This window comes from Sorex fumeus, unplaced genomic scaffold (assembly GCF_029834395.1).
Source record: "Sorex fumeus unplaced genomic scaffold, SorFum_2.1 ptg000038l, whole genome shotgun sequence".
Classification (NCBI taxonomy): domain Eukaryota; kingdom Metazoa; phylum Chordata; class Mammalia; order Eulipotyphla; family Soricidae; genus Sorex; species Sorex fumeus.
In genome coordinates this window covers 7797813-8374528 of record NW_026606095.1, presented here as the reverse complement: position 1 = coordinate 8374528, position 576716 = coordinate 7797813, and the positions used below count along the sequence as shown (strand labels likewise).

The window sequence follows — 576716 nt, the reverse complement described above, 5'->3', positions numbered from 1 at the left end:
CCCTCTCGGAGAGCCCGGCAAGCTACCCAGAGTATTCAATATGCCAAACACAGTAACAACAAAGTCTCCAATGGAGACGTTACTGGGCCCGCTCGAGCAAATCGACGATCAACGGGAGGGCCTTTACCTTACCTTTACTATTATTGACATATTCTGTGGAGAATAGTCCCAATTGTGGTCTTTTTAGTTTTCCTCATTTTTTTAGTTTTTAGTACCATACAGGACTGGAGTGATAGGACAGCGGGTAGGCCTTTTGCCTTGCACTCAGCAGACCCGGGTTCAATTCCTCCGTCCCTCTCAGAGAGCCCAGCAAGCTACTAAGCGTATCCTGCCTGCATAGCAGAGCCTGGCAAGCTCCCTGTGGCATATTCAAAATGCCAAAAATAGTAACAACAAGTCTCATAATGGAGACGTTACTGGTGTCCGCTCAAGCAAATCAATGGACAAAGGGAGGACAGTGCGACTGTGCAGTGCTACAGAGGTTTACGTTTGCATTCATTAAAAAAAATTTAACTTTTTCACTAGGAAAAAAATTCCAAACATTCTCAAGTTGCTGAAAACAGAAACTGAAAACAAAGACAGTATCAAACATACCTGAAACCTTATTGGTAAGGCATTCTTGTTGAAATATGCTGAATTTCACCCCAAACTCAATCATTTCCTCTTGGTATGTGTTTAACTCGAGCGGGCCCAGTAACGTCTCCATTGGAGACTTTGTTGTTACTGTGTCTGGCATATCGAATACTCTCGGTAGCTTGCCGGGCTCTCCGAGAGGGGCGGAGGAATCGAACTTGGGTCGGCCATGTTGGCTGCGTGCAAGGCAGACGCCCTACCCGCTGTGCTATCGCTCCAGCATTCCTGCTTTTCTACTAGTTCTGCTGAAATTGCTACAGTAATAAGGCGTTATAGAATAATGATCGACTATACACACTATGCCTGTTATTCTTTTATATGAGCACTGGAGGAAGAATCTAATCTCCCTTTAGCAAAGAAACTTGATGCTCACAGAATTTTGGTCTGCCCCAGGCCACACAAGGCATTAACAGTATGACAGTGAAATTACAAAGGAGAAGCAAGTATTCCTTCTGTGGGTTGACACTTACATAACTCCAGTCCTAAAATTATATATATATATATATATATATATTTGTTTCTTTGTTTGTTTTGGGGTAACACCCAGTTCTCAGGGTTTACTCCTTGCTGTGAACTCAGGAATCACTCCTGACTGGCTCAGAGAGCATATGGGATCCTGGGGATGGAAACTGAGTAGACCATAAGAAAGCAAAAAGTCTTACCCATTGTACTCCAGCCTCTAAAACATATTCCATAACTCCAGCCTGTAAAACATATTTTAAAAAGATTTTCTCTTAGAGTAAAATTCTTCATAAATCCATCCTTTTGATTGCAAACCTGAAGGAAGGAGAAGCTCTGTTGATTCAAAGGACCTAGTAAAGTATACTAGAAGATATTTATTATAGTTGTGTATTTACTTATTGGAAGGCATAGCATGATCAAAACCATCTTAGGCTACTTCCCTGAACACCACAGTGTTCCCAGAGAACCGAGAACCCACGGAAGCATGACTCTCATTGTCCAGATGGTCTGCAATGTCACCCACAGCCCATAATCTCTGAGTCACCTTCAAAATTTGACACTAATATTGGTTTACATGGAAAACTTAGGGACTGTTTTCAGTTACACTGTTTTTCTGTTCCCCCACATAACCCCTTACCCTGGGCACAAACCACCTTTGCCCTTGTTCAGTAAATGTTCTTCCCGCCAACAAGCAGTGGCTCAGTCCTGAAAGAGGACTGTTTCCCAGGCGCCTGATTTGCTGAAATTAATGTGTGCTTTGTCTGATGATCTGTGACAAGTACTCATATGCCTCGTCCTCCTTATTTAAGAAAATATTTAGGAATCTTCTAAAAAAATATGAACTTTGACAATGTACCACAAACTTAACATGAAAGTGAAAAATCTAGCTATGGGTGAAGCTTTTAAGACCAAGTGAGGGACATGACTAAAATATGTTTACCAGGGCTAGAGTGATAGTACAGCATTTGCCTTGCACACGACCAACCCAGGTTTGACTCCCAGCATCCCATATGTTTCCCCAAGCACCACCAGGAGTAATTCCTAAGTGCAAAGCCTAGAGTAACCCCTGTGCATTGTCAGGTGTGGCCCCAAAATCATAAGTTAATTAAGTTAAATACGTTTACCATCCTGCAAAATAGTACCTTGACTACAGCTGGATCCTATTTGCTATCTAAACTTAATGACAGCCAATGAAAGAAAGAGAAATGTGATCATTTATACCTCATAATTATGAAGAAACCAATCTTTGCAGAGGAGAAGGAATCATGTTGATACTACAAGCAGACAAACGTATATTACTTCAGATGTGTTGCTAGATATGTACTACGTAATTATAGTGATTGCTTTTATTTTGTGTGATTTGGTTGTTTGTATATATATTTCTATGACCTTTGGAGTTTGACGAATAAGCTTGCTAATTGACTTTAAATCAAATAATGCCCTAAATGAAATAACCCAATCTATTCCAAAATTTGAGGTGAACAACTCCAAATCATGTCCTTTCATGCCTTGTGAAATAATAAGAATTAGCAAAATTCTATGTTTAGAGTCATTCCTAGGAAGTCATAAGTAAGGAACTTTCTTAGAACTGTATTATCGGCTCATTTCTCTCCCAACCTACAACCAGAAGGTTTTTGTAGGACTTTCCTACAAAATTTGCTTCTGGAACTTTCCCTGAGAAAAATAGGAAGTAGCCAGAGAAAGCAGTAGTGCCACCTGGTGCTCAAAGAGATCAGAGACCAAGCATTGTTCCCCACCCCCACCCAGTATTCCTAAAATGGCTGCCTAAAAAAGAAATAGTACAATACTAGCTTTCAACACTTAATCTTCAATATACATTTTTCAGTGCGTTCTCCCATTTATTCTACCTCCCACGCTGCCTTTGATATTTCTTTGATTAGTTTTCACTGATAACTGCCGAAAATGGCATTTAATGATGTATAACCCTGCAATTCTGGCTAGTAACAAATCTGACGTAAAAATAAGGATGTACCAAAGTATAAATATTTATTGCATATTGGGGCATTGAACATTGAAAAGATTCCAAATATCGGGGACCAAGGAGGAAATAAGCACAGATGCCGCCATTTGGTTGGTTGTTGTTGTTGTATGTCTTAGTAACAAAATACAGGAACTGTTTTGCAGGTATAGTTGCATTGCCATGCATCCCTTGACATATTGTGTTTGTCAGTTTATTATTTATCATTTATGCAGTATTTTAGCTGCCATGTAATAGTTTTCACAAGCTTATCAAGTAGACTAGTATTAGCCCTGTATGGAACCAAATCACAAATGGGCAGAAAAATTAAATTTCCATCTCAGCACACAATAATTGTTGTTATTATTAGCTCATAATTGATAGAGATAATTTCATTGCCTCATTTTTGATCTTCATATATCCATTAGCATAACAGCCACCAAAATCCTCACTTGCAGATGAAAGGAAACTCACAGGAATGAAATTTATCTGCCTTCATGGAGTTCTCCACTTTGGTATGAATTTGGTATTAAAAGAAAAGGGAGCTCAGATAGAGAAGGGAACACCAAATAAAGGTGTTGGGAGGATCCTCCCAGGATGGGAGAAGTATGCGGAAAAGTAGACTATAGACTAAACATGATTGTCACCCATTGCCTCTTTTGCAAACCACAGCACCCAATAAGAGAGAGAGAGAGAGAACAAAAGGGAATGCCCTGCCACAGAGGCAGGGTCGGATGGGGGGGGATGGGGGGTGGGAGGGATACTGGAATCTGTGGTGGTGGGAAATGGGCACTCGTGGAGGGATGGGTATTTGATCATTGTATAATAGAAACCCAAGCACAAAAATGTGTAAGTCTGCAACTGTACTTCATGATGTCTCACTATTAAAATTTTTAATAATAATAAAAGGTAAAGGCCCTCCCGTTGATCGTCGATTTGCTCGAGCGGGCCCAGTAACGTCTCCATTGGAGACTTTGTTGTTACTGTGTCTGGCATATCGAATACTCTCGGTAGCTTGCCGGGCTCTCCAAGAGGGGCGGAGGAATCGAACTCGGGTTGGCCATGTTGGCCGCGTGTAAGGCGAACGCCCTACCCGCTGTGCTATCGCTCCAGCCTAATAATAATAATTTACTAATAAAAAAAGAAACCAAAGCAAAGACTTACATATGTAACTACAATGTAATTGAGTAGATTAATAGCATACAATTGAGTCAAAATAACAGAGTATAAGTCGACCTTCTGTATAAACTATGACAAGTGTAACATAAGGGCAGAAGAGGGCAGGAAATGAAAGAGAACGTCTCAATTCAAGCTTTGCCGATAACTTTCCCTCATGGCTCCTTATAATAAATACATTCCCAGGACACAAAATGTGATGGAAATTACTGATTATCTTAGCCTGAGCTTGGTGTGTTTGTCTCACTGAATGTGGAGGTTGAGCTTGTATCTAATTTAATATTGCATACCTAGAGAGCTAGCCAAGTTCGACCGTCTTCTCAGCGACGTTACTGGGGCCTGCTCGAGGCAATTGACAAATAACAGGATGATTTGTGATTTGTGTGAGAGCTAGCAAGCACATGAAACATAAACGGTATACAAGATAACTTTTTAATGAAATTTGTAAAAGTACAAACTACTCCAATATCTGTGGAAAAAAGATGTTTATGATTCATCGAGCATTAAGTACTGTAGCACTGTCTTCCCATTGTTCATCGATTAGCTCAAGCAGGCACCAGTAACATCTTCATTGTGGGACTTATTGTTACTGTTTTTGGCCTATAGAATATGCCACACGGAGCTTGCCAGGCTCTGCCATGCGGGTGGGATATTCTCGGTAGCTTGCTGGGCTCTCCAAGATGGACGGAGGAATCCAAACTGGTTCAGCTGCATGCAAGGCAAAAGCCCTATGTGCTGTGCTATCGCTCCAGCCCAGCAAAGTTTAGGTAAGTACAAATGATATTCTAAAATGTATATATAAAGTGAACTAGAAGGTCCAAAAACAATTCTGGAAAATAAGGTAGTGAGAGGATTCACTCTGATTCCAATATACAGTCACAGTAATAAAGACTATGATCGTATGGTTAGTGAGGTACTAAGCCACAAAGAGAAAAATATTAGATGTTTTCATTAATATGTGGTAAAAAGAATAGTATGTCCAGGGTATTATTGAGAAGTAAATAGTATGTAAACCTCTTATTACACATGTATGAAACTGCATCTCTACTTTATGAGCAATTTAAATTATTTTCAAGGGTAACTACAAGTCATATTTTTAATTTTTTTATAGAATCACAGTGAGATACACAGTTACAAAGTTGTTCATGATTGGGTTTCAGTCATATAATGTTCCAACACCCATTCCTTGTTTCAGTCATATAATGTTCCAACATCCATTCCTCCAACACCAGTGTACATTTCCCAGTTTCTAATGTCCCCAGTTTCCCTTGCACCCCTGCCCCAGCTTGTCTCAATGGTAGACACTTTTTTTCTCTCTCTCTCCCTCTGTCTCTCTCTCTGTCTCTCTCTGTCTCTCTCTCTGCCTCTCTCTGTCTCTGTCTGTCTCTCTGCCTCTGTCTCCCTCTATGACAACTATCATTGTCATAATGGCTCCTTCTCTATCCCAACTCTCTCCCCTAACCCTTCAGGAAAATTCCAACCACGAACCATTCATCCTGGCACTTGTTTCTATTGTCCGTGGGTGTTCATCTCAAACTCTATCTTTTCTTTTATATCCACAAATGAGCATAGTCATTCTATGTCTGTCCTCCCTCTGATTTATTTCAGTCGGCATGATATTCTCCATCTGCATTCATTTAGAAGTGAATTTCATAACTTCAGTTTTTCTAACAGCTATATAGTATTCCATTGTGTAGATGTACCCTAGTTTCTTAACCTGTTCTCAGGTAATCATGTTGTTTTTAGATTCTGATTATTATGAACAGTGCTGCAATGAACATACAAATGCAGATGTCATGTCTACTGTGTGTTTTTAGAACCTGGGGTATATTTCCAGATGTGGTTTTACTGGATCATATGGAAGCTCAATTCCTAGTGTTTTGATAATACCCACATTGTTTTCCAGAAAGGTTAGATCAGTTGAAATTCCCAGAAACAATGAAAAAGAGTCTCTTTCTCCCCAAATTTGCGCCAGCACTTGTTCTTATTCTTTTGGATGTATGCCAGTCTCTGTGGTGTAAGGTGATATCTAATTATTGTTTTGATTCGCATCTTCCTGCTGATTAGTGACATAGAGCATTTATCATGTGCCTTTTGCCCATTTGTATTTCTTCTTTAAGGAAGTTTCTGTTCATTTCTTCTCCCCATTTTTTAATGGAATTTGAGATGTTTTTCTTATAAAGTTCTATCAGTGCTTACATATCTTGGTCATAAACTTTTCATCTGATGTTTATTGGGTAAATATTTTTTGCCATTCCATGGGCTGTCTGTGTATTTTGATCTTGATCATCATTTCTTTTGAGGTATAGAAGATTCTTAGATTAATGTAGTCCCATTTGTTTATTTTTGCTTTCACTGGCTTTCTCAGTTGTAAAATGCCTTTAGCTGCAATGTCATGGAGGGTTCTGCCTAAGTTTTCCTTCATGTACCTTATGAAATCAGGACTGATCTTTGAGCTGACTTTTGTGCCTGGAACTAGATCATGGTCCAAGTTCATTTTTCTGCATGTAGCTGTCCAGTTTTCCCAGCTTCACTTGCTGAAGAGGCTTTCCTTGCTCCACTTCACAGTTCTTGTTCCTTTGTCAAATATTAAGTGATCAAAACAGTCACTCAAGGGCTAGAGTGATAGCACAGCGGTAGGGCATTTGCATTGTACACCAGCCCGGCCTAGCCAGGTTCGATTCTTCCGCCCCTCTCAGAGAGTCCAGCAAGCTACCAAGAGTATCTTGCCCGCAGGGCAAAGCCTGGCAAGCTACCCGTGCTGTGCCATATTCAATATGCCAAACACAGTAACAACAAGTCTCTCAATGAAGACGTTACTGGTCCCGCTCAAGAAGATTGATGAACAACGGGAGGACAGTGCATATACTTGAAGGTCTGTCAGTATATTCAACTCTATTCCATTTACCCCTTTCTTTAAAACTAGGAAGTTAATAAGCAGGGAGATGGTACAGAAGGTAAAGCACTTGCCTTGCATGCAGCTGCTTTGGCCATGACCCTGGTATAATCGCCAGCACCAAATATGGACCCTAAGCATTGTGATGAGTAACCCCTGAAACAGAGACAGTACTGCAGATGTGGCCCAAACACATATATACATGTCAATGAATAAATAAGTAGGCAATCAAAATATGGGAGAATAGAAACTTTCTCAAAGATAACATACAGACAATCAATATGCATGTGAAAAAGTGTTCTCTATCACTTACCATTGAGGAGATACAAATCAAAATAATTAGATAGGCGCCTGAGCAAAAAGAACAAAAACAATCAATGTTGGTGTTTTGTCTGTGAGAGAAAAGGAATGTCACTTGGTTCAACATCTTTGGAAATCAAGATGGACACTTCAAAAAACTAAGACTCGATAGCACAGCAGTAGGGCATTTGCCTTGCGCACAGCCAGCCCAGCCCAGCCGGGTTCGATTCCTCTGCCCCTCTCGGAGAGCCCAGCAATCTACCGAGAGTATCTTGCCTACACGGCATAGCCTGGCAAGCTGCCCGTGACGTATTTGATATGCCAAACACAATAACAATTGCTACAATGGAGATGTTACTGGGCCCGCTCAAGTAAATCAATGAACAACGGGAGGACAGTGAGCTTCCATGCTGCCCAGTAATTCCAATTGTCAGAATTTATCCATAGAGCCTAAAACTCTAGTCAGAAAAGACATTTTTTTGCATTGGTATTCACTGCAGTAATATTTACAACAGTCAAAATCTAGAGACATACTAAGTTTTCCACTACACTATGGATCTGAAGAGCACCTTTAGATTAGTCAGAAGCAAATGGACAGGCACAAATGAGTTCTTTCATATGTGAGAAACTTAAACAAATATTACTACATCAAATTAAAAGTTTCTATATGACAAAAGAAACACGGGATAAAATCAAAAGACATCCTACTGAAGAGTAAAAAAGATTTCCACACAATACATCAGATAAAGAGTTAATAACCAAGCTATCTAAAGCACTCACAAAGATCAACATCACTAAATTTAATAATTTCACACAAATTGAGGAAAGTAAATGAACAGAGACCTTTAGAAGACTGGAGGATGGTCAATAGGCATATGATAAAGTGTTCATCATCATTAATTATCAGAGAACTCCAAATTAGGACCACAATGAGGTATCATCTCACATCAGAGAGAACTTCATATAAAAGAAGAAAGTGAGAATTTCATATCAAAAAATGTAAGAGCAACCTGTGCTCACAGAGATGTGGTGAAAGAGAATTCTCACTTCTGGTGGAAATGTCTGGTTCAGCTCCTCTGGAAAATAATATACATGATTTAATTATTCCTTGAGACTACATAGTATTCCACTGAGTGTCAATACCATTGACTCGTTATCCACTCTTCTGTCACTTGATGCCTAGGTTCTTTCCATATCCTGGCTATTGTACTATATGCTACAATGAACATAGGTATGCAAATATATTTTCAAATGAAAGTTTTTAAATCTTGAGAGAAGACACCAAACAGTGTGGTCACTGATCATCAGTGAGTCATTCTATTTTTAGCATTTTGGGGGGAAATCTCTTTGAAAGCATTTGATTGACCCTAGGATGAACCTTAGTTCCTTGACCCTAGGATGAACCTTAGTTCCTTTTTTGAAAAACCATTCTATTGTACAAAATCCCTGTTTGCTTCAAAGAATTTATGAAATGAATCATTTTACACTATTTTCATGTGATTGAAAAAAAAAAGGAAAAAAAAAGCATACCTTAGAGCAAGGTATCGGGCTGGACCGATAGCACAGCGGTAGGGCGTTTGCCTTACACGCAGCCAACATGGCCAACCCGAGTTCGATTCCTCCGCCCCTCTCCGAGAGCCCGGCAAGCTACGGAGAGTATTCGATATGCCAGACACAGTAACAACAAAGTCTCCAATGGAGACGTTACTGGGCCCGCTCGAGCAAATCGATGATCAACGGGAGGGCCTTTACCTTTACCTTTACCTTTACCTTTACCTTTACCTTTACCTTTACCTTTGTGTAAACACACAAAAAAATAAAAAGCCAGCGGTCTGGCCGCTTCCCCACTCCAGGGAGGTCGATGGCGATGGTCAGGTGAAGGAAGGAAACGAGACCAAGCTGGTTGGTCTTAGTAGCCGTTTATTACATGGAAGAGATATATGTCATGGAGGCCTCAGGAATCCTCGAGCACGTGCTCCTTTGTTCTCTCAGCTTCTGTGCTCAGCCCCATCTTCCCAGGTTCTCTGATGCACGTGTCCCCCAGAGAGCCCTGAAATCTCCCTTATATAGATCATAGTACCTCTAAAGGGCGCAATATAATGATGTCATCAAAAGGAGTTACAGAAAGAACATTGAGGCGGCAAACATACATTGTTTCCTTACATCCGCAGGCCAGTAATCCTGGCCTCACCTTTTCACAAGCTACAAGCACTTAGATTAGCACAACAAAGACCAGTCTGCTAGAGCTTGGAATCTACATCTCCAAAAAAGCAGTCTCATCCAAGCTAGTCAGGACACACAGGAAACTGCTTCTAGGACGTGTTTCTCCTCTCCTTGTCCAACCAACATATAAGCATACATAATATTAATCATTTCGTATGGACACAGTAAGAAATACTTTGAGCTTATAGAATTGCTCTCCTAGGGCCATCTCGATCTCAGACTGCAGTGCTCAGGCCAGATATCTTTCCTATTCCTAGCAGCAGGGCCCTAGTCTCGTCGTTACTATTGGATCATGACATCATTTGCCTATGATCAAACTCTTAACTTATAGTTAAGAATCGTGGCACCTTGGCCTGGCCCATCGCGATGCCAGGGTAGCACATAACTTACCGGCTTGCCCTGGTTCCATCCAGTCCCACGTCGGGACCCTGCCCTTGGGATGCTAGGAAGTGAGGGCAACTGAGGCTTAAGTTGAGAAGGCAGATGCCCAGGAGTGAATAATATTCAAAGCCAATCAATTCCTAAGTTACGGAGCATATTAATTAATTGCCTTCCTGTATCTATACAAAAGGACATTGCATTAAAGTAAACTGCTCAAAAGACATAAGGAGAGGAGAAAGACAAATATTAACTTACAGTACAGCTTCAGTGTCTAAGAAGGATGAGACCTTACAAATTGGTTGGGGAAGAGAGCATAGAAGAGGTTACAGAGAGACAAAGTAATGGGAGTGACTCAGGAGCACTGTGATGGGTACAATCTGATAAACCTAAGCTCCAACAACCTTTACCTTTACCTTAGAGCAAAACCAGTTTTCTACTACCACTGGAAGAATTAAGAAAGAACATGAGCATTGGGGTATATGAGAAAGCATTAAAGCATGAAGGTAAAAGAGGAGAGGAGGTAAGGAGGAAGAGGAGAGAAGGAACCAGCAAGATTTAGATATCTGGGACATCCAGCGGCAAGAAAACTGCCCATACCAATATCTTCTTGGCAATGTGAAACTTTTAAGCAGTAAGAGATCTAGTATTTAGTACTAAGCTATATACTTTTCTGGGACGTATACTTTCTTTCAAGTGTCCACAAAAATTTTGATGCATTGTCTTTTCTATAATTCAGCAAATAAAGGAAAGGTCTGCATCATCCAAAACTGACAGGAACTAAGAAGCAACTATACCTTCTTTCCCAAACTTTATATGCACCTGACCTAATACATCTCCATTGCTTAATGTTTAGATTTAGGCAGAACTGAAAGAAGTAGCACCCAGAGGATGTTAGACCAAATGCAAAGAAAATCACAATCACAAATCATCCTGTTAATCGTTGATTGCCTCGAGCAGGCCCCAGTAACGTCTCCTTCATCCTAACCCTGAGATTATATTCAAGGCTCTTTAGGAGAATGAGACCCATCATTGTTACTGGTATTTGGCATATTGGGTATGCCACGGGGAGTTTGCCAGACTCTGCTGTGTGGGCAGGTTACATTCGGTAGCCTGCCAGTTTGTCCAAAGTAGGAATGAGATAATAAGATGTCACAATAAGATGTCGCGTGGCTGCGAATGTGGCCGCACGCGTCCGGGAGCTGGGTTTTATAGTCTCTGAGCCTTGGCCGTTGATGGGATTACACGGCGCCAGGGGGCCAGTTGGTGGGTGTGACCCCTGCCTACTGGAATTTGGAGGATCTGGGTGGAGGATGCTCGGCCCAAATCCGAGTAGGCTTGGAGATCTTGGCCCCGGAACCCGCGTGACTTTGTCCCTCTGCCATTACCTTTATGTGTGCGGAGAGTGGTCTCAGCATGGTGGTGGCTGGTCCTGGAGGTCTTCCGCTGCCGGAGCCCTGGTCGGGGCGTGGAGGAAAGAAAGAGTTCATAAAGCAAATAGAGGTACTAAGGAAATAAGCCCCAAAATCTGCACTCCTCACAGAGTAAAATAGTACCATTTAAATAATTTAAATAATTGAAAAATTAATTTTTATTATGAAACATTTAAGGGATTATTGATAGCACAGAATTTCAAAAGTATGTAAAAACCAGGAAGATAGTGATGACTAATTTTTTCTTTAAACTCATTGTTATTGGTCACTCTTAAATTTTCAGGTATTTCCTGAGGAGTTCTACAAAATCTACTTTAAGTATCCTCTTTTCCATCTTTTTTTTACATTGAGAATTAAGTGGGGAAGTGTTGGAATATGTGATTTTTAACAGATAACAGATTTTGTTGGGAGAAATGATTCTTAGTAGTCCTTTATGGCCATGCATGATTGTGCACAACAGATGACTAATAAATCAATTGCAAATACTAATTTCTGAAGCATGTTGATATGATACCCCAACTTTTTAGTGTTTCCATACTCCAAACACCCACTTCAATGATTGATCATCAGATAATATTATTAGACATCAAAAATAGAATTGATGAGACAAGCTAGATAAATCAGACTGCTCAAACCAGATGGATTAGTAGAGTGTCTAAAAAAAATTGAAATAAAGAAAAAAAAACAATTAAGCCAATTGGGGCCAGAGAGTTAGTCCAGCAGATAAGGCACTTGCCTTGCACATGGCTGACATAGGTTCAATCCCTAGCACCCATTTGGTTTCCTCAGCACTTCCAGGAGTAATCTCTGAGAGCAGAGTAAGGAGTAAGCCCTGAGCACCACTGAGGGTAGTCCCAAAACAAACAAACAAAAAAAAAATTAAGCCAATATATTAAGAAAAAAACATTAAAAATGTGATTATCAATTGATTCTTTAGGAAAATTATGAATTCTGATAATTTGAGATTGTCTATGCAGTGCTTATTTAAACAAGCTGACCTACTTTGTTTATTTTTGTTTTCTGCCTGGAAAACCTTGTGAGCTCTGCCTTTGAATTGATCTCTTCTAGAATAATTCCTCATATGAGAAATGGTTTCTCTAACAAGGTAACCTAATTTATTATTGGATTCTTCAAATAGAAAGTGTTTCCTCATACTTAATTTCTCTGCTTTTAAAGGGAAAAATGAATTTATCAAATGCCCACCTTATGATCTTAATTTTACCTGCCAAATCTAAAAGGCATCAGTCTGATTTTTAAACAGACGGTCCTCACAAACTTCTCCTAATTTCCCAAACTTCTAAGTCTTATTAATACTAATTATTTTAACCTTTCTACCTGTCAGTGATTCTCAACATTTTTCCCTTTCTGATCAATTTCTCCTGGATATTATCTAGATAGTAATGACAAATAGAGAATTGTCACATTGTTCTTCAACACGATAAAATTAATATTTATATCAATTCACAACTTTATCCTGTTTCATATTACTTTTTTTCCTTGTTTTTATTATTTTATCCAGATGCATTCCATAGTACTCAGGGCCTATTATTGACTCTCTGCTGAGGAGTAAACTGAGTACCAGGGATTTGAAGCTAAGTCTCGCTGTAACAGTCACATGCAAAGCAGATAACTTGCCTCTTGTAATATCTTTCTGACTACTTTTTCTTACTTTGATACATCCCACTGTTTCTTAATGATGCCTGTGTTATTACTTATCAGATACACATCATAATTGAAACCTTTCAGGAATACTATTCCAAAAAAATGTTTATTCAGTCAGTTCTGCACACACAATGGGCTGTCACCACAGCTCTCTAAGTGTGACCTATAAATAATTTAGCAAGTATGGTTGTTTATACTTTTAAGATGAGGCAAGTTGACAAGCTAATAATTAACATGATATTATCTATGATAATACAAGGAAGTGTGCATGTCTGTGTGTGAGTGTGTGTGTAAAAGTACTTTCACTACTTTTGATATGATTTATATGTATAGAAAATTAAATAATAGAAACTTATATGTGTTTTAATTAATTAGAACAATGAAACATACAACTTAACATACAACTAACTATATCATGGTCCCATAGATAATTCCTTCCAGAGGAGACCTAGATACATGGTTTGTGGGTTAGTTAGTTTATTTTTGGTATTGAGGTAGTGGGGGTTAAAAGTCCCTGTCTGTTCAATGACTTCTAATATCTATCTAATAGTTTTATGAAATACAATTTATAATTAACACATTTTAAGTATATTATAAGTTCAGAGGAAGGAAATAATATGAACCTATTAAGAACTTTTTTAATCATATAAGAATTTTAATTGAAATCTTCCAGATCTTCCTCAATTACCCTGTGTTAAAAGGTTTAGAAAGGCAGGTACTGCATTGTTCTTAGAAGATGGAGATATGGATAACATCATCTATTTCTGGTAACAACTTTGTTGTCTAAACCAATAAAAAAAAGTATGCTAAACTTTTTTTACTATATCTCTCATATAGATGGCTGAAACTTCGCCCAAAAGTTAGTGAGTTTGAAACATTTATAGGAGTTTACTGTTATTTCTCTAAAATCCTGTATAGAATTCTCATACTGATTCCCACCTTGTGAAAAAAATCATTTTCTAACCAGGAGTCTAAATTAAGCATAAATCTTAATTTAAAATATCTGTGCTGTATGTATGATGTATAATAAAGAGTTTTAGGTATCTGGAGAAAGAGGACTTCAATTAATCAGTTAAGCGTACTTTGTATGGGATTACAAGGCAACACCAAAGAAAAGTACCTGATCTTTTTGAAAGAAAAGAAAAACTGATTTTTCTGGTATATATCAGTACCTGCAGCCAAAATAAGATCAATAACTACTACAGTAACTTACTGCACATAGCTCTAGGGCTATAACAGTCACTACAGAAGTTTTCCTTCAATGAGTTGCAAGGCATGATGGGTAGAAGTCAGTGCAAGGGCCTTTGTGAGTTACAGTGAAGGTACCAATAAAGCTTTTTCTTAAAGATGTACATTTTACTGGGTGTTGATACCCACAAAATCCTGAAAACCAAAGAATACCCCTTTGCCTCTAATAATATGGTGTATTTATAAGAATTAGTATTTTGATTATATAATTGCTTTGATAAAATTATCTAAGCTGTGAACCTCAAAATGAAGCTTGATTTAAAATAAAAATTATCATTAATACAAGGTAAATTCTTGCCATCATATTTACACTTGTGCTGAATCATTTTAAAACATGATTCCTATTGCATTGCAATAGAGCATTATATCTTATAAAAAACAAACTTCTGGAGTGTGTGTGCATTCACTCACACACACACACACACACACACAGAGTTAATGAAGACAAGCCACAGACTAGACACACACAAATATAGAAATAATGAAAAGACAAGACACAGGCTAGGAGAAAGTATTTTCAAAAGACATATCCAGTGAAGAACTATAACACAAAATAAATGCAAAAATCTTAAAAATTTCCAATAAGAAAACACATAATGCAATTTAAAGTGTGTCTAAGGCCTTAACATATACCTCATCAAGATTTGCAGATAGAAAACAATGATAAAAAATATATTGCATGATATAGGAGCAAGCAGATTAAATTAGCAATGAGATACCACTATTTACCTATTAAACTGACCCAATGAAATACAATGGCAGACATTTGCAAGGACATGGAGTAATGGGAACTCCCATATTTGGGTGGTAGCAATGCAAAATAGTACAACTACTTTGGAAAATAATTTAACATATTCTTATAAAACAAAGCATATTTTTAACCTCATGTCCTAGCAGTTGTACTCCTTGGTATTTGTCCAAATCTGAAAACCTGTGCACAGATATTTATAGCATCATTAAAGTTGTCAAAACTTGGAAACAATCAAAATGACCTTTAGTTGGTGAGTGGATAAATATTCACTCGTCTAGAAGTGGCACTTTTAGATGATGGACTAGTACTCCTTGCTAAAAAGAAATGTTATGAATCCATGAAATATGTGGAAAAATTTTTACTTTGTAATGCTAAGTGAAAGAAGATGACGTGAAAAGGCCCCATACTATTATTTTTTTAAACAGCAAAAGATGACATTTACGAAAAATATCAATTTGCTGGAAAAAAAAATAGGCAAGACTTAAAGTTCTAAAAGAAGAATTTAGTGACAGTACATATGCTCTGAATAATAAAATGATTATGAATATCATTCTGATCATTCTGTAGTGATCAAATAATCACAATTTCACCCACATAATAGAGGAGAGAATGTAGACCTCCATTTCTTTTAAAGAAGAAATGTCAAGGCATTCATGGTCATGTCTAAAGATATTTTAGAATCAAATAATAAACTCTAAAGATATTATAGACTCAAAGGAGTACATATTTAGCTTTGGGAATTATAAATGACTGTTACCAAAGAAAGTAGGACACAATGAGAAATTGATCTAGACTTTTACTCTAAATATGTAGTCTAAAAACAAAAGTCAAAGCATATATAACTGAAAGGCATTTTCATTTGAAATACCATACCAAACTAAGAATATTTTCAAAATAGTCATTTCATATTAAGATACCAAATATCTACATATATTTGTTCTCTGGAAGAAATGCACCTACAAGAGAGGAAAAGTCACAGCAGAGACCAGTGCTGAGATTGTTGGCATCTGAGCAACAAAAGGACAAAGAAATGATGGATGACAGTATGTATATTAGCAAGAACCAAGCACCGCTAATAGCCTCTTGCCTGCTTGAAGGACAACACTGGGTTTATATGAAAGTCTTTACAAGGAGGAGAGCAAGAGTCGATGAGCATGCAGACACCCTCAGGAGTTTGGACCAGGCATGGGAGGTTATAAATAGAGATGCCCTAAACCCCTCAACAAACAAAAGTGAACTCATCAATAAAACTAGGAGGACAAGAAACATCCTGAAAATCCCAGGGAGAAAAAATAAGCTTTGAATAAATGAAGAAAACTCTAGGTTATTCTTTCATGTGAGGACTATTTTATCGGCCATGAAGAAGAGAAATTCACAGACTATAGTTTTCATAACCCTCTGATATTTTCTTTATAATATTTAAAAATGACCATGAAGCCCTATAATGAAACAATGGAGGGTGGTGGTTGTTATTATTTCTAAATACAGAAGAAACAATATGGAAAAGTTGGTATTTGTAATGAACCTCTTGGGAGAAAAATTAGTTTATAAAGCATGCCTAGATTTTCTCAGTGAGAATAAGTAGATAAACAATGATGGTTTACTAAACTGTCAGTGTTCTCATTGCTTTTATGGTTATTTTCCTATTGTTTGTGTGCCACAAAGGTTCACAACTGAACTTGTAAACAAACTATTTTGCTTTAAAGATACTCTACATTTCATCTAAGCATTTAGGAAGGAGAGAATGTGAACAGAAATACAGAAACAGATTTTTGCTACAGATTTTATCAGCTAGAAATCTATACTGAGTCACTTAAATACTAGAATAAAAATATAGTACAGTTGTTTGTACTAACGACTGTAAAACTCTAAAAAACGCTAAAGTGACTCATGAGTCATAATTAAAAAGAGAGAAAAATAATGTCTCCTCAGTGAAAGATTATGGAGAACAACAAATGTCACCCTAAGGGATTTAAACTTCATTTGATGAGCAAAAGAGACACTGGAAGTATTTGAAAAAGTCAATGTCATTACCAAAACATCCCTATAATAGAACTAATAAGCTGCTATACAAAGACAGTTTAGATTTTAATAAGGAGTGACTGGAAAGCGGTTGGGATAGTATTTAAATGATCCAAAGTGAAGAAAGAAGTAAGTACCTTAAATAGATCTTACAGTCATGTCAGTGAGGTATGAGGAACCTTAAAGTCTGTAGAGACAGTACCACCCACCCTCCAATTTGCTTCGGACCAAGGAGTTTCCAAGGATTTTGAGGTTAAGTGCTTAAACCAGAATGGTTCCTCGCAAACCAGGAAAGGCAGACAACTAGATCAAGATCCAAATCAACTCTCTCTGGACTTCCCAAATTTTGTATTTATTTATTTTTATTTTTTTTATTAGTGAAACACCATGAGGTTTGGAATGAGAATTTGTGAGAAAGAAAACTACCAGGAAAGAGATTAAGTCAATGAAGGTTTAGGTTCAGACCTGGGAGAGCTGACTGGAACAAAAAGAAGAAAGAGGAGGAGGAGGAGGAGGAGGAGGAGGAGGAGGAGGAGGAGGAGGAGGAGAAGGAGGAGGAGGGAGGGGAGGAGGAGATGAAAGAAGAAGAAAGGAAGGAAGAAGAAAGAAGAGGAAAGAAGAGGAAAGAAGAAGAAAAAGAAGAGGAAAGAAGAAGAAGAAGAAGAAGAAGAAGAAGAAGAAGAAGAAGAACAGAAGAAGAACAAGAACAAGAACAAGAAGAAGAAGAAGAAGAAGAAGAAGAAGAAGAAGAAGAAGAAGAAGAAGAAGAAGAAGAAGAAGAAGAAGAAGAAGAAGAAGAAGAAGAAGAAGAAGCATTTTATTTTAACACTGTCCAACCCTGTGTTCTATCCAGGGAGCAGTCAAGTAAGGAAGAGGAGATGAGGGGAAGGGGTGGGAGGGGATCAGAGGGGAAGGTCCATAGGAAAGCGGCTAGGGAATTTTCCTTGCATGCAGCCAACTAAGGTTTGATCTCCAAATTTGGCCCTTCCCCCAGACCTGAACACCACTGGTTTTGGCCCAAAAACCAGAAGGAAAAGCAAAACAAAAAAAGGAAAAAATAGGAACTCAACAAAACTAAAGTGTGTGGGAATGGGGAAGTAATGCATGAAGAAAAGTACTATTTCAGAAACTTCCCTGGAAAACTATGATTACTTACCATCTCCCCTTGTCTGAGTCCTGTCAATTCTCTGTCCTGTGTAGCACGTAAATCATTATCTTCCCACCATTCCATTACCATTGCCATTGCCGTAGTGCACTCAAGAGAACTCATCCAGGTCATCGAGCCATGATTACCTATATTACAACAGAGCCTAACTGGCTTATCTCAATCTCACCAGTCTCTAACCAATACATCAATCTTTGTAAGACTTGTTTTGGACTGGAAAATTGATTTTGGCAAGCTTCATATTTGTTTACTCATCCAGATTTAATAATAATTTCTGATTTATCAGATTATTTGTGGGATTCAGTCAGTATCTTTAACACGATACCTTATTACTTAGCTCACAATTGGTGAGAGTCATCATCACTTTTGTTATTAAGATATTACTATAATTCTAACATTTTAAAAGTTTCCCATCACCCAGTTTTCTTTATTTGTTTTTATAAAGGGGGATTGCTGCTATTTGTCCCGCCATTTATTAACCTAATTGAATTGGGCATCAACTCCACATTACTTTGTATTTCTTTTTTTAATTGTATTACTGTGAAATAGAGTTACAAAGCTTTCATGTTTGAGATTCAGCCATACAATGATGAAACACCCATCCCCCCACCAGTGCACATTTTCCACCACCAACGTCCCCAGTATCAACCCTGCTGCCCTTCTACATCCCAGTCTTCACCCTGCCTCTATGGCAGACAATTTCCCCAATATCTCTAATTTCTCTAATTTGGGGAATTATGTTTTGCCTCAATTTTCCCACCACCATTCAAGCCTACCTGCTAGGGGCAGGTGCTAGATAATTTGTTTTCCATTGCTTATTTTGAATATCATGAGAGCTTGCATAGCCATGATTATAAATGTAAATTTCTAGATTGTAAATTGTTGGGTTCCAGAGACATCTCTGTATGGCACGAATCCATTTTGGGATTCAATTGGAGTCTGTAGGCCAGTGCTGTTGGTGTGCTAAGATAGTGCCCAGAGGCGAAGTATGGGCATGACAGTCAGTCTGTTGGGCGGGGACCAAGAGAGGGACAGCCTGGGTCCTCTACCGCCATGAGACCTGGAGATTTAGTCCTGGAACCCGCATACCTGGACCTTGCTTGTGGAAGCTCTTGGTCACCGGGATTCCATCTGGAATAGGAGTCCATCGCTCAGTTTTCAAAGACCAAAGCTTCAAATTGACATAAGACAGTGTGAGTATATTGAAATAATTCACTTAAATCAAGAAGGAAACTGAACAGGAATATAAGACAAAAAATGAACACTGGCCTAATTATGATGTCTATCCTATTATATAAGATTATGAATGTTTTCAATGATCTTCAGAAAGAAATCTTATTTTAATTCATCCTTCTAGCAACAGTTTCTTGACAATTTAATGATTGGACAAAAATCGGTTTTAATTTTTATTGTAAAATTTTATTCATTCGATCTATTGAGGAAAATCAATCTAAGTTTATAAAAAGTATAAACTAATAATTAATTGAAAGTAATGTTTCTAAAAGTCACTTTTCAGAATACACATTAATTAAACTAAGACTTATAAAAATTTTAGATGGCGATTTTGATAGATTTGTCTTAATATAGTCATTAGGTATACACATATTTATTACATAAACAGATATGCCAAAATAGTTTTAACATCATCTGAAAACAGTTTATTTCATAGAAGCTCATTTTTCTAGTTTTCAAGGCACTAAATACTTTATTCATGCAATAAAATTTTCATGCAAAAAATTTTCAGAAATGTTTCAAGAATAATTGAGACCGAATGACTCTAAATATTAAACATTTTTTTCTTTTTTCTTTTTGCTTTTGGACCACATATGACAGTGCTCAGGGCTTATACTTGACTCTGTGCTCAGGGATTACTCCTGGCAGAGTTTCAAAGACCAGAGGAGATGCGAAAGATCAAACTCAGGTGTGTAACACCCAGGCAAGCCCCTTTCCCACTGTACTATATCTCTGGTCCAGTCTTGATTCTCTCAAATATCAAACACTTGGAAGTTAGAAGTCCATTTTAATCACAGTATTCTGCCTATCTATTTGTGATGAAAAACACATGCTGTTTTGCAAGACTGATTTCTGTTGCAAATTAGTGTTATTTCACTGAGCCCTTCTTTTCTTCATCTTTGCCCTACTTCTTCAAATTATTATGTCTTCTGAAGTATGACTTAAGTTTTGCAATAGCCTGTGCAATTATTTTTATGACCTACAGTTGTTTAATTCTTTCCTCTATGTCCTATCATCTGACATGTGGTGATACTTTGAGCATTTCACTAGTATTCTGTGAGTAGATCATCTTGCAAGTCTACTTTTACATTGTCTTCATTGAAATGCAACCTTATTGCTTTTTTTACAGTGAAATATTAAATTAATGCATGTGAATGGCCTATCTACTTCTTGGACCTTGTGATCCACCAAAGAAGAATTCATCTTAGGCCTAATTGCTGCTGCTTCCATTTTGGCCTAAGATTGAAGACACATCAATCTTAAGTGAATTTACTGCAAAACCTGGAGTTGAGCTCAACTAGTCTTGCCAACCGAAACAGAAATGGACCGATTCACTTATTCTGAAGCTTATCTACCTATCTACGGACATCAGAACATGACAATATCAATTGTAGGCTATTGCATTCGGATGTTTTGTTACCTAGCATTATAATCACAAACACTGACTGACACAAAATTCTTTGTAACTCCACTTCTCTTTTTGACTTTAAAACATAATTTAAGAAATCATGTTTATCAATCTTAAATATCTCTCACCTGGCAAAAAATACATACATAAATGAGAGCTCAAAATATTGTGATGTGGTGATGATTGAGCACCAAGATATGCCAGACTCTGACTATATACACTTGGAGTGATAGTTCAATGAATAAGGTGTTTGTCTTGCATGTGGCCCACCTGTGTTCAATCTCCAGAACTTCGTATGGTCCTCTGAGAATCACCAGGAGAGATTCCTGAGTGCAGAGCAGGAGTAACCCCTGAGCCTCAGTGGGTGTGGCCCCCAAAACAACAACAACTAACTGTTAAATTTCAAATAAAAGAGTTTCAGAGGTATATGCTTCTCAAAGTTATGATGCTATTTTGTGACCTAAATGATTCAGACTTATTCCTTCACTTACACTGCACATTAAATATGATGTCAATAAATAGTAATCACAATCGATGCAATGTGTGGCATTTATGTTGCATTCAGTTATGGTTTATGTTTATGACTTATATTTATGAGTATCATATGATTTTGCGCCTTGCATATAAAATACTCTAATTAAAATGCTTTCATTGTGTTCATAGCATAATTGGACATTTTAAATTTAGAATTGCAAGTCATTTTAGAAACTGTTCAAGTGTATTTAAAAGACAGTGTTATCTGTAGTATCACTAAGGTACAGAGTTTTAAAATAAAGCAAACTTATCATTCTGTGTCTCTCATAATATACCCAGTGATGGACAATTGTGTTGGTGAACAAAACAACTCAGATTTGAAAGACTAAATAACTGTTATTTTACCATTATAAAGAAAAAATATGTTTGAAAATATGTCATAAAAATGATCCAAAACAACTTAGCAAAATTGTAGTTGAAAGATACCAATTTGAAGTAATTTACTCTTTGCTTTTTAGTCCTTTTCAGCATCCAACAGAATTTTCTTTTTTCAATGTTTTGTTTTTATTTGTTTTGCTTTCGTTCAGACATGTTTCATAAATATCATGGCCTTTCAAATCTAAAAAGTACTTGGAGACACTAAATTGAGTTTTAACTTTTAAAACTCAAACAGTATATTGTTGAGTATCTGATAGAATCCAGAGTACTTATGTGCCAAAATAGCAAATATATAAACACTCCAATAAAGAATCTAGAGAAAGATTTTAAAAGAACAATGAAACAATATTGCAATGGCATTGTTTCATCCTGTGTGGATATATCCAAAGGGAGACACTTTAAAATGTCAATATATTTATAGTCTATTATATTTGTTATGCGGTCAACCTGACCGACCCAGGTTCGATTCTTCCGCCCCTCTTGGAGAGCCTGGCAAGTTATGAAGAGTATCTCACCCGCACGGCAAAGCCTGGCAAGCTCCTCGTGATGTATTCGATATACCAAACACAGTACTAAGTGTCACAATGGAGACGTTACTGGGCCCGCTGGAGCAAATCGATGAACAATGGGAGGACAGTGACAGTGACAGTGACAGATTTGTTACATGTGATATGACAAACTTTAGACACTAAAGGTTATGTCTATATACACGGTCATGGTCATGGTCCTCCCATTGTTTATCGATTTGCTGGAGTGGGCCCAGTAACATCTCCATCGTGAGACTTGTTGTTACTGGTTTGGTATCTTGAATATGTCACTGGCAAGATACTCTCAGTAGATACTCTTGGTAGCTTGCCGGGCTCTCAGGGAGGGGCAGAGGAATCGAACCCAGCTCGTCCGGGCCAGCTGCATAGAAGGCAAACACCCTACCGCTGTGCTATCCCTCCAGCCCTCTGTCTACATACATTCTGTCTACATACAGAATTTACATGTTTAAAAAAATTACATTTTGAACACTTCAGAAGTCAAAATTCTGAAATAAGAAGAAAACTCAAGTTTTCTGTGGGATTAAGAATTAATCTTGAAGTTAAAAGAAACTCAGAATTGTCAAGGCAGGGGGTTTTTAGTCATAGGAATTAAAAATGAATGACAAAAATATGCTCGATATTCATAAATGGTAGTGACCGTAACAAATTAACACCGATTTTTGAATGTTTTCACACAAAAGAATTTATTCCTCTGTGAAGTCCACACTAGTATTTTTGTTGGTGTTTTGGGTTTTATTTAGCGGTGGTTGACTACCCAAGTGGTGCTCTGGGTACACTTCAGTGATTCTTGGATAACCAGGCCAATGACTTGATAGTAGGGCTCAAGGATGCAGTACTCTTCTGGCCATGGAGTGCTAGTGACCATCATGGCCAGCCTGATGGTGCTGGGGGCTTACTGGATACACATCCAATGGTACTTGTGGTCTTTCAGGGTTAGTGATGCTCAGGTTGTTTTGTGGTGCTAGCAAACAAACAGAGTCTAGAGCATGCAATACATGGACCCTAAACCCTACACTTTCTCTCTGGCCTTATTTTAACAATCGTTTTCATTTATGGTTTATTATGGAAAATGACATTAGAATTTTGGTGGTGGACATGGTAAGTGCATTTTTCAGTAGGTTAGAAGGTGTAATAATGAAATTTATAGCACTGTAGCACTGTCCTCCCATTGTTCATTGATTTGCTCGAGCGGGCCCAGTAACATCTCCATTGTGAGACTTGTTACTGTTTTTAGAATATTGAATACATCATGGGTAGCTAGCCAAGCTTTGCCGAGTGGGCAGGATACTCTCAGCAGCTTGCCGGGCTCTCTGAAAGGGACAGAGGAATTGAACCTGGGTCAGCCACATGCAATTGAACGCCCTACTCGCTGTGCTATCGTTCCAGCCCCTGAAATGTATATAGTCTAGAAAACCAATGAGGACTGGAGACATAGTACAGCAAGTAAGGTTTTTACTTTGCATACAGTCAGTGTGAGTTCCATGACATTTTATATGGTTTTCTGAGAATGTCCCAGAATGACTTTTGAGTTCAGAGCCAGGAGTAGGCCCTGAGCATCACCAGGTGTATAGTAGAAAGAAGAGAAGAGAAGAGAAGAGAAGAGAAGAGAAGAGAAGAGAAGAGAAGAGAAGAGAAGAGAAGAGAAGAGAAGGAAAAAATAAAACCAATGATGTGTCAATAAAATTGACTTTAAAATATAAATCCTGAGTACAGCAAACTTTCTCTCCAATGTCAACATCTGATCCATGCTACCATTATCTATAACTGGAAGCTGTCATACAATCTCCTTTGCAATCTAATTATCCAATAATATACCTTCCATATTGCAGTCAGCAATTCTATGAAATAAAGATTTGATCTTGTCATCTCTCAGCTAAACTATCCCAATAACAGAACAAAATTCTAACCATTTTACCTATAACCTGAAAAACTTTACATCAGATATTCTCTACCGGGTTTTATATTGGAAACACCTCTGCAATTCTTTTCTTTAAATATTGAGATTTTTTTTCTTCAATAAGTCTAACTCCAGGCACAAAAGTAGATTAAAGGCTCAATATCAGACCTGAATCCATAAGGTACTTGGAGGAAAATTTAGGCAGAACCCTCCATAACATTAAAGCTAAAGTTATTTTTAAGGATGAAACACCACTGCCCAAACAAGTGGAAACAAACATAAACAAATGGGAATACATTAAACTAAGAAGCTCCTGTACCTCAAAAGAAACAGTGATCAAAATACAGAGAGAGCCTACTGAATAGGAAAAATTATTTACCCGATATCTATCATGTAAGGGGTTAATAATATACGAGGAATTAGTAGAACTGTATAAGAAAAAACCTCCAAACCCATCCAAAATATGAGGAGAGGAAATGAACAGAAATTTCCTCAAAAAAGAAATACAAATGGCCAAAATTCACATGAAAAAATGCTCTACATCACTAATCATCAGGGAGATGCAAATCAAAACCACAATGAAATATCATCTTACACCACAGAGACTGGCACACATCAAAAAAAAATTGCTTGCTCAGTTGTGGGGAGAAAAGGATTCATTGTTGGTGGGAATGCCAACTGGTCCAGCCTTTCTGGAAAACAATAGGGGCATTCCTCAAAAAAACAGAAGTCAAGCTTCCATATGACCCAGCAGTACTACTTCTAGGAATATACCCAGGGGTACATAAAAGCACAGTAGAAATGACTTCTGCACCTTTAAGTTCACTGCAGCACTGTTCACAATAGCTGTCACTGTCACTGTTCTGTTGTTCATCGATTTGCTTGAGCGGGCCCAGTAACGTCTCCATTGTGAAACTTGTCACCGTGTTTGGCATATCGAATTGCCAAGTGGGCGAGATAATCTCAGTAGCTTGCTGGGCTCTCCGAGAGGGGCAAAGGAATCAAACTCGGTTTGGCCGTGTCGGCCACATGCAAGGCAAATAATACCCTACCCGCTGTGCTATCGCTCCAGCCCACACTATAGAATCTAGAAACAACCCAAGTACCCAAGAACAGATGACTGGTTAATGGAACTTTGATACATCTACACAGTGGAATACTATGCAGCTATTATGAAAGATGAAGTCATGAAATTTGCTTATAAGTGGATAGACATGGAGATTATCATGCTAAGTGAAATGAGTCGAAAAGAGAGGGACATAGAATGACTGCACTTATTTGTGGAATATAAAATAACATAATACGAGATTAACACCCGAGGGCAGTAGAGACAGGGGCCAGGAAGACTGCTCCATGGTTGGAAGCCTGCCTCATGAGCTGGGGGAGAAGGCAGCTGGGATAAAGAAGGGATCAATAAGTGAATGATGGTTGGAGGGATTTCTCAGGATGGGAGATGTGTGCTGGAAATAGATAAAGGACCAAACATGATGGTCTCTCAGTATCTGTATTGCAAACCATAATACCCCAAAGTAGAGAAAGTATAGGTAAAATTGTCTGGCATAGAGGCAGCGAGTGGGGGTGGGTGATATTGGGAAAGATACTGGGGACATTGGTGTTGGAAAATGTACACTGGTGGAGAGATGGGTATTCAATCATTTTATGACTGAAACTCAATCATGAAAGCTTTGTAACTATATCTCTCAGTGACTTGATATAAAAGGAGGCAATAAATAAATATCTAGGCTTTATCCTTCTCACTTATCTTTGGGGTAGAGTCTATCATTGATAATTTATTGAAATATTTCAAGTGAACAGGATGTATTGGGAAACATTGCTTATCTCTGTCTCCAACCTACTTAACACAGTTTACACGCAAACGTTGAGTTCTAGTTTTAGTCAATCACTATTTTCTATTCAAACATTCTACATCTGTCTCACTTTAGGGTCTTTGTACAAGTTGTACTGGATTTGATGTGCCTTTTTAAAAATATCTCCAGGTGGTAGAGCCTGGAGAGATAACAGGGACTAAGACACCTGCCTTGTGTACAGTCAACCCTACTTTGATCCACAGCATATATATATATATATATATATATATATATATATATATATATACGGTCCCCAGAGACCCAGAAGAATGATCCATGAGCATAATGGAAGGACTAAGTAATAAGTTCTACCAGGCCTGGCCCACTCCCATATATATAAGAAACTCGTGTGTGTGTGTGTGTGTGTGTGTGTGTGTGTGTGTGTGTGTGTGTGTGCATGGCTAATTTCTTGAGATCAGTTTGTCTCAGATCAATATATACTGTGAGTCTTCAATAACCACACATTCTAAACCATTATTTTCCCTCACCATTAGTTTTTCTCAGTCTTGTATTACTGTATGAGTTTAGTCATCTATTATGTCCCACTTGACTATAAGCAAGCACCATGAGAATAATTTTCTTGTCTAAGTTGTTCCCAAATTCTATTTTATTTAATAATTAATTTGGGACTCTCCAGATGTGTTTAGGGGCTCAGGAGACACTTCTGGCAATACCTGACCAGCAGAATGGCCTATGAATTCTATACTCGGGCCTAGCTATGCACTGGTGCTGTCAGTCACCACGGCCAGAGACCAGAGGTGCTGTGAGTTACAAGGGCCACTTTGGAGGTACTTTGGGACCACAAGACCTATACTCTGTGGTATAGTGGCACCAGGGATACACGTAGGGATGATTACAGGGAAAGGAGTGGTAATGCAGTGCCAGGAATCAAACTCAGGGATTCGTGCCTTCTCAACATTCACTCCCACCTGTAGGACTGACACCGTGACTCTTGTTCCAGTGCAGTCAATCATGATAGACAATATTTCACTTCAGAGATCCATAAGCCTAAAAGCTTCCTAGCCTAAAACAGCTAAAGTTTACTTTTTGCTTCTTTTATATAAGTATAGCATCCCATAAGAAGGTCATTCTATGTCTCAAGATGGTGAACTACTACTATTTATAACACTGAGTATCTTTAATAGAAGGTCTTTAACAAAAAATGGCACTTGAAGATCTCAAACTTATGTTAAATTTCCCCAAAATAATGCAGATAAGTTCAATTGACAATTTTCTAGCCATAAGTAGTCACATGGACTTATTACAAAGCAACCATGAAATACAATCCTTCTAAGAACTCATGAGGTGTCATAAAGCAAAAAGACTTTATTCATAGTACAATGGCCATGGTCATCATAGTTCAAATACCTCCAAGAGTATTTCAACTTTGTAGGTGTTTCACAAATATCAAATTAATTGATTGATTAATACATTCTGATAGCACAGCGGGTAGGATGTTTGCCTTGCATGCGACCGACCCGGGTTTGAGTCCTCAGTCCCTCTCAGAGAGCCCAGCAAGCTACCAAGAGTATTTCGCCTGCACGGCAGAGCCTGGCAAGCTCCCCATGATGTAATCTATATGCCAAAAACAGTAACAACAAGTCTCACAATTTGTTGTGAGGTGTTACTGATGCCAGCTCAAGCAAATCAATGAACAACGGGAGGACAGTGCTACAGTGCTACAGTTACTAAACAACCATGTTAATAACTGACCTACTACCCATTTCTGTCTTACCACAAATGAGATTATTTTAATTTGTACAATCTTACAATAATAAAAAATAAATAATCTTACAACAAAGAGACTAAAAGAATAATTTAACCACCTCTTAGTTTTATAGAAAGATCCAGAAAAACTAATTTATGTTCCCTTCAAGCTATGTTCTTAATCTAGCCATAAATCTGACCTATCTGCATCCCACTGATAACCCTCTATCCTGTGCTATTTTCTCTTACCTTAAAATATTTTTCTCAGTCTTGACAACCCTGTAGAAGTTTTAATTGTCATTTAATCACAACCCTAGAAGCCATCTTTGAATCATTGTCCAACTGTATATATATATATATATATATATATATATATATATATCTCTCATATATATATATATGAATCTCTTTCTGATCAATTTATTTCAAAATCATCTGGGAAAACTCTGACACTACTAATGTGCCACAACTTGTTATAGGAGACGAGACTATGGGGTGTGAGCTTTCAGACTCTAGTCAAAACTTTCTTTATGTCACAGTGTGTCATAAATGTACTTGAACACCAATGTATTACTAATCATGAATTTCTTCACATTCTTTTCATAGTCCATTGAAAAGATATCAGATTTCCTTTTCCAGGTTATTACAGTAGTAAAAATTTCAAATTTTTTATCAATGGGCTAGTAAGCAGTAAAGCATCAGTAAAACAGACATTACAATGTGCTAATAGTTCTTGGTTTCCTGAAATCCTGAAACAGGCTGGAGCATTTTTGATGATTAAACCTTTGCCTCTCTCCTAGACCATCTTTCACCTACACCCTCCCCATGGTTAAACTGTACTTCAGTATTTGTTCAACACTGAGAGTTTTTCTTGACATCACATGTGCCAACATTTTTTTCCAGTAGTTCAATGGTGAATATTTTCTTCAAATCTTGGTTCTCGTGCCACTTCTCAATAATCTTGCGCTTATCTCCTTTGTCTATAAAAATTAGTCCAGAAACATGTTTTTTTATCTGTTTGCATGCCATTGTTTTTTGTTCTGACAGATAAGTGATATAGTATATATAGAAAAATAAGTCCAAAAATATCTGTAAATAAAAATCCATTGATTAACATATTAAATAATTGATTGAGCTTCACTTGTATACATTATATTAGGTTTGTTCCCTGTCTTTTTTCCCTGTCACTCAATAATATGTTTCTTTAAATACTGGCACTGTAGAATATTTATCATCAAATGAGACTCTGTCATGGCAGTCAAGAAAGACACTCTAAATATTTGCCAAACTGAATCTAAATTAAACAGAGAGTCTATGAAATAGTCTTAATTTATGAAATCCTTAGTAGCATTTAAGAAAAAATAGAGTTAAACCAAATCAAATCTTTAAAAAAAATTGTAAAGCAAAACATTTGCTTCACTACGGGAATTTAGCAGTTCAAATGTGGTTTTGCTTGAAATATTTACTCAGACATTTCTAAATGTGTTTTTGTTGTTGAGACTGAAAAAAAAATTGTTCTAAAGGCATTAGGACATTGAGTGCTAAAAACATATATAGCCCTTACAGAAACTAGAGGAGTGATTGTCAGTAGAAATGTTTACAGGCACAGTTTCAGCTTCATGTGGTCTTAAAGTGTCTCCCTTGTATTTAGTTTAAATTGAAGGAATTTTGCAAGCCAGCTTAGTAACTAACATGAATGGTAGTGCCTGATTGGAAAGTAAAAATAAGACTAATTACACATGAAAACAGAACAAAAAAGGTAAAAATTAACTCAAGGATAAAAATAACCAAAATTGAAATGCATTCTCCAAACTTTAAATTTAATCATGAATTATTAAACACTATAAAGGTCAATGTTAAAATGATATTTACAGGGTCCAGAAAAATAGTACAGGGTAAGACTCTTGCATTGCCTGCAGCCAACCTGGTTCAATACTTGGAAGTGGATAAGACCCTCCAGGCATTATTACTGAGCACAGAGACAGGAGTATGCCTTTACAACAGCTTTATGTTGACAAAAAAATGAATAATGATAATATTAAAATTATATTTTCAAATATTATTTGATAAGGCATCTTTTAAAATTACATTTATACAAATAATTTTTCATTTTTACTGATAAAAATATGTACATGTCTGTGAGTTAAAATCCTTCAAAGGTACACCAGACTCAATGCCACATTTAGAATATAATAATTAATAACCTAAATTTCCTTAGACAATTAAGAAAAGATAAGAACTTGGTTTTACCTTTAATACTTTTGGTTCCTTGTTAAGTGAAATGACTCAGAAAGAAAGGGATAGACATAGAAAGATTGCATTCATCTGGGGAACGTAAAGGAACAAAATCGGAGACTAACACCCAAGAATTGCCAAGATTAGTACCAGGAATTTTACTCCATGGCTTGGAGGCCAGCCATACATCCTAGGGGAAAAGGGAGCTCAGATAGAGAACGGAGCACCAAATAAATGGTGTTGGGAAGATCCTCCCAGGATGGGAGAAGCATGCTGAAAGTAGACTATAGACCAAACATGATTGCCACCCATTGCCTCTTTTGCAAACCACAACACCCAATAGGAAAGAGAGAACAAAAGGGAATGCCCTGCCACAGAGGCAGGGTCGGATGGGGGGTATGGGGGGTGGGAGGGATACTGGAATCTGTGGTGATAGGAAATGGGCACTGGTGGAGGGATGGGTATTTGCTCATTGTATAATTGAAACCCAAGTACAAAAATTTGTAAGTCTATAACTGTACCTCATGGTGTCTCACTAATAAAAATTTTTTAAAAATACTTTTGGTTCTTTTGGTTTTGGGGTCATACCCTGAAGTACTCAGGGCTTTCTCCTGGCTCTGCACTCAGAGATCCCCCTTGATCCCCTGGCTCAAGGGGCAGGGGGTGTGAGGGTTCGACCATACAGGATGCTAAGGATTCAACCCAGGTCAGAAGCATGCAAGGCAAGCACCCCATCTGCTATACTATCTCTCCATCTCAATAATTACATTTTTGCACACAAAATATGCATTTGTATTTTTTAAATGATAAATTACCATTTAACCATATTTTCATGAAAAAGTTTTCATGAAAGTTAAAATGTCAAATGAACAATTATGCTTGGTAATTTTTAACATTCCTATATCCTAGAATAAATAATTTCATCAATTTTTTTTAATTTTGAAGATCATTTAAAGTGAATTCATATAGTTCATTGAGTTAATAAAATGTTATTTTTATCTTTGAAATGTATAAATGTCAAAACAAAAGGCAATTGTGACTTCAATAGTCTTTTGTTCGAAAATGATTTTCATTATAATTTGATTCCTATTTTCCTGTGGAATATAAAAGCAATGCCAGAGAACTAGTGCAGAGTCAAGGTGCATGTTTTGCATGCAGCTGACTTCATTTTAGTCCCTAACACCACATAATGGCCAGGAATAACCAGCAGGAATAACCCTGGAACTGCCAAGCACCATGGATTGTAGATCTGGAGGCCCCCAGTCACTGCAGAAGTAGATATTGGATCATTCCCAACATCACCGAGCCCAAGTCACACTGAGTTCTGAAGTCTGCATTGAACCTTCATGAGCTGAGTTGACCAAGAATTGCCAGAAGTCCAAAGATCTTTGGAGCATGGGACCCCATACACACTAAAAAAGACTAAGAAAGCAATATCTTCATAGCTATTTTGTGTGCTTAACAATTTCTAAATTAATAGCCAAAGCATAAAAAGCAAGGTACTAGACTACTAGTCATATTTTCAGAACATTAATAGTTTTTATAGTAAAACAATTTTTTTTAGGACATATGAAGATGTAGAGAGAAAGTAATGTGTACACGTGAAAATGTAAGCTTTTTTTGGAGAGAAAGGAGCAGAGGGTACACAGTAAAATAAAGGAAAGGAATTACAGATGTCAAGTAAAGGTGGATTAGGCCCTGGAATGAGTCTGCACCCTGCTTGTCTTTGCAAGTGGGTTCCAAAGGAGTTGACCCAAGGTACTTCCTCTTAGGACTTTCTCTGTATTTAAGTTAGTTGCTAAAGTGTTGTCAAGAGGAAAGCTTTAAATTTCTCATGTTCTTATCACAGCCTCTTTTTCTCTTTCAACTTCTCCTTTCCTGAGGGGTTCACCCTCCTCTGGGTGGTATCTTGGCCTATTACTGTCTTATCACACCAGTTTGGTCATCTCCAAAAGAGGTCCAACCTTCATGCCTTTGGATTAATACTTTGCATCTGGCTGATGACAGGAAAACTTCTCTATGCTTTCCAAGAAACTCATTGCCAATAATCTCCTATCTACCAGACTGTTCTATATTCCCTTCTAGATATTTCATTCCCCTTAAGTCTACCAAAGGAATGTGAATAAAGGTCTGTCATCTGGAGCTACTCCTTTCTGGCAAAGTGACTGTAGGCCTACCAAAAAGGGAAATGAAATCTCATGCCACTTTAGTTTAAATAAGGCCCCTGCGGGGGCTGGCCACCAAGGATCAGGCAACGGTTTGGGTGGATTGCAAAATTGGAAAGTCTGAATAAAAGAAAGAATAGTTGGAAGAAAAGAAGATTCTCTCTCTCTCTCTCTCTCTCTCTCTCTCTCTCTCTCTCTCTCTATCTCTCTCTGGGGCTAGGGAGATGGCACAGCGGGAGGGTGTTTGCCTTGCATGTGGCCGACCCGGGTTCGATTCCCAGCATCCCATATGGTTCCCTGAGCACTGCCAGGAGTGACTCATGGGTGAAGAGCCAGGAGTGACCCCTGTGCATCGCTGGGTGTGACCCAAAGAGGAAAAAGAAAAAAGACCTTAAGAAGATTCTCTCTCTCTCTTTCTGTCTGTCTCTCTGTCTCTCTCTTTCTATCTCTCTTTTGGCAGCGTCCTTAAGAAAACAGTAGTCAAGCAGAGGGGTCCCTGCTTTTGCCTAGACTGTGGCCAAAGATATGTTAGTTCTATTTCTGTTAGCCATCTGTCAATTATCATTTTTAGGAGGTAAAAAGACATGTTCAGGGAAAGGCAGGTAATAGCTTTTGGAAGAGAAGTATCTGTTTATTAATAAGTTTTTTGTTACCAGTGAATGTACGGGTTGACTTGTTTTCACATAGGGTATAGTTACTGCTACATAGCACTTTAGCACTGTCCTAGCAATGTTCATCGGTTTGCTCGAGCCTGCACCAGTAATGTCTCCATTATGAGACTTGTTGTTACTGTTATTGGCATATAAAATATGCCATGGGGAGCTTGCCAAGCTCTGCTGTGTAAGATAGACTTACCTGGTTTTATCCCACAAGATGAAACCAACTAGAAATCCCAATAAATTTTACAGCAGTGGGAGGGCTCAGGATAATTTGGTTAGGTCCCTTCCCTTAGGGAGTTGTTGACCTAGAGAAGATACAACTTTTTAGGGTTTTAATTAAGGGTTAGGATAAGTATTGTTTGGGGGAACCACAGATGAATGAATGCTTCAAAAAGCTGTGGTCATTATACACAGTGGAATACTATATAGTTCTAAGAAAAAGACAATATCATTGAATTTGAAGGAACATGAATGGAATTAGAGGACATCATGCCGAGTGAAGTCAGTCAGGAGGAAAGGAATAGATGCTGAATGATCTCTCTCACATGTAGGATTTAAAGACACACAGCAAGGTAGCAGCAAAGTTCCAAAGGCAACTTAATGGGAGATCTGATCCACACAATTGGGGGTCAGGGAGGGATCTGAGGTTCTTGGGAGAGGGATGTAGGTACACTAGTGATGGATACGGTGTTGTTGTAATTATGTGCATAAAAAAAACATTATTTATAGCATTTTAAACCTCATTAACTCAATTTAAAAATTAAAAATAGTGGCTGAATAGTATTCCATTGTGTAGATGTGCCATAGTTTCTTTAGCCATTCATCTGTTCTCGGGCACTCGGGTTGTTTCCGGATTCTGGCTATGGTGAATAGTGCTGCAATGAACATAGGAGTGTAGATGGTGTTTCTGTTGTGTGTTTATGGGCCCCCAGGATATATTCCCAGAAATGATATTGCTGAGTCAAATGGGAGCTCCATGTCTAGTTTTTTGACAAGCATCCATATTGTTTTCGAAAAAGGCTGGACCAGTTACCGTTCCCACCAATGATGAAGGAGAGTTCCTTTCTCCCTGCATCCATGCCAACACTGGTTGCTTTTATTCTTTTGGATGTAAGCCAATCTCTGTGGTGTGACATGATATATCATTGTTTTGATTTGCATCTCCATGATGATTAGTGATGAAGAGCATTTTTATGTGCCTATTGGCCATTCTAATTTTTTCTTTGATAAAGTTTTTGTTCATTTCATCACCCCATTTTCTCATGGGATTGGGTGTTTTTTTTTGTAGAGTTCCACCAGTCCTTGCATATCTTTGATATTAACAACAAATTTTATGACGTCATAAAATTTGCCTATAAATGGATGGACATGGAGAGTATCATGTTGAATGAAATGAGTCAGGAGAGACAGATATAGAATGACTGCATTCATCTGTGAAGTACAGATATATAGAGATAGATATAGATATAAATATAGACATGCATATATATGTATGCATATATATACATGGCCAGGGAACACAGGGGTTAGGAAAACTAGTCAATGGTTGGAACTATAACCACAAGTGTGTGGGGGGTTGAGAGAAAATAAGATAGAGAAGAGATAAGTATGATAATAATAGCTTGGAATGGTCATGCTGGACAAAATCAGAGGGTTGAAAGTAGGTAAAGGGATTTTCTTGATAACCTTTCATTATCAATATTGCAAATCACAATGCCAAAAGGCAGAGGAAAAAGAAAGACAGAGAGTGAGTGAGGGAGAGAGAGAGATATAGAGAGAGACAGAGAGAGAGAGAGAGAATAAAAGCACCTGCCATAGAGGCAGGAAGGGGGTAGGGGGTAGGGGACTGACAGGACGAAACCTTGTGCTGGGAAATGTAAACTAGTGGAGGGATGGGTTTGGGAATACTATATGATTGAAATTCAATCATTAACAGCTTTGTGAGCGTCTATCTAAAAGTGATTCAGTAAAAAAGTTAAAAATAAATACATAAATCAATAAAAATTTAAAAATAAAAGCTTGATAGATAGTACAGTGGGTATGGTGTTTGCCTTGTACACAGATGACCCTAGTTTGATCCCCAACATCCCATAAAGTCCCTGTAGCAACCACCAGAAATAATTCTTGAGTGCTCAGCCAGGAGTTATTGCTGATGATTTTTGGGTGTGGCCTAAAACTCAATCAACTAAACAACAAAAATAACAATTACAAATGAAATAAACATAAATAAATAAATAAATTTTTGTTGGTGATTATTCCCCATTTTGGTAAGACAGAACTGTATTTCCACATGTTCAATTGCACACTAAACCTGCCCTAGATTAATAACAGAGAAACTCGATTCTAAATTAATAAACTTAAATGCTAAACTTTTAGAATCCAGTAAAAAATATGGGATTTAGAAGGGCCTACCATACTTATTCCCAGTATGACACAGTGGACAATTATTAAATAATTACATGAGACTTCTCTTTAGGAAAGGATGTCTTAGCAACATTAAAAAACGAGCTATCTTCCCTGAAAAGGGATTGAATAAACCATGAGAGAAGTCACTCAGAGCTGTGCTTTGTGCGCTATTGATGATTCTATTGGAAACACTCACCTCCTCTACTGGTCCAAACTATTCTAGCCCAGAAGAGATCAGGCAGCTTGAATTCATACAAACACCAAAATTTTGGTGCTGGAGCAATAGTACAGCAGGTAAGGCATTTGCCTTGCATGCGACCAACACGGGTTAGATTCCCAAGATCCCATATGGTCCCCTGAGCACCGCCAGGAGTAATTCCTGTGCAAAGCCAGGAGTAACCCCTGTGCATTGCCAGTTGTGACCCAAAAAGCAAAAGACAAAAATCAACAACAACAAAAACACCAAAATGTCAAGAATTCAAGAATTTACTGTTTTTCAATTCACACATTAATTGGATTGGTAGAGGCCTTCTCAACTTTCACTAAGAAAGCCAATGAAGTCTCTAAAATGTTACTTAAACATCATTATTTTTGGCTTACAAGATCACTACAGATTGACAATGGAATACCTTTCACTTCTAAACTCACCAGGATTTAATCTCTATTTTATTTATTTATTTATTTATTTATTTTTGCTTTTTGGGTCACACCCGGCGATGCACAGGGGTTACTCCTGGTTCTGTACTCAGGAATTACCCCTGGCAGTGCTTAGGGGACCATATGGGATGCTGGGAATCGAACCTGGGTCGGCCGCATGCAAGGCAAACGCCCTACCCGCTGTGCTATTGCTCCAGCCCTTAGCCTCTATTTTAAACATAAATTAGCAACTGGACACAACCTAAGTCCCTCAATTGTCAGAAAAGGTTGAGTAACTTAATCATACCCTAAAAAGAATACTAGGAGTATTATGTCAAAACAACTCTGAATCGTGACTCTCACCCCTAACTACAGTCTTCTCAGGTATAGAGTAGCTTTTAGTACTTGTTTTAATAAAATTATCAGATTAATGCCCAGTCCATCATAAAGAATATTCATATTTGAATACATGAGACAAATCTATGAGAAAATATTATGCGGTCACTACAAAGAGTGAACTAAATACACCAATTAATTTAAATAGTTTCTCGTAGTATATTATTAAATGGGCTGGAGTGATATCACAGCGGGGAGGGCATTTGTCCTGCACACGGACGACCCAGGTTCAATTTGTCCGTCCCTCTCGGAGGGCCCAGCAAGCTACTGAGAGTATCCTCCTGCATAGCAGAGCCTGGCAAGCTCCCCATGGTGTATTTGATATGCCAAAAACAGTAACAAGTCTCACAGTGGAAATGTTACTGGTGCCCTCTCGAGCAAATCGATGAACAACAGGAGGACAGTGCTACAGTAATATTTTTTATTACTGCGTAAAAATTTACTACCAAAATGTAATGTCTTAAAGAAACATTAGTGACTGCCTCAAGAGTTTCTCTGGATCCAGAAAGTCAGGCATCTCAACAGGCAGGTCCTCTGTCCACTACTCTCATTCACAGCAAAAGTTAAGATTTCAATTTAAGAAAGTTCAACTAAATTAAGATTTGCTTCCAGGATCCTCAATAGTTCTGGGTAAGATTTAGCTCACTTCAGACTGCTCGACGGAGAATCTCAGTTTCTCACCAAGCATTAAGTTTCTTGCCGTGAAGGTTGATGTGTGACATGTTAAAACAACCAATCAAGAGAGAGTGTTTTTGAGAAAGAAATCAGTCTTTTGTGGACTCGTTTTAAAATGGATATGCCATTATGTGTGTCCTGTTTATTAGACAAAAAAAAAAAAAGGTTCCAGTTCCAGTCTCCCTTCAAGGAAAAGAGATTCAGCACCTGGTTGAATACTGAAAGGTAAAGTATTGGCAAACTTTTTTTGCTTAACTTTGCGGTCCAGGAAACACTCCCAGTGGTGCTAGGGACCATGCAGCCTAAGTGGAGGGGTGTTTGGGGATGCCATGCGGTACCCGGCAGCAAATCCAGGAGCTCATCTGTGCAAGGAGTGTGCTTTTCCTCTTGAGACACGTCTTAGCCCATCAGAGATTTCTTCCTGTTGATTGAAAATACCAGAGCTACAGAGAAGAGGAGCGAAGAGACTCTTCCTAGCATCCATATTAAAAATTGTCAACAGTTCCTTTACCTTCATTTTTTTAATTGAATCACTGTAAGATAAACAGGATATAAGATGTAAAATTATTTCACCATCTCAGAACAGCATTTGTATTTTAAGCATTTCCTTATACATATAAAATCATGATATTTTAATGAAATTTCTGAGTCATGAAATTATAATTTTGGTTAAGTCTTTCATGTTTCCTAGGCTCTTAAAATATTAAAATTCATAATGTTTTTTTAAACTATCAACAATTATGAGGATTGGTATGGAAACAAAATTCCCTGGCTTGAAGCTGTTAAAAAATCTACAGTTCAAATTATGAATAACAGAAAAGATGATGCAAAAGGATTAATGATTTTGGGTTCAAAGAAGATGCCAGTTATAAAGGAAAGTTTCAAACCACAAGAAAAGCAAAACAAATTTAAATAAATAAAAAGTATTTTTAACATCTATATTGTCGCTTTTTTTCCTTTTTTTCATTTTAGATTTATTTACTTTTACAAACTTTTCATGATTTGGTTTCAGTTATACAACGTTCTGACATCTATCTCTCCACCAGTGTAATTTCCCAGCACCTGTGTCCCCAGTTTTCCTCTCACCCTTCTAAGCCCCACCCCCCATCCCTGCCTGTCTCCATGGTAGGCACCTCTCTTTTCTCTCATGTGAGGCATTATGGTTTGCAATACAGATGCTGAAAAGTTATCGTGAATATCCCTTTACTTACTTTCAACACTCAGTTCCTGTCCAGAGTGTTCATTTCCAACTAATGTTGTCATAATGAACCCTCCTCTATCTTAACTACTCCCAACCCGCATAAAAAAGTATTTTAATAGAAATAAATAAAAAGTATTTTAGAAGACATTTCTATCCTGTATTTAAATCATTGTCAAAAATATCAATAAATATGTGTCTAAGAGTTGTAAGAAAACAGTCTATAGATGTTAGTAGGTAAAATGTTAGATCATGGCACAATATCATTTGTATAGTCATATCAATAACTCTTTTGTCTTTAGTTGTTGACCTTTTTATTCTTTTTTAAAAAAAAATTATTGAATCACTGTGACATGGACCCTTACAAAGCTGTTCATGATTAGATTTCAGTCACACAATATTCTAACATCCATTCCTCTACCAGTGTACATTTCCCAGCATCAGTGTCCCCAGATTCCTTTCCATCACCCCCCACCCCCCTCCCGCCTGTCTATCTCTCTTTTTTAGGCATTGTGGTTTGCAATATTGACACTCAAATGTTATCAAGAATATCCCTTTACACTCAGATATTGCCCTGTGTGATCATTCCCAGCTATTGTTATCATACTGATCTCTTCTCTATCTTACCTACCCTCCATCAAAATACATGATCTATTGGCTGCTTAATAATAAATATGTCAGGAATTGAACAAATGTTGATAATTGCTGATCTGTCATCAAGTATAGTGTTGTAGAGTAAACACATATGAGTCTTTCTTTCTGAAGGAATAATTTTTCTCTCCTAGGTCAAATGAAAACTTTTTCAGTAACTCTAAAGTTTGGGAATCTCCCCAACTGATATTACCTATGTAAAACTATTGTAAAATAATTGGGTTAGAGATTTGACTCAGTGATAAGAGTTTATGCCTTGGCTGTGTGAGGTCCTGGTTTCAATCTGTGGCACTGTTAAAGAAAATTTAGGGTTCAGGAGGCAAGATGGTAGACATATGGTGAACCCACAAAATTAAGAAGGAATGAAAATAGTTTCTGAATTAACCGTGGGACTAGAAGCAGTAAAATGGGAAAATATTGGCAAAATTATCATGAAACATATATTCCAGTAAAAGATGGAACTCTGTATTGTCATTATAGATCTATGTTTTCTTCTTATCTAGATGACTAGAATTGCAACGTTGAGCTCACTTTGATATCTGATGACAGTAATATGTTAACTACCACCTTCTGTGGACATATATACATACAAAATCTATCTTTAGGCTAGATCATATGCAGAGTAAGGAAGAAACACACTAACAGAGCGCTAAAAACCTAGATTAAAAGGGGGAAAAGTGAATACTTTGAGCATAATAGAAAAACCCATAATAGAACAATTTAGCAAAATGTTCCTTGCTTTCCAACCACTGATATCCTCAAAAGCATATCAGATGCCTCGCAAAAGTGGAACCCCCAAAAGACAGCTGAGATGAAGGTTCTCAGAAATCACAGAGCAATGTTATTCTCTATGTCATTTTACATTTGAGAGAAAATGCAACTTGGTTTATTCACTAATATGTCATATGGTAAAAATACAATAAAGTGTCTTTATACTTTAAAAAATTAGAATCTGAGAAATAGTACAGAAGTTAAGTCACTTGCCTTACACAGAAACCATGTATGAGCCCCTGAGAACAGGCCAAAAGTAGACCCCAACAGTCACTGGGTGCTGTCACAAACCCCTTAAACATAAAAAGATATTTTAAAAATTAAATTAATAAAGCTACTTTAAGCAGGCTCATTTACACACTCTTGTGTGTTTGTGTGTGTGTGTGATGTAAGCGCAACAAACCACTAACAAAATTTAGTTTTGTTTGTTTGTTTGGGTGGAGCCACACACTGTGATGCCCAGGGGATATTGCTGGCTCTGTGCTCAGGAACTATTCCGGACAGTGCTCGGGGACCATATGGAATGCCTAAGATCAAATCCATTTGGCGACATGCAAGGTGAATGCACTAACTGCCGTACTATCGCTCTGGCCCCGACCAAATTTATTAAACTACTTCAAAAGTTATGAAAAGTTATGATGTCTTGAAATAAAAGAGTTGGTTAGCCTTTTCCAGATAACTCCGGGTTTTAGTCATTCTGATAACTTATACAAACAATAACAAAATAGCTCCTTCCCCTGTCAACTCACCAGCACTAATTTGAGAGACCCAGATTTCCTACAGTAAACATTTAAAGACCCCGAACATTTGGAGACCTTCTGTAACATCTTATTTTTTATGAAAGAAAAGGTTCAAAGAAGAAAGACACATTAACCAAAATAATAATACCAATAATGTGCTCTAAAGAATACAAATTGTCCTTTAGCCAGGGGGTGGAAATCTCCAAGGGAGCTCCTTAAAGAAAATTTTTACGTTCATTTTTCTATATAAAAGGATTCATCTAACAATGTATTACAAACAAAACCCAGAAAACTGTGGATGATCTCAGCTGGAGTGGAAGGATAGAATGCAGACCAATTTATTGCCAACTGGTTTAAAGAAGTTTTAGGCCCAGATTCAGGAAGAGAGGAGATTTAGGGTGTTGAAAGCAGAAAACTCATTTTCTGTTCATCAAATATGAAGCCTTTTTACTTGGCAACTTACAGAATATTTTTCCCATCTAATCCTCAAACTAACTTTACCGTAATAAGCATGAAGCGTTATTAAGGATGTTTAAACATGATGCATTGTTAAGTTGCTTTGACTCTCATTGAACTGGACAGGCTATTCAAGGTAACAGAAGTCCTAAAAGGTAAGTCTTTGTTTTACTGGCTTCAAAGCCAGTGAAAACACACTAGAACTTTCCAAGGCATTTTTACATCGTTATTTTCAAACTCCAGAATTATAAATGGAAGTAATTTTTCAACTTTATCCCCTGCCCCTTCGTATTTATTTAAATAAAAATTCACAAAGTATACTATACCAGCCATGCGATGAAACTTAAAGGCAATTTAGGTTGTTAAGAGAAGACAGCTTTTCTTTCATGGTTCTTTTTTGACTCTGAACTATATGATAGCATTTCCAGTCCCTGAAAAAATAGGAAGTGCAGGATTACATGCAATTACATGGTGCTAATAACGAAAATTAAAGGATTAACTTCAGAGTTTATAAATAGGAAGCTAGGGAACCAAATATAGCACTCAGATCTGTTTTCTATGATCAGAATTGGGTTTGAATTGGACAAGTCTCTGGTTTGCTACAGGCTTTCCTTCACTCCTCCCTGTGATCTTAAGCCCAGTCAGATTCACTTATTTATGTTACCTGCCTGACCTTGAGAGGAATGGGAGTGTGTAATCTCCTGACACAATGCTCCTGAAAGTTTCTTCCAGCTCTCATACTCTGATTATTTGATTTAGAATGACTGAAATATGTACCCAGAGCTATCAAAATATTAAAGAAAAAAATAACTCTAACTCACAATTCGGTATGAAGAAAGGGAATATTTTTAAAGGCAAAAACCTTCTGATCTTCAGAAGGCATCAATATTTGTGGGAAAGAAAAACAGGACCATGACATCCCCTTCGTGTTTAACTGGAGTGAAATCTTTATATTTTGATCACATATCAAGCAATCAAGGCATGTCTGCTAAACATCAATGATGTCCACAGCACCAAGCTAACACTGAAAAATATATGATGAGGCATAGCACAGACCTGTTAATATCCAACAAGAACTTTCTCATTTAGCTGTATGAATTCACAATACATCAATCTTTAAATTTATTGTGCGATTTTGATCTCTGAAAAGAAATAGATATTTTTAAACTGCTATATCTAAATTATTTTCCCAAGAAACTAATAAAACCTAAGATATATACTGTGGGAAGTTAAAAAAAAAACTGCCAGTTCTGTTTTTTGCTGTACTGAATTACGTATATAGCAAAATAACTAACTTGTCAGTAAACGGGTTGTTTTTACATTTGTTTATGAAATTAAAAGTCACTTATCTTACACAAAAAGATTCAATAAGGTGATAATGGATTCACTGGGTAGCTTTCTCCATCTTCCATGTATTATAAGAATTCATGAACCAGAGGTATAATACAGAGGCTAAGGTGTTTGCCTTACATAAGGCTGTCTCGTGTTCAATACCCAGCACCCCATATGGTCCTCTGAACATCACCAGAAGTAATTTCAGAGCACCACCAAGTTTGGGAAAAAAGCAAACAAAACAGATTATTCCTTAGGTTCCAGAGTACTCTTATAAATTTGGTATTATCAGGCAAAAGATGGCCATGTTGTCACCAAGATAAGGTTCTTTTGTTCTATTAATATACATACCAATTGAGACATGGTATTGAATGAATTATATAAACTTCTACAACAATTATAAGTACAAAACAAGTAAGTGTTCAATGACTAGTAAAACTTTTTATAATTACCAAAATCCTCATTATCTTACCTAGAATTTTAAGGAAATTCTTTATTAGAGAATTCCTAGTACAGCACTGCTAATTGAATTGTCTTTTTTGTTTCTTTTTTTTTTCTTTTTGGGTCACACCTGGCAATGCATAGGGGTTATTCCTGGCTCTGCACTCAGGACTCACTCCTGGCAGTGCTCAGGGGACCATATGGATGCTAGAATCAAACCAGAGTCGACTTCGTGCAAGGCAAATGTCCTACCAGCTGAACATTTTACAATGTGATTTAACTTCCCGATTAGAGTGAACACTTGAGAAATCTCCAAGTTTATGGGGGGGGAAAACAAGTCTTCTAAATATTGAAAATGTACGTGTTAAAGAAATGTATATATATGGGGTCAGAGTTAGTACACCAGGTAAGACCTTGAATACAACTGACCTGGATTCCATCACTAGCATCCCACATAGTCTCCTGATCCCAATGAAGAGTGATTCCTGAGTGCAGAACCAGGAGTGACTCCTGAACCCGCTGGATGTGAGTAGAAAATTACTCACCCCACCTCCCCCGCAAAAAAGTGGATATCGCCTAAGATCATGTGTATTACTTATTACATAGTACTGAACTGATTTCACTTGCTACCGGATTCATCTAAAGTTAAATGGCAAACACTAACTGCCATCTAACTTTCATACTATCATACTATAAGGATCTGTTTAAACTTTATCGTTCTAGGTCAGAGGATATGAATTACTGGTTTCGATACCGAGCTCTGCGAGATTTTTAAAAAATCAAATGACAGCACTAAATTCTATCGTGGTAAAATCAAAAATATGTACATTTTCTAATTAAAAAAAGATAGAATATTTTAGAAAATATTTAGAATATTTTAGAAAATATTTAGAATATTTTAGAAAAAAACTTCAGAAAATGGTGACTTCCTCATAGATTATTAAAAGGGCAACATTTGAATTGTAAACACACTGGCATGTATAAAAGATAGAACATGATCAAGTTAGAAGAAAGTAGGCATAAGATTTTTTTTAATTTAATTATTTTTTTATTAGTGAAACACCATGAGGTACCAATGTAGACTTACAAACATTTGTGCTTGGGTTTCAGTTATACAATGATCAAGTACCCATCCTTCCACCAGTGCACATTCTCCACCATCAATGCACCCAGTAGCCCTCCCATCCCCCACCCCCTGTCCACCCCCCTCCCGCCCCACCTTGCCCTACCTCTGTGGCAGGGCATTCCCTTTTGCTCTCTCTTTTCTTTAGGGTATTGTGGTTTGCAATAGAGGTATTGAGTGGTGATCGTGTTCGGTCTATAGTCTACTTTCAGCATGCATCTCACAACAAGTGTATCCTCCAAACACCCTTTACTTGGTGTCCCCTTCTCTATCTGAGCTGCTTTTTCTCCCAGCATGTGTTGCCGGCTTCCAAGCCGTGGAGCAAACCTCCTGGTACTTACCTCAACTATTCTTGGGTGTTCGTCTTCCATTCTGTTATTTTATATTCCACAGATGAGTGCAATCTCTCTATGTCTGTCCCTCTCTTTCTGACCATTTCACTTAGCATGATACTTTCCATGTAGTGCCACTTGTATGCAAATTTCATGAGTTCATCTTTTCTAACAGCTGCATAGTGTTCCATTGTGTAGATGTACCAAAGTTATTTAATCACTCATCTGTTCTTGGGCACTCAGGTTTTTTCCATATTTTGGCTACTGTAAACAGTACAGCAATGAATATGCAAGTGGGAATGTCATTTTGACTGTATTTATTTGCCTCTCTAAAATATATTCCCAGGAGTGGTATTGCTGGGTCAAATAGGAGACCAATTTTGAATTTTTTATGAATCGTCTATACTGTTTTCCAAAAGGGATAAACCAGTCAGCATTCCCACCAGCAGTGAAGGAGAGTCCCTTTCTCGCCACATCCGTGCCAGCACTGGTTGCTTTTGTTCTTTTGGATGTGGGCCCGTCTCTGTGGTGTGAGATGGTATCTCATTGCTGTTTTGATCTGCATGTCCCTGATGGTTAATGATGTAGAGCATTTTCTCATGTGCCTTTTAGCCATTCGGATTTCTTCTTTGATGAAGTTTCTGTTCATTTCACCACCCCATTTTTTTTTCTTTTTTTATTAGTGAAAAACCATGAGTTACAGTTATAGGCTTACAAATTTTGTGCTTGGGTTTCAGTTATACAATGATCAAGTGCCCATCCCTCCACCCCATTTTTTGATGGGGTTGGATGTTTTCTTCTTGTGGAGTTCAAACAGTGAGTAGGCATAAGATTTTAAAGATGAAAATTCCCTGTGGAGCCCAGTTGATGTGTGGTGATTGTACACTGGAATGTATAAAAGATAGGAGGTAATAAAGTATTAACTACCAGCCTAGAATAGGATAGGAATAAGATTTTAAAGATGAAAATTTCCCGTGGAGCATAGTTTGATGTGTGTTGATTGTTCCCATTGTTCTGTGTTTCCTTCTGCTATCACCACTATTGTTTATCAACATCCACTATGGGTTTTGCCCACAGCACACGGAGCAATGTGACTATAATTTTGCTCAGGGACTATTCCATAGGCCTTGCGGAGATCCTGGCACCTAAGAGATAATTTGTACATCATTGTTTAGTAAATAAGTGAATACAATTGCAAGTTGGACTCCTGGATATTTTTTTAAGATCTCTTTTACTGAAATTATTATTGATAGCTCCTGACTCTCAAAGCACTCCTACATTCAAATTGTTGGGAGAGAGTTGCTATGAGAATTCCAGATAAACATATTCACTTGGATTATTATGAGCAACAAAGGCTATTCAGAATAAGAAAGGCATATGTGATACACGTAAAGCACCGAGCTGGCTGTTTCAGATGTTACTCTTTTAAATCTTACAGCACTATAGCACTGTAGCACTCACCCTCCATGTTCAACAATTTGCTCAAGTGGGCCCAGTAATGTCTCCATTATGAGATTTGTTGTTACTGTTTTTGGAATATTAAATATGTCACAGATAGTTTGCCAGGCCTTGTCAAGCAGGCAAGATACTCTCTGTAGCTTACCAGGCTCTCTGAGAGGGGCAGAGGAATCAAACCCGTGTCAGCCAGGTCGGCTGCATGCAAGGCAAACATCCTACCTGCTGTACTATCGCTCCAGCCAAAATCTTATGCCAATCTAATTAAAAAAAGGACAGTGATCCCACTGTACATATGAGTAAACTGAGGTTCGTAGTGGGAAAGTTAGCCTGAGATGAACAGCTTTATGAGGAATAACAGGACTTTATATGATATCACTTTGGTGCCATTTTTTTAAATTAATTGCTTAGAGAATATATCTCCAGCAGTGCTATGTAAAACTAGGGTCACTCCCAATGATTTCTAGACTAGTGGTCCGCGTCTGGTGGTTTGGTTGTGGTAACCAGGGCCATCCTGGGATCAGGGGACTGTGAGATTTTAGGGATCAAAATCAGAGCCTCACATACACTGGCAATATTGTTTTATCACTTGAAACTATCTCCATGACACCAAACATCTTTTATAAAATGACAATGTGCTGAATAAGCAAATACATTACAAATTAAATACACACATATAACATATATACATATATGCATATACACATATATATTAGCATGTGGGTTTACAAAATCAAAGGAAAGAAATAACAAGCATGCAATCTAATGATCTAAAATTCCTTTGGCTTTAATTCAGACTATTACTTCTAAATGACCTCCCTAAAGTTGTAAAAAGCATTTTCCCACAATCTGATTCTATAATTAAGGTTTGATTCTATAATTAAAATCAGAAATGGTATATCAGACTTTTTTCTCTAAGAATCTTAACATTATTTCCCTCACCTTTGTATAATGAAAAGTATTTTCTTCATAAGGTTAGGCAAGAATATCACCTCATACTATATTTTAGATATGAAAAATAAAATATAATTTTGATTGCCTATGTATACTTCAAAATAAGGGGAAAATAATTTCCTAAGACATTCTAGGGAATTAGGTTCTGAGAATCATTTTGAGGTCCAAAACAAGAAACAAAAATAATTTTTAAAAGGATAGGAGAAAGAAACTGAGGAATTGCTAGGCATAAGTGTTCATGTTTGAGTGGATAAAGATACCTCTACCCATGGAAATATGAGAGTTCCACACTATAAAAATTATAGGAGGACATCTATCATCTTTTACACCCACATTGTCTATTGAAATCCTGTTCAGAGAATTGTCTTGTGTTCAATGCCCCACCCCCGGGAATTCCTACTGCTATATCTCTACAAAAGGCAATATTGTGCTTACCCAAGGAGAGGAGAAAGTTAGTCTGCTAAGCTGTTGTCCTGTTCTTTAAAATACAAAATCACAGACAGTATTGATTCTTGGCTCTTTATAAAACCTTAGGTCTTCAGAATTTAATATGGAGAAGCATGTTTGAAAAGGGAAAAAAAAATCTTTCTATTTTGGACAACCTCAGTGCTTTAAGGGTAAACAAGTACTTTGTAAATTGGTCCCCTTGAATGGCAAGCCCGCAGATTTGAAGCCAGCTGTCACCTTTTATTAGTCACACCCATAAATCCGGCATAGTACAAGGATTGTTGCCAGTACCCATGCATCAGAGACAGAGGAGTGAAGCGATTCTCCTGGAGAAGAGCTTAGGGAATATCATCTATTCCTTTTTAAAATATCTAATTTGAAGCCAGAGAAGCTCTATGGAGTGACCTTCTTGCAAATTTTCATAAGGACAACTGATGATATACTATTTTTCTTTTCCTCTCTCAATTATCTGCCTTTCAATCACATATTCAGACACTAGTCCTTTTCATCTAAAATCTTAACTCTTTAAATCTAATATGGATCAGGTCTTATCGGTCCAATATTTCTAATTTGTCCCTCCTTCTAAAAAAGAACCATTTTACTGTTATTCAAGACTCCACAGGCTTATACTCCTAAATAAAGTAAGAGTATATGCTGAGCCTTTGTCTTTTACCATCAAGATTAATTTTAAGAGTGTCATCAAGAAAACCATCTTCAAAGATGATTTTTCTTGCATGCTTAACTATTGCTGCTGAGATGAAACTGGAAAGGCTGCTGCATTTCTGCTATCCTGGGCTTTTTGGTGTTCTGATTCTTTCCTTGCTAGCACAGGCAGTAAATTTAACACTCAGATTTGCTCTGACAGGCTGACAACTGATATCACAAGACCACAGCTAAGAGTGGTTTATTACTTTTAGTAGGATTTATTTAATTCAGTCTCACAGCCTGAGGGTGGGGTAAAGATTTAACTTGAAATTAAATTCCAGCAGGAGACCTTTTAATATAAGAAAAATGGGCAGAAGGATAAATGACATGCTCAATTGCAATGATTTTTTTTAAGGATCCTATATGTAACAGGGAGAAAAAAATATTCCACAAGATCACTTTAGTTATCTGACAGATATGGAGAGAGGGACTAAAGTATAGATGAACCAATAATGATGACAATATAACTTAAAAGAGAATAATATAAAGGAAAGTTTTTGACATACTAGAATTTCTTCAATTCATTCAGAATAAAAATATTCCCAGTTTATGAATGCTTTCTGTCAATGTCTGAATAAGTTGATAAGAAATCTCAAGTGTTCTATTGCTTAATGTTAAACTACACAATAATTTTTGATGAAAATAGTAGGGCTTAAGCAAAGTCATGGGTAGCAAATGCTGGTTTTCAAGCTGAACAGGAGAATGCTTGTATTCTTGTATATGAAAGCAGTGTGTGATATTCATCTATATGGGGATAAGAAAGATGAGGCTGAGTGGATATACATATACAGTGGGTATACTTGCTTTGCATACAACCAGTCCAGGTTTGATTTCCAATACCCCTGAGCCTTGCCAGCAGTGATCCCTGACCACGGAATCAGGAATAATCCCCGAGCATCGCCAGTTACATTCCCCAAACTAAAATTTAAGATTAAAGGTAGTGTGGAACTAGAGCGATAGCACAGCGGGTAGGGCGTTTGCCTTGTACGCAGCCGACTCGGGTTCAATTCCCAGCATCCCATATGGTCGCCTGAGCACCACCAGGGGTAATTCCTGAGTGCAGAATCAGGAGTAACCCCTGTGCATCAGTGGGTGTGACCCCAAAAGAAAAAAAATATAAAGGTAGTGTAATAACTTTGGGGAGGATTGTTTTCCTGGCAGGCAGCACTTTAGAGCCCTGGGCCACTCTCAGTAAGACTCAGTTTTACAGTGATCAGTTAAGTGCTCAGGCAGTCAATGCAGAGTGGTTCTAAGAACAACTAAGGTCAACCTACTCAGGGTCACATCAGTGCTGGGTTGTGGAACCATGACATGTTGGAATTAACGCCAAGGACTTGCAACTTTGTTCCTCCCCTTTGAGCTAACTCCATTGTCCTAAATGTTCTAATGAGGAGCTCACACATCTTGCGAGTTGGTGCAGGTAAAACACATTGGTAATTTTTAATCGTGATCCTCTGATATCACATATAAAGCAGGAAAACTTCATCAACACTATACTGGATATCAATGAGGTATTACCTTCTGTGGCAATATTTTGGCAAATTGTACTTACTCTTGTGAAGGAAAACAATTAATATAATAAAAGCTTTCTATAAACATGTATCCTATTTTTTTAAAGTTTGGGGAAATCAGTAACAATGACAGAGAAGTATTTAAGAAGAATGACCATTAAACTTGCCCAAAGTCAAAATCCAATCCAGTTCAGGACAACTTCAGGAGTGTGACACCTTATATCAGATCATAATTCTACCAGTGTAGTAGCAAGCATGGCCCTACACAAAATCACAAAATCTGTGATATTTTTGTTCACTCACCATATACTATTTTTTGACTTTTTTTCTTCTGGAATCCAAAGTTTTAATGACATTAGGAAGCTAAGGAAGCCTTCTTTGAAACCTCACATTTGCTTCCTAAGAAAGTGATCTATGTTCCTCTTTCTCATAAAATATGTGCTATTATTAACCGGATCTGATGGTTAAAATTCATCTACATGAATTCATCAAGCAGTTAAGTATTGATAGCTAAACACAGGGCATCCTCCATCATTCATGACAAAATGGTTCATGACAAAAACACTATCTCAGTAAATGTTTTACGGTATCTCTAGGTCAAAACAAATACCTTACAGATCAATTTATTGACTACTTAGGCCCAAAAATCCTCATAAGCACTTTTATCTTAAAAAAACTTAGTACCTTTCAGCCACCTACACAAATTCCTAAATTATGGGATCAGTTTGGACTATACTGAAAGTATCATTGAAAGGCATGCAGTAACCAATGCTTGAAATGCTGCCTTGGGCTACTAGATGGGCAACCAGGACATCATGTGATATCCAACAAATGTTACTGTGTTTTTCTCAATTAAAAACAAATCCCAGAGTGTTTCTGAATTTTTAATAGAGCACAACACTATCTCAGTGCTTAATTTTAAAACCATGGGATAATTGTGCAACATCAATTAACAACTTGGATCTTCAACAGATAGTTTTTTTAAAAAACCCAAAGAATTCACTATTGATGCCAATTTCACACAATAGAATAGACTGGGAGAAATATTTTAAGACAAAAAATAATTTTTAGTCTCTAGTCTGAGTTTGCTCACAAGCTTTCTAATGCAAGAAGTGATAAAAAAGCCCAGAATCTATCACATTCTGACTAGTTGATCCAAAGTCCAAATACTCTATGAAAAATTCCCAAATGGCTGAAAATTTGACACTTTTCTAAAGATTCTATGGTAATTTATCAGTGATCCTCTTCTTTATAAGTTATTTGCAAAGTCATAACCAAGCTCAATTTATGGAACGGTTATTGACAGGCATCAAAATATTTGGATATCAAATATGTGTGTTTCTCTGGATGCTAGCATTTCTCCTTTGCCTGCCCATCTACTCTGGACACACAGGATACTAATGAGTGAGAATCATAATTTACTAGGGTATATTGGTTTGAGACTGCTTTTCCAGAAAATGTTTATTTTTCCTCAATGAACACTATGAAAGAGTATCTAAATTCCATATTGAGTATCTAAATTCCTCAAAGGACAAAAGTACACAGCTATTCATAAAAATCTCTTATGACATTTTTTGTATTTCTGAGGTGTCTGTTGCAAATTCTTAGCTGTCATCTCTCATCTCTTTTCCTTGGATTTTTTTTATTTCTAAGTGAGTCTAGCTAAGGGTTTGTCAATCTTGCTTGCTCATTCAAAGAACCAACTCAGGGTTTTCCTGACACTTTATAATGTTTTCTTTATCATTGATTTCTACACTAATTTTTTATCTCTGAATTATATTTGTGTATGAAAAACTTTATGCCACCAAGCTTTGAGACTAAAAGAAATGAATGAATTCTTGGAATCATATGAATTCCCATGACTAAACCAAGAGAAAACAGAAAGACTGAATAGACCAACCATGAATAAGGAAATAAAACAGTAATAAGAACTCTCCCCACATGGAGGAAAAATCATGTCCAAAAAGATTCACTAGTGAGCTGTATCAAAACTTCAAGGGATGCTTAGTGTCTACACTCCTCAAGTGCTTTGAAAATCTTGAGGAAGAAGATATCCTACCTAAAATCTTCTATTAAGCAAATATTATACCAATACTTAGAACAGAGGTACTACTAAAAAGAAAGGTATAGAGCCATGTGCCTGATGAATATCTATGAAAAGATCCTCAACAAAAATCTAAGCAAAACAAACTTAGAAATGCATCAAATACAACATGATCAAAGATTCATAAAAACATGGTTCCATATATGCAAATCAAGTAATATAATGCATTATGTCTATAAAATGAAAGACAAAGATAATATGGTTATATCTAGGATGGGACTGTATTTAGACCCTTCCTTTAACTATAATGCAAAGCTATAATAGTCAAAACCACGTGGTATTGTATTAACTACAGACCAGCAGACTAATAAAATCGATTAAAAAGTACTGAGTTGAACCTTCAGGTTTATGAGCAGTTTATCTATGACAAAAGAATTAAGTGTATATGAAGTAAAGCAAAGAAATTGTTTTCTGCAAACAGTGTTGGGAAAACCGGTGAGTCACATGTAAGAAAATGAAACTAGAATCATACTTCACCTTATTCACAAAAGTAAGCCCAAAGTGAATTAAAGAACCCTATATTAAATCACAATTCACAAAATACATTGAAAAAAGCATCAGCAGAACTCTCTAGGAAATTGATTGCATCAAATCAAAACACTCCTGTACCTAAACTCAAGGTGCACTGTCAAACACTGTCCTCCCGTTGTTCATTGATTTGCTCGAGCAGGCCCAGTAACTTCTCCATTTCTTTGAGACTTCTTGTTACTTTTTTTGGCATATTGAATACGTCACAGTTAGCTTGCCAGACTTTGCTATGCAGGCGAGATACTCTTGGTAGCTTACTGGGCTCTCCAAGAGGAGAGGAGGAATCAAACCCGGCTCAGCTGGACTGGCAGCGCACAAGGCAAACGCCCTACCACTGTGCTATCGGGAACCATGCAGTGGAAACTCAAGGTAAAATAAAAAAAAAAAAACCACCTACCAAATGGCAGAAAATACTTGCACAGAACACATCATACAAAATGTTAATATCCAAAATCTCTAAAACACTAAAACACTCATAAAACTCAACAGCAAAATGTACAATATCCCCATCCAAAAATTATGAAAGGAGGGAATCAGAGCTATAGTGTAGCAGGTTGGGCATTTGCCTTGCACACAGCTAAACCAGGTTCAATCCCCAGCACCTCATATGGCCCTCTGAGGGAACAATTCCTGAATCTAGAGCTAGGAGTAAGCCCGAAGTATCTTTGGGCGTGTCAGCCCCTATCCAGTGCCCAAAAATGGGAGAGGAGATGAACAGATACTTCCTCAAAGAGGAAAAATGGATTATCAATAAGAGTATAAAAAGAAGTTGATTTTCAATCGCGATTAGGAGATTGAGAATCAAAACAACAATGAAATATCCTATGCCAGCGAGAATGGCTTCTACCAAAATGTCTGAAAATATCCAGTGTTGGCAGGGTTGTGCTGACAAAGAAACCTCATCCATTCTTGATAGGAGAGTTATCTGGTTCAGCCTTTATGGAAAGCCATATGGAGATATCTCAAAATAATAGGAATGAAGCCTCATATGATCCAGTGATAATACTATCTCTTGGCAACTACAAACACAAAGCACAAAAACATTTTTTCAAAAGATATATCTAAAACTATGTTCACTGCACAGAACATATACAATACAATATATTACAATACAATGCAATGCAATGCAATACATAGATATGATATAATACAATAACAAGATATGAAACTGCATATTGTTACAACAGCCAGGATATGAAAACAATCCAAATTCCCAACTATGACTGAATCATTCAAGAATTTGTGATATATATACATAATAGAATACTGTGCAGCTCTTAAAAGGACAAAATCTTGCAATTGGCTGCAATGAAACTAGAAGATTACTATGTCAGCTAATCAGTCAGAAGTTAACAGGATAAACACAGAACAACCACACAGCGGTAGGGTGTTTGCCTTGCACACAGCCGGCCTGGCTGAGCCAGGTTCAATTCCTTCACCCCTCTTGGAGAGCCCAGCAAGCTACTGAGAGTATCTCACCCGCATGGCAAAGCCTGGCAAGCTACCCGTGAAGTATTCAATATTCCAAACCCAGTAACAAGAAGTCTCACGATGGAGGCGTTACTGGGCCCGCTCGAGCAAATGGATGAACAACGGGAGGACAGTACTACAGTGGTACAGAGGAAATAACTCCTGAGTGTAGAGCCAGAAGTAAGCCAGAAGCATTGCTGGCTTTGACCCACCAGCCCCCACAAAAAATAATGCTGAGAGGAGATGAACAGACAATTCCTCAAAGAAGCTGAAGTATACAGAGTGTAGGATGTTTACTTTGCACATGGCCAGCCCAGGTTCAATTCCTGGCATCTCATGTGTTCCCCCGAACCTTGCCAGAAGCGATTCCTGAAAAAAGAGCTAGGAGTTACCACTGAGCATTTCCAAGTGTGGTCCCAAACAAACAAAATACATAAAAATAGCAATAGAGGGTCAGAAGCAACATAAAGGAGTTGGGGACAGAGAGAGTGCAGTGAGTAAAATACTTATCTTGAACCCTATACCGTCACCTGAACCCCACCAGGATTGATCCTTGAGTGCAGAGCCAGGAGTAAATCCTGAGCACCATTGGATGTGCCCCAAAAGCAAAAACATCAAAGCAACATAATGGGTGGGAGCACTGAAAGAGAGGTGCACCAAGGACCTGTGAGAGGGAGGCAGATACTTGGATGATGGGTGTGGATTTGGAATCATATACATGGAAAACCATCAACAATATTGTGAATCACAGTCCCTCAGTTAAAAAAGAAAAGTTTTTTTTTAAAAAACCACACATTTTATTTCCCAAGCTCAAGAATTCTACAAAAGAATGTGAAAGAAAGAAAGAAAGAAAGAAAGAAAGAAAGAAAGAAAGAAAGAAAGGAAGGAAGGAAGGAAGGAAGGAAGGAAGGAAGGAAGGAAGGAAGAAAGGAAGGAAGGAAGGAAGGAAGGAAGGGGGGAGGGAGGAAGGAAGGAAGGAAGGAAGGAAGGAAGGAAGGAAGGAAGGAAGGAAGGAAGGAAGGAAGGAAGAAAGAAAGGAAGGAAGGAAGGAAGGAAGGGGGGAGGGAGGAAGGAAGGAAGGAAGGAAGGAAGGAAGGAAGGAAGGAAGGAAGGAAGGAAGGAAGGGAGGGGGGGAAGAAAGAAAGAAAAAATATGTCATTAACCCACACATGGTCCTCCGGCAGAAATGCCAACAAGTGCATACAAGGAAAAGTTCCCACCCACACCATGACAAATTATATTCTTGGTCTCACGGAGGAAGAATTCTAAGCATTTTTTAGGGACACTCTGATCTCTTCCCCCACTTCACTAGCTCTGCAGAACCCCCAGGATTCAGAGTCTAAGCATTCTTAATTTTTTTGGGCGGAAGGAGCAGGGCAAGATGGATGGGGGGGGGGGGGGGAACTGTGATGGGGGGGGCTGTCCACACCCAGCAATGCTCAAGGGTTATTCCTAGCTCTGTGCTAAGGAATTACAATTGGCAGTGCTAAAGGGACCATATGGGATGGTGGGGGCTAAATCCAGGTTGACTGTGTGCAAGGCAAGTGCCCTACCCACTGTACTATCGCTCTGAGCCCCCAGAGTACAAACTCTTGGGGGTGGAATCTTTGAGGATGCAGACAGATGTGATTCAAGGAGTAAGGGGAATAAGAGGGCATAGGAAAAAGATAATAAATTTACAAAAACACCTGGGCCTCGTAAACATTAGCACTTTAGTATAATAAAAATAACCTGGTTCTTAATACCTGGTTGAGTGTTTCAGTGTGTCAGCTATACCACACACTAGTTATGTGTGTTGCTTCACCAGGGTCCTTGTCTTATACATTGCACCATAAATTTGAATGTCTGCAAGTCCAAATAATTTCATGCAAAATTGCTTTAATGTAATAGTTCTTCCTCATTTGAATTTTTGTCTTCCTAAGTGAGCTTAATGCAATGAAGTCTTATCTCTACAGTGCATGTTTTGGCACTATGTATCATGACTGTGATCAAACATTAGCATCAGAGGGCGAGGGATTTTTCTGAAACTCTTCTAAAAGGAGATCCTGGCAAGCTACCGAGAGTATCTCGCCCGCACGGCAGAGCCTGGCAAGCTCCCTGTGACGTATTCGATATGCCAAACACAGTAACAACAAAGTCTCCAATGGAGACGTTACTGGGCCCGCTGGAGCAAATCAACGAACAACGGGAGGGCCTTTACCTTACCTTACCTAAAAGAAGAAGAAAAAAATGTCTAAAAGTACCCTAGAAAACATCTTGTACTCATTATCACTATACTAACTTTTCTCACCTTCAAAAGAATATATTTGAAGAAGTGATATTTTAATTAGTGGTATTTCCCTATTTACTAAGATAGAAAGTGCAATTTGTATAAAGGATAACTAACAACCAATTCCAAAACAGATTGCAAAATAATAACAAATGGTGGCAGAAATAAATTTCCTTTCAAGAATGATTCTTTCATGACTATTTGAAACTAATTTTATTGTGAATTATTACTTTGCCTTTTTCCTCCGCCCCTCTCGGAGAGCCCGGCAAGCTACCGAGAGTATTCGATATGCCAGACACAGTAACACCAAAGTCTCCAATGGAGACATTACTGGGCCCGCTCGAGCAAATCGACGATCAACGGGAGGGCCTTTACCTTTTTACTTTGCCTTTATGATATAAATTGCATTTCTTTGCTTTTTAGCTATTATTTTTTACTGATATAAAACCATTTTTGTTACTCCATGATATTTACTTCTTTGTTTCTTATTAGTTATTTGAGATGAAATTTCTCATATACTTAGCCAGGCTTTAATTAATAGAACTTATATTTCAAAGCTTTTTATTTAGTAATATTTAATGTATTTTTTAGAAAGAGAATTGAAGTCATTAAACAAGAGATAGTTATATACTCAAAACAATTTATTACTTAGGTGATTTGATAATTGAGACATCACCATTTTTTTCCACAGTGAAGTTTAACTGAGGGCGCATCTGCTGATGAATATCATAACCAGACTTTAGGTTAATTAGCTCCCAAGTGCCCTGTATAAATTCATACCATCAAAAGATCAAAAGGTACACATTTGAGTGTGTCTAAAATCAGAGTTTGTATCTACTGAAATAACGTGCTTGCCTTTTACTGAGTTACTTCTAGGTCAACTAAATTATCAAATAGTGGAGTTTTTTGATAAATATATTTCACACAATTTTTAACCTTAAAAGCCATTAGTAAATATCTTAAATAAGTTTTCTCAAGTACTCTGGTTTTTGTTTGATTTTTTTAAATTTTATGTTCACTGTCCCTGTCACTCTTGTTGTTCATCAGTTTGCTCTAGTGGGCCCAGTAACGTCTCCATTGTGACACATGTCACTGTGTTTGGCATATCGAATTACCAATTACGGGTAGCTTGCCAGGCTTTGCTGTGCGGGCGAGATACTCTCGGTAGCTTGCAGGGCTCTCTGAGAGGGGCAGAGGAATCAAACTGGGGTCTGCCAGGTTGGCCGCATGCAAAGCACATGCCCTACCCGCTGTGCTATTGCTCTAGCCCAATTTTATTTTAGAAACTTATTTATAATACTTCTTCTGGTAGAGTCTTGTGCACGATATATTTCAGCACCATACCCTCCACATTCTTCTGCCATTATCCCAGTGTTCTGCCCCTTCACCTCCCTTGTATCGTCCCTTCTCTGTCACCTGGTAAACTTCCCACTGAAGAGTTCTCAGCTTCTATTGCCTTTGGGCAGTGGTTATACCTTTGCTTTGCTTTTATATATCGTACATATGAGAGAGAGACCATTCTGTGCCTATACCTCACCTTCAGACTAATGTCTTCTTGAATGCAGACAATGTATCTTTGTTTTTCCTAGGAGCCATGCCAATGGTGCTGAAGAGGAGAGATGGTGGAAGTCAAACTTCAGAGTCTTAGGGTGTTTGCTCTGCCACTTTGAGATACATCACCAGCCCCGAGGCAGTACATCATATAGTGGGTACGTAAATCTCAATCAGAAGATTGCAAGATATAGAAAAAGAAAATACTCATTTTGACCCATATTTCAACCCAACTGTACCATGTTCTAAATATCTTCCAAAGAACTAACCAAAACAAATTTTATGTATTTATTTATTTTTAATTGAATCACCATGACATAGAGCATTACCAAGCTGTTCTTGATTGCTTTCTCAATGTTCCAACATCCACCCCTCCACCAGTGTAATTTCCCAGCACCAGTGTCCCCAGTTTCTCTACCACCCCCTCAAGCCACCCCCTCACCCCATTTTGCCTTTATGACAGGCACTTCTCTTCTCTCTCTCTCTCTCTCTCTCTCTCTCTCTCTCTCTCTCTCTTTCTCTTTCTCTCCTCATTTTAGGCATTATGGTTTGCAATACAGATACTTAACAGTTATTATATATATAAAAATATACATTATATATTTTTATATATTTTATATATTTTATATAATATATATTACATATATAATTATATATATCCCTTTACCTACATTCAACACTCAGTTATTGTCTGGAGTGTTCATTTCCAACTAGTATTGTCATAATGGACCCACCTCTATCTTAACCACCCTCTATCTCCCATACCCTTGTGGTAATTCCCAAGCATTGACCAGTCTTCCTGGCCCATTTTCCCTGGCATTGGATATTAGTTTCATACATTTTCTTATATCCCACAAATGAATACAGTCATTCTATATCTGTCCCTCAGATTCTGACTCATTTCACCCAGCATGATACTCTGCAAGTTCATTCATTTACAGTCAGATTTCATTACCTCATACTTCCTAACAGCTGTGTAGTATTCCAATGTGTAGATGTACCATAATTTCTTTATCCATACATCTGTTCTACAGCAGTTTGTTTTCAGATTCTGGTTTTTGTGAATAGTGCTACAACAAACATAGATGTGCAGATAGTGTTTCTGCTGTGTTTTTGGACCCCCAAGGTATACTCTCAGAAGTTTTATACATATATATATATACATATATACATATATATATGCATATGACATTTCTACTCTACTTTTTTGCATCTCTGAGATATAATCCCAGAAGTGGTATTGCTGGGTCAAATGGGAACTCCATTTCTAGTTTTATGAAAAACGTCCATACTGTTGTCCAAAAGGGCTGAATCACGGCATTCCCACCAGCAATAAAGGAGAGTCCCTTTCTCCCCACATCCTCGCCAATGAGTGTTGGTTTTGTTCTTTTATATGTGTGCCAGTCTCTGTGGTGTGAGATGATATCCCATAGTTGTTTTGATCTGCATCTCCCAGACAATTAGTGATGAAGAGCATTTTTCATGTGTCTTTTGGCCATTCGGATTTCTTCTTTGAGAAAGTTTCTATCCATTTCATTGCCCCATTTTCGAATGAGGGTGGATGTTTTCTTCTTGCAGAGTTCAACCAGTGCCTTGTATATCCTTGATATTAACCCCTTATCGAAGGGGTATTGGGTGAATATCCATACCCATTCTGTAGACTGTCTTTGTATTCTGGTCACAGTTTCTTTTGTGGTACAGAAACTTCTTAGTTTAAGATAAGGTAAAAGGTAAAGGCCCTCCCGTTGATCGTCGATTTGCTCGAGCGGGCCCAGTAACGTCTCCATTGGAGACTTTGTTGTTACTGTGTTTGGCATATCGAATACATCACGGGTGGCTTGCCAGGCTCTGCCATGAGGGCGAGATACTCTCGGTAGCTTGCCGGGCTCTCCGAGAGGGGCGGAGGAATCGAACTCAGGTCGGCCATGTTGGCCGCTTGTAAGGCGAACGCCCTACATCTGTGCTATCACTCTAGCCCTAGTTTAAGATAGCCCCATTTATTTATCTCTGTTTCCACTTGTTTGGTCCATGGCATTTCATCTTTGAAGTTACCTTTGCCAACCTTTTGGTAAATGTACCTGATGATTCTGGTCTCATGCTGAGGTCTTTAATCCATTTTAATCTGACTTTTGTGCATGGTGCTAGGTAGAATTCTGAGCCCAATTTTTTGCATGTAGCTGTCCAGTTTTGCCAGCACCATTTGGTAAAGAGAATTTCCTTGCTCCACTTCACATCTCTTGCTCCATTATCAAAGATTAAATGCTTATATATTTGATGGTATGTGCAAGGATGTTCAACCTTATTCCACTGGTTTGTGGGTCTGTTTTTGTTCCAATACCATGCCATTTTAACTACTACCACTTTGTACAGTTTGAAATTGGAGAAGGTGATGCCTACCATCTTTTCCCCTGAGAATTGCTTTAGCTATTCGTGTGGACTTATTGTTCCATATGAATTCCAGGAGTGTTTGATCAATTTCATTTTAGAATTTCATGCGAACTCTTATAGGTATTACATTGAATCTATCTCTCCAGCCCCTATATGGACTGGAGCGATAGCATAGCGGTAGGGCGTTTGCCTTTCACGCAGCCAACATGGCTGACCCAAGTTCGATTCCTCTGCCCGTATCGGAGAGCCCCGCAAGCTACCGAGAGTATCTCGCCTGCACGGCAGAGCCTGGCAAGCTCCCCGTGATGTATTTGATATGCCAAACACAGTAACAACAAAGTCTCCAATGGAGATGTTACTGGGCCCACTCAAGCAAATCGATGAACAATGGGAGGACAGTGACAGTGACTACGTTGAATCTATATAATTCTTTGGGGAGTATTACCATTTTGACAATCTTAATTCTCCCAATCCATGAGCAGGGGATGTGTTTCTATTTCTTCATGTCCTCTTTGATTCTTGAAGTAGCGTTTTGTAGTTTTCTTTGTGAAGGTCCTTTACCTCCTTAGTTAAGCTGATTCCGAGGGGTATTTGATTTTTTGAGGCATGATTGTGAACAGGATTCCCTTTTTCATATCACTTTCTTCTCTCTCGTTATTTGTGCATAGGAAAGCCAGGGACTTTTGGGTATTGATTTTATAGCCTGTGACTTTCCTGTACAAGGTTAATGTTTCAATGAGTTTCTTTCTAGAGGCTTTGGGGTTCTCTAAATATAGCATTATGTCATCTGCAATTAGTGAAATTTTGATTTCTTCCTTTCCTATTTGGATGCCCTTAATGTCTTTTTCTTGCCTATCTGCTATGGCAAGTACTTCAGTACTATACTAAATAGTAGTGGTGAGAGTGGGCATCCTTGTTCCTGATCTTAGAGGGAAAGCTCTTATTTTTTTTCCCCATTGAGGATGATGCTTGTCATAGGTTTGTGTAGATGGCTTTGACTATATTGAGAAAAGTTCTTTCAATTCCTATGATTGTAAGAGTTTTCATCATAAATGGGTGCTGGATCTTGTCAAATGCTTTCTCTGCATCTATTGATATGATAATTTGGTTTTATATTTTCTTTTATTGATATGATGTATTATATTGATTGGTTTGCGAATGTATCCTTGCATCCCCGAAATGAATCACACTTGATCATAGTGTATGATCTTTTTGAAGAATTGCTGGATTCTATTTGCTAATATTTTGTAATCTTCATATCTATGTTTATCAGGGTTATAGACCTGTAACTTTTTTGGGGGGTCATCTCTGTTTGCTTTTGGTATTAGGTTGATATGTGCCTCAAAGAAACTGTTTGGGAGAGTTTCTGTTTCTTTAATTTCCTGAAAAAAGCTTGAAAAGGACTGGCAGTGAGTCCTCTTTAAAATGTTTGGAAGAATTTGCTAATGAATCCATCTGGACCTGGCCTTTTGTTTTGGGGAAGAATTTTAATTACTGTTTCCATTTCCTTGATGGTGATAGGTTTATTCAGGTATTCCAGATCTTCTTGACTCAGCCTTGGGAGGTTATAGGAATCCAGGAATTTATCCATTTCTTCTAGGTTCTCTTGTTTCATGGTGTACAGGCTTTCAAAGTAATCTTTGATGATCTTTTGAATTTTTTACATTTCTGTTATGATGTCCCTCTTTCCGTTTCTGATTCAGTTTATTAGGGTTCTCTCTCTCTCTTTCTTTGTGAGAATTGCTAGTGGTTTATCAATCTTGTTTATTTTCTCGAAGAACCAGCTTTTGGTTTCATTGATCTTTTGGATAGTTTTTCGGGTTTCCATGTCATTAATTTCTGCTCTAAGTTTTATCATTTCCTTCCTCCTGCCTGGTTTGGGCTCCATTTGTTGGAGATTTTCTAAGATCTTGAGCTGTGAAGTCAGGTTATTTATGTGGGCCCTTTCTTCCTTCCTGAGAAATGCTTGCAGAGCTATAAAATTTCCCCTCAGCACTGCTTTAGTGGCATCCCACAGGTTCTGGTAGCTTGTGTCTTAGCATCTATTAGCCCTCTCTCTTTCATTTCTTCCTTCAAAGCCAGTACTGATGAGTTTTAGTCTGATTGATTTATAAGAGGTGATATGACAGTGTTGAAGTCTCCAACTACTACTGTGTTGCTACCAATATCCTTCTTTAAGTCTAGTAGCAGTTGTTTTAAGTGTTATCCTGGCCCTTCATTGGGTGCGTATATGTTTAGGAATGTGATTTCTTCCTGATATGCATATCCCTTGATTATTAAAAAATGGTGTTTGCTGTCCAATTAAACCTCTTTTTAGCCTGAAATCTAAGTTGTCAGAAAATGGTTTGGCCACCCCAGCTTTTATGAGAGTTGTTTCCTTAAAGGATTGTTTTTCATCCTTTGACTTTGTGTCTGTGTTTGCTCTGATTGTTCAGATGTGTTTCCTGTAGGCAGCAGAATGTTGGGTTACGTTCTCTAACCCATTTTGCTACTTTGTTTAGTGCATTTAGACCATTGACATTGAGAGAGATTATTGTCATGGGGTTTTGTTCCATCTTTCTATACAAGTTTGTTGTGTTTTTAGGGGTTCCTCTTGTCTTACAGTAGTCCCTTTAGTCCTTCTTTTAAGGTTGGTTTATAGTCTATGAAGTTCCTGAGCTGTTGTTTATCCATGAAATCGTGCTTCATTCCTTTGAGTTTGAGTGAGAGTTTAAAGTATTCTTGATAAACAAGATAAAGTATTCTTGTTGAGGCATTCATTTCATTGAGTTTTTTTTTCACTATATCTCTCGGAGAGCCCGGCAAGCTACCGAGAGTATTCGATATGCCAGACACAGTAACAACAAAGTCTCCAATGGAGACGTTACTGGGCCCGCTCGAGCAAACGAGCATATTTCTCCCAATGTCTTCGGGCTCAAATGGTTTCCTCTGATAAGTCTGCTGTAAATCTAAGGGGTGCTCTTTTGTATGTGAGTTCCTTCTTTGACCTTGCTGTTTGCAGTGTTGTGTCTCTATCTGTGGAATCTGTCATTCTGATTATGATATGCCTTGGAGTCTTTTTATTAGGGTATCTTTTAGCTGGTACCTTTCGGGCTCCTTTGATTTGGAAGCCTGCATTCTTCGGCTCTGGGAACTTCTCAGTGATGATATCTTTAACTGTTGCTAGTTCATTGGAGTTTCCTCCCTCTCTTTCTGGTACTCCGATGATTCTTATGTTGTTCCTCTTGACTTTATCTCCTGTGTCTCATATTAGTCCAAGTGATATTTTGAGGTCTTTTTTCATTATATCTTTGTCTCCTGTATGCTTTCTGCAGTTCATCTTCCAGTTCACCGATTCTATCTTCAGCTGTTGTCATTCTACTGTTGTGGGCGCCCAAAGAGTTTTTTATTTGTCCACTGAATCTTTTATTTGTGACACAGCTTCTTGTTGCTTTCTTATTTCTGTTCTCATTTCCTCCTGTATCTTGTTGGCCGTCTGTTCCACTGTTTTTTTTTATTTCTTCCTTTACTTTACTGGATGCCTGTCCCACCGTTTCTTTGAGCTCATTGAACATCTTCAACATTGCATCTCTGAATTCTTTGTCAGATGGATTGTATTTGTTGGAATTTCCTTATGAAGCTTCAAGGCTCTTTTCTTTGTCCTCTCCTTGGGGGTAGGGGGCGGTATCTGCATTATTTCTTCATGTTGCTGTGGTAGTATGGAGGTGGATCCCCCCAGTTCACTATCAGCTACCATCTCTCACTGCAAGGAAGGATTCTAGATGGGGTCGTTTGATGATGGTCTCTTTTTTCCCCCCTTTAAGAATACTACCTCTTCGTGTTCCTCTTTGCCTTACATCAGGCCGCTAGTGTAGCTTCAGGGGATGTGCTCTTTTTCATTTGGATTGTTCAATTCTTTGTGTTCATGGTTATTTTGGTGTTTGGGGGAGTATTTTGATTGGAATAGGTTAGTGAACTATTGGCCTAATGTGGTTGGGATAGTCAGGATGTTCTCTTCAGAATTAGGTAATGCAGGCTGAGCTGTGAGTTCAAAATACAGAAAAATGGAAAATAAACTTCAGCCATGTGAGTGGCTGTGGCCCCAGTGGTGATGCCCACCAACCGCCTCACCTGTGAAGGGGGCAGAGGGTAGTTTCAGTGCCTGCACGGGGCTTGGAGCTCACTTCTGGCACTCGTGGAGGTGCTCGGGGTTTCCCCAAGCCAGGTGCTCCACAGGGATCTTCTCTCATTTCTTCTCCCCATTTTTTGATAGATGTGTTTTGCTTGTAAAGTTCTAAAATTCCTCAGAAAGAAATCTTAACCTGTCCTATTCCTAGGATTATGTCAGGGTTCTGGTGGATTTATTCAAAATATCATAGTGGCTCTGACAGGTTGTGTCTCAAGTCACTGTTGCTTTGTGGATGTTCACCCATATGACTTAAAAGAGTGAAACCTACTATAATGAAAATATACTTAATAGAAGAAAAGCTGTTATTGTCGTTTTAAGCAATTTTTGGAGCCAGAGAGAATGCACAACAAATAGGCTACTTGTCATGAGTGAAGCTGACCCAGATTTGATCTGCAGTCCCCCTTATGGACCCCTGAGCCCTACCAGGAGTGATCCCTGAACACCCATAGTCAGGAATAAGTCCTGAGCACATGCAGGTGTGACCCACAAACAAACAAAAAAAACAATGAAAAAGAACATGTAGGGAAAATAATACAATGTTGGGGTCAAACTTAACATATAAGTTTTGAAATTTAATTTCCACAAATAAACATAACAAATCATTGAGATAATTCAGCAATATATTGTTAGAAGGATGGAACTGGAGGATATCATGCTAAGTGAAACATTGTAAGGGATTAAAAATGGCCAAAGGCAACAAAAATGTGAAAGCTGTTTATCAGAACTGAGTTTACATGTAAAAGAGGGGTCCTTAGGACATCAGTGTGGGAGGGGGCACTGGTGGTAGGTGTGGTGTTAAAATGGTTTATGCATAACTCTCATTAATCACAATGCCTCAATAAAAAAGGTGGGTAAAAGAAACTCCAGTTATTAAAATAACGAATAATGAAGGATAGCGGTTAAGGCATGTGTTTTACATCCAGCAGAGTCCATTTGATCCCCAGCATCACATGATTCCCCAACCATCACTGTGTGCATCCCTGAAGGGCCCTGAGAACCATTGGGTGGCCCAAGTATCCCAGTCTCTGTAGGGCCTGAGCAGCACCACATCCATAGGACGTTGCGTCAAACTACCAACCTAATTGGTTAAGCATGGTAAGAATGACCAACATGTCCTGGACACTACTTGGAAGCATCCCCCCAGAGTAATAACAATCAACTTCTTTTTTTAAATTTTTATTAATGAAACACCATGAGGTACAGTTGTAGACTTACAAATTTTTGTGCTTGGGTTTCAGTTATACAATGATCCAGTACCCATCCCTCCACCAGTGCCCATTCTCCACCACCAGTGATCCCAGGATCCCTCCCACACCCATTCCCCCTCCCCCCATCTCTGTGGCAGGGCATTCCCTTTTGTTCTCTCTCTCCTTTGGGGTGCTGTCGTTTGCAAAAGAGGCATTGAGTGGCAATCATGTTTGTTCTATAGTTTACTTTCAGCATGCTTCTCCCATGCTGAGAGGATCCTCTCAACACCCTTTATTTGGTGCTCCCTTCTCTATCTGAGCTTCCTTTTCCTCTAGCATGTGTGGCAGGCCTCCAAGCCATGGAGTAAAACTCCTGGTACTTATCTCGGTTATCCTTGGGTGTTAGTCTCCCATTTTAACAATCAACTTCTTTATTTTTACAAATTTCAGTAGTACTTTTTTTCTAGAATTTTCTAAAGTTTAGATTTCTTTTCCCTATGGAAGAGTATCATTCTAATCTCTCTCCCTTTCTCTCTCTCTTTCTCTCTCTCTTTCTCTCTCTCTCTCTCTCTCACACACACACACACACACACACATGCACACCACACACACACAATTTCTTCCTTTCTCTGTTTCCCTCTGTTCTTTATCCACGAACTAAGAAATTAATATAATATAATCAGGTATACATAAATATGAAAATACTATTACTGAAGTAAAGAGGATATATAAAGTTGTGGATTTCTCTTTGCTTTTACAAATGAGACATTTTTGTCTTCCAGAATAGAGGACATTGTCTAGGATATTCATTAAACTGATAAAAGGCCCTCCCGTTGATCGTCGATTTGCTCGAGCGGGCCCAGTAACGTCTCCACTGGAGACTTTGTTGTTACTGTGTCTGGCATATCGAATACGTCACGGGGAGCTTGCCAGGCTCTGCCGTGCGGGCGAGATACTCTCGGTAGCTTGCCGGGCTCTCCGAGAGGCGCGGAGGAATCGAACTCGGGTCGGCCATGTTGGCCGCGTGTAAGGCGAACGCCCTACCTACTGTGCAGTGGAAATCTGTTTCGGATAAATTGTGAAAAAAAATCTTGAATTCTGTTTTAAATACATATCCATTTTATGTGTTTGCAATTGATAAGTATATGCATTCATCTATTTTTTTTTTTATCTCTTTCAAGTTCCACACATTTTTAACATTTCCTGAATACACTAACCAGGTTTCCACTGCCATAAGTTATCCAGCTCTAAGAGCTGTATTTGACAGGACCACATCAGCCAAGATGGTAGAACACCTAGAGGAACAGTCAATGAAGTTTGTTTCATTGCAAAGCATTCTGTACTGCAATTGATTTCAGCTTTTTTCTCTTATCTTTTCACCTTATGATTTCAGCCCAAAGATTTGTTATATCTTTTTATTTATTGCCCTTGGCAATAAAATCATTAGTTTTGTCTCAAGTTTCTATTTTCCCCAGAACTGGATAAGATGAAGACTGGAGCTAGACTAGAATGTAACCTTAGAAGGAGTTGCTCTCTGATTTGGGCTCCATTGCTGTTCTGGATGAATCATCCCTTGTCCGAATGCTCAATTCCCCAGTGAGGAAATGAAGGCTTAGAAGTTTCAGGATCCTGGAAGGGGAGGGGAAGGAATGGGGTGGAGTTCCATCATGCATCATAACATGCCCGTTACATGAGCATGTTCTTACTTCACTAAGCTAAGGCTAGAGCTTGGTCTGATCATAAAGTCCAATGTCAAATAAATTTAAATATTTCAGAAACATAAAGGTAAAAAAATAAGTTAGCAAAATTTATTTTTCACATGGTATTTAAGTCAATATAGGGTCCTTTAGATAAGTATTGGTAAAAGAAGGGAATTCAGGAGCCAGAGAGATTGTACAGCAGGTAGTACACTTGTCTTGCATCTGACCTGCCTGGGTTTCACACCTAGCAATACATGTGGTCCCTCAATACTGCCATGAGTGGTCCCTGAGCATAGAGTTGGGATTAAACCTCTAGAACTGAAGGATGAAAATGAATCAAAATGAAACTACAAAAGGGGAGGCATTAACTTGAGGATTCATTGAGGAAGTCTAGTTCAGATGAGCTATTGGAGTGTGTACATACTAATTTGTAGGGCACCAAAAACAGGTGTAAAGAAGCAAAAGAGAAAGAAATGAATAAATAAAAGACAAAATTCCACATACCCCTCCAATTTCTTAGTGGAATATCTTACTCCTTTTTTGTTTTTGCATTTTGGGTCACACCCGCTGATGCACAGGGGTTACTCCTGGCTCTGCACTCAGGAATTACCCCTGGTGGTGCTCAGGGGACCATATGGGATGCTGGGAATCGTACCCGGGTCGCCCGCGTGCAAGGCAAACTCCCTACCCTCTGTGCTATTGCTCCAGCCCTAGATCTTATTCCTTTTGATCATATCTTGATCCGTTGATGATCTTTATTAGAACTTACCCATTCGCTAGATATCTGATGCAGTCTCAATCTACCTAAGGCATCAAAATGTATTTGCCAGACCAGACACAGTGAATTAATTTGTCTCTCAGTTTTCCTCCCGGGGTAAAACAGTAAAAATTGGCAACTTCAAACTAAGCATATCACTCTAGTAAAATGAGACAGTGAAAATCTGTACTCCTGCTAAGAAAGGCAGAATTTGAAAGTCAAAAGCGAGTTTAAGAATATTATTTTCCCTCAATCTAACTTCCAGCCAAACCTATTCTAGTCACTAAGAAAAGGAACTTTGTAGATTTTTGGTCATTAAGAAAAGGAACTTTGTGTATTTCACTATTTTGTTATCTGCATTAGCTGAAAGTCATTGGATCTGACTTTCCAATATGTTATCCACTTACCATTGCTTTTCCATTTTCACTTTAGTTTGAGGGACTAACTTCTAAATAAATGAGCATCTTCATCAAAGAACACTTTGAAATTAGTGTCAGACCCACCTCTTCCACTTGCTTAAATTTGATATTAGAAAAGTTTTTCAATCTCAAGTTAAATGCCCTCACTTATAAAACGAAAGCTTATTTATCTGAAGTTAAAAGTGCTCATCTAAAAATTAATATATTCTTACAATGCCAGTAAACATCATACTAAATATAAGAAATAAAAACAGAATATTTTTAAGATATCTTTAAAATATTGCATTTGTTTTATGATTTCTACGCTCAAATACATGTCATTATTCCTTCATACCTCAAAAATATTATTCTATTTTCTAAAAAAACTTTTCCTTGAACTACACAAAGGGAAATTCCCACAAAATCTGTAAAAAATGTGTCACAGATCTTTGATTTATAAAACATAAAAACAAGATTTTTCCAAATCATTCATATTTGTAGTAAATGAAACTGAATATACGTTCATTTTGATGCAACTACTTCTCACTTGTTTTCATAATCTTTATGAAAATATTTTACAGAATTTTTGCAAAGAACCTCAAAGAAACAAAGATAATTTACAGGAAGTAAGAAGAGGAAGAAATAAATGAAATAAAACTATAGTTTTAACATAATGTTATCATGTAACCATTTAGTGTTCTTATTTCACAAGTTCTGAAAAAATAAAAGTGACATAAAGTTCTGTCTGTTCACTTTATTTCAGCATTGTCCTTATAATTATTCTATGTTCTAGAAATATCATATAAATATAGTAAAAGTTTAATGAGGTTAATTAAACCTCTTATATTTATATTATATTATAATATAATATATAATATTATATTAATATACAGTATTGTCACTGTCCTCTCGTTGTTCATCGATTTGCTAGAGTGGGCACAAGTAACATCTCACAACAAATTATGAGACTTGTTGTTACTGTTTTTGGCATATCAAATATGTCACTGTTAGCTTGCTGGGCCTTCCAAGAGGGCCAGAGGAATCAAACCCGGGTTGACAGCTTGCAAGGCAAATGCCCTACCCCTACCTGCTGTGCTATCACTCCAGCCCAATTATTTTATATTAATCAATTATCATTGATTATAGTAGACAAGCACTGCACTCTCCTCCCACTGTTCATTGATTTGTTCAAGCAGACACCAGTAACATCTCCATTGTGAAACTTGTTGTTATTGTTTTTAGCATATCGAATACACCACGGGGAGCTTGCCAGGCTCTGCTGTGTGGATGGGATACTCTCGGTAGCTTGCCAGGCTCTCCGAGAGGGGCAGAGGAATCAAACCCAGGTCGGCCACGTGCAAGGTAAATGCCCTACCCACTGTGCAAACGCCTAAAATGAAAACTAATTTATATTTTTAAATAGAAATAAAAGTGTTAGAGAGATGAGATAGTGGGTAGGGTGCACTGTGATCAACCTACAAGTGATAACGGTGGGTGTTATCACTATATATGTTTATATATATATATGTTATCACATATATTATCAATGACATGTTGATATATATCATCAAAGGCCAATCTGGGTTGAGTCCCCGACTTCTCATATGATCCCCTGAACACCATCCTGAGTGATCCTCAGGCACAGAGCCAGGAGAAAGCATTGCCAAGTATGGCTCAAAAAATAAAAAGAAGTAAAAGCAGAACTGAAATATATGCTTATATTAAAAATAAATCAAAAAATCATTCAAATATTAAGATTTTTTAACAACAGCAGTTTCTAAAAGGATCTAAAAGGATGTCCATCTGAAGAATGAAAAATAAACACTAAGGAGTCAAAAGAGCAGAGGATAATAAAATAATTAATTTAAACTGTGCTAATTAATAAATTAGATCAAATATTTGCTCTAAAGAACATACATGACTATAGTCCTAAATACATGTTCTTATAAATGATTGGAAAGAAGTCTAAAAAACAGGAAACATATTATTCAGTGTATAGCTAAAATATCATATATTCTTAGATTGTCAGAAGGTTGTCTCCATTGGATAAATTTGGGGCATGTTTTGGAAAAATTTACTAGGTACCTGTGTATATTAAAGAAAACTTGAGTAAACATTAAGAAAAATACATAAAATATTTTCTTTTCAAAGTAAAAAGAAAAGAGAATCAAATCAGTTATACTAAACTAGAAAGAAAAAATAAATTATAAAAATAATTTCTTTTAAGCAATAAAAATAATATAACATTATTGTAATAAATGGATCTCATTCCCCTGACCCTGAATACGGCAGAGTCGAGAAGGATGTGGAAGGAGAGACTGATAAAATCCCAAGGCAGAAATAGGCTGCCAAAACAAAGAAAGACAAAAATGATTGTCTGTACTTTTAACGCTCATACGCTGGCATCTGCTGCATCCATTGAAGACCTGATGGTACAAGCACGAAAGATCAAGTACGACATTATTGGTCTGACCGAAACGAGAAGACATCAATCACATCATGCCATTTTCGACACTGGAGAAGAACTGTTCCTTGGAACATGTGATAAAAGAGGCGTCAGTGGTGTCGATATCCTTGTCAACACAAACTTAACCACGAGCATTGATTCATTCGAATGCCTAACAACCCGAATCGGACGATTACACTTGAATAAATGTGGCTCACTACCGGCAGTTTCTATCTTTGTTGTCTATGCACCAACATCCAGCTATGGTGAAAGAGAAACTGAGAAGTTCTACATGGAGCTGGAAAAGTTCTATAAAGAAGATCACACCTTCTACAAGATCATTGTCGGTGATTTTAATGCCAAGATAGGACCAAAAAGATCAGCCGATGAACTCCACATCGGGACCCATGGCCTAGAATGGAACGAACAGGGTGACAGACTGTCTGAGTTCATCATGTCAACCAAGACCTTCCATGGTAACTCACAGTTCCAAAAGGCTGAATCTAAACGTTGGACATGGGAGTCTCCCGATGGACGATTCCACAATGAAATAGACCACATCATATTCAATCAGCGGTTTTGCCTAACCAATGTTGCTGTTGTCCCAAAATTCCAAACAGGATCAGACCACCATCTCCTTCCTGCAAAATTCTACCTCACGAAACAAGGAGAAAAGAATGCAATGTTTAAGAAGAGGACTCCCAGAACGACCACCAACTGGGAGCTCGTTGGCTCTGTTGTGGCAACATGGGAAGATGCCGTCATTGACAACATTGATGAGGAATACGATCGAATGATTCAGCACCTCCATGATTGTGCGAGGAATGCCAAGAGAGAGATAACCACAAAAAAAACGCCTTTCTTCGAACACTCTTGAACTTATTCGTCAACGTGGCTTGGCACATGCCTCAGGCAACCACAAGCAAACATCCGAACTGGCAAAACAGTGAAGAGAAGCCATCAAAGATGACCTCAAAAACAGGAGAGCAGCAGTACTGGTAGATGCGGCAGAAGCTGGGAAAAGCATTTGTAATGCCCTCCTCAAGATGACTGCCCTCCAACATCATGATGGATCTATCACATCTTCCAGAAGGGCAATGGAGAAGATTATTCATGGCTTCTACTCAGATCTCTTTAATAGCCACATCCACTTGCCCACATACCACATACCACATGATGGATATGTCGTTCCCAATGTTCTCCCTTCCGAAATCCAACATGCCATCTCGTCGGTAAAGAAACAAAGAGCACCTGGCCCAGACAAGATCAGACCAGAACACCTGAAGAACTTACCATCAGTACTCATCAATACATTGGCTTGGCTCTTCACACGCTACCTGTCTGAATTCAAGGTTCCATCCCAATGGAAAACCAGCAGGACTGTACTACTATACAAGAAGGGAGACATCCACGACATTGGCAACTATCGCTCAATCTGCCTATTGTCTGTCATCTACAAACTGTTCACTCGAGTCATCCTGAATAGGATTAGCAGAACACTAGATGAAGGACAACCATGTGAACAAGCCGGATTCCGAAAAGGATTCAGTACCATCGACCATATCCACACAATTACTAAGGTCATTGAGGTTTCTCGGGAGTTCAAGATGCTGCTCTGTCTAACGTTCATTGACTTAAAGAAGGCCTTTGATTCTGTTGAGATGGAAGCGGTCATGGAAGCCCTAGCCAATCAGGGTGTACAAACTCAATACATCAGGATCCTTTGTGAGCTCTATTGTGGATTCACTACCAAGATCTCACCATTCTACAAAGAAGTAATCATCCATATCAAGAGAGGGATTCGGCAGGGTGATACCATTTCACCAAAACTCTTCAGTGCCACCCTCGAGAACATCATGCGACGACTGGAATGGGAAAGCATGGGAGTGAAGATAGATGGTCGGCAACTACACCACCTCCGCTTTGCTGATGACATTGTTTTAATAGCACCAAACATCAGCCAAGCGGCACAAATGCTGAACGACTTTGACCATGAATGTGGAAAGGTCGGACTACAGCTGAATCTTACGAAGACAATGTTTATGAGAAACAGCCTTGTTCCTAACGCTCCATTCGCTCTCAAAGGAACCACTATCTCCAAATGCAACAGTTATATATACCTTTTCATTCATTTCATTTCATTTCATCATCCTGTTATTCGTCGATTGCCTCGAGCAGGCCCCAGTAACGTCTCTTTCATCCTAACCCTGAGATTATATTCAAGGCTCTTTAGGAGAATGAGACCCATCATTGTTACTGGTATTTGGCATATTTGGTACTCCACGGGGAGTTTGCCAGACTCTGCCCTGTGGGCAGGCTACATTCGATAGCCTGCAAGTTTGTCCAAAGTAGGAATGAGATAATAAGATGTCATAAAAGATGTCCTGATAAGATGTCACGCGGCCGCAAATGCGGCCGCACGGTTCCAGGAGCTGGATTTTATAGTCTCTGAGTCTTGGCCGTTGATGGGATTACCTGGCGCCAGGGGGCCAGGTGGTGGGTGTGACCCCCGCCTACTGGAATTTGGAGGATCTGGGTGGAGGATGCTCGACTCCAATCTGAGTAGGCTGGGAGATCTCGGCCCCGGAACCCGCGTGCATTTGTCCCTCTGCCAGTACCTTCAGGTGTGCGGAGAGTGGTCTCAGCATGGTGGTGGCTGGCCCTGGAGGTCTTCGGCTGCCGGAGCCCTGGTCGGGGCGGGGAGGAAAGCTCAACCCGCTCCCCTCCAACGGGCCCCAGCGAGGAACAGCCAGGCGCGGGGGCAGACTGCACTGTTCTCGTCCGGGAGCTGGATTTTATAGTCTCTTAGTCTTGGCCGTTGATGGGATTACACAGCGCCAGGGGGCCAGGTGGTGGGTGTGATCCCCGCCTACTGGAATTTGGAGGATCTGGGTGGAGGATGCTCGACTCCAATCTGAGTAGGCTGGGAGATCTCGGCCCCAGAACCCGCGTGCATTTGTCCCTCTGCCAGTACCTTCAGGTGTGCGGAGAGTGGTCTCAGCATGGTGGTGGCTGGTCCTGGAGGTCTTCGGCTGCCGGAGCCCTAGGTCGAGAAATCAACATGATGAATGACCTGGCACCTGAGTTGCGCAGGAGGAAGAGAACGGCTTGGAATGCCTTCAAGAGCGATGAAGAAATAAATAAAAGGACAATGAACCTCCAGCTACAAGCACATCTCTTTGATTCCACTGTTCTTCCTGCATTAACATATGCCTCAGAGACCTGGACCCTACAAAAACAGGATGAGAACACTATTCGGGTCTCTCAAAGAGGAATCGAAGGAGCTAAGCTTGGAGTATCACAGTTCACTCAAATGAGAGATAGAATCCGGAGTTCTGATCTTCGTCAACGATCTAGAATCAGGGACGCTGTCTCATTTGCCAAGCCATCAAAAATCAGATGGACTGGACACCTAATGAGGTTTACAGACAACCGCTGGACTAGAGCCATTACTGATTGGATTCCACGGGACATCAAATGATCACGTGGATGCCCACCTACAAGATGGTCAGATTTCTTCGTCAAGACCCTGAATGATCGGTTTGAGGCTCTGCATGTTCCTAGAACAAATAGATACCATTGGGCTACGCTAGCACACATCCGGGATGAGTGGAGATGTTACTGGCACCCGCTCGAGTAAATCGATGAATAACGGGGATTAAGTGATTAAGTGATTTAGTGATTAACGTTATTACAAAAAGTAAATAAATGATAAAAATAAATCCAAATATGCATCAATAAACGAACATACATAAATAAAATAAACTAATTAACTGAACATTAACTCACATCTATTTTTTAATTCAGCTAAGCAATTTTACCAAAATCATACCAAAATGGGAGCAATCTTTAGAACTAATGGAGGGAGAATATATAGTTGCAATGACAGAATTGAGACAACGTGTAGCAGAACCACCTGTAATTATAGCAAAGCTACTTCAAAAACTTGGATTAACCTATATAGAAATAGCCTGAAATCTCGATGAACACAGACTGCACAGAAATGAATAAAAAAGATAGCACATGCAGATTGATATCAGAGATAAATTCTAGCTAAGAAAGAGATTTTGTTGTGGTGTGTAGGATAACATTGGTTTGTCCTTTCCGCACTGCTGTAGGGAGCTTAGGCTTATTGAGTTACTCCCATCACAGTGCTCCCATTCCTCTGTGTTTATTTGTACCCCTTTCTTTGTGCTCTGTTCACTTGTAAATATTGTTTTTCTATTCTTATTAAGTCCTTTGCATAGTTAATTTAGAGCAAGGTCCTTTTTGTATGAACATAAGAAGACAGTAACGCTGTGCTTTTGTAACTTGGGAGTTAATTGACTCTGATATTTATCTCCTGGACATCTGTTCTCTCAACTTAAGCCTCAGTTGCCCTTACTTCCTAGCACCCCAAAAGCAGGGTACTGAAAAGGGACTGGATGGACCCAAGGCAAGCTTTAAGCTATGTGCTACCCTGGCATCGAAATGGGCCTGGCCAAAGCGCCATAATACTTAACAATAAGTTAAGAGCATGGTTACGGACAAATTCTGTCATGATCCAAAAAGTAATAACCAGATTCAGACCCTGCTAGGGTTTGGAAAGATTAATCTAGCCTGAGCACTGTAATCTGAATCTATGGTGAGATGTTCCCAGGAGAACCACCCTACAGGCTCAATCTATCTCTCTTACTGTGTCCATATTGTTAGCACTGTCCTCCCGTTGTTCATCGATTTGCTCGAGCAGGCCCAGTAACATTGTGAGACTTGTTACTGTGTTTGGCAAATCGAATACATCTCAGGTAGCTTGCCAGGCTTTTCCATGCAGGTGAGATACTCCCGGTAGCTTGCTGGGCTTTCGGAAAGGGGCAAAGGAATGAAACCTGGGCCTATCGGGTTGGCAGTGTGCAAGGCAAGCGTCCTACCTGCTGTGCTATCCCTACTGTGTCCATACAAAATAACTAATATTAAGAAGCAGAATTAAGATGTCAAAACGGGAGACTAACACTCAGGAATGGCCAAGATTAGTACCAGGAATTTTGCTCCATGACTTGAAGGCCAGCCACACTTGCTAGGTGAAAAGGAAGTTCAAATAGAGAAGAGAGCACCAAATAAAGGGTGTTTTGAAGATCCTCCCAGGGTGGGAGAAGCATGCTAAAAGTAGTCTATAGACCAAACATGATTGCCACTCAATGCCTCTCTTGCAAAACACAGTACCCAAAAGAAGAGAGAGAGAACAAGGGGGAATGCCCTGCCACAGAGGCAGGGTGGGACGGGGGGGATGGGGGGTGGGAGGGATGCTGGGACCGTGGTGGTGGAGGATGGGCACTGGTGGAGGGATGGGTGCTTGATCATTGTATAACTGATACCCAAGCACAAAAATCTATAAGTCTATAACTGTACCTCATGGTGTTTCACTAATAAAAAATTTAATAAAAAATAATAAATAAATAAAAAATAAAAAATAAAATAAAAGATGTTAATTAAGATGTTACTTAAGTTATTGGACCAAGAAGAAGAGAAGCACCCCTAGGTAGTGTTTCCACCCTTGAGCCTGATGGGCGGTAAGGAAAGGCTTTCTTGTGTTGATCTTGCTACAGACTGGGTGTAGCATCTACCCCCAATTCTGAGCAGTTGGGGAAAAAAGAGGGTTGGAGAGAGATGAGAGAGTGAGCAGGGCTGCAAAATGCAATGTGGAGAGATTAGAAAGGGGGACAGAAGGAGAAGAATGTAGAAGAAGAATACAGGAGCAGGAACGTGGAGTGAGAGAGCCCAGGCTGCGAGATGGAGCACGGAGAGATGAATGGGAGAGACAGGAAGAGATGGGAGTGAGGGGCAGTGTGAGACTAGAATGGGGGGGCTCAGAGAGACTGGGACAGGTGCATGGCGAGAATGGAATAAACAGCAGTTGATCAATCAACCAGCTTGATCATTTCCTCCATCTGCCCTCATGGTCTGGGCCACCCCAAGTGGAGGAGTGGCCTGAGGGCAACCAACCCCGGGTGGTGAGAGGGAGAACCAGCAGGGCCTTCCCTAACTGTCCAGAGATTATACAGTGGTGCAGCATCTCTCAGAAATTTCTAAGGTTTGAAACTTTATACTTAGGCATAGTGACAATTCGCTTCTAACATCCAGCACCCCATTCCTAGGATTCTATTCTTGCCAAACTGAAATGGGACGCCAGAAAGTCAGGTATAAACAAGATAGGAGGCGCTGGCAAGAAAACTCTCAATACCTTGCATTGGTGGACGCACTCTTGGATCCCATGCTCCACACCAACAGATTCTGAAGGAAAGATTTAAGAGATTGCCACCCATCCCCAGTGAAATGGGACTCCAGCTGGCCTGGAGTCTGAAGACAGTTTAAAAGTGCTTACTACTGGCAAATTCCTTGCACACTTGCCAAAATACTACCTCATACTTGGGAGAAGGAGCTCTACTATAAAGATAAATGCACTTTAGTGATGAGTGTGGTATTGTGCACCCAAACCATATGAACATTTACACTCTTCTAAACCAGTATTACCTCCAATGAATAAATAGAATAAGCTATAACAAACAAATGCAAACGTAAAGAAGATTGAAGTAACATTCTACTGATTGCAATTTAAAAAACAACTGAAATAGTGTTGTGAGATAAAATAAGTGATAGAGTGGCATCTAAAATTTAGATATATTTTCATATAAGCACAATCCATGTGTTGTTTAATATGTGCCTATAACTGAAAACGATTTTTATTGTAATTCAGATTTCACTTTGCATCTTGTATTTCTATAATCTAAATATGGCAGTCCACGGGTATCCTAGAGGAAAGGGCTATTCAGATAGAGAAGGGAGCACCAAATAAAGGATGTTTGGAGGATCCTCCCAGGAGGGGAGATGCATGTCGAAAGTAGACTATGGACTGAACATGTTTGCCACTCAATGCCTCTTTTGCAGACCACAACACCCAAACGGAGAGAGAGAACACAGGGGATTGCCCTGCCACAGAGACAGGGGGGATGGGGGGATGGGGGTGGGAGGGATATTATCCATGGTGGTGGGAAATGGGCACTGGTGGAGGGATGGGTATCTGATCATTGTATAATTGAAACCCAAGCACAAAAAATTGTAAATCTACAACTTTAAAAAAAAATAAAATAAAATAAAGGTGAAAAAAATAATAATAAATAAATAAATATGGCAGTCCTAAGAATATTAATCATGTTTAACCGTACGACCCATCACTTATTATTTATAATTAGTCAAATATTAATCATGAAAATATTTAACAAAGTAAAAACTAAACTGTTAAACTAAAAAGAATTATTCCATGGGTTGAAGAGATAGTACAATGGGTAGAGAACTTGTTCCTCATGTGTCTGATTCGAGCTCAATCCCTGACACACCATATCGTACCCAACACTACCAGGAGTCATTCTTGAGTGCAGTCAGGATAAAGCCCTGAGCACACCGGGTTTGACCCCACCAAAACAAAATAAATTATTTCAATTTATGGAAAGATTCAAAACCAGGGATCCAATCCATTCTAAGATAATTATTTTAAAGCATTTTGGCCTAGTGGCTATACAAGGAATTGGAGCAAACTTGACGAGGTGAACACATATATGGAATATTTAGCATTTGACAAAGCTTGTATTGCAAATATTACCAAACAACTTAAAGGTATTGCAAGTTAGAAGTAAAACAGTTGAGTTATTCACAAAATTTTCTTGAAACAGTTTAATGTACAAAGACAATAAAGTGAGATTATTTCCCAGTATACTAATCAAACTTCTCTTAAGAATACTAAAAAAGTTAAGAAGAATAAAGACAATATCTCTTTGAATCAGTTTTGGAAAGAACTGTCTTATACAAACCATAGAAAAGCATTAACAATGTAATAAATTTGGAAACATTATGTACATATGCATAGAAAATAATATGCCAGAAGAAAAAATTAAAAGGACTACAGACTGAGAAAAGATAAATTCTCTTTTCTTAAATATGAACAATAGATAATTAATATCTAGGTTTTATAAATATAATCAACTAAGAAAAAACAAATATAAGTAGATAAAAGCATATTTCAAATAATCTGTATGAAAAGAAGCTGAATTATCAGTAATTATGAAAAGCCGTACAATCTTACTAATAATAAAACACAAGATAACATTTACTAAGAAAAAATTAACATAAGTAGGAAATTGTATTATCTGATATCAAATCCTTCATTAATTCTATCACTAATAGAAAGTCATTTAACCTCTCCATAGAGTCTTCTCATCACTAAAATATCACCTGTCAGAAAATTGTTATTAAAGTGAAATGAGGGGCTGGAGCAATAGCACAGCAGGTAGGGTGTTTGCCTTGCACACAGCTGACCCGGATTCGAGTCCCAGCATCCCATATGGTCCCCTGAGCACCACCAGGGGTAATTCCTGAGTAAAGAGCCAGGAGTAACCCCTGTGTATCACCGAGTGTAACCCAAAAAGCAAAAAATAAATAAATAAATAAATAAATAAATAAATAAATAAAGTGAAATGAGCTGGGGCAATAGCACACCAGGTAGGGCATTTGCCTTGCACACAGCTTCGATTCCTCTGGCCCTCTTGGAGAGGCCAGCAAGCTATTGAGAGTATCCCACTTGCATGGCAGAGCCTAGCAAGCTCCCTGGGGCATATTCAATATGCCAAAAACAGTAACAAGAAGTCACACAATGGATATGTTACTGGTGCCCACTCGAGCAAATCAGTGAACAATGGGAGGACAGTGTTACAATGCTATATTCTTTATTTTTAATTTTTATCTTACAATTTTTTGAGCTTGGGTTTCAATTATGCAATGATCAAATACCCATACCTCCAGCAGTGCCCATTTCCCACCACCACGGATCCCAGTATCCCTCCCACCCACCCTCATCACCGCCATCCCACCCTGCCTCTGTGGCAGGGCATTCCCTTTTGTTCTCTTTCTCCTTTTGGGTGTTGTGGTTTGCAAATGAGGCATTGACTGGCAATCATGTTTGGTCTATAGTCTACTTTCAGCATGCTTCTCCCATCCTGGGAGAATACTCCCAACACCCTTTATTTGGTGTTCACTTCGCTATCTGAGCTCCCTTTTTCCCTAGCATGTGTGGTTGGAGCATGTGTGGTTGGCCTCCAAGCCATGGAGTAAAATTCTTGGTACTAATCTCCGCCATTCTTGGATATTAGTCTCCTATTTTGTTACTTTATGTTCCCCAGATGAATGCAATCTTTCTATGTCTATCCCTTTCTTTCTGAGTCATTTTGCTTAACATGATACTTTCCATGTAGTACCACTTGTATGTAAATTTCATGACTTTGTCTTTTCTAACAACAATGCTATATTCTTAAAATATTTTCTACCCATCTACAATTAGAATTATATTATAACTTTATTAAATAAAAGAAATATCAACAAGGATCTAAGAAAAGAAAAAATTCATTTTTGTAAATGAATATGTATACTGGACCCTCCACATTGGAATTCAACTTCATAATATCTTATGAATATTTAAATTCTCATAATTCAAACATTTAATAGGTTTAATAGAAATAGTAAAATAACTATGGTTTTTTACTTCGGTGACACTTTTCATAGCTCAACTATACATTCCTGGTACCACCTAGTTACTTTAAGACACAGTGATATTTCCATTTCAGCATTTAATACTTAAACACTTCACATTTTACACCAAGTTAGAAGTCTTTTTCTGTCCACCACCTCCCATTATTGTCGTGATGAAAGTCACCATGGCAAAAGAAGAAAATGGCTGCTGAATTCTTTTTCTTTCTATTCTTCTGCCTCTTTCCCGGAAAGCAAGAAATATGGCTATTTTTCGGAACTACATTTTTGTGAATTTGGAGGTGAGGAAAATGGAGTGTCAATTTCTATTTTACAGTAAGTAAACCCCAAGATAGAACTAGAAGGGCAGATTTACTGTTACATATACATAAGTAACAGTATAGAAAAAGGAGAAATAGAGAAAAATCAACTTTTCGTGCAGAACTATAAAAGAAGATGGGAGTGGAGCCTGGGAAAAATTGTTTACTAGGAAGACACTTAGACAGTATAGACAGAAAACAACTGGACAAGCCCAGTAATGTTCTCTAACAACAACAACAACAAAAAAGTGCTGGTCATTGAAGATCTGTCACTGAGCAGATAACATCAAGCCAAAGGGTTTGGTTCACATGCTGCAGTTTTCAAGATGGCACAACTCCAGGTTGTCATCTGACTGTGCTTGTCACAGACAGTTCCTTTGAAAAGAAATTTGAGCAGAGCTTGGCAGTAGTTCTATGACGAAGCCAATGAAGGGGCAGGTTTGGATCTACTCAAATGTATTTAGCTGCTTTAAATGCTTTCTAGTCTATCGGACAATTAAAGCTAATTCTTCCACGAATACCTTTGCATGTTCTTCTGACAGCCTCATGATGGGACTGACCACTAGCAGTTCCATTGTCTTGGGACTTCAGCACATTCTGAAATGACCAACATCCCATTGAAACAGCAATATTGTTTGCCATTTATGATCTCATTTATGATATGCCCCAAATTGTTCACTAAACCATTGCTTGTAATATGTTTTAAATAAAAGAATCTAAATCCACAATATCTGTGAATGAGTAAATTTATATGATTATAGTATGTAGTAGTAGATTTCAAACTTTAATGTCAGAATTATCCAGAGGAATCATCAAATTATAATTGGCTGCCACTCCACCCCACCTCACCATTATAGAATTTCTGAAGATAAATATTAATAAAATAGCTCTCACTTATAGTTTTTGTCTTATTGAAAGGGCTGGAGCAATAGCACAGCTGGTAGGGCGTTTGCCTTGCATGTGGTCAACTGGGCCAACCGGAGTTTGATTCCTCTGCCTTAGATTCCTCTGCCCCTCTCGAAGAGCCCGGCAAGCTACTGAGAGTATCTCACCTGCACGGAAAAGCCGGGCAAGCTACCCGTGATGTATTCGATATGCCAAAACACAGTAACAGCAAGTCTCACAATGTTACTGGGCCCGCTCGAGCAAATCGATGAACAACAGGAGGACAGTGACAGTGACAATATTATTGAAATATTTATAAGTATAAGTAATATCACCTTGTTATTAGTATTAATTATATTGTTAACCATATAGATGACATTAATTATTATAAAATTTTAATTAATTTCATATCAATACTTGTGATTTCTATAGTTCTACTAATGTCTTGTATATCCTGAGTATTAACCCCTTATCTGATTGGTATTGGGTAAATAACTTTAACCATTCAGTGGGCTCTCTGTATTTTGGTCACTGTTTCCTTTGATGTGCACAAGCTTCTTGTTTAATTTAGTCCCATTTCTTTATGTTTGTTTCCACTTGGTTGGTCAGTGGTTTTTCATCCTTAAAGATGCCTTTAGTTTCAATGTCATGGAAGGTTCTGTCTACATTTTCTTCCATGTACCTTATGGATTCCGGTATAGTATTAAGGTCTTTAATCCACATTGATCTGACTTTTGTGCCTGGCATTAGACAGAGGTCTGAGTTCATTCTTTGCAAGTAACTGTCCAGTTTTCCCAGCACCATTTGTTGAAGAGGATTTCCTTGCTCCATTTCACATTTCTTGCCCCATTATCAAAAAATTAAGTGATCATATATTTGAGATCGTCTCCATTTTCTAACCATTGAGCTTCATGCTTGGAAGTTTGTTCTCTGACTCTCCCTATAATTCGCCTACCTGACCGCAGTAATACTTACATGGTGGCTTTCCAATGAGTGGCACTGTAGAATGTTAAGTTATAAGATTGAAATGATCACATAGTGGTAAATTCTAAATTTCCACCCCAACATTCTTGCTCCCTTATTTCATAGGACTTTTGTTAGTAGTAATTTTAAACCTACCCCACCCCAATTTATTTTTTTATTTATGTTTTAGTTTTGTAGCTTTTTTATTTCTGCTCTCATTTCTTCCTGTATTTTCTCAACTATTTGTTCTTTTGTTTCTTTCATTTCTTCCTTTAGTTTTCTGGATATCTCCTCCATTGATTCTTTGAGTAGCTCCTTGACTATCCTCTGAATTTCATCTCGGAATTCTTTATCAAAAAGTGCGTATTTGTGGATAATTCCGGTTGAGCATTTGGAACTCTTTTTTTCGTCCCCTCCTTGTAGTGGAGATTTGTGCCATTTCTTCATGTTGTTTTGGTTTTCTAGTGGTGAAACCCTGGAATTCACTATCACTGTTGCCCCTTATCGTGAGAAATGATTCTGGATAGGGTCGGTCAATGGTGGTCTCACTTCTCCCTTTCTAGAGTCTGACCTTTCTCTTAGACATTATTCTTTGGCTTATGATGGGCATCTAGTGAAGCATTGTTGGAGGTACTCTTTTAATAATTGGGGAGGTACTCTTTTAATATTGGGCTTAGCTTCTTGTGTACTGGTCTTTTGCTGTTGGTGAGGGGCGGCAACTTGTTGGGTTGGGGCTCCCTGTGGGAGTGGAGACAAGTGCTATCTATTAGAGTACATCTCATTGTTGAGGCGGTAAATGGCGAGGATAATTATGCTGCAGCTTCACCTAATTGAAGAGCGGACTGAAGAAATCCTCTCAAGAATTTCAGTTAAAACCAGAAGCCTTAACCGCCAACGGGGACCCCGGCCAGGGGCACTTGTCTCCATTTCCACAGTGAGCGCCAGCCCAAATAGTTGCAGCTCCTCACCAACAGGTCTGTTCCCACATGGTGCCCTCCCCCCACCCAAATGTGTGACCTCGAAGCCACCGCAGGAACCCCAGCCAGGGGCACTTGTCCCCACCCCAATTTAAATACTTCCATTATGTCTTAAATCCCGTCTCCTATTGATTTTGCATTTTTACGGTAAAGAAGGGATGGAGTGATAACACAGCTGGTAGGGCATTTGCCCTGCATTCAGCCAACCCGGGTTCGATTCCTCTGTCCCTCTTGGAGAGCCTGGCAAGCTACAGACAGTATTCTGCCCTCACAGCAGAGCCTGGCAAGCTCCCCGTGGCATATTAGATATGACAAAAAACAGTAACAACAAGTCTCACTGCGTGTTCCTGGAGTGAGCAGATGCCATTGGGATATACTAGCATGTCACAGGGACGAATGGGGATGTTACTGGTGCCTGCTCGAGCAAATCGATGAACAATGGGATGACAGTGCTACAGTGCTACTTGTGATTTATACAGTCATTCATAGCTCAGTTTCAGGCACACCATGTTCCAATACCAATCCCACCACCACCAGTGTCAACTTCCCAAGTTCTCCCTCACATTGTCAGGCCCACTTTTCAGTCTGGTTGTTGTAGTTTGGATCGCATGCTTTCAATGTTGTTGATTCTGTGGTTTAGATATATACCACACTTCTATACTGCCATTAAGTGATTACCAATTTTAAAAAGCAACTTCACGGAGACAAAGAGGAAAGCAGAGAGAAACAGCCCCGCACCACATCTCCAAAAGAACATGTTTTTGTACCACATCTTTATCCACTATCTCTACTGCCACCCAAGTTGTTTCCAGATCTTGGCTATTGTAAATGATGTTACAATGAAAATAGGTGGGCACATATCTTCAATTTACCGGTTTTTATTCTTCAGACAGTTGCCTAAGGATGGATTTTCTGAATGACATGAGAGTTATGTTTCATTATTAATAAATATCCATTTTGTTTCTTATAAGTCGTGGACCAATGTATACTTCCACCAATAATGAATGATAATCCCCCTTTCTCCGCATCCCACCCACTCTTGTTTCTGATCTTTTTGGTTTAAGCCATTCTCACAGGTGTTTTGCAGAATTTTGAGTATAAAGAGTTTTTTTTTTCATTGTTTTAAGATGTGTTATATTATTATCTAAATGCTGTAAATGGTCAGAGGGAAGAGAACCAAATCTCTTAAGATAATGTGGATAGATTTTCCAATCTTACTGATACTGAAATTTAACTTTCTTTTAGAATGGGTGAGTTGTGCAAATTCTTTCTATGTATTTTTGTCTGTATCTTAGGAAACTGATTTAGATCAATCAAATAACAGCTGTGAGTCATAGCTATGACACTAAAAATGCATGTTCTGTTATTCATATTTTGCTAAAATATGAATAAGAACTTAATTTTCTCAGTTATAGCTATAACTTTTATGCTGTGCCAATAAAGTTTGAGAAGATGATTTAGTCTACTTTTCTAGACTGGCATATTCAGGGTTGCACTACAATATGCTTAGTCATTTCTATTAAACAATTTGTTTACTGGCATCCTGGAGACCCGGTCAATTAGAGAATTTTCTATGTTGGGGATCTACTTTTCCCACGGAAAAAAATATCTCATTAGACATGGCATTTTAATTCAAAGCTATTAAGCAGCAATTCCTTCTAGCTGAACATAATTTTCAAGAAAAAAAATCTTTATTAAGGGATGAGTTCTTACATTGAAATAGAGCCAAGTACAGCTACTAATAATAAAAATCACTGTTAACTTCATTAAAGACCATTTACCTCTGTATTATGTTCTAAATCAATGTTACTAGTTTTTTTTCCACTGAAAACATTCATCAACTTCATTTTTTCACTATTAATCACTGCCCCCCTTTTTCCTTTCCATTCAGAGACTAATGGGATGTTTCCATTGCTTCTGCGTTTCAGTTCAACATTCTAACTCAGCAGAAAGCAAGGCAGATCCACAAAGAAGTATTTAATTCAAACTTAGGATAGAAATGCAGGAGGGAAGTTTGGCTGGAAAGTAAAAAATGTTAAGCTGCTTAAAATGCTTATATGTTTAGCATCTCCATTAATTAAAATCAGCCTCTTTCTATGAATCACTTCCTCACTGCAAGTAGCAGAGATATTACCAGACAGGATCTGGTGCAAATCCCATGCAAATGATCTTTATTGAATATGTACTGTACACATTTTAGGGACTGCATCCTACCTAAATAATGCATGCAATGCCTGCCAAATCCCACACAATGTTGAAACCCTAGTTAGTGTTTTATCTTTAAAAGAGAGAGCTCTGCATCCTTTTGGCAGCTGATGAGTTCAGATAGAAAACATGCCAGCAGTGTGGACCAATGAATTATCACACACACCCCTGCCTCATCATATGCCATAACATTGGCAAGCAGACCTCAGATCTCTTTAAGGACAAGAAGCAGCTCATAAATAATGGTTGAATCATACAAGGTATAATTAAATGAGACAATTGAATGCCACTGGTATCCCCCATGGTAAATATTCCTCAGTGAAGATCATTCCTGCCTTTCCTCTCTTTTCTACTTTTATTCTTTCTCAGTTTTAGTTGCGACTCACAGGTCATTACTGGAGAGACTTTTAAATGGGAGTGTTAGACATTTTGTCAAACTCTGCAAAACATTTGAGACATTATCATACTTAGGAACACTTAAAGTATAAACATGCAGATATATTCTTCTTTGTGAATTCTTTGCTTTAATCTCACCATTCTAATGGCATATACCTGTTTGATGAATCAAACACAGATGACACCTCAAAAAAAGAAGAGAAAATACCAGTATGTGTAAAATCTTACTAGGTTGTGCATCTTAAAATATGAGTAGAATCCATTCATTCTTTTCATTTTGTTAAATACACATCAATGTTATAACTGCCTCCTCATTCTAAAAAATGAGATTCACGATGAATTTCAATGTTTCTCCACCAACCTCCGTTGAATACTTTTTCAGAAATGCTTAATGTTTCTAGCCTGACAGCTTTGTGTTCAAGGTTGATGGGATATTTTTAGTTTCCCAAGTATTTTAAAGGCTCAAAAAAAATAACTCTAGTTTGCTTGTTTATGAAAAACATTTAGCAGACAATTACAGTTGGCTTAATATGCATTCTTTGCTGTCTGAGAGAAAAATGCTTTCAGCTTTTTTGGCAACATGAAGAGAAATATGCATTCTCCACTCTGAATTGGGCTTGCATTGATGATCACTGAAGATTGTGGATCTTCAAACAGTGAAAAGATAGAGCTACAGAAGCTGATAGACATACCTTCTCTCATCGACTTGATCAGTCTGAGGAGCCTGGTGTCCAGTCCTAACCCACTTAAATTTAGTAGCAACACAGTAATCCTGCAGGGCTCCGAAAACTTACATAGCTGAGGCTGGAGTAGTACAGAGCACAGCTGGTAGGGCACTTACCTTGCCTGCAGACAACCCAGTTCAGTCCCTAGGCGTCCCATATGGTCCCCTGAACACCACCAGGAGTAATTCCTGAGTGCAGAGCCACAATTAACCACCTAAGCATCACCAGGTGTATTCCCATACAAAAAAAAATCTACATCATCAGTTAGTCCTCACCAACTATTAGCATCTTCATGTGATGGAGCTCATAGACAGTTCTTGAGCTAAGTGAGCTAAATAAAGCTTATGAACATTGCTCTCCTGATAATTAATGACCAGTAATAAAAAGACATAAAGAAGTTAAAAATTAATGATATCCCTAATATAACATTACTATGTATGTTTCCATACAAGAATATATATGTATGTTTATATATATATGTATGTATATTTCCATACAAGAATATATATGTATGTTTCCATACAAGAATATATAACTGTGATATATATATATAAAGGTAAGGTAAAGGTAAAGGCCCTCCTGTTGATCGTCGATTTGCTCAAACGGACCCAGTAACGTCTCCATTGGAGACTTTGTTGTTACTGTGTTTGGCATATCAAATACTCTCGGTAGCTTGCCGGGCTCTCTGAGAGGGGCGGAGGAATCGAACTCGGGTCGGCCATGTTGGCCGCTTGTAAGGCGAACGCCCTACCCGCTGTGCTATCTCTCCAGCCCATATATGTGATGAAATATGAGACAAAAACCAACAGTTCTATTTGGTTTTAAATGATCTTAGTTCATGATAGATCATCATTATTTCTAGATAAATAACATAAATTCCAAATAATAAAATTATTAGAAAATGTCCATCAAGATTAATAAACTTTTAATAAATGTTACTAAACTTTTCATCGGGGAATTAGGAAAAAAAAGTGGTATATAGCTAAAAATAATTTATCTGTTTTCTGAAGCCTATCCTCTACTCAGGTTATAAAAGAGGATATATTTAATTTTAGGAGATATATTGTAATGTGCTTAAGAATGAAGAATTGTGTGCACAAACTCACTCAAATTATTCAGAAAATAATAGATGTGCATGGTGTGTTGTGAGAGTAAGAAGAGAATAGATGCAAAGTTAATGGAACAAAATACTGGCAATGCATAAATCTGAGTAATGTAATTGGCACAGCACTGTTCTCAGTAACTGTGGAATTACCAACATCATTGAAATGTCTATTTAAATGTTTGCTACAGGGGCTGGAGCTATAGTACAGTAGGTAGGGCGTTTTCCTTGCACGTAGCCGACCCGGGTTTGATTCCCAGCATCCCATATGGTCTCCAGAGTACCGCCAGGAGTAATTCCTTAGTGCATGAGCCAGGAGTAGCCCCTGTGCATTGCTGGGTTTGACTTAATAAAAAAAAAAAGTAAATGTTTGCTACAAAAGAGTGTTAGAAGATAAGCACTGATAAATTGCCTAATCTCTCGCAAGGAGTCCCATAGAAAGTAATATTTAAAGCATCCCAATACTTTTCCAGTGCTGCCCCCCCCAAAAAAAGTATAATTGAAATTATTGCAGAAGATAAAAGAGTTCTGAGAGAAATGAGAATGTGTATTATTTTCAATCATTCTGGGTACAAATATGTACAAGGACCATGGAGTAGTTAAACCTTCCAGACCCATGAAGGGCATTAGAAAACTGAAGTAGCAAGGCAAGAAGGCTGAGATGAAAATGAAAGGAACGATAGTAGGGAGTTTGGTAGAGAGTTTGCCTTGCACGAGGCCGACCGGGTTCGATTCCCAGCATCTCATTTGGTCCCTTGAGCACCACCAGGAGGAATTCCTGAGTGCAAAGCCAGGAGTAACCCCTGTGCATCGCTGGGTATGACCCAAAAAGAAAAAAAAAGGAAGGTAGAGGCCTGATAATATAGGATCTCATTCATAAAGGTAAAAAGGTAAAGGCCCTCCCGTTGATCGTCGATTTGCTCGAGCGGGCCCAGTAACGTCTCCATTGGAGACTTTGTTGTTACTGTGTCTGGCATATCGAATACTCTCGGTAGCTTGCCAGGCTCTCCAAGAGGGGCGGAGGAATCGAACTCGGGTCGGCCATGTTGGCCGCTTGTAAGGCGAACGCCCTACCCGCTGTGCTATCGCTCCATTTAAAAGAAGTGCTTAAGTCAGGGTGGTTAAGACGTAGTAAATGGTGTGACATGATTTAAGACTAAGTAAGGTAAAAGTCAATTTTTTACTATAAAGAATTACTTCAAATTATTTTATTTTATTTATTTTTTTTTTTGGCTTTTTGAGTCACACCTGGCGATGCACAGGGGTTACTCCTGGCTCTGCACTCAGGAATTACCCCTGGTGGTGCTCAAGGGACCATATGGGATGCTGGGAATCAAACCCAGGTCGGCCGCGTGCAAGGCAAACGCCCTACCTGCTGTGCTATCGCTCCAGCCCCAAGAATTACTTCATAGTAAAAGCAATTTTACCATAAAGAATTAAAAATTTACAGACATTCAGAGTCTAAAGGTTTGTTTTTGTGAATAAAATCTGATATCCCTAATGATGAAGGCCAAGACACAACACACTCTCTTCCTTCCTCAGGATCTAGAGGAATTAAATCTATTCCTACTCCATCTATCAGTGAAACCTCAAGTAAGAGGAATCCCCGAGCCAGAGCTGATAGTAAGACTAACGGAGAGCGGTGATGCTAGTGAGTAGTCGCTGGACCTATGGTTTAGGATTGCAAATATTTTACAAAAATATCTTGATCATGTTATAGTAGGGGATAGGTGATGAAAGATAAAGAACAATTTTCAGAGAACAAGCTAGAGATTTGCAAAATTTCGCAGATTGGAGGTGGTGACATTTTATCATGATTTTGTCATCCTCATTCATTTCAATATTTTTGGAGATAAATCTCTGTCTACATTTTGAAAATGCTGAAAAAAAGATACATCTGTTAATCAACAGCAATTACCTCTTGGATTTTCAGAATTTAACAACTTCAAACATTTTTATCTAGGTCTAAGTATTTGTATCATCAAATATTCTAAACTGAATGTGCTAGTTAGGATATTGCTTCCCTTAATAGTCCTTTAGAAGTCTGGATTTGCCTTAGAATTCTACACTAAGGATTCTACACTAAGGAGGATGCCGAGCATCCTCCACCCAGATCCTCCAAATTCCAGTAGGCGGAGGTCACACCCACCAACTGGCCCCCTGGTGCCGTGTAATCCCATCAGTGGCCAAGACTCAGAGACTATAAAAACCAGATCCCGGAAGAGAAGAGTGCAGTCTTCTGCCCCAGCGCCTGACTGTCCTTGCTCGCCGGGACCCCTTGGAGGGGAGCGGGTTGAGCTTTCCTCCCCGCCCCGACCAGGGCTCCAGCAGCCAAAGACCTCCAGCACCAGCCACCACCATGCCGAGACCACTCTCCGCACACATGAAGGTACTGGCAGAGGGACAAAGTCACGCGGGTTCCGGGGCCGAGATCTCCAAGCCTACTCGGATTTGGGCCGAGCATCCTCCACCCAGATCCTCCAAATTCCAGTAGGCGGAGGTCACACCCACCAACTGGCCCCTTGGTGCCGTGTAATCACATCAGTGGCCAAGACTCAGAGACTATAAAAACCAGATCCCAGAACTGCGCGGCTGCATTTGTGGCCACGCGACATCTTATTATGACATCTTATTATCTCATTCTTACTTTGGACAAACTGGCAGGTTACCGAATGTAGCCTGCCCACAGGGCAGAGTCTGGCAAACTCCCCTTGGCATACCCAATATGCCAAATACCAGTAACAATGATGGGTCTCATTCTCCTAAGGAGCCTTGAATATAATCTCAGGGCTAGGATTAAGGAGACGTTACTGGGGCCTGCTTGAGGCAATCGACGAATAACAGGATGATTTGTGATTTGTGATCGTGATCAACCGCAGAGGCTTCTAGACTCTGTGTAGTATATGCATCTTCTTTAGTATACAGCGCGTGGGGTGGTGGGGGGGGAGGGAACAAACAGAGATAGTACAATTGGTATGGTGCTTACATTACATACAGACCACCCAAGTTTGATCCCCAGCATCCCATATGGTCCCCCTGGTACCATCAGGAGTGATTCCGGAGTGCAGAACCAGGAACAACCCTGAGCATCTCCAGGTGCAACCCTAACCACCTCCTCCCCACCTCCCAAAAAAGAAAGAGTACAATAGGGCCTCAAGATTAAACAAACAAAAAAAAAAGCTTGGAATGAAATTTCTGGCTATTAGAATGATGACATCTTTTAAATTCAATATGTATGCCATGAGGTTACTGTCTAATTGAACCTCATTAAACTCAGAATATATATTAGATCGATTGTCCCGTCTCTTGATTCTTGCAAACTAAATAAAGTGGGTTTTGAAAATTTATTTAAAATTTATTTAAAATCACGCCCATAAGTCACCTCCTACCCACGCCAGATAATCTCCTCATCAGCCATCCTCCAGAACTCATTACTGGTTCTCGCAAAAGGAAGCATAAAATGAAGCCTCCATAACCATGCCACCGAACTCCATGCCAGGCTGTTTTCACTTGGGGTGCCCCAGAGGGGGGCGGGTGAGAGCCCTTTCCTCCCTAAGGGACCCAGCCCCGGCAGCTGACCTCCACTAACCAACTACCACCAAACTCCAGGCCACTTGCCACACACTCGGGCCGAGCCTCACATATATGTGAACATATTCCTGGACCATCATAAGACACTCCCTACCCATTTTTCATAATTACCACACCATATTTGATAAGGTTCAGACAGTAGGCAACAAATCATAAAGGAAAATATAGATATGACTCTTGGAGATCCTGGCAAGCTACCAAGAGTATCTCACCTGCACGGCACAGCCTGGCAAGCTATCTGTGACGTATTCGATATTCCAAAAACATTAACAATTGTGGGTCTCATTCCCCTGACCCTGAAAGAGCCTCCAATATGGCAGCCCTGGGAAAAACGAGTAAGGCTGCTAAAATCTCAGGGCTGGGATGAACAGAGCTGTTACTAGTGCCTGCCTGAGTAAATTAATGAACAACAGGATGACAGTGGTACAGTGATTTAAAATTGTAAGTTTTTTTTTTAATTTTTATTAGTGAAACACCATGAGGTACAGTTGTCACTGTATCACTGTCCTCCCATTGTTCATCGATTTGCTCGAGCGGGCCCAGTAACGTCTCCATTGGAGACTTTGTTGTTACTGTGTTTGGCATATCGAATACGTCACGGGGAGCTTGCCAGGCTCTGCCGTGAGGGCGAGATACTCTTGGTAGCTTGCCGGGCTCTCCGAGAGGGGCGGAGAAATCGAACTCGGGTCGGCCATGTTGGCTGCGTATGAATTGATAAAAATTGGGGGAAACCTCTTCAGAGTGTTCAGAAAATCTAGGGGCCACTCCCGTTTACAGTCAGCCAACTGACATGGTAGTTCAATGCTCTGGCCTGAGGATACATGATAGAGACCACCAGGGACCCAGCAATGCTTCAGAGGCCATGTGGTGCCAAGGATCAAGTTCAAATTCAGGGCCTCACACACACTAGGTGTGTGTCCACTCATTTGAGTAAGACCCCCTAGTCTCAAAACATACTTAAAAAAAAAAGATTGTGGGCCTCAGGTAGGAGTGATAGTACAGAGGATTGCCTTAGCCCGGGTTCCATCCCCAGCATCCTATATGGTCCTCTGAACACTGTCAGAAATAATTCCTAAGAGCAGAGCCAGGAGTGACCCCTGAACACTGGTGAGTATGGCCCAAAAATCAAACAAACAAACAAAACCCCCCAGGATTTGGGCCATACCTGGTAGTGCTCAGAGACTACTCCTGGTTTGGTACTTGGAGAACAAAGCCATTCTAGCGACAGTAGTAGATTTACAAATTTTTGTGCTTGGGTTTCAATTGTACAATGATCAAACACCCATCCCTCCACTGGTGCCCATTTTCCACCACCATGGGTCCCTGTATCCCTCCCACCCCCCATTCCACCCTGCCTCTGTTGGTTTTGAAGGACAGAAACCAAAATAATTATTACATCTCTTTTTTAAGCCACAGTGAGTGCCTAAATGATAAATAAATGAAGTTCCCTCTAGTAAGCACTTATGTTAGGTGAAACAGGTAAGTGTGTGTATGTGTGTGTGTGTGTGTATGTGTGTATGTGTATGTGTGTGTGCACCTGTTTTCTTTACATAGCTTTGTGGCTTCATTTATTTTGTAATTATTTTGTTAATTTTAAATGTAATATAAATGCATTTATAGTTTTAATGATAGGATTTAATTCATATATTATTCCAACCCCACATGATCCACAGGGAGGCCCCTCCACCCTCCTGCTCCTTCTTACTCATAATCTCAGTGCTGCAAACAAGTTATTAGGTTTAAGGAATGTATTATAACCAATGATTATTTTAGTTTTGAAGATATACAAATATGTTATTATTGATAATCATTAAGCTAAATATTTCTTGAAAATATAAAGTTTTTGTCTTTGAGATAAGTAGTGAGCTAAGGGTTGAATCTATAGTTAAACCCCATAACTAGTGTTTATATACACTCTCTTCTGATTTTATAATGTGTCTCATATACTGTCACAGTCATGGTCACAGTCCTCTCGTTATTCATCAATTTTGCTCGAGCGGGCCCAGTAATGGCTCCATCATGAGACTTCTTGTTACTTTGTTTGGCATATCGAATATGTCACAAGTAGCTTGTCAGGCTTTGCCCTGCGGGCGAGATACTCTCAGTAGCGTGCCAGGCTCTCTGAGAGGGGCAGAGTAATCGAACCCAGCTCGGCTGGGCTGGCTGCGTGCAAGGCAAATGCCCTGCCACTGTTCTATCGCTCCAGACCATATACAGCCTGATTAAATAATAATACTTAGATAAAATGACAAAGATGAGTATTATGAGTCCATAAAGCATGATCAAAAAGTTTTTAATAGAGTAAGAGAAGTAAAAATGAATGAAAACTAGAGTGTTTACATTTAATATGTCACTGTATCACTGTATCATTGTTATTTGATTTGCTTGAGTGAGCACCACCAACAACTCCATTCCTCCTAACCCTGAGATTTTAGCAGCTTCCTTTTACTCGCCCTTCCCAATAGTGCAGAATTGGAGAAGTTTTAAGGGTCAGGAAATGAGACCCATTATTGTTACTGTTTTTGGGCATATCGAATACACCACGGGGAGTTTGCCAGGCTCTGCCGTGCGGGCAGGATACTCTCGGTAGCTTGCCGGGTTCTCCAAGAGGGAGAACTAGATTATAAGAGGTTGTGCAGCCACAAATGTGGCTGTGAGCTTCTGAGAGCTTTGCTTTATAATCTCTGGATTTTAGCCATTGATGGGATTATACAGTGCCAGGGGTAGTCTGTGGGTGTGACTGCCCAGCCACTGGAAAATGGGGGATCTTGGTGAGGAGGCCCAGTCCCGATCTGAACACACACACAAACACACACACACACACATAACACACACACCTTGCCAACCCGTGAAATATTCCCTCAGTGGAATATTATATAGCAAAGTAAAAGGACAAGTTAGAATGCTACCATATGACAAGTATCAGAGTAAACAGTAAAAGAGCACTGCTGTGAAAAATAAATAAAATTATTCCTTTGAATTCCCTGCTACTTTTAGACTCTTAAGTGTCTCAGATTGCCAACTGGACATCACTGTAAAAATACATCTGGTTGCCTATTTTCACTTAGATAGTGAAACAGCCCTCTCTTATGTTCTGTCGTATATCTTTCCTTATAGCTACAGATTCCTTCATATTCCAATGACTGTAAAATAAGATGGCTTCAGACAGGGTCAAAGGACCCTGTAAGCACTGAATACAGGGTAGTTCTGATATGCAATATGTGGTTTGTGACTAATGAAAGGACAGAGGAAGTTTCTTGAGAACAACAAACTTAGCTAGTGAAGGAGCCGACACACTAAGTCATCGAGGGGCCTCGGGTGTAGAGTCTGTGGGGTCTGAGAAGAGAGACCTGAGTGCAGAATGCTCTAGACACACACAACATGCTTTTATATCCGTCTTGGAAAGGGAGAAACAGGCATGCTCTTGAAAAATGTCCCTGTGCCAGAGAGATGGTAATGGGCTAAAAATTGGCATACAGCCTACCAGGTTTTGATCTGCAGCACAGAATGGTCCCCAGATCATTTCGGGCTATGGCCTCTAACCAACTCAGGTGGCCCCGATGATCCCTGGCCCAGGAGGGCCAGAGCAACTTCACCGTATTCTCAGACCCTTGCGTCCACTCTCCCGCTGATTTAGCAAGGGTCACCAAGGAGGGTCCCCAGGCCTTCTGAGAACCACCTGGGAGTCCCCGCAAAAGTGCAAACAGCTGCAAAAAGAAAGACCTTCCACAAACAGAAGGTTTCCATGGGGTGTCAGCATCTTTTTTAAATGTCACTTAGTCTGTGAGTGAAAAATATAAATGCTCTTTAAGTCACATCTGGAGAAGTAAGATCTTTGCACAAGTAACTCAAATGCTAGTCAGCCAGTAAAAAAAGAAATTGAAAGTTTCAATAGTTAAGGCTATATGTCTCAGTCAGATTTATACATTATGTGTCCTAATCTCTGTATTTTGCCAACTGCGCATTTTGCTGGCTGTGATGTGACTAGAGTGACTTTTCTTTTTTAAGTCAATGTTATCATCCTCTAAAATTAGTATAGCAATAGCTACAAAGGAAATTGTTATGAAAATTAAGAGATACATGTTTTAAAGGTTTTTTTGAACAACGCAGGAAATAATTTATATGCTGTTATCAAAATGACATACATATTACCACAGACATGTTCACATACATATATACAGACACTCAGGTTGGTTAAAATATTCAGACATAATATGGAGTTTCATCATGTAGGAAATAAAAATTAGTGAAGATATGAATTATAAGGAAGTAATTAGATTTATTAGCTAACCAGAACACTAAAGACTTGTCATCAAGAAATCGTTATATTAAAGAGAATAGGTATCATTGCAACTTAGGTGTGATATATATATATATATATAAAGTTTTTCAATTAAAACAATAATTGATCTATAATCTATTTTCAGCATGCTTCTCCCATCCTGGGAGGATCCTCCCAAAACCTTTATTTGGTGTTCCCCTCTTTATCTGAGCTCCCTTTTCCCCTAGTATGTATGGTTGGCCTCCTAGTCATGGAGTAAAATTCCTGGTACTAATCTCGGCCATTCTTGGGTGTTAGTTTCCTATTTTGTTACTTTATGTTCCCCAGATGAATGCAATCTTTCTATGTCTATCCCTTTCTTTCTGAGTCATTTCGCTTAACATAATACTTTCCATGTAGTACCACTTGTATGAAATTTCGTGACTTCATCTTTTCTAACAGCTACATAGTACTCCATTGTGTAAATGTACCAAAGTTTCTTTAATCAGTCATCTGTTCTCGGGCACTCAGGTTTTTTCCAGATTCTGGCTATTGTAAAGAGTGCTGCAATGAACAGACAATTGCAGATGTCACTTCGACTATACTTTTTTGCCTCTATGGGATATATTCTGAGGAGTGGTATTGCTGGATCAAATGGGAGCTCAATTTCTAATTTTTTGAGAATCATCCATATTATTTTCCAAAAGGGCTGAACCAGTCGGCTTTCCCACCAACAGTGAAGGACAAATTGCCACTCAATGTTTATTTTGCAAACCACAACACCCAAAAGGAGAGAGAGAACAGAGGGGAATGCCCTGCCACAGAGACAGGGTGGGACGGGGGAGATGGCGGGTGGGAGGGATACTGGGATCCGTGGTGGTGGGAAATGGGCACTGGTGGAGTGATGTGTGTTTGATCATTGTGTAATTGAAACCCAAGCACAAAAATGTGTAAGTCTGCAACTGTACCTCATGATGTCTCACATTAAAAAATTTTATAATAAAAAAAACACGAAAAATAAAAACAAGAATTCAGGGGCTGAAGTGATAGTACAGTGGCTAGGTCGTTTGACTTACATGCAGCCAACCCAGGTTCGATTGCCATCACCCCATATGGTCATCACCCCATATGGTCCCCTGAGCACTGCCAGGAGTGATTCTTAAGTGCAGAGCCAGGAATAATCCCTGAGCACTGCCAGGTGTGACACAAAAAGCATAAGTAAAAGAACTGAGTGCTGAAAGTGAGTAAAGGGACAAACTTGATAATCTTTCAGTACTTGTATCACAAACCAAAAGGAGAGAAAGAGAGAGCGAGAGCGAGAGAGAGAGAGAGAGAAAGAGAAAGAAGAAAAGTGTGTGCAGTCGAGGCAGGCTGGAGGGAGGGAGGCAAAAGGGAAACTGAGGTCATCAGTGGTGGGAAAGGCACACTAGTAAGGGGCAAGTTATGGAACATTATATGTCTGGCACCCAATCAAGAACAACTTTGTAACTGTGTATCTCACAGTGATTCAGTAATAAAATAAATAAATTCTAAAGATAATAGACTAGATTCCATTCAAGAGCAGCATTCCATCTAGGGCTTAGGGACTCTAGGTTTCTTCTAGGAGATACATCCAGAGGCAGAATTTCATCTAAGGGAATATGGCTTTCTCCTTTCCTTTACTAGTGATCTATTTAAAAGTCATATTAAATTTATTTTAATAATATTTATAGATGAACAACGGGAGGATAGTGACAGTGGCATAAAATATTTATAGTCATTTTCTATAAACACAGTAAGATATATAAATTTTTACCTATACCCTAAATTAGCTTTAAATGGTCTCTCTGGACTCATGGGAAAGGGTAGCTTTTACTAGGGACGTCTCATTGAATTTCCCACGCTATGGTTCTCAGGCCAGGTTGCTTTTCCTAACAATAGGGTTCTTATTTAGTTTTTGGGGGGTCATAACAGAGTTTTTTCCAAGATGTGCTCTTAACTTACTCTACTTCTTATGGCCCTTAGGCGTCCCATGTCAATGCCAGGGTAGCTTATGTCACCCAGGTTCATCCAAGTGCTTCAGCAGGACCCACCATTTGAGATATAAGGAACTATGCTCAACCAAAGGGCAACTGACGCTTAAGTCAAATAAATATGATGGATGCCCAGGAGTATTATTCGGAGTAAATTATCTCTCATTTTTTAAAACATAACATTAACTGTCTTCCTGTATCTATACAAAAAAAGGACATTGTTCTAAAATAAAAATATGCAAAAGGCATAAAGGAAAGAAAAAAAGTGACATTTCACTTACAAAATATGCAAAATCCAGATCCAGCACATTTGACTTTACAAAGTGCCATGTCTGATTTCGAGATATTTGTGACTACCAGGTAGGGGGAGGAAGACACAAAGGAGAGGTTAAAGGTAAACACAGAGAACTGGGAGTGCCCCTGTTGGGATCGGGTGTGCCCCCAGCACCATTTTAGTGGGTAAATTCAATTAACCAAAGCTCCCTGTGAGAGGAGAAAGGACAACCCAATGTTAAGCCTAAAATGCTTGTAACTATGGTCCAACACTAAGGTAAAGGTAAAGGTAAAGGCCCTCCCGTTGTTCGTCGATTTGCTCAAGCGAGCCCAGTAACGTCTCCATTGGAGACTTTGTTGTTACTGTGTCTGGCATATGGAATATGTCACGGGGAGCTTGCCAGGCTCTGCCGTGCGGGCGAGATACTCTTGGTAGCTTGCCAGGCTCTCCAAGAGGGGCGGAGGAATCGAACGCGGGTCGGCCATGTTGGCTGCGTGCAAGGCAAACGCCCTACCATTGTGCTATCGCTCCAGCCCAGTCCAACACTAAAGGAAAGAAAATTGAAGTAACTTATTATGCAAGACCAGTTCAGCTAGAGTGTCACCTACTGTACAGAACAGTGTTGTCTACTGCAGTTTGTCAAAAAGGAGTCACACATCTGAGGATGAACCAAGGAAATAAGGAGATACAAATACTTAAGGAGTTATAAGCAACGTTCATATATATATATATTAGTGAACATTAATGGAAATTATTTACCGTGAAAAGTTCAGCTATTATTGGTATAAGTCTTGAAAAATATTTTCTAATATATCTTCATGAAGAGGATTCTGGTTTTTATAACAGATGGACTCTTCAATGGCATCTTTTTTAAGTGCAAGAGATAAGAGTTACCTTAAACCCAAAGGCCATCCTTGGTGCTGCTCTCATAAATGTTAGTTGGCTTAGCACAGATCTAAAATAACTATGTAAGAAATGGACTTATTTCAATAGTGGTAGCAAGATTCATACATTATTCAGGTGACAACTGTATTGAGCTGTTTCGTGTAAATTGTAGAGGACATGATGATATATTTCATGTAGTTTTTCTTTTTTTTTCTTTATTTTTAAGCAGAAAATGAAAGAGCAATTCAGTGTTGTGATAGATTTCTTAAGATACTTGGAAGTTATTAGTTATATAGGGGGTTCTTGTTACAGCCCTTTCACACAAAGAAAGAATAACAAATAGTATCAAAGTCTGTGATTATACGTGTCTCAGATATCAACACCGTAATCATAGACATTATGGCCAGCAATGATGGCAGACATCAGCAATAATGCCCATGTAAGTGTTTGTGCAAATATATGCACGTGTATACATACAGAGGTCTATTTTAATATATAATCTTTGTTACTTCCATTTTGTATTCTGAGATTTTTAAGCAGCTTCTTTTCTCTTTTAAGGCCAGATTTCTTTCTCAGATAATCATTACTTGTAATCAGTATTCTGGGCTTGAGATGATTAGATATATTTTATTGCTACAAAAAAAAAGAAACTTAACAAATCACCCTAAAAGTAAATATGAAATTGTATTGCTGAAGTTAAAAAAAGAAGAGCACAAACACTTGAATTTCCTACCTGGTGTTTACTGTCAAAAAGCACAATAGGCTTTCAAGCAGGTTCTTTTAGGGAAAAATTCTGTTTGTTTTGTCACACTTTTTTCATTAATTTAAAACTCAGTGAAAGCCTGAAAACACTGGGAAGTGTGAAAATAACCCCCAATTTTGAGTTTTCAAAATGCTTTAGGGACACACATTTTGTGGATAATTGCAAATGGTTTGTGGAAGAGCTGCAAAACCACATGAGTTTCTGGATTAAGTATATGCCATTTTAGAGAACAAAAATTTCTTCTTATGTTGTCACACACTTTTTATTTAATGGGCCTCATCAATTTATGCTGGTGATGAAAACTAATTGGTTCAGATAAACACCTCTATAATGCATACTAGTTAAATACCAATAAACTCACAAAAATGAACCAACACTCTCTTAAAGTCCAGAAATAAGCTAATCATTTTTTTTAAAGATAGGAAATTAACCAGTAAAATGATAACATATTATGTCAGGGTGTACTTTACAAACCATGCTTTCTTGTAATATGTGGTTATCATTGTATAATGGTGCAATCTGGATATAATTATGGTGTCTTACCCCATGTATTATTATATGGTACATATATAGATAGATATTAAATATGAGATAATCCAGCATAGAATCTAACATGGATGCTTAATTTATTTTAGCTAAACTTAATATGTATATTAATAAGAATATTATGAATTTCATGACATTTATGTCAAAACAAAATAATAAAATAATAGAAATTCTAAGTAATTATAAATGAGCGATGAAGGAAATGAGAAAGGTTTGACTAGATCTTCTGTAACTATTTTCACTGGAAAATAGTTTTGGAATATTAAGTCTTAATGAAGACTTAATAGATGAAAGAAAATGTATTGGGGCCCTATTCAAGGACAATGAGGAATATTTTGAGACTTCAACTAAGGAAGTATATAATCAAATAATTTGGAAGGTAAAGAACCATAAGATAGGATAATGATTACAGTGGCCCATGTAACGAGTAACGATATCTAAACCAAACAGAAAGATGAGACCGAAGACAACAGCTGCAGCTAGCTATGTATTGTAGATGCTTCCAAATTAGGCAGCATTTTGGTTTTGGTGTACAACAAAAAGAGAGAAGTCAAAATCTGTGTCTTAGATGGCAGTTGATTTCAGGGTCATCTGGAGTTAGTTTATTTTCTAAGGAAAGTAAGAGATGGAGACAAATTGATGAATTCAGATTCTATATATGATGTTAAAGATGTTGATACGATGTAAAAGTTGCGGTGCCTATGACGTTGGAAATGAAAGCACTTGGAGGAGTGTCAAATTAGAGGCGAAGAATTGCTATGCGTTACCAATGTTGAGTCATTACATTAGATGAGCTTTGTTGTCGATGAAATAGTAAAAACAGAAAAAAAAATTAAAGGAAGGTTAAAGATAGACCTTTGAGGGTACAGAGCAATAGTACAGTGGGTAGGGTGTTTACGTTCATGAGAATTATCCAGTGTTGATTCCCAGAACCACATATGGTCCCCCCAGCCCAAACATGGAGCCAGGAGTAAGTCCTGAGCAACATTTTTTGGGTGTGAACCCCCCAAAAATACAAAACAAACAACAAAATTTGTACACAGATTTTTTAAAAATATTTATATTTATGGCTAAGAAAAGTGCTCAAGAATGGTCCATCACTGTCCTCCCGTTGTTCATCGATTTGCTCGAGTGGGCCCAGTGATGTCTCCATTGGAGACTTTGTTGTTACTGTGTTTGGCATATCGAATACGTCACGGGGAGCTTGCCAGGCTCTGCAGTGAGGGAGACATACTCTCGGTAGCTTGCCGGGCTCTCCGAGAGGGGCAGAGGAATCGAACTCGGGTCGGTCATGTTGGCTGCATGCAAGGCAAACACCCTGCCGCTGTGCTATCGCTCCAACCCCAAGAATGGTATTAGCTAATAAAATAGAGTGAACAAAAAATAAATTTTATTCTTTTTGATGCAGTCAAAACATGAAAAAGCTCCATTCAAATGAGAGCCATTTTCCTTCATGTTGTTAGTTTTAATGAATTAGAACTTGGTGTAATTTGGGGTAAGAAAATTGGAAATTAAACTTCTCTCCCAGAAATAATGCTGTTGAATTTTTTATGAATATAATGGACACATCATAAGACACTTTCTACCTATTTTCCATAATTACCACACCATATCTGATGGGGTTCAGACAGTAGGCAAGAAAACATAGAGGGAAATATATATGTACACCTCTGGGAGAGCCCAGCAAGCTACTGAGAGTATCCCACCCACACAGGCAGAGCCTAGCAAGCTACCCATGATGTATTCAATATGCCAGAAAAAGTAATAATAAAGGTCTTATGCCCCTGACCCTGAAAGAGCCTCCAATACAGCAGCATTGGGAAAGACGAATAAGGAGATGCTGCTAAAATTTCTGGGACGAATGGAGACATTACCAGCCCCTGCTCAAGTAAATTGATAAATAAAGGGATGACAGTGATATAATGATAATTATCCTAAACTAAAATAGATTCATTTCTTCATGAAAGTTCAACAGAAAGTATCTCACCCCATCATAAATAGTTTCCATATAGTCATGCATATTGTCACAAGGATTAATTTAAATATTTCAAGAAAGACTCAATCATGGCACATGCATCATACTTATAAAACGGTACAAAATCTTCTGACTATATGACATTATTCTTGATCTATTAATTTATTCTGTATATCTTTCATGACACATAAGTACACTTTATATGTTACTTTTCCCTCTGCTTCTACATTTTGGGTTCAGATTTTCTTCATTTCTAATATTCACTGCTGTAATTTGATATTATGTGAATAATTTTGGCTTTCTTCTAACAAGCTATTTTCTTTTAATATTTACCTTAGAGCACAAAAATTTAGAAGAAAATCAGAATACTCATTAGTAATAATGGATTAACTATCACAGTATCCTAGGAAATTAGAGAACACAAGTCAGTGGGAACCAGTATATATTGTCTTTCCAGGATAGATGAGTCTTAAAAATCTTACCCTATTAAGACTCATGTCACTGTTTTTCTTACAACAAGTGTACGTGCCTCACACATTATTTATGTCACTCTTTGTGATACCTATGGCCTCAAAAATCTCTCTCCCAAGTTACTTTCCTTATATTTCCCATGTTTCATAACTCTATTTTGTGATGACATCTTTCTGTTGCATTGAAATGATACTCCCCATTAAATTAGTTTTCTGATACATGGACCTCAAGTTGTCAAAAATAAGGTCTATTCCTTTTATTATTCATGCACCAAATCGTAATATTTTCATGAAAATGAGCAGAATTCTCATACATATAGGACATACATATCAGTCATGATAAGAGACTTGTGAAAAGACAATGTATTTTCTCATATCTCTATTGAAATGTTTGTTCCAAAGTGTATTTATTATTTCCTCTCTTCCTTTTTTTTTGTTTTTGCTTTTTGGGTCACACCTGCTTTATGGATCACATCTGGCACAGAGGTTCCTCCTGGCTCTGCACTCAGGAATTACCCCTGGTGTTGCTCAGAGGAACATATGGGATGCTGGGAATCGAACCTGGGTTGGCCACATGCAAGGCAAATGCCCTACCCACTGTGCTATAACTCCAGCCCCATTCCTTTTAATGGAAATTAAATCATCCAAATATACACTCATCATAACACTTAGTTCAGTTGTTGAGTATCCTCATTAAACGAATGCTGACTTGACTGAATTGCCCCTCTTAGATAAACAAATATATTTACGTATATATTACATAAATAAGAACATGGATTATATGTATAAATTATAAAGATAAAAGTACAGAGTAAGTTAAAATATAAATGAGTTAAATAATATGTCTATGGTTATTTTGAGATCAAATTGTCTATACGCTAGTACTGGTCTGTCTGGAGAAAATGCAGAACAATTATCAATTTTTTTCAATACTGTTTTATTAGGGTATTCTTGAACTTAAAAAAAAAAAAGCAACAACCCAGAACTTTGCAATTTGTAGTTGGATATTTGAGGTTGAACTTAGCTAGGATAATTATGGTTTTAGTTAAAATGTTTGATCACTATGTCGAGAGTCAACTACAGTTTTTCTCATAGTCATACACAAATAGAAGAAAGTATAAAACATTCATATGTCCTATGAGCTAAGATCAAAATTGCTACCTTTTCTTTGTCTCCCATGTTTTGTGAAAATACTGCAAGATCAATTAGAGAATTAACAATTGAAGAAATGGAATAATAGACAACAGTTCTTGATGGAGAATCAGTAAAGGGTTTAGGTCTGGAACTTGTTAAGATTATGTGCATGTTTTCAATCTATCACAAAGACCATATGTATGCTCCATAATGAGAGGTGAGAATCCTGGATGACATTTTAGGCAAAAAGGAAGATAGCAGAAGGTGCTTATTTAATGACTAGATTCTTTCAGAAAATGAACTTTCATGGCAGCCAAGCAATGATTAAAAACTAGTATATCCTAAAAACTAATTTATCACCCAGAAGCCCTGTGTTAATGAGAAAAAAGAGAAAGAAATTAATACAGGATATAAAGCTTTAGATTTATTTTAAAAATTGTCTAACAATTAAATGATATCCTGAAAATGGGTGATAAATCTCGAATTTGTTAGCGCATAATGAACTAAAAGCAGTCGCAGTTTCTGGCATATGCCCACTATGGGTATGTCGAGAATAATTCTCAGAAAATTGTGTCTTGAAAGCAATCACTTTGCTTCCATTCTCAGCCAACCAAGGTCTAAGGTGATTCAAAGAGTAATCATTGTGCAGAGATATTGTGTGATCTATTTCTAAGACCTGAAGGAGAACCTACAAACATCTGAACACCTAGTTTTCATAGCACCCAAATAAGACATGGGAGTCTCCTGGGTGTCTGTTCTACAACAAAATTGACCACATCATATTCAATTGACAGTTTTGCCTGACCTATGTGCTGTTGTCCCAAAACTCAAATGAGATCGGACCACCAACTCCTTCTTACAAAATTGTACTTCACGGAACAGGGAGAAAGGGCTTCAAAGTTTAAGAAAAGAACTAACAGAACGACCACCAACTGGGAGCTCTTTAACACTATTGCGGCAACACAGGAAGTTGCGTCATTGAAAACATTGACAAGGAATAGGATCGACTGGTTCAGCACCTCCATGATTGTTCGAGGAAATCCGAGAGGGAGAAAGCCACAAAAAGACGCCTGTCTTAGGAAACTCTCGAGCTCATTTGCCAACGTGGCTGGGTGCATGCCTCAGGCAACTGCAAGCGAACGTCCAAGCTCACAAAGCAGTGCAGAGAAGCGATAAAGGAAGACCTTAAAGAGAGAAGAGTAGCAGTGCTGGCCAATGCGGCAGAAACCAGGAAAAGCATTTGCAACACCCACCTGTCCTTCGCCAACTACAAGACCAAGATAACTGCACTCCGATGTCCTGATAAACGTCACATCTTCTAGAAGGGCAACAGAGATTATCCATGACTTCTACTCAGATCTCTTTGATAGCCACGTCCACCTGCCCACATACCAAATTCTGCAAGATGGTTATGTCGTTCCCAACGTTCTCCCTTCTGAAATCCAACACGCCTTTTCATCAAAAAAGAGGCAAATAGCACTCAGCCCAGACAAGGTCAGACCCGAACACCTGAAGAATCTGCCATCAGTACTCCTTAATACACTGGCTCAGCTCTTCACATGCTACCTATCTGAATGCAAGGTTCCATCATAATGGAATACAAGAAGGAGACAGCAATGACGTTGGCAACTATCGCCCAATCTGGCTGTTGTCCATCATCTACAAGCTGTTCACTCCAGTCATCCTCAATAGGATTGGCAGAACACTAGATGAAGGACAACCATGGGAGCAAGCTGTGTTCCGAAAAGGAACCAGTGCCACCCTCGAGAATGTCATGCGATGATTGGAATGGGAAGGAATGGGAGTGAAGATAGATGGTTGGCAACTACACCACCTCCGTTTTGCTGATGACATCATTCTAATAACACCAAACATTAGCCAAATGCCACAAATGCTGGCCAACTTTGACCATGAGTGTGGAAAAGTAGGACTGCATCTGAATCTTACAAAGAGAGCGGTATGGAATGTCTTAAAGAGCGTCAAAGAAATAGCTAAAAGGATGAAGAACCTCCGGTTCCGGGCACATCTCTTTGACACCACCATTCTTCCTGCATTAACATATGCCTCAGAGACCTGGGCCCTATGAAAACAGGATGAGAATGCTATTTGGGTCTCCCAAAGAGGAATCGAAAGAGCTATGCTTGGAGTAACCCGCTTCACTCAAATGAGAGAAGGAATCCGGAGTTCTGACTTCCATCAACGATCAAGAGTCAGGGGCACTGTCTCATTTGACAAGGCATCGAAAATCAGATGGGCTGGACACATAATAAGATTTGGAGACGACTAGTGGACTAGCACCATTACAGACTGGATTCCATGGGATGTCAAAAAATCATGGTGCCGCCCACCCACCAGACAGTTAGACTTCTTTGTCAAGACCCTGAATGAGCAGTTTAAGGCTCTTTGTGTTCCTGAAGATAACAGATGCCATTGGGCTACACTAGCACTTGACAGGGATGAATGGAGTTATTACTGCCGCCCACTCAAGCAAATTGATGAGTAATGGGATGTCAAGTGATCAAGTGATTGGCAAAGAAAAAAAACACAAATTACTTAAGGAATCTTGTTTATTCTAAAGACAAAGTTCAGCCATATGAGCAAAAAAAAAAGTTTCTATAAAGAAGATCAAATAGAATACAAGAAGACAAATATCTTATTATTTAAAATTAAAAAAGCTATGTTAATGAAACAAAAAATTGTGAAAAGATAATGCATGACATGTTTTTAAACCAACTAGGAAAGAATTTAACTTTTTAAAAGATCGAATAAGTGACAGCAAACACCAGAAAGACTTTCTGTACGGGGCTGGAGAGATAGCACAGCAGGTAGGGCGTTTGCCTTGCACGTGGCCAACCTGGGTTCGAGTCCCAGCATCCTATATGGTCCCCTGAGCACCGCCAGGAGTAATTCCTGAGTGCAGAGCCAGGAGTAACCCCTGTGCATCGCCAAATGTGACTCAAAAAGCATAATACAGAAAGACTTTCTGTATACATACAACGTGAACAATGCAAATACTACACATTTTATTCAATATCATATTATCTATTTTCAATTATACATTAATTATGTATTTGATTACATTCACATATGCTGGGAATTATGAATGAGAATACAATGTTATATTAAAGTGACATCAATAGTAAAATGCACATCCATTGAAATTTCAGAATGAGGGACAAAAAAAAATCTAGGACTCATGCAGAAACTAGAAGAAACTTTTCTAAGTCAAGTACTAATATTCGCATAAAATTGCCTACTAGGTTCTACATATATTGCACAGCAAGAGAACCAAACCTAGTCTTCTTGTTGAAATTTTAGTTCCAAGTATAAAGGAAAATGTTATTGAGATACCCAAGATTTAAAAACAACCAAAGTGCCCACCCGAAAAAGTGGTATATGGACTACTCAGCTATAAAACATGAAACTGTACAACTTGCCCCAATGTGTGGAGCTAGTGAATATTATGTTAAGTCTGTCATAGGAGATTGACAGATACAAAATCATTTGTCTTCCTTGTGGAGTTTACAAAAACATAGTTAAAGAATCACTGTCAGTGGAAACAGAATCTGAGATTCTGTTCTGTTAGTTTACCAAGGCAGGGCATGGAGGTAGGTGTGAGGGAATCTTGAGTCACTGATGGAAGGACAACGGTGGGTGTGGTGTTGGAACATTGCATGTGTGAAAATCTGTCATTAACTATCAATCCTAGTGACTTAATAAATATTGGGTGGGGGAAAGAATAATATTAGCTAGGATGTTAAGGGGGTAAAAAGAGAAAATGAAATCTGATTGGTGTTACATAAAATTTAAAAACAGAATGACATTTTAAACATTTTGTAATTCATATGAACAAAAAATAGGAGACATTTTCAGACACACGTGAATTCAGAAGCAATATATATTACTTTAAAAATCCCTTCTGAGTAAAATAGTTTAAAAAACTAGGAGGGAAGCAATACCTACATCAGACAAAATACCAGAGTAGGAGAAAATGCATCTCCAAATGAAACAATTCATACTGCATGCATACTAGCCACTTAGGTAATTTCTCTATCACTCAAGAATTTCAGGTGGGAAACAAGAGCGAAATATAAGTCATTGAGCATAATATTCATTTTTATAGTGATTGGCTCAAAGATAGAAACTTGATTCAATCAAAATTATTAAATGATAATCTTCTACCTAGACCTGAAAGTAGCAATGGCAAGAACACTACAGTCAATTTATAATCTAAAAGGAAAGATATGAAGTAAATGATGATATTTTAGCAGGGCACTGATGACAAACATTTGGGGGCTCTGTACTATGTGTCCATCTTCACAAGAAACTTATCAATTCTCCCAAATTTATAAATCTATTGTTGATCAAATTTCTATAGACTTAGATTGCTTATTAAATAAGATGGGGGGTTTTGTTTGTTTTAGGAGGCATTGTGTGTATGTGTGTGTGTGTGTGTGTGTGTGTGTGTGTGAAACTCAACCACATAATATAGAAACCAATCTACACAAAAGCATAGATAAGAATGGAAATTTATTGATTGAGTTTTGGTTTGGGGGCCACACCTGGTGGTGTTCAGGACTTACCCCTGGGTATGTATTCCGCAGTCATTTCTGGTGATGCTTAGGGGACCACATGGGGTACTGAGGATAGAGCTCGGGTTGGCTACATGCCAAGCAAATGCTCTACCTACTGCACTATCTCTCTCTCTCTCTGGTCCACAAATGTTAATTCTGAAAAATAAATACATGAAAAAAAGAGGAGAAGCATATGCCTTTCTAGATAGCAAGTGTGACCTAATACTTCAACAATTTAAAGAGGAAATTGAAACAAATAAATCAATAAAACAGACTAGTTCCAAAAAATACCCATTTCTGCATATATAAATTACAGTAAATATGTATATCTATTTAGTGGAGAAAAGGCTTATTTTTTTCTCTCTTACTGTTCTTGTTTTGCTTGAGAGGGAGCAATGTTTGGAGATAGAGCATATTTTAAATGGATTTATGACATTCCAGGCACAATTCTAAGTATTTTTCATATAATTTGTTCCATTTGTCCAATAACACTATGAAGAAATTATATTCTGCTAATTAAAATCAGACACACAAAGTATAATAATTCAAAATCACTAGCAATTGGGAGAACTAAAAATTAATTCCCTCCCCCAAAATAAAATGGACCTGAACTTTCAGATACTATTGCTGTGTATCAGACAAATTAGTTTCTGTAAAGACAAGTTACTACCCTACCTTAACCATACAAAATAGAGTTGAAATGCTGTAAGAATCCAAAGTCAGACTAAAATGTATTTGAAAAAAAGTCGATAAAAATATGATTATTATTTTACGCATTGGAAACTTTCCTTGAAAAAAGAAAAATATAGTAATGGAAGGAAAATTCTTTTTTAAAAAATTATTTCTTAAAAATTAAGTTTCCTGACCAAAGCGATAGTACCTTGTAAGCAACTCACCTGGGTTTTTTCCCTGACACCCCAGATGGTCCCACAAGTACCACGAGGAGTAATTCCAGAGCCAGAAGTAAGCCCTGAGTATTGCAAAGTATAGCTCAAAAGAAAAAAAAAACTGTGACTAATCTGTAAAATATATTTTATATGTACATGTATTACAGGAAAATATACACATGGAGACATTTTTATACACATAATTTTTATGTAATAAAAATGCATATATACAAAAGAAAAAAGTAACTACGTGTATGACTAAAGGGAAATGCTTTACATAATAAATTCACTAGAATTTTAGCAGTGTTTCTTGCTTGTGAAAGAATATTGTGGAGAAAGGCAAAAAGGGTTGTAATTTTGAACACTATTCACTTCATTTTTTGAATGTCTTATAAAAATGCATTTGTTTTTATGTATAACTTGTGTCATTTAATTTTTTAAAGAAGACATCATACTTATTTAAGAAAATGTCAAAACTAGGCTCTCTTTGTAAAATATGTTTCACAATTTTGTCATGTTTCCTTTTAGTTTGTTTTCTGGGTAACTATTTACATAATCAGTTTATCTTTTTAGTCATTCCTATAGCGGTCTACCTGAAGATCAAGTCTAGTCCAATTTATGAATAGTAAAAAATAAAATTATACTACTTTTCTCAGTAACCCTCTTTATAACTCTAGTATCTCTAGGGCTGGCCTTTCCGTTGCCAGGGTTTGCTGTGAGTGCCAGCCCAGCTCCTAGCAACATCAAGGCCCATTGAGATGGTCAGTTCCTCACTGCCAAAGGCCCTTTTTCTTTCTCAGGAAGGACAGTTAGCTGGCATGCACCTTCTGCCCTCTGCCTGCTACTTCGCCTTGTTGTAATGCAGGAGACGAAGAAAATATTATAGTATCTCCAAGGGGAAAGCATGCAGCACGACCATATCCCATAAGTGTCTAGGGAACGAAGAAAACTTTATTTCTATTGGTATTGTGAAGATATTATAGCAATATTAACACTGGCATTCTTCTAAAGTTTAAACAAATCTTATTGAGTCATAAACTTCTTGTGATTTGCAAATGCCATTGTTATTTACATATAGCTCCAGGGGAAATTAAGGGAAATGGGGTAGAATTACACCAGGTGGTGTTTGGGATTCTCCTGGCGTTCTACAGTGTGATCTTATAACAACTCATAAAAGCCATAGATTCCAAAGTCCTTACTCTTCTTAGGGCAGAAAATCAGCGAAAACAGAAGTGGTTCTTTTACTCTCCTTTCCGGCAAAGCTCCTGTGAAAAGACTACAAAAGCGTTTCCATCAATACAGCAATGTGACATAGGAAATACACATTTGCTACTATGGTAAACGTGTTGTTCTTTCTGCCAAACTCAATTATGTTGGGGGAAATTTTTTTCTCTCACATAATACTAATAGAACTGATTACCTCCACATTCTCTAAGAACACACACACAGAAACACACACACACACACACACACACACATACACACTTATCATTGATTTAAGAACGGGAACATTATCCAAGTTAAGCCTACAGATAATCAGATATGGAGCTATAGAACATTTACTGAAACTACTAGAAGAGATATTCATTTTGATTGAGTTCAGTCAAGGGGTGGAATGCAAAATAAAATGGTCTCTCTTAATCTAAGAGCAATTAAAAACAATAATCTTTATCACTTCATGGATGCCCAACAAAGAAATAAAGACAGAATTCAGTAGATGTGAAAGGTGAAGAATCACAAGCCTAATACTATTACATGAGGCCCTAGACCCAGCTACCCACATATGGACTCAAGCTCACAAATGCCTTGGTTTTCTTTAACTAATGCTATTTAATAAGCACTGAGTACAGTTTCGATCACTTATAGACCATACGATTTTGATCACACAGATATGCTATAAAATGTGTCCTCTTGCAAACTAGAACTTCAGTAGACCATGAACATGGAGGAATGATTGAAAGATGTTTTGTCAAGAAACATATTAGACGCAGAGAATAATCATGAAATCCTGCACAGTCACACCTGTGCCTTCATATCATAATCAAAAATGTTTTTTTGTGAAAAATAAGAAAATAAATTAATAATTTGCCCCGGATTAAATTATTGCTATTTGTTTGGGATAACCCTTTAACTGGGCTGAAGCGATAGCATAGCGGGTAAGGTGTTTGCCTTGCATGCAGCCAACGTGGCCGACCTGAGTTCGATTCCTCCGCCCCTCTCGGAGAGCCCGGCAAGCTACCAAGAGTATCTTGCCCACACGCCAAAGCCTGGCAAGCTACCCATGACGAATTCTATATGCCAAACACAGTAACAACAAAGTCTCATGATGAAGACGTTACTGGGCCTGCTCGAGCAAATCTATAAACAATGGGAGGACAGTGATTACAGTGACAGTGAACCCTTTGATTGGATATATCCTAATCTGATTCAGTAGAGTAAACAGGTTATACAAACTATTCAACACACTCATACCAGCACCAGCGTGATATTTTCAGTGACATAAAACCCAAGAAAAGTATACAAAGGGTTATATGCAACCCAGACCTTTTTGTGAATGAAGAGTTTGACGAATGCTTAGCTAAACTCACAAGGAGAAAGAAAAGGTTCAAAGAAATTGGATCAGTGGTGAAAGAGGAAGAAATCACAATAGAAACCTCAGAAACACAAAAAGATCATAACAGGTTACCATGAACAACTCTGACACTAAGCTGAAGAACCTAGAAGAAAGAGTTGAATTCTTAAAACCATACAACCTCTCAAGATTGAACCAAGGAGAAGTAGAACAGATCACATGAGCAGACCAGTAACGAGTAAGGAAATTGAAACAGAAATCCAAAATTTGCCCAAGAACAAAAGCCCAGCTTTAGATGAGACTAACAAACTTTAGTGAGTTCTAACAAACCTTTAAACAAAACTTACTTACAAGCTCTTCCAAAATAACAAAGAAACAGGATTTTTTCCTCAAGCTTCTCTGAGATGAATATTATTTTCATATGAAAAACAGAATAAGAAATCATTTAAAAAGAAAATTTCAGTTTTATATTCCTGCATCAATGCAAAGATTATCAACAAAATTTTAGTGAACCAAAACCAACATCATTTCAAAAGATTTATATACTATGATCTAGTGAAATTCATTTCAGGGATTTAAGAGTAGTTCAAGATATGCAAAATAATTTAATGTCAAAAAATATAATTTTGTAGTTATATCAATTGTTGCAGAGAGAGTTTCTGACAACTTTAACATCCATTCATGATTAAACAATATTCCTCAATAAAACAGGGATAGAAGGAAGAGACCTCAAAATAGCAATAGCCATATACAACATTACAACAAATCTATAGCCAACATCATAGGCAAAAATGAAAAAATTGAAAGCCTTCCCTCTGAAGCAGGGAAGGAGGAAAAAAAATGTCCACTTTCTTTACTATTATTCAATATAGTTCTGTAAATTCTTGCCACAGCAATCAGGGAAGAAAGAAAAATAAATGGCCCTTGTGCCATCATTTTTAAACTAGCTCCATACAACACTCTGTTACTATAGCTGGTGCCACTGCAACTTAAGCTACATGCCAGCACCAACCTGCTGACAATTTTACCAACATGGAGGACATGAATGAGTAAAGCAACACAGAAGAATTCAGAGTGATCCAAGATCACCGTGAGCAAAAATCAGTGTGATGACAGGAAAATGTTTACTTGTGGCTTGAGCTGGGATACAAGCAAGAAAGATTTGACTAAATATTTATCGTCATTTGGGGGAAGTTGTAGACTGTATAATTAAGACAGATCAAGTCACTGGAGGAGCACAAGGATTTAGATTGTTGCTTTTCAAAGATCTTAGTAGGATTTATAAAGTTTGGGAGCTCAAAAGACACAAAATGGAGGGCAAGTAGATAAATCCCCAAAGGACCGAACATTTTTTTTGTTGTTGATCTGCGTTGTTTCTTTTTTTAAGCTTTTTGGGTCATACCCAGTGATGCACTGGAGTTACTCCTGGCTCTGCACTCAGAAATTACTCCTGGTGTTGCTCAAGGGACTATCCGGTATTCTGGGCATCAAACCCGGGTAGGCCACGTGCAAGGCAAATGCCCTACCTGCTGTGCTATCACTCCAGCCCCAGACCAAAAGTTTGAAAGGGACAGGTTTTGATTTTTGTTTTTGTTTTTGTTGTGTGTGTGTGTGAGTGGATTAAGCCCAGATACTTCTGAAGAACAAATTTAAAATATTTTGAAATTAAAGTTGCACAACCCTTCAAAAGATATAGGTAGCAACACTAGTAACAAAAAGGAGGAAGGTTTGCTGGATTTGATTGATGAGGTAGCACTAGAGGTTTGACTTGCAACAAGACATATTGAGGATGTGGAAATCACCAAAACATTACAAGCAGGAACTGGAGAGATAGAGTAGCAGAAAGCGAATTGGTCCTGCATGCAGTCAACCCGGGTTCAATCCCAAACATCCCATATGGTCCTCAAATCATTGCCAAGAACCCCCTGAACTCAGTCAGGAATAATCCCTGAGCATCACTTGAGTGTGGCCCAAAAAAACAAACAAACATAAAACAATTACCAGAAATACTGGGAAAAGCGTAGAAAAAAAAAAAAACAGAAGATCTTAGTCACTCATCTTGCAAGACATCAAAGATGATTCATATGTTGATCTAAGATTTTTTTTAGTAAAAAGACACAGCTGTCTCCATGTTGTATATTGCTTCAATTTATTTTCTTTGTTTTAACTTTTATCTTTCGCTGTTTGTTTTGATTCTATGTGGATTTGCATTTTTACAAAATGTATTCATATATTTTATGTTAAACTATCAATAAATACTCAAATAATGTGTTTCAAATAAATAAGTGTTCAAATAAATGTTTCCCTATCGAAAAGATAAAAACCAAAAGAAACCAAGGAGATTCAAATTGAAATAGAATTAAACTATTATTACTTGCAGATATGATTTTACAAATAGAAGACCCCCTACAAGATCCACTAAAAAGACTATCATACAGAAAAGTATCAGTCTACAAAGTCCAATGTACACACCCACACACACACAAACACACACACACACACACCCATACCTACCCCCTTCGCCCCCCCCCCACACACACACACATACAAAGCTGTATAGGTAAATAACAAGTTAGTAAGTAAGAAATAAAAAAGTCAAAAATACTTTCCATGGAGTTTCAGACAGGGGTTCAGTCAGTTTCCTTGCATGTGCTCAACCCAATTTGATCCCCAGTACCACATTTGGTCCCCCAAGTACTTCCAGGATTAATCCCTGAGCACCACCAAGTATAACCCAAACTCCTCCCTCCAATAAAAATAAAAAAGAGTCAAGAAACAGTAAGCAGATAAGAGGCCTGCCTTAAAATGCATAGTCGAAGTGACATCTGCACTTGTTTGTTCATTGCAGCACTCTTTACAATAGCCAGAAACTGGAAGAAACCTGAATGCCCAAGAACAGATGACTGGTTAAAGAAACTTTGGTACATCTACACAATGGAGTACTATGTAGCTGTTAGAAAAGATGAAGTCATGAAATTTACATACAAGTGGTACAATATGGAAAGTATCATGCTAAGCGAAATGAGTCAGAAAGAGAGGGATAGACATAGAAAGATTGCATTCATCTGGGGGATATAAAGTAACAAAGTATGAGATTAATACCCAAGAATAGCTGAGATCAGCACCAGGAGGATTACTCCATAACTTAGAGGCCAGCTGGGTATCCTAGAGGAAAGGGCAGTTCAGATAGAGAAGGGAGCACCAAATAAAGGATGTTTGGAGGATCCTCCCAGGAGGGGAGATGCATGTCGAAAGTAGACTATGGACTGAACATGTTTGCCACTCAATGCCTCTTTTGCAGACCACAACACCCAAAAGGAGAGAGAGAACACAGGGGATTGCCCTGCCACAGAGACAGGGGGGATGGGGGGATGGGGGTGGGAGGGATATTATCCATGGTGGTGGAAAATGGGCACTGGTGGAGGGATGGGTATCTGATCATTGTATAATCGAAACCAAAGCACAAAAAATTGTAAATCTACAACTGTAAAAAAAAATAAAATAAAATAAAGGGAAAAAAAAAAGAGGCTTGCCTTCTATGCATCCTACCCGGGCTCTATCCTCAACCCCATATGGTCCCACAAGCCCAGCCACAAGTGATCCCTGAGCACAGAAGTAATCCCTGAATACCCCAGGTTGTGATCCCCAAAAGAAAATAAATAATAAGTAAAAATGAAATCACACTCCAAAATATCAAATACTCACAAATCAACTCAACAAAGTATATAAAAGACTTATACATAGAAAACTATAAGTTGCTTATTGCATACCCTCTCCAGTTTCATCTAAACTGCAGCAAGACTTCATCTTTTCTAATGATTACATAATATTCTCTGGTGTGTATATATACTGCATGCATTTTTAAAAAAAATTAATTCAGGGCTGGAGCTATAGCACAGCAGGTAGGGCGTTTGCCTTGCATGTGGCCGACCGGGGTTCGATTCCCAGCATCTCATATGGTCCCCTGAGCACTGCCAGTAGTAATTCCTGAGTGCATGAACCAGGAGTAACTCCTGTGCATCGCCAGGTGTGACCCAAAAAGCGATCACTTAATCACTTGACATCCCGCTAATCATCTATTAGCTTGAGCGGGTGCCAGTAAAGTCTCCATTTGTCCCTGCTGTGTGCTAATGTAGCCCAATGGTGTCTGCTCATTCTAGGAACACAAACAGCCTCAAACCGATCATTTATGGTCTTGACAAAGAAGTCTGACCATCTCATATGTGGGCGGCCACACAATCTTTTGACTCCCCTGGAATCCAGTCAGTAATGGTGCTAGTCCAGCGGTCGTCTCCAAATCTCATTATGTGTCCAACCCATTTGATTTTTGACGCCTTGGCAAATGAGACAGCGTCCCTGATTCTTGACTGCCAATGGAGGTCGAAACTCTGGATTCTTTTTCTCATTTGAGTGAAGCAGGATACTACAAGCATAGCTCTTTTCATTCCTCTTTGAGAGACTGAATAGTGTTCTCATCCTATTTTCGTAGGGCCCAGGTCTCTGAGGAGTAAGATAATGCAGGAAGAACAGTGGAATTGAAGAGATATGCCCAGAGCCAGAGGTTCTTCATCCTATTAGCTATTTCTTCAACGTTCTTGAAGGCATTCCAAGACGCTCTCTTTCTCCTGCACAACTCAGGTACCAGGTCATTCGTCCTGTTGACTTCTCGACCTCGGTACACATAACTGTTGCATTCAGATATGTTTGTTCTGTTGAGAGTGAATGGAACGTCAGGAACGAGACCGTTTCTCATGAACATTGTCTTTGTGAGATTCAGCTATAGTTTGACATTTCCACACTCATGGTCAAGGTCGGCCAGCATTTGTGTCGCTTGACTGATATTTGGTGTTATAAGAACTATATCATCAGCGAAGCGGAGGTGGTGTCATTGCCAACCATCTATCTTCACTCCCATTCTTTCCCATTCCAGTATCATGTGACGTTCTAGAGGGTGGCACTGAATAGTTTTGGTGAAATAGTATCACCCTGCCAAACCCTTCTCTTGACATCAATGATCACCTCCAAGTAGAATGGTGAGATCCTGGTAGTGAATCTGCAATACAGCTCTTGGAAGATCCTGAAGAATTGATTTTGAATGCCCTGTTTGGCTAGGACCTCAATGACCGCTTCTGTCTCAGCAGAATCAAAGGCCTTCTTTAAATCAATGAATGTTAGACAGAGTGGCATCTTGAACTCCCGAGATACCTCAATGAGCTTGGTTATCATGTGGATATAGTCAATTGGGTCAATTGTGCTAAATCCTTTTCAGAAACCAGCTTGCTCGCATGGCTGTCCTTCATCTAGTGTTCTGCCAATCCTATTCAGGATGACTTGAGTGAACAGCTTATAGACAACAGACAACAGGCAGATCGAGTGATAGTTGCCAATGTCGTGGATATCTCCCTTCTTGTACGCAGTACAGTCCTGCTGGTTTTCTATTGGGACGAAACCTTGCATTCAGACAGATAGTGTGTGAAGAGCCAAGCCAGTGTGTTGATGAGTATTGAGGGCAGGTTCTTCAAGTGTTTGGGTCTAACCTTGTGTGAGCCAGTGCTGTTCACATCTGTACTGACAAAATGGCGTGTTGGATATTGGAAGGGAGAATGTTGGGAATGACATATCTATCCTGCGGAATTTAGTATGTGGGCAGGTGGAATGTGGCTATTGAATAATCTTCTCCATTTCCATTGTGGAAGATGTGATAAATTCATCAGGACATCGAAGGGCAATCATTTTGGTCTTGTAGTTGGTGAAGGACAGGCAGGCATTGAGAATGATTTTCCCAGCTTCTGCCACATCTGGCAGCACTGCTGCTCTTCTCTCTTTGAGGTCTTCCTTTATCATTTCTCTGCACTGCTTTGCGAGCTCAGAGGTATGCAGTTGCCTGAGGCATGCGCCATGTCACTTTGGCAAATGAGGTCGAGAGTTTTCGAGAACAGATGTCTTTTTGTGGCTATCTCTCTCTCGGCGTTCTTCACACAATCATGGAAGTGGTGAAACAGTCGATCATATTACTCATCAATGTTGTCAATGACGGCATCTTCCCATGTTGCCGCAATAGCCAAAGAGCTCCCAGGTGGTCGTTCTGGGAGTTCTCTTCTTAAACTTTTCAGCCCTTTCTCCCCACTCTATGAAGTAGCATTTTGCACGAAGGAGACAGTAGTCCAATCCCATTTGGAATTTTGGGACAACAGCGACATCGGTCAGGCAAGACCGTAGATTGAATATGATATGGTCAATTTCATTGCGGAACTGTCCACCAGGAGACTCCCATGTCCAACATTTAGATCGGGCCTTTTGGAATTGTGAGTTACCGTGGATGGTCTTGGTCGACATGATGAAATCGGACAGTCTCTCACCCTGTTTGTTCCATTCTGGGCCTTGGGTCCCGATGTGGAGTTCTTCAGCTCATCTTCTTGGTCTTATCTTGGCATTAAAATCACAGACAATGATCTTGCAGTCTCCTGCCCCCGCTATTCCTCGCCGGGGCCCCTTGGAGGGGAGCAGGTTGAGCTTTCCTACCCGCCCTGGCCAGGGCCCCGGCAGCCGAAGACCTCCAGGACCAGCCACCACCATGCTGAGACCACTCTCTGCACACCTGAAGGTACCAGCAGAGGGACAAAGCCACGTGGGTTCCGGGGCCAAGATCTCCAAGCCTACTCAGATTGGAGTCAAGCATCCTCCACCCAGATCCTCCAAATTCCAGTAGGCGGGGGTCACACCCACCAACTGGCCCCCTGGTGCCGTGTAATCCCATCAGCGGCCAAGACTCTGAGACTATAAAAACCAGCTCCCGGAACTGCGCGGCCGCGAATGCGACATCTTATTATGACATCTCATTCCTACTTTGACAAACTGGCAGGCTACTGAATGTAGCCTGCCCACACGGCAGAGTCTGGCAAACTCCCCGTGGCGTACCCAATATGCCAAATACCAGTAACAATGATGGGTCTCATTCTCCTAAAGAGCCTTGAATATAACCTCAGGGCCAGGATGAAGGAGACGTTACTGGGGCCTGCTCGAGGCAATTGATGAATAACAGGATGATCTGTGATCTGTGATCTGTGATCTTGTAGAAGGTGTGGTCTTCCTTATAGAACTTCTCCAGCTCCATGTAGAACTTCTCAATTTCTCCTTCATCATAATTGGATGTTGGTGCATAGACAACGAAGATAGAAACTGCCGGCAGTGAGTCACATCTATTCAAGTGCAATCATCTGATTCAGGTTGTTAAGCATTTGAATGAATCAATGTTTATGGTCAAGTTTGTATTGACAAGGACTTTGACACCACCAATGCCTCTTTTGTCATATGTTTCAAGGAACAGTTCTTCCCCAGTGTCAAAAATGAATGATGTGATTGATGCCTTCTCGTCTCAGTCAGACCAATGATGTCGTACTTTATCTTTCGCACTTCCACCATCAGGTCCTCAATGGATGCATCTGATGCCAGCGTACGTGTATTGAAAGTACAGACAGTCATTTCTGTCCTTTTTTGTTTGGGCAGCCTGGGTCAGGGAAATGAGACTCATTGCATTTACTGGTTTGGGCATATTGAATATATCACGAATAGCTTGCCAGGGTCTGTTGTGTGGGCGGAACATTCTCGGTAGCTTGCCAGACTCTCTGAGAGAGATAGAGGCTTTTAGGGTGGCCTTTAATCATCCTTGCAGGTGTTCCATGGTTCAAACCATATTTCAATGCAATCAAATATGGTGCAGGGTTGGAGCGATAGCACAGCTGTTGGGTGTTTGCCTTGCACGCAGCCAATATGGCCAACCCGAGTTCAATTCCTCCGCCCCTCTCGGAGACCCTGGCAAGCTACTGAGAGTATGACGCCCACACTGCAAAGTCTGGCAAGCTACCTGTTACATATTTGATATGCCAAACACAATAACAAGTGTCACAATGGAGACGTTACGGGGTCCACTCGAGCAAATCGATTAACAATGGAAGGACAGTGACAGTGACAGTTACAATCTTGTATTAAGTGTTTTATGATGTATTGTGCGCCACGTTGTGGCTGTGCAGTCTGGAAATCATCCTGGAGCATGTCTGCGGCTGGGTATTGGAGGTAGTGGAGGTAATGGAGGTTGGCTGGGCTGCTGGGAGCAGGCAGAGGATTTCTGTTCCCGGGTCTGTTGAGTCTGGAGTCCGAGGTCACAGAGTTCCGCCTACGCCCAGCCGCCCAGCAGAACTCCATTACCTCCACTATTTCCACTATCCAGCCGCCGACACACTTCAGGACGCTTTCCAGACACTCAGGCCAAGACTCACGCATGAGTGAAGCCCCAAAAAGCCAAAAAAAATCAATTCATCTGTCATTTTACATTTAAGTTGTTTCCATTTCCTGGCTATTGTACTAAGTGATGTAATGAACATAGGTGTGCATATATCTTTTCAAAGTAATGTTTTTGTGGTCTAGGGATGATTGCACTCATATGTACCATATAGAGAAACAAGACAAGGGAATGCAAGGTACCAGTGCTGGCAAATCCTTTTCCTTCATTGTTGAACTGAGAAGTTCAAGTAAGGGAAGAGTGGGGTTGAAGAATGAAGTAATGTACTGAAGGTGACATAAAGACATTTATCCTAGACACTCTTGTGATGGAAAGGCCGCTAGTTAGTTCAGTGCTAAAGGTGCTTGCCTTGCAAGTTGCCAACCTGGGTTCAACCCCTGGTATAACTATGGTCCCTCAAGCACTGCCAAAAATTAACCTGAGCACAGAACTCACAGCACTGATAGGTGATAATCCACCTCCACAGGTCACAATCCTCCCGTTGTTCATCGATTTGCTCGAGCGGGCCCAGTAACGTCTCCATCATGAGACTTGTTGTTACTATGTTTGGCATATCGAATACGTCACGGGTAGCTTGCCAGGCTCTGCCATGCGGGCGAGGTACTCTGGGTAGCTTGCTGGGCTCGCTGAGAGGGACGGCGGAATCGAACTCGGGTTGGTCATGTTGGCCACTTGTAAGGCAAACGCCCTACCACTGTGCTATCACTCCAGCCCACAAAAAAACATAAATGTTAACACTATTATCAACATAAAACCCAAATTGTAATAGTTAAATATTAAAATAACACCACCAACAAAGTATGACAAAGTATGTTTACAAAACTTATAAAATAAGTTTACCAAAATAAGTTTCAAAAAAAGTTTACTAAAAAAAGTTTACTAAAATAAGTTTACTGAGTGAAGGAGGCATTGGGGGGAAATGCTGACACTTAAAGTGGTATGTGCGGTTGAAACACTACATGCCTAAAATTCAATTATTATGACTATTATAAATCACAGTATCTGAATAAAGACAAATGGATTTAATAATAATAATAATTATCTACAAATAATAAAAAATAGCACTGTAGCATTAGTACTGTCCTCCCGTTGTTCATCCATTTGCTCAGGCAGCACCAGTAACACCTCCATTGTTGTACTTGTTGTTACTGTGTTTGGTATGTCGAATATGTCATGGGGAGCTTGCCAGGCTCTGCCGTGTGGGCAGGATACTCTCAGTGGCTTGCCAGAGTTCGAGAGAGACAGAGGAATAGAACCCAGGTTAGCCGCGTGCATGGCAAACACCCTACCCGCTGTGCTGTCACTCCAGCCAAGCTACAAGCCCTTATTGGAGGAAATTGGAGAATAGGAAATGTAACAATATCCATGTCATAGAGTATTGTCATGACTATCCTACCAAAAACATTATACTGATTCAGTGCAGTTCCCATGAAAATTCAAAATCCAATGAAATTCTTGAAGAGCTTAAACTACTAAAAAAGTATGGAATTATTAAACTTTACATATAACAAAAGATATTGTGAGAAAAAGAAAATGAGGGCTTTTAAATTATTTTAAATTGTACTGTAAGAGTTTACTATTCTGTCACAGACCCCCAAATATATGACCACTTAATCTTTGACGGAGGAGTAAAAATGTGAAGTGGAGAAATGTTGACACTTAATTATTTTTATTAAATCCATTTGTCTTTATTCAGATACTGTGATTTATAATAGTCATAATAATTGAATTTTAGGCATGTGGTGTTTCAGCCGCACATACCACTTTAAGTGTCAACATTTCTCCACCAATGCCTCCTTCACTCAGTAACAAGGAACAAGGAAAGCCACTTCAACAAGTGGTGCTGGGAAAACTGGATAGCTACCTGCAAAAAAATTAACTCTGACCTCTGTTTAATGCCAGATCAAAGTGGATTAAAGACCTCAATATCGGACATGAATTCATAAGGTACACAGAAGAAAATGTAGGCAGAACTCTCCACTACATTGAAGCTGAAAGCATCTTATGAAACAGCACTGACGATGCAGGTGGAAGCAAACATAAGCAAATGGGACTGCATCAAACTAAGAAGCTTCTGTACTTCAAAAGAACAGTGACCAAAAACAGAAAGAGCCCACAGAATGGGAAATAATATTTACCCGAAACCCATCTGATAAGGGATTAATATTCAGGATATACAAGACACTAGTAGAATTGTACAAGAAAAAAGCCTCCAACCCCATCAAAAATGGGGAGAAGAAATGAAAATTCATCAAAAATAAAGTTTCCTCAAAAAAGAAACAGAAATAGTCAAAAGGCACATGAAAAAATGCTCCACATCACTAGCCGTCAGGGAGATGTATTTCAAAACAACAATGAGATATCATCTCACACCACAGAGACTAGCACACATGCAAAAGAACAAAAGCAACCAGTGCTGGTGTGGATGTGGGTAAAAAGGGACACACTTTCACTGTTGGTCAAAATGCCCACTAGTCCAGCCTTTCCGGAAAACAATATGGATAGTCCTTCATTGTCACTGTCACTGTCCTCCCGTTGTTCGTTGATTTGCTCGATCGGCCCAGTAACATCTCCATCGTGAGACTTGTTACTGTGTTTGGCATATTGAATACATCACAGGTAACTTGCCAGGCTTTACCGTACAGGCAAGATACTCTCGGTAGCTTGCCGGCCTCTCCAAGAAGAGCCAGGGAATTAAACCCGACTCGGCCAGGCCAGCTGTGTGCAAGGCAAATGCCCTACCACTGTGCTATCGCTCCCAAAACCTAGAAATTGAGCTTCCATATGACCTCGAAGTGGTATTCCAATACCACTTCTGGGAATATATGCCAAGGATGCAAAAAAGCACAGTACAAAGGACATCTGTACCTATATGTTCATTACAGCACTGTTCACAATAGCCAAAATCTGGAAACAACCCAAGTGCCTTATAAGAGATGCAAAGTTTAAATGTTAAATGTTAAAGAAACCTTGGTACATCTATACACAATGGAGTACTATGCAGCTGTTGAGAGAGATGAAGTCATGAAATTTGCTTATAAATGGATAGACATGGAGAGTATCATGCTAAGTGAAATAAGTCAGAAAGAGAGGGGCAGACATAGAAGCACTGCACTCATTTGTGGAGTATGACAACATAACATGAGACTGACACCTAAGGATAGTAGATACACGGGACAGGAAGTTTGAACCATAACTGGAAGCCTGCCTCATGAGCGGAGGGGAGAAGGCACATGGAATAGAGAAGGAATTGTTAAGAAAATGATGGCTTGAGGAACTGGTCAGGATGGGAGATGTGTGCTGAAAGTAGGTAATGGACCAAACATGATAACGTCTCAGGGTCTGTATTGCAAACCGTAATGCCCAAAATTGGAGAGAGAGTATGGGGAATATTATCTGCCAAGGAGGCAGGGGGAGGGTGGCACAGCGGGTTACACAGGGGATATTGGTGGTGTGGAATGTACACTGGTGGAGGGAAGGGTGTTTGATCATTGTGTGATTGTAACCCAAACATAAAAGCTTGTAACTATCTCACAGTGACTCAATAAAATTAAATATATATATGTATATATATATATATATATATATATATATATACTGTAATTTATAGACCCAGAGACTATAAAACCCAGCTCCCGGAAGAGAACAGAGCAGAGTCTCCTGCCTCCAAGCCTGGCTATTCTCATCAGGCCCTTTGGAGGAGAGCGGGTTGAGTTTCCCTCCCTGACCCAAGCAGAGCCCTGGCAGCTGAAGAGCTCCGGTTCCAGCCACAACCATGCTTAAGACCACTCTCCACACATTCGAATGAGCCTCATGCGTGAAGGAACCTGCAGAGGAACCCAGATGTGAGGGACCCGGGGCTTAGATCTCCAAGCCTGCTCAGATCGAGACTGGGCCTCCTCCAACCAGATCCTCCATCTTCTAATATGTAGGTGTTGAAACCACCAACTGCCCCTGGCGTCATGTAGTCCCATCAACGACCAAGACCCAGAGACTATAAAACCCAGCTCCTGGAAGTAAATGCGGCCGCACAACAGCTTATTATCTAATTCCTACTCTGGAAAACCTGGAAGGCTGTAAAATCTTAACTCGCGTAAGGTTGTGTGTTCACAGGCTCTCTGGATGTCTCTGTCTCACCACCCGCGTTTGGTGGTTCAGTGCTCTTGAGCCGCTGTGTGTGGCCTGGATCAGGATGGCTGTTCTCTCTCTCAAGCTTGAGCCCCTCTTGCTCTGACTCTGGATCTCTCGCCCAAGTCTACAGTCTTAGTTTTGATAGCAATCACGTAAGGCAGTGACCCAAAGGTGGGTTGAACATTAACAAATCAACAAAGAAAGCTGAATAGTTTAGTCTCTATGGAAAACACTTTGGATGCTTTTTAAGAAAGGAAAAAGGAAGGAAGGAAGGAAGGAAGGAAGGAAGGAAGGAAGGAAGGAAGGAAGGAAGGGAGGGGAAAGGAAAGAAGGAAGGAAGGAAGGAAGGAAGGAAGGAAGGAAGGAAGGAAGGAAGGAAGGAAGGAGAAAGGAAGGAAGGAAGGAAGGAAGGAAGGAAGGAAGGAAGGAAGGAAGGGAGAAAGAAAGGAAGAAAGAAAGAAAGAAAGAAAGAAAGAAAGAAAGAAAGAAAGAAAGAAAGAAAGAAAGAAAATCTCCTAGGGCAAAAGAGATAGTACAGCAGGTAAGAGGTAAGGCATTTGCCTTGCACTAGACCAGCCAGGGTTCAATCACCAGCATCGAATTTGGTCCCGAGATTATAACAAGGAGTGATTTCTGAGCACAGAACCAGAGTGACCACAGAGTGACCAAAACAACAAAACTCCAAGAACAGAACTTCCAGATGACCCAGTTTTTCCACCTCTTAGGATCTATCACAGAATATAGCACTGTAGCATTGTCCTCCCGTTTGTCATCGATTTGCTCAAGCTGGCCCAGTAACGTCTCCATCTTGAGACTTGTTGTTACTGTGTTTGGCATATAAAATATGTCACTGGTAGCTTGCCAGGCTTTGCTGTGCGGGCGAGATGCTTTCAATAGCTTGCCAAGCTATCAGAGGGTGGGTGGAGGAATCGAACCTGGATCAGCCGGGCTGGCTGCACACAAGGCAAATGCCCTACCACTGTGCTATCACTCGAGCCCATCCCAGAACACAGAACTATTAATTTAAAAAGATGATGCAACTGTCTTCACAGCAGTACTCAGTACAATAATCATGATATTAAAAAGAATCTAAATGTCCAACAACAAGTGAATGAATCACGGCAATTTTCTTGATCAAGCAAAATAAGTCAAAGGAAGAAGGAAAAATACTGGATGAATCTTATTCATCTGTGGCATGCAGAGAAACACAGAGAATAGAAAGCATTTAATGAGGACACACACGTAGCCTTTGATTACACAACTCAGACAACCGAGCAGTGGGGTTGTGGTGGGGAAAGTGAAGAGATGGCCTAAAGGTGACAAAGGAACAGTGGTCGGCAGTATTGGTGACAAGCAACGCTATTCGCAGATGACATCATACCATACTTGAAAACCCTTAAAGATGCTAAAACATCAAAACACATGAAACAATAAACTTATATGCTGCAAAAGCAATATACAGAAGTCCAGAGTATTTCTGTAGGCAAACAATGAAGGAAAATAGTCAAAATTTGAAAACAAACAAAGTGTCCAAGAACTAAGGATTGGATAAAGAAACAAGAGAATGTTAGAACTATTTAAAAATAGTTGGGAGGGGCTGGAGCAATAGCACAGCGGGTAGTGTGTTTGCCTTGCACATGGCAGACCAGGGTTCAATTCCCGGCATCCCATATGGTCCCTCAAGTAACACCAGGAATAATTTCTGAGTGCAGAATAATTCCAGAGTAACCCCTGAGTATCACCTGGTGTGACCCAAAAAAAGCAAAAAAAAAAAGTAGTTGGGAAAATGGAACAATGGTGGAGGGAAGATGACAGTGGTGGTGGGATTGGTGTTGAAATATTGACTGCCTGTAACAAATCGCAAACAACTCTGTAAACAACAGTGTTTAAATAAAGTGTGGAATTTTTTTAAAAGTGATTATTACTTTAAAAATAAGAAAAGATGATATACATGATCTTTCAACCATTGACGGCCTTTTATTTCTAGCACGCTCTGAACTCAATGAGCAGTCTGGACTTCCAGTGGCTTGTTCTAGAGTAAATTCTGTGACAAAGTACCTACTATTAGACTTTTGAAGATTAACTCTTAGGACCTGTCTGACAATCCAGCAACCCAATTTTTTCCTCCCTGAGGAAACCTGTGAATATATTGACCACATGATCATGTGGTAACTGAACGAGTTCATTTTCTTTTTTTTTTAATCTTATTACTAATTTATTGTTTTGGGAAGGCACGCAGGGATGCTCAGGGCCGACTCCTAACTGTGCTCACAGGAATAGATAGGATGCCGAAAATCAAACCCAGGTGGGCCACAACAAAGGCTAGTGCCCTAACCTCTGTTATCACACCAGCTCCTGAACAAGTTTATTTTACTAGGTCTGATTTAGAAGAAACACCTTAGATAGTGGTATACTGATAGAGTAGGCCAGTTCATGGAGGAGCTTAAAAGGCTACATATATGATATTAAAAGGATAGTAGAAACAACATTATTTTCCTTGGAAACTTCAGGACAGAAAGCAGAATCATTGTTCTCACATGAGTCTGCTTGGCCAGAGGAATTAGACTAAACATCTAAACTTGGTGCTAAATGTGCTTACTTAGTATTATAAGCTTATGCCACCATATGGACCCCCAGCATCGCATATGGTCCCCTGAGTACCACCAGAAGTAATTTCTGAGTGCAGAGCTAGGAGTATCCCCTGTGCATCACTGGGTGTGACCCAGAAAGCTAAAAAAGAAAAAAAAAGTAGATACTGAGATAATTAAGGGAAATACTCAAGTGGATGCCAAAGCATGGAAGACTGTCATTAATAAATGTTCCAGTATGTGATTTGATGTGGTGTTGCCTTTGGGCATCTCCAAGTCTAGGCAATTTAAATTTTACTATTTTCCAAAACTACAAGGGGTGGGGGCTACCTATCTGGCTGCAATTGACCCAATACTAAAAAAAAATGCTTTGGCTGGGTTGGAGCAATAGCACAGCAGTAGGGTGTTTGCCTTGCGCACAGCCAGCCCAGCCCAGCTGGGTTTGATTCCTTCACCCCTCAGAGAGCCTGGCAAGCAACTGAGAGTATCTCGCCTGCACAGCATAGCCTGGCAAGCTGCCCATGATGTATTCGATATGCCAAACACGGTAACAATTGTCACAACTGGAGACGTTACTGGGCCCGCTCGAGCAAATCAATGAACCATGGGAGGACAGTGACAGTGACAGTGATGCTATGGCTATTATTTTTCTTGTTTCCTTAAACACGCTGCTCTTCTTGGGCCAGGGAAAGTGTTATTTCCTCCAGGCCATAATATCTATCTATCTATCTATCTACTTATCAATCTGTCTATCTCTCTATTTATCTATCTACAGGCATACATAACAATACATTTAAATTATATATTTAAATTATTATCTATCTGATTTGTCTTTCAGACTGGCAACTCTGAAACTTAAAAAACCTTTGTGCAGGCATCATTAATAACAAGTATGAGATGTCATACTAACATAGGCAAGTATATGGGGAGGAACGATCTTTTGGAAAATAAATAGATTTAAGAAACTGTTCCGAAGTATCCCATAGATATAAATCCACATCCCTTTGCAATGCAAATCCTGAGAGAAGGATTGGAACTGTTAGAAAAGGAGAAGCTGTATGAGAATCTAAAAGTCTGGATTCTTATATTATTAAATGGACCTCAGTCAGAATACAGCAGGTAAGGCTCTTGTCTTGAAGACAGTCAACCCAGGTTTGGTCTCCAGCATCCTAGAGTGATTCCTGAGGGTGGAACCCTGGATAACCCCTGAGTAACCCTGGTGTGGCATGAAAACCAAAAAGAAAAAAGAAAAAAAATAGAAAAAGAAAGATCTTGTTAAGAATATGAAAGAAAGGACCTTCTGCAGGGCAAGGTCTCCCTCCTTGCATATATGTAAAGAAATCCAGACTCCCAAAAGTCATTGTGGGAGTCCACAATTCTCTAGTATTTTTTTTTTAATCTGAGAGGCCCATATTCTCTCTTGAGCACCTACCTCTCTCTTCTTTCCGAGGCATCACGTCTAAGTTTCATCTGATAAAAACTGTAAAAACTGTATCACAAAGGAAGGAAGGGAGGAAGCAGGGATGGAAGGGAGGGAGGAAGATGCAATTTGCTGCTTCATGGATAGAACTAGAAGGATTTATACTAAGTTAAGTCAGTCAGTAGAGAGGCAGACACAGAGTGACCTCACTCATGTAGGGATATAAAAACATGTAGAAACATAGCAAGGAAATAACAAGTGATCAAAGTCAACAGAATCTGCAATGTATTCTATAGAACTGAGCTTTCCAAAGGGGTGAACAAGATCCTGGGACAATGGTGGATTGAAGCAGACACTGGTGGAAGGTGTGCTGTTGGAATTTTGTATACTTGAAACCCAGTCATGAAGAGTCTCATAAACCATGGTGCCTCAAGAGGAAAAAAAAAATCTTTTAAAGATCACTTTGTAGGGGCTGGAGTGATAACACAGAGGGTAGGGCGTTTGCCTTGCACACGACAGACTCGGCTTCAATTCCCAGCATCCCATATGGTCCTCTGAGCACCGCCAGGGGTAATTCCCGAGTGCAGAGCCAGAAGTAACCCCTGTGAATCACCAGATGTGACCCTAAAAGAAGAAAACAAAGATCACTTTGTAGCCAAGTTGTAAAAATACATAGCTATCTCAATACCTAAGTAAACTCAATCCCCCAAAAGTTGACTCTTTGGACAAACAATGTATGAGAAATATAATACATTTTCTAATTAAATACTCAATTGAATACAACTGTGAAAAATAATAGCTTGTATTATTTCCCTGAGGGTTTTTCTCATTCCAAAGCACAATTTTTTTTTTCTTTTTGGGTCACACTTGGCGATGCTCAGGAGTTACTCCTGGCTCTGCACTCAGGAATCACTCCTGGCAGTGCTCGGGGAACATATGGGATGCTGAGAATCGAACCTGGGTCGGCCGTGTGCAAGGCAAATGCCCTAGCCACTGTGCTATTACTCCAGCCCCCCCAAGCATAATTTTTTAAAAAAAAATTAATAGCCAAGAGAAAGTACAGTGAATAGGGTAAATGCTAAGGCATACAGTCATCCCTGGCTTGATTCCAGGAACCACATCCAGTTCCTCAATTTTGTCAAGAGCATCCCTGGAGACCCCCAAATACCTCAGTGAGTGTCCTTAGGCACCCCAGTCCATCCTCAGCATCAGTAGGTGTCCTCAGTATCCCAGCAGTCCAGGGCCTGACAGTTTCACATCCTCTACCCCTCGCATCAAGTCACGCACTTGCTTGGTTGAGAATCTCTGGTGTGGCTCAAAAAATATTCTGAGCACTGCCTGATAGCAACCCACAAAAAGTTACATAAAATCTTAAAGTGGATGAGTATGACTAATTTGTAGACTTAACTTTGAGTTCAGTGACCTTGAAGTTAAAATACTGATTTGATAGACAATTAGCTCCCTAAGTGTGGGGAAATGTGTCCCCTTTTATCACTGTCACTTTATGTGGTTAGAATCTCTCCTAGTCATTCCATTTAGATGGTGATTAAGCCATATTCTCTGCTCTTCACACCCACACTCTGCCCTCTGCTGGACACTGTTCTTTCATTTCCAAATTTACAAGGAGAGGAAATTTTTAGAGGAAAGCAACCACTGCTTGGAGTCCTGCCTAGAACAAGTATTTATTTCTTGCCCTGAATCCCTGTGTTTAGCCATTTTTTTTATTATCCACCCTGGAACCAAAGACATTGAACACCAGGGACCTAATTCAATTTCTACAAGTGTTTATCAGCTTATCCAAGAGTTCAAATGCATGAAATCATACTAGTTTTTCCAAGGAATACATGTACATATATTAAATAAAATATGACAATGCCGATTTTCTTAAAAGCAATACATCTCTGCTTTAACTTTGATTACACAGCACTTTGAGCTGCATGGCCAACAAAAACTAATTGTTGTAGGAAACACTCTTTTTTTTTTCTATTTCTGTTATACTACCAAATTTATCAAATGGAAAAAAAAAAGATTCACTTCAATGCATTGTATACTTTGTCTATGCTCTGATGGCTTTTGCTTGTTTCTTGGTAGGTTTGGGTTTTGGTTGGGGGCCACATTCTGCTATGCTCAGAGAGTATTCCTGGTTTCACAATGAGGAATTACTCCTGGTGGTGGTCAGGGAATATACAGGGTGTTGGAGTACAAGGCAAGGACCCTACCAGCTGTAGTATCTCCTTGGCCCCTACATTGATGTTTGCAAAGATTTTTTTCTCTTTAAGTTTAAGTAATTGCCAATTGTACAATATTATCTTTACAAAATTGTTTTAAAACAACATAGTTAATGACTGTTACTTTTGAGTGAAGAAAATCCCTTCTGTAGTTTTTACTTGTGAACTGAGAATACTGTTCTGTATTATTGGCTTCTTATTCATATAAGCTTAACAATAAAATATGATAGCTTTCTTATCCTATAGTAGACAACTGAGGTCAAAGAGATAGGTTGGTATCTTAATTGTTCCATTGTGAGTGAGATCACCTTTGGGACTGAGTCCTCAAAATACAAACAAACAAAAAGAAAGGTAGACAGGTAGACCAGGAACGCAAAAATCAACTCAGCACTGATTCTAGCAGATCCTCAAATATTGTTCCTTAGTCTGACATTGCTTTGTCATAATGCTTGGAAGAAAAATATAATTCTGGCTGATGGTGAATAAAATAACATTATTAAAAGGACTGATTTCATTTAAGTTACAGTTTCTAAAAAGCTATTGATCATAAAATGGGGATTAACTATAATCAACTGTTCTTTACAGAAACCAGTAAACAAAGTCAAACAAAGTACCTTCTCTGTTCTCTAATTTCTTTATTCCACTTATCTTTTTCTACTCTCTATATAATTGCCCAATCCAACTTTCCTTATTCATCATAATTTGGTTAATCTGAACAATAGTGCACTAAATATATAACTTGCTAACTGTATAATATACATCAATTATCACTTCACTATATATATATGCATGTATCATATATAATGTATATATTCTCCCTTTCTTTCAAAGTTTTTCAATCCCTAAATTCTCAGTCCCTTGTTTATACACTATTACTTTATTCCCATCTCTACATCACATTTTTCTCTTTCCTTTTTCTAAGACCTGGTAATTAATATGAACAGAATTTTTACTCAAATAAGATACAAACCATTTTCTCCATATAGTCATACCAGATAATATCATAAACCTACCAATAGGTAGTTCAGATATAGTCTGGATGGAATTTATTTATTTATTCAGATTAATTTTTTGTTTTGGTTTTTAGCCCACACCTGGCATTGCTCAGGGCTTATTCTTGGCTTTGCAGTCAGGGATCACTGCTTATGGACTCTGGGGACCACAAGAGTGAAGGAGATCAAACCCTCCTTGGCATGTGCAAAGAAAATCCCTCACCAGCTACACTATATCTTCCACCCCTGGATATTTTTTTAAAAAGCTTTCTAATTTCATCCCCGTATATAAAAGCATACACTATTAGAAAAATTTGTTTGAATTGATACTTGCCTTAACTAAGTAATTCATCTACTCCAACCTCTCGTTTCATTTATTTAACAGATTCTATAGCCATACTCGTGTGAGAAAATAAGTGTTCCCTATCTGCTTTAATCCAAAAAATCATGCCTTCATTAAGGCAAGCACCTCCTGATTTCTGTCAACATATTTTAGATTTTCAAATTACACATAAGCATCATTTATCAAAATGCCAACAGATCGCAGGTCTGCCAAGCATTCAGACTGGGCATTCCATGTCATATATTCAGATTCATTCTAGGAGGGCCATGGGTAATTGTAATCTTAGTCTCTAAAGCAGAGGCAGTGGGCTGTGTATTCTTGTTTTAAGGAAATCAATATGGAAGTAAGTAACAAGGATAAGCTCACATTAATTTCTTGCTTATCCTTTCGAGCATATGAAAAGATTCAAACAAACAAACCAAAAACTTCTGTATAGAGAAATGTTCTCATTTTTGTCAGTGGAAATATGGTGATGATTTGAGTGATATTGTAAACATGCCACGATATGCCGGTAACAATTTTAATATTTGGGAACTGAGTACACAACCAAAGTTCCTTAATCTTAATGAAAAATTCCCTGGATCAAGTTTGATCTGTATCCATGACTTTCACTGTTTCTTCCCAAACAAATCTTTGGAAACTGTCTTCTCCATTTTCACCATTTCAATCTTCTCTAAATAGGAAAAAAGTTAATATCAACATAGGTAGTATAATTTGATGATACAGAAAACTCTGTAATTACAACCTATGTTGAGAATTTTAATAGGGAGTAAAAAAACAATATTTGAAAATAACATATGCCCCATATGTTATAATTATAGTACAAGAACTTTGTGCGCATTTTATGTTGATTAAAGAACATTCAAGTAGTTTACGCTGACATTAATGTGTTAATGTAAACCAGTAGCCATTTATTCAAGAAGATACACAAAAACATGGAGAATTTTACTACATACCTGGAAGATATAAATAAATAGAATGTCTAGGAATGAAACAAAAATTAAAAATAAGACAAGAGATAATTTTAGCGAAAAAGATAGAAACTACACATAGGAGTAGAAGCAATATATGGAACATAATGAAATGAATTAGCATATAACACAATCTTTCTCTAAAGAAAACAAAGGATATTTTAGAGTAAATGTCAAGGTTTTTCCAAATGATTAAGGATATCAAACCATAGGTTCAAAATGCGTTTCAAACTCTAAGCAGTGTAATAAAGAAAAGTATGCCTACACATCTCACAGTAAAATGGCTAACATCCAAAAATCAATAGAAAATCACAAAAGGACCCCAAAAGGAGGATTCATTATTTTCAAAGGAACTGTCATAAGAATGGGAACTGAGACATAGAGTGAGGAGGAGAAGCAGACAAATAGTATAGGGGAAAGGCACTTACCTAGCATATAGCTGACCCCAGTTCAATCCCCAGCACCATATATGATTCCTTTAGTACTGTCAAGATTTATCCCTGAGAATAATGTCAGGAGTAAGCCCTGAATATAGCTGGGTGTGGCCCAAAAGCAAACAAATAAAAAAAAATTGAGAGCTGAGTCTTCAGAAGAGATGCTGAGAAGACAAAGGAAAGACTTGAATAGAGTGTGAAGAAAAATCTGACCACAGGGCTGGAGTGATTGCACAGTGGGTAGGGGGCGTTTGCCTTGCATGTGACCAACTGAATTCCATCCCCAGCATCCCATATGGTAACCTGAGAACCACCAGGAGTAATTCCTGAGTGCAGAGCCAGGAGTAACCCCTGTGCATCTCAGGGTGCGACCCAAAAAGAAAAAAAAATCTGACCACCAGGGAAAATATTTTTCAAATTAAATCACATAGACATAGGACTAAGTTCAAGCATTAACAAACATTCACAAGCACTAACCTACATGAAACAACATGCTAAAAGTGTTCTTCTGGCAGAAAGAAAATGTCCCCAATGGGAAACACAAAAATGCAGAAAAAGGCAACATCAGCTAAATTTAGGACAAGCTTGGAGTTCTGTTAACTATACAAAATAATATACGTAGAACTAAATTGCATGACAGTATTGATATTAAAGGTATCTGTGTGAGTTGAGAAAGTTAATGGAGTTAAGTACTCAAGGTCTTATTACAAATGAGAATGACCATGAAATATAATCTGACACCACTGAAAATGAATATAGATTAGTCAAACAGAAATACTTGATGTAAGAGAGCACTTCTAATAATTATGCAAGGTGCCAAACAAAACAGAATATGTATTCACCCACCTAACCCAAGATAACTAGTATGAGTCATTTTCTAAACACAATAGAAGACACTAAATATTTAAATTAAAGTATTATTTTATGTTTTTTTTACATTTTTCTAAAGTCATCTATTTGTAAATTGATGGGTAAGGGTTAGAAATTGAGGTACAAAGACACAATGACAGTAAATGACAATGTGGTACAATGACCCAATGCTAAGTAAGAGATACGTTACTTGAATCAATGGGACAGGGCTAGAGAAGAGATAGCACGTCACCAGAAATTTTGCAATGTATTAGCTGTTTCATGGTGAAATTATATAAACTTTTATATTTCCAGTTTAGTTCACTTGTTGATAAATATATGAAACTTTCTAAAATGTTTGTCAGGTTTTCTGAAAAGGGGATTGATTTTATGGCAATAATAGTTATAAACATGAAGGAGAAATCACCAAAACCCATCAAAGTTAAACAAAATAGGATATACAAAGCATTTTCCTTTTATGCTCTACAAGTACACGTTTGAATTTTCTCTCCAGTTCTTGCCAATCTCTGTTCATGTTCATTTGTTTATAGAGAATATTAATCCTTCAATCTTGTCTACAGCTTATTGTGAATATTATAACTTTGTCTGAAGGCCTTTCCTATCTAAAATACTTTTTGATTTATATATGGAAAAATACATGAACTTTTTTAGAGGTTGAGTGTTATAATTTTAAAAAGTTTGCCTTATCCCAAATATTATATAAACATATACAAAGTATTATTTTCTGTATTTATGTTTTATTGAAATCTTTAATCCATCTGACATGTTCTTTTATGTGTAATCAGATTTAACTATAATATCATCCATTATAATAAAATACATTATATTTTCCAATCTGATTGAAATTCCACTTTGCTTTTATATTACAGTCTCATACTCTTAAATCAATTTCTATATGAGCTGATGTTTACCTTTTTCTGTACCAAAATATTTCATTTCTATTGGAATGATTTTAGAGTATGTTTTGGTAGGAGAAATCCCTTGCATTAATGTTCATTTCTGCACCCCCTTCTTGTCCGCTGGAAAAATATTTTCATCACACATATCCAGAGAAACACACACACACAGACACACACACACAGGAGAGAGAGAGAGAGTGTGAGAGAGAGAGCAAGAGAGAGAGAGAGAGAGAGAGACAGAGACAGAGACAGAGATGAAACAGGGGGGCAGGGAATAACACAAAATACAATATTCTCTCCCTAATTCCTCTATGTAATCATTAAAATAGTAGTACACATTTATTCAGTTTTTTGACTAAACATATTTTTGCATTGTAGTGTTTGTGAACTAATTTTGATTTTTAATAATTTCATTATTCATGTATATTTGTATAAAAACTTTAAAATATTTCATATAGTTTCATAAAAGGAAACATAACTCTGGGGGCTGGGGAGATGTATCAGGGATCCAGGCACTCAAGGACCTGAGTTTAATTTCCTGTCCCTTCTGGTCCAGCCAACCACCCATCCATCCCATTCCTATACCTGAGCATCACTGGAGTTGCCCTGGGAACTCCCATGCCACTTGTTGCCCCCCGATTTATTCAATCTAGCTCCAGGAAATGAAATCTTTTTATATGTCTTTAAGGGTCTTGATAAAAATTAGAAGGGGATCTATCAAAATATAATAGAATAAGCAGTAAATGGAGACAATGTTTCATTTATGATTTGACTTTCAAGTTAAACTAAACCATTTGACTCGTAGTTTAGAAAGGCAAAAGTACCAAAATAAAAATGACAAATTTCCTCCCCTGATATGACTACTGTCTAACTAGGGAATTGGGATGTAGAAATCATGTGGCTTGGATGGTAACTTAACTGCAAATTTGGACCTAGGCTTAGTATTTCACCTTTACATGTGCTTCAAATGTCTGTAAAGTAATTCCATCTTTATCTATTTCTGATTAGTTTCTTGAAGCTGAAAAAGTGGCCATTTTACTTTCTCTTCTATATGTTTCTATATATTTTTAAAATGACCATTATGTTCATCCCCAAGAAGATATAAAAAGAACAAATAAATGTGTGGAGGAGACATGTTGAGATATACACAAGAAAAAAAGTTCCTTAGTATGCCATTTTTGGGTGGTTTTTTCTTTAACTTTTTTTGGGGGAGACACACATTGTGGTAGTCAAGGATAACTCCTGGCTCTCCACTCAGGAATCACTTCTGGTGGAACTCTGGGGACCACATTGAATGGTGGAGGCCGAATTTGGGTCAGCCAGTGCAAAGCTAGCATCCTATCCACTGAACTATCTCTCCACCCCTCTCCCTTCACATTTTAAATTGGGAGGAGGACATTTGTAAAACATCCTTTTTCTGTGCTCAGAGATCACTCCTGGTGGTGCTCAGGTGAACATATATGGTGTCAGGGATCAAACTTGGGCTGTTCCATGCAAAGCCTATCCCTACCCCTGTACTATCTCTCCAGCCTCATTAGCCTTTTAAATAGTCAGTTCCTCTCCAACTATCCATTCCATCAATTCAAACACTTAATAGATTTACTCCTCAATCCTAAAAGTTTCCGGAGGAACATTAATAATTTTATAATCAACACAAATGCCTTTGGTTTTCCACTTTATTTGTAAATCATTTACAGTGAAATTCTCCTACATAAGTTCTGAGATATAATAGCATCATAACTCACCTTTTTCCTCTTTCATCTATCCACTGAATCACTGATGTATTTATTCTCCACCAAATCACCGATGTATTCTCCGTTTTGTAACCCACAAGAAGAGAAAGTTATTTTCCTCTTATATTATTTCTTCTCCTTGAAATTTTTGAATAGATACATAAAGCTTCACTTTCTCTTATTATCGAAAACCAAATATCCTTTTCTATATAACCTATCATCTGTTGGATGCTGTCATTGATAATGGGACAGAGAGATCATTCTGGAGTTCAATCCCCGGCTCTCCATAGGGCTCCCTAAGCACCTCCAGGAGTGATCCCTGAACACAGAGCCAAAGAAAGCCCTGACCACTGCTTGATGTGACCCCAAAACAAAAACAAACAAAAAAGCGAAAATTAGTCCCAATATTTTCCTCTATTCATCAAAAAGAAGGAGTCTATTCAACTCCTCCTTACCTCTTTGTAGTAATGGTATCAGTTTTGTCATGAAAACTTTGGTTCACCTTCTTTGATCAATATCTGCCAACCAACACCACCATTAAATCACTCATTAAACTTGCAGTTTCTGCCTACAAAATATGTTCAATAGAATCCTATCTTCTATTTTCTTTTTTACTCTTACTGATGACAATCCACATACCTATGACATAAAATGTATTCCAATCAAGTATTCCCAAGACTCCCTGATGGACCTTAGTCAGACATTAGATATTTGTTATGTACTTTGTCAATATCCTCGAACTTTAAAGTTAAAATTCATTGCTCTTCGCTTAATGATAATTAGTAAAAAACTTCTTCAGGCTGATTGTGTGGGCCTTTAAAACTATATAATAGACAAGAGTTGAATGCTCAACTACTCTGTCATAAATGTAGTACAAGAATTCTCCATTTGCGAGGCAAAAGTCTTGGTCCTGGATATTCAGCACTGAAAAGAAAAAGAAAAAAAAAGACCCTCCACCTGTGTAATTTATGTTTTTCCTGTATATGAGCCTCTATCCTGTACATAACATTTTTAGATTTGTGATCTATGCATTTATTTAAAAGGGGGAGCAGGATATAACACAAGTCCCTAAAATTTTATAAAATAAAAATTGGCTTAATAGATCTTAAATTTGTCTAGAAAATCATGTCTTTTTTTTCTGATCCATATATTTTGTCCTTTTTGTAAAGTTTATCTCACCTTTCATCTGACACTAGGGATCATTTTATACTTTGGTTCATTTCCAATTCATTTGGTTTTCTTTCCAATTTGCTCGATCATCGATTTGCTCGAGCGGGCCCAGTAACGTTTCCATTGGAGACTTTGTTGTTACTGTGTCTGGCATATCGAATACGTCATGGGCAGCTTGCCAGGCTCTCCGAGAGGGGCGGAGGAATCGAACTCAGGTCGGCCATGTTGGCTGCGTGCAAGGCAAATGCCCTACTGCTGTGCTATCGCTCTAGCCCTTTCCAATTTATTAAGCAAAATACGAATGATACCTTTTTTAGCTTATTTTCTATTTTGCATTGCGAGAACTTGTCGAATTTGCATCCACTCTTAAAAATGAAACAGAATTTAAGGTTTCTATCTGAGGACAAAATTGTGATTAGCAACAAAAACAACAAATTAACTAAATTATGTTTTCTTTTATAATTACAAGACTAAAGTCAAAGATTATTTTATTCTTCTCTAAAATATCTCTCTCCCAATTACTTTTTCCCTCTTCTTCTTTCCCCCTTTCCCTCAACAACACCCCCAACACCCCTGCCACTGGCCAAAGGATCATCTCTCCTATTCATTAAAAAAATGAAGATGACATTTTACTCAGGTCTTATTTAGGTAGTTGCTATATTTTGGTTCACACCCAGTGGACGAAAGAGTAGAAAGCATTCATCAAACTATCAATTATCAAGTACCTAAAAAGTACTAGCTTTAACAACCAGAAGGAGAGAGAGAACACAAGAGATTTCCCTGCCACAGAGGCAGGGTGGGATGGGGGGGATGGAGGTGGGAGGGATATTATCCAAGGTGGTGGAAAATGGGCACTGGTGGAGGGATGGGTATTTGATCATTGTATAATCGAAACCCAAGCACAAAAAATTGTATATCTACAACTGTACCTCATGGTGTTTCACTAATAAAAGAAAAAAGTACCAGTTTTTTTTCTCTTCCAAATGCTAGAGAAATTCTAGCTCCAGTTTTTGAGAACTTTCCATTCTCACTAGAAAACTTACTCTACTCCAGTAAATAGGTAACTGTGGCTGCCTACATGTGAATGTACTTGAAAAGGATATCAGTGATAATCTGTACAATTTCCAGCACAGTAGAGAAATCTTTATACTAGAACATCTTTATGAGTTTACCATAAAACTTTTGCTTGGATGATCAGAAATAAGGGAGATCAGTACTACGCCTTTACCATTTTGAATAGGTCCAAACATTGAAACTTAAGTTTTCTGACTTTCACAATGCTTGGGTAGACTTATATCTCCTTCTCAATTTACATAAGCATCCTGTCACCTAACTGGACTAAATACATCCACATTTAATTGTTCAAGATATAGTATGTTCTCAGTAATTTTAATGTCCCCTCAAGGGTCATACTATTGAAAATTATCTCTCTATATGGAGAGACCAAAAAAAAAACTCTCAGAATATAGGAAACCATAACTTCCCATTTCACTCAAGCATTTTAGGACTGAAATATTCTTAAATGTCATGGTCACTGTAACTGGTGGGTTACAGTGCTCTGCTTCTTTCAAGATATTTCTTGTCATTATTCATTGACCTTATAACTAAATATGAAGGGTGATGTGCTGAAATGTGTGGAAAACAGGTGATCAGGCAAGCCTAAGTGAAATTCTATCAGTTCTTGAGATTAAGTGCAATGCTACATGACTTGCTAATTTTAATTTTTATTCATCAGATTTAGGTATCAGTTTAGAGGACTGTCCAGGCCAAATGCAGAATACCAAGATTATAGGATTAAACAATGTCATTATCATTCAAATAAAATTACTGACACTATACTTTATGTGAACAAGGTCATTATAAATTATTATTTCATCCAAATATGAATAGTTGCTGACAGGATATAAAGTATTAGATTATACATAAGTATTTCATAATTTCTTAGAAAGTGCTGATTTCTTTGATTTATATCCTGAATATTTATTTTACATAGCTTCTGTTCAACTGAAGTAATTTAGAAGTTATTAGAAATGCAGTTTTTTAATTCTTATGAATATTAAAAATGTTCCAGATAACTCTATTATAACCAACGATCAGTAATTATTCTACCCTAAGAAACAAAAATAATATCTTTTCATATTATATTCATTGTATTTGTGTATGTATACACAGTTTTGGAAAATGCTACAGCTATTTATAATTAATACAATTTCTAAAAAGTGTTCAGAGGAGATTAAGGAATAGGAAGTATAACTCTAAGCAAAATTATGCATTGTTGATATCATAATGTGAAAGACATGAAAATGGGTAGGAGGGACAAGATGTACTTTTCCTGTGTTAACTTATATGTATTGACATACATATTAATTGAATTGAGAACCAAAGACTATGTAGCAGTAAAAAGAAATTTCAGAATTAAACACCTATTTAGAAATTTAACACTAAATTAAAGAATTATTTTTTATTTGGAAATTCTTTCAATAAATAGAAATCTAAAATAATGACAACAATAATAATTATGGTGTTTACAAGGCTTTGGAAATTTCAATATTCCTGAGGTTCTGCTTGAAGCATATAAAACGAAAATGATGTAGTCACAATTTGTTTCTTGACTATTTTATATTCAGTAATTTTTAATGAAGTAACTAAATTAGGCATAACTTAGTGCAGCTTTAATGTAGTTATGATGAATATATTTTACTTGATTAAAAATTATAAGACCAAGGAACCTTAAATATTATCTTAAAAGATTAACTTACTGTGTCAATTGAAAAACTGGAGTAAAGGTATTTATAAGGGAATGACTGTCCTTAGGAGTAACTTCCTTTTGTTCACTTTATTTAATTAAAGACTGAGGCTACTCACTCTTAACAAGAAATTGTTCCAGATTACACATTGGCTGACAAATGTAAGTACGTACAGTGGGGAAAGTCAGTTTAACACTAGTGAAGATTCAACAACTAATCCATTTTTAAAGTCTACTCAAAGGGGAGTAAACTGCTTGGCAGTGTACTGTGATTTAATTAACTAGTTGCTGGTTTTACATTTCTTTTGTTTGTTTCATGACATAACCTAAATAAATGACAGTAAAAGTCAAATTATTTGGGCACCTAAAATATGGGGCCTTTTCCTGCCAATGGGTAGACTAAAGAATAGGATTCTCAATATGTTAAGAATGAGTAGATGTTTCAGAATTTCACCTGTCAGTCAAGTGACTTGGAGTCTGAGAGATAGTGTAGTGGGTAGGGCACTTGGCTTACATATGGCCAACCTCAGTTTGATCCTCAGCATCCCATATGGCCACCTGAGCCCTACTAGAAGTGATCTCTGAGCACAGAACCAAGAGCAAGCCAAGATCTCACTGCCTCCTCCTTCCAAATCAAGGTGACCAATTCACCTACTATACAGAGGGAAGTAGATATGATCATCTATAGTATGTAGGTTTATTTTGTCTAGTGATAGGGTCAGAGAATATTTATTAAAACATGCATGGGATGCTGGGAATTGAACCCGGGTGGGTCACGTGCAAGGCAAACGCCCTACCCGCTGTGCTATTGCTCCAGCCCCCAAAAAACATGCATGAAATTTTAACTAAAATACAAATAAATAGTCCTGGACTACTTTAATCTAAGGAATAAAAATAATTTGGTATGTTCCTCTAAATAGGTGCACTTCTTTTCCTAGCAACTAGAATTAATGGCAGTTCCACGGCTATCTTCCCAACTAAAATCCTGCACCTTCAACAAATAAACAATACCCCATAATCATTACCAAATACTGCACAAAAAGACAAAAAAAAAAATACGTTTTCCCTTACATTCTTGTAGTGACCACAATGCCAGTTGGGGAGAATCTTCAAATACAAATAAAAATTGATTTGCTTGACAAAAGAATGCATTAACGATTATTATTATTTTTATGTTGATGACTGGGCCTGAGAGTTAGTACAGGGGTTCAGGTGCTTTCCTTGCTCGTGGACTGCTCGTGAGTTTGATTCTGACACGACCTCTCTCCTCACTGTCAGTAGTGGTTCCTGAGCACAGAGCTGGGAGTTTGCCCTGAGCAACGCCTGAGCACCACTGGATGAGGTTCTCCAAAGCAAATAAAACTAAATCTCAGTGTTTTTGCTGTTGTAGCTATGGGAACCAGAAAGCCTATGAAAGATGCTTTTTTGTTTGTTTGTTTTCTGTTTAAATGTTGGTAGTGGGGGGCGGGTTGGAGATAACCTAGGAGTGTAGTAGGCAGAGGAAGTGACCTGGAGCTGTTGGTAGCAACACTCTGGAAGTGGGTGTGGTGTATGCCTAAAACCCTAGTTTAACGTTATTGACTACCTAAGTGCATACCAAAAAAAAAAAAAAAAAAAAGGGCAGAAAAAATAAATAAATAAAAGAATGGACTACTTGCGCGGGACTGTATTTTGGTGTTGCTCAAAGTGCTGGAAGTTGATTTGCATTCTTCCACCGCTAAAACTGAGACGTGCATCCTCACGGAAACTCCAGTTTGAGTTTACCGCAAACGGATTCGGGAGAGCTCTGCTGCTCTCAATTCAAAACTACCTCGGGGGTCGCAGGCTTTGCGGGATGTATCTGACACCTGGGACTCCGGGAGTCCCGCGCCTCTCGCTCCGAAGGGTCAGCACCACCGCCCCTCCTCCTCTCGGAGTGGACTTGGCTGTCACCTGCAGATCGGCCCGGCTGTCCCTCTCCACCACTGCCCAGCTCCGACGCACTCAAAGCCCCAGTTTTCGGTCCCTTGCAAGCTTGCGGCTCCCGGGTCCCCAGCCAGCCCCGCCCCTTGGCTCCGATCCCGTCCCCTCCCCCCTCGGTCTCCGCCGCTCCGAGAGCTGCCGGGCGCTGATTGGCGGAAGCTCTGACAGGAGGCGGGGCCTGGAAGTCCCGGCCAAACCCGCCCTGGCGTATAAGCCCCTTCTCGGCTCCGGCTCTCTCCATCTCTCTCTCCTCTCTTTCTCTCTAGCTCCCTTCCTCCCTGCAACTGCACAGTGAAAATTCACATTGTGGATCCCGCTAACAGGCACAGATGTCATGTGAAAACGCACATGCTCTGCCTTCCACGCCGCCTTTCTTCTTCCTTTTCTTCCCGTTCCCTTTTTGCCTCCTTGCTCCTTCTTCTCCCTCGTCTTTGTAACTAACAAAACCACCACCAACTCCTCCTCCTCCTCCTTCTCCTCCTCCTCCTCCCGCTGCTGTGCCCTTCCTCCTTCCTCCTCCTCAGTCCAAGTGATCACAAAAGAAATCTTCTGAGCCGGAGGCGGTGGCAATTTCTTTCTTTCTTTCTTTTTTTTTTTTTTTAAAGCAAGCACATTGGAGAGAAAGGAAAAGGAAAAAAAAAAAAGCAAAACAAAATCCAGGCACCAGCCAGGCAGCACATTTTTTTTTCCCACCCTTCCTGAAAAACAAACAAACATTAAAACAGTCACTACCACCAACCATCAAAACTGTTCACATAGCGGCGGCGGCGGCGGCGGCGGCAAACGTCACCCTCCGGCCACCACGGCGTCCGCCTAAAGGGATGGTTTCCTCGGCGGAGCAGCAGTGCGCCGACCACCTTCTTCACTGGTGCTGAGCGGAATTTTGGGGGCTCTCCGGGGTTCGGGCAGGGAGCAGCTTCATGACTACGCGGAGCCCGAGAGCGGCCACACCATGCGAGGTAAGGCAGCCCTTGGGGCACCGAGGCTCCCCGGGCAGTTGGGGCGGTGGGGGACGGCAGGGGGGCGCCCCTCACCGACTGGCAGAGAGGTCGGTGCCCGAGTTCGCGGTCGAGGCTAGCCTGCAAACGTCCTCGGCGTTCGGAGAAAGTTGTGCAAGGTGTGGATGCCTCTTTGGAGTTCTCGGAGCGACGCGGGAGGGCGCATTGCAAGAGGGGAGCGACCCAAGTTGCATGCATGCTCCCAGTGCTGGAGTTGCAGGGGACCTGGTGGAAATGCAACTCAGGGGTGCGGGAGCCGACGACCCCACACGGAGGGGAACCGGGTTCAGACGCCTGGAGGGAGGCAGACGTGTGGGTGCAGCGCCCAGCGGACCGTCTGGGCGCGCAGGGCCCCGGCGGGCGAGCGCACACGCTCCCCCAGGTTCCTAGGTCGCGCGTGGCGATCCGCAGAGACGCTGCTTCCCTGCGTGGAAGTGGTAGGCAACGGGTCAACATCGTGGGGCTGGACACGTAGTCGGGGTTCACCCCAGGACCCCACAAGAGTCAGAGCAGGACGGGATCTTTCCCCAGCCCCTCTTGGACGCGCAAATCGGCGGGTGCCGGGAGGGCAGATGCCCCGCGCGCGTCTCCTGGGCTCAGTGCCCTGGCCAGGGACGAGCGCTTCTCGGGAAAAGTTTTACGGAGAAAGTTTCAGAGGAGAGAAGAGTGCGGCTGCCCGCTGCGGGGGAGGGGTCATTCGTCAAAGGGTCGCTGCAGGAGGGGTTGCAGAGTGAATAGTCCGAGCCGGACAGCTGCCCGCCGCGACGGCGCAGGCTGCAACCCTCGGGGCGGGATTAGCGGCTCCGGGCAGCGCTGGGGGTGGGGTGGGGGTGGGGGCGCCAGGGGACTGGACCCTGACTCCAGCTGCAGGGTCGCCGTCGGGCTGCCCGAAAGGCAAGTCTGGGCGGCTTTTAGGGGGTCATTTTGTATTCTTCCTCCAAGCTGCCAACATCTTCGGGTTTCTGCGCACGATGATGCCTCTTTCTTACTTGCTGCCTGCACAACTTCACTTTTTATTTGGAAGAGTTGGATGGGTGCCCAAGGGCATGGGAATATGGACAAGTTCTGGGCCCCAACCCCACTTCCCTGTTGTTTTGTTGTTGTTGTTGTTGTTGTTGTTGTTGTTGTTTTTCTTTCTAGCTGCCCCGTGGTTTGCCCGGGACGCATCAATTCTCCTTTCCTTTCCAATATCTCTCTGGGGATGCTGGCAATTGAAAGTTAGAAAGGCTGGTCTGGGACTGGCCAGTCCCGGAGCCGTGACAGGTGGACTAGGAGGGAAGAAATTGGGAGAAGTCTGTCTGCAAAGGTGCATTGCCTGCCACCTGGCTGCATGTCTTTCCTGCCAGATAGTAAGGCCCCCACCCTCTCGAGTTCTTCCTGGAGAAGGCTGAGGGCATCTTCCTCTGCATCCCTGAGCCCCAAGCCCAGATACTAGGACATCAGGCATCAGGATGTGGCAGGAGAGAGTGGAAGGAAAAGGTGAGAGCATTTCCAGGGAGGTGAGTGGAAGGGAAGTCTCTGAAATAAGGGAAAGAGACATGCTGATGGGTGGAATGGCCTTGGATACGTGCGCGCTAGAAGTGAATGAGAGGTTATGCCTCCCTCCTTTGGGGGATTGTCACTGCTCAGTGTGTCACTGCTCACAGTCTTTTAGGAAACTATACTTTTGGTCATTGGCACTTTCACTTTAGAGTTTTTGAGTGAGAGAAACTTAATCTTTGTCTCTTCCTTCCATTTCACCATCACGCCTTTCAGTTTCCCATGATCCACTCTGGAACTGCCACTTCTCCCTTTCCAACATTTCCCCTCTGGCTGTGGTTCTTGTGTTCTGAGGGTCTGAAATCACGTGTCTCCATCCCACCCCACCTGTTCACACAGCTTTAGGTCTTGCGGCGGAAGAGCTTCTCACTAGTTCTTTAGATGGTATAGAACAGAGACGCCTAGGTGGGTTGTAGCTTGATCCAGCTTCTCCTGAAGAAGCAGATTGGCAGGGAGAGATGTGTCATCCCTCTTGTTTTGATGAACCAGCAAATTGAAGAACTAAAAACCAAGGGCTTGCATTAAGTTCGGGTTGAGAACCCCGTCAAAGTGTGCCACCCCAGGCAGAGGGCACCACCTCTGTCAGTCTGCATCGGAGAACTCATAAATTCTCACTTAAGCAGACGCCTTCAGGTTGCCAGATGGGATGTGCTAGAGAAAAACTCAAGAGGACCAGGAGGGGGTGAGAGTGGGTGAAGGATCTTTCTTAGTACTCTGCTTTCTTTCTTGATTCTTTGCTTTCTCTTCTTTGAGTCCCTGTTTATTTCTTTCCAAATATACCCCCAGCTCCTCATCCCACAACCACAATGCTATCCTTTAATGATGGAATGAGAAATGATCAGACTTCTTTGACATCCTATAGGAATTAGGGGTTGAACATGAACATGAACTTGGGACATAAGAGCAGAGACGAATTTTGTCTTGTACCTGAGTTATGCAGCAGAGTCAATTTAGAGGATGGCCCCTTTTTTTTGAACTTAGCTTTACAGTATGCTACACACACACACACACACACACACACACACACGCATGCATGCACACACACGCATGCACGCACACACACGTGAATACACACAGAATGCCCCAGTGGTCACTGCAGCTCCTGACTTCCAGGCTTTGCAGTTGGCAAACATTCTGCATCAAGGCACTTGAAGAAGCATGAGCTTGGTCTAGGTCTAAGTCTGAGCCAACCTAGCAGAACGTTCCTCCCCCTCAACACACACACTCCTACCTAAATCTTGCCCCCACCCGGTATAGGGTATTGAAGAGTTTTTACTCCCTAGGAAGCTCTGGGGTGAGAAAGAGGTTAGGAGGCTCTGATCTTTGATGTCATCCTGCCCCACAGTGGAACTGAATCCTAGCAAGGTGGCAGCTTCCTGTGGGACTGATCCTGGGCAGAGGACGTTGTATTTGGTGGCACACAAAGCATGTCACCCTTTGTCTCCTACAGATTCTCCATGAGTTCTAGAGAGGCTTCTTCATACATTGCACTATTGAAAGGAATAACTCTGACAGCGAAGGAGAATACTTTTAATTGGGTCCGTACCTAGGTGAGAAACGAGTGAGCCAAGGTGTTGGTTCCCAGACTCCTTTCTCAGAGAACTGTTCACAGTTTATTACATAGGAGCACCGAAATAGTCTGATTTTTTTTCAGCCTCTGCAGAAAACCCTGCTTCCAAAAACAGGGGCACAGATGTCGCCCCAATCAATAGGTGATTGTGGCTCAGGCGGATTAGAAATCTGGTTTATGCTTGCTGTAAACAAGGACGGGGCTTGGCTCTTCTAAAGCCTGGTTTTCATATCTTATCTTCAAGTCGTTATTTATCTTTTATTACTTGCTAAATATAGGGGAGGGGGAAGGTAACTTGCTCTCAGAAGTCTAGAGTTTTGAATGTCCTTGGGCTTCAGATTTCCTAAACGGTTTCTTGATCAAATTTCCTGTACAAATTCCAAATTGTAATATTCTAACCAATTTTCTGTCTTCCATAAGTGAAAATCAAAATCGAGAAATACATGCCTGTGAATAGTGCATTAGTATCTGTTCATGAGATAATCATCAATACATTATTTTGAGAAAAAAAATAAGCATTCAGACTTTGAGAATGAGAATACATAATTAAAATGAAATATTTCCTTAGATGGTAATATGTTAGGTTTTTCTCATTTATCCTCCCACAAATACTGACTGAGTTTGCAGCAAGTATTGTGATGGAAGAATTGTAGTAAGTGACATCCTGACTTCTGGTATAGATATTAGTACAACTGAAGCGCTTTACTTTTACATATTCCTGGCTAGTCAGAAATTAAGAAAATAAGATGAAAAATATAAAAGATAAAATGGACCACAGTTCTCATAAATATGAGGATACAGATTGAAACTCCTTTCCTGGTAAACATTTAAAACTTAGAAGTACCGAATTTTCCACACATAAGAATATAGATTTTACTCCTTAAAAAACCCCTAAATGATGGCAAATTTTATAATTTTTTAGTGATTTATGTGAAACTTTAATATAAATAACATGCATGTTTTATACTCTTACTTAAATATCAGTTCTACATATACCTACTTGGCTAACAATGTGTTAAATACTAAAGCATTGATAGCCTTAAAGGCAATTATTAGGTGTATATGTCCTTGTATCTTAAATTTAAGAATTTCAGAGTCACAAAATAATTTTATACTATCCAAGATTTTACGGGACATGAACATATGAAGTTTCAGGTCTGATCTTCATGAAAGTGGAAATTTTCCATTTAAATTGTATGAGCCCACCTACTTTTCTCCTTGAAACTATGTACAAAATTATTACTAATCTTAAGGGACTCAATACTGAAATTTTTTTGCATAAAAAGACAAGCAAAACTTTTTTTTCATCTATTAACTCATATTTTATATGTATTCATTTCCACTTTCTGGGAATGTAATGTGTTCGCCATACTTTTTTGTTATAATAGTCCTACAGAATAGCACTGTGGATCACAACACATTAAATATATATATTATTTCACTGTAATGAATGTCTCTAATTTAAAGCAAATATAACATCTGATTAATAGTTAAAAATTTTCTAATAAAATATTAAGTTAAAATTTTCACTATACTGCAAGTGTTCTTGCAATATCGTGCAGATTTGTAAATAAAATGAAGTTTCAAGTAGTAAACATCACCACTAGTGAGTGTCATTGTATACTAGTGAAATATAGTATTAACAGATGAATATATGATGTAGTGGGAGAATTAATTCCAAAATTAAGATAATCAATTTTTAGCAAATTGATAGAAATCAAAGATTAATGATCACTCAATATTAATGCAAGAGTTAATCATGATTAAAATTAATTAACTTATATATTTTTGTCATTTTAATAATAGGAAGAAAATTACTTAATACTGAACAACTTCTGTTTATGCCACAAAAACAAAAATTATAGATTAGATTATATTGTCATTCCTTTAGCCTGATATTAATGTTTATTGCGATGTCAAGACAAATAGAAAAGTAAATATAGAAGTTAAATAGATATTGTGCTTAGTAGCTAGACTTTTTAAAAGCTGCTAGATATAGCTTCACTATTCCATCGTTTATATAAAGGATAAAAAAAGGATAAAAATTAAGTAAATGAATGATGTAAGTCTTTGTAATGTAATGAATGATGACCTTTGATAAAAGGAGCACTCTACAAATAAAGTATTTTTTACTGTAAGTTTGTAATCATCTTCCAATTACAGCTTCTTGCAAATATTTATCTTACTTTGAATAGAATCTCTGACTTAACAGAATCCTTAGCAGATAATAGCAGTCTTTGGAGGCGTCTGTTGATACACACTGATACACGATATGTATATGTATGTGCCTATAACCACCCACTCAGAGAAGAAGAATGAATATTTGAGTGAAAATCATTCTTTCTTGCTTTCACAATCCAGACTTCCAAATTCAAACATTTTTAGAGAATAAGAAGCAACTTCCTAGATCATTCAAAAAGAAAAAAGGAATACATGCCATACATGAATCATACAAAAAAAAATAAACTGCCAAGAGGATCTATTTATAAATAATCTACACAAAACCCCATTATACTGTCTAATGATAATTAGAGGGAAAGAGAATCAAAGAACTTAGAACTGCCAAATAAATAAAATATTCCTCTCAAATTAAGCAACAAATTCATAGATAACAAGGCTTATGCCATGAATTTGAAGGATGTTTCCTTTGTAGCACAAGACAAAGGACGCATAGAGGAATAAATATTGATTGAACTAATCATCTGATGAATAGAAATGAGATTTACCAGTGCACCAATATAATAGGCCATGTTAACTAGTTCTTTCATAGCGCATATGCTGCCCTTTCAACCCCTGACCCCATCCATTCAATTCTTAATGAGGGAAACCACAGGTGTTATAACGGCATTTATAGTGAATCAAGCTGAGTATAATAACCATGTGGTTAACTAATGGTATTGGGGGACTGGATCCTTGTGAAAGGAAATATTGTCATCACAATGTCATAAAATTATTGTGCATTGCAAATCATTTGGAATTTCAGTTTGTTCCATTCACTTTTAATAATATGTCTATGTAGCCATGAGTAGTCAAAGCCCGTCTCTAGAACAAGTGTAAATTGACTAATGCTTATCTGATGAGCTAACAGTGTTATTTATCTATACTATGTTTAATACTTCGGATAGCAAGCACTTAAAATATCTAAAAATGACACTTAGAATATGTATTTTATCTTTAATAAAGCATGTGCTTTTCTTGTGGTTTTATAAACATAGAAAATAGAATATAACATTGAAGTAATTATTATGATTATTGTTAAATTTTGTTTTAAAGTTAAAGGGGCATATTCATGACTTAAATGTGTTCTATCAAAAGGAACATGTCACCTTTGGCCAAAACATGAAGCCAAAGCTTGCTCAAAAACATGCTCTTATAAAAGAGTTTTAAAAGTAATTTGCTTTGAATGAAGCATGCTCATTTCTGCAAAGTCATGATTTTATTAATTGGGAATATTGACTTTGAAAACTACTAGGAAGCATATTGGTTGATGTCATTTTGTGTGTAACGAGTAATTATATCATGTGGTCCTGAATTGTATCTCCGTAATTCAGAGGAATCACAGATATCATCATAAGAAAAAAAAAGCAAGCATATTTTTGCCACTAAGCTACTTTTTACTATGCTGTCATGTGATCCTGATATCCTGGCACCCTGGGGCATATAAAATATTAAGGAGGCATGAAGAATACTCTTGCATAAATTTTATCTTTTAATAAAGCCTTTTTCAATGAATATTGTAATAATTTCAATTTAAATTATAGTTTTAAATTTTCATATCTCTGTCCAATAAAGCATCTTCCTTCAAAGACTGTGATATTTTCCTGAATTTCATTAAGATTATGTTAAAATTATGTGACAAAGGGAAATAGAAAATATTTCATGTTGATTTATAAATGTAAAAGTTATCCTCTAAATTTAAGTATAATATTGTTCTTTAAAAAGAAATGGCAAAAAAAGCCTTACTAATAGACCTTGGCATTAATAACCATTATTGGGCATCATATAAATAGTATGACTGACTGTAAAATAGAAACTGTGGAATATGATTTATTTTAACATTCTAACAAAATAGTTAAAACATTGTTTTAAAACAAATCTCTCTCCTTATTATTTCTCTCCTTATTATTTGAAACTAAGCTTGATTCTCCCCTATTTCTGAAAACCTTGTCAGACTTGCTGACAAAACCTCATTCCTAGGAGTTCAAATTAAAGTAGGTGAGAATGAGAATAATAAAATCAAATGCTAAAAAAAGAAAAAAGTTGAAAGAAACTAAGTTTTTGCCCTCTTTTTTAGGCACAGTGATTTATAATACTATTAATAATAAGAGTTTCAAGCATGCAATCTTTCACCTCCACACACAATCACATGTAGATAAATAGGAATATAAGTGATATAATTCTTCATCTATACATCTACTCAAATCAAGATGCAGAAGAGAATAACCATTCCTGACCTGGGAATGGTCAGGTTAAAGCAAAGATCAGTGAGGACATTCTCAGGGCATCAGAGAAACATCTCTTACAGAGGAAGTTAAATTTAAAATGGTCCTCCAAGTGTGAATAGAAGGCCATCTTTTGTTTAATTTGTTCACCCTAAGTGAGGTTGATTAAATGAATGCGTATTGTATATCCCACTTGCTTTATATAGTTGATATATGGTAGTGAGGAAAAGTGTGTCCTGATACAGTACTATTACAACAAATAGTGGTATTGTTCTCAAATTAAACCTTTACTGCCAAAATTTATGTTCAAGTTGAAACAAGGAAAGGGATTCTAAGACTACAGAAGTAAAATGGTAATGAAGTCAAAGAATGGTGTTATGGGACAGAAGTTGTGAAAAAAAATTATACTAGAAAAAAAACATGAAAAAATATTTAATAATGTATTATCTGAAGATTCAAGGTGGGTTCGCGGTATGAACTTATGGGGAGGAAAGTGATTTGGGAAAATGGTGGAGTAATCCTGGCACTCATGGTGGGCAGAGTATAGCAACACTGAAATACAAAACAATAATATTCAGTGCTGTTATAAAATCCCACAAGTTTATTGTAGATTGGTAGGAATCAAGAAAATAAAGTTTATTTAATGAGACATGTTAGCAATGTCTGAGGGCTTCCAAGAGTTGAATGTAAGACTAAATTCAAAAATTAAACTGTAAAATCAGGCCATATTAATAGTCAATAAATAATACAAATCAGGACATGTATAATCGTTTAGATGACTTTTGAGCTGGTGTATTTAAAGAAGGAAAATCCACAGACTTTTAAATAGTAATAAAAATGGGAATCAGAGAATCAACTATTGACCATGTTCATCTCAACGCTTTAAATGATTCAAATTCAGACCAAGTTAAAAATGAGGGGAAAAAAATATGCCCCCAACACACACACACACACACACACACACACACACACACACACACACACACAGAGTGCAATCCACAATTAAGTTCGTCATTTTAAAGTGAAAATTTGGCATTCTGGTCTTTTCTATTGGCTCATCTAAGTTTCATTAATTTGAATCCTGAGACTAATATCCAATCCACTCTGAAACACGAGTGAGATCAAGTTTCTCACTCTACAAAGCTGAAAACCAGGCTCTGGGCTCCAGAGAATGCACAAAAGTAAATGTCACCATTTGAGCCTTCCAAACAGTCAATTGTCACTCTTGGTCCTGTTCCTCTGTGTTAGCAGGACCTTCATTCAAATATCTACATCGTGAGCATCGTGCCACGGGATTATATATGTTTTCAGAAATCTCAAATGCTGATTTTTAATTATAATTGATATTTATTAAGAAATGTTGCTTTCTGTTGCATCACATTCTTCTTGTGTTGTTGTTTTAGTTTTTTTGAGGGGACGGGTGGTGTTTGGGTCACATTCAGTGCTGCTTGGGGGACTTTTTAAGTGGTGCGAGGGATCAAATGTGGGTCTGGTGCATGCAAGGCAAATGGTATGTATCTTTCCAGCCCCGGCAACACAGCCTGATAATATCATGACTATTGCACTTGGTTTGTTTAATTCTTGAAACTGGAAGAATTCAAAAAGCACTGAATGGTCTCATTTCTTGGAGTTTTTCTAAAATATTAAAAGTTTGCAAGTGTGAGTGCACAGAGTTCCTTTACTTTTAGAAACTTTGATTGAACAGTTACTTGGTAAGACATCTGTTTTCTGGATAATCCATTTGCCCCTTTGGTGAAAATATCTGAAAGAAATTCTGAAAAAAACTGAAATTTCTTTGGTGCTAATAGGTTATGTGACAATAAACATGCATCTACTTCACGTTATGTCTGGGCCAGTTTGCCAATCTGGGTGGCAAAGTATTCACTATTGGGACTTTGAAAGTAGTTTTACTTGAAGTGAATATGTGTTGAACCTAGTTTTTTTTTTTTACTTTATTTTTTATGGAAAAAAGTCTATTATTTAGGAAATAATTAACTACCATTTTGATCTTTCAATTAAAAACACTATCCAAAAACCATCCAATGAGAATCAGACAATGTTGTTGGTTGTAATTAAGTGAGAATATGAAAATCAGACACTAGTACTATATTTATTTGCCTAAATAGTATAAAGAAAATAATTGAAACTAGTTAATTATCAAACTACAAATAAAATGTCTTATTTTACCAATTCAAAATAAGGACCTTAGAAGTAATTTCATTTGGGTTTTGTATTACTACATTAGCATAAAAATTTATATTCAATCTCAAAATTTTAGTGCATGTCTTATTTCTTTCTTTTTTCTTTCTTTCTTTATTTCTCTTTCTTTCTTTCTCTTTTTCTTTCTCTTCCTTTTTATTTGTTTCTCTCTTTCTCTTCCCTTCCTTCCTTCCCTCCCTCCCTCCCTCCCTCCCTCCCTCCCTCCCTCCCTCCCTTCTTTCTTTCTTTCTTTCTTTCTTTCTTTCTTTCTTTCTTTCTTTCTTTCTTTCTTTCTTTCTCTGTTCCTTCCTTTTTTTCATTCTTTCTTTTTTGTTTGTTTGGGGGCCATATCCAGCTGTGCTCAGGGCTTTGAACTCCGTGGTCACTCCTGGCAGTGCCAAGGGGACCTGGTTAGTTGCTTCAAGGCAAACGCCTTACTACTATACGATCTCTCTGGCCCCAGAATTTTAGTAAATGTTTTAAAGTAGAGTGAACATCTGAGTCATATTTTACCATCCATCAGCTGCTGCCGTCTACATTCTAGAATTGAATAAATCAATTTTCAAAACATAAATGTGTTGAGCTACTAATGTAAAATCATTATCATTTCTAGGTTTAATATTAAAATTATTCCATTGAACATTTCCTATTAACTTGCACATAAGTTGAGCCTGGCACTTATCAAAGAAATTAAACACTTATTTCTTAAAAAAAGAGAAGAAACCTTGCTCCAAATTTCCACAGTTGTTTAATATGAGCAAATGCCACACAGTCTGGATGAATAGCAGAACATTTGTTTAGGAAAAACACACCGCATCATTAAGGTACTGTGTTTTTTTTTCAATCATTTTCATTTTTAAAAAAATATTTTATGTAATTCTATATGACAATGCATAGGATCCTAACCTACTGTTGATTTGCTGTAAAATTAAATTTAAGTCTAATATTCGGAGCGTATCCTTTCTTATTTTTATTTATATTGGCTTTGAGGCAACACCTTAGCTCTGATCATGGTTTTTTCCTAAATCTGGGTTTAGTAATCACCTCTGGATCACTCTGATCCCTGGAGCTTTCCAGAGATTTTTCTTTTAATGGTTTTTAAAATAAGTTTTAACTCTGAGTCTATTTATTCTTGCATATATGTTTTAGGTCCTACTATTTAAAATATTTAAATACCAAAGTAATGTGATATTAGAAGTATCTTTCCATAGGCAAATTCAGACAAATCAATAATAGTATGATAACAAGGTAGATAACAATAATATGATAATGTGCTTTCAATTGTTGTTTTGTTGTTGTGTTTACTAATGTTACTGAAGGTCAATTCTGGCTGTCAATTACATCAGAATAAATTAAAATTTATGTTTTTTGTCTTAGAAAAAATGTTAATTTGTAAAGAAATGAATTGGTTACAATTTTATACAACTAAAACCTCAATAATAACTTTTGAAAGGTTATCTAATATAAAGGTTGACATGAGTGCTGAGTTAGCCAAACACAGACTTTTCTTTGTCTTAATATAATGACTAAAACTATATACGGTAAAGTTGTGACAACTGCAACAGAAAATTGGGTTTAAATGTGGTGCAGGGACTGCATATAATTCTGTGCTTTAGTGTATCCCATGCATGCATTAGGCCCTGGTTTTTATTCCTGGTACTTACCACTAGCTGCCCAAAAAGATCTGATTCAATGCACATGGATTTGTATGTAATTAATTGGTTTAAAAAAGATTAAAGCCATAAATTTACTTCCGTCAAGGACCTCTGACTCACTGTCCAGTTTTATTTTTATTTTGCTATGGTTTACCTCTTTAGGTTCTAATGTTGTTTTTCTACCTCTATCCCTATAGCAGACATCACTAGTCAATAATGGTGGTAAAACTTACTAAGGTTAAGGAACACAACAGAATCACACATACCCAGTATTAACTCTCAAGAGAAAACCGTTTTTTTTTTCGACTTTTTGGGTCACACCCAGCGATGTTCAGGGGTTGCTCCTAGCTCTGCACTCAGGAATTACCCTGGTGGTGCTTGGGGGACCATACCGAATGCCAGGGATTGAACCCGGGTGGGCCGTGTGCAAGGCAAATGCCTTACCTGCTGTACAATCACTCGGCCCAAGAGAAAACCTTTTAACAAAACTCTCAGGAGTGCTTTGCTCTTATAAAGAGTGCATAAAAATATAGACTGTTTTGTTTCTTTCATCCAGTCTCCTCACAATCCCTTTGGACAAACCATATTACTCTACAAACCATATTACTTTAGTTTTTATGGAAAAAATGTCTATTATTTAGGAAACAATTAACTACCATTTTGATCTTTCAATTAAAAACACTATCCAAAAACCATCCAATGAGAATCAGACAATGTTGTTGGTTGTAATTAAGTGAGAATATGAAAATCAGACACTAGTACTATATTTATTTGCCTAAATAGTATAAGGAAAATAAACTTCTAAGTTTATGAAAACAACATTTACCAATCCTAAGGGAAATTTAAATAATTAATATGGAAAAAATTATGTAATGAATAGGATCAATCCACTAAGTATAATAACACATGTACATATAGTACAACTTATTATTACCATGATCTCCTCCAAAATTCTTAGATTTAATTTCATAAATTTAGTTTTTTTTCAACAGAAATTTCAAAATTTTAGTAAATTTGCCTTTATGTAGATTTTTTTTCACTAAATTCTACCTGTGTCTATTTAAATGGAGCAAACAAGTTTATAGGATGCAGTTATACAAATATGTTGTCTAAACACAAATTGTCTTCTAAGAATCAGCATGCACTAACCATTTGCCTACCCAACTGTAATTTGTTTTGCCTGACTGAGATTGATAGTCTCATCAGAATACCATTAGTATCAAAGGCTTATTATCCTCCTTTACAATTCTGTGTTCTGTACAAGCATAAAATATTATCTTAAGGAAAGTGCCTGACAACATTAAGAAAGTGCCATGTCTAATTGCACCCAGCAATATAAAGGAAAAAATTAAATTTGACATTGATTCTAAATAAATGCAGACTTCTGCTCCTCCTAAGCAATATTGCAGTTAAACGTGTTTTGCATTTTGGCTGAAACATAATATTTCTTACATCAAACTATCATTAATTGTTCTGCCTTCAAATGAACTCCATTCACATTTCTTAAGAAGCACATTTATTAGTCCAATTCTATTGATTTTTTTTTCAGGCCTCTTTAGTTTAAGCTGTGCTGTATAAACATCGTTTCAAATACCAACTCTTCCCTGTCATTTACTTTCCAGACCTCAAATTGTTTTATTATTTAATAGTCCTGACTCCTATAACTCAACTAAATTTGGCCACAGATACTACAAGATAGAAGTAGTCTGCATCAGAATTTGCATTGAGTTGTCACCTCGAACTTAGTATCTGGAGTGTTCAATATTATCATTATCACAATAGAAAAGATGCAAATACACATCAGATGATTCTGTCTTTCTTCCTTTAAAATATCTTTTCTTGGGGCTGGAGCAATAGCACAGTTGGTAGGGCGTTTGCCTTGCATGCGGCCAACCCGGGTTCGATTTCCAGCATCCCATATGGTCCCCCAAGCACCGCCAGGAGTAATTCCTGAGTGCATGAACCAGGAGTAACTCCTGTGCATCGCCAGGTGTGACCCAAAAAGAAAAAAAAATCTTTTCTGACTTGCTCTTTTTTTAAGTACATTTCTCATGCTCACAAATTCTGCAATCGTTTTTACCTCTTTTTAAGGTAAACACTGACAACTTTTTCAAAAGGAACTAAGTAGGAAAAAACGCTGAGAGATGCCGCCTTGCGTCTACCCATACATTTAATAGAGGATATGTTTTGTGGTTATATCTTATCTATGTTTAGTGCTCTAGAATTTTCCAGAAGCTTCTTAGACACCATCTGGATGATCCCAGAGCAGACTAATTAGATATGCAAGAAAGGTATGAACAGGGATGTGTCTGAGTAGCTGAGGGAAAGGGAACTTCCATATAGAAGCAGTGATTTTTTTGGTTTAAAGCAAATCTATTTTAAACCACTCATTTTAATCAAATTTGTTTTAAATAAAAGCAGTTGAAGCCACACACAATGGTTTTCATGACGTACTTGGACTCTTAACTCAGAGATCGCTCCTAGTATGCATGGGAAACAGGATGAGGTGTCAGGGATCAAACCTGGTTCTGCTGCATGCAAGGCAAATACCCTACTCACTGTCCTATATCTCCAGCCCTTTAGAATGCGGTTTAAAAACCTTTAAAAAATCCAAATAAAAAACATAAATAACTGATGTATGGAAGTAAATATTAATGACTGGTAAACATTTGACGATAAAATAGCTCAACCTCAATGACTAAAAGAGAGAAAAAAAAAGTCGGCATTTTTATCTCACTGCAATTCATTGGCAGCCACTGGACATGCTCATCATCTATAATAATGTTTATATTTATACAGTCGCTGAGGCTACACTCTTAGAATTGATTATATTTAAGCTCAGTAATTTACTACCACGTAATCTTCCCAAAGGAAACAAACTAGAATACCAAAATCGTATACCTAAAGATGCATGCAGAGTTATCGTGCCTCTCTGCCATGCTTTCAATAATATAAGAAAACTTTGCTAGAATTCTTTTATGGCCACACTTTCATTCAGAATGTCTTCAGTGTTTTACTGTGCATTCATAGTATATTTTTTAAAAATTGCTTGCTATTGATGTTTCTATGCATCCAACAAATTTAGGGACAAAGCAGTAAGCAGGGAAAGATGTCATTTCTGACTACACCAAATTTAAGACATTTACTTTTCCTTTTCTTTTATAGGGGAGGGTTTCCAAGCAGTACTCAGGGTCCAGGTGGCTACTCTCAGGGATCCTCAGCCAAACAGGCAGGCAAGAACATAGCCTGTTCTTGCTGCTCAGATTTTGTGGTGTCAGGGACTACCAGGGCCACAAAATGTGGCTTGGAGGGGTGGTGTCCCTAGGGTGTCCCCAAGGACACATCTGGTGGTGGTCTAGGGACTTCAGGAAATTGTCAGTGAACCATATGGTACCAAGAAATGAGCTGAGCCTAGAACGTTACACTGTTTTCAATACTCAATACATTTTAAAAAGTTGGAATATAAAATGATATATAGTACACAATCTAATTGCCTAAAATGAAAAGGAAGAAAACAGATTAAAACCTTAAGATATCATTTATCTGGTATCTGTTTTAAATATGGCTCACACATATTTTTAGATTAGGTTTACATGTCAGAGTGACTGTTTGATTATATAGAGTATGACTCTTCATTATGTATTTTAGGTCTTTCATTTGTCTGAGGTGAGATTGTGGTAGATGAAAATTTAACAGCTCATTGGGACTACTATTTTATTTGATATTTATGCAATTCTTCACTACTATACATTTATCAAAGATCTACCATTATTCTTAAAGACCAGTAATTATCATAAATATTGAATGCATAACTAAGAATAGAAGAAGAATAACAATAATAGCAATATTGTTCTAAATCTTTCACTTCTTGTAATGGGAAAAGAAGAGTTCACCCTTGTTAGTTTATTATTAGAATGGGCTCATATTGTCTTTTATGTTCCTAAGGTTATCTTGATTTGAGAAATGTATTATTTCATATGTTGGTAACAAGTTCAGAAAAAGCACATCTGAAAAATAATCAACTTGCTTTCATTTTAATTGTGTTCAACTGGCCACGTATTTATCTTCTCTAAAACTGTGAGGAATTGTAGTTCTCAAAGACATTAAAGAGCACCAACAGATACAGACTCAGGTCTCAAAATATAAGAAATTAGAGAATGAATAAGTTGCTATCACTAGGGTTGGGTCTGAGATAGATGAGGAATCCTAATTCACACCAAGATTGTTGCAATTAATGGCAAAAGTCAAAAATGAAGTTTGTTGCTAAGGAAATATTTATTCATATTAACAGGCTCATAATATCACAGGATGATAAATTGTGTAATTCTAGTATGAGTATCATCATTCCAAATAAGCACTTTTACCTTTTGGGAGAGATTTGTCAATATATCAGGGCACGTTTGGTTGTCACAGTTGCAAGATGCTATTGGTATCCAGTAGAGAAGCACCAGAAATAATACGACATTCTACAATGTAAGGGCCACTCCCCCCAAAAGAATTATTCTGCCAAAGTCACCTTTTTTTCTAAGACTGAGAAACACTGCCTTAGGAGTATTTAAAGATTTTCTAAATCGAATTGCGTCATAATTTCTAGTTTTCTTAAGCATTTTCTGGAAAAAAGGAAAAGAAAGCTGTTTTTTCTTTCCATCACCCTTTTCACAATAAACCAACCTCCACCCCACAAAATGATACCAAATCTTATTAGGTAAATGGTCCCTCAAGACTGAAACTTTTCCGTTGCATTAGCACCAAGGGACCATTTTAAATAGTGATTTTGGTGCTGAGAAAGTGGATGATTCACTAGGGTCAGTTTCTTTTCTTTTAATAAAATTGAAGAAACACCTAATTAGTTACAGATAATTAAAAATAGTTTTTATGCGGACCAGGGAAATAGTTTCAGTGGTAGAACACGTTTTCTAAGGGCATTTACAAGGCCCTTAGTTTGATCCCTGGCATCTCATAGCCCTCTGTCATGTCAGGACTAGGTGTAGACCTGGTTGCCCTTCAGCATCAACAGGCCCAGACTAAACCATCAGCTCTACTCCTCATAACGACACCTTTCCAGGAGTGGTTCTGAGTATCCTGAGATGCTGGAAGTGGCCCCAAATTTGTTGACGATAGAATGTTTTTTGATTGGAGCAAGATGTTAAATTGCCATGGCAAAATTTATTCCACTTTTATCTACATGTTTATATGGCTTAAGTGTTTTCCCCACCACTTAGATTTCTAAAACCAGAAATAAGAATAGAAGCGATGCAAAATCCACTATGTTCTAGTAGTAAATAATTGACAAGCTAAGTACCAGAATGAATTAGAAAGGGGTGGGGGGAATAGTCCCATCTGGCTTGTTAAGAGATGGGTTTCCTATATTTATTTTTATGTGTAGTAAATACAATATGCATAAGATATTTGTACTTTCCATCAATTTTAGTTTACTTTGTACTTATAATGATGAAAATAAGTCAATCAAGAAGAAATGTGTATAGTCAAAATATTTTTCTCCTTAGATTGTTTAATTAAATAAACATATACACTCATATTAATAACACACATTTTTTGTAAATTTAACCAGATGATAACATGTTTTCAAATGAAAAAAATTGATGTTAAATAACATTCTCAGTGGGTGTATAAGATGAAAGTATTAATTTAAGAAGAAAGGTATACATTATGTAATTTTTTAAAGAATCAATTATTCCGTTTCTTTTCAAATGCATGATGTGTATATCAAAATGTTCTGAGTCATATTTCATTAATATATTTAAACATCAATCCATCAGTTTTATTTAAAATTTTATTTAAAATTTAAAATAGAAAATTTTAATATATCACAGAAATTACATTCTTTGCAGTGATATTGTATAGAAGAGACTGTCTGTTTTTGCAGTTGTTTTCAAAGCATCGGGACCCATGATTCTCCTTACGTGGTAGTCCCCATTATCCTGCGGTCATAATTAGGAGTTGAATTAGGTTGAGTATCTAGTAACAACTGTCTCTAAACCCCAAGCAGAACCAAGAATGAAAGCTTGTTCTGTAGTAGACTTTCTTCAATGGGCTACAATCACATTGAAGAGGTTTTGAACAATGATCAATACTCATTTTACCCAGGTTTCTAAAGTGCCACTTCTCTATAAACGTTTTGGATACCACCAATCTTATAATAAGCAACCCTAAGACAAACAATATCTTCCTCAAAAAAAGGAATAATTTAGTACATTCTACTAGATCAAGGACATAGCAGAAAAATATAGGGATATTTTTCTAAATATAATAAATCGTGATAATTTTAGAGTTTATGGTTGATGTGGTCTCTCTCATGACTACTCTGCTCTGTCACTGCAGCATAAAATTATCCATAGTTGATAAGTAAATGAATGATCCAATTCAAGTTCATTCACTAAACCAGGTGGTGACAGATTTGGGAAACAGTTGTTTAATGACTCTAACATAGAATGTCAAGTTCCTGAGGACAGGACCAAAATCTTAATGGATTTAGTATGCCCATAATCTGGCACATGACTTAACATTCATAACTGAATGAAACCTGAAGAGGTAATTGTATATTTAAAATATGTTGAAATACAGTGCACTAAGGGTTGGAGCGATAGCACAGTGGGTAGGGCGCTTGCCTTGCAGGCAGCCGACCTGGGTTTGATTTCTCCGTCCCTCTCAGAAAGCCCAGCAAGCTACCGAGAATATATCCCGCAAGGCAGATCCTGGCACTATAAATGAAAATAAGAAAGGAATTGCATATCTCGCAGAGCTTAGATATTAGCCACGGAGACCTATTTTCTGGAAGTACCAAACAACTTGAACACAATTAATATAATGAGTCTTCAGAATACTGTTTATGCACATTCTCATACTGGGGTATTAATATTCAACTCTAATTTCTAAAATGTTTATTTTCTTTATATTTTGAACCCCTTGAGGTCAGAAAACTTTGAATTCCTGATTCAAAGTCTATAACCTACCCATAATTGGTAGTTGAAAATTCAAATTAATTATGAAGGAGTAAAATAACTAAAAAAGTATTAATTAACCAGTAGTAGACTAATAAACATTCAGCTCAGGAAAATTGAAAGCAAAACTTAGATAACAACACACAACTATTATTCTGGACATTTTCTTTTCTTCTTTCTTTTAGTTTTTGTGTGACACCCGTGTTACTCAGGACTTAGACCTGGCTATGAACTCAGGGTTTACTCCTAATCCTACCATATGGGTTGCCAGGGATCAAACCCAGGTTTGCCACATGTAGGACAAGTGCCTTATTCGTTGTACTATTGGTCCAGCCCCAAGTCTGGCTATTTTTATAAGAGATCAAATATAACAAGTGTTGTGGACTGAAAACAAATTTTGGTGAAAATATAAATTGGTTTATCCACTATGTAAAATAGTTAGGAAGTTGATAAAACAAAACAAAAAAATAGAACTATCATATGACCTAGCAACTTAACTTCTGAGAATTAATACAAAGTAATGAAATCACTATCTTGAAAAGAGTCATTATACCCATATTTAGAGCGATAGCACAGCAGGTAGGCCGTCTGCCTTGCACGTAGCCAACATGGCCGACCCGAGTTCAATTCCTCCGCCCCTCTCGGAGAGCCTGGCAAGCTACTGAGAGTATTCGATATGCCAGACACAGTAACAACAAAAGTCTCCAATGGAGACGTTACTGGGCCCGCTCGAGCAAAATTTATAATAACAATACAATAACAATAATAACAATAACAGGGAAATAATCTAACTCTGCATCAATAGATGAGTGAATAAAAAAGATGCATCACATTTATCATGTAATTTTTTGTTTGTTTTATTTTGGGACCACACTGTGCAATGCTCAGGGGTTACTCCTGACTCTGCAGTCAAAATTTACTCCTGGTGGTAATCAGGGAACCATGTGGGATGCTGGAGATTGAACCTGGGTCAGCAGTGTGCAAGGCAAACACATTACTGGCTGTAATATATCTCTGGTCCCCCTATCATAGAATATTTTTAAACCATTAAAAAAAAAGAAGGAAAATCTGCCAATGTAAAAACATGAATAGAACCTGAGGGCAGTACACTAAGTAAATTAAGTCATCTAGAAAAGGATAAATACTATATAATATCACTTATATTGGAATCTTAAAAGAACAAATTAAAAGAAGTTGTAAACACAAAACAAATTGGTAAATACCAGAAGCAGAGAGTGAAGGGTAAGCAAATACTACTGATGTCCACTTACAAATTATTAAGTCCTGGGAAGTAATCTACAGCATAACAGTTAGTGATACTATATTCTATATTCAAGAGTTGCTGAGAGAGTAGATCTTAAAACTTCTAATCACGGGGGGAAGGACTACAACAGCAATGTATCTGTGGTAATGGGTATCAAACGTATTGTGATAATTTTTCACAAGATTCACATGAAACAAACAGATCATTGTGTTTTACATATAAAATAAGTACACGATCATGATCATCCTGTTGTTCGTCGATTTCCTCGAGCAGGCACCAGTAACATCTCCTTCTTCCTAGCCCTGAGGTTTTAAAAGAGCCATTTCAATGCTCTTTCAGGATTAGGAGAATGAGATCCATCATTGTTATTGGTATTTGGCATATTGAATACGACACGGGAAGTTTGCCAGACTCTGCCATGCGGGTAGGAAACTTTTGGTAGCCTGCCAGTTTCTCCAAAGGAAAATAAGATAATAAGATGTCGCGTGGCTGAAAATGCGGCCGCGCACTTTCAGGAGCTGGGTTTTATAGTCTCTGCGTCTTGGCCGTTGATGGGACCAACCTAGTGCTGGCGGCAGCTGGTGGCTGTGACACCTACCTGCTGGAAGATGCGGGGGGTGGGGGGGTCTGGGTGGAGAAGGTCCAGTCCCAATTTGAGTAGGCTTGGAGACCTCAGCCCCGGGACCCGCATGCCTGGGTTCCTCTGCCAGTTCTTTCATGCATAAGTACAAGGTCTTATAAAAATTTATGTAAATTTTCAAATGATAGCACATTGAAATAAGAGAAAAAATGTTGGCCTGTCTAGTATGCCTTAATTATTATGTAGTTGCTAAAGGAGATCCAGCAAGGAAAATGTATTCATTAAAAAACTAATATATTTAGCACTTAACGCTGTCGATGTTTGGATCTAATTTGTAACAAATAACAAATTAGTTAATCCTCAGGGAAAATCTGTGACAAAATAGTTATTTAGTCCATTTGATGTGAGGAGACTGCAATCCAGAAAAGTTAAGTAACTGTATAAAGCCATTATATCTGGTAAAGGGAAAAAACTGGGTTCAGACCCAGGCAGGATACCTCCAGAATATATGTTCTTAAACTTTGCAAAATGTTGCCACTTTTCTTAAGAACTGAAATCCTAAGGTTCTTACTGGACAGTTGTATGAATAATTAACTAAAAATACAACACAGTATGCCATTGCTAAGTGGCCCTGTGAAAGCTAAAACTGAGTTAAAAGTGAGAAAATTGGTATTACAGAGAGTAGGATAAAACTTAAGGATAGTCACTTGAACTAAACCTTGCGACTGTAGAATTGTATCAGCAGGGATCACTGAGGACCAGGTCAGCTACAATATTAAGTGAATAAAAGTTTGGGAATTGAATTATAAGGCACAAATTGTATGTGACTACTATCCCAAGTAGTAAAACGTGTAGAAGAAGGAACAAGCATTTTCTTTTCTCTTACCATACATTACATACGATTATCCTGAACCTTCTACAAACCTAGAGTCCCAGGCACTAAAATGAGATATTTTGGTTTCCAGTTATGCCTTTACAATTACAGTGTGGGCTTGAGGAAGTCACTTCTTCTCTGAGACTCAGATATTTTGTAAAGTGAAGATAAATAATACTGGTGCAATGGGATCATTCTGGAATGATAGCACAGCAAGTAGGGCATTTGCCTTGCACACGACTGACCCAGTCTACTTGAGTTTTGATTCCTCCACCCCTCTCGGAGAGCCCAGCAAGCTACTGAGAGTATCTCCTGCACACAGCAAGGCCTGGCAAGATACTCGTGATGTATTTGATATGCCAAACACAGTAACAACAAGTCTCACAATGTTATTGGGACCGCTTGAGCAAATCAATGGACAACGAAGGACAGTGACAGTGACAAATGGGATCATTCTAAGGGTTAGATTATATAAAATAACAGTATGAATTGATTAGCATAGTACTTTGGTATTAACTTCTCATTGAGAGGATTCTGCTATCACAGACACACACACAAACACACATTATCTATATTACAAATCTGAAGCTCAAGGAGATGAATGCATATAGGACCATCTTCCAAATTAAGAAATAATACAATTTTTCCAAATACAGTAAGCTTCCTAGGCAGTTCTCATTGCAAAGTATCTACTTGGATTGGACAGAATTGAGAAACTGAAATGCCAACTCAAGAATTTCACTATACTAAGATGAATGTTAATATAGTAGACTATATTTTAATATACTAAGACTATGTTAGGACCCTTGTATTTGAACTTAAAAACTGTCACTGTCACTGTCCTCCCGTTGTTCATCGATTTGCTTGAGTGGGCCCAGTAACATCTCCATTATGACAATTGTTACTTTTTTTGGCATATCCAATACATCAAGGGGAGCTTGCCAGTCTTTGCCGTGCGGGCAAGATACTCTCGATAGCTTTCTGGGCTCTCCGAGAGGGGCAGAAGAATCGAACTAGGGTTGGCCACGTTGGCTGCTTGCAAGGCAAATGCCCTACCCACTGTGCTATCGCTCCAGCGCAACTTAAAAAAAAATACTTGAAATACGTGACTTCTTATATTTAAATGTTCTTGATTTTTAGATTTTTTATTGAGATTCTGTGGTTTTCCATGTTATTAGTAATGATTTCTCATGAACATAATTCTAACACCACCCTTATCACCAGTATACTGCCTCTTTGAAGTGTTCTTGATAGTTAGAGATCATTAGAAACAAAAGTGGAGATAAGAGGTGAAAGAGTCCGCGGAGATGACTCAAAGGGCTTACGCTCATGCCTTGAACTCATTCCCTGGCACCACACAGTCTACTCAGCACCTTCTGGAGTAGATCTCCCACCATGACTAGGTGAAAAGGAATGCTAAAATGCAGAAAGGAGGTATGCAGCACCAGTGTTATTGGCTTATATGACATTTCAGTCTCCCCTGTCCCCAAACCTGCCTTGTAGTAAGTGCTCTCATTTATTTTGTTTTTGTTTTTGTGTTTTGGACCACACCCAGTGATGCCCAGTGATTACTCCTGGCTCTGCACTCGAGAATCACTGCTGGTAGTACTCGGAGGACCATTTGGGACCATCCCAGAGGACGATGGGTCAAACCTGGGTCGACTGCATGCAAGGCAAAGAGCCCCACCCTCTACTATCACTCTGGCCCAGTGCTCTCATTTATTTAATGATTCCTAACATGTCCCAGAGAACTTGGTTTCAAAACAATAACTATGTTTATATTTCACTGACTTGAAATCAAGTAACTATGGGTATCTCATTGCATGTAATTAGGAGAAGAAGCTTAAGATTGTTATGATAGTTTGATGGTTTTCCTTTTATCTATTTATTTTTGTTTAAGAAGATCTCGTTGAAGGAGCTTAGAAAGAGCATTTGCCAGATATAAATAGCAATGTTTTCTGCTACACCCAATCTTTCCGAATATTACTGCATCCACGGGGGTTTTGTTTGTTTTGTTCTGTTTTTATCTATAGAAGGTAGATCTGTTTGTGTGCAGGTGTTTTATAAGGAAACTCACTTTCTTTTTAAATGAGAGCCAGCAATGTTTTATCTTCTTTTATATGTAAGCTTAAAAATTCTACCAAATATTTAAATAATTGAAGCTTTCTTCTTCCCTCTAAAACCTACTTTTCATATGAAAGCTTTAAAATTGTATCTTCATCCACTTCAAAATAGACACCTTAAAAATGATGTAGTTTAAACTCGAACTCTTATAGTGCAGTGGTATGGCGCTTGCATTGTGGGTCTGAGACCCTGGTTTTGATACTTGGGCACAGCAAAAATAAACAAATCAATCTCCATTATTCTATCATTTTATCTGAAAACAAATAGTCTTCAGTCATGTCATTTAAGGGCCCATTATCTGGGGAGTCATAATTTTAGTGTCATTTTCTGTAGTAATGACAGGTATTGACATCAGGAGATCTCAATTATGAAACTTGGGTGATGTGTACTATAGTCAGCCCAGCATCTTATGGTCTAATTAAATATAAACTGAGTCAGTTGGCAGAAATGGATGATATTGTGCTGCAGATGTTAGCACTTCATTAGCAGGCCAAAACCTGCTTTCTCAGGCAGAACCTATTTCTAAATTAAAAACTTATTTAGGTAAAAGTTGTAATGTTTGAAAGGTGCAGGAGGTGGGGTGGATGGTGGGAGGGAAACTGGGGACATTGGTGGTGGGAAATGTACACTGGTGAAGGGATGGGTGTTGGAACATTATATAACTGAAACCCAATTGTGAACAAACTTGTGATTGTGTTTCTCATTGTGATTCAATATAAAAAAAACTTACATTTGAATCCAGTAAAAAAAGCTTCCTATTTTGAATTTCAAATAATTAAAAGAGGGTCCAGAGAAAGAATACTGCAAGGCAAGCCCCCCTATCTGCTTTATTATAGCTTTGGCACTTTGAACTGTGTTTTAAACAGTTGTACTTCCCCTTCTTTCTTCACTCAGTAACAACCATAAGATGCTGAAGGCTGATTTGCTTCACTTGGCCTATTTTGTCTGTCTCCAGAATTGTGTTGTTCTGAGGTAGGATTTTAATCAATGTGTCAGTAGTTCTCTTATGATCACACAATTCTTTTTTTTTTAGAGGTTTTTTTTTTTATTTTATTAGTGAAGCACCATGAGGTACAGTTGTAGATTTACAATTTTCTGTGCTTGGGTTTCGGTCATACAATGATCAAATACCCATCCCTCCACAAGTGCCCATTTTCCACCACCATGAATAATATCCCCCCGCCCCTCGCTCCCACCCCGCCTCTGTGGCAGGCCATTCCCTTTTGTTCTCTCTCTCCTTTTGGGTGTTGTGGTCTGCAAAAAAGGCATTGAGTGGCAAACATGTTCAGTCCATAGTCTACTTTCAACATGCATTTCCCTTCCTGGGAGGATCCTCCAAACACCCTTTATTTGGTGCTCCCTTCTCTATCTGAACTGCCCTTTCTCCTAGAATACCCGGCTGGCCTCTAAGCTATGGAGTAATCCTCCTGGTGTTGATCTCTAGTAGCTATTCTTGGCTACTAATCTCATATTTTGTTGCTTTATATCCCCCAGATGAATGCAATCTTTCTATGTCTATCCCTCTCTTTCTGACTCATTTCGCTTAGCATGATACTTTCCATATTGTACCACTTGTATGTAAATTTCATGACTTCATCTTTTCTAAGAGCTACATAGTACTCCATTGATGATCACACAATTCTTAAGGCTAGGTGAGTGATATAAGGAAAATTCTGATTCAGCTTCCTCAGATATCATTTACATTATTAAAAATGTTCCCGTGGGGGCTAAAACAATAGTGTAGTGGGTAAGTAACTTGCTTTGCATGAGGCTGGTACAGGTTTGATCCCTGGCATTTCATATGGTCCCCTTAACACCACCAGGAATAATTCCTGAGTGCAGAGCCAGGAGTAACCCCTTAAGCATCACTGGGTGTGCCCTATCCTGCAAAAAAAATAAAAAGTCCCTTTTTGGCACCATTTAACATCTGGAGAGGGTGTGATTATTCAAAATATCTGAAAATCATTTATATTGTAAGTATGCATGTATTTAAAAAATATTGATGCCAAAGACCACACCATGTAGTTGGTCTTGAAGCAGCCATTTTTTTAAATTCATTTGGTCGGTTTTTGGTTTGGGGGCCACAGCCAGTGGTTCTCAGGTATTACTCCTGGCTCTGCACTCCTGGTAGGCTTAGAAAATTGTATGGGGTGCTGGGAATCAAACACTAGCCAACAGAGCACAGGGCAAATGCCCTACCTGCTGTAGTATCACTCTTGCTCAGCAACCTATCTTAATTTGAGAATGTGTGTCTCACAACTGAATGTGAGTTGCAGCCAGTGGAATGGTGAGTTGTTTCTAAAAGGTAGATGAATCCTCTGAGGATTCCATGGCAGAGTTCTCAAATTCTAAATTTCACTAAGGAGGCATTTTCCCTTCCCCTAAATGTCTATGTACACTTCTCAGATCACCTGTTTAGGCCTCATCCCTCATGTCTAAAGAAGAATGTAGGATGACATTGTTTTCCTGACTCTCTCCCACCTCTAAAGTACCTGGTTCAGTACTTTGTTATAAGGTTAGAACGCAATTGTTTTACTTGTTGAGGCAATAGACACTATTAGAGAAACTAAACACCTTATACAATCCCAAATAAAACTGGAGTAGGTACATACAACAGAACTCAAATGAAGACCATGTGGTTCTAAATTCCTGGACTGAGATGTCCTTTGTGATTTTAGAAGTAAACTGAGCTTTCTCCTGTGATATTTCTGGTCTATAACTCATTATAATTATAGTGAATTTCTACATAGTCCCATATTTTACAATACACTAGAACTATGATATTTATTAGAACCACAGTCAAGGCTACATTGTCAGAAAGAAGAGTGACTTTTCTTGAATTATTTTAATTGGTCTATCTCACTACGACATGTAACCTTAAGATCAAGGATATACTTCTTTTGTTTGTTTGGGGGCCACATCCAGCGATGCTCAGGGCTCACTCCTGGCTTTGCACTCAGAAATTACTCCTGACAGTGCTCAGGGAACATAGGGGGTGCTGAGGATGAAACCTGGGTTGGTCTCATGCAAGGCAACCTCCCTACCCTCTGTACTATTGCTCTGACCCCAAGACCAAGGATATTACTAGTAAGTGTGTTACCAGAGCCTTTCCCAAAACTTTGTTTGTGTAGGACCATAAGGAGATACCACCAAAGATTTGAAAACCTGAAAGGTATTTCCACTTTATCTAGATAGGCTTGAAATGTAGCAGTCATAGAAAGGTTGTGCTGATTTAAGAGAAATATCTTAACTAGCGCACAGCAGGAGAGCATGTGTGTGGCACAGAGCCTGTGAGCAGGGGAGGTATTTAGAAAAGTCTGGGTGGGTAGCTTATGTGGGAGATAGGGGAATTCAGTGAAAGAAGATGTTTTAGCCTTTCCTTCAAGTACATGTCCCTCCTGAGTACATTTACTTCCATCACAATGGACTAGAAGAGATCTTTTCGTAGTGGTGCCGAACCCTTGAGACCTAATTTAGCTTTTATAGGAAATTCAAAAAGAGAGAGACAGCACAAGAGCAAGAGAACAGAACAAAGATAGGAGTTTGTACAGGGAATATTGATACTTCTGGATTGCCTCTGTAACTCTTTTAAAAGAATTTTCTAAGTAAGCGCTGACTTGGATTTTTCTGTTCATGGAAAGTCTGAGCGCCTCCTGTGGAACAATGGTCAGCTCCAATCATCTTTACTGTGCCCGACAGTCTGTCGTCTAATTGCGTTTTATGCCGTGAAGGTCAGCAAACATTTTGGAGAACGACATTTACCCCTTTTAATTTCTTAAACGTGTCCTCACAAGGATGCCCAGAAATAGGAAAGTTACATAAATGCAAATGAAAAACATGCCTAACAAGCTGTGCCTGTCGGTCCCGTTGATCATTTTTATTCACATTTCACAGCAATTTCCAAGAACATCGCCGCATCCTTTGTTAACTACACATCAATTAAAATACCTCTGAGAGGCAGGTACAATAACACACTATTTATTATCCATCTTTAACAGCGGAAGCCCACTTTTTACTAACTGCTACACAATGTACAGAGAAACTTGGAGAGAAAGAGGAAAAAGGAAAAACAGAGATACCCTTAAGGATTTTACAGGAGATGAAGAAAGACATTATTTTTCCAGTGTTCAGAAAAGAAAAAAAAAGTAGCAGCTTAGCCAGGCAATCAGCTGGGACTTAAGACCTGAGTCTATATATTCTGAAACCTTCTCATCTATTGCAGTCACAGTGTCTAATAAATTGCCATTTAAGTAATTTTTTTCCACACAAATATAAATTTGTCAGTAAAGAGTCCAAAATGCTTTTGTAGCAATGTAGCAGTGGAAGTTAGGCTGATTTTTTAGAAGAAAATGAACAAAGGAAAAATATGAAAAATATTAATCCCTTAATAACAATCTTTCTGCTCAACTCACTGAATTAATTGAAATCATTTTTCTTTTACACGAAGCCTCAGTTTCCTCATCTGTGTAATGGCAGAGACCTACTTCACTGAATAGGTGGAAGAATTAAACATAGGTAATAAATGCCAAACAGAGTGTCTAATCCAGTAACAAACATTTGGTAATATCATGATTTGATAATAAGCTTTAATACAAAATGTTTGCATCTTTAAAGTTGGCATTAGTAGTTCCATTGAAATGTGTCACTCTTATATATCTAGATCTTACTTTATTTTATACATCATATGAACCTACCAGTGATAATGTTGTTGTTTCAGCTTGACTATTAAAGTGTTAATGTATAATCACTAACCTTTAAGTCTTTCACAGTCTTTAGTCTATTTACTGAATATAGAACCTCACCAGTTTAGCGGATACAAATACTAAATCAATGGTAAAATCTGGGGGGGGGGGGATTTGAGAATAAATTAAACAGTCTAAGGTATTAACTGAGTCAGGGATCTTCCCGTGACCGTATTCAGCATGCTAAGTGGCATTCCCTATAAGCTAGAAAAATACATCAGCATAACAATTTCCCAGGCTCTAAAAGTTGATTGTACCAGTGCATTAATCACTGAGCTTGAGCTGAAACTCTTGTTTTTATTCTAGGAAGATGATTTATTCAAAATAATGTTTCACTTAAGGGTCTAATCATAAGCTCAAGATGATTCAGATGGTGAAGTCCAGCTGTAACAACAACAGTATCATCCAGAAAAATAACCACATGTATATTGAAACCCTGAAAGTTTCCATAACAGATCTCAGGATGATAAATCATGCAAACTTATTCTATAATTAACTAAAGTGTTCATTTTCTTTCACTATAATCCAAAAGGATTAGCCCATGACCTTTAGCTGAGTGGATCGAGGGGTCCATAATTTATTCTGCTCCACAAAATTAAATTCAGATTTTAAAATCTGACCCCCAGAAATTTCAAACACATGCAAATGTAAGTTTTTTTTCAGAAATGTTACAAGCAACTTCAGAGTAAATAAATGTGTCAACAATAGACAGTATCTTTATTGTAATACATAGCTTTCAATATCTTTTAGGACTTTTCTATAGGGTCTCCTGAAGACTCAGGGTCTTGTCATGTTGTTATTGAGTATGTAAACCAAGAGAACCAATTTCTATAATATATTTCTAATCTCTGATCGTCACATGGTTGATAGTTCATCATCTTATCCCTGTGCCTTATAAAATATTTAACATAGGCCTATATTTGTTGAATGAATGCACACAGGAAGTAAAAACACTCCTTTTTTAGCTCTCTTAGTATGAATGTACTATTTACCTCCATTGGATAGTGTCTTATTAAGCTGTAATAATAAGTTTGGCTTGTGACAGATCATGCCTCTATTCTTGACCAACTTTTGTTTTCTGTGTTACATCAGTAATAGGTCCAATAAAAATTTATGGGGCAGTCACTGAAGACCTTTTTGTGATTAAGAAGATAGATGGATTGATGGATATGTGGTTGAATGGGTAGGTACTTTTTTTCAGAGAAATTTATATATATACACCTATAATAATTATTTACATCAGGCCATTTTAGATATAAAATAACTGATATCAAGTTTTCACAAGCATTAGAAAAGTACGAGGAAGAACTAAACTTTTCTCCAGCCAAAATTGTGCTCCTACAGTATCGTATAGCATTGTTTTTTCAGTTATCTGTGTATAGGTCAAATAAAGGCCAAGAAATAGAGTTCATATTATCAAGCAAAGCACTGATCACAAATGAAATATTGCAGTGAATGGGTGTTTACCTCAATAAGGACAAAGCCTAAGTCTTTGATTTTGCTAAAATAAATCATTTAATGCAATGCATTGTCTGTGACTTGCTTCCCTAGAGGAAAGTGTTGATATTCAGTTCTTTAAAGAGGTTACCAAAAGAGAAACAGCATAAATCAGAATCAGTGTAGGTTATTCTTCAAATGGAAAAACCTGAAAGCTAAAGTCATTGTTTAACTCACCACTGCACCTAGATAATAAACTGAAGAATGGATGAAAATGTTTTGATGAATAGGGCACCACTGAAAATCACTTTTCACCTTAACGAAGGGGTAGAGGGAGAATGTAAAAATTCTGGTAAGCACCTCAATTTTAGCCTCCAGCTCTAACTAATCTTTATTAAATTAGCACATTACATTGATTATCGAGTAGAGATGCTGACATTCGTGTCTAGATGCTTAAGAATTAGTAAGCATCTTGTAGATTGTCCCCGAGTTAAAATTAGGGTTATTTCTTATTTATTTCTTTAAATTTTCTTTTCTAAAAGAATATTTTCAATTTGCTATAGTCTTACAGTTTTTTCTTACATTTTCATCTTATCTATTTGCTCAAGCGGGCCCAGTAATGTCTCCATTGGAGACTTTGTTGTTCATCTTATATTCTTTTATCTATGTAAGTAAATATACATACTCCTAATCATTTCTCAGATTTTCTATAAACTCATAACTTTACCTTTTGGATTCATTTCTTTTCTTTACAGTCTTTTGTTACAGTCTTTTGTTACAGTCCTTTCTGTTCTTTTATTCTGTTTTCCATTCACTTTATCTCAACAGTCTTTACATTTTTCCTTATTTATTTTAAGTTCTCTTGACTCATCTTCTCATTTCCTTAACCTGCTCTTTTTCCCCCTTACCTATAAATATCTCTATTTTGGCAAAAGTTTATTGACAAAGTGCAATTGAATTAAGACACAGAAGACTTCCAGATCTCATTGACGTACTTTGGTATACTGATACCAAACATACATTTATATTTATGGCTCATGTTTCTAGTCTAAAAGTTTATTTTTTCCATGTTTGTGTTGTTTAATATTTCAGAAGATAACTCTTTTAAGAGCCTCCAAAATAAAATGTTTGTTCTTATTAAGGTAAAGGCCCTCCCGTTGATCGTCGATTTGCTCGAGCGGGCCCAGTAACGTCTCCATTGGAGACTTTGTTGTTACTGTGTCTGGCATATCGAATACTCTCGGTAGCTTGCCGGGCTCTCCGAGAGGGGCGGAGGAATCGAACTCGGGTCGGCCATGTTGGCCGCTTGTAAGGCGAACGCCCTACCCGCTGTGCTATCAATCAAAAATGAAAAGTGAGAAAATAATTTGTATTTTTCAAACTAACTTTACAACTAAACTCTAGGAAATTGTTAACCTAAATACATTATAAAAGTGAACTCTTTTTATATGAATAAGTATACTTTGATTCCTGTTGAACCTTCTTTCGATAATCAGACTTTTACATAGTCAGACAATCTTGATGAAATTGTATAGCTGAAGTAAATTGGGTTTATATGCAGTCTCTAATTCTTGAGCTATCAAAAACTCTTGGGAACAACTCTGATACTATACATGAGAGTTTTAAATTTACAGTATGAAAATTAATGCCACTTCATTGATTCATCAGGTCAACTACAAATATTTTTTACCAATATTTACAAGAAAGTAGGATTCTAAGGGGGGGAGGAAAGAAAAAATGATATATTCTCATGTATGAAAACCTAGAATTATGACTCACTAGCAATTCTACAGTGTAAGACAATATGCCAGAGTGGGAAAATGAGATTACAGAAGTGAGAACTAAATATGGTCTAGAGAGGTCTGAAAAAAAGATGGAATTTATTTGAAGGAAGAGCAGTTAAGATCAATTCAAGTGGACTGGAGCAATAACACAACAGGTAGGGCATTTGCCTTGCACGCTGCCAACCCGGGTTCGATTCCTGGCATCCCATATGGTCCTCTGAGCATCGCCAGGGGTAATTTCTTAGTGCAGAATCAGGAGTAACCCCTGTGCATCACTGGGTATGACCCCCCACCCAAAAAAAGTAAAAGATCAATTCAAGTACTTCACTTTACATGACATCTTCCAGTTCGATCCACACTGCAACAAATTACATGATTTTATCATTCTTTGCTTGTTTGGAGGTTCTAGCAGGGGAGCGCAGCTACTCGTATACCCTCGACCGAAGACCGGTCCGTCTCTATCGGGGAAGGCCGTCCTCTTCGACCGAGCGCGCAGCTTCGGGAGGGACGCACATGGAGCGGTGAGGGAGGAAGGGGACACCCGCCTAGCCAGCCAGATCAGCCGAATCAACCCTGGCGATCAATGGGGTGACAGATGTCGCAGCCAGATAGCACAGCGGGTAGGGCGTTCGCCTTACAAGCGGCCAACATGGCCGACCCGAGTTCGATTCCTCTGCCCCTCTCGGAGAGCCCGGCAAGCTACCGAGAGTATTCGATATGCCAGACACAGTAACAACAAAGTCTCCAATGGAGACGTTACTGGGCCCGCTCGAGCAAATCGATGATCAACGGGAGGGCCTTTACTTTTATCATTCTTTGCAGCTTCACTCATCTGTCATTGGATACCTGGGTTGATTCCATGTGGTAGCTATTGTGCTACATGCTGCAATCAATAATGGGGTGTATATGTCCTTTCAAACAAATGTAGGGGTAGATGCCAAGAAGTGGAATCACTGGGTCACCAGGAAGCTCTTTTCTTACATTTCTGAAAACTCCTAATATTGTTTTCCGAAGGGGTTAAATCAGACGTTTCCACTGTGGTGGATGAGATTTCCTTTTTAATCAGATCCCCACCAATTCAGATTGTTATCAGATATATATATATATATTATATATGATTATCAATGATGTGAGATGATATCTCAGTGTTATCTTGATTTGGGTTTCCCTGATAATAGGTGATTAGGAACACTTTTTTCATATGCTAATTGGCCAACAATGCTGTAAGCATGAGATTTAGAATACATTAACTAAATTTTAAAAATATGCCTGTTAAGGAGGTTGCCCTAGAGTCAGGAGGATCTGGGGAGTTTTGTGGAGAGAAGTTGACATGGAGGTTGGATTGATCTTTAAATATTGTATGCCTGAAACTCCATTTTGGACACTTTCAAAAATAATGGTTGCCTAAACAAAAATTAAATATATATAATAGTAAAAATTAAAAAGAAATATAAGTGCAAGTAAATGTCTAAAAAGGAATTCAGTTTTACTAAATATGATAATAAAATTAGAAAAAACTTACTATCCTCAGTTAATACCACATTATATCATTATATCTTAGATGCCATGTCTTAAGAAATCTTGAAGGAAATTCGAAGGTCTTACCTTATAATGAAAAGCTAATTAACTTTACTTTTTTCTGACCTTTTAATTTCCTTTACATAAGATGAGCTAGTGATTTAAATACATGCATGAAAAGGTTCAACTAATTTGTAAGAGAAGATAATGTTTAAATATTTATTCTATTGTTTGTCCAAGAGACTCCCATGGTTCCTTCTTTCTGCATAATGTACGTACTGTTTTTTAACACTATTGATTTATCCCATGTCTGATATCAAAGCTTAAATTAACCATCAAAGTTCTAATTTAACTTCTCAAGTTTGATACATAAGATATATAAAAATAATAAATCTCTGTATTTATATTCAAACACTAAAAGGATAAATAGTATAAAAGATAAACACACTGAAAATAGCATATCTGGATAAAACAATCGAGTTGCTCGAGAGGGCCCAGTAACATCTCCATTGTGATACTTGTTGTTACTGTGTTTGGCATATCGAATACGTCATGGGGAGCTTGCCAGGCTTTGCCGGGCAGGCGAGATACTCTTGGTAGCTTGCTGGGCTCTCCGAGAAGGGCTGAGGAATCGAACCCAGCTCGGCCAGGCCAGCCATGTGCAAAGCAAACGCCCTACCGCTGTGCTATCGCTCCAGCCCGGATAAATCAATAATATTTAAAATTTTTTTCAAAATATACCTTTTAGTTTTAGTATGTCAATAAGAGATACTTTTAAAAAAAGAAAAGAATTACCCTTAAGTTTGGGATTTGCAGATGCAAATAGTGAGGGTATATAGATATTCCAAAATTGCTTGTTAAATTTTAATTTACTTAAAGTTGAGTCTTATTTGTGATCTATACTCCTAGTGCAGATAAATAAACACATACAAAAACTAACTCAAACCATATCCTGTTTATATCAGAAATGATGATATTAAACTCCTGATTATCAAAAAATAATGAGCATTTTACTTCATCAACTGAATGAAGAAAGAAGAGTATTTTTACATGCTAAAGTTCCTACTGTGACCAATTAATTCTTTGATAAGTAAAATGTAAAGGTGAACCTAAGTTTGTGACTATATTGATTTTTTTATTACTAGCTACAAACTTGTCATATAAAATGCATTCTGACATCAGGTAGAAGTCATATTTATGAGATCAACTTATAGAACTATATAAGACAATGTTTATGATCTATTAAATAATTCATCAATCAGGGCACAGTATGGCCCACTATGGTCCAGAGTATACTCCAAAGGGGCTGAAGATGAAAACCACCTAAATAGGGAGATAAATGTAGGATGGGGGGGACCGGGAAGGAAATGACAGAAAAGGGCCATAGTAGGAAGAGGTTGGGAAACATTGGTCTAGTTAATCAAGTCCGGCAATAGGGTTCTGCAGCTTTAGTTTTACTCAACTTAAATAAAGCTAGAGAGTTAAACTTTATAACTTGTCAAATCATCTTCAGTTTCCAATCTTGCATTTCATGTGTACATATATGCATATATATATGTATATATATATTTGTATGGGGCTGGAGCGATAGCACAGTGGTAGGGCGTTTGCCTTACAAGGGGCCAACATGGCCGACCCGAGTTCAATTCTTCCACCCGTCTCGGAGAGCCCGGCAAGCTACCGAGAGTATCTCGCCCGCACGACAGAGCCTGGCAAGCTACCCGTGACGTACTCTATATGCCAAACACAGTAACAACAAGTCTCATGATGGAGACGTTACTGGGCCCACTCAAGCAAATTAATGAACAACGAGAGGACCGTGACCGTGATATATTTGTATATAAGTTATGTGTGTAATATATAATAATTAAACATTATATATTAAATATATAAATATAATATATCATAAAATACATACATATTTTATATATGTATAAAATAAACCTGTTGGCTCTTTCTTCTTAGAAATCCTTTTTGGTTTTTTGTCTGGGGGCCATATTCTGCAGTGCACAGGGCCTAATCTTTTTTTTTTATTAAAAAAATTTTTTTAATAGTGAGACATCATGAAGTACAGCTGCAGACTTACACATTTTTGTGCTTGGGTTTCACTTATACAATGATCAAATACCCATCCCTCCACCAGTGCCCATTTCCCACAACTACAGATCCCAGTATCCCTCCCACCTCCCATCCCCCCCACCCCACCCTGTCCCTGTGGCAGGGCATTCCCCTCTGTTCACTCTCTCCTTTTGGGTGCTGTGGTTTGCAAAAGACGCATTGAGTGGCAATCATGTTTGGTCTATAGTCTACTTTCAGCATGCTTCTCCCATCCTGGGAGGATCCTCCCAACTTGACGCTTGCACTTATGGGTCATTCCTGGCGGGCCTTGGAGAACATATGTAGCGCTGAGGATTGAGTCTAGGTTAACCATGTGCAAGGCAATGCCCTATCCACTGTACTATCGTTCTGGCCCCCCTACATATCCTAGAAATTCTACAAATGACAACAGAATGCCATACCACACATTAGAGTTTTCACTCTATCAGCACAGCTCATTCACAAGGATATGGAAATCTGACTGAAGTTTTGACGTTCCCAAGGGAAGCTGAGTAGATTCAAGAATACCAATTTTCAATTTTTATCAAAAGTTTGGAATTCTACAGTTTTGCTTCCTGCTGTATTCTAGTATTTCTGAATTGAAACCTTTATTCCCTGAAATTTGAAACTAAATGAGCCTCTCTTTAAAAGTAGCCCAACACAGAGCTTGAGTGGAGAAGCCTGACAAAGTCAGTGTAAGTATACTGTAGAGGAGTCCTGAATTATCAAAGGAAAAACATTTGCAAGGCAACTACTTAGAAAACAGAGGGCATATGTGATTTAGTAAATTCAAGAAAATATTTTTTTAATATTTAAGAAAAATAACAACTCTAGAGTTAATTGCTTCTTCACAGTCTTATTTCCACAATAGACAAGCCAAAATGAACAAATTCACTTAAATTCAAATCTCTCAAGTTATAACCAGAACATGCTTTGCATAAGAGCTACTTGGAAATTCAATAAAAATGAAGATTATAGAATAAGAATCTCTAAGTGAGAGTCTATTTTTTAAAATTTAATTAATTTTTTTTTTTTTATTGAGTCACTGTGAGATGGGCTGGAGCGGTAGCATAGAGGGTAGGGCACTTGCCTTGCACGCCGCCGACCTGGGCCTACCCAGGTTCCATTCCTTCTCTCCTCTCTGCAAGCTACCAAGAGTATCACGCCCACACAGCAAATCCTGGCAAGCTACCCGTGAGGTATTTGATATGCCAAAAACAGTAACAACAAGTTTTGTTACTGGTGCCCACTGGAGCAAATCAGCAAATCGATGAACAATTGGAGGAGAGTGCTAAAGTACTACACTGTGAGATACACAGTACAAAGTTGTTCATGATTGAATTTTAGTCATGCAATATTCCAACACTCGTCCTTTTATCAGTGTACGTTTCCCACCACTAATTTCCCCAGTTTTCCTCCTTCCACACACAACTCTGGTCTACGTCTATTAAAGACAGTTTCCTTTTCTTCTCTTCTCTCTCTCTCTCTCTCTCTCTCTCTCTCTCTCATTATGGTTTGTGATACAGGTACTGAAAGGTTATCATAGTTGGCCCTTACCTCCTTTCAGCACTCAGTTCTTATTCTGAGTCACCACTTACAACTCTCATTGTTATAGTCGCTCCTTCTCTGTAGAGGCCCAATTTATTTTATTATTTTTTTAATTTTTTTATTAGTGAATCACTGTGAGTTACAGTTACTGACTTTCAAACTTTCATGCTTACATTTCAGTCATACAATGGTCGAGTACCATCCCTCCATCAGTGCTCATTCTCCACCACCAATGATCCCAGTATCTCTCTGACCACCCCCACCACATCCCCTCCCACCCCACCCCGCCTCTGTGGCAGGACATTCCCTCTTGTTCTCTCTTTTTCCTTTTGGGTCTTATGGCTTGCTATAGAGGTATTAGCGGGCTGGAGCGATAGCACAGCAGTAGGGCATTTGCCTTGCACGCAGCCAACATGGCCGACCCGAGTTCGATTCCTCCACCCCTCTCGGAGAGCTCGGCAAGCTACCGAGAGTGTCTCGCCCGCATGGCAGAGCCTGGCAAGCTCCCCGTGACGTATTCGATATGCCAAACACAGTAACAACAAAGCCTCCAATGGAGACGTTACTGGGCCCGCTCGAGCAAATCGATGAACATCAACGGGAGGGCCTTTATTTATTTATAGAGGTATTGAGCCGCCATTGTGTTCGGTTTATAGTCTTCTTTCAGCATGCCTCTCCCATCTGAAGTGGGTCCTCCAAACACCCTTTACTTGGTGTTCCCTTCTCTATCTGAGCTGTCTTTTCCCGGAGCATGTGAGGCAGGCTTCCAAGCCATAGAGCAAACTTATCTCTGGTACTTATCTCTACCATTCTTAGGTGTTAGTCTCCCATTCTGTTACTTTATATTCCACAGGTGAGTGCAATCTTTCTTTGTCTGTCCCTCTCTTTCTGACTTGTTTCACTTAGCATGATACTTTCCGTTTTGATCCCCTTATATGGAAATTTCATGACTTCATCTTTTCTAACAGCTGCATAGTATTCCATTTTGTAGATGTACCAAAGTTTCTTTAACCAGTCATCTGTTCTTGGGCACTCAGTTTTTTTCCAGACTCAGAGTGAGAAGCATGAAGATATATGTGATGCTTTAAAATCTTCCCCCACCCAACTCAAGGCAAAAACCAATAAAAATTCCATCCTCCCAATTTTTTTAAGGAAAGGCAATAAAGAGTACATATTAGAAAGAAGTTCTTGGGGTTGGAGAGAGAGTAAGGCTTTGCCCTACATGTGAATCACCCAGGTTCAATTCCTGATATCCTTCTATCCTATATGGTCCCTTGAGCATTGTTGGGAGTGATACCTTAGTACAGAGCCAGGAATAACTCCTGAGCATTGTTGGATGTGGCACCAAAACCAGAAAAAGAAGAGAAAGAAAAAGAGAAAGAGAGAAACAGAGAAAGAAAGAGAAGATAGAAGGAAAGAAAGAAAGAAAGAAAGAAAGAAAGAAAGAAAGAAAGAAAGAAAGAAAGAAAGAAAGAAAGAAGGGCTAGAGCAATAGCACAGTGGGTAGGGTGTTGACCTTGCATGCGCCCGACCCGGGTTCAATCCTCAGCATCCCATATGGTCCCCAGAGTACCGCCAGGAGTAATTCCTGAGTGCAAGAGCAAGGAGTAACCCCAGTACATCATTGGGCGTTACCCAAAAAGCAAATAAATCATATATATATTTGAAGACCAAACTACTGGGGACATAAAATACTGGAAGGTCATGGGCACTTGGTAGTAGTGGAGTACAGTGACTTTATATACTGTTATTATAAGTTGTATTTTATTGGAGGGCAATCAAAACATTTTTTTTGATGGGGTCATTAAGGGAGGATCTAAAGCCGGCTGGCCAGGATCCCTGCAGTAGTACAGCCATAACCAATACCATAAATTTTAATGATTGTGACCACTTAAGCTATAATAAATATAAAATTTTAAAGACCTAAGTTCCAGTCTAGTGCTAATATTCTATGTTAATATGTTTATCACTCCTCACAAAAGACACCCTAATTAATTAAACCAAGCCACAAAACTTATGTGAGTGAAGACCTCAAAATTTTAGGCATGAGCTGGCCAACCATTGTCTGTTAATCACAATATAACTTTCAGCAAAAGAAAAAAAGACTCTGATTATTATTTAAATTTTAGTTTTTCAATGTTTTCTCAAACCATTTTTAGATAGGATACAAAGAGGTCAGCGATAAAAGACTTGCCCTGCATATGTCAAGTCCTGAGTTTGCTCTCCCATACTGAAGACAATGGGGGTGCCCTGGGTGTAAATGGAAGTTTAAGGAAAACAGGATGTTAAATTATTAACATTTACAAGAGACATTCAGGCTGTCAGTATTTACTGAGCACACTTTTTAAACCTCCAAGCAGCACTAAAAGAGAGGTAGAGAGAAAAGGAGAGAGAGAAGGAGAAAGAGAAAGGGCGAGGGTGGGAGGAGAGAGAGAGAGAGAGAGAGAGAGAGAGAGAGAGAGAGAGAGAGAGAGAGAGAGAGAGGAAAAATTACAGCTGTAACTAAAAGAGGTAGAGAGAGGGAAAAATAAAGAGAGAGAAGAGAGAGGAGAGAGAGAGAGAGAAAGAGAGAGAGACAGGAAAAATCACAACTGTAAAATCAAAAATCCCCAGAAGGGAGTCCAGGCAATAAAACCAAAGTAAAGTTGATAATATTTATGAAGGTAGAAATTTTTAAAAAGTAAAATAAAGCTAGGAAGTAGCGTAGAGGTTGCATAGAGTAGCATAGGAAGAAGTAGAAGTGAGTAGGAGTGAGTTATTGCTTTTCTGTTTCTGTATTCAATTCGAGAATAACGTTGTCGATTATTGCCAAGCACAACTTTTGAATTGACGGTGTTATTTAGTTCTCTGGTTTTGCAGATGAGAACCTGTCTTATTTAGATTTTACGTTCATGTTTTGTCTCAGACTTTTAAGACTTGGGTTCAAATCTGCTTATGTAACCCAGTCTTTTTTGAAATGTATCACGCACATTTCATAGTTTAGAGAATGTCTTCAAATCCGTTTTGTCACTGCAAAAGAGGCCAGACTTTGACTTAGATTTTTTCACTCTTTCCAAATATTTCTCTGTGTGTGTATCTCTCCAGCAACATGTTTATAGGGTAGTCAGTTGACTTCAGGCATTTGAAGATAGATGGCTGTTAACACCATGTTGTGTCGGATGACGTAATTTCACATGATTTCCAAATTGAGTTTTTCTGTTACTCTTGAGAGACTGAGATCTATGTAGACTATCAACAGATGACCATAAATATATTTCGCTATCATTTATTTTTAAACTGTCAGCTTTCCAAAGACACTCCAAGTCTGTAACTTTCTTTTCCCTAAACTTCAGTGACAAAAAATAAGAGATCATTTTTCTAGAGGGGCAAGGACAGAGGCCACCTTGAAGGGATCAATGCATAAGAAAGTTACCCTTCCTGAGTATAAACATTAAGGCATATATTCTAATAGTCCAAGTGCTGAAAACATCTCAAGCATACATATTACTAGAAATAACTGTGAAAATGCTATTCTCTTAGAGCAGCTGCTTCCTATTTGCTTGACGGAAAAAGAAAATTGTTGAATTTGTTTCATAATGTAAGCCTCAGGCATCGATGTCTTAAGAATCTCCTAATCTTTACTTTTACAGATACATATCTGGGGATGGCAAAAGGGGTAGTCCTAGATGTTGCAGTCTGGAATTTAGTGAGCCAGACTAATGTCTTATTACCCTTTCCACCTGTAAGTTATGAACAAGTGAGATTAAGACAAAGATTAAACATGATGGCCCTAAAATACGTGTTTGTCTTTAATTGTGGATAGGCTTGGGTTTTTACTACCACTTAAGAAAAGGCTGAAAACTATTTTTTTTAAATAACTAACTTGCTTTTTTTTTTTTTTTGCTATACTACTGAAGATTTTCTTCCCTGTCAGTATTGTTGCACTAGCACATATTAAAGAGCTGTTTAGTACTAGTTCTGAATCCTTTGTTGCAGTAATCAATAATAATTACCAGTAATGTGTAGTGCTACTTTATCCCAAGCTCTGTGCTATGAGTTTTACACTTGTTTTCAAATTTAATCCTCACAACAAACCCCTGAAGTGGATAGTGTTATTAATGGCACAGCTCAATGAGGAAATGAGGCTAAATGAGGTTAAATAACATTCCCAAGATTGCATTCTTAGTGATTGTTGGTGCTAGCATTTCAGACAAGTAGGATTCAAATTTATGAGCTACTTTTATCAAAGTGTTGACCTAATTCTCTGTATTTTACCACTTTTTAAAAGAGAGAATGTCAAGATTTCGATCAATGAAGGTGGTTGAAGAAGTGAGGTGCTTTAACAACTATTTTACAATTAAATCAAATTCCTCATTTTAGAGAATCTAGAAGCATGGGCCTTTAGACAACATTTTCTTCAAAAAAAAAAAAGGAAGAGATATTGGAACCCAAGGACTTTGTAGGTGGATGTGTTATTGAAAATTGCCAAAGACAGGAAATAAATATAGCTTGCAGTAGCAGAAACATTGAACAGAAATATAAGGAAAATGAATAAAGAACTAATAATTTGGGAAGCTATTGTAAATCTATAATAAATATCTTATTAAATAATAAAAAAAAAGATGGCCATAAGACCAATTTCAATGAGTTTGCTATGAAACATCTGCTTTTTGTTGAATTCAAAATTAAAAATATTTGAAAGTCACTGTGGTTTGGCTTTAACTTATTATCTTTAAAACTTACTAAATAGAAAGTGTAGTGATGGCACAGTGACATAAAGCACCTGCCTTGCAAGTGTGAGGTCCTGAGTTCGATCAGATGCCCTGAGATAGGTCCCTGCAGTTCTGCATTCTGGCACTCTCTGGGAAGTTCTACTAAGGTCTGTGGTTTCTGGAGAGTATATGAACATCAGAGTGATTGCAGGTAAGCACTCGTACAAAATGTGGTCATGCACCACGCAAAGACTCAGCTTATAGGAGTGTAAGCAATCTCAGAGCTTGTAGGCATGGCAATCAGTGGTGTGAAACCTCGTGAGCATCACAACCAAGTTAATGTGTGTCACCCTTCTGTCATCCCCAAAACAACAAGAGAAAATGAAGGGATGGAATAAATAAGTAAAATGTGCATAAGAATAGCACCTGACTCAGTATACCTCACTGTGACAATTAAAATAGTAAATGCATTTAGAGAGAAATTACAAAGAACTTTTAAAGTACTTGGAACAATGTCTAGCACATAGTAAGCACTCAAGAAATATTGAAGACAAAGGTTTTTTTTTTTAATTACACATGTAAAAGACCATTATCTCTGTGGAAAAGAGGCAAATATTTAAATATAAAAAATTATTAAATGGATATATTAGTTGTTTTTCCAAACACTCCAGAGTTGTATTAACTAGAAGTCTTGGTTGGTCAATATTATGTTGTGCAAACAGTCTATCTCTTACCGCAATCATATAAACACTTCATATTTCTTCTGAAATGCATCTTCCCTTTATGTCTCAGCAAACCTCTGAGAAAAATTTCCAGTCAGGGGCTGGAGAAATAGTATAGAAGGTAGAAGGTGCTTCCCTTGCACATAGGTGATCCAGATCCAATTCTTGACCTCCCATATGATCCCCTGAGAATCCACAAGAATGATTCCTAAGTGAAAAAAAAACAGAACCAAACCCTGAGCATCCTTAGGTGTGACCCCAAAACAAAACAAACAGACAAAAATTCCAGCCCAAGAATGACAAAATGTCATTCACATACTTATTGGTTTGGGAGGAGGGGTTGACAGTTCCCCGGCATTACTTCTGGCTCTGACATTAAGGATCAGTCCTGGTGTTGCTTTCTTTTTGGGATGTTCCAGATAGAACACGGATTTGTTGGTTTCTTGCATGAAAGGCAAGAGACCTGCCTGCTGTACTATCTTTCTGGCCCCACATTTTAAAATGGAGGTATAGCACTGTAGAACTGTCCTCCTGTTGTTCATCGATTTGCTTGAGCGGGCCCGTAACGTCTCCATTGTGAGACTTGTTGTTACTGTGTTTGGCATATCGAATACCCCATACACCACGTAGCTTGCCAGGCTTTGCCGTGGGTGAGATACTCTCGGTAGCTTGCCAGGCTATCCAAGAGGGGCAGAGGAATTGAACCCAGCTCGGCCAGGCTGGCTGCATGCAAGGTAAATGCCCTACCACTGATAGTTGGGGAAGAAACATGAATCTGATCACTGGTTTTGAGATTTGGGTAAATATTTCACTTTTTTTTCTGGGTTTAGTAAAATCAAAATTCTGAATTTGAAGTCCAAGAAAGTCCCAACAGTTAAAGTGAAATTAGTATCTTTAAAAATAACACCCATCAAATTGTAGAGTCTACTGCTGAATCTTCACACAGCTCTCTGTAGGTCGAATTTTCCATATAGGCACTGTATAAGGAAATGTAGTTTTTCTTGTCATGAAGATCCAGGGACATGGAATTTAGAGAGGAGAAATTGTCAAACTGTGCCATTGATTCTAATAATCAAACGGTTCTCATCTTCAAATCAAATAGAAACGTTTTAATGTTTTCTGGTCTGAATTATTTCTTCTCCTTTCTCTCATTCCTCCTGTAGGTATGATTTAAAGATATCAGCCCTTCTTTCCTGACTAGTAGGCAACTTTTTTCTAATGGTTTCCTTCCAGTGAATATTTGAGACATTTTTAAGTGGCATCTTCCTACCTATCATTCCCATTTGTTAAACGTGATGCTTAGTCACCTATTTATAATCCTTCCTTTTTGTTGTTGTTGTTGTTGCTGCTGCTATTCTTTAATAAGGTCCAAGGCTCTTTTATCATTAACCTCAACATTTCTCTGGCAACATAAGAACAATGCTTCCCTTATGACACTATTTATCTCTGAAAAGTGTGCCCATCACCTGAGAACACTTTGCTGGGGAGGCGATTTGGAATAGAGTTGTCCATCAACATGAATGAGCTCATACTTGTAAAAGATATCATAAGCTGACAACCTATATGCTAGGATTTTACTGATTGTTGGATCAATGTGACAATGACTAATCAATGTAAAAATGCTAATTTCAAATATTAAGGCTGGAGTGGTAGCACAGTGGGTAGGACATTTGCCTTGCACGTGGCCCACCTGGCCAACCCGAGTTTGATTCCTCCGCCCATCTCGGAGAGTCCAGCAAACTACCAAGAGTATCTTGCCCACATGTCAAAGCCTGGAAAGCTACCCATGACATATTCAGTATGCCAAACACAGTAACAAGTCTCAGAATGGAGCCGTTACTGGGCCGCTCAAGCAAATCGATGAACAGTGGGAGGACAGTGCTACAGGTCTTCTGTAATAGGGGCCACTCTAATGGTGATTGAGGTCTATTTCTAGGCCACACTGGGCAAGCAGGGGGTCCAGCAGTGCCCGGGATCCAACCCAGGGCCTCCCACAAGCCAAATATATGGCGCTACCCTTTTAAGCTTTCTGTTTTTTAAGATAATGCCATAGTCTCAATGTCACTCAGCTCTAATGAATCTAAGACTTTTCCTTTATACCAGGATTTTGTGGACAACCAAATCAAGGTTGATTTGGTTTCCTTCTCAGACATTGGGTTTCAGATATGTATAACAACTATGCAATTGTCTTCTTTAAATAGGATGATCAATTTTTAATATTTGATTTCATTAGAACACTAAAGGAAGGGAAAGAGTGGTATAACCATGGGTAGAGAGTTTGTCTGCACATAGTGACATGGGTTTAAAGGCCAGCATCCATATATATGGTCTCCAGAGCATGGCCAAGAGTAATTCCTGAGTGCAGAGCTAGGAGTAATCCCTGAACTTGCTGGATGTGACCCAAAAAGCCAAAACAAAACAAACAAACAAACACCAAAAAAAACACTAAAGTTCAGCCCAATCTTTTTATGAAATCTCTTTGTTTGGTTTTGGTTTTGGGGCCACACTTGGTGATACTCGGGGGTTATTTTTCATGGTGACCTGGGGACCATTTAGTATGTAAAGGATTGAACCCTAGTCCACTGCATGCAAAGTAGGGATGCTATCTGCTGGACTATCTCTCCAGCCCCTATGAAATCCTTTTATTATATATATTTTTGTCTTTTGAGGCCACACCTGGAGGTAGCCAAGGCTAACTTCTGGCTCTGTTTTAAGGAATTACTCCTGGTGATGCTCCTGGGACCATATGGGATGCTGGGTATTAAACCTGGGTTGACTGCATGCAAAGCAAATGTTCTACCTGCTGTACTATCACTCCTGCCTACTGAAATCTTCTTTAAAAGGAAAATAAACATAAGTAAACTCAGAATGGTTGGTTTTCTCTCCTTCCACCTTTCCCAAGAAAAAAATTGAGTATAAACATGTTAAACCTGCTATGAAAAAAATTCAAGATTGCTAACTCTTCCTACAGATTGGATACAGTTTACATGGAGGGAGTGATAAGTTCCAAACCTTAAAATTTACAGGGTCAAAATTGGTCATTTAAAATCTTTTCTTGAAGTTGAGAATAACACTATGATATTTGAAGTCCATAAAAAACCTTCAGTCATTTGTTTCATCTATTCTGACATATTGTCACTATGGATAAAAGAAAATAACATAATGCTGTGGAATTGTTTGCAATCAGGAAATAAAAAGTTAAACTTACCTATCCTTGAAGAACATGCATGACCTATCTCTACACTCAATATTAGAGTATAAGATCAAAATTAAAACGTTTCTAGGTCTTTCCTGTGCTCTTCTACACAAAAGGGAAATAAAACTGCATAAATGCAATCTAATGTCAAGAACAGTCTTTATACCTAGGAATTTACATCTGTAGAAAACATCCAGAACTCACATCATTGCCCAACTTAGTCACCTTTTCCCTTGTTCTTTCAATTATTAGGTAAATAGTCACCTCCATCTCCACCCTAAAAACCAATCTCACCTTAATTTTCATTTTTACCTTTGAATATTATTCATTCCTCTTCATCTTTACTATTCAAAAAGTTTAATTCACTCTACTAGTAATTACAAAATAAAGACTACAGCATAGTGCTGTACTTGAAATGTTATTTTCTTTAGTAGGTTCAGCTCTGGGGTCCACCTCATACATACTGAGATTAAAATCTTTGCCTCCAACTTGGGCAGTGCCCTTCAGAGTATCAGTGTTGCACTTTCTGTTCAGGAGACTTTCCATCAACATGGATAACATATCTAGAGTGTGTCCACACTAAACCACAAGTGACAGCTAATGTGAGTCATTCTTGTAGTAGATTTTATGGGCTCATTTTCAGTGTTATCCTCCTATTAACAAGGGACAAATGTCACCAAAAAATTGGATACTTGATTTGTCTTCTAAAAAGTCAGGAGTTGGTTCAAAAAAATGGAACAAAGATAAAGAGACAGCACATAGACTGGGAAAAATTATTCATACAAAACCCACTTGTAAAAGGGCTAATATCGAAGATAAATAAGTCACCAGTAGAATTTTACAAGAAAAAAATCCAACTCTATCAAATATAGGGAGAAAAAAATGAACAGAAATTTTCTCAAAGAAGAAATACAAATGGAAAAAAGACACACAAAAATGCTCTACATTGCCAATCATCAGGGAGATGCAAGTCAAAACAAGTAGATATTATCTCACACCACAGAGACTGGCATGCAACAAAAAGAACAAGAGCAACCAGTGCTGGCGTGGATGCAGGCAGAAAGGGACTCTTCTTTATTGTTGGTGGGAATGCTGACTGGTTCAGCCTTCTTGGAAAAGAATATGGGCATGTCTCAAAAAGCTTGAACTTCCACATGATCCAGCAATACCCCTTCTGGGAACATGCCCCGGGAGCCAAAAATACACAGCAGAAATGCTATCTGCATTTCTGTGTTCATGGTAGCACTATTTACAATAACCAGAATCTGGAAACAACTTGAGTTCCCAGGAGCAGATGACTGGTTCAAAAAACTATGGAACATCTATACGATGAAACACTATGAAGTTGTTGGGAGAAAAGTTATGAAAGTCACTTATAAAGTATAGGTGATAGAGTATCAGGCTGAGTGAAATGAGTGAGAAGGAGAGGGCTAGACATAGAATGATTGAACTCTTTTGGGATATGAAAAAAAAACATAATATGAGACTAACACCCAAGGACAGTAGAAACAAGGGCTGGGAGGATTGATACACAGTTGGAAGCCTGCCTCAAGTTCTTGGGGAGAAGGCATTTGGGATAGAAGAAGGTAGCACTGTGACAAAAATAGTTGGTAAATGATCACTCTGGATAAGAATATTGTGCAGAACATAGGTAAAGAAAAAAAACAGGATAACCTCTCAGTATCTCTATTGCAAACCATAATGCCCAAAAGGCAAGAAGGAGAGAGAGAGAGAGAGAGAGAGAGAGAGAGAGAGAGAGAGAGAGAGAGAGAGAGAGAGAGAGAGAGAAGGAAAGGTCTGCCAAGAGATAGTCTGGGAGAAAGGTGGTGGGAACTAAACTGGGTACATTGGTAGTGGGAAATGTACACTGGTGGAGGGATGAGTATTAGAACACTATATGACAGAAAGCCAACCATGATTTGTTTTGGAACTTAAAAATATTTAAAAAATTCAGGAGTTGGGAACCTCCATTCCCGTAGGGCAACAACTGAAGCAGAATGTGACTTTGCTTTTCAGGCAGGCGTGCCCTTTCTGTTGTCTCTGCCTCAGGACTTGCTTTCCTCATTGCCTAGTCACATGAGTTTTTTTTTCATTTTTTTTTCATTTTTATTAGTGAAACACCATGAGGTACAGTTGTAGAACCTTGGGACAAAAGCAGCCCTGAGCCTCTGCCTCTTCCTCTTCGCCGGTAGTCACATGAGTTTTAACCTCGATACTGCATATTGTTCAAAGACTTGCTAAATCACTTTATCTAATTTTTCTTCCAAGTGCACTCTTTCCATGAGGTGAGATGATAAATGCTTTCTTCTGATAGGATTCTGTTAGACTCAAAATGTTTTCTCTGAGGCTTTCCTCTTATTTTAGCAAACTTTTGCAGGATTTTCCCATAGTGTTCAAGAGTTCTCATTGGCTCCCTAAGCCTAGAGACTATGATGAAATCTGCATTTTTAAAATGTACTGAAAAAAATGTTCTGAAATGTCTCACCGTGGCAGTGACAGTAACAAACCTACTTGGATTAGTGCTGAAGGCAAGAATATGGAAACAGTTCATTCAGTCTCTTTGTTCTTAACAACCATGCAGTTCTCCAAGGGTTAACAAGTCCTGATGTTTATTATTATTATTTTTATCGACCCCCCTAACATTTTAAAAATTCATTTAATCTGGATAGGCCTGTCAAACTTATTTAAATTGATTGCCAGAGCTGAATGTCATTCAGGGAGATAATGGTACCCTTCTCACAATTTTGGCTTTGTTATTATATCCATGAGCTACAAGTTATGCTTCTTTAATTAGGAGAGTACCTAGAGCAAAGTTGGTTTTTTTTTATTTTTTTAAATGCATTGCTGCCAAAATTGCAGACTTACAACAATATTGACTCTCTTGTCTCCTAGAAAAATTTAGTGATATTTTTCAAGAATTCAAGTATGTTGGTAGGGGGTCTGTTAAACATGAACACATTGCCTACTTTATGTTGATTTCATCACATAGAAGGGAGAAAAGCCATCCACTGAAATAACAGATCTCACTGGAGCTCACAGATAGCTAATCTGCTGACAAACTTATTCCTTCTCCCTTGAGTTTTTGACAGCAAAGTCCAAATGACTTTTCTGATGAAGTTCTTCCTATTTCATAAGAATTGCTTTCATGCATTTCTGATTTTTTTCCTGTTGTACAAATGGACCACAAAGATTAACAGATACACAATAACCCTTTTAGCACTCCCTTAGAAAATAAAGAATATTCGGAGATGTAAATTTCTCCTCAGTATAGAGTACTAAATGGAGACTGATTGTCAAAGGGCGCCAGTTAAAAATGATTGATACTAGCTTGATAGTATTCGTTCATCTTATTTCTTTTTGATTTTTAAATCAAATGTACAGCTGAGTGAAAGAAACAAAACAGATAAGCTACTGTGTACATTTTATATCCTCCAATCTGTCTTTAGCAATATTAATGAGCTTGTAAAAATATGTAATGTTTTCATAAAACATTGTTGCTTTGCTAGGGGTCTTTGGGCCATATTATTTTACCCCTGGCTCCAGACTGATGGTTTAATTTTTAATTACAAATGTTAATTCTAATTAATAGGCCTGGGAGAAGTCAGATTGAGTTGTCTATACACCTAAACCCCCTGTTCTAACTTGGACCCCAAACCACAATATATATATATACTCTCTCAGCAACACTTGATAAAAGATGTTGAAGTAGCTCTTCTAACCTTGATGGATAGCAATTCTGAATATTTTGATGTTATGATTACAGTGTATTTTCTCTCTGTAGCTCCTGTACCCCCAAAGTGGCGATGTCAGGACATCATGTTTTCCTTTGCTTTTTTTCCTGTTTTCCTTGCCACAAAACCAGGCTCACAATTGGATTTGGCAGCTGCAGAGCTACCCTAATATAGCAGCAGACGAATCCAGGCAAAGAACAGATCTATCACTGTATCTGACTGATCTTTCTGCTTATGCACAGTGACAAATTCTCACCTCTCCATATAGATCAGCAGGCTCTGTAACCAGTCAGTCACGCATAAGTTGTGACAGCGCATCACAAGATTGGCAATTTGGAGCCCTGGAGAACAAGGTGAAACATGCCGTATTTTACATGAAAACTGCAGTCTTCCCTGAGCCACAGAAGGGTTTGTATACGTATGTGCCTGTACGTCTAACAAAAAGAGACACAGTGTTCTATTCACTTTATTAAAATACATAGGGAATGGGGGTTGGGCAAAAAACCCAAGTCTTTTTGTAAGGCTGGAGAGGCATCTATATTGTCTATTGGATAAAGACCTGGCCGTTTTCGTTTTTCTGCAGCTTCTAAGTTAGTCAGAACAGCTAAATCAAGAGACCCTGCACCTAATGAGAATAGGTATGCATATCTGTGGGATTCCAGTGCAACACTTAGTATGACAGATGAAAAATCTGGGGATAATTTCTCAATTTTTTTCTGCCTCTTTCCATGAAACACACTCCAAGAAGGCTTCTATTTATCCTCGTGAAATGAAAACCTCCCACTTTTATCTCTGAATTTAAGAACTTTGATAAATGGTTTTGATGTCTGTATATACTTTAGGGGAAAAAAAAAACCCTGCCACCTTATGGCAAAAATATTCACAAAAATAAAATGCCTGGATATATCTGAAATGTTTCGAGGTATAAGGGAAAAACCATTTCCATCAACTATCCAAATTCAGAAGGAACTAATGAAAGAAATCTATGAACAATACAGATGTTAAGATGTCTAGACAAAAATATACAAATTAAAAACCCTACCCAATATGCCAAATACCAGTAACAATGACGGGTCTCATCCTCCTAACCCTGAAAGAGCCTTGAATATGGCACTTTTAAAAAAAAATCTCAGGGTAGGACGAAGGAGACGTTACTGGGGCCTGCTCGAGGCAATCCACGAACAACAGGATGGTCGTGATCGTCGTGATCGTGATAACACTGCTTATTTATAAAATAAATAATTCTAAAGTAAGTTATTCTATAATAAAATAATTTACAATTTTAGAACCATTGCTGGTCATAAGGAAAAGGAATAAGAAAGAGCAAATTATGGTCTTAGGGCAATCTTGGGTCACTGACTCAGTAGCCAATCCTGTAATGAAAGCAACAAAGTCATATCTGAAAATTATTTCAAACTAAAGTACAGCACATTTCCAATGAAAACTATCAAGTGATTCCTTTAAACATACTTCAGGTAGAACAAGAAGTTCATTCGTTGTTGCTCTTCTGTGCTTGCTTTGAGGTCACACCCAATGGTGCTCGACTCGGGGGTGACTCCTGGTGGGAACGGGGACCATATGTAATGCCCAGGATGTAATCTGGGTTGGCAGTGTGCAAGGCAAGAATCCTACCCACTGTGCTACCTCCCTAGCCCCAAAACAAAACCTGTAGTTTCCGCAGGTAAGGCGTTTGCCTTGCACGCGGCCAACCCGAGTTCGATTCCTCCGCCCCTCTCAGAGAGCCCGGCAAGCTACCGAGACTATTCAATATGCCAGACACAGTAACAACAAAGTCTCCAGTGGAGATGTTACTGGGCCCGCTGGAGCAAATCGACAATCAACGGGAGGGCCTTTACCTTTACCTTTTACCTTTAGAGAATTAAAATAGCGTCTTGATTTTTACATTTTTAGAAGTCAGCTTCTTTTATGTTGAAAATAAAACTACTACATCAAAACTGAGTAGGAATTCAATATTTGACCATGAAAAAAAATTAAAGAGGAAAAAAGGTGAAAAGTAGGGTAGATTAGGAAGAGGAGATTCGGAAAATCGTAGCAAACTAATTCTTTGAGTTTATTTAAGTTCTTGGAAATAGAATAACTGAAATTTATGGGGACATTAAAGTGCCATTTGTTCAGATATTTGGTCAATTAAGATTATAAACAACTCTAAATTTCCTTTTCTCTCATTTTCTGTAGCAAACCCAATTGAATGCATTATTTTAAACCAATTGCTCATGCTGACTTCCTTCAATAATAAGACCAAATCAGTAACTTCAAGGTTCCAAAAACGGATGTGTAGCTGGAGTCATTTATTAAATTGTTCCCATAGCATGGAAAAGAAAAAAAAAACCCTGAAATTCTAAAGATGTTAAAACTACAAAGGGGAAACATCAGCTGACTAGCCCAAGGTCACCTGGTGAGACTGCAATAAAGACAGCTGTTTAATATGTGCCATTCTGAAAGCTTTTAACTTGCATAGAAAAGGGAAGAAATTTTTAAGCTTTCTTAAAAATGTGTGAATATCCCGTGGCCAACAGAAGGAAGATTTCTCTCCTGTTGCTATTGAACTTTTATCCTGATGCTTGCAGTTCACTTATTTGAATTTGATTCCCACAACCATTTGGAGAGTGGAGAGAGAAAGCAAGGGGGGGGAGAGAGGGAGAGAGAGAGAGAGAGAGGAGAGAGAGGTGAGAGGAGAGAGAGGGGGAGAGAGAGAGAGACAGAGAGAGAGAGAGAGAGAGAGAGAGAGGACTCATGTTGAATTTGATTCCCACAAACCATTTGGAGACAGGGAGAAGAGAGAGAGAGAGAGAGAGAGAGAGAGAGAGAGAGAGAGAGAGAGAGAGAGAGAGAGAGAGAAAGGACTCATGTTGCATATAAGAAAGTTGATCCCCAGGGCTCGAATGATAGCACATCGGGTAGGGCATTTGCCTTGCACCAGCCAACCCGGGTTTGATTCCCAGCATCCCATATGGTCCCCAGAATACTGCCAGGAGTAATTCCTGAGTGCATGAGCCAGGAGTAACCCACGTGCATTGCAGGGTGTGACCCAAAAAGAAAAAAAAACACAAAATTTGATCCCCAAGACTTTAAGTTAAAGTGATTCACTTCAAATAATAAAATTAGGTAGGAATAGAAGTGATAATAAAATGCAGAACTCTGTTCTCCTAACCTCATGTTTTCTAGACTATCACTGAGTCTCCTTCATCGTTACCTATTTCCCAAGTTTCATGGCACAGAAATCTTTTCTTGCTTGGGGTATTTGAAGAATAAAGACTATATAGTCTCTTATTTATGTAATAAACAAAGGAAATGACGCTTTTATATATTAAGCATCTGAAAGCAAAGAAATGACCATTTTCCTTTCATAACTTTCTAGTTCTTAAAGGATATATTTTTCCCTCAGATACTAACTTTCATCTACTACAAGAAAAAAAAAGGCCCTATTGCAACTTGAAAAGACTAATTTGTTTCCTCTGCATGAAACTCTCAAGTATAGTTAAATATAAGAAATCTTTAAGCAGGTGTTTGTTTCCTTAAAAACAAGAATGACATTTTAACTTCATTCTGCTTAAAAAGTATTTTATTCATTAGTTCAAAATGAAACAATTTTCAAAGAGCTTTATTGCTAACTAGTTTTATACCTTTTGAAGTTGTAAATGTCATTTGATGAGTTTGAGCAATAAAGACAAAGAAATAATAAAAGAGTTTTGTTAACTGAGAAAACAGAATATTCCTATTCTCAAGAACACTTGGATGATTTTTAAATCATGAAAAGAAATGTCATCAGATTAATTTATGTTTTTACCCACTGCTCACTCCCTCAATTAAAAGATTAGAGATGATTTTTTTTAAAAAAAAGTAGAGTTTGAAAAGTAGAAAAAGTATTATCCGAGCATAATGTATTGTGAATGTGCTTCCATTGTTAATATTTTCTTTCAGTGATTCTAAAGTATCTATATATGCATATATAGAGAGAAAGAAACTTTCATTTCTAATATTTATTAGTTATAAATTACTAAATTGGTTTGTAACTAAAATCATCAAACTTTGGAAGCATTTCTACATTTATGCAAATATGTATTATATGTAATCTATTTCACAAAATAATTTTGAGTTGCTTACAATAAAAAACACAAGTGGGAAGTTATAAATATATCAACAAACAGGGTCACATTAGAGCATGAATGTTGACAGTGATCTTTTCAAATTAATTAATTTTTTTAATTGAGTCACCATAAGATACACAGTTACAAAGCTCTTTAATATTAGGTTTCAGTCATACGATGATCCAATACCCATCCCTCCACCAGTGTCCCTTGGACACTAGTGATTTTTTAAGAGTTTCCAGGACTCAAAACCCAGCCTCACACATGCAAGGCATGCTTTTTTCCCACTGGTCTACATCCTCACTTCTAGATCATGGACTTTCTACTCAGAAAAATTGATTTAAGCTTGGCTGATGATTAGCTATGTGACCTGGAGAATTGCTTAGCCTTCTTGATGCCTACTTCCTTAATATATAAAACATAATAAAGAGCACTTCAATGACAATAATAGTAGCTATATTATTTTACTCCTAAAATGGCCTTATATACATGCCTATGTAACTGAACACAAAAACAAAACGCTAGAGTTGTAACTCTATACTCAGAAGAATGGATTCATGTTTCAAAATGCTGAGCTGAAATTCACTTTTAAGGTTTGTAGAAGGATACTTATGAAAACAGTTTGTCAATACCTTAAGAAAGTAATGGAAAAAAATAAAGATGCTAAGCAAATAGGAATAACTACATACTTTTAAAGTTAGATTTCATCTAAGTGTTCCTGATTTCTTTTTGTAATATCCATTGAAATGTAATGGCTTTAGAAAAACTACATAATACCATGAAAATAAATACATAGCAATCCAGAATTGGCTGCTGTTCGAAAAAGAAGAAGCAAAAGAAAGAAAAATTATGGGAAATACTGTTTTTTGAATGTATATTATCTGCATAGAGAGAGATATTAAACTGGGATTTTTTATTACCTTCAATATCTATGACATGTTGACTATTTTTAAGACACTATTTTTCAGTAATGGACTCAATTTTCAAGAAGGCAGACAGGTTTTTGCCTTGTAGAACATTTTATTCATTCGTTGAGAAAGGAGTGATGCCACAAATAAATATGACAACAAAATAATACAAATGGCAGCTACTGTTACATACCATGAACTGAAAGAAATTATTAGTTTATGGGAATTAAAAGACGTAAAAAGAACATGTGGCTGCCCACCTACGAGATGGTCAAACTTTTTTGTCAAAACCCTGAACAAACGGTTTGAGGCTCTTCGTGTTCCTGGGGCGAGCATATGCCATTGGGTTACACTAGCATGCAACAGGGATGAACGGAGACGTTTTGGCACCCGTTCAAGCAAATCGATGATCAACAGGATGACAAGCGACAAGTGATACAAGTGATAGGAATTAAAGGGTGAGCGAAAATAAAGGGCTGTGGGATGGCCCATATTTTACTAAGAATTGTGTGTATGGGTAAAAATAAGATTTAATAACAGAACACAAGAAAATACAGGCATAATTCCAGAAAATCTTAAATCTTGTGGTTTCATTATCAGATCCTGGGCTCAGTGGAGCAGTGCAGGAGCTTAGGGTCCCTGCCTTGCTGGCACTTAGTAGTGAGTTCATATCCCTCGTGTCCCACGTGCACAGACTGCTTCCCTGGCACCTCTGCTGTTCACCATCTCCAGTGCGACAAGCATTTTTATGGCCACACTGCAGGCAGCTGTGTCACTTCAAGGACTTGATCTCTGGTAAGCATCAAAACTAAAAAAAACACTGTGCCAGCACCACCACCAGAAAGTGAGCACCTAGAGATCCCCCGCACGCACTGCTGACCATAACTTGTGTGTCTCAATGAAGGGTGCGATCCCTGGGGAATTCGTGTGCAGAAGCATTACGAGGGGAATTTGTGCAGACCTTAGCCAGCACCTTTGTCTGAGTGTCAAAGCAACTCAATGTGGTGTGCAACCCCCTGCCAGGAAAACAGCTAAACATCAATGATACCACAGCCAGACTTATGTGTAACCTCCAGCCATTGCAACAAGGGGGAAGGGGAAGATGGAGAAGGGGATCATGGTCACAATCATCCTGTTTTTCGTCAATTGCCTCAAGCAAGCACCAGTAACGTCTCCTTCGTCCTAGCCTTGAGATTCTAAAAAGTGCCACATTCAAGGCTCTTTCAGGGTTAGGAGAATGAGACCCATCATTGTTTCTGGTATTTGGCATATCATGTACACCAGGGGGAGTTTGCCAGACTCTGCCGTGTGGGCAGGTTACATTTGGTAGTCTGCCAGGTTGTCCAAAACAAGAATGAGAAAATAAGATGCTGCACGGCCGCAAATGCGGCTGCACGCTTCTGGGAGCTGGGTTTTATTGTCTCTGGAAGAAGGGGAAAAGAATATAAAATATCACCAACTCAGCCCAACTTTTCAAAAAAATTGTTTTGCAGAGGGGCACACCTGGCAGTGCTCAGCAGTTATTTCTGGCTCTCAGGGATCACTCCTGGTGGTCTTGGACGACTGTACAGGGTTCCAGGGATCAAACGCAGATCCACCACGGACTGTACAGGGTTCCAGGGATCAAACGCAGATCCACCACGTGCAAGGCAACTGCCCATCTGCTGTTCTATCGCTCTGGCCCTTAACCTTTTTCTAAAGAAAATCAAAGCAAAGTCACTGCAAGAGAACTGGCTCAATTCGAAATGGGGTGCTCAGTGACTTAGAGCATTTGCCTGACAAGTGTGGGCCCCTGAGTTTGATATCCAGTGAGTTCAATATGTGCTCCAAGCAATGGTGCTTGGTTCCGGTGACACATCAGAGCATGTGATCTCTGGTACTTGGCAGCTAATTGTGTGAGAGAACACCCTAGTAGTTTGGTTTTCTTTTTTCTTTTTGAGTCACACCCAGCGATGTTCAGGGGTTACTCCTAGCTCTGCACTCAAGAATTACTCCTGGCGGTGCTTGGGGGACCTTTTGGGATGCCAGAGATTGAACTCGGGTCAGCTGCATGAAAGGCAAATGCCCTCCCCACTGTGCTATTGCTCCGGCCCCAAACACCTTAGTTTTAAAGGTAAAATCTCCCCCACAACTGTGCGACTAAAGATGTGGGAACACAGAACCATGATGTGCAAAGCTAGTTGAGCATATGTGCGAGCACCATTATGGAGCATTCCTAAGGGGCATTATTGTCATAGCAGCTAAAGCAGCCCGACCCCACCCCTATCCCCCAGGAAGCAAGCACTATAGCTCCAAGTTTGGCATATGAGTCAGGTGGGAGAGGGGACCCCACCCCAACAACAGCAATGAAGATGAGGATGGCAACAGCAATGGGGACAATGCTTATTAATATTAATTTCATTTTCAAAAAGCTAATGATCTGTTTTCTTGCACCGGCCCTTAAATCATTTCCAGACATGAAAGCAATCATTTTCAAATGTAAAGTGATAAAGGGCAAATACTTGATGATACCACTCATCTGTGGAGTATAAGGAAACATAGCAAGAGATTAGACAATCCCCAGTGGAAACAGACCCTTCCACCCAGTCCATAGGACAGTCATCTGGGGCGCTGGGGCCAGGAAGGAACCCTGGGGTAATGCTGAGGGAATTCTGGCAATCTGATGGTGGAACAGAGAAGGGAAAAAAAACATCAAATATCACTGACCCACCCCAACCTCTCAATACTTTTTTCTTTGTTTTATTTCTTTCTCCTTTTCTGTTTTTTTTTGTTTGTTTGTTTGTTTTTAAGCCGCATCTGGTAGTGCTCAGTGTTTATTTCTGGCTCTGCATTTAGGGATCTCTCGTGATAGTGCTCAGGAAGCCTTATGGGGATGCCAGTGGTCAAACCAGGGTTGGCTTTTTGCAAGCCAAGCAACTTAGCCACTATTCTATTTGCTCCAGCACTTCTGGAAAAAAATTTTAAAGCTGAATCTACCACTCAATCCTGCTATTTATTCTTTCAATTTTATTTTGTTTTATATATATATATATTATATATATATATATTTATTTATTGGTTTGGGGACCATGCCTAGCAGTGCTTAGGGATTACTCCTGGCTCTACACTTAGGAATTACTCCTGGCGGTGCTTGGGGACCACATGGGATGTTGGGATGAAACTCAGGTCAGCCATGTGCAAGGCAGGTGTCATATTCACTTTATTATTTCTCCAGTTCCACGATTTATTCTTTTCCTAAATCACAGTTTATCGTTTTAGTGATGATGTTCCAGGAAAAGAGAGAGAGAGAGAGGGACAGAAGGAAGGAGGGAGGGACAGGGGGAGGGAGGAAGAGGGAGGAAGGAAGGAAAGGAGGGAGGGAGGGAGGAAGGAAGGGAGGGAGGGAGGGAGACTGAGAGGGAGGGGTGAGGGAGGGAGGGAAGAAGAAAGGGAGAGAGACAAAGATAGAGACAGAGAGATAGAGAGATTTAATTTGTACTACAAATTAAACCAGCTCCCAACCCTCTATTTTCTCCATTTTGATAACCATGAGTAGTGTGAAACAGAATAGTAATCTTAAAAACTTACCAAAGTGAGAATTCTTATGAGGAAGCATACATAACCTGTGAAGTGTCAGTGATACCTCAACCTTGACATTAGAGAAAAAACAACTTTCTTGAGAAATAATACTCAAGCATAAGTAATCTTGTGAATTTACTTCTATCTTTATATTACCTATGGGAAGGGAAGTGGGTAGGAAAACTCAATCGAATTCAAAAGCACATTATAAATAATTAGTAATATCTAAAATAAGAAAATGCATTCCTCTAGAAAGATGAAATGTAAATCTACATTCATATGGCAAAATTCTGAGCAACACAGGTCAACAGTCAAAATCGACAAATGCAATAAAGGAAGTGAGAAATTGTCATAGAAACAATAAACAGCAAAATTTAATTCATAAGGACTTGAACTACTGGAATTATGAGATCCAAAGTATACAGCTGACTTGTTAACTCTGCCTTAGATTATAAAAAGTGATGCATACTATGTGAATAACATACAGAAATTAGTCAATAAAACCAAATATATTTGGAAAATGTATAAAATCTAAAACACATCGAAATTAAATTGTAATGAACATATTAAACTTCAAAGTAGACACGTTATTGTAGCTAACTCATGAAGATATTATCTACAATGCAGCACAAAATGGCAAAAAGAACATATGAAAGTGAAAGTAAGGGAAATGGAAAGTCTAACAGAATTTTGTGTGATCACAGAAAGACAATGGGGGGGGGAGTCAATATTGAAAAAGATACCATCTTAAATTTCTCACAATTGATGCAGTGAAATAGTTCTTCGCACAGCTTCTTTTCCAGTTTGGCCTCCAGAAATTTTGTGCTAACTCTGTTCAAAATGCTCATAACTTTAACAATGCCTGATCATTAGATCGTTCAAAGAGAAGATAAAACTGGTTGGAACTCATTTGACAGGTGTTCACATACCATGCTCTCACTCATGGTCTTGGTATTGATCACACCAATGTATGATCTACCAATTGTGCTAGAACAAGAATGATTCCTTCTGCTACATATTGGAAATGGGCAATTGCGGTCTAGTGACAAATGAGTATCCATGTTTTTCTAGTGGTTTTCTCATACAGGTCACTCTGAGCAATAGCCTGGTATAAAGATACGGTTAAAGCGGCGACCTTTTGTTTCATCATATCAGTCCTCCAATTTATGTCTTATGGAAAAGTAACAGATGCACTGGATATTCTAAATTAAGTAATCCATTTGTTATTTATTGTTTCATCTTAAAGATGCAGGAAGGGGCCCAGAGAGATAGCAGGTGGGGAGGATCCTTCCCTTACCCTCAGGTTGACCCTGGTCCCATCCTGTGTATCATGGGTGATTCCCTGAGCACCGCCAGAAGTGACCCTTGAACAAAGTCAGGACTTTGCGACTCAAAATATAAACAAACAAACAAACAAACAAAATATCGTTAAGCCTTATATGTGTGCCAGGCTATTCGGACCTTAAAACCAAGACCACAGTTCAAGCCCCAGACTTCATGAGTCTATGTTTAAGATACTCCAGATAATTTCAGAAGTCCTAACAATTTTGGTTTAAAAGTAAAGACCTCAAATTGATGGAGGAGAAAGCAAGGGAGTTTGAACGTTTGAAATAATGCAAATAAAATAATTCAATAATCTAGGTATTCAAATATCATAGTCGCTCATAATAAGCCAATATAATCCTCTATTATTGATTTTTTTTAGAACAAGTTTAGAGATATAGATGTTTTCCTATGTGGCAATGTAAAGGAAATTAATGTCACTTCATCAGAGCAGGAAAGGAAATTACTGAGAACCACAGCCTCAGCTAAATGCTCATAATATGAAGCCCAGTTTCATCTTGTAAGTATAAACTGGGATATGATGAGGGCCTGCAATTAAATAGAATACCTTAAAGCTGAACTCAAGCTGCTAGAGGGTTTTATTTTCAATCCCTTGACCTGGGGCTTAAATTGGATGGAATCTTTCCGGATATTGTTCCTCTGACTCTCTTTGGCAGAGAAGAGACAGTGAAATGTACTGTCAGCAGACACAATACCTTTTCACTTTCTTATTTTGTCTTCCTAACTCGGCCTCCACCCCCACCTCCTCCAAACACTCAGACTTGCCTTTTGCCTTGGTGTCTCTGTTTGCGCCATTCTCTATCATTATCCTTCTGATTTGAGGACACAGCTATTGATGTTGATTGCTCTCTGGTCACGTGACGGAGACTGAAAAGGCCCACACCAGTTCAGCAAACCCTCTGTTCTTCCCTCACACACACACACAAAGACTGTTCTTTAATTTCCAGCAACCACAGGGTATCTCTGCACAATTGAATGATTCCCGCACTATAAATTGTTCAAACCAAAGGTACGGGAGAGAGATGTGCCCCATTGATTTGCTTTATAATCTTATTTGCATACAATGGATCCAATTAAATGTCTGTAAACTAAGGTATTCAGCCCTGATTTAGAAGGCTAGTTTGGTATCTTCCCTGCAATGCTTATTTTGTTCGCCAAAACCCCTACAACGACCTGCAACAATGTGGTTGACTAAATTTTGATGCAGGGCCCCATTACAATCAACTCTTCCTGGGTTTTTTTAATGACATCCTGAGAGATAGTACAGATTCTTCTCTACCCATTATGTATTGGGATCCTGAGGTGGGAAATCTTCTCGCAGGAGTTAACTCAGCTACAGCCAGTCCTCATCATCTGGAAGAATAAGCGTAAACTTTGAAAAGAGAGCTTGAAAGTCCGGACTCAGCAAAGTCACTCATTCATTGTATGCAACTGCTTAACTTTTTAGAGGCTCATTCGACCTATCTTAAAATTGGTGTTGATAAATGAGGGGAAGTATTGAAAGTTCTTTGAAAATGGTTATATCATACACAGATGTCCATTGTTCTTCTGCTTAATCATCACGAGGGTTTCATGCAGCACATATTTTAAGAATCACTGCATTTCAGGCAAGAGCATGCAGAGTGGTGTGGTAGGTACATAGGTTTTTGCATTTCAAAGTGTTAAGTTGTACTGAACTCATGGTTTATCTAAATGTCCTCCTGCCTTTTCTATGTTATGCTACAAAAGGGAATTTGTCATCTTATTATAACACATTGATAATTCCCCACTTTGATAATGGGGTTTTTTTTGGCATGTTGGTAGTTTGACTAAGAATAATACTCTAGTGCTTTTTATTGTATCCACCAAATCTCTCCATTATTTCGCACACACACACACACACACACACACAAACACACTCACAGACACATACAGTGTCTCTTGACACTAAAGCAGTGATACTTGACTCTGAAATAACTCAAACTTGTATGTGTGTTGGGGAGGGGGTCTGTTTGTTGTTGTTTTGGCCATACAGCTTACTCCTGTGATCAGGGATTACTCTAATGGTGTTTCAGGGACCACATTTAGTGCCAGAGATTGAACCCAAGGTGACTGAATGCAAGGAAGAAGCCTGCCCACTCTTCTATCTCTCCAGCTCCTGTAACACAATCTGTGTTTATAACAAATATATCTAACAGTATCATGACGAAGACTACTTTTGTCTTTTACTAGGCTAAGAAATGCAATTCTCCAATTTAGGCGATCAAAAAAAGTTTTGTAAAATAAGCATTATCTGCCATTGAAAATCAGGGAGAAAGATAAGTATCTCAAAGAATAGTAATAAGTCAATGAAAACACTTACAAAGGCCTTTACCTTGTAGAAAAAGGTTGTAGAAAATTTAACTGGTTAAACTGATGGAGTGTTCTAATGTTTGCTTTTGCTAAAAGAAAACAGTCCCCACATCAATTGAGTTTAGACTTGACATCCTTTTTTGGAGAAGTACAATTAATATGAGTCTAATTATTTTCAGTTTATAAATAGAATTAATTCAATATTATTTTATTTGAAAACACATTTTTGGGCAATGTGCATATTATCTTTAAACATGAACCAATGACACATATCACTGGTTGAGGTTTAAATTGGGGAGATGGCAGAATCAACATGTGTGTCAAGCATATTCAACTCACAAAATGTAAATATATAAAATTTTTTAAAAGTAGCAATAAAAACAGGTTTTTTTAAATCTTAAAAAGTGGTAAAGATAATAATTTAGTTACATATTAAAATGGACAGACATCAAGATACAGCAGAAGAAAAATATGTGGAGTTGATTTCTATTTGCTCATAGATATGGTCTTAACAAAGTAGTCTAGTAATAATAGAAGATTTAATAAGAGGTTATGGAAATATTATAGAGTTAATTTTAGATTTTTTTAGCTTTGAGGTTACAGTGGTATAAATGATACAAATTTGGACGTATAATTTAAAAGGGACAAATTAATGCTGGAACCATAGTACATAGTATAGTCATTACTCATATACAGTACATAGTACAGTACACAGTCAACCATGTACTATGGTTGTACTATGTAGTAAGGCTGGCCCAGGTTGGTTTACTGGCATCCATTAGTGCCCCATGAGCCTGCAGGGAATGACCCCTGAACCCAGAACACAGTAAGCCCTGAACATCTTTTGGTGTAGCTCAAAAACAAACAAATTGAAACCAAAATAAGAGAGTGAATTGTATTCCAAAAGGTCATAGTTGAAATGACAGATGCATCATCTACTTCTGATAAAGGATATAGTAAAATAATAAATGAGGGCTGAGGGAATTCTTTGCATTGGGAAATTCACCATATTTAGAAAACAGTAAAAGGAAGATGCACTAACAAAGGATGCACTAAGAAAGAGGAAGAAAAGAAACAGGGTGGTACAATGTCAGACATGGAAATGGGAGTGATGGACGGTGTTTTAAGAGGACATGGCCAAAGACAATGTAAACTGATCAAAGATTCAGAAAGAAGAGAGCTAGAAAAAGCCACTGAGTTTGATGATTAAGAAGTCAGTCACTGGTAGATCCAGAGAGAATATTTTTTTAAGGCAAAAGACAGATTGCTAGTCACTGAGGCCATGGTTCTCAGTGGTGGTTTCCAGCTCAACTCTGTATTTGAATCTTGGGATCTGGTGATATTGGTTGTTATTCATGATGAGTGTATACAACTGGACACATATATAGAGACTTGACATATTTGGCTTTTATTAGAGCCTAAATATCTCATGATTTGGATTGAATTTGTGATAGAAATAACACAAGAAGTATGTTTAGAGGATTCTGACAATGAATGTGAAAGAAAAGACTGCCATGATGAAAATTTCTTAGATTATTTTGATAATTTATTAAAATGAGAAAGAGCAACACCTATGTATTAATAGAAAGTATGATAACTATCCAGAAAATATGTAGGAGAAATCTTTGATGAAGTATGGTCCAGACGAAAGGAAAAAAATGATGGAATATGAGCATGAGTGTAGAATATGACTTTAAAGAAGTTAACCTGGTTTTTAAAAAGTTTTGATATTGCTTGAAGAGAAGAGTAGAAAAAGGAAGGGCAGGTGAGACACATTAGTGTTAGAGGTAATAATGAGGGAAGGGGAGTAATTCTCCACCTTAATTCTGGCGAACAAGAAAGGGTTAGAACTGAGAACTAAGACTGGACACTTGTCACACTGATTTGGAAAACTCAAATAGTAAACCAAGACACTTGTGATTTGAAATAATATGTTCAGGAAAGCTTCACTGAATGGTGACATTTGGATAAAGTTCTCCTGTGAAGGAGTGACAGATTTATATGCTGTAGTATATCCCAAGCAGATGAATAGCAAATTCAAAGGTCTCAAGGCAAAGAGATTACCTGACATATTAAAAGAACAATACCTGAGTATCTAACAGTATACAGCTTAGCAGTAGAACACTTGTTTCGGATGTTTGGGGCCCTGGCTTCAATTTCTGGCACACTACACATACACAGACACACACACACAAAGACAGGCTTTTAAGATGGAAAAATAACTTAATAGACTGGAGTATGTGTTTTGCGTTGGACTAGATCCCTAGAGCCACATGGTCCCTGAGTACCACTGAAAGTGACCCCTCAGCACTAAGTCAGGAGTAGCATTTGAGCACCCCTGGTTGTGGACTCAACATTAAAAAAATATGTATTGAAAAAAATAAGAGAACAGTTAACGAGAAGGTAAGGTCAGAAATTCACAGTGGGAGGAAAGATAATGATTCCTATGTTCCCATTGGAACTTATGTAAGGAAGTTAGTTTTATCTCTATGCCAAATTCAATTCATTTAAGAGTAGAGCAAAGAGGTGATAGGATCTGACTTGTATTTGAAAAAAGATCTCTCTGGCTGCTGAGAAAAGGCTGAAAGAAAGCAGAGGGACCAGCTAGCAGGCTGTGGCAATAATCCAGACTAGAAAATATATTTGGACCAATTATAGAGCTCGGAAAATGGTTTAAGGCTTTCGCTTTTGTTAATGTTGAGTTTTTGATGTGATCTTTTAGAGAGCCAAGAGATATTACAGTGGATAGGACACATGCCTAGCAGGTGGCTGATCGGGGTTCAATTCTGTACAGTGCATGATTCCCTGAGAACTATGAGCCTGGAGGACCTTGAGCACTGCCAGGTTTGACCCTAGATGTCCCCAGCATAGCTAGAGTGCCCCAGGTATCCCCTTCACTGTGGAGCCAGAGCAGAATTGCATCCTGGGGCTCTTGCATGGAACCACTGGCCCAGTTAGCCAAGACTCAGTGGTAAGGTTTAGGTCTCCTGACCACTCCTTAAGAACTACCAACCCAAGGGGGGAAAAAAAAATAAAGAATGAAGATAATTACTGATGGATTCACTGTCACTGTCACTGTCCTCCCGTTGTTCATCGATTTTCTCGAGCGGGCCCAGTAACGTCTCCACCGTGAGGCTTTGTTGTTACTGTGTTTGGCATATTGAATACGTCATAGGTAGCTTACCAGGCTTTGCCCTGCGGGTGAGATACTCTCAGTAGCTTGCCAGGCTCTCTGAGAGGGGCAGAGGAATCGAACTCGGGTCGACGATGTTGGCCGCTTGCAAGGTAAATGCCCTACCCACTGTGTTATCGCTCCAGCCCACTGATGGATTAAACATAAAATTTGAGACAAAAGCCAAAAGCAACTCTCCTCTCTTAGCCCCAGTAGCTGGGAAAGTAGAATTACCAATAAGGGATGACTAAGGTTGAGAGGGTCGGAAGAGAGAAACAGAGGCATATCTGCTAATGTATGTGGTGTAATCATTACTGTGACATGTCTTATAATTGTTTTATGTACTCCCAGGGAGAAAATTTTGCATTAAATGGTATTTAATTGAAATAGTAAGTTAGTTGTTTTTTGCGTTGTGTATGTATATACTCCCCCCACATATACATCCCGAAATATATGCACACATAGATATGTATGTGTATATCTGTATACATATATATTTAGAAAGTATCTTTACAATTTAATGTCCTCTAAAATGGCAGTTTCTATGGACTGAAAAATGTAAAAATTATATAATTTAAAGATGTCACAGGGACAGATAAATTATGGAAAATGATCAATTTGGTTAGAGATTTTCTTTATACCATGGAATTTAGTAATTTTTTCCAGATTGATATTTTTTATTTAAAATTTTTCTATTTTTTCATAATATAGTGTATTGACAATATACTCTGAACTGCTACTTAGAAGTACACTGCATAACTCCAGGAGACACCACTGATATATACTTTTTACAGATAGAATGGTAAAAGCTACCTACCCTAAAAGCAACATAGTCTTCAGAAGTAATAGCTAGTCATTGTAGAGTAATACCTGGTTATTGAACAGAAACATATTTTTTTAATTAATGAACACTTTGTAATATATTTTTCAGTTTTCTTTTTTTCTTCTTTTTATGCAATATATGGTATTACAATTTGGGGTTATACTGTAAGTTACTCTAATATTCTACTTTTTTATTGTTTAAATATTCTGAGGATATTTTTGCTATTATTTTTATTCTTTTATTATTATTATAAGAATATATTTTTATTATTCTGAGATCATCTTTTATAGGTTTGAATCTGAATACATGGATAATGTGCACATATTTATTTAATAATTGCAGTACTATTGGATATTTGTGTTCTTTCAGTACAATATTTTATAGATAACATGAGTCCAGTTCTTGTTTACTAGTGAAGTCCTCTCTCTTTCACCACATCAAAATGGGACTGTGGTTCCAAATTTTGTCAAGTATTTTTAAATTTTTGTAAATATCCTATTAAATTGTTTTCTGTGAATCTTTTGCCTGTTCACATTCCCATTCATGTTTCTTAAGAATGCTTGCTTTATTTTTCCACATCTGCTATTTCTAATTTCCTTTTTTTGGTCATACTAGGCAGTTTCATTGATGAAAATTCTAAACACTAATTAAAAAGTATAGTTTTAGATGTTCTTGTAAGTATTTTTAAACGTTTTTATATCCTCCCACAGAAAATTCATTTATTGTTTGGAAGTGGGATTTGTTTTTAATCTTGAGACTATTTTTAATTAAAGTAGAAGTAAGCTACTCTCTGCTTTTAAAGTATAATGAAAGAAATATCACTTCCAAATACCCATCTAGAGGACAGTAAAGAACAGGAGTAATTCTTTAGAGAAATAAACCCTTTCCTTGCCTGAGCTGATTATGATAATTGGTTCCTAACATTGACTGAGATCGGGATCACGTGATCTCTATCTCCAGGAATTCTTATTTAACGGACCGAGAGTGGAATCCTGGTTACCATAAGATTGGAAAGCTCTATCAGAGGTCAATTAGTCTAGCCAGGATTAAGAGTCCATTTCTATTAGTTTCCAATGTAAAGGAAGTAGGTTTTATTTCACGTTCTCTGAAAGTTCCTTTTAATTGGACAATACTGACGCTGGTCCCTTGCACCTTTCAATTACCACTTGACAGAAGATTTGACAAAAAGAGATGTCCTTTCAAACCGTTTTCTCCTGTCTTCTTACACAGCTACTCTGGGAGAAAGCAATTTGAAGGTCAGCCTCATGTTCTGGCAATCGTAAACGGCAAATCTAACGGGCAGTAGAAAGATTGTCTGCAGGACACTATCTCTCTTATGAACATTTAGAACTACGTTGTCCAACATGATGGCCGTTAGTTGAATGTGGTTAGCCCGAGTTTATATGCTCTACAAGCATATAATATACAGTGAATCTTGAAGACTATAAAAAAATGTCAACATGTATCATTATTCGTGTATATAACTGGTCATGTTAAAAATGATAATATTCTGGGATGTACTGCATTAGCTAAAATATATCATCAAAATTTCACATTTTTACTATTTATGTTTTTTGGGGGAAAGACACATTTGGTGATGTTCATGCCTTCTTCCTGGCTCAGCATTCAGGGATCACTCCTGAAGGAACTTGAGGAACCATTTGGGGTGCTAGGATTGAACTTTAGTCTGCCAAGTGCAAGACAAGCACCTTACCAACTCTAGTATCACTCTGGCTCCTTTCTACTTTTAAAAATGTGAATACTACAAAATTTGAATACTATGCTTGCACTGTATTCTATTGAACAGAAGAAAAAGCATCTAAAGAAATCTAAAGAAAAAGCATCACTATGGCAAATTAAATTTATTTTACAGTATTAAAAATTTAATCATCTAAAATTATATAGCAAAGATGTGACCTAGTTCATAATAGATTTTTCCAAATCTCTGATATAAAAACTTCATATATAGAAAAATCTCACAGAGTAATGCTTACTTTTACTCTGTGTACCAAAATCTAATATTACATTCCAGTTTTTAAGTATCAGTTGTACTGAACAAGTCAGTGTCACTGTCCTCCGATTGTTCATCGATTTGCTCGAGCGGGCCCAGTAACATTGTGAGACTTGTTGTTATTGTGTTTGGCATATTGAATACGTCACGGGTAGCTTGCCAGGCTTTGCCATGCGGGCGAGTATTTGTGAGAAATTGGTGCTTTGATTTTTTGTTTGTTTGTTTGTTTGGGGACCACACTCACTGGTGCTCATGTTTTGCACCTGAGTCAACATTCAGGGGTCACTCCTACCAGGCTCAGGGGAGAACATACAGAGTGCTGGGGATCTGAACTGGGTCAGCTGCATGTAAGGCAAATGCCCTCTGTACTATCACTCTGACCTGTTTGTTCTGGAAATTTAAAAAGTGATAAGATTGAGATGACACTGAGAAATTTAATTTTCATGTAATCATGATTAATTTTGAAACTACATACTATTTTTAATTATATATAAATGATTATATATAATATATATAATTATATATAAATGATTATATATATATATATATATATATATATATAAATGGCCAGAGCGATAGCACAGCGGGTAGGGCGTTCGCCTTACAAGCGGCCAACATGACCGACCCGAGTTCGATTCCTCCGCCCCTCTCGGAGAGCCCGGCAAGCTACCGAGAGTATTTGATATGCCAGACACAGTAACAATAAAGTCTCCAATGGAGACGTTACTGGGCCTGCTCGAGCAAATCGACGATCAACGGGAGGGCCTTAACTTTACTTTACTTACATACTATTTTTAATTATATATAAATGATTCCTTATATTTTATAATTAAATGATATGATACCTGAACTTTATTTCACAATAAAGGGAATAGTGAGGTATGGATGAGACTTCTCATAAGAAGACAATTGCCAAACTTGAGTGATGACACACAAGCTGCTTTTATAGAGAAAATTTTGTCATAGGAACTAATTTTTCACTCATTACCTACTTGAGAAATTTACTTTATTTAAAACTGAAGCATAACCAAACACAGTTAAATAACTAAGGAAATAATAGAAAATATTATTTTGCAGCAATACAAAATAGAAATTTCAAGTACATTTTAAAATGAAATTTTATTTTGTTTTTTGGGTCACACTCTGCAGTTTTCAGGGCTTACTCCCAGCTCTGTGTCCAGGGAACATTTCTGCTGGGTCTCAGTTGATCAAACTAGTTAGCCATGTGCAAGGCATATTTCTTGTACTCATGTTTCCCTGCATTTCCTGATCCTTTAAAAAAAAGTGAATTTTTCAACTAAAATTTGTAATCAAGAGTTTGAGCTTATCAATGGGGTTTTCTTTTCTTTTATCCATTTCCAATTGTTAGTTCCATTAACCTGCATTAAAAGAATTATATTATTTATCATTGTTTTCCACTCTTTCGTGTTGATCAAACCATAGTGAAAATATTATTATTTATTCCTAAAACTAATTTTTAAGGGAATACAGATTATATTAACACTAATATGCAAGAAAAGAACAAAACACTGGGGGAGGGGGCGGACAATGGAGATACTTCAAAGGGTTAGCACACATCCTTTGCATGTAGGAGTTCTGGGTTCACTATTTGTCACCACGTAGTTCCCTGATCACCAGCTGGTGATACAACTGAGCGATGAATCAGAAGTAGCACTCAAACACCACATGGGTGTGCCCCAGAAAATAAAGTAATTACTTAATTGATTGATTAAAAATATCAAGAGCAATATCAAGATTCAGAGAAATGGAAAATTGGAGAAGAAAAGATTCATATTAAATAACTTCCAGTATTTGGTGTATGAAATGTTGAAAGATATTTCATACCATACCCAGAATTTGGAAACTATTTAGGGACATATTTAGAGCCCTACTAAATATCTTCCAGGATTTAGAGGACAGCTAACTGGAGGAGAGATGAAGGTTTGTTTTTTTTTGGTTCAAAATCATAATTTTTTTTATTATTTTTAGTGAAACACCATGAGGTACAGTTGAAGATTTACAATTTTTTGTGCTTGGGTTTTGATTATACAATGATCAAATACCCATCCCTCCACCAGTGCCCATTTTCCACCACCATGGATAATATCCCTCCCACCCCCATCCCTCCCATACCCCCTGCCTCTGTGGCAGGGCAATCCCCTGTGTTCTCTCTCTCCTTTTGGGTGTTGTGGTCTGCAAAAGAGGCTTTGAGTGGCAAACATATTCAGCCCATAGTCTACTTTCAACATGCATCTCCCCTCTTGGGAGGATCCTCCAAAAACCCTTTATTTGGTGCTCCCTTCTCTATCTGAGCTGCCCTTTCTGCTAGAATGCCCAACTGGCCTCTAAACTATGGAGTAATCCTCCTGGTGTTGATCTCAGCTATTCTTGGGTATTAATCTCATATTTTATTTCTTTATATTCCCCAGATGAATGCAATCTTTCTATGTCTATCCCTGTTTTTTTCTATAGGCTCCAGTGAATAGAGTTAGAGCCAAGGAGTGAGGGCAACAGGGAAATTTAGGGTACCAGAATAAGAGATAATTTCAGAAACACTATCAGCAAAAGAAATGATAGTAATTCTGACGTTGTTCTGGTTTCATCAGTGGAAGTGATCATGCATAACTGAGGTAGTAATTGGCATAGACTTATTTGGGGAAAAAAGAGGAAAGGGTAGGGTTTATCTTAGCTTCTTGCCTTCATAACATAACAGTTAAGTTCACAGACTTTGAAAATAAATAACCTGGATTTGAACATAACTGTAATTATTGGTTCTCTGACTTCAAGCAACTCAATCATTTCTCTATTTCAATTTCTCCAGCTGTAAAATATTTGTATGATGATTGTGGTGGAGCTTACTTTATTTTTAAATTTTTGTTTTATGTTTTGATTTTGGGGCCACACTTGGGTACTCAGTACTTACTTTCAGCTCTGATCAGGTATTACTCCTGGCAGTGCTCAGAGGTCCATAGGAGTGCCAAGGATTGAGCTTAGGTAGACTTCTTGAAAGATAAGTGCCTTATCTGCTGTATTACTTTTCTAACTCCTTACATTTATTTTGAAAAGTAAATGTTTATGTGGTAACATAAAGTATTTTCAAAATTACCTAACATATACTTTTCAAGTACTTATATTATTGAAAGTCCAAAATCATAAATGTTTATTCTAAACAATCTGTTTAGTAACTTCAATATGGACTCATATTTCTGTTAGTGCAAAATAATTCTCCCATATTATTTTATTATGTAATGCATTTATTCATGCATTCAGCAAATGAATATATTGAGTGTGTATCATGTAACCTACATTCTAAGGATAATCGTTTCCTAAAGGATTCCTGCCATAGCAGAACTTACATTTTCGAGAACAAATGGTTGCAGTTATAGATAAGGAAGACCCAATAAGTACAGACTCAGTAAGAAGGGCTATGCATAGGTTAACATAGATGGAGTGAAAAACAGAAATGAGCACTGCAGAGTTTAGGAATCCACAGGAAGGCAACTAGAGCAGAAAAGGTAAAGAAAGGTAGCATTGCAAAGGTAGCAATTCTTGATACAGAATTTAAATTTTGTTCTAAGAGCAATGAGAAAGACTTGAAGGATTTTCTAGAACAAAAGCAGGAAGACTATTTTTCGTAGACAGAGGAGATTTACTTTGTTTTTGTAGGTGTTGAGGTGGTGATTTGGGGTTTTTAGGCCACACCTGGGAATGCTTAGAGGTTATTCTTAGGAATCACTTCAAGTGGAGCTCCGAGGAACACACAAATCCCAGAATTGAACCCCAGCCTTGTCCCATATAAAGCATATAGTCAAGCTCATTCAGCCATCTCTCTAGTCAGGTTTACATTATTTTCCCCAATCTACAATTAATAAATGAGACACGTAGTTGTTGTCTTTGTTTGTTTGTTGTTTTTATCTATTATTACTCTGAGACAGGGCTACATTTCATGTACTTACACTGTTGGAGGTTCAGAATCATAAATGTTCACTCTAAGCAAGAATTTTACCTTTATAAGATAAGAATTTTGAGCCAAGAGTTGTGAAGTGACTTATCTCCAGTCACATTTTGCCTAAAACCAATGGACCTAAAACCAGCATTAATGGACCTAGTACCATAATGTATCAGTGACTAAACAGAACACTTCTTTACCAAGGACTACGTCACATTCTACTCTGAAGTGAAAGTATTTCATAAACATACTTTTATTTTATTAATTTTCAACTTCATTGAAATACAATTAGTATATAATATTGGGCTGGAGCGATAGCACAGCGGGTAGGGCGTCTGCCTTGCACGCAGCCAACATGGCCGACCCGAGTTCGATTCCTCCGCCCCACTCGGAGAGCCCGGCAAGCTACCGAGAGTATTCGATATGCCAGACACAGTAACAACAAAGTCTCCAATGGAGACGTTACTGGGCCCGCTCGAGCAAATCAACGATCAACCAGAGGGCCTTTACTTTTACTTTTACTTACAAGTTTCAGGTGTAAAGTTTGTTAATTTAATATTCATACAGATTGCAGAATGATAATCACATAACATTAGCAATTGTCTGTATCACATCACCCAATAACACTCTTTTTGTTGTTGCTTCTTTGGGGCTGTACTGGGTGGTAGTCAGGGGTTACTTTAGCTTTGCACTCAGGAATTACTACCAGCAAGGCTTGGGGGACCATATGGAATGCCAGGAATAGAACCTGGGTCAGCCATGTGCAAGGTAATTGCCCTACCTACTATATTATCACTTCAGCTACTCTTTCTTTTCATTGAAAAGAACTCTATTTAAAATTTACTATCTTGGCAACTTTCAAGTATACAGTATTATTGAAATTTATATAATACACTTGGTTTTAAGGTACAAAACAGAAACAAAGAGAGTGCAGATACTATTAGTATGAATTTCTCAACAAATGAATGTTGATTAATTTCCTACCCTGTCTTCACAGGTCAATTTTTACAATTACTGTATGAAAAGTCACCTACTTAAAAAATAAAAAACATCTTGTATGCTCAAGTTGATAGTTGTCATCTCTTTCCACTGTAATTCCCAGGTCAAAGAAAGTAGAATCTTGTGATTGTCTGTAAAACCAAAAGAGACTGAGTTCTGGTCACTTCAGAGTTTTTAATGACCTAGGCGTAAAGAATATACAACTGGCTAGAATTCACACCAAATGATAGGTAGCACTTTGAACTCTGTAGCTTCTTAGAAGTCATAGAGTTTGGTAGTTCTCAGCAGATGATTCTCCGACACACCGCATCACCTGGACAACAGTTCAAAATGCACATTCCAGGCTCTTACCCCAGACAAGCTGAACCAGGAACCTTTCAGATGAAACCTAGTCACTTGACATATAACAAAAACTCTTAGGGATTGATGACAATCTATGTCTAAGTTTGAGATTCACTGATCCAGTTCAAAATGTGCCTTGCAAGGGAGTCTCAAGGTTTGCTCAAGATGACACACCTGTTAGCTTCAAAATCAGAACTAAAACCCAGACCTCCAGATGACTGACCGGGGCTGTACATTTGCATCTTGTACTGGACTTCCTTTCACTGCATTTGTAACCTGAGAAGTCCAGGTTGGGTCCAACCACCATTGCTCTTTTGTCTGCGTGCTCCTATCCTAACATCAGGGAGAGGTATGCTTCACCCAAGCACCCAGGCTCTTTCATTTCTTTTTGGACAGTTGCAGGAGTTTGTTGTTTGGAAGCTGCATAAATAATCAGCTGGCACATCCAGTCCGTTTCACCACAGCTAAACGTTAGAAAGGAGTGGAGAGCTACCTCAAGTCCAGCCTCTTGCAGATGTAATTTGAATAAGTTAAAAAAAAAAAAAGAATAGAGCTCCACTATCTATTTTCACAAGCATTTATCTGATTATAATTTCAATACAAGCTTTCTGTTTGTTTGTTTGTTGAGGAATGCATTAATACAAAGGTCCCAGTACAAGTGGAAAGATAGTTGAAATACTAACCTGAAAATTCAGATGGCGAGTGACCATTTGGTAGCACCAGGCCATAGCCGTGTACCCCCCCGTTTTCTTTACTAGTAAGATGGTATTACAGATTCAGTCCCTTGCTAAAACGAGGTCTTGTCATCCTAGAACTCGACCTGGCATCTCCTTTCTGCAGTTGTTAATATAGCCAAATCCGATACTGTTACCCCAAAGGTTGGGTGGTATTTCTGGCAAGTGTGATTGCAAATACATCTGTGTGCAGAGAGAGAGAGACCTGGTGAAAGCAGGAAGTGGGGACTGGGAAAAGAAGCAAAATCTGCTTTGGGAATTGTCTGAGGAAATCAGTCATTAATACCAGTCTCATGCTAATTGCACGGCCTGCCCCACCCCCACCCCGCAGGCTCATTCTCCCTTGTGGTCCCTTCCCGATTCAGTTCGTTCTCCTTCGCGCTGAGACTACAGCCAGGCTGGCCTCTTATGTAAGTCTGAAATCAGATCTGGCATCCAGTTTGTTGTAGCCTGTCACAGACGCAGGGCGCTGTGTTGCCCTGACAAGGCTGTTCAGCATAGCATATGACTGCAAATCTTCTTTTTCATCCACCACAGTGGGGACCTTTGTCCTAGCAATGATTTAGCTGCTTTTATTAGCCTGAGAAGCAGTCAGTAATCAGAAAACATTTCAAGAGGGAGCTTGCTCATCGGGATGGAGAAGAATCCACGAAACCAACAGCTTGGGAAAAGTGACTTTTGATAGACGAGAAATAAAACTTTATAACCAGAAGTGTGTGGCATTTAAAAATATGACTAAATACATAATTCAGCAAAGGTTTGAACTCAATTACTGTGAAAGGAAATATCTTTAAAACCAGATTTGTAAAGGCATAAGGCACCGTTTATTTCACTGAGTTTCCTGAAGTTGCATTTTACAGGAGTACTGGTCATGTATAGTAGTTCTGTGTATATTATTCACATCCTGGAGTGTCCAGTGCTTTTAAATTCACTGTAATTCCAATTAGAGCTTAGACACAGAGCTTGGCAGCAGCTGCAAATAAGAACTAATAACGTTTCGTTCCACTACTTCTGTATTCTGCAAATGTGTTCTTGACAGGGTCGTTTGCATATGATGTCAGCGTGGGAAAATAAGGAGGTATTAGCATCTGTAAGCCTAGCAGAAATTTCTCAGAGATGTCTTCTCTCAAACTCATACAGATGACTCCACAATTTAGGTAGTGTCTGCGTTTTTCAAAATGTATTTGGTAATTTTTTTTTGACTTGAGTCACAAGGTGTCTATTACAGTTGGCATATATTTGCAGGTTTTTAATGAACTTACAGTAAGCTCAAGTTTTGCCTTACAAATTGGTGGTCCCGTATTTCCTACCACCTTACTTTTCATACGTATATAAAATAATTTTCAGAAATTAAAGCACATGTCAAGCTCGTAACTATCAATGTGAAGGCTTTTATTTGAAATTGTTTCTTTAGGGCCATGAAACTATTTGCGGGAAGACAGAGCATTATATCAATTCAATTCACTTGTATCTGACACTCATAATTGCTATATGCTATTGTAGCAACACAAGGGCCTCTGCTGTAGGTCTTAGGACCCTCCGGATTAGTGAAAGAGTCAGATGACACAAAAAGAGTAAAGTGAGCCTTTTATAAAAGAAACCTCTGCTTTTAAAATGTGGCATAAATGATCTTATCTCTACAGCAAGGAGTTTGATCCTGATTCACAAAGAGCTGGAGGTATGTAGCTAAAGAAAAGTAGAGGCATCCGTTTATCTGAGGATTTGGGGACCATCCACAGTAACCAGACAGGTCTCTCCCGAAACAAAGCCCACCATTTCCTGCATTATCTGATGGCATAAATGGTCTTATATTTCCTAGATAATTGCACCACACACTGTTTTGCTTTGCTGGGTCATTGCCATTGGCTGATGTGCTATGAGATAAATTGGGGGGAAGGGACCAACCAGGATAGTCATTCCTCTAAGGTATTTACCTATATGCTGTGGTGAGTGCTTTGTATGTCAGAGGGTAGGTGGCCAGGGTTGGGGAGGGACTGAGTCACAATCTGATCATGGGGCCGATAGAAATATTTTCGTATTAGCTTTCTGCTGATGCAATAACTGATACAGTGAAATTTTGTTACTTTCATCACAAATTATTTGTTAATGTCAAACCCAAAACAGAATCTTCCTGGTGCTTCCACTTCCCACTAGCTCTCTGCTACTGTGTACTGGATGCTGTTCCTTGCTTTACCAGACTGCAATACTCACTTTTCCCCTACATACTAGGGCGAGAGCGATAGCACAGTGGTAGGGCGGTTGCCTTGCATGCAGCCGGCCAGCCGAGCCAGGTTCGATTCCTCCGTGATTCCTCTGCCCCTCTCAGAGAGTATCTCGCCCACACGGCAAAGCCTGGCAAGCTACCCATGAAGTATTTGATATGCCAAACACAGTAACAATGAGTCTCACAACGGAGATGTTACTGGGCCCACTTAAGCAAATCGATGAACAACGGGAGGACAATGCTACTAGAATCCAACTCTACTGCTCTTCTGTCTGGTTCTGTTTAGGCTTGTCTTGGCTCTGCTGAGTTTATTTTAGTTTTGTTTTCTTTAGGAAAAGATTCTTCTCATATAGGACACAAGATAAACACATTTGATTCTCTTCCCATTCAAAAAAAAAAAAACACTGTCCTCCCGTTGTTCATCGATTTACTCGAGTGGGCCAAGTAACGTCTCCATTTTGAGACTCGTTACTGTGTTTGCCTGGGCTTTGCCTTGTGGGGGAGATACTTTCAGTAGCTTGCCAGGCTCTCCGAGAGGGGCGGAGGAATCGAACCCAGCTCGGCCGGGCTTGCTGCACGCAAGGCAAATGCCCTGCCACTGTGCTGGAGCTATAGCACAGTATCTAAAAATCTATCAAAATATCCTGTCCTTACCTGGAATTAGTTGGGAAAGCCACTTTTATACCAAACTTGGGATAAAGCCACTTTTATACAAAAAAACTTTTATACCAAACTTGGCCTATGGGTTCTCTTGCCCTCCCACAGGCATGAGAAAGGAAACTATCAGCCATCACAAGACCATGCAGATAACCAACATGAGGAACAAACCCCACACACAGAGAGGCCAGAAGCAAATACCCTAAGCCCTAATGGGGTGTGCCATGAAATTTGTATTGCCTCTGTACATTTCAAGTGAGTTTCACGTCTTCAACATTTCAGAAAAATGTTCAGATTTCTATGGCTAGCAGTTGAAAACCGCTCACCTAATTTACACACATGTGTTCAGATATATATAAACAGACCCATCCATGTGATTGGGACTAAAGAAAGAGTTAAGCTTGAAAGTATTGTCAAGAGGGTCTTCAAATTTTATCCTTAGTTATGGAAGTTATTTCTCTTAGCAAGGATAAAACACCAAGTTTGAGTTTACTTGTATTAGTAATATTTGTTGATTCATATTATCTTTTTTCCATAAACTTTATGCATTTATGAACTTAAAATGCTATAGCCAGTTCTTTTTTTTATTTTGAATTGTTGTAGGGGTTACTCTTGTGCTGCTCAGCCAGGTAGTGCTCAAAGGCCACCACAAGGGTATAATGAGGTGACAGGGTTGGAACTTGGGGCCTCACATGTGCCATGCATATGGTCTGCTAATTGAGTCACTGAGAACCCAACCCTGGAAAACCAATCAATTCTTATGTAATTGTATATATAAACATATAAGTAAATATAAAATGTTAAAGATGCCAAAACAAGAGACAACCAAAATGACATGTCATATTTGCACTCTCCAGAGTACACAGTTATTGGAAGATGGTTAGATGTATGCCTACTGTCATATCAAGGAAAGTGTGTAAATATGTGTGTGCTATGAATATTGGCATAAAAACTATTTTTAATTACTTTAGTGTTTGAAAACTATACAGATTTTATTGAAAAAGTATAAATATGTAATGATAGATACATCTTGATTAATATTATATTCCACATCCCCTAGAGTTGATTTTCTTTCTTGACTTCTCTGCTGTATCTAGTTTGTGTGCTTATGGATATAAAGGATGTATATTTGACCCTATGCAAGGAGATTGACTGTCAGAGATGAGGAATATTGTGTTATTCAACACAGAGAATCTGCTGTCTTGGATTGGCACCTTGTGGAGATATGTCTACACCTACCTCTGTCATTTTTCTCTCTTTCTCTTTTTATATCTGCTATCAGTCCCATTCTCAGACCATTTAAGTGGATGTTGACTTTAGAACTCTAAAGAACAGAAGACACACTTTTTATTCTTTTATTTTTGTTTTTGGGCCAACACCTAGCAGTTCTCAGGGCTTACTCCTGGCTCTGTGTTCAGGGATTACTCCTGGCAGGCTCAGGGGACCATGTGGGGTTCCTGGGATTGAAACTGGATTGACCATGTGCAAGGCAAGTGCCCTACCCACTGTACTATCAGTCCAGCTCTAGAAGACTCATTTTTTTAATACTAAATTTATTATCATTTATTCACTCAGTGTATTCTAGTATAAAACAAATGCATCAAATCCTGACTTGCTGGACTACCAGTCCATGAGAGAGAGAGAGAGAGAGAGAGAGAGAGAGAGAGAGAGAGAGAGAAAGAAAGAAAGAGGAAAGAGAGAGAAGACAGACAGAAACAGAGAGACAGAAAGACAGAGAGCCAGAGACACTAAGAATACCATGGCAAAACAATGTGAAAAAGGTACAAATGTATCTTCGTACAGAAGTGGAAACAACTAGAATACACAAGTCTCACTTCTCTTCAGAAGCTGTCCATGTTGTGAGGTAATGTAGTTTTATATAAGCCTTAACGTTTATTACTTACTTGCCAATTAGCTCTAGAGAGGGTCTAAACACTTGTCTACTGCACTCAAAATCTCTTTTGGAGAGGGTTCATTAAAAGTAGGCACATATTAAGTGGTTATTGTTACTTAACAGTTATGAAATGAAAATTCTATGGAGAGTGTGACTGACCCATTTTATTAAGACTTAACTATCTTGAATTAGGAGAATGGCTATCAATTTTTAAATGTCATATTTGGTTGTCATATTTTCTAAAGCATATGTATAATATTTGACAAATGTAGTGAATAAATGAACCAAAGTATATAAAATTATTTTAGGTCTCCAGTTCTCAAGACAATCTTATTGTCTTTTGGGTGTGTCATTTTATTTACCTTACACAAAAATGCCAAGCAGTGGCTCCTGAAACCCAAAAAGAGGAATAATGAGTATTCAGATATTGCTTCCCTAACGTTAAGTCAAGAATTAATGGAAGACACAGCAACTTCTGACTGAATGTGAAAATAAGGTTTCCATTATATAGAGTTATTGACTGCCAAGCCACTGGTCTATGGTTCAAAGAATCTTTTCCTAATATTCTTAGCCACTATCTTCCTTGTATATTCTCTCTAAGATTTTTTTTTCTTTTTAATATAACCACAGATTCACCTTTGACTTTGCACTTTATTGATAAGAGTAGAAAGTTGATAAAATTTAAAAACAAATCCATAACTTTAGATTGGAATTTTATACACAAAGACAAGAACTTTGGGCTTTCAAGTTCGCTTGGGATAGTGGAATAATAATAGGAATATTCTAGCTCTCAATGACATATTCCCAAGAGATGAATATACCTTGATAGAAGTATTGAAGGACTCATAGTGTTTTCATAGGTTATTTTAGAATAACAAAATACTGTTATCTCACCTTATTTATATGGATACTGAGGTCTGCTTCTTTAAAATCACAAGGTTTCTTGTTAAGGGCTGAGGCCTGAAATCTAGCATGGACTGAGCTTTCAGCCTGAGCTGTTATTCCTTCCAGCCTCTGAGTCAAATTAAAGATGATGCTTCCTCCAAGAAATGCAACTTTCCTTCTGTTCTTGTTTAAGCGAATTAGGGCTACTCTTCTGCCGACTCCTAATGGCTGGAACCAGCAAAAGAAATACTAGAAACAAAATTGCAGCTGTAGAAATCTCCAACTCTCTGGGGTGCCTTTACAGTCTTTCCCAGAGATGGGAGGAAAGAAGCATTTGTACTCACCTTGACTTGCCCCCAAGCATTGCATGCTTCTCCAGCTCTTGTGCTAAAATGACAATCTAAATTAGAATAGAAATATCAGGGAAAGCAGGGGGCAAAATACCGCGTTTTCTTGAAAGTTACTAAAGCAAACAAGTTATTTTTGCATATCTGTGAGCCTATAGACTCATGCTTTGTTTGACAATACCTGTGTCACCTAAGTGGCTAAATTTAAATTTAAAAACCTTGAAAAATGGCTAAATTTAAAACCTTTACTTTCTAGTGGAAAATAAAATTATAGGGCTTAATACCATGACTGTGCATGAGTTGGAAATATTTAAAAATGTCATTGTGATTTTTACTGGAAATAATTAAACCCTGGTAATATTATTTTTATTAGCAAATAATCGAAATTTCCATGAGGCATGCAAAATAGTACAGAGACTTCCCATAAACACTTTATTCAGCTTTGCCTAATATTATTTATTTGCATAGCCAGTTCTATGATTATAACTAGAAAATTAACTGTGATGTACTATTATTAACTAAATCACAAAATTACTCATGTTTCTTCAGTTTTCCCGATTCTCTTCTATACTATTCAAATGTTATTCACTTATAATGTTCTCGAATTGGACTCTCTCTCTCTCTCTCTGTCTCTCTCTCTCTCTCTCTCGTCATTTTGACCTTAAAACTCTTGGTGACTACTGGTCAGATATACAGGGTGTAAATCAACCCCACTTGACTCTATCTGATGTTTTCTCACAACTTGATTAAAATCCACTTATACATTTCACAAAAGTGGTGGTTGTCCTTTTCAATGCATTGTATCAGATGCTGATGTGTAATTCAATTCAATTATATTACTAATGGTGTCTTCGGAATTATTTGATTATGATGGTATCTTTCAGATTAACAGCAATGTTGACTCTATTATCCTTCATCAGCAAGCCTTCTGTAGCCAAATATGCTGCATATTCAAATCTGTATCCTGGAGTGGCCAGAAAGAAGAAAGAAATGCAGTTCCCTTGCATGTGGTTGAGCCCAGTTCCATCCCTGGCACTGCATACAGATGGTTCCACAGCATTACCAAGAGTGATCCCTGTTACAGCGCCAGGAATCATCCCTGAGAATTACTGGGTACAATCCCAACAAATACACACAGACACACACGCACGCACACACACACACAGACACACACTCACATATTATATCTTAGTTTGGACTTTATTTATAAGAATGTGCTGAAGTATTATTCTTGGTGTCTTAAAATTGGTTTCAGAGGAACAGAAATTTTTAAGTCAAAGACTAAAACGTATCATGTAATATGACCCATGTAAGATTTCTCAGCATGTATGTGAATACATTTTACATATGCAGTACCTAAGTTTATAGCAATTCATTTTATTTTAGGAATATCATAGTTTTGAATATCATAGAAATGCATAGTTTTATTTATTTTTTGTAAACTTCATTTGAGAGTTGAAATAGGGCTCCACTGCTTTGAAGACACTGCCATCACTCTGCTGTAAGGTGATCCCCTCCCTAGGAGATGCCCTAAGTGCTCATCCTTGCTTCCCCCAGTCCTTCACAAGCATGGCTTATGTGACTCTGAAGCAATGAAGGGTATGAATGAAGAATTTCCACTTTCAGTCAATAGAAATTGACATAGAAATCAGAATTCTTTCCCTCCGATTACTAGAAAGAATAAAGCAGTTCATTTAGCTAGAGCTTCTGAAAGCTCTCTATTAATATTTTATTTTAAAAGCAGTTTTAGCTTGCAGAAAAGTTGCAAGAATAGTACCAAATACCCAAATACTGCTATGTACACTTCATTCATATTTCCAAATCGCTAATACTTCATCACGATTACTTTCTCATTTTTGCCTTTTTCTCTTTAAATTCTTCTTGTCTCATATACACACACATACACACACACACACACACATATAGATTTAAGTGAGATTACCTTATTTCTTCCCTTTTCCCTCTCCATACACATCTATGTGTGCATGTATTAATATTAATATATTACTTGTTGGGGCTGGAGCAATAGTACAGCAGGTAGGGCATTTGCCTTGCACATGGCCGACCCAGGTTCAATTCCTGGTATCCCATATGGTCCCCCAAGCACCAAGCACCACCAGGAGTAATTCCTTAGTAAAAAGCCAGGAGTAACTCCTTAGCATCGTTGGTGTGACCAGAAAAAAAAAGTCAAAAAAATATGTATATATTACTTGTTAATTTTTGTATCATTCTGAAAGTCTGGTGAAGATATTGTGTTCCTTTGCATTTCAGTATTTCATTAGATGTTTCTAAACAAGGACTTACCAAGGACATTGCCTAATGCACAGATCTTATTATATGTCACCTGTTTCCAAACAACACCCTTTCTATTAAAAAAATAAAAATCCTGTCAGTTTTCGTAGCCAGGAGAAAGTCCAATCCAGGACCACAGCTTGCCGTTTAGTTTTGTCTCTTTAACCACCTTTAATCTGCACTATTTTCTCAGTCTGCTGGTTTTTTTTTTTTCAATTCCACGTCATTGACATTTTGAAGTGTAAAGGTCAGCTCTTTAGTAGAAGGTCGTCCCTAAGTTTGGTTTTGCCTGATGATGCCTTGTGATTAGGTCGAAGTTGTATTTGTACAAGATAGGGCAATGCACACAGTTAGGAAGTGGGTTAAGAAAATCAAGCCACGAGAGGCAAAACGCACTCTGAACAGAACAGAGGAAGCGGTGATGGAGCTCAAGGAACCTAATCTTAGAGCCAGAACTTCTTGACCATAGGGTGCACGTGAGGAGAATTATTGTCTTAGAAGGAAGCCCACAATGCCAAAATTGTACCAAGCACAACAATGGGGGTAGCGTGTTTGCCTCCCAGGACAGCGAGGCACCAGAAATCAAAGTCCATCAGGTGATTGGGCTCACACATGACCACTCCTTAAGATCCCCAACAGAAATCCAGAGATTGAATCTTCAAGTAGAGAGGAGGAACTATATAATTTCAGATCCTTGCTTCTAATTCCTCCTCTTCTAATCCACGCTTATCATCAAGCTCCAATCCATAGCATAATGTGCTCTATGAACAATTAGAAAAAGATATTGAACGTTCCAAAGTATAAATTAGAAAACTTGGGTTACATTTCTCGCCTCACCACCTTCTTTGTTTGTTGCTTTCGGCAGATGTTTAAGACTGGCAAGTCCCTGTGAAGGCAAGTCCTGCTATTTCTCCCTCTCTTCCGTGGTATGGTTCTAGGAGAGGATCATTATGACACTATATATGATATACGTATGGCTATAAAGTTAGCCACTGCTGGTAATTTAGAGCAAAAGCAAATGAAGCATAATTTATGCTTGTGCCTCATGTTCAAAAGTGAGAATGTCTGTGCCTCTTTATTATAATTGTTTTCCAAGAAAGCCATTTGCTTCTGTCATTTGCCTTTCTTGCATATACAACATTATCATTTCTCTGTAGCCTTGTAGAAGTCATAAGTAGATGTAACTTAAGAGTCACATTTAGGCCATTATTTTATCCCATATGGGGGAAGCTAGAAAAAAAAATCAACTTGGTTTTATTAATCTGTTGTATTTCCTGCTTCTCTTAACTTTTGTATTTCTTCGCTTGTTATTTCATATAGTTGACTTCTTTCAAAAGTCAGTGAATGTTCAGCTGAATGTTAGAGTGAACAGAAACAGGATTTTAATGTGTGCATCTTTTTTTTTTAAATATAGCATTGACCAGGATTTTTTTAAAGTACTAGAAATTAAATGATATAAATGAGATCTAGAACAAAGCACTCATATAGTTAAGATTTAAAAGATCTCATTTCATTCTGGTCCCTACTCTCTTTTTTGAGGAAGTAAAAAAAGTAAAAGGTCTGTCTAGCCTTGGTGGTAAGGAGAAAGTGAATTTTTCTCATTAACAGTAAAATTCAGACAAACTTTCTATTCACATCTCAGTGTGGATTGAGTAAACTTTAGTTCACAGGCATCTTTAAGCAGCATTGACTGTCATAAAGAACGTTTCTTTTTGTAGTGTGTACTTGTCAAATAGATGAAAAGAAAAATAAGTCATATTCATAAGAAAATAAATCACTTTTCTATTTTGCTGTAAAACCTATTTTATTCATGATTCTTATATTATTTAAACCTGATATTCGAGAACTAATGACAAATACCAGGTGTCAGGGTAATCTCAGCTGACGTATCAGTATTTTACAAACAGACCCAAGATATGCAGTCACAAAAGAGCTTAGGGTGGAAAATTCATTAGTTCACAAATTTATAGAATCAAAACTCTCTTTAAAAATTGGCAAAGAAGAGATCCGAGAAATAGGACAGCAGATAGGGTGCTTGTCTTACATGCAGCTGATCCAGGTTCCATCCATGGAAACTCATATGGTCCCCCGAGTCTTCTCAGAGTGATTGCCAAATATCAAGCTTGCAGTAAACCCTGATAACAACCAGGTATGGATCCAAAACCAAATATGATAGAGAATTGACAAATAGAACAAATAAGTTGTTCTTAATTGTTCTTTCTCTGGTTTACTATTGACTTTTGATCAATGAAAAATGAATTTTGAGGTAGATGCACTCATATTCATGAAATCAGAATGTGGATTAAAATATTACTGACTAATTTTGTCACTGTTAATTGCCAAGCTTTCACTTTAACTGATTGATGTATCAGTGTCAGATTGTGCATAAACAAACTTCATCTTAGAGATCAATGTGCTTTTATTTATTGCTTTAAAAATTCATTTTGAGGGCATTCATATTATGTCTAAGAAGTTAAGTAGAGAGTTCAAAGAAAATTTAAGATGAATATGATTTATCTTTGTTTATTCCAAGAAGAAAATGTCAAAATGTGCTTAATATCTTCAAACATGCCTTTCCTTTAAAAAGTCACTTTTTTAGATTTTTTGGTCACACCCAGCGATGCTCAGGGCTTACTCCCAAGTCTGCACTCAGGAATTACTCCTGGCAGTGCTTGGAGACCATATGGGATACCAGGGATTGAACCTGAGTGGGCCACTTGCAATGCCATTCCAGCTGTACTATCGCTCCAGCCCCTCTTCTTTTTTATACATTTGTATTTAAACATTCCATTTGTATGTTGGGAAAGTAAATATTAGGGAAGGTTATATGTGGTTAACCTATGAATATTCCGCCTAGTGAGATTTTCTTGTTTTATCACTTCGCTGAGGCATAAGTCACTGTCATTTTCATGACTCTTTTTACATGAATATCAGAATTGCCTAATTCAGATGAAACCATCCTGATTAGCTACAAGTACTCTTTGGATAAGATGTCCTGATGATTTCCAATCCTAAAAATCTCTCTTAGAAAGTTTCTCTAAAACTACATGCATTATAATCTTGTTCTCAAGCCCTGACAAAGTACTGGTGAAAAAGACCATACATAGTCAACCATATATTGATTGTCTGTTGAGAGAAGAGAACCCAGGTCCTACTCGAAGATAAATCGATCTGTTTCTTTCCTGTCCTTTTGCCAATTCCCTATCACCTAGATGATGAAAGAATCAGTGAGGAAATGTAAAATTCGAGACCAGGAAGATATATTTTCCGAAATATTCTCTTCATTTAAAAGATTTCCATTAAAAAAACTTTAAAGCTCTTCAATATTTACTATTATTTTTTAAATAAAAACTTTTTAAGTTATAATTTCAAAATATTTTTTCGAGGTTAGTCCATACTACTGCATATGCATTTCTGGTCATGTTTTAAAACAATATTATTTATGCTTTTTTCATTATAATATCAGTAATATTAGATTATCTTTCATTACTCTTGTAAACAGTTTTAATTTTTTAATAGTGGTTTCAGATTCCCACCCTCAAATTATCTCTTCATCTATCTCAAGATCATTTCCTAAATCACCCAAAAGTTTTCTGCTTAAAGCAACTTAGTCTGTGGATTATTTGTTGTTTTTTCCCAAAAGCTCTCTTGGAGTTAGAGAGATAGTGAAGAAGATAAAGTTATGCTTAACCACCAGGAGTGATCCTTGTAGACAGATCCAGGAGTAAGCACAGAGCACAGTTAGGTGTGATCCCAAAACAAAGCAAAACAAAAAAGTTAAAAAAAAAAAAGGTAAATTCTGGACCTTTCCTGCCTCATGTGAGACAGGAAATTTTCTCTATTAAAGAGGACTCTCAGTCCTGTGAAAGGGAGGTGTCTTCCAAAAGAGATGAAGTAGGAATTTATCTGAGACAAAATTGAATCGGATTCCCATGTTTCCTTTGTTGAGCTTATATAAACAAGATAGAAACATAGGAAAGAAGACATAGCTGGTGGTGGCAAGGAATGAAAAGTGGCATTCCCTAATGTCATGGCTTTAGGGAACAGAAATCTGATACATGTCAGAAGAAATAGCATTGGAACTCTCCACAGAAACCATAGGAATGTCCTGTTGCTGTGTTGGTCTGTTTGGTTTGTTAAGGGATCCTTCTCAACAATAATCAGTGATCTCAGAAACCACTCAAGCAGCATTCAGACCAGCTATGCGGACCCAACAATTCAGTATTTGGTGACACCAGATGATACCAGGACCATCCCAGTTATACTTGAGGGTACATGTGGTGCAAAGATTGTATTTGGGGCCTATACATACAATTCTAACCCTTCGAAGCATGTCTCGGACCTTCCAATACCATAGTTTTAATGGAGACTGTCTTTTTCAAACCAATAGAATATATCATATTTCACTCACCACCAACACCTCTGCTCATTTTAAAACTTCTCTATTGGCTTTAAAGAAGTTGGTAGCATGTGGCAGGAGTGACAATACTGTGGGTAGGGCATTTGCCTTGCATGAGGCCAACCCTGATTTGATCCCTGGCATCCCATATGCACAGTCAGGACTAATTCCTGAGTGCACAACAGGTGTGACCCCAAAACAAAAACAAACAAACAAAAAAGAATTTGGTAGGTCTCAAGAGATATAAAGTCCTAGCAGTTATATTTTTGAATATGCTGAAATAGTATATACCTTTCCTTAAGTGAGGGATGCTTTTATGCAAATGCATCTTAAATATCTGTGCTTCCTTTGGATAGAAGTTCCATGAAATAAAACATTTTGACCAATTAAAGAGCAAACATTAACAACTCTTAGATTACCAGTCATAGAGCTTTCAAGACTAGTGCCATTTTCTTTTTATTAGTCAGGGTTTTAAGAATGCAGAAGACATGCTCTGTGCTCATTAGTCATCAATTTGTAGTTTACAAATACAAATACTCCTCTTTATTCATCTAATAATTCATAGGCACTAAATATTTTCTATTTCTTTTTATAGTGCTCCAAATAAAAGTCAAACATTTCAAGTTCTTACTAACACCTTTCACATATTAAAACTGAGCAGATTTGCTAAACAAGCAAAATTAAATGAAGTTCAGGACTGGACAGCACTCCCTTAAGTTATTACGTTTCCAGTTTGGACTGCCACATGCATTTTTCTAATGTTTAAAAATAGAAACCTAAGAAAAAGATGGCTATTTTAAAGAATATTTATTGGGGGTCAAGAAGAGTTACCCAATAATAAGAAAAATTGATATAATAATTTATCAAAATCTGCACTGTCCTGCATTGTCCTCCCATTGTTCATCGATTTGCTCGAGCAGGCACCAGTAACGTCTCCATTGTGAGACTTGTTACTGTTTTTGGCAAATCGAATATGCCACGGGGAGCTTGTCAGTCTCTGTCAGTGCAGGCGGGATACTCTCAGTAGCTTGCCAGCATCTCTGAGAGGGACGAAGGAATTGAACCCGGGTTGACCGCATGCAAAGCAAACGTCCTACCCGCTGTGCTGAAAAGCTGAAAAAAAAAACTTTAAAAAATTATCAAAATAATAAGTCAAAATATATATGACTATGGAAATCATTTCTTTAGCCCCCAAATTACTGGAAAATTATTTTAAAGACAATGTTAAAATGTATTGTCTTTAAAATAATAGCAATATTGGAGTGAGATTTTCACCTAGAGTAAATGAGCATTTAAAATCTAAACTGATTTCTGAGTATAAATATTTTTTTCCTTTTTTGGGGGGGGAGGTGTTTCACCCAGCAATGCTCAGGGATTACTCCTGGATTTGCACTCAAGAATTACTCCTGGCATTGTTCAGGGGACCATATGGGATGCCGGGGATCGAACCCGGGTCTTCAGCCTACAAGGCAAACGCCCTACTCACTGTGCTATCGTTCCGGCCCCTGAATATTTATTTTTAAAGCTTAGTTTTCTTGGGATGTTTACTGTTCCAATTATACAAATAAAAAATTATTCAAATGTTAAAAATTATAAACCTTGAAAGTTCCCATTACATAAATATTCTTCTAAGAATACATAAATTCCAGCTAGAGACATTATATTGCATGTAGCAAGTTAAGGTCTTTGTTAGCTAAAGATGTTCCTAGAATAAATGCAAGTTATTCAGATATTATTGTATGAAGAAAGCATGTATGAATCTAATTCAATAACAGTACACAAGTGGAACAAGTTTAGTGGAACAATATAAAATAATTACTAAAATACAATTTCCCTTGGTCTTAATAATAAATACAATGGCATTTCATGTTCTTTTCTGGATTTAGCTTTTTAAATTCTTATTCCTCTTAGTTTTTATAAATATGTGAGAATCATTTTAAAATTTATTGCTGCTGCTAACAACTGTAGTCAAAGACATCAGGAGTGGTTGGCCTTGTGTATGTGTGTAAATAACATTTCTAGTATAGCCTTAGTCAAGATATATCAGAAATGTCAATGCTATTTTTTTGTTAAAGCTTATTAAGATAATAGTTTAGAAGGTGAGACCAATTAAATTATGTTTATTGTATATTTGTACTGGAGAGAAGATTATGTCATACACTTGATGCTTTGCATTAAAATTGCCTATAACTGGAACAAGGGCCAGGAGGACTGGGCCATGGTTGGAAGCTTGTCATAAGTGAGGGTATGGGAGAAAGGCCAGTTAGGACAGAGACATGACAATGTCTACTATGACAATGACAGTTGGAAATGATCACTCTGGACAAGAACTGAGTGCTGAAAGTAGGAAAAGGGATATACCTTTCAAGTATCTGTATTACAAATCATAATGTCCAAAGGATGAGGGACTGGATTGAAAGAAAGAGAGAGAGAGAGAGAGAGAGAGAGAGAAAAAGAGAGAGAGAGAGAGAGAGAAAGAGAGAGAGAGAAGAAAACTGCCTTCTATTATAGAGGAAGACTGGTGGTTTGGGGTTGGAAGGGTGGGAAACTGGGCATACTGGTGGTGGGAAAAACACACTGGTGAAGAAACCGGTTTTGGAACTTTGTATGACTGAAACCCAATCATGGACAACTTTGTAATGGTTTATCTTACTGTGATTTAATTACAAGAATAAAATAAATAAAATTGTATATAAAATATAGTCACAGATACTCACCATCAAAGAAAAATGAGAAGTGTTTTTATACCTCACTCTTTATCTTTGGAACAACATGGAAATCTCAAAAAAAATCTTTAAAAATAAAACATGTTGAAATTTTTTATTTATAAATAATTCTTAAATACCTAAGTGAAATTAGAAGCAAAAAACATTTTTCCTGGAAACTATAATGCAAATGCAAATTTCTAGCTGCATAGAAGTAAGGTGAAACAGTCAGCATATTCGAAGATTCACTTATGTATTTTCTTTGCCAAATATTTGAAAACACTTGAAAATTTTATCTAATTATTTCAATTCTAATTAGAGCATTTGATTACCATAATCTTTTTTATTCTTGCTTCTCCCACAGTGTCTGAAAAAGGAACAGCATATGCAGTCTCATAATATAAAAGTTTGTTGATTTGTTGGTTTAAGGTCAATTTTAAGGTCAAGCTTAAAATTATTTTTCCCAGAAATATTTTAGGGTGAAATGACATAGAAAATAAACCACATAAATATTAGAGATTGAAAATTGAATTATAAAGAAATGAATTTCTTCTTAAGTTTTTATATTTTTTTTGCAGAATTTTGTCTAGACCTCACTTTTAAATGTATTGCCATTATTTGTTAAATAATAAAACACTTCAAACAGACACATATGTGCATAATGTGTAAAAGAAACTTTATTTTCCATCCTTAATAAACGTATTAAAATTTACCTGATGCATCCATGCAAAAAAGCCTCCAGCATATTTGCAGAGCTAAGCATAATAAATCATTCCATGGAAAAAAATGTTCTTTTTACTATCATAACATTTAGTTTTTTAGCCTTTCAGTATTCTAATTCTATCCATTGAAAAGAACTAGAGATAGAAAAGACTGACTTTAACTTCTTGAAGAGAAGCTAAATGTTATTTTAATTAATTTTGTGCTATGTCTAAAGTAGTAATTATATGATATGTAATTATTAAAAATGAAAGGTATAATTTTAAAGGAGTCCTAAAATTTTAAGGGTGTTCGAGCCTTTCTAAAATGTATAAAACAAATAAATTTCTAGAGGAAAAAACTAATAGAATTAAAATTGTACTAGTAAAGTGTACTAGCTGTGGCTTTTTTGTGTGTGTATGTGTGTGTGTGTGTGTGTGTGTGTGTGTGTGTGTGTGTGTATTATAAATGGACCTATTTTTGCAATTTACCACGGGACCAAATAAAACAGAATTTAATACAAATTATTGTTAAATTCTTACTCTCTACAAATTACCTCACTATAAAATATTTGATGTTAATAACTTGAATTGATCTTTTGGTAGTTTAGTGGTTTTAAATTTATTGTTAATATTTTTCACAACTGAACTGAGAAAATATAATCCTGGGTATCACTGTAGTTTTACACTAGCAATATTATATGGTGATATTTATAATTTTATTAATCTTTTAGTTTGATTAATAAAAATTAAATTTAGGAACAAAATACAAAATTATTAAACCAATGGGGGGGGGAAATGTTTGAATCAAATTGCTTCCCCAGGCTCAAAGTCCGTCCTGTAGTTTTTGGTGACATCGTGTGGTTGATGTTGGTATCGACAGCAAAGTCAGAGCATTTCCTAGACCCTGTTAAAATTACCCAACAAACTTCAATTATGCAATATAGTGTCATCAACTATAGTCACCCTCTTACGTATCATCTCCTTATATTTCCTAAAAATTGTGCCCTGTTAATGAGCCCGTAGTTCCTCTTTCCTCCATTCTCTGTCAGGTACTAATCTACTGTGCTCTGTAACTTTAACTTAAATGTTTCCATTTTTTTAAAGCTAAATGTAACCACTAATGGATATTTTAATTAAATCGATAAGAATAATTCTTCCATAGTGCACAAGTATATCATATAATTGTGTTGTACACTTTGAATGCTTTATATTTTTGTCAGTTATACCTATGTAAAAAAAACTGGAAAATTTTACTAAGGGCAAAATAAAAGACCTTCAGTGTATGTCATTTAAATTAAATTTGAGACAAAGTACTCCAATTATAATTTGTTAGAGTATTTGCAACTAAATATAACTCATGACTAATAGTTATTTCCCTCAAATTACACACATATATTATAGTATTGCTAGCAGACACTTGTGAGAATTGATGTTATAGTACGATATTCCAGTCATAAAAGTGTGATTATTTTTTACTACAGTACTTTTGCCTTTCCATTAAAAAAGAAAAACGAACATTCTTAATAGTAAGTAATGTTCTTCCAAAGAGAGTAGAATTCACTGGCATTTTTATGCGAAAAGAATGTTGTTAAAAATATTTTGAAACTTTTGTTCTATTGTTTGATTGAAAGCACCTTTGATTTTCTTATTCTAATTTATTTAATTTATGGAGAGTACCTAATAACTGCCAAAGCTTGAAAATTTTCTGCCCAAATTCCCTTCCTTTCTAATTTATAACTACTGTTTTTTTAATGTTAAAAAAATTTTCTTAAATTTTTTTAACTAAAAAAAAATTTTACTCAAAATTTTTAAAAAGAGAGTGTAGGTTTCTAAAATTACTTTTACCTCTCCAGTATTTTTTGCTGGGTAAAACGAAAATAGCAGATTTAAGGATGCCCTCTGTTCTCCTGGAGGACAGAGCAGGCCAAAGCAGCATAAACCAGCTTTCTCTCCAATGGCTCTTTCAGTCACCATTTCCCAGAATCCTCATCTCTGCACCTCTCTCTCTCCTCTCTATCTTTTACCTGGTTCCTGCCTGACATACCCTGCACAATACAGCGCAATCCTTTACAGGGGCCTTTCTATCCCTATGTGGAGAACTTCTAAGTTCTCTCCTGTCTCCTCCAGAGACATTAATTTGCGATATGTGACAAGGTTTCTCAGAGGAACTCGTACTGTTCCCTGTGACCCCAGTGAAAAGTTCTCCTTTGCTTTTTCACTTTTTAAAATCCAACCTACTGAATCCAGGGAGATGAGGAAGCACAGGGAACCTTTACCTCTGCAAATGACTGTTGCTGATTTTAAGAGAGAATTGGGAGGGGTGGGACTTAACTAATAAGAAGAAAATATTTTTGGCTCGGTCTCAAAACCAAAGTCAGAGCAAATGCAATTTTTAGTTGACTAGCAAAGTGTCTTAAGAGAAAGGATGGGTAAGAAAAGTCTCTCCTGGATGACTAAGGGAATCTGGGATGTGCCTGGCACTGCAGTGCAGGCTATTTTTGGGGCGAGCCAAGACCTAGAGTTGCTTCTCATGGAGAAAGATGCTCCACAGTGATAGCTGGCTATTGAACTGGTGGTGCTGGCGGTCAGTGAAGCGATGGTATCATCCTTTTCAGTGCAGGTCACAGGAGGGAAAAAAAGGTGATTCTGGGGACAAGGAGATACAAAATCACCAGAATCAGACTGCCATGGCCCAGAGCTAAATTGCAGCTGGTAAGGAAACGCCTTGGAATCTATTTCCCTTTACACTGGGACCAGTCTTGAGACTAGCTACATCCCGAAGCAGATATTTCCCCTTCCCCCACTGGTTTCAGTTCCTTACTTTGTCTATTTTCTCATCCAGGTATGACACAAGAAAATATATTAAAACAAGTCCTAATGGCACCTCCTAGGAAGTAGATCTACTTACCTTTCCTATATGTGGACAAAAAATAGGACTCTCCAGAGTGTCAGAAAATTGCTTGTCAAATGACTAATCAGAAATTAGCAAATTGTAGTTAAACCTTAAAAGGGGATTTTCATCCTCTCTTTTGATTGTTGATCTCCAGATTTCACCTATCTGGTACTAAATTATTTCAATAAGGTTTCACTCCACATCCCACATACATGTAACGTAAGGTAAAAATCCCAAAGTTTCACATGTATTTCTACTAAGTAAAACAGTGGCAGGTTTCTAAATGTGCCTTTTCCAAATTTTGACTCTATGGGTTTAATTTTTTTTTGGAACCAAGTACGTGGTCCCATTTTTGAACATTTAATTAACTAGTCTATCTTGTAATGATTTCAAGCATGATCTGTAAGCCTTTTGAAGGGGCCTACATATCAGGCCTCAACAAGGGGCCAATCAGCCACTTGTGAGTGTCATTTGTACAAGTGGACTTTCCCATTCAATTCTGGTTCCACTCAGAGCCTGAATTAATTCTATGGGAGGCCAGGAAAGCATCATGTTCTTTGGAGCTCGATGCAACAACCTTCAGCCAAAGACCCAGCTTTTGTTGTGAGAAAAACCGGGCCTAATGCTTGCAGCAAACAGGGTTAGCATTTTATTGGTATACTCTGTGTGACTGTGACAGTGTTGACATTAAATCAAATTCAATTAGCATGGGTCTGCTAATGACTTACACTGCTTCAAAAAGTAGCAAGGACAAAGCAGTTGGGGGGGAAAAATAATCTCCCTGTTACAGTCTGATCTCCAAGTCCTTTTGGTTGCTTTTCAGCATTAAAACTGCCAGCTTGTTTTCATAGACAAATGGTAAAGAACTTCCCTATAAAGAGATTCTTGATAAATATCTGTATTTGAGGAGAGGGAAAGGTCAGAGAAGGTGGAGGTTGGGGCTGGGGGACAGTCTTCTGTCCTCAGGTGCTCTCGAAGCGATTGCAAAACCCACTGTGGTGCACATCGAAAGAAACTGCATCCCTGGAGGATAACTTCACTGAACAGAGTATCAAAGCTTCGAGGGGAAATAAGGTCTGTGGCCAGGATAGGGTTTCAGTAAAGTTAGAGGCACCCTCTCCAAATGCGTGGGAGGACAGGCCATTATCTGAGCAGCTTTTTAAAGGAACAGAGGAGCCATTATAAGGCCCCACCGCACCCCAGCACGACAAAGATGATGTCCACACTAGATAGTCCCAGCTTTGAGTGACTGCCTCCCCATTGTTTCTTTCCCTATCGACTGGCACCCTGCTGGTCATGCCCATCTCTTTCTTCCCAAAAAGTCAGGGACAGCTTTGATTCACATTATCCAACCCACCGCCACCGCCACCACACACACACACACACACACACACACACACAATCTATATACACCATCACCCCTCTCCCCCCAGACACACATATACAAATGCCCTCAGCAAATAGACCCCATGCTGGTTAATTTCAGAGATCATCCTCTAAAAATTCATTAAATAAAGTCTGTTCTTAATTCAGAGGTAAGGTTTGAAGGAAGAAAAACACAGTGTCTTGCTATGTCATTTTAATTCCTCAATATGGTTTTCTTGGATGTCTATTTTGAATTATCTTCTCCTTTTCGATCCAAAGATACCTGCCCTTGTTGTTTTTCTTCATGAATTTTAATATACTATTAGTACCAATTGCATAAAGAAGTGAAGAACTCCCCCCCCAAGAAAAAGAAATAAAGCATGGCATGAAACCAGCTTGAGTGAAAATCAACTTCTTTAGTCTTTAGATATGATCACTTTATAGTCCAATCAAATCATTGGAGAAGAAGAAAAACAAAATTGAAATTGGGCAAAAACTTTTGTTCTCTTGGATCTTCTCTGACTGATAAATTTGTATGTGAAACTCAAACTTGAAAATACCATAGAGAAGCCCCAAGCGACCTAGGCAATTGAGAATTCAAGCCTAGAGAGATGCTTTTGATATGAATGAGAACGGGAAAAAAAAGATTAACAATATTTCTACTGTATTGACTCCTGACATTCAAAACAAAGAAAAAAAACTAGCAAGTAATGCTCCAGAGAGGATCAATCGCATTTAGGTGAGGTCCTCAGCTCTGTTGTTTTAAGCCTGACTAGATCCCTTTAAAATTGGTTGATTCAGGGGTTACAGTGATAGTACAACAGGTAGGGTGCCTGCCGTCCAAGCCCACAAACAAAGGTTTGATCACTGGCATCCCATATGGTCCCTCGAGCACTACTAGGAGTAATTTTTCAATGCAGAGTTAGGAGTGACTCCTGAGTATCCAAAAACCAAAATAAATAAAGTTGGGAGATTCAGTTAGACAATGACTCTGGATAACTCAAATAAATGCACTAATGTGAGGGTGGGGGGGAGTATGCTTCTCCCTTAATAGCAATAATAACAAGTGCAAGATTGTTAAGATTGCTCTATCGCTCTCTCTCTATAAATATATATATATATATATATATATATATATATATATATCATGGTCACAGTCCTCCCATTATTCATTATTCATCGATTAGCTCGAGTGGGCCCAGTTACTGTGTTTGGCATATTGAATACATCACGGGTATCTTGCCAGGCTTTGCCGTACAGGCGAGATACTCTTGGTAGCTTGCCGGGCTCTCTGAGGGGGGCGGAGGAACCGAACCCGGTTCCACCGGGCCAGCTGCGTGCAAGGCAAATGCCCTACCGCTGTGCTATCGCATATATATAGATATAGATATAGATATATAATTCTGTGTCTCTCCATTTTTTTCCTCTGGGGGAGCGTATGAGTCAGTGCTCAAGGCTTTCTTTTGGCTTTGCACTTAGGGACCACTCTTACTGGTATTCAGGGGACTGTATGCAGTGCCAGGGATTGAACACAGGTCAGGGGCATGCAGTGAGTGTCCTACCCACAGTGCTTTCCCTTGAGCTCCTGATCATTTAATGTTAGCCTCAGTGGGTATTATTCATTTCATTTTACAAATCAGGAAACAGCCTTAGTGGCAGCTTGGAACTTTCTCAACAGAAATATCCACTTAGAAAAGACAGTCCCAAGTGAAAGGAAAAGCTACACGATCTGTCAGAGGTGCATTTGCTTAGCAAATTCCTCTCACTTAAAGTAATAGCTTCACATTTGGTTAACTCTGCTAATCTTTTAACCAGAGGAGGTGAGAAGCTTTATGAAGTCTTTGAGACAGTATCACAAATGGCAGGGCCAGGATGATTTTTAACCATCTGCGTGATATAAAAACCTGGCTCTTCGACTTTGCTTGTAAAACATTTTATCAATGGTAACTTTATTCGCTATTATAGACTTTCAAAACAGTTGTATGTGCTTGGACACTCACCCAGGAATTACTAATTACCTCTTTCAAAAAGTCAAGTTTTAAACGATCTGGCTGCTAAATTCACAAAGCAATCGACACAGATGGGGGGAAAAAATAGTCACCCTGTTTTCTATCTTCAAGTTAGGGATTTGCCTCCTGAAATTATACACATATTAAAAATCAAAATGTAGGTTGTAGGTGAAATAAAGAGAAATCTCCCTATGTAAATGCTACAGGAATACTATATTCCACAGAGAAGGGAGGAACAAAGTAAACTCAGGATTGTCTAAGGACTGAATGAAATAAGGTACCTGCAAGCACTCTGTAAATGAAAAGGCACTGTGAAATCTGAGCTTGTGTTATTAATAATAGTATCACACAAGATTCCGCGGCCTCCATTCTTAATGAAATAATGGTCTTCTTCAAGGTCCCTAGAAGTCAAAGCAAAGGAGTGTGTTTCCAGAGAAACGCAATGTAAAGGTAATTGTGGATGTTCAATAAATATTAAATAGCCTCACTATTTGTGGGAAGCCTCAAGTCCACGATTAAGTTGCAGGTGACGGTAAAGGAAACCAGCATGATCTTTAATTATAAACTACTTGTTAGGTTTGATTCCAGTAAAACGCAATTACCTTGAGACTTCTGGTTCTAACTCACAAGAGGTTATGTTCTCAAGATGAAAGCTTTTGTGGATGCATGTGAGACTCCATTGTTTGGGACCTTCTGCACTGGTTCTGGCTCCTGTCAGTCGCAGCTAATCACCATTAACTTGGCAAACCTTGCAGGAATTCCCAGTTGTATGCCAGCCATTCTGTGGCCCGCCTTGAAGTATGGAAACATCACAGAAGTAGGGATAAGGGCAACAGTGACAGACCAGAGCATTAGTTAGGCTTAGGGAGAAAGGGATTTAAAGAGAATTCAAGACTTCAGAGTGGACAAAAGAGAGCCCAGTAGGTGGGAGCAAAAGGAATTGTCCTGGTACATGTTACCATGATTATAATGCAAACATGTTTTTAAAGACCAGAAAGGACCTCTGGATTTCATTTCGGAAAACTACCCATCAGGCTATGTATGGCTTTATTTTAAATGGAATTTTAATCAGTATCTTTTTTTAAAAAAAAAAATCTGCCCATGGAAGCAATTGATGGGCTAAGAAAATGGCATTTTGAAGTCTTTTTTAGTTTCATGCTGGTAAGTTTCCAAAAAGCCTCTTCTGAGAAATAGTCTTACATAATAATAACAGCTATCATTTAAGTAGTGCTTGCTACATGTACTGGCAAGTTAACTTTGTACTTACAATGAACCTATGGGAAACTGAGGCATCCTGAAACTCATTAACTTCTTTGGCCGCACAGCCTACAGGAGGAGGAATCTGTTTTTGTGGGTGGCTGGTCTAAAATGCCGACTCCATGCCCACTATGCCCGATACCTCCCAGGCTAGTGCCATAGTGGTTCCACGTGTGTATAGGTTATGAGAGAGAATCTGTGTGTGTGTGTGTGTGTGTGCGCGCGCGCATTCATGCCTATGCACATGTGTATATAGTCTATGTATCTTATGTACTTGAGCAGTTGAGTTTCTCTTGTTCCTTAGCTTTTTTTTTTACACTTACTTCTCTAAGTCGGTTTTAGTTTCTTCACAAATGTTAACATGGTTCAATAGAACATTCCTTCCAAGAAAAGACTTGGTGTGGTGTTTTTTGCTTACAAATTATTATTGCCTTCAGTTACAATCCAGGTCTGAAATGCAGGTTCACTAGTAGTCTGCATTTGATCTACTAGTAGTCTAAATCTACTTGTTTCCTTCACTTCATCCAACACTTGCATTAGGAAACAGTAGCAGGCATCACAGGACAGAAATCTTTGCAAGTGTCCCAACCAATAGGCAAAGACGTTTCTATATTTCTATTTGAGAGAAACTGGTGGTATGCATATTCAACTGTGAGGTGAATGGTACCTCTATACTCAAAAATTAAGCTTCCTTGGAGGAGCTCTGCATGGCATTGAAATTGAGTAGACCCAAGCCAATGCTAGACTTAAGTCCCCAGTTTCATACTTTCCAGGGACTCAACCTGGCTGACCCTCAGTTTGCAATCCTGTAAAATGGAGTCAATGACACTAACAATAACTTTGCAGGAATAACTGGATAAGAACCTTACAAAGTAGCAGGTATGTCATTGCTAGTTAACTAAGTATGATGCCAGAGTAATGATTTCTCTTCAATTTTCACTCTAAACTAAAAGAATCCTGCGATCTTCTTTGATGATGATTCCAAAGCAACCCAGAGGACTAAAAGTCCCCAAATACATTGTCTGACTTATATATAAACTGAGGATTTCAGATGATAAGTGTCTTGCTTGTATGATTATACATTTTGCAAAGAATGAAGAAAACATTGAACCAAAACACTATCTCCTGAATTATTTTTCCATTATGTGTGCTTTTTGATATTTCTGAGTTTTTTAAATTTTTTTTTCGTAGACCAGAAGGGATCAGTTGAAAGGAACCATTTTTCTAAATTTTTTCTTTGTTTGTTTGGGGGTCGTACCTTGCAACATTCAAGGCTTGCAACTCACTCTGCAATCAAGAATCACCACATGGGAATGCCGACTGGTTCAGCCCTTTTAGAAAACAGTATGGAAGATTCTCAAATAATTAGAAATTGAGCTCCCATTTCCCATTTGACCCAGTAATACCACTCCTGGGAATATATCCCAGAGAGGCAAAAAAGTACAGTCGAAATGACATCTGCACTTGTATGTTCATTGCTGCACTGTTCACAATAGCCAAAATTTGGAAAAAACCCAAGTGCCCGAGAACAGATGACTTGTCAAAGAAACTTTGGTACATCTACACAATGGAATACTATGCAGCTGTTAGAAAAGATGAAGTCATGAAATTTACATACAAATAGTTATATATGGAAAGTATCATGCTAAAGTGAAATGATCCAGAAAGAGAGGGACAGACATAGAAATACTACACTCATCTGGGGAATATGAAGTAACAGAATGGGAGATGAACACCCATTGAGATAAGTACCAGGACGTATGCTCCACGTCTTGGAAACCGGCAGCACATGCTGGGGAAAAAGCAGCTCAGATAAAGAAGGAAACACCAAGTAAAGGATGTTTGGAGGATTCGCCCAGGATGGGAGATGTGTGCTGAAAGTAGACTATAGACCGAAAATGATGGCCACTCAATACCTCTATTGCAAACCACAACACCTTAAGGGAAAGAGAGAGCAAAAGGAAATGCCCTGCCACAGAGGCAGGGTGGGGTGGGGGAGGCGAGTGAAGGGGGGGAGGGTTGGAGGGCTACTAGGATCATTGGTGGTGGAGAATGGGCACTGGTGGAGGGATGGGTACTCGATCATTGTATAACTGAAACCCAAGCACGAAAGTTTGTAAATCTACAACTGTACCTCATGGTGTCTCACTAATAACATAAATAAATAAATAATTTTATTTTTTAAAAAAAAGAATCACCACATGGGATACTAGGAATTGAACCAGGGTCAGCAGCATTCAAGGCAAGTGTCCTTCCTGCTGTACTCTCTTTCCCAATCTTTCTAATTTTTTGTTTTGTTTACAATGACCACCAAGGCCATAAAATAAAAATGGGATTCTTAAAAGGATAAGAAAAGTGTTAGTTCTATTAGTCAACTGTGATAAAGAGAATAGGTTTGTAGTGGCAATAGTTAAGATAGGTTTGTAGTACAATAAAGATCCAAGTTGATCATATTCTGTGTCTATTAAAAAGTATTGTCATCGGACTGGAGTGATATGGCATTTTCCTTGCCCATGGCTGACCTGGGTTAGATCCCTGGCATCCCATTTTGTCCCCTGAGAACCAGCAGGAATAATTCCTGAATGCAGAGCCAGGGGTAACCCCTGAGCATCACCAGGTGTGACCCCTATATAAACAAACAAAACATGCTGCTTCATTTTGCAAATTATTCAATTCAGTGAGAGTGTCCAAGTCAGGACCATTAGAACTAAAGGATATCAGTCATAATAGCTATGTAATAAGATTGTCTAACAGATTCTTTAAAGAGCTTTTGTCATAAAATATAAAAAACGTAGTTTGGGCATTAAAAGTTTACTTAACTAACTAAGGAGATTCTTCGAAAGATACTTTATCAGTAGAATATGCTCTGACTCAGCTTGCCACAATTCCATAGTCTTTTCTACACTATATCCACATGAACTCTGTTATGGTTGAAGTCACTATTGGGTTCCATGATCTTTATTCTAAAAGCTACCCAACTCATTGGCACAATTTCTGATTGCCAGTCAGGTCCTCAGGCTGTTGTTTTTCAGTGTGTCCTTAACTCTGTCCTTCTCCCCTTCTGGTCCTGTGGAGCACAGCAGAAAGCATGTGTCTGCATATGAGAGTCTTTCCTGACCTTGATTTAACATCAGTGAGTACATGAATACCTTTTCCCAGGCAAGTTTTTATGCTCTGTCCATTTTGTTAATTCTAAATGTATTGTTTTTATATTACGAATAATTCAGCTGACCATTAAGTTCTCATTTTTTGCGATCCCTTAATGCTCATTTCATTTCTTATCTAGATTAATAAATAGTAATTTACATTTAATACACAATAATACAGTGTTATGAGAAATTTTCAATTTTGTTGGACTTCCTACAAGTCATGCTGAGAGATCTAGAATTTAGATAACCATATAGATGTTAAATGCAGGGCAATAGCAAAGCTACCATTTATTTTTAGAGTAATAATAATTTATTTTGAAGCTTTTTTTTGTTTGTTTTTAAGTTTGGGGAGGCATATTTTAACATTGTCAAACAGCTGAATTCCCAAAGGTTTTCCTCCATGAATCACAGCAGGGCTAATTTAACTAGTTCAGTGAGGGGTGCGCAATTTCTTTTAGTATTAAAAGCTGGAACATCACCATACACAAGAGTTGGCTTGATACAAAATACTGAAGTACCAGTGGCTGGGCCAGAGAGATAGTTACAGCAGGTAGATAGTTACAGCATAGTTACTTTTGCCTTACCTGTGACTGACCTGGACCCTGGTTCGAATCCTGTCATCCCATACAGTCCCCTGAACATGTCCAGGAGTGATTTCTGAGTTCAGAGCCAGGAGTAACCATGATCATTGCAAGGTGCATCCACCTCTGCCCCCTAAAAGAAAAGTACAAATAGCAAATGAAGGGCAGATGACATATATTTGCATAAATATGTAAATTGCAATCTTGAAACTCACTTTGTTTCCTATCATATCTTGTTCGCAGTTATCCAAGTGGCCTCTTAATACCAATTATTTGAAATTCATCAGGACTTGGGGCCTCAAAGAAGCTGCCTGTCTAAACAGTTCATAGAAAAATCTCTGAGAAAAGGCTCACACACTATGAAATACCAAAATCATTACCATGTTACCTAAAACGGTAGTAAAGGTTGAGGCATAAAAAGGGAACTTGAAGGTACATCTTTTCTTGAACAGTGAACAAATATTTTCTTTGTGTTCTTTTCCTACGTCAGCTGATTAATAAAAGAAACAAATATTACAGAGTAAAGATGGGAACAGATGATTTATTAAGGAAACCAGGTTTGTTAGTTTTTTTTTTCTCTCTTGTGCTGGGAAGTTGAAATCAAAGACAGTTACTACTAGTATATGAAGTTTGCTAAAAATGAATTATTGGTGAGATAGTGTCTCACCAAAATAACCAGAAAAATATTCATCTGCTTGAATCTATAGACCTCAAGCAGAAATGCAAGTAAACCAAGAAGCATTAACTATGCAAGTGAGCCTATATTCTCTTTTTTCAGATATTCTCCTCTCTCTACAAATGTCAAGTATCTGATCAGTCTGTTCAAAGTCCCCAGTCCTTGTAAGCCTGCAATGAAATTCTCTCTTAATGAAGGATTTTCCCATGGGAGCCAGCAACATTCGGTATTGAATTAATTCACCACAACTACTAGGTGTTAGACGAGGGGACATTGTTATGAAGTACTATTTGATTCAATATCTGATGACACCATTCCTCTAGAGCTTTTAAAATCAAAGATACATGCTATACACTTTATAAATTTGTAGATTGTTACTTTACATCTTAAAAATAGAAATCATGTTAGTTCTTGAAGTCTGTACCTACGAAGTGAAATACAGAAATTGCAGTTCCATCAAAGAAAACATGATTCCTTAGGTTTGTTGTGGCAACATGAATATCCTACTATCTATGCAGTGTCTACATCTCTTCTGGAGATTAGCATCCTGGACTAAATATTGAATTCAATCAGAAGAAAAATATCCAAAGTAGTATTATATTTTAAATGAAATGTGAAAAGGTTATAATGGTTTTACTTCATTGGTTAGACCATAGTATTAATAAGATCTAGGTGAAAAATATGAGTGTATTAGACTTGTCCCTGGCTTGACTCTAATATCAATTTCAAGATGGTGTTTGCTATGAGTCCCAAAAAAGAGCCAAGAATATAAATGGACTAGAGGTTGTTGCTACTATTCTTTTTCAAAAAATCGTTTGGGGGCAGGGAGACAGGTAGGGTACTTGCCTTGCATGTGGCTAACCCAGGTTCAATCCCTAGCATTGGTATTCTTCCTCAATCCCCAGAAGAAGTAATTCATGAGTGTAGAGCCAGAGCTTATTCCTGAGTACTGTTGGGTGTGGCCCCATAACAAACCAAGAAATTTTAAATATGTTTAATTACACACATATTTGTGTGCTGTGTTTAATTATTTATATATTATGTATACGGAGCGATAGCACAGCGGGTAGGGCGGCGTTCGCCTTACACGCGGCCAACATGGCCGACCCGAGTTCGATTCCTCCGCCCCTCTCGGAGAGCCCGGCAAGCTACCGAGAGTATTCGATATGCCAGACACAGTAACAACAAAGTCTCCAATGGAGACGTTACTGGGCCCGCTCGAGCAAATCGACGTTCAACGGGAGGGCCTTTATTATTTTTATTTATTTATGTATACAGTGTTCAATTATTTATTGAGGTAAATTGGTTTATAACATAACAGTATACAATTTTCAGGTAAACAACATTATAAAATCTCTCTATATATGTACGTATATATATAAATATATTTACATATCTATCCTACAAGTGTTTCACCACTAAAATCTAGTTTCAAACATTTGACACACAACTGATCCTTTAAGAAAAGTGCATTTACTCATCCCCTTTCTCCTTGTCCCTCATGGCAACCTTAAATTTGTTCCAAGAATCTAAGAATCATGTGTTTTTTTCCTTAATTTTTTCACCAGTTTTGGTTCTTTATCCTCCACACACAAGTGAAATCATAAGTGTGCTTTTCTCCATATGATGCACTTCTTTTTCTCATTTATTTTTATTTTGTTTGGGGGCCACTACATATTACTTCTAGTGGACTCCTTGAAGTTAAAAAAATGTCTTTTCCTTATTTAAGGTGGAGTAGCCAAAAAATAAACTCAGTAGGACGCAAATTCAAAACTTTGAATGGCATCGCTCATGAATATGAAAGTTTTTCTCTGAAACACAGGTGCAAATTTGAACTTTTTTGCCTTTTGAATGACTTAGCTTTGCTTTCTCTGCTCCCCCCCCACGCTCTTTCTTTTTTTTGAGTTTGGACTCCATCCAGTAGTGCTCAGGAACCTATTCCTGGCTGCTGGGAATCAGTCCTGGGTCTGTCGTGTGCAAGGCAAGGGTCCTTCTATAATAATAGTATTGCTCTGTCCCCTCTCTGTGTGAATCTTGTGACCATAAACATTCCTACTTTGATCCTATGAATGGTGTCTCAGAATGAAACTATAACTGAATGATCACCAGTATCATTAAATGGACTCTTGCTGCTAGACTCAGTGTAGCAACTCACACAAAGTTTTATTTTCATCCTCTGTATAGTTCTGTGCAGTCCTACCAATTATGGGTTTTTCTGTTATTTTAGTACTAGCCATATCAATTCAGCAGTACTGTAGGGAGTGATGGAGAGTTATTTGGTGTCAAATTGTCTAAGGTTCTGCTGTGTGATTTTCAGCAAACTATTTCATCTTTCTATACCATAATTTATTCATAAAAATGTGTATTATGATATTTAACCACTTATAAACTTTGGGGGGATTAAATAATAGATGAGACAAGGCTTAATACAATGGTGTGGAATAAGTGGCCATTTAAATGTTGATTTCTTGTTATTTCTCTTGGAAGTGTATTGCATTTAGCTTTGAAGAGCAGTCTGGGAATTTTACTCTAGCATTCATTGCACTAGAAAGTTATTTATTGGTTCGAGAGTCTACCATTCTTCATATCAATTCAGTATGACAGAGGACAAAAAACCATTACACTCAGCCACTCAGTAACTTACTCTACTTAAGATCATTGCTCAATGGTAATGGAGAAACATGCTCTACATGTTCTGGTTCTCTTTCTAGTGTCTCCTCTCAAAATTCCCAGGTTAATGTGGCTAAAGTAAAAGGAAGACAAAACCAGAATGAATTTGGGGCTTGCCATTAAGTTGAGATCACAGTTAAATGCCAAATAGTCTCTGGCCTTGGGACTGGTTACCTTTGGAAATAAAATTGTTGCATTGATACCAAACATGTGCATATCAAGTAATGCATGGACCAAGCTAAGAGTGATGTTATACTCTGTACTCTGTAGACTGGATCTTCAGTCTATCTTTAAATCTTAGCACGAATGCAGGGGTCGAACTAGAGACACTCAAGATGATAGCAAACTTTCCCAAACTCTATGTGCACAAATGAGACCTGAATATTGAATGTATATTGGTTGAACAGAAAATGTGGGTATTTTTCAAATTTACTCTACTAATTAGATTGATGGACTTTGATAATTTTTAATACTTGCCACAAACAATGGCAAGAATTGCCATTGTTTAAGGGGCCATAATGATAGTACAGCAGGTAGGGTACTTGCACACAGCTGTTCCTGGTTCAAACCCTGGAACCTCATGTGGTCCCTCAAATCCGTTAAGAGTAATCCTGATCACAAGGATCAAAGTGAGCCCTGAACACAGCTGAGTATTGTTCCCCCAATTCGAGTCCAAACAAAAGGTACAGCTCAGAATACGCTCCAAAGTAGCCCACCTAAGTAAGCCTTTTCATTCCAAATGTTGAAAATCACTCTATCTACTTTAATCTTAAAAAGTATCAGGACCAAAACAGTAATATGTGAAAATGCAGGGAAGATTGGTTATCTCTAAAGGTTGAATAAAATATTCTACATGGAACAATGCACTTTCATAAAGAATATAAACAAGTTTCTGCTATCAGATATTTCAGCCAGGTTATAAATTATTCAGGGTTTGTCAAACTGAAGATCTGTTGCCTTTCAGTAATCTTTGTAAATCATCGCCCTCTTTCTGAATCCTAAGTAGTAGAGGGAATGCTTGGGAATGCATTTTCTGCCCTTTGCTTCTCCTAACCATTAGATTAGAATAACTTCATTGATATTTTATTAGCAGCTAGTTTTGTCTTTCTTCCTTATGAGAAAGGAGTTACCTCTAGCTTTCAACTCTTTTAGACTTGTGAATATATTACTCAATTCTTACCCTGTGTAAATTTATGAGTATTGTTTTTCTTTTAGAACAACATTTATAAAACTCTGTTTTTCTTTTTGCACCCTTTTAGAATAGTTTTAGGGTCATAATAAAATTGAGGGGAAGATGCAGAGATATCCCAAACACCTATTAATTCCATGTAGCCTCAGCTTCACCATTACCGACATTACTTATCAGAATGGTACTTTTACTTAAACAAGAATAAAACCATGATCCAGAGTCAGCACAACAGGCAAATAGGTAAGCTGGTTTCCTTGCATGTGACAGACCCAGGTTTGATACCTTATGGTGCCCTGAACACAACCAGGAGTAATTTCTGAGTGCAGAGCCAGAAGTAACCCCAGAACATTTCCAGATGTTAACCAAGCCCCACCTCATTCCCAAATAATAAAGAATGAAACCACAGCAACAAATCATAATTGCCCAAAGTCCATAATTTACCTTAGAGCTCATTCTTGATGCTATATATTCTATGGATTTAAATAAATATAAAATAACATGGATATATCATTTTAATATGTTTGGTGCTTCCACTCCCATAGTTTTTTTTATGCCTTTTGCTCTTTCAACTAATCTCTCTCTTCTTGCCCCATACATATCACTCTTTTATGTGGAAAATGTTATCCCAAATAATGTCTGTGATTTATCAGCGTTAATTAATGACCCATAGACACAAATGACACATAAAATTCTAGACCTAACATAATTTATGTTTTATTTAAATGTACTTCAACTGCTTACAGTATTATTGACTAAAATCAGTTTTACACTTACTTCATTATTGTTTCAGGAGAAAAATAAAAGTGTCTGTGTGTGTGTTATGCTGTGCGTGTGTGTTTAGAGAATTTAATTTGGCCAATACTTTTTTTTTGTTTCAGTAATAAAACACTCCACATGGACAAAACCAGAATTCCTTTTTTTTCCAAGTCTGGAAAATGATTCTACTTGTGTTTGTCAGGTTCTTAAATTTAGAGCCAGAAAGATATTGAGAGAGAAAGTTCAGTAACATTAATAGTATTTAGAAACTTAGTAGGGTTACACAATTTTTTTACTTGGTTTAATATAAAATTAATAGCACAATCTTATACCACCTGTCTTAGGATAGATGGATTACTCACTTTCATTGTCTGATGATAACTATTAAAAATCAAATGTTATCCATAGGATTCAGACCAAAATATCTACTTCCTTAACAACAATATTAGCTGGTAATAACTTGCAGAAATTAATTAACTTTTAACTTTTTGCAGAAGTTATGTAAATTTCCTTATCAATAAAATTAATAACTTTCTATAAGTTGATAGTGGTGTAATAAATGATAGAAATACTGATATTGACTATAATTCATTAAAGAAATAATTGAAGAAGTTTAGCTTTTGTTGATCCATAGTGCATGAATGGATGGTTTCCAATTTGGGTTTGCATTGGTCAAAAGTTTCAATGCCCAGATCAGATAACAGTCTCACCTAACCACCTACCAGTAAACTAGACAGGTCAATGCTAAAAGTTATTGTTACATGAAAATTTCTTTGTATAGAAATAAGATATCTCCTGAGTCCATGGATAAACCTAGATATTGGGTGAAGTTGTGTGACCACTTGTTTTATGGTTTATTCTCAGTATTTTTCAACTACACAGTTATCTGACATACCTAGCAAAAAACTTAAAGCCTATAATCTTACAAAATAAGTTTTTATTATTAGTCATGATTCTGTATCTAATTAGATAAGTCTTCTTGTTTGAGCCAGTTTGGCTGGTCTGTTTGCTGAGGCCAGTGAAAAGCTCAACTAGAAGATATGATAGTCCTGAATATTGTAAGGTTTTTCAGGTTGGGTTGTTAACATGGCATTAGCTGTCATGACTTACCTGCTCTCCTCTCCTTCTCTCTTTTTTTATAGTCTTTATTTTTAAACAAACACCTCTCATGTCATGACAGAAAATTATCATAATTCCGCTCACTAAGTGGATCTTCTTTTTTGTTATCATTCTTATATAATTCTTTGTCATTAGCTACTGATGGTCTGGAGCGATAGCACAGTGGCAGGGCATTTGCCTTGCATGCAACCAGCCCGCCCAACCTGGGTTCGATTCCTCTGCCCCTCTCGGAGAGCCCGGCAAGCTACCGAGAGTATCTCGCCCCCACGGCAGAGCCTGACAAGCTAGCCGTAACGTATTCGATATGCCAAACACAGTAACAACAAGTCTCAAAATGGAGACGTTACTGGGCCTGCTCGAGCAAATCGATGAACATCGGGAGGACAGTATTTGTTTGTTTGTTTGTTAGCTACTGATCATTTCTTTTCTAAGGGCTCTTAATTATAAGATTTTATCTTGGCCATGTTCATTTAATTTATATTAAATTTCTCTTGTATTAGAACATAATATTTAAAATATATAATGAGGTCAAAACAAAGAGCATCAAAACTATAAGTGGCAAGAGATTAGGCCATTATCTAAGCAGGTATTCTCTCACCAGACTGTTGTAGAGTGATAAGGGTAATTGGGGAAAATTCCTTCCTTTCAGTTAGGGTCTATTTCTTCCCCCTGGAAAATGAGGGATTTGAGCTAAGACTTCTTCTGACTCTGATATTCTACATCTGTAAGATGTTCAGAATATTTATAACCACACAAAATGGATTTTGCTTTAGCAAATCTATGGATATATTTGTTCTATGGAGAAAACATTGACCTTAGCAAACTCAGGTCAATAAATTTTGATGTTTGTCTCAAAAGACATCAATGCTTACCTTCTTTTATCTACACATAAACTGATGCTTTTAAGAGCCAAGGCTTGTGATGGAAATGAGTTTACTGCTCATCTTAATAAATGCATTATATACAGTATAATATTATTATAGATCATCATTCAGTATGGCTGGGTATTTTGAACAAGAGCATTATACTCTTAATTCATTTTCTTCTAAAAGAAAGATAAAAACATTTCTTATTCTCTTCAAGCCATTAGTACATGAAATAGTATATTCATTACATAAGAAACTCTCAGCTTTTAAGCTATCAGTGGCATATTGTTTAGTCAGCAAAAGCACATGTATTGCCTTGTTGTATGGGTACAAAGTGATTCCAAGCAAGATATCTTTTAATCCTGAGAGGAAAACAGTTGTATATTTCTCTGACTTGCTCTCATTATTAAGGTTTCTTATTTCTTCTTGTTTTCCTTTGAATTTGGCTCTGGCCAAAAGATCAGTTTTACTAATGAAAGAGACAATTCTTTACTATAAAGAATTGAAACTTTATGTGTATACTGTATATGCTTAGCAAAAGAATTATTCTACTCTAATTTTTCTTTAAAATAAAACCTTGTTAATAGTCACAGAGAAGTGCAGGTTGAACTCATTGACATAATTCAGCACCTCTTTTGAAAAATCACCTATGTTTGAAATCAGAATATTCTTTGGAATGCTTAGTTCACAAGTTGATCCAATAGCAGAATTTACCAATTTTTTAAACAATAAGGATCCAGAGTGAAAAGAACTTGTAACCCTAAAGTAAATTTTACTGGGATTCTGCATCTCTTTCTCCCATTTCTGACTCACTGTGCTCCCATGAGGTAGAGTTTCATTTTCAAAACCATCAGGGCCCTGAGAGTTCATCAGTAAAGTCCGAGACCTGAACGAAATTCAGATTCTGTCAGATCCAGTCACCTATTTGCTCTGGGATGTTGTACAAATCACCAGGGAAGAGCCAATCTTCTTAGTAGAATAAAAATTTTTAAAAGAGATTTTTTTCTTAAGTAGAGTAGGATTTGGTAAAGTTATCTCTGTATCACAGAACAATGTATATCCTAGTTCATAGAACAATTGGAAAACTTGGAAATATCTATTATTATACTTTTAGCAAAACGCCTACAACTCAATAAATATGTTTCCTTTTCTTGCTTTTCTCCTCATCTCTCCCACCCATGAGATCAAATTTAAAAGGAAAAGAAAAATCAATAGAATGAGACCACTACGATTTGCTGCTGAGCCGGTTGCTCTGTCCTGCATCCCTGAATACCAGCAGCACAATCCTCCCTCAGAGGATTTTAAAACCCAGAGATTAGTTTGGTTCTCTAGTTATGTACTTGTTACTCTTCTTTGCTGCAATTCTCACACTATTAATTATTTCATTGCAACTCTGGGTTTTGTGAGACGCTGAAGAACACGGGCATTTATCTTAAATTGGCTAAATTCAAATTCTACCTTCTCTGCTTATTGTCTGTATAACATTGACCAAATGACATGATTTGCCTGTGCCTCGGTTTTCTCATGTGGAACAATGCATTAGGATACCAATATAGTTGTTTCAAAGAGATTTTTATATATACACATATATATATACATATATATATAAGTCTCTCTATATATATCAGTCATAAGATGTGGTAAGACTTAATGATCATGATGCGTGACCAAGTACATAAGTGTACATAAGTTAGTCTTTCTACCTGTGGGTAGGGCGTTTACCTTGGGTTCGATTCCCAGCATCCCATATGGTCCCCCTAGACCACAAGGAGTAATTCCTGAGTGCAGAATCAGGAGTAACTCCTGTGCATTTCAGGGTGTGACCCTTCAAAAAATAATTTAAAATGAGAATCATAAAGGGGGTGAAGTGATAGTACAGCGGGTAGGCCGTTTTCCTTGCATGCTGCTGACCGGGTTTGATTCCCAGCATCCCCTGTGCACCCCTTCCCCTCTCCCTCCGCCCCTCCACCCAGCACCACCAGGAGTAATTCCTGAGTGCAGAGTCAGGAGTAACACCTATGCATCTCCGGGTGTGACCCCAATAAAAGGCAAAAAAAATCCTGTGTGGCACATAGTAAGCTCTGATGAATACTATCAATGAAAGTAGAAGTAAAAGCAGTAGTATTAATGCTCAGAGTACTAGTAGCAGCAATAGTCCCTTCTGGACTGGAATTCCATCTTAATGTTTATCATACTAAGTCCCTGATTCTCCTTGGCGCATAGTAAGCACTCAACTATGCTTGTTTACAGACTGATATTTTTTATATATTTGAGGTTTTTTTTAGGTTTGACATAAATTATTTTATCAACAATATGTATATGTGTGTATATGTATGTATATATTACTAGTCTAATAAGATTTACAGTAATTGAGTCATAAACTCTGACCTTTGTAAGGTATTCCAATAAAGGTTCTATAATTTGCACATTGTACAGTTTTGGGAACTTTTTGTAGCCTTCATAATCTTCTATTTCCTTACCTGTAAATTGTAGCTGTAATGAGGATTAAATAAAATAACACATCTATTAGGAAAGTCACACTGACATGAACACAATGAGCTCATCTGTGATTTTTCTCTTTTGCCATTAAATTCAAGTGTCCATCCATTTCTGTGCTCTATTGCTCACCAGGCTCCAAAGGGTGTTTTGTGAGATTATACTTTTGCTCTTTAGGAGCTTATGCATATGTTCATTTTAACAATGTTCCTAATCTAAGGAATATGATTATTTTAAAGGAACTTCCAGAACCCACTGACTGGCTATGAAAAGGAGACAAAAAGAAGTCACCTTCTACCAAACCCTAAGTGCACTGAGATTTCTACCTAAATTAAATTTCTATAAAATGAACTTTAAAATAGATTAAGCTTCCAAAATTCAATTATCTTTTTATTACATATGCAGGTGAATGGATGCTTTTCCATTGTATAAGTCAATATCTGTTCAAAGGCAAAACCTCATTGTCTTCTGGTTAATTCTCTTTGAAGTACAGTCCTTGGATTTAAAAATGTTTAAATAAAATAAAAATGTTTAAGTACACAAAAGGTACACACACTCTCCAGTTTCAAAGAGATGAAAACCATGTTGATAAGAAATACTTTAGTAAAATGTAACCACAAACACTTCAGTTTAAGGTGAGTAGCTTATATTTAATGGGCATAGCTCATAAACACCTGATGACTTCTTTGATTATTTATTTGCCTTCCATAGAATGATATTGATGGAATAAAAAAAAAGGTGCTTTTGTGAAATTTTGAAATTATTCTTCACATAAAGCATGTTTTTTCTCAAGCTGGATTTACCTCAGTTCACTGACATCTGGAAACCATATGTATTCACCTTAAACTGTTTATAGCTTAGAGGTTTGAACAAATAAAATACATTTTATTTATTAATGTACAGCTAGTAGAAGAGACCCTAACTCCAATATTTAAATGATTATGTTTCTCTTTATTTACAATTCTTCAAATCCTAGGCAAAGGGTATGAATGTTTGAGAGAGAGAGAGAGAGAGAGAGAGAGAGAGAGAGAGAAAGAAAAAGATGTAAGATGATTGCAAAATAGAAAGTGAGTTACTATATACAATGGCCAGATTTTATGGTTAGAAACTGACCATAAACATCCATGTTAATTTCCCTGGAACACTCATAAGTGTCCATTGGAAAATGCACAATGAAATGGCAAGACAAGATCTACTTCTAGATCTACTTCAAGTTCTACTTCTAGAGAAAGTATTGAATGATTTAGTAGAAATGAAGGCTCATGCTTCACTCAAGACCTCATGAACCTGAATCTACGTTTCTGAAAGTACTTTAAGTATACCTCAAAGTTTACCAAGCATTTCCCCAGGAGTTTCTCATCTAGATCATCTTCAGTCCATAGGGTTTCTGGTATATCCTGGTGACTTTGCTATAAATTTTGTGTAACTGAAAAGAAAAAATAAACCAGTCAGTTAGGAATATCACAAACAAATATTCTGGGGCTGAAAAGACAGTACAGCAGCTAGGGCATTTGCCTTGCATGCAGTGGACCCTGGTTTGATCCCCTGCATCCCATATAGTATCCTCCTTCCTTCTCACTTCTCCAGAGCCCCCAGAGTGATCCTTAAATGCGGAACTATAGGTAAACCCTGAGTAATTCTGGGTGTGGCCCAAAAATAAAAACAAGAAAATATTTGTCTTATATCATTCACTTCCTGAGCTGTGGGAAATAAAGTACCTAAAAGACAAAAGTATGTATTACCTATATGTATTTTGACATGCCAGACTCAAGATAAATAGAAATGGTCCGTAGGAGGTCTCCAAACTTATAGTAGATGACAGGAGGGGCTATAAACTTATGAAGAACATTCCAAAAGCCACAGATATAAGTTAAAGAGAAGAGGGCTTTATTAGAGACTTAATCTTAGAAAAGTAATCCTGTGCCTATAGACTGTTTCTTGAACATATGAGAGTTATAACAACTTTCTGCCCACTGTGGCTTCAAGGCTTCCAACTTTCAACAACCTCCACATAAATAGCCCTCTATCTCTCCATAACTCAACCATCTGGCAATGTCTTTTCTCCAGATGCAACCAGAATTTAGTTTAGTGTAACACAACAAATATTTATTAATTGCACACATATCAGATACCATAACCATAATTCATTTTCAATATTAAAAATGAAACCCACAAATAGCCAGAAGGTGACAAATTTTGTTATTGAAACTCATCATTCTTCTGTGTCTGAAATAAATTGAGTGTTTATTTTTATGTATCTATTTTGTGCTATGTTGCACACAATTTCAGCCAGCATTGTTATCTGATTTCTAAGTTCTCAACGGTGGATTGGAGTAGATAAAAGAAAGTGACGAGACAGTAAATGCTGTTGCTACAGGAAAATGCACAGAACCACAAGGAGAATAATTGTTCCTCTTTTAATCAAAGGACAGAGACCTAAGAACAGAAGGTCTGCAACTTCAGAAAGCACAGCCATTCAGTGCCATTTTTGTACAGGTACAGGCATGTCTATAAACCCCAAAAGACACGTCTATAAACCATGAGAATAAACTTTGTCTGTCTACCAAGAGTATGCCAATGCCATTGACCCTTCGAAGGGAGGTTTACTTCACAAAAATCTATCGAACATCTATTTTCAATATTTAAAAAAAAAAAGAATTTACACTGCATACCTTCAAAATCTTCCATGCACAAGGTTTCCAGTAGAAACGGCAGCAACTAAAGAAAAGAGCAACGGGCTGGAGCCGCAGCACAGCGGAGAGGGCGTTGGCCTTGCACGCGGCTGACCCGGGTTCGATCCCCAGCATCCTCCCGTATGGTTCCCCTAGCAGAGCATCGCGGGGAGTCAATTCCGGAGTGCGTGAGCCAGGAGGGACCCCCCCTGAGCGTTGCCGGGTTATGACCCAACAAGCAAAAATTAAAAATTAAAAAATATCAAAAAAGAAAAGAGCAACATGCACATTAAGAGAAATTTGCAAGATATACAATTCTGGATATGAGTCTTTTGTATATTTTTAAAGTATAAGCTTACTTAGCATAGCATCAATAATTTGAAATAAGGAACTTGCTTTTATTTCACCTTATAGATTTTGCAAGATGGTGCTTTTGTACCAGCTCCTCACTGTACAAACATTAAATATCATTTGCTTTTGATACATCTAAAAACCTGTAACTGATGCGTACCTTCTTACAGTTCAATGTTCATTTTGAAGTTCTTAAGAGTTCTCTCAATTAAATTTTCAAGGATCTCCAAATAGAAGAACTATTACCTTTATGAATCAACAGATTATGAATATTCAAGAAGGAGAAATATCCGATACAAAGTATAACAAAAAATAGTTTTTCATTATCAGGGATATGATGTATCATGATTTGTGCATATTGATGTATTTTAATGCAAATATATGTTATCCTATACATATAACAGAAAAATAGAGACAGAATGTTGGAATATGTCAGGATAAAATTTATAAAAATAGCTGCTAAGCCTCACCATAATTAAAGAGAATTCTACTTTCTCTGGGAAGTAGATTTGCATCTTTACTTTCTTCTATGCATCTCAGCATTCTATAAATGTTTTGTGAAGGACAGCCACATTTACACACATACCTATAAAATGGACATAAGGAAAAGAAAGAGGAAGGAGAGGGAGGAAGGAAGCAGGCAAAGGAGTGAAAGAGGACTGGGAAAGGGATAAAAGTCGGTTCAATGATCTTCCAGTGCCACATAACTCATTACCTTTTCTTTATACATCTCCATACTTAGAGAAGATGTCCTTTCTCTTTTTTATGACATGGATCTTCTCTGTTATTTCACCGATTCTTCTATATACATGGTCCCTAATATGGCTCTTTCTGGAAGAAATGACAAAACATAGGCACCAACGATTAAAAACCATCCTGAAGTCACAAAGCCAGCCATGGATATAGTCAAAGATGTGGAACAAACATGAGGTTCTTGGAAGTTCTCTTCTTCTATTCTTTTCTTTTCTCAAAGGTGTAGGGGGTTAAGAAGGTACACCCAGTGTTGTTCATAGATTATGCCTCACTCTGCACTCTGGAGTAATTACTCCTGGTGGTGCTCTGGGGACCATAAGGGAAGCCAGGGATCAAACTCAGGTCTGCTGTGTGCGAGGCAAGAGCCCTTCCTGCTATACTATCTCTGGATCCTCTCTTCTGTATATAATTTGTAATATTCAAAAACACATCTCTGAACCAAGAAACAGTCTTTGACTCAACATCACTTTGTCACAGACTTGCGCATATTAGGACTAGACAGAGGAAACAGAAAACTGGGCATACACAGTCTTTCACTCCAAGTACCTTCCTTAAATCCTACCCATTGCTCACCACAGTATGGCGGACATAAGGCATCTTTAAGGCAGTTTGATTCTTTCTCTCCTGCTCATGCTCTTTCCTTGAATACTGTTTAAGACTAAACAGTATAAAACAGGATTGACATTATGTAATTACTTTGCCTTTTACACTGTGCTAACTTAATTTCCTTTTCATTCTCAGGTATTTAAGAGACCATTATTTCCCCATCAGACTTTACTGTCTGCCAATTAAAGTATTAGATGGATGAGGTAGAAAGAAACCATTGTTCAGAAAGTTTTCAGGTAGACTGAAAACAGCAGCCTTTTATCAGTTTCCTTTCCTCAAAGACAAAAATATTTTGCCAGTTACCTAGTCCATATGATAACCTCTGTGTATAACACATTGGTGTGGGTTCTACTTAAAAATAAAATGGTATAGCCATTATATAAATTCTAGTATTTACAGCTAAGTATGAATGAACTCTCCTGTCCATGGGAAAAATAGAAAATTGGAACCGGAGTTAGGAACTAGTTATCTTGAAGTTCTGCTTATGCTGTTGACTGAATCTAAATAATGCCTGTTGCACTGGTGTACACTATTGAACAGGGCTCTCCTATTTTCCCACATTCCAGCCCCAATAGTCCCCACTGCAATGGGGTGATCAAGTCTGATTCATATTCAGGGACACACGGGTTTGACTTGGTTTAATTAAGTTTTAATCACCAGAACAAAAAAAAAATGCAGGCCACTTTTCTTCTTATCCACTCATGATTTAACTAATAAGAGCCATTGCATAAGAGTTTTCACTCTATACTTTGAAACTCAGTCATTTTCTTTTTCCTTGTGGCATAGAAAATACCTGTACTTTAAAAGTGAGAGGAAATCATAGTAATTTTTTTAAGAACTGTTTGAGGAAAAGGAATCCAGGATTAAAGGGGAGAGTTGTCATTTCTAGAAAGCAGTGTTGGTTTGATGTTTATTTATTCATTGAACCACTGCGAGATACGCAGTTACAAAGTTGTTCATAATTGGGGTCCAGTCATACAATGATCCAACACCTATCCTTTCAGCAGGGTGTTTTTCCCACCACCAGTTTCCCTTCACCAACTCATTCCCAGCCTGCCTCTATGGCAGGTACTTTTCCTCAGAAAGCAGTTTAGAAGGTAAAATTAACAAATAAAAAGGTAACCATAAGCACCGCCAAGTAGCTGGTGCCATTAAAAAAATTAATGGACTGTCAGTAATGATAACTCAGAGGCCGAAGGAAGAGAACAGCTTGGGCAATCATTAATTAAAAACTATGATTACTGAGTGTTGTGTCTTCCTTGTTAGAATTCATGGTTCTACTTCTGGCCTGGAAAAGTAAGTCCCTGAGTCTTGATCAGACTGTGGGCTATGGGCTGTTTTGATCACCATAATCCCAGGCTTAGAGCTCACATGAGTTCAGTGAATCCATCTCCTCTCTGCTCTGAGAGTAGCCATGGAGAAGAAAGAACTATTACCTCTCGGATTTCACTTCGAAATTAACCCTGAATTCACTCCAGCTTTGGTTCCAGGACCCCCATCCTGATACTAAATCTCATGCATGCTTATAAGAGAGGTTCATCAGACACTCCCTAGATATGCTGCTGTCTACACTTAAATTTAAGCTGATTACAATGAAATAGAATTTGATAATTTGCTCCTAAGGTTTTTTTTTAATACTAGCCACATTTCACGTGGTCATTTATAGTGTCTACTATGTCACAACAGTGCAGATGGAGAATATTTCCATTGTCAGAGAAAGTTTTATTGGACTGCAGTGAGAAATTAATTCTGATGCTCTTTCCCAAAGGAAAGTTTTTAGGCTTATGGCAGTAGTTGTCAAATTTTCACATTAATCATTATCTTTTGGAGGGTTGGTTAAAGCATAGATTGCTAAGACTGAAACTTGAAGTCTCTTACTTAGTCTACAAGGGATCTCTCAGATTTAACAAGCCCCTGTGTGATACAAAGAGCCACCTTTAAAAAAAAAACATTTTTCTATAGGAATAGAACAATACTAGAGCAAAAGTAGAAATAATACCAAGATGGTAACTAGTACACAAAACTAGTTAACACCGATTATATTAAAATATCCAAGTTTTATTATAAATACAGCCAACGTACATTTACTGAATACTTCCTGTAAATCAATCATGGGTTTAAGTATAAACTACAAATCTTGTTGTCTTGACTTAATAACTCAGGAGTGTTTCATAGAGCCAAGCTCTTTAATAAAGCAGGAAATGTCTCATGTGGTAATGAGTTCTGGATATATACACTTAATTTTAATGAAGTTTAATTTTAAATAAAGTATCATATTTTATAATATGTTCTATTATACTTAAATAATAATCACTAAAATACTAAAGCAGTATAAAACATTTTCCATTCATCACAACTACATTGTGTTGTCAGGACTGCAATATTTCTCTTGCATCACAGAAAGTTTAACATAAATTGAGATGTAGGTTAGAGAAATAGTGCAGGGGTCAATTCCTGGCACCACATAGTTCCCTAAACATCACCGGGTACAGCTGCACAAGTTCACAGAACACCACTGGGTATGGTCCTGGTGGTCCCCAATTATCTCTGAGGTAGCCCCAACACCAAGGGCCTGAGTACCACAACCTTCTTGAACCCTAGTGTTGAATCAGTGGCCCAAGATGCTGAGAAGCTATAGGAACGGCACAGCACCCCGCTCTCTTTAGCATTCCTCGCTAGCACGCGCGCGCACACACACACACACACACACACACACACCAGAGATGTCAATATAAATATACTCTGATTTCACATGAAAACTAAAAAAGATCAAATGTCTTATGAGAATATATTGATTATATGCTGACAGGGCAATATTGAGTTTATATTAGGCTAGCTAAAACATTGACATTATCTTACTTGTTTCTTAAAACCTTTTTTATTGTGTAGCACTGAAGAACTGTCCTCCCATTGTTCATTGATTTGCTCAAGCGGGCACCAGTAACGTCTCCATTGTGAGATTTGTTATTACTGTTTTTGGCATAACGAATATGCCACAGGGAGCTTGCCAGGCTCTGCCGTGGGGGCGAGATACTCTCGGTAGCTTGCCAGGCTCTCTGAGAGGGATGAAGGAATTGAACCCAGGTCAGTTGCATGCAAGGCAAACACCCTACTCGCTGTGCTATCACTCCAGCCCATATGTAATGCTGACCTCAAAAAAGCATGTTTGTACATTTAACATTCAGAAAAGTTGGATTTTGCTGATTTATCATTTTTATATATCAAGAATATAGTTTTGGGGTTGTGGATGCCAGGTTAGTGGAGAGTATGTTCATCATATATATTAGGTTCTGGTTTGATTCCTATTGTGTATACTAGAAAAATCTGAAATTACATATGTGATTGGCACAATATTTCTATTGAGAAATGCTGATCTTGAACTTAATTTGATTCTTTTGGCCTAAACGTAACCCTCAAATCAGTTGAGATGTGGATTCTAGAGGAGACGACCAAGAGATGACAGATCTCTAATGCTCCTGAGTGAGTCAAAGTCAGTGATTCCCACAAGACAACCTATTAAAGGGTAGTCTTTTGTTCTCTGATTTTCTCTCAAACATTGGGACAAGCCTTCCAAATATTTCCATTCGAGGGACACAACAGCCCACTCTCCTTCTGTAGCTTGGAGAAGATGATGATTAAATCTTGTTACCGAAAACAGCTTTTTAAACTCACATGCTAATAATATACCCTCTTCTCAGTGGACTGGCCTTCTTAAAACATATACTGACATAAATAACTGAGAACAAATTTATTTCATTGTCTATAGCAAAACACTGGCCTCCCAACTCTAAACATCCCTTCTGTCCAAAATAAAAATACCAGGAGCTGGAGCAATATATATTGTGTAGCAGGTAGGGCACTTGCCTTACGTGTGACGTGTGTCCCAAAAAAGAAGAAAAAGGGGGAAGGGGGTAGAAGAGAGAGGGAGGGGGGAAAGAAGGAAGGAAGGAAGGAAGGAAGGAAGGAAGGAAGGAAGGAAGGAAGGAAGGAAGGAAGAAGGGAAGGGAAGGGAAGGGAAGGGAAGGGAAGGGAAGGGAAGGGAAGGGAAGGGAAGGGAAGGGAAGGAAAGGGAAGGGAGGGAGGGAGGGAGGGAAGGAGGGAGGGAAAGAGGGGAGGAGTGAGAGAGAGAGAAAGAGAGAGAGGAGAGAGAGATAGAGAGAGAGAGAAAATACTACAATTGAAGTATCAACTATTAGTCTATAATTCTCAAGGCCAAGCACAAAATTTGTAAGCCTATAACTGTACCTCATGGTGTTTCACTAATAAAAAAAGAAAAAATAAATAAATAAATAAAAATAAAGAAAGAAAGAAAGAAAAAAAAAAAGAAAGTTTACCAGCAGATAGATTGGGAATCCCTGGTAATGTGCTTTTGGGAAATAATAAAATTTAAGAAGAAAAGTCTCCGGACCTAATGTCACTGAAAGGCAAGAAGAACATGCCTTTGAGATGCAAATCATGGCTCTTTGGAGAAGGCTGGACCCCTCACAAAAGGAGAAGCTTCTGGAGAATTTAAAGGTTCTGATAAGGATATGAAAGAGCCTTCTAGAGCCAAAGACTTTTCCTGTGACAATACCCAGTTATTATGCAGGGAACTACAGACCAAGATAATTTGGAGAAATTATTTATAATCTTATTTTTTTCCATTTTGGGTCACACCTGGCAATGCACAGGGGTTACTCCTGGCTCTGCACTCAGGACGTACTCCTGGCGGTGCTCAGGGGACCCTATGGGATGCTGGGAATCGAACTCGGGTTGGCCACGTGCAAGGCAAACGCCCTACCCGCTGTGCTATCTACCGGAGCAATAGCACAGCGGTAGGGCGTTTGTCTTGCAGGCTGCCCAGTTCGATTCCTCCGCCCCTCTTAGAGAGCCCGGCAAGCTACCGAGAGTATCTTGCCCGGAAGGCAAAGCCTGGCAAGCTACCCATGACGAATTCAATATGCCAAACACAGTAACAAGTCTCAGGATGGAGACGTTACTGGGCCCGCTCGAGCAAATCGATGAACAACGGGAGGACCGTGACCGTGATTTATAATCTTCTCCCAAATATGTTCTCAGTATCTTTCACTCCGGAGAAAGCCCTGTTCTCTCTTGAATGCCTATTTCTCTTTCTCTCTCATCACATCTCTTTAAATTTGTTATAATCAAAACTGTTTTGTTTCACTTAAAAAATATTTTTTCTAAAACTTGTAACAATACACCCATGCCATTGCAACATATTAGCAACTTAAAAAAAAAAGGAAGCAATCTAAGTTTCCATTACAAATAAATAAAATGTGGCATATTAATGTAAGGTAAAGGTAAAGGCCCTCCCGTTGATCGTCGATTTGCTCGAGCGGGCCCAGTAACGTCTCCATTGGAGACTTTGTTGTTACTGTGTCTGGCATATCCAATACTCTCGGTAGCTTGCCGGGCTCTCCGAGAGGGGCGGAGGAATCGAACTCGGGTCGGCCATGTTGGCCGCTTGTAAGGCGAACGCCCTACCCGCTGTGCTATCGCTCCAGCTCCATATACATATTAATGTAATGTAATGTAATGTAATATAATGTAATGGGGGTGGGAGGGATATTATCCATGGTGGTGGAAAATGGGCACTGGTGGAGGGATGGGTATTTGATCATTGTATAATCGAAACCCAAGCACAAAAAATTGTAAATCTACAACCGTACCTCATGGTGTTTCACTAATAATAATTGAAAAAAAAGCAATCTAAGTTTCCATTTACAGATAAATAAAATGTGGCATATTAATGTAATGGAATAGTATTCAACTTTTTAAAGAATGGAAATTCTTTTTTTAAAAAAAAAATTTCACTGAATCACCATGAGATATAGTCACCAAGGTTTTTTTTTCATTGTGTAATTTTTTTTTATTAGTGAAACACCATAAGGTACAGTTATAGACGTGCAAATTTTTGTGCTTGAGTTTCAGTTATACAATGATCAAGTACCCATCCCTCCACCAGTGCCCATTTTCCACCACCACGGGTCCCAGTATCCCTCCCACCCCCCCAGCCCTCCCATCCCACCCTGCCTCTGTGGCAGGGCATTCCCTTTTGTTCTCTCTCTCTCCTTTTGGGTGTTCTAGTTACAAAGTTTTCATGATTGAGTTTCAGTCATACAATGATAGAACACCCATCCCTCTACCAGTGTACATTTTCCACTATCAATGTCCCCAGTATCCCTCCCGCCACCCCCACTCCACCCCACCCCATACCTCTATGTCAGACAGTTTCCTTCTTACTCTCTCTTTCTACTTTTGGGCATTATGGTTAACCATACAGATACCGAGAGGCCATTATGTGGATGGGAATTCTTAAATATGCCGTAACATGGATGAAATTTAAGATGTTCTAAAATGAAGAACTAGTAGATGCTAGAAGAATAATATAATTATACTAAATGTAACAGAACTAGCACTGTAGCACTGTCATCCCATTGTTCATCCATTTGCTCGAGCGGGCACGAGTAACGTCTCCATTGTGAGACTTGTTATTACTGTTTTTGGCATATCAAATACACCACGGGGAGCTTGCCAGGCTCTGCTGTGCGGGCAGGATACTCTTGGTAGCTTGCCGGGCTTTCTGAGAGGGACAGAGGAATCGAACCTGGGTTGGCCACATGCAAGGCAAACACCCTATACGCTGTGCTATCACTCCAGCCCTGTTATCTCTAGAGTTTTAAAAAATCTTTGACAGAGCTGGAAAGATAGGTCTAAGGACTGAATGCATGCTTTGCATGTGGAAGGCTCAGGTACAATTTCTGGCACCCCGTGGTTTCCTGAGCAACATGGAAAGTGCCCAGCAAATACAGAACTGGAGGTTTTCCCCTAGCACCACCAGATGTGGTAAAATACACAAAAGAATAAGTAAATAAAAAATTAATAGTGAGCATGGTATATTCAAAAATATGTTACCTAAGTTAAAATTAAACATTAAAAACAGATCACTACCATGAAGTTTGCAAAATTCTACAGAATTAATATTTTAAATTTAGCAATGAATTCATTCTTTCATTACAAAGATATTAGCATTATAACTGTTCTAAAATATATTATTTCACTTGATTCTGCAAATTGTGTTTTAACTGTAACTAGTTCTCTTGATGATTGAGGCTTAGCCCCGTGCCCAACCTGAAGCACATCCAGTTCTGTTTTCATGCTCTGGCTCCTTTACCTGCAATATTTTTATCGTCTTCATGTGAATACTAATGATTATCCCGTAATCATGATCAAGCGAAGCCACAGAGGACACTTCAAACATTTGAAAAACTCTTGCTATTTTAAAAACTAGTAGAGATGTAACAGTTCCAAACCAGAAGGGACAGGGACCAACCCTAGAAAAGTTGTGGGGTGTTGAAATTTTCTTTACCAAATTTGTAATGTCCCTTCTGCTTCTGTCACCTCCTGCTCATTGTTATGTCATGTTCGTGGGTGGTCAACATTTGGCCACTATTTTATAAAGACTGCTTTTCAGTAAAGGTTCTGGGGACTCTAGATATCTCTCTTCTCCATTAAAACAGACACATCCTTTTTCTCTACACAATCTATTCAGATTCAGACTACATGTGGCGCCCTAGATGTGATTATATTCTTAGAGAAGTCTTTCCAATATATTTAAAGATATCCTTAATTCCTTCAAAACAGTGATATATTAGCACTGTAGTATTGTTGTCCCATTGTTAATCGATTTGCTCGAGCAGGCATCAGTAACATCTCCATTTTGAGACTTGTTACTGTTTTTGGCATATCGAATATGCCACAGGGAGCTTGCCAGGCTCTGCCATGTGGGCAGGAAACTCTCAGTAGCTTGCCAGGCTCTCAGAGAGGGACAGAGGAATCGAACCCGGGTCAGTCGTGTGCAAGGCAAACGGCCTACCCACTGTGCTATCACTCCAGCCCAGTGATATATTAAAGAAAGGAATATATAATCAGTGAAGAACTTCAGACACTTGGGAGACCAAAAGTGAGATGCTTTCTTTTGTTCTTGATGAAGTTCTTTATAAAAGTGTAAAACCAACCATATTTTCTTATGTAAAATCATATTCAAGGTGAACTGTAGCCTCTCCGTCCACTCCTGAAGTGCGTTGTCAGGCTATTTTGCCGACAGTTAGACAAGACACAGAAATCAACAGAAAGTTTTTGCTGAGTGTTGTGAGTCACCCTAGATCACAGATGGGCCACACAGTCTGTCATCAACAGTCACCATCTCCCATAATCCTCAGGGACATGGATGACCCCAAATCTGTTGCATGTTCTGCTGTGAACTGACCCAAATGAAGGATTCCAGACTGAATTTAGTATAGTTTTCTTACTGAGATAGACTTAGATATCAACAGAGTAAAACATTTTAAAGATTGATTTCAGTGCTATGGAAATATTTTTTAAGTACAAATCTTTGTTTTAAATCAGGACAATATCTTCTGCATAGACCATCATTTTATTCTCTGTACAGTGAAACACTTAGTGTAGATTTTTTCAGTCTTGTTGGAAAGCTTAAGACTTTAAATAATTATACCACCTTATTTTTAGCGATTCTTTTCTCAGAATTTAAGAGGAGTAAACAGATTGTATATTTTTTGATAAAAAGCTATAAGAAAAAAATAAAATATCCTTTAAAAAAGAAATAAAGGCAGGTCACATGAAGAAATAGTATATACCCACTAAATAATGTTTTTCAATGTTTTTTATTTTAATTTCTTTTAGTTTTATTTATGTATGCATATAATATTTTACTGGTACTAAAGCTACTCAAATATACTTCTCTCACTTTGAATTATAAACAGTGACAAACAGTATTATCAGTTTCATGTTTATCATGTCAGATACATTTTATCCATATGTACATTCTAATGTAATGAATGAAATAATTAGCTTTCTTTGAAGATACTTATATGAATTAATTTTATAAATTTTAAAGAGATTGCTTCTTAACATTGGGTATCTCACTTCTTTTTATTTTTTTATTTGTTGGGTTTTGAATCACACCTGGTGATGCACAGGGGTTACTCCTGGCTTTGCACTCAGAAGTTACTCCTGGCGGTGCTCAGGGGACCATATGGGATGCTGGGAATCAAACCCGGGTTGGCCACATTCAAGGCAAACACCCTACCCGCTGTGCTATCGCTCCAGCCCTCATTTCTTTTTAGAAAACTTCCTGTAAAATTTTCAAATTTTCAGTGTAGAAAAATTTAATACCAGGTGATACTGCTAAAAGTCCTGTTTGCCCACCTGGCTATAGAGACTTTCTAATCAATAGCAAAAGAAATGAGGAGCTGTAGTTATGGAAGTACTCTTTCTTTAAATTCCTAATAGTCTATTATAATTTGGGGGGATGGATAAAAAAGAATGCAGTTTAATATTTCTAAGCCTACTTTCTAAGCCACAGAAGATATCTATTATAGATTAATATCACTATATAGCGTATACTTCTACTTTTAGTCATATCTTCTACTGGTTGAAGTCTCTAGAAAAGACAAGTAGGACAAGAAATCTAAACTTGGTGCAATCTTGACAAGAACCACTTGCTCACCTTAAAAGCAAGAATAGATGATGTTACTTAGACCAGTATTTCTCAACTGAGGTCATATGGTTCCTCATAGATCTGAAAAATATTCAGAGAGAATGACATGTAAAAACCATGTAAATTGGGGAACACAACAAGACAACCAGGAAAATCAGTAAGATGAGGGTGGTGGTTGTCAGGAAGAACAAGGTTGGAAAGGAGCACAGTCAGAAAAAGGTTGTGAAACTCTGGTTTCAACTACAACCAACAGAGCTGTATGTGGACCACTCTGGTATCCATTATTTCTAATATTCATCATGCCAAGACTGGAAAACCAGCTCATTCGTGGCACATCTAACTCCTATCCTAGGCTTCCATCAGTACCAGACCCTCAGTGTGTTTAGAGAAAACCACAAACACTGGATGAAGAGTGACCCTCAACCTATCCCCTCAGCTGAATAAAATGACTTGCAATGGTTTTGTTATTGTTGTTTGGCTTGGAGGCTATACCCAGGAATTACTCCTGGTGGGATTTGGGGGACCATATGGTATGTCCGTGATCAAACAAGGCAAGTATCCTATCTGCTATGCTATTGCTCCATCCCTGTTGTTTGTTTTTTGCTGAAACTTCTTACTTTTTCTTAGGTTAAAAGCATAAGTAAAAATGTTACATAAACTATTTATAGACATTCTGGGTATGGCAAAAAATAAGCACTCAGTTTTTGAAGGAAGTCCCTAACTGAATAAATCTAGTGTGTTTTAAAAAATATTTTTAACACTGCCTACATAATACCTTACGTCAATATGTATAATATTATGCTGTGATGTAAATAAATCAAAGGTGGAAATTCTACAACCCTAGAAATAAACTTGCATAATTATTCTTACAAAAGATTTGAAACAATGTTTGGTTTAAGACAGTGATGATGACAGAATAGACAACATGACAAGTGGTTCTGCCCTTTGTGACTGAGCTTAATAACAACTATTATGTCTCTAAGTTATTTTGTCTGAACTGAAACATGTACACAGAGGGAGGAAATTTAATTATCTTTGAATTATAAAACAAGTGCTTTTGTCCCAAGAACTCCAATGTTTAGTTGGAATTATTTTCCCTATACATGGTTCTTTAATATCTCTCCTTATGTTTTGTTAAGAAATTAATCACCATGTAAATTGGTTTCATTTATAGGTGATGAACATTTTCAAATTTAAAAGTGTATGCTGAAATGTGCTTTAAAATTTTCCATATAAATTTTTATTTATTGTAACATTATTGCTTTTATAATTAGAATAAATATAACATTCATAATGTTCTCTCAAAATAACAGGCAACTTATCAGCTGAGTAACCAGTGAGCATATATGAGTGTATAATCAAGAAGTTGGTGCATGCCAGGAATAATTCCTGTGTGCAGAATCAGGAAATCCCATTGTTTTGTTTGTTATAAATGAAATATATTTATGCTATCTTTTACATTTCAGTGGCTAGTTAAAAGAAAGAAGTTGGTGAAATTTTGATAAAAATTTATTGCTAAGTTAATTGGTAGGTATAACTGTCCATCATGGAATAATAGGAGTAAGAACTAGCTTGGGAAATGAATGCCCCTGGGGTTCAAAATACATGTTCTGTGGAGTGATTCTTCTTGAGAAATAATCTGCTAATTAATGAGTTTCAAATCATTTGTGACATAGAGATATAAAACAAAGAAGGACTGAGAAGATAGTTCAATGGGTGAGGTGCTTGCATTGCATTTGGTTAACCAAGGTTCAATCCCCAGCAACTCCTTATGGTTCCCTGAGCCTTGCCAGGAGTAATCCCTGAGCACAGCACCATGAGTAAGTCCTGAACATCGTCAGATATAGCAAGCACCAGCCCTTCCCTTCACAAAAAGGGAGAGGAATAAAAGGTATTAAATGATAATATATCTTTGACCCTGGATTTTAGAAATGAGAATATCAAGTAAGAAATGTGGGGAAGAGGAAAGATAAAATGAACCTAAACATAAGATTATTCATGGTCAAGGATTTGGGGACATTTTGGTAGTGAAGAATAAGGTGCTGTGTACATCAAACTATAAGCATCAACGCTGTTGTAAGTATGTCACTCAAAGTATAATAATTAATTTTTCAGTGAGTCTTCTAAGAGGATTGAATGCACAGCGATTTCAGAGGGGACTTAACGTCATTGGTGGAGGAATGCTAACACCAGTGATGGTGTGGAGCTGGATGTATACCTGAAACTCTACAAGTAGCAGTGTTGTATGTTGTGATGCCTAAGAACTGAAAGGGAAAAAAATGATTCAAGGCCTCAAACTGAAAATGTATGAATTCTCAGTGGTGGCTTTTTGAAAGAACTTTCAATCTTCAGAGATAAGGAAAATGCCAGTACCCAGCATGCCTGGAATTATGGTTCTTTTTTCACTTTATAGAAGCAATCTGAACTATAAGGTGCAAAGTTTTCATGCTAGTAGTGGCTACCTTATGCCAACCATTTCCTATATCTGAGTCCTGGGGCAATCATCTTCCAACAGAATTTTATTTTATTCTTTAGCAGTTTCTTGAGACAGGAATCATATACCTATTAGTTGTTTGAGAAAACAGGCACTGACATTGTTGATTTTCTTAATAACAAAGGCGTCTCTTGAGTGAACTAGGCCTATTCTTCACACCAGTGTTTCTGAAAGTGTGATTCCCAACCTATTTGGGAAGATCCAAAATTGGTCCAATCCATCCTCCATATTATAAACCCTTTTATTCAGTTCTAATCATAAGCAGATGATAACCTCATGGAGTTTTGTACATCTAAAACTAAAGACCAAACATGATTGCCACTCAATGTTTCTTTTGCAAACCACAACACCCAAAAGGAGAGAGAGAACAGAGGGGAATGCCCTGCCACAGAGACAGGGTAGGATGGGGGGGATGGGGGGTGGGAGGGATACTGGGATCCATGGTGGTGGGAAATGGGCACTGGTAGAGGGATGGGTATTTGATCATTGTATAATTGAAACCCAAGCACCAAAATGTGTAAGTCTGCAACTGTTCCTCATGATGTCTCACTATTAAAAATTTAAAAAATAGATAAATAAAACTAAAGACCAATTCACTAGTAATTTAGTGTATCATAATAAAGTTATAAAATTTCCATATTCATAAATTAAAATTAACATTTTGTCATGTGCTTTGCATATGAATCTGATTTATTCTACAAAGAATTAAAACTTAGACATCATATTAGGAAGGCTATATATATAAAGATACAGAGAATTGGAAATATTTAAGAAATTTTTATTTCTTATATGAAATGAGTGGGACAGGCACTCCGTGGGGTCTTTGCCTTGCTATGAAATACTTCAACAACGTTGAAATACCACTGTCATAATAACTATGCTATATGGAAAGAAAAACAATGCCTTTGTGTATTTGGGCTATGAAGGGTACCAAGACTGGATAGCTTATAAACAACAGAATTTTATTTTCTCAATTTTCAAGAATGAAAGAATGAGCTTATTATGCCAGCATAGCTTATTGCTGGAGTATAAAAGGACACACTTTTGGGTTTCAGACTGCCAATTTTTTGCTCTCCTCCCCAGGTATAGAGAGATCTAAAGAACTTGTTCCTACCTCCTACAACATTAATCCCATTAATAAAGGCTCCACCCTTATGACAATTATTTTCTGAAGATCCCACTTTAAATCCTATCACATTGTAGTTTGGGATTTCATCATATGAATTTTAGAAGATACAAATTTTAATCAATTGCAAGGAGTATAATCCCACATATATGAGAATTGAATGGTACAGGCTGGCATTATTTTACTGTACATGTAAGGAGAGTTGATACTCAAACACTTATTACGTGTCTTAATATCCCTATAATTATATAAGATGGAAGCACTTTTATAAAGGAAGGCCTATTTTTATGAATTCATAAACAAGAATCTCAAATTAATGCAGGATACACCCGAATCTGATGATTAGCTCCATCTTAATTCTCATATCGATTTATTTTTGAATAAGTATAATTTAAATACATTTCTGTTTTAATGCATACTAAGAATCCTGATTTTTTTATACCTAAGTCACATAAACTCCAGAAAGACCATTCAGCCTGTCTTCAGAACAACAGAATAAGCACTTTTCAGAAGCATACCTAAGGCAGCTGCTTCTCCAACACATCACCCATAAACTGCCCTTAGCAAACAAAAGATAATTTTTAGATTCCAAGCACTAACTATTCTTGGATCCATTAACTGCAAGGGCATGGGCAAATTGGGTGATTCACTCTATGAGTGTTTCTGTCACAGAGTCGAAGATACGAATTATCCTTTCTTTAGTGAAATGTTCCTGCAGCATTTATGCCTGGCTCATCTGAAAAAAATTCTTGACCCAATAGGAGACAGCTCTTAATTTTCAACCACAGGACCATAATTCAATGTTTATTCCTTCAGATAATGCAATTATTATTTGTTAGTAAGTGTGATGATGTTAAATAGCAATTATTTCTACTTGGCGATTTTATCTCAGCCCAAGGAAAAAAAAGAATCTAAATAGGCTTAGAAAGTAGTCTTTTATATGTTTGATATGATATTTATCACTGAAAATTCCCCAGGCTTTGTTGACCTCTAAAGCAGCAATATTTTGATAATGCTTCTCAAGCAGTTTGAAAATAACTTTAATTTACCACTTAATAGTGCTTAAGACAGCGACTTGAACACCTAATAAGTATTCATGATTTAAATATATATACACAAAATGAAAGAGCAAATGCTCCTACATTCAATGAATTGTACCCACATTCAGTACTTTACCCTTTGACTTGACAAAATTGAGTAAGCCTCCAAGTTTTATACAACCTCTTAATCCTAGGAAGCACAAAGGGAAAGATCATCAGGAAAATGTATATGTCTTTGTTCCTTCTTTCTTTCTTTGGGAGATCGGAGTTTCAAATTTTCTTTGCATTCGGAAGTAAAATCCAGAATTAAGTAGAGCAAGACGTAAGAAAAAAGTAGTAATGATAAAATTGGCTTCCCACATAATGTTAGAATTATAAGGTCACTGTCACTGTCACTGTCCTCCCGTTGTTCATCGATTTGCTCAAGCGGGCCCAGTAACGTGTCCATTGTGAGACTTGTTGTTACTGTCTTTGGCATATTGAATACATCATGGGTAGCTTGCCAGGAGAATAAGTAGGAGTTTTTTTTTTGTCACACATATTTATGACATATAGTCAAATTTCATGAGCGTTAGGAGGACTGACACAGACTTTAGAACCAAAATCTTATGGTATTGTTTGGAAAGAACCTCCCCTGGACCAAAGTCCCCAGTAGAAAAAATCTGTGACATTTTAACAATAATGACACATCCTATTTCCCACTGCCTGAATAGTCTTCCCACATGGCATCTAGATAACGAAACCCCTACATAGGAGATAATGCAGTTCCTCTCTATTCCTTGGAAGAAAGGAAAGGATGCTGTAGTCCACATTTTGTTTGCAGGGATCATTGAGCCCTGCTGTAAAATTGAGGGCTAGAAACACAGGCCTCGGAACTTCTTCAAATAGAAGAAAAGATGTTATACTTTACACTTACAGAAAAAATGTATGTCTTTCTTGAAGCATCCCTAAATGTCATTTATCTTTCTAACTATGTCTATTTATTTTGTATGTGATTTAGAACATGAGCTTATGTGCTGAAATAGACATGAGTTCACCTTTAATCATGCATGATCTAAACTATTATTCTCAGACTTCATAATCACTAACCTCAGCAATAATGTTTCTTGAAACACATTGTTATACTGTTCAGTCCTAGAGTTTCTGGATCACATACCTTAGATCTGAGATGGGACTAAGAGTTTTTGTTTATTTATTTTTATTCATTTATTACAAAGTTTATCATGGTGATTTGTTACAGACATTAATAGTCCAACACCAATCCCATCAGCATTGCACTTTCCCACCATCATTATTTCCGATTTTCCCAACCAACCCTTTAGCCAGCCCCCATAACAGGCCCTCAATAATTTATTTTATATTGCTTGTTATAAATAAATTGCTACAAGAATGATCAAAAATGTTTCCTTAGAAGAAAGTTAGTGAAGATTGTTGTGTCTCTCTCACCATGCAGACATAAAGCCTTTGTATAAGAGATTACTAAGATGTTACACGTGAACCCTTCTGTGTTTATATATTGTTAATTAAGATCGGTTGCTTTCTACAGAGAATTTTCATTTCTAACAAGCATAGAGTGTGGTGAGACCACTTTCAAATTTCATCCGTTAGCCTTACTGTGCCACCATGCCTTCACTGGTGAAGTTACTGGTGAATCATTGTGTTAAATAAATTAAATTGTGCAATTAAAGTTCTTACTACAGTGCCTGGTGCACACAAATTTCTCAGTCTATGTTATCTATTATTAATTTTTAATTCTTTGTTCTCTGGAGACTGCTGAAAATGAGAACAGTTGAATGACTTGCTTTGTTGCTTTGGTTTCTCTGATTTTTCTACTTAAAAAATTTACAATGCTTGTAACGGTCGGGTTTCATGCAGAAACTCAGCGTCACATCTTTCACCAGAGTACCCACTTTCCTCCACCACTGGCCCACTGCCCCTCATTCCACCCCCCCCAAGGATTTTTGGCTGTTTTTGTTTTTGTTTTTGTGCCAGACCCCACAGAACTCAGAACTTACTCATGGCTATGAGCTCAAAGATCACTCCCAGTAGGGCTGGGGAGACCATATGAAGTGCCAGAGATCAAATCTGGTTGCCGACTTAGAGGTCTCTACCCACTGAACTAGGGTTCTACTTGTAGATTTTTGGCTTTTAACTTTTTTTTTTTTTTGGCTTCAGGGCCACACCTGGTATGGTCAGGGCTTACTTATGCCTGAGGACTATATATGATGCTGGGAATTGAACCAGGGTTGGCTGCATACAAGGCAAACACTCTTCCCCACTATACTATATCGCTCGGACCCCTGGTTTTTAACTTTTTAGATCAGACTAATCTCTCACAAGTTAAAAATGAAATATTTTGTTTAGGTAGTCCCGCATTTTTTTTTATTTGTTTCTCATTCTATCCACTTGAATAGCTACAGTTTTGGTTGGCTGTAAAATACTCTAAATTGTCCCATGATAAAAAAAGATAAAAAAAAAACTGTGCTCAGTTCTATCTTGTAAAGTACTTCAGGGACAGATTTCTTTTGACTTAGACTACACTCAGAGAAAATATCATCCATTCTCAGACTTTGTGTTTTTTAATTTTTTTTTTTATTATTTAATTTTTATTAGTGAAACACCATGAGGTACAGTTGTACACTTACAAATTTTTGTGCTTGGGTTTCAGTTATACAATGATCAGTGCTCCATGTCTTGGAGGCCAGCCGCACATGCTAAAAAGGGAGCTCAGATAGAGAAGGGAGCACCAAATAAAGGGTGTTAGGAGGATCCTCCCAGGATGGGAGAAGCATGCTGAAAGTAGACTATGGACTGAACATAATTGCCACTCAGTGCCTCTTTTGCAGACCACAACACCCAAAACGAGAGAGAGAACAAAAGGGAATGTCCTGCCACGGGGGCAGGGTGGGATGGAGGGGATAGGGGGTGGGAGGGATACTGGGACCTGATCATTGTAGACTTTCTATGTTTTTAAGAAAATTTTTTTATCTTGTTTTTAAGCTGTCTCTTGATGAGTATGTTCCTTAGAAGACACAAAATGCAAAATTCTGTTCTTGATAATTTTGGAGCCACAGTGAGGTAGTCTAGCATTAATGATTCTAATTTTGACAGAATTACCTGGCTCTAATATATATTAGGATATGTTGTTGGTGTCTTTGAATAGAAAAAAAATAAAATAGAATTCAAGCAATAACCATAAATGACAAAGACAACAGATGTAGCTAAAAATCTCTGGTGTTTATAAAAGGATGAAGTTATTCTTTTTTATTTAATGACCACAATGGAACCCCAATGAAAGAATCTCAAACTCTTGGGAGATTAGAATTATTGTCTATAAAATTATTATCTAACAATGGCTAATATCCATGCAAGGGTGCAATATAGGGCCATGTATATGTGAATGTGTGTGTAATAGTTCACAGCTTATTAATAATACAGAATAGCAGATTATAGCCATATGTTCTGGGTCAAAGCAATCAAAGATCATTCTCTGATGGTATATATTGAGCAACAATCAAATTTCCTGCTCTCTCACATGGCACCACCATAGTTGGTTTCATCATATATATAGTCTCATGAAGGAACTTATCTAGAGTCAATTTCTGAGCTAAGAAGCTTTCAGAAACATTCTTAAGAGTTTTTTTTTCATATTTTTATTCTTTATTTTTCTTTTCGGGTCACACCCAGCAATCCAAAGGGGTTACTCCTGACTCTACACTCAGGAATTACCCCTGGAGGTTCTCAGGGGAGCATAGGGATGCTAGGAATCGAACCCGGGTTGGCCACGTGCAAGGCAAACGCCCTACCTGCTGTGCTATTGCTCCAGCCCCTTCTTTGCATATTTTTAAGACAGGAAAATAACTTTCAAGTTATAAGAAGTTAGAGCCACAGTCATTAAGTCAGAGTTGAAGTGAACCACCAAACTCAAGAGTACTTAAGCAAGTCTCCAGTGTTGCAGAGAGATAGTACAATAGGTATAGCACTTGTTGTCCTGCGTGCATCTCAGCATCCTATATGGTACCCCGAGCACCATCATTCCTGAGTGCAGAGTCAGGCATAACCCCTGAGCACTGCGGGTATGCCCTCCAAACAAAAAGCAAAACAAAACAAAATTAAAAAGCCAAGTCTCCAAATAAATGATTTATTGAAGATTAAAGATTGGGGAGGTGGGTATTTTTTTTAACAGGTTCCCTGTTGCAGCCTTGACCCTATGTTATATCTCTCCCAGTCTGGAGAGAACAGGTTTTGTTTTGTCTTGTCTTGTCTTATTTTGTCTTATAGGGCTCAACTCTGCCAGACACACACTCCACTCCTGAACACTATCTCCCTGGTCCCTCAGATAGTTTTCTTTTATAACTTTTATGAGCCAATTGTTAAGACTCCAGATGAACTGAAATGTTTTCAGAAATTAGAAATAAAATGTCCCGATGAAGAAAAATGAATTTTATGAGATAAGTATTTATACTATAATAACATAGGCTTACATCTAATTGCATAATCTATACATGTATACATAGATGTATGGGTAAAAATTATATGCCTTTATACTACACACTCGGCAGTAAGACCTTAGAACAAATTATAAACTACAGCTATAGGACTAGCAAGATCAAGTGTTATCATTGGCAGTCATCTTGTAAACAAAAGAAATTCAGAAATGACAACGGGTCTCTTAGCACTTTTTGATAATGTTTACTATGCTTACTAGAATGATATAATAACAAAGACACCTATTTTTATTTCAGCAAGATTTGTGGGTGTTTTACAAATATGTAGGCTGGAAGCAATCACATGGTGTGTTCAGAAGAAGAATGTAATAATGGAATTGTGCAAAATTCTGAGCCTCCCATCATTGAACTTAACCACAAAGACTCTCTTAGTGAACTAGGAAATCTTTCTGTACAGTAGTCAAACATACTGTAATTTCCATAAGGGGGAATTTTTTTAAATTCAGTAACTAGAATGTTACGTGTGCTCAATAAATATGTATATTGTGATGGAACAAGTGTCAAATTTTAAGAAATGTTTGGATTTCAGCCATTCCCTAATGATCAGACCTTAGCTCTGAAATAGCTTAGTTCTATTCTGAGTTATATAGCGTTGCTTAATATAAAAAATAACAAGACAAAACGAAGGAGATTAAAAATATAAGTGATTGACAAGAGGTGTGGGACAAGAAAGGAGATTAGAAAGCAGAGATTTTTAGTGATAATACTCTGCATTATATTATAAAAAGACAGATGCATGTCATATATTTGTTAAAACCTATAGAATGTGCAACAACAAAATTCAGCCCTATGTAAATTATAGACTTTGGGTGATTCTTCTGTGTTAGTGCAAGCTCAGAAGAAGAGAGATAACTGATAAGCATTTGAGAAGTCACTTCCCTTATTATCAGGGAGATGCGAATCACAGTGATAATCAGACATCACCTTATTTCAGTGAGAAGGGGCTATATCTAAAAAACTAGAAAGCATCATTGTTTACAGATGTTCACTTTAAAAATAAAAAGACCCTCCTTTACTGTTGATGGGAATATTGCCTAGATCGGTTTCTGGAGAAAACAGTGTGGAGACTTCTTGATCACTTGACATCCATTACTCATTGATTTGCTCCAGCGGGCACCAGTAATGTCTCCATTCATCCCTGTCACATGCCAGTGTATCCCAATGATGTCTGCTCATTCTAAGAACACAGACAACCTCAAAACAATTGTTCTGGGTCTTGACGAAGAAGTCTGACCATCTCATAGGTGGGTGGCCACACGATCTTTTGACATCCCATGGAATCCAGTTGGTAATGGCTTGGTAATGGCTCTAGTCCAGCAGTTGTCTCCAAATCTCATTACATGTCCAGCCCCTCTGATTTTAAACACCTTGGCAAACAAGACAGCTGATTTGACTGCTGGCAAATCAGTCCCTGATTCGTGATCATCGACGAAGGTCAGAACTCGGAATTCTTTCTCTATTTGAGTGTAGCAAGTTACTCCAAGCATAGCTCTTTTGATTCTCCTTTGGGAGACCCCAATAGCGTTCTCATCCTGTTTTCGTAGGGCCCAGGGATCGTAGGTGTATGTTAATGCAGGAAGAACAGTAGAATCGAAGAGATGTGCCCGGAGCCAGAGGTCCTTTGTCCTCTTAGCTATTTCTTCGATGCTCTTGAAGGCGTTCCAAGCCACTCTCTTCCTCCTATGTAACTCAGGTGCCAGGTCATTTGTCATGTTGACTTCTCGACCTAGGTACACATTAATGTTGCATTCGGAGATTTTCATCCCATTGAGAGCAAGTAAAATGTCCAGAATGAGACCATTTCTCATAAACATTGTCTTCATGAGATTCAGCTATAGTCCTACCTTTCCACACTCACAGTCAAAGTCGGCCAGCATTTGTGCCGTTTGGCAGATGTTTGGTGTTATTAGAAAGATGCCATCAGCTAAGTGGAGGTGGTGTAGTTGCTTACCATCTATCTTCACTCCCATTCCTTCCCATTCCAATCATCACATGACTTTCTCGAGGGTGGCACTGAAGAGTTTCGGTGAAATGTTATCACCCTGCCGTGCCCCTCTCTTGACGTCTCACCTCCCTGTAGAACGGTGAGATCCTGGTAGTGAATCTGCAGTACAGCTCACGGAGGATCCTGATGTATTGAGTTTGAATGCCCTGCTTGGCTAGGACTTCGATGACCGCTTCAGTCTCAACAGAATCAAAGGCCTTCTTTAAATCAATGAACGTTAGACAGAGAGGCATCTTGAACTCTCGAGAAACCTCAATGAGCTTGGTTATCGTGTGGATATGGTCGATGGTACTGAAACCTTTTCAGAAAGCGGCTTACTCACATGGTTATCCTTCATCCAGTTTTCTGCCAATCCTATTCAGGATGACTCGAGCTAACAGTTTGTAATGACAGACAATAGGCAGATAGGGTGATAGTTACCAATGTTGTGAATGTCTCCTTTCTTGTACAGTAGCACAGTCCTGCTGGTTTTCCATTGGGATGGAACCTTGCATTCAGACAGGTAGTGTGTGAAGAGCCGAGCCAGTGTACTGATGAGTACTGATGGCAGGTTCTTCAGGTGTTCAGGTCTGACCTTGTCTGGGCCAGGTGCTGTTTGTTTCTTAACTGACGAAATGGGGTGTCAGATTTCGGAAGGGAGAACATTGCTAACAACATATCCATCCTGCGGAATTTGGTATGTGGGCAGGTGGACATGGCTATTAAACAGATCTGAGTAGAAGTCATGAATAATCTTCTCCATTGCCCTTCTGGAAGATGTGATAGATCCATCAGGATGTCGGAGGGCAGTTATCTTGGTCTTATAGTTAGCGAAGGACAGGCGGGCATTGCAAATGCTTTTCCCGGCTTTGGCCACATCTGCCAGCACTGCTGCTCATCTCTCTTTGAGGTCTTCCTTTATCACTTCTCTGCACTGCTTTGCAAGCTTGGACGTTTGCTTGCGGTTGGCTGAGGCTTGTGCCAAACCATGTTGGCAAATGAGCTCAAAAGTTTTTGAAGACAGGCATCTTTTTGTGGCTATCTCTCTCTTGGCGTTCTTCGCACAATCATGGAAGTGCTGAACCAGTCGATCATATTCTTCGTCAATGTTGTCAATGAAGGCATCTTCCCATGTTGCCACAATAGTGCCAAAGAGCTCCCAGTTGGTGGTCGTTCTGGGAGTTCTCTTCTTAAACTTTGCAGCCCTCCTCCCTGCTCTGTGAAGTAGAATTTTGCACGAAGGAGATTGTGGTCTGATCTCGTTTGGAATTTTGAGACAACAACTACATGGGTCAGGCAAAACCGTCGATTGAATATGTGGTCAATGTGGATACTACAAAAAATTAAAATTGAAACTGCCTATTTGGCGGAAGAGATTTCAGTCCTTGGCATCTATCTCAAGAGCACAATAACATTAACCCCCAAAGATACAGTCACACCTATGCTTATTGAAACATTCTGTACATTAAGTTAAGATCTGGAAACAACCCAATGGTCCAACAACAGATGAGCAAAAAAAAAAAAAACAAGATGTAGTAAATAGTCCTAATGGGTTACTATTCTAAGAAGAGATGAACTTTTACAATTTGCTATAACTCAGAGCTACATATGGTTAGATGAAATAAGTCAGAGGGAGAAAGATAACAAAGCAAGGGACTGGACGTATCTAATGATAATAAATATTTGGATAGTAACTATGGAACAAAGGTTGCAAAATAGCGAGGGATGTGGATAGAGAGTTGTGTAAGGAAAAGGAGAGCCAGAAGTGACATAAAGATAATGTTGGAGGTAATTTCCCAAGCACTTTGGGGCTTGTGAAAATAAAACATTAAATAAATAAAACATTAAAATGTTTTATTTTAATAAAATAAAAATAAAATAAAATAAAACATTAAATTAAAACATTAAATAAATAAAACAAAATAAAAATAAAATAAAACATTAAAGGTAAAAGATAAGGTAAACATTAAATAAAAAACATTAAATAAAACATTAAATCTATGATAACATTGTTAAATCTTTTACAATTTCAAAAATGTAGCATTCTATCAAATGAGGCTGAAAGTGGGGAGAACATGCATATGATCAAGGGGTGTATGGAAAATTATATCTTACTCTGAATTTTTTAAGCTTGAAGTTTAAAAAACGAAACTAAAATAAAGTCTTCTAAAATTAAAAAAAGAGTTCCCCCCCCCCCAATTTTCTGGTGTATTTGTTTAATATAATATCTCAAATAAGGAAAGTATTTTTACATGGAAAGTATTTGCTATGATCTTACATGGTGTTATGTGGGATTTTCTTTCCCTTTCGTTTTGTTTTATTTCGGGGCAATGTCTGATGGTTCTCAGTGCTCATTCCTAGCCGTGTGCTCAGAGGACCATATGTGGTGCCAGGGATCAAACGTGGGTAGGCTGCATGCAAGGCAAGTGCCTTACCCACTGTACTGTTGTTCTAGCCCCAAGTAAATAGTTTTGTAATATGGGATTGAACCCAATAAAATAGTTGCAATCTCAGTTACTAGAATAGTTTAAGACAATAATGACTACTCAGACTGCATCAAAATTAAACTGCTATCTTAAATGAATGATGCAAGATAAGTGCTCAATAGCATCAGTGATGCTTTTAGAAAACATAAATCAATTAATCCATTCCTTCCAAATAAAATAAAATTTGACTACACTAAATTATATTCCATCTTACTATGTATCTTTCAGAAAACTCATTTTGACAGGACAAAATGTTATCATGACTGGAGAAATCCTTCCCACAGCTAATTTTTCAATTTAGATAAAATGATGCTATTCAAAATCAAGTCCATAAAGAGAGTAAGCCCACTTTCCTTCTACTCTGCTCCACGAAACTTTAGATCATATGTCATAGTTGACTATGATTTGGGGAGAATTAATTTTAAATTTTAAATTTAATGTAAATTAATTTTGTGGATTTTTTCCTTACACTATGGTATTAACTTACATATTTTCACAGATATTATTTAATATGATGGGGCGTGGTTATCTTGTTTTTTGGGGGGGCTATTACCAGTGATAGTCAGAGACTACTCCTGGCTCAGTGCTCAGAGACTCAGGCAGTAGTGAGGAATCAAACCTGGGCCACCCACATGCCTCCCATGTGCTCTAACAAGTTAACCTATCTCTCTAGCCCTGATATAATTTATATAGAAATACATAAGATATTGATCATTTCTCTCTACTTTTCAAGTGAAGAAAATGGTTATGAGCAATGTCACTTTCTAAACGCACATAACTAGAAAAGGGTGAGAACAGGGCCTTGTTCTGATTCTCATAGCCTTTTCCCCTTTTCTCTTTCACTTCCCATGTTTTTGACTATTGTAGACTAAAATATATATAGATATGCCATGCATGTGTGTGTGTGCATGTGTGTTTATATTAATTCACTTAGGAGAAAAGTCCAGTAGTTTGGAATAAGAATATTAATCAATATGCATAATCTATCAATATACTATGCATCTATGTGCATTCAGCTATAGATAAACTGATTATAATGAATATATTGTCTTAAATGTATTATTAAATATAGTGAGATAGACAGGATAGTTTGTAAACAACAGATATTGATTCATTACAGCTCCGGAGGGTAGAAATCTGAGACAGATGGTTGGTTCTGGTGAGAGCTCTTTCTAGATTCTGGACTGCCAATTTCACACCAAGTCCTCCTTCACAAAGCAGAAAGAGTTAGAGGGTGCATGGATGTCTTTTATGTGAGCAAATAGCATTCATGAGGGCCCCATTGTCATCCTAAACACTTTTCAAAGGCAACACACCTCTTAATCACATTGAGAGTTATGATCATAATTTACGGAGAGATATAAACATTTAGACCCACAGAGCTGGAGAGGTAGTACAGTAGGTAGGGAATTTGCTTGAACATGGTTTCAACCTTCAGCACCCCATATGGTTCCTGGGCCTCGCCTCACCAGAAATAACCCCTGAGCCTCAGCACAGTGCCAGAAGTAAGTCCTGAGCACTTCCAGGTATGGCCCCCAAGCCAAAACCAAAACCAAACTGAACAAAAACTATTAAGACCCAATATTCGCCATTTTCCATGCATATAAGTTCTTTATAAATATTCTCTTTTATTTTTTAAAATAGCATAGTAGAACTCTCTGCATGTGTACTACTAATACCTATTTTATCATAGGAATGAAAATTAAAATGAAGGGGAGGGAGTTAAATATCTTGCTGTAATTATGTAGATGTTAAGTAGTAATCTAACCTACTAAACTAAGGGCTAGAGCAATAGCACAGTGGGTAGAGCATTTGCCTTGCACGCGGCCGACCCAGGTTCAATTCCCAGCATCCCATATGGTCCCCCAAGCACCACCAGGGGTAATTCTTGAGTGCATGAGCCAGGAATAACCCCTGTGTAATGCTGGGTGTGACCCAAAAAGCAATAAATAAATAAATAAATAAATAAATAAATAAACTATTAGACTAGACTTAATCAGGTACTGAAATCTACATAAAACAGAGTTTACAAGAGACATTGTATTGGTCCGTAGGTGGTATTTGGGTATTTGGCAAATTTGAAAATCATTTTTGGTTGCTATAATAAGGATATGATTATGGCATCAAATGGTCAAGACTGTTTATAATGAACAGTTCCCCCAGAGAAAAGAATTACCCAGTCCACAATGATAATAATAGCAAGATTATGACACTCTGCCATAAAACATATTTGTTACAATTAGAGTGTCTGGCATCTGAGTTGAGTCATTTGATCCTTTTCACCTATGGTCACCCAAAAACCACTAAGAGCACCCTGGAAGTTCCCAAGTACTGTGGAGTAGATTGGGTAATGCCTGGCACTACAAGGCCCAAGTAGGAAGGACCCCAGGCTCCCTTAGCACTGCTTGGTAGCTAAATAAATAAATATATATAATGCATCATATATATTAAATATGTAAAGGTAAAGGCCCTCCCGTTGATCGTCGATTTGCTCGAGCGGGTCCAGTAACGTCTCCATTGGAGACTTTATTGTTACTGTGTCTGGCATATCGAATACATCACGGGGAGCTTGCCAGGCTCTGCCGTGATATTAAATATGATATTAAATAGGATATTAAATAGGATATTAAATAGGATATTATATTAAATAGGATATTATATTAAATATGATATTATGTGATGTGATATTAAATATGATATTACATATGATATTAAATATGTATTATCTGAATATATACATATTAAGAGTAATAGCACATGACATATTCATTATTTTTGTTTTCCTAATGTAACATAGAGATGCTGTATATACATGTATATGTTACATAACAACATGGAAATAATGAATATGTCATCGAATATTAATAATAATTAATTCTTACCAGCACTTAGTCTCAGAACTCACTTTCACATCAATATTGATCATAATACACTACTGTAGTGTATTATGTTATACATGAGATATGTTTTAGGTGTCTTTTGTCATCTCAAAATATCGAGTTTCACTTCCAAAAAGTCTTGCTGAATTGGTCTACAATCTCTTGAAAATCAGATAAAAAGCTCCTGACTAATTTTAACATGCAGCCAAGTTTTGAGAAAATTGACGATAAAAATAGCCTAGATTTAAAAATTATGAAACACTTTCTTGTTTCCATAAAAGTCATATCAAAGTAAAGACCCATGGTTGCTGGATGTTTATTTTATGCCTAGAACTGTGGTTAGATGCTTTTCAGGAATTAGCTCATTTTTAAAAAACTTATGTCCCTAATAAGTCAGTGTAATTATGGCCATTTTGTGCTGATGGGAGTCACTAAAAGGTGAAATAACTCATCCAGGCCACACCTATACAACAGAACTGTAAATTCGCTCTAGCTCCTCCTGATTGGAAAAATAATGCTCTAAACTAGGGGTTCTGAAACAGATCATGCCTCATTTATGGACCCACTCATATACCTTCAGAATTTCTGATTTCATAGATCAGGAGAGGATCTGAGAAATTTACATTTCTAACATGTTCCCAGGAGACACTGCATAAGTGGTTGGCTTGGGAAAATGGGGCTTTGAAAAACAAGAATGCTAAAGCGGGTCATTTTCCAATAAATTCTAAAAGTAGCATTTTGACTTTACTTTTGTTTAAGAAGCTGCATCGCTCATTTTATCCTCAAATTAAAAGAGCTCTGTTTCTCTCTCACTAGCTTAATGTTTTGTGATATAGGCAAGTCTAAATGCCACAAGAAGCCTCTAGTAGCCCCTGGTGGCAGTGAAGGGCTCAGAGTGAACCATCCGGAGCAGCGATCAACGCCCTCTTGTCTCTAATGATTATTGTCCTTGCCAGAGTGGAAGAAACCTAGCAGTAGGACAAAGGAAAGACTTAAACCAATGGAACTGCAGTCTAAACTAGCAATTCAATGCTAAATAAGAAGTTTTAAAAAGTAGTCTAACAAGGAAAAATAGGTCATCAAAAGAATTTTGTTCTGGGCAAAAACAAGAATCTGAGCAAGTAGGGTTCTTTCCTTGCACTCAACTTATCTAGGTTTGATCCCCAGCAATACATAGGGTCCCTCAAGCCTGCCAGGAAGGATCCCCAGAGCACAAAGCCAGGAGTAAACCCTGAGTACTATGGCATATGTGTCATGCTTTCCCCCACACACATTGGGGTGGAGGTACGGGGGAAGTTCAAACAGAATTTTTTTTCCAATAAAATTTCCTTGATCCTACACTTTAGAATCAATTATCAAGTACACAAAGAACCAAAAAAAAGGCAAAAATCTTTGTCATAAACTCTCCCATCTCTACAGTACAGCACAAACAAGCAAATGCATTGCCTTGAGGAGCTATCAGGGTGAAAAATGAATGGAAGGAAATGGTAGGAATAGGCAGGAAGACTTATCTCTGGTACTCTATATATGGACGCCACGCCTTGTATTGACTCTCTGTGCTAAACAATGGGAGAAGCATAAGAGAGGGTTTTATCCCTAAGGAGCTTACAGTCAAGGTGAAAGGAAAGCATATGAAACAGATTAATGACGAACACCAGGGCCAAATGAGTTGTGAATGGATAACTCTGGCCCTGGATCACAGAATATGTACGTGCTGATAGAGCTGACACCAGTTGTGAGGAGCCAAGCCGAGGAGATTTGGATTTTTCTTGCAGACCCTGGAGAACTGAAAAGTTTTTGATAAAGAAAATGATGTGTATGAGGACTATTTTAATATATTGTATTTGCAGTCATTGTACGTTGTATCTCTTCTAAAGCTAATTATGTACAGAATACAGTAAATGCCTCTCTCTCTCTCTATATATATATATATATATAAATATTTTAGACTAACACTGTCCTCCCGTTGTTCATCAGTCTGCTCGAACGGGCCCAGTAACGTCTCTATTTTGAGACTTCTAGTTACTGTGTTTGGCATATTCAGTACTCTCGGTAGCTTGCCAGGCTCTCCGAGAGGGGGGGAGGAATCGAACCTGGCTCAGCCGGGCTGGCTGCATGCAAGACAAACACCCTACCACTGTGCTATCACTCCAGCCCTATTTTAGACTAATATAATTTTAATTCAATTGGAAATAAGTTAACAGCAAAAATAAAATGATGTGATAGGATTGTAAGTTTAGAGAAATTTCAGATATTTTTTGAATGTCTCCCGGGAAGAGCCCCTGAGCACAGCAAGATGTGGTCCCAAGCGCACACCTCCAGCAGAATGTGCCCTACTTTATTTTACATGCAGTCTGTTTTATTTTTTTTATATATTTATTTTTATTTCTAATGGGCTGGAGCGATAGCGTTTGCCTTGCATGCAGCCAACCCAGAGTCGATTCCTCCGCCCCTCTCAGAGAGCCTGGCAAGCTACCGAGAGTATCTTGCCCCCACAGCAGAGCCTGGCAAGCTCCCCGTGGCATACTCGATATGTCAAAGACAGTAACAAGTCTCACAATTTGTTGTTAGATGTTACTGGTGCCCACTCAAGCAAATTGATGAACAACAGGAGGACAGTGCAGTGCTACAGTGCTCTTAGACGTAAATTCCTTTAATAAACTGAATCATCTCCTATTGCCTGAACTCCTATCCCAACTGGCCTTTGTTTTCAGAGCACAAGAATGCTCTTTGCATCCAGATGATGTTCTTGATTGAAATTTATCATTTCCTACTTGGCTAGAGTAAGAGTTGGAATTTTTTTCAAGTCTCAGGAGGCATGAAGAGGTCTGTGTTTCTACCCTTGAAGTTTGGCGTCCAGTCCACAATGATTTATTGTATGCATATTAGAAATTAATGATCTCTAAATAGTTCACAGGGAACAGTGGGTTCTTTGGTATCCCCCGAATCTAATAGTGCTTTCAAAAATGGACAATTCTGCCTTTTTTAATTAAAAAAAGGCCCTCCGGTTGATCATCGATTTGCTCAAGCGGGCCCAGTAACGTCTCCATTGGAGACTTTGTTGTTACTGTGTCTGGCATATCGAATACGTCACGGGGAGCTTGCCAGGCTCTGCTGTGCGCGCGAGATACTCTCGGTAGCTTGTGGGGCTCTCCAGAGGGGCGGAGGAATCGAACTCGGTCGGCCATGTTGGCTGCGTGCAAGGCAAACGCCCTACCGCTGTGCTATCGCTCCATCGCCTTTTTTAATGCTCTAGAAAATCTAGAAGGCATCATGTATCCTTGGATGCTTCTATGTGTTAGATTGAAAAAGGTATATTTCCCGGGCGCACTCTGAGCAATATTCTTTTCTGTAAAGGAGGAAATAGGGCCAGTAAGTTTGGAAATCTCTGAATCCATGCAAGAAGAATATGGAGATTAAAAAAAAAACCCTAAAAACAGAATTGTCATATGATCTAGCAATTTCATTTCAAAAACCCTTTCAAAAACCTATGCATGTTAATGTCCATTGCAGTATTATTGGAATATCCAACACATAGAAATAAGCTAGTGATAACAAGAGATGAATGTCAAAAGGAGTCAAGGTACATGTGCTCAGTGGAGCCAGTAATCAGCTATGAGAAAAGTGAAGTTTGGTCTTTTGCTACGAAGTGGGTGGAAATGGAGGGCATGATGGAATGAAAAAGAAGAAGACAAATTCCAGATGCTCTCATTCACATGTGGTAAATAAAGTAACAAAGCAAGGGAATACCAGTATCTAATAAAAAAAAAAAAAAACCTTAGACTCTTACTGTAGAATTGAGGTTACCAAAGATGGAGAATATGATGCTATAACATTATATTACTGAAACATATCAGCATTTACACTTGTTAATGAAAAATCCCAAACTGGATACTCTGGGGGAGAATTTGGTGAGAGATTTTTTTATACATGAAACCAATACTGTTGATGAGATGCATTAACAATATTATAAACCAGAGTGCCTAAAATATTTTATTTTAAATCCCAGGTTCTTTCTTTGGTTTCCGCAATAACAATAACAAAAGCATAACAAATGCTCAGGTAATAATTTCTATTGCTTCCATTTGAGATGTTTCAAAGAAATACCTGTGGTGTCTTCATTCCTGACTGCCCATTAAAATCACTTTCAAAATATTGTCAAATATGAAATAACTTAGATCCACACAAAATAAATCAATAAAAGGTAAAAAAAAAAGAAATCTCCAAGCATTAATATCTTTTAATTCTCCTGGTTGTTGCACAGGCCATGCAGAGCTGAGAACCACTGCACTCAGCTGGAGCAGACAGACACAAATATTTGATGGGTTTAATTAGGCATCTCTAATCACCTCTCCACCCTTTTCCTTTCTTCTCATCGAAGAGCAGTTCTGCTGCACTACACATCAGGCGGAAGTGGAGAATTTAGGAACACCAGGGAAAGAGATCTAGAAGCCATTTGCGACCAGTGATGAGCTCTGAGAGAAAGTGCTGACCAAGGTGGGCAGGTGCGGTGAAGGGTGGAGTTTTAAGCTTCATTTTTTGAAAGAATTTAGTCACTCTAGAGCAGATGTTTGGCAAGGCTAACACTTGAGGGTGTTTTTTTTTTTCTGTCACGCAAAAAGCATGCTCTTTTCTATAAAAGTTGTTTTTCTATTCCTTCATCCTAAAACAAGGATGAGGGATAACAAATGAATGTATAGCTTTCTTTACATTTTGGAGTACAGAGACATGCTGAGTCCTCAGAGTTGATTTCCACATACTAGAGGTGGAGTGAAGCCCTGAGTTCATGCCCAGACATTGTTTTGCTGCCGCCTTAAGCCCTGTGTGTTTTCTCTGACTATAAAATGTCCCAACCCTCTATTAATGATTCCCCATGAAATTGGCACCCAATTTAGGGAAAATAAGAACATTTTAGTATATATGTAGAATCTTTTCTTTCTGGACCTCAATAAAAGGACCTACAATAGTGAAATCAAACTCATTCTCGCAAAAAATGTATGTTGGACTTTTCTAATACTTGTTACCCAACATATGACTTCTATATCTGCTTCCAACAGGATGAAAACAAAGGAGAATTAAAGTGCAGAAATTATTTCTATCTTTACAATTCCAGGGGAACTAATGTTCTAAACTGCTGGTTGTAATTTAGCAAATGCTGCATTCTTTAGTGAATAAGAAGTAAATAAAAAAAAAAATCCCATATTCTCCCTCCCGCCTTCCTCGCCTGAGAGCCCTTCACCCTTACTTAATGAAATGAAACAGTTGATGCCTTTAACTCCTCTTTTATTTAATCTCATTAATGCAGTCTGTTGGGATTCTTGTGAGGTAACATAGGAGCAGTTGGCAGATCTCTGATGAAACGTGGGATATTTTTCAGTTAGACTTTTAATTGATACAGCAAAATGTGTGAGAACGAACTTAAAAACAAAGCTGACGCCACGGGTGAGTTACATATATTCTTTCTCTTTTGATGTTTAACTGTACAAACTATCCTCAAGGCAAGAGAATAGAAAAAATTCATAATCTCTCTCAAAAAAAATACCATAGCCATGCTGAGGTATGAGAATAATCAACTATTTTGATTTGATACTATATATCATAAATGAATCAGAATTTATTTGATACTAGAAAACATATTCATTTACATGTATTGTCATATCCTGAAGTGAATTTTCAAATTGTCAAACGCATAAGTGCTGAGCTGAATTCGTGCCCTCATCTGCAATATTACACTAGCACAGGGCTAATAATATAGAGAACTTTGTCACAATCTGACCACTTTTGGTTTAGTTATTTGCACTGTTGTTCTGTCGTCTTTTCACATTCCTTAATATTTTGAGTCAGTTTATAAATATACCAGACTGTCAAGATTGAACATGAACAATGTGATGAATTATGTTTGAGATTTTTCTCCTAATTTTTTCTAAGTTATTAACTTGTTCCCCAAACACACATTATTTCATACTTTTTTTTAAAAAATTCTTTTCAGGACAAATGAGTAATGATTTCTTACTAGTATAAGATTAAACAACAGTTGGAAATACTACAATGTATATGGGTAGAATTGTTGTTTCAAATAACACATTTTATACAAGTGTTTCAAAAAGTTAGTAACCAAACCCAGACTCTTTTAAATGCTATGTATTATAAACTAAAAATTGTGTCTTTTCATAATACTTAAAGCTTTTCTTGTATTTTTTGGAAAAGAATGGGTTATTTCCGTGTAATTCACTGATTTCAAAATGTATTTATTTAAAGGTGGTATTGGCTAAATAAGTCACAACTAGCAGATTGCAGTTCTGACATCAGTCGAGTCTTTAAAAAAGTATTTATCCTTATTACCGATGGATTTACTCAGGATATTGTTGCTATTGTTGTTTAGAAATTAATAACTCTGAACGTATTAATGTCTATGTACTTAATGCTCTTTGGATCTGAATTATAATTAGCAGAGGCTATTGAGTAAACAGAAATGTTCCTTTCTCCTCTGATTTGGTGTAGAAAACATGAATTTGCCTTCTATTATAAAATTACATAATGCACAATGATTTTAGGAGCTTATGCACATGCACACATGAAAAATCACACATTTTTAAGAAAATGCATCCAATGAACAAATGTCTGTTTATATTTTCATATTTTTCTTTTCCCTCTAAAACAATGATAGAATTCAAAGAAGTAAGGAATATCCTAAATTATAGCTGCAGCTTTTAAAATAGTTAAAAATAGTTCCTACAAGTAAAATCCTTGACCCTATCATTAGTAATTTCTGATTTTCACCAAAAAAAAATCTCTTCTGCTATAGAAGCAGTTCAGCACTCAATAAATGACATAAGAAAAAAATGCCAATTCTCTCTTCCCAACCAATTTCGTCCTACTGTTAGCATCAAAATGGTTTTAGTTAAAATGATATGTAAGAAATCCAGATAAATAGGAAACCCACAAATCTCCCCATGTAAATGTTACTATAAGCTGCCAAACTAAGGTTATGAGCGTTATGCTTGTAGCAAGAAAAAAAATCCCTGTTCAGACAGAGGACACTTGTTTAAATGACATTTGAAAGTCCTGGTATCCATTCTGACTACTTGGTCATCATTCAAACAACTCCTTCACCAGCTTACATAAACACTGAATAAAGCTGTCAGGGATTACGTGCAGCATACTGGATCAGATCGCTCAAAAATAAGATAACTTGAGTTCTATAATATTTAGGATTATACTGATAATCTCTTTGGGGAAAGTGTGCAGTATCAGCAAAACAGATACTTCAGTTTCTGAAGGTTCTGTGCACTAATAATTCTACATGTGCCTAGCCCCTTCCTACATGATCTTTGAGTCATTTGGGATGAAATTATACAACAGTCAAGTACCACCCTACATTATCATTTTACCTGTAAAAAGATGTCTAGTGCTGGATGTAGATGAGAATAATTTCTTTTAAATATCTTTCATTTAGTTTCCCTTTTAGAGAAATTCATCTTTATAAGAATAAAAAAAATCAAACCCAAACAAGCCTTTCTACAATCCCTGAACTTGATTTTATCGCTAAAGGTGAAATGGGTATTAATATTGTGGCATCAATTCTGTAATTTCTTATCTCTTGTCTCCAGAGATGAAATAAGAATTAAGATTGTGACTTCAATTCTGTCATTTTTTGTCAAGACATATACATATAGTATTTATACGTATAACATAAAGTATGTAAGAATTTAATTCCTGATGTACAAACTTGCAATATATTTTGTTACTGTCATATTATCGCATTAAAAACAAAAATCCCAATCTTGTACATAATCTGAAAACTGAATTCGTATACAAGATCACTGGTGTCAGTATGTATTCAAAGTATTTTTTCTAACTGAAAACTCCCTTAATGTTAATGTTTTCGAATATTTACTTGAATCAACTCTGATGGCAAAGAAAGTCCCTGGAAATTCTGCTCTTTCCTCTATGTCTTCAATTTGTTTTATTTTGCTTTGGGGGCCACACCCAGCACTGCTTAGGACTTATTCCTAGCTCTGTTCTGAGAAGTCACTCCTGGTGGCTCAGAGGACCACATGGGATGCTGAAAATCAAACCCTGGTCAGCTGTGCTCAAAGCAAGCACCCTACTCGCTGTACTATCACTCCAGCCCCATCTTTCATCCTATTCCCTTCACCAATTAATATTCCCTTCATACTCCACTTCCCTGTTCCTCTAACTCTATCATCCTCAAATATAAATACCTCACCTATATTAAAATGTTTTTTTAATTTTTTTGGTAATTATTTCAGTGTCTGAGGGCATATTAGAAAACAGAAGTGCTTATATATATAAAAGAGTGATAATACTACTATTGGTTTTGGTCAACCAAGGAAATTGCAGGCTATTATGAGATCATTTACCATAGTAATAATAATCACTATTATTATAAGTTATTCTCTATTCCTACATTATGTTACTACCATTCTGATCTTTCTTCAACATCAACATCTTGCAGTACAGTCATCAACCTTATTTAACAGCAGTGTGTGTGTGTGTGTGTGTGTGTGTGTGGCGGGGAGGATGATATCACTTTTTATTTTAAAGGCTGCTCTTTTCAAGAACAAGAAATTAGGTTCTGATCACTGAAATTAGGTTCTGATCACTGTATTTGAGAACAAATCCTTGTCCGTTCTCCTGTGATACCGTCTTGTGTTCTTGTGAAATATACTTCAAGAGATTTGGGCATCTTTCTGCAACCAACCAGAGGGGAAAATACGTTATTCTTATTTAGAACCCTGAATGAATTCTGAGAATAGCTTTTATCAAGGAGGAGAATGAGAAATAGCATTAGGTACTTTCCACTTCAAACCCGAGTTCTTGGTTTGGATCTTGGTGCTTTGTTTGTTGGTGTATTTTCTTATTTTTCATTTCTTTGTTTTGGTTTTGGGGCCACACCTGGCAGTGCTCAAGGGTTACTCCTGGCTCTGAACTCAGCAATCTCTCTTGGTGATACTCAGAGGACCTTACAGAATTCCAGGGACCTAACCTGGTTTGGCCTCATGAAATTCAAGCACCCTACCCACTGTACCATTACTCCATCCCATGGTCTGCTTTTTAATATTCCTTTTATAACCTTTAAATCATCTAATTTCAAATAAATGTCTTCACATTTCCAAGTGTTTCTTTTCTTTGGTCATTCAATCAGTGAACTGGACTTTTATTTAACTAGGTTATCAGTCACGGTCAATCACGGTCTTCCCGTTGTTCATCGATTTGCTTGAGCGGACCCAGTAACATCTCTATTTTGAGATTTGTTGTTACTGTGTTTGACATATTGAATATGTCATGGGTAGCTTGCCAGGCTTTGCCATGCAGGCAAGATACTCTCGGTTGCTTGCCGGGCTCTCCAAGAGGGACAGAGGAACTGAACAAAATTATTACTAGGTTAATACATGTCAAATTATTGATTTTGACATTTGCTGTCTTTGTTTTTGTTTTGCACAGAAAGGCTACAATTTCATATCGTTCCACATGATATGATGAGTGATTGCTAATAGGAGTATGGTTATTTTGTAATTCTACCAATGTTCTGCTATTAACTTTCATTTAACCTCATCAACTAGCTTCCAAAATTAAACATTTTATTATGAATATGCTGCATTATTGTGAAATACTTTACTTGATACATTACTTACTTGACATACTATAAAATAATTCTTATTTGAAATATTTGTTATTTAATTAAACAGTACTGATACATCATTACTAACTCTGGAGCTCAGTCTACATCGTTGTTTCTATTTTCTACAGTTGTTTCTATCTTGTCATAATTAGGTAAAGGTAAAGGTAAAGGCCCTCCCGTTGATCATCGATTTGCTCGAGCGGGCCCAGTAACGTCTCCATTGGAGACTTTGTTGTTACTGTGTCTGGCATATCCAATACTCTTGGTAGCTTGCCGGGCTCTCCGAGAGGGGCGGAGGAATCGAACTCGGGTCGGCCATGTTGGCTGCGTGCAAGGCAAACGCCCTACCCGCTGTGCTATCGCTCCAGCCCATAATTGTCATAATTACAACTGGAAAAATCAGTTCTATCAAGTAGAGTGTATGTTTTCTTCTTTTATCTATGAAGTTCTCTTCCCAGCAGATTTAAATTGTAGGATGTCTTGCCTTTTCTGCTTTGCAAAAATTTGTTGTTTTAGGTTTCATGATTTATAATACTGTTAATAGAAAGACATTATAAATTAAAAATTTTAGCATCACACCCTCCACCAAAGTGTCTGCTTCTCTCCACCACTGCCTCAGCGTCACTCCATCCCCCCTCCCACTTCCCCACCATTGTTATCTTCCTACTAAAGGCCAGTTCTCAGTTTCTGATGCCTTTAGGCATTTGTTATTCACCTACTGATTTTTTTTTTAGAGCCAGCTTGTGAGAAACTATTCTGTCTGTCCCTCTCTTTCAACTGACTTCACTTGTTTTGATAGTCTCTCCCTACCCATTCAGATAGTTGCATGATTTCGTCTTTTTATGTAGCTGAGTAATATTCCATTGTATATATGGACCATAGTTTCTATATCCACTCATCTGTCTTTTGGCACTTAGGGTTTTTCCAGATTTTGACTATCATGACTAATGTTGCAGTTAAATATATGGGTGCAAATGTCTTTTCTGAAAAGAGCTTTTGGATCCTTGGGGTGGATGCCAAGAAGTGGAATTGTTAGGTCATGAAGCGTCAATCCGTAGTCTTTTGAGAAGTGTCTGACAGAACTTATACTTGTCTGATTATGTGTGTGAATCATGAATACATTTTCCCAGTGGACATTCTGAATCTCTAGATCTAGCACAGGATGCTGGTGCTTGCGTCTCTATTAAGTCATTAGGTAACTCCAACAGTATCTGTCAGACCACAGTTTCGGCAGCAAATCTTAGGATAGCATTTGTTTGCTTGTTTGGGGTGTAGCCAGGAGATACCCCCTGGGAGATGCTCAGTTGTACCTTCTGGCTTGACACTCAGGAATTACTCCTGGTAACCTTAGGCACCATATGAAACGCCAGGAATCAAATCTGGGTTGGCTGCATGCAAGGCAAGTATTCTACCACTGTGCTATCTGTCCTGTCCCATCAGGATCACATTTTGATACATGAAAGAAGTGTGTAGAGTATCTAGAAGCTTGAACTCTCACTCACTGATCTTCCTCCATGAAATTGGAAAGCTTTCACAACATTTCATTTCCAGAATTACTACAAAGAGCTGAAATGAGTTTATCTTTAAAACATTGTTTGACATCTCTACCTCCACCAAAAGTGTAAACTTTGTACATTTCTTTTTTAAAATATAAAAACTCCTTTCAAACCAGGCTCTTAGATTCCAGAGTTGAAAACTTACTTATGTAAATGAGAATAGGTATTTTATTATATTGCATTAAAGGGTTTTAGTTTCCTTATTTGGATAGGTTAATATCATGTAACAATCACAAATTCGCTTTTGCTGAATTATTTTCTGATCATTCTATTTGCCATTTCTTTAAGTTCTGTTGAAATAAGCAATATAAAGTCAATTTGTGGGGCAGAAGAGATAGAACAGCTGGTAGAGCGTTTTCCTTGCACGTAGCCGACCTGGATTAGATTCCCAGCATCCTATATGGTCCTTCGAGCACTGCCAGGAGTAATTTCTGAGTGCATGAGTGCATGAGCCAAGAGTAAATCCTGTGCAATGCCAGGTGTAACCCAAAAAGCCAAAAATAAATAAAGTCAATTTTTTATTTGCCTAGGGGACAGGTTGGGGTTGGGAGGAAAACCAGGAACATTGGTGGAGGGAAGGTTACACTGTGGTATTGGAACACTAGAGGCCTGAAACAACTATGTTACAAACAACTTTGCAAATCATGTTGTTTAAATAAAAATTAATTTTAAAAAATAATACTAACAAGTGTTAAAAAAAGAAACATGCTCAAAAAAGCCATTTTTACACTAAATATCCAGAAAATCCACTAGTGACCACAACTCCAAGAGCAAAGCAGTAGATGGTGGAGAACATGCTTATCACACAGGTCAATAACCTGAAGACGACCCCAGTTCCAATGACAATCACTCTACCTGCTAAGGAAACACAGGACACTGGGCAAAGTGTTTCTAAGAATAACACAGTGGCATCTTTTCCTTTTGCCTTGTCGGTTACTTACCAGAATTGAAGAGAACTATCCCTTCAATTGTCATTTTTCTGTTTAAAAAAGAAATGAATGTTGATTGCAAAAACAACTTTTTCAGAATCCCATAAAGCTTTTCATTTCCCTTAATGCTCGGGAAATCTTTAATTCCATTACTTCTCAAAAGTAACGTCAGTGGTGATTATCTGAACTTTAGAAAACATCTCTTAAATTTGAATATAATTCTGGAGGAACTTATTGAAAATCAAATTGTAAGTTAATTTGTCCTGGGAAAGTTTTATACTGTGCATTGCAAACATACTTCCAGATGCTGCAAATGCCACTGGTCTAAGATCTCTTTCTTATTTTCCTTCTAAAATGCTAGATCCTACATATACATTGTCTTGTAATTAAATGCTGATCGGACAGGCTAGATCTAGTGAGAATTAATTCCTACATGAGTTTAAACCACTATGACTTATAAAAGTGATTTACTCTGCTTCCAAAGGGAATATTTAACTTATTATCAGTAATTGCCACTAACAATAACACTAATTGTTGTCACTGTTCTATGTTAGTCCCATTTTCTGTTGTTTCCATTCTCTAAGGAGTTAGTGTAGGAAAGAAACTCTTTGGAGGTAAACGCTTATATGTGAAAGATAAATCAACTCTTCACCCTCTGCTGCAAATTATGCCCCTGAAAAAAAGTCACTTTGCCATTACCACATAATAATAGTTTTTTTCCTTACTCTAACTTCCAATGATATATAATTTATGGAATTATAATAACAGAAGATAGATATTATCATTTGATCATGCAGAAATTGTCATGAAATGAATGCAACCAAAGGCTCACACAGATCATCACTTAGGATATCACAGAAATTTTTCAGAGAGAATAACCTACGTGTTTGCTAGCTTTGAGGGCATTCTAGTAGAAATTAGAGTGCCCTGAATTACATGCACTATGTTTGGTTTTGAAGCAGGAAACCAGAACTAAAAAGCAAATGCCCTAATGAACATAAGACTGATCCATATCAGAAATCTTTTAAAATTATCACCAAGCACAATATAAAGGCAGAAACTCAGACATTTAACTTCTTCCTGGGATTCTCTCTTTTTTAATCCCCCCCACACTTTTTCTATCCCATTTCTTTCTGATAAATCAAAAGTATGATACGTCTAGATCTCAGAATACCTACTTCGTTCTTTGGTTTTTGTGAGAACCTGACATCAGTGGATTTGTACTTGATAGAGGGAGTTAATTATCAGACTACCAGGGAGAGAAGAAAGGGTATAAACTGCAATTTGAACTTGAATTTGTCATGATAGATATGTCACCTATTTGTGACAATTTGGGTAAATGAGATACAACTTGATCTTCTGTAATCATTTGCAAAACTTTTTTATTTCTTTCTTTGTTTGTTTTTTTGTTTTTGGTTTTGTTTGTTTGGAGTTAAACTCAGCATCCTTACTTCAGAGATTACTCCTTGTTATGTTCTCATTAATCATTCCTGGTCCACATCTTCCACGGGACCAACCATATGTGGTGTCAGGGATTGAACTGGGTCACCACATAGCAAGGCAAGTGTACTCTTTTTAAAAAATAAAAATATTTATGAAGAGTCATCATCAATATTATTACAGAAAATTTTTCCTGTGAAAATGTAGGCATTCCTAAATAGAGATGGTTCATTTGAATCTCAGTGTGTCTCTTATTATATATCAGAATAACCTGACTTTTTTCCAAAATAAATTATACCCCAACCCATGATTTCTGATTCTGATGCCTAAGTTTGGTCAGGGCATCCTCGTTGTTCAGTTGTTCTAAATAGCACATATAAGTGATATCATGTTAAATAAAATAAGTCAGAAGAAGGATAAACAGAAGAATCATGATTTACAGAGTTATTAGTAGTTGACTTTTAGACACAGAATGTTCTAGCATCAATCCAACCACCAGTGTTGACTTCCTTCCATCAGTTTTTCCAAGTCCCTTCACCTCACACCCCAAGTACCCACCACACCACACACGCACACACACACACAGTGTGCCACTTTGATTGACACATTTTCAAATTTGGGATCTGATGGTTTCAGGGATCTGATGGTTTCAGGGTTGTTGACTCTGTGGTTGGTTATACACCACTTCCCACATTACTGATGTACTCAGGGTCTTACCCCTGTTCCCTCTTTACATCTTTGCCTCATCTTCTTATTTTCTCCCTTGGTTTCTTTTTCTTCTCTGTTCTTCTCCTCCCATGCTCTGGGGGTCGGCGTGGTTTACTACTTGGTTGCATAGCTTTTAATAGTGGTGTCTGCTGGGAGTCACACCAGGTTAGTTGTGATATTCAACATAGCTGACGATAGGAAATCAACTGTTGTTTTGGGGATCACAGACAGAGGAGCTGCCTGGTTCAAATTACAGAGCTGCCAGGATAAAGCACAGAATGTATGGTAACACTAGGGACCAGTGGTTTTATCCTTGCAATGAAGACATTCTATTCCTTTAAACTATGACCTGGTATCCTAAAAATTGGCTTCTGCGCAGGATAGCAAATATTCAAAAGAAGTATGTTCTAGTATTCAATTGAATTAAAATACCACAAATACATAGATGAGCTGGGTTAAGTTGTTAGTGATGAAACAGAAGAAATTGATAAACACAAGAGTTCGTACTACAAAAATGTTTCCTCCTCCAACAACAAAAAATAGAGGAAAAACCCATTAGTACTGCACTGATGAATGCCTTTCACAGTTTACATGTGTCTTAGGGCATTTGTGTGTGTTGTGGGGAAAGGACAGTAATTGTGTACATTAATATCACTCTTGTAACCATGTTCTCTAAACTAAAAAGAGTTTAGGTATTTTGGGGACACAAAAGATAGCACCAGAGTTAAGGTATTTGCCTTGCATTGCAGTTGACTTTGGTTTGATCCACTGACCTTGGTATGACCCTGAGTACCACTGACTATGGTCCACACCTCTCCCTCCCCAAAAGGAAGTTAGGTATTTTGATGAATCAAAGTAACAGGTCTTCCACATCTTCTAGTTAACACTAACTGAATCCATTTATCTAACCTCAAATCAGCTATCATGGTTCTCAAGGGAGTAGAACTAGAACAGAACTAGAGGATTGTACATAAGCAGAATTGAACACAAGGTGGTTTTGCCTGATGTGGTAAGACATAGGGAATAGTCTTCAGGAGATACTGAGGAGAAGCGAATTGTTCTCTTCAGAGAGACAAAATCTAGCTACTTAGTCATTGCTTGAATGGAACCTACTTGTCAAATTCTGGGGCATTCAATTAATTTTTCTCTATAAATTGTTCTAAAATACAGAAAAAACAAATCATCTGAAGTATTTCATGCTACTTTTACAATATTTTTGAATAAACAATAAAGCATTTATTTACTAAAACTATTTTCACGGATGAATAAATTATTGAGTCTAATCTCCACAAAGGATTACCAAAATAAAAATATAAGTGAAAGGAAGCTGAAGAATAAACATATCTCAAGACATCCCTCAGTACATTTCAGTTCCTCTGAGTTTGTCCTTCAGAGTGCTACTTTTGTCTTCCTTGGTGGATCAAGGAAAGCAAGAGAGTTGATTATACTCCTCAGTGGCTCACCTTGACACAGGAGCTGATACCCAAGCCCTGAAACTTCCCTTAGGTGTTTAGTTTAATACCTTCATAAATAGCATATCTCCAGAGCTGATTCACTGCAAGACAAGTGCACAGGAGACAGTGGCTGATGAGATGACAAGACATTAATATATGGTAGTGAGGGAGAACAGAAACTCTTTTCATCTTCCATATCTTAAATATTCTGCCTTGAACAAGTCCTTTATAAAATACATCTGATGAACTAGAAACATGTAGGTCAGAAACAACTCTTTTAAATGAGTAAAAAGGAAAAGGGCACTTCAAATTATTTTCATTTCTCTTCATAAAAAATTACCTTGCATGATCCATTCTGCCAAAACAGTAAAAAACTGATAGGTTTACAAATAGATGAGCTCTTCTCATATGTGATCTCTCTCTCTGTCTCTCTCTCTCTGTCTCTCTCTCCATTTCTCTCTGTCTCTCTGTCTCTCTGTCTCTCTCTGTCTGTCTGTCTGTCTCTCTCTCTCTCTTTCTCTCTCTCACACACACACACATACACACACACACACTTAAGGGACATCTTTGCTTGTAAAAAAAACTGCTAAAATGTTTATGCCTCTTCAGGATTACATGTTGAGCTAGGAGTATAAATATGTATAAATATGCAGATGCTTTATCAAATAATTTCTTATCACATTTGTATTTCTAAAGTTGTATAAGATAACCTTTGTGGCTCTCAAAAACATCTTCTTACATCCCAGGGGGCAAATTACCCCTATTTTCATTTCCTTTAGAGTTAGATCATTTTATAATTAAGAACTTATTGAAGCAGATTTTCCCCAAGTGTAAGTTACTCCCTGGGGAGTAATTTATGCAGAGTGCTTCTGACTTAATATCATATAAGCTAACAACTATACAAGGGGTACCAGGTATTTCAGTCAACTTTGGAGTCATTCCTCATTTGAAAAGTTGTTGAAAAAGGCAAAAACAAAACAAAAGAAATATGGTACAAATAACTTACAGTGCCATTCATTCACAAAATCTGAATAAAAAAATCAGTATTGTGATTTATCATTCTCATCTAGAAGTATCAGCAATGCCTATTAACAATGACATTTGGGGGTTGGAAACATAGTAGGAGGGGTACGGTGCTTGCCTTGCACATAGCAAACTCAGTTCTATCCCCTTGATGATGACATGACCTCCTGTTGCTCTTCACTATTTATTTTTATGGCATGTCTACATGAAATATCACATTTAATCTTCACAACTCTTTAAGTTTGTCAAATACAATTTTTAAGCCAAAAGATAAAATCAGAATTTTTTTTTATCTTGCCCATTGACCTCAATCAGATGAGAGCATATTAGGGGTATTCAGAGGTAAAGGTAAAGGTAAAGGCCCTCCCGTTGATCGTCGATTTGCTCGAGCGGGCCCAGTAACATCCCCATTGGAGACTTTGTTGTTACTGTGTCTGGCATATCGAATACTCTCGGTAGCTTGCCGGGCTCTCCGAGAGGGGCGGAGGAATCGAACCCGGGTCGGCCATGTTGGTCGCTTGTAAGGCGAACGCCCTACCCGCTGTGCTATCGCTCCAGGGTATTCAGATAAACTGAATGAAATCATAGCAAATTTCATATGTGTTCCAGATCACAAAACCTTAATAAGGTCAGAGATACAGAATAAGTGTCAAAGCACGTGCCTCATAAGTCCAATGCCTTAGGTTCCATTCCAGTACTCAAGGTCACCTGAGCAACACCAAAAGTGGCCTGTACCCCTGAGCAATACTGCGTGTTCCTCCAAAAATAATGAAATGAATAAATGACTATTAGTTCATGTCATATGAAAGTAAAATGAAGAGAAAAAATACATATGCTCAATTCAATAATTTAGTTGGTTTTTTTCTTGGCAATTTTTCTATATTTGGAAGCACTATGATTTACAATACTGCTAATGATAGGGTTTTGTGAAATGTTCCAACACCACACCTTCTACCAGTGTTCCCTTCCCTCTAACATTTCCCAGTGTCCTCTCCCTATCACTCCTTACCCTTGTTAAACTCAGTTATGTAAATCATTATGTTGTATTTGACCACTTCTCAATGTATTTTTAAAATTATTTGTCTATCTAGTGTTATTGGAACAGTATGGAACTCAAAACTGCATTTGTATTTTATCTTTGCAGAGACAGCTCAACTCAGTACAGGAAAATTGGTAATTCTGGTGGTTATCTCCCAAGTTAGTACAAGGGTATCATTAACCACCTGGATGCTCAGTTTTTTCAGATGGAAAATAGGAATATAAGATTAATTTTTTTTCTTTTAAAAAAACGAATTTGAAGTTACTTTGAAATATTTTGTTGAGAAATATTAAACACAAGAGTTTAAACCAAGTATTATCTCTTGAAAAGTGTAAGGCAAGAAGAAAATAAGGGGTATGATTTGCATCTATTTGTTTTTGTATAGCCAGGGGTAAGAAACAGAACAGCATCCAAGTGACAGATTGATGTAGAAAGCATTTTGAAGCATGTTTTGCATAATTATTTTAAATTGGGAACTAGAATAGCATGTCTTCATAGTGGGTATAATTTTAACAGCACTTAGAATACTATACAAGTATGTATAATTTAGGATTTACTACATTCTAAATAAAATTTATCACATGTGGAGGAATGGGTGTTGGAACACTGTATGACTGAAACCCAACCATAATCAACTTTGTAACTGCATCTCACGGTGATTCAATTTAAAAAACAAAAAAACTTACCACACGGATTTATTGTCTTGATGAGGATAATTATTTTTTTAATTTTTTATTGAATCACCAAGAATTATGAAGTTATTCATGATTAAGTTGTAGGCATACACTGTCCCAACATCAACCCCTTCACCAATGTCCACTTCCCTTCGCTAGTGTCCTCAGTTTCCTTCTCACTTCCCACCCAGCCTCTATGGCAAGCACCTTTTATTTTTTAAGCACTGTTATTTACAATACAAGGTAGTAATAGGGCTTCACACATAACACCTTGCTCCTTTCAGCACCCTGTCCTCCTCCAGAGTAATCTCTGTCCTCCCCCATAGGCAGTGTTCACTTCCCTGTTCTATCCTTCCACCTGTGCCCCAAGTGACAGGCTTCTTACTGAAGACCAGTTCTTGTGTTTACCTAATTTTTTATTTTATTGAATCACCGTGAGATCGAGCATTACAAATCTGTTCATGTTGGGTTTTAGTCATACAATGTTCCAACACCAAAACCTCCACCAGTGTAATTTCCCAACACCAGTGTCCCCAGTTTTCCTCTCACCCCTCCAAACTACCCCCCACCCCACCCCCGACTCTATGGCTGGCACCTCTCTTCTTTCTCATTCTCTCCCTCTCTCTAATTTTAGGCATTATTGTTTACAATGCAGAGGCTGAAAGGTTATCACGTATATCCCTTTGCCTACTTTCAACATTCAGTTCTTGTCCAGATGATAATTTCCAACTAATATTGTCATAATGGACCCTCCTCTATCTTAACTACCCTCCACCCCCCACATACTTGTGGTAATTTCCAATCATTGATCTGTCCTCCTGGCCTATTTTCTCTGGCCTTGGATGTTAGTTTCATACATTTTATTTAATATCCCACAAATAAATGCAGTCTTCAACATCTGTCCCTCTCCTTCTGACTCACTTCACTCTGCATGATACTCTCCAAGTCCATCCATTCATAGGCAAAATCCTTGACCTTATTTTTCCTAACAGCTGTGTAGTATTTCATTGTGTGGCTATACCATGGTTTCTTTATTCATTGTCTGTTCTAGGGCACTCAAAGTTGTTTCCAGATTCTGGTTATTGTGAATAGTGCTACAATGTATAATAGAAGTGAAGATAGTGCATCTACTGTTTTTGGACCCCCAGGATATATTCTCAGAAGTGGTATTGCTGGGTCAAATGGGAGCTCAATTTCTAGCTTTTTGAGGAATGTTCATATTGTTTTCAAAAAAGGCTGGACCAGTTGGCATTCCCACCAGCAATGAATGAGGTCCCTTTATCACTACTTCTATCTTTTTTATTAGATTTTTTTCCTTTGATGCCTTATAGCCAGTGATATGAGATTAAAAATTTATCTGCCTAACTCCCAGAAGATCAGTAATCTAATGTTATTCCCTATAGTCAAACATATGACCCAAATTTCCACCTGTAGCAAATAAGCTTATCTCAATGATAATACAACAAAAGCGTTGTGGAATTAATTTATTAATTTCTGCTCCAAAAAGTTCCTTTGCCTTTCAGTTCACTTACCCAAATCCTAAACAATCTTTAAAGTTAACAAAGTTGGGGCTGGACCAATAGCATAGCGGGTAGGGCGTTTGCCTTGCACGCAGCCCACCTGGGTTCGATTCCCAGCATCCCATATGGTCCCCTGAGCACCGCTAGGGGTAATTCCTGAGTGCAGAACCAGGAGTAACCCCTGTGCATCGCCAGGTGTGACCCAAAAAGCAATAAATAAATAAATAAATAAATAAAAATTAAAAAATAAAGTCAACAAAGTTATCTTTATCTCAAGTAACAAAATAGGAGACTAACACCCAAGAATAGCCGAGATAAGTACCAGGAGGTTTACTCCATGGCTTGGAGGCCAGTCGCACACTCTAGGACTAAAGGCAGCTTAGAGAAGGGAGAACCAAATAAAGGATGTTGGGAGGATCCTCCCAGGATGGCAGACGCATGCTGAAAGTAGACTATAGACCGAACATGACTGCCACTCAATTCCTCTTTTGCAAACCACAGCATCCAAAAGGAGAGAGAGAACAAAAGGGAATGCCCTGCCACAGAGTCAGGGTGGGATGGAGGGATGGGGGGTGGGAGAGATGCCTGGATTAGTGGTGGTGGAGAATGGGCACTGGTGGAGGGATGGGTACTCGATCATTGTATAATTGAATCCCAAGCACAAAAATTTGTAAGTCTACAACTGTACCTCATGGTGTTTTACTAATAAAAATTAAAAAAAATAAAAGTTATCTTTATTTCAATTAAACTGGAAATAAAATATTCAGTTTCTATTAAAATCATAGTATCCACATCTAACATTTTCTCAAATTTCTTTATATGTTGGTTTTTGTATTATATTATATATTTTAGTAATAATACAACTGTGTAAACTATAATTATTATTTTGGTGGACATATCAAGTACTCAATAAATATTGGACTGATTCATTACTGGCATTTTTATAAGAAAATATCCAGCCACGTAACACATAACTAAACCACCCTCCAGTTTTGCTTTTTCTTCTAAATTTAGCCGTATTATTAAAATGAGGTAATGTGGTAGTTCTCAACGACTAAGTGATTGAAATGTAGAATATGGAAACCAAAGGCATGAATTTAAGGGACTTTTGAAACATTATTTTAAGGTCAAGTTTGAAAAGGAGAAAACAGGGTTGGGGAAGTAGCTGAAAGGACTGGAGAACTGTAGCACTGTTGCTCTGTCCTCCCGTTGTTCATCGATTTGCTCAAGCAGGCACCAGTACCGTCTCCATTGTGAGACTTGTTACTGTTTTTGGCATATCGAATACATCACGGGAGCTTGCCAGGCTCTGCCCTGTGGGCAAGATACTCTTGGTAGCTTGCCGGGCTCTCCGAGAGGAACGGAGGACTTGAACCCAGGTTGGCCGCATGCAAAGCAAACACCCTACCGGTTGTGCTATTGCTCCAGCCCTGTGCTATTACTCATGATTTTTATATTCAGCATATTCTGAATTAGATCCCCAGAGCCACATGACTTCACTGAGCCCTACCGGTGTTTCCCTAGTGACCCCAAAACACAGCTGCATAGAAGCAGCACAGTATCACAGACCCAACCTACAGGCAGGCAGCAGGCTGAATATAGCTGCAGAGTATCCCCCAGAATTTTGAGCATAGAAGGAGGTATTCTCAAAATGAAAATTTTGGAGGGGAAAATTTTAAAAAAAGAAAAAGGAAAAAGAAACACCCAGCTTTGCTCAACAGCTCACTCCTGGCTCTGTGCTATGGAATCACTCTTGGCCATGGTCAGGGGACTGTATGGGGTACAGGGCAACCCAAGTCAGCTGAGTGCAAAGCGAGCAGAGCACTCTGCCTACTGGACTATCTCTCCAGCCCTAATCAAAAGGAACCAATAGGGGGGCTGGAGAGATAGCACAGCGGGTAGGGCATTTGCCTTGCATGCAGCCGACAGGGGTTCGATTCCCAGCATCCCATATGGTCCCCTGAGCATCGCCAGGAGTAACTCCTGAGTGCAGAGCCAGGAGTAACCCCTGTGCATCGCCAGGTGTGACCCAAAAAGCAAAAAAAAAGGGAACCAATGAGAACCAGAGTCATGGTATAACAGGCAAAGTGCTTGCATGGCAAATGGTTTACCTGGGTTTGATTCCTGGCACACCAGATGGTCTCCTGAGCCCTGCCATGAGTCATCCCTGAGAGCAAAGCCAGGAGAAATTTTTGAGCACAGCTAGGTATAGCCCAAAAACTAACAAACAAAAAACTAAAACTAATAAAAGGGGCTGTGATGATACAGCAGACACAGCTCTTGACTTCATACAGATGACCCAGGCGAAGTCTTTGACACCCCATATGGTTCCCCAATTACTGCCAGGAGTAAGCCCTGAGCACAGGCAGGTATGGTCCAAACCTGTCCCAAATCTACCCCTGCCCCCACAAAAAAAGAAAAATAACTCAAAAAGAGCAAAGAGTGAAGGGAAACGTTTAGAAGATTTCTCGTCCCTACTTCTATTTTTCAGTTTAAGGAAAACAAAGCAAACCCTGGTAGGCAGGTGATATTTTACGTAAAAGCAGCTTAGGGTGACCACGTAATGAGCAGCCTATGACGTCACGTCTATCCCTTGCCTTTAACCCAGTGACTTTAAACAATAAGATCAGGGCTAAAAGGGTGAAGAAATAGAAAGGAAAGATCACAGGAAGAAAGCAACTCTATGTGATCAAGATGTCTATTTTCCCCTTGTAGCACAAATCGAAGTGATACCATGCAAGATTTGTGGCGATAAGTCCTCCGGGATCCACTACGGAGTCATCACCTGTGAAGGCTGCAAGGTAGGAGACTGAATTTGGCACTGCCAGCAGCAGTTCGGCTTGCCTTGGGCGTCCGTGTGTCCACCGTGGAGACAACTTTTTAAGACCAGGAAGGAATTTTGTGCCTGCTGCTGACAGGGAATTTTTGTTTGGAGGGTGGGTGGGTTGATTTATCTTTTTTTAGTTTTTTTTTTCTGCCTTTCACCCTTTTATGTTCTAGGCAGTTGTTTAGAGAGAAGCTGTCGTTTATTTCAATGTTTGACTCAACTCACATTTTCAGGGATGTAAATATGGACCTGTTCTCCCAGAAACAGCTTCTTGGGTAAACTTCAGGATATTTAGCATAATGTGAAAGAATTCTGGTTCCACCCCAAAGATTAAAAGTATAGATGAACGTCTCATGGCCCTTTGTTGATGTGTCTGAAAAAGAAGCCAGTATAACAGTTGTCATGCAAATATGTGTATGATCCATCATTTTCCCCCATACTCCAGAAAAAACAAATTAAAAAAAAAAACCTAGAAGCAGGAGTGCTAGAGTTAGACCAAATACTATCTAAATTAATTAAAAGCTATCCAATCCAGATTCCATTTTTTCCAATGAGTGCCTGAAAGAGAAATGAGATTAGGTCGTTTGGCCAACATCACTAATGCAATTAGAAAGAGAACATGGCCAAAAGCATGAGTCTTTCATTCTCAGTTTACTGTTCATCCCCAGGATTGAGTCAACCAGCCCTTCCAAGACAAGCTAATTCCTATCAGCAAGTTGAATTTATAATACAAAGCTAGTGGAAGAGTGGTTAGCCTGGACATAATCTGAAATAAGGAAAACTTAGTTTTGAAATTATTTCTTAGAAGGAAAGAAAGGGTAAGAGACCATATGAAGAACAAACGGATCTTTTTGGTTCTAAAACAGTTTTCCAGGGAAAAACGTAAAAATAAAACCCTGTCTTAATAAAATGCAGCCAGTCTGGGAGGGAAGAGTAAATGCTGGCAAAGTTCTTAGCGAAAGCAATTATAATGTTGACAAAAGGTCTGAGCAAAGCAAATTAATTCAAGGTCAGTGGAGCGATAGCACAGCGGGTAGGGCGTTCGCCTTACACGCAGCCAACATGGCCGACCCGAGTTCGATTCCTCCGCCCCTCTCGGAGAGCCCGGCAAGCTACCGAGAGTATTCGATATGCCAGACACAGTAACAACAAAGTCTCCAATAGAGACGTTACTGGGCCCGCTCGAGCAAATCGATGATCAACGGGAGGGCCTTTACTTTTTACTTTTTAAACTAAACTGAAGGAGATGTGACGCAATCACGGATTCTAAGTTCCAACTTCCATCTTCTGAGACTTTCAAATACAATTGAATCAAAATTTACATTGACTACCAAATAGTGGTACTATGTGGGGAAAAAAAAGCAGTGCTTTAAGAGTCCAGGAACTGAAAATGGAAGGAAAATTAGATAATTAGCTAATTAATAAGAATAAAATAGGTGTTGATGCAAAATAGAAATAATAATATCACATTGACCCGTATCCTGGTGATTAATAACCACCCATATCTAAACCCATTCAGTTTCTCCTAGAGTTGGAAATTTCATCTTATCTGATTTGATGTTATTTTTATCTCATAAAAAAAGCAATTTAAAAAAATCACAAATTGAGGCTAGAGAGATAGTACAGCGGGTGGGGCCTTTACCTTGCACGTGACTGACCCGGGTTCAATCCCCGGTCTCCCACATGGTCTTCTAAGTACTGCCAGGAGTAATTCCTGAGTGCAGACCCAGGAGTAACTCCTGAGCATTGCTGGGTGTGACCCAAAAAGCAAAAAAAAAAAAATTATTTGCTTTTCTGTGATGTCATTCTTTCCTCTGAGCAGTTAATTTTTATCACAAATACTAATAATTTAGGAATCAGAACCCTCTTCAATGAAAGCATTCCTACCACTCTGAGTTTATTATGGAATTTTTAAATCTCTGACAATTGTTTACATATAATATTTACAAGGATACTTTTAGGTTAATAACAAAGTGGAGATGTTTTTTGTGTTTTATTGCTTAAAAACTGCTTGGGAAATCTCTGCCTTGGAATTATAAAAATGTGTTCATATTAAGGAGCAAAACATTAATTTTCAAAAGACTCACCTACTAAACAAACATGTCCCAACAGGCCAGTTGCAGGAACAAGTGTGTTAGTTCCTGTCATCTCCTTTCTTTTTAAGGAGAAATCCACAATCAAATTAATTATGTTGTAGCTCTAAAACAGACTTTGAGATTTAAGTCAAAATGACATTATGCACCATTTTTTTATGTCATAGGATGACCCACATTTGTAAATATGCTACATTTTCCTCCAAGTAAAATCTCAGAAAATGCTGTTCAGAATAAGATGTCAGTGTCAGCACATTCAGCACCAACCTCTGAATTTTCATAATACTGTTCTTTGTCAACATAAACAACCCATTTTATATGATATAAATTCAGCTTCTGCATTTATTCAAATTCCTATTCATTCCATAAAATTTGAAACAGAATCTCTTTTTTAAAAAATACTATTTCATTTTATTTATTTATTTATTTATTTATTTATTTGCTTTCTGGGTCACGCCCAGCGATGCTCAGGGGTTACTCCTGGCTCTGCACTCAGGAATTACTCCTGGCAGTGCTTGGGGAACCATATGGGATACCAGGGATTGAACCCGGGTCAGCTTCGTGCAGGGCAAACACCTTACTCACTGTGCTATCACTCCGGCCCCAAAACAGAATCTTTTTCATGCCAAAAATCTCATTGCAATAATGAGTAACATATAAGCAAGAAATTTCCCAGAATTAAGGCAAATTGGCCTTCAATTAGGACTGTAACTGTGACTGCAGGAAAATCTATTCCGTCAACTCTTTTTGCTAAAAGGCAATAGAGCATAGAAAGAGTGAAAACAAAAATCACCTAATTTCTTCAAATATAAATTCAGAGACATATTTAATCAAGACCAAAGAACTGAGTTCATTGTCTCTGATAGTTTTCCTAATATATGGAGTACATCATTTTAGTTCCAGAGAACTTGGATGTGATCTCAATCATAACGGACTTCACAAATTCATTCAAATGGGGCAATTTGGATACTTTATTCTGCTGCCACTGATACATTAAGTAAATAATTCACATAGATACCAAGAAGGAAATTGTCCTATTGAATGACTTAGGGTTTACAATCCCAAAACAAACCAATGTTTTTTCCCTGCTTGGGAAATACTTGGCCACACGTGTACTTCAGAGGCCCTTCCCAAAGTTGGAAAACTCCCCAAAAAGGCCATGACTAGTGGCACTGACGCCTGCAACCAAAGAAGACTCCTTAATCCTGTCTTTATTAAAAAAAACTTCAGCATTTCTTAAATGAAAGCTGATTTTGAAGATACTGTATTAATGAGGCCAGAAAGACAGTACAGGGGGTTAGGTTCTTACCTTTCATGTGGCTGGCTCTGTTTTAATTCCCAGCACCACATCTGTTTTCCCAAGAACCACTAATGTGTGTGTGTGTGTGTGTGTGAGAGAGAGAGAGAGAGAGAGAGAATATATATGTGTGTATGTTTATGTATTATGTACATATGCATACGTAATTGGTTTGGGGGCCACACCTGCGATTTTCAGGCATCTCCTGGCTCTGCCCTCAAGAATTACCCCTAATGGTGCTCGGGAAATCAATATGGGATGCTGGGAATCGAACCCAGATCAGCTGCATGTAAGGCGAATGCCCGATCTGCTGTATTATTATCACTCCAGCCCTATACTGTTTTTAAACATGTGGTAACCTCTTAAATTTTGTCACTAAGATTGTTTCCTTAGTTGCCTCATATTAGCCCAAGAAACAAAGTTGTTTGAAGTCAAATATCCTATTTCAGGTTGCACAGCAAGATAGGCATTGAATATACCACTCTAGGACTCTTCTAAGCTTCCTATTTACAAAAGGAGGTAAAAATTTTTTTGGTAAATCTGTTTTAATCCATCACTTCCTGTGATTCTTAAATAAGTGAATAAATGGGTACATAAAACACTGTATCTCCAGCGAAATGTTTATTTTTCTTATAATTTTTTTCTATAGGACACTAAGATGGGTAATATCCAAAAGTTTTAAAAAGTAACAAACTCAGCTGTGGATTTATTTAGAAGGGGAGTGTATGATCCATTGCAGTTTATTTTTTGCCAGATAGACCTAAACTTACTGACACTAAAGATTCTATATTGCTGTAGCCTAAGGCTAAGCAGAGACCATCAGCTCCGATTTTAAGTTATTGCTTATTTTTTGCTGAGCAGCTCATGTACCATATTTTCTTTTTTTCAAAAATGTGCTTCGCTATGAGATACGTCACTGTTTTTAATTTTAAAAAGAAACTTCCATATACATTCTGGGTGAATAAAAAAAAAGTTTTCACCTGGGGGGACTCCATCTTAGAAACTAGGTCGTAGAACACACTGATTCTGCATCCACAGAATGGAGGTTGCTACTGATTCCCCAAATTTCCCAAGCCCACATGATTTAACATCTATCGAACCATACATACCATTGTCCCGTCAAGTTTGGCTGCTTTTTGCATAGCAGTGATAGTCTCTTTTCACGGAACTTCCCTGTTGCTCTCTACATATAGGAAGTCAACTGTGTTTCTTTTCCTAGGATGCCACTGCCTGAAAATGTCTTTAGGAAACGTTGATCGAATGAGTGATATCCTCATATCTCTGCAAATAGTAAATAGAAACTTCTGTGAGGGAATCAAGAAGAAGTATTCAAAGAATTTTTTCAACAATTACGTTTACCAAAGAAAACGTAGCAAATGTACATGTACATGTACATGTACATTATTAGTTTCTGTTTCCATTCAAATAAATGTATTTTCCTCCCATTTCCTTTCTCTCTCTAGGGGTTCTTTAGAAGGAGCCAGCAGAACAATGCCTCTTATTCCTGCCCAAGGCAGAGAAACTGTTTAATTGACAGAACCAACAGAAACCGTTGCCAACACTGCCGACTGCAGAAGTGTCTTGCCCTAGGAATGTCCAGAGATGGTAAGGCATTGAATTCCTATTTATTATTTAAAGCCTTTCAACTGGATGCTTTGCCGGATTATAAAGTGCTAGAAAAATTCTAGACACAAAAATTCTGGGGCAAAGTAAAGAAAACAACATGCTTACTTAACCTCAGTAAAAGGAAAACACTATAGAAAATTATAATTGCCTATGGATGAAAAAAAAAAAGAAGAAGAACTAGATTACCGACCAATCTGTGCTCATTAGGCAAAGTATAGGTCACCTAGGCTTAACTTGAAAGGTGATCACCTGTCTAGATTTGTTTACAAATGGTAGATCTCCTGAAACATAAGGACTTTCTGGAACTGAAATCAGAAACTCCAAAGGAACTGAAATATTTGTTCTTGGGCTAAGTATGGTTGGTGCACAAGTTGCCGAGTGTGTTGAGATGTTTATGAACATAATATGCTTTTGTAGAAAGTGCAACAACTTCATTGCTGGACACAGCTGCCCAAAAGAGTATTTGGACTATTCTGAGTCATGATAAAGATGGCAGAGTTTGTGGTAAAATGCCACATCCTAGGAAGGTTAGGTGGAGGATATCCTCAGAATATAAGCAACCACACTGAGCCTTTATGCGCAACTTCTTTGGGTAGTTTGACTCCTCAGCTGAAATTCTAAGATTCGTAGATGAATACGAATAAATGAAAACAATCACTTTCATATGACTTGGCTTCCATTTTCAAACATTCTTGTAAATTAATTCTAATGGCGATAGTAATAATTAGGCCTGGAATCGTTATGTCTTACTCCTATTGTAATTCAAATATGGTACCTACATGTTTGCTCAGTAAAGCGTACAACTCTACCAGAGTTCGAGTTAGGCACAGACAATGCCTTCAAAAATAATTATCTTACATGAATCACAGGGGATTCTGTGCCCCTGGACCCACACACACACACCTACTCCCTTTCCCCCCATAAAAAGAAATATGCCCGCATTTTAAAGTAGCACTGTAGCACTGTCCTCCCGTTGTTCATCGATTTGCTCGATGAACAACGGGAGGACATCGATGAACATCGAACATCGAGCCCAGTAACATCTTCATTGTGAGACTTGTTGTTACTGTGTTTGGCATATCGAATTATGCACATTTTAAAGTAATGGAGTTAAAATGACAGACCCTTGGCCTTGGATTATAAAACTAATTACCAAGGAATAGGGGAAAGGTTGGAGGGATGAAGATGAAGATTAAGGTAACATAGGGACAGTGGTGGAGGGTTATGGGCACTTTGGTGGCTACAGTAAATTTGAACCATAAATTTTAAGACTTCTAACCATCTCACATAAACTATAGTAAACAATAATGATGAAAGAAAGGAAGAAATCTGATTGGCATGCATTATCTCTTGGCATAATGCAATTTAATGAGTTACTGAATTAAATGTGGGACATTTAAGTCATTTGGATAATTCAGCTCCACATAAGTCTTGGAAGGTAAACAGATGATAAACAGTTTAATTATTTTGCTTGTGCTATTCAAAAAGTTCTATCTTTGAATGCAATATTTTTATCTTTTCTGTAATTCCAACTCACTGAAATTTGTATTGTTGAAAAGTACTTATGAGAAAAATTTGGTCAAAAAAGTTTAAGAATATGACCTAGAACTTTTCAGCTTTTTAAGTAGCTTCTAAAACTGCCGAGATAAGTTTCCAAACCTCATCTCACTGAATTTTTTGTTTGTTACAATTTGTCTACTCTTAATAATGACATAAAATTACTCTTATTGCATCGCATACTTACTCATAGTTAAAGAGAAGGACATGAAGATTGTGGATTAAATGGTTTTCAGGATTTATTTAGTGAAATTCTATAGACACTGAGTTGTATTTCAATTTTAACTTAGGAGACAATGTATTAATTGACAACATATGAAAAGTCCCATTGATAGTAATAAAAAGAGATTTAGACATCTGATTTTTTTAATTTTAATTTAATTTATTTATTTGCTTTTTGAGTCACACCCAGCAATACACAGGTATTACTCCTGGCTCTGAACTCAGGAGTTACTCCTGGCGGTGCTCAGGGAACCACATGGGATGCTGGGACTCGAACCCGGGTTGGCCATGTGCAAGGCAAATGCCCTACCCGCTATGCTATCGCTCCAGTCCTAGACATTGGATTTTTTTTTTTTTGCTTTTTGGGTCACACCTGGTGATGCACAGGGGTTACTCCTGGCGGTGCTCAGGGGACCGTATGGGATGCTGGGAATCCAACCAGGGTCAGCCACATGCAAGGCAAACGCCCTACACGCTGTGCTATCTCTCCAGTCCCGACATTGGATTTTTTAACCCTGTTCTTTCTTCATGCAGTAAAAATGAAGCATCTTTTGGGAAGGCAGATCTTTTCCGGTCTCTTTTGGTAAACAGAATCAAAAGCAAAGGGTGGGCACATGACTCCAAAGCAGATTCAGCAGCATCAATCCACAAAGGAGATAGTCTAAATCCCTCTACAAAAAGGAAATGTGGAGTGACTTTTTAGGAGGGTGCCGTTTAATGGATAGAGCTGCAATCTGTTCTCAAGGGGGAAGAAATTCACTTCAGCACATACATGTCTATGCAAGTAAAAGCAATGCCTTGTCCACAGATACTGTTAGAGGATTAAAGATTGTGATCCAACTTAATTTTAGTTCAAGAGACAATCCTGGAGTTGCCAGGGTTATCTTCCAGAATACCTCCTAAGCATGTCTTCAGTTGAATTAATGCTAAGGAGACATGCTGAGAGGTGGGAGTCATAAGTTTGGGAATGAAGAGAAGGCGCTCAGGTAGAAGGGGGAAAATGATTCTAAGGGAAAATTAAAACTCCTTCACTGTATTATTTGGATGAAGTCTTCTCTGAATCATAAATTTAAAAGGTACTTGTACTAAATAAGTTAAAGGGTACTTATACTAAATAAATATACTAAAGGGTACTTATACTAAATAAACTTATACTAAATAAGCATACTGTCCACTAAATAAATCACCCTCATATGAGAGATTCTATATCTATTGATAAATTATGCCCATTCTGTGGCATTGTAGGATTTGCAAAACTGTGAAGTGATGGTTGCTGAGCTATGTCTGGCAAAAACTCAAAAATGAGAGGTAGTCTTTCTCCTGCCACTAACCTGTTATATTTACCTTCTCCTGATGAAGCAAATATTTTTAACGTGCTTTAGCGGCTGTACCAGCAGCCAAGTTAAGAAGCCTTCAAATCCAACTTGTTTCAACACATGCTTTAGCCCACGTTAAAGTGGCATCTTTATTTTGATGTCTATGTTTGCTCTGTTAGAGTTATGCTTAACACCAAGAATATTTTCTTCTACCTAATTTTTGAAACAGCATAGTTGTTACTAGATAGCTAAATATGACTGAAAACCTCTGAACTTTGATTTTCTCTTGGCTTTTTACTTATCTATCAGTGTATATTAGCTACAGCATATAAGCATATATACGAAATATATACTATATACAATATACACACATATATTCATATAGCTATATGTGAATATTTAAACTGTATATATAGCATATATACACATATGTCAATATCTCAATAAAAGCACATTTGATCAAATTTAGCATAGAGGAAAAATAAAAATAAAATAAGAAATGAAATGGATTCCAAATCCATTTGGAATACTTGCATATCTGTTCTTATACATATAAAGACATAAAGATATGCATGAATATGTGTGCATGAATTGATACCAGGTATGTGCTCACTGGATCACTCAACTATTTTATTTCTTATAGCTGGACTTCTTAACAACTATCAATGGCAGAAATATTCTGTATAAACCACTTCCAAATGTGTTACTATGAAAAGCTATCAAAGCCAGAAAGATGTTGGCATCAATACCAATATATTGCTCTCCAAGTATAAAACATAATACATTGAAATAATCAAGTCTATTTCCTCAATGACATGCATCTATTTAAAAAATGGATGCTATCCTATAAAGGTCATTATATAGATTAAGTTTCTGACTGAGAAGCACTGAGTCATTATTTGAATTTAAATTAATTATAATTTTAATGAAAATTTCTATCACTCTTGTGGCTACTTCATTGGGTCACTAAGAAAACGTTTCATTATCCTTGGAATTTCTATTGGAGACATGAGAGGGATAAAAGAATTTTTTCTAATCATCAATGAACACACCTCAGAAAACACTGATTTGACTCTTCAAAGTAGCCTCTGAGCAATGCAAGGTGTGAGTGATCCAGAAACAACACCCACACCCCCACCCCCAAACACACAAAGAAAAAAGCAATATTTGGACCATTATAAAATGGAAGATCCTTGAGATTGTTCAAAGTTAAATTAAAACATTTGCTTGTTAATCAACAAGAACTAAATATAGAGAACTTTATAACCAACATGAATAACATAGTGCCTAAAATGGCTATATGAAAATGATCTACCATCCATCCCATTTAGAATCCAACAATCAAAATAATATAAAAATGTTTCTGAGAGTTTTAAATAAAATTGTACCTTGCCAGTGTGGGGTCAAAATGAGTGTTAAGAGCATATCTTGAGCAAATACATCCTCACTGAATATTTATAGAGCATTTGCACTGTATATAGATTATACTAGCATCTTTGAAAGTCAGTAGTTTAACAAGAGACCGCCTCTGTACTCAAGTGAACTGTATTAACACAAGAACCCAAGTTTTAGAGGGGCAAACATTTAAAATATATACCTTTCCGATGAATTCTGTGAGGGCAGGATACTCTCTGTAGCTTGCCGGCCTCTTCCTGTGGTGTATTTGATATGCCAAAAAACAGTAACAAGTCTCACAATGGAGACATTATTGGTGCCTGCTCTGATGAATGCAGTGATAAGAATAATAGTACTTCAAAATATAATGGTAAAATAGACCTATGAAGACAAAAAATGTATATATACATAATGATAAGTTAACATGTCAAATTTATTTTTTCCATGTCCTGAAATTTTTCTAAATATGTAACCACTTTATTAGAGAAGGAAAATAATACGGAATTATTGGTTCATCAGTATTTCTAAAGTGAATGGAAAAATCATTATAAAATAGTATTACTGTGATTTTCAGCAAAGTCCATGATTTAAAATAAAAACTGATACCTGCAAAATGTAGTCCAGATTTGGCTGGAGCAATAGCACAGCGGGTAGGGCGTTTGCCTTGCACGCGGTTGACTGGGTTCAATTCCTCCACCCCTCTCGAAGAGCCTGGCAAGCTACCGAGAGTATCTCACACACACGGCAGAGCCTAGCAAGCTCCCCGTGGCATATTCATTTATGCCAAAAACAGTAACAACAAGTCTCACGATGGAGAAGTTACTGGTGCCCACTTGAGCAACGCGATGAACAATGGGAGGACAGTGGACAGTGCTACAGTCTAGATTTAAGCTGCTTCTTTAAAATTGGGCTGGAGCGATAGCACAGCAGGTAGGGCATTTGCCTTGCACTCGGCTGACTTGGCCAACCCCGGTTCGATTCCTCCACCCCTCTCGGAGAGCCTGACAAGCTACAAGCCTGACAAGTATATCTCTGTCCCACGGCAAATCCTGGCAAGCTACCCGTGACATATTCCATAAGCCAAATACAGTAACAACAAATCTCACAATGGAGACATTACTGGGCCCGCTCGAGCAAATTGATGAGCAACGGAGGACAGTGCTACAGTTCTTTAAAATTATTTTAGTTGTTCAGTGACCTACTAAGGTGGTTTCTCAGAAAAGTCACCACTAGTCACCATGAGTTTTCAGATGTTTCCTAGGGCAGAGAAGTTGCTAACATATTTCCTTAACATTAGAACCTTCAATATTAAGCTCAGTGATAATTAGCAAATTCTGAATCTGAAGTTATTAAATTGAGTACCTGGACTAGACTCATTCCTTTGTCTACTGCCAACTGTCAATCCCTGCCTCTGCAGACTGTAGCAGATCTCATGAGGGACAACTGAGGTAGCTTAGCTCTGCTTACTCTTATCCTCTAGCAAGCAAGATTAGGCATGGGAAGGTACTCAGTCATACAAGCACTTTGAAGCATCTCTTTATGGTGTGTATATCAATATCTCCGTCGGCCAGAGCATGTTGCGTTTTTTGAGTCATGGGTGGAACAGAATGCCTGCACCCAATGAAAAGGTACTGCAAACTGATATGGAAAGGCATGGAAATAGGTCAGAGGAATCAGGATCATTATCACCATCAATCCACCACATTGTGTATTTCACCTGAATATTGTGTTATAGGAATCTTTTTTAAAAATAAATTTAAATGGGGAAGAGGTTTAAAAAGAAACACTGGGATAGATTGTACAGCAGACAGGGTGCAAGTTCCCATAGCATTAGATAAAAAATTGTATTCAGCATTATAGCTCTGTTAATTTAAAAAAAAAGGTGTGGTGGGCAGGAGTGATCTTATGATGGGTAGAGCACGCTTTGCACTCAGATAACCCAAATTTGATCGTTGGCACCCAATATGGTCCCCTCAGCCCACCAGGAATGATCCCTGTGCTCAGAGTAAAGAGTAAGCCTTGAGCATCAACAGGTGTGGCTCTCCACTGGAAATAAAAAAAAGAGGGGGCTATTGTAAACCAAATGAACACACACACAAAAAAAACAGTGTCAAAAAATAAAAAGCATATCACATTATTTTCTTGGAGCCAGTATTTCTTTTTGAACTAAATTTGTAATTTTTCTTATGCAAAAGCTTTTTTGCTTAGGGAGTTATATACAGAAAATTATTTGGAAAGGTATCACCTAAAGCTAGGGAGGAGACTATCCCTAAAAGTTACTAAAAAATTAAAAAGATAAAATTATGTCTACAGGACAAACTAGAAAGACCCCCTCAATTAGTGAGCAAGTCAATTTGTCTGCAAAGAACAGGCCCTAATCTAAGACAGTGTCTGCAAACAAAGTTAAGCACAATGGTCTAAATGATTCAAGTCCCTATAAAAATGACAATTGAGGTGGAAAAGAGATTTTCGTCTGAATTAACCAGATTAACTGTCTTCATTCAGACAAACTATTGGATAATTGCCACTTTGTTTTCTTTCTTAGGCAGTACCAGAAAGTCAGAAGACAGTTTTTAAGAAGGCTTAAACAGTTAGAGATTTGGGCGGCTCTAAATTTGCAGCAGGCAACAGGGAACAGAACAGCCCTGCTCCAAGTCCTGAACGTGAGCCTGTGTATTCACTCCTTGACATTACAAGAATGGGATCATCTAGCCACCCCAAACTTGAGGGCAACTGGACAATGAGGTGTCCATTCTGAACAGTCGAAGCTTCCACAAAATGTGGTCGTTCTGTTAGTAGGAGAAAAAAAATAAACAAATTGAGGAAATATTGGGGAGGGAGGAAGACAAGGGAAATGCCAACTTACTTAGAGCAGGAATCCTTTCTGCTGGCCTTTTGTGTTAAAGAATTCTCGAGAATTACAAAATAGGAGACTAACACCCAAGAGTAGCCGAGATGAGTACCAGGAGGATTACTGCATGGCTTTGAGGACAGCCGCACACGCTAGGGGAAAAGGCAGGCTCAGATAGAGAAGGGAGCACCAAATTAAGGGTTTTGGGAGGTTCCCCTCAGGATGGGAAATGCATGATGAGAGTAGACTATAGACCGAACAAGATTGCCACTCAATGTCTCTTTTGCAAACCACAGCACTCAAAAGGAGAGAGATAATAAAAGGGAATGTCCTGCCGCAGTGGTAGGGTGGAATGGGGGAGAAGGGGGTGGGAGGGATACTGGGACTGGTGGTGGTGGAGAATGGGCACTGGTGGAGGGATGGGTATTCGATCATTGTACAACTGAAACCCAAGCACACAAATTTGTAAGTCTACAACTGTACCTCATGGTGTTTCACTAATAAAAATTTAAGGGGGAACGAAAAGAATTCTCGAGAACTTTAGGAGCTGGAGAGATACTACAGAGGGTAGGGCATTTGCTTTGTACAGGTTCAACCTGGGTCTGATTCTGAACACCCCAGGGTTCCCCAAGCTCACCAAGAGTGATATCTGAATACAAAACCAGGAGTCAGCCCCATGCACAGCCAAGTATGACCCCCAAACAAACAAAACCAACTTTGCCACTTGATTCTTCTCACTTAACCCTAGTGACAGAGTCAGGTAGCTCAACATGATTCTACCCTCCACTTTCTTCTCTCTATCTTCCCTGAGTTACCAATACCAAGAGGTTATGGCCAATAATATCATAAAAGTAAAGAAAGCTGGGACAAGAGAGATAGCTCAAAGGCTTGGAATATGTGAGTGCTCTAAAGAAGCCCTAGGTTTGATTCTTGGAACTATACAAATCTTAAACACTGCTGGGGTTGTCCTAATGGCCCCTAACACCGCTCTACCAGAGCAGAACTATATCACTGGGCCTGAGCACCAAATATGACTAGGAGAGGGACTGGAGCGATAGTACAGTGAGTAGGTCGTTTGCCTTGCATGTGGAAGACACAGATTTGATCCCCGGCATTCCATATCGTCCCCCCAAGCACCTCCAGGAGCAATTCTTGAGTGCAGAGCCAGGACAAACCCTTGAGCATCACTGAAGGTTTACAAAAAGCAAAAAAAAAAAAAAAAGAAAAGAAAATTTTTAATATGACTGGGAGAAGCCCATGGTCCCTTTGAACACTGCTAGGAAGGCTACCCTCAACATATACCCCAAAAAGCCCTCCACAAAACTCTAAAGGAAACGTCCAAGTTTGTCACTGTCCCCACTATTAACACAAGCTGAAAAACAGAGAACTTGATGATTCACACCAGGCAGCTCCTTGACTCAGGATGTTCAGTCTAAAATGGAAGCTGACAGTTTGTGGGGAAAAATGTCAACATTGGTAACAGTTCAGGAGGTTAAGCTCCATAAGAAACAATACATTCAGATCAAAGCATCTTCATATTATGTTGTGACAGCTTAGAAAACCTTTCTCTTCTTCCCCGCACCCACCTCAGAACAGCTAAGGATTGTGTTAGAAAAAAAATGGGCAGCATACAATTTGAGGGTGATAAAACTAGAAAGCGGTGTTGGCTCTTCTGCTCGGCAATGGCTGCATAAAATTGCTCTTTTCCAAAGAGTCTTTTCATTTGATTCCAAAAACCAACTGAAGGCAAATGATGTGGTTTACTTCAAACGGTGTTTATTGCCTTCCCTACATCCTGGGCCTTTCCCAACATGTTATTTAGAAAATAGTGAAAAAGGACCCTCTTCAGCAATCCAGTAACCCTAATTCTGAGGGCTGCAAAGCGAATAATGACTGTTGATTGACATTTTAATAGTAAGTCCTATTTAGTAATTGGGGGTGAGGGGAGGTTGTTGGGTTTGGATTTTTTTGTTTGTTTTAGATGCAAGAAAGAACAAAGAAATATGCCTTCTAATTTTCTTAGCAACAACATAAATAAAACATAGCTTTGACATTTCTTCCTGAGGAGTCTTAGTTCTCACCGTGCTCATAAACCAGGATCAACATCCATGAATATATCACTGTAGCACTGTCCTCCCATTGTTCATCGATTTGCTTAAGTGAGCACTAGTCATGTCTCCATTGTGTGACTTGTTGTTACTGTTTTTGGCATATCGAATACTCCATGGGGAGCTTGCCAGGCTCTGCCGTGTGGGCAGCACACTCTCAGCAGCTTGCCGAGCTCTCAGAGAGGGACGGAGGAATCGAACCCCGGTCAGCCACATGCAAAGCAAACACCCTATCTGCTGTGCTCTCGCTCCAGCCCATGAATATAACCTTTCATCAAATGTGGAGTTGAGTGATACAACCTCATAGACTCTAGTGCTTAGGGTTTGTGAAATTGAAGTTGAAAGGACATTTGCCCCTGGGTCCTTGCACTTGGGGTGCTTAACAAAAACGATGGCCCAAATGTTGTCGTCTCCTTTTCTCTCCCACCCAGCTGTGAAGTTTGGGAGGATGTCCAAGAAGCAAAGGGACAGTCTGTACGCCGAGGTGCAGAAGCATCAGCAGCGGCTGCAGGAGCAGCGGCAGCAGCAGAGCGGGGAGGCAGAAGCCCTCGCCAGGGTGTACAGCAACAGCATCAGTAACGGCCTCAACAACCTGAGCAGCGAGGCCAGCGGCACTTATGCCAATGGACACGTCATCGATCTGCCCAAGTCGGAGGGTTATTACAGCGTGGATTCTGGCCAGCCATCTCCTGATCAGTCCGGACTCGACATGACTGGAATCAAACAGATCAAGCAGGAACCCATCTATGACCTCACCTCTGTCCCCAACTTGTTTACCTATAGCTCTTTCAACAACGGGCAGTTAGCACCGGGCATCACCATGACCGAGATCGGTAAGTGGAAGCCTCCTCCTCACTCATGATGGGAAATTCTGCTTTGACGTTGTCTTCATCCGATGGCGGATGCTTATTTTATTAGGTCTCGGTTGAAAGTCTTGAATTTATGGCTTCTACTGAGAAGAAAGAGTGGATTTCAAAATGTATTCTTATAGCTGTTGGGTTGCTTTCCAAACCCCCACAGAAGTGTATTTCTAGCGAGGGGGTGAAAAAAAAAGAGGAAATTATAAATAGAAAGATGCTATCTGTAAAGAACAGATGCTATCTGTTGAATTTGGGTTCATCACTGAAGGGAAAATGTTATTAATATAAACAGGAAAAATCAGCAAGTGTTCAAAGTGGGGCTATTTAAAGTGGAATCACTAAGGGAGAGAGCAACAATATGTAATAACTGAATGAAGAGAGCTTCAAGTCTCCCTCTAAGAGAAATGAGGACAAATGACAAATGGGAACTCTGTCCTTCTTTGAAAAGATAAGGGAATTAGACGAAAAGACCTCTGTCATTCAGGTAAGTTTGAATTCAGGAATTCTAAGCAGGAATAGAGTCTGGTCATTGGCCATGACTAGTATAGTCTGGAAAGTTCTAGAACAGAAGAGCAACAAATAGGCTCCTAAGAGCAGGGCCCCTCAGGGGGCTGGAGAAATAGCAGAGCAGGTAGGGCATTTGCCTTGCACGCAGCCAACCCTGGTTCGATTCCCAGCATCCCATATGGTCCCCTGAGCACTGCCAGGAGCAACTCCTGAGCATAGAGCCAGGAGTAACCCCTGTTCATTGCCAGGTGTGACCCAGGAAGCGGAAAAAAAAAAGAGCAGGGCCACTCACAGGCACGATGGCGTCAGCACCCTGAGCTTACTGATGTGTACTGACAGGGATTCCTAAGGATGGTCTGAAGGATCTCTGAGTTTGCACTGTCTTGATTTGCCACAACTTTGCGTTGCTTTGTAACCTATTTTATGTTTACTGGAATCAGCTGATCTCATTGACTAACTGCCATAAAAAAGTATTGACAGAGGTTTACGACATTATGCTCTAGGGTAAGGGAGATGCTTGTTAACAGCGGAAGAGCTACAGAAACAGTGGCTGCACCAGGCCTCTGGGAGACATTTAGCGTATTGCGAGTTCTCAACTGATTTTCCATCAATGTTGTTTCATGATGACATTGATGAGAAAGAAAATAAAACAACCCTCACTGAAGATGGATGAAATGACATTATTCGAGGCCTTCTTTCATTAGGCATCATTTTTGCTTGAAGTAGAAGTTTTTCAGAATCTATGAGGGATATTTGGCCAGGACTTAAGTTTTCTGGGGAAAGCAATCCAGAGATCAGGAACCACGGAGGCCTCATCTTGTCCCGTCCTGAGAGGTGGCAGTGAAGGATGGGTCAGAAGCAACCCCCCTGGGTTGAAATCCCGGTTCTGTGGCTTATTATTTGAGAGTCTCAAGCCCGGTAGACCTTACCTTTTCAAAGCAAAACATACAAGTTTGTGGACCACACGAGTGTTAGATGATACCCGTAAGACAACAATATTCAGACTGTCAGCAAGGACTCAGTAACTCTTGGCTATTATTATTTGTATTTCGTGTGCTTAGTCACCTTCTCCGTCTACACTATGAGTAGGAGCCGAAAGCCTACGAGTGTTTTAAATAAAATTTATGTGAACATATAATTAAATACATGCCATATGTATCCTGGCTACTTCCACCATCTGTTTGAGGAAGAGGCACTGTCATATAGTTATAAAACCTGAAATGTTATTTCCTCTCGTTGAGCAATTCAACATGTGACAGAGGATTTGTTGACATGGCACCTGTAAGGGCAGTCACAATTGAGAGAAGCTGAAACTAAACAAGAGTTGTAAATAACAAAACTCATCATTTTTATTTCTATCATTAACCTTGTCTTAAGCTTCCCCGCAAACAGATCACACACATTTAATTTTCACAAACTTAAGGTAGCAAAGGTATGCCCATTTTACAGATGTGGAAACAGAGTCCAAAGGACTTATTGACCTTCCCAAGAATTTGTGGTTACTAAGAAATAAAACCAATTTCTACTGCAGGCAATATAATTACACAAACCTTTTGTTTACTGTGGCACCTCCTACATGTTTAATATCCACAAATTGTACTGTCAATCACTCGAGACAGTACTTTTAAGTTGAGTCAGTCAATCTTTCCAAGGGGACATGTTAAAAATAGATAAACCAAAACCATATTTTCCTTTTATCTTACTTTGTATATAATTGACTAAGTCTACTATTGATTTAGAACACATGTTTAAAACCTAATGAAACAAAACCACAGTCTTTGCAATCTTTGTCCCCATACCCAAAAATGAAAATCTTATGAGAGTCAGAACTCAGTTTCTTTCTGATCTAATGTTAGTAGAAACTAGCGTAGGATATATACAGGGGTAAGATGCTTCCCTTGCACATGATCAAATCTGTTTGAATCCCTAATACCACATGTAGTACCCCCAAGCACTGCCAGAAGTGATCCCTGAGTATGGAGCTAGGAATAAACTCTGGAGAGGTATGACACCCCCACCCACCTCCCAAAAATAGTAATAAAGTACTATAATAAAAGAACAAAATAACTACAGACTAATGGTTTCTATCCGGATAACCCTGGACAAGTCATTTTTTTCTCTTTGGGCTTCCAATCTATTAACCTGTAAACTAATGCATTTTGGACTAGATAATCTCGAAATTCATCCAGATTTTCTACACTGACATTGACACTCAGAATGAACTAGATGTACTTTTCTCAATTATTTGAAGACGCCTTTAGAGAGATATAGACTGTCTTTAACTTTTGAACATTTCTTCCATCATCCTCTTACAGATGAGGCTGGACTGTCCTGTAAATGTTCTCAAGGTTAGCACACGCCTAACCCTGGCTCGACTCACGTTTGGTTAAAACAGCAATGCCATCTAGTGGACACAACTCTGAGTGTCAAATGGAGCCACAAGATACCTTGGTTCTTTGCCTGAACCATCCCCCAAACTACCACTTATTTCACTATAACACTGTCAGTAACGGTATCACGGCGCAGGAAAGTGATACTGTCAGAGCATCCTTCGTACAGCAAGGTGACTAAGAACTCTATGTCTGAGGGTGAGATGTGACACAGAACAGATCTGATGTGTATTTTAGTTCAAAACCTGTTTGTGCTTTTTTTTTCCTTAGGAAGGCCACACAAGACAGTGCTCAGAGATTACTCCTGGCTCTGTGATCATAGATCACTCCTGGCAGGCTCAGGGGACCATATGGGATACCAGGGACCAACCCAAGTCAGCTACAAGCAAGGCAAACGCCCCTCCTGCTGTACTATCTCTCCAACTCTGCCTGTTTGTGCTTTTGTTCTCCTAGGTAGTTGCCTAATCTGAATCTCACTTGTCAAACAGACACATAGTAGTTCCTACTCTGTGTTCATATTTTTATATGTTCAAAAATTTGTTCATATTTATAAATTCTACACAAAATATCTGTCATGAACAAGCGTCATTAATAATAACTTCAGATTGAATAGAATTGTCTTTATTGAGGGCCTACATTGTACAGAACAATGTTGCTTTTCTCCTAACAGTCCTATTAGGCCTGTTATTTAATTGTTTATATATCAATTTTAAAGATGAAAAGAATTGAAAATGGGGACTGGAGCAATAGCACAGAGGGTAGGGCATTTGTCTTGCACGCAACCGACCCGGATTCGATTCCCAGCATCCCATATGGTCCCCTGAGCACCACCAGGGGTAATTCCTGACTACAGAGCCAGGAGTAACCCCTGTGCATCGCCAGGTGTGACCCAAAAAAGAAAAAAAAAAGAATTGAAACTCAGACGTTGCAGACTTGTGAAAAGCAAAAATAAGCATGTGAATTCAGATCCGAGTAACGTCACAAATAGTTCTTTAAACATTATATTGTGTTCCCTCCATTCAAACAGGAGAGAGTGCCTCACAGGCTAATTGGCATTCCCACTGCAGAACATGCTTGGAACTGGCTCCTTCCCTGTGGCCTGTTGGGTGCCGCAAGACCGCTTGCAGAGTATGCACAGTGACATTTTCACTGGGCTTGATTAATGAGCATTTACTAATCTAGCTGGTGGTAAGCGGTCACAGGGAGAAGAAAATAGAAAATTTCACGGTGTCCACTAGATAAGTTCAAGGCTGTATCACACTAAACGATTTTTTAACTTCTCTCTTGGTTGTTAGAAGACCTGGTCTGCTTCCTCTAATTTCTGCAAAACTGTGAAGAAGTGCGTACAACTGCATCATTATTCTGAAATTGGGTCACTGAGAAGCAGATTTTTAAAGGATTTCTTTTACTAGCTTATGTGTAGTGCAGTCTTAAAATTTTCAAATTATTACCAAACAACACATATTTAAGAGCAAAAGAACGATGTAGACAATCTTACGTTGATCTCCAAGTCATGTGTAGGGCTGTTCGGTTAACTGTAAGGAATGTTCTTCAAAAACACCAAAATTTTCCTAAAAGTATGCCAAAGGAACTATTCGAATTTTGATATATGAAGAAAACATAGAAATTCTTTTATGTGTAAGGCAATTTATATCTGCCTTACACCAATGCATTTAGATTGTCAGTGGAGAAATCACCCTCATGTGCACATGAAGAAATTCAACAGTGAGTAATTCCCCAGAGTTAGTTATGTGGTAAGGCTTTCAATAGGGGTTAGTAATGAGAGATGGAGACTATTTCTCACTCCGAGTTACATATCTTATCAGGAAAAGTCTTATTTCCACGGCATTTGGAATAGGAAACAAAATGTGACAAAAGCAAAGAGAAAATCTGAAGACATTTGAGGATGTTTCCTAAAATTCCACAGGATAAAAAGTCATAAAATAAGAGAAAGGCAAAAGTAAGTCACAAACTCGTGTTTAAGCATCAGTAGCAGGTATAGCCAGAGTTTTACTTCAAGCAGGAATGGAAGATATGTTTTTTTTTTCTCTTTGTGAATATAATTTTATAGTCAGTACTGTCAGATTGAGGAAGTTTGGTTAAAGGATTACCAACAGAGAAGCAAAGAAAAAAAGTGGAGACTTGTATTTTTGTTCTTCCACTATAGCTCGCAGATGAGTTAGGGGGTTCTGTAAAATTAATACTCCATGAAAACTCGTTGAAACTGCAGGATGATTGACAGTATGTCTATGAGACACCAGACAAGTCAAACAGTCAAATAATGTGCTTTCAAAAACTAAAGAAAAATACTCATCAAATTTGCTGTAATGCTCAAGAGAGAAGAAACTGACTTTTTCTCCCATCAGCTCAGTTCTCTGTTTGATTTGGTTTTTTTTTTTTTCAGATAAAGCCAGAAATGTGAATATAATCATAAACATAATATTTTATCTTATTTTTTGGTGTTTATGGAGTGAAAATGTTAACCTCGAAAACTGAGATAAATGGATGGAGAGATAGTACAGATGGGCAAATCACTTGCCTTATCTTTAACCTTTAATCACAATACCACATATGGTCCTTTGAGCACTGCCAGGATGATCCCTGAGCATAGCTGGGTGTGCCCCACACTTTCCCTCCGCCTCCCAAAAAGAGATGAACATTTTTAAATTCACCTGTTACCGAAGCCGAATATTAATACAGAAGTTTTTAAAAGACAAACTAAAAGTAATCTAACCCTTGTAGTGTTCCATTATTCCATTAAATATTCCATTATTCCATAAGGATACCTAGAAATGTTGAATATATTGTTAGTGTTGAATTATACGGGGAACTTCTATAAATGTTGTTAGCATTTAAATCATAACTTTCACGGCTATAGAGAGTACAGTGAGTAGTGCACTGTCTTGCATGAGATGAGCCCAGGTTTAATCCTCAGTACCACTTATAGTCTCCTGAGCCTGCAGGAGTGATCCCTGAGCATAGAGCCAGGGAATAAAACCTGAGTGCCACCGCATGCCGCCCCAAAACCAACAACAACAGCAACAAAATAAACCAGTAAATTGCTACTTTCTGAGAACCCCAAGTAAGTTCTGTAGTCCTAAGGTAGCAACCCATAAAGACTTATTCTACTGATAACAATTATACAACTGCCTAAATTTGTCTGTGCATATTGTATGTATGTGTGTATATATATAATTTAAATCTGTATAAATGTGTCAAATGCATTTTTCTTTTTTTTCTTGGTGATAGTGGGGGCTAGGGCCACATCTAACACCGCACAGAGCTTATTCCTGGATTTATGCTCAGGGAATCACTCCTGGAGGTGCTCAGAGATTCATATGGGATGCCGGCTGACTGTGTGCAAGGCAAGGTCATTACCCACCATACTCTGTCTTGGCCCTTCTATCCAAACACTTCTAACTACTCACTAATAAGTGGTACAAAAATAGAATTCAACCCTAGGTATATATTTTGTATAGACTGTGATAATCCTATATTCATCGCAGATACATATTAAACTTAGGAGCGACCATTTAGTGAGTTATTAACATGAATTATGGGCTGGAGCCCATAGTACAGCGGTAGGGCGTTTGCCTTGCACGCAGCCAGCCTGGTTGAGCCAGGTTTGATTCTTCTGCCCCTCTAGGAGAGCCCGGCAAGCTACCGAGAGTATCTCGCCCGCACAGCAGAGCCTGGCAAGCTACCCGTGACGTATTCGATATGCCAAACACAGTAACAATAAGTCTCACAATGGAGATGTTACTGGGACTGCTCAAGCAAATCGATGAACAACAGGAGGACTGTGTTTGACTGTGTTTTGTTTATTAGCATGAATAAAATAGACTAAACGAATGAGAAAAGTTTCTTCTCCTTTAGTTGGTTGTTCTGGAGGTTGAAGAGATGAAGTAAGTGTTCTACCACTAGCTTCATCCCAGCCCCATATCTTTCTCCCCAACCTTGAGGGAAGACATCTTGGGAACTTCCAAGTCATCTGCTCCCCCATTCCTATCTTCACCTTCACCCAAAGGTCCTGTTGTATGCAATTTAGGTAATGCAGATAGCAATTGGAATCTTGACTGTACTGCTAGGCATGTGTATTTGTCCAAAATCAGTCTAGCTTTCTGAAGCTCCAGCTACATAACTAAAAATTAAGGGAATTCACTAGATGATGTAGAAGGACCATAGTTTCCCACCTTCTTATACCTAAGTACCTTTTTTGCCACATTTCCCAAGAAAAAGGACACTGGTGGAGGGGAAGGGACTTGAAGGCACCTATGCAATAATGAAAGATATTGAAGCATTGACTATGTAGAAGACAACCTTAACCAGTAGTCAAAATTCACCATTCTAGAATTTCCAGGGACAAGGTGATTCAAATTCTTCTTTCTAGGTAACCTCAAGTGAAATATAAAATGGCCTACAGTCATCTAGTGGTATGTTGAGTTCCTATTGTCATGCTTAGTGCTGTGATTTCCTACAACTTGAATAAATGATCCGATGTTTACCAAAGAACTCTTTGAGGCCAGGGCAGTAACTCAAGTAATAGTCGAGTTACTAATAGTTAAGATCACACAACTTGTGTGTGTGAAGCTCTGGATTCCATCCCTCATACTGAGGAGCTCCAGAATCTTATCAAGCACTGCTGAGCACTACTGAACAATAAAACAACAACGAATGCACTTTGTGAACAGCAAAGTTCTGGACAAATGTTAAGATTTATATTAAAAACAATACACACTTGCACGGCCAATTCATGTACTTAGAAACATATGTGTCTATGCCTGTGCCTTAGTCACGACATGCTTGTATCTATATTAATTCTACTTTCCTAATGTGCTATTATTCACTCAATTAGGCAAATGTTCTAAATCATCTTTTCAAATTTGAGTTGAAGTTGTGAAAAAGTGATCTTCCTTTTTGGAGTTCCCTTGGATTAATTTTTGAAAGAGAATTTAGAATGTCATAAGAAGATTCCAAGTCCACTGTCTGAAAAAATGATGAGGGTGAAGGAGGAACTTAAAAAACTACTGGAATACCAATTAAACAGTAACAACAAAGTCTCCAATGGAGACGTTACTGGGCCCGCTCGAGCAAATCGATGAACAACGGGAGGACAGTGACAGTGACTTTCAACTTCAAAAAGCATATGAGATAAAATATTCTGTAATAAGAGAGTAAAGAATATTTTCTGAAGCTCAGTTTGTAATTTACCAAAAAGGTAAAGCTTAATTTTATACGATGACTTCCAAAACAGCCCCCACTGTTGAATAGAATTTCAGTTCTGACCGTTGCTCACAGGAAAAATTCTGGATGGCTTTCCAACTGATTTGGATGGTAGTGTACTGCCTGCCTCACATTTTCATGTAACTATTCTGAGAAGAATTATTTAGAGTTAAAATTCCACATGAGCCATAAAACATAAAAATGTCAAATTATGGTCAGGTTGATAGAGGTTAATATACTTCAGTGTCATCTTCACAGCGTACAATTAGCTTCAAAGCCTCCCTTCAAAGCCTGGATGTGCAGGGCTTATTTCTGTGATGTTCACAAACGTAGAGAAACTTGTTGAAAATATTTCTAGCTTGAGAGGCTTTTTTTATTATTTGCTTTAATTTCTTTATTTTAGTATGTAAGCTTTCCTTTGAAAATATACCCTGGAATCCGAGAAGATATTTATTTATTAGGCTTACTGTGAAATTGCTGTTTGGTTTTCAGATGTTTTTTTTCTAAAACCGTTGGTTTGGTTCCTGTTTAAAAAACAATTGCTTTCAAACATTAGTAAATTAAATATTATTTAAGTGGTCAAACTCCTTATAAAATTTCAGATTAAACCTTTGGGAATGTAAAATTTCTTCAGAGATTTTTCTCTGAATTAATTCTTCTTCAAGGTCAGAAATCCTTGAATCCTTCTAGAAATGTCTAGAAGGGGAGTACAGTAGGGGAGAAATTACTTTTGTTTAAGTTAACAGTGAGGGGCTGGAGCGATAGCACAGTGGGTAGGGCATTTGCCTTGCACGCGACTGACCCAGGTTCGATCCCCAGCATCCCATATGGTCCCCTGAGCACTGCCAGGAGTAATTCCCGAGTGCAAAGCCAGGAGTAACCCCTGTGCATCGCCGGGTGTGATCCAAAAAGCAGAATAAATAAATAAATAAATAAATAAATAAATAAAATTAATTAATTAACAGTGAATCCACAAATTGCTGGGACAGAGACAGTACAATTGGTAAGGCATCTTCTTGCCTTGCACAGGACTGACCCCAGTTTGACACCGGACACCACATACCTAAGCACCTCCAGAAGTGATCCCTGAATGCAAAACTGGTAATAAGGTGTGAGACCACCAGGTACAGCTCAGAAAATTAAAATGAATTTTTTTTTGACTTTTACCATTTTCATTTGAAAATCAAATCACTTACAGATGAAATTGGTAAAAGTCAATCTTAATGATAGCCCTGTGTAGTTTTCAATGCTAGGTTTTTATTGTTTGTGACCACTAATTATCCTTCAGGCTATGAGATACAATTTTTAAAAGAGAATAGGAGAATGTATGAATTGCCTCTGGATTATATTGGGTTTTGTTTACTGTAGTTGTTCTAATACTCTTCTGGTGCCTTTAAGACTCTGTGCTAGGGCAAAAGAGATTGCTCAATGGGATAAGTGCATGCTTTGCCTGCAGTGGACCTGGCTTCAGTCCCTGGCACTTTATGGTTCCCTGAGCACTGCCAGGAACAAGCTTCAAGCACTGAACCGGAGTAGCCCTTGAGCACCACCATATGTGACCCCAAAGAAAAACAAAAAAGACTGTGAGCTATACTCTCCTCCTATAATCCTGTAATGATTTTGGAACCATGAGTCAAAGAAAGAGTAATCCCCACGTAGCTCTCAGATTCACATTGCCATTCTGTGCACATGATCCTTGAAAACGGGACTGGTGACAGACCCTTCTGTTGGTGGAAAATCAAACCCAAAGAAATGAAGAATAGGGGCTGGAGCAATAGCACAGCAGGTAGGGCATTTACCTTGCACGCGGCAACCCGGGTTTGATTCCCAGCATCCCATATGGTCCCCTGAGAACCACCAGGAGTAATTCCTGAGTGCAGAGCCAGGAGTAACCCCTGTGCATCGCCAGGGATGACCCAAAAAGAAAAAAGAAAAAAAACAAGAAATGAAGAATTTAATTAATCTGAGATGTTAAATCACTTCCAGAGGGGCATGAAAGAGAAGACCTTAGGAGTTTATGTTGCTTCCTCCATCTTATAGTTTTGCTTTCACTGTTACAGCGTATCACTTCCAGGACACTTAAATAGGTTGATTTTTCTCTGATTGCTCTGTGAAGGTGGTCTTTTACTGTAAAACTGAACTTTGAAATGCACTGTTTCCATAACGATTCTTTCTCAGCTGTTAGTATAAGGAAAGAGAATCGTTCTTTTCAAAAAAAAAAAAATTTAGACATGCACACTTACAATAAAACAAGACTCACATTGCCATCCAAAGCAGCTTTCCATTATTAAATTATTAAGGAGGCACCTTCTCAGATAGTTAATTTGTTTTGCTGACTATAATCTTGTTTTCTTCAGACAGACTGCTAAAACACAAATGCTGTATAGAATTCTTTCAGTATTTCTCTGTGCCATCCTCCTTTCCTACCTTCCGTTAAAAGTTTCTCACCTGAAATTTGAGAAAATGTTAACCATTTAATTCAACTTTTCATTCGGTTTTTGCTCATATAATTTATTGCTTCCTTTAATCTGATCGTTTTCATTGTTTCCATAGTTATTTGAAACTTTTCTCACATTTTCTATAGTCAATCGAATAATGTGATATTTTAATGCTTTAATGAAAAAATTTAGGGACATTTTATTACAAGTCTATATGAAATAAAAATGAGTTATAGCATTTTGCAATATGACGTTGGCACTACAACTTGTCTGAAAAGGAGACCAAATGTGGATCCTAATTCATTGATTAAAGAGAATAAAAATTGCATGACAATAAAACTGAGTTATAAATAAGTTATAGACTATTTGTGGCCCCAACTTCTTCTAAAAGCATTTGAAGAAATGACCTGCTAAAATGCTACTTTTATCACTGAATCTGCAGATCACTACTAGGTGACTATTTAAAGCTTAAATGTTATCGGTGGTTGTTGCTGAATGTATAATTCTGTTCATGCTAAAATGTAATGATCTCTAAATAGAGATTAGAGAAATTAGAAAGGTCTTAGAGTGGTTATTTTCTGTTCTGACATTGTTGTCTTCTTTATTTACCCTTACCTAATAGACTCGTTCTGTTTAATGAAAGAAAATTTGTAAAATGAATTTTCTATTACCAAAAAGACAAAATCACACTTGGTTGAATATTTCACCTTTTAACCAATTTTATATGTTACAGTTACTGCCTCAGAGCACAAATACTGAAGAATCTCGGGATTCTAAAAACCTAATGCAGGTTGTTAAAATTTGCCTTGAGCAAGTCCATAGAGATACCCTGTCATTAATTCAAAGCAAATCCCCTAAGAATTTCACTTTCACACTCATAGTGTAAACTAAATAGAGATTTCAGCGGTTCTCTAAATCCTTAAGGCTAGTGATGAATTAAAAATTCATTAATCATTTTGACTGAGGCTGAGATACCGGTATTTTAGGAAGAATATTCCTAAGTTGTTTTTGTTTTTTGTGTGTGTGTTTTTTAACACGGGGGTGGGGGTGGGGAACAGTTCACCAAGAATAAACCATCCTTTCTCAAGAGAGTTTTTAAACAAGGTGGGAGGAGGGCAGAGGGGCAGGGTGGCAGAAGAAGAGAAAAATTAGGAAATTCAGATGCAAAATCCTCTAGTGCTATATAGAGCTTTAGACTCAGTTTTCTCACCTTGGTTCTGTTGAACCCTGGGTGCCCTTGCCACTAACACTGAAAGCAGCAGATTTAAAGATACACTCAACTTTCCCACCAACGTGAGATTCTAATGAAATCACCCTTGCAATTCATGTCTGAGATACTGTAGCCTTTGGAGAGCACCATTTGCTGAAATGTCTGGTGAAAGCTAAAATAAGCCCTTTTGGTTGAAGAAAAAAAAAAAAGAAAGAAAACCCTGCTGAGTGGTTGAAATCAGAGATGCAGAAGGTAACTTGCTATTTTAGTAGCCACAAGCTGGTCCTCATTTTAGAACATTTCAGTTATAAACAAGAAACTGTCACCTTGCTTGTCAGTTTATTTATTTCCACCAAAATAAGAAGATTAGACCCCTCACACACACCTTTTTTAAAAAAAAAAAAAAAACATGTATTTTGGGTGACTTGTTTCCAAACTTTCCTTTACTGTGTCGATCAGTACAAAGAATATGTTCTTTTTCATGATTTCTTTTATGCATTGCTTCAAAATATGATTTTATATTATCTGATCCAATTGGGATTTAGAGATCGCTTTACCTGTGTGAACTTCAGTTTGTATGTCTCAACTATCTCCAAGTGACTTAAAGAAGGACTTCTTTTTCTTCCTTTGATTTATTCAGTAGATGAAAATAATGGGTAGAAAGGGACTGAGGACACGTGGTTGGCGTCCATTACTGTGAGAGAAAGGAGATCCTACTCACTTCTGGAATAATTTAGATACAATCCTTTTGCAATGGAGGAGCTGGTCCCATACCTAAAGTTCTATAACTTTTGCATAAACTATTAAAAATTACCATCCATATTACTCCCTATTCCCCTTCAATAATTCATCTTTTCTTATTGCCTATATTACAAATGAAGTTCAGATTACTTTTAAATTACTGTTAGGAAAATTTGGCAATCGTAACATTTGTTTACATTGAAAATGATAGAGAAACTCTTATCAAAAATTTTATCATCACTGCTCCACCTGTTCTGAACCTCTCAATTATTTTCATACACCCTTATGGAGATATGCTTGATATCACAGAGCTATATATATTTGATGTCTTAGTGAGTTTGGGCATAAGTTGATACTCATGAAAATATCACCAAAATCTATCACATAAGCATATCTTTATCTTAAAAAAAGGAAAAAAATCTTTATTTAAATAGTTTTAAAATGTTCTAGAATTAGTCTTCCATTTTAATCACACTTAATTTTTATCTGATAAAAATCACTTCTTATGTGAAGTTTCAAATCTAGTGTTTGGCTATAAGTCTTGGGTTCCAATAAATCTTCATCGGGTCAAATTCAAAAGCAAAAACAGTAATTTTATTAAAGAAAATGCAGAATTAGCATCAGAGCAATAGTACAACAGGAAAGGCATTTACCTTGCATGAGGATGACCCAGGTCCAATTCCCAGCATCCCATATAGTCCCCAGAGAACTACCAGGTATAATTCCTGAGTGCAGAGCCAGGAATAACCCCTGAGCATCACTGGGGGTGGCCAGAAAAACCAACTCCCCAAGTATGCTGAATTATGCATATATAGACACATGCATATGCACCTGTGGAGAAACAGAGGCATGAGGAGAAAGAGAAAGGGGGAAACAAGTTATTTTTGATGAAATTAACAAATGGGAAATAAGAATAAGAGGCTTAATATTGATGCATAATTTTACTCCCAGTGTTTTTTTTACCAACATCAATGTGGTCATTTTTTCTCATCGCAATTGAAAAAGGCATGATGACTGGGCTGAGCATATAAATCTAATTTTCTTGCCCTCAACATCATGTAATACCCATCAAAGTTGCTTCACATACCATTAATAAATTTGATAGACCTCTGTTTTACTCAACATATACAGATTCTTAACTATTGAAAGGTTGCAGTTACATTCTCATCCCTCAAAAAATAATGTCTAGTCCCTTCCTGGACCTCAGGAAGAGCAGTAGTATCACTCCATGTCCATAGGTATCACTGTGAGTGCGACAGAATTTTCCATGAGTTACCTAATCCTATTCCTCCTGAACCTATCACTGAGAAACTTATGTGCCCCCTTCTTCAACATGTGCAGAGGCTGAAAAATCTTACAAAAACGCCTTAAGAAGCAGTTGCAATTCAAGTCAGGCAAATGAAGAAAGGATGTGTGATTGCCCAGAAAGATTCCACATCCTCTGCTCTTTTACCTCAGTCTCTTTGTCTAAATTTTCTCATGTGGTTGGTCCCTGGAGAGGACCTAGTTTACTATTATCTTGTCTATTCTTCCAGACAAGGGTTGTTGAAAGTTCTTTTGGTTCCCAGCAGGAACTCTGCTTACTGTAATCATAATCTATTTGTCTCTTCTTTTTCAGCCCTTCTCCCCGTTTTTTTCACAACCGCAAACTATGACTCAGGGCAAACTGTCTCCTCTAATATGTATGCATCTATCTGGTTGACAGAACGAGCCCCCATATCTTGCTCATGTGGGACCAAGTCTAGTTTTACCACATGGTTTATTGACCTGAACCTTGAGAGAGTCAAATCAGGTTTGCACCTGTCTCACCCTTACCCTGAAGACTCTTAGGAGAAAGTAGAAAAAAATTGTTGTCAATTTTCTACTACTGGGACTCAACCCTCATTTATATTTTTAAATCTTATGCCAAAAGAGAAATTTAACTTTTGCTTCTAACCACAGAATATGGGAAATAATTTGTATGTGTTTAAAGTGAACATCTACAAAGCCTTTGTGAATGCTTAGATATTAAGATCATCAAATAAGGGACTGGGAGATAGGACAGCAGTGAGCACATGTGTAGACCCAGTGTGATCAGTACCACATGGTCCCAAGTATCATCAGGTGGGTACTTAATTGCCTCCCAAGCATTGCTGACTGAGCCCTAGACACTCCAGATCACTTCCAAGGTCTCGGGAATAATTCCGTGGAAGTAGGAATTAGACCCAGGTCGCATGGTACCTTTAAGTCATTATATTGGATAGCTGCCTGGTTGACCAATGAAAACTGGTGGTCCCCCAGGGCCTCTGAGCATAGCTTGGGAGGCCCCCTCCAACCAAAATCAATGATTCAGCAAAAGACTCATCAGAGTCCAGCTAAATTCCTAATATTCCTTATAAAACAAAACACAGAATGAAAGGATAAATGATGAAGAAGTTGATGGGTAAATGGATGAGTATGTAGGTAGATATTTTTGGCATCATTTTTACTACCTCAATATTGGTTGAGTAACTGCTATATTGAATATGCTTTCTGGCTACCTATTTGTCTATGTTTTTCATGTTTGCTAGTTCTGTGATGCATTATAACAACAGTTTGGTTAATATCAAGCCATCTAATGCCATCTCTCTCTCTCTCTCTCTCTCTCTCTCTCTCTCTCTCTCTCTCTCTCTCTCTCTCTTTTAACCATGATCAGGACTACCTTTCTGAAACCTTTCTAAAACTGACCATAATTACTCAGCACAAATGTCTTGGGCTGTTCTGCCTCCAGTCAGTTTCCATTCCTCTCATTTCTCCCCATCCCTTCCAGGTATTCTACATGTCAGACTTTTGCCAAGAAGGGCATAGTAACATCAAAATATCCTTTGTTCATTAAGCAAAATTGGTCTGGCCACACTTTTTTAGCTTTACTTTTTTCTATGTGAAAAGTTGATTGGTTGTAAAAGGTGAAGGTTATTAAATAAATAAATGATAAATAAATAAAATATTCAGAGAGCCCGGCAAGCTACTGAGAGTATTCGATATGCCAGACACAGTAACAACAAAGTCTCCAATGGAGACGTTACTGGGCCCGCTCGAGCAAATCGACGATCAACGGGAGGGCCTTTACCTTTACCTTTACCTTAAATAAAATATAATGGGTGGGAGTGATACTATAGTGGGTGAATCTTGCACACAGCTGACTTGGATTCAATCCCCCATACCCCATGTGGTCCCCCAAGAGTTGCAGGAGTAACCCCTGAATGCAAGGCCAATACTAAACATTGAGTGTAGCCAAAATAAAAAGTAAAATAGAATGATAGGAATTGTCTAGTCCATAGCTACTTTTGTATCTCCTAAAGAAAGTTTCCCCTGTACCTGAAAAAAATGGAGCTAGCGATATTGCTCAATAAGCTGAGTACATGCTTCGACATGGGAGATCCTGGTTTGACCCTCAGCATCACATGGTCCCCAGACACCACAAGAAGCAATCTCCACACAGAAATCCAGCAGCAACCTCTGAGCACCCAACCCGGAGTAGTCTCCAAGACCATTGAGTCAGCCCCTCAAGAATGGCTTAATACACATAGTTACAAATCTATTATTTGATTAGAAATATTGGGTTTCAGTATACCTCTCTTCCAGGTTTATGTCTAAAATCAAAACAGGTTAAAGTCTACAATCAAGGCAGTAATTTTATGAAATAAGAAGTAGCAGATTGTGTATATTTGTGAGTGGGTATGTGTGTACCGCATGTGTGTACACACTTGCCTTTGTAGTGTCTGAGGTACAGCTTTCTCTTCAAACTCCTACTCATCTCTAGGTTGACAGGCATTTGTGAGTTTTTTTTTATCCCCACTCCTAACCCCAAATGAGTTAAATATTTCCTTATTTGCATTCCCACAATAACTCAGAACATTTCATGTGTTCCTTGATATTTTTATAATATTTTTTAGGAAGAATGTCTCTTTTTTTCATCTATTTCTCAAGTTGGTATATAGTAATTTCTTTAAGAAGCAGTCAAGGGGCTGGAGCAACAGCACAGCGGGTGGGGCATTTGCCTTGCACGCAGCCAACCTAGGTTCAATTCCCAGCATCCCATATGGTCCCCTGAGCACCGCCAGGAGTAATTCCTGAGTGGATGAACGAGGAGCAACTCCTGTGCATTGCTGGGTGTGACCCAAAAAGCAAAAAAAAAAAAAAAAGAAGTGGTTTAATTAGTGGGAAATGTGCTTACCTTGCATGCAATTTACCTGGTTTGATCCCTGCTACCACATATGATTCTGAGCCCTGCCAGGAGCATCTGAGCACAGCCAGAAGTAAGCCTAGACCAGGTGTGGGTCCAAAACCATCAAAGAGTTGTTAAGTGAATTGTAAAGGGATTATGTAGGTTCTGCTGTTGATTTCTCAAAGATTTCACAATTTTGAAGGGTGTAGGAAAAACAGAACGTGCGTATAACCACAATGTACATTGGATTGAAATAGAAGCACTTTTAGAAGAAAAATCAAGGTACAGTGGTAGTCACTTTTCTGCATGAAGATAGAGGAAAGCAGGAAAACTTTTGTCACAGCTGAATCCTAACACATCAGTGCAGATTTCATTTCAGTTTTGCTTAACCTGTTCATGTATTTATTATGTTCATTCCTTATATTGCACAGAAACTTATTTTAGTGTCATGATACCATAGAATTCTTTTACCTTGTTCAACAGTTCCAGGAGATGTCATGAAAGAATATATATTTTTTCGTAATGTAGTCTTTATTGACAGCTATTGTTTTGCTTACAAACCTGACACCTGCCAAATACTGACAAATCAGCATGTGTTTGAAAATAAAAATTTACACTAGGGTTAAGGTTTGAAAATGATCTTGCTACAAAAATTTTGTTCTCATTACATACCTAGTGAAAAATATATTTTTAGATTCTAAGTAGACTGCTCAAATAAAATTGAAAAATGATGAACCATGACATACCAACCTATTTTAATATGATATATAGAATAATTCTTGCTCCTTTTCTACATTGGAATATACTCAAGAAAAATTTAAATTTCCTAATAACAATGTTAACTTCCATTTATTCCATATTACTAATGTTCCAGAAAATGGTTATGTAAGAATTTTTTGCTTAAACATTTCTTAAATTTTCTCCAACACTAAAATTCAATTTATTTCACAAGATTTATACAAAAACTTACAAGGTTAAAATACAGTTGCTTTACCTACCCGCTTCTAACCACAGTTATATCACTGGAACTGCGCATGGTCCCTCGAAAACCACCAAAAGTGATCTCTGATCACAGAGCCACAAGCAAACGCTGGTATGTGTGCCTTCCCCACAAAAATAGCTTTTGAGAGTTATCCCAGAAAAAAATGAGATCTGACTCTTTAGATAGAACAGCAGCCTTGATCTCAGAACAGTTATCAGGTAGAAACTTTGTTCTAGAGAGATAACAGCCAGTAAGATTGCATATGGCCAAACCAAGTTTGGTCTCTTGGACCACATATGGCAACCTGAGCCCCTCCAGGAGTGATCTCTGAGCACAGAGCCAGGAATAAACTCTGAGAATAACCAAATATGGCTTAAAAGCATCAGGAAAATTTGGTCATTGTCGTTCAACTCACCTCTCCCATACAAATTCCTGTATACTATGTTTTCCAAATTGCCACTTTCTACATGTATTCAAATACCATATTGGATTATAAGAGACCTCCTACTAGATCTATCCTACTTCATAGAACCCGTAGCAGCTTTTTAAGAAGAGGTCTTATGTCTGGTTCTATCACTCAACTTTCATCTCGCCAACAGCCAAAATGATTAGTACTCAACTACACTACAAAATGCAACTTATTGGGGATTAAAGGTCCAAAAGATTTGATTGATCCAAGGTATTGGTTATGTTTGTTTTTACTTTGTTACTTATATGCTCGTCTTATACTTATTAACCTTAAAAAAATCATACAGAACTGTAAGGGCTACATCTACACAATGGAATACTGTGCAGCAGTTAGGAAAAAATGAAGCTATGAAATTCACTTACAAATGCATGGACATGGAGAGTATCATGCTGAGTGAAATGAGTCAGAAGGAGAAAGACAGACATAGAATAATTTCACTCATTTGTAGTACTGTAGCACTGTAGCACTGTTGTCCCATTGTTCATCAATTTGCTCAAGCGGGCACCAGTAATGTCTCCAATGTGAGACTTGTTGTTACTGTTTTTGGCATATTGAATATGTCATGGGGAGCTTCTGCCATATGGGCGGGATACTCTCGGTAGCTTACTGGACTCTCCGAGAGGGACGGAGGAATCGAACCTGGGTCAGCCCTGTGCAAGGAAAACGCCCTACCTGCTGTGCTATGGCTCTAGCCCCACTCATTTGCAGAGTATTTAAAGTAAAGTAAAGGCCCTCCCGTTGATCATCGATTTGCTCGAGCGGGCCCAGTAACGTCTCCATTGGAGACTTTGTTGTTACTGTATTTGGCATATCGAGTACCTCATGGGGAGCTTGCCAGGCTCTGCCGTGCGGGCGAGATACTCTCGGTAGCTTGCCGGGCTCTCCGAGAGGGGTGGAGGAATCGAACTCGAGTCGGCCATGTTGGCTGCGTGCAAGGCAAATGCCCTACCGCTGTGCTATCGGGCGTGGTGGCGCGCGCCTGTAGTCCCAGCTACTCGGGAGGCTGAGGCCGGAGGATCGCTTGAGTCCAGGAGTTCTGGGCTGTAGTGCGCTATGCCGATCGGGTGTCCGCACTAAGTTCGGCATCAATATGGTGACCCTCCAGGAGCGGAGGACCACCAGGTTGCCTAAGGAGGGGTGAACCAGCCCAGGTCGGAAACGGAGCAGGTCAAAACTCCCGTGCTGTAGAGTATTAAAAAAAAAATAATATAATATGAGACTAGTACCCAAGGACAGTAGAAACAAAGACAAGGAGGATTAGTCTACAATTGGAAGCCTGCCTCAAATGTTGGGGGAGAAGCAATTGGGATAGAGAGGGGACCATTATGACAAAGATAGTTGGAAATGATCGGATAGGAAAGGCATGGCAAAAGTAGGTAAAGGAACAAACATGGTACCTTCTCAGAATCTTTGTTCCAGACCATATGTCCAGAAGTACAGAGAGAAAGGGGTGGGGGCCGGAGAGAAGGAAGGAGGCTGCCATAGAACCACAGAGGCAGGCTGTGCAGGAGGGTAATAGGAGGGAACCAGGGGTCATTGGTGGTGAGAAATGGACACTGGTAGAGGGATGGGTGTTGGATCATCGTATGATTGAAGCTTGATTATGAACAGCTTTGTAACTATGTAAAACTGTAAGGGCTCAACACATCCTTTGTGTGCAGAAATCTAGATTCAATTTCTGGCATCACATAGCCCCCCAGGCAACACCAAAAGCAGAACCCAAGCAGTACCACGTGTGGCCCCAAAATAGAAATGACTTAGGATAATATAACATCCATCCATAAATAAGAAACGTGGTGATTTGCCTTTTATTTAAAGTGTGTGTGTGTGTGTGTGTGTGTGTGTGTGTGTGTGTGTGTGTGTATGAAGCAAGATAGTTTTTATTGAAGGAACTTGAGAAATAGTAGAGCAGGTAGGGCACTTGCCTTGCATCTGGTCAACCTGAGTTCAATTCCCAGAGTCCCATACCTCCTGGTGGTCCCCCAAGCACCATCAGGAGTAATTATTGAGTGGAGAGCCAAGAGTAACCCCTAAGTATTGCCAGGTGTAGCTAAATGGTTGGAGGTGAGAGGGGCTGGAAAACCATAGTTTTTAAACATTTAACGAACAAAACTTATTAAGACATGAGGGGAAAGAAAGATACTGCATGATCAAGGCAGAATAATGCATGCTTGAGAGGGCAGCTCAGAACTTTTTATTGTTGTTTTTGTTATTATTTGTTTTTTGGGTCCCGCAAGGCAGTACTCAGGCCCTACTCCTGGATCTGCCAGTTGGCGGGGCTCAGCACCATATGTGAGATTACCAGGGATTGAACCTGGTCAGTCATGTGCAAGTCAAGAACCCTACCCACTGTATTGTCACTACAGCTCAGTTTTAAAAATAAACAATTGTATAAACAATTGTATAAACAATTTTAAAATAACAATTGTTTATTTTTAAAACTGAGCTATAATGATAGTACAGTAGGTAGAGAAGTAGATAAAGGACCAAACATGATAACGTCTCAGAGTCTGTATTGCAAACCATAATGCCCAAAAGTAGAGAGAGAGTATAGGGAATATTATCTGCCATGGAGGCAGAGGGAGGGTGGGAAAGGGGGGGGTACACCAGGGATATTGGTGGTGAGGAATGTGCACTGGAGGAGGGATGGGTGTTTGATCATTGTGTGATTGTAACCCAAACATGAAACCTTGTAACTATCTCACGGTGATTCAATTTTTTTAATTAAATAAATAAATAAACAATTGCCAGTAGCTCAGTGGGCTGAGTGGATCCTTTACCTGTAGGAGCCCAACTTCAACGCAAGCTGCAGTTTCCTAAGCTCTTCAGGGCCAACCCCTGACAGAGTCAGGAGTAGCCTATGCACCACCAGATATATCCAGTTAATGTGTGTGTGTGTGTGTGTGTGTGTATTTTTTTTCTGGAAGTGCAGGTCAGGGTATCACACCTGGCAATGTCTCAGGGTTATTCCTGGCTCTGCACTCAGGAGTTACTCTTGGCAGTGCTTGAGGGACCCTATGGGATTCCAGGGATGCAACCTGTGTTAGCCACCTGCAAGGCAAAGTAGTCTACCCACTGTACTATCAGTCTGGTCCCAAATTTTTTTAAATTAAAAACCAATAACAATGAATTACTTTAACACTTTATACCTTGATAATCCCCAGGTTCATGACTGATTTACAGGAGGGGGAAGCAGTGAATTTTTATTAAGGCTGTAAATTGGTTTTTAAAAAATGCCTAGAGATTTAAAAATAGATTTTGGTCTTAAAAACACTCGAATACAGTTGCAGTATCTCCAAGAGGTATTCCTTTCAGACATATTAATAGTAGTTCTCTTTGAGCAGAGTGGGATTTCCTGCACAAATCCATAAACAGATATTCTTTTTCATAGATCGAATTGCACAGAACATCATTAAGTCCCATCTGGAGACATGTCAGTACACCATGGAGGAACTGCACCAGCTGGCATGGCAGACCCACACCTATGAAGAGATCAAAGCATATCAAAGCAAGGTATTCGGGAAAACTATGAGAAAGTTTTTCTGTTTTCTCTTTCTGACTTTTCAGTTTCAGGTCTGTTGAGATTTGGGGCTCAATAAGTGTTTGAATAAAGACCGCACTATACATCAAGGTTGTTCAGCAAGATTCCTGAACATCACTCCTACCAGATACCTGTAGCTCCTTCCCCACATGTCATGATATAATCAAAAATGCACAGAGGGGTCGGAGAGGTAAAACAGGAGCTAGGGTTGCTGCCCTTGCATGCTGCCAACCCAGGTTCAATCCCTCCAGACCTCACATAGTCTCCTAATTCCCATGGGGAGTGATCCCTGAGCACAAAGCCAGGAGTAAGCCCTGGGCACTCCAGGTGTGGCCCCAAAACATAAGCAAACAAAAACCTAAAGATACTCATATCTATGTTTTCAGAAAACAACATGACCCCAATTTAAAAACACTGCCTTTTTTTTTATAAGATGGGGGTAACACGGAGACTGTATTGGGTGACTTTAGGACATCTCTTGACTATTTTGGTTCAAAAAGAGCATTAGCAAATGAGAGATCATAAAAATAATCATCTCAAATTTATGTCATAAGGATGTGCAACAAAGCTCTTAAAGTATTTCTTTTTACAAAACAAATTTTTAAGGACAATAAAAACCCCATCCCAATCTGTTTTAAAAAAATCACCCTTGTTCACTAGAGAAGATTTGAAGAGAAGGAACTTGTTGGTGATGATAGGCTAGTATCATCATATTACTCATTTTGGGTTGAGCACCTCAATAACAGATGCACTAGAGAATTGAATTTTAATAGCTATATAAATATGTCTTCCTAATTGTGATTTTATCATACCTATTTTTTTTCTACCAGTATAACTAAATCTTACCACTCTTACATGAGTAGGAAGAAAAGAGTGTAGTCAATTTAAAAATGCTCATATTTACATTTCACATTCTAAAGAAAATAACCTCAGAATAAAAATATATTTTATTGAACTCTATAACTTAAGAGAGTGACTTGATTGGATGTCTTTTCTTCTGAAATTCTTTAATACAAAAAAAAAAATCATTGAATTTCTGAGGCCAAAAAGGTAGAATAGTTGCACAGCAGTAGACCAAGGTTTGGTCCCCTGCACTACATATAGTAGCCTGAGCTTCACTAGGAGTGATCCTTGACCACAAATCCAGGAATATTCCCTGAGCACTGCCTGCTATGGCCCAAATCTCAAGCAACAACAACAAACCCACTGAATTTCTGGGAAAAGGTTATAACATAAACGTATTATTCATTTGGTATTTATCGGGTATACTCATAACCCACAGATACCTGTGAATGGAGTGGTTATCCTCACTGTTAGAGTTTTTTTGTAACAAAATGGACTCAGGCTTGTGTCTGTTTAAATGAGACTTGGAAGGAAAAAAAATTGAAAAGGAAACTCAAGCTGTTTTTAGATACTATTGCATGTTTTAGTCTTAAAACTATAATAAATGTGGTCTAGTAGGGTTCAAGCAGGTCAAAAACAATCTTAGAAAAGATAACTCTTTTAGAGACATCAAGTAAAGTCCCTGATGAGGCGCCAAGTAACAGGTAAGCATGGCTTGAGTATTTTGTCAACCCTCCAAGGTGCCCTCTACTCTCCTTCCATTCTGGGCTTTCTCTCCCGCAGTCCAGGGAAGCACTGTGGCAACAATGTGCCATCCAGATCACTCACGCCATCCAGTATGTGGTCGAGTTTGCAAAGCGGATAACAGGCTTCATGGAGCTCTGTCAGAATGACCAGATTCTACTCCTGAAATCAGGTAAGCCAGGAGGGGCAGAAAGAGCCTCTTGTAGACCAGGATGTGGTTAACCCTCCGCTCTGGGGTGGTTCCAGAGAAGCCTCCTTCTAATCCATAGCCCCATCCTGCCACCCAAACTGTTGGCCAGCTCCCAAAAGGAATTCCCGCTCATCAAGTGCCCTGATACTCACTCTTTTCCCCTTTGAAGTCAAATACAATTTTGTTTCTTGAAAGTGGAGTTATTCATTGTGGAGGTTGAGATGTCCGACTTGACAGGCACTGCAAGTAATTAGCATGTCAGGGTGGTTGAATTGCTGAGCTGGCTGTAAAACCAGCTATTTGCAAGGGGAAAAACCCAGGCTAGCAGAGTGTGCCTCGGTGGTCATTTCCAATCATTTTAATGAGGATAGCCTGCAGCCAATATGCACCATGAGAGATGCCACATTATAGCCCCCTCCTCTCACACAGGCACTTCGCCACGCATGCAGTGACTTAGAAAGTAGCTCAAGAAACTGCACGTGGTTGACTCTGCAGATGCCGTTACCCAAACAGAATAAAAAAAAATGTTACCCTTCTTGTCCCTGTTTGAAAATAGAATATAAGAACCATCTGCGTGTTTGTATTATTCTTCATGATCCTGGGCATGGAAACAGTAACAATAACAGTTATATATACATATGAAATATTCATATGTTTGCCTATGATAGAACACTTGATCCTGTAAAATCTGTATTACTTCAATCATATGGAAGAAGAAGAAGTAATTATTCCGAGAAAGAAAGGACTATATTCAATATCACAAATTGGCATTTGAGCTCGGACCAAATAGAAAACTTGTTTGAAGTTTCACCTTTTTTTATCTAAATCTTGCTTGACTCAAATATTAATTTGATTTTTTCTTGCTGGATAAATAGAATCCCAAAGTTTAGGGATTTGGAGAAATAGTACAGGAGTCAGACACGTGCCTTACACAAAACCAACTCCAGTTCTCCTGTATCCCCAGCAACACATGTGGTCCTCTGAACATCTGCAGTAGTGATGTCTCAGTACAGAGCCAGGAGTAAGCCCTGAGCCTATCATCAGATATGGACTAAATAACTAATCCCCAAAATTAGTTCAACAATGGTTATTTGAACTACAGGGATTAGCAAGGAATGGCTTGTCTATTTTAAGGGTGTTCAGTGAATTGATTGACACTGTGGACCATTGCAAACTGTTTCAACACGTGGTTAGCAATTTGTGCTGATTGACATCCCAGAACTGGGCTGAAGGCCTCACTTCTTATCCATGTGAACCTCTCCATATATGCCTTGGACTTTCTTCCAGGATGGTCACTGGCTTTCAAAAGCTTGCATTTTTGGCCAGAGAGAAAGTGGTCCCTGAGCACAGAGCCAGGAGTAAGTCCTGGAAATAGTTACAAATGGCTCAACCTCTCCCTGACCCCGGGTCCCTCCCCCAAAAAAAAGTAATGATAAATAAATTTTAACTAGCATTCTGAGAAAACAAGACAGAAGCATAAAAACTTTGGGGGCCTGATATATAGCACAGTGAGTAGGGATATAGATATAGATATAGATACAGATACAGATACAGATACAGATATAGATATAGATATAGATATAGATATAGATATAGATATAGCCTTGCACATGAATGACCCAGGTTCTATCCCCAGTATCCCGTATGGTCCCCCAACCCCATCAGAGTAATTCCTGAGCACAGATCCAGGAGTAGCCTCTGAGCACTGCCAGGTGCGGCCTCAAAACAAAACTAAATAAATAAATAAAAACTACTTTTTACTGAAAGCTTTAGAAGTGTCACACCATTAGTGAAAAGTAGTCAGGAAAGGGCACCTGTAATCAAGGGCACTCTTGAAGGGGGTGAGGACAGGGAGGAGAGAGTGACAATGTTTTAAGCATGTGAATCAAAGAGGTTTTGTGTCTCTCTGAAAAGTCAAATCGGCCATTCCTGATACATGACTGTTAACTGAACTCCCCGAGGTCAGTTTCCACATCATAAAATAAAGAGAAGGACCAGGAACAATGAATTCCGAACTTGAAACTGCATCAACGGTGTGGGAGAAACTTACTGAACATTTTGAGTCATAGGCATCATATTAGGCCCATGAAATCTAAAACTCCTGAGGTGAACTCAATTCTTTGCATTTATAAGTGTCAGACCTAACCAATGCATGAGACTTGGAGAGTACTGATGCCTAAACTCTTGACTACCTCTATCTGCTGACTCAGCATGAAAGTCAGCCTTTATACACTTTCTAGAATTCGCCCATTATAAAGGCTACTGAAGTCCACCCAGAAGGGAGTTGCAAGGAGAAAATAAAAGAAGGAATCTAAGGGCTAAGCAAAGTTCTGGGTGGGGGATGGGGAGAGTGGGTGGGAGGTGGGGGGAGGGGAAGAAAGCACCTCAGGGAAGCCTTAGCCCCTTTTGTTTTGTTTGTTTGTCTGTTTAGAAAATCACAGCTTCAATTAATGTTTGCAAAGAAAATTTATTTGTAAATGAATCCTTAGGTTGGGGCCTATAAGGATAGTAAAAAGAAATCAGCAGAAAATGGAAGTAAAAGAAACGGAAGTCTAAAATCACCCATGTGATGCCCTCAAGCAAATTTTTGGCTTCTGCAGCTGGTTGTCACCTTTCTGGTTTCATGGGGGAAATGCGGATCTCTCCAAAATGCCAAAGTGTGTTAGAGTTGTGCAATAGTAACTGGAGGGAAAAGGTAGCAAGCTAATTCATTCAATTCATATTTTTATTAGCATTACTATGCTTTTCCAAGGACTTTTTTGTGTCCTTGAGAAAAACTGTTGAAGAAATTACCACAACTGCCTACACCTGAAGGCAAGGATTCTGTTCTTGGTCTAACAGAGAATTCAGAGAAATGCTATGTTCATCAAAGTCGAACAAGCTTCCTTATGTTAGGACTTTGATCTGTGAGTGTTGATTATAACTTTCTGGCTTGAGATAATTGAGCATTTTCCCCAAACCTATTTGACCACGATATCTTCATTTCAAAGAACATCAACTATAAGTAGTGCCCTCAAGAAACACATTGAAAGAATCTCTATTTAATGCCATTGTGTGCTGAAATATACATGGAGGATGTTTGCAACTGAAGCAGAAAGCAAGTTTTCCCAACAATCAGTTGCAAAGGTTAAGAGCCTAGACTTTCCCAGCTTTTTTTTTTATTTTTATTAGTGAATCACCACGAGGTACAGTTGTAGACTTACAAATTTTTGTGCTTGGGTTTCAGTTATACAATGATCCAGTACCCATCCCTCCACCAGTGCCCATTCTCCATCATTTACACTTTTTTTAAAATTTTTGTTAGTGAAACACCCTGAGGTACAATTGTAGATTGACAAATTTTTGTGCTTGGGTTTCAATTGTGCAATGACCAAACACGTAGTGGTGGAAAATGGACTTTCCCAGCTTTTTTGTTTGGAGACTACATCCGACAGTTCTCAGGGTCTACTCCCTTTTTTGTTTTGTTTTGTTGTGTTGTGTTTTGTTTTGTTTTGTTTTGTTTTGGGATCATACTGGCTCTGCACTCAGGAATCACTCCTTATGGTACTCAGGGGACCATAATGAATGCCCAGGATCACCCACCCACTATGCGATCTCTTCAGCCTCTCATCTTTGTTTCTTTATAGCCCACATATGCAAGAGATCATTCTGTGCCTGCCCCTCTTTTTCTAACTTCAACGTGATACTCTCCAGATCCATCATCATAGCAACAAATTTTATCTCTAGTCTCTCTCATAAGCATCAAGGGATTTTTATTTCTGAAAAAATTATTTTCTAATTATATTTTGTTGTTTTTTCCTTTCCCGTTGTTGCTGTTGCTTTTACTAGAGCTCACACACATGTTATTTCTCTTGCTGTTGCTCTTGATGCTGCAGTGACCGAAAATCACACACATACTTGATTGTGGGACTTGCATTACTGGCTGTGGTGCTTGCTAATAGTTGCACACTTAAGCTGCAGTACTTGCACATGTGAGCTCAGGGTTCATAGACCCTACCCACGGTGCTTGCACATCTTTACTTGTGGGATTTACAGGGGGTGGCACTGGAGTTTCTGTGTGCCATAGATCACACACTCTGTTATAGTGCCCGGAGTCCCTAACAAAGCTGGAGTGATCACTCTCAATGCATGCAGGCAACATTGGGGATCAAACTCAGAGCCTAATGCTTTAAAGTCTGTGCTTTTAGCCACAGATCGCCTAAATATATTTTTACTGCAGGTCCCTTAATATATTTTTTCAGGAGGGAAAAAATTCTGAGAGAATTTTGCATTCTTGTGCTCATATGTGTTGGTGGGCTGGAGCGATAGCACAGCGGTAGGGCATTTGCCTTGCACGCAGCCAGCCTGGCCGAGCCAGGTTCGATTCCTCCACCCCTCTCGGAGAGCCCGGCAAGCTACCGAGAGTATCTTGCCAGCAAGGCAAAGCTTGGCAAGCTACCCGTGATGTATTCGATATGCCAAACACAGTAACAGCAAGTCTCAAAAAAATGGAGACGTTACTGGGCCCGATGAACAACGGGAGGACAGTGTGACAGTGTGATATGTGTTGGTGTGTGCTCTAAAGGTTTTGGAAGCCTTTTTAATCTCTAGGTAGTAATAAAGTCTCTTTTTTCTATAGTTATATGCATATTTTTAAACATTTTTTACTTATAGGTTGCTTGGAAGTGGTTTTAGTGAGAATGTGCCGTGCCTTCAACCCATTAAACAACACTGTTCTGTTTGAAGGAAAATATGGAGGGATGCAAATGTTCAAATCCTTAGGTAAGCTTCCCTGTGGTCATGACTCAATTTTCTTATCCTCCCTCAGCTTTTCCGTCCTTTCAGATAGGAATTGATAAATGTAACACCTTGGTTCTTTAATATAAACTTGCACATACCCAAGCCTAAGAAACTGAAGTAGGTGAGCTTCCAATGTTTCATTTACCTCTCCTGATCATACATTTATGTATCTTACTATGAGAGGAAGGAAAAGACCATTTGGAAATTAATGAAATTGATTGTAAAAGGACAGGGATGCATTATAGTATACTTTGTAAATCAATATTTTTTTATTTTTAATCAAGTTTTATTGATTTGCCATTAGGTAATAATACTCCTAAGATTTCGGGAGTACAGTCTCACACCTTTATATATGTCTAAATCTTACCTACCACCAAAGTCAGCACACTTTCAAATGATCCCTTTACACATATTCTTCGCTCTGATCACTGCTGTAATTTTCAGAGATTCTGAGGGATTTTGTCAGTTCATTTCCTTGGGCAGGCTACCGAATGTAACCTGCCCACACGGCAGAGTCTGGCAAACTCCCTGTGGCGTACCCAATATGCCAAATACCAGTAACATTGATGGGTCTCATTCTCCTAACTCTGAAAGAGCCTTGAATATGGCACTTTTTAAAAAATCTCAGGGCTAGGATGAAGGAGACGTTACTGGGGCCTGCTCGAGGCAATCGACGAATAACAGGATGGTCATGATCATGATTTCCTTGGGTTATTTATATAACATATATGACAAAAACCATCCTGTAATTGTCTTTAATTTTTTGACTGACCTCAGCACCTTTAACTCAAGTTTTACCCATGTTTTTCTCTTTTTAATTGCCTAGTAGTATTCTGCCACGTACAGATGCCACAGTTCCCATAGGGTCAGCTATTCTGTTACCTTTGCATTTATTCCTTCACGAACTGTATTATGTTGCCTTCTGGTGGTCCATAACCCTTTGAAATCTTGTTTACATCCCCCAAAATGAGTTGACTCAATTAAAAGAGATGCTCCCTCCATTTGTTCTCCTATCCATCAAGTTCTGTGAGCACAGATAGAAGGAGTGCTTACTTGTACAAAATTATCCCCAGGCAGTCTTGAGGGAGAGCTGGGATAACATTGGAAGCGTTGTGTATCATTCTTCTCGAGGCATCATGGATGTATCATCTGCATCCATCAGCACAGCCTGGATAAGAAGAACATTAGCAGAGATGGGTTGATGCCAGGAAAGGTTGGAACAGTGATAGTGCCGTTTGTTCCAGATCCTGCCCAGAGACATCACCTTTCACCTTTTTTGCTGTTAGTTGATATGGTAGTCCACAAGTCTATCGGGACAGACATTGTTTCCCTGGTGCAGTTGATATACATCCAATGTCATCTCCAAGGTTAGATTTTCAAGAAAGAGGGAAAGCCTTGGCAAACAACAGGGGTTTATTTCCAGCTTCATAAAATAAACATTTATGAGGGATCATTATAGGCATGAAACATTATTTTGTCTAAATTCACAGTGACCAAGAACATGAAGCATTGGATAGAAGATTAAAATAGATATTAGCCTCTTAACCAATGTTCCAAGGAAGTGACTGAATTGATCTCCCTTCAGTGAGAAAGTCCATAACATCTCAGGTTAAGGCCACTGAAGCCCCTATGTTGCCATATTAAAGGGACTGGCAGTCCTGTGTCCCATAATGATGTTTAAAATTTTCTAGAATTTTTCTCTCTATACCAAAAGATCTCAAAATCATTTATGTAAAAAAAATAGTTAGCAAAATTTCAAACATATAAGGTTAGATTTAAATATTATGTTTCTAATCACATATTACAGTGAACATAAACATTTCCAGTTACCCCTTATCAGCAATGTTAACTTTTTTTTTTAATGTAGGAGTACTGCTATTTATTCAGCCACTGATTAGCTGATTGAATAGGACATGAACTCCACCTTACCTTTTTTTTCATAGTTTTATTTATTTCTTTCTTCGTATATTTATTTATTGAATCACTGTGGGAAAAGTTACTAACCTTTCAGGTTTAAGTCTCGGTCATACAATGAATGATCAAACACCTCTCCCTTCACCAGTACTCATTTTTCACTACCAAGAACCCCAATATACCCCCCCCCCGACCTCTCCAATGCCTGTGAGGCAGATGATCTCCACTTAATTCTTAACTTTTAACTTTCATTTTCTGGTTGGCCTAATTCTTCAATCTATAATTTCTATTACATAACTTTTTGCAGTTAGAAACTTAGAATTTTTTTCCATGTAACTAGTATGCAGATTTATAAATAATTTTTATAATGGGACTTTTCTTAGTGTTACCACAATCTGTTATTTAATTTGTCTTTTCTTTATAGGTTCTGATGACCTAGTAAATGAGGCTTTTGACTTTGCAAAGAATTTGTGTTCCTTGCAATTGACCGAGGAGGAGATTGCTTTGTTCTCATCTGCTGTTCTGATATCTCCAGGTAGGGAGGTCTGAAGTTTCTGTGTCTTTTTAACAACCTGTTTCATTATCTTTAATATAAATTAGATTACCCCTACTTAACTCAAGGCACTCGGGAGAAATTTTTAAAGAATCATATTTTCTTTAACAAGATTTTGATATCTTCAGGTAATTCAAAGTGAAATAGTCTTAATTTAATTGAAATTTTCCTTGGAGGGCTAATTTTGTCCCCAAAGTAACATTTGGATATGTGTTAAGGGTAACTTCAGATTCAGATAATCAAAATATTCCTTAACAGATGAAGCCATATAGTAGCATAGTGGCCTGAGTATTATAACTTTGAGTTAATAGAAGTGAATTCTATTTTGAATTCAAGGAGAAAGGGAAAAAGAGCTAAATCAAAGAGGAGAATGTCCAATAAGGAGGAGCTTGTAGAAATGAAAGATCCATTGTAGGAATTTCAATAAGTAAAACATGAACCTCCTCCTCTTTTAAATACCTCTTTTACTGGCTTTTCTATCCAAATTAGTGTTTTATCGGTCATGTTCAGTGAAATATAGCTACCACCTTTTATTTTTTAATTTTTTAAGCAATATTGGAAGCTTTAAAGGCAAGTAAGAACAGCAAATGAGGGGAAATTGGCTTTTCTCCTAAGGACTGAAACAGGAAGCATTGCACTGTGAACACAGATTTTTCTCGTATGAACTCTAATTCATTTTTAACTGTAACCTGAAATCTGTATGACTATTGATCTGACTTGATTATTTTGATCAGTTTTCTTACCTCGGGAAATAAAGAGGGTCAGACTTAATAATAATGACTTAATAATAAAGACTAACTCAACACTAAAATAAAATGCCTTCACATTTTCAAAGAAGGAAAGACATGACACACAGATCAAATAGCAACTGAAAGTGTCTTTCAAGGTACATGCCAGCTTGAAATTGTGATCAGAACTCAGATAATTCAGAATCATTCACTCAGCTGCTTAGACAAAGGATACTAGAATCATTGGTAGCTCTCTGAAGAAAGAATTATTGTTGATAATATTTTAACCAAGTTAAGAAATTAATCGTGCCTTGGATAGCATTTGACATTTGATATATAGTTCTAGCCTCTATACTTTTTATTAATTAGGCTATAGTTATTATTTTTGAAATCATGAGTATTTTTCATTTACATCTGGTTTGTTTTCTATTTTAATTATTTTATTTATTTATTTTTTTGGCTTATTTGGGTCAGACCCGGCGATGCTCAGGGATTACTCCTGGCTTTGCACTCACGAATAACTTTTGGTGGTGCTCAGGGGACCATGGGATTCTGGTAATTGACCCCGGTTTGGACACATGCAAGACAGCCACCCTACCTGCTGTGCTATCACTCCAGCCCCTTAATTATTTTATCAAGGGCAGTAACTGGTGATAACTTGGATCATTATAGCTCTATATTTTCTGACTTGTTGCAAATCAAGCTATTGGGCCTTCGAATGCATGTGACCTGAGTTCAGTCCCTAACACCAAAAAATATTAAATTTATTTTATTTATTTATTTGAACACATAAAATCAATAAGCTAGACTGTGGATAGGGCCCAAGTGGTAGTGTACACGTCTTGTACATATGAGGTCCTGGTTTTTATCCCTGGTATTCCATGTTCCTTATAGTCACTGCTGGGCATGACCTCACATATTTTTTAATAGAACTGTTTTTAGGTCTTTTTTTTTTATTAAGACTTAGTTTTCCCAGAATTGGAATCATAAAGATAAAAGAACCGACAGAGCTATTTCTATCTAGTGGCAGTCATACCCTAGAAACTTTCTATCATTTTCTCAGAGTTCAACAGAAGACTAGATCCAAGTCTATAAATCTTGGAACTAGGATGAGAAGGGTTTTCACTCTAACTCCAGCTTCCTCTAAGGCAGTGTTACAAAATTCAGTGTCCGCTAAGGTATGTTTGTAATATGTCAGTAAATTCCTGCCAACAAATATTTGACTTAGTATATCAGACCTAAACAAAAAAATAATTGCTTCAGAAGGATGATAAGCCTGTTCCTTATGAATAAGAAATAAATTAGAAGTCAGTTGTTTTTCATGTAGTCAACCTAGATTCTATCCCCAGCACCTGATTCCTGCCAGGAATGATCCTTGAGTGCAGAGTCAGGAGTAAGCCCTAAGCACAACTGGGTGTGGCCTGAAAACCCTAGAAAAAAATAAAGAAATAATTTTTTTTCCAATTTTGAGAAAATACAGGGAAGGAAAGAAAAGCTATTAAATTGTGCTCAGTTTATAAATATGACATTTGGCTTATGTTACCTAACAGTGAATCTTCTAGTTAGCTAGAATACCCACACTCAGACTCTTCAATAACTTCAAGAACTGGGCCGAGCAATAGAACAGTGGGTAGGGTGTTTGTGTTGCATGCGGTCAACCCAGATTCAATCCCCAATACCCCACATAGTCCCCTGAGGCTGTCAGGAGTGATCCCTAAGTGCAGAGAAAGGAGTATGCCCTGAGCGTAGCTAGCTGTCTCCCACACGCACCCTTACCCCCCCCCCCCCCCCATATCCCAAAAGGGAAAAATTCCAAGACCCTGGTTCACTGCATTCATCCAGTGCCATATTCAAACTGGAAAAAGAGATTTAGGTAGGCTCCATTTTATGCCAGATCCTAGCCTTTCTCCCACCCCAGGTTCTTCCTATAATAGCCACTTGTCTGTTAAGCTCCAGAGACTTTAAGGAAGGGAGAGAGAGGGAAACTTAATTTATTCTGATTGACAATTGTCACTAAAGACCTTTGTGCTCGATTACGTAAGGGTTTGCTTAACAGTTAGCTAGCCTTGTCCTGGCCCTGTCTACAATTACAGAATTGAGTTTCTCACCTGACCTGAACTGTGTTTGAAGGATCGTATCCAAGTTCTTTTCCATGAGTATTTGTTCAGCATTTGGAAATTCTAAGTATCTCTTCATTGAAAGTCCAACCTAAGATATTGATACGAGGTTGAATTTTGTGTCTATGTTGCTTGAAACTTATAGGAACAAAGGAAGAAAAGAAGGCAAGATGGATGGGGAGGAGAGAATAAGGACAGAAAGGGAGAAAAAGAAAAGTAGGAAGGAAAAAGGAGAAACTGGAATTATCCTATTAACCTATCAAAAAAAAAGCATAAACATGTATAAAGAACAGCCAGTTACATTTTTGAAATGGATTTTTGTCTATGCTGTATGAATTATAACTAATGAAAGGAAATAGCTAAAATATTCCTGTACAAAGTTTTCTTCACAAATTATTAACTTTTGCTTTTAAAAAGATCTCAGCTTATGTCCAAATAGAGAGAAAAATAATCCCAGACAATAAGAAACATCAAGTAGTTTATTTGAACCATTGTGCCTTTTGGCAGTGATTGAGATAAGGAACCAGTTCAGAAAATCAATATGCCCTGATTTCATAGTCAGCATATTTTTACATGGCTGTCATTATAATTTCCTCGTAAAATATTTTTGTCTTATGTAAATAATTACATGTCTTCAGAAGCAATTTTGGACCATATCATTAGAAATGGCTCTGAAACTGAACACTTACAGGTGGTAACATAGAACAAAGCTCACTTTCCTTTTCTTTCTTATTCTTTTTCTTTCTCAGACCGAGCCTGGCTGATTGAACCAAGGAAGGTCCAGAAGCTTCAGGAAAAAATTTATTTTGCACTTCAACATGTGATTCAGAAGAATCATCTGGATGATGAGACCTTGGCAAAGGTAGGTTCCAAGATCACAGACACATGATCTCTGAAAAAGAGTGACGTCAGCAATGAGGAGACTTACTTATGAAACTGGAGACATTTCTCAGCAGCCAAAATTTCTAAAAGACCTGAAGATGCATACAATTTTCGTTTGGTTGGTTTTTGATTGTTTGTTTGGATTTTGCAGTCACACCCAGAATGCTCAGGGGTTAATCCTGACTCTACACTAAGGAATTACTCCTGGCAGTGCTTGGGGCACCATATGGGATTCTGGGGATGGAACTCAGGTTGACCATGTGCAAAGCAAACATCCTACCCACTGTACTATCATACCAGCCCGATTTTTTTTTTGTTTGGGAGCCACACCTGACAGTGCTCAGGGGTTACTCCTAGCGTTTCACTCAGAAATTACTCCTGGCTGGCTCAGGGGACCATATGGGGAATTAAACCCAGGTTGGCTGCTTGCAAGGCAAATGCCCTACCCGAGGCATTGTTCTCCAGCACCTAAAGAAGCAAATGTTTTGAGGTGCCCACTTTAAATCAAAAGTTATAAATGTGATAGAGTGAAAGAAAAATAACTTCCTAAAGGATGTATGTTACTGGCAAGCCTGAACCCCATGAATAGGAAGATAAATCAGAGGATATTTGGTAAATCAAATGGCTTTTCCTCTCAACAACAAAAGCTTACAGTAAAGAAATGAGTCTTCAAATTCCACATATGAAGAGGAGATTTCATTGCACATTGTACTTGTAGGAGAGTTGTAGGATAGTCTCTAGGGTCACACCTAGTGACATTGGGGCTTCCAGAACTGAATCCAGAATATAAAGAATGTATTGAAAATAATCACTATCACTGTCCTCCCGTTGTTCATTGATTTGCTCGAGCGGGCCCAGTAACATCTCCATTGGAGACTTTGTTGTTACTGTGTTTGGCATATGGAATACGTCACGGGTAGCTTGCCAGGCTCTGCCGTGCGGGCAAGATACTCTCGTTAGCTTGCCGGGCTCTCCAAGAGGGACGGAGGAATCAAACTCGGGTCGGCCATGTTGGCTGCGTGCAAGGCAAACGCCCTACCACTGTGCTATCGCTCCAGCCCATTGAAAATAATAAAAACTAAAAAAAAAATAAAGAGAATAACTGAAGAGAGGTCCAATGCTCACTGGGAGAAGCAATACTCTCCCCCTAATGGATCAGATTTTGGGATACAGTGCTTCTGTCTATTGTATAGATGACAATTTTATTCAGAATAGAAGACAACAGATTACTGGCAAATTTTTTTCAACTGTAAGTTCTTCATGTAAAATTTTCTCTGGAATTATTTCAAAATGGCAAAGTAACCCCGAGGTAAAATGCATGCCACTTACCTTCAGATATTACTTCCAAACATACCTTCACTTTCTTCATATGACTTCTTAATACTAGGTCATATTAAAAAAGAGTACCTGATGTGTAAACAGTGTCCATCTAAATTATGCATGGCAGAAACTCAGATAGTAAACCAAACATAGAGTCATAGTGAGGAATTTAAAATCAAGGATGCAGAGAAAATGTAGAAACTAACATATTCAACCGACCTTAGGGCTGCTGCTTGGCCACTAAAAAACATAAACCCCACTTCAGCAGCTACATGGATAGAACATTAGAGAAATGATTCAGGAAATAAAAGACAGTCATAAGTGACTTCCCTCATAGACGGGCTAAAGAATCGAAACAATTGCACTGGCAAAACCTACCAAAATACGTTAGACTTTGAGAAACATAGTGGTCACCAGAGGGAAGAGGGAAGAGGAGAACGAAGCAGGTAGCGGGAGTTATTCTGATAGTGTGTTTAGCATATTTTTCAAATAAGGTTACATCCCAGGTCAAGAAGTTTCCAATACTTAGTATTCACCTTTATTTTAGATCAAAGATATCTTTAATACCTTAAGAATTGGAATTTTAGAAAGTCAGAATTATTTTTTTGGTTTTTTGGGGGGTTTTTTGTTTTTTTTTTGTTTTGTTTTTGCTTTTTGGGTCACACCTGGCGATACACGGGGGAAACTACTGACTCTGCACTCAGGAGTTACTCCTGGGGGTGCTCAGGGGACCATATGGAATGCTAGGAATCGAACTTGGATCGGCCACGTACAAGGCAAACGCCGTACCCGCTGTGCTATCTCTCCAGCCCCGGGTCAGAATTATTTTTTATTTTACAATACATTTGATTTCTTAAGAAATGGAATGAGGAGGTGGACAGGTGGACTCCCGAGAAGTACTCGGGACATCCAGGGGCCCCTCCTGTGAGTCTCTGTCCAGCAGGTGGTGGTTCAATGCGAGTTGCTGAGAATTCAGGGTTGTTGAAGGCCAGACCATACTGGAGGTGATTGGAGGCTGTCATGGTCACACCTAGTGACGACACTGGGGCTTCCAGAACTAAATCCAGGGATGCTTGGGGGAACCATGTGATTCCAGAGAGCGAACCAGGATTACCCACGTGCAAGACATATATCTTAAGTCATGTTCTGTCTCTTGGTTTAAAAAATGAAAATACTTTCAAGGAGAAGAAACTAAACTAGGAACTCACATTTATTCTTCATTGAGAAGATGGAAGTCCTACTATTTATTATATATTTCCCAATAAAATCCTCACACTTCAGAAGTAGAGTGGGTGGGGCATTTACCTTACAGGGCCCATACAGGGTCAGTCCTCAGCACTCCGTATTGTCCCCTGAGCCTGCCAGGAGTAATCCCTAAATTCAGAGCCAGGAGGAAGGCTGAACGTGGCCTAAGCCGTTTCCCATAAAAATTTTCAAAATAATAAACTTAGTTCTTGAAGTTCTTTATTGAAAGGAAATGAGGAAAAACTATATTTGGAATTACCATCAGATTTTCCTTCGCACATACATATTATAGCTATTTAAAAACAAACTCCAAGCACTAAATAATCTGCTTCAGTATGTAACATTCTGCTAAAACTAAAGTACTAACAGGAAGAACATTTCAACACTATAGAATGACTGTTATTTTCGGTCTAAATTTTTTTTTGTTTTGTTTTGTTCGGGGGGGGGGGGGGGCGGGGAGGGTTACAACCAACAGCATTCAGGGTTTATTCCCAACTCTGCACTAGGGATCATTCCTGGCAGGCTTCAAGGACCATATGGAACGCTGGGGATTGAAACTGGGTTGGCCACTTTCAAGGCAAGCACTCTTTCCTCTGAATTATCACTTCAGCCCCTGGGGCAGCTTTTCATGTCCCTTGTCGACAAGGACTGATCACCTGCACTTCAGTTTTCTTCCTGAAAAGAACAAAATTTCTAAATACTCTCACATTCACTAGGTAATAAAGCCATGATGTGACTATAAGCACCTATTCTCGCTCCAATTGTTCTGTAGCATATATACACAAATACATCTGCTAATTACTGGTAGAGAACTTTTCTGCATTTGAGATGACAAAGACTGTGGTGCTCATTTTTGAGATCCTTAACTTGAGACCTCGATACGATCCAGATTTAATATAAATTGTGGCTTGTTTCCTAGGGCAGTCATCTGCTTATCACAAAACCTTTTCTCATCATCTGTTAATGAAGGCTATAATCTATTGCTCCTTAAAGATATGTTTTGATGTTCAAATGAGATAAGCACTGTATAAATTTAAACAAACTATGCAATCATGATTATTCCTACCCCTAGGAGGTGAAAATTGTTATGCCCATAACATCTTCTACCTCCTGTTAGTTATCTGAGATATAAACAGTGAAACTGAAAAAATGAAACTAAATATTTAAAGGCAAGAAAAAAGTTGAAACACTGACTCCAGGTCAATCTATCTCTCCTTTTTCCAATCTAGACCTTCTTATAGAGAGAGATATAGCAAAGCTTGAGACTAAGTAAAACATTCAAAGAGAATTATTTCTTGTATAAGATTAATTGGACACAGATGACAAAGTATCCAGCTGACAGGTCATGAGTAAATTTGCAGTTGTTGTGTGGACCATTCATTGCAAGTCATTACTTTAATAGGATGTTACTTGAACTAATGTGAAGGGCTCATAAAAGAAGATTCTCATCTAACATGGCTCTCAACTGTATAGCTTTGGATAACTCACTCCATTTTTCCAAATCACAGATTCATCCACTGTCAAGTCTGGGAATGGGGGACAGTGATGGATGAAAAATCTGGACTACTTTACTGCTTTGAGGACAATGGCACCATCAATGCATACAGAATATCCTCTCAGCAAACTTCACTTCCCCAAAATAACTGTTTTATTTAAATCCAAGAAAACCTAGTCTTTCCTATCACAGAGTGTTCTATTCTTTTCAGAAATGCACTCTGTCTCTAAAGCCACCCGATAGGTATAGCAGATGTCAGTTTAAAAGTGCAGGTATTGGGCAGTATTGTGAGAATAGTCTTCAGTACATTTCCCAAATTTAAGTTTAAGTAACAATACCTTTTGACCATACATGAACTTTAGGAATGTTTGAAAGTTCACTGAGTTCATATCCAATAACAAGAAAGCTCTAATACTTATTATTAATTTGTTTTCAGAATAAGACTCTATTAAAAATCTAATTTCCTCCCTAGTCAGCATTATATGTACATATTTGCAGCAAACCATTAGAAACATTTTCGGGGAGCCCAGCAAACTACCGAGAGTATTCGATATGCCAGACACAGTAACAACAAAGTCTCCAATGGAGACGTTACTGGGCCCGCTCGAGCAAATCGACGATCAATGGGAGGGCCTTTATCTTTACCTTTATTAGAAACATTTGCTAGTTCAATGACCCTAGACAAGTAGCTTAAACTCTCTGTGCCATTTCCTCACTTAATCCTAACTATGATTAAGTCAATCACATATCAATATAGTTGGACTGTGCTCCCCTTATTCATTGATTTGCTCAAGTGGGCACCAGTAACATCTCCATTGTTGTTACTGTTTTTGGCATATTGAATATGCCACAGGGAGCTTGCCGGGCTCTGCCATGTGGGTAAGATACTCTCAGTAGCTTGCAGGGCTCTCTGAGAGGGACAGAGGAATTGAACCTGGGTTGGCTGCGTGCAAGTCAAACGCCCTACCCACTGTGCTATCGCTCCATCGTACATATCAATACATACCAATATATGGATATCAGCGATATGATACATATCAATGTTTCAATATCATATGTTTATTTTGAGGACTAAATTAAATAAGATATAAGCTTGCCACATGGTCCATAATAGGACTTAATTCCTATTTTGATAACTGTTATAAACAAAATAAATTTTATTTCAGCAGGCACAATTTTACCCAAAAGATAGAAACTATTTCAGATCTAGAAGGCAGGGTCTTGAGAGGTGGAATGTGACTTTCAAAGAAATAGGTCAATGAATAGTTATGGAGGTAGAAAAGTATAAAGAGTAGGCATATTATGAATAAAAAATGTGTGTAGATCCTGGATTAAGAAGTCAGAAAATTATATAACACTAGCCAGTTTATTAAAGGCTATGGTGAAAAGTAGACATACATACATATTAAGTATGTATATAAATATGTATGTAAAGCGTGCATATATATATATATATATATATATATATATATACACACACACATTTAAGCCCCATCTGACTGTAGAGGTATCCCATCTGCTCCCTGGCCGTAACTTCTTTTGTCTGAGAACTGAGTAGGTTGAACTGGATGGTCATTTAAGATTCCTTCAGTATAATATATTCCTTGGCTTCGGAAGACAATGTTCCTTTCCTCCTGACTAGCCTCTTTTGTCCTACCATTTCAGTCTGGTGTGATAGTTTTAAGGACTCCAGATTTTCTGCTGCTACAAGAAAACACATGTCGTTCAAGTCTTAACAAATGAGTGGTGTATGCTCGATGGTGATTAAGTTCAGGATGGTCATCCGGCCCTGAAGCTGCAGTGTAGACAGTGTCTGTGAAACCTGCATGCAGAGGTCAGCATTTCCATCAGCAAACCCACAGTTCCCAAAATGAAGAGTTTTATATATAACGCCAAGAAAACCATTGTTGGCCTTCACATGCTTGGTGAGAACGCACTTCTAGACATTTCATTTTAGATTCAGATTTAGTGGGATTGGATATCCACTGGTCCTCTTTCTCTACTCAGTGGAAAAGAATCAGAAGCCTGCTGGGAGGCAGGGAAGTACCAGGAGTTAAAGCCACGGCTGCTTGATCTGCAGGAACTGCTGTCTTTTGAGCTCCCCTGCAGGCTTGTATTACAAGTCACTCAACTTTTTGTTCTTGTCCTAACTGAAGGGGCATAGTGTGAAGGAGAAAAGAGGAGCAGTCCAGTCTGTAGCAAGGTGCTGCAGAATCCTCATGACTAAAGGCAAAACTTGGATCTGTCTGTAGGCTTTGTTGACATTCTGTCTTCAGGCACAAGTTTCCAGCCCTCTGAAAGCCGCCTGAGACAGAGCTCAGTGGAGGCCTCCAGTCCAGTTCCTTCTTCTGGTCTTCTGGGAAATTAGAGTCAGGAAATACTGTTAGATAGGATGTTGCTTTAAAAATCTTGAGTGCAGGGCTGGAGCAATAGTACAGCAGGTAGGGCATTTGCCTTGCATGCGGGCCAACGTGGGTTAGAATCCCAGAATCCCGTATGGTTCCCTGAGCACCTCTAGGAGTAATTCCTGAGTGCAAAGCCAGGAGTAACCGCTGAGCATTGCTGGATGTGATCCAAAAAGAAAAATAATGACAATAAAATTTTAAAAATCATGAGTGCTACCTGGGCTGGAGCAATAGCACAGTGGGTAGGGCTTTTGCCTTGCATGCAGCCAACCCAAGTTCGAGTCCTCCGCTCCTCTCGGAGAGCCCGGCAAGCTACCGAGAGTATCTTGCCCACATGGCAAAGCCTGCAAGCTCCCAGTGATGTATTGGATATGCCAAACACAGTAACAAGAAGTCTCACGATGGAGATGTTACTGGACCTGCTTGAGAAAATCAATGAACAATGGGAGGACAGTGACAGACAGTGACAGTGACAGTGATGAGTGCTACCCAGTGTGGCCCTAAACCTTCCACCCACCCTTGCCCACCCTCCCAAAATCTCTAGCTTTCCTGCAAATCTATAGGATACTCCTGGAGCTACATTCTTCCCCTGGGCTAAACAAGCACTCCCTCACTCTTACTTGACTCTTTTGCTTAATTGGCCAGAAAGTTATTTTTGGTCCTGCTAGCTTCTCACTTTTCAATCATTTTCCTAAGTCCATCTGCCCAGATGTGCCACCATATCCCTTCACTCATGTTTATCAGCCTCGGGTGCCGTCATCATCAAGAAAATGCAGTGTGAATCCCTGGTTAGCTATCGGAAAGCATTACCCTGGTTAAGAAGATTGTCTGCAACTATGTGAGAGCAAATCTATTCCTCTGAGCTTCATCTTCTTCTAAGATCTTTTGGTTGATTAGTGGCCATTACCAAGCAGACCTCAAAGAAGGCAAGAGCTGTCATTTCACATCATGGTTTTAGGATAAACAATAATTTTTTCTGCTGATGCCAATAGCACCATCGAGAAGGTAAATGTTTCTAAGATAAAAAGGCAAGATTACTGTAGTCTGTGATGTAAGTGGTTAGGTGTTGGGGGTGTCTTGTGCATTGCATAGGAGAGAGGTGGAAGCTTCCAGAAGGGCATCTACTATTTTCCCTCTACTACCCAGGCTCTTACTTGCACACTCTTAAGCCAAGATCAGCATTATCTATTTGCTTTTTCTCTGAAAAGTTGTATATATTGGCTACATGATTTTTTTATTAGGCGTAGATAATAAGACTCTAAGGTTCAGAGAAAAGGGAAACTTAAATCTTCTGCCAATTTAAGACACAGATGTAAATTTAATCAGTATTTAGGAATTATTCGTAGCTAAGTGCTCAGGGGTTCTCTTAATCATTCTTAGAAGATCATATGCAGAGCTGAAGATTAAATTGGGATTCGTCACATGTTGTAACGATAGCACAGTGGGTAGGGCGTTTGCCTTGCATGCAGCCAACCCAGATTCGATTCCTCCAACCCTCTCAGAGAGCCGGGCAAGCTACTGAGAGTATACCACCTGCATGGCAGAGCCTGGCATGCTCCCTGTGGCGTATTCAGTATGCCAAAAACAGTAACAAATCTCACAGTGGAGACGTTACTGGTGCCCACTCGAGCAAATCGATGAACAATGGGAGGACAGTGCTACAACCACATGCAAGGCCCTAACTCCTGTGCTATCTCTCTCCAACCCCATTAAACACTATTTTAACAAATTATAGCCACAAATTTTATAAAGGATAAGAAACACACTCATGGAAATAGGGTGAAAAGTGTTTTTAAATCATTTTTATTTACACAACAAATATTTATTGTGGTTAAACTATACAAGGCATATAATATATATGAGATGATGTAAATGCAAAAACCTCATACAACCATGTCTATGATAAAAGCAATGCACAATCAGAATTATGTGAATAATGAAAGAATGGTGATACTTGAAAGTGATTGAACAGTCTATGTGCCAAAGATAGTCACACAGACTCTAACAACTTTGACATTTAATTCCTAAATTACAATGCCACACTCTCATCTCAACAAAGGAGAATCTTGAACCTTCAAGTGTCTTCCTCAAGGTTAACCAAACTGCAAGTGAGGGAAAAAGAAATTCTACCCAATTAATCCAGTTACAGTGCCTGAATTCTTTTAGCAACTGCTCCAGAGTGTTAAGAGGTTCAAAATAAGGTCCTTCCTAGTTCAAGCACCGAGAGTTTCCAGACTTCCCAAGGAGAATGATTAGATTTGAGCTGGGAGAGTGTCTGCCTTTAGAGTCTCTGCCTGCTTAATTCCTCATCTGCTTCCAGAATAGCAATAACAAAATTGTGTTATTAGCATAAAAGAAAGTTATATTTCAACACCAAATTACTAAATGAAAGCTTAAAAGATGGACTGTTTATATGATCCTTTGTCACATATTAATGATTAAAGTTTTTCCAGAACTGGTGCTATTTTAATGCAGATTCAGGAATATAAGAACTACAGTAATCCATTGGTTGAATCAACAGAGCAAACACAGATCAAGTAATCAATGGAAACTGCAAAGGGTAATTTACATTGATTTTTCTTGCTTTCTCAATGGGACAAAAATGGACTGTGCTGTGATTAATAATGTTTGTATTTAAATCTTGCTTTTCCTTTTTTGAAAGACAGTTATGTGTTAAACTTGAATTCCCAGTTGCTGGAACTAAGGATGCTGGTTCAGTTTCATCTTGAGCAGCGTTTGGAAGTTCTGTCCAGCTGATATAGCCTACTGGTCTGAGTCTTCCTAGTGCTCTTCCTGTTTGATTAGGAAATTGTCTAAAACCTCAACTTTTCTGTACGTTTTAGTAAGTAAAACACACATACTGAAAAGTCCTTAAATTATATGAATCTGTGCTCAATGATTGTCACAAAATTAACATAGTCTTGTAACCACTGTAAAAAATGAGCAACCCTGAAATCTTACCCAGACATCCTCAACAGGCTATTTACTTTAAAATAATTCAGAAAGGGGCTGGAGAGATAGCACAGCGGATAGGGCATTTGCCTTGCATGCGGCTGACCCGGGTTTGATTCCCAGCATCCCATATGGTCCCCTGAGAACCGCCAGGAGTAATTTCTGAGTGCAGAGCCAGGAGTAACCTCTGTGCATCGCAGGGTGTGACCCAAAAAGCAAATAAATAAATTAAATAATTCAGAAAATCTGGGATGTGGCTGAGTGATAGGATGTATGCCTCATGATATGAGGCCCTGGAAGAGATGATTGGTGCAGCAAAAAGAAATAACTAAATAGATCATTTAAAGAAAGAAAAAAATTGTACAAACATATTTTCTTAGAACATCCAAATTTTAAAATTTTATATAGATGCAGAAAACATAACTTTATGTTGGGGTTATATCTTTTCTCGAGCGGGCCCAGTAACGTCTCCATTGGAGACTTTGTTGTTACTGTGTCTGGCATATCGAATACTCTCGGTAGCTTGCCGGGCTTTCTAATTTTTTAATACTTCATTTGTTGAGTATATTCCATGCCAGTGACAAAGGCAGAATGGTGAAAACAAATACATCACCCTTAAGCAGTTTCCTTGAGAAATTCCCGTGGAAACCAGATTGTTTCGAGCGATGTTAGCTGTCTATAGTTTGTTAAAGTGTTCTGTCCTCCCATTGTTCACTGATTTGCTCGAGCAGGTCCAATAAAGCCTCCATTTTGAGATTTGTTGTTACTGTGTTTGGCATATTGAATATGTCACTGGGAGCTTGCCAGGCTTTGCCGTGCGGGAGAGATACTCTCAGTAGCTTGCCGGGATCTCTGAGAGGGGCAGAGGAATCGAACCTGGCTCGGCCAGGCTGGCTGCGCACAAGGCAAATGCCCTATCACTGTGCTATTGCTCCAGTGTTCTAACACCCAGAAGCTCCAGGCCTTGTCCATCAGATTTATGGTCTATAAGTCTGGGATCAAAGGGATAGTAAAAGGGATAAGGCACAGGGCATGCATGTGGCCAATCTTTGTTTGATCCGAGCACTCCTGGGATGTCCCTAGTAATCCTGGGCACTGAAGAGCCCAAGCAACACCACATTCATAGGCCCTTGCGTGGGTTGGCTGAGAGTTGCTGGAACGTGGCCTTGGATCTACTGAGCAGTTTGGGAGGTCTCCAAATATAAATAAACAACAAGAAATATTCTGTGTTACTACTTACAAAACATGCTGCAAGATAATATATTGAGATTCTTTAGTTATGGACTCCTTTCACAGCAATTTAAGCACTAAATAAACACTGTCCTCCCATTGCTCATCAATTTGCTCAAGCAGGTCCAGTAATGTCTCCATTTTGAGACTTGTTGTTACTGTGTTTGGCATATTGAATACGTCACTGGGAGCTTGCCAGGCTTTGCCGTGCGGGCGAGATACTCTCGGTAGCTTGCCGGGCTCTCTGAGAGGGGCAGAGGAATCGAACCTGGCTCGGTCAGGCTGACTTCCCACAAGGCAAACGCCCTACCACTGTGCTAGCAGGTAGGGCATTTGCCTTAGAAGCAGCCAACATGACCAACCCGTGTTCGATTCCTCCTCCCCTCTTGAAGAACCCAGCAAGCTAGAGAGTATCTCGCTCACACAGCAACGATATGCCAAACCCAGTAACAATTGTCACAATGGAGACATTACTGGGGCCTCCTGAGCAAATCGATGAACAATGGAAGGACAGTGACAGAGACCTAAGCAATTTAAGCAAGTATCTAAAAATTTAAAACTAATATAAAAGCAAAGGCTTAAAAAATTCAACCACTCTTCAAGAAGGTAATAGAATAAGAAAGTGAGGAACTTTCAGAATTCTCCATTTCATTTATCTCTTGATAGCTATGGATGACTTTTTCTTCCCTCTCCCAATACCAGTTTTCTCTACTTCCCTGGTGTACGGGGTAAAATATGGCTGACTCATAGTTGCTAAGATCACTTGAGATTAATTTTTTAGGCCATGCCCAGCAGTGCTCAGGAGTTACTCCTGGCTCAGGGGGACCATATGGGATGCCAGGACTGATACAAGGTCTGTTGCATGCAAAGCAAGTGACCCATCGACTATACTATCACTCACTCTACATTTGTTGCTGCATTTAGAAAGCAAAGCACTCTCAGTCCTTTTCTAAACTCATCCTCACCTCTTCTGCTTTAGTCAGTCAGAAAGAACACTGTGTCAGGGATGTAGCCCAGTGGTAAAGCCCATACCCATTATTCATGAACCTCTGAGTTTGATGTCTGGCTTGAGAGAATGAGGGAGGGAAGGAAGGAGGGAGAGGGGAGGGAGGGAAGGAAAGAAGGAAGGAAGGAAGGAAGGAAGGAAGGAAGGAAGGAAGGAAGGAAGGAAGGAAGGAAGGAAGGAAATGTAATATATTTGGACATTGGACACAAACTAGAGCAAGACTGGGAAAAGGAAGATTAGTGACCTGGACCAATTTTTCAGATTGATTATTTGAAGTCTCATCCAACTGTCAGAGCTGAGTCAAACAAACAACAAAAAAAAAAAAAAAAGAAAAGAAAAGAAAAATTGAATGGGCAAGTGGAATGCATGGGTGTTGCCTCACTGGAGAGATCCTGCTTTCATCAGTGCTTCTCAGGGTTTTTGTAAGTTGATCAAACCATGGTTGCCTTCGTGCTTCACCTGGGAGAGCATCTTGATGACCTAGAAGTCTTCGTAAATAAGATCACTAGTTTCTGCAGGCTCCGTTTTTCCACATCAAGTCTACCAATTATAAAATTGTGGATTTTTTCCATAAAACCATCCTCTGGAAAACAGCATAGAATTACTATCTCCTCAAAACAACTGCTTTTTTTTTGTGGAGACTCTGTAGGTATAAGCTAAAGCTTCCTCCTTATAAATAATGCTTATCACAAGGAAGAGACGAGTGTGAAGATGCCTGTTTATAGACCCTCAGTCTGTGCCTGCTCTGGGAATTATTTAAACATGAAGAAATGTCATGATGATTTGAAATCAAATACCCCCTCCATCTCTAAGAGCTTCAGGATCACCTCCCCAGCTGTTTAAAAAGTTGTAGGGCCATTAACTGCTGCTGAGGCTGCTCCGAGCTCCCTTTGGAAGGGGCATCCCTCTGCAGCAATACATAATATTAATGAACAATAAGTGACTGCCTGCTGCGTCCCTACCAGGCCCTTCTGGGCTCTGACAAGTGTGGCTGCTGCCTCCACAGGGCCTCCTGGCTGGCACCCTGAGTGACAGATACCCCTGTCAGCACTTCTGTTTCCACAGCTGATTGGATGCCTATAAATCACCAACTTCGGAGAGAACAAAAGTTAAGGGAGCATTGGTTTTATCAGAGCTCTTGGCTCTAGGGGCTCCATCACTCTACCGAAAAGCAGCTGTCATCATTCATCCCATTCTTCGGATGAGCAAGGTGGGTGGTCTCTAACTGCCACAAATGAAGGAAGATAGAGAGACTGAGTCAGCCACTTATCAAATCCGAGTTTGGGCCTCAAGAAGCTAACATCCATATTTATTTTCTCAAACCAAACACACTCTTTATGAGCAAGGTGGGTGGTCTCTAACTGCCACAAATGAAGGAAGATAGAGAGACTGAGTCAGCCACATATCAAATCCGAGTTTGGACATCAAGAATCTAACATCCGTATTTATTTTCTCAAACCAAGCACACTCTTTAAGATGCTTTAATAATTGAGTACCAGGGCCGGATCGATAGTAGAGCAGGTAGGGTCTTGCACATGGCAAAACCCAGGTTTGATTCTCTCACCGATCCTCAGCATTCCGTATGTTTCCCCAAGTACCACCAGGAGAAATACCTGAGTGCAGAGCCAGGTGTGTGACATGAACATGAGCAGGTGTGGCCCTAAAATAAACAAACAAGAAAATAATAATTGGGTATTATATATAGAAGTCGGCCTCCTGACTCACAGCTTATTAAATGAGCAATGGACTTTAATCATAACCAAACCAAAAAATCAATATATGGTTGGTGTTCCATTTGTAAGTGGTTATTTTCATCATGCATTAACACGGAATAGAAAGATTCCATTTTGGGTACTTAGTTAAGAGCTAAACTACATCTGTGTCCTTTATATGAACAAGCATGATATTGACTATTACTCTCCTTGAAGGAAAAGTTATGTGGGGGATTGGAAGCAGGAATCATAAGCATGTCACCTAACATATATCATGTGTTACTATAGACAGTTTTTGTTCACCTGTAACCCTCAGAAAAACCCGATAGAGTAGGAACTGTTCTAATTTCTATCTAGCAGATACGGAAGCTCTGAGGATAAATGACTTGTCCAAGATTAAACAGTTATGAAAAATAGACCCAGGATTCAAATCCGAGCAGTCAGGCTTCTTTCTGGATTGTAGTTGTCTGCATAAGAAACTCAAGGCATTCATTATTTAACCACCATAGACAGAAATAAGAAATGAACCTTCGCTCTCTAGGAATGACAACTGCCTAGCCTTCTTCCTGTTCCCTGGATCACTGAAAATATAATAACAACTTTATTTTTCAGGTTGGAAGCCAGCTGTAAATGTGTAAGGCTAGAACCTCTGAAGTTAAGTATTTCTCAAAGGGACCAACCACATCAGTAACTCCAAGAGATACATTATTCAGAGTCTGAGCTCCACCTGAACCTACTGAAACACGATTTCCAATTCCTCAGAGTAAATCCCAGTCACTTGCTTTTTTTTTTTTTTTAGGAAAACAGCCCAGTGATTCTTATGTACACTAACAGTTGACAATCATAATAGAACTGCATCTGGAAATTTCAGGGGCTCTGCACATCATCAATTCGACCGCACATGATTGTAGAAAGCTTTCAAAGCTCTCTCTGCATTGAATTGCTATTTCAGGAAGAATTATAATGTGCTGGAAGTGTTCTGAAATTGTTGTAGTCTCCTTCTGTGTGAACCAGCTGGTTAAGAGGGCTTGAATAATTTCCCCAGGGACCCTGGCTAAATGGACACTTGTACACTCTTTACCTATGAAAATAGAGAAAAAGACAATTTTCCACCTTACATTCAAAGTGAAACTTTCAAAATGTAGTTCTGATCATCTTGCTTTTTTCTGTTTTGTCTTGTTGGTTTCTTTGGTTTGGGGGATACATCTTGTGATACTCATGAGCTACTCCTGGCTCTGTGGTCAAGAATTACTCCTGGTACTATGTAGCTGTTAGAAAAAATGAAGTCATGAAATTTACATACAAGTGGTACTCCATGGAAAGTATCATGCTAAGCGAAATGAGTCAGAAAGAGAGGGATAGGCATAAAAAAGATCGCATTCATCTGGGGGACATAAAGTAACAAAATAGGAGAATAATACCCAAGAATAGCCGAGATCAGTACCAGGAGGATTACTCCATGGCTTAGAGGCCAGCCGAGCATTCTAGGGGAAAGAGCAGCTCAGATAGAGAAGGGAGCACCAAATAAAGGGTGTTTGGAGGATCCTCCCAGGAGGGGAGATGCATGTTGAAAGTAGACTATGGACTTAACATGATTTACACTCAATGCCTCTCTTGCAGACCACAACACCCAAAAGGAAAGAGAGAACAAAAGGGAATGCCCTGCCACAGAGGCAGGGTGGGATAGGGGGGGATGGGGGTGGGAGGGACACTGGGACCTGTGGTGGTGGAAAATAGGTACTGGTGGAGGGATGGGTATTTGATCATTGTATAATTGAAACCCAAGCACAAAAATTTGTAAGTCTACAACTTTACCTCATGGTGTTTTACTAATAAAAATTTAAAAAAAAAAAAAAGAATTACTCCTGGCGAACTCAGGGGACCATATGGGACGCCCTACCCATTGTACTTCTTTCCAGCCCTCATCTTGCTTGCTTTTTTTGTTTGTTTGTTTAATATACCTCCAAAGACCTTAATGGAGACTGTAAGAATCTGAGTAACCTGGCCATGACCACTGTACCTGTTCTAACCTCAATCATGCTTACCCATTGCTCAAAAGACACTGAAATCTCGATGCAACAAGCACCTTTTTTTAAATTTTTTTTATTAGTGAAACACCATGAGGTACAGTTATAGATTTACAAATTTTTGTGCTTGGGTTTCGATTATACAATGATCAAGTACCCATCCCTCCATCAGTGCCCATTTTCCACCACCATGGATCCCAGTATCCCTCCCACACCCATCCCCCCCATCCCACCCTGCCTCTGTGGCAGGGCATTCCTTTTTGTTCTCTCTCTCCTTTTGGGTGTTGTGGTCTGCAAGAGAGGCATTGAGTGGCAATCGTGTTCAGTCCATAGTCTACTTTCAACATGGATCTCCCCTCCTGGGAGGATCCTCCAAACATCCTTTATTGCAACAAGCACCTTTGTATCTGATCCTAAAGCCTACTTTGTATTATCTGCTCTGGCATCTAGTTTGCTATTTCATCAAGCTCAGCTCACAGGGCACTTTCTTCGGGAAAGCTTGACAACACAAATCAAGAAACTGTTCTGTTATTTGCTGCTTCCTTCTGCACCATTCCTCCATAGCTCTCATGGTAGTTTTCCAGTCCACTTTGAATTGTTGGTCACTCTAGCCAAAGCTTCCCACATTTGATTGTTTAAGCAAGAATTATGCTGTTTTGTGATTCTGGGGGACTAGCAAAGAGCCTGCTCTAAATATAAGTAACTCAAGGACGGAGGGTAAAACTTGATTCGCTGTCTGAAAAGTAATATCATTCTAGAAACAAGGTGCTGCTCCCTTTCTTTTTTTTCCCATTTCTAGTTCTATCATTTAAGAGCAGTGAAAATGGGTAGGTTGAAAAGTCTGAACTCCAAACTTCTTAATGTGTTCAAGATTCTTTTAATGAATATGTCAACAGCTCTAATGCTGATGCACTTTTTAAATTGCTCATACACACTGGGGTTGTATAGTCATTAGTTGTTAAAAGGAAAGTTAATGAAAGAGAGGAAATTTCTGATTTTGAAAAGCTATAAAGTAACTAATTATCTATTTCCTCTTTTACTTCAAAGGCTGAAGTAGATTCTTATTATTGAATAGGATAGAGAAGCAATGTGAACTTAATCTGTGATTAGATGGGTTTTACTTAATATCATCACTTCAAGTATATCATAGGTCAGGCCTGTGATGCTTATCAAGTTTATCTTTTATAATATTATTCTGTAGGTGAGAACATAGCTTATTCCTACAGTAATCTGATTACATTGACATTTGTTTACAATAATGTTTGTTTCTGAGTGAACTTTGACACTAAATGACAGGTTCTAAGTAACCTTAAATCATAGGTATTTGAACACTTGAAGTATTAATCTCCTATAGCCTATAAATTACTTAGGAAACTGTATATTTTATCTTATTGAACACGATCTTCTGATTTCATAAAATGAAAAGTAACTATTCATTTTTTATAAATAAAGATGGTGTTTTTGTATATATAGGTTTTAAATATATAATTGTAAGTTCATATAGTAATTTGACTACATATAGCAGTTGTAAGTATTTTCCAATGAGTTTTGAAAACACCTCCCTAGAGTAGTTCCTCACCATTCTCTCTTGATTAAGTATTTAATATAGTAGGCTTTACTTTCCTTTTAATCACCTTCCCAAACTAAAAATCTAATATTTACATCGTGAATATCTGTAGGGAATATCGAATTATATTAGCTCACAACTGTGTTTCTCATCCAGAGTATTTTTAACTCTTTTATATGTTTTACTTCTCTCAGTCCACACAGACATCCAATGAAATGGGTACTTTGTAAGCCACATTTATAATGAGAAAATTAAGTCAGACCGTGGAGTATAGCATGGCCACAAACATTAAATAACTATTTAGAAACCAGGATTCTCACCGAGCCCACCAGCCTTAAAGCACCCCCTCCTCACAATCAAACTAGACCTCTTTCCATACTTATTCCATAGTACTTTATGATTTAAGAACAACATATTGAAAGGCTTTGTCCCACTTCTTTCTCTTGATTTTCCCTTTAGAGAATTGAGGGTGGACACGCATCGTGTTTTGTTTTTGGTTTTTGTTCTAAAGGAGAAGCTAGAAATGTGCCTTTGAACATCTTTTCCCAAGTCATTTCTCTTCATCTGGGGCCAAGGAAAAATGCTGATTCAGAAGACAGAACTAATGAGCTTCCCCTTGTCTTCCCTGTCTCTCAATTCTGCAGTTAATAGCCAAGATACCAACCATCACAGCAGTCTGCAACTTGCACGGGGAGAAGCTGCAGGTATTTAAGCAATCACATCCAGACATAGTGAACACCCTCTTTCCTCCGTTATACAAGGAGCTCTTTAATCCTGACTGTGCCACCGTCTGCAAATGAAGGCGACAGGAGAACTGTCTCATCGTCCTGGAATGCATCACCGTTAAGACAAAAGCAATGTGTTCATGAAGACTAAAGAAAAATGTCACTACTGCAACATTAGGAATGTCCTGCACTTCATAGAATTATTTTTCACCGCTACAGTTTGAAGAATGTAAATATGCACCTGAGTGGGGCTCTTTTATTTGTTTGTTTGTTTGTTTTTGAAATGACCGTAAATATACAAATATAGGACACTGGGTGTTATCTTTTTTTTTAATTCGGGTATGTTTTGGGAGACAACTGTTTATAGAATTTTATTGTAGATATATATGAGAACAGAGCGGTACTTTACCTGATTACTTTTCCTGTTGATTGTTTCGATATAATTTAAGAAAAATTCACTTAATAGGCTTACCAATTTCTATGTTTTTAGATAGTTGATGCATGTGTAAATTTGTAGCTGTCTTGGAAAGCACTGGGCATGTATGTTATAAGTATATAATATCTGAGAATATTATATATACTACTTATACATGCACATGCATTGTGGCCTAAGTATCATACCTACTAGCAAAGGAGATTCAGTCGGGCTCTTTTCCTTCTGTGTTACATGTCACCTTTATGTTAGACAATCAGGATTTTGTTTTTCCAGCTAGAATTGTCAACTGTTGTCGATGGCAAAATGATATGGATTCAGAGATAAGCCTACAGGAATATGCATGGCCTCTGTATTTAAACTCTAATTCTCTCAATGACATCAAAGCCTTGTCAAGATGGTATATACTAGAGAAAATAATCTTAAATATTTGTAGCCATTTTCCTGTTTTAAAAACTAGATCAGGTCGAAAAGATACATTTTGTATGCAGGAGGCCCAGATTCAATCCCCAGCACCACATGGTCCCCTGAGCACACCCTGGTGCAAAACACCAGGCCAGGAATGACACCTGAGCACTGTCAGGTATCGCCAAACATAATTTTTTTTAATTTTGAAGAATTAAACCACAGATAATATTATGATCCCAGGACTCTTTTGATCAATAATAGGTAGTACTCATTTTCCACCAACAAGCATTAAAATCTTTCTTTGAGTTTTTGGTTGTGGAAGAAACTTGATTTGAGTGCTTATTGTGTCTTTCACAGAGAAATACAACCTGTACCTTAAGACCACTAGCAATTTTCTAACAAAATTAGAGTGAATAAGTAAAACAAGAGTCCAGGGCTACTTTTCATGTAAACATTTTCCCTCTAACTTCAGTTTTGGATAAGAAAAATTTGGAAGAGAATAGACTGAGTAAAAAAGGAGTTCTTCATATTTCTCCTTTTTACTAAATCTATTAGAAAAGGCAGCAATCAAAGGGGAGGCAGGACCTTATTTTTCTTTCTAGTCTACAGCCTCTTAGTGTCTAGACTCAACATGATGTATTAGAGACATATAATCAAAATTTGATAAATTGGGGGATAAAGCTGAGCTATTCTATAGGACTATTGCACACCAAAGCCCAAAGTATATGCTATGTGTCCTAAAGTTGTATAATTCATCTAGAATGCAATTATTTTCTTGAGCAACTTTGGAAAGTACAAGGATGAGAGAGGAGTTTCAGGATTGGGGGATTTAGACTTTCTGGTACAAGGTTTCTTTACTTGTTCTCCTAGCAAACCCATCTTCAGAAAAGCATAAATTCCAAGGAGAGTCTTCTACCTACATTTTGGAGGCCTTATGCCCTGCATCTGATCTGATCCAAAGCATTTAATTTTCTTCCTTCTGAAAGTTTTCTAAAGGAGGGTTTTATATAAGAAAATAAAAGTGAAGACCTCCATCTCCTATAAATATGAAACAGTCACCAACTCCTAAAGAACTTTCCTTGTTTCCTTTCCAAGCTCATAAACATACATGTATGCTGGGCTTTTTAACGTTTCTGTCAGTGAAGACTCAGATATTTTTAATATCTTATGCCCTGCTGAAGTTATGTCGTTGAGAGTTATCTCTAAAATGCCACAAAATTCCTCACTGATAATCAAGCAATTGGATTAGTCTTTTCTTTTAGAAAATAGTCTTTTCCCACCTCATGATTGATGAATTCCAAACCAATGGGGAAAAACAAAAAGGCTTTAAAATAATGAATCTCGTTCTCAACTACTGTTATATTCAATTAATTTAACTACATTGAACCAAATTACCTTCAGTGTCTAAGAAGACAGCTGTAGACTGCTTATTATGCTGCTACAGGGACTCAATTCTTTTTGGTGTAAATGTCACTCCTGCTAGCTCTTTGTATAAAGAATTAATTCCAAGAGTCATATTTCCTTCTAATGGAAAGATTACTTTACTGATTGCTAGGAAAACAGGGTAATGGAAGGCACTCAATTAAACCAAGCCGTTTCCAAATGCAATGTATGTTTTATGATTGGCTTGTGATAGGCGATGCTTAATGTGTCTACTTGGTGTTTCCCTTTGAGCTTTGAACTTATGTCAAACTTTGTTTTCATTGTTCTGTTGGCCTGGTGTTTTACATTGTCAGCCTATAATTCCTGCTCAGTTGCAAAGGGAATCATTTATTTTCTCCAACTTACCTTAGAGAATTTAAATTGACTCAATTGATGAAGTGACTGAGAACTTTTTCCTTCCTTGTCCCCTGGGCGATGTAGGAAAAAAGATTGTTCTCCACATTTGCCTCGGGAGGTATGGGGTTTGAATTTGTGTTGTTTCCACTAATGTATTGGGATGACATAAACCTTTTGAAGCTAGGGGACAGGAAACAGCTAGTGATTGAACCAGAACAAAATAGCAGAAACCAGTAGACACTCTGCCTACTTCAGTTAAGATGAGATTTCCATTTGGGGCCACAGTTGACAAATTTGTCCCTTAAAGGAGTCCAATCATATTGCCTCCAGTAACAAAACATCTCTAGGAGATGCCCTTTGAATACATCAGAGTATTTTGAAAGTTTGATAAGAATATCAAATATAATATAAATTTAATATAATATCAATATAATATAAATTTGGATTATCACCACCTTGTCCCTCCCCCATGATGATAATATTCACAATGCATTCATGGCAAAGCATACACTGGAAGCAAGAACCCGAGACCTGAACTTTCACTTCATGTTACGTAAATGACAATCACTGCTTGATGCAGATGTTGCACTGTATCCACTCAGGGATGTTTCATTCAAAGTAAAACATACATCAGGAAGGCGGTGGGAAACAGGAAAATGACAACAAAACATAAATGGCATAACTAGAAATGCCAATGAGAAAACCTTTCTGACAAGGCTTTCAGACCGCTAAGGAGTAACTTCATACTATAACCTTATTTTTTACTGTTTAAACTTGTCTAAAAGTTACACAGGATTAAGAACGATGTCTTTTTGTTTTCTAAAATCTGCTAAGAGCCAAATAATTCATCTGCCCCATTGTGTATCAAAGCTTCCTTATAAATCCGAAACTACTGTTTACAGAAATTTGACTGGTATCAGATGAGCTTTGTAAAAGAAAAATGGGTGAATCTGTGTGAATTCAAATTCAAGGGTATCTATGATCTGTAAAAGGAAAGGCAAATTTTAGAAGAAAAATAGGAAAAATAAGGGATTACTAATCTAACATTATGTCCTACATAGACCACTAGGTCATCTTCATAGCCCATTTACAGTGGCATATTTTTTTAACCCCAAAGACTAAAACCTGGGGGTGAAAATATACTCTGCAAACATATTCTTTCTATGTTGCCCTTGTTTTATTTTATATTGTCTTCACGACTCTAGACTAAAGGACTGCAAAGTAGGTGAAAAATGGGAATGGAAATTGTCTCAAGTAATTAGACTTCTTTGACAGAATCTAAGAACCCTAAATCATGGTGAACTCTGGATCATTAGAGGTGTCCCATCATAGCTGCCTTGCCCAATGCAGAACATCACAGCAATCAAGCTAAACTACTTGTAGAAAACCAGAAACCAAAAAACGCATGGGTAGTCCACTCACGCTCGCTCACTCTCCACCATCCCGTGTGTATCAGGCTTGAATGCAAAAACGATTCTTGTGCTCTAAAAACAAACTAAAACTTAAACAGCTTTATCCAAAAACCTACGTCAAATACAGATGCTCTGCCTTCTTCGCTTCTGCTTATTACAGAAGCAGGGGGAAAAAATTCTACTGATGTTGAAAAATACTAGAAATCATTTTTTCCTGGCTCTTTTTTACTCTGCATGCTTTTGTTTTCAGTGAAGTTGCTACCATGGGCAGTAAATTCAGGCAAGTTTGTCTGTGCCCTGACAGCACCACCATTCAATAGAACAGCAATAATTTTTAAACGTGCATCAGTAGTAAAACTTTGCACAAAGTCCCCTGTGTAAAGGAGAGGAAGAAGCCCACCACCTGCTTTAAAAGAAGTGCTATTTTATATTCTGTTTCCATCTGGTGGGTACAAGTAACAACCTGATGTGGGTTTTTGGACAATACTGAACAACTGTTTGGTTTTTTTTTTTTTAAGGAAGGAGTTTGTCTCAGGACCAGAGGTGTATGTACTTTTAAAGTAACAGTTAAAGATTCAAAAGCCCCAAAAGGATAGAGCATCTGAGTGACAGAGTCCAAAAGCAAGCTGGCCAGGAAAAGCCTCCTATGAGAAGGGACATCTGCTGATCAGCTAAGGCTGAAGTATTGCTAAAGCTTCTTCTGAACCTTGTAGAATCTCAAGTTATAAACGATACCAGTAGGTTCAGAGCTTAGAGCAGATCAGGCAAATACATGCCTGTGCAGAAGCGACTCACACTTTGCAGTCTCCAGTTTAAAGTAAAATCTAGTGGCTCGTTCTATTAATCTGGCCAGATCCGACTGTAAATGATGATGGGGTGACGTGGGAAAGTAGGCGTAGGTGGAAGGGGTGCTGTCTCCTTGGTTTCCATGTTTGGCGATCACCACTAGCCAAACTAGAGAACGTAACGAGGGGTAATTGGGAAAAAAGTACAGACTGTCAATAGGCTAATAGTTCAAGTTAGTGATAAAACCATGTCAAATTATCTGACCAGAACTCTTAACTTCAATGAGCCAGGTGGCTAGCTTTCTTACCATGTTTTTTTTTCTTTTTTCCTGAAAGTCAAATGCATGATCTTTATGCTTTTGCAGTCTCAATGTGTTTCTTTAAATGTGTGACTTCCTCTTTCGAGATGTTTTTCCTTTCCCTTAGTTGTAAAGGAAGAGTTGATTCTGTAGTCATGATAATGTTGTCGTCCTCCGAGGCTCTAAAGCACAGGACTCAGATTCCTGTGCCCTAGCTGAGGGCTGTCTGTTTGTGCACTTTTTTTTTCCTAAGCTGCTGAAATTCCTCCGAAGTGAATTGGCCATAGCAATCTTTGCCTCCTGCATGACGGTGAGCACGACCTCCACAGTGAATCAGAAAGGAAAACAAAAATGTAGCTCAGTGATTGTTCTCATGGCCAAACACAAAGCACAAGGCTACTGGAATTGAAACTCCCAGTTGAGGGGAGCGCGGGTGTCTGCACCCCCCACTGGGCCATGTGATCCTTGTATTAAACTGCACCCTCCTGGTCGAGGCTGATGGAGGGTGTTGCCTGCCTCTTGTCAAGAGCACATACAGCATTAGGTATGTCTGATGTCTGAACAGCGACAGATCCCACATCTAAGCACAGTATCGTCTGCTTCGTGTGATTAACACATACACAAGAATGAAAACTACACCCACAGAAAACTGAGTATGTATTGTAGAAATGTAGAGGAAAAATAAAAATATTTTTTCAAATGTAATTACTTTTAATATATGCTTGTGGAAGGTCTAATACGATGTATACTGTCTCTGTAATTTTTGCTGTACATAACTGGAGACAGTGAATACACTGATTTTTCTATGTCTCTGTTTAAGCATAAGACTTTGTAACAATTTTGTAGAGGGGGGAAAAAAACAACAAAGAGCAAATATGTACTTGCTTCCTTTCTGTGTGTTATGTACTTCTCAGAAACTGGTTGTAACAGTTCAAGCATCTTGAGAGGTCATTGGTGTTAAGTGTACCGCTTCCTTTTGTAATCCAGCAGAGAAGGGATAGGACTGTCCATTAAACTCCACTCCAAAGAATTTATTTCCAAAATTTACCGAAGACCTGAAAATTTGATCTGAACTAGACAACCCAAAAAGGGGAAAGTGGAAAAATAAACAAAAAAGGTTGTCTGAGTAAGTCATCTTTTTGTGTAGCAAACGGCTGTGTCCAAATCCTTTCTGCATGGAATGGCTCAAGGAAAAGAAACTCTGCTTTCTGATGAACAAGATATTTTTGTACACATTTATTTCTTATTAATAACCTGAGGTCAGACCACTCGTTTGCTGAAGCCATAACTGACCTTCACCAAATAAATGTTGTAAAAAAAATCGGGGGGAAGGGAGGGGAGAGGCGGAGGGAGGAAAAATCGAAGACGGTGCCGTGAGCTGTAGCAGCAGGCAGGAGCAAGTCCAATGAAACTGATGCTTTTCCTGCATCCCAAATGTGACTTTAGAAGGCTCGTATTTTATGAGGATCCATTTATAATAATAAAAAGCTATTTAGATTTAAATGAGACTTTCCAATATTTTTGAAATCCCTGACAATACTTCCTTGCTTTTAGGATTGAGAGAAACGATTTTCATACACTTCCAGGATTCAGAGATTTTAGTGTTTTTACCTACACCCCAGCTGACCCATGTAAAGTAAGGCGTGGTTAGAGCTCATGGCTGTTTGGGGCTCGACTGTACCTACCAACCACCAGCGCTCTTCAGGGGCCAAGTGTGAGGTGGCAGTTGGCATCTCTAATTAGCATGCGCACCATTGCTGGCGGTGCATAAAAGTTGCATTGCCAACTTTATGTAAGATAAAATTATTCATTCTAAAAACAAATACTTATACTTTTTTTTAAAGAAGAGAATAATGCCTCCTATAGTCACCATTGATTTTTCTGGAGCTTAATTACATTATCGTCATTTGTTATTATTGGCCTTTAGAGGCCAAGAGCAAACTACAAATAAATCCAGTGACATATATAGTTTTAAAATTTGCAATTTTCTGATCTCTCTCTCGCTCTCGCTCTCTCTCATTTAATCTGTAAGCCCTAATTTCTGTGTATGTGAGTAAAACTGCAGCCTGAGTCATTTAGGAAGTAAGCATTGAGTTTTTTATTATAAAAATACTAGAATAAAACAGCACTCCCTAACAATTAAAAAAAAAGGTTTTATATTACTTTAGAATGCAATAGGTTTTGTCCTTATTTTATGTCCTGTAAATTATTAGTTGAATACTGTTAGCATTACCTAATAATGCACACATGATTTCTGAATGTTTTCTGTAAATGACAATCAATGTTTATGAAGTTCCCTCCTTTAATGCTGAACAAAATTAAAAGAAGAAAAAGGAAACTGTTTTGACTAATTGTTTTTCTTTCCCTCACAGACAACAGGGTGAAAATAAAGAACAGAGGTAGCTTTGGGTTTAAAAATATTTTTCCAGGGGTTCTTACCTGCAAAGATGCCCTCTGAATCCAGTAAAGAATGGTGAATTGCCTCTTTCTGGATTTGCTTATGTTCTCATGGGCCTGGTCTGAGTTAAAAATATTCACTGAGAAAAGACTAAATCAGAAGTCTAGTCAAATAGCTTACCAATTCGCAATCAAAATGATACTGCATCTCTTTTGCTAGAGCCTTCATCAAAAGAAGCTTATTAACAAAGTCATAAACACCTGTTGTGTAATTTCCTTTATTGGAAGTTAAGTTGTAGCATAATTTCCATAGTTTGAAATAGAAGTAGTCACTGCTTCTCATGAAAGCCTTTATATAATAATGATCAAGTCTGTAAGTCCGGTCTTTTTGAATAAAGCATTACCTAGTCCACCACCAAAATCACTGCTAAACATAAGTGAGTGCTCTGAATCTTTCTTAAAGTAGCAGTAGTAGAAAGTAACTCAGGATGGTCACCCACAGTCAATGGTCTTGAGAGCAGGTGGTTCTAAGAGAGACTATTGTGGGCCTGGAGTGGTAATTCAGTGGGTAGGGCATTTGCCCTGCACGAGGCCAACCCCTGTTCAATTCCCAGCATCCCATATGGTACCCTGAGCACTGCCAGGCATAACTCCTGAGTGCAGAGCCAGGAATACCCCCTGATCATTACCAGGAGTGACCTAAAAAAGAAAAAGAAAAGAGAGAAGCTATTGTTTTTCAGGTGTTGGAAGTTGTTCAGGTTGGGGTCCTTCACTTCGGCCTTTGGAGCCAGGAGAAACCCTTACAACATGTTTCATAGAACCTTTCTACTTATACAACCTTTCTACTTATTCTGGAAGACCTGTACAGCCTGATTAGAGATCACAGCAAACCATGGGTTTGTTAGGGCATCATTAATGCACTTGGTATTACTCCTGATGGTGCTCAAGGGACCATATGGGATGCCAGGGTTAGAGGGCAGGTCAGCCACATGCAAGAGAAGCACTTTACCAGCTGTACAATCACTTTGGCTCTGTCCCTTGTTGGGTTTTTTTTTGCACATTTTTTAAAATTTTTATTAGTGAAACACCATGAGGTACAGTTGTAGACTTACAAATTTTTGTGTTTCAGTCATACAATGATCAAGTACCCATCCTTCCACCAATGCCCATTTTCCACCACCACGGGTCCCAGTATCCCTCCCACCCCCCATCCTCCCCATCCCACCCTGCCTTTTATTCTCTCTCTCTCCTTTTGGGTGTTGTGGTTTGCAAAAGAGGGATTGAGTGGCAATCATGTTTGTTCTATAGTCTACTTTCAGCATACATCTCCCATCCTGGGAGGATCCTCCCAACACCCTTTATTTGGTGCTCCCTTCTCTATCTGAGCTGCCTTTTCCCCTAGCATGTGTGGCTGGCCTCCAAGCCATGGAGCAAAATTCCTGGTACTAATCTCAGCCACTCTTGGGTGTTAGTCTCCTATTTTGTTACTTTACGTTCCCTAGATGAATGCAATCTTTCTATGTCTCTCCCTTTCTTTCAAACTCATTTCACTTAACATCATACTTTTCATGCAGTACCACTTGTATGTAAATTTCATGACTTCATCTTTTCTAACAGCTACATAGTGCCCCATGGTTTTTAACCAGGTCTACCTCATCGGAAACAGCAAATACCACTATCCAGCTCAGGCTTATGACACTTTCACCCGTGACTGATCACAGAACTCTTTCCTGTGTATCTTGTGATACTGGGGCTCAAATGCAAAGCCTCATATGAAAGGCAAGTCCTCTGCCACCGAGTTACATCCTCAACTAGTGATCGCAGAGGCTTTATTCTTTATTGTCAATGTCATTTTTCAGAAAACTAGATCTAGGAAGCGCTAAAACACAAACTTCACAATCACAATCACAACCATCCTGTTATTCGTCGATTGCCTCTAGCAGGCCCCAGTAAAGTCTCCTTCATCCTAGCCCTGAGATTTTTTTAAAAAGTGCCATATTTAAGGCTCTTTCAGAATTAGGAGAATGAGACCCTTCATTGTTACTGGTATTTGGCATATTGGGTACACCACGGGGAGTTTGCCAGACTTTGCCATGTGGGCAGGTTACATTCGGTAGCCTGCCAGTTTGTCCAAAGTAGGAATGAGATGATAAGATGTTGCGCAGCCACAAATGTGGCCGCGTGCTTCCGGGAGCTGGGTTTTAGAGTCTCTGAGTCTTGGCCGTTGATGGGATTACACCGAAGTTGAAGACCTCCAGAAACACAAACTTAAACTTACTTTTTTGCTTTGCGGGCATACCAGGTGGTGCTCTGGACTTACTCCTGGCTGTACACTTAGGGATCACTCTTGCTGGGATTGGGGGAAAACATGAGGTGCCAGGGACAGAACTTAGGTCAGCTGCATACAAGGCAAGTGCCTTACCCACTGCACTATCACTCCAGTCCTAAACTTCCTATTTTAAAATTCAATTGGGCCACATAAAATGCCCTTAAATGCTACATTTTGTTAGCATTCTCAGAAATCACCTGTCTTGTGCACAAAGCTTTGTTGCATTCATAGGTATTTCACTTTAGGGGCCAGAGACATACAGCATGGATGGCGTTTGCCTTGCAGCCAACCCGGGTTCAATCTTTGGCATCCCATGCTCTCCTCCAAGCACTGCTAGGAGTAACCATTGAGCACCGCCTGGTGTGAACCCAAAAAGCCAAAAAAAATATTTTTAAATGTATTTTACTTTATCTAAGAGTAAGAACCAGCAGCTTGTTCCTCTGTCGTAGCAGGCTAGTGTTCACAAGATATTTCAGGTGTCAAAGGAATAACTAGGGTTTGGCCCCATAGTACATGGCAGAAGTTCATGGACGCAAGTAAAGAGACAAATTGAAGCAAACTCTCTAACGTCATTAAGGCAGGGGTGTCTCAGATTACCAAGTCACTGGGCTCTAAAAATTCTCTATTTTCTGAACTCAAACAATTCAGAGTTCAACTGGTTGAAGAAACCTTTTCCTAGGAAACTAAAATTCCTGTTCACTGTGTGTGTTTTACAGACCTATAAATCTCCCATATTCATGTAGGAAAGCATGACCAAAGTCTGAGCATTCAATAAAAGTGTTAGCCATGGGTATTGAGCCGGTATTGGGATCAACTCTCTAATTGAAGTTGTTCTACTCCCTATGTGCCATCTTTGTACTATTTTGTCCCTAGAGCAAAACACTCTCCAGCAGAAGTCAGAGATACACAGATCTTTCTTTTTGTATATTTTAGATTTTATTATAGTACCTGATTAACAATGTTATTCTTAGGCTTGTGGACATGCTTTCAACATTACAAAGGAGAAGAACAAATGGCAGTACTTTCCCATTGGCAAAGTACACTAGAAGAACGCTCTTCTATTAAATCTACTTCTACTTAAAACCAAAGTTTTAACCAAAAGTAATAGAAAGAAAGGAATCAAATGTCTATGAGAGGTTAAACTCCCTGATTTTTACATAAGACTCAGGTTGCAGGATACCAACAACAGGGCAAAAGATCTGGAACCTAATTTGTAAAACAAATTGAACATAAAAGCTGAGTTTGGGCATGTCCCTCTCAAATCCCCCACTCTAGTTTGCTCAAATCACAAAGTCTCCATCAAAAATAAAAGGAACTGGGAAACTTAGTACTTCTTTAGCTACACCACAGCACAAATAAAAAATAAATAAAGGTCTTCGTTTTTAAGAAATGGAAGTCATTGTAACTGCACTCATGAGTTCTTTTGTGACTGTCAAAACAGTGGGCCAAGTGTCACCTTAGATGTTATACTCACTGAACATTTTGTACGAGACCAAAAGATGAGGGAAGCAAGAGAGAGCATGCAGAGTTGCACAATTGGTTTGCATTGGTTTGATCTAGCCACATTCCACCAGTCAGAATAATCCCAATTATGAAAATTGTATTCATGTGCTCACAGGAAAAAAGACACTGGTTTTGGGGAATATCACAATCAAAAATATAAAATAAATCAAAAGTTTCCCTCTCTTGATTTTTTATCAGACATTACAACTATCAATAAACTATCATTTATTCACTTATTCTATTCAATAGATATTTGTGTTACTATATGCCAAGTCTTATTGAAATACCTTCTGAAATGTGACAGATTTAAAGTCTCTACATTTATAAAATCCACAGTTTAGGTTAAATGAAGTGGGCAAACAAGATGACAAAGAAATACATAATACAAAGTACTATTTTTGAAAATTTATTACAACTGTTACATAAGCTACCAAAAAAATTACAGGCTGTTTCTACAGATGGTCACTTACTCTCTATGTAGTTCTACTATTGAACTCATTATCACCAAGCAGAGCCCATTCTGCTTCTTCAAAACAATGTTAATTGTTTTACTAATTTCTTTATGGTGAGATCAAATCTTCCTTCTACTGTCTTTCCTTCTGTTTGTCACTAGTTCTTCTCGTAGATTATAAGCAGAATAAGTGTACGTTCATACCTACCTTTGTCATATCAGCACCTTAAATAAAATAGATTCATCTTTTACACATCTCTCTGAGTATTATTTTTCACATGCTAAAATTTCTGTTACCCAAATTTAATCTGTTCATGAAGACAAGTATTGTTCACTAGAAGAATTCAATCATCACTAGAAGAATTCAATCAAGACAAGCAGAAACAGACCAGTGACATGAGGACCAATCAACACTCCTCAGTCAATGCTGTTGGTCATATATGCATTTAGAATATGGGTCTCACATGAACTTGTGGTTTAAAAGATGGAGGGATGATGATGATGATGGTGATGGTGATGACGATATGGTGAGGTCCACAGATAGGGTAGGTAACAATTGCAATGGAAACAACAGTTTGTACTTGCAATCCCCAAGAGAATATGATAGTTTATAAAATTCTACACAAGGCCACAACATAGAGAAGCACCAGGGAGGGGCAAAAAGAGGAAAGATGAGCTTGGGGAAAATGACCTGGGTCAGAGATTTTCCTGCATTCTCCACAGGAAAGAATCGATCAAGTAGGGTAAGTAGGTTCAGGATTGACTACTTTGACTTATTTTCGTGTATCTGTCTCCAGTCACCTGACTCTGGAATGATCTGGAATGATCCAGAGCTGGAGACATAGTGACAGAGTATGCCTCCAGTAAAAAAGGAGGTTGACACAACACCCAAAAGGAGAGAGAGAACAGAGGGGTATGCCCTGTCACAGAGGCAGAGTGGGATGGGGGGATGGGGAGAGGAAGGGATACTAGGATCCGTGGTGGTGGGAAATGGGCACTGGTGGAGGGAGGGATGGGTATTTGATCATTGTATAATTGAAACCCAAGCACAAAAATGTGTAAGTATGCAACTGTACCTCATGATGTCTCACTATTAAAAAATTCTTTAATGATAAAAAAGGAGGTTAAAATTATAGATCGTTTTGGTTTGCTTTTGAAAGGGGCTTCCATAAGCAAATTTTTGCCTTTTCCTAGGCATTGGCTTGCTCTAAGAGACCAGTTTTCAGTGTGTCCAGTGATAAGCAAGGACCCAAAAGTCAAAGAATCAAAACAACATGAAAATACTTAGTACAAATCGATTCATGCATATTGAGCCTTGGGAAGAAACATCTATTTTCAAAACTTATGTATGGAGATAGAGTAATTTCTTTCATGAATGGAAAGTTTTTGAAATGTTCAACCTGTGTTTTCTTTCCTGTTTAAGATCTAGATTTAAGCTCATACCTTTGGATCTTCACAATTCCATTCATTCAAGGATTTCTTACTTCTAGAATCTTTACTTCAAAGTCCTAATTTCTAAAGATGTCAGAGCCGGTCCCCCTTCCAGTAAGGGAGGATTTGTCTTATTAATTTTTTCAGTTCTTATTTTTAAGCTTCTACTCTGGACAGAAGGTATATCACTGTCACTGTCACTGTCCTCCCATTGTTCATCGATTTGCTCGAGCGGGCCCAATAACGTCTCCATTGTGACACTTGTTACTGTGTTTGGCATATCAAATACGTCACGGTAGCTTGCCAGGCTTTGCCGTGCGAGCGAGATACTCTCAGTAGCTTGCTGGGCTCTCCGAGAGGGGCAGAGGAATCGAACTCGGATCGGCCATGTTGTCATGAGTATATGAGTTTTCTAGGTTTGGACTAATAAAGTGCACAGATGGAGTGACTTAACAGACATTCCTTGCCTCATGTTTCTGGAGCCAAGAATTCAGGATCCAGGTATTGGCAGAGTTGGTTTTTTCAGGGCTGTGAGGAAGAATACATTCATGGCTTCTGCCTACCTTCTACTGATTTTCTGTCACTCTAACACTCCTTGGCTTGCTGAATTACTATCCTCACCTCTGCCTTCCTTTTCACATGGCATTCTCCCCAATCACATGCCTGTGTCCAGACTTACGAGGCATACTGGATCAGGGCCCATGCTAATGATTATATTTTAAATTGATTCCCATTAGGAAGGCCCTCTGTCCAAATAGAACCATATCACTAGAGGATATCATGCTGAGTGAAGTCAGTCAGAAGGAAAGGAGTAAATACACAATGGTCTCACTCTGTGGGATTTGAAGACACACTGTTGTATCTTCAAGGCAGCAATAAAGGGTCAAAGTCAACACAATGAATGAACTAACCCACAAAACATAATTAGTAGCCAGTGGAAGACTAAAAAGAAGAGAAGCTGCCAAGAGTGTCCCACCCACAAGGCAGATCCTGGTAAGCTCCCTGTGGCGTATTCGATATACCAAAAGAGTAACAACAGGTCTCACAATGGAGACATTACTGGTGCCTGCTTGAGCAAATCTATGAACAAGGGGACAGCGGTGCTACAGTGCTACTAATGGATCAGAGAGACGAGATAAAGTTATTTGAAAAATAAAATAAAACAGGTTAAGAAGCAAATATATAAAGTGGAAATTCAGAGAGTTTAATATTGCCAGCCAATCCCAAATATACCCACATCCTTCCCTATGTTTTTCCAAGAGACCAAATGCCTCCACTTCTGTATTCAAATATGAACTAAGAGATTGTACAGCAATTTTTCTCATAGCCAGCTAAAAATATTGCAACAGGAGGATAGAGTAGGGAATTGCCAATCCTTTTATAACTCTAAGAGATAGCAGAAGGAATTTACCAAATGATAGTTTTACCAGAGAGGTGGTCCTTACTAAGCTACCACTTAGTATGATCTAGATGCTAACAACCTCTGTCTCCTCACGTTCCACTCTCACCATCTCAGATAAACCTAAGGTCATGCAGTAAGTTAGCATGCTCAGATGGAACACCACGGGGACTCTTTCCATTTCAAAGCACGAACACTATTTTTTTCATGCTTACATTTCCTCCTTGATTTATAAAGAAGTGGTAGATGGAAGCTAGTCTTTTAGAAGTGATCATAAAATGGTATGTATATATGTGTAGTTGTAACACTGCACACCTGAAAATTATAGTTTCATATACCAATGTTTTTTATTTTATATAGGAGTACTGCTATTTATTCAGCCACTGATTAGCTGATTGAATTGGGCATGAACTCCAACTTACTTTTTTTTCCATTTTTTATAATTTTATTCATTGAATCATCGCAAGAGCAGTTACAAAGCTTTTGGGTTTAAGTCTCGGTCACACAGTGAAACACCCATACCTTCACCAGTACCCATTCTCCACCACCAAAAACCCCAGTATACTCCCATCCCACACCTCCCCCTACCTGTGGGGGCAGATGATTTCCACATTACTCTCTCTCTAATTTGATCACATTCAATATTTTGACACCAGACCGACCATTATTATTTGGGATTTTACCCCAAAACTCAGATCTGCTGAAAAGGCAACAGTAGACAATTTGATTTCTATTGCTGGTTAAGAATAACATATGAGGGCTACAGCAATAGCACCGTGGGTAGGGCATTTGCCTTGCACGCACCCAACCTGGGTTTGATTCCCACCATCCCATATGGTCCCCTAAACACTGCTAGGCAAAATTCCTGAGTTCAGAGCCAGGAGTAACCCCTGTACATTGCCGGGTGTGACCCAAGAAAGGAAAAAAAAAGAATAACATATGATATATATGATGTTGTGTGGCTGCAGTAGTGGCCACGCGATTTTGAAATTCCAAAATTTTAACACTTAAATCTGGAGGAATTTCTGCCAAAACCTGCTGGGTTCCGAGATTTGTTCCTGAGTCTCTGGGATCATGGCCGTTAAGCAGCTTGATCAGGAGCCATAAAGGCCATTCATGGGTGGCGACTCGGGGGTCTTGCTGGGATGGGGAGGGAAGGGCCGGCTCCACCCCCATCCTGTGAGGCCCCACATGTCTCATCACTGAGGGCCCAAACGTGACTGCCCAATGGCCTCGGGAGGATGGAGGCCACTGAGCCGCTTAGGGGAAACAGGTGGAGGGACAACATCCTTTCCCCCCGGGGTGGCCCGGCAACAGTGACCTACTGCGTTGGGACGCATTTCTGACAAAAGCCACTGGATTCCGAGATTTGTTTCTGAGTCTCTGGGATCATGGCCATTAAACAGCTTGATCAGGAACAGAGAGGCCAGCGAACTCCATTTTTAAGATGGGATTGAATTAAGAACTGAAAGTGGGTGAGTGGAAAAAAGTAACATCAGGAAAGATTTTTCCAGAATAAACAATAACTCTCATGACCTACAATCTGCAAAGATGTCCCCTCCTCAAACCCATACCACAGCATCAGCCCGGAAATTCTTTTTCATTGCACTGCAAATTTTCCTGTATGCAACTCAGGACAAGATGAAAACAAGAACCACATGGAAAATGTCGAGTGATTTTAGTCTTGTGCTTAAAGCTATTAAATCCTAAGATGGTTCCAGACTTGAAAGAAAACGTCCTCAAAATATCCGGTATACAAATAACCCCACAAGGGAAGAGACTGTGGAACAATAGTGGAAGGATCTTAAACAGTGATGGAGGGAATTGGTGTAGCAACTCTGCAACTAGAAAACAAATCACCTGAATAGTATTAGGAACTTTGACACCTCAATAACAAATACAGGGGCTGGAGCAATGGCACAGCGGGTAGGGTGCTTGCCTTGCACGTGGCCAACCCGGGTTCAATTCCCAGCATCCTATATGGTCCCCTGAGCACCACCAGGGGTAATTCCTGAGTGCAGAGCCAGGAGTAACCCTTATGCATTGCCAGGTGTGACCCAAAAAGCAAAAAAATAAAAATAAAAATAACAAATACAACAAAATAAAACATTCTCTGATACACACCAGTCCTACCTTATGCAGCTAAATAAACCTCATCATTACTGATTTTTAAAAAATCTAATGATTTATGAATCTTTAGGAAGGTGACTAAGTTTACTTCAATTCCCCTTCTCAAAACACTATTTCTACCAGAAACTGGAAATTAAGTTTTCATTTTATCTGAATTTGCAAAAACAACTCTCAGATGGATAAATTGACAACTCTGAGAAATACTCTTCTATTTCTTAGCATAATTTTAATCTCTCATCCAGACAGACTTAAAGCAGATTGTTCCTCTTTCTAATTTACATTTTGTGAGGAGTCCCAGACAGATATTTAGACAATACCAGCCAGCTTGCAATTTTGGTTTCACTTACACATTTCTCCTTACCTTTGCAAAACAAATGTTCCCCAGTCACCTTCTATGCACTGTGCCTTAAAATAGTCTCTAAAAATAATTTCTCCAGGGTTTGAAGAGAGAACACAGGGGTTAAGACACATGCCTTGCATGCTGCCAACCCTGGTTTGATCCCTGGCGGCACATGCTCACTTAAGTCACCTTGGGGAGGCCTGAATAATCCAGACAGCGGAACCCAAGCACTACCACCACATCTTTGAAATACAAATTGAAATACAAGCCTGGTTGACTGAGAATTATCAGGAAGACCTTGAAGACCCCCACCCCCAGTATTTTTTTAAAGAACCCAAACTTTTTTTTAACAAGTGTTAATAGTTTTGCATTCAAATTTTTCACCTAGTTAATACCAACTATTTTTCTGCCTGTCCCTTTGATCAGGGATAACAATTTGGTCAGAGATAAGATTCCAAATGGCAAGGCATGTGATCATGTGTAAAATAGATATCTGAAGGGGTGACAAAAAGAAGATCAGATTTAATTTTCCAAAATAATGCCCTTTTCCTTATCCATCCAATAAATATTAATGTGTACTTACTACATATTAAATATGATGTGGGGATGAAACGTTGGTTAAGACGATCCCCTGTCTTTGAGATTTTTTATTGTGTTGAAAGGCAAGCAGACCAAAGCAATCATATGTTCTGAGATATTTGGAAAGAGGACTCTGGAAATTGCAAAGAAAGAATATTTAAATATATTTGGATATATGTGGATAATTGTGGAAGAGAATGGAGAAACCTTGAGAAAGAGGCCATTTTCCCTGAATGGACGCTTATAATACCTTGCAAACATTTAATTCTGAGTTTCAATCCCTGATCTCCCACATATAGGAAGTGTGATCCTAGCTACTCCACTGTCTATGCTGGCAGCACTGGTGGCTATACTTGCTGGCGCTAAAAGCTATTTACAGCCCACTGAAGCCAAATGTGTACAAGCACCATGAAAAGGCTGTGACCCCCAGCAAACCCCACAACTAAAAGCGATGCACAAGCAAGACGGCCAGGAAGCACAATCTCTGGCAGGTATTGTGAGCACAGCAGTAACTCCTGGAGAGTACCACAAGCAGAACTTGCTTGCCTCAATTTACGGGGTAAGCCCTGATGAGCACAAGCACAAGAAACTCAAAAAATAGGTCTATAAACCTCCATGTGGACCACAGTCAAGTGTGTAATCCACACAACACCAAATTTTATTATCTTATTGACTTCTTTCTTGGTTTCTTCTCCCTCTCTTTCCTTTTATACTTCTTTCCCCTCTGGAAAGTCTTGGAAACTCTGGATTCTTCTCCAAAACTTGTATATATTAAAACTATTATATTTCCATAGGACTGAAGGTTTTATTTTCCATGGCAGGGGAAACTCTTGCATGTGACTAACCCTGGTTTGATCCCCAGCATCTCAGATGGTTCTCATATGAGCACCAATAAGAGTGACTCTTAGGTAGAGAGCCAGGAACAATCCCTGAGCATCACTGGTGTGACCACCTCCCCCCTCAAAAAAAAAGAATTCAATCACTGATAAAGTATTCAAAGCAAAGTCTGTGTATTTGATTACATCATTGATAACTAAGCATACTATTTGGTACTAATTTATTTGACATTCAGAACACTGGGCAGAAATCACATTGCCTCAACACCCGCTGCAGGCCTTTGCGAACTGGGAGTTCTTTGGCACTATTGCGGCAACATGGGAAGATGCCATCATTGATGACATCGGCAAAGAATATGATCAACTGGTTCAGCACCTCCATGATTGTGCGAGGAATGCCGAGAGAGAGAAAGCCACAAAAAGACTCCTGTCTTCAGAAACTCTCGAGCTCATTCGCCAATGTGGCTTGGCTCAAGCCTCAGGCAACCAGAAGCTAACGTCCAAGATCACAAAGCAGTGCAGAGAAGCAATAAAGGAAGACCACAAATAGAGAAGAGCAGCAGTGCTGGCTGATGTGGCAGAAACCAGGAAAAGCATTCTCAACGCCCTCCTGTTCTTTGCCAACTACAAGACCAACATGACTGCCCTCCGATGTCCTGATGGATCTATCACATCTTCCAGAAGGGCAATGGAGAAGATATTATCCATGACTTCTACTTAAATCTTTTTGATAGCCACGTCCACATGCCCACATACCAAATTCCGCAGGATGGATATGTCGTTCCCAACGTTCTCCCTTCCCAAATCTGATACGCCATTTCATCGGTAAAGAAGTGAAAATCATCTGGCCCAGACAAGGTCATATCCGAACACCTGAAAAATCTGCCGTCATTACTCATCAATACACTGGCTCGCTCTTCACACGCTACCTGTCTAAATGCAGAGTTCTATACCAGTGGAATGTTGGACCATTTTATTGTACAAGAAGGGAGACATCCACGACATTGGCAACTATCACTCAATCTGCCTGTTGTCCATCGTCTACAAGCTGTTCACTCGAGTCATCCTGAATAGGATTGGCAGAAAACTTGATGAAGGACAACCATGCGAGCAAGTTGGGTTCTGCAAAGGATTCAGCACAATCAACCATATCCACAGGATAACCAAGCTCATTGAGGTTTATCGGGAGTTCAAGATGCTGTTCTGTCTAATGTTCATTGATTTAAAGGAGGCCTTTGATTCTGTTGAGACTGAAGTGGTTCAAACTCAGTACATCAGTATCCTCCGTGAGCTGTATTACGGATTCACTACCTCACCATTCTACAAGGAAGTGATCATCAATGTAAAGAGAGAGGTTTGGCAGGCTGATACCATTTCACCAAAACTCTTTAGTGCCACCCTCGAGAATGTCATGCGACAACTGGAATGGGAAGGAATAGGAGTGAAGATAGATGGTCAGCAACTACACCACCTCCACTTCACTGATGGCATCGTTCTAATAACACGAAACATTAGCCAAGCGGCATAAATGCTGGCCGACTTCAACCATGAATGTGGAAAGGTTGGACTGCAACTGAGTCTCATAAAGACAATGTTCATGAGAAACAGACTCGTTCCTGATGTTCCATTAACACTCAACAGAACAAACTTATCCAAATGCAGCAGTTATGTGTGCCTAGGTCGGGAACTCAATATGACGATCAACCTGGCACCTGAGCTGCGCAGGAGGAAGAGAGTGGCGTGGAACACCTTCAAGAGTGTCAAAGAAGTTGTTAAGGGGAGGATGAACCTCCAGCTCAGGGCACATCGCTTCGACTCCAACATTCTTCCTGCATTAACATAAGCCTCAGAGACCTGAGCCCTATGAAAACAGGATGAGAACACTATTCGGGTCTCCCAAAGAGGAATCGAAAGAGCTGTGCTTGGAGTATCATGCTTCACTCAAGTGAGAGAAGGAATCCAGAGTTCCAACCTCCATCGACAATTGAGAATCAGGGACGCTGTCACGTTTGCCAAGGCGTTGAAAATCAGATGGGCTGGATAGATGCGATTTGGAGATGACCACCGGACTAGAACTGTTACTGACTGGATTCCACAAGACGTCAAAAGATCATGTGGCCACCCACCTACGAGATGGCCAGACTTCTTCGTCAAGACCCTGAATGAACAGTTTGAGGCTCTTCGTGTTCCTGGAGCAAGCAGATGCCATTGGGCTACACTAGCACGTGACAGGGATGAATGGAGACATTACTGGCGACTGCTTAAGCAGTCTTGATACCTGAATAGTAACGGGATGAGTAACGGGATGCCAAGTGATCAAGTGATCAAGTGACGAATTTATTATTTTTCTGTAAGAAACTGCTTGAATCCCAAAAGTCCTGATTGCTGCAGACATGATGAGAACCCAACCATCTTCCTGAGACTCTGCAGTTCTGTGTGTGGGAAGTGATTTTGGAATGCAGTGTGTGAGAACCTAGAGGGTACTTTCTCCAAGTCTCCCTTTGCCGCATAAGGTGACACAATAGAGACTGACCTGCTAGTCAAAATCCCTGGTGAGATCGATGCTAGCTTGCCTCCTGGCCCTCTGTTCACTCTACCTGCACTGGAATTAAATTGCAAAGTCTTCCCAGCTGGTGCAACAGCTTTGGTTCTATAATTTACCTTCTGGCTCTTGGTCCTTGTGCCTGATGGACACAAATCCCTAAGCTTCCCATTGCGAATGGCGTCTTTAGTAAAGCTGGGGTCTCACAGTAAATCATCAACTCATAAATCTGCCTTCAATTGGAACAAAATGTGTCCCCGGCTTTCCCAGTCTGGAGTCTCTTGCCAAGACAACAAAGGCCTGCCAGGTGTTCAGACTCAAGCAAGCATCTGCTCAGCTGCACATTTGACCAAAGTGGCCACTGGTCTGTGCTTGTATTCCACAGATGTGTTGTCAGAATCAGCACAGAAAGAAAAGACCCCAGTTCCTGCTTGAAGAGGAAAGGAAAGGTGTATGCTGTCATTCATTTCTAAAATAACTCCCATGTACCCACTGGGTACCTGGGCACAGAGTCCCCTATCCCTTTTGAGAAGGAAGCAGATAATTGAAAAAGGATACAGGTGGTGAAAGTAGCCTATTCAGGTATCAAGCAGAATTAGCACATACTGATTTTGAGTATAATAGGGACCAACCACATGGAATTTGTTACATTTTACAAGGTCTTACACATATTCTTCCTCTGAGCATCAAAACAGCCCATTACAGGAAAAAAACAGGTTTATTGAAGATCATCAATGCATGTAAGCACTACTTCCAAAATTCAGCTATGTACACAATTTCCACTATAAACTGAAGTAAAGTGTAAATGAAAATTAAAAGAATTTTTTCTGATCTTAACATTACTGGGTGTATTAAAGATTAAGAAAACATAGTTTTTAAAATTAATTTCATCACTAAAATATCCACATTGCAATAATACTACATTATTATTGATCCTTTTAATCTGCAGTGCCAAAGAAAAATATTTCTTAAAACTATAAACTAAGCTTCCTACCTAACCAGTCGGTGTCAAATAAATTTTATATAAAAATAGATCAAAGGAGAAAAGTTTATGGTTTTTAGGAATGTCTGCCAAGAAAGATATTCCTAATAAAAGCCCTAGCAGGTGAATAGAAGAAAACTATCCAATAAAGAAAATTGTCTAATCAAAGAAAATATTAGACAAAAGAAATGAAATCTTTATACATTTAAAATTATTTTCATCACTGTTACAATACTGTATCTTCTTTATTTGGGATTTGGTTGTTTATTTGTCTGTTTGTTTTGTTTTTGGCTTTTCAGCCATACTTGGCAATTCTCAGGGCTTACTCCTGGCTCTGTGCTCAGAAATTATGCCTAGCAATGTTTGAGGGATGCCGGGGATTGATCCTGGGTCAGTGGTGTGCAATGCAAATGCCCTATCAGCTGTACTATTTCTCTAACCTCTCATCTTTATATTTAAAATTATATAACTGCATATCTAGAAAACCAAAAATACTACTTTTCAAAAAGCTATTCAAATTAAAAGGAGACATTCCTTAGAGGATTGCATAGTCAATATGTAAAAATCTGTTTTACTTTACTATATGACAAAGTAAAATTCATTCAACTGCAGTAGTAAGCACTCAAAAGTTCTAGTGAATAAATTAAATAATAAAATAAGTATAACAAAATAAGTGTAGAACTTATTTGAACAAAATTATAAACTTTTCTTATATGGCATAAAAAGCTCACATACTTAAAATAATATGTAGGATTTCTAAAGAAAAAAGAATAGAAATGTAACATATAGAAAGCAAGAAGCAATTCAAATCAGTTTGTTCATATTAATTTTGTAACTTTTATGTTGATTCATTCTGCTAGTATCAGAGATACAATTGGGTTTTTGTAAAATAAACCTGTTTTTAAGATAATATCCCCTTATAGAATATTTGTACATGACACATAATGTTTTTAAATAACCTAAAAGCAAATTCACCCAAAAATATTGAAACCAAAAAGAAAGTGCTCAAAGTCAATGCCAATTAAAATACTTTTAAGGACATAGAAATAATAGTCATTATTTAAGGACAAATAACAAAATTCAAGAAAATTACAGTATAAGCTATTAAATATAGTTTTAATTAAAATACTTTAAGTCACTGTGAATTAAAAATCCATTCAGGCTTGAGTTTCAGGCATCCAGTGCTCCAACATGTACCATCATCAGTGTATACTTCTCTCCATCAGTGTGCCCAGCTTCCCTCCCAGCCTCACTATCCTGCCCTGGTTTCTATGACAGGAATTTTTTCCCCTGAATCCAGGAAAAGCTTTTATTGCCCAAGACATTATCCTACTTTTCCCCTTGCACAGTTACTCATAGTTGAGATTTACACAGTCAATATTGCAACATTGACCCCACCGCCAGTGTTAACTTCCCTCCACCAATGTTCCCGAGTTCCCTCCCATATCCTCTCCTCCACCCCCAGTCTGCCCTCTTGACAGGCACCTTTCTAAGTTTGATTGTTAAAGTTTGGGTCTCTTGATTTCAGTGTTGTTGACTCTGTGGTTTGGATATTTGGCTCTCTCACTACTTCACACCACCTTTGTACCTGACTCCCCTGACTTGCCTCTGTTGCTTCTCATCTGTCTCTTCTCCCCTCCCCTTCACGCTTTCTTTCCTTCTCCTCTCTGTACTCTGGGGCCAACGTTGATCAGGGCATTCCCCTTTAAAACACTGAATTCCCTCATCCAGTTATTCTAAATACCACATGTAAATGATATCATCCTGTGTTTCTTCTTCTTCTGGTTTACTTCATTTAACATGATGCCTTCCAGCTCCAATCATGCTGCTGAGAATTGCATGATTTCATCATTCCTTACAGCTGTGTAGTATTCCATTGTGTGTGTATATATATATATATATATATATATATATATATATATATCATCTTCATGATCATCTTATCTGTCTTTTTTTTTTTCACCGTCACTATCCTCCCATTGTTCGTTGATTTGCTCAAGCGGCCCAGTCTCCATTGTGAGACTTGCTGTTACTGTGTTTGGCATATTGAATACATCACAGGTAGCTTGCCAGGCTTTGCCGTGCGGGCGAGATACGCTCGGTAGCTTGCCAGGCTTTTTTTTTAAGGCACTATAGTTTACAGTACATTACTGGTTTTGTTTTATTTCTGACACATTCCAGTTCGACACCCTCCCCGAGATTGACCACCTCCTTCCGCCGTATTCCCAATGTCCTCCTCCCCATCCTAAATCACTCCTTTCTCCCCCTGGGATCTACATCGTACTTGTTGGATTACAGTTCCAAGCATTTAGGCTTAACCTTGGGTTGTCCTTTTTACTCTCCCCAGGGAGCTTATGTTATTTGAATTACACCCTCTAAAATGCTCCTGGGGACACACCCAATTTCAGTGGACACTCCCAATCCTCCATGTTTACCCTTAAGCTCTCCTTGGTGTCCTGCTCCCCCTCTTAGTCACAAATATATCCAAGTCAGACATAGTAAATTCAAACCTTCTGATGCCTTTGAATTTGCTATATGTAAGTGAAATATTTGCTTTTCTCTTTCCTTAATGCCCTTTGCGTATTTTTATTTTAGAGCAATGTCCTGTTTGTATGTTTTTCTGAAATATATTAACTGCTGGGCATCCATCATATTTGCTTGACGTATTTGCCTCAGTTGCCCTTAGATTGACCTTAGTTCCTTACATCCTAAAAGGTGAGTCCCAGTGACTTGGATGACCTGGGGTAAGCTGAAAGCTACCCTGGTTTTGACATGGGAAAGTCTAAGGGCCATAAGAAGTATAATAAGATAAGAGCATGGTCATGGAACAAACTCTATTATGACCCAAAAGAAATAAATGATTAAGGAACCGATTTGGGTGAGGAAAAACTGACTTGACCTGAGGACTGTAGTCTGGGAAATATAGCTAGATATCTCCAGGAAAATCTACTCTTTACCATGAGTCCAGAGAGACCATTTTAAGCTGAATCTAGGGTATAGATGGAAGTCTATATATATCATTTTACAAAATGACTAGAAATATTATTGTCACTGTCACTGTCCTCCCATTGTTCATCGATTTGCTCAAGTGGGCCCAGTAACGTCTCCATTGGAGACTTTGTTGTTACTGTGTTTGGCATATCGAATACATCATGGGTAGCTTGCCAGGCTCTGCCATGCGGGCGAGATACTCTCGGTAGCTTGCCGGGCTCTCCGTGAGGGGCGGAGGAATCGAACTCGGGTCGGCCATGTTCGCTGCATGCAAGGCAAACGCCCTAACTCTGTGCTATTGCTCCAGCCCTAGAAATATTATTAAGAAGTAAATTTAATATGGTTGTTGAAATAGATTACCAATAAAGGAGAGGAGAAAGCAATATGCCCCTTGATGGAATTCTGCCCCCAGATGGGTCTCCTAGAAAGAATCTAGAGTGCTAGATTTTATCTAGGGCTAGATGGAATACTGCCCTTGGTTGGATCTCCTAGAAGTATTTCCCCTAAAGTGCTTTACATCTGTTCATATTTATGTTAATGTTCAACCAGACCGAAGTGCAATTGCTTCCCCCAGATCTTCATGATTTCTTGATAATAATCCTGATGGATTTGAATAAAGTTGCCATGAGTTACCAGTCTGTAGACTCATTCCTCATCCATGAGCCAGGGAGACGGTCATCGGCCCCAAATGCACCCTGGGATCCCCTAGTCACCACGGGATGGTGACTCAGACACCATTGAAAATCACTTTTTTAAAAATTTTTATTAGTGAGACACCATGAGGTACAGTTGTAGATTTACAAATTTTGTGCTTGGGTTTCAATTATACAATGATCAAATACCCATCCCTCCACCAGTGCCCATTTCCCACCACCACAGATCCCAGTATCCCTCTCACCCTCTATCCGCCCCCCGTCCCACCCTGCCTCTGTGGCAGGGCATTCCCCTCTGTTCTCTCTCTCCTTTTGGGTGTTGTGGTTTGCAAAAGAGGCATTGAGTGGCAATCATGTTCGGTCTATAGTCTACTTTCAGCATGCTTCTCCCATCCTGGGAGGATCCTCTTAACACCCTTGATTTGGTGCTCCCTTCTCTATTTGAGCTGACTTTTCCCCCAACATGTGTGGCTGGCCTCCAAGCCATGGAGCAAAATTCCTGGTACTAATCTCGGCCATCCTTGGGTGTTAGTCTCCTATTTTGTTACTTTATGTTCCCCAGATGAATTGAAAGTCACTTCGTAGCTGCTGTAGCCTTTGGGAATTCTTATACCTCTATTTGTCTTTGTCATTTTATGGTTTTTAAAGTTACAAATCTGTAAGATTCAACAGTCATCTACTTTCTTTATGTAGTTTTGAAATAAACATGAAATCTATCAGCACTCCCAAGAGAAGTTGAGAAAGCCATGGTAGACAAAACACAGACTTCAGACTTTGAAGATCTTTAGGGATCCATTTTAGATAATTTGAGGGAAAAAAATTACACAGTTAACAAGTTTGATGTAACAGATAAATTTTTAACTCTGTAACCAATAAAAAAGAATGCACAATCCTTTTCAACCCATAAAACATTTACGAAAATTGACTAAGTTGACTCACAAAAACTTTTAATAAATTCCAAAAAGAAGAAATTACTCACCATGTTGAAAATTAGAGATTCAACACTACAAAGACCCAAGCATAACAAGATATCAAAGCACCTTAAATGGTCCCTATAAACATCTAAGTTTTTGTATTAAATAAGAAAGGAAAACTGCAAATGACCTAGAAATGAAAACAATGTAAGCTGAAAAACTAATGCTTATGGGTGGCAACTAAGTGACTTTGTAAAATACATAGAGTCATAGGTTTTATTTTGTTCAGTTTTCCATTGTTCTTGTTTGAGAATCCATAGGCATATAGCTATATATATTTTTTTTTCTTTTTAGAAAGCAAAACATCAGATCGAGAAAATAAACAAATTAAATTGAAAGAAAAACCAGGGTTGGGGAGATAATAAAGGCTTAAGATACTCGACTTAGGGCCAGTCCCCAATATTACCCAGCCTCAGAAAATTACCAAGTATAACTTCTCTAGAGGTTCCAGACACTTCCAGGTGTGTACATGGAGATCCCTAGTCTGGCCAGGAAGACATAGGTAATTGTAGGCACCACAGGGCCTGGGCAGCATCACATCTTTGGACACTCACATTAACCCATCTAGCCAGTTGACCAAAAATCAGACCCCCCAGGGCTCCTCAGCATGACTTAGGAGGTTAAAGGGAAAACAGTAAGTACATAGGGTGGGAAGGCAGAAATTAAAGGTAAATAGAACTGATTTAGATAAAGAAAAACAAATAATTCAAGGTGTTGGAACACATGCCTGGAAAGCTGAAGCCCTGGGCGTGATTGCAGTACCCTGTGATCCGCAGAGGTAGTCCTGGTGACTTCGCAACAAGGCCCAGCAGTACTCAGCAGAGGATGACCACCAGTGGCCCTTGGGCTGTCTGGCCCTTGCTTCAGAGATCTCTAAAAAAAAAAGTTGACTCTGAAAAAAGCTGTAAAATAAAAACCTTTTGCAGCTCATAGACTGAAAAGTGATGAGATAGGAAGTACTACAAAAATAGCAATTAGTAGAAGAATTGGATTAAATATTTTTTAGGCTATTAATTGTTTTCCCCCTGGTATGGGGGCTCAAACCTTGGACCTCATACCTGAGAGCCCAGTGTTCTCTGCTGAGCTATATTACCAGCCCTTATGCTATTAATTTTATTAATTGTATTACTAAAACAAGTTAGTATTTATTTATTTTATATTAAAATATTTATTAAATTTAACAAAATTAATAATTTATATTCCAATTTTAGTATATGTGTAGGGCGTTTGCTTTATAAGCAGCCAAGATAGCCGACCCGAGTTCGATTCCTCTGCCCCTCTCGGGGAGCCTGGCAAGCTACCGAGAGTATCTCGCCGCATGGCAGAGCCTGGCAAGCTACCCGTGACGTAGTCAATACGCCAAATACAGTAACAACAAGTCTCACGATGGAGACGTTGCTGGGCCCACTCGAGCAAATCGATGAACAACGGGAGGACCGTGACCGTGAATAATTTATATTAATAAATGCTATTAATTTTTCCTCAAGTTTTTAAGATATAGAACTCTTTTCTTTCTTGGTTTTTCTTTTGTGGGAGTTGGAGGTTGTGGCAAATGGGGTACCAGGAATCAAACCCAAGTCAACGATTTGCAAGGCAAGTTGCTTGCCCTCTGTGCTACCTCTCTGGCTCAGAAACAGACATTCCTCATTTCTTTTAATAGAGGAAATTTTAGAATTTAAATAGAGGAAATTGGAGAATCTTTTTCTATTGATTTATCATTGTGGACTTTACTTCTGAAAGCTGAAGTGGCTTAATCTCTGCTCTCTAATTTGAGAAGAATCATCAGTCCTTCATTACCTCTAATACTCTAATAATACAGACATGTAGGAGTAATAAACATCATTTTCCTTAGCTGTAGGCCAGCACTGACCTATGAGACATTCTGACAGGACCCATAGTCCTGAGTGTCCATCTAAAAATATGTGCTGAGGGCCAGCCAGCGAGGACCTGTGATGTGATACAGTACAGAGGTCATCGGGAAAGTCTCCTTGGCCAGTATCCCCGGCGTTTATGTAAGAGATTAGGACCCTGGGGCCGAAGCAAGAGTACATTTGGCTGACACAGGTTCAACCCGTGCATCCCATATGTTTCCCAAGCCCTCCAGTAGTGATCTTTGAGTACAGAGCCACTTAGTAAACCCTGAGCATTTCAGTGTGCTATTAAAAAAAAAAACAACAACAAAACAAAGATTATTGCCCTATGTTTCTCTTACCAAGCTCCCTTCCTATGCCTACTCAGAACCATGTGAGACAATGAAGGTAAGTTCCAGGGGCTGAAGAGACAGTATAGTGGGCAGGGAGCTTGTCTCAAAAGTAGCTGACCCAGGTTTGATCTCTGAACCCCATATGGATTGCCAAACACTGCCAGGAGTGATCCCTCAGCAGAGATTCAGGAGTAAGTTCTGAGCACCTCTGGCTATGGGTGCCCCCCCCCAACAAATGAAAAAATTCAAAAAATGGAAATTCCTGATAAACATAACAACCAAAACAAAAAAAAAAATAGACAGATGCAAGGGAAAGAGGGAGAGAGCTTTAAGGGGAAAAAAAAACATTTGCTAAGAGGAAAAAAAATAACACATACAAAGAACAGATCAGAAAAATCTGGCCAATGATGAAAGAAAAAAAGAAGATAAAAGGCACTAAAAATTGAGGACAGAACCCGGGACTTGGATTTCCCTGCGTCTGCACCCCAGGCATCCTCTAGGACCCTGGAACGCTCTCCATCCCTGAGCCTCTTCCTGTTCATCCCCAATACTGTGCCCGGTCTTCTTCATCCCTCAGGTCAGTCTTTACTTGAACCTGGGACTTGAATTTCCCTGTGCCTGTGCCCCAGGAATCCTCTAGGACCCTGGAATGCTCTCCATCTCTGAGCCTCTTCTTGTTCATCCCCAACTCTGTGCCTGGTCTTCTTTAACCCTTAGGTTGTACCCCCCACAGAAACCAGGTACCCGGAGGGGGTATGGCCTCTTTAGAAGTAGGCGTGGCCTCTTTAGACGTGGGCGTGGCCTAATTTTTGGTCAGCAGCTGCAGGTAAATTACTCATACCTAGCAATCTCGTGTAACATCTCAGTCTTTATACCTCCACATCATCATGAAGAAATAACACAAATCCCCACTACAAGGGGAGCATGATGAAAAGAGTCCAGAAGCCTAAGTAGGTGCTACTCACCTAAGGGACCTATCTGAGAAAGAATTCAGATATGAAGTAATGAAGATGTTCAATGAACTCAATGAAACAGTGAGACAGATATCCAGTAAATTGAAGGAGGAAATGAAAGAAACATGGATCAGACAATCAAGAAAATCCAAGAAGAAATGAGAGCAGAAATTGGAGAGCTAAGCACAGAAATGTCACGAATAAAAGATTCCGTAGATGAAATTAAAAACTCAGTCTGTGCCCTCAACAGTAGAATGGCCACAGCTGAAGACAGAACCAGTGAGCTGGAAGATCAGCTGCACCAAGCCTACGGCAACAACAAACAATGGCAAGAGACTTCAAAATAGCTATAGAGCAAATCAGAGTCCTAGGAGATGATTCTAAGAGGAACAACATTAGAAACATTGGAGTAACAATCCCAATGAGAAAGGGAAACAATCACAATGAGAAAGCCACGGTTAAACAAATCATTGCTGAAAAGTTCCCAGAGCTGGATAATGCACCCATTCAGATTCAAGGAGCCTGAAGGGTGCCAGCTAAAAGAGACCCTAGCAAAAACACTCCAAGACATATCATATTTAGAACGATGGAAGTCACAGATAGAAACACAATACTGCAAGCGGCAAGGTCAAAGAAGGAAATCACATACAAAAGAGCACCCCTTAGATTCACAGAAGACCTATCAGAGGATACCCTCCAAGCCTGAAAGCAATGGTGGAATATAGTGAAAAAACTCATTGAAGTGAATGCTTCACCAAGAATACTCTATCCAGCTAAACTCTCACTCAAACTCGAAGAAATGATACACTATTTTCTGGATAAACAGCAGCTCAGGAACTTCATAGACTCAAAACCAAACCTAAAAGAAGGGCTAAAGGGGCTACTATAAGACAGTACAAACCCTACAAGCACAACAAGCCCTTACAGAAAGATGACACAAAATCCAATAACAATAATCTCTCTCAACTCAATGGTCAAAATTCACCAATTAAGAGACACAGAGTGGCAAAATGAATTCAGAGACAGAACCCAACATTCTGCTGCCTACAAGAAACTCATCTGAACAATAAGAGCAAACACAGACTCAAAGTTAAAGGATGGAAAACAATTCTGCAAGCAAGCAGCTCCCTAAAAAAAAACTAGGATGACCATACTAGTATCCAACAACATAAATTTCAGGTTGAAAAAGAGTAGAAGGTACAACAAAGGTCATTTTCTATTTATCAAGGGATACGTACAACAGGAAGAAATCTCACTCTTAAAGGTATATGCACCTAATGAGGAAACAGCTAAATATTTAAAACAACTGCTAATGGATTTTAAGGAGGACATTGCTAGCAACACAAGAGTAGCTGAAGACTTCAACATCGCCTTATCACCTTTGGATAGATCAACAAGGACAAAACTCATCAAGGAAACATTGGCTTTGAAAGAAGAAATAGAAGAGAAAGGGCTTATAGACCTATACAGAGTGTTACACCCCAGAAAGAAAGAATACACATTCTTCTCCAGTGCCCACGGAACATTTTCCAAAATAGACCATGTGCTAGCCACAAAACATACCTCAATAGAATCAGGAAGATAGAAACAGTATCAACAATCTTTTCAGACCATGATGCACTGAAGATAGAAGTGAATCACACCCAGACACAGAGAATGAAATCAAACACCTGGAAATTAAATCAATGTTGAACAACAAGTGGGTCAGGAAGGAAGTCAAGAATGATATCAAAAGATAACTGGAAACAAATGAGAATGAAGACACTAGCTACCAGAACCTATGGGATGCAGCTAAAGCTGTGTTAAGGGGGAAATTTATAGCTCTGCAAGCATTTCTCAGGAAGGAAGAAAGGGCCCACATAAACAACCTGACTTTACAACTCAAAATCTTAGAAAAGGACTAACAAAAGGAGCCCAGACCAGGCAGAAGGAAAGAAATAATAAAAGAGCAGAAATCAACGACATGGAAACCAAAAAAAAGCAATCCAAAAGATCAGTGAAACCAAGAGCTGGTTCTTCAAGAAAATAAACAAGATAGATAAACCACTAGCAAGACTCACAAAGAAAGAGAGAGAGAGAGAGAGAGAGAGAGAGAGAGAGAGAGAGAGAGAGAGAGAGAACCCTAATAAATTGAATCAGAAATGAGAAGGGGGATATCACAACAGAAGACAGAGAAATTCAAAAGATCATCAGAGACTACTTTGAAAGTCTGCATGCCACGAAACAAGTAAACATAGAAGAAATAGATAAATTCCTGGATTCCTGTAATCTCCCAAGGCTGAATAAGAAGACTTAGAGTACCTGAATAGTACTATTAACATCAAGAAAATTGAAACTATGATCAAAATTCTTCCTAAAAACAAAAGCCCAAGTTCAGATTGATTCACTAGCAAATTTTTCTAAATATTTAAAGATGACCTATTGCCAGTCCTTCTCAAGCTTTTTGAGGAAATTGAAGAAACAGAAACTCTTCCAAACAGTTTCTATGAAGCCCATATCTCTCTAATACCAAAAGGAAACAGAGATACCACAAGAAAAGAAAATTGCAGGCCAATATCCCTGATGAACAGGATGTGAAGATTCTCAACAAAATACTATCAAATAAAATTCAACAACTCATCAGAAAGATCATACACCTTGACCAAGTGGGATTCATTCCGGGGATGCAAGGATGGCTTAACATTCGAAAACAATTAACATAATCCATCATATCAACAAAAGAAAAGATAAGAACTGTATGATCATATTAATAGATGCAGAGAAAGCATTTGACTAGATACAGCACCCATTTATGATTAAAACCCTCGCCAGAATGGGTATAGAAGGGACTTTCCTCAGCATAATTAAAGCCGTCTACCATAAGCCTATGGCAAGCATCATTCTCAATGGGGAAAAACTGAGAGCCTTCTCGGGGAAATACCGGCTCATCCTTCACACCTTACCAAGGTCACGAGTTACCCCCCAGGAGCGACTCTCCAGCACAGTAATGACACCAGACGCACAAAAACCAATATTGTAATTATCTGCTCTTTGCAGAAATCCACGCGACATTATATGATTCTCATAACCAGCTATAGAAAACTAAGTATTTCACAATGCCTTTTCAGCAATTCTGATTGTTGGGAGAGGGGGGAATTCTAAACAATAATGGTGCATCTTTTGTCAAAATAATGAATATAATCAATGTAGAGAAGAGTTAAGTAGAAATCGTCTGCCTCACAGGCATTAGGAGGGATGGGAGGGGGGTATATTAAGGTTCTTGGTGCTGAAAAATGAGTACCAGTGAAGGGAAAGGTGTTTGATCATTGTATGACAGAGACTCGAACCTGAAAGCTTTGTAACTTTTCCCACAGTGATTCAATAAATAAATATAAAGAAGAAAATAAATAAATAAAATTATGAAAAAAAAAGTAAGGTGGAGCTCATGCCCAATTCAATCAGCTAATCAGTAGCTGAATAAATAGCAGAACTCCCACATTAAAAAAAAACTGAGACCCTTCCCTCTAAGATCAGGGATGAGACAAGGATGCCCACTCTCTCCACAGCTTCAATATAGTACTAGAAGTACTTGCAATAGTGGTTAGGCAAGAAAAAGATATTAAGAGCATTCAGGTAGAAAAGGAAGAAATCAAGCTCTCACTATTCGCAGATGATATGATATTATACTTAGGGAACCCTAAAACCTCTACCAAAAAACTCCTAGAAACAATAAAATTTTATAGTAAAGTTTCAGGCTATAAAATCAATACCCAAAAGTCCATGGCTTTCCTACATGCAAATAATGAGAGAGAAGAAAGTGACATCAAAAAAACAATCCCGTTCACAATTGTGCCCCAGAAAAATCAAGTACCTAGGAATCAACTTAACTAAGGATGTAAAAGACCTGTACAAAGAAAACTACAAAACGCTACTTCAGGAAATAAAAGGACACGAGAAAATGGAAAGATATCCCCTGCTCATGGATCGGGAGAATTCACATTGTCAAAATGGCAATACTCCCTAAAGCATTGTACAAATTCAATGCGATCCCTATAACGATACCCATGACATTCTTCAAAGAAATGGAGGAAACACTCTTGAAATTCATATGGAACAATAAGCCCCCACAAATAGCTAAAGCAATTCTTGGGGAAAAGAAAATGGGAGGAATCAACCTCGCCAACCTCAAACTCTACTACTAAAACAGCATGGTACTGGAATAAAGGCAGAGCCACAGACCAATGGAACAGGATTGAATATAATGACATCTCCCCCCAAACATATGATCATCTAGTCTTTGATAACGAAGCAAGAAATGTAAAGTGCAGCAAAGAAAGCCTCTTTAACAAATTGTGCTGGCAAAACTGGACAGCTACATGCAAAAAAAAATAGACTCAGATCTCTACCTAACACTATGTACAAAAGTAAGATCAAAATGGATTAAAGACCTCAAATCAGACCACAATCCATAAAGTACATTGAAGACAAGGTTCGCAAAACCCTCCACGACATTGAAGCAAAAGGTATCTTCAAAGATGACATGCCACGGTCCAAGCAAGTGAAAACAGAGATAGACAAATGGGACTCTCTTAAAGTAAAAAACTTCTTCACCTCCAAAGAAACAGTGACCAAAATACAAAGACAGTCTACAGAATGGGAAAGGATATTCGCTCAATACCCATCTGACAAAGGGTTGATATCAAGGATATACAAAGTACTGGTTGAACTCCGCAAGAAGAAAACATCCAATCCCATCAAAAATGGGGCAACGAAATGAACAGAAACTTTCTCAACGAACAAATTCGAATGGCAAAAAAGGCACATGAGAAAATGCTCTACATCATTAATCATCAGGGATATGCAGATCAAAACAACAATGAGATATCATCTCCACCACAGAGACTGGCCCACATCCAAAAGAACAAAAGCAACTGGTGTTGGCGTGGATGTGGCGAGAAAGGAACTCTCCTTCACTGCTGGTGGGAGTGCTGACTGGTTCAGCCCTTTTCAAAAACAGTATGGACAATTCTCAAAAAATTAGAAATTGAGCTCCCATTTGACCCAGCAATACCATTCCTGGGACTATATCCTGGGGAGGGAAAAAAGTACAGTTGAAATGACATCTGCACTTCTACTCTCATTGCTGCACTGTTCACTATAGCCAAAATCTGGAAAAAACCCAAGTGCCCGAGAACAGATGACTGGTTAAAGAAACTTTGGTACATCTACACAATGGAGTACTATGCACCTGTTAGAAAAGATGAAGTCATAAAATTTACATACAAGCGTTACTACACGGAAAGTATCATGCTAAGTGAAATGAGTCAGAAAAAGAGGAACAGACATAGAAAGATTGCATTCATCTGGGGAATATAAAGTAACAAAATAGAAGACTAACATCCAAGAATAGTCAAGATAAGTACCAGGAGGTTCACCCCATGGCTTGGAGGCCAGCTGCACATGGTAGGTGAAAAGGCAGCTCTGATAGCGAAGGGAACACCAAGTAAAGGGTGTCGGGAGGATCCTCCCAGGATGAGAGATGCATGCTGAAAATAGACTATAGACCAAACACGATTGCCACTCAATGCCTCTTTTGCAAACCACAGCACCCAAAAACTGGCCCCCTGGCGCCGTGTAATCCCATCAATAGCCAAGACCCAGAGACTATAAAACCCAGCTCCTGGAAGCACGCAGCCACATTTGCTGCCGTGTGACATCTTATTATCTCATTCTTACTTTGGACAACCTGGCAGGCTACCGAATGTAGCCTGCCCACACGACAGAGTCTGGCAAACTCCCCGGGGCGTACCCAATATGCCAAATACCAGTAACAATGATGGTCTCTTTCTCCTAACCCTGAAAGAGCCTTGAATATGGCACTTTTTAAAAAATCTCAGGGCTAGGACAAAGGAGATGTTACTGGTGCCTGCTCGAGGCAATCGACGAACAACAGGATGGTCGTGATCATGATCATGTGGTATCAATTGGAAATGGAGCTAAGACATCAGGGAAGGTGTCTTAAATATGCATCTGTGGAGTTTAGGGGGTCAGATTTAGGGAAAGATGACTTATGAAGCATGGAGTGCATAGTGAGAGGGGAAAGATATTCAGCCTGAAGAAACTGGGTCATAGTCTGTGAGCACCATCTTTACCATAGAAAGAGTTTCACTTTCTCCCAGAGTGATAAGAACACAGAACTAATAGTAGCATAACTAACTACTACAGAGCATCTATTATGGGTCAGATTATTACTAATTACTTAGTGCAAATTTATCTTTGTAAGAGCCCCCAAAGGACTGATATTATTTTGCCCTGATATTCAGGTGAAGAAACGAAGAGACTCAGAAAATAAGAATACAGTTTCTACGACTGCAAGGTAATAACCATGATAACTAGTAACCAAATCCTTATCTGTCTAGTGGTAAACATTTTCCCTTAATAAATCCTCACTGTTACCATATTTTTGAAGGTAAAATAGATTGTTTCCTCTGATTGCATGTAGCAGTCAGGAGAACCAATATGAAGCTTATTAAGATATCTAAGAGAGCAATGATAATCTAGAAAAATGTAGCAGCATTCTAAATATATTTTTGAGATAGGAATGAGAGGATTTTGAATAAAATCAGTATGATGTAAAATAAGAAAAGTTGAGTGATCCAAAAATCCAAGATTTGGTCTGGAGAGATGGTACAGTGGGTAGGGTACTTGCCTTGCACATGGTCAACCTGGGTTCGATTCCCAGCATCCCATAATTTCACAGAGCACCACCAGGAGTGATTCCTGAGTACAAAGCCAGAAGTAAGCCCTGAGCAACACCCAGTGTGACCCAACAACAAAACAAATTAAAAAAAAAAAAGATTTGGTGCCTTAGCTCCAAAAGATGGATTAAATTAATTGAGATAGAGAAATATTTGAGGGACTCTCACAGTCACTATTAAATTTGATTAAGATATCAAGCAAGTATTTGAACAGAGAGGAACAAAATATATATCATAGGGACCTGTCATTCAAGGGGTGTGTGTGTGTGCGTCTGTGTGTGTGAAAGAGAGAGAGAGAGAGAGAGAGAGAGAGAGAGATTCCATTCATATAAATTGTTACCACATTTTCCATATATTTTGGTGAGAAGGCTTGCATTCTTACAGATGCAAAATTAATGAGTGCCATAAATTGAGTGTACATTACAAAGATATATGTCTACTTTTCTAAGAAGGAGCACTGGATGGTAAGATAGTGAGTTTTGCATGCTTTGGAATTCTTTAATTCATTTTAAAATGATTTTGCGGTAAACTTTAGACTGTTCTTCCAAAATAGCATGCCATTTATAAAATATTAGGGGGGATGTATTTTATGTATAATAAATCTTTAAAATGGGAGTCCTCTGACATAGGAAGCGTACAATAACTAAACCTTTGCCTTTGTTTTCAGTTTCATACAAAAGGCTCAAATGTTTATCAACTCACATGAGTTTAGCAATTTACAAATTTGAGGGCCAGAGAGACAGTAGTTGGGATAAGGTGCCAACTTTGCATGCTGCTGACCACAGTTTGATCCACAGCACTGAAAATGGTTCCCCGGGCCCTGCCAAGACTGATCTGAGCATAAGTAAGCCCTAAGTACTCTGGATGTGGCTCCAAATCCACCCTGAATCCCCCCAAAGGCTATCAAATTATCTACTTTGGGTTGTCACTATACAGGGTACTCCTTTGTATAATGAAGAGACCGGTTCAACCTGAGTCTGTCTGAGAAGTAGGTGTTTTTGAGTGTTGCATGAGTATGCAGGAGTGTGTGTGTGTGTGTGTGTGTGTGTGTGTGTGTGTGTCTGCAGTCTGTGCTGAGACTTCACAGGTCCCCTCCACACTGGTGCTGTCAGATTCCTTGTGCAAGAGCCGTGCTTTTTAACGAGTTTACCACTGGGGGTGGAAAAATTGGGACACTGCCTGGTTCCACGGTGTTAAATGAAAATAACATTCAGAGTCGAGTTAATCTGATTGCACGGGATCTATTTTCCCCCTTGCTGCAAATCAGAGCAGTTCTCAGCTAACAAGAATGGGTGCCCTACTTGAACGGGCAGCGGGCACCGCTGCTAGTCAGAGCGGCACTTAGCATGGCATTGCCTTCATTACATCTCCAGGTTTGAAGCAATGAAACTCCAGGAGTGGCAAAGTCAAATCAATTCAATTGTCTGATTGTTCATACTCATAAAGTGGGAAGCTGGCAGGGGTCCGGCATAAAACTTGGAGTTCTGCACTGGAGCTCCTTTAAGGTAATTCATTGCCCTCTACAGTAGCTTAAATCAGAAGGGCAGCATGGACGCAGTAACGGCAGCTCCCCTCACTGCTTGAGCACAATATCGTGGCTAGCCGGCTGCTATGCCAGATGTCAAAGGTGCACTAAAAGCACTTGTTTTTGATCTCCCCCAATCCTGAGAAGTACAATGGATGGGCCTTTAAGCACTGCCATAAAAAAAAGATTGTGATTAATGAAGCAGCACAACTTAATAAACCAAGTTGACTCCCGCTTCCTTCTCCTAGGCATTTTCACTGTCCACAAAGCAGTTCTTTTACTTAGCAGCAGGGACATGTAAAATGTTAATCATCAATCTGTGGGCCATTAAAGAAGTTGCTTTCCCTTTCTCGACTTGAAAACCAAGGGGGAAAGATAATAGGTTTGGTTAACAGAGCTGTTCACATAATGGAGATGCAGGAAGGAGAGCTTTGAGAGAGTCAGCATGGGAGCCCTGAGCACTAAACCATCCTGCTCTCAGGACCACAGGTTCAAGTCCTAGCGGAGTCTGGGAGGCCCAGGATGGAGAGGAGGTCGGAGTGAGCATCTTCCTCTGACTGGGCCAGCAGGAGGTTATGGTACCTGAATGAGAGCAAATATCAGATGAGAACGCAGTGTCAGCTTTCTGTGTCAGTAGCAAAGAGTAAGGATTGTAGCTTCTGCCTGTTCCTGTTCAGACTTATTCCTATCAGCAAAGAAGGTCCCAGCTGCCTTCCTAGATAGGCAAGCAGCCACATGGGAGCACTGAATCGTACAGAGACCAACATAGAGTTTTCAGATAAATCTCCAAAACCTAATACAATCCTTTCTCTGCAGAACTCGAAGGTACATTACTCAGAGATATACAACTTGAAGTTTTAGTCATACTATAGAAATTGCTCTGAACAGGAACAGGAGTCAGACATACACAGAAATCATCCACTGAATTCACCCCTGTTGGGTGTGGGTGAGTCAGTTAATATCAGGAGGGAAAGGGAAAACTCCAGGAAGACAGAGCCAGTTGAAGACATTTAGAGATGGCCAAGGTTAGGAAAACGAATGTTCAAGTTAAGATGCAGTTCACTATATCTCTCTTCGATCCCTTAGGAGAACAGCTGGTTCAATCTTGCTCTGGTGAGTGAAAGGTCAGACTGCAACCTGGCTGATCAAGTTTAAGAGCTACATCCCACTTCTAGAGATAGTGTGTCTAATAATCCTAATGACAAGATGGCTAATAAGTCCTGCCATTTTAAATCCTACCTGCTCAACCACTATAGATAGATAGATGATAGATAGATAGATAGATAGATAGATAGATAGATGATAGATAGATGATAGATAGATAGATAGATAGATAGATAGATAGATAGATAGATATCCAGTTGAGTCATTAACATTCAGTTTTTATTCACGACCGAGCTAATTCGCCAGCGTGGTTTGGCGCATGCCTCAGGCAACCGCAAGCTAACGTCTGAGCTCGCAAAGCAGTGCAGAGATGCGATCAAGGAGACCTCAAAGAGAGAAGAGCAGAAGTACTGGTAGATGCGGCAGAAGCCGGGAAAAGTATTCGTAACGCCCGCCTGTCCTTCGCCAACTACAAGACCAAGATGACTGCCCTCCGACGTCCTGATGGATCCATCACATCCTCCAGAACGGCAATGGAGAAGATTATCCATGACTTCTACTCAAATCTCTTCGATAGCCATGTCCACTTGCCGACATACCAAATTCCACAGGATGGATATGTCGTTCCCAACGTTCTCCCTTCCGAAATCCGACACGCTATTTCGTCGGTAAAGAAACAAACAGCACCCGGCCCAGACAAGGTCAGACCTGAACACCTGAAGAACCTGCCGTCAGTACTCATCAATACACTGGCTCGGCTCTTCACTCGCTACCTGTCTGAATGCAAGGTTCCGTCCCAATGGAAAACCCGCAGGACCGTACTACTGTTCAAGAAGGGAGACATCCATGACATTGGCAACTATCGCCCGATCTGCCTATTGTCTGTCATCTACAAGTTGTTCACTCGAGTCATCCTAAATAGGATTGGCAGAACACTAGATGAAGGACAACCATGCGAGCAAGCAGGGTTCCGCAAAGGATTCAGCACCATCGACCATATCCACACGATAACCAAACTCATTGAGGTTTCTCGGGAGTTCAAGATGCCGCTCTGTTGCACGTTCATTGATTTAAAGAAGGCCTTTGATTCTGTTGAGACGGAAGCGGTCATTTGAAGCCCTAGCCAATCAGGGCATTCAAGCCCAATACATCAAGATCCTCCGTGAGCTGTATTGCGGATTCACTACCAGGATCTCACCATTCTACAAAGAAGTGATCGTTGATGTCAAGAGAGGGGTTCGGCAGGGTGATACCATTTCACCGAAACTCTTCAGTGCCACCCTCGAGAACATCATGCAACGACTGGAATGGGAAGGAATGGGAGTGAAGATAGATGGTCGGCAATTACACCACCTCCGCTTTGCTGATGACATTGTTTTAATAACACCAAACATCAGCCAAGCGGCACAAATGCTGGCCAACTTTGACCGTGAGTGTGGAAAGGTAGGACTACAGCTGAATCTTACGAAGACAATGTTTATGAGAAACAGCATCGTTCCTGATGCCCCATTCGCTCTCAATGGAACGACCATTTCCGAATGCAACAGCTATGTATACCTAGGTCGAGAAGTCAACATGACAAATGACCTGGCACGCGAGCTGCGCAGGAGGAAGAGAGCGGCTTGGAACGCCTTCAAGAACGTTGAAGAAATAGCTAAGAGGATGAAGAACCTCCAGCTCCGGGCACATCTCTTTGATTCCACTGTTCTTTCTGCATTAACATATGCCTCAGAGACCTGGGCCCTATGCAAACAGGATGAGAACGCTATTCAGGTCACCCAAAGAAGAATAGAAAGAGCTATGCTTGGAATATCACGTTTCACTCAAATGAGAGAAAAAATCCGGAGTTCCGACATATGTAGACGATCAAGAATCAGGGATGCTGTCTCATTTGCCAAGGTGTCAAAAATCAGATGGGCTGGTCACGTAACGAGATTTAAAGATGACTGCTGGACCTGCTGGACTAGAGCTGTTACTGACTGGATTCCACGGGATGTCAAAAGACCGCGTGGCCGCCCACCTACCAGATGGCCAGACTTCTTCGTCAAGATCATGAACGATCGGTTTGAGGCTCTTCATGTTCCCAGAGCGAACAGATGCCATTGGGCTACACTAGCACGCGACAGGGACAAATGGAGACGTTACTGGCGCCCGCTCGAGCAAATCGACGACTAATGGGAAGTTAAGTGATTAAGTGATTTATTCACGATCAGGATCATCCTGTTGTTCATCCATTTCCTCGAGCAGGCACCAGTAACGTCTCTTTTTCCTAGTCCTGAGATTTTAAAACAGCCATTTCAATGCTCTTTCAGGATTAGGAGAATGAGACCCATCATTGTTACTGGTATTTGGCATATTGAATACGACACAGGAAGTTTGCCAGACTCTGCCGTGCAGGCAGGATACTTTTGGTGCCTGCCAGGTTCTCCAAAGGAAAAATAAGATAATAAGATGTTGCTTCTGGGAGCTGGGTTTTATAGTCTCTACGTCTTGGCCGTTGATGGGACCAACCTGGCACTGGTGGCAGTTGGTGGGTGTGACGCCTACCTACTGGAAGATGGGGGGGTCTGGGTGGAGAAGGCCAGTCCCAATCTGAGTAGGCTTGGAGACCTCAGCCCCGGGACCTGCATGCCTGGGTTCCTCTGCCAGTTCTTTCATGCATGAGGCCTATCTGGACATGTGGAGAGTGGTCCCAGCATGGCTGTGGCTGGCTCCAGAGGTCCTCAGCTGCTGGGGCTCTGCTCAGGGCGGGGAGTGGGGAGAGAAACTCAACCATCCCCCCTCCAAGGGGCCCCGGTAAGAACAGCCAGGCGCGGGGGCAGGAGACTCTGTGCTGTTCTCCTCCAGGATCTGAGTTTTATAGTCTCTGCGTCTTGGCCATTGATGGGATTACACAGCGCCAAGGGGCCAGTTGGTGGGTGTGCCTACTGTTTTTATTTTGTCCCTTAAAAATTAAGGGTCCAGAGTAATAGTCTAGCAGGTAGAGCACTAGCCTTGCATGCAACTGACTGGAGTTGGTTCTCTGGTACCCCATAGTGGTCCCCTAAGCCCTACCAGTATTCCTTAGTGCAGAGCCAGGAGTAATCTCTGAGCACTATCAGGCTCCAACAAAACTATCAGCACTTCCAACAAAAGTTAAATGGGGGAAGGCCATTTACCGTCTTTAAAAATCGTGCATACTTATAGGGTGGTGGTGGTGGTGATGGTGAATTATGGTCAGAGAAATCCTTGGCAATTTATATACGGGCATGACTTTTATTGTTGCATGAACTTTCTGAGACTGAAAGCTTAATTTATGAAATGTAATCAATACTGAATCAATAATAGTGACCTTTACAAAAAAAAACACATAAAAAAAACTGCTCCGTATCACGGCTAATTGCAAAATGCAAATCAAAACCACACCTGTGGGAATGGTCTATATCAAAAGGATCAGAAGCAACCAGTGCTGGTAGGAGTCTAAAGGAAAAGGAGCCCTCAGTTACTGTTGGTGGAAATGTAAATCAGCGTGGCACCTATGGGAAATTCTAAGATTTTTTTTAAATTTTAAATTGGGCCCGCTCGAGCAAATTGACGATCAACGGGAGGGCCTTTACTTTACTTTACTTTACTTTTTTAAATTTTGTGTTTTTATTTTTTAACTTTTCTATTGAATTGAGCGGGCCCAGTAACGTCTCCATTGGAGACTTTGTTGTTACTGTGTTTGGCATATCGAATACTCTCGGTAGCTTGCCGGGCTCTCCGAGAGGGGCGGAGGAATCGAACTCGGGTTGGCCATGTTGGCCGCTTGTAAGGCGAATGCCCTACCGCTGTGCTATCACTCCAGCCCATTGAATCGCTGTGAAATAGACCCTTATAGAGCTGTTCATGTTTGGATTTCAGTCATACAGTGTTCCAACACCCATCCCTCCACCAGTGTACATTTCCCAGCACCAGTGTCCCCAGGTTCACTCCCATCATTCCCCATCCCCCAACCCTTGCCTGCCTCTATGGCATCTCTCTCTCTCTCTCTCTCTCTCTCTCTCTCTCTCTCTCTCTCTCTCTCTCTCTCCCTCTCTCACTCTTCTCTCTTCTTTCTTTCCCTCCTTTTGGACATTGTGGTTTGTAATATTGACACTGAAAGATTATCAAAAATATCCCTTTACCTACTTAAAACCCTCAGATCTTGTCCAGCGTGATCATTCTCAGTTATTATTGTCATACGAGTCTCTTCTCTATCTTACCTACCCTCATCCCCACACACACTTGTGGTTAGATCCAACCACTGACCAGTCTTCCTAAACGCTGTTTTCCCTGGCCATGGATATTAGGATATATACAGTAGATTTCACAAATAAGTGCAGTCATTCTATACCTGTCCCTTTCCTTCTGACTCATTTCACTCTACATGATACTCTCCATGTCCATCCATTTATAGGAAAATTTCATGACTTCATTTTTCCTAACAGCTGCATAGTATTCCACTGTGTTGATGTGCCATAGTTTCTTTATCCATTTGTCTGTTCTTGGGCACTTGGGTTTTTTCCACATTCTGGCTATGGTGAATGTGCTGCAATGAACATAAAAGTGCATATGGTGTTTCTGTTGTGTGTTTTGGGCCCCCAGGGTATATTCTCAGAAGTGTTATTGCTGGATCAAATGGGAGCTTAATTTCTAGTTTTTGAAAAATGTTCATATTGTTTTAGAGGAATTTTTAAAATTAAAGAATAAAACGATCATACGGTCAATAAATTCTTCTCCTAATTCAAATGATACATGTATACCTATGTTCATTGTAATATTGCTTAAAATAGCCAGTATCTGGAAATAACCGACATGCCCAATAACAGATAAGTGGATAACATGTCATCTGTGTGTGTACACATTCAATACTGCTCAGCCAATAGGAAAGATCAACTCTCAGAGCCATAGCAATAGTACAGAATTAGGGCATTTGCCTTGCATATTACTGACCCAAAGTTCTTTTCAACCCCCATCTTATTATCTCATTCTTACTTTGGACAACCTGGCAGGCTACCGAATGTAAACTGCCCACACGGCAGAGTCTGACAAACTCCCCGTGGCATACCCAATATGCCAAATACCAGTAACAATGATGGGTCTCATTCTCCTAACCCTGAAAGAGCCTTGAATATGGCACTTTTTAAAATCTCAGGGCTAGGGCGAAGGAGACGTTACCTGGTGCCTGCTAGAGGCAATCGACGAACAACAGTATGATCATGATCGTGATCATGACTGACCCAGGTTCAATCCAGGTGATCCTATGTGGCACTTTGAACCTGTCAGGAGTGATCCCCAAGTGTAGACCCAGCAGCAAGCCCTGAGCACAGTCAGGGGTTGCAAAATAAATATCAAATCTCATACCTTGCTACAACATGAAAGGAATTGTTGAGTTCATGCTAGGGAAAATAGGTCAAGAAAAGAAAGATACATACTGAATGATCTCACTTCTCTATGGTCTTTGAAGAAAGGAAACAAGGAAAGAGACGATGCCCAACTAAAAGACATCCTTAAACTCCGCAGAGAACTGAAATGGGGGAGAGAAGGCTGAAAGGTACAAAGGTAAGTGGGGAAGGGATATTGGCACTTTGGTGGTGGCTGTGGTATGGTAGCAATCACAATCATAAATCATCCTATTATTCGTCGATTGCCTCGAGCAGGCCCCAGTAACGTCTCCTTCATCCTAGCCCTGAGATTATATTCAAGGCTCTTTAGGAGAATGAGACCCATCATTGTTACTGGTATTTGGCATATTTGGTACGCCACGGGGAGTTTGCCAGACTCTGCCGTGTGGGCAGGCTACATTAGGTAGCCTGCCAGTTTGTCAAAAGTAGGAATGAGGTAATAAGATGTCATAATAGGATGTCTTTGGCTGCCAGAGCCCTGGTCGGGGCAGGGAGGAAAGCTCAACCCGCTCTCCTCCAAGGGGCCCCAGTGAGGACAGTCAGGCATGGGGGCAGGAGACTGCACTGTTCTCTTCCGGGAGCTGGTTTTTATAGTCTCTGAGTCTTGGCAGTTGATGGGATTACACGGCGCCAGGGGGCCAGTTGGTGGGTGTGACCCCCGCCTACTGGAATTTGGAGGATCTGGGTGGAGGATGCTGGGCCCAAATCCGAGTAGGCTTGGAGATCTGGTAGCAACGTACCCTTAAAATATGCCAACATATACACCTGCAAGTCTAGGTTGCCTCGATAAAAAATTAAGTGAAAAGACAGCAGTGGTTTTCTTCATGCCCCCATACCTCATTTGTATCCACTAGATAGGAGACAAGAAGTCGATGTTGGTCAAATAAGTCTGAAATTTTTCTTTGAAAACTTTTATTCATTAATGCAACTATCAGTTTTTTCACCTGCAGTCTATAGTCTCTTCTCCAGAGTACCTGAGCAGTCACCCCCAAATCACTTGATGCTCCAGTTAATCCAAATCACTCCTGTCCCTATCCTGCATTCTATCTGTATTCCTACAGATAGTAGTAATTCCTCTTTCCTCCTCTTTCCCAAAGGTTTTCTCGCTTCCTTTACTCAGCGCAGGCCTCCAGGATGAGCCTCTGCACACTAAGTGTCCACAGGAGAGCTCGTGTTTGCAGTTCCTCTACAACTACAACCTTGAACTATAAACATTTGTTTGGGTACTCAGGTCCCTAAATACAAACCTAGCAAACTACTCTGTCTCAAACTACACTAAAATCTTTCTGACAGATTTTACAATAGACTGAGCATAAGCAACAGGTGTGGGGATAGATAGGGCAGCCAGACTGAATTAGCAAGAGGTTGGGTTGGGTTTTTTTGTTTTTGTTTTTGTTTTGCTGGGGGACCAGTAAGGGGACATATACCTGGTGATACTTGGGGGACCAATCAGGACTGGATATTGAACCTGGGACTCCAGAATGCAAAGCATGAGCTCTCACCCATTTTGCTATTTTCCTGGCCCTAAAAAACTTTTCTGGCTTTTGTGTTAAGGGCATTTTCGATCTGTTTTATGCTGTTTGAAGTTTTACACTGCAGATCAACAACGGTATAGTGTTTTCCAAAAATCACATGGCATGAGATTAAGAAAACTTCCATCAGTCACTTCAAAGATGATGATGATGTGAATAGTGATGTCACAAAAACTCTTTGATATTATTGTTGTGCTGGATCTATTGAATTTCAAGACATCTTCAGTGTTACAGTACACATAGGTACTTCTCAACAGAATGACTCTTACAAGGAATCAACAGGAGGGAGGGAAGGAGAAGAGGGAAATCAAATTACTAAGCCCATCAATAGCTGGGCTGAAAGGACCCTAGGGATGTACAAAATAATCATATTCTCTATTGAGTGTTTCTATATTCTATCAGACTAGCTCTTCAGTAGCTTATAAAAACTTTATAATAATACTCTAAAATGGTTTGAATTTTTAATTTTGATAAATTGAAGTATTTCTCTAAGATATTTCAATTCCACACCCATCACTCACCAAGAAATAATTTGTGATTAAAAATTTTTTAATGTTTCAAGTATGTTCATGCAACCTTTAAAATCAGAGTCCATTTTAGACTCTCTGCTTCATGGAAAAGGTACAGGGTAATTAAGTCCCTTCACAAAATTTAGTCAACTTCCATCTCTTATGCAGTTTTCTAACTTCCATCTTAGCTTTCGCCATGACAAAAATTTACAGTGATCCTAGTCATTTAGTGTAGGAAATGAATTAACATTCTCCACAGGACCCTCATTTGTATAGTATATTAATAGGCTTCTTATGTAAATTTCTGCTCTTTCCTCACTGCTTTTTGCCTGCTAGCTGGTTGTATGTAATTTAGAAATGAGGGCAAGAAATGTTTGATTTCACATGATGCTGCTTAGAGGAGTTATACGGGAGGTGCTGGATGGGGGTCAAACAACTAAAAGAAAGTTTCAGTAGGCATAATTTTATAGTTGCCACCCAACTAACTATGCTCAGTAAAGCCAAGAGATTTTAGTTTCTGTGTCCAACAGCTTTTATAAATGAAAAAATCTTATGAGAAAATAAAAGCAATTATCAATTATATTATAAATGGAAAATCTTCTTACAAATGGAAAGTCTTATGAGAAAATAAAAGCAATGATCAATAGTATTATCTAGGTGAAGGATACAAGAAGATATAGAAAGTCAAACCAAAGTGTACCACATTCAAAATAAGTACAACCTTTGGTTAAACATTTATGAAAAGAGGAAAAGAAACACTTTACAAAGCCAGACTAGAGCAATTCAGTCAGTTAAGAATTGAATTTGGGGTTAGAGTGACAGTACAGCAGGTCGAATGTTTGCCTTGCATGTGGCTGACCCAAGTTTGATCCCTGGCATCCCGTAAGGTCTTCTGAGCACTGCCAGAAGTGATCCCTGAGTGCCAAGCCAGGAGTAAGCCCTGAGCACAGCCCTGAGCACAACCAAAGCAAAAACAAAATTGAATTTGAATATCTGAGCTCCCCTTTCCCCTAGCATGTGTGGTTGGCCTCCAAGCCATGGAGTAAAATTCCTGGTTCTAATCTCGGCCATCCTGATAGAGAAGGGAACACCAAATAAAGGGTGTTGGGAGGATCCTCCCAGGATGGGAGAAGCATGCTGAAAGTAGACTATAGACCAAACATGATTGCCACCCATTGCCTCTTTTGCAAACCGCAACACCCAATAAGAGAGAGAGAACAAAAGGAATGCTCTGCTACAGAGGCAGGGTGGGATGGGGAGGATGGGGGGTGGGAGGGATACTGGGATCCGTGGTGGTGGGAAATGGGCACTGGTGGACAGATGGGTATTTGATCATTGTATAATTGAAACCCAAGCACAAATATTTGTAAGTCTACAACTATACCTCATGATGTTCCACTAACAAAATTTTTTTTAAAAAATTGAATTTGAATAGATAGCCTCAGTTTGACAGAGACTTCGAGCTATTCATCAAGCCCCATTCTCCTCTTTTCTTCTCTTTTTAGGCTTACTACTAGAACATCAGCCTCGGCTTCTTTTGCAGGTAGGCATGACATACGATTGATTGACTTCTGGCATGTGAACTAAAGAATATGTGCCAATAAAAAACAACCATGTTCTCTCCCCTTCATGGTCCTCTCCCTTTCTGATAAGTGGGATGCAGAGTCCCAAGAGCAAGGTTAGTACTTATTTATTAACATGGTTGAACCACGTTCAGTCCGGAACCCTAGTAGAGCATGTGTGTAGCACAAAGCCCAGCCACGTGCCACAGACCATCCTGGGTCAAGTGAGCAAGAAATATATGCCTGTTGTGTTAAATCAACACATTTTGGTGTCTCTTAGTTGCTCAGCCTTACCTTACTCTTTTGTTTGAAAAGAGAACTAGATGAGGAAGGTTACCCAAGAAGAGAAGGAAAATCTGTGGATCTTTGTTGAATTTTCCTCTAACCCTAAATTGCTCTAAAATTATAAGTCATTTTTGTTCTTTGGGTGTTTTTGCCCACAACTGGTTGTGCTTGGTGTTTGGGGGTCACCCCAGAGGTGCTCAGGGAAACACACAGTGCTGGAGATTGAGCCCACCACACAAAGTGTGTGCAAGTCCTTTGAGATATCTCCATGGTGTTTTTATCTTAATTTTTATTTGGGGGACACACCCTATGGTGTTCAGGGCTTACTCCTGGCTCTGTCCATTAATGTTTAAGTAATCAGGGACCATTCCTGGCAGTTCTCAGAGGACTATATGTGATGCTAGCAATCAAACCAGAGATGGCTGCATGCAATACAAGCACCTTATCCTATGTGTATTTTTCCAGCCCCAAACAGTATTTTAATATAAAAGAACATTATTTTCCCTAGCATGCATAATTTCAATCATTAAGAAAAACAGTGATGTAGAAATCCTGAGTTCTAGTCATTCCTGACAAAAATTATAAATTCTGGATAGAGCACAAACTCTTCCTTTTTACTTCCTCCTATCCTCTTAGCTCTCATTTTCAAATTCTACATCTCTGGAAAAAAACTGGAAATTTGCCTATAAAGTTGATTTTTCTTGGTTCACATCTGCAGTCAGTGTCATATAGAAAGATGTGGATCAAGAAAGAGAAAGAAAGAAAGAAAGGAAGGAAGGAAGGAAGGAAGGAAGGAAGGAAGGAAGGAAATGAAGAAAAAGTGGGAGGAAGGAAGGAATAAAAGAACAGAGGACCAAAGGAAAGAAAGAAGAGCAAGTAAGACAATATCAATATTTTCTCATTATTATCCATGGTTTTCAAAGCTAACCTAAGAGCCGTTTAAAACTGTATTGCCATCATGTCATCAGCAACTAGTGAGAGCTTGACTTCTTCCTTTCCTATCTGGATGCCCTTAATATATTTTTCTTCCCGAAAAAAAAAAAAAACCACTGTATTGCCACTGTGGAGTCAGTCTGACGAGATCGGGTGCGTTCAGGGTGGGATGGCCATAGATGTCTGGAGTAGGTCTGAAGTAGTGCAGACTTTGAGTATTCCATTCCCACGGGCAAGCTCTTCACTCTGGAGAAGACGATGAAACAGGATGTCTTACTAAATATTTGATTGATCTAAATCTCTTTGTTCTGAGTCCATGCACTTCAAGCCATCCTCTAATTAAAACTCAGCTTCCAAAACCCTAGGGACACAGGGTGATGGTCAAGCTTATAAAAGTTTTAGATTTCACATAGATTCTATTTTTTACTATAAATCAATAGACTGGAATGCCTTGAAGTATTATCAAATAGCTTGTTGTGTTGACCAACATCTATCCAGTTGTATAGAAAGTTTAAAAAAATAAAGGATAGAAATTCAAGTAAAGAGAGAGAAACTCACTGGCAGTCTCCATGTCAGATTCAAAAGAGCCCACTTATTGGCTTGTACTTGTGATGATGTCAAAGGTAATGGATTTACTATGAGTTCATAGTCTGCAATAGCTCTTTAACTGTGCAGGAAAGATTTCCTTGGAATTGATCGATGCAGATAGGACACTGGGTAATATTTCACAGCTTCCAGTGTGAACTTTCTCATCCAGTGGCCTAAATTAGGTCCTGATTTTCAAATCTGTGTATCAGACCATCACAGGGAGTCATGCGCTAGTAACCTTAAGTGTGTTAACTAGTTTTATCAGGCCTCCTGTGTCACTGATTTAATCTAGCTTTAAATTCTAACTCCCCTTCAGGCAGCTAACTTAATCAAATTGCATAACTGATAAACAGCATTTCCAACCCTTTACAACGGGTATAAAAGACCTAGTCCGTTAATGCTTAAGTAAGTAAAATGATGTCTAGTGCACATTTAGCACAATAACTAAAACCTAACTTTTTTTCCTTTTTTTCATTAGTGAGTCACCATGAGGTACAGTTACAGACTTCCAAACTTTCTTACTTGCATTTCAATCATACAGTGATCGAATACCCATCCCTCAACCAGTGCCCGTTCTCCACCACCAATGATCCCAGTATCCCTTCCACCACCCTCCCTCCCCATCCTGCCTCTATGGTAGGGCATTCCCTTTTGTTCTCTCTCTCCTTTTTGGTTAAAACCTAACTTTTTAAACTGTGTTCACCACCCCATGTGAGGATCACGAAATTAAATGTGTTGGGGAGATGGGTCAAAAAACTATTAATATTTTATTTTAAAATAATTTGTTTATTATCAGTAAATGTTTGATTTTTATACCTATTTTCTTAAGGGGGGGAAGTGTGTTTGGGGCACACCTGGAGGACTTATTCCTGGCTCTATGTTCAGGAATCACTCCTGGTAGTACTCAGGGGATCATAAGTAGTGCAAAGATCCAAACAGGATCAACTGCATGCAAGGCAAGCACCTTAACCCATGTCACCTCTCTAGTCAGATTTATTTTATATACACTCAGTCATGTTGCAGGCTGGCATTGGAAGGATAGTATAGCAGGTCAGGGGTTTGCATTACTGGTGGCCAGCCCAGGTTCAGTTCCAGGCACCCTATATAGTCCCCCAAGTCCTGCCAGGAGTGATCTCTGAGTGCAAAGCTAGGAGTAAGCCAAGAGCACTGCCAGATGTGGCCCCAAACCAAAACAATTTGTTCTGGAAAAAAGAGTCATGAGTGGAAAAAGTCAAAGACCAGGCCCTAGAACATAATGAATCCTTAATATATTACCTATCATAACAATATTAAAAAGCTATCCTTTTAATCATTAGTCATGCTGGGCAGTAATAGATCAGCAAATTATAAAGTCCTTATTTATCTTGGAAACTTTTGTAAACAAAAATGGATGCTTTTTGAAATCAAAAACTGGATAGCGTTAGTGTCAGAGAATAGCACTTGGCCTGTCTCACTAAAGATTCTTAAATTAAAGCCATGTGGAACAGTAGAATAAAACTAAAGACTGTCTCCTGAATCACCACTATTCCTCTCTTCCCGCCGTATCTCCTAAAATACTCCCCAAAGCTTTTTACTTGTAGGCAAACACTCATCTCATGAAGCCCACTCTACTCTAGTTTTCATCTGCATAAACATTTCTAACTTCCAGAAGGCGCCACTCCTTATTTTACCAATAAAATCACTGCCATTTCTTCCCCGATCCACAGTGCTCTCCACCTCCACATTCACAATGAGTTTGTTACCTCTTCCTCTCTCTTGGTTCTCTCTGATCCCCCAAGTTACCAGAATCTCTATTGCCCAAGTTCCTAGCTTCATAATTGCAAGGACGAGGATGTATTTCTCAAACAGGGTAATACAGTGAGAGACTTTTCCCGGGCTGTCAAAGCCAAGTAACACAGAATGAATCGTTTCAGTAAGATATATTTATTTACTCACGGTTCTGTAGTACACAGTCCAAAGTCAAGACCCTACTTCTTCTCAGACCTCTCCCCTCAGCTTATAGATAATCTGTGCCAACATGAGTGAAGTCACATCCTTCAACATGACTGCCTCTTGACCTCCTCTTCTTAAAAAAAAAAAAAAACCAATCTTATTGGATCAGTGCCAATCTTAAACAGCCTCATTTAACCTTAGTTACCTCTTAAAAGACCTGATTTCCTCAGCAGTCATTATAAGGTACTGAGTATTCGAATTTCAGCCCATAATATACACCACAGATCTCCTTAGTTACAGAACATCTTAGAGGCCAATAGGATACTTAGTGACCAATAAGATACCAATAAAAAGTTGCCTAGAAGCTAAAATGCAGTCGTGACACCAACTGTGATGCCAGCAAAATTCTCCAGTGAAAGGCCATGGTTTGAGCACATTTGTACAATCATTGGCCAAAGAGTATTTCTACCACAATAATATTGGTGGGACTATGTCAAGAATTTATCAGATGGAATTTCTAAAGGTTCACAATTTTTAAAAAATCACTAGGAAAAGTTGAGAACGCAAAAGGAGGTTAATTGCTAAAATGAAAACAGTAGTAAACCATAAGCCAAAATGTTTTATAACTAAACAGCTCAACATTGACACAATCATCATTCATTAAAACTCATAAAACATCATGCTTTATAAACATGGAGATTCTAAATATGCTCATTCTCTATGAATATCACCAACGATAGCACCTGCTTTGGTCTTTGCCTTTTTTGGAAGGCTTCATTTTAGCAGATTGCAAAATAAATTTACTAAGAAAATCCAAATCCATCAATCAAAAAATGAAATAAATAGGAGACACTAAAATGGTAAGCTTTCTGATTTTTTAACTACTTAAGCCTCCAAACAAGGAAGCAATAAGCCTTTTCCCTTTGGAAAAGAGAAATAGCAGAAACCACATCTGTATTTATACTGAGAAAGGTCCACTGAGTATCCTCTGTAAACATTAAATAATGATCACATAATATCAAAATGAAAAATCCTTATTATTTATTGAATTCTTATATATTGATTCATCCATGCTTGCAAGAAGCCTTTAAAATGAGATTCTCATAGGACTTCACTTACTGTGAGCCTTTGTTTCAAAAAATCTCATCTCCATTTCAGAGTTAAGAGAAAGGTTAAATGAATTATACACAGTTTCACTAAAATCTGTCAGTGATCAAGACCCAGGCCTATTCTCCTTTAAGGACTAAGAGTCTTTCTTCAAAAAATTAAACATCTATTTCTAGGAGGGTATATTGCCTCCTCCACCCCCTGCTCCCCACTGTATTTTATCTGTACATCATTGTTTAGAAAAAAAATCACAAAAAAATAACTGTGTTAAATAAAAAATTGATATGGTTTCCAGAACCTTCCCTGTTTCTTGTACCCACCCATGTGGCTGGAGATTTGAAATGCTATTTAAGTCTCATTTTCCTTCAGAAGCTAACCTCTGCGGAATAAAATGCTGTTAAGGGAAAAAAAAATCTTTTCTGTCATTTGACTTTAACTTATGATAAATTAGCTTCAACTAGTTTCTTAGAAAATTGCCCAAGAAATGACTACAGAAAATTAAATACCAAGACTTCAAAGAGGCAAACACACAGCCTTCAAATTCCGACCTCAGAGAATAATCCTCCCTTTCTCATGCTTTGGAGAGATGTGAGTAAAGAAATCACACTAGGGCATGGTAATGAACCATCTTTCAAATGACTTTTCTATCAATCTTCTTTTCAAAGGGTAATAAAGTGATGATTATTTCTAGGCAGTTTCTGGGAAGTTATCATCTCATTTCAATAGTCACCAGCAAGAAGCACTGTAGCCTGGTATTATCGCCACAATGATAAGGGCAAGGACTGGTTGAGAATTCAATAGACAAGGTGTAGGTTGTTAAAAGCTATTTCCCAGAAAATTAAAACAGAGAGAGATCAAAAGAATTATGTAGGGTCTTAAGGAATTGGTAATCATTCCCTTCTAGATTAAAAATGCAAATCTGATTTATTACCAGTGTGTAAAATCCATTATCATTTGAAGGTTTTATTTTTTTTCTTTCAACAAATAATGTCAAAAGCATACAAAATGTCAAACTTTGTGCTAGCAGCTGAGGACTAATGGGGGAAGACAGCAGACCATGGGGAAAGGCATCTGTGTGGTGATTTCTAGAAGGTCCCTCTAACCTAAAACAATAACAGACAGTCAAGAAAATACTCTCCTAATTATATACTAAATGACTGGTTTTGGAAACCTAAGTTACTTCGTATTGATTTGCAAAGCAAAAAAATAATAGCATGCTGAGAAACACTCCAAACCATAATTGATCTCATTCCCCAGAACTCTGAAAAACCTTAAGATACCTCGGGTCTAGGGAACAGCAGCCTTATAGAAAAGAATCTATTCACAGGACAGCTTTAGAAAGGATTCTGTGGAACCTGGAAATATTTCTGTCACCCAGAATCAGATGCCATCTAGTAGATGGCCTTTGTGTTCATCCAAGAATTAAACTTTTTTTTTTTAATCTCAGTGGTTGGTTCCTAAAAGAAGTCCTGATATGTTATCTCATTTGCTCTAATCACCGTCTGAATTTATTGCACTCTGGCAGCAGCTATGGGGCTCATTTTAAAATCCAATATTTGCATAGAAGTTAAATGTTTAACCAGAAATCCAAATTTGGAATTTGAAAAAAATGAGATAAAGCTTCTTGTGGATAAAATAATGATATGTTTTCTGCATCCTCATCACCCATGTCACACAGAGAAGGCATTTAATTACCTGTTGAATAAAACTGACCAAATGAACACCCCACCCTTTTGTGATCAGGAATCATCCAAAAACTAGACTGGTTTGTTTGCTTTTTTCATGTAAACAATCTCATGGTGAGATATTCTTCAGACAGGCCAAGAAGTTTATCTTTTTTACAGTTCAATCATTTTTCTTAAAAGAGAATGAAAAATAACAACAGCCACCAACACCAACATTTGAAATCAAAATGTATTTGTTTTCAAGTTCTATTGCAGGTAACAAATATCTGTAAATCATTTTTTAGCTTGACTTTTGGACAAAGTGTTGATCCCATAGTTGATCACAGCACTGAAATTAAAGTATTAATATATCCCTTACTGATTTGCAGAGTAATTGAAAGCTGAGAGGGGTGGAGGGGTGGGGGAAGTATTAACATTCTATCCTTATTGCCAATCAAGAAATACTCAAATTTCCCACCTTCTACCACACTACCTCCAAGGCCAAAGTAAAAGGGTTATAAATTTGCCACTGTGCAATTCATGTTTCAAAGAATTAGACCCAATCCAGAACCTAAATACTTAGCTCTCCACAATTCTCTTACAAGTCTAAAATTTCAGGAATGTTGACTTAAAAAGAGAACTAGTAAACATAGGCTTAAAGATTAGCTGAACATTTTCCAACCAGGGCATTTGTTGCTGATAGTGAGTGGTGGAACACTTCATAGTAATGAAAAAAAGAGGTGCAGAGGTGAGAGACTGGGGGGTTGGGGGGGATGAAGGGAGAAGATTCTCAGCTCCCCGTCTCCTTCATGTAAGCTCATGCTTATTCTGAGGTAGGGTGATCAGGATAAATATGAAAAAGAGGTGTCAAGTCCCCCCAACATGGTATACAATGAGGCTTCAGCAAATCTTCATTCAAATTCCTGAAAAAAATGACATTTTCTCAGGCCATACATACACACTATAGCATAGCATTCTTTAAGCTATCAGATTTTGGCACTGGAGCAAATAAAACACCTTTGAAGCATATTTTCAGTCTGAAATGCATCTTCTTACCCTAGAATCTGACATAGAAGAATTTAGTCTTGTAATATTATGTACAGTTTTGGAAAGAGGCGTGCTTCTTCAGTTTGTCTTAGTGAGATCACTAGAAATTGAGATTAAGGAAAAGAGACACATTTCTTAATGGTTTCTTGTTGTATGTATCCTTATTACTTTAGATTAGGGGGCCGGAGCGATAGCACAGTGGTAGGGCGTTTGCCTTGCACACAGCCAATATGGCCAACCCGAGTTCAATTCCTCCACCCCTCTCGGACAGCCCGGCAAGCTACTGAGAGTATCTCGCCTGCAGGGCAGAGCCTGGCAAGCTCCCCATGACGTATTCAATATGCCAAACACAGTAACAACAAGTCTCACGATGGAGACGTTACTGGGCCCGCTCGAGCAAATCGATAAACAATGGGAGGACCGTGACCGTGACCGTGACCCTAGATTAAAGGGGTATAGGGTCATTTGTCTCAGATGTCCCTTTGTTTTCTTTAAGAAAAACCTGAAATGGCCAGGCATTATATGATTCCCTTATAATTCCTCAAATTTATTTAGATATTACCAGGACACTTTTTTACTGGTTAGTTCATACAGAAGTGTGCAATCTGCAATTATACCCTCCTCCCATTATCTTTCTTGTTATTATTCGAAGCCTTATCCCACGGAAATGGAAGAGGGCGGAAGTCAAGAACATATTTATGTACATATATACATCATACAAAATGGGGAGAGGTGATGAGGCTGGAGTGGGGACTAGAGTCTTCACACACAGTGAGAAAATAAATTAATCTCCCTCATTTCCTTAGTGCCTGACATTCATTCTGCTTCAAGGGTTCTAAGAGAACAGCTAAAGCAATGAGGTACAAAGAACCAGGAGTCCCAGCTGTTCCTGTCCAAGTGTCTTCCCATACAACTTGAGGATGACGGATACAAACAAAGCACCTTACATTCTACATCAGTCGGGTTCTGAGACAGAGCAGAGACATGAGGCTCGTACAGCGTGGCCAAGGCCTGCAGATTAGGCCATCCTGAAGAGGTTCTGATGTAGTCTCGGTTGGTCCATCAACTGACTTGACCAAAGAGTTCATGGAAGGGAGGGCTAGATCACCTATTGTCTTATCTCTTTCCTTTTCACAGTCGTGTGAGATCTTCTGGAGAATGCCTACTCTTTTCCCTTTCTGGAGGTCCCTCAGTTGGTTCTATTTTCATTTCAAGTCCATAGCTGGAACTGATCCTTCCAGGGGAGTAGTCATTTCTTTTCAAATCTGCAAGGAAGACAAGATGGTTATAGAGGATCCTTTAGAACACAGTATCTACACAGATAGACAGAAATTTAAGACCTACCAAGTGCTCAGAGAGGCCTCTACTTCCTTCAGGCACTAATATATTAAACTCAAATCCTCATATCCAAACTATTATTTCCATCCTCAAAGTCCAGATTTAATTCTAAGTGCTCAATTCTCTTTTAAGCTGTGTTCACTGGGGCTGGGAAGGAAAGTTTCAGTTGCTTGTTTCAATACATTGTGCCCTATTAGCACAACCTGGCCCAAGATAAATGGGGCTAAACTAGAAATAAGGCATTTTCACTGCTTAATGATGGACAGAGATCGGGCTGAAAAAAATGATGAACTCAAAATTTCAGTGGCACAACTTTGAAACACCACCACAAAGTTGTACTTCAGAGTTAGTACAACCTAGGAAAGACTCATCCAATTACTAGATCATCTTCTTCCTAAGGTTCCTTCAATTTGCAATGGAGATTAATAAAAGAAAACATTGATAGAGGCAACCTTCAGAGATAAATATATAGAGGAATAAAACATTTTATTAATGTTTTATTTTATATAAAAATATTAAAATATATTTATATATTATAAATATATAATCTATATTAGCTTTAAATGTTTGTGCACCTTTTTATTCTCTATTATTAAATTTGGGGGGCGCTTGTGAAGGGCACACCCAAAAGTACCCAGGTGTTACTCCAGGTTCTGTGTTCAGGAATGATCTCTGGATCTGCTCAGGAGACAGTATGTGACACCAGGGTCAACTGCATATAAGACAAACACCTGATTTCCTATACTACATAACAACAATATCTATTGTTCAATTATTAAATTATTTAACTTTCAACATAAATTCTTTATATTATTTTTTAAACTCAGATCATCTAGACATAAACTAAAAACAGTCCAGCTTAATACTAACCAACATTCACTGAAAATATCCATAAATTATTTATTTTTTCCCATAAATTACTTTAATTCTCACACCAACCTTATGAGATTAGTTTTAGCACCACATACACACCACCTCCACCACCACACTTTGCAAATAAGAAAACTGGAGCCCATGGTCACATACTTAGTTGAAAGAAAAAAAAAGAAGCAGAATTAATATGAGGACTTAACCTATCTGCTTCTGGATCTCATTCATTATCTTAACCTGTTTCTCTTCTCTAAATATAAAAATAAATAAATAAATAAAATTTAAAAGAAAACAATCATCCTGAATATCATTTTACAGGCTAATTATTGTTTAACACAGAAAACCGAATGTTTAAGCAAATGACATTATTTCTTCTAGCTTTTACTAACATGTGTTAACTGGAGTTTCAAATGGAAACATTAGTTAGGTTTTGTGATAGAGTAATTACTGAATTGCTGATTCAAAAGCTATCAAGGTAGGTTCAAAAAAAATAACAAAACCCAAGAACCTCCACTTTAATCATACAGAACAGTTAACTGGCTCAGAAAGGAAAGGAGTGAGTTAAACCTTCACTCTCCTTCCTCCCATAGACTCAGTTCAAGCCCCTGCCCTCAAGAGCTCCTTCCTACCTCCAACTCCAACAAGATTAGAAATTGCCCTTCTTTGTTGTAAATTTATATTGACTCTCTCCAGGTTACAAGGATCTGTGATCTTCAGCGGACTTACAATTCAGGGTGTGATCATTTTCTCTAAGTCAAAAAGGCCTACTCAGTTAAAATATGTGACATTCCACTCTAAGGACACTGGTTATGACCTAAGAAAAATAGTATAATATAAGAAGACATAAAGCATCCCTCCTGAGACAAAAGAAGAGAATTCAAAAGAGGTGGGATCACCAGTCTGAGGGGCACAGACCTCCAGCTGCTTGCTTTTATGCTAGAAATATTTTCTACAGTAACTGTACTGCTTTCAGAAAAGTGTGCCAAATTATCAAATTGGATTTTTTAAATATATGTACATATTTTCTATACATATAATATATATAGCAAAGTGCATTTAAAGTGGGAGGTTTCAACAGAGAAAAGCACTTTTATTGACAGGTGTTTCCCTCCATACTCCACCCTCCCAAATGTCCAATGAGTACGAAGAACAAAATAGAGGAACTGCAGGCCCCACACAGAATTCAAAGAGGGGCCAGGGGCAGAGATCTGCCTTGGTCCAACTTTACCCCAATTAAGTTGGTGGAACTTTTCCCTTGGAGAGACTGTGACAAGTACTGGGTCCAATGTTGTTTTATCACAGTTTGGCAGAACCCGAAGTAAATCCCTGTCCTTTTAATCCCTTTAGAGAGTTGAAAAATTTGCAGTCAGAAAGTCAGGCGTTGACTGCGAATGAGATAAAAATGTGGTTAAGATTTCCTACTCCATCCGAGGTTACAAAGGATGTTGTTCGATGGGAGATTTTCTTAAAGGAAAATAAGATTGTTTAGGGCATACCAAGGAGTTTGAGTTTCCGGCAGCAAGAGTTGCAACGATGCTTTGTAATGAAGTTTCTAATTGCATCTTCCCCTAAATTGGCTGGTCCAAACACCATTCCTCTTGATCTAGAGGAAATATCAGAATATCAATTAGATCACAGCTCAGAAAAAGGAGCTCAACTAGGATTCTCTGAGATACCGAACAGTATCCCGTAGTAACCCAGTAAACTTGAAGCAGCCAACAAAGAACAGAGCACTTTGGAGAAACAACAATGTTAGGTTTGCAAATTTAAAATTCAAATGCACTTAAATCTTTGTGCCCAACTCCAAGACCTACTGTGAAACTCATTCCAACACTAAGCTGATAGAAGAGTGAATTTTCTATGTACCACATTAAAACAAAATACAGTGGGACCCTTTTTAATGCATATGGGGTGAGAGAATGACATTCAAGACCAAATGTTCAATGAGAATCCCCGAAAGATAAAGTAAAATAAATTTGCTATTGGAACACACCTTCAAAAAAAAGATGCATATGTATTGTTTCAAATCCAGATACTTTTCTAAATAGAATCATGCCCTCAAACCCAAATGCCCAGCAAAACCCCTGCATCCGGTACTCATGGTTCTTTTAGAGCTGCAAAATGCAATTGCTGAGATTTGTGTCAAAAGACAAGTTTCATTAGACAATGCTTATGAAAGTAAACAACATATGCTAAATGCAGAAGTAGTCAGTGTGCGCCACACACATTTGGAATACTTCGTAGCTATCAAGGACCTTCAACCGATCTATGATCAACGTCCTATTATCAGATCACCCCCTTCATTAGTCTTAAGAATGTATAAAACACAGCCCACCAGAAACACTTCAACGGAAAACTTTATGAAACAAAATTTGGGTTTAACGATATGCGAGGGAGAAACAGTACCATTTGAAAGTCTGAACTTAATTACTGGTCTTAAATACCATGTCCTAAGAAAAAAGCAAACTATCACAAAAGGAAACAATAAACTTTGCTTCTAAGGAATGTGGTTTCTCCAAAAGGACGTGGTGTAAAAACGAACTTTTTTTTTCCATCTGAGTATTGAAACATTTATCTCAATTTCCACTTCCTTTTGGCAGAACAACAGGCTCTGAAGACATGCCAAACTCAGAATGAGGGCTGATGTCAACTGGATCTCGGATTGCCTCTCTGCACTGTGGCGAGTAGGTAGCTAAAACCTCTTGGGAAGACAAAGTGAGCAAACACCCAGGATTAACTTTCTTGGTCACTCAATCGCCCTGACAGAATACAGCTCTGGTGGTATTTACTGGCTGTGTAAATTGCCTCTTGTTAACTATTCCTCTCTTTCTCTCTCAGTTCAGCTGGTAAGAAAGCACTTCAATAAGGTGAAATTGAATGTAGAGAAAAAAAGTTTAACTTGATATTTGTGCTAGAGATCTATGCTGCCTGTAAAGTAAAAGGAGAAAGTGTTTTTTCTTCCACTTTTGCAACGTGTCTGCTGGAGAGACAGTACAAGGGTTCAAGGCGCAGGCCTTGCATGCAGCTGACTTGTTTTATCTCCAGTACCACATATAGTTTTCCAAGAACCACCAGCAATGATCCCTGAGCACAGAGCCAGAAGTAAGCCCTGAGCACTTTCAGGTATGACCCCAAATTCCATCCTCTCCCGCCAAAAAACAAACAAACTAACCAAAGGTTAGACATGAAGAATTTCTCTGTTAGTCTCTTTTGTAAGATCCTGTTGTAATATCTCACTCTTTGCCTTCCACACATACCAATTCCATCCTTCCAGTAAAGTAAAGAAATCTCCCCAACTTAGATGCGCAGATGAAAGCTTGAAGCTAAATAATTTCCCTCTACATGCTTTGTGCAAGTTAAGGACAAAGGATCCCAGGGATCCTGGGGCTGAAATCTCCAAGCCTACTCGGATCGGGGCTGAGCATCCGCCACCCAGATCCTCCAAACTCCAGTAGGCGGGGGTCACACCAACCAACTGGCCCCCTGGCGCCGTATAATCCCATCACTGGCCAAGACTCAGAGACTATAAAACCCAGCTCCCGGAAGCACCCGCGCGACATCTTATCATCTCATTCCTACTTTGGACAAGCTGGCAGGCTACCGAATGTAACCTGCCCACAGAGCAGAGTCTGGCAAACTCCCCGTGGCGTACCCAATATGCCAAACACCAGTAACAATGAAGGGTCTCATTCTCCTAACTCTGAAAGAGCCTTGAATATGGCACTTTAAAAAAAAAAATCTCAGGGCTAGGACGAAGGAGACGTTACTGGTGCCTGCTCAAGGCAATCGACGAATAAACGACATAATAATCAAATCACAATTAAATGCGCACAAGTGATTCAACCTGGCCCCATGCAGAAGAGAAGGAAATGAAGTTTGTAAGGACATTCACTTCCTCTACCCCTACAACCTACCTCCCCCTTGGGATCCCAAAGAACCACATTTGTTAAAAATGGTTTTCCACTGAAAACATTGATGGTGGGAAATGTACACTGGTGAAGAGACGGGTGTTGGAATATTATGTGACTTGAAATCCTATCATGAACAATTTTGTGACTCTATATCTCACTGTGATTCAATAATAAATAAATAAATAAAATATCAAGCAAAACTTTTAAAAAATGTTTAAAAAAATAGAATGATTTTTAAATTTATAAAAGTTTTCCAGACTTTTCACGGTGCAGGAAAAGCAGTTTCCACCTGCACATAAAAACTGATTAGTGTCCTGGATACAGAGATTTGCTGAAAAGCACATCACCATCCCTGCGTGCTTGGTAAACCCAAAATCATTAAAGCAGTAAGTAAAATTATACAATCCCAAACAAACAATAACTGAGATAGCTTCCAACAAACCAAGAGGAGAGGCCAAATAGAATTTGGAGGAAACTCTGTCTTCACAGGCAAAACACTGAGAGAAGTAAAGAGATTAAAGACAATAACAGATTTCCACCACCGAAGCATCTTTGGAGTAGAAAACTATCTCATTGACTCGTGTTGGCCCCTTCCACTAAAAGGACCGTTAGCATCTTTGTGACCTACTATCTTCCTTCCCATTTGCGAAATAGAGTTGAAGACACTTGCTAGCAAAGCTGCTGTTGAGGGTGAAAATGCAAATGTGAAAGCACTAGCTTAAACTGGGGTTTCTCGGGGCTGGAGAGATAGCACAGAGGGTAGGGCATTTGCCTTGCATGCGGCCAACCTGGGTTCGATTCCCAGCATCCCATATGGTCCCCTGAGTACCGCCAGGAGTAACTCCTTAGTACAGAGCGAGCCAGGAGTAACCCCTGAGCATCACCGGGTGTGATCCAAAAAGAAAAAATAAATAAATAAACTGGGGTTTCTCAAACTTTAATTTAAAATTAAAATTAATGTTGCAAGACTGACAAATTTTCAAGTTTGTGAAAATTTAAATTCTCATTCAGTAGGTCTACGAAGGCCCTTGATATTCTGTATCTCCCAGGTGGTGGTGGTGGTGGTACTGGTCCATGGCCCATATATTGTGTAGCTAGGTTTAACACAGAGAAGGTAGCTGGAATTGGGTTTCACTAGTCCAATCACATGCAATGTGCCACCAATGGAAAATAATAGGTTCTCTTATTAATTCTGCCTTAATACCTAAGCCCTAAATTAATTGGCCCCACAACACCAGGCAGGTGACAGGGATGCTACTCTATCAGTGCCAGAGTTCCTATCCTCAAGTCATTAGAAATAATAGTTTGAATGGAATACTATGCAGCTGTTAGAAAAGATGAAGTCATAAAATTTGCTTACAAGTGGATGGACAAGGAGAGTATCATGCTAAGTGAAATGAGTCAGAAAGAGAGAGACAGACATAGAATGGATGCACTCATTTGTGGGATATAAAATAACATAGTTATGAGACTAATACCCAAGGACAGTAGAAACAAGAGCTAGGAGGTTTGCTCCATGGTTGGAAGCCTGCCTCATGTGCTGGGGGCGACGGCAGTTGGGAAAGAGAAGGGATCACTAAGTCAATAATGGTTGGAGGTACCGCTCAGGATGGGAGATGTGCGCTAAAAGTAGGCAAAGGACCGAACATGATGGTTTCTCAGTATCTGTATTGCAAACCATAATGTCCAAGAATAGAGACAGAATAAAAAAGGAAAGTGTTTGCTATAAAGGCAGCAGGTGGCTGGAGGGATACTGGGGACATTGGTGGTAGAAAATGTATATTGGTGGAGGGATGGGTGTTCGAAATTTTATGACTTAAACTCAACATGAAAGCTTTGTAACTGCATCTCACAATGATTCAATTTTTTTAAAAAAAAAGAAAAGGCAAAAAAGATTTTAAAAATAAAAATAAATAATAGTTTGCTAGAAGACAGATCCCCATCCCTGAATGCCCACTAAAATCACATGAATAACTATCAAAAAAATATAGATATCTGAGTTCTATGTTTGGAGAGTCATATCTGACAACAATTATGAGCATCTTCTTATAAAATATTCCAGGCAAGCTTAATAGAAATTGAGACCTACAGGCTTATAGAATGCAATTAAATATTCAACTATTAAATGGAAGACTATCATCTTCTTACAATTCTAAAAGCACTATTCAGGGCATATGCTAATATCGAAATTTAATTTAAAAAAGTCCACATATACTTGGTGCATCACATGGGCACAAAGTTCTCATTGCAAGTTCTCAAAGTTTCATTTAGAGTAAAGGGTTCCTATTAAAGACCAGGGGCACACAGAACTACTGAAAAAATAATATTCTTTCAGCTAAAATGAAAAATAACGAAGTTAGGACCAAAAAAAAAAAACTCACCATCAAGTTTCATAGGACTTAGATGCACAGAAACAATTTAGATCCATTTCATCTACTCTGGCTCACCTAGTCCTCCCCTACAAAGCTAAGATACTTTTAGACAGACTATTGCATAGAGTCCTTCAGATAAGTACAGACTAAAACTACTCTGTGACAGAAAGCAGCATTAAAACAGTGAATATTTGGGGCTGGATCGATATTACAGCCCATAGGGAATTTGCCTTGCACATGGCCGACCCATGTTCCATCCCCAGGATCCCATGTGGTCCTTCAGCACTGCCAGGAGTAATTCCTGAGTGAGAGCCAGAAGTAGCCCCTGAGCATCACCCAAAAAGAGGGAAAAGGGGGTTTTACCTTTTTTTATAGCCCTAGGGGAGGAAAAGTAAGACATTCTAATTATTTTGTTTAGGAATAACCCACTTTGGAAATATTGTTTCTACAACTCAGGGTCAAGTATAAACACTTAGGTTAACTAAAAAATAGAAACGTGTATCCTAACAGTTCCTTGAGTGTGGTCTCTGAACCAGCAAAGTTAAAATCACATGGGGGTTAGAGGGTATAGCTCAATGGGCTCGAAAACATCTTTGCATGCAGAAGGTCTGAGTTTGATTCCAGCACAAGTTCCCCAAACAATCAGCTGTGAGAAGCTCCCAAGAAGGGGTGAAAAAAAGAGAACCACCTGGTAATTCGTTATAGCATTTGTTTTCACTCTAGACCCACTGAATCAGAAAGCAAAAAGCAGGGCAGAGCAGGGGTGGGTGCGGAGTAACCGTCTGTGTTTTAACAAGCTTTCCTAGTGACTGTCCTGTTAGAGGACCACTGTCACTTGCCCATATTGGTCAGTCCTTAACCAACTCTGCACCTCTTTTTTTTTCTCCTCTACCTTTGACAGAAAAATAGAGCCTCAAATCCTCTACTGCCAAGCCTTCTCAATCAAAAGCCTACTTACGGAATAAAAAGAAGGAATATCTGGATTTGAATGACGGGCAGATGATTCATCCTCCATCAAATTGAAACTTCAGTTCTGAATGAAGACAGGCCATCTGATGTTCATATTTAAGCCCCCTTGTTTTGACCACTTGTGGATGTGCTCACTACCTCACTGCTTGCTCTCAGCTGTCATTTTCTATAGCTGCAATGGAAGGCACTGCCCACAAAAAGATGCAGGGATGCTGCCGTGACAACAAAGAAAACAGCGCTTCTAGGATATTGTTTCCACATCAAAGTCTATGCAGACTGAACTCACCCATATTTCTCTGTTGTTTGGACCACTAGAAATCTAAAATTCAAATAGACAACATGAATCTGATCACTACCTTGGCCTTTATAATGTCTGCTTATACGTATTTCTCCAGATATAATCTAACTTTATTTCCATATTTTTATTTAGCCACCACTTCCTAAGCTGTGTTTTTAAAACTTTGTGTGTGTGTGTGTGTGTGTGTGTGTAATATATATAAACCTTCTAGAAAACCATTCTAGGATCTAGGCAAGAAATATAAATGTTTAAAAAGAATTTTCTTAAGCACATGTATCATGTGTTACTGTAATTTTCTGAGTTAACTTACTGTTTGTCTTCAGGCTTTATAACTGATGGATCTGTCAAATTTTCACCAACACCTCCAAACGAAAAAGAAAACACATTTAGAAATGAGAATTTCATTTTCTTACAAATTCAACCAAATAATAATTTTCAGCTTACTTCTTTAAACATATATCCACCCTGTAGTAAACTAAGCACCACGTGAACTAAATGTACTATGATAATTATACCGACATGTTTAAAATTTTAAGTAACGCACTATCTCCTACAACCCCCTCTTAAAATAAACTTCCACACCATTGTTCATAGTATGTTCATATGTTCACAATTACTATTAATGGTATCTGTTTATTTATTTACCACCCTCATTTATTAGACATTCTCATCGTATTTTCTCTAATTCCTTATAATCATAAAGCTACCATTAGCATTCTTATAACTTCATTTTACTGAAGGTCAAAGAGACTTAGCACTGTCAGAGATTACACAGTCCACAAAAAGTGATGTCGGAATTCAAGCAGAGAACCAAAATCTGTGTCCCTCCCATAAGTCCACAGTGCCCTTAGATGGTGTCCCTCAGTGTCCAGAGGGGAATATTATATGTTCCTGTAGCTACAATCTCTAATATGTCAGCCTCACATCAAATACCATATATCTAGCATATAGAAATAGAATAATATGAATACCCCAAATTCTTGTTTGATGTATTAATTATGCATGTGCTTATTTGTATAAATTTTTTGAGGTGGATGCTTAATGTACTCTCCCTAATGTACTTTATTCTTTGATAAAAATTTACTTCTTGGGTCTGGAATGATAGCTCAGCGGATAGGATGTTTTCCTTGCACACAGCCGACCTGGGTTCGATTCCCAGCATCCCATATGGTCCCCTGAGCACTGCCAGGAGTAATTCCTGAATGCAGAGCCAGGAGTAACCCCTGTGCATAGCTGGGTATGACCCAAAAAGCAAAAATATATAATAATAAATTTACTTCTTTTTTAAAAAAATGATATCAGAGATTGGAGAGCTTTTACAGTGGGCAGGGCACATGCCTTGATGCAGCTGACACCAGTTCATCTACAGCATCCCATATGGTACCCCAAACTCCACCAAGAGTGATCCCTAAGCTCAGAGACAGGAGTAAGTTCCAAGCACCACTGGCTGTGCTCACCTAAAAACAAAAATGACACCTAAACAAGCAAGGATAATTTAAAGCTAACACTTATCAAAACAAGTATAAGACCCAAAGTAAATCTCTGTTATAAAATGCAGGTGGTAGTTCGTATTGCCGTTATGAGAAATGGTATGAAGAATTTTTTTAAGTAAAGTAAAAGGGAACGACTGTATGAGTCAATGATAGTCCTCCGAGGCATTTATCCAAAGAAGATGAAGCACGTATTTAAATGTATATTTGCATATCTGTTTTCATGGCAACATCATTCACCAGTCAAAATGTGACTGTATACCTTAAGTATTAGATAAATAAGACATACAGATATATATTTTCTAAACCAGATATATAGGAGCCACAGGATGTAGTGGTTTAGTGGACCAATTGGCAGCCTGGAGGCCAACAGGTGAATACCCAGCTTCACCCATATGATGAGAGTGATCACTCCTGGCATGAGAAAGAAAGTGGGCATCCCAACCAAGGTGTCACTTCCTGTCATTCAACAACAAAGAGGGGAGTTGGGGGAAGAGGAGGGAATTTTTTTATTTGTTTTTTTTGAAGAGGAGGGAGTTTTTTGTTTGTTTGTTTGTTTGTTTGTTTTATTAGTGAAACACCATGAGGTACAGTTGTAGATTTACAAATTTTTGTGCTTGGGTTTTGATTATACAATGATCAAGTACCCATCCCTCCACCAGTGCCCATTTTCCACCACCATGGATCCCTGTATCCCTCCCACCCCCATCCCCCCTATCCCACCCTGTCTCTGTGGCAGGGCATTTCCTTTTGTTCTCTCCCTCCTATTGGGTGTTGTGGTCTGCAAAAGAGGCAATGGGTGACAATCATGTTCAGTCCATAGTCTACTTTCAACATGCATCTCCCATCTTTGGAGGATCCTCCAAACACCCTTTATTTGGTGCTCCATTCTCTATCTGAGCTGCCCTTTCCCCTAGAATGCCCGGCTGGCATTTAAGCCATGGAGTAATCCTCCTGGTACTGATCTCGGCTATTCTTGGGTATTAATTTGAAATGCGTTTTGATAGTGTGATCCCACTAGAACTTTCTAAATGAGTGATCTTTACACACTTAGAAAGGTAAGAAGTTTGGGCCAGGGAGAGACATCAGGGTCATGGGTGTATGCCTTGTGTGCACAAGATGAGCCAAGTTCAATTCTCTGCATATGGCACCCATTCCCAGCACCAGTTGATATTGTCCTCATGTCCCCCAACAAAGCTGAGCCCAAGCATTTGGGTTGCCACGTATCACTGGGGACACTCCCGGGACCCTGGAACAGAGTTCTGAATAGAAAAAAGAAAGTAAGGGGAAGGCTTATAGAGTAGGATGTGTAGTGATTTTGTTTTGCCCTTTATTATTCTTTTTGTTTGAGGGTTTTGTTGTTGGGGCCACACCTGGCAATGCTCTGGGCTTACTCCTGGCTCTGCGCTCAGGAATCATTTCTGGTGGGGCTCAGAAGACCCTATAAGTATCTGGGAATCAAACCCAGGTCGGCACGAGCAAGGCAATCACCCTGCCCGCCGTACTATATTTCCAGCCACTAATCGTTATTCTTTTAAGAAAAAAAGCACTGAGAGAAGCTGAAACTTTATCTTTTTTCTCATTACAAATATAAGAAGGAACATCCTGGAGAGATACAACTTCTTTAAATAGTACACAAGCAAAGAGCAGGCAGAAAGCTAGTCCAAGTTTACAAATTCTCTGCCTGTTTAAGCTCAGATGTTTGAGCCTGCAGTTTTCAGCAATGAGAAAAGTTTGAAGCAGATGCTTGACTAAGCTGCAAATTTAAACTGGGAATTAAGCACATAATCTAAAGATGTATTACTACTTGGGGGGAAAAATGGAATTTTTATTAGGGGTCAAAATTCTCTAAGGGCCTTGGTCAAGGGTCCTGGACATTTTGGTTATGTGGAGGTGAGGTAACACTACTGTAAGCATGTAATCCAAATTATAATAAGCAATTTTTAAAAATGAGTTTGCTAAGGAGATGAGGTAGTAGGTAGTAGGGTACGTTGGGTTCATTGGCAGAGGGACATTGACCCTGCTGGTGAGTTCGGTGCTGGAACATTGAGTGTCCGAAACTCTGTTACAACAGTTTTGCAATCACAGTGAATAAGTAAAAAATAAAATCAGCACACTTTTACTTTCAATCACAGGCTTGTGATCTGATTCCACTTTTGTCCCTATTAATTTCTAGTTGTATGACTCAGGTACTTTTAATCTCTCAGAACACAAAATTGCTTATTTTGGGTTGGATTTGGGTTTGGGGCAACATCCCAGCAGTGCTTGGGGGCTAATCCTGGCCATACTCGGGGGATTATGCACTGCTGAGGATCAAACCCAGGCCTTCTGCATTCAAAGGACATACTCTAACCTATTGAGAGGTCTCTCTGGCCTCCAAATACCAGTTCTATCATACAAAAATGTAAATAATAATGTGAGGGTTACTACTGAGAGGATTAAATGAGCTATTATGTACAAACTGATTTAGACAAGAGAATTTGTTTTGGTTTTTGGTTTTTTGGGGATTTTTTTTTTTTTTGGTTTGGGGGCCATACCCAGCAAAGCTCAGCAGTTAAGGTTGGCTGTGCACTCAGAATTAGTCCTGCCGGGAAGGGACCAAAGGGAATGCCAGGGAAAGAATTTGGGTCAGCATCATGCAAGACAAGAGCCCTGCTTGCTGTACTATCCTTCTGGCCCCTAAGAGAATGTTTTTTAAATATCAGCTTATATTTTAATTATTGTTATGCTATCAAAAATCAACATTTCTTGTGAAGTTGAATACTGTGTCTTTTTTTAACCACTGGTGAAATCATGTTCTGATTATCTCATTTCCTTAAAGTACCATGGCTTCTAATAAACTGGTCCTTCTATACGAATGAGCATAAAAAATATCCACAGATCTTTAGATCCCTAGACCCAATCTGAAAGTTCAGTGGATAAATGGTTAAACATATAATTGGGAGTCTCAAGTAACAGCAAAGGGCCAATGAGTGAAATAGAGAGCAGACCAGAGAATCAGTAATACAGCCTACTGCGCACACACAGCCTGGTAACACACACGGTCCATGCCACGACCACCCTGGCCTCCCGGAAGCTTCATAGGAACACCCAACTGGCTGTTTTCACAGTGGCTCTCGTCCTACTTATTTATTCTCCTAGACAGTAAGAAACTTGGGGAAAATAAGACATTTTAACAACTAAAAAACCCCATGAGCTCTCTTTAAAGGCTCTAAAAGAGAAAATGCTTGTGGATGGGTATTACTGACAATATTATAGCCTACTTCTTTGAGAAACCAAGAGACTTACATTCTGATCCCAACCACATTGAGATAAGTCAGTCCATTTCTACATCTATGGAAATAAGCTGCCTTTTTCGTGGCAGGAGAATTAATTTCTTACAAAGCTGCTGACGCAAATGCTGACTTACTCTGAAAACTTACTCTGGGGAACAAAAATTATAGCATCTCCAAAGGCTCCTTAAAAATATAGACATGAGGGGGCCAGAGCTATAGTACAGTGGGTAGAGTACTTCCTACAGGATGGGGCCAACCTCGGTTCAATCACTGGCACCCCATATGGTCCACTGAGCTTGCCAAGAGTGATCCTGGAGTGCAGAACCAGGAGTAATCTCTGAGCACTTCCAGGTGTGGCCCAAAAACAAAAGGGGAGGAAATATATATTTTATATATATGATTTATTTTATTTATATATTATATACATATTGATATATAAAATATACTTTACATATATTTTATATATATTGACATATATAAAATATATTTTATATATGTGAAGTTTTAAAAAATTTCACAGGCACTGTAATTTGAAATGCAACAGCTATTTCCCAATTCTTGGAATTAAATGTTACACTACAGGTAATGATTATTAAGGCTCTCATATGAAGTATTCTCACACATAACAAGACTGAAAAAATACTGGATAATTTTAGTGATCAAAAACTGATGAAATCCTTCTTGAGAGTTCAGCTTTTTGGCACTGTGTGACAATCCCCAGGATGATGACTGTCACACCCTTGAAAAAAAGGCAAAGAAAAGAAGAGACCAAAACAAAATACTGCCTGCTTCTTATAACTTCTTATCTGAAAAGCAATAAAGAGCCAAAGCAAACAAATTAAGAGGCCAAAGCTGGGCTCTCCCTGAAGTGCGCCTAAGACCTCAGTGCTAAGAGCAGACTCCCCACAAATGAATATTAACCTCCATTTTGAAAAGCCACATGGAGATTAATACTAACAACAATAACTGATGTCTACTGAGGTTTTGAATATTGGTAAATGGTCTTATTTCAGTCTCTGGACAACTCTAGGAGCTAAGTGATTAATATTCTCTTCCCCACTTATAAATGAAGAAAAAGAATGATCATCCCCTAATTACTCAGCTACTTTCTGGTGGAGTCGGGATTCGGACCCCAATACTGAAACCGTAGAGTTTCTCCTTACTCCTGCTAATTGTTCTTTCCATCTCTTCTCTTTACCAAACAAATAATGTACAGCATTTCTCCGAAGATGAGAAATGCTATCCAACTAAATATAACACAAAACTGGACCAAAAGCCAGTAAGATATTTTAAGAATATATTATATTCTTCCATGGTTCTTTGCCAATCTGGTTTGGATTAAATATGATGATACACGTAAGTCTTTAGCCAAATGTCTGGCATGAAATACTTATAACTGTTAGCTACTAGCAGTAATTTAACTGCCTATAATTACTATTATAGGATTCATGTTCTTTTACAAATTCAGGCCTAGACAATTGGCAAAAACTTTCCAGTAAGTATCTCAACTTCTGCAAATCCATTCTATGATGCTTACTCTTTCCTCCTTTGAAGGTCAATGTTTTGACATAGTTTATTTGGAGTGGACTATTTCAGTAATTCACATAATTGCCCAGTAAAAGAATAAAGTTAATTCCCTTTTCCCCCCAGACTATCAACACAGCATTTGTTCTGTTTAATGTCACTTTGGATTACTAAGAGACATAAAACTCTCCAAACATAAACATCATTAAATAAAAACCTATTCAAGCAGAATATAAAACACACTGAAGAGTCATCATTAATTCCTTAAAGTTTCTCTTTGGTTGTTTTTTGTTTGTTTGTTTCTGTTTTTGCTTTTGAAACAACTCCACCCAAAATTCAGAGCACAGACACTCAAGTACAGATGAAAACAATCAACCCAAAATGAGCAACAAAAGCAAATCGCCTTGGGCATCAGTGTGCTGGGTTTACATGGATCAAGTACTTGCTGGTTTAAAGGCTGAATCATCTTGACTTTATTTATACTGCATCCTAAAATATTGTGTTTTCGTGTTATAAATATGATTCAACCTTGTAAAAATCACAGATCTGGAAGGACAGAGGCACGCACACACATATGTGAAGATGTGTGTGTGTGTGTGTGTGTGTGTGTATTTAAAGTATCTGAGCATCCACGAGCACAAGGCATACATTTCAATCAAAAATGGCTTTGCAGCCTTAATAGACATCATTCACAGCGCCCCAGGATTCCGATCTCAACTCTCACCAGCCTTTAAGTCTGCTTTGGGTACAGAATCACAGGACTAGAGAGCTGGGAAATTCAGAGAGAACAAAAACAGGCCCGATCATTTCAAATGAACCAGAACAGTTATTCCCCGTGGGTATGATATTTATAGAGAAAGAAAAGTCAGTACAGCATGAAGGGAAGAACATGGATGGTCAAACCAGCTTAAGTCTGTATCCTGCTTCCCCCTAATCGCTGTGCAACCTTGGGCAAGTTATTTCAAGTATCTGGGCCTAAATTCCCCATGATATTTACCTCGGGGTGCTGTTTCTGGGATTAAATGAGATGACTTCTTGCAGGTTCCTGGGCTAAATCCCTTATTTAAAACCAAAGCTCTAGTCAGTGAGCCCAGGGTCTACACTTTGACCTTAATACAAATTTTGTTCTGTCCCTGCAAGGAAATCCTGCTAGAGATACTCTGTTCTGTGTTGCAGGATTATAAATCACATGTGAGGTGTTGAGAGTGGAAAGATGTCCTGATCAAAAGCTTCCATTAAATAAGAGTGCACTGCATTCCCTCCAGGAGTTTGTATTTTCATGAACTGTCATAGAAATGCACACAACAAAGAAAACATGCTAAATTATCAACTGCTAAAGCAACAGGCTCAAAGTCATTAAAAATACCCAGAACTGAAATGTTCTTGTGTAAAATTGATACATGTCTATATATTATTATTACGATAAACATAATTCCAAGGTAATACCATAAAACTGGAAAATGCGGAACAAAAATCATTCTCCATTTACATCAATATTTTAAAGAATCTTTCCACTTAAGGCATCCTGCATTACATCCTCCTGGATGTAAGCAGGGAACAACTTAGCATATTGTTCATGATAACCTTTGTCTCCTATATAACAGACATCACGGTCACGGTCACGGTCCTCCCGTTGTTCATCGATTTGCTCGAGCGGGCCCAGTAACGTCTCCATTGGAGACTTTGTTGTTACTGTGTTTGGCATATCGAATACGTCATGGATAGCTTGCCAGACATCAGTGTTTAAAATAAACGCTCAGACCACCCTTGAAAGCTTCATAAGGAAGTCCACACATTGCCCAGCGTGGTTCTTACAAAGTTTCTCAGAACACTTATCTGCTTATCCCCACTTTGGACAGTTTCACATATAATAAGTAAATTCAGAAAATGGATACCATCTTTTAGTTTTCAGATTTAGAAACACACACACACACACACACACACACACACACACACACACACACACACACACACGGTCCAGGACTGTCTCCATTAAATCACATTAACTCTGGCTCTATGTGAAGAAAGAGCAGTGGACAAACGCTAGGGCTAATGGTATGGAGAAAGCGTGTCCTGGTTCGTGTTTCCTGGGCTTTCCCTCCAGAGTGTGGAATGAAGTCCAAGGCTAACAACAGTCACCTTGCATGTCTAAAACCAGCAGCTCGCCCCGAGTATACTCATAGGTCCAGTGAGAGAATGCCAACATCAGCTCCTCCAAGGTGCTGCTGGGGGCGATTTCATCACCATTGTTATTGTTATACTTCCGAAACTCCCCAGTCATATACTTCTCAATGGTTAGCCACTGGTTAGCTGAATGGCAGTAGATTAATAGGACTTCCAGGAACCTGTGAGGGGGGAAAAAGAAGCCATTGAACCCCACAAAGCAGCAAAAGCAGGACTTATATTTTGCCAGTCAGCAACAGAGAAGATGACCTAACTCTGTCTCATGCAACCTCAATGCACAAGGTCTCTGGTATCTACAGAGAGGACAGAACGCAATGGTGTATTATTTCCCATGCTGACCACCTCCCTTCACTTTGAGAAACTTTCCAACCCTTTTATGAGTTCTGGATTCATCTTTTCTTTCTGTGCTCTATAAAGTTCCTTGTAAATAAAACAATAAAACTTTGCTGCAAGTTCTCAACACCAGATTATGATCTGTCTTGCTAAATGAATGCAAGTGGGTGGAGGCTCTCAAGAGAAAGTTACTAGAGTTTGTTCTTCTAAACTTCCTAAATTCTATACCATATTTAACAGAGAAATCATGCAGAAAATAGAAATGGGCTGCTACCATCATGTCCCCAGACCCTGGATACACTATTTCAAGTAATTAAGGTGTAATTCCTGGCCTCTGCCTGAACTTCTTTGGCTGCTTGCTCACATGAATTAGGTTAGTAAAGCAAAAATATCCCTGAAAGGTTAAAATGTGTATTAACAATCTCCAGAGCTATAGAAGGCATAACCCTCCAAAATAAGGTGATGGGGAAATTCCCACCGGCTTGCAGTTTCTCACAATTAACAAGGATGAGAAGAGATTGATAGGTATTTCGACTTAAAAGGGGGGCCAAGAGTGCCAACATTTCCTCACCTTGGTGTGTAGGGAATGGTTTGTGGTTTTACTTGGTTGAAGGTATAGATGAGTTTTTGAGCAGCTCTCTGTTGCTGAATTTCCTACAAAATAAGGAGTGTGTCACATGCCTATTATTAGTGACCAAGATAAATAGGAGTTTCCCAAATGTGCTTTCTAGCCTTATTCAGCTCACATCTCTTTCCACTGCAAGAATAAAAAATTCACAGGACAAAAAAATCAAAGACAGAGGAGAGGTTAGGGCACTTGCTTTGGCTGTGGCAGATTCCAGGTTGATCCTCAGCACCAAACAGGGTGCCCTGTGAACACTGCCAGGAGTGGCTTCCTGAGCACACAGTAAACCCTGGACGCTGCTGGGTATGACCTCGCAAGAAACAATAAACTCCCCCCAAAAGCACAAAACACCACCACTTCCAAGAAGAACATGCAATTGTAGACTGAACTCTGCTTCTTCTGGTCTCCAGGCCCCTGACTTACCCTGAGGCAGAGATGAAGCACAGTACTCTCCTGGAAGATGTTGTGCCATGTTTCCACAACCTCTGGAAGAAAGGACTTCACGATAAAAACCTGCCCAGGCTTAAGAATGTCCTCCTCGGACCAGGTGCTGATGACTTTCATGGCTCTGCGGAGTCCACCATCCATCTCCTCTCGAGACAGCACCTGGATCATGGCCGTTCTCCCTTGCTGGGACCAAGAAGACATGCTCTTATCAAGGTTCAGTGGGGAACTCTCCTCCAGCCGATAGACAGTCACTTCTTCCCCTGCTGCAAAGACAAGGGTGGGCGGGACACTCAGCCACATCCTGATCTGGGACCCAGGCAGCAGACTGATTAGCACCTTGTACTCAGCTGGGCCTGGTGGCAATGCAGGACACCATGCATTGAAGGCCTGGTCCCACACACTAGTTCACCTTCGCAAATGATCAGAAGAGAAGGAGAAGGTTTTGCTGTCATTTATTGATGTTCCTTCAGGGGAGCAACACTAAAAAGCATCGGATGCAGCATAAGCATTTAGTTGTTCTTTCATGGTAATGAGAAACAACCATCAAAGTCATGGTGATGAGCTTTTCTTGTTAAAGACAAATACTTCTAAAGAAATACTTTTAATCCGAGGTTTGTTGTGACATTATTTATAGTACCTAAGGAATCTCATGAGACCTTTTCTCCCTAATTAGATCTTCCTTGACATTTCTGTGCTGCCCCCAAAATGCAGTATATCTATTGTGTACTCTAATACACATGCATGTGATATATGTAAACTTTATACATTTTTTTAAATCGTCTTAATGTCAGAAGCAACAGCATCCTCATTGAGAGTGCACGGTTTCATTCAGTTGGTGTTAGGCAGGAACAGGATCATATCTCAAAACCTTTCCATCCTTTGTGCCTTTGGACAAGTTACCTAAATCCTTGCTCTCCTCATCAGTAAAATGGGCATGAAAATAACATTTGTTTAAGGTAAAGGTAAAGGCCCTCCCGTTGATCGTCGATTTGCTCGAGCGGGCCCAGTAACGTCTCCATTGGAGACTTTGTTGTTACTGTGTCTGGCATATCGAATACTCTCGGTAGCTTGCCGGGCTCTCCGAGAGGGGCGGAGGAATCGAACTCGGGTCGGCCATGTTGGCCGCTTGTAAGGCGAACGCCCTACCCGCTGTGCTATCGCTCCAGCCCAACATTTGTTTAGGGCTTGGGAAAGATTAAATGTGCCAGTTTAGCCAGAGTGAATTAAAACATCACAGACAAAATCCTTTTAAAAAGATTTCAGACACAAAATATTCTTTAATGGCTATACAGTATCCACTACCTGTGGTATAGAGAGTAATTTTTGTTATTGTTGTTGGGGGGGAGCACACCTGGCAATGCTTAGGGTTTACTCCTGGCTCTGAGCTCATGAATTACTCCTGGTGGCACGCAGGGGAGTATATGGGATGTTGAGGATCAAACCCAAGTTCAAAGCATGCAAGGCAAACACCTTGTCCAGTATATATCACTCCAGCCCTACAGTACAGAGAAAAATTCTTGTTCAACCCAGACTCCACCTAATAGTGTTTCCTCACAAGAGAAGTTAGATTTTTTACACAAAAGTCTAACCAGGCTGTGATCGTCTCCTTAAATCTCTGTTTCACATCACTTTGTATACAATAACTGTTGGTTTGTCAGAAAAGGAATCCATCCATTTCACTCTTGCATTTAATATTTTAACAGAAAACATTCATAATACACTAAGTCATGTATTTTCAAATATTTATTCTTAATGCCCAGATGAATGCCACAGAGGCTTTCTTTAGAGTTCTAAATACCTGGAGGATAAAGAGAGGTTCTACGAGCTGCAAAGGGAGTAGAAGCATTGGCATCAATTAACAGAAACCATCAGATCTGGATTCTTCTGAAGAGAGTGGGAGGGAGGGAGATCTAAGACAAATGGTGGAGACCTTTATTATATTGCCAACTTGTGGGACAAAGAAAACTCTGATCGCCTTAGCTAATGCAAGCAACTTTTCTGTATTTCTCCAGTCTTTAAAAATAGCATTTGATCTCTGAATGGAGAGCAATTAATTTATAGGACACATACAAAAACAAGACACAAAGGATGTCTTTTCAGATGCCTGTTAACTTTCCTGATATTGACATTTATCACTTTCTTTGTTTATTATGCACGCTTGGTTGGTTCTTTTCCTTCCTACTTACTTCCAGGCTTAAATCAGCACATGTCAGGTGCAACTTTATTGCTTTCCTCTTAATTGCTGCTCATTATAGGTCCCATCCCCAAAGTCATAGATTTTGACCTTCAATGCTGGCCAGGGAGTTAGCCAGAATTTGTTTTCGGAACGTAATTTCACTCCATTACAACTACTGGCAAAAACAAACAAACAAAAAATTCAACTAAATGATGCAAAATGGCTCCTTCTCTCATTTCCTCTGACACTAGACCTGTGCCCTGCCACAGTCTCAAGAAGGTAGAAATGGCACTCACCAAACAACTGGATTGGTGTAAATGGTATGGTCTGAGAAAGCCTCATTAAATTGTTCCTTTCAATGGCTGCAAACAAAAACAGAATTACTATTTCAGGCATGCATCTAAGGGCTGAGTTTATAGGAAACCTCCCCCACACCAGTAAACTCATCAAATGCCTAAGAATTTCACTTCAAGGACCCCTTCTTTTTGCCTTTACTGGAAATATAAACTATAAGTGCTGGAAGGATAATACAGCAATAAGGTGCTTGTCTTGCACACTGCTGATCCTGATTTGACCACTGTCATGACAAACAGTCCCTCAAACCCCTCCCAAGTGACCTCTCAGCACAGTCAGGGGTAAGTCCTGAGCACCACCAGGGATAGCCCAGATCTCCCTGTCACCCCTAAATATGAACGCTAATTCAGTTTTAAAATAAAACTATTCTAAACCAAAAGGCTATCTCAGTTTGGGGAAAGATTACATGAGGTTATATATAAATCGCATGGCCTGCAGTCAAACTATCAGCTCTAATACCGAATCACACACTAATCCATACCTATGTGAACTTCATTTTAAAGGATATTTTAATCTGTGGTATTTCTCCGTTTGGGGCTTTTTCCCCCTTTCCCTAGAGAAAATCTAACGCACAGTGGACTGTGGGGACCTCTACTGTCAGTTTTGCACAGTTCACCTCCGTATCCCAGAGAGTTAAAGAGCAGTTTTAATTAGAATTTTCTGCTTCAAATCTCCTCTCAGAAAAGATCAGAGTCAATAGGAGTTACAGTATTCCTCACTGGAGACTTTAAGTTGACAGATGAAGTCAAAATAATAGATTACTGCTAAGCTGAAAATCCTAGTTTATCAGAGCCTGGAATACGGAGTTTGGAAACCACTGAAACTCTATTCACTAGAGGAGAATTAAGGGTAAGGAAATCTAGTGACTGGATCTCAAACATATGAACTTGATATAATAATAATAATGATAATTACACATCAATATGCTCTTAATCATGTGCTGAGCTCTCGATTGTGTAAATGGCGTGCTCATGAATTATCTCATCTAACACTGTCAGCATCGACCCCCAAAAGACCTCACAGTGGCACCCAGAGAACTGTTGTTATCTTGCCTTGCATTTCAAAATGTTTTCCTCTTAACTCTCTGCTAGCCCTTGGGCAGATTGTTTCTCAGAAAAGGCAAGTAAAGAATTATTCCCACACAGAGGGACAACTTAAGCATTGCGAAGGGACATTGTTTCAGAGAGTCAAATCTCTTAACAATTCAATATCCTTGCAAGCTGTCCTTTTCATGAACTGACTCATTCAATGACTTTGTTCACTGATGACCCAGAAAAGGTGAAAAATCCTTTCCCTAAAGAGTTAGTAGGAGGTCCTAGACTGGCTTTCAACTTGGAAGGAGTTTTCAGATCTCAAAGTTATTTTTTTTTAAATTTTTTTATTAGTAAATCACCATGAGGTACAGTTACAGACTTACAAACTTTTATGCTTGTGTTTCAGTCATACAATGATCGAATACCCATCCCTCCACCAGTGCCCATTTTCCACCACCAATGGTCCCAGCATCCCTCCCATAGCCCCCACTCCATCCCCTCCACCTCACCCCGACTCTGTGGCAGGCATTCCCTTTCAGGCTCTCTCTCCTTTTGGGTGTTGTAGTTTGCAATAGAGGTGCTGAGTGGCCATCATGTTCATTCTATAGTCTACTTTCAGCCCGCATCTCACATCTCAAGCAGGCCCTCCTAACACCCTTTACTTGGTGGTCCCTTCTCTATCTGAGCTGCCTTTTCCCCCATAATGTGAGGCTGGCTCCTAAACTATGGAGTAATCCTCCTGGTACTTATCTCTACTATTCTTGGGTGTTAGTTTCTCATTCTGTTACTATATATTCCACAAATGAGTGCAATCTGTCTATGTCTGTCCCTCTCTCAAAGTCATCTTTTATCCTTCATAATTTAAAAATTCCCAATACAAACAGTCTTCCCCACCTCCCCTATCAAAATTCTCTTAAATCCTAACAACTTTGTTTTCTCAAGTTAATGGCAAGGTAAAAATCTGAATGTGTCACTCATCAAAGTTCACGGCTTTCCAAATAGGAAACCACACTAATTCTAGAGAATTCACCTATGTTTCTTGTTCACAGGTGCAAAATCACAGACATTTTGCTCAGCTGACATGTCTATGTTCACAAGCATCCTACCTGAATAATGATGTTGAGACTCTTGTGGGCTTTTTAAGGAGGCAGAGATTTCTGAAATTACAGAGAAGATTGGCATTTTAATTATGGGACTAGAGATAAATAAATGCTGATGAATACTATATTGGCTTCAAAGTTATTATTGAACGGGTTAATCAGAACAGCTTCTCAGGATTCAAAAAGGATTGCCTAATATCCTTTATCCGCATCATTGGGCCTGGTATCCTGACAGCTTCCAATCATCAATGTAATATCTCCAAACATATTTATATGGGGAATTGAAGAGAGACAGGTAATATTAGCTTCAAAGATGTATTTTCTCTGAACCAATTACACTTCCGAGTTGCGGGAGGCACTCAGATGCCCATCACACTTCCTGACATCCCAGAAGCACAATCCTCTCTGCTCCCTACCAAGGCACAGTACCCATATAAAGATGTTATTAATACGAAGTTATTAGCAGACTACTTCACTGACCTAAAATGACAACCAAATGATGAAAACACATTAAGATTGTAGAGCAGAAACAAAAGGGTAGAGAATGGGAAAGCAAGGGATTTGTTTGGTTACAGGGCTGCGTGCTAGGAACACCCACTGCAAGTGTAACTGGTTCTCTCTGTCTTCCCAAATCCTAAATTGCAAGTCTCCAGAGAAATCCTTAGCAGGAGCTTTCCATTTCATAAAAAAAAAAATCAAAATTAAAGTAGAGAACTTTGGTCTCCTGGTGGCAACTGCACTACACCTAGAAGCATCAGGGGCCTAATGAGCCCAATTTCATAGATCTCTCCAGCTTCTTACTGCTGGATAAGGGAAGGAACATAGAGCTCTCTTCCTTTGGGAGTGCTTGATGAAAAAGCAAGATCCACAGAAAAGACTGAGTTCATTAAATAATTAAATTGTTTTTAAAAAGTATTTGTCTTCCATTCTAGATCGTGTTAGGAGTGACAGATGTGAATATGAAGTTGTTTTTGGACTAGGGAAAGGCAAATAGGAAATACTGGGTGGAGACAGACATGTAAACTATTAAGCACAACACAATTTTCTGAGTAATCAAATAGAGGCATATGCAGAGGCTCATGGATCCTTTATAGAAAAACTATGTATAATAAGTAGACTGTGGGCATCTGAGTCTGATAAAGCTTGTGCTTCTATCCTGATTTTATCATTTAAGGAACTGTGAGGCCTCGTTCACATTCCTTCAACACATACTTATTGAATATCTTCTAGGTGCCAAGCATTGGTCTGTGAGCAAGAAAAGGAATAGTAATGAACAGAGAGCCTCCGGCTACATTCTAGCAAAAGGCAACGGAAAATAAAATGAAAAGAGTAAAGCCATGGTAAATACAGCGTACTCCATTATGGATTCAATTAAGAAGATGAGAAAGTATGGAAGACAGGGAGGTGACTGTTTTCTATGGGATGATTAGGCAAGACCTCTTTAATAAAGTGAAATCTAAGCATAGATCTGAAGAATAAGTGAGTGGTATGGGGTGCATTATGCGGATGAATGATTATCCGAGGCAGGACTAGCAGCAGGAACCAACACCCCGAGGCAGGACCACGCTTGCTGTGCTAATGAGGGGAAAGTGGATGGAGTGGACTGTGATGATGAGAGAAAATGCAGTTGAGGAGTCAGACCGGGCGGGCAGATCGATAGGGTCCTTTACACCGCTTGCACTGTCCTTTCTCGGGGTGAGATGGAACCCCGTCGGAATAGTAGAGTGGCTCTTTGACTCCATTTAAAATGGTTATTCTGGCTGCTCTCTGAAGAAAACACTTAGAAAGGAATAGTTCGGAAGTAGAACTGTGATGAAAGTGGTATGTGGAGATAGCAAAGTGATTATATTATTGGGATGTTTTGAAGGGTTTACTCTGGGTGTGCAAGGAAAACGAGAGTCAGGTCTGTTTAGACTTTGGCCTCCACAGGAGGATGGATGAAGTTCCTGTTTTCCTGCCATGAGTGAAGAGGGAGGTCAAACCACTCACTAATATTTGTTTAGACACCCCCAGAGAGGCCATATTCTGAAGGGAAGAAATACAACCACAGTGAAAAGAGCAAAATAAAAAAGGGAAAAAAATACAAATGTACATTTTTAATTGGGGAAAATCAAAAGCTTTAAGGGCAAAAGCAGTAGAATAGATGAAAACGGTTTGCAAAGACAGGAGTAGGATGGTGTGGAGTTGAAGTCAAAGTTGATAGATAAAAGTTGGCGGGGTAAGGGGGTTGGAACGATAGTACAGAAGGTAGGGCATTCGCCCTGCACGTGGCCTACCCAGGTTCGATTCCCAGCTTCCCATCTGATACTCGGAGCACCACCAGGAGTAATTCCTGAGTGCAGAGACAGGAGTAACCTCTGAGTATCACCGGGTGTGACCCAAAAAGCAAAAAAAAAAAAAAAAAAAAAAAAAGTTGGTTTGCAAAAGAGGCAATGGGTGACAATCATGTAAGTCTGTAACTGTACCTCATGATGGCTCACTATTAAAAATTTTTTAAAAATAAAAAATAAAAAAAGAAAAGAAAAAGAGAAAAATAAAATAATTAAGTCTGAGGAGGATGTGTGTATGGAGAAATTTTAGAATACTTTCAGTTTCTACTTTGTTATTCCTGAATATTCAAAAAAGAACTTTTGCACTCATTAAAAAATAAAATCATTTTAATGAAATAAAATTAGATTCATTAAAATAAAAAAAAAAGTTGGCGGGGTAAGAAGGGGATCATATTGAGATCCTCCCTGTGGGTGGAAGAGTGGAAGAGTAGGATGCTGTCAGAGATACCCAGTTCCAGTCAACAAAGAAACAGAGAAGTCTGAGGAGAGTCTCCGAAATTAGAAAACAGATAGAAAGGTCCACATCGAATGGCATGCGTTTGGTGAGGACTAAGGTCATGTGACCTGAAAGATGCGCTGAGTTTCAGTGGAGTAATAGGGACAGACTCCGGAAGTCAGAGAGCAAATGTGAGTGTTTTTCGAGTTGGCACTAACGGACAAGGGCTGTAATTTGAAAGTGAAGGCAAGTTCAGTAAAATGATGGGTTTTTTCCCCCTTATGTCTTAGAAAATGACTTCATTTTTTTTATAGTTGGAGAAGAGGAATTGCAAAGAACAAGACTACAGAAGAGGATAGAGCCCAATCGAGAGGTCAAGAACTTACAGAACAGGGGTTTGCCTTGCACGCGGCAGACCCAGGTTCGATTCCCAGCATCCCATATGGTCCCCTGAGCACCGCCAGGAGTAATTCCTGAGTGCAGAGCCAGGAGTAACCCCTGTGCATCGCCAGGTGTGACCCAAAAAGGAAAAAAAAAAGAACTTATAGAACAGAACTTATAAACTGTGTGAAATCTGAGGACAGCTTATGCAGCTGCGGTCTTCAACCACCAGTTCCTCAGACCATTGTGGGTCCACAGGTGTGGGAAGGCTGAAGAGCACTGGCGCAGAGTGCCTCCAACAGGGAATTCCGTTATATGGAGTTTCCTACTTAGCCAGGTGGCATACTGAGATCTAGTAAAACCAAGAGGAAAAGGTTTCACATGCATTCATATGAATAAAATAACACTCAGTGAGCAATAAATGTAAAAATATGCATTCAGTGATTGTGTTTTCATTCAGCCAAAAAACATCAAAAAATTAGATGATTCCAAAAAATTTTAAAGCTGACATCACTCCTGATTTGTCTTCAATTTTCTTTTCTCCTGAATTTTCTATTTTGTATACTAGACAAAAATCACAAAGAAACTGCAAGAACCACAAAAACGACAAGAGAAAAAGTCTTGTAAGCAAGATTTTTTTAAAAACTAAAGTATTTAATATAATTTAATATAAAATCTTACTGTTAACGCCATTTGAACTTCTCAACCTGTGTGAAAAAGGTAAAGTCATTTAGATACTGCTTTAAGTCTTACAATAATCAAAACAGGAAAAGTATATGAAATAGTAAGAGCAGACTTCTACATGTACACAACTGTATACATGCACATCAATTTCTTTGAAAGAGAATTATCCGTTACATATGACCTCTAACTTTATCAATAAAGAGATAGTTCAAAGCCCTACAATTATTTTCATAGGAAAATGAACATCATATATGCATGTAATTCATTTACCATAGGTGCCCTAAGCTAACTCAAAAGAAGTTGTTTTTTGTTTTTAATTAGCGATGTGATCACACACATATATAAGATTTAACTGTGTTTATGTTGTTCTGGATCAATTAAACTAAAGGGGTCCTGAACTATGCAAAGTAGATACCTACAAATGAGTCTATGAATGTCTCGGACAAGCCTACAAACAAGCTTCATTAGCCCACGTGGCCCCTAAATGTTCACAGGCTGAAATTAGTTCTCTTTAAATTGTTACTTGCCCTGCTCAAGTGCACAAGTGGCCATGGGCAAGTCTGAATAAATGCATTCAAAGAATATCTCCAGTATTTAGGGTCCTTAGGGAAGAAAGTACAATTACAATTATTGTTTAATTTCATGCTGCAATAACCCACAACTCTGCATGAGCACAAACTACTGAACCTTTGGGGGGTGGGGGGTGTTGTGAGGGGGAGTCATATTTACTTCCAGTCTAGAGGCAAGCGCGCATGGAGAGACCCTGGTGAGAGTTTCCAGAAAAAAAGGCCACGTCAAATAGAACTGACTGCAGACCAAAAGTCACTTTCTACCTGCTTGGTATTAACTGGCCCTTTGTAAAACAGTTGGTTTGGGATTCTGCTCCCAGAACTGTGTAAACAAATTGGTAATATAACTGGGAAAGTCTCGAAAATGCAGACATAATACAGTCATCTCTGCTTAACTGATTTTTAAATATTATTATCTAAATAAATAATATTTCAGGAGTAAGCTCGAGTCTACATCTGACCATCTGAGTCATGTTTTCTCTCTTCCTGTTTTCCATTCTCTCTGAGTCTCAGCACTCCTCTGGGTTATGCTTTGACAAATACAAGTTAATTTTAAAAAAACTAAAAAGACCAATTTCATAAGAAAATTTAAAAAAATGGAATGGGGGCACCAGAACTATTTTTTAAACTCACATAAAAGACATAATACGGCTCTGTCTTTTTTTCTTAGGTTAAGACAGATGAGTTTCAGCTCTTCGTTGCAAATTGTGTTGATCTTATCTATCAGAAAGGATTTAATAGTCATTATTGCATCTGTGCTTGGCTCTGCTTTACTTTTCTTGTTATGTTATATTTTGTGCATGCCTGAGATGGAACGCACAAAATATCAGGTCATCCATGTGGAACACAGTCACTCTACCACTAAGTCTACTGCAGAATCCACCATGGAATCTACCACTGAGTCACGCGTGCTTTCTGTTTGCTGTGTCTTGTTTGACCTTGAAAAGACAAATGTTTAACTTTTTGTAGTAGCACATTTCATTATATTCTTAAAGGGCAATGAGGCGCTATCTTATTACCAGAAACAGGAAAACCTGGAAAATAAATTATTTTCAATCTTGCTAACAAAGGAAATAAACTGTCATCGGACACACACTTTTTTTTTCCTCTCTTCTGACCAAATTAAATCTTTGTTCCCATCAGTTCAAAAGATAGAAGCTAATGATGCTTAAAGTCAAACATTTAGAAATACTCACGGGGAATTCCGATTGAGGTTGGTGCTCCAAGAATTCCACAAAGAGCTTTTGCTCATATCCTGAGCAGAAGAAAAGGTCATTACATATTCATCCAATATTCTTCCAACCCAAACTTCGAATGTTTGCAAACACACTCTTAAGAGGACATAGTTCTTTTATCCACCTCTTTTAACTAAGTTTTTAACAGTTATGGAAGTAACACTGGTTTACAAAAAAAAAAAATGTGTTGTTTTAACCTGGAGCAGAGCAGGGAGTGAGGTAGAAGGGAACATGAGATAATGGTGAGGGAAACTGGAATCACAGTGGACAGACAGGTTTAGTGTTCAGCAACTATGAAATAATAACCATGTTATCATGTGAACTATAATGCATCAATACAAAAAATAAATGTTTGGGACTGTTTTACTACTACAGGTTCACACTTCTTCAAATGTCAATTATTTTTTATTATAGTTTCTAATAGTTTTAGAGTAAATTATTGTTTTTTGAAAACTAGTATATTCCAGCTATGCTAGCCACTATACCACCAACGCTGGAGCGATAGCACAGCGGTAGGGCGCCTGCCTTGTGCGCAGCCAGCCCGGCCGAGCTGGTTTTGATTCCTCCGCCCCTCTCGGAGAGCCTGGCAAGCTACCCAGAGTATTCAATATGCCAAACACAGTAACAAGAAGTCTCACAATGGAGATGTTACTGGGCCTGCTCGAGCAAATCGATGAACAACGAGAGGACAGTACATTCCAGAATTACTCTAGGAATCAAAAATTTTACTTTTTTTAATGCATTCTCAAAAAAAGCCTCTTGGGTTTTTAATCTAATCTCTTTGGATGACATTGACTTCATTTTAGGGATAAAACTATTGAAGCTTATAGGATGATAGAAACGTATACAAATAAGAAAATATGCATAAATGTTTTGAAATCTAAGGAGTGTCAGGATGTGAACACTGATCCCTGCCTACCCTCAAGTCACCTTATATATCACTATCAAAAATGTCACAAGTTACCTCCATACTATCTGATGTTATCAGTGCTGTGTACCTACGTGCAAATTAGTATTCAGTTCTCAACTTAAAATAAATAATGTTCAAACTGACACCAAAATTAGTCTTCTTGGATTAGTTTTAATAGATCACACTTCCCACGTGGCAAAACAGGTACATAACAACAGCTATTACAGAAAACAGATTGCAAAGGCAGAGAATCTCAGCATTGGAGAAACACTGTATGTCCTTTGCTTGCGTTGCCCAAATCCTTCCCAGCACATCTGCAGAAAGGTTTGCTCAACCTGTTTGACTAGCCACACTGAGAAACTTTCTAGTTTCAAAAATAAACCATACTATCCTTTTAAAATTTGAACGCTAAAAATTCCTCTTCAGATTGGGCTAAGATTATCTCTAGTAACTTCTAGATGCTGAATCTAGCTATCTCTTAAAAAGGATATTTAAAATATCTTATATTTCCTCCACATCGCAATGTTCATATATTTGAAAATGTTTATATGTTTTAATTCCTAGATTCTCTTTCTCCCATGCTAAAGGGGAAATATAAATTGCCTAGAGAAAAACAATGAGAAGTGAATAAAGTGAGAGGAGATGAAAAGATTAGAGATTCTCAATCGTAAATTCAAAACAAAGATTTAAGAGTAAAGATTTAAATGTTATGCCAACTCAAAGTGGAAACTAATTAAGGGGCATTAAATTGAAACAATCAAGGAGTTGAACAAACACTGTTGGTGTGAATGTGGTTTTATTGCTTTTTGGTTTTGTTTATGTTGCTTACAAGATTACACATGTTTCAGGAGTGCAATTTCACACCTCCTTCAAATAATATTACCACACTGTACCATTACCAAAGAACCAAAAGCATCCACCACAGTCCACTGGGCCCCCTCCCTACTTCAACTGCTCAGTGACTTTACCTCATGAGGCCGCTTTGTATAATCACTGACTGGTACTGCATGCCGTTCAGTTTCTTTGGCTTTAATTTTTTGATATATATAAGGTTCCAGACCTTGTTAAAAAGAAGAAATAATTAGGGAATAGTTAACATATGCTGTACATTCAAGTCTCAGTTCCCAAATGAAAGATCTGAACACAGGGCATTCATCTCTGAGTTTCAATTTTCACTCCCTTTCTCCTTCCAGTGGCTTTTAGCAAGAAATTCTTGTCCTTTCTCAAGTGGTTGGAAGCTATATTCTATTTCTATTCAAAACTTACTTATAAATGTGCAACAGTTTATACTCTAAATCAATGTTAAAAAGTAAATTATCCATAAACTGTCCTCCAATAGAATATTATATATATATAATTTTTTTAACTTTAGGTATTATGGTTTACAATACCAGACTGTTCACCTCCTTCCACCAGTGCCCCAGTGTCTCCCTTGCTCATCCAATTTTACCCCTCTCCTCCCCTATGGTAAGAGACCTTTGGAGAATCTGTTACACCCTCCTTTGTTTCTTTATATCCCACTTATGAGAGCGATCATTGTCTGTCCTTATCCTTTTGACCAAGGCTAGGGATATCTTCAAGGATTCAACACCATCAGACAAGTAAATGGTAGCTAAGATAAATTAAAGGGACTACATTAAACTAAGAAACTTCTGCAGTTAAAAAAGAAGTGATGATCAGAAAAAAATAGACACCCCACAGACTGGGAGAAAAATACGTCTCCATCACTCATCTGCTAAATGCTTAATATCCAAGGTACATAAAGCATTGGTAGAACTTAATAAGAAAAAAAAACTCAACCCCATCCAAAATGTTGTGGGGGAAAAGATGAACAGAAACATCCTCAAAGGTGTACAGATGGTTAACGGGTATATCAAAAATGCTCTGCAGAGGGCTAGAGTGATAGCACAGTGGGTAGGGCGTTTGCCTTGCACGTGGCCGACCCAGGTTCGATTCCCAGCATCCCATACGGTCCCCCAAGCACCGCTGGGACTAATTCCTGAGTGCATGAGCTAGGAGTAACCCCTGTGCATAGTCGGGTGTGACCCAAAAAGCCAAAAAGAAAAAAGAAAAAGGCTCAGCAACACTTATCATCAGGGAAATGCAAATCAAAACAACAATGGGATATCATCTCACACCAGTGAGCCTGACATACTTCTCACACAGAACAAAAACAACCAATGTTATGTGAATGTCAGGAATGGGGGACCTTCATTTTTGCTAGGGTAAATGCTATTTGGTCCAGACCTTCTGGAAAATTATATAGGCATTTCTCAAAAAAACTAGGAATTGAGCTTCCACATGACCCAGCAATTCCAGTTCTTGGCATCTTCCCTAAGGGCCCAAAAACTTCATTCAGGAAAGACACTCACACTCCTGTGTTCATTGCAGCACTATTCACAATAGACAATATCTGGAAGCAAGCCACCAAAATCAAGTGACTAAACAAAGGAACTGCGATACATATATGCAATGAAATACTATTCAGTTGCAAAAGATGAAATCATGCAATTGACTGCTACATGGATGAATCTGGAGAGGATCATGTTGAATGAGGTTAGAAAAATTAAATTTTTCAAGAAACTTTCACACTCATACTTCTTTGACCCTATTGTTCATTTTTTTCAAAATACATCAAATTTTAGTTACAAATTATTAGTAATTGACTTTTAACAACTGCATGATGGATCACAATTGGCTTCTTTAAGAACAACCAGAAGATAAAATGGAATGCAAGCAAACTGATTTAATTCTGAGCCCTTTCTTAAAAAGTGTAACGAGAATTATCATCTTTTTATACATACTACCCACAGAACCATTGGTATATAACAAGCATCCAATTTTTTTTAATAAACACTTGTTTGATGAATTCCTAGAATAATACTAAAAATACCTGATTAATATATGTTTATTATTGTCTAATTTGTATTTTTTTAATTTTTATTTTCTATTTTTAATAGTTTCCCCAATGATTTTGTGTTTAAAAAATACAACTGCTGGGGGTATGGTGCCGCCAGCAGGTCAATCTACACCTGTGAGGCAAGTCATCAGCAGCCTGATGGCGCCTTCAGACTTCCAGATACCCCAATATTACTGCTGTGCCTTTAGCCAGACCCCAAAAACTTGGGGCAAAGTTTACCAAGAAAGTAAACAGCCAAAAGTTAGGTATGTGGGAAACATCCACAAACCACCTCCGGCTCAGCTATATAATTGGAGGCATGGCCTTTCTGGTTCCTGATTGAACTGCTTAACACCATGATCCCAGAAACTCAGAAACAAATCTCGAAACCCAGCAGCTTTTGACAAAAATGCGTCTGGTCCCTGCAGTAGGTTACCAGTGCTGGGCCAACCCAGGTGGGAATAGGTTTCGTGCCTTGCCCTGTTCCCAGTGGCCGCCATCCTCCAGAGGCCACTGAACAGTCAGGTTTGGGCCCCCCAGTGACGAGACACGCAGGACCTCACGGGATGGGGGTGGAGCCGGTCCTGTTCTCACCACCCCAACGAGACCCCAAGTCATCGCCCACAAACGGCTTTTCTGAAAGGCTCCTGATCAAGCTGCTTAACCGCCATGATCCCAGAGACTCAGGAGCAAATCTCAGAGCCCAACAGGTTTTGGCAGAAATCCCTCCAGTTTTAATGTTAAAATTTCGGAATTTCAATATCACTTGGCCCTACTGCAGTCACACAACATCATATGTTATTCACAACCAGCAATAGAACACAAATTGTCTATGGTTGCCTTTTCAGCATATCTGAGTGTTAGGGTAAAATCTCAAATAATAATGGTGGGTCTGGTGTCAAAATATTGAATGTGATCAAAGTAGAGAGAGAGTAATGTGGAAATCATCTGCCCCTCAGGTAAGGGGAGGGTGTGGAATGGGGGTATACTGGGGTTTTGGGTGGTGGAGAATGGGCACTTGTGAAGGTATGGGTGTTTCATTGTATGACCGAGACTTAGACCCGAAAGCTTTGTAACTGCTCTCACTGTGATTCAATAAATAAAATTATAAAAAATGAAAAAAAAGTAAGGTGGAGTTCATGCACAATTCAATCAGCTAATCAGTGGCTAAATAAAGAGCAGTACTCCTACATTAGAAAAATACAACTGCAAAGATCCCATTGCAACTACAAAATTTCATATATGACATTTCATATCATAAAATTATATAAACATGATTTCATTGATAGCAGTATTGTAATGAAAATACAAGTTAATCCACAAGAAGAAAACATCCAACCCCATCCAAAAATGGGGCAATGAAACGAACAGAAACTTTCTCAAAGAAGAAATCCGAATGGCAAAAAAGCACATGAGAAAATGCTCTACATCATTAATCATCAGGGAGATGCAGATCAAAACCACAATGAGATACCATCTCACACCTCAGAGACTGGCCCACATTCAAAAGAACAAAAGCAACCGATGCTGGCGTGGATGTGGCGAGAAAGGGACACTCCTTCACTGTTGGTGGGAATGTCCACTGGTTCAGCCCTTCTGGAAAACAGTATGGACGATTCTCAAAAAATTAGAAATTGAGCTCCCATTTGACCCAGCAATACCACTCCTGGGAATATACCCCAGAGAGGCAAAAATGTATAGTCGAAGTGACATCTGCACTTGTTTGTTCATTGCAGCACTCTTTACAATAGCCAGAAACTGGAAGAAACCTGAATGCCCAAGAACAGATGACTGGTTAAAGAAACTTTGGTACATCTACACAATGGAGTACTATGTAGCTCTTAGAAAAGATGAAGTCATGAAATTTACATACAAGTGGTACAATATGGAAAGTATCATGCTAAGCGAAATGAGTCAGAAAGAGAGGGATAGACATAGAAAGATTGCATTCATCTGGGGGATATAAAGTAACAAAGTATGAGATTAATACCCAAGAATAGCTGAGATCAGCACCAGGAGGATTACTCCATAACTTAGAGGCCAGCCGGGTATCCTAGAGGAAAGGGCAGTTCAGATAGAGAAGGGAGCCCCAAATAAAGGATGTTTGGAGGATCCTCCCAGGAGGGGAGATGCATGTCGAAAGTAGACTATGGACTGAACATGTTTGCCACTCAATGCCTCTTTTGCAGACCACAACACCCAAAAGGAGAGAGAGAACACAGGGGATTGCCCTGCCACAGAGACAGGGGGGACAGGGGGATGGGGGTGGGAGGGATATTATCCATGGTGGTGGAAAATGGGCACTGGTGGAGGGATGGGTATCTGATCATTGTACAATTGAAACCAAAGCACAAAAAAATTGTAAATTTACAACTGTAAAAAAAATAAAATAAAATAAAGGGAAAAAAATAAAATACAAGTTAAAATAAAAGTTTCTTTTTAATATTTCCACAGAACCATGCTTTTTGTCTTTAGAGAAAACTACTAAATTATCTCCCAACCCTTAAACATTTTTGTTTTTATTTCAATTATGCTTTGTGTTTGCTTGTTTTTGTTTGGGGGACATACCCAGCAGTACTCAGGGCTTACTTCTGGCTCTGCTCTCTGAAATCACTCCTGGCACAGCTCAGGGGACCACATCTAGTGCCAAAGATCAAACCCGGGTTGGTAATATGCAAGGCAAACACCTTACCCGCTGCACTGTCTCCCAGGATGTTAGTTATTCTTAACTCTGATGCATTTTCACAATATATGAGTCTCCACTCAGGATATAATAGTTCAAGGATTTGGGCCTCCTTTCCTCATAGGACTAGTCAGACACTTGGAGTCAGTTATTTCTTGGTTTATTTTCTGATCATCAATTTCTTTCCTAGAGCCTTCCTGCTACCTGCATTTTTTTCTGTATGGAGTTCATAAAAAAAAAATCTCAGAAAATGTGGGGCTAGGGTATGTGTAAAATGAGTGATTTGGGTCAAAAATGTACACATTCCAGTTGTAAGATTAAATAAGTCTTGGGGGTTTAATGAACAGCCTTGTGATACAGTTAATAAGGTTTTGTATATTTGAAATTTGCTTAGAGAACAGATCTTAAAATTTCTCATCACAAAAAGAAATTGTAACTTTATGTGGGATGAATGTTAAGAAGGGTTATAATGGTAACCATTTCATAGTATATACATATACAAATAATTATACTGTACATCTAAAATTGAATGCAATGTTATAGGCAAATTAAAGCATAATAAAAATAATAAGTAAAAACTGTATACTACAATAACAGTATTGATTAGAAAATATATGAAGTGTAATGTATATAACATGCATATTATATACATATGCTTTTATGATTACAATATTTATATTTGATGCTGAAATCATATCTTTACAGTAGGATTTGATTTATTCAAAGTCACAGGCCTTAGTAAATTGTATGTTTTAAGACAAAACATTTAAGCTCTTGAATCATAACTTCAAATTGAGAGGGGGTCTAAATTAATTTTTTTATCTCTTAAAGCATACAGTTTCTATGATTATCAGGAATTTAAAAGACAACTAAGTTCTATTTAAAATATAAATCAGAGTTACTTAAACACTTAGCATTAACATTTGGTTAAAGCTAAATATATCATTTACTTTTTCAAGGGGTGTTCTGTGTGTGTTTGCATGTGCCTGCATGTGTGCGTATGTGTGTCTATGTGTGTGTGTCTCACATAACTGATATATTAAATTGTCCCCCGGTTAAAAATAACTGAATACAAGAGAAGCACTGTTGTATGGAAATACAGTAAATCATATTTAAATACAGCATACTCAGAGCTGATTCCTGGCTCTGTGTTCAGAAATTACTCTTGATGTGGTTTGGTGGACCATATGCAGTACTGGGGATTAAACCTGAATTTACAAAGCTTAAAAGCAAGTGTCCTACCCATTGTACTATCTCTAACCCCTTGAGTTTATCATTTTAAATAACTGTCTTTATGAAAAATTTTGTCTATGAAAACTCTAATCACATTAGTTACTTCTGTTTGAAAATTATAATTTTTATTATCTAAAGCAAAAAGTTCAAAGCTCCGATTATTGCTCTCAATTATGTTCATAATCTATCCTCATCTTACCTAACTAGCTTATTTTACAATGTATGTTTAACTAGTAGTCTCCATTCTTGGCTTGCTTATCCATTTTACCTCCTCTATAAATTCCATATTACTGAGTTTAAGGGATGTTTTCCAATGGAATTAATACCCTGTTCAGCAGTAGTAAGTAACCAACCAAAACCCTATCCACTGAGTTCTGTAAACATCAATGTCATGTGAACCTTAGTACTTTACAAATTTAGACAACTCCTGTCCCATTAAATCAAATAAACGAATACACTCTAAACCAAGTTCAACAGTTTTGTGTGTAAGCTAGAATGCAAATATTAATATTTCTTTTATAATCTGACAACTATTCAAGCAAATAAAAATTTTTGTTTTAAAAATTAAAAAGAGAAGAGAGCTATTTTCCTAAAATAAATAACTGAAATGTATTGTTACCCTTTCATTTCTTTATCTCCATTTGGTAAAACAGGAAGAACCAAGCGAGATCTAAAGACAGGAGCCTGAGAAAACACTACCAGAGTTTTGGGAATGGTCCAGATTATTGTCTATTACATACTTATCTGACTAAACTTGGACACTGTTAGCCAGTTCTTGCTGTACATCTCTTCGTCTGAGACGAGTTTATCTCCTGACTCTGAATTCAGCTGGTCACTTTGAGAGCAGGTATTGACTGTTATGACCTAGAGAGAAAGACACTTGTTTGGAATACTGTAATAATGCAAAATATTTGAGATAACATTAATAGTGGTACCATGACAAAGATACATGGCTGTTAATAATGGTAAGATATTAGAATCACCAGGAAACACTGTAAACTCCTGTATCGAATGCTGGTAGAACACAAGCATCTAGTTGCTTTTTGTATTTGTAGTCATGATTAAGAACCAAAGTGAGTTACAATCCCTTTTGAGGTGTGTATCAGAATTGTCTAGGACTTGCATGGAACTACCCATTGCTGAGTCCCACCCTATAAACTTATTCAGTACATCTGGAATGAATGAGGATTTTAATTTCTTGACAAGTTCCCTGCTGCCAGTAATCCTGTTGATAGAAGACCATACTTTCAGAATCACTGATACAGAGACAACAAAACCAGAAACTTAAGAACTCAAAAGAATTTGTACGGGAATTCTGGCTCTCCTTTAGAAACCACGTGAACTTGAACAAATCACTCAACGTCTCTTGAGCCCTATTCCACTGATCGTTTTTAAAAAGAAGCTAATGATACAGTTGCCCTATGAGACTCCCAGGGAAAAAAAGAAGTGGGTCAAATTTATGAACTATAAAGCCATGAAATAATACAAGGCATTATGATTTGAGCTCAGTTTTAATCCCTAATTGAACTCTGGTCATTTTAACTATGAACTAAATATCAGTGAGAAATCAATTCAGTGAAATCCAGTGAAATAAATTTCAGTAAAAAATGAATGAAACCCTTTGTTCTTTAAAGAAGACAAAAACAAACTGGTAAACAGTAAACAGAGTAGACACGAATAAAAGAAAAAAAACAATTTCTCAAGTATTAGGTGAGGTCAAGGATGGGGCTTAAGTGATAGGAGTAAGTACTTTGCATGGAAAAGGTCCTGGGAGTCTCATAGGACAACTGCATCATTAGCTTCTTTTTACAAACGATCAGTAGAATAGGGCTCAAGAGACGTTGAGTGATTTGTTCAAGTTCACGTGCCACATGTGGCAACCAATAGGCAAAGCATAGGCCTAAACCTTTGAACACACATCAACAACAGCAAATAAGTTATCAAAGTATAAAATGTTACTAAATAAAACTGCTGGGACACTCAAACTCCTGGTGGGAATGTGAAATGGTACAACCAGTTTGAAAAAGAATTTTGAGGATTTCTTCTCAAATACTGTGTGACTCTGGCTTTCCCCTGCTAAATATCTACCTAGGGGAGATTAAAACAATGCACAACACAAGATTTGTATACATATCCGACAAGGGGTTGATATCAAGGATCATATAAAGTACTGGTTGAACTCCACAAGGAGAAAACATCCAACCCCAACAAAAAATAGGGTGACGAAATGAACAGAAACTTTCTCAAAGAAGAAATCCGTATGGCAAAAAAAGGCACAGGAGAAAATGCTCTACATCATTAATCATCAGGAGATGCAGATCAAAACCACAATGAGATATCCTCTCACACCACAGAGACTGGCCCACATTCAAAAGAACAAAAGCAACCGGTGCTGGCGTGGATGTGGCGAGAAAGGGACCCTCCTTCACTGCTGGTGGGAATGCCAACTGGGTCAGCCTTTTAGAAAACAGTTTGGACGATTCTCAAAAAATTAAATATTGAGCTCCCATTTGACCCAGCAATAGCACTCATGGGAATATATCCCAGAGAGGCAAAAATGTATAGTCAAAGTGACATCTGTACTTGTTTGTTCACTGTAGCACTCTTTAACAATAGCCAGAATCTGGGAAAAACCTGAGTGCCCGAGAACAGATGACTGGTTAAAGAAACTTTGGTACATCTACACAATTAAGTACTATGTAGTTGTTAGAAAAGATGAAGTCATGAAATTTACACACATGTGGTACTACATGGAAAGTATCATGCTAAGCAAAATGAGTCAGAAAGAGAGGGATAGACATAGAAAGATAGCATTCAGCTGGGGAATATAAAGTAACAAAATAGGAGACTAACACCCAAGAATGGCCGAGATTAGTACCAGGAATTTTACTCCATGGCTTGGAGGCCAACCACACATGCTAGGAGAAAAGGGAGCTCAGATAGAGAAGGGAGCACCAAATAAAGGGTGTTGGGAGGATCCTCCCAGGATGGGAGAAGCGTGCTGAAAGTAGTCTATAGACCAAACATGACTGCCACTCAATTCCTCTTTTGCAAACCACAGCACCCAAAAGGATAGAGAGAACAAAAGGGAATGCCCTGCCACAGAGGCAGGATGGGATGAGAAGGATGGGGGGGGGGGGAGGGATACTGGGATCCGTGGTGATGAAAAATGGTGGAGGGATGGGTACTTGATCATTGTATAATTGGAAACCAAGCACAAAAATTTGTAAGTCTACAACTGTACCTCATAGTGTTTCACTAATAAAAATTTTTTAAAAAAGAAAAGAAAAAAAGATTTGTGTAAAAATGTTCATAATAGTTTTGTCCGAATCGTCAAGAAATGAAAATAGGGCCAGAAAAATAGTACAGGGGTTAAATTTCTTGCCTTGAAGATAGCCTACCCTCACCCGATTCCCCACAAAGCAAACATTTCTTTTACAAAACAAAACCCACAGTATTGTATCCATTGCATTGCTACTTCTACGAAAGAAAATCTCTAACTTCTGACTGATTTATGATATGTCCCCTGAGCACAGAGCCAGGAGTAAGACATGAGAATTACTGGGTGTGGCACAAAAGCCATACGAAGAAAAAGAAAGAAGTAAAATAACCCAACATCTTTCAACATGGATGCAGATAACTGAACTATGAATCACTGAGATGATTCTTAAATCTCTGTCTCCACCCATTCCAGCTCAAGGTTATTTGTGTATCTGACACTTTTCAATGAACAGAGCCCTACGAAGATACAAAGAAAGAACTGAACATAAGAATTTATGTCATCATTATCTTCACATAAGAGAGCTTGATGCACTTACGGGCACCTGTAGATCTTGTGCTTTCTTCCTTTTTTTCAGTGATCTCTTATCCTTGGCTAGCGCTTTTGCTTTGACCCATGCTGACTGCCCTATCTCTGAAGATCTTGAAAGATCTGTAAGGAAACAGTTTATATATTAAAAGTTTAGGGTAATACAGGAAAACACTTCATTTTAGACGAAAGACAGACTGGGAGAAATTTGAAATGAATCAGAAGAGATTTTCTTAAGTAGAAGTAGCAATGCAATGGATTTAGTACTGTGAGTTTTCTTTGTTCAAAGAAATTTTACTTTGTGGGGACTGAAGTGATAGAACAGCGGGGAGGTTACTTGTCTTGCATGCAACAGACCCAGTTTGATCCCCAGCACCAAACGTGCTTCCCCACCAGCACCAGTGGGAGTGATGCTTAAGTGCAGAGCCAGGAGTGAACCCCAAGCAGGACATAGTGCAGCAAGAAAGAAAGGAGGGAGGGAGGGAGGGAGGGAGGGAGGGAGGGAGGGAGGGAGGGAGGGAGGGAGGGAAGGAAAAAGAGATAGAGGTGAGAGAGAGAGAAAGAGAAAGAATGGAAGGAGGAAGGAAGGAAGGAAGGAAGGAAGGAAGGAAGGAAGGAAGGAAGGAAGGAAGGAAGGAAGGAAGGAAGGGGAGAAGGAGGAGGAGGAGGAAGGAGGAAGGGAGGGAGGGAGGGAGGGAGGGAGGGAGGGAGGGAGGGAGGGAGGGAGGGGAGGGAGGAAGGGAGGGAGGGAGGTAAAAAGAGAAGTGAGAGAGAGAGAAAGAGAAAGAGAGAATGGAAGGAAGGAAGGAAGGAAGGAAGGAAGGAAGGAAGGAAGGAAGGAAGGAAGGAAGGAAGGAAGGGAGGGAGGGAGGGAGTGAGTCAGGGAGGGAGGGAGGGAGGGAGGGAGGGAGGGAAAAAGAGGTAGAGGTGAGAGAGAAATAGGAAGGAAGGAAGGAAGGAAGGAAGGAAGGAAGGAAGGAAGGAAGGAAGGAAGGAAGGAAGGAAGGGAGGGAGGGAGGGAGGGAGGGAGGGAGGGAGGGAGGGAGGGAGGGAGGGAGGGAGGGAGGGAGGGAAAGTAATTTACTTCTTTTAGTTTTACTGGGCTTCAATTTCTCCTCCTTGTGGCCCCTCAAACTATGGCTCCTAGTGAAGGGCCTGTCTCTGCGGAGTGGATTGACCCAGAAGGCCGTGTTCTGTTGGAGCCCTGGGCCCACCTCTGAGTGGTCACCGCTCGGGGCCAATTCCCTGGCGTTGTCCTCAGGTCCGGCTCTTCCACAGATCTGGCCTTGCCCACTCTGCCTACAGTCACTGCTGTGAGAAGAGGCCAGGCAGGTTTGCCATTTCTTTTTGAGGCTGAACACACCGACTTCGTCCCCTTCAGAAAATGCCCAATTCACATAGCCACCTCCAGAGTGCATGAGTTTGGCTTGGGAAGGGAGGGAGGTGGCCTTCGTGGGCGCAGGTGGGCAGCTCAAAGTTGGCAGAACTTTCCTGCCCTTCCCTTGCGAGGCTGGTCCCTGAGCCACTGGCCCGTCCTGCTCCTTGAGTTCAGTGACCGAGTCCTCGGCTGAGACAACGGGTGTCTGCCATGTCACACGAACGGGGCCCTCGCTCTGGGCGACCTGTTCCATGGCGGGCTCATCTGCAGCAGCTTCTGCAGACAGTCTGCACAGAGGCAAGTCCGTTTCTGGGGCAAAAGGAGCTTCCTTCAGATAAGAAGGGACCAAGAGAAACTGGCCATACTTTGAGTGTGCTTGTCTGTTGAGAGGCACTCCAGAAGCTAGCCCCCTGTTTACTGTTTCTTGCCCTTCCTGGTGATCTTTGGTGTTTAAAGTCTCTCTCTGGCTCTCTGGAATCTCAAGGAAGGGCCCACTCTGTGCTCCTGAGGGGTGCTGACTTCTAGCCAGGCTCCGCAGCAAAGAAGGGGGCATGCTGTAATACTGGTATTTCTTCTCTCTGGAGAATCCTATGCTGCCTAGCACCTCCGCACACATGACATTGCTCCAGCTGTGGGGAAGTTTCCTGCTAGTAGAGGGCTTCCTGCTGGCCAGGAGAACTTCATCCTCATGGAAGGTGTCAACGGCAGAAAGAACTTTGAGGGTATCCACGGTCAAGGCAGAGAGGTCCTGCAGATGTCCCACCTGGCTGTCCAAAGTTACCAAGGAGTCCTTTATAAAAGACACCTTTTCATTCATTTCTTTCATTTGGAAGTACATCTTTGTAACCCTAGTGGTGACAGGAAGGAGAAAAAAGAAACAATAAACATAGCAAACCAGTGGGACTCTGCCCTTTTGACTTCCTTTATTTTGGGGGGTGGGAGGGATCTAGGGGTTACTCCTGGCTCTGTACTCAGGAGTTACTCCTGGTATTGCTTGGGGATCAAACCTGGGTATGTTGCATACAAGACAAATGCCCTACACGCTATACTATCACCACCCACGCCCCCTTTTCTTCCTTTCATTCTTCCTTCATTTGGTATTATATTTTTTTTATTAGTGAGACACCATGAGGTCCAGTTGTAGACTTACAAATTTTGTGCTTGGGTTTCAATTATACAATGATCAAATACCCATCCCTCCACCAGTGCCCATTTCCCACCACCACGGGTCCCAGTATCCCTCCCACCCCCCTCCCCCCCATCCCACCTTGCCTCTGTGGCAGGGCATTCCCTTTTGTTCTCTCCTTCCTTTGGTATTGCCATATCCCAAACTCCTTCCCCAATTGGGTCTGCTTTGTCTCTTCTCCCACCAAAATTCCTTCTTATCTGGTGATTTCACCCATTCCTCTAATTCCTCCTATAACCATGGAGAGGATAAACTACAAAGGAACAGGCCCAATCCTTATTTCTCTCTAACTGTTCAGCACCACATTTTTAGTTTCCTGTTAGCGATAGCTTCAATTATATCTTCATTGTGCCCATTTGTATTCATTGGCATAGCCATTCATTCACATGACAAACATTTAAACATCTCCTACTGGTAATCATTGTTCTATGTTGATGGGAAAAGGAAATTCTGAAGAATAAAATGGAATGACAACAGAATGAACCATCGAGTATGTAATTAAAAAAATAATTGAAGTTCATTAAAAAACTATCCACCGTTTACAATAGCCAAAATCTGGGGGGGAAAAACCGAGTGGCCAAGAACAGATGACTGGTTAAAGAAACTTTGATACATCTACAACAATGGAATACTATGCAGCTATTAGAAAGAATGAAGTCATGAACTTTGCATATAAGTGGATCAATATGGAAAGTATCATGTTAAGTGAAATGAGTCAGAAAGAGAGGGACAGGCATAGAAAGATTGCACTCATCTGTGGAATATAAAGTAACAGAATGGGAGACTAACACCCAAGAGTAGTAGAGATAAGGACCAGGATGTCTTCTCCACGGCTTAGAAACCGGCCTCACATGCTGGGGCAAAAGGCAGCTCAGATAGAGAAGGGAACAACAATTAAAGAATGCTGTGAAGACCCATTCAGGTTGAAAGAAGCGTGCCAAAAGTAGACTATAGACCGAACAGGATGGCCATAGACTATAGACCGAACACAATGACCACTCAATACCTCTATTCAAACCACAACACCCAAAAGGAGAGAGAATAAAAGGGAATGCCCTGCCGCTGAGGCCGGGTGGGGTGGGGGTGGAGTGGGGTGGGGGTGGTGGGAGGGATGCTGGGAACATTGGTGGGGGAGAATGGGCACCGGTAAAGGGATAGGTAAGTGATCATTGCATGACTGTAATGCAAACACGAAAGTTCATAAGTTTGTAACTGTACCCCACAGTGATTCACTAATAAAAAAAATTATCCAGAGATCTAGAGATAGTGCAGCGGGTAGGGTGCTTACCTTGCATGCAGCTGACCTAGGCATCCCCTAGGGTCCACCCCCGGCCCATCAGGAGTGATAACTGAGCGCAGAGCCGAAAGTAATCCCTGAGTACCAGTCTGTAGCCCCCACAATTAATTAATTAATTTTTTAAAACCCCAAATTAAAAATGTTTAAAAGATAAATCATATAGAAAGACCAAAGTAGAGAATAGATAGTATTGAACAATGATAAGCTCTTGTCCTTGGATTTGAAAACTTATTAGCAAACATGGGTAGAGAGAATGCAGATGGAAACAGAGCTGATATAGGGACAGTGGTGAAGTCACAAACACTTTTGGTGGCATTATATAGTACAGTAACTTTATATACCAACACTACGAACTTGAACGTTTTTGAAACACTATGACCTAAACCATAATAAGTTTTTAAACTTCCAAGTCTACAGTTCAAATAGGCTTTTCCAAGTCTCAAATAGAACTCTTCTTCAGAAGCCTACATTCAGAAAAAGCCCGAGGCAGTTTTTTTAATTATCTAAAATACTTTTAACTCAAAAATTATGGCATTCCAGTCATTGAATTCATGAAAAAAATAACACAAGACATCTTCAAGTATTCAAGTACAGAAGTGAATTGCAAGTAGAGTCAAACGTTATGGTCTGCAACGCAAACTTTTCTGTAAGTAAATTATATTTACAGAGAATGTTTAATCATTAAAAAATGTATATGCAAAGGGGAAACAAAATATAAATTTGCATAATTTTAACTAAAAATATGCAGAAGACTAAATGAAAAAAAAGTAAATGTATCCCAGTGAGCTCCAGTTTAGGACTTTTTATTTTTTTACTTTTTGGGTTACACCCAGAGATGCACAGGGGCTACTCCTGGCTCTACACTCAGAAATTACTCCTGGTAGTGCTTGAGGGAATAGATGGGATGCTGGGAATTGAACCCAGGTTGGCCGCGTGCAAGGCAAATGCTCTACCCACTGTGCTATTGCGCCAGCCCCATAGGACATTACTTTTTCTTCTTTTATTCCCCTGTTCCAACTTTTCATTGGAGGAGGAGATAAACTTTTCAGTTTTTCAATAATGAAAGTCTTTGATAAACATAAGTAAAATTAAAACCAGCAAGAAAAGGCATCTAACCAACAGTTCATGACTGACATAACCATGTGCATAAGTAAACAAATTACCCACCACCTTATTTTGGGGGGTTGAGAAATTGTGGTTAAACCATAGAGTTTAGTTCTAAGAGCAAAATTGTGGTAGATACCTCCACTCTGGGCTACATCTTATCATGATAGTGAGAAATCTTCTTCTGGGAAGCTTTGCAGAGATAATGAAAGAAGAGGATGGGGTGGAAGGGGTTCTTTTATTATAAGAGTCTTTTGGTGTAAACCTTTCTTGCTTCTGCTGTAGAATTCAACTTCTCTATCTCAGCAGGGGCTCAATAAATGTTTCCTGACCTTCTGGAATCTGTAAAACTAGAATGAGCAAAAAAGATGAGGCAGAGATCACAAAATATATGTATATTTCTTCCCACCCTGCTAATTAGAGCCTTTCCATCTAATGCATTCTTTCTTCTCATTCAAAAACAGCATGGTCTAAAAAGCCCTAATAGAGACTCATTAAGTTCCATTAGCGGCAGTCACTTCTAACAGATACAACAGGAATCAGCAACTATTTACAGCAACAGGTGATATGCTACCAAAAAAAAAAAAAGACCTGTTAGATTAATAACGGGGTCACTCTCCAATCGGGTCCTCTTGCTTTTACAGGCACTTACTTCCTAAAACTCAATGTCCTATGAAACATGTTTTAATTAGATCCCTTGACCACCTACTGCATTCATTTTATCTAGATTTTTTTTTTTTTTTTTTTTTTGCTTTTTGGGTCACACCCGGCGATGCTCAGGGGTTACTCCTGGCTCTGCACTCAGGAGTTACTCCTGGCGGTGCTCAGGGGACCATATGGGATGCCAGGAATCGAACCCAGGTCGGCCGCATGCAAGGCAAACGCCCTACCCACTGTGCTATCTCTCCAGCCCTTAATCTAGTTTTTAATCATTCTGATGCATGCATTCTTATCATTTTCCTTTGGCTCCGTGCAAGGTTTTCAGATGGGAGGGAAGACCAGTGACTTATTCCACTGTGGGCCTTTGGACACATATTTTAAAATAAGCTTGTAACGAACACAATTAGAATCATCCAGACAAACATAATAGTTGTTGTGCCAGGATTTTACAAAAGTTATTATTTTTATTTTGGGCTGGAGTGATAGAACAGCGGGTAGAGCATTTGCCTTGCACATGGCTGACCCAGGTTTGATTCCTCCATCCCTCTCGGAGAGCCTGGCAAGCTACTGAGAGTATCTCGCCCGCACAGCATACCTGGCAAGATACCCGTGATGTATTCGAGATGCCAAAAACAGTAACAATGAGACATTACTGGTGCCCGCTCGAGCAAACTGATGAACAACTGGAGGACAGTGCTATGGTGCTATTGTTTTTATTTTACCCAGAAAACATCTATCAGGCGAGTATTACTATGAACCCTAAGAAGAGGTTAGGTCATGTGGTTGGGGGCAGAGTCTGGCATCCAACCTGGCATCCAATCTCTTTCAGTGGTATTACCCACTGCACCCAGCACCTCTCAGATGCTCGTCAAGGATGGAGGGAAAATTCTTTTGAGGGCCCTGGAGTGTGGTACATAGATTACATCGATTTTTCCCATGCTGGGAGGTTTTCACAAATGTTCCTTCTTAATAGGGCAGGACAGAGATGGAAACCTCCAAGGAGAAATCTCAAAGCAGTCAACATGCAGTGTGTAAAGTGTTTTTCAAATAGGGCATTTCTCAAATATAGTACACCTGTGTGTGCTGCTTAGAAAAATGCCCCTTAATCCATAGACTAGATAGGGAAATGCAGGCTTGTTATCAGTGTCAAAAGGGGGCCAACACTTCAAATAAAGAAGTAAGCTAGAAAACAGCTTTAATACCAGCTCAATTTCCCCTTTCATAGTGCACTTGAACCAGCTCCCGGACATCTTATTATGACATCTTATTATCTCATTCCTACTTTGGACAAACTGGCAGGCTACCGAATGTAGCCTGCCCACAGGGCAGAGTCTAGCAAACTCCCCGTGGCGTACCCAATATGCCAAATACCAGTAACAATGATGGGTCTCATTCTTCTAAAGAGCCTTGAATATAATCTCAGGGCTACGATGAAGGAGATGTTACTGGGGCCTGCTCGAGGCAATCGACGATTAACAGGATGATTTGATTTTTGATTTTTGACAGTGCACTTAATTCTCTAACCATATAGGTGGCCTTTTCCTTCCTGGTAGGCAAACATGCAAATATCCAGGCAGCCTCCTTCCCCTCCCTCATCAAACTACTGCTCAGTCACCTCAGGGAAATACTCCTCTCTCCCTCCACACCTCATTTATGAGCATCTCCAGAAATAATCTCCACCAGAGAGTCTTATCAGTAGTAGACTATCTCTATAAAGAGGTAAAACTATTAGGTTTTAAAGTTAAATTAGAACATCATAATCAAATTCAAGAGTCCTTGTAGGCATCCAGAATCCTTTTCTAAGTCTATACAATCATCTACTCGCTAATCATGATGCAAATCCCAGGACAAAGAATCAACAGAAATATAATGGCATAGGATAATAAACGAAGCCAGATTTATTACCATCGTTATGATTACTACCTTCTACACAGATGCCTTCAACTACTCCTTGGTCTCCATCCAGTCCCTTAGTTCCAGTGCTGACTCCTGAGACCCACGGTATAATTGAAGGCTTCTATGTAGAAGGTAAATCCACTCATAGCACTGACAACCTAGACTCTTTATTTATAGTGTGAGCTCTCCAGAACTTTGTCCCCATTCATAATCAAGGATGTGGCAAGTTTTGGAGTATCTTGATTTTATTTTTCAACTTTTATTTTGGTGCCATGATTTATAATACTGTTAATAACTGTTTCAGGCATTCAGTGTTGCAACCCCAAATCTACCATCAGTGTCAGACTCTCTCAGCCAGTGATTCAAAAGCCCTCCCTCTTCCACACCCACCCATTTGGCAGACTCAGTTTGGTAAACCTTCTCTCAAAGTCTGTTATCAATTGAGTCATTTATTGTTCCCTTACTATGTTGCTTTGTATTCAACATATGAGAAGTCATTCTGTATTTGTCCCTCCACCTCTGACTAAATTCACTCAGTATGATACCCTTAGTTCCATCCATTGCATGGTTGTTCAACAAATTGCATGATTTCATCTTTTGTTATAGCTGAGTAGTATTCCATTGTATAAATGGAATGCTACCCTTATGCCAAGTATGGTTTGGAAAGAAACTTGTACATAAAAAGAAGGGAACACCAAATAAAGGGTGTTGGGAGGATCCTCCCAGGATGAGAGAAGCATGCTGAAAGTAGACTATAGACCAAACATGATTGCCACCCATTGCCTCTTTTGCAGACCACAACACCCAATAGGAGAGAGAGAACAAAAGGGAATGCCCTGCCTCTGGCAGGGTGGGAGGAGGGAATGGGGGGTGAGAGGTATACTGGGATCTGTGGTGGTGGGAAATGGGCACTGGTGGAGGGATGGGTATTTGATCATTGTATAATTGAAACCCAAGCACAAAAATTTGTAAGTCTACAACCGTACCTCATGATGTCCCACTAATAAAAATTATAAAAAAAAATAGTCACTATAAAAAAAAGAAAAAGAAAACACGGGGGCTGGAGAGATAATACACAGGTTTATACTTTTGTCTTGCATTTGGCCAACCCAGATTCAATCCTTAGCACCACATATGGTCTTTCAAGCATTATGAGTGATCCCTGAGCACAGATCCAGAAGTAAGCCCTGAGTACTGCTAGGTGAGTTCCCCCCAAAACTTCCCCCCAAAAACCCCAAAAATAGACTATTTTTAAACTTAAAATAAATGGGAGCCAGAGAGAAGAGATAGACAGCAAGTAAGGTACTTGTCTTATATAAGGTCAACCCAGGTTTCATCCAGAGCACCAAGAGTGATTTCTGAGCATAGAGCCAGGAGCAAGACCTGAGCACTGCCAGGTGTGGTTCAAAAATCAAATAAATAAATAAACAAAATAAAACACAGGGCCCTATATAAGCTTAAAGGATCACCAGGTATGGCTCTTAGTAAAGTTGGGTCAAGCATCAGGACACCAAGGTCCCTGGTTCAAGCTATCAGATCCCTACCTTGACCGAGTACTGCCTGGAGTGACCTCCAGTAGCCTCAGGACCCCCAACAGCATCCTTACTGTAAAGATAAATTAAATACAGGGGGAGAGGATATCTATATGCTAGTGATGATTGTGATAGGGTAACATACTTAAAAGACGGTGTTGTGCCCTAAAATACATGATTTTAAACCAGCACTGCTTAACAACAAAAAAAGAAATCATAATTTAAGAGAGAATTAGAAGTCTGCCTCAAGTGCTGGGGAGAAGGCAGTTGCAGTAGAGAAGGGATCACTAAAACAATGACGGTTGGAGGGATCACTCAGGGGATGGGAGACCACTGTATCACTGTCATCCTGCTGTTCATCGATTGCCTCGAGCAGGCACCAATAACGTCTCCTTCATCCTAGCCCTGAGATTTTAGAAAGAGCACATTTGAGGCTTTTTAAGGGTCAGGAGAATAAGACCCATCATTGTTACTGGTTTTTGGCATATAGAATATGACAAGGGGAGTTTGCCAGACTCTGCCGTGCGGGCAGGATACTTTTGGTAGCCTGCCAGTTTCTCCAGAGTAAGAACTAGATAATAAGATGTCCGGGAGCTGGGTTTTATAATCTCTGGGTCTTGGCTGTTGATGGGATTACATGGTGCTGGGGCAGTTGGTGGTGTAATGCCTACATACTGGAAGATGGGGGATCTGGGTGGAGGAGGCCCAGTCCCAATCCGAGCAGGCTTGGAGTTCTACGCCCCGGGTCCCGCACACCTGGATGGGAGGTATGTGCTGAAAGTAGACAAAGGACCAAACATGATGACCTCTCAGTATCTGTATTGCAAACCATAATGCCCCAAAATAGAGAGAAAGAGAGCGCCTGCCATAGGGTGGAGTGGTGGTGGTGGGAGGGATACTGGGGATATTGGTGGTGGGATATTGGAGGGATGGTTGTTTGATCATTGTATGACTGAAACTCAATCATGAAAGCTTTGTAACTGTATCTCATGGTGATTCAATTAAAAAATTAAATTTAAAAAAGGAATGCAACACCACTCCTGGGAATATAACTCAGAGAGGCAAAAAAGTATAGTCGAAGTGACATCTGCACTTGTTTGTTCACTGCAGCACTCTTTACAATAGCTAGAATCTGAAAAAAACCTGAGTGCCCGAGAACAGATGACTGGTTAAAGAAACTTTGGTACATCTACACAATGGAGTACTATGCAGCTGTTAGAAAAGATGAAGTCATGAAATTCATATACAAATGGTACTACATGGAAAGTATGCTAAGCGAAATGAGTCAGAAAGAGAGGGACAGACATAGAAATATTGCATTCATCTAGGGAACATAAAGTAACAAAATAGGAGACTACACCCAAAAATAGCTGAGATAAGTACCAGGAGGATTACTCCAGGGCTTTGAGGACAGCTGCACACGCTAGGGGAAAAGGCAGCTCAGATAGAGAAGGGAGCACCAACTAAAGGGTGTTGGGAGCTCAGGATGGGAAATGCTTGATGAGAATAGACTATAGTCCGAACAAGATTGCCACTCAATGTCTCTTTTGCAAACCACAGCACTCAAAATGAGAAAGATAACAAAAGGGAATGCCCCGCCACAGAGGCAGAGTGGGATGGGGAGATGGGGGGTGGGAGGGATACTGGGACTGGTGGTGGTGGAGAATGGGCACTGGTGGAGGGATGGGTACTTGATCATTGTATAACTGAAACCCAAGCACAAAAATTTGTAAGTCTACAACTGTACCTCATGGTGTTTCACTAATAAAAATTTAAGGAAAAAAAAAGGAATCGTAACCCAATTTTTGGAGCCTGTTTTTATATAGTGCTAGACCAATTTTCCACGTACTCCTATCAGTCCAATCTCAACCACACAATTCACCAATACTGTGTCACAACAACTTCACAGCAGCTCTTCAGACCTATGTGCACATTCGTGTTTGTTTGGGGTCAGAAAACAGAGACTCCAAAGTATATTTGCTACTTGGAATTAGCATAGAGCTGTCAAGTGGAAGAACCAGGACTTGCCCCTGCCCCTGTGAATGCGTGGACTATATGAATCCCACAAACCGAGAAACGAGCTGTTCAAGGGGCTCAGCAAACCTAGCTCAAGGAAGCAGGATGTGTGGGAGAGGCAGCAGGAAGTGCACACAAGGAAAGTAGGAATTTGAGGGTGCACAGTTTCTGTTATTAAAATTTCTTCAATATAAGATTTGAATGTAAAATCCATCTACTCAGATACCTATTTATGTAAATATATTTTTAAGCCCAGAAATATGACTCAAACCCAAATTGGGGTTTTAAAAAGTTCTTAATATGATCCAATTTTAAAGAAAGACATGTGATAGAATTCACTGCTTAGACATCAGGAAATGAATACAAAATTAGATAGACCTTTATATATAGCCAGGCCATATATGTATATATTTTTTATTACCTAGGAGTACTGCTATTTATTCAGCCACTGATTAGCTGATTGAATTGGGCATGAACTCCACCTTGCTTTTTTTTTTCATAATTTTATTTATTTATTTATTTATTTTATATATTTTATTTTTTATTTTAAAAATTTATTGAGTCACTGTGAGATAGAGTTACAATGCTGTTCATAAATGGGGTTCAGTCATAGGATGTACCATTACCCACTCCTTCACCAGTGTACATTTTCTACCACCAATGTCCCCAGTTTCCCTCACTTCTGCCACTACCCCCATCCCTACCCCACCCCAGACTGCCTCTATGGCGGGCATTTTTCTTCTTTCTCTCTGTCTGTCTGTCTGTCTGTCTCTGTCTGTCTCTATCTGTCTCTGTCTGTCTGTCTCTGTCTCTGTCTGATTCCTCTCTCTCTCTCTCTCTCTCTCTCTCTCTCTCTCTCTCACACACACACACACACACACACACACACACACACACATTTCTGCCCCCTGATGCCCTTCTGGGCATTCTAGTTTACAATATAGGTACTGACAGGTTATCATGTATATTCCGTTACCTACTCTCTAAGCACTCAGTTCTTGTCCAGAGTGATCATTTCTAACTATCGCCATATATCTCTCAAAAGAAGGAACATAGTGGCTAGAGAGAGAGTACAATGGGTAGGACACTTGCCTTGCATGCAGCAGACCCAGATTCAACCCCCAGAACTCCATATGATCCCCTGAGTCTGCTGGGAGTGACGCTGAGCACAGAGCTAAGAGTAAGCTCTGAACACCATTGGGTGTGCCCCCAAAAATATTAAAAAGAAAGAACATTGTTTTATTTCTATCATTTGCTTACAGTTTTGCTTACACTGCTGCATTTTAAAAACATACATGGCCTTGGATGCATGTGTCTTGCAGGTAGGATGTCCGAAGTTCGATCCCCAGCACCACACACACAGAAAAGTGAATATACTAAAAATGATAACAATGCATGTATAAACATGTCCCTCTTCACATTTTCACACAACACAGTGCACCCACAATTACAAGGACATCCACGATAGCTAGCTCCAATCCTACAACAGTTTTCTAACACAGTCTCTTCCTCCAGTTCATCTGCTCTTTTCTTTACAACACTCTAAAAGGTCTTCCTGGGGGCTGGAGAGATAGCATAGTGGGTAGGGCATTTGCCTTGCACGCGGCCTACCCGGGTTCGGTTCCCAGCATCCCATATGGTCCCGAGCACTGCCAGGAGTAACTTCTGAGTATAGAGCCAGGAGTAACCCCTGTGCATCGCCAGGTGTGACCCAAAAAGCAAAAACAAATAAATAAATTAAAATAAAATAAAATAAAAGGTCTTCCTGCACACCCACAAATCACCCAGATCCACAAGCACTCTCAGAGACAGTGGCCTTTGCTTACCCTAGGTGTACACTGGCCATGTTCCCTCCTGCCTCCCTGCAAGGAACAGACCCTGCATAAAATCCCCTTCTCAAGGAAGTCACTTCAACAAACCCCTCCCTGTATCTCTTTCTTCCTGTGTCATTCCCTGGGCCACACACGCTCACTTGGTCTTCACAAGAAACACAATCACCTTCATAAACCTCAGTCCTGTCCCCTGGTCTTCATTTCTCAGTAAAGCTTCTCACAAAAGCTGTCTGCAACATATATGTGAAGAGTACATGTAACATTTCAAAGAAAGAAACCCCATTAGAAAAGTAAAAAGGAAAAAAGTGATTACTGCATTGATGTTTGAATCCCATGACTTACTGAATCACTTATTTATTCTAGATTCTCTGGCACATTATGTTAGTCTTTCAGTACAGAATTATTTATAAATGATGGCGATTTTAATTTTACCTTGGTGCCCTTTTTTCCTTAATTTATAGCACTGAATATAATTTTTATGATGCAAACTGATTTTTTATAGTTGCATTACATCAGGTTAAAGATGATGGATTCTTCCTAAGTTACTGAGTTTTAAGGCTCTTTGTGAACATATATATATATATATATATATGTATGTATATATATATATATATCGGCAATGAATTATACTTCACTTTGGTTTGATTTTATTTAGAGATGAGTTTGACATTAAATTCAGAAGCAATAGTGTGTAAATGTTTTTCTAGTACTGTCTTTTTTCTATGTTTTTTACTGGTATCAAAAAAAATGAGTCTAAATTATCCAAAACAAAAAAAAATTTGCAAAGAAAAAATAACAAGATATCTAACTTTAAAAATATTTAAAAAAAAATTAAAATGTAGGGCTGGAGCAATAGCACTGCGGGTGGGGCATTTGCCTTGCACGCGGCCGACCTGGGTTCAATCCCCAGCATCCCTTATGGTCCCCTGAGCACCACCAGGGATAATTCCTGAGTGCAGAGCCAGGAGCAACCCCTGTGCATTGCCAGGTGTGACCCAAAAAGCAAAAACAAACAAATTTAAAAGAGTAAAATATTCAAGAACATATTGTTAGAATATTTAAAAAAAAATAAATATCATGGTTCACAAAATCAAAAAGCTGTCCACAATATCTGTCTCCACCTATCAACTTTTCTCCACCCCAGTGGTGCCACCCATCTGCCCAGTCACTCTACTGCCCAGTCACTCCCGGTGCCACCAACCACCCACTGCCCAGCCACACTCCCCCAGAACAGCACAAGTCCCAGAGAAGCCAGCACTGCCCCACTTCAGGCCTTGGGGTGCTCCAGCCTTGGACCTTGCCGTCCCTTCTGCCAGGGGACATGTCCTGGCTGTGTCTGCCTCCTGCACGTGGCCCCCTCCCACAGATCACACCTTCACCCTTTCCTTCCTTCCTTCCTCCTCCTCCCCCCCCTCCTCCTCTTCCTCCTCCTCCTTCTTCTCCTCCTCCTCCTCCTCCTCCCACTGTCTGACCGTCCTTACCACCTTTCACAGTTCCCTGCTCCATCTCCGCTCCCCATCCCTTCACCCCTGCACGGACACCAGAATACAGGTCCAGGGAAGAGCCTCTGGCCACTTCTTGGCCACTGGCCTCTAAGAACCCGGACACTGGCCGGAGCCGAGTTCCCGGTTAGAGGACAGGTTAGAGGACAGGTTAGAGGACAGATGAGTAGGGAGCCCACTCCCTGCACTGCCTTCCAGAAGAACCCCCTCCTCTGGGGTCGCCTGCCCCAAAGGACAGATACCCCCCTCTCACCTTTCCGACGTCACTCGGATTTGCTCCTCCCAGCTGCAATTCACACATTCCATCTTCTCGTGGAAGTATTTCTCCACGCACTGTTCTTCAAAATCGTGAAGCTTTTTCAGGTCCTCTTTACTCAGGTAGAGTTCTGTGGAAATGAGTACATACAGGGGGAATAAAGAAAAAATATCATGAGTGACATCTGAGAGGAAGTGGAACACGGTATAGGAAAGGCTTTTCTGCCCCTGTGATGAGGATCGATAAAATGACATGTGTGTGCCGAAAGTTTGCTGCCTGGGGCCAGAGATGATGGTACAGAAGGTAAGACAAGGCCTTGTACGCTGCCAAGCCCAGCGAAGTCCCTGATGCTGCATGAGCCCCCCCCCCACACACACACACTCACATACACACGCACCCACAAAGCAGGAGTCCCAGCATCACTGGAGGTGGCCCAAAAGCACATAAAAACAAAACTACCAATATATATTTTGCGTAGTTTCGTTTGTATTTATACATTAGCCCAAAAAAATTTTGCAAGAAAACAAAAAGGCATGATTGCCACTCAATGCCTCTTTTGCAAACCACAACACACAAAAGGAGAGAGAGAACAGAGGGGAATGCCCTGCCACAGAGGCAGGGTGGGATGGGGGGGGGTGGGGGTGGGAGGGATACTGGGATTAGTGGTGGTGGAGAATGGGCACTGGTGGAGGGATGGGTATTTGATCATTATAAATTGAAACCCAAAACACAAAATATGTAAGTCTACAACTGTACTTCATGGTGTCTCACCAATAAAATTTTTTTAAATAAAAGGCATCTAACTTTAAAAATATTAAAAAGAATATGCATATATATTTATATATCTGTACATACAGAACTGGGCTGGAGCCATAGCACAGTGGGTAGGGCGTTTGCCTTGCACGAGGTCCACATGGCCAACCTGAGTTGGATTCCTCTTCCCCTCTTGGAGAGCCCGGCAAGCTACCGAGAATATCTCACCCACATGGCAAAGCCTGGCGAACTCCCTTGATGTATTCAATATGCCAAACACAGTAACAACAAGTCTCAGGATGGAGACGTTACTGAGCCCGCTCAAGCAAATCGATGAAAAACAGGAGGACAGTGCTACAGTGCCATATACGGAAATACACTACCTTCTCACACTGCCTTTACCATGCTGGTGAGGAAGCCAAATAAAAAAAGAAATTGGAGCATGTGTCTTTCCCACTGGTTCTAGAAGCAGGGATGGGAATTTGAGGATGGCTCCCGTGACACACATTTCCATGTTTGCATGGGCTAGTTAGAGTGTTTGTACACATCAACAAAAACTCACCATACCCATAAGCATATAGGAAAAATGTCCTTTTTTTCCATGCCCACCAACTATTTTGTATTTTTCAAGATGACAGTAAATCACCTGTAGGCTAGAACAAGGCTAGAAAAAAAAAGATTAAATGCTGAAACTAGTTCATTAAATGTAATAAAAATTACAATCCTGTAATTCTGAATTTCTATGACTCAGTTTTTCTGTTTCTGTGAGTATATTTCTACGAATATATTTTAGGTTTTTTTCTCTTTAAAAAAAGATAAAATTGCCAACGAGTGGTTACTCAAAGCTATGCTACTTCCCTGGTATAATTACATATCTCATGAAAAGATACATCACTTGCTGATCAAATGTCACCAATGTAATTATACATCAAATGTCAGAAATTCCAGTTGGTCTATCAACTTGGCTCTCAAGCTAATCTTGAGAAGAATGTATCCGCTTTGGAGCATTTTCCTAATATTCATAAAAAAAATCACCGATATTCCAAAAAAGGCAAGAATTAGAACATTATCTTTTTTAAATTCTTTCACTAAAACTATGGGGGTGGGGGGAAGGGCATTAGTGTTTCCCTGAATTCATAAGAAATACAAATATACCAACACTTACATAAAATATATTCACAACTCACGGACACAATGTTTTATGATTTTGTGGAAGAATCTTTCTAATACTTTTTAAAAATCAATATTTTCCCCCAAACTCTCAAAGGTCTTCTTTGATAACAGAATCCACTGGGTTAAGGCACTTGTCTTGCATGTGGCTGGCCTCGGTTCGAATCCTAGGCACCACACACGGTCCCACAAGCACCACCAAAAATCACTCCTGAGCATAGAATCAGGAATAACTCCTGAGCACCTTGGGTGTAGCCTAACCCCCCTCGAATAGTCTCTTAGGAACAAGATGTTCATGATTGTGATTTCAACCTAGTAACCCTGAAAGCAAACACCCTGAAAGGCAATTCCAGTAATAGTTAGGATGAAAACATGGCAAGCATTCTTGCAACTTTCCACAAGGTGGCACTGCTGTCTCATATCCAAACGTTTTGCTTCTCATTACAAAGGAAATTCAAGAATTTTCAAGAGCTTCTACGGCACAGCCATATAACACCAGACGCACAGAAACCAATCTCGTAGTTATCTGGCTCTTTGCAGAAATCCAAAATCATTATATGATTCTCATAACCAGCTACAGAAAACAAAGTATTTCATAATGCCTTTTCAGCAATTCTGATTGTTGGGAGGGAAACTCTAAACAATAACGGTGCATCTTTTGTCAAAATAATGAATATAATCAATGTAGAGAAAAATTAAGTAGAAATCATCTGCCTCAGAGGCATTGGGAGGGCTGGGAGGGGGAGTATATTGGCGTTCTTCATGGTGAAAAATGATTACTGGTGAAGGGAAAGGTGTTTGATCAATGTATGACCGAGACTTAAACCTGAAAACTTTGTAACTTTTTCCACAGTGATTCAATAAATAAATATAAGAAGAAAAAAAATAAAATTATGTAAAAAAAGTAAGGCGGAGTTCATGCCCAATTCAATCAGTTAATCAGTGGCTGAATAAATAACAGTACACCTACATAAAAAAAAATAGAAAAAAAGAATTTTCAAGAGCTTACATACCTCTATGAATCGAACATTTACAGGAGTTTTATGAAGAAACATCTTTTGAATCCAGATAAATAAATCTATTCATTTATAGATAAATCTTTTTATTTATAATAGTTATTATTTATAATTCTATTATTATAAATATATTTATACATCTCTTTTGATATAGCGCTAGAATATCTGACCAAAACCTATTAACTTCAGGATCTCTCAAGCGACTGTTATTATGTTGCAATGATTCTGCTGGGATGATTTTCTATTAGAAGTAAAAAATTACAGGATCACTTTCAGCCTTAAAATTAACTCCACTTGTGCTTCGGCTGAATTTCTTGGAAACACCAGGAAAAGATATTTTTTAAAAGACATTTTCAAAGTGATCCAGGAGAAGAAAAATACTTTAAAGAAAAATACTTTAGACACTACCAAAAAGCAAAAGCACATCACCACATCCACCTTATAATAATACTTGCTTAAGGGCTTATCAAAAGTTATAAAGTGCCTATAAGTTTCTTCTCTGAAACCCTTGCAAAGAGAATTGGAAATTCAGAATTTTTCTTTTCTAGCTCTAGAAAGGCAATACAGTAAAATCTTCCTTTGGGGATGGGCTAGTAAGTACCCTGTAAGTGAATACATCATTTCTGCACCAAAAATCAGTGACAGTGTCGAGTCCTTGAAACATGCAGTAAAACAGACCATCAGCCTCTTTTGTTCATTTCAGTCTTCCCCAAATACTAGAAAAGACTTTTTGCCTTTTGGATATAAATCCTGAGATGAAGAAGGGTGAATTCATGCTACTCATTTCCTGTATATCTCAGGATGATCTAGAAATAAGCCTGGTACCACCACTCACATAGAGAAGAAGTACTTTCGAAGAAAAGAAAACCACGTAGTACTTTTGTCCTTTTAGTGTGACCGTCTTACCATCCAGTCAACATAAGGCAATGAGAAAATCACTCAGACAATATCAAAATACACAGACTTTAGCTTGGGAAAGAGAGGGGTGGAGGCAGAGACAGAATGAGAGAGATAGAGACAGAGACAGAACGAATTTCTGAATCCTTGCATAGACTTCTTGAAAATATGAAACCTCATTTAGAATCCCCCCAAGCTCAATAGATCAAAGAACCATAGCTTTAATGTTATTCAGAATACGGCTCCTCCTTAGCCTCCCAGACCTTCTAACACTCTTGTCTCTTTGGAATTCAGGAGGAAAACGGTCATGGGTCACTGTGTCTGCTCTCCAGGAGTTAATCCCTTGAAGCTCAGTTACAACCACATTCAAGAGATCCAAGTCTCTGGAGAACCAGGTTCTCAGCTGATACACCTATTTTTTTTTATTAGTGAGACATCATGAGGTACAGTTGTAGACTTACAAATTTTCGTGCTTGGGTTTCAGTTATACAATGATCAAGTACCCATCCCTCCACCAGCGCCCATTTCCCACCACCACGGATCCCAGTATCCCTCCCACCCCCCAACCTCCCCATCCCACCCTGCCTCTGTGGCAGGGCATTCCCTTTTGTTCTCTCTCTCTTATTGGGTGTTGTGATTTGCAAAAGAGGCACTGAGTGGCAATTATGTTCGGTCTATAGCATACTTTCAGCATGCTTCTCCCATCCTGGGAGGATCCTCCCAACACCTTTATTTGGTGCTCCCTTCTCTATCTGAGCTCCCTTTTCCCCTAGCATGTGTGACTGGCCTCCAAGCCATGGAGCAAAATTCCTGGTACTAATCTCGGCCATTTTGGGGTGTTAGTCTCCTATTTTGTTACTTTATGTCCCCCAGATGAATGCAAGCTTTCTATGTCTATCCCTCTCTTTCTGACTCATTTCGCTTAACATGATACTTTCCATGCAGTACCACTTGTATGTAAATTTCATGACTTCATCTATTCTAACAGCTACACAGTACTCCATTGTGATACACCTATTTTTTGAGGAAGGGAACACCCTGCAATGCGCAGGGTTTACTCTGGCTCTGTGCTCAGGAATTATTCCTGGAGGTGCTCACGGGACCATAAAGGATGCCAAGGATCAATCCCAGGTTGACTGCTTGTAAGGCAAGTGCCCTATCTGCTGTACTATTTGCTCTTCCCTCCCAACCACCCCCCTCCCCCCATTTTCTTTGGGGTTTTTTTTTTTGGGGGGGGGGGCTACACCTGAAAGTTCTCAGAATTTGCTCCTGACTTTGAATTCAAAGATCACTCCTGGGACTGAAGAGATAACACAGCAGGTAGGGCGTTTGCCTTGCACGCGACCGACCTGGGTTCGATTCCCAGCACCCCATATGATCCCCTGAGCAGCACCAGGAGTAACTCCTGAGTGCAGAGCCAGGAGGAACCTCTGTGCATTGCCAGGTGTGACCCAAAGATCACTCCTGGTGGGGCTTAGGGGATCATATGGGATGCGAGGGACAGAACCCAGGTCCGCTACATGCAAACCAGACGCCCTACTGGCTGTATCCTGTCCAGTCCTCAGCTGATAGCCTTATACCTCTGTCTATATTCTATTAACTCCCAAGCCCTCCATCTATGCATGACTGTGATGGATAGAGCACCTGTGTGTCTTGACCTAGGGTCTCCCCTCTTTTCCTTTTCCTCCAGCCCCACCAGTGAAAACTTACTTAATCCAACGTCCCCCTCTTCTTGGTCGTTTGGGACTGGATGATGGCAGAGCCGGCGAAGGAGGAGGCCAACATGGCTCAGGAGGATGAACGGCGGAGGCAGCCAAGGCTTCTCATGGTAGGTCATGGTGTAGCGGTAGCGATTGTATTTCCACAGTTTGTTTGAAATGGATTTCATGTCTACGTAAACATTACTGCAAAGTGTAGTAAGAGGGACATTTCAATGCAGAATCCTGAAACAGAACTTCTTTTAATTTCCAGCTTTCAGAGTTGCTTCACCTGGCATGACAGCAGTTAATTCCTATAAAAAGTCATTTAATGGGTGGCTGGAGCAATAGCACAGCGGGTAGGGCATTTGCCTTGCATGTGGCAGACCCGGGTTCGATTCCCAGCATCCCATATGGTTCCCTGAGCACTGTCAGTGGTAATTCCTGAGTGCAGAGCCAGGAGTAACCCTTGTGCATCGCCGGGTGTGACCCAAAAAAGCAAAAAAAAAAAAAAGTCACTTCATTTATGATTCTTGTACTGATTTCATGTATGATTCGTCTTCCAAAGAAAACAAGTTAATCACCATTCCTATATGCACATAGATGTTGCTTACATAACAAGCAAGAGGTAGAAAATACCACTGGAGAGAAGGAAGTGCTAACTCTTTGGGTTTTGTCTTGGATTGTGAGTGAGCTCAGGGTTCACTCCAGGGTCTGTGCTCAGGGTTGAACATCACTCCTGGTGGTGTTCAACAGATCCTACTTGCTGCCAGGGATTGAACCCAGGTGGACAGCATGCACAGCAAGTACTCTGCCTGCTGTACTATCGCTCCGGCCCCGGAAGTGCACATTGCTAGGCCTTATCCCCAAGCTACTAATTTCCAAACTCCAGTGCAGATATACTAGCGGGCATCCAGTTGATGATACCAGGACACAAGGAAGTTTGAGAACTGGCCGAATTACAGTGGTAACTCCAAGTTACTACAGTCTGTCTCCAGCAGGTGGCGATCTTCACAGCGTGTTTCAGGTCCTCTGTAATAACGCATAAAGGGTGTTGGGAGGTTCCTCTCAGGATGGGAAATGCGTGATGAGAGTAGACTATAGACCGAACAAGATTGCCACTCAATGTCTCTTTTGCAAACCACAGCACTCAAAAGGAGACAGATAACAAAAGAGAATGCCCTGCCACAAAGGTAGGGTGGGATGGGGGGTTGGGGGGTGGGAGGGATACTGGGATCCGTGGTGGTGGAGAATGGGCACTGGTGGAGGGATGGGTATTCGATCATTGTATAACTGAAACCCAAGCACAAAAATTTGTAAGTCTACAAGTGTACCTCATGGTGTTTCACTAATAAAAATTTTTAAAAAAAAAAGAAGAAAGGGAACTTGGAACGCTGGTGGAGAGAAGTTGACACTAGCAGGATCAGAGATGGAACACTGTATGCCAAAAACACAATGATGAATCATATTGTAACTCATTGTGCTTTAATAAAATTTACAACAAATTTTTTAAAAAATCAGCCAGAGTGATAGTACAATGGGTAGGTTGTTTGCCCTGGGTTCAATTCCCAATATCCCATATGGTCTACTGTGCATCACCAGGCATAATTCCTGAGTTCAGAGCCAAGAGTAACCCCTGATCATTGCCGGGTATGGCCCAAAAGGAGAAAAAATATATATAGCAAATGGATGGTAGACATGTAGCAGACTTCTTTGATCCTCACTGTATTATTCATTTCTAAAGTGAGAAGGCAGGTTTCTCCATCTTTCTCTGACTCCCGAAATTATCTCACATTTTAATGTTTCAAAATGTATGTTAAATAACTATAATTAAACATCTTTGAGGGTGGGATGGGCCCTATCCTGCTGTGCTCAGGACTTACTCCTGGCTCTGTGCTCAGGGATCACTCCTGGTGGTGCCCAGGGGAGCCTATAGGGTGTCAGGAGACACGATGGTTCTCATTTAACCTTGCAACAAGTGGGAAGGTATGTCCTCCCTGTGCCTCCCTAACAGAGGTCATTTATTTCTTAAGTTCTGCCTTATTTTTACCTCTCTTGTCCTCCTTTGTAATGTCCTCACGTAGATTCCATATACCAATTTCACTGTCACTGTCACTGTCCTCCCGTTGTTAGTCGATTTGCTCGAGCGGGCCCAGTAACGTCTCCATTGGAGACATTGTTGTTACTGTGTTTGGCATATGGAATACATCACGGGGAGCTTGCCAGGCTCTGCCGTGCGGGCCAGATACTCTCAGCAGCTTGCCAGGCTCTCCGAGAGGGGCGGAGGAATCGAACTAAGGTTGGCCATGTTGGCTGCGTGCAAGGCAAACGCCCTACCACTGTGCTATCGCTCCAGTCCAATATACCAATTTACCTTTCTTTTATTCCTCCTTTTATATTCCTGACGAGATCATCAGTAGAGTACCTATTACAGGGCCTGTCATATTAGAGACACTCAAGCATGCTCTTCTTCCCCATCCTCATTTGCTTTCTTTCATCCACTAAAAAAAATACAGGTCCAGTCCACTTCTCAGTACTGGACACAAAGTTGATCAGAAAAGGAGCTTAACAGCTGGGATAGAGAAAGGATCACTAAGTCAATGATGGTTGGAGAGATCTCTTGGAAGGGGAGATGTGTGCTGAAAATAGATAAAGGACCAAACATGATGGCGTCTCATTATCTGTATTGCAAATCATAATACCCATAAGTAGAGAGAGAGTAAGAGGGAAATTGTCTGCCACAGAGGCAGGGGGAAAGGGGGAAACGTGGGGGACACTGGTGGTAGAAAATGTGCACTGGTGGAGGGATGGATGTTTGATCATTGAATGACTGAAACTCAAACATGGAAGTTTTGTAACTGCAGCTCACAGTGATTCAATTTTAAAAAGGAGAGGCTCAGATAGAGAAGGGAGCACTAAATAAAGGGTGCTGGGGGGATCCTCCCAGGATGGGAGATGCATGCTGAAACTAGACTGTAGACCAAACATGATTGCCACTCAATGCCTCTTTTGCAGACCACAACACCCAAAAAAAGAGAGAGAACAAAAGGGAATGCCCTGCCACAGAGGCTAGGTGGGATGGGGGGGATGAGGTGGGTGGGAGGGATACTGGGATCAGTAGTGTTGGAGAATGGGCACTGGTGGAGGGATGGGTACTCGATCATTATATAATCGAAACCCAAGCACAAAAATTTGTAAGCCTACGACTGTACCCCATGGTGTTTCACTAATAAAAATTTTAAAAAATAAAAAAAAAGGAGAGGCTAAGAATATCCCTTCTTTTTTACAACAGAATGTCACCAACAGGGGGAAAAAAGATACATAATACACAACTTCATTATATTTATTTATTTTTAATTTTTTGGGGGGCCACACCCGAGCCTGGCAATGTTCAGGGGCTCCATCTGGCTCTGCACTCAGAAATTACTCCTGATGGTGCTTGGAGGACCATATGGAATGCCAGGGATCCAACCAACCCAGCTGGGAACCTGGGTCAGCCACATGCGTGGCACGTGCTTGCTCTCCCCATAAAGGTGCTGGGGGTGGGCGGGGAGACCATGTGGAAATAAGGGCGGTTCTGGCAGAGCAGTCAAGAGGACTGGGTTAGTGGAAGGAAGGGCAGTGAGATGAGTGGCCTGCGACGCAGCAGGGGAGCCAAATTACAAGAGCCCGATATAGGTTGTGGCAGGAGATTTGAGTTTGACGCACACAGAAAGAGAGACCCTGAGCAGAGAAGGAGCATCGGACCCGGCTTACAGAGAGTCACCAGGGTTGCTGCACTGAGGACAGAGAACAGTGGCAGGGAAACAAATGAGGAGGCCACAGGGCCACAGACGGGAGGAGAGACGTGGTTGGGTGCTTGACTGATCTGAAGGTAAAATCAATGGGAGTTCCCAACGGTTTAGGGGGTGCCGTATCAGAAACATGAAGAATGACTTGAACAGTGAAGTGAGGTAGAAAACAAAAATGACAAACACCAGATAATCTCACTCACACGCGTGAAAAAAACAGAACTGGGTGGGGAGGGGGGGGTCCTATTGGAAACAAGCCCTGAGATACAGTCAACAGAACTGTGACAGAAGGGTGCTGGAGGGTGAGAGGGGGGACCTTGGGAAAATAAGGGGGGTTTCTGGCATATGATGGGGGGCACAGTGTAACAGAACCATGGGGATGAAATAACAATCATGTTACTATCATAAAATATTTAAACAAATCACGATCACGATCACGACCATCCTGTTGTTCGTCGATTGCCTCAAGTAGGCCCCAGTAACGTCTCCTTCATCCTAGCCCTGAGATTTTTTAAAATGTGCCATATTCAAGGCTCTTTCAAGGTTAGGAGAATAAGACCCATCATTGTTACTGGTATTTGGCATATTGGGTACGCCACGGGGAGTTTGCCAGACTGCCGTGTGGGCAGGTTACATTCGGTAGCCTGCCAGGTTGTCCAAAGTAAGGATAAGATAAGAAGATCTTATTATCTCATTTAAACAAATAACAAAAAAAATATTTTTTTTTTACTTTAGAGCCACATCCAACAGTGCTCAGGGTTTACTCCTGCCTCTGTGCTCAGGGATCACTCCTGGCAGAACTCAGGGAATTTCATGGGGTTCTGGGGATTGAATCTGCATTGACACATGCAAGGCAAGTGTCCTACCCGCTGATCTATCTCCCCAACATCCCAAATTTTTCTAATTTTTTTAATAAAAACTTTTCAAAGGACACTGATGAAGGCTCTTGGGCACTTAACCAGTGGTGAAGATGCAGTAACTACACTTAACATGAGCATCAATACTGTCATAACCATTTTACCTAAACTACAATCATATTTGTTTAATTTTAAAGAAAACAATTACTTTAAGAACTCTGACAGGAACTTGTAATAATCCCTCAAAATTGGGAGAAAATCTACAAGTAGGATAAGTATATTATTGAATCTACAAGTAGAGTAAGTATATTATTGAGAAAGGGGAGCAAGTAGGAATGTAGACATTTAGAATTTTGGTAATCTACTCTATTTCTGGGCTAAAATGATAGCACAGTGGGTAGGGCGTTTGCCTTGCAAGCGGTCAACATGACCGACCCGAGTTCAATTCCTCCGTCCCTCTCGGGGATCCTGGCAAGCTACTGAGACTATCTTGCCTGCCAGGCAAACTACCCATGATGTCTTCGATATGCCAAACACAGTAACAACTGTCACAATGGAGACATTACTGGGCCCACTGGAGCAAACTGATGAACAATGGAAGGACAGTGACAGTGACTGTTTCTGACTAGTGGTGGAAGGAGCACACAGACTGATCTGCCTGGAGTCCCAGAAAGAGCTGTGGGCTTGAGACATAAATTGGGATTTACCAGTATGTACAGCAAATGAACCATCTCACTGAACAAAATGCAAACAAAGGCTGAGCAAGATAAGCCCAGAGCCATTCCAGTGTTCGAAGCCTAAGGATATGGGCTGGGAAAGGAGACGATCACACAGCGGTAATGTGTTTGCCTGGCATGTGACTAAGCCTGGTTTGGAATTCCTGCACCCTCAATTGTCCCCTGAGCGCTGAATCAGAAGGAAGTCCTGAGCACTGCTGGGTGTGCCTCCAGCCCCTCCCCCTAACATAAACATAAAATAAATGTGTCTGAAAAGAAGTGAAAACTAAGAAAGAAAACACTAGAGACTGAGATATATGTCAAGGCAGCAAACTGAAGACAAGGATAGTAAAACTCCTCAGTCAGCCTGGTCGGCTTCCCTGGAATGAAAGCTCTCCTCTCCACTTGCTTTCAACACATTGTCTGTGATCTACTGCTCTGACTCTGCTCCCTTCCTACTAGTAGTTTTAAGCCCATCTCTTAACATCAGAGTCATAAAAATAATAGACACTGAAAGTATAATAAGGTCAAAATACATGTGAACACAGTGAAAAGTCTTCTCCTCGCTTTTATTGAAACAAACTAAATAAAACCCCCATGTTTAATTAAATTCACCTACTTGAAAAAAGCGATCAGCAGGTTCACCATGATGATGTACTGCACGAAGAGGTAGACGGCTTGGAGGAACGGAGTCAGGAAAGAACCAGGAGGGCAAGATGGCTTGCTTGAACAAACTAGATAAAAATTGAAAAGAATGCGTGAAAAGATCAGTTGGATGATATTACTCAATACACGTTGAAGACATTCACTTAGAATCTAACAAACTTCTAACGGGTTTTAAAATCCAGGGAGGATTGTGGGTTTTGTTTCTTCTTTTACTCTGCATATCCACAGAGTCTGATTTCTGCCTGGTGGCAAAATCCTCTTACGCACCATCTATATCTGCAGCATAGACTTCTCCGTACATCATCCAGTAGGGTTCAAACACAATATCTCGAGCGAGGCTCCAAGAGGGAGGTTCCTTAGGGGACAGGATGGCCTTGCGCGCCACACCAAAACTCAGCAGGACGATGGCCATGATGATCACAATATAGAACATGTTGGCGGTCTGCAAAACAGCACAGCACATTCAGAATTTCACCTATACTTGAACCTTTAGTTAAATAATCCTTGCCATTGAAGCATCTCTGGCAAAAACCAGACTGTCTAGCCAGTCCCCAGCATGTGCATGTTCATGACTAGTTGCATTTCCTTCGACTGAACTATTTCGGCAGAGTCTCCTGCCCCCGCGCCTGGCTGTCCTTGCCCGGGGCCCTTGGAGGGGAGCGAGTTGAGTTTCCCTCCCTGCCCTGACCAGGGCTCCAGCAGCCGAAGACCTCCAGAACCAGCCACCACCATGCTGAGACCACTCTCCACACACATGAAGGTACCGGCAGAGGAACAAAGGCATGCGGGTCCCGGGGCTGAGATCTCCAAGCCTGCTCGGATCGGGGCTGAGCATCCTCCACCCAGATCCTCCATCTTCCAGTAGGCAGGGGTCACACCCACCAACTGACCCCCTGGCGCTGTGTAATCCCATCAACGGCCAAGACTCAGAAACTATAAAACCCAGCTCCCGGAAGAGAACAGTGCAAAGTCTCCTGCCCCTGCGCCTGGCTGTCCTCGCCGGGGCCCCTTGGAGGGGAACGGGTTGAGTTTCCCTCCCTGCCCTGACCAGGGCTCCGATGCAGTGTGTATTCGATGATATGTCGTCAAAGGAACAGCACAGATAAAGGAAGGAGTAGAGAATCTGTGCTTCTTTCTTTAAGTAGCAGGAAATATGGGGGTGGAGAGATAGTACAACTGGCAAGGTGCTTGTCTTGCATATAGCCCACCTAAGTTCTATCCCCAGCATCCCGTATGGTACCTCCAGCACTTCCGGGAGTGATTCCTGAGTGTACAGCCAGGAGTAACCCCTGAGCATCACCTGGTGTGCCATCCTCCCCCAAACAATAGAATAAAGAAGTGAGTGGAACCCAAGGCCAACAGCAGAGTGGTTAGTGTACAAGGCCTGGCATGTGTATGAACCTAGGTTTGATTCCTGGGCAGGTACAGCTCCAGAATCCCCTGGGAATCCCCAGCACTGCCTGGGGGATACAGGTATCCCTCACACTGCAGGACCCAAACAGTATCTTATCTTCAGGTTCTTGTGCTGAAGTGAGAGCCAAGTTGACCAAGAATCTCTGACGGAGCCCCCACCCCACCCCCCGGCCTTCTTCCTGAACACTGCTTGAGAACACTCGTCCCCAAATAAAGAAATGTGAAAAGTTTTCCATTTTCTTATATCCAACCCTTCATCAACTGGACTAGAAGGTAGGGAGAAAAGGGCAGGGGGAGGGGTAATTAAAATTTGACAGATGGCTTCTTATTCCCAGGGCTATCTTCAGCAAATCTATTAGTCTCAGAAGAAGTTGATCACACCAGTTTCGTGTCACTTACTAAATGCATTATCTGTGCAACCATTTATTATCTGCTCAATCCTCACCTCTGAAGATTCTATGAATGTCTGTACATCCCTTATCTTTCTCCATGAGGCAGAAGCTTGCAGCAACCTAATCTAGCCAATGTCCTGAGAAGTAAGACTGAGTGACTTCCTGTTCTTAAAAGCAACTGGAATCTCTCCATCCCTTTCCTTGTCATAGGAGATCTTGAAAACTATATATTGACTTGGTGACGTTACAGATGGAAGGAATCTGGGTCTTCGAGTCGCTGGGTTAAGGACAGTCCCCATGATCACACACTAATCTTTGCATTGGAGAGAAATAAAATCTGTGCTAATTGACTGAGATATGTGGGTTACCTTAGCAGAGACTATTAAATTGATAACAATGTAATCAACACCAGAGATAACATTATTAGTCTAAAGAATGTAACCAATGCTCATCATCAGAGACCTGGGGTCTTTTCCTTTTCTGTACTCCTCCTTTGTTTCATCAATACCCATTTTTTTCTGAATAACTCATCCCCTGCCAGTCAGTGAGCATTCCAAAAGGAAAAGCAAAGAAGATTGTGAGGAACTGTATTTCACAAAGTACAGATCTTGGGTCATTGTGCAAAGCCAGATGGACAATACACTGTAAACTCAACAATACACTGTAAACTCAACAAACAGAGCTAGGTGATCCGAACTTAAATCCTAGGTTCGTTGCTAGTGCCCATGGGAAATTTAGTACTTACCCTCCATTACCTGTATATAAATTATGGATAATAATAATAATAATTATGTGCTAATATACCCAAAGTTCTTAGAACTAACTATGCCCCACTTTAAGCATTATTTGAGAGTTGGCTGAGTGGCAGATCAAGAAAGTAGGGGAGATAAAGCTATAACTCAGTAGTTGAGCAGAAAATATTCTTGTTGACTTTACACACATCTGGTCCACAGGAATTACTCTGCTCAGACTCATCAATCAATAACATCCTATCGTCTGGCTTTAATCAAAAGTTAAACTAATAAACTACTTAGTATGTTATGCAAGAACTTCATCAAACTTAAGTTTGTGGCTATAAGGAAAGTAGCGAGATGATCTTTCTCTCTGTTTTTCCAGAAATAACTCTAGCAGTTAAACTATGAGATGTGAACCACAAACTCAGGTAAACCCACCTAAAAAAGAGCCAGACTCCGACAGCAGATTACTCACCATTTTGGCAATCATGGTCACATATGGGCCTGCATGCTGATTGACAGCAAAGAAATCCAGAAGGCGTGAGAACCAGAATATGATATCTATGCAGTAGATGAGTCTTCCTGCTGTGTGGAAAGGAGGATCCCCCCAGCGGAGGCCAAAACCAACTGAAAACAGGCCAATGGCCACAGTTTCCATTAGGTTCCAATACTCACTAATCCATACCTTCACCTTTTGAGTTAATTTCCCTGGTTCTGAAATACAAACCTAAAAGGAGAAAGGAGACTTGAAAACCAGGTAGAACTCAAGTCTCATCAATCAGACCTTCAGTACAGTAACCATTCACTTGGAGAATAATTTGAATTCTGCAAAAGCTTACATCACAGCGGCATTTCAGAGACACATACAGGGAATAAATTATTTAGACAATCCTCTAAATATTTTAACATCAGTGTTACTTTTAGATAGATTTTTTTAAAAATCAAAAACATAAATTATTTTCCTAGCTTTTATTAACCCTAAACTTAACACCAGGAAACCAGCAAGATGTTTTAAAGCTAATATTGCAACAAATCTGTTTAGTAATAATTACCTTTCCCGACATACAGTTGGGTGGAAAGGAGAGTAGTTTGAAGATAAGGAACTCTGTCATCTAGTCCCGAACCTAATATTTAGTGACCTGCTGCCAAATTACAAACAATAAGACTAGAGCTATAGTACAGTGGGTGGGGCATTTGCCTTGTACATGGCCTACCCAGGTTTGATCTCTGGCATCCCATATGGTCCTGTAAGGACCGCCAGGAGTAATCCCTGGGTGTAGAGCCAGGAACAACCCCAGAGTATTGCCAGGCATGGCCCCCAAACAAAAAATAAATTACAAATTTCAAAGAATGTGAAATTAGAACTCACAATTTTAAGAAGTTGAACTTGCACCTAAGGATCAGATATGCTGAAATGTAAAAATGTCAATGCATTCCCAGCAAAGTAACAAAAAATGGTAAAATTCAGGTAACATTTTTCTTCTCAGTTGTTTTATATAATCTATACACTTGTGATTAGCAGGCAATGTAGGTTCAATTACTAAGAATGTATCTATTTGGTATATGATGTTGGTTTACTGGCTCCATAAAATATTTCTGTCAGTGCACAGGCATAGAGTTAAATAGACACACATTATACCTAAGGCAGACTGAGACTATGAATCCAGTTTTAACTTCATAGGGAGGCTAACTTTTCTTAAAGAACTCATAGCAAACTAGAAATATAATTTTTGTTGTTTGGTGCTCTGGATTACTTGTCATAGAAGGATTTTCAACTTGAATTTTCAAAGGTAAGTTTAGTATAATCTTTCAACAGCTATTTATGTATTGTTAACATACTGCACTACTTTGGTCATTTGCATGCTACTCTGTGAAAGAAAACTGCAAGAAATGCTAGTTTAGAAAAATCAATCTCCTAAAACAAAAACCACTTTTGGGAAACCAAGTAGTTGATGGGTCTAATAACAACCAGATAACATCACTTAGTACAAGCTGAGATATTTTCTTTGAAGATAAATTGTTGAAAGAGCAGCAGCCTACAGAAAGTATTTTATAAGGAAAAGGATGAGACCAGAAATTTCTCCCTGTTTACTCTTCCCGTAACAAGGAAGTTGAGATCACTTCATCTCTCTCATTTCCACCTTGGACCTATTCATTTTGAACATCACCAGCATCCAGAACAATTCTATCAGGGATGTGTAGAAGACCAAACAGATGGAGTAACTCACCTCCCTGACTTTCTCAATGGCATTGGTGAAGATGTAAATAATAACAAGCCACTCTTGCGTGCTGGGCTGGGGCTGCATCTCTACCAACACAGTGTAGGTGAAGAGCATGAGGAATGCCAAATATGCCATCTGTGAAGGGGACACACATTCCCTGGATTTGAGTGAGTGAACATAATGGATGATGTCTAATAGACAGACGGAGTCAAGCAAACACCACACACACACACACACACACACACACACACACACACACACACATGCATGAACTTCATGATGGTAGCATGAAAATATCATTGGTATTGTCCTCTGACTACTGATGACTTAATGACGAGGACAATATAAACATTCAAGGTTTTTGAATCTAGGAGTTAGCAACAAACAGGAAAATCACTGTCTTCACCTGGAAAGGAGCACTGTCTTATTCTGTTGACTACTGACTTGAATTTCCAGAACTCTGGATATTCTAGGATTGATAATGTCAGGCTATCAGCAAACTATGAGGAACCACTCACCTTCCCTTGCATTGAAACATAGAAAACATGTCAAGTAAACCAAAGGGGCCATGTCATTAGATACCTAATAAATCAAGGGATGTTCTGCTACTACTAAGATCTTTTTATTATGTTGACTGAAATAGTTCTAGTTAATGGAAAAGTAATGTTGGGCTTAGCTTTGTAATTAAAAACTACTTGTCAATGTTTTTATCATCAAAACTCAGCACTCTGCTTGACTCACTGGAGATGTTTCAATCTATGGATGTTAATTACTGTAGTTATTAAACCTAAATTTCCAGTCTCTTTAAAGAACTAAAACACAGTAAACACATACGAGCACATGATAATATCTTTGTAATGTTGTCTAATGTTCTTATCTTAGATAAATTCCCAGACATGAAAATGCCAGACACACATATTTAAAACCCTGATACATGTGCTAAATTGCCCACCAGGAAGGCTTCACGATCAGCAAAAGTGCAAACAACAGCATAATACTTTTAAAAACTTCACAGATAAGACGCAGGGCCAATTGTAGGTAAAATCCCAGGTCAGTACAGAGAAAAACTGTGTATGCTTTTTCATGCTCACAAGACATAATTTAAAGAAATGTGTTCTATTCAGTAGTCGTATTGGTTTCAAAGTGGCCAGACTTTGGAGCGATAGTAGAGCGAGTAGGGTGTTCGCCTTGCATGCTTGTCGACCCAGGTTCCAACCCCGGCATCCAGTATGGTCCTCCAGCACCACCAGGAGTAATTCCTGAATGCAGAGCCAGCAGTAACTCCTGAGCATCACTGGGGATGACCCAAAAAGAAAATAAAAATCAAAGCGGCCAGACTTTGGATCTTGGTGATAACTGTCACTGTCACTGTCCTCCCGTTGTTCATCGATTTGCTCGAGCGGGCCCAGTCACATCTCCATTGTGACAATTGTTACTGTGTTTGGCATATTGAATACGTCACAGGTAGCTTGCCAGGCTTTGCCGTGCAGGCAAGATACTCTCGGTAGCTTGCCGGGCTCTCCGAGAGGGGTATACTGTTTCTGATTATTTTTTATTATTTCTTTCCATTGTTAAAATATGATTCAAAAGTGTTCACTTTTTTTTCCTTTTATCATAACCTTCTAACAGGGCACTCACTAAAGCACATGGCCATAACAGAGCTATATAGAAACCAAGTGAAATGGAATATTTACCAAAAAATGGTGAAAATTCACCATTCTCATGGCTTAATTAATTAATTTTTGAAAAGAGATAAAGGTCATTCAGAGGTATGTACTTATTCAATAAATATATGAAATAGTGTGAGACTGGCCTCTATATGCATGCACTTCCTTTTCTTTTTCTTTTTTTTCCTTTTTTTGGGGGGGGTATCACTCACCCAGTGATGCTCAGCTATTACTCCTGGTGGTGCTCAAGGGATTATTAGGGGTGTTAGGAATCAAATCTTGGTTGGCTGCATGCTAGGCAAATGCCTATCTACTGTACTAACACTCCAGCCCAATATGTTTGCACTTTCACTAATGGGCACCACTAAAATCATAGCAACAACAGATTAGATCGATATAGCTTCATGGTCACACTTCTAATGTTCAGAAATACAAAATCATGTCACTGTCACTGTCCTCTAGCTGTTCATAGATTTTCTCGAGTGCGCCCAGTAACATCTCCATTGTGACACTTGTTACTGTGTTTGGCATATCAAATATGTCATGGGTATCTTGCCAGGCTTTGCCATGCGGGCAATATACTCTCAGTAGCTTGCCAGGCTCTCTGAGAGGGGCGAAGGAATCAAACCCAGGCCAGCTGGGTCGGTCGCGTGCAAGGCAAACGCCTTACCCGCTGTGCTATTACAAAATCATGATCACACAAAAACATATAATCATTAGAAGAATATTAATAATGTGAAAGCATGTAACCTATCACAAATTCAATTCAAACTACTCTTTATCTCTACTGTTAAGGTAAGGTAAGGTAAAGGCCCTCCCGTTGATCGTCGATTTGCTCGAGCGGGCCCAGTAACGTCTCCATTGGAGACTTTGTTGTTACTGTGTCTGGCATATCGAATACTCTCGGTAGCTTGCCGGACTCTCCGAGAGGGGCGGAGGAATCGAACTCGGGTCGGCCATGTTGGCCACTTGTAAGGCGAACGCCCTACCGCTGTGCTATCCATTTGATATCTGTTCATACAATTCAAACTAATGTTCTTATTCGCCTCCATATATGTATATATGAGCTATGAAGATGAAACAGACACTTTTTTCTATATTACATGATTCCCACAAACTTTTTTTTTTTGCTTTTTGGGTCACACCTGGCAATGCACAGGGGTTACTCCTGGCTCTGCACTCAGGAATTACCCCTGGCAGTGCTCAGGGGTCCATATAGGATGCTGGGAATTGAACCTGGGTCGGCCACGTGCAAGGCAAACAGCTTACCCACTGTGCTATTGCTCCACCCCCGATTCCTACAAACTTTTTAAAAATCAATTCAACTGCTGTTTTCTTTGCCTGAGACAGAAGAAGTTTTCACTAGATTTTTTTATAGCACATTTTATCACAAGTTGGCAAATGAAACATATTACTAAAAAGATTATCTTTAGCTTATAATTACCACGAATACAATATATGACCATAACAATGAGACCAACCGTATAAAACCAAAACTTGACAATAGGCGCATTGTAGAACTCATAGACTTTCCTGGTCCATGGAAGCCTTTTGGGCCCATTTTTCAAATCGAAATGCTGATTTTCATCTAGTTTCTCATCAGGTCCCCTTTCCAAATCACAGTCTTTCTGTAAAATAAATAATTACCTATTGTCAGGGGCTTACAAAAATAATAGATATTTTCAATTATCCTAAAAACATAATACATGGAAATAGAATAAATATCTTAGAAATTAAGCAGCCACCTGAAAAATTACACTCTTAACATTGAAAGTAAATAAAATTACACGTATTGTATAAATTTTGGACAGGTTAAAAATACAGGATTGGGATGGAGTGACAGTACAGAGGATAGGGTGCTTGCCTTGCATGCAGCCAACCCAGATTCAATCCCTGGCATCCCATATGGTTCCCTTTGCACCACCAAAAGTAATTACTGAATGCAGAGCCAGGACTAACCCCTAAACATCACCAAGTGTGGCCCATAAACAAACAAAATCCACAGGATATTTCGGAAATGCAAGACAAGTTTCCAATAATCAAAGTTAGCCAAATAAAAAGAAATTAAAGAATTTTAATATAGTTCTTGTGCCTGCTGTCGAATCTTTTATCAACAATTTTGCAACTTAAAGATGTTCATAAAATTCTCGTGAAATTAACAGCAGGTGGCATAATTATTTGAGGATACATCTTTTCCATGTCATAGAGAAGTCAGAAACAGGATTCATCAAAAGATTCAGGTTTTGATAGCATCTCTATGGATTTGCAACAAAGATCTGTTAGCAGGAGTTCCTGGTCTTGCTGAGTTTTCTATTGTTCCTTGAGCTTTCTATAATTATTTGCGATGGCTTGACTAACATGCATTTTTCTAGAGAAAACATATTCATCTTTCAACAATTTCTCAAAAATTATGTGTCAACCCATAAGTCTTACAGGTAATGAGCAATGAGAAGCCATATAGTGGGCAAGTATTTGTGTGAACATGACTACACAGTGTCCCTAGATAAGAGCCTTTAAAAAGAAACTTTAGGGGCTGGAGCAATAGCACAGCGGGGAGGGCGTTTGCCTTGCATGCGGACAACCTGGGTTCTATTCCCAGCATCCCATATGGTCCCCTGAGCACCGCCAGGGGTAATTCCTGAGTGCAGACCCAGGAGTAACCCCTGTGCATCGCCAGGTGGGGAACATAAAGTAACAAAATGGGAGACTAACACCCAGGAGTGGCCGAGATTAGTACCAGGAATTTTGCTCCATGACTTGGAGGCCAGCCACATGTGCTAGGGGAAAAAGAAGCTCAGATAGAGAAGGGAGTGCCAAATAAAGGGTGTTGGGAGGATCCTCCCAGGATGGGAGAAGCATGTGGAAAGTAGACTATAGACCAAACATGATTGCCACTCAATGCCTATTTTGCAAACCACAACACCCAAGAGGAGAGAGAGAACAAAAGGGAATGCCCTGCCAGAGTCAGGGTGGGATGGGGGGGCGGGGGTGGGGGGTGGGAGGGATGCTGGGACCCGTGGTGGTGGATGATGGGCGCTGGTGGAGGGATGGGTACTTGATCATTGTATAACTGAAACCCAAGCACAAAAATTTGTAAGTCTATCACTGTACATCATGGTGTTTCACTAATAAAAAATAAAATAAATAACAAAAAAAGCAAAAAAAAGAAAAAAGAAACTTTAGGCTGCCATAGAGGCAGGAGTGGGGGATGGGGGAGGGCAGGGGCGGGGAGAGACTGGTGACATTGGTGGTGGGAAATGTATAGTGGTGGAGGGATGGATGGTGTTGGAACATTGTATGACTGAAACCCAATCATAAAAGTTTTGTAACTATCTCATAGTGACTGAATTAAAACAAACAAATGCTATAAACAGTTCAATAATTAAAATAAAATAAAAAGAAACTATAATGTTAGAAGTTCTATACATAGATGAAGTATTAGTACACAACAATGCAAATACACATAATGCCACTGAACTCTACACCGAAGCAAATAAAAGCTGCAAAATTTATTTTATATTTTTTGCCACAATAAAAGATCTAGTTCTGTCAAGAAAAAAAAAAAGAAGAAGAAAGAAACTTTAGGCTGGGGAGAGAGCCCAAATTTTTGGAGCAGGCTTTGCTTGCGAGCAGCTTAGAGTTTGACCTCTGACACTCCAGTCACTGGTTGTTGCCCTGGTGGACCAAACATCACCAGATGCCAGGACTGAATCTGAATCTTCTGGCCCTGTTCACCAAGTGTCTTACCCGGAGTTTCCCCCAGGCCTCTTACAAACTGCTCAGGAGTTGCTTTCCCACAAAAGGGAACTTTTTGTTTTGTTTTCTTTCCTCTTTTGTACAGTGGGTAAGACATTTGCCTTACACGCTGCCGACCAGGCCGACCTGGGTTCAATTCCTCCACCCCTCCCGGAGAGCCCGACAAGCTACCGAGAGTATCTCACCTGCACAGCAAATCCTGGCAAGCTCCCCGTGACATAGTCGATATGCCAAACACAGTAACAAGTGTCACAATGGAGACATTACTGGGCCTGCTCGAGCAAATTCATGAACAACAGGAGGACAGTGCTATGACAGTACTACTTCCTCTTTTGTATGTTTTAGGGTTTGGCGGAGGGGGTTGCATACCCAGTGGTTCTCAGGGCTTACTCTTGGTCCTGTGCTCAGGGATCACTCCTGGCTGGGCTTGGGTGAGACCATAGGTAGTGCCAGAGATTGAGCCTGGGCCAGTTGCATGCAAGTAAGTGCTTTACCTGGTGTACTATGGCTCCAGCCTGAACTTGTTAAAAAAAAAAAAAAAGAGGAGGAAAAGAAAGTCGAAGAGAAAAAAAAAAGCAGAAGAGAATTGAATTCTAGTTGCTTTTGAGAAGTGAAACTTAGGGATGGTAAAAAAGAAGTAGAAGACATGGCACCTTCTGTTATAGATGTCTGTGTGGCTTTAATTATTTTTTAATTTTTATTAGTGAGATACCACAAGGTACAGTTGTAGACTTACAAATTTTGTGCTGGGTTTCAATTATACAATGATCAAATACCCATCCCTCCACCAGTGCCCATTTCCCACCACCATGGATCCCAGTATCCCTCCCACCGCCCATCCCCCCATCCCACCCTGCCTCTGTGGCAGGGCATTCCCCTGTGTTCTCTCTCTCCTTTTGGATGTTGTGGTTTGCAAAAGAGGCATTGAGTGGCAATCATGTTTGGTCTATAGTCTATTTTCAGCAAGCTTCTCCCATCCTGGGAGGATACTCCCAACACCCTTTATTTGTACATACAAGTGGTACTACATGGAAAGTATCATGTTAAGCGAAATGAGTCAGAAAGAGAGGGATAAACATAGAAAGATTGCATTCATCTGGGGAACATAAAGTAACAAAATAGGAGACTAACACCCAAGAATGGCCGACATTAGTACCAGGAATTTTGCTCCATGGCTTGGAGGCCAACCACACATGCTAGGGGAAAAGGCAGCTCAGACAGAGAAGGGAGCACCAAATTTAATTTTTTTAAGGAAAATTTATTTTTGTAAGTTTTAAAAGCTAGTCTTCAAAGGGGCTTACGAGGCCACAGAAAAATCTGCTTTGTGTGCAGGAGGCCTGGGTTTGATTCCCTGGCTGTATGATCCCCTGAGCAGCAAACTTAGGGCAACAAGACATGAGTAGACGCCCAAGCACCACAGGGTGTGGCCCCCAAACCAATCAACCCAACAAACAAACTAACATTAAGATAAAAACAAAAGAATGTTCTCCAATGCCTCTCAGCCTAGTAAATTTTTTTCAACCAATCCACAAAAATCTCTTTCTAGTTGGATGTGCAAGATTAACAAAAATTTTTCAAACAAGAAAATATGGATTATTTTGCTTAAACTCTACATAAAATTGCAGGAAAATGTGATTTTTGAGGCCACACATGTAGATGGATTATCCCAGTGCCTGGAGGAAGCCCTGATTATCACTTGGGGTGGTCTAAAAATGAAACAAACAAAATACTTTTTCATTGCAATTTATCAACATGTTGAAAATTAAGCTGATCTTTCTCCTTAAGATCCTGCTCCTTTTTTTAGTTCCTTTAAGATGGCCTTATTTTGGCAGCTAGAATAGAGAAGGAATCCCTAAGTCATTGATGGTTGGAGGAATCATTCAGGATGGGAGATGTGTGCTGAAAGAAGATAAAGGACCAAATATGATAGCCTCTCAATATCTATATTTCAAACCATAATACCCAAAAGTAGAGAGAATGGGTGAAATTGCCTGCCATAGAGGCAAGGGGAAGGTTGGGAAGGAGGGGGAGATACTGGGGACATTCACTTGTATAACTTCTCATCCCGTTGATCATTGATTTGCTTGAGCGGGTGTCAGTAACATCTCCATTTGTCCCTGTTGCATGCTAGTGTAGCCCAATGGCATCTGCTTGCTCCTGGAGCACAAGAGCCTCAAACCGTTGATTCAGGGTCTTGAAGAAGTCTGACCATCTCATAGGCGGGCGGTCATGAGTCCTTGTGACGTCCCGTGGAATCCAATCGGTAACAGCTCTAGTCCAGGGGTCGTCTCTAAGTCGCATTACGTGTCCAGCCCATCTGATTTTCAACAACTTGGCAAAGAAGATAGCGTTCCTGATTCTTGATTGTCGACGGAGGTCAGAACTCCGGATTCCTTCCGGAGGTCAGAACTCCGGATTCCTTCTCTCGCTTGAGTGAAGCATGATACTCCAAGCATAGCTCTTTCGATTCCTCTTTGAGAGACCCAAATAGCGTTCTCATCCTGTTTTCGTAGGGCCCAGGTCTTTGAGGTGTATGTTAGCGCAGGAAGAATGATAGAGTTGAAAAGATGTGCCAGAGCTGGAGGTTCTTTATCCTCTTAACTTCTTTGATGCTCTTGAAGGAGCTCCACGCCGTTCTCTTCCTCCTGCGCAGCTCTGGTGCCAAGTCGTTCCTCATGTTGAGTTCTCGACCCAGATACACATAGCTGCTGTATTCGGAGATGTTCGTTCCATTGAGAGCAAATGGAACGTCAGGGACTAGTTCATTTTTCATGAACATTGTCTTGATGAGATTCAGCTGCAGTCCAACCTTTCCACACTCATGGCCGAAGTCGGCCATCATTTGTGCCGCTTGGCTAAAGTTTGGTGTTATTAGAACAATGTCATCAGCAAAGCAGAGGTGGTATAGTTGCCACCATCTATCTTCATTTCCATTCCTTCCCATTCCAGTCGTCGCATGATGTTCTCGAGGGTAGCACTGAAGACTTTTGGTGAAATGGTATCACCCTGCCAAACTGCTCTCTTTACGTCGATGATCACTTCCTTGTAGAATGGTGAGATCCTGGTGGTGAATCCTTAATACAGCTCACAGAGGGTCCTGATGTACTGAGTTTGAACACCCTGTTTGGCAGGGCTTTTATGGCCACTTCAATCTCAAAAGAATCAAAGACCTTTTTTATATCAATGAATGTTAGACAGAGCGTCATCTTGAACTCCCAAGAAACCTCAATGAGCTTGATCACCATGTGGATATGGTCAATCATGTGGAATCCTTTTCGGAACCCGGCTTGCTCGCATGGTTGTCCTTCATCTACTGGGGACATTGGTGGTGGAAAATGTGCACTGGCAGAGGGATGAGTATTTGATCACTGTATAACTAAAACTCAAACACGAAAGCTTTGTAATTGTTTCTCACAGTGATTTAATAAAAAAGAAAAGGATGGTCTTATTTTAATCTCTGCCATGTTTGTTACCTTCTTTTAGTACATTTTCCATTGTTAAACTTTACTTGCCTTTTCCCTTAAATTTTTGTTTTCGATGTGTGCCCACTTAGCCTCAGAGTTCACTGTCCTCCTATTGTTCATCGATTTGCTCGAGCGGATCCAGTAACATTGTGAGACTTGTTACCGTGTTTGACATATCAAATACATCACAGGTAGCTGGCCAGGCTTTGAAGCGATAGCACAGCAGGTAAGGCGTTTGCCTTGCAAGCAGCTGACGTGGCCAACCCCGGTTCAATTTCTCCGCCCCTCTCAGAGATCCCGACAAGCTACCGAGAGTATCTCGTGCGCACGGCAAAGCCTGGCAAGCTCCCCATGACATATTCAATATGCCAAAAACAATAACAATAAGTCTCACAATTTGTTGTGAGACATTATAGATGTCCACTCGGGCAAATCAATGAACAATAGGAGGACAGTGACAGTGACAGGTAACATGTGTGCTCACTGCTACTGGCACTATATAAAAGTCTTGGTGTTTCTCATTTGGATGGTTATGCTAATCTACACTCCTCCAATTTCCATCCTATCTTTTTGTCTTATATACTTGATTCAGAGTAGTTTTTTCCTAATATTTAGATCACCTTTCTATGTTGGGCATATACTCTCACGGGCTCTTACAGAATAAAAACCTTATCCATTGTTAGGTTATACAAGAATCTTTACTTAAAAGTTAAAAGTAGATAAAGGACCAAACGTGATAGCCTCTCAGTATCTATATTGCAAACCATAATGCCCAAAAGTAGAGAGAATGGGGGAAATTGCCTGCCATAGAGGCAGGAGGAAGGCTGGGAAGTAAGGGGGATAATGGGAACGTTGGTGGTGGAAAATGTGCACTGGTGGACATTTTAACTAAACTCTACTTTTCCATCAATGCCTACAAATAATCCTTCCTTGTGCATTCCCAAAAAATCACACCATTTGTTTTTATTTGACATGTATCTTGCATTTCATACTTCATTCCCTACTTAACTAAAACACTTCCATTCACATCCTCAACACTTCTATCCATATCCTCAAGTCACAACTCAAAAACCAGTTCAAAGATTATGTCATCAATCCCTAATCTTCACTTACTAATCCCTAGTTAAAACAATCCTCTCCTCCCCCCAATTAATGCATTGTATCATCCTGCTATAGCAGAAAGCTTATGTCACCAAAACACATACCTTTAGGTCAGGGATATATGTGTTCAAGCACAACTCTTGACTTGAATGCTATGAGGTTCAATGTTTGATTCCCAACAAGGCACAGCGGGTAGGGCGTTCGCCTTACAAGCGGCCAACATGGCCGACCCGAGTTCGATTCCTCCACCCCTCTCAAGAGAGCCCGGCAAGCTACCGAGAGTATTCGATATGCCAAACACAGTAACAACAAAGTCTCCAATGGAGACGTTACTGGGCCCGCTCGAGCAAATCGATGATCAACGGGAGGGCCTTTACCTTTTATATATTTATACATATATACATAATATGTACTTATATTATTTATATATATATGAAGTCAAATTTCAAAGGATTAATAGCTATAGAGATTAAAACTCATCATGGCAAAGATATTTTACTTGCAAAGTTATCTAACAGGCTAAGAAAAGGATGGAAAGAAGAAATATAGGGAAACAGGGAAGGAAGAGAGAAATACTTTCATATTCAAATAGCCCTAATAGTCCAAATATCTTACTGACCTGGCAGAGGTATTAACCATAACCAAAATCGATGCACAACAGATGACAGCCATAAAATCTAATTATAACAAATTGGTCCTTATTAGTTATGTATGTTTTAAAATAGTATAATAGCCCAGAAGTGCAGAAGCACATCAGACAAGGGAAGTGACTAAAGATGCCTCAATAAAGGATTAAAGAGCAGATAAGATGCTTAAAATACATCACAGCAAATTACTTGATAAGCAATGGTACAACTTAAGATATAAGAAGCAAAATACACAGTCACGGAGAGCATATTGCAAATTCTGCAGTGAAGATAATTAGGAAAAAGAAGTAGCTCAAATTACTAAGAGTAAACATTTGGGTATTCAGGTAAAATTATACATAGTTATTAGATGTAGCAAATGAAAATATTTTGGGCCATGGACATAGTACAGGGATGATGCCCTTTGCCTTGCATGCAGCCAACCCAGATTTGATCCCTAGCGCCACATATGGTCCCAAGGGCACTGCCAGGAGTGATTTTTTTAATAGAAAGTTAGATGAAAGCCCAAGCACCATCAGTGTGGCCCCAAAACAAAACCATAAATAAATAAATAGAATCTAAGACATGTGAATAGAAATATTGCAGATCAAGGCAAAATTTAAACCTGCATCTTCATAAAGAAGTGCTTCTTAAAATTTATGTTTTATTCCATAAATATTTTAAAGCATTCTTTACTATATCTATAGAGAATAATGTGTCTCTTTATTGTACCACTCAGAAAGGAACTTTAAGCAGCTATCTACATTAAAAGTCATTAATTTTGGCTTTATTGTAGAAACAGAATGTCTTTGCTTAATCATACAGTGAGCTACAAGATCATGCTGTTAAGACAGTTCAGGTTGTATGAAAAGAGAATTATGTCTGATAATTCAGAGGCATTTTTGAACAACACATAACATCAGAACCCTGTGTCAATACAGCATAACATAAATATTTGCTTAACAGATTATTAGACAATTTGTTCAGTCCATTTTGTGTATTTTGTGTGCAGATAATGCCATAAGCAGCCACTTTATTCTGATATTGCACTAACCGTACAAGCACTTTCTTTTGCATTGCTGGGGTTCTGGTCACCGTAATACCATGTAAACTGGAAGTCCTGGGCCTGAGGGACATGGGACATCTCCGCTTTGCTTTTGAATTCCAATGTCAAAATGGCAGGTGGTAAAAGAATGCTTATGATGATCTTTGAAAGAAAACAAAGTGAACAAACAGTGAGGGCAAAAATAAATCACAAATGTTCAAATAATAAAATTAAAATGTTAGTGTATAGAATTTGAAACTTTCCTAAATCACAGAATGATCTTACTTATCTCTGCGATATAGAACAACAGGACGAGGGCACGAAATGTAGCAAAGTGGGGTACCTTGCTCACCTTTAACTCCAGAGTACAGGGAGGAAAAGGCCAGAGAAAGAAAATAAACAAAGGGGGAAAGGAAGAAGATGAGGAAGAGAAGTAATGAGGGAGTGGGGGTTAAGGACCTCGGGTACATCAGTAATGTGGGAGAGTGATATAGTCATATAACCAAACCACAGTCAACAACACGGACAACATGAGCTCTAAACTACAACCACCAAGACTGAAAATGGACCTGAGAAGGTAACAGGAGGTAAGGGCACTTGGGAACCCCTGGTGGAGGGAAGTTGACACTGGTGGTGGGAATGGTGCTAGAACATTATATGTCTAAAACTCAGCTCTCCCAACTTTGTAAGTCACAGTTCTTGAATAAAATGTAAAATGCTTTCGAACATTGAGAACACCAACTCAGCTCTCCCAACTTTGTAAGTCACAGTTCTTGAATAAAATGTAAAATGCTTTCGAACGTTGAGAACACCAACTTACTAAACACAACCGCGTTGAACTGAAAATAGTTCAATTATACATAGTTAGTATTCTGGCGGGCTGGAGCGATAGCACAGCAGGTAGGGCATTTGCCTTGCACACAACTGACCCGGGATGACCCAGATTTGATTCCTCCACCCCTCTCGGAGAGCCTGGCAAGCTACGAAGAGTATCCTACCCGCAAGGCAAAGCCTGGCAAGCTACCCGTGATGTATTCGATATGCCAAAAACAGTAACAAGTCTCACATTGGAGACATTACTGGTGCCCACTCGAGCAAATCAATGAACAATGGGACGACAGTGCTACAGTGCTACAGTATTCTGGCATTCAGAAATCAAAAATAATGGGGCCAAGGAAAGATCGCAATATGTCAAGGCTCTGGGTTTGAATGCCAGCATCACATAACCCCAAGCAGCGCTGGGCCAGATGCTGCATACACAGACCTTGCTCTACCAGGAGTGTTCTGCTGTGCCCCCCATCTGCTGTTGGCTGTGGTCCCTTTAAAAGAATAAAAGATTAACCCTGACTGTATATCACTCATGATTAAATAAACAGAAGTCATGTTTCTGCTTGCCAGCGCCTCCCCTTTCATGCCCAGATGACCTTCTATTGTTTTGCACTAAAGTTTCATCACCTGTGAAAGTTCTCTGGAGTTTGCCCAGTTCTGAGATGAAAATATTTGTATGTGTATTTGTTTTTGACTCAGATACAGAAACCCAAAGACATGCAATCATCTGGGTGTGGAAACATAGTTAGCAAGTGCATTATTACACCAAGTCATTTCTGATTAACTTCCAGAGAAACTGCTTTGTTTTACCACTGTGCACTGCAGAACAACTGACTTGTGTAATGGTATTTAATGACATCAATATCTCATTTTCAAGGGATAGACTGGACCTATTCCCTAAGACAGTTAAATGAGTTTTTCCTTCCTCATAAACTTTCTCCTTCCAATATTTATCAACTCTGAAATAGTCTAATCAGGGCCTCCTACAAACATCTGCAGTTTTTCCCCCAAAACTCACATCCAGTAACTGATGTATTAGTACAGAATGTACAGCACTGGCCTTGTATACAGCAGATCCAGATTTGATCCCGGGAATCCCCTATGTCCCCTGAGTCCAACTAGGAGTGATCCCTGAGTGCAGAGGCAGGAGTAAGCTCTGAGCACTGCTGGGTGTGCTGCCCTGCTTCCAGAAAAAAAAATTCCAACAGTTCCATCATTTACTCCTTGACAGTACAACGAAAAAAAATCAAGCAAGAGAAATTGCTTGTTTGGAAGCTGGATCAGTTTCTTTGCCTGTGGCCAACCCATGTTTAATCCCCAGCATCCCATATGGTCCCCCGAGCATCACCAGGGATGATTTCTGAATGTAGTGCCAGGAGCAACACCTGAGCACTGCCGGATGTGGCCCAAAAACCAAAAAGAAAATTTGGGCGTCACACCCAGGAGTCCTCAGGGGTTACTCCTGGTTCTATGCCCTGGGGAACATATGCCCTGCTGGTGATCCAACCATGATCGATTGTGAGGAAGGTTATGGGCCTTAACCTTTGTAGTATCCCTCCAGTCCCTTTATTTGCATCCTTAAGTTGAGGAGAATTCTCTAAAATGCCTCATTTACTTCTATAATAATTAACAGATACAACAGCAATTGAAATGACGTTATCAACTTATGACTGATAAAGAAATCTTGAATTATATGTGTATACTCCTTTCATTTCTAGGTACTTTCACATGAGTACACCTTGTGATGGAAAGGGCATGTACAGTCATTCCCATTTTTTTAAATGATACTGGAGTAATGAGTGATAAAGCAGTAGTTACAAGCTCTACAAAGAAGATTCTGGCTCATTTAGAAGAATCAAACACTTTTTTTGTAGTTTTTCTAAAGACAAAATAATAATGAGCTCAAAGATGCATATTTTGGGGGTGGAAGAGAAAGTACAGAGGGTACTTGCATTGCATGCTGTTGACCTGGGTTTGATCCCCAGAAATCCATATGGTACCCCAGGTGCTACCAGTAGTGATCCTTGAGTACAGAGCCAGGACTAAGCCCTGAACACTGCTGGGTGTGACACCCCGACATACTCCCCCACAAGAAAAGAATGTGTATTCTGGGTCCAGGAGATGGATCCAAGGATAGGAGGGCACGTGTTGCATGTCATGCAGGAACCCAGGGTTCTAGTTGCATTGGACCTCAAGCATTGTCAGGAGCTTCCCTCAGTACTTCATATCAAGTGACCCTGCACAGAGCCAAGTGTGAAGTGTGGTAAACATACACACACACACACAAGAGTGAGAGAGAGAGAGAGAGAGAGAGAGAGAGAGAGAGAGAGAGAATGCAAATCTTTGGAGTTAGCTAATGTGATAGTGTAAAGCACACATTTACCTTTAACCAAGAGTCCTTCCTCATTTTCAGGCAGCCCATCCACATGTCTGTCAGAAGCATCTGCGTACAGGTATGAGAGACAAACGGCCGCAATCCTCCTGACACAGCCAGTTTCAAACAGGTCGAATTGCTCCAGTTCTTAAGTTCATAGGTCAACAGCTTCATGGCCATTCTCTCGTTCTGCTTGAATGCCTTCTCCAACACATCCAGCGCAAGCTGACCAAACTGCCTAGAACGACACGACTGTGGATGACTAATGCAAATGCAGGAGAGAGCCCAAAACATCGGCAAATAACTGAATTTCTTCTCCCATATTTGTTTAAGGGGCATGGGGGGGGGGGGGAGAGGGATACTGGGATCCGTGGTGGTGGGAAATGGGCACTGGTGGAGGGATGGGTATTTGATCATTATATAATTGAAACCCAAGCACAAAAATTTGTAAATCTACAACTACTGTACCTCATGGTGTCTCACTAATAAAAATTTTAAAAATTAAAAACAATAAAGTGCTCATTTGCTTATATTTCAAAGCACCCTTAGCCTATTTCAACTCATTTTCTTCAACTTACTGTGACAATCGAAGTTGAAGGAGAAATCATTTTGCTGGAGCACAAGTCAATCAATTCTTTTATCATTTTGATTTAAGATTTCAAAAACAAAATCAAAAGAGTGAAGAGCAATTTAAAAAAAAATCCCAGGTGGCAAAAAAAAAAAGGTATTTATTTCTATGATTGGGCTGGAGCAATAGCATGGCAGGTAGGATGTTTGCCTTGCACAAAATCCCAGGTGGCAAAAAAAAAATTGGTATTTATTTCTATGATTGGGCTGGAGTGATAGCACAGCAGGTAGGGCATTTGCCTTGCATGCAGCCAGCCTGGGTTTGATTCCTCTGTCCCTCTCGTAGGGCCTGGCAAGCTACCGAAAGTATCCCATCCACACAGCAGAGCCTGGCAAACTCCCTGTAGCATATTCAATATGCCAAAAACAGTAAGAACAAGTCTCACAATATAAACGTTACTGGTGCCCACTCGAGCAAATTGATGAACAATGGGAGGACAGTGGTACAGTGCTATTTCTATGATTGTACCAACATTATTGTTTTATTTTACAGTGCTGCTACACCATGTCCACCACCACAATGGTAGGACTCCTCCACTACTATCCCAAGGTCCCTTCCTGCATCCCTTAGAAAACCAATTTTAATGGAACTAACTACTTCTCAGAAGATGGATTATCACTACCAACACCAGCTGGCCTGGAACACAACGATGAGGTTGACGCTGCAGCTGCTACAGAATTCAGTTTACACCAAAAGCCATTCATAAGAAAAAGCCTCTCCACTTTGTGTAACTAGTTACTGAGACCTTGGTTGAAGACTCCAAGTGGCAAGATTAATACCAACTTTTTTTCACAGAAAATATAATTCAAAGTGAAACTTTTTAAAATTTTTACGAAATCTAGAGATGATTTTAAAAGTCAAACCCACAATGGTTGGAACTAACCACAAATGTGGGAAAGGGGAGGGCAGAGGAAGGTAAGATAGAAAAGAAGCCAGTATGACAATAATAGTGGGGAATGATCACGTTGGACAAGATTTGAGTGTTAAAAGTATGTAAAGGAATATTCTTGATAACCTTTCAGTATCAACATTGCAAACCATAATGCCCAAAAGGAGAGATAGAAAGGAGGACGAGGAGGAGGAGGAGGAGCAGAAAGAGGAGAAAGAGGAAGAGTAGAAGGAGGAGGAGGAGGAGGGGGAGGAGGGAGGAAGAGAATGAGGAAAAAAATATTTAAATAAATTTTTTAAAAAAGTCAGACCCAGAGATACTCCAAGGTTATCCCCTGAGCATCGCCAGGTGTGCCCCACCCCCCCAAAAAAGTCTGATTTCTTAATATATTAATTTATTCTCTTACCCATGATATACATAAAGTAAAGCACACATTTTAGGATAGCTTAGAATCAAAGAGTTTGAATGCAGGAAGGAACTTCTGAAATTATTCATTGAACATTTTACAGTTAGGAAACTAAAGTTCTATAACCTGGTCCACTTTTTTGCCCAACTTGTAAGCAACTAGACTAGCATTTACTAGCCTTTGGGCTGTCTCCCTTCCTCCTATTCCATAAAGTTCTTTAAAATACCCAGGAGTGGCCGAGATTAGTACCAGGAATTTTGCTCCATAACTTGGAGGCCAGCCACATGTGCTAGGGGAAAAGGCAGCTCACATAGAGAAGGGAGCACCAAATAAAGGGTGTTGGGAGGATCCTCCCAGGATGGGAGATGCATGCTGAAAGTAGACTATAGACCAAACATGATTGCCACTCAATGCCTCTTTTTCAAACAACAACACCCAAAAGGAGAGATAGAACAGAGGGGAATGCCCTGCCACAGAGGCAGGGTGGGATGGGGGGGATGGGGATGGGAAGGATACTGGGATCCATGGTGGTGGAAAATGGGCACTGGTGGAGGGATGGGTCTTCGATCACTGTATAACTGAAACCCAAGCACAAAAATTTGTAAGTCTATAACTATACCTCATGGTGTTTCACTAATAAAAAAAATAATAATTTTAAAAAAGTGAGAGGGATAAACATGTGGAGGGACTGAACTGTTGACATTTAGTGTGAAGTGAAGCGAGAACTCCTACTTGGAGTAACTTTTCAGCTCTTCAGAGGCATCATCCACCATGCTGCTCTCCTTAGCCTCGTGGGCCATGGCTCTGTACAGTATACAAGCTATCACCGCCTTAGCCGTGGCCTCCTCTCCGTGCTGCCAAAAGAACATGGCCATCTTCTGCCTTTTCATCAGCACTGCCCAGACCAGCAGGTCATTGTAAGGGTAAATGAAACTAGTTGACTCAAGGTCATCAGCTACACTGTGTTCTTCTTTTGACTTCTTCTTTGACTTATGAAGGGTTCCAGACTTTTCCTATTAGGAAACAAAATAGGAACAGAGGGTTTCAAATACTCGGATACACAATGAGAAAATTGAGGTATAGAATCACTACCTGCAGAGATAGGCAAATGATAATGAAAGAAAACCAGAAATCAAGCTACCAGCCTTTTATAGTCAACTGGGATTGCCTCTAATCAATCTGTGGACTCTAGGCTATAGACGAGGAAACCTTAAGTTCTCTGAACACAATCTAAAGCATTGAGCTTTAGAAGAGACCCTTTAGTGACATGATAACTTTTAATTTCCCAAGAAGATGACTTAAGATTTCTACTGGATAAAAGTGAAGTAAGGGTGAAGGGATGGGTGTTTGATCATTGTATGACCGACCAAGACTTGAACTGAAGGGCTTTGTTACTGTTCTCACGGTGATTCAACAAATAAATTTTAAAAAATACTTAGCAAAAAAAGTTAAGTAAGAGGAACTGGAGCAATAGTACAGCAGATAGGGTGTTTGCCTTGCAGGCGGCCAACCCGGGTTCGATTCCCAGCATCCCATATGGTCCCCCAAGCACCGCCAGGAGTAATTCCTGAGTGCAAAGCCAGGAGTAACTCCTAGGCATCGCCAGGTGTGACCCAAAAAGCGAAAAAACAAAAAAAGAGAGAACTAAGAAACCCTCTATCCTCACCTTACTCACCTTGCAAATGGATCATACCATCAGAAAAATGTAACTACTGGGTGGCTCTGACGTAGTGCATGAAGTGAAGCATATGTCTGCAAGTTGATACCCTGGATGTGATACTTAGCCCAGCTCAGTTTTCTGTGCATTACTGGGTATAGCACCAGTGGCTCCCCAACACAGTAACAGGTGTGACCCGACCCTCACAAATCAATACATAAATAAATATGTTATTAAGCAGGCTTCCAGATGTGGCTGAGTGGTAGGACAACCTATCCTGCAGGCATATGGCTAAGAGTTCAAGCCCATCACCAGACCACCTGCTGAGTTCAATTCTGGTGGCACTGCCATTTATGACATTTTTCCCTCATCCCTGGTGCTACAACAACAGTGCGTGGTCTCTGGCATAACACAAACCACGTGTGCCACCCCGGTCATCACAACTACAAGAAGAAAAGAAAAGAGGGGGAAAATAAATAAGATTATCCTTTTGTGTTAAAAAGAAAAAGAAAAGGTAACTTGTGTTGTCAACATGTATCCAATGAGGAGTTTTCCAATGTTCCTTTCCTTGATTCTGATTATATTACTACAGTGGTCATAATAGGTAACAATGAAATTTCACTCTCCGGGTAAACTCATCCTTTAGAGTTCATCTCAAAGCCACCTTCTAAATGTCCATGATTCTTGTATATAACCTTATGCATGTCTGTATCAGTGCTCATCATACTGTGTCATAGTTAGAACTTTGTGGCAGGGGTGGAAGTTATACCTGTCAATGCTCAGGGATCATCCTAGCTCGGTGCTCACAGACAACTCCTAATGATGCTTAGGAGACTATATATGGTGCCAGAGATAGAAAAAAAAAATGAGTTCAGTAGCATGCAAAACAAGTGTCTTAAGCCTGTCCTTCTATCCAGTCCCTATCATTATAATTTTTAAGAAAATGAAACATTTTCGAGTCTACCATATCTTCCTCAACTCATGTTTCCTAAATCTGACCAAGCATCTGACATTAATACCTGCCACGTGGTGATATTAACAATTATTATTTAATTAAAAGGTATCATAGGAAAAATCACAAAAATAAATCTTTTATGTAAAATGAAGGTTTGTGTTCATTGGTATGACTAGTGGTAATTATGTAAAATATACTTTTAATCTAGGAGCTCTGGAAAGCAAATCTCTTTCAGCCCATATATGTAAATTCTTAAGCAAAAGCTTTTTTTTGTATTTTTTTTTTTTTGGTTCAGGGGTCATACCTGGCAATGCTTAGGGATTAATTCTGGCTCACCACTCAGGAATTACTCCTGACAGTGATCAAGGGACCAAATGGGATGCTGAAGATCAAGCCTGGGTTGGCTGCATGCAAGACAAATATCCTACCTGCTATACTATTGCTCTGGCTCCAATCTAAAGCATTCATCCCCATAGGAAAGTGGGATTTTAATACAAGTAATACAAATAGTGAGGGGATAAGAGTTGTGTGCACACACACACAAAACTTCCTTATCAATGAAATATAGGAACAACAGACTAACTCAATGGCAAGTAATCTCACAGAGAAAATATTAAGATGCAAAAGAGCAAACTGAAAGAAAAATAGAAGAGAAGGAAGAAGTCACACCAATTAACCTTAGGGAAAGTTGGACGAAGGCATAGAATTGAGTGAGGACTATTTTCCTAGTACAATCTCAGGAGCTGACTTTCTGAGTCACTATATAAACATGGTAGAATCAAGACCAAGAATGAAACCCAGTAATCACTTCCTTGCCAGTGCTCTGCCAGAGACAGCTGTGGTATGCTTTGGACTGGCACTGTCTGTTCATGATCCCTTTGGAATCTCACTTCGTCCTACTTAAACAGAAAAAAAAAAAACACTTGCTTTTTCTCCAAGTTATCTCAAGAACAGTTTTATTTTTTGCCAGACAATTTTCTTTTAAATCTGAAAATAAGTACACAGTACCTTGATTTTGTAAGGCTGGGCCGTCCTAATGAACTGGGAGTGCATCGTGCTTTCTGAGGTCTCAGTTCTATTCCCGGAAGTGCGTCTCCAGTGAAGGGGGTGTTGAGAAAGGCTGTGTGCAATGCTGGTCACTCGCTGCCACGTTATTTTATTTTTAAAGACAAAAAAGGAAAAGTAAGAATAAAGTCATTGCAACTATGATTTCCAGATAATAAGGAAACCAAATCATGTTGGATTCTGCCTACTATCTGCTCTTTCGTCCATGATTAGAATATACCCTAGCAATCATTCACCCAATTAGAGCTCTCACGAGCTCCTTCTTATGATTAAGCACATTGTTATTTCCTGAAATTGCAGAGAACAGGTTGTTCATTCCCTAGTATATATCTGCATTCCTTCCCTACGTGGAAATTCCATTAGGACCGATGTATGTGCTATACCTGGAACGAATTCAGAAGAGGCAATAAAGATTCACAGTCCCGATAAGGAAAAAGTCCCATTCACAAACAACTCCAAGGTTAACATTAAATTAGAAAGTTATGGAATTTTTCCAGGTCTTATATAATATTTTCACTGGAATTCCTGGGGAGAGGTCCAGTAACAACAAAATTCTAAACTTAACAGTTTGAAGCTTTCGTCATTGAGAAAGAAAAACAGAAGTATTCTTAAAATGACTGACATAAAACTTTACACTATGAGCAAGAGACTTTGAACTAATGCTATTTTCAGTTCGTGGGGTTCTTTGTTTGGTTTTGGGGCCACATCCGGCAGTGCTCAGGGCTTATTCCTGCCTCTCAGCTCAGAGATCACTCACGGCAGTGTCAGGGTTCCAACCTGCAGGGGTCAGCTGCATAAAAAGCAAGTGCCCCTGTCACTTGTTCTTTCTCCAATTTATCTTATAAGTATAAATTAGACATAGAAGTGATGGGGTTAAAATATAATTTTAAGATAATACCATAAGATAAAATATAATTCAAAGATAATACACAAACTACTATCAATAGTATTGGGTATACAATTAGTGGTTTCACTAGTAACCTTCTAATTGTTATGATTAAGTTACTATAAAGCCCTCCATATACCAGGAATGTGGGGTTTGGGGATATTAGTTCACTCAATCCTTTTGATAAATTTATGAAACAGGTATTAGCATTCCCAATTTATAGATGAAAATACAAGCACATAGATTAAATTTCTCATTCAAGTGACACAATTTGTTTCTTCCATTATTGCTTTTGCTTGGGGGTCACACTCAGCAGTGTTCAGGGGTTATTCCAGGCTCTGCACTCAGGGATCACTCAGGGATATGGGATGCTGGAGATTAAACCCCAGGTCAGCCTCATGCAAGGCAAGCACTCTACCCTACTACTATTGCTCCAACCCCAAGATAACACAATTTCTAAAACTATAATTTAGGCATAGATATCAGTCTCCCACACGATATCCAATTTGCTATGAAACTGCAAATTGTGTTTTGAAAGGCTCCTTCTTGAATTTCTGGAAAACCCATCCCCACTCACTCCAGGCTCACACCACATAAGTCACATTAAAGGGTCTTCATATTTACCGTGGCCCAGTAGATGGCAATATGATTGGTTTATGATATTGCATGAAATACAGTTTTCTAATTGTAATTTGCTAAAAAAAATGGATGGTGGACAGAAGATAGGCTTTCCTCCTTTCCCCATTCTCAGTGAATCATGCTGAAGGCATTCTTTCCCTTCATAATTTTTAAATGAAACAATAGGTTGGGATATAAGAAAGGAAAGGGTGAAGCATGTAGTGTAGAGACTTAAGGTTTTTTTGTTTTGTTTTGTTTGCTTTTCAGGTCACACCTGGTGATGCACAGGGATTACTCCTGACTTGTGCACTCGGGAACTACTCCTGGAGGTGCTCTGGGGACCATATGGGATACCAGGAATCGAACCCGGGTCAGCTGCATGCAAGGCAAACGCCCTGCCAGCTGTGCTATCGCTCCAGCCCTGACTTGAGATTTTATAATAAAAGATTTTGCCAGTAGTGGTTCTGACAAACTTCATTTCTATGAAATCCAGTTAAGAAAGATCAAGAAATACCTTAAGATTGGATGCAAATTAAAACAAGGGAAAATGTTTTATATTGTATGTGGTCAGCCGACTCAGGTTCGATTCCTCCGCCCCTCTTGGAGAGTCTGGAAAGCTACTGAGAGTATCTTGCCTTCATGGCAAAGCCTGGCAAGCTCCCTGTGACGTATTCAATATGCCAAAAACAGTAACAACAAGTTTCACAATTTGTTGTGAGATGTGACTGTTGCCCACTCAAGCAAATCAATGAGCAACGGGAGGACAGTGCAGTGCTACTAGAAGACACTCGAAGAAAGAGGAAATTAGGGGAACTGTGGAGATAATTCAGTGGGCTGAGAATATATTTTTCATGCAGGAACTCTACATTCCCTCCCAAGCACCTCATGGGACCCCCAGCATCACCCAAGAGTGACTCTGGAGCACTGAACCAGGTGTAGCCCCAAGCACCACAAGGCATGACCCAAAATTTTTCTTAAAGAAAAGTTAGATAATTACATACATGTTTGCACCAATGAAAGCTGCCCACACGACCCTTCAGTAAGGTCACAGGAGATTTTACACCTGCCACTGGTAACCTCACAAGAATGGATCAAACTGAGACTTCAGGAGTAATCCTATGCCTTCAATATCTCAATAAGGAACATCATCCCTGAGGCCAGAGCAATAGGACAGTAGGAAGTTTGCCTTGCATACGGCCAACCAGGATTCAATTCCCAGTATCCCATATGGTCCTTAGAGCATCACAGGGTGTGACCCCAAAACCTCTCTCCAAAAAAGAAAAAAACTAATAATAATATTGTCTATGTGAGATTGCGCTTTTTTGTTTTATTTTGCTTTTTCGTCTCCCAGGCCAATCTGAGTATTCAGTTCACCTGATTCTTTACAGATAAATGTCAACATGGCCTTATATTTTAGACTTCCCATAGAGTCATAACACAAGCTCTCGTCTCTCAGAATTTTTTGTCACTTCTGCAACAACAAAGGTCTTTGTGTCCCTGTAAAAACCATACTCCAGTATGCTGTTTTTCATGTTCCTCTTTTCAACAGCAACAAAAAAAGCCCAATCTACAGTGTTTAATAACACAGTTCATGAAATGCATCCTATAGACATCACCTCTGGTCACAGTTTGCCATTTCAGACCACATACGGACTATGAGTAAATAAACCTAATCCTAAAAAGTTGTTTTAGGGGCTGGAGCGATAGCACGGCGGGTAGGGCATTTGCCTTGCACGCAGCCAACATGGCCGACACAGGTTCGATTCCCAGCACCCCATAGGGTCCCCTGAGCACTGCCAGGAGCAATTCCTGAGTGCATGAGCCAGGGGTAACCCCTGAGCATTGCTGGGTGTGACCCAAAAAGTAAAAAAAAAAATAGTTGTTTTATTTTCATATTTTCATAAAAAAATAAAAGAATGGATCATCTCTTCATTTGGCTTTTGTCAATTAACTACTCCAATATCAATTTAGTGTGTATTGTATCCATTCGGCTTGTATTTTGGCTAGTTATTCAAAAATCTATTTCCTTTAAAATGTTGTAAATCTCAAGTCTTTACACCTACCCCAGGTTAATATGCTAGCATTTAGCATAGAGATCTGTGGCAAATTCTCAATAAGTATCTATATGTTGAACAATCATTTTAGAAACCATTCATATCTAAATTTCTCAAGCCATTTGTAAAAGTGTACTTCTATTTATCATTAATGTTACTAGGGTACTTTTCAATTAGCCTACCTTGTGTTTTCTGTAGAGGTTGTTGTAGAGGATTCTGAAATTTTTTCTAGTGTAGCTGCTACGATATGCTCCACCAATGAGATATTCTATTACCAGTCCAATGTCAATTAAGGTTATTCTGTAGCCTGAGAGAAGTGCATGCTGAAACGAAAATATAGAATAAGTTATAGCTGCCATGTAAGCTATAGTTCTCTTTCTCTGTTTTACCATGACATTAAAATCTAACAGAATCAAATGCAAAGAGATAGGTTCAGATTTTTCAGTCATCTATTAAATCATCTATATTTCAATCATCTATGACCAATTACTGATATAACATATTAGATCAGATAGAAAAAGATACTTTGGGGCTGGAGCAATAGTACAGTGGGTAGGACATTTGCCTTGCACACAGCTGACCTGGATTTTATTTCCAGCATCCCATATGGTCCCCCGAGCATTGCCAGGACTAATTCCTGAGTGCAAAGCCAGGAGTAACTCCTAGGCATTGTCGGGTGTGACCCATAAAGGAAAAAAAAAAAAGATACTTTACCTTAATGCTTTTAATTTTAGGAGTATCAAATGCTCATTAATTATTTTTTCTCCCTTATCTATAAACACTTTATAGTTATACATATTAAATATAGCCCAAATTATAGCTTTCAATGGAATGACATACGCACTACAAAGAAGTAAGATCGTTTGAAGACTATACTAAAAATATGTGATGCCTAGTTATGTAGGATTAAATTCTGAGCTTCAATGAAGTGAAGTGAAATGAAATGATCTGTCTATAACACTGTGTGGACTGTATCATGCACAAAACAAGAATGTGGGAGGAAAGGACAGCAAACATAAATAAAGGGATTGGAATGACAAAAGCAAGTGAGATCTCAAACTATAACTATTGCCAAGACAAATGTTATGGTGGTAAAAGGTGGAGTGCAGATCTTCAAGTACATGATCTTAGTCTAAACAAAAACTGTTTTGACCTCCAAAAGCCCTCCTTACTACCACTTTGTAACTGGACTTGCAAATTTGTGGTACTTTTTTTTTTGGAGTAAATGCACAGCCAGCGATATTCAAGGGTTGCTTCTGGCTCTGCACTTAGGAATTACTCCTGGCAGTGCCTGGTGGATCATATGTGATGGCAGGAATTGAAACCAGGTAGGCCATGTGCAAGGCAAACATCTTCCCCACTGTACTATCTCTACCAGATACATAGTACATTTTTTAACAGTACACAGAGTACTAAATTAAAGCTTTTTTAAAAATTTTGTTTTGCTTTTTGTTTTGGAGTCACAGCCAGTGGTGCTCAGGCCTTATTATAGGCTCTATTCTGAGGGATCATGTCTGGCAGGCTCGGAGGACCATGTGGTATGCTAGGGATCGAACCCTAGGGCTGCATGCAAGGCAAATTCTCTACCAGCTGTTCTATTGTTCCGGCCCCTGAATTAAACCTTTAAAATTAAACATATCATATATCCAGCTGGAGCAATAGCACAGTGGGTAGGACGTTGGCCTTGCATGCGGCCGACCTGGGTTCGATTCCCAGCATCCCATATGGTCCCCCAAGCACTGCCAGGAGTGATTCCTCATTGCAGAGCCAGGAGCAACCCCTGAGCATCGGCTGGGTGTGACCCAAAAAGAAAAAAAAATTAAATTAAATTAAATTAAACACATCATATATAATATATAATGCTTACAAATATTGGAGTAAAAACAAGTTTAAATATAAATAAATGTAAATGACTTAATTTCTCTTTCCATAGTAAGAATTTTCTTTTTCTAAGGATCGCCAAAAGTAAAGTGCTTGTTTGCTGCTATTTAGAAGCATATTTAACCTGATTCATCCCTTTCTCTCCAATTTACTGTAGCAACCAGAATTTAAGGAAATACTGTAAGGAAAATCATTTTGATGTACCACAAATAAATTCATACTTAGTTTACATCAGCATGGGCATGTATATTTACTACTAATTTACCAAGCAAATGCTTTCCTCCACAGACCTTTCACTCTGACTCACCCAGCAAATCATTATAACCAGAAAGTCCATAATCTCTTCAAGATATGCAATGACAGAAAAAGTGAGTTTAAAGTTTTTTTTAATGTGCTGTGGATATAATAAATTATTTTTTTCCCTGTGAAAGGGGCAGACTTTGGGGGTGGGTGGAGAACTAGGAGCAGTGGTGGAGGAAAGGTCACACTGGTGGTGGGATTGAGGCTGAAACATTGAATGCCCAAACAACTGTATTATGAGCAACTTCATAGACCACAGTGTTTAAATAGATAGATAAATAGATGATAGATAGATAGATAGATAGATAGATAGATAGATAGATAGATAGATGTACTATGGATGGATTTTAACCATGATGAAAATTTTTCATGCCAATTTTTAACTATCAGTAAAAGTTCTTAGTAATGAATAGGGAATTAAGGCATAAAATTCCAGTTTTAAAATTTCTGTAAATCATGAGGGATCAGATGACCTTCTGTTAATTTTGATTTAGCTCAGAGTTCAGTGAGAGAGCACTAATAGTAGAATATCAAGGTACAGAAGAGCGGAATGCACCCTGGGGTCCTTGAACAGTGTTTAGACTCAAAAAAGAACTGATAAGAGTCCCCCAAGTCACCATTTCAAAATTGCAAAACATAAAGAACAATAAGTCTATTTTGGTTTCCTATCAAATACGACAGAACCAAGATATTGCCTGGCTTGTAGTGTTTTTACCACTGATAATACTTTTGTTTCAAGAGGAAATGAAGCCTCATTACTAGAATTCATAGAAGTTCAGTGTGTTTGTGTCTCTTTATAAGAGAAAATAAGTATAAGTCAATGCCACTTCAAAGATTTTAAAATATAAAATAAATATGAGTATGGCTGAGTGAGGAAACTGCTTAGAGTACAGACAAGAAGTAATCCACTAGAAAACACAAATCTACACTTTACTAAAGAAAATCTGGCAACATGTCCATCACAAAGCTAAAGGAACACACAAAGGAAATTTGATACCTTCAAAATGAGGTTACCTGTTTTACATCTCGAATAAGATGATGCAAGAGCATATTAGAAGGCCCTTGTTTCTGTGACAAAGAAGAAAAGAAGAATTATTTATTTGAGTTGCAATTAATTGTTTATTCTCACTAGGAGGAGAAATTTTATTTCAAAATTGCATGATCAGAATGGTCAGAACGCTGAAAATTTCTTCAACCTCTTCAGAATGAAGCTTAAACCATATTAATTCTAAAGAAGGTGTTTCCCAACAAAACGTAGTTTTATGGGAAGGAAACTGAGGACATTGGTGGAGGTAAGTAGACACTGGTGAAGGAATTAGTGTTGGAACATTGTGCATCTGAAACATAATCATGAATAACTGTAATTTACAGGGATTGAATGAAAAAATTAATAATAAAAAAATTAAGATAATTTTAGATTTAAATTTTTTATCGATAAGATGTACATGTGTAGTAAAGGTAAAGGTAGGCCCCCCCATTGATCGTCAATTTGCTCGAGCGGGCCCAGTAACGTCTCCATTGGAGACTTTGTTGTTACTGTGTTTGGCATATCGAATACTCTCGGTAGCTTGCCAGGCTCTCCGAGAGGGGCGGAAGAATCGAACTCGGGTCGGCCATGTTGGCCATGTATGTGTAGTAGTAAGAAGTTAATTAAATTTTTTTTAGGAATAAGTCATAAGGGGCTAGAGAGATAGTTCAGTGAGTAAGGAACTTGCTCGGTTTGCACACAGGCAATCTGGGACCTATATCCCAGGCATCCTATATGGTCCCCCATGTCCTGCAGGAGTGATCCCTGACCACAAAGCCAGAAGCAGGCTGTGAGCACCGCCAGGTGTGGCCCAAAGCCTCTCCAAAATAGTAATAAACCTCAAGTAATTTATCCTTTATCATATGCAGCAGGGCGTTTGCCCTGCACACAGCCAACCCAACCGACCCAGGTTCGATTCCTCCGCCCCTTGAAGAGCATGGCAAGCTACCAAGAATATCTCACCCTCACAGCAAAGCCTGGCAAGCTCCCTGTGACATATTCGATATGCCAACCACAGTAACAACAAGTCTCACAATGGAGACGTTACTGGGTCAGCTCAAGCAACATGATGAACAACGGGAGGACAGTGCAGTACAGTGCAGTGCTACATATATAATAATATTCCATAAACAGATAATTATCGAACATTGAAATTAAGCTTTTAAAATTCAATGAAGAATATAAGGATTTTTTAAAAGGGTTTTTATAGTATAACAAAGAAAAGGGAAACTCAGATTTAATAATAAAAAACAATACAAAGATGTGCAACATTACAAAGAGCTGTTAATAACTTCTTCTATGGGGACAGATCAATTATGAACTGGAGTATTCCTAAAGAAAGGACTTGAATAGGACTTTGATAAAAGGGTAAGATTCAAAAGAAAAAGAAAAGCATTGTATGGTTTGAGAAATCATGACAATTAAAAGGCCAGTCTAATTTCATGAAGTATTTGCAAGGTGATGTTTCAGGATGTTTTAGGCAGTGGTTTTGGTCAACCCACATCAGCTCAAAATCAAAGTAATTTATTCTTATTCCCATCTTTGGCTTTTTTTAAATGTATTTATTTTTTAAATGAATCGCCGTGAAATACAGTTATAGACTTACAAACTTTCATGATTACATCTCAGTCCTACAATGATTGAGTACCCATGCCTCCACCAATGCCCATTCTCCACCACCAGTTCCTCCCCCAACCCCCACCCCCACCTCCCCACCCCTACACCCCCGTCCACATCTGTGGCAGGCATATTCTTTTTGACTCTCTCTCTCCTTTTGGGTGTTCTGATTTGCAATACAGGTAGTAAGTGGCCATCATGTTTGGTCCATAGTCTACTTTCAGCACGCATATCCTAACCCGAACTAGCCCTCCAAGTATCATTTACTTAGTGGTCCCTTCTCTATCTCAGCTGCCTTTTCCCCCAGCATGTGAGGCTAGCTGCCAAGCCATGGAACAATCTTCCTGGCCCTTATCTCTATTATCCTTTTAAACTGATGCATGGTTCTTTTTAATTGTACATATAGGTAAAAAAAGGTAAAGGCCCTCCCGTTGATCGTCGATTTGCTCAAGCGGGCCCAGTAACATCTCCATTGGAGACTTTGTTGTTACTGTGTTTGGCATATAGAATATTCTCGGTAGCTTACCGGGCTCTCCGAGAGGGGCGGAGGAATCGAACTCGGGTCGGCCATGTTGGCCACTTGTAAGGCGAATGCCCTACCGCTGTGCTATCACTCCAGCCCTACCGAGAGTATTCGATATGCCAAACACAGTAACAACAAAGTCTCCAATGGAGACGTTACTGGGCCCGCTCGAGCAAATTGTACATATAAACTTCTAAATATTCTATATATTTTATTCCAAATAAATGTATGTTTCTGTTCTTAAATTCAATTAGAGTTTGTTTCCTTAATTTTTTAAAATTTGTATTAAAGAGTCATGATTTACAAAGTTACCTTTACTGATAATTACATTTTAGGCACACAATAATTCAACACCAATTCCTCCACCAGTGTCAACTTCCCTTCACCAGTGTTCCCAGATTCCCTTCCAACCCCAGCCCCTACTCCAACCCTGCCTGTCAATTTCACGGGGACGTTACGAAGTTTCAGTGGTTGTCACTTAGATCTCATGTTTCAGTTCTGCTGAATCTGTGTTTTGGGTATATGGCTATGCCACTCACTCATATCACTGGTATAACTGAAGCCCTGATGCCTGTTAATCCATTATTCCTTGTTAGAATTTATTTCCTTTAAAAATACAGAAATGTCCTTAGGATAAAACTTAATTGGCAAAGCTGTTTCTTTGGTTGAAAGAATTGTCTATTAGCAATTTTGCTATACTGGATAAGAACATTTAAGTGAACTTGGATACTAAAGATTTGGCTTAAACTAAATCTTCATCAATAAATCTTTATTGTTTTGGGGCCCACTACCTGTACTGGTCAGAACCAGCAGTTCTCAAAGACTAGGGTAGAGGTATTGGGATAGAGGCCTGTGGCACCATAAGGTGCCAGAAATCAAACCCAGAACCTTGCACACGCAAAGCATGTCATCAACCATTTGGTTAATAAGTCTTAAGGAAGGTGATTAGCCAAATGTTCTAATACTCACTGTATTATACAGCTCTTCCAGTCGGGGGATGGTAAGAAAGCGATGTAGATTCACTCCATACTCTATTAAGAGTTTCACAAAATCCACTCGGTCCATCACTAAAGCATCTAACATAGCTTGTTCCAGAGAACCAGGCTTCAGAAGGTAGAAACAAACAAGAGATAGAGAGACAAGTTGGAAAGTAGAAAAAAACTTAAGAATTCCATGAATTTTGAACTAAAAAATATAAGATACCATAACCATAAAATAATTATTAAGAAATGTTCAGGGGCTGGAGCGATAGCACAGAGGGCAGGGCGTTTGCCTTGCACGCAGCCAACATGACCGACACAGGTTCGATTCCCAGCATCCCATATGGTCCCCTGAGCACCGCCAGGAGCAATTCCTGAGTGCATGAGCCAGGAGTAACCTTTGAGCATCGCCGGGTGTGACCCAAAAAGCAAAAATAAATAAATAAATAAATGTTCAGGCCTGAGGGAAGAAACAATAAATAAAATTTTAAAACAAAATCTAAAGGGCATAAAAGACATTCTGAATGAAAATGCGCTCAGATGACTGGCTATTATAAAAAAAAAAAAAAGAAAAACTCAATGTTTCTTAAATTAACCTATAGGTTTCATGAAAGTCTAATAAAAATCCCAGGTTTTTTTCTTTTCTGCTTTTATAATTTGACCTGTTTTTATTTAAATCTACCTGTTTTTTTGGTACAAGTGGTGAATTAAACACACTTAAGCTCTTACCTAAAATTCCACTATACAGCCTCATTTTTATGGCTGGAGCGATAGCACAGTGAGTAGGGCGTTCGTCTTACAAGCGGCCAACATGGCCGACCCGAGTTCGATTTCTCCGCCCCTCTCGGAGAGCCCGGCAAGCTACTGAGAGTATTCGATATGCCAGACACAGTAACAACAAAGTCTCCAATGGAGACGTTACTGGGCCCGCTCGAGCAAATCGACGATCAACGGGAGGGCCTTTTTTATGCTGTCCCTCCCTAACAAATCAAAACACATATATTTCAAAATGATTTAATTTTCACTGTACCTTCCAATGTTGTCCATAAATTAGGATATGTTTTTTGGCAATGTCCATTCTATCCCAAGCCATTGCCAGATTTAATTGTTCCGATGCTGTTAGGTTGGTGCCTAGGATGAAATAATAAAATACATTTTATTTAAAATACCAGTCTGATAGGGTCGGAGAGAGTACAGCAGGTAAAGTGCTCGCCTTGCACACAGCTGACCTTGGTTCTATGCCTGGCACCACAGGTGGTCCTTAGAGACCACCAGGAGTGATCCCTGAGCACAGTGCCAGGAGAAGGTCCTGAGCACAGCTGGATGTGGCCTCAAAACAAAGATAAAATAAAATACCAGTCTAGATACCATGGAATGTGAAAAGTGAGGGACAACTGTTACCTTACTCAGGCACTCACCCTTTAGCAGAGCCGTCAGGATCGCTAAATCAAGGTCTTGTGATTCCTCAGAATCAGCATCAAATATGGTAATCTAGAACCATTCAAAGAAAAGGCTGATGTTTAAAGAACTAAGCAAAGAAATGTCTTCATAAGCACTCAAAAAATTCACTAGCGCTAATGAACAGAGGAAAACACTATTAACATAAGAAAATTATTTTACTTATAATAGAGAACACTTTTTAAAATAGGGAAATGGAGAATATATCCTTTTTTTTTTGAAAGGATACCAAATGAGAAACTTTTATCAACTAGCCTTAGAAAGTACAACTTGCTTGTTAATGAGAAATGAGGCCCCAAGGATTTGTCATATAAGTGAGACAGCAAAGACCCCAATGAGCAAATATGATATTTATACAATGTCAAAATGTCCAAGGCATCAATGCAACTAAATTTTTAACAATATTTTATTTTATTTTATTATTTTTTTATTAGTGAAACACCATGAGGTACAGTTGAAAACTTACAAACTTTCGTGCTTGAGTTTCAGTTATGCAATGATCAAGTACCCATTCCTCCACCAGTGCCCATTCTCCACCACCAATGAACCCAGTAGCCCTCCCACAACCCCCGCCCCCCCACCCCACCCCACCTCTGTGGCAGGGCATTCCCTTTTGCTCTCTCTTTCCTTTAGGGTGTTGTGTTTTGTGATAGAGGTATTGAGTGGCTATCGTATCCGGCTATAGTCTACTTTCAGCATGCATCTCGCATCTCGAGTGAGTCCTCCAAACACCCTTTACTTGGTGTTCCCTTCTCTATCTGAGCTGCCTTTTTCCCCAGCATGTGCTGCCAGCTTCCAAGCCATGGAGCAGACCTCCTGGTACTTATCTCAGCTATTCTTGGGTGTTCATCTCCCATTCTGTTACTTTGTATTCCCCAGATGAGTGCAGTCTTTCTATGTCTGTCCCTCTCTTTCTGACTCATTTCACTTAGCATGATACTTTCCATGTAGAATCACTTGTTCGCAAATTTCATGACTTCATCATTTCTAACAGCTGCATAGTATTCCATTGTGTAGATGTAGCAAAGTTTCTTTAACCTATTTAATCTGTTTAATATGTTCTCGGGCACTTGGGTTTTTTCCAGATTTTGGCTATTGTGAACAGTGTAGCAATGAACATACAAGTGCAGATGTCATTTCAACTATACTTTTTTGCCCCTCCGGGATATATTCCCAGGAGTGGTATTGCTGGGTCAATGGGGGCTCAGTTTCTAATTTTTTGAGGATCGTCCATACCATTTTCCAAAAGGGCTGAACCAGTTGGCATTCCCACCAGCAGTGAAGGAGAGTACCTTACTCCCCACATCTGCGCCAACACCGGTTGCTTTTGTTCTTTTGGATGTGGGCCACTCTGTGGTGTGAGATGATATCTCATTGTTGTTTGGATCTGCATCTCCTGATGATTAGTGATATAGAGCATTTTCTCATGTGCCTTTTAGCCATTCAGATTTCTTCTTTCACAAAGTTTCTGTTCATTTCATCACCCCATTTTTGATGGGGTTGGATGTTTTCTTCTTGTGGAGTTCAGCTAGTGCTTTGTAAATCCTTGATATCAACCCCTTATCGGATGGGTATTTGGTGAATATCCTTTCCCATTCTGTAGATTGTCTTTGTATTTTGGTCACTGTATCTTTTGCAGTGCAGAAGCTTCTTAGTTTAATATAGTTCCATTTGTTTATCTCTGTTTCCATTTGGTTTGTCAGTGGCATGTCATCTTTGAAGATACCATTAAGCCTCAATATCGTGGACGCGTTTTACTGACCTGGTCTTCAATGTATCTTATGGATTCTGGTCTGATGTTGAGGTCTTTAATCCATTTTGATCTGACTTTTGTGCATGGTGTTAAGTCGAGGTCTAAGCCCATTTTTTTGCATGTAGTTGTCCAGTTATGCCAGCACCATCTGTTAAAGAGGCTTTCCTTGCTCCATTTCACATTTCTTGCTCCCTTATCAAAGATTAGATGTTCATAATTTTGGGGTTGTGTGTAGGGATATTCCACCCTGTTCCATTGGTCTGCGGTTCTGTCTTTGTTCCAGTACCATACTGTTTTCATTGTTACCACTTTGTAGTAGAGTTTGAGGTTGGGGAGGGTGATGCCTCCCATCATCTTTTTCCCAAACTGGGCCCGCTCGAGCAAATTGATGAACAACGGAAGGACCGTGACCGTGACCGTGCTTTAGCTATTCGTGAGTGTTTGTTGTTCCAAATGAATTTTAGAGTGCTTGATCCATTTCTTCGAAGAATTTCATGGGTATCCTTATAGGGATCACATTGAATCTGTATAGTGCCTTGGGGAGTATTGCCATTTTGACAATGTCAATTCTTCCTATCCATGAGCAGGGAATATGTTTCCATTTCCTCATGTCCTCTTTTATTTCATGAAGTAGCATTTTGTAGTTTTCTTTGTATAGGTCTTTACCTCCTTAGTTAAGCTGATTCCAAGGTACTTGATTTTCTGGGGCACAATTGTGAACAGGATTGTTTTTTTCATGTCTCTTTCCTCTATCTCACTATTTGTGTATAGGAAGGTCATGAATTTACAATGTAACCAAGTTTTTAAAGACAAAATAAACTTTATGAATTTAAAATTTTATATGCTGGAAATGAATACACCAGTTTTTCCAAATTATTTATATATATGCGTGTGTACATATATGTATATACATATATGTATATACTTAAATAACATGGTTATTAGTGTACTGAAGTCCCAAAGGTTTTCAAATAACTGATTCAGATGGATTTTTGAGATGAAGTGTTTGAATAATATCAAAATCTTGTATGATTTGGCATGACCATGAAATGCTGGAAAGATCTCTGTGAATTGTGATATCTTCATATTTACTCCAATTTTTAGCTTAATATTATGTAAGTCACTGATAAAAATTTTAATAAAAGTACGCTAAAATACTAAAATATCTTTTTGAACCTGTGTTATTGCCCATAATTTTTATAATCTGTTTTCTATCTCAGAATATTTTCTCACATTCCATTGTGCAATATATCACCCTCACCCCCCACCCCCCACCCCCGCCATGGTCTCCTGTAGGATCCACTCAGGGTACAAGAATACAGCTGTTGAACCCAGAAGACAAGTTCACTTAAGACATGACTCTGTCTCTTTACTCTCTAGAAATATTTATATAGAACTGTCACAAAATTTGATTACTTCTATACAATACTGCCAAGGGTTTCCCTTCGATACATTTGGGAATTTGAAGCATTGTAATAGGGGGGAATGAGAAAGAATAAGAAACTAAGCCTGGTGCTTTCCTTTTCCTTCCTTACCTGACACCCCATATGGACCCCCAAGTATTGCCAGGAGTGATCCCTCAGCTCAGAGCTAGAAGAAACACTTGAGTACCACCGTATGTGACCCAGAAGAAAGAAATAAAAATAGAAGCCAAGACAACTTCTAAAGGGTTAGTTATATACTATCCAGTTAAAAATGTTAACTTACATACTATTGAAAATCATAAAAATTATAAGTATAATTATCTTTAATTAGCATTTTTAAATTAATTGAGCCAAGTCATCAACTCATCTACTCACAGAATCTCTGTGTTCCATGCACGCCATTAGAATTTGAAATAGATGCTTGGACTGTTTGAGACTAAAGTTGAAAGTGTTTTGAATCATGCAGATGATTTCCTCCTTCACCTGAGGACGCAGGACTCTGAAAAACAATCAGGCGTAATCTAACACAACACAGAGAAGGGAACAAGCAATAAAACAATATAAGCGAAGCATCTGTCTCGTGGGAGGGTTCTTTGGGCAAGAGCAAAGGAGCAGGAAGCACCAAGGAGCAGCAAGAGGAAAAGGCTGAACTTGAAAGCAAAAAGAGAGTAATCTGGAAGAAAGAACTCTGGTGATAAATTCTTGAGCTGATAGATCTGCAGAAATAAAGAGCATCGCATATTCAGGAGATCTAAAATCCCAAAAGGCTTATGACCCAGTAGTCATTCAAAGTGGCTGTAGAGAGAAAAATAATGGGAGAGAATGGGGAAGAAATTATAAGGCATGAAAGAGCAGGTCAAGCATAAGCAAAGAATGGACGGCCAGTAAGGACATTATCAGGGTCAGCGTTTTACCCATGGGCATTGTATTTACTCACGCGGTCAATACCGTCTGAAGATACTCCAGTTTCTTTTGAAACTGGAAGAATCCCAACACTAAATAAAGTTTTGCTGGCTAGAGAAACTGCCTCCTTATTTCAAAAGTGGCAAGAAATCAACTCTTAAGGGCAGCATTTGAATGCCTAAATGTCAGGATGTCACTCCCCTGTTCTCCGTTGCCAACTGAGCTTGACGGTAAACTGGCACAACAACCTCCCTTCAATGCAACAACAGAGTCGACAACTCACCCTTCATCTGCCAAGTGCTTGTGGGTGAAGGCCAGGAGGTCGGCGGCCCTGCCCGTGCCCTCACACACCACCACAGGATCTTTGTCCTTCACCGTCTCCCACACGGACAGGATGACATTGGGACCTCCTTCCACCACCAGCCCCACCAGTGGCACGCCTTGCCTTGAGCCTGTTCCAGAAGACAACGAAAGACAACCTGTAAGGAGCCCCGTCTCGGCCAATCAGCCGCTTTGGAATTTTCAGATAGCAACCTTTTCTTGCCACATCTCTGTGATTCCTTGCACTCGGCCCCTCCTGTGACCCCGGCTTGCTTACTCTAGATCAAACCAGCAGATAGGACTCCAGATAACGTCCACCTGGTGAGAGTACCTCGAGGCTTTCTCAGGTGAGAAAGCATGGGTCAAAGTTTTGGTTTATTTTTAAATTTTTTATTAGTGAGACACCATGAGGTACAGTTGTAGACTTACAAATTTTATGCTTGGGTTTCAATTATACAAGGATCAAAGACCCATCCCTCTACCAGTGCCCATTTCCCACCACCACGGATCCCAGTATCCCTCCCACCCCCCCATTCCCCCCCATCCCACCCTGCCTCTGTGGCAAGACATTCCCTTTTGTTCTCTCTCTCTCTTATTGGGTGTTGTGGTTTGCAAAAGAGGCAATGGGTGACAATCATGTTTGGTCTATAGTTTACTTTCAGTATGCTTCTCCCATCCTGGGAGGATCCTCCCAACACCCTGTATTTGGTGCTCCCTTCTCCATCTGAGCTCCCTTTTCCCCTAGCATGTGTGGTTGGCCTCCAAGCCATGGAGTAAAATTCCTGGTACTAATCTCAGCCATTCTTGGGTGTTAGTCTCCAGTCGTCCAACAGAGAATTTTGACTTTTTCTTGTGAAAAATTCCAAGAATATCTCAAAGAAAGAGAATGAATGGTATTTCAGTCTTTCTCCCAAGCAATCGATTTAAATGGTAGCTATTTCAAGGCACAAGAAGAGATGGTCCACTAATAAAAAACAAATAAATAAATAAAATGAAGAGACGGACCACTCTTGAAGGCTTTTATGTTTCCGTTTATGCTATCTTTTACTATGTGGATTTCCTCTCTCTTTTTTTTCCTTTATGTTTTTGTTTGGGGGACACACCTCGTAGTGTTCAGGGTTTACTCCTGGCTCTGTGTTCAGGAATCACTCCTGGAGGAGCTCAGGGGACCATATGGAGCACCAGGGATTGAACCTTGGTCAGCTACATGCAAGGCAACAGCCTGCTGTACTATCATTCCAGCCCCTATTGTTTCATAAAAAGAAAACTGTAAGAAAAAGATCCATGAGGAACTTGGCTTTTTAAAATACTTCCAGAGGAAAACGAGATGTGGGATAAATGTGCATGGTGAAAGCTATGGTGATGAATGCAATATTATACACCTACAGAAGCACGAACATAAATTCCTGAAATTCCATAATATTGTAATATCTAATAAAAAATAATAATTTATTTGAAATTTTAAGAGATTAAGTGAAAAATCCAGAATGGTATACAGAGCATATTCCTCTATATTTTAAAACCCACACATATATCTATAGATGCACATGAATTGATCTATATATGTGACGTGTGAGACCAGAAAACTCTGGAAAAACAGACATGGAAGAGTGACTAGTAGAGAAGGGTGAGGATTAGGAAATAGACTGGGAGGGGAAAAACATTATAGCAATGCATAAACCCCTACATAATTATTTCATCAGAGATAGGACAGTTCCCAGCAACGGATACTTCCGGCTCTAATAATGCCGGAAGAACTCTTCTTCAGGGCCAATGTTCTGTTACCCTCCTTCCCTCCCTTTTTCTCTTCCCTCTTCTCTCCTCCACTTTGCCCCTCAAACCTTCTCTTTCCCCTTTTCTGACCCAGATGAGCCTCCAAGCCTTCTCCACACTCAACTCTAAGTGACTGGCAATGCCGCCCAGAGTCTCCCTCAGGAACCTCTCCTAATCAGCTGATTTTTATAGCAAAGGGGGAGAAAAGGGAAGCGTGAGACATTCACTGCAGACTGCTATGCACCAACACCACTACTGGCACAGCTAAAATCCTGTATCTCCATTCACTCACACTCAGACTCGGAGGTAGAGAACCCCTTCCATCTCATAGGAATAGTTTGACCAACGTTCACTCCACTACTTGAGGTCACAAGCAGCAAAAGAAAGTTTTTAATGTGTTCAACCTCCCCACTTTCACTCCCTCGGGGAAACAAGCCAAAACCCAAAAGATGTTCAGCATTTCCTGGATAGAAGCCAAAGGCTCGAGAGAGAGTCTTCCTGACCCCTGGTTGTGTGTAGCATAGGCGCATGTCTAGGGGACGAGTTCACGCACTGAAAAGAGTCAGGGGCCCACTGTTTTCTGTCTCCATTTCTCCTGTGAGGACCCACCTTGGGGCTGGAGCGATAGCACAGCGGGTAGAGCATTTGCCTTGCACGCAGCCGACCTGGGTTGGATTCCCAGCATTCCATATGGTCACCTGAGCACCGCCAGGAGTAATTCCTGAGTGCAGAGCTAGGAATTACTCACACCCTGAGCATCACCGGGTGTGACCCGAAAAAAAAAAAAAGAACTCCCACCTTTCCACCAAGGAGGCACAGATTCTGATCCCCTTTCAACTTCCTCCCTAAGCGACCACTTCAGAGATCACCGCCAACATGAATCAACATGAACAGCGTCTAAGGCTGTCATATCTCAAGGACCTGACTGGACTCAGGGTCCCCCATCAGAGATGTCATCCAGGGCCATCCTCTTGTCTGCTCAGGTGAGTCTCCTGACTGCTCCTCAGCCCCTTTTCCTTCCAAGACTTTCCATCTCCCCTTCCACCCAACTGAGCCCAAGAACTCGTTGAGTCTCCATTCTTCTCCCAAACCTCCCTGCGTAGGCCAGGCCCCCAGCACGTCTCCCATTTCTTCCTTTCTCCCGTCACACAATTCTCCATCACCTCTGGCCTTCCTCCTGGGCATTCCCAAGGCAGGCCCCTGTTGGGAACTCTACACCGGAAGGCAGAATGCCTGGCTCCCTGGCAGGTTTGGGTCAGGCCCCTGAAACACTCACGGCTGTGGATCTTCTGCAGGGAAAGGTACTTCTCTAAATTTCGCCTGAGCTTCATCTCATTTCCATACTTGCCCACAGTCCCGTCGTCGGACAGGATGAAGTGGGAGTGCATGCTGTTGAGTGTAGTGAACTTGCTGAGGGGGTTGAAGAGAGTCTGGTAGAGACACACCACCTAAGAGATGGGGATTAGAAGAGACAGTCAGAGCTGAAGCTCCTTCCCTGGGCCCACCAGCTCTGCAGGCTCCACTCAACACGACAGCATTCTTGCTAAGATTAAAACATGAGACTAAGAGGTAGTTCAGTGATCAAGTTCAGTGCTTTGCATGCACTCTCCGAGTTTTGATTCCTGGAACCACATGGTCCATGCGGGGGTGGAGGGTGGTCTGATGGTCCCCACTACAACAGGGCCTGAGCAGCACTGCATCCTTGAGCCATAGCATTGAACCGCCATCGTAGTTGGACAAGTATCTCCAGGAGTGACGGCCCAAACTCTCTCATCATTATTTAGAAAGTCCCCAAACACACACATACAAAAAGTGATTTACAGGTTAAAGATGCAACTCAAGTTGTAGGACATATGCTTGGTTGACCACGGGTTCAATTCATAGTGCCACATGATCCCCAGAGCATGGCAACGTGACCCTTACAGCATTGTTAGATCTGGTACTGCCAAGAATGCCCCCTCATAAAACAAATAAAATGAATACATTTTAAAATATGACATCCTCCTTAAAGCAGTCCTCTTAAACTTAACTGAGGAAGGATCTATTTGTGTATCCGTAATTTCCCTTTTCTATAGATCTCTCTGTGCGCTCACCTTATGTGATGAGTTAGTCACTGAGCTGCAGAACTACCATCCAAACTCAACAACACTCACACATGCCATGCTTAGCAAGAAAAGTTTTCCTGACTGTAGGTCTACATGTCATGACACTGTTGGGCCACTAAAAATGACCCTAGAATCTGAGTCAGACCAGATTCTTTTGCTTAATAACTTATTAATATTAATATCTCGTCAATCCCCTCTGCAAGTTCACTACACTTAATAACAAACTTCAGAAATCCAATTGTTTATTTGAACTCTAGATAATGCCAGCCTCTTTCCTAAGCCTCATTTTTTTTGTATGTAAAAGTGAAAGAAACAATTCCTACATCAGAAAGTTGTTGTGGAGCTTTAAAGAAATAACATGTGAAAAGCATTATAAACTCTACCAATGTTAGCCTTTCAAATGAATCTTTCTAAGGATGGAGGAGACAGCTAAAGGGCTGGAGTGCGTGCTTTGCATGATACAGTTCCAGGTTTAATCCCCCAATGCATTTTAAAGACTTTAAAATGTGCAACATCCACGCCAACATGTAAAATCTGTGTCAGAAGAATTAACGGGCTACATCGATGGAGTACGTGCCAAGGATTCCCTATGATGGGGAATATTTCATTCTCCAAAAATTCACTTCTCCCTCTTATTGTTAGCTCTGAACATTAGCTTTTTCCTCCACAAGGTCAAATTAAGTGCATGATTGCAAGTGGAAAAGTGGGGGACAGAAATCAGATGCCAGCACTTTAATTTGTGCGTGAGTTAGAGGACATATATCATTATTGCATGTCAAAATCCGCAGTAAACAAATTTCAGAAATCCAATTATTTATAGAAATTATAGACTTTTTTAGAAAAAATGATAAATATATTTAGTAATTTTTTAAAGTTTTTAATATTTTGTTTATGGGGGTACCAGCTTCACGCACCAAGCATCACTACCCATTCATGCTCAGTGGCTTGTGCAGTGCCAGATGGTCACACTCAGGCTCCAGCAGGCAAAATATGAACTGCACCCTTTGAACTATCTCTCTGACCCCACATCTGTTTACTTAAGAAAGAATAATCATAAATAATACAAAATTAAAAACTGGGGCAAATGCACACAGATGACAAGGCAACTTACAAATAGAATTAGTTAAATATGAAATAGCTTTCAAAACATAAAAGCTATATTCTTAAAAACACACAGAAAAAATGAGAAGCAATATTGAATTGGTATAAATGTAAGAACAATTTGGTATAGACCTATGAGAATGACAAAGTCAAAAAGAAATAAAGGCTGACTATCCTGCGTTGGATATGGCTATGGGTATCATCATAACTCCTGGTAGGAATGTAAACAGTTCCAGCTTTCTAGAAATTAATGAATCACATTTTTTAAAGTATGAACCTGCTTCCCCAAGCACTCCACTTTGACAATTACCTTTAGGGAAATTAGTCAGTGAGTTGAAAAGATTTATATCTCTTGTAAGAAAACGACAAACAGGGCCCAGAGAGGTAGTGCAGTGAGTAAGGTACTTGCGTTGCAAGTGGTAGTCAGAACTGAGTCTTGTCTACAGAACTGAGCTCCCGTGGAGTTAGGGCAGTATGGAGGTCTTGGGACACTGGTGGAGGAAAGTGGACCCTCTGGTGATGGGTGTGTTGCTTATATATCGTGAAAAGAATGATTAACAGTATTATAAATCCCAGTGAATTAATAAAAATGGTTTTCAAAAGTAAAATAAGATATACGTATCTTGTAAAAATATTTATATTAATTCTTTTGCGGGGGAAGAAACAACACACCTGGCAGTGCTCAGGGGTCACTCCTGACTCTGTACTCAGGAATTATTTCTGGAGGTTCTCGGGAAACAATATGGGATGTCAGGACCAAACCCAGGTTGGTCATGTGTGCAAGGCAAGCACCCCACCTACTGTGCTATCTCTCTATCCCCCTAGATTATTTTTTATAAAAGGAATAAAAAAACAACTAAATTGATATTAATATAAGACAGTAGTTAAATTGTATTATCTTAATACATAAAATATTATCAAACATAAAAAGTCAAAACGCATCTTTGGGACCCAAAATGTTATTTCTCTTTGAAAGCAAATGAATAGAAAGTTAGCTCAATAAACTGTGCATGGCACCAGAGCTATGGAGCACTTTCTTTGCACTTGGCTGACCCCGGTTCAATCCTCGTCACCTCATATGGTCCCTCCAAGTTCCACCGGGAGTGATCCCTGGGCACAGAGCCAGAAGTAAGCCCTAAGTACCATTGAGCATGGTCCAGAAACAAACAAAAAAGCTGAGCGCGTGTCTTACACGTGAGAGACTTGTGTTCAATCCTCAGCTCTGTGTAGTATCCCTTTAGCTGCAAGTAGTAATCCAGAAGTAACCCTGAGCCCTATTTAGAGTGCTTAATAAATGAAGGAGGATAATAAGATCCACATTTTGCATATTTATTGAAACAATGAATCTAGGCAATGACTGCTAACACTATAAAAAGAAAAAACATACATCATGAGGGAAGGACACACTTCCTCCTATAAGTTTCCATAAAATAACCTAATTGATCCTTTGATCACACTACCAAATTGCATAAAAATCAGCAGGCAGAGAAATATAAGAAATCCTACCACTAGATGTGAAATTTGCAAATCCAACCTGTGGGAAACTCTTCTGGACAGATAACCCAGTTTCTTAAATAAATTGCTACAAATACACACACGGAAGAAAGAAAAGAAAGAAATAAAAAAATCCATAAGCATCTTTTAAAGTATGTTAAGGTACAAGCAAAGAATATGACATAGGAGGTATGTCAATTCACAATGTGTAAGAAACACTTTTTTAAATCATAAAATCAAACAACTAATAAACTTTGAGACAATCAGAAACCTGAAATAGATGGAATGTTTAATACTGTTCAGAAATTATTATTAATTTTAAGGTATAATTATGACAGCTGGGCTATTTGTTTTTTTCCATGTATTTCATAATTATCAGCTCAAATGTTTACCAAGAAAATTGATGTCTAGAATTTATTTCCAAATACTGGATATAGGTAAGGAACAGATGAAACAAAACTGGCTGGGATTTCGTACTTGATATGTGTATATAAAAGTTCAATATTCTAATCTCTATGTATTACATTTGAATTTTCCAAAATGAAAATTATATCATAAATCTTCCATTATTGGTACCATCTATTTAAGTAGTTAAATTAAAAAGCAGATCCAAGAAGTTGGATTTGACTGTTACTTTTTGCAAGCAATCTTTTTTTTTCCACACTTTGTATGTAAACATACATTGAAAATGCAGATATTATACACCTAAATAATAACATTGGTTGTCTTTCTGCTTCATACTTTCGTGAGACTTTTGCAAAGAGATATAGATTAGTCTTATAAACACACAAGACCATTTATTTTAGAAACACAGGCAGCTGGAGTGATAGCACAGCGGTAGGGCGTTTGCCTTGCACGCAGCCAGCCAGGCCGAGCCGGGTTCAATTCCTCCGCCCCCTCAGACAGCCTGGTAAGCTACTGAGAGTATCTCGCCCACACAGCAAAGCCTGGCAAGCTACCCATGACATATTCAATATGCCAAACACAGTAACAACAAGTCTCAAAATGGAGACGTTACTGGGCCTGCTCGAGCAAATCGATGAAAAACAGGAGGACAGTGTTTGTTTGACAGGCAGATGGAATCCAAGCAACAATACACAGGAATGACGAAAGCATAGAATAGTATAAGATAAGGGAAGAGAGCGTGCAAGAATCAAATCACAAATGTCCCTTGTTTCATAACATGATGCCATGACAAGCATGATTAAACACATGTGTGCAATCAGAGACAAGAATGAGAGTAATCACCCACGTAACAAAAATGGTGGCTTGTACCTATTAATGTCTGGATACATTTTTTTGAATGAAGGTGGATCTGGTTTAAGAAATAATACAAAAGTCATTCCAGGATTAGTGCAAAGAATATTGCTGTGAGCACCTTTAAATATGGGATTGTAATTTTCTAGGATAGGGAAAAGGAGGTAATAGAAAGTCAGAAAAGGCTTTTGAATGAGTTCCATTCAAGATGTAGATATCCTATCCAGAGATCACGCTAGGTTGGCAACTGGATTCATGTTCAGTTCCTTTATTTGTGAAAGGATTGTCTACTTACATCTTTTCCAACAAGATCTCTCTGGTTCTCAATGACACCCCAAGGAGGGATTCCAACCGTCCAGATTTTTCTCAGGGACTGGGAGGAATGGGCTTTCAGGGCATCCCCAACATGTTTGGACACTCCTATGAATAACCAGTTTAGAAGTCAAATTTTAACTCACAAATCATGCAAAACACCGTGACACCCAGGAAAAGACAAACAGGCAAGTATATGCAAACGTCTGTTATTAGGGAAAGTCGTAGGCACAATGGTCCTGGTTTCCTCTACTCCCTCTTAACATCACTTTCTCCTACTGCCAAACTCTTCACCTGCACGATTCTCCTTGGTTTTTGTTCATGACATGAACTTCAACGCTGTTCTCACCATACTCTTGCCTGATCAGACTATCCTGCTAGTCCCACCCTGACATTATAATCAGTATTTCCAATATTTTTGTTCTCTAACCTCCTCTGCTGTTCCAGCAAAACATCTGCAGGTGTGTTCTTTGTTTCGCTGAGACAAACATATTTAATACTTTAATAAGTAAATAGAGTAGCCAACAGTTAGTGAATTTGTATACAGTGCACCAAGTGTTTTGCATATATTTCTACTCGGCATAGTTAATTCTGTAGAAAAAGTATGAACACAAAGATGTTATATAACTTGCTTAATGTTCAGGTTGTTTCAGAACACTAATCCAATATATATGAGTTTTTGCTTCTCAATAGTCCCTGCTGTGTAATGCAGATTTAAGTTACCATGAAAATGAACAAAGCTCACTTTTAATGGACACTCCCATCAATTACCTATGTCCACAATCCCCACAGCCTCCCCTTTAGAAAGTAAAACACTTATACAACTAAATGAAACACTGAAGAAATATTATCAACCAAAATCAATCATTTATGTTAGAGTTCACTCTTGGAGGTATAGATTCTATGAGTTCGGAAAAGTGTATCATGATATGTTTTCATTATTATAATATTATGCAGAGTATTTTGACGACCTAGGAATCCTCTATGCTCTTCCCGTTAATTCTTCCTTACCCCAACCCATCTCAACCACTAATATTTTTACTGACTATAGTTTTGCTTTTTTTAGAATGTTATGTTGTTGCAAATATCAATTCAGTAGGATTTTGTTTGTTTGGGGGCAACACTTGGCAGTGCTCAGGGCTTACTCCTGGCTCTGCAGTCAGGGATCACTCTTGGCTGGGCTCAAGGGACCACATGGGGTGCTGGAGGTCGAACCTGAGTCAACCACGTACAAGGCAAATGCCCTACCCATTGTACTAGCTCTCTGGCCTCAAGTCTGTGAGGGTTTTTTAAAAATTGATTAAATCTAATTTATAATCAATACACTGCATTGCACTTCATATTCTCCTTATTATTTGACTATATATGCATTTGTATGTATGCACATATATATCATTAGCACAAAAAAAACTGTATATTACATACAACTGATGACCTAATTGTTTCCCACTTTCCTAACATCTCTCCCTCCAGACCATCCGTTATACTGCTTTCAGACCCATTTTCTGGAATGGGAATATCAGACCATAGGCGTACTCCATATCAACTGTAGTCATCCACTATAACAAGAGGTTTGGATTGCATGGCTTGGCAAGGGTTAATGGCATTGCGCTAAAAGTGGCTACCAGTGTTTTAAGTATATGATACTAATAAATTCTGTCCATTGGGTTCCTCTATAAAACCAGATGTTACCATGTCATTTCTCTATTCTTCTCTTGATTAAAAATTCTTAGTGTTCCTGCTACACAAAAAATGAAAAATGTTTACCATTAACGTAGCACCAAATCTGGGCTCCAGTCTCTCTTGTTATTCCTGTTTCTCTGCCATCTGGCACATCCAACCAGCAGTTATACCACTGCTTCCTACACATGCCTTCATATCCAGCAATTCCCCCGGGCCTGCACTGTCACCTCTGTCCAGAGTGCTATTTCCAATACTTCCCAAGTACTAAATCTTTCTCAGATCCTTCCGAGATACTCTGAACTGGAATGTAATTAATCTTTCTTTTCCTTGTACTGTCAAGCCTTTTCTTAGTATCTTTTTTTGTTGTTGTTGTTGTTGTTTGTTTTGTTTGTTGGGTCACACTCAGTGATGCTCAGGGATTACTCCTGGCTTTGCACTCAGGAATTACTTCTGGCTGTGCTCGGGGGACCATATGGGATGCTGGGAATCCAACCCGGGTTGGTCACATGCAAGGCAAACGCCCTACCCGCTGTGCTATCGCTCCAGCCCCCTCTTCTTATTATCTTAACTATGATCCAGTTGGCATCAACTTTAGCTGCTTATTATCTGTCATAGCCATGACCTATTGTATACATCTTATTAGTCCCTCCATGTTTTACATTACATGGATTTTTTTATTATCAGTTAGGAAGTTATATTAAGGATAAAGCTTATGTACTGATATACAAAATTACTTGGTATTCAATACATACACAGATGTTTATGAATAAGATTTCAATATGCAGAGCTTCTTAAATCTAAGTATGCAGAAGAATCATCTAAAGTTATCAAAATGAAAATTCTAAACCCACCACAATGGTATGCGATCTGAAATCTGCATTCTCAACAAACTTTCAGGGAATACAAAGCTGTTGTCCAAAAATTACTCTTAAATAGACAGGCCATTAGGAACTACGGCTAAATAGCATAGATGCCAATTATTGCTTAAGGAAGAACCAAAAAAAAAAGTGCTTCATTTCTCAATTCATCCATATTAATTACCTCACTAATCTTCACAGCACTGCACTTGTTATCCTTAATTAATCTTAGCATAAAATATTTTTAAAACAAATTTAAAAAAGCCTGCAATACAGTTATTTTTAAACAAAAATGGGCTCAGCCAAATCTATCTTTCTCTGCAAAAATACCATCGTTATTTTTGTCTTTTTCAATTAAAAATAAACTAAGTGCTCGATGATAGACTTAGGACTCTGCCCCTTTACTTTCTTCCAAGAATGTGAAGCAATATTTATCTGAATAAAATGTCCAAGAAGAACTATCAGGTTACCCATTAGTGACAAATCTTTAGTTTGATTTTTGGGTTTTTTTTCAATCATTTGCTTCCTTGATTCCATTTTAGTCAAACAAAATATTTGTTACAGACTTGGGCTGACGTGATGGCCCTACATACAATCATTCTCCGCTACCCTCTAAAACAACAAGTTTCTAGAAACAGTTTCTAGAAATTGAGACAAAAGTAAGCCGCTGTAGTTAATGAATACTTTGTGGGTGTGTTGGAATCTGACATAAATCTGCAAGGAGAAGTAGAATTTAATAGGAAATGGGGCCAGAGAGATAGTCCTGGGGGTCAGGCACTTTCCTTGCATGTGCCTATCCTGGGTTTGATCACCAACATCCCACATTGTCCTCCAAGCCTCACCAGAAATGATCCCTGAGTGAAAGGACAGAAGTAAATCTGGAGCTCAGCTGAGTGTAGTCCCCAAACCAAAAAATAAAACAAAACTAAATGAATAGGAAATGCTGATGAAGTCCAGCTTCTTAAACTGAAAGTGTGGGGTTGTGAGGGGCGGGCGGGGAATTCTGGCAACAGTAAAAGGCTCTTGAACACACCATAATCAAAAACTTATTCAAAACCAACCATGTAATGAATCCAAGGTGTTTCTGGCAGCACTCAAGTGTAAAAAGTTTAAGAAACCCTAGACTAGGTCATCGCAAATCAACAAAGGGAGAGAGGACTGTGGGGAGTTGCAGGTGAGTCTCAGATTAATAAAAAGAGGGTTTGGTGTCCGGCTCTTAACCCTGGCCACACATCCTCAAAAGCTCCACCCTATAAAAACTGCACTTCATCTGGGGAAGAGGTCACATCTGTTCTTTCTAAGACCTTCTAGGAGATCCTCTAACATGTAAACAGTTCAGGAACAATCCAAAGAGCAAGATTAGCAGTTCACAAGCTAATGAAGTTCTTGGGTGTTAGCTTACAAGGAGGATGAAAATCAGGGAAAGAGACAGTGAGTGAAGTGGAAGTTATGTAGTTCAATATCTCCTGTTGCCCAATACACTCAATCCAACCTTCCACTGATTTTCAGTGCCTGGAAACTTGACCATGACAGCATGAGTTTACCTAAAGCCCACACCCACACACCAACGGAGCCCAGAATCTGTGCCTTCTCTAACTTTGCCATGGTCCAAAACTCATGAAAGACTATATTTTTTTTTGGAAAGGCATTTACCCGAAGTAATATTAAAGTAGCATATTTGTCAAAAGGACTGAACACATTCCATCAAAGGTAGATGAACCTTCGGGATTTAGTTTCCAGACTACATTCTTCATCCACTTCCTTCATGCCAACACATGTTTCTGGGAGCTATGCAGAGCAGGAAATTATGTGGCACTACCTGACTCAGTTAGAAAGTGGAAGTTTAGAAAGAGAGTAAGAGTCAAACAAGGGATTGTGTCTTACCAGTATTGATGCCTTCAGTTATTATCCATGCTCCTGTTGTCTCTGCAGCTTTGACCAAACCTTGGCTAAAGATCTCTTTAAGTCTGGAGAGCATCTTAAAATTCTGGATGCCTCCATGGACAGAGATTACCAGCTTTGGCAGTTCCATCTTCCACTCCTTCAGCATCAAATGTAACAGATGATCCACTTTTGTATCATAAGAAGTTCTAATATACTGGAAGACAGACATATACACATGTACATAAAACAGTGGAAACCCATGCCAAGAATGGGACCAGAAACGCACAGCAGGCCAACTGAAATCACCAAAACTGGGAAGGAAGTGTCAGAGATGGCTTTAAAAGTTCATCAGCATATAATTGAAATATTTATTTTGAAAGGATCCCACACCCTCTGTAAGTTCCTTCTGGGAATTACAAATCACAGTAGGAAGGCTTCCTCTGGTGTTCAGCATTCGGAAACATTCTCTATAATATCCAAAGATATGTGTGGCTCTGGAAAATAGCAGTATTCCAGCAACCCCATCAAAACATTTTGAAAAATAAATGAAATGGAAAATTTTTTTACAAACGTTTTTCTTAACCATTTCACATTTTATTTCTCTATATGGGGCTTTGTTTGCAGTGTCAGGGATCAAACTAAGGTCTCAAGTATACAAGCCATGTGTTTTACTACTGAGTCACGTGCCTGGACATATTGCATAATTAAAATTAAGAGGCATAAGTAAATACATTTTATTTATTATAAATTTTACATCCACCATTTCCCCTCTACATAATTACTGTTCTGAAAGCATTTTCTCTAAAAATAAACACTTTTCATAATAGACCCATCTTTGTCAATGCAACCAAAGAAAAAATAAGGGAAATCCAAACCAGCAGGTAATCCTAGTTTGCATTTGCCAAAGATTATAGTACAGGGTTGGTTTTCTTTTTCCCAACAGATCACACATAAACCACTTAAAAAAACACTTAGAGATGAATTTGTCTTCCTCGAGCATCAGCCAAGTAATAGGAGTAAGAAAGAAAGAAGGGCAATGATAAACCATGGATCAAACTAAGCCAAAAATCACAGGTTTAGACGTACAAACAAAAAACAGAAATGAGGGGTCTGAGAGATAGCACAGTGAGTAAGGCACTGACCTTACATGCAGCCAGCCCTAGTTCAATCCCTAGCACTTCATATAGTCCCCGATATGTGGAGTGACCTCTGAGCATAGAGCCAAAACTAATCCCTGGGCCAGGTCTCTTTAGTACAAAGCCAGGACTAACCCCTGAGCACTGTTAGGTGTGACCTAACCCCCAGCACCACCACCAAATGTGAATAATCACCACCTAAGGAGATAGTTCAAAAGGCTGGAGCACATGATTTTTAGGAGCAGGAATCCTGGATTTGATCTCTCATACCACGTGGTCTCCTGAGCACAGCCAGGAGTGACTCACAAGCCTAGATATAGAGTGGGTCTCAAGTAAGACCAGGTCCAGTCCCACCCATATCAATATGAATGATCACATTATCCTCTACACTCTGAAAGCAATATAAAATAACTGAAGAAACTTCTAATAGCAACATGCTAGAACATAATCCCTTTGTATCATAATCAAAATATTAAAATCTTAGATTCTCGGGAAATAGCTCAAGTGGTAGAGCTTATGTGTAGCATATGCAAGTCTCCAGCTCTACCTCTGGCATCACAGAAGTTCTTCATTGTTATCAGGTGTGGTTCTGGTGGTCTACCAAGCATAACCGAGCCCCATCACCTCTGGCACAAGCCAGGCTAAAGTAACTCCTCTGAAATTGACCCCAGGACCCCAATCACTTATTTTTCTGTTAATCAAAAATACTAGAATTCGGGGCCAGAGAGATAGTACAGAAGGCAGGGCACTGGCCTTGCACACAGGGCCCACCTGCATTCAGTCCCTAGCATCTCGTACTCCCCTAAGCACTGTCAGGAGAGATACCCGCATGCAGAGCCAGGAGTAACCCCTGTGCACTGCTGGGTGTGATCCCAAACAAAGAAAAACAAATATACTAGAACTCCTAAAAATCACAGTAGAGCAGTCATCACAGAATTAATAATAGAAATATTAGAATAATATTATTAATAATAAATATGAATAATTGGAAGAATCTAAAAATAACTAGATTACAAGTAGGAAGATGGAGTTGCTATGGCCCCACTACATACTCAAATAGTAGGGAAAAGGCAAGCTGACTTCTGTGAAGTGAGCTACATTGCTCAAAAGGATGAATAAGATAAAAGCATGAGAAGTAACTGCTGTTTCATTCACCCTCTCTCTCTAGCTCTCCCAGGTGCCCATCTCTTCCAAATACAAACGCTTTTACTCCGCAAAGAGTTCTCCATGATGTTTCAAGATTAATAGCCTTGATTAAATAAATCAGCAGTAGCAGAGTTTCCCGAAATAAACAGACTGTACTAAACGTTAATGACATTTTTCCCTTCCTTTCTGACTCTCTCACACAGAATTCCACTGGATTTACAAAAGAAAAAGGAAAAAAATTTCTTCATGGTACTGGTAGAACAGACAAACAACTGAGACAAATACAATGGGTGTACTCAAGAGCCACCCCTTACAAGCTTTCCCACTGCTCACTGCAAACCTAAAATGTAATTCTGGACTCATAAAACGAAGTTTCTTTTCTTCAAAAGCTCCAATAAAAGATACTGTGGCACAAAAGCTGTGATGGAAGAAAGTTTTTTAAGTGTAAAACAAGTTCATCGATTTGCTCGAGCGGGCCCAGTAACGTCTCCATTTTGAGACTTGTTACTGTGTTTGGCATATTGAATCCGTCACGGGTAGCTTGCCAGGCTTTGCCGTGCGAGCGAGATACTCTCGGTAGCTTGCCAGACTCTCCAAGAGGGGCGGAGGAATTGAACCCAGCTCAGCTGGGCTGGCTGTGAGCAAGGGAACGCCCTACCACTACTGTCTGTTGAAATTTTTCATTTTCCTAAATTCTCTCTTGACTTTGACACAAGCTCCTCATCGCCAGAGTTCAAATTTTCCCCTGTATTTTTCCCAGGCACCACTTTCTAATCACTTTTTACTGGTCTCTACTTATACACACACTCACTCACACACACACACACACACACACACACGCACGCACGCACGCACGCACGCATGCGCGCACGTGCGCGCGTGCACAAAAGAGAGAGAAAGAGCAAGAGAGAGAGAAATGAGAATGAGGAATTTGCACCTTTTTGTTCTCTCAAAGAATTCTCTACTCCCTTCCCAGAGCACACCCTCCAGTCCCACAGCATGGTAACTTCATATATATTTCCTGTTTCCCTTAACTATGTTAGTACCTGGAGCATATTTTCTTTGAGGCATAGCAAAGTAAAAACATTAAATAAATATTTTGTTAAACTGATGAAAAAAATGAGTGAATGATGGAGACGTTAAATGAATATAGAAGCTAAAGGAGAAGATGGGCTAAAAGGAGGCCAGGGAATGAGATGAATAAATTTGGACTCCCAGAAACCGAACAACCAGATCAAATTAACAACTAGTCATGCTGTGGCACAGCCAACTTCAAAAAATAACAAGAAGTAAAATTAAGAATGGTTGGAGCAGTAAAACAGGGTGCTTGCCTAGCACATGGCCAACCTGGGTTCAATCCCTGAAACCCCTGAACATTGCCAGGAATGATCCCTGACCACAGGGGTAGGAGTAAGCCCTGAGAACCACTAGATGCAGTCTCCCATGAGCCCACCAATTCTGCACCTGGGCACCCAAGACCCTCCAAAGAGCCTGCAAGCTCATGTGCTGGGGGAGAAGGCAGCTGGGATAGAGAAGGTCCCTCTAAGTAAATGATGGGTTGCAGGGATCACTTGGGATGGGAGATGTGTGCTGAAAGTAGACCAAGGACCAAACATGATGAACTCTCAGTATCTGTACTGCAAACAATGATGCCCAAAAGTAGAGAGAAAATAAGAAGGAAGGTGCCTGTCACAGAGGCAGGGGCTGGGACAGGCTGGGGATCGTGGGAAGGATACTGGGAACATTGCTGGTAGAAAATGAACACTGGTGGAGCGATGAGTGTTTGATCATTGTATGACTGAAACTCAATAATGAAAGCTTTGTAACTGTATCTTACGATGATTCAATTAAAAAATACATTTTTTTCTCCACGCCCTACTGAGGTCACAGTTGCCACCCACAAATGGCTCTCCGGCACAGCCATGGCTCCAGAGGCTTGAGAACTTAATCCAGAGCCCAGCAGCTTGCAGCAGAAAAGCAAATGGAATATACATTAAACTAGGGTGCCATGCCTCCCCAGGAGGGAAAGGGTGTCTCTCCCTTCCACCTCCCCCCCCCACCCCCGCCCCGGCAGCAAGGTGGCTGCCGCCTCAGAGCTTATTGGAAAGCCAGGTATGAGCTGGTGGTGACGGGACAACTACAGCCTCATGGGAAGGGGGGTGGTACCGGCTCATCTTTCACACCCTACCGAGGTCATGAGTTTCCCCCCACGAGCAGCTCTCTGGCATGGCTATGGCTCCAGAGGCACAGAAACCAATCTCGTAATTATCTGGCTTTTGGCAGAAATCCCTCCAGACTTAATCAGTAAAATTTCAGAAATCCAAAATCACGCGGCCACTATAGCAGCCATGCAACATCATTATGGTTCTCATAACCAGCTATAGAAAACAAATTATTTCACAATGCCTTTTCAGCAGTTCTGACTGTTGGGTGGAAACTCTAAACAATAATGGTGTATCTTTTGTCAAAATAATGAATGTAATTAAAGTAGAGAGAGAGTTAAGTGGAAATCATCTGGCTCACAGGCATTGGGAGGGTTGGGAGGGAGGGGTATATTGATTGGGGTTCTTGGTGGTGAAAAATAAGTACTGGTGAAGGAAAAGGTGTTTGATCATTGTATGACCAAGACTTAAACCTGAAAGCTTTGTAACTTTTCCCACAGTGATTCAATAAATAAATATAACCAAAAAAATAATAAAATATAAAATTTTTAAATGGGGGCCTGCAGGGTATATTATGTGCTAGGTGGATTACAGCTTCCTCAAGATGTAATGAACAACACCATCTGAAGAAGCACAAAGAGGCCACCTACTCAAAGGAAGGTGCTTCAAAAAAAAATTAAAAATATAGGAAAATATACAGAGATTCAGGATGGGACTCAGTGAGAGAATACAAATCCACAGCCACTGCTATGTCACAGGTACACTGGTCATCATTGGAGTAAAAATTCTGGGGTCTTCTCAGGAGGGTGGGCAGGAAAAGAATCTTCTGAGTTCTACAGATCCCGTAGCCCCCAAAGCATATGGCTGTGTCTGCCAGTGCAAGATCTCCAAATTCCACAACACTGACGGCACACAGCAAATTAGACGGGAAAGTGGCATGGAAGCCAACTGAGCTCAAAAAACAAAAATAATAATAGAGAAGGCTCAACAAACAGCTCGGTAAATCCTTAGACAATGACTTTAATGACCCCATCGTGAGATGAACCAATTTTCACAAATTTTCCTTTACTGAAGTATTTTTCAATGATCCCACTAGCCATTTTATTATGACAAGCACTATAAAACAAATTATTGTGTGTCTACTAAAAGGGCAGATTTAGAGGGTGGATAGGAAATGGGAGAATGGTGGAGAAGGTCACACTAGTGGTGGGATTGGTGCTGGATCATTGAATACCCAAAACAACTGTATTTTGAACAACTTTGTAAACCACAGTGTCTGTTTAAATTTTTTTTAATTGCAAAAGGGGAAAAAATAAAACTCAGTGGGTAAATTATAAGGAGCTCTATAAAGCGAATTTCAAAAATAGTCACTTCATCACTTGACATCCTCTTACTCATCGATTTGCTCGAGCAGGGGCCAGTAATGTCTCCATCTGTCCCTGTTATGTGCTAGTGTAGCCCAAAGGCATCTGCTGATTCTAGGAACATGAAGAACCTCAAACCGATTGTTCAGGGTCTTGACAAAGAAGTCTGATCATCTTGTAGGTGGGCAACCTCACTATCTTTTGACGTCCCATGGAATCCAGTCATCCCATGGAATAACAGCTCTAGTCCAGCGTTCATCTACAAATCTCATTAGATGTCCAGCCCATCTGATTTTCGATGCCTTGGAAAACAAGACAGCATCCCTGATTCTTGACCATCGATGGAGGTCGGAGCTCTGAATTCTTTCTCTCATTTGAGTGAAGCGTGATACTCCAAGCATAGCTCTTTAGATTCCTCTTTGGGAAACCCGAATAGCATTCTCATCCTGTTTTCATAGGCCCAGGGCTCTGAGGCAAATGTTAATGCAGGAAAAACAGTGGAATCGAAGAGATGTGACTGGAGCCGGAGGTTCTTCGTCCTCTTAGCTATTTCTTCGATGCCCAGTAAATGCAATGGGTCTCAAAAATAGTTTTGGATGGAAAAATGAGGGTTGCCTTCCTACCAACTTTGTAATCAGTAAACAAAGTTAAATGTAGAAGGTTTAATAACCAAAATTTCTATGAAACTGAATGATGAAACTTTTGTCATCATAATTTGTGCTATTACAAATTGTCATTTCAAATCCATCCACTTGATGCTTTCACCCTGGATTACAGTTGATTCTGAGCTAGGTATTTCAATGCTAGGTATCACTTAATCACTTAATCACTTAACTTCCCGTTAGTCGTCGATTTGCTCGAGCGGGCGCCAGTAACGTCTCCATTTGTCCCTGTCGCGTGCTAGTGTAGCCCAATGGCATCTCTTCGCTCCGGGAACATGGAGGGCCTCAAACCGATCGTTCATGACCTTGACAAAGAAGTCTGACCATCTGGTAGGTGGGCGGCCACGCGGTCTCTTGACATCCCGTGGAATCCAATCAGTAACAGCTCTAGTCCAACGGTCGTCTTTAAATCTCATTACGTGACCAGCCCATCTGATTTTCGACACCTTGGCAAATGAGACAGCGTCCCTGATCCTTGATCGTCGACGGATGTCAGAACTCTGGATTCGTTCTCTCATTTGAGTGAAACGTGATATTCCAAGCATAGCTCTTTCTATTCTTCTTTGGGAGACCTGAATGGCGTTCTCATCTTGTTTGCGTAGGGCCCAGGTCTCTGAGGCATATGTTAATGCAGGAAGAACAGTGGAATCAAAGAGATGTGCCCGGAGCCGGAGGTTCTTCGTCCTCTTAGCTATTTCTTCGACGTTCTTGAAGGCGTTCCAAGCCGCTCTCTTCCTCCTGCGCAGCTCGGGTGCCAGGTCATTTCTCATGTTGACCTCTCGACCTAGGTACACATAGCTGTTGCATTCGGAGATGGTCGTTCCATTGAGAGCGAATGGGGCGTCAGGAACAAGGCTGTTTCTCATAAACATTGTCTTCGTAAGATTCAGCTGTAGTCCTACCTTTCCACACTCACGGTCAAAGTCGGCCAGCATTTGTGCCGCTTGGCTGATTTTTGGTGTTATTAAAACAATGTCATCAGCAAAGCGGAGGTGGTGTAGTTGCCGACCATCTATCTTCACTCCCATTCCTTCCCATTCCAGTCGTCGCATGATGTTCTCGAGGGTGGCACTGAAGAGTTTTGGTGAAATGGTATCACCCTGCCGCACCCCTCTCTTGACATCAACGATCACTTCTTTGTAGAATGGTGAGATCCTGGTAGTGAATCCGCAATACAGCTCATGGAGGATCCTGATGTATTGGACTTGAATGCCCTGATTGGCTAGGGCTTCAATGACCGCTTCCGTCTCAACAGAATCAAAGGCCTTCTTTAAATCAATGAACGTTAAGCAGAGCGGCATCTTGAACTCCCGAGAAACCTCAATGAGTTTGGTTATCGTGTGGATATGGTCGATGGTGCTGAATCCTTTGCGGAACCCTGCTTGCTCGCATGGTTGTCCTTCATCTAGTGTTCTGCCAATCCTATTCAGGATGACTCGAGTGAACAACTTGTAGATGACAGACAATAGGCAGATCGGGTGATAGTTGCCAATGTCATGGATGTCTCCCTTCTTGAACAGTAGTACGGTCCTGCTGGTTTTCCATTGAGATGGAACCTTGCATTCAGACAGGTAGCGAGTGAAGAGCCGAGCCAGTGTATTGATGAGTACTGACGGCAGGTTCTTCAGGTGTTCAGGTCTGACCTTGTCTGGGCCGGGTGCTGTTTGCTTCTTTACTGACGAAATGGCGTGTCGGATTTCGGAAGGGAGAACGTTGGGAACGACATACCCATCCTGTGGAATTTGGTATGTCGGCAAGTGGACATGGCTATCGAAGAGATTTGAGTAGAAGTCATGGATAATCTTCTCCATTGCTGTTCTGGAGGATGTGATGGATCCATCAGGACGTCGGAGGGCAGTCATCTTGGTCTTATAGTTGGCGAAGGACAGGCGGGCGTTACGAATACTTTTCCCGGCTTCTGCCGCATCTACCAGTACTTCTGCTCTTCTCTCTTTGAGGTCTTCCTTGATCGCATCTCTGCACTGCTTTGCAAGCTCGGATGTTAGCTTGCGGTTGCCTGAGGCATGCGCCAAACCACGCTGGCGAATTAGCTCAAGAGTTTTCGAAGATAGGCGACTTTTTGTGGCTATCTCTCTCTTGGCGTTCCTCGCACATTCATGGAGGTGCTGAACCAGTCGATCGTATTCCTCGTCAATGTTGTCAACAATGGCATCTTCCCATGTTGCCGCAATAGTACCAAAGAGTTCCCAGTTGGTGGTCGTTCTGGGAGTTCTCTTTTTGAACTTTGCAGCCCTTTCTCCCCGCTCTGTGAAGTAGAATTTTGCACGAAGGAGACGGTGGTCCGATCCCGTTCGAAATTTTGGGACAACAGCGACATCAGTCAGGCAAAACCGTCGATTGAATATGATGTGGTCTATTTCGTTGTGGAATCGTCCACCGGGAGACTCCCATGTCCATCGTTTAGATTCTGCCTTCTGGAACTGTGAGTTACCATGAATGGTCTTGGTCGACATGATGAACTCAGACAGTCTCTCACCCTGTTCGTTCCATTCTAGGCCATGGGTTCCGATGTGAAGTTCTTCAGCTGATCTTCTCGGACACTACTTCCACTACCCAGCCGTCGCCACACTCCAGGACGCTTTCCGGACCCGCGCGGCAGCTCCGGCCGAGACCCACGCACAACTGAAGACCCACAGAACAAGGTAAGCGGAACTCTCTGAGACCTTGGACTCCAGGCTCGGCGGACCCAGGGACAGAGCTTCTCTGCTTGCTCCCACCACCACAGGTGACAAAGGGATTCTAATTAGGAGCCCCACCCTACCCTGCCCTGTCTGCTTCCATCAACCACCCAGGGATCGAATTGTGCACAGGAGACCCACCCTACCCAGATAAATATCCCACTGGCAGACTTCCACTCTCGACACTACTTCCACTACCCAGCCGTCGCCACACTCCAGGACGTTTTCTGGACCCGCGCGGCCGCAAGCGGCCGCGCGACACATCATAAAACACTAAATACCCGTCTTCTGGAATTGTCGTACCATATTTGATAGGGTTCAAATATGGTAACACCTACAAGGGTGATTAGAGGTCACCCCAAAAGCCTCTATACCTCTCGGAAAGACTGGCAAGCTACCGAGAGTATTCCGCCCGCACGGAAGAGCCTGGCAAGCTATCCGCTGTGTATTCGATATGCCAAAACCAGTAACTACAACTGGTCTCATTCACCTGACCCTGAAGGCTTCACCGACATGGCAGCACTGAGAAGGATGAGAAAGGAGAGGCCGACAAAATCTCAAGGCCGACCTAGGCTGCCACAACGAAGGAAGACAAAAATGATCGTCTGTACTTTCAATGCACGTACGCTAGCATCAGATGCATCCATCGAGGACCTGATGGTACAAGCGCGAATGATCAAGTACGACATCATTGGTCTGACCGAGACAAGAAGACACGAATCTCACCATGCCGTTTTCGACACTGGAGAAGAATTGTTCCTCGGAACATGCGATAAAAGAGGTGTTGGAGGCGTCGGTGTCCTTGTCAACACAAACTTAGCCAAGAGCATTGATTCATTTGAATGCCTAACAACCCGAATCGGACGTTTACATTTGAATAGATGTGGCTCACTGCCTGCAGTTTCTATCTTCGTTGTCTACGCACCAACATCTCATTATGATGAAAGAGAAATCGAGAAGTTCTACATGGAGCTAGAGAAGTTCTATAAAGAAGACCACACCTTCTACAAGATCATTGTGGGTGATTTTAATGCCAAGATAGGACCGAGAATGCTAGGTATCTCTAAGAATTTTCCCAGGGGAGAGATGCCTCTAATAAAGAAGGTAGATGACACGTTCAAGAGAAAGAACTAATAGAAATGGACCTGTCAGTTCTTTGCAAATAAGTGCGAAATTTACATGTAGAAACTAGAGGAAAAACTGGTCAAAAATTCCCCCATTTCCACTGGTGGAGGGATGGATACTCAATCATTGTATAACTGAAACCCAAGCACAAAAATTTATAAGTCTACAACTGTACCTCATGGTGTTACACTAATAAAAAATCTTTTTAAAAAATTCCCCCATTTCCTTTCTGAGCAGGGTCTTACAGGAATAGAGAGGAGACAAGTAACTCCCATTTATTGGTAACTTCTCTAGCCAAGTTTCAGTTAAAACATGGGGCTTGGTAGTAGCTTCTCTGCATTTCTTAAGGGCAGCCCCTTAGCAACTATCTCAAAAGGCAATAAACCTTTCTCTTTTGCAGAGTCCAAAAGCTCATGAAAGCAGTTAGTCAAATAGAGTGGGTCACACCACCCGTAGAAGAGATACAATCAATGCTTCTCAGACATAAAGAAAAACAAAGGGTCAAGACATAATTGTCAAGTGGTCAATAATATGAATCATATTTGTGAATGCTTCTCAGACATAAAGAAAAACAAAGGGTCAAGACATAATTGTCAAGTGGTCAATAATATGAATCATATTTGTGATAAAGACTAGCAATCTGATCATCTATATTTGCATACATATACAGTTTAGAGACACATAAGAGGCCATTGGGAAAAAAAACAGTAACACGTCCTTCCTGCCCCACCAAGACCACGAGTTGCTCCCCACGAGAGGCTCTCCAGCATGGCCATGGAGCCAGAGGCACATGGACCTAATTTGGAACCCATAGCTTTTGGCAGAAATGTGAATGGACTATGCTTTACGGTGCCGTGCCCCCCCCACCTCGGGAGAAAAGGGGTATCTGTCTCTTCTGCTTCCTTCCCCACTCGCCGGCAGCATGGTGGCCACTGCCTCAAGAGCCTATTGGATAGCCAGGTATGAGCCAGCAGTGACGGGGCAACTGCAGCCTCATGGGATAGGGGGTGGAACCAGCACGTCCTTCCCACCCCACCGAGATGACGAGTTGCCCCCCACGAGCGGATCTCCAGCATGGCCCTGGACCCAGAGGCACACAAAACAATTTCAGAACTATGCAGGTTTTGTCAGAAATCCCTCCAGACTTAATTAGTAAAATATGAGAAATCCAAAATCGACATTATATGCTCTTCATAACCAGCAATAGAAAACAAATTATTTCACGATGCCTTTTCAGCAGGTCTGATTGTTGGGGGGAAATTCCAAATAATAATGGTGGATCTTTTGTCGAAATAATTTAATCAAAGTAGAGAGTTAAGTGGAAATCAACTGCCTCACAGGCAGAGGGAGGGTTGGGATGGGGGGAGTATCGGGGTTCTTGGTGGTGGAAAATATGTACTGGGGAAGGGATGAGCGTTTGATCATTGTATGACCAAGACGTAAACCTGAAAGCTTTGTAACTGTTCTCAAAGTGATTCAATAAAAATAAATTTAAAAAATAGTAAGATAAAGGGGATTACTAGCCAACCTTGGAGTGGTAGACGTGCTCTCCATCTTGGAAATTAATAGTGCCGAAGGTATCTGTTGGGCTTCTAGTTGTATGAGTTTCAACAGACCATTGCTCATTTTCACTATCATCAGCAGCTGAGATGGTCCAGGTATGATCTACCCCATGATGGTCTCCAATCAGCCGCCCACAGCAGCACCTTAAGACAAAAATTAATCTTAGAATAAAAAACACAATTTTAGGCCATAAAATGCATATTGTGTGCTTCTACAGTTTTGTAGGGTATAACTGCCCTAGACTAACAATGTCTAAAATATAAGATTTATACTAGATTTATGATACCAGATTGTCTTCCTTAGGGCCAGAGCAATAGTACAGCAGGTGGGGCACTCACCTTGCATGCATTCTTCATGGATTCAGTCCCCACCACACCATATGTTCCCCTGCGCCCACCAGGAGTGACTCCTGAATGCAGAGCCTGGAGTAAGCCCTAAATATTGCCAGCTGTGGCCCCAAAACAAAAAAAAATTAACTTTTTAAAAATCCAGATTGTCATCTTTAGAAGCAAGCTCAGTGGTTTTCGCCCTTAGCTATATATATTAGAATATTTTGAGAAATATTTCTAAACATATGAAAATCTCTAGTACACCCATGTCCATAAGGTGGAAGCAAGCCCAGGGTTCATTCAGGTCACTGAACAGATAAGCAAATTGTGGTATCAACATAAAATTGATATTATTTAGTCTTTTTTTTTTTTTAGTTTTTGGACCACATCTAGCTATGCTTATAGGTTATACCTAGCTCTGTGCTCAGGGAGTACTCCTGGCAGGTTCAAGGAACCAAACGGGATGCTAGGGATCAAACTCAGGTTGGCCCCATTGCGAGACAAATGCCCTACTCGCAATACTATCACTCCAGCCCTGATATTATGCAGTCTTCAAAAAACAAGAAATAACCCTGTGAAATGATGCTTCAAAACTGTATATTAAGTAAAATAATCCCACTACAAAAACATAGATCATATAATTTCATGTAAACAATGCATCTAGATTAATCAAATCCAGAGAGACAAAAGGTAGAACAGTGGCTGGCCTGTGTAGGAAGACAAAGATAGAGAGGATTGTTATTTCCTGGGCACAGAGTCTCGGTTTTTTAAGAAAGAAGAGCTCTGGAAATACACTGTGCAATATTGTCAATATGCTTACTGCCACTGAACCATACACTCTAAATGATGAGGATGATAAAGGAAAACTCCAAATTGTAATTTTAAACATAGTTTATTTTATGTCAACTGTGCCTCAGCAAAGCTATTAAAAGAAACAAAAATATCCAATATATACTACTTAAGGTGCGTAAGAAAATATTCTCTTGTAAAACATAATATGCACAGAGCACTACACTGTAGCACTGTCCTCCCATTGTTCATCAATTTGCTCGAGTGGGCCAAGTAACATTGTGAGACTTGTTGCTGTGTTTGGCATATTGAATACACCACGGGTAGCTTGCCAGGCTTTGCCATGTGGGCGAGATACTCTCGGTAGCTTGCCGGGCTCTCCAAGAGGGGCGTTGGAATCAAATTCTGATTAGCTGGGTTGACTGCGTGCAAGGCAAATGCCCTACCCACTGTGCCATCACTCCATAAAAAGGAAGAAATGTTAATCTATGGGAGGGGATATAATTTCAAAGAAATTCATCATTGTTGTATAAGCATGACAAAAGAGCTGTGAAGGGGACTTGATCATAAACACAGTACACAAGAAATTAATATATATATAATATTTTAAAGAGACAAATTTAAAGGAATGTTCTTACAGAGCTGCAATTTTGAAAGACTCATGAACAAAGTCATAATTCCAACTAAATACCAAAATTAAGCAAATTAAATGGTCAAAAACTAGCAAAATCTCAATAGTCATTGATTAAAAAAACAACCTTAATGATGAATACACAATAATCAGAAAAATAAACATTGAATATATGAATTTTAAAATGTTCTGAAATAAAAAACATCACAGACCAAGAAAATCATTTACATGAAATAATGTGAGATCAGGTATTGAAGACAGAGCAACAAATAAGGCACTTGCCAAGCATGTGGCTGACCTGACACCAAATAAGGTCCTTAACCCCTTTTAGGAGTGATCTCTGAGTATACGGCCAGGAGAAAACCCAGAACATAGCCAAGTGTGAACCCAAAACACAAAAACAAATACATATATCTGTATATATACATATAAATACTATATAAAATAATTTAAATCTACAACATTAGATTTTTATCTAATTAACATTATATTAAAATCTAGCATTAGATTTTTAATCTATAACAGTAGATTAACATTAATAATTTAAATATCTAACATTAGATTTTTTATTAAAATAATTGGAATCTATAACATTGTTGACAAGTAGTGAAAAAAAAAAACACATTCACACCCTTGAAGACACACCAAAAAATTTAGTAACAGGCACCAAAACAAAGCAGGAGTTCCAATATTACTCATAGCTTCTTATCCAATGCCACCATTTAAAAAAAGTAATTCTTACTTAACAAAAAAGCTATATGTAAAAATATCTACTAGTATTTCCATCTTGGCATGTCTTCTTAATTCTTCACATTCTTTATCTGCATGCCTTCCTAACACATGTAACCTTTTTGCCAGATAACCTGTAACTGTAACTGGACAAAGAAGATAAAATGAAGTTTATTGTGTAGTCTATATTATTTCAGGAAACAAAATGCTAGTACAAACATGATTCAATAAAGAATCCAAGTTATCTTTTTTAGCCATCGTTATAGTTTATAATCCAAATTATTCAGCTTACAAAAGGACAATTTTTAAAAATGACCAATTCTTAAGGCAAAAGATGACAGTATTCGCCAACATTGTGGTAAGACAGAATTTGAGGTAAGACAGAATTTGAAACTACCCAACAGTCTTTGAGGCATTTATGGTAACTATATTTGATAAACGTAAGCCCACTTGAAAATAACGAAATGTCAAATGTCTCCAATAAAGAAATAGAAGTTTTTAAAAAAAGAACAAGGGGAAATTATAGAACTGAAATGAAGTATATCTGAAATTAAACTTCTGCTGGATTAACTCACGGGCAAAATGAGGTAATAAAAGGATGAATTCTATAAATCTAAAACCAAATCAAGAGAAATTACTGAATCTATAAGGCTGAAAACTGTTAAACAAAAATAAATATAACTGCTATGTGGGGGGCAATGCCAAAGATCTAATATTTTATCACCAGTGTCCCAAAAGGAGAAGGGAAAGAAGAGGTAAAGGAAATTTATTTGAAAAAATAATTTAAAAAAACCTTCCCAAATTTTGGTCAAAGAAATACTTCCAGATCCAAAAAGTTTAGTATATTCTAAACAGGATATCATATTTGCAAACATAATCACAGTACTGAAATTAAAAATAAGGTAAAAATCCTGAAGTTAAAGAAAGAACATTTTATTTGTAGGGAAATTAAATTATTTTTAATTTCCTCCAGAAAAATTATGGAGAGTAGAAAACTGAAACAACATTTTTAATAAGGATTTTTTAAAAATCTACCGATGGAGCTGGAGTGATAGCACAGCAGGTAGGGCGTTTGCCTTACATGCGGCCAACCCGGGTTCAATTCCCAGCATCCCATATGGTCCCCTGAGCACCGCCAGGAGTAATTCCTGAGATCAGAGCCAGGAGTAACCCCTGTACATCGCCAGGTATGACCCAAAAAGCAAAAAAAAATAACAATAAAAAAATTTAAAAATTTTTAAAAAATCTACCTAACTAGAATATTGTTCAGTAAAAATATTCTTCACGAATGAAGGTAAGATGCAGATCATTCCTAGTAAAGAAGTATTAGGAGAATATATCACCAGCGGATTTTCTCTGAAAGAAATGAAGGAAACTTCTGTCTTCAAAATATCTATACCAGAGAGCCACAGAATTTCAGGTATTTAAGGGTTTTTTTCTCCCTTAAGAGTCAATAAAATGCATGTGAGTGAAAATTACTTCTTCCCATCATATTCTTACATTTGCTTTTAATTTCAGAAAAGTTTATGTAATTAATAAAAAGAAAATATATAGAAAACTATGGTAAACTCTGTCAAGAAAACTTAAAGTTGGGTCTCGCTATATTCCCTGGCAGTGAGCTGTCATCTTTCTCCTTATATGCAGTATGATCTGAAATTCCACTAAAATTCCAATAAACCTTCCTAAGTTGCTAAATAAATAAATAATAGAAATAGAGATAAAAATAATATGAGGAAAAGACTATGCAGATTAAAAACAAACAAACACTGTCTTCCCGTTGTTCATCGATTTGCTTGAGCGGGCCCAGTAATGACTACATTTTGAGACTTGTTACTGTGTTTGGCATGTCGAATACGGCCGGGTTGGCTGTGCGCAAGGCAAATGCCCTACCACTGTTCTATCGCTCCAGCCCAAGCAGATTAGCCAATTGGAAACTCTTGCCCCAGTACTACAAACAAGAGTATTTTTATGTAGAAGTTCTAATCCCCACATATGACTATATTTTCAGATCAGCCCTAAACATAGTTTAAAATGCCAATAAATCACTGATAAAGGTGATATTACACTGAAAACATATTTTTGCCTATAATCCTGAGTCACAGCAAGTTTTATAATATTTATTTGGTCGTTGTCCCTATGCTAGGGCACCTAAAAGCTTTGGGCTTTTTCAAAGTGATAAGAGTAATAAAAGTGCTGAAAGATGAGTCCATTGCAGATAGCCAATGATTCAGTCAAGCATGCTTATGTGAAACAGCATCCATAAAAGCCACAAGGACAGAGTTCAGAGAGGTCTGGGATGCAGTACTGGGAGAACAGCACCGTGGGAGATCACGGAAACTGCCTTTCACACATACTTTGACCTGATCTCTTTAATCCAGCTGTTTGTATCCCTGTAAAATGCTATCTAATGAACTGCTAAACTGAAGCAAATGTTTTTCATAGTTCTGTGAGCACCTCTACCAAAGAAATCAAACCAATGAAGGGGATCATACCTCTGATCTGAAGTTTATCAGTGACAAGTACAAGTGACAAAAGTTTGGACTTACAGAGTATGACAGGAATGGGGTTATGATGCTATCTCTAGGGAGTTTTGGAATTGAGTTCATAATTGAAGATAAAACGTATGTCAGAACTGCTATCAGATTTAGAGGTTGGTATTTATATGTCATGGAGAGTCAATATTGTGACCAGAAAACTGAAACAACCAAGCTTTAATATTGAAAAAAAAAACCCTACCAAATTAGAATTCTGTTCAGTGAAAATATCCTTCATGAATGAAGGTAAAATGCAGATCATTTCTAGTGAAGAAGATTTCAGAGAATATCACCAGCAAACTTTCTCTGAAAGAAATGAAGGAAACTTCTGGCTTCAAAAAATATATACCAGAGAGCAACAGAATTTCAGAGATTTTAAAAGTTGTATGTGTATGAAGACCTTTATTACAATTATAAAATTGTGAATGAAATTTAATTGCACTACCTGTATTTCAACTGTAGGAGATTTTCCCAAGGTTCTTGGTCATTTCCATGCTTTGGTAATTAATGTAATCTACTATAGTCACATAATCACTTTTCTTCAAAAATGTCACACATTTTTCTTTTAAAATTTCCCTTGATGGAAAAATAAATAAACAAAAAGCCAGAAAGAAACCTTGCTCAAAAGGCTGGAGTGTGTGATTTACTTGCAAAGAGGTCTGGATTTAATCTGAAGCAGCACCATATGTACCCCAAAAGCACATTCAAGAAGTGGAGAATGGGCACTGGTGGAGGGATGGGTATTCGAACATTGTATAACTGAAACCCAAGCACAAAAATTTTTAAGTCCACAACTGTACCTCATGGTGTTTCACTAATAAAAATTTAAGGGAAAAAAAATGAAAAAAAAAAAAGAAAAGAAAGGCCCAGGCACTAAGCTGGGAGTAGCCCTGGGCACCATCAGGTGTAGCAAAGTAATAATAAAATTAAAATTAATAATAAACTTCCCTTGGAATGTGAAATAGTCTACATTAAAAAAAATATTTTCATTAAGTGCCTTTCTGAAATCTAAAACTGCTCCAAAGAGTTGAAACAGAGAGCCTAAATGTCACGTCTTATTTATATTTTCATATCTCTCACCTGATTAAATTCTGGCAGACCTGGCATCCTGCAGTACATCTAAATAAAAGAAGTAAAAGTTCTTAGTTGACGGGTGCATTTGAAAAAATATTTAATGCTTACTCTATAGCAAAGATTTATTATCCTACATGGTTGAGAAACAAAGCTTAGTATTCATATATCATTCCCGAAGTATTTCCTATGTCATTTGCCAAATATAATTCCACCACAGCAATTTTGATGTAATTAACAGATTACTGAGTTTGAAGTCAAAATGCCGGAATTGAAAGTTCATCAAATGATTCCTCTAAAAAACTCAGTTTTCACATCCAAAATTATCTGTCCCATAAGGCTACCAAAAGAATAATCTGAGGTAATGTATGTAAACTATCTTACAGTCGCTAATACATTTCATTACGTATAATAATGGTAGCAGTTGTTATTTTAACATGAAGACAACAGAACTCTTAAGAATTCTAAGAATTAAGAAAAATATATAGGACTGGGAAGATAGCCCAGGGATTAAGGCACTTGCCTTGCATGTGACCAACCCCAGTTTCATCCCTGGTACTCCACGGTACCCTCAGTATTACCATGTAAGGCCCTCAATGTAAGAAAAGGTAACCTGACATAAACCATAAAACACTATCAAATCAAGGAAAGAGAACATGACTTAGTTATATCCTTATTATTATCTCTTTTTCTCCTCCCTATTCCCAACCCAACTACTATACATAAGGCATATGTTCTACCACTCTGAGTCATTTCCCCAGTCCTTAATCATATTTTTTGAACTCAAAAGTATCTTCTGGATTTGTAGGGGGGAAAGCAAGGTTACCTTGGGATTCTGTAAACATTTTATAAGCAGATAAAATTAGAATGTCCAATCACAGGACTTAGCAGCCACAGGCATGTCTATGAGCAAAGGACTAGCAAATATTTAACAAAGGCAAGGACGCTATTTTAGTGATCCCCCCAAAATGTCACACACCTCATCATGGCACCTTCATAAGCATACAAGTGGACTTCTAAATTTCAGAAGAACATAAGGTCCTATGTTAAAATAATCTTAAAAAATGTTCTGCCTTATTAAGATATTGCATATCCATTTTCCTTTCCTTTAAATTTCTTTTCCCCAAGGTCAATGCCACACAATCCTAACTTCCAGGTCTAATTACCCAGGGGATTTTCCATAATTTTCTTTCCTATCTTTCACTGGTTGTACTTTTAAACTTTATCCTATGTTGTAGAACTTCAATAGGGTTAGCAAGAATTCGAAATACCCAAACCCAAACCACTTCATTCTGTGATCTATTATTTGCTCATGCTAAAGGTCTATGGGAGGAAAAGGAAAATAAAATTTAGTCTTTCTTTAATCTGATCAGCGCCCAAAAATATCCCACAAATAGTTGCAATTTCTCATGGACACTTCATTAAAAAATAAAGACCATTAACAACATTTTTAATATTTACAAGCTACAATTTTTGTTCAAACCTATATGTGATTTTTTTTGGTCCAAATATCCAGATGTCGCTCTAGGTACTTGTCTGATATATATATCGTCCCAGGGAGAGGAACAGAAGGATGGAAAATAACAGTGAAATCTACAATATTAGCAATAGCTCCATTAGAGTAATATTCTAATAAAATTTCTTATGAAGTTATTAAACAGATGTTTGTCAGGAACATGCTGTATGGTAAATATTGTCAGTCACAAAGGGTGGAGTGAAGTATAAAATTGACAAAACTCCTTTTCTAATCTGGTAAAAAAAATTTTTACAATAGCATTGTAGTTTACGATTACAATTACGACCATCCTGTTATTCGTCGATTGCCTCGAGCAGGCCCCAGTAACGTCTCCTTTATCCTAGCCTTGAGATTATATTCAAGGCTCTTTAGGAGAATGAGACCCATCATTGTTACTGGTATTTGGCATATTGGGTACGCCACCGGGAGTTTGCCAGACTCTGCCGTGTGGGCAGGCTACATCTTATTATGACATCTTATTATCTCATTCCAGCATTGTAGTATTTTAACAAAAATGAAAAATCAACTATAAAAAAACACTAAGTCTATGCATATTGCCAGATCCTCTAAATAACTCCTTTTGTCATGTTTTTCACAATTCTCTAAGTAGTATGCTTTCAAAAAAAATGAAATTACAAATTTTACCTGTGAGGGTCCTTTGAGCTGGGTACAATCTTGTTACATTCTCTCTTGTCAAACACTCCTTCAATCCAGTATTTCTGGGACTGAACAGAAAATGTCATTACTTTTACATTTGAATTATGTGAAAAGCAATGTAACGCACATTAGTTCAGTAGCCAAAATCTATTTAAATATCAAGTACACTCTCAAAATAGCAAGAATAATCCCAAGAAGCCAAAATATTACTAGCTTTGCTTTTAAACAAGATAGAAGCAATTAAGCCAAATGTGAAGACAAATATATTCACAAAGTTATTGGTCCATAATCTCATCTTAAATGAAAGCTCTACAAAATATAGCTAGGAAGTAAAGGCATAACAAAGTCTTAATGCTCTCTTAATTCTGCTAAGTCACATTTATAACTTTCATCAAAATCTTACAGAGTGAATATCAAACACTCAAGCCTCAAAATTTTTACTCATTTGGGCTGGAGAGATAGCACAGCGGGTAGGGTGTTTGCCTTACATGCGGCCGACCCGGGTTCGATTCCCAGCATCCCATATGGTCCCCTGAGCACCGCCAGGAGTAACTCCTGAGTGCAGAGCCAGGAGTAACCCCTGCGCACTGCCAGTTGTGACCCAAAAAGCAAAAAAAAAAAAAAAATTTTTTTTACTCATTATGCTTCACTTTGGCTACAATTTTATAGGAATCCAGAAAGAGGATCAAAGATGCAGCCTCAGGGCTAGAACGATAGCACAGTGGGTAGGGCATTTGCCTTGCACAAGGCCGACCCGGGTTCAATTCCCAAATTCCCATATGGTCCCCCGAGCACCACCAGGAGTGATTCCGTAGCGCATGAGCCAGGACTCAGGATGAACAGTAACCCCTATTCATCACAGAATGTGACCCAAAAAGCAGGGAAAAAAAAAGATGCAGTCTTAGCAAGATTTAAATATACAGTCTAAACATATCTTATACCATTTGACTGTATTACTTCATGTTGTGGGCTGGAGCAATAGCACAGCGGGTAGGGCGTTTGCCTTGTATGCGGTCAACCTGGGTTCGATTCCTCCATCCCTTTCGAGAGCCCAGCAAGCTATGGAGAGTATCTCACCCGCACAGCAAAGCCTGGCAAGCTCCCCGTGACATATTCGATATGCCAAAAACAGTAACAAGTCTCACAATGGAGATGTTACTGGTGCCCACTCAAGCAAATCTGTGAACAATCAGAGGACAGTACTACAGTGCTTCTTCATATTGTATAGAATAACTCTACATCCAAGTGACAAACTGGTACTCGTCTGAGGTCAGAGCTATTGTAGAGCGGGTTGGTCATTGTCTTGTATGTGGCCAGACAGAGTACAATCGCCATCAACCCATAAGATCTCCCAAGTACTGTGAGGAGTAATTCCTGAGTGTAGAGCCAGGAATAACCCCTGAGTACCTCTGGTGTGACCCAAAACACCAAAACAATAATTAAATAAATAAGGGATTTGTGGGCCCTTAAAAAAAAACTCGTACTCATCTCTCTAATGAGACCTCTCCAATTGTATAAAATTCAGATCATAGCTAAACTCTTTAGGAGCTGAGTTATAAGTCTAGGTACACAATACACTAGATGCACAATAATCCTGGCCAAAAGACAAACTTGACTTCTTATATGAAAAAAAAATTTACTTCAGTGTGGTAGAAAAATATACATGTAGATGAGCCAGAGACTTAGTATTGGGATTAGAGTGCTGGCTCTGCATGCAGCCACCCCTGTTCCATTCCCCAATACTATATATGATTGACCTTCTGAGTACCATTAGGAGTGATCCCTGAACATAGATCCAGGAACATCCCCTTAGCACTGCCAAAAAAAAAAAACACATACACGCATACACAAATATATATCTGGCTAAAATTTTATACACACATAAGTATTAGAGCAGCAATGGAAGGGCAGTGAACCATCTATAATGGAGATGCTTTCAGACGATTTTCGTTCAGTATCTACTGTACGTCTTATGACTATTCTTAGCCCAAAATCAAAGTACTAAAGGTAGTTAACACGTTACATTATGGACAAGACACTGGAGCCTCATTATCACGCTGTCCTTGGGTTCCCAGATGATCATGAGGACGTTGAAGCATGCCATCCCAAAATATACCTCTTTGGAGCATCACAACAAAAGTAAACTGCATATATAGGAGGGGTATAAACTGCATAAATCGTATAGATTTTGTGGGGTCCCTGGGACATTGGTGGAGGAGAGAAGGCTCTCTGATGATGGGTTACTATACCCAATACTATATGGTGTTGGAACGATGTCTGCTTGATAAATATGATTAATAATATTGTAAATCCTGAAACCTCACAGGTCAGAAAGATAGTATAGTGGATAGGACACTTGCCTTGCATGAGGCTGACCCAGGTTCAATGCCCAGCACAACATATGGTTCCCCAAGCATCACCTGGAGTGAGCCCTCAACATTTCCAGGTGTGTCCCAAAAACAAAAACAAAATCAATACAAAAAATTTCTGGTACCTCAATAAAATGACTTTTAAAAAAGTAAACTACAGATCAATATTTAATGATCAAGCACAGCGGGTAGGGCGTTCGCCTTACAAGCGGCCAACATGGCCGACCCGAGTTCGATTCCTCCGCCCCTCTCGGAGAGCCCAGCAAGCTACCGAAAGTATTCGATATGCCAGACACAGTAACAACAAAGTCTCCAATGGAGACGTTACTGGGCCCGCTCGAGCAAATAAATACAATAAAATCTTAGCAAACTAGGTTTCAACAACATAGTAAAACAATCATACATCAGGACCAAGTAGGTTTAATGCTAAGAATGCAAGATTGGTTTGACATACGCAAATCAATCAATGCAATATGCCACAGAAAAAAAGGAAAAATATATATCAATAGTGACTGAGAAAATGAGGAGATTCAACACCTACTCATGATAAGAAAAACTCATTTAAGGAGTTGCCTTGCACAGAATTGTGTTGTAAAAATATACATGTGGATGGTCCAAAGAGAGTTCTGGGATTGGGATGCTTGTCATTTTTTTGGTTTTGGTGTTTTTATTTTTTAATTTGCTTTTGGGGTCACACACGGGGATGCACAGGGGTTACTCCTGGCTCATTCACTCAGGAATTACTCCTGGTGGTGCTCGGGGGACCACATGGGATGCTGGAAATTGAATCCAGGTGGGCCGCATGCAAGGCAAATGCCCTACCTGCTGGACTATCTCTCCAGCCCCAGGGTGCTTGTCTTGCATGCACCCAATCCCAATTCAATCCCCAGCACCTATGGTACCTATCAATTCTGTGGTAGACAACATTCCTAGCATGTTCAAGGCCACAAGTTTGGTCGCTGGCACTGTATGGTCTCCATTACGACACAGAACACTATTTCAAAAGGATTATATATTACTATTCTCATTTCAGACCTATTTATAATAGCCAAAATATGGAAGCAATCTGAGTGTCTAATGACCAGACGAATGGATAAATAAAATGTTCTATATAAATGGAATACAAAAATAGTCATATGTGTGTGTGTGTGTATATATATATATATATATATATATATATATATATATAAACTTGCCTTCTACAACATGTTTGGAACTTGAGGAAGTTAAACTAAGATAAATGAAAGTACTGCGACACGCTAGGGGAAAAGGCCGCTCAGATAGAGAAGGGAGCACCAAATAAAGAGTGTTGGGAGATTCCTCTCAGGATGGAAAATGCGTGATGAGAGTAGACTATAGTCCGAACAAGATTGCCACTCATGTCTCTTTTGCAAACCACAGCACTCAAAAGGAGAGAGAGAACAAAAGAGAATGCCCTGCCACAAAGGTAGGGTGGGATGGGGGGTTGGAGAGTGGGAGGGATACTGGGATCCGTGGTGGTGGGAAATGGGCACTGGTGGAGGGATGGGTATTCGATCATTGTATAACTGAAACTCAAGCACAAAAATTAGTAAGTCTACAACTGTACCTCATGGTGTTTCACTAATAAAAATTTAAGAAAAAAAAATGAAGGTACTACTAAACTCTGACAGAAGGAAATTGATGCTGTTTTGTTTTTGTTTGTTTTGTTTTATGACCACATCCAGTAGTACTCCTCGGAAATACCCCTGGGTTGGAGCTCCTGGTGGGGTTCAGGATGTTAAATGGAGCTGTGATCAAACCCACGCCCCAGGGCTCTCTTCCCAGCCAGGAAACTTGGACCAGATAGGGGCTGTGGTGTGGTAACAAACTTTGAAAATGCATAAAGTCATATCCTTAAGAGAAACACAATCATGAAAACGGATGTTACCTCAAAGTAATAAAAACGAAATGCTTCTGGTCTATATTCTCATTTTGATCTAAAGACATATGAAAAACAGCAAAAGCAAAAAGGGAAGTTTCCTTTGAAAACCCTGTTGTCTACAGACACATCTGACACAAGGAATTTTAAGAATTATATATTCCCTTTCCTAGAGTCACACCAACCAAGAATTTTTTCTTACCCTAGGGGAGACTAAAAGTCTCACATAGAAACAAATGGTTCAATCTCCTATCTGTTCTTCTTATGATACATTATGAGTTTTTCCTAAAAATCACTTATTCTCTTGAAATTTACGTACAAGTGGTACTACATGGAAAGTATCATGCTAAGTGAGATGAGTCAGAAAGAGAGGGATAGACATAGAAAGATTGCATTCATCTGGATAACATAAAGTAACAAAATAGGAGACCCAGAATAGCTGAGATAAGTACCAGGCGGATTACTCCATGGCTTTGAGGACAACCGCACACGCTAGGGGAAAAGGCAGCTCACACAGAGAAGGGAGCACCAAATAAAGGGTGTTGGGAGGTTCCTCTCAGGATGGGAAATGCGTGATGAGAGTAGACTATAGTCCGAACAAGATTGCCACTCAATATCTCTTTCGCAAACCACAGCACTCAAAAGGAGAGAGAGAACAAAAGGGAATGCCCTGCCGCAGTGATAGGGTGGGAATGGGGGAAGGGGGGTGGGAGGGATACTGGGACTGGTGGTGGTGGTGGAGAATGGGCACTGGTGGAGGGATGGGTATTAGTTTATTGTATAATTGAAACCCAAGCACAAAAAATTTGTAAGTCTACAACTGTACTTCATGGTGTTTCACTAATAAAAATTTAAGGGAAAAAAAATCACTTATTCTCCCCTGAATTGCCTACACTCCCTCTACCTTCCCTATGAAGATATAATTCACCAATTATCACCTTTTAGTGTTGTATGGTAGGGGGCGGGGAGGGAATTATTTATTTCTGCTTTTTTGTGATGCCATGCACAAAATACTAAAAGTAAATCAATTTCTGTATTTTTTTCTCTTGTTAGCTTCCCTATTGTTTGTGCGTTTATTTTATAGATCCTGCCATAGAGCTTACAAAGAAAAAGTATTCTTTCCTAAACGAACCCAAATGAGATTATGAAATTCTTTACATACATCAATATTAAACTAAAAAAAAATCTTGCTCAAGGACCAGAGAGATAGTAGCAGGGTTAAGATGTTTGTCTTACATATAGCCAAACCCGTTTTGATCTTTGCTCTGCATATGGTTGCTCTGAGTCCTGTCAGGAGTGATTCCTGAGCACAGAGTCAGGATTAAATCCTGAGCACCCTTGATATGCAGATTGCCCTGCCACAGAGGCAAAGTGGGATGGGAGGGATGGGGGTGAGAGGGATATTATTCATGGTGGTGGAAAATGGGCACTGGTGGAGGGATGGGTATTTGATCATTGTATAATCAAAACCCAAGTACAAAAAATTGTAAATCGACAACTGTACCTCATGGTGTTTCACTAATAATAATAAAAAATTTTTTTAAAAATCCTGAGCACCACTCAGAATAATGCCCCAAAACTGAATAAAAGAGTAAAAGAGGGCCAAAGGAGGGCCAAAGAGATAGTACACCAGGTAAGGTGCTTGCTTTGAATGCAGCAGATCTGGGTTTGATAACCAGCACCCTATATGTTCCCCCAAGTA

General features: G+C 39.1%; 2 protein-coding genes across 2 annotated transcripts; one reads left to right on the top strand and one right to left on the bottom strand.

The window, feature by feature from the left end:
* Positions 1–142924: 142924 nt before the first annotated feature.
* RORB (RAR related orphan receptor B) lies at positions 142925–374081 on the top strand. The gene is made up of 10 exons (XM_056118762.1): positions 142925–142965; positions 306213–306298; positions 311178–311319; positions 321221–321622; positions 343187–343308; positions 344963–345095; positions 349767–349874; positions 352231–352341; positions 355954–356066; positions 373690–374081. Exons 1-10 carry the CDS (start codon positions 142959–142961, stop codon positions 373843–373845), a joined length of 1380 nt encoding a protein of 459 aa, XP_055974737.1. The 5' UTR covers positions 142925–142958; the 3' UTR covers positions 373846–374081.
* Positions 374082–429905: 55824 nt separating this feature from the next.
* TRPM6 (transient receptor potential cation channel subfamily M member 6) lies at positions 429906–570831 on the bottom strand. The gene is made up of 38 exons (XM_056118745.1): positions 570734–570831; positions 568582–568620; positions 562455–562632; positions 550633–550846; positions 546192–546316; positions 541216–541387; positions 538129–538297; positions 537318–537441; positions 533726–533798; positions 533338–533438; positions 532297–532431; positions 529175–529228; positions 526162–526302; positions 522365–522499; positions 519477–519757; positions 516831–517059; positions 513629–513781; positions 505109–505255; positions 501967–502095; positions 500214–500465; positions 497467–497641; positions 497153–497267; positions 491183–491376; positions 485634–485766; positions 472062–473203; positions 470988–471100; positions 467910–468033; positions 461323–461414; positions 459406–459464; positions 457638–457663; positions 453816–453866; positions 451618–451683; positions 449122–449408; positions 448645–448727; positions 447696–447901; positions 439578–439629; positions 433214–433320; positions 429906–430774 (listed from the first exon to the last, which is right to left on the bottom strand). Exons 1-38 carry the CDS (start codon positions 570829–570831, stop codon positions 430641–430643), a joined length of 6108 nt encoding a protein of 2035 aa, XP_055974720.1. The 3' UTR covers positions 429906–430640.
* Between the last annotated feature and the right edge of the window lie 5885 nt (positions 570832–576716).

What these genes read in the sequence shown, in the direction of transcription:
- TRPM6 (XM_056118745.1), bottom strand. Translation starts at nt 570,831, where the DNA reads ATGACATTTTCTGTTCAGTCCCAGAAATACTGGATTGAAGGAGTGTTT. An exon ending in TTATTCGAGATGTAAAACAG is followed by an intron (nt 526,303 to 529,174) that starts GTAACCTCATTT and finishes TTTTCGTTTCAG; the next exon opens with CATGCACTTCTCTCAGGCTA. An exon ending in GTCTCAACATCATTATTCAG is followed by an intron (nt 451,684 to 453,815) that starts GTAGGATGCTTG and finishes TTTTGTTTGCAG; the next exon opens with CCATTGAAAGGAACAATTTA.
- RORB (XM_056118762.1), top strand. An exon ending in GATTCTACTCCTGAAATCAG is followed by an intron (nt 345,096 to 349,766) that starts GTAAGCCAGGAG and finishes TTTTACTTATAG; the next exon opens with GTTGCTTGGAAGTGGTTTTA. An exon ending in ATGATGAGACCTTGGCAAAG is followed by an intron (nt 356,067 to 373,689) that starts GTAGGTTCCAAG and finishes TCAATTCTGCAG; the next exon opens with TTAATAGCCAAGATACCAAC.